Source organism: Diorhabda sublineata, chromosome 10 (genome assembly GCF_026230105.1).
Source record: "Diorhabda sublineata isolate icDioSubl1.1 chromosome 10, icDioSubl1.1, whole genome shotgun sequence".
Classification (NCBI taxonomy): Eukaryota; Metazoa; Arthropoda; class Insecta; order Coleoptera; family Chrysomelidae; genus Diorhabda; species Diorhabda sublineata.
In genome coordinates this window covers 8,618,951-9,195,666 of record NC_079483.1, presented here as the reverse complement: position 1 = coordinate 9,195,666, position 576,716 = coordinate 8,618,951, and the positions used below count along the sequence as shown (strand labels likewise).

At 31.7% G+C, this 576,716-nt stretch overlaps 34 protein-coding genes and 6 long non-coding RNA genes across 68 annotated transcripts in view; 19 read left to right on the top strand and 21 right to left on the bottom strand.

Moving 5' to 3' along the window:
* The window catches only part of LOC130449628 (uncharacterized), a 243,927-nt gene extending 209,314 nt beyond the window's left edge, over positions 1-34,613 (bottom strand). The window contains exon 1 of the mRNA XM_056787573.1: positions 34,395-34,613. The gene's annotated coding sequence lies outside the window, so the exon portion shown is untranslated. The remainder of the gene's footprint in view (positions 1-34,394) is intronic.
* An 18,272-nt stretch (positions 34,614-52,885) lies between these two features.
* LOC130449509 (pheromone-binding protein-related protein 6-like) lies at positions 52,886-66,801 on the top strand. The gene is made up of 7 exons (XM_056787388.1): positions 52,886-52,995; positions 56,963-57,041; positions 58,837-58,889; positions 58,951-58,986; positions 62,412-62,517; positions 62,575-62,639; positions 66,701-66,801. The coding sequence occupies exons 1-7, from the start codon at positions 52,945-52,947 to the stop codon at positions 66,716-66,718; spliced, it is 408 nt and encodes a 135-aa protein (XP_056643366.1). The 5' UTR covers positions 52,886-52,944; the 3' UTR covers positions 66,719-66,801.
* Positions 66,802-80,046: 13,245 nt separating this feature from the next.
* Positions 80,047-82,030, top strand: LOC130449842 (uncharacterized). The gene is made up of 3 exons (XM_056787881.1): positions 80,047-80,067; positions 81,294-81,944; positions 82,019-82,030. Exons 1-3 carry the CDS (start codon positions 80,047-80,049, stop codon positions 82,028-82,030), a joined length of 684 nt encoding a protein of 227 aa, XP_056643859.1.
* Positions 82,031-139,846: 57,816 nt separating this feature from the next.
* Positions 139,847-160,959, top strand: LOC130449272 (uncharacterized). Of its 2 annotated transcripts, none has more exons than XM_056786987.1 (6): positions 139,847-140,530; positions 148,637-148,898; positions 154,100-154,261; positions 156,325-156,587; positions 157,565-157,782; positions 160,386-160,959. In XM_056786987.1, exons 2-6 carry the CDS (start codon positions 148,655-148,657, stop codon positions 160,546-160,548), a joined length of 1,050 nt encoding a protein of 349 aa, XP_056642965.1. In that variant the 5' UTR covers positions 139,847-140,530; positions 148,637-148,654; the 3' UTR covers positions 160,549-160,959. The 2 variants fall into 2 exon arrangements, with proteins under 2 accessions (XP_056642965.1, XP_056642964.1); XM_056786986.1 differs by having other exon boundaries at positions 140,166-140,530; positions 160,371-160,959.
* Positions 160,540-163,218, bottom strand: LOC130449273 (mediator of RNA polymerase II transcription subunit 11). Its single transcript, XM_056786988.1, has 2 exons — positions 162,873-163,218; positions 160,540-162,814 (listed from the first exon to the last, which is right to left on the bottom strand). Exons 1-2 carry the CDS (start codon positions 162,946-162,948, stop codon positions 162,462-162,464), a joined length of 429 nt encoding a protein of 142 aa, XP_056642966.1. The 5' UTR covers positions 162,949-163,218; the 3' UTR covers positions 160,540-162,461.
* Positions 163,219-163,813: 595 nt separating this feature from the next.
* LOC130449841 (uncharacterized) lies at positions 163,814-171,870 on the top strand. Its single transcript, XM_056787880.1, has 9 exons — positions 163,814-163,957; positions 164,802-164,898; positions 165,664-165,781; positions 165,847-165,988; positions 166,049-166,267; positions 167,391-167,589; positions 168,314-168,535; positions 168,603-168,830; positions 170,245-171,870. Exons 2-9 carry the CDS (start codon positions 164,836-164,838, stop codon positions 171,868-171,870), a joined length of 2,817 nt encoding a protein of 938 aa, XP_056643858.1. The 5' UTR covers positions 163,814-163,957; positions 164,802-164,835.
* Positions 171,871-190,058: 18,188 nt separating this feature from the next.
* Positions 190,059-197,358, bottom strand: LOC130449734 (TBC1 domain family member 25). Its single transcript, XM_056787717.1, has 8 exons — positions 196,953-197,358; positions 196,271-196,476; positions 195,817-195,997; positions 195,569-195,762; positions 195,247-195,516; positions 194,376-194,613; positions 193,608-194,315; positions 190,059-191,996 (listed from the first exon to the last, which is right to left on the bottom strand). The coding sequence occupies exons 1-8, from the start codon at positions 197,001-197,003 to the stop codon at positions 191,226-191,228; spliced, it is 2,619 nt and encodes an 872-aa protein (XP_056643695.1). The 5' UTR covers positions 197,004-197,358; the 3' UTR covers positions 190,059-191,225.
* A 559-nt stretch (positions 197,359-197,917) lies between these two features.
* On the top strand, positions 197,918-220,722 carry LOC130449986 (golgin subfamily A member 2). The gene is made up of 6 exons (XM_056788144.1): positions 197,918-198,376; positions 200,653-202,003; positions 203,531-203,799; positions 218,680-218,937; positions 219,136-219,792; positions 219,850-220,722. The coding sequence occupies exons 1-6, from the start codon at positions 198,323-198,325 to the stop codon at positions 220,147-220,149; spliced, it is 2,889 nt and encodes a 962-aa protein (XP_056644122.1). The 5' UTR covers positions 197,918-198,322; the 3' UTR covers positions 220,150-220,722.
* Positions 204,199-207,113, top strand: LOC130449988 (uncharacterized). The gene has a single exon (XM_056788147.1). It carries the CDS (start codon positions 204,199-204,201, stop codon positions 205,144-205,146), a length of 948 nt encoding a protein of 315 aa, XP_056644125.1. The 3' UTR covers positions 205,147-207,113.
* LOC130449987 (uncharacterized) lies at positions 205,444-207,113 on the top strand. Its single transcript, XM_056788145.1, has one exon. The coding sequence runs from the start codon at positions 205,444-205,446 to the stop codon at positions 206,620-206,622; it is 1,179 nt and encodes a 392-aa protein (XP_056644123.1). The 3' UTR covers positions 206,623-207,113.
* A 389-nt stretch (positions 220,723-221,111) lies between the features above and the next one.
* Positions 221,112-224,946, top strand: LOC130449984 (uncharacterized). Its single transcript, XR_008910522.1, has 2 exons — positions 221,112-224,523; positions 224,636-224,946. It is a non-coding gene; the product is annotated as an uncharacterized LOC130449984 (long non-coding RNA).
* A 171-nt stretch (positions 224,947-225,117) lies between these two features.
* LOC130449977 (four and a half LIM domains protein 2) lies at positions 225,118-344,512 on the bottom strand. 11 transcript variants are annotated; one of them, XM_056788124.1, is made up of 10 exons: positions 344,058-344,512; positions 338,305-338,390; positions 289,372-289,531; positions 288,650-288,811; positions 288,378-288,542; positions 283,840-283,956; positions 251,086-251,286; positions 248,143-248,317; positions 227,322-227,491; positions 225,118-225,912 (listed from the first exon to the last, which is right to left on the bottom strand). In XM_056788124.1, exons 1-10 carry the CDS (start codon positions 344,100-344,102, stop codon positions 225,568-225,570), a joined length of 1,626 nt encoding a protein of 541 aa, XP_056644102.1. In that variant the 5' UTR covers positions 344,103-344,512; the 3' UTR covers positions 225,118-225,567. The 11 variants fall into 11 exon arrangements, with proteins under 11 accessions (XP_056644102.1, XP_056644101.1, XP_056644103.1 ...); XM_056788123.1 differs by lacking the exon at positions 344,058-344,512 and adding an exon at positions 338,894-339,070; XM_056788125.1 differs by lacking the exons at positions 338,305-338,390; positions 344,058-344,512 and adding an exon at positions 313,673-314,147.
* A 1,054-nt stretch (positions 344,513-345,566) lies between these two features.
* On the bottom strand, positions 345,567-348,130 carry LOC130449985 (uncharacterized). Its single transcript, XR_008910523.1, has 3 exons — positions 347,650-348,130; positions 347,202-347,551; positions 345,567-347,022 (listed from the first exon to the last, which is right to left on the bottom strand). It is a non-coding gene; the product is annotated as an uncharacterized LOC130449985 (long non-coding RNA).
* A 437-nt stretch (positions 348,131-348,567) lies between these two features.
* On the bottom strand, positions 348,568-354,663 carry LOC130449976 (serine/arginine repetitive matrix protein 1-like). 5 transcript variants are annotated; one of them, XM_056788117.1, is made up of 10 exons: positions 354,603-354,644; positions 354,399-354,450; positions 354,204-354,293; positions 354,026-354,148; positions 353,800-353,970; positions 352,716-353,194; positions 352,200-352,658; positions 351,780-351,974; positions 350,362-351,705; positions 348,568-350,130 (listed from the first exon to the last, which is right to left on the bottom strand). In XM_056788117.1, the coding sequence occupies exons 2-10, from the start codon at positions 354,408-354,410 to the stop codon at positions 350,115-350,117; spliced, it is 2,889 nt and encodes a 962-aa protein (XP_056644095.1). In that variant the 5' UTR covers positions 354,411-354,450; positions 354,603-354,644; the 3' UTR covers positions 348,568-350,114. The 5 variants fall into 5 exon arrangements, with proteins under 5 accessions (XP_056644095.1, XP_056644097.1, XP_056644096.1 ...); XM_056788119.1 differs by having other exon boundaries at positions 354,204-354,275; XM_056788118.1 differs by having other exon boundaries at positions 354,204-354,275; positions 354,399-354,663.
* A 38-nt stretch (positions 354,664-354,701) lies between these two features.
* Positions 354,702-358,774, top strand: LOC130449980 (syntaxin-17). 4 transcript variants are annotated; one of them, XR_008910519.1, is made up of 5 exons: positions 354,706-355,189; positions 355,320-355,515; positions 355,611-355,926; positions 356,872-358,507; positions 358,636-358,774. XR_008910519.1 is itself a non-coding variant. In XM_056788140.1 (4 exons), exons 1-4 carry the CDS (start codon positions 355,055-355,057, stop codon positions 357,007-357,009), a joined length of 762 nt encoding a protein of 253 aa, XP_056644118.1. In that variant the 5' UTR covers positions 354,702-355,054; the 3' UTR covers positions 357,010-358,774. The 4 variants fall into 4 exon arrangements, 3 of the variants coding, with proteins under 3 accessions (XP_056644118.1, XP_056644117.1, XP_056644120.1); XM_056788140.1 differs by having other exon boundaries at positions 354,702-355,189; positions 356,895-358,774; XM_056788139.1 differs by having other exon boundaries at positions 356,872-358,774.
* A 1,480-nt stretch (positions 358,775-360,254) lies between these two features.
* LOC130449982 (uncharacterized) lies at positions 360,255-362,381 on the bottom strand. The gene is made up of 4 exons (XR_008910520.1): positions 362,074-362,381; positions 361,909-362,005; positions 361,330-361,847; positions 360,255-361,162 (listed from the first exon to the last, which is right to left on the bottom strand). It is a non-coding gene; the product is annotated as an uncharacterized LOC130449982 (long non-coding RNA).
* A 180-nt stretch (positions 362,382-362,561) lies between these two features.
* Positions 362,562-363,417, top strand: LOC130449981 (28S ribosomal protein S2, mitochondrial). The gene is made up of 2 exons (XM_056788143.1): positions 362,562-362,705; positions 362,763-363,417. Exons 1-2 carry the CDS (start codon positions 362,615-362,617, stop codon positions 363,413-363,415), a joined length of 744 nt encoding a protein of 247 aa, XP_056644121.1. The 5' UTR covers positions 362,562-362,614; the 3' UTR covers positions 363,416-363,417.
* Positions 363,395-370,369, bottom strand: LOC130449979 (dehydrogenase/reductase SDR family member 7). The gene is made up of 7 exons (XM_056788138.1): positions 370,030-370,369; positions 366,620-366,769; positions 366,134-366,486; positions 365,457-365,576; positions 365,012-365,178; positions 364,791-364,854; positions 363,395-364,677 (listed from the first exon to the last, which is right to left on the bottom strand). Exons 1-7 carry the CDS (start codon positions 370,136-370,138, stop codon positions 364,663-364,665), a joined length of 978 nt encoding a protein of 325 aa, XP_056644116.1. The 5' UTR covers positions 370,139-370,369; the 3' UTR covers positions 363,395-364,662.
* On the top strand, positions 369,884-384,262 carry LOC130449978 (cyclic GMP-AMP synthase-like receptor). Of its 4 annotated transcripts, none has more exons than XM_056788134.1 (9): positions 369,884-369,995; positions 371,037-371,223; positions 376,239-376,495; positions 378,257-378,404; positions 381,148-381,306; positions 381,393-381,533; positions 381,642-381,767; positions 383,091-383,277; positions 383,766-384,262. In XM_056788134.1, the coding sequence occupies exons 2-9, from the start codon at positions 371,116-371,118 to the stop codon at positions 383,876-383,878; spliced, it is 1,239 nt and encodes a 412-aa protein (XP_056644112.1). In that variant the 5' UTR covers positions 369,884-369,995; positions 371,037-371,115; the 3' UTR covers positions 383,879-384,262. The 4 variants fall into 4 exon arrangements, with proteins under 4 accessions (XP_056644112.1, XP_056644113.1, XP_056644114.1 ...); XM_056788135.1 differs by lacking the exon at positions 369,884-369,995 and adding an exon at positions 370,216-370,329; XM_056788136.1 differs by lacking the exon at positions 369,884-369,995 and adding an exon at positions 370,218-370,275.
* On the bottom strand, positions 370,643-374,268 carry LOC130449983 (uncharacterized). The gene is made up of 2 exons (XR_008910521.1): positions 373,010-374,268; positions 370,643-372,347 (listed from the first exon to the last, which is right to left on the bottom strand). It is a non-coding gene; the product is annotated as an uncharacterized LOC130449983 (long non-coding RNA).
* A 2,653-nt stretch (positions 384,263-386,915) lies between the features above and the next one.
* On the bottom strand, positions 386,916-388,735 carry LOC130449759 (viral IAP-associated factor homolog). The gene is made up of 5 exons (XM_056787749.1): positions 388,529-388,735; positions 388,020-388,149; positions 387,733-387,961; positions 387,472-387,680; positions 386,916-387,407 (listed from the first exon to the last, which is right to left on the bottom strand). Exons 1-5 carry the CDS (start codon positions 388,532-388,534, stop codon positions 387,292-387,294), a joined length of 690 nt encoding a protein of 229 aa, XP_056643727.1. The 5' UTR covers positions 388,535-388,735; the 3' UTR covers positions 386,916-387,291.
* A 386-nt stretch (positions 388,736-389,121) lies between these two features.
* Positions 389,122-392,807, top strand: LOC130449704 (uncharacterized). Its single transcript, XR_008910485.1, has 5 exons — positions 389,122-389,267; positions 389,439-389,522; positions 389,697-389,727; positions 390,565-391,380; positions 392,451-392,807. It is a non-coding gene; the product is annotated as an uncharacterized LOC130449704 (long non-coding RNA).
* A 123-nt stretch (positions 392,808-392,930) lies between these two features.
* On the bottom strand, positions 392,931-396,080 carry LOC130449703 (cytokine-like nuclear factor N-PAC). Its single transcript, XM_056787669.1, has 4 exons — positions 395,245-396,080; positions 394,136-394,405; positions 393,860-394,085; positions 392,931-393,387 (listed from the first exon to the last, which is right to left on the bottom strand). The coding sequence occupies exons 1-4, from the start codon at positions 395,729-395,731 to the stop codon at positions 393,015-393,017; spliced, it is 1,356 nt and encodes a 451-aa protein (XP_056643647.1). The 5' UTR covers positions 395,732-396,080; the 3' UTR covers positions 392,931-393,014.
* A 593-nt stretch (positions 396,081-396,673) lies between these two features.
* Positions 396,674-404,451, top strand: LOC130449326 (GPI inositol-deacylase). Of its 2 annotated transcripts, none has more exons than XM_056787077.1 (15): positions 396,674-396,877; positions 396,975-397,122; positions 397,177-397,401; positions 397,452-397,699; positions 397,759-397,932; positions 398,711-398,970; positions 399,073-399,223; positions 399,395-399,660; positions 400,727-400,840; positions 401,305-401,517; positions 401,571-401,756; positions 401,814-401,976; positions 402,036-402,622; positions 403,889-403,990; positions 404,057-404,451. In XM_056787077.1, exons 1-15 carry the CDS (start codon positions 396,740-396,742, stop codon positions 404,274-404,276), a joined length of 3,195 nt encoding a protein of 1,064 aa, XP_056643055.1. In that variant the 5' UTR covers positions 396,674-396,739; the 3' UTR covers positions 404,277-404,451. The 2 variants fall into 2 exon arrangements, with proteins under 2 accessions (XP_056643055.1, XP_056643056.1); XM_056787078.1 differs by having other exon boundaries at positions 396,748-396,877; positions 396,965-397,122; positions 404,057-404,431.
* Positions 404,452-405,278: 827 nt separating this feature from the next.
* On the top strand, positions 405,279-414,294 carry LOC130449327 (amyloid protein-binding protein 2). Its single transcript, XM_056787079.1, has 7 exons — positions 405,279-406,475; positions 406,816-407,171; positions 407,698-407,866; positions 409,373-409,428; positions 410,545-410,880; positions 411,963-412,311; positions 412,366-414,294. The coding sequence occupies exons 1-7, from the start codon at positions 406,341-406,343 to the stop codon at positions 412,708-412,710; spliced, it is 1,746 nt and encodes a 581-aa protein (XP_056643057.1). The 5' UTR covers positions 405,279-406,340; the 3' UTR covers positions 412,711-414,294.
* Positions 414,295-417,188: 2,894 nt separating this feature from the next.
* On the bottom strand, positions 417,189-419,312 carry LOC130449328 (uncharacterized). Its single transcript, XR_008910432.1, has 2 exons — positions 419,032-419,312; positions 417,189-417,929 (listed from the first exon to the last, which is right to left on the bottom strand). It is a non-coding gene; the product is annotated as an uncharacterized LOC130449328 (long non-coding RNA).
* Positions 419,313-419,535: 223 nt separating this feature from the next.
* LOC130449274 (hydroxysteroid dehydrogenase-like protein 2) lies at positions 419,536-424,470 on the bottom strand. Of its 2 annotated transcripts, none has more exons than XM_056786989.1 (7): positions 424,113-424,470; positions 423,573-423,736; positions 422,230-422,443; positions 421,833-422,038; positions 421,323-421,591; positions 421,131-421,273; positions 419,536-419,979 (listed from the first exon to the last, which is right to left on the bottom strand). In XM_056786989.1, exons 1-7 carry the CDS (start codon positions 424,124-424,126, stop codon positions 419,757-419,759), a joined length of 1,233 nt encoding a protein of 410 aa, XP_056642967.1. In that variant the 5' UTR covers positions 424,127-424,470; the 3' UTR covers positions 419,536-419,756. The 2 variants fall into 2 exon arrangements, with proteins under 2 accessions (XP_056642967.1, XP_056642968.1); XM_056786990.1 differs by having other exon boundaries at positions 421,338-421,591; positions 424,113-424,421.
* Positions 424,471-425,417: 947 nt separating this feature from the next.
* LOC130449726 (DNA polymerase subunit gamma-2, mitochondrial) lies at positions 425,418-427,286 on the bottom strand. The gene is made up of 5 exons (XM_056787702.1): positions 426,810-427,286; positions 426,549-426,710; positions 425,888-426,071; positions 425,601-425,824; positions 425,418-425,544 (listed from the first exon to the last, which is right to left on the bottom strand). Exons 1-5 carry the CDS (start codon positions 427,284-427,286, stop codon positions 425,485-425,487), a joined length of 1,107 nt encoding a protein of 368 aa, XP_056643680.1. The 3' UTR covers positions 425,418-425,484.
* On the bottom strand, positions 427,237-428,024 carry LOC130449727 (glutamyl-tRNA(Gln) amidotransferase subunit C, mitochondrial). Its single transcript, XM_056787703.1, has 2 exons — positions 427,615-428,024; positions 427,237-427,426 (listed from the first exon to the last, which is right to left on the bottom strand). The coding sequence occupies exons 1-2, from the start codon at positions 427,926-427,928 to the stop codon at positions 427,237-427,239; spliced, it is 504 nt and encodes a 167-aa protein (XP_056643681.1). The 5' UTR covers positions 427,929-428,024.
* Positions 428,025-428,770: 746 nt separating this feature from the next.
* On the bottom strand, positions 428,771-463,369 carry LOC130449437 (sialin-like). 3 transcript variants are annotated; one of them, XM_056787249.1, is made up of 8 exons: positions 463,166-463,369; positions 436,888-437,072; positions 434,026-434,274; positions 433,706-433,805; positions 431,837-432,025; positions 430,331-430,630; positions 430,027-430,265; positions 428,771-429,481 (listed from the first exon to the last, which is right to left on the bottom strand). In XM_056787249.1, the coding sequence occupies exons 2-8, from the start codon at positions 437,035-437,037 to the stop codon at positions 429,272-429,274; spliced, it is 1,437 nt and encodes a 478-aa protein (XP_056643227.1). In that variant the 5' UTR covers positions 437,038-437,072; positions 463,166-463,369; the 3' UTR covers positions 428,771-429,271. The 3 variants fall into 3 exon arrangements, with proteins under 3 accessions (XP_056643227.1, XP_056643228.1, XP_056643226.1); XM_056787250.1 differs by lacking the exon at positions 463,166-463,369 and adding an exon at positions 462,071-462,154; XM_056787248.1 differs by lacking the exon at positions 463,166-463,369 and adding an exon at positions 457,814-457,989.
* On the top strand, positions 461,617-465,732 carry LOC130449440 (uncharacterized). 2 transcript variants are annotated; one of them, XM_056787255.1, is made up of 4 exons: positions 461,617-461,745; positions 464,602-464,669; positions 464,728-464,880; positions 465,414-465,726. In XM_056787255.1, exons 2-4 carry the CDS (start codon positions 464,609-464,611, stop codon positions 465,641-465,643), a joined length of 444 nt encoding a protein of 147 aa, XP_056643233.1. In that variant the 5' UTR covers positions 461,617-461,745; positions 464,602-464,608; the 3' UTR covers positions 465,644-465,726. The 2 variants fall into 2 exon arrangements, with proteins under 2 accessions (XP_056643233.1, XP_056643232.1); XM_056787254.1 differs by lacking the exon at positions 461,617-461,745 and adding an exon at positions 464,371-464,467 and having other exon boundaries at positions 465,414-465,732.
* Positions 465,718-473,651, bottom strand: LOC130449439 (uncharacterized). The gene is made up of 3 exons (XM_056787253.1): positions 473,442-473,651; positions 471,487-471,714; positions 465,718-468,358 (listed from the first exon to the last, which is right to left on the bottom strand). Exons 1-3 carry the CDS (start codon positions 473,617-473,619, stop codon positions 468,126-468,128), a joined length of 639 nt encoding a protein of 212 aa, XP_056643231.1. The 5' UTR covers positions 473,620-473,651; the 3' UTR covers positions 465,718-468,125.
* A 5,081-nt stretch (positions 473,652-478,732) lies between these two features.
* LOC130449435 (mucin-2-like) lies at positions 478,733-483,909 on the top strand. Of its 2 annotated transcripts, XM_056787245.1 has the most exons (3): positions 478,733-478,896; positions 480,902-481,774; positions 482,315-483,909. In XM_056787245.1, exons 1-3 carry the CDS (start codon positions 478,842-478,844, stop codon positions 483,739-483,741), a joined length of 2,355 nt encoding a protein of 784 aa, XP_056643223.1. In that variant the 5' UTR covers positions 478,733-478,841; the 3' UTR covers positions 483,742-483,909. The 2 variants fall into 2 exon arrangements, with proteins under 2 accessions (XP_056643223.1, XP_056643222.1); XM_056787244.1 differs by having other exon boundaries at positions 478,807-478,896; positions 480,902-483,909.
* A 385-nt stretch (positions 483,910-484,294) lies between these two features.
* On the bottom strand, positions 484,295-486,767 carry LOC130449436 (uncharacterized). Its single transcript, XM_056787246.1, has 2 exons — positions 486,566-486,767; positions 484,295-485,961 (listed from the first exon to the last, which is right to left on the bottom strand). Exons 1-2 carry the CDS (start codon positions 486,633-486,635, stop codon positions 484,304-484,306), a joined length of 1,728 nt encoding a protein of 575 aa, XP_056643224.1. The 5' UTR covers positions 486,636-486,767; the 3' UTR covers positions 484,295-484,303.
* Positions 486,768-489,192: 2,425 nt separating this feature from the next.
* LOC130449438 (protein spaetzle 3) lies at positions 489,193-512,435 on the top strand. Its single transcript, XM_056787251.1, has 6 exons — positions 489,193-489,363; positions 493,927-494,410; positions 505,376-505,500; positions 506,034-506,282; positions 509,638-509,763; positions 509,829-512,435. The coding sequence occupies exons 2-6, from the start codon at positions 493,973-493,975 to the stop codon at positions 509,983-509,985; spliced, it is 1,095 nt and encodes a 364-aa protein (XP_056643229.1). The 5' UTR covers positions 489,193-489,363; positions 493,927-493,972; the 3' UTR covers positions 509,986-512,435.
* Positions 512,436-513,632: 1,197 nt separating this feature from the next.
* Positions 513,633-521,007, bottom strand: LOC130449434 (uncharacterized). The gene is made up of 6 exons (XM_056787243.1): positions 520,782-521,007; positions 520,539-520,725; positions 520,263-520,487; positions 518,879-519,196; positions 518,716-518,820; positions 513,633-516,351 (listed from the first exon to the last, which is right to left on the bottom strand). Exons 1-6 carry the CDS (start codon positions 520,872-520,874, stop codon positions 515,765-515,767), a joined length of 1,515 nt encoding a protein of 504 aa, XP_056643221.1. The 5' UTR covers positions 520,875-521,007; the 3' UTR covers positions 513,633-515,764.
* A 241-nt stretch (positions 521,008-521,248) lies between these two features.
* LOC130449432 (cytadherence high molecular weight protein 2) lies at positions 521,249-548,858 on the top strand. 2 transcript variants are annotated; one of them, XM_056787240.1, is made up of 32 exons: positions 521,249-521,439; positions 521,504-521,677; positions 521,761-522,300; positions 522,352-522,576; positions 523,153-523,338; positions 523,396-523,583; positions 525,186-525,381; positions 525,518-525,676; positions 527,033-527,146; positions 527,499-527,615; positions 527,672-527,910; positions 527,960-528,270; positions 528,323-528,537; positions 529,274-529,466; positions 531,573-531,742; positions 531,800-531,967; positions 534,795-534,845; positions 536,470-536,683; positions 536,774-536,943; positions 539,569-539,682; positions 539,736-539,900; positions 539,956-541,202; positions 541,460-541,852; positions 541,959-542,190; positions 543,591-543,869; positions 544,571-544,819; positions 544,868-545,188; positions 545,241-545,537; positions 547,128-547,306; positions 547,372-547,621; positions 548,033-548,157; positions 548,432-548,858. In XM_056787240.1, exons 1-32 carry the CDS (start codon positions 521,407-521,409, stop codon positions 548,556-548,558), a joined length of 7,641 nt encoding a protein of 2,546 aa, XP_056643218.1. In that variant the 5' UTR covers positions 521,249-521,406; the 3' UTR covers positions 548,559-548,858. The 2 variants fall into 2 exon arrangements, with proteins under 2 accessions (XP_056643218.1, XP_056643219.1); XM_056787241.1 differs by lacking the exon at positions 534,795-534,845 and having other exon boundaries at positions 521,311-521,439.
* A 1,480-nt stretch (positions 548,859-550,338) lies between these two features.
* Positions 550,339-563,966, bottom strand: LOC130449433 (6-phosphofructo-2-kinase/fructose-2,6-bisphosphatase-like). Its single transcript, XM_056787242.1, has 6 exons — positions 563,357-563,966; positions 557,557-557,697; positions 554,016-554,314; positions 553,680-553,946; positions 552,659-552,877; positions 550,339-552,533 (listed from the first exon to the last, which is right to left on the bottom strand). Exons 1-6 carry the CDS (start codon positions 563,397-563,399, stop codon positions 552,072-552,074), a joined length of 1,431 nt encoding a protein of 476 aa, XP_056643220.1. The 5' UTR covers positions 563,400-563,966; the 3' UTR covers positions 550,339-552,071.
* A 326-nt stretch (positions 563,967-564,292) lies between these two features.
* Positions 564,293-568,757, top strand: LOC130449431 (zinc finger protein 808-like). Its single transcript, XM_056787239.1, has 3 exons — positions 564,293-564,862; positions 566,099-566,388; positions 566,492-568,757. The coding sequence occupies exons 1-3, from the start codon at positions 564,362-564,364 to the stop codon at positions 567,279-567,281; spliced, it is 1,581 nt and encodes a 526-aa protein (XP_056643217.1). The 5' UTR covers positions 564,293-564,361; the 3' UTR covers positions 567,282-568,757.
* Positions 568,661-572,837, bottom strand: LOC130449430 (SWI/SNF-related matrix-associated actin-dependent regulator of chromatin subfamily A-like protein 1). The gene is made up of 6 exons (XM_056787237.1): positions 572,611-572,837; positions 572,348-572,561; positions 571,197-571,331; positions 570,471-571,145; positions 570,133-570,415; positions 568,661-569,275 (listed from the first exon to the last, which is right to left on the bottom strand). The coding sequence occupies exons 1-6, from the start codon at positions 572,747-572,749 to the stop codon at positions 568,883-568,885; spliced, it is 1,839 nt and encodes a 612-aa protein (XP_056643215.1). The 5' UTR covers positions 572,750-572,837; the 3' UTR covers positions 568,661-568,882.
* Positions 572,838-576,716: the final 3,879 nt, after the last annotated feature.

The following is a 576,716-nucleotide window of genomic DNA, read 5'->3' as shown; positions in this document are numbered from 1 at the left end:
AGCTCAAGATAGAGAAAGTTTCGCCAAGCTGATCGCCAACATCAAAGTCGAGAAGAAAAGTTATGGACTTGGAAGGAAACAAGTCTTTTGGTTGAAGAGTATTGGATAATGGACTGGGATAAGAGAAGAAGCTGGACAGTTATTTAGACTAGCTCAAGATAGAGAAAGTTTCGCCAAGCTGATCGCCAACATCAAAGTCGAGAAGAAAAGTTATGGACTTGGAAGGAAACAAGTCTTTTGGTTGAAGAGTATTGGATAATGGACTGGGATAAGAGAAGAAGCTGGACAGTTATTTGGACTAGCTCAAGATAGAGAAAGTTTCGCCAAGCTGATCGCCAACATCAAAGTCGAGAAGAAAAGTTATGGACTTGGAAGGAAACAAGTCTTTTGGTTGAAGAGTATTGGATAATGGACTGGGATAAGAGAAGAAGCTGGACAGTTATTTGGACTAGCTCAAGATAGAGAAAGTTTCGCCAAGCTTATCGCCAACATCAAAGTCGAGAAGAAAAGTTATGGACTTGGAAGGAAACAAGTCTTTTGGTTGAAGAGTATTGGATAATGGACTGGGATAAGAGAAGAAGCTGGACAGTTATTTGGACTAGCTCAAGATAGAGAAAGTTTCGCCAAGCTGATCGCCAACATCAAAGTCGAGAAGAAAAGTTATGGACTTGGAAGGAAACAAGTCTTTTGGTTGAAGAGTATTGGATAATGAACTGGGATAAGAGAAGAAGCTGGACAGTTATTTGGACTAGCTCAAGATAGAGAAAGTTTCGCCAAGCTGATCGCCAACATCAAAGTCGAGAAGAAAAGTTATGGACTTGGAAGGAAACAAGTCTTTTGGTTGAAGAGGATTGGATAATGGACTGGGATAAGAGAAGAAGCTGGACAGTTATTTGGACTTGCTCAAGATAGAGAAAGTTTCGCCAAGCTGATCGCCAACATCAAAGTCGAGAAGAAAAGTTATGGACTTGGAAGGAAACAAGTCTTTTGGTTGAAGAGTATTGGATAATGAACTGGGATAAGAGAAGAAGCTGGACAGTTATTTGGACTAGCTCAAGATAGAGAAAGTTTCGCCAAGCTGATCGCCAACATCAAAGTCGAGAAGAAAAGTTATGGACTTGGAAGGAAACAAGTCTTTTGGTTGAAGAGTATTGGATAATGGACTGGGATAAGAGAAGAAGCTGGACAGTTATTTGGACTAGCTCAAGATAGAGAAAGTTTCGCCAAGCTGATCGCCAACATCAAAGTCGAGAAGAAAAGTTATGGACTTGGAAGGAAACAAGTCTTTTGGTTGAAGAGTATTGGATAATGAACTGGGATAAGAGAAGAAGCTGGACAGTTATTTGGACTAGCTCAAGATAGAGAAAGTTTCGCCAAGCTGATCGCCAACATCAAAGTCGAGAAGAAAAGTTATGGACTTGGAAGGAAACAAGTCTTTTGGTTGAAGAGTATTGGATAATGGACTGGGATAAGAGAAGAAGCTGGACAGTTATTTGGACTAGCTCAAGATAGAGAAAGTTTCGCCAAGCTGATCGCCAACATCAAAGTCGAGAAGAAAAGTTATGGACTTGGAAGGAAACAAGTCTTTTGGTTGAAGAGTATTGGATAATGAACTGGGATAAGAGAAGAAGCTGGACAGTTATTTGGACTAGCTCAAGATAGAGAAAGTTTCGCCATGCTGATCGCCAACGTCAAGAAGATACGGCACGCTAAGAACAAGTAGTGGATCCAGGTTTCAACTATAACCTTAAATTTGACTCATTTGGTTTAACCCGCCTCAATGAGGCTAGTAAAAGTGAACACCCAATGAGCAGATACCTTACGAATGCATAAGTCAGTATATATAAGCTGACAACGTCTTTTATTTTTTTTATAATCTCAATCCAAACATCGCTCAATATTATTTGGTGAGTTTTTTAGATTATATCTTTGATTGTCGCAGGTTTAGATCGTCCCAAACACTCGTAGCGACTCAAGTTGAGTCGACTATGTTTGATTTCAGCTGACAGTCTTAGATGATAATGCAGAGTCTTCGTATACAGTGATTAATTTGATCAGATTTATTGCCACAAACTTAGCGTCAATAATAGCTGAAATTATAGTGAGAATTTCTGTCTACTATGTCTGTAGACAAACCAGTATAGCCGCGGCCTTCGTTTGTATACGTTCTGTCTAGTCTTCTCTTTCGAATACGATGTCTATCGAGTATGTAGACAAACCAGTTTAGCTGTGGCCTTCGTTTGTTTTTTCTTGCTATAAATCAGACCAACGGATTGTTGTGAGCTGTGTTGGGAAACTGCATCTGAAACTTATAATTTATCGAAACAAGTGTGTGGCAATGAATGTTTGTCAAGTTGACGTGTTTTTGGGTGGTTTGAACTTTTTTAATATGGCCGAGAAGATGCTGGAGATGAGTCACGTTCAGTTCGCCGTTTCACGTTAAAAAATATCAAAAAAAATCGGTAATTTTGTTAGATCTGACCGTCGGCTAAGTATTCGTGCGATTGCTGAAACAAAGGAATTGACAAACAATGTGTACGACAAATTTTACAGAACACCCACCTCACTCGCCGGATCTTGCATCGTGCGACTTCTACCTCTTTCCTAAGGTCAAATCTGCACTAAAAGGATCAAAATTTGAGTTTGTTGAAGATCAACGAAGAAAACTTTCGCTATGAGCGATATACCAAAATTACAAGTACTTACCTCAATAATATGTATGATTTACTCTTAAATTGACAATTAGTGAGTGAGTCATGAAAGTGTATTTGTATTTTTTATGTGGATTACAGCTAAAAAAATTCATATTAGAAGTAGAAGATCAAGTTTCAAAGTTTTTCCGTACAATTTTTTAAAATTTTCTTCTCGTAAAAACCTTTCTCGACTCTCAAAGAATGTTTGCAAAACAGTTAAGCTAAATTGGTACAGCTGCTCTCGAATTTTCCACTTAGAAACACAATTAACGACCCCTTTCCATTTCTTGAATATACAGGGTGTTGATGTGAAAAATTCGTGAGTAGATGACGTGAAAATAATGCTGCGAGGACATTTATTATATTTTTTCCTTACGTAAGCAACATAATGTTTGATAATGTGCAGTTTAGCTATTTTCAGAAATATTTGATTGTGATTTGATACTTTTGTAAGTATTTTTAATAAAGAATTACAATTTATGATATTTTTTTTCAGAATGTCTCTTTATAGCGAGCGGTTTTCTTGTCTTGTGCAAAGATCTAAAAATTTACATATCTCTCTCTACAAAGAGTACATTTTTGTTAAAAAATCGATTGAAAAATTCATTTTTGATATCTTTAGATTGTACAGATTGTCCCTGTAAAAGTTACGAATAGTTAACCATTGAGCATGAGCTACCCCTGGCTCAGAACACCCCGTATGTTATAATTTTAGGTTTTTATATAAAGTTTTTTCCATATTTTGATCTCATCGATATCTTTTCTTGAATTATATCCATTTATTATTTCCCTTTTGCTATTTTATCTCCAATACAATCTTTTTCATTCATATATTCATCATATTTGTGAATTTTTCCAGCTCATCATCGTTTCCGTTACCACGACTCGGATACGAGATTATCAAACAAAATAAATGTTATCACGTCAGTTGTCAGAACGAAATAAAGGAATTTTTTTTGTAGGAATTTGTTCGAAACCACTAGAGTCGTCTTGTTTCCAAAATGCGGACATTCCTATTACCAGAATGCCCATCATTCGTCTTAACCCGTACACTTAGATGAAAACACACACAGCCACGTATTCAATCAAGAGTTTTATCAGAAAACTGAATTTAGTGTCTTATAAAAAGAGTAAATAATATTTTCATTGATTATAAAACTGAAAAAATTAATGATGTTATATACTACAGTAGACCAGAAGGTCCCGATTTTTTTCCTCATAAACCAATTTCAAAATACTCGTCACTAGTTTCTGTGCACTTCTCGTGGACTCCTGGGGGTGCGCATAGATCACTTTGATAATGACTGCAGTAGAGGACATCACGTCACAACCACCATCCACTACAACATCTTTAAGATGATCATTTAGAAGCTAATTTGATATGATCCACTGCAAAATTTGTCTTCAAGAGTGCAAAAACTTACTGGTGATAAATAATAGCATTGAAAATTATCATAGGATTAACTTGTTGTACCATTTGTTCCTTGTTGTCTTCAAAATTAATTACTATGGAGTGGCCAATCCGTAGCCCGAATCTCAAGCTCATTGAGATCGATATTTTTCCTTATCTTGATAAGCAATTGAGTGATTTTTCACTAAAATTACATCTTATCTAATTTTTGTTATAGCTCCAATGACTTAGATGGTTTTCGTCTTCAGTTTCCCAACAATAGAAACAGAAAGTCAAATCTTTTCCTCAACTATGATATAGATCTGATATTTCCGTTGAAAGCTTATTGACTTGGTGGTGTTTTAACATCTTTCCTAGATACGGATCTACTACTAATCGCGATTGCATGCCAAATTCAGTCAGATCTAACATGACGGCTATATCAATAGGAGCTGTCATATTAGGAAGCTGTGAGGGAGAGAGCAGCACGTGGACTGAATGATAAGAGACCGAAAAGAGGATTTTTTTCCAAGACAAAACATCAGCTCATGCTGCTTATTTATCACGATGTTTCCAGTCAACTATATTGGTTCTAGTGTTAAATCTTTCACCCCATTTGCCAGATATTGTTCAGTAGAATTTCTGACTCGTAAGGTGGAATCAAAATTCAAAAGAACAAGATTTTAATTTGAACTTTTCACTTAGACAAACCACCAGCTCATTCCACATGTTTTACCAGGACAATTTTGGCCAAATTCAAGTTCGTGCAAGTGGTGAAAGATAAAACGGACGCGTATCGAAGAAAAAGCGCCAGAAGTGTGTTTTAATCATGGATTTTCCACCAAGACAAAGCACCAGCTCATTCCGCAAGACATTTCTAGCCAAATTTAGCAGCTCAAATGCTTGATCATCCGCTATATTCGTCAGATCTAGGGCTATGCGATTTCTGTTTGTCTCTTATGGTGAAAACTAAATTGAAAAGAACAAAATTCAAGTTCGTGGAAGCTGTGAAAGATAAAACCGACGCGTATCGAAGAAAAAGCGCCAGAAGTGTGTTTTAATCATGGATTTTCCACCAAGACAAAGCACCAGCTCATTCCGCAAGACATTTCTAGCCAAATTTATCAGCTCAAATGCTTGATCATCCGCTATATTCGTCAGATCTAGGGCTATGCGATTTCTGTTTGTCTCTTATGGTGAAAACTAAATTGAAAAGAACAAAATTCAAGTTCGTGGAAGCTGTGAAAGATAAAACGGACGCGTATCGAAGGAAAAGCGCCAGAAGTGTATTTTAATCATGGATTTTCCACCAAGACAAAGCACCAGCTCATTCCGCAAGACATTTCTAGCCAAATTTATCAGCTCAAATGCTTGATCATCCGCTATATTCGTCAGATCTAGGGCTATGCGATTTCTGTTTGTCTCTTATGGTGAAAACTAAATTGAAAAGAACAAAATTCAAGTTCGTGGAAGCTGTGAAAGATAAAACGGACGCGTATCGAAGGAAAAGCGCCAGAAGTGTGTTTTAATCATGGATTTTCCACCAAGACAAAGCACCAGCTCATTCCGCAAGACATTTCTAGCCAAATTTAGCAGCTCAAATGCTTGATCATCCGCTATATTCGTCAGATCTAGGGCTATGCGATTTTTGTTTGTCTCTTATGGTGAAAACTAAATTGAAAAGAACAAAATTCAAGTTCGTGGAAGCTGTGAAAGATAAATCGGACGCGTATCGAAGGAAAAGCGCCAGAAGTGTGTTTTAATCATGGATTTTCCACCAAGACAAAGCACCAGCTCATTCCGCAAGACATTTCTAGCCAAATTTATCAACTCAAGTGCTTGATCATCCGCTATATTCGTCAGATCTAGCGCTATGAGATTTCTGTTTGTCTAATATTGTAAAAACTAAATTGAAAAGAACAAAATTCAAGTTTGTGCAAGCTGTGAAAGATAAAACGGACGCGTATCGAAGGAAAAGCGCCAGAAGTGTGTTTTAATCATGGATTTTCCACCAAGACAAAGCACCAGCTCATTCTGCAAGACATTTCTAGCCAAATTTATCAACTCAAGTGCTTGATCATCCGCTATATTCGTCAGATCTAGGGCTATGCGATTTCTGTTTGTCTCTTATGGTGAAGACTAAATTGAAAAGAACAAAATTCAAGTTCGTGGAAGCTGTGAAAGATAAAACGGACGCGTATCGAAGGAAAAGCGCCAGAAGTGTGTTTTAATCATGGATTTTCCACCAAGACAAAGCACCAGCTCATTCCGCAAGACATTTCTAGCCAAATTTAGCAGCTCAAATGCTTGATCATCCGCTATATTCGTCAGATCTAGGGCTATGCGATTTCTGTTTGTCTCTTATGGTGAAAACTAAATTTAAAAGAACAAAATTCAAGTTCGTGGAAGCTGTGAAAGATAAAACGGACGCGTATCGAAGGAAAAGCGCCAGAAGTGTGTTTTAATCATGGATTTTCCACCAAGACAAAGCACCAGCTCATTCCGCAAGACATTTCTAGCCAAATTTATCCACTCAAGTGCTTGATCATCCGCTATATTCGTCAGATCTAACGCTATGCGATTTCTGTTTGTCTCTTATGGTGAAAACTAAATTGAAAAGAACAAAATTCAAGTTCGTGCAAGCTGTGAAAGATAAAACGGGCGCATATTGAAGAAAAAGCGCCAGAAGTGTATTTTAATCATGGATTTTCCACCAAGACAAAGCACCAGCTCATTCCGCAAGACATTTCTAGCCAAATTTAGCAGCTCAAATGCTTGATCATCCGCTATATTCGTCAGATCTAGCGCTATGAGATTTCTGTTTGTCTAATATTGTAAAAACTAAATTGAAAAGAACAAAATTCAAGTTCGTGCAAGCTGTGAAAGATAAAACGGACGCGTATCGAAGGAAAAGCGCCAGAAGTGTGTTTTAATCATGGATTTTCCACCAAGACAAAGCACCAGCTCATTCTGCAAGACATTTCTAGCCAAATTTATCAGCTCAAGTGCTTGATCATCCGCTATATTCGTCAGATCTAGGGCTATGCGATTTTTGTCTGTTTCATGAGGTGAAATCTATATTGGAAAGAAGATTCAGGTTCGTGGAAGCTGTGAGAACGAAAGACTAAGCTAAAGCGCTGGCGGTTTTAAAAGAAAATCCGTAACTCAAACTACATGCAATGCATTAATTTCATTTACAATTTATTATATCCATCCTATTGTTAATAAAATAATAATTTTTAGTTTATTATAACAATAACATTTAAAATTGTTCGTATGAAGCAAATACTTTCTATATTTATTTAACAATACGTTTCATTAAATTATATTATTGGAAACAAGATTTGTTTATGCTCGCAGTTTTCAATACATTGTTATTATTTCTGGAATAATGTGGATTAAATCAAATTTATGGTTCGCAAAGAAAAAATTAGCTGTACATTAATGCGTGAAACATTTCTTTAACTTCCAAATATTATATCATATAAATCAATATATTTCTCTCTTGAGCTGCCTTTTTTTTATTTTTCCGCATCGAACAATTGAAATTTACTATGTGAATTAAAGAAATTTTCATATTGGCTCTTATCCCAATAATTTGTTTTTTATACAAGCATGTGAGAAAGTTTTTGAAAATATTGTGAGAGTATATGAAAAATTATGCCGTGATTTATTTTGTCGTAGAAAATCCGAAAAAGTATCGATAAAAAAATATCGTTTTCCAAAACGTCCAAAACCCTAATGATTTTACCTCAAATGACAAGTTTTTTTTTCAGAGAATTGATAATTTGTATAAATTCCCTATATCCAAAAACCCTTTCTCGTAACATTTCTTTAGAATCAGAAGAAAATAATCTCCATTTTCAAAGCAAATTGTTTAATGTTAATTTTACAAATTTTTATATTGGTACTTGTCGCATTAATTTGTTTTTCAAGATTCACCCTGTATAACTCACGTAAATTTACAATTGAAACGATAAAACATGAACAAATAGTTGTATACTTTTTTATTCATTCATCAATCTTGGAAAATAATCAATTTGTCATACAGTTCCGAAAATATTGGATTGTTTATACAAGCATGTCAGAAATGTTTGGGTATTTTTGCCAAAAAAAAATGAAAATATATAAAAACTTTTGTGGTAAAATGTATTTAGTTTTCATGTTTTCCCCCCAATAATTATTTTCATGAAGAAATTACATTTTTCCTAAATTCTCCGTATGAAAATTTTTTCATGTGAACAATAATTATTTCAATTTTATTTTGAAAATATTTTGTAAGAAAAGTTCTAATTTGATATTTTATAACTCGCCTTGTATAATCACATCGAAGGTTTTCTATTTTTTTAATAATAGTACCTACATTTTTCTTCCAATGTTCTTATAAAACAAAGTCTTGATTTCAAAATTTTGAATTTTATAAATTTTTATATTGTTATACGTCATAATTATTTATTTTTCAGCTTCCACCCTGTATAATTCATACATATATGTAATTAAAGTAATCCAACATAGACAAACAGTTAAGTACACTTTTTCTTCATTGATTAATGTCAAAAAATTGACGATATCTCATGTAGTCTCGGAAATATTGAATTTTTATACGAGTCCGTCAAAAAGTTTTCAAAAATGCATTTTTACATATAATTGAAAATATTATGAAATTATATGAAAATTTGTGTAGTAATATGTATTTTCTCATAGAGATTAAGAAAATTTAAGTTGAGTTTTCATAAAGTTTCCTCAATATGGACACTCGAGGGTAACTAAAAAATCGTTTTTTGTAAAGCTGCGTTATTTGTTCAAAATATTGTTATTGGATTCTTTTTTCAGCAGTTATTTTTCAATTTGTTGTCAAGACATGGGGCCTAAAGTCTGAAACGGTATTCTGGATATAACAAACGGTCATCAAATCCATAATTACATATGCAGAGCTTATTTGGTGGTCAAAAACTAAACACATAACAGTTCTGAAAAAATAATCAAAGCCTAATTAGTCTAGGTATTACAGCCGTGAATACGCTTCTAAACCTGCCTCCTCTTCAGCTCATAGCCAAGAATAAGGCTCTTAGCGATGCCTACAGGCTAAGTCATAATCAACGACCGCCAATCATGAGTCAACAAAAACTTTCTAAAGCTTAAAATGTATCTCTCTGGTACAGACGGTTCGAAACTAGCCCAAGGAGCTATTTCTGAATCAAAATGTGAGCTTTCGATACCTCTAGGAACATCACTTACCATTTTTTCGGAAAAGTTCTTAGTAATAAACAAATGTGATCAAGTGTGCACGCAAACATCAGATAGCCAAATGGCCTTGAAGGTTCTGCGTGCTATTGAAGGCACTTCAAGTGATAACTAGAAACGACATGGAACCGGTGATGTCTTCTGAAAGGTCACTGTTCCGTCAACTACCACTTTTTGGTGGAGAGTAGCTGTAAAACCAAAACGACCCCCCAAAATAATCTAAAATCCCCAACGTATTCTTAACAAACTAATAAAACTCAAAAACCAAAAGTTTGGTTTCTGAGTTTCTTGACGATGAAGCTTCATCGGTGTCCATTTTTCCCTTACAAATGTATTTCAAAAAATATTGTCTAGATGTTATTAAGCTTGAGGGAAGGTTTTTATAAAGCCAACCGCTTCTGTTATTTTTTCTTCACGTCCTATTGTTTTTATATCAGATTTAAAATATTTTTGAGTTCGGAAAACTGATTCATGGTGACTGGAAATTGAGATACTTTAGGCAAGATAACGAATTTACTCAAAAATTTTCATAACATAATTTCCATTCGATAAATTTTAAACCCGTCAAGAAATTTTTTATGTTGGGGCTACTATGTGAAAATAACATCTCAAGCTTATGTTTTTTTGTTTATTATAAGTAACGCTGTCTAATTTCTTTGAAGACGCATTTTTAGTAAGAAAAAAAACTATTAAAATTTATTGAAGTATGCTAGTAAATTTTATGTAAGAAAAAAGCTGATATCATTACTATTATCTTCAGACCTACAACACAATTTATTTTTTGGATAAGCCCACTTTGAACCCGAGGGGTAGTTTATCGGTAAAACTTTCCCTCGTGTCCAAAGAGCGGTCCTATGGACATCACATTTTGCGCTTTTTATCGAGTTGAAGAAAAATCTGATGGACCAAGTGTAGGGTAATGTTTTGAGGCCCCAAGACGGTTCTACCAAACTATGAAACACATTTAAATACGGTCCCTCGTGCCCTGTAGATGGTTTGATATAAAATACGCCGTGCAGTCCATAGGACCGCTTTGAGCCGTGGGGAAAATTCAGCTGCGGCGGGCCTATAAACCGCGCCGAGTTTAAACGTGTTAAGTATATTGAATATATCTTTTTCGTTACTTGGTCAAAGGCTTTTTCAAAATCTATGGAGCCTAAATGAACGACCTTATTATTAACTATAACTTTACAGGGGTTTCATGAATAATTTCGGTTTCTAATGTTCACTATATGTCCGAAGTATAGCCCATGGTATCCAATGGTTTCAAACCATTATTTAACAACCAGTTTTTTTGGACTTAGATACTAAAAATTGTCGTACTAGAAATTCAAAATCTTTTTTGGATTCAAATTTATAACGAAATAAGAAAAAAGAGATATTTTAGAGGAATACTAAATCAGGAGTATCGGGTGGCTACTGATGAGTAGAAAAGGTTATCATTTCAATTGATAGATCTGGTGTTATAATATCCAGGAGCTCAACGCTCATACTTCACACCAAATCATCACAAAAAAACTATAAATACATACTTTAGAATCTAAGAGAAAGCTTCCTCATCCTTTTTGTCGCTAGATGGCGTTAATTAGTGGCCATCTTGATGTTCAAAATGTCGTGCATCATTTTCTATACGTGAAATCAATCGCTGACGAGTGGATTGGACAATAGATCCATTCAGCGCCACAAATAAAAATCTTAGCAGGTTAGATCTGGATATCCAGGTGGCCAAATGAATAAACTAACACTTTGCTGTTGTTCGACAAATGTGAAGGTGTAATTCACTGGCAAGCAAACATTTTGTTATCATCTAGATTAGGTTACACCCCTCCGATTTCGTTAAATAAAATTTTAGTTTGTTATAAAGAAAGTTACGCTGAACAATAACATATAGGGCGCGGATTGTAATATTTAAATTAATCGATGAAACTTAACCTAACCTAAGTAACTTCTATACAAAATAAAATCCAATCACAAGCAGGGGCTGCTGTTATCGAAAACTCTTCCATGGTTTTTTCTTGATGAGGTGGTCGACAATAAATGAAATAGATATACAAACTGTATGTAGAATCATCGCTTATTTTATTTATTGTCGACCACCTCATCAAGAAAAAACTATGGAAGAGTTTTCGATAACAGCTTGTGATTGGATTTCATTTTGTATAGAAGTATGTAGGTTAGGTTAGGTTAGGTTAGGTTAGGTTAGGTTAGGTTAGGTGAGGTGAGGTTAGGTTTCAACGATTAATTTAAACATTACAATCACTGGAAAATCATTACAATTGATTTGATTCTTTAAACGGAAAAAAAGTACCTGAAGGGATGAGTTCCGCGCCCTATATATATACATATTCTTGAACAGCGTAATTTTCTTTATAACATATTAAAGTTTTAACGAAATCGGAGGGGTGTAACCTAATCTAACCAAACATTTTGAAATAATGAAAAAAATTCAACACAATTCACTTTATTAGCCTAATAGACGTTTGAAGAAAACTTTACATATTTCTTGAGATATCTTGGGATACAGATAAGATATCTACATGTCGTTTTCGCTATTTCAATGTAAATTTAGTTCAATGTCGAAAAACCAGCTCAAAAGTCTATGCTTCCAATTGCACTTCTGGGCAAAAGCTCTCTCAAACAAACCTGCTAAACAGAACTGGACTGAACTGAACTGAATTTTTTCATAAAGTTTTCCGCTTAGGTAAATTTTTTATCATGAAAATAATTTCCAGTGGTTTCTCTGGGCCACTGTTCTTATAATTTTTGTCCCCTTGAGATGTGAGGAAACCCTTTCTAGAACTATGGACGACAGTCATTCTTATTTTGTTTCTAAACCAAGGTCTAATTTTTATCTTAGATCTTAAAATTCATTTATAACATAACATAGAATATTCACCGTTTTAATTTTTTTTTTTTTTTTGGCGAGCATAGAGCCAAACATCTCCACGAATCTTTCTAGTGAACGTTTCAATCGATGTTGATAATGTGGAATCGTTTTGAAAAATGTCGATTTCGTTAAACTTTTCTTGGAGCATAATTTTGTATATTTAAAACCATTGATAAAATAGGAAAAATGATTTTTAATTGTGTGGAAGTTTCATCATTTTTTGATAGCCGCTAAATAAAAAAGAGCACGCCAATGATTCCTTCTTTTTAAAGATTATCATAGTGGGGTTTTATCCTGGTACATATCTCAAATAGAGTATGAAATATGCTACATTAAACAGTTGGATACTGAAATAGTTTCAAGTAGTTCCAGCAAAAGTCAGAAAACGCAAACGGAGAAACATAAAAGAATGATTCATGAGTTCGTTTGAAACCACGAGCAACATTTATCTTGTTTATATATAACTGTAACAGTAAAAGTATGAGAAAATAATGATTATTGGTAAACAAAATACCAATTTAACTTACAACTACTGCGTTTTTTAGCTCTTGATCTTAGCCATAAATATTCGACTAGACAACAACAAAATCTACATGCTAGGACCAGCCTGTTCAAAATAAAAAATCAGTTCTGCCAACCTTACTACAAGCTCGAATCAATATCTCTATACTTTTAAGCCGATATTACACGATGCGTACCGTCATTCGCGTTCTAACGTACGGCTGAAACTCAGAAGAAAGGCTGTGCTGCAATTAAGCCGGTACAACACGGTGTGTCCAATGCTTCTAACGTTGAATGCTGGTCTAATTGGACGCTTCGAAGTGATCATGTCATTCCACGAAGTTTTTGATTCCAAAGTTGGCCAGGGAAAGTTTTTTATCAGTGTTTTGTCAAAGGACTACGCAACGTTGAAACGAAGTCTTGTCCTTTTGCTTGTGTTTAATTTTCTTCTACGGATACATCATATTATGGTGCGAACTATTCTGTCCAAGAAGATCACGGAACAGCAAATTTATGTATCCTAGCACCGAACGGAGATGCTATTGCCGTAACTAGTACAATTAATTATATGTAAGACACTGATTTTGTTTTATATAGTTCGTGATTGATTTTTGGTTATCTCAGATTTGGTGGTATGGTTTTGTAAGTAATTGAATCATTCTAAATGATCAAATGGATGATTTTTTTTTCGACAAAATCATCAACGCGTATAATTTACCACCGTCACCAGCCAATTACATTGAACCAAGAAAACAGCCGTTGTCTTCGATGTCACCTAGTATAGAAGTTGATGCAAATGGTGATGTTGTTAAGGCAGTTGGGGGAGCTGGGGGATCCAAAATACTCACCAGTATAGCTCAGGTATAAATGTAATGAAACAAATCAGACATTTTTTAATTTATATCACTAATCCGGCAAACTTTGAAGGATCGAACTATACTCTAAAATTGTTAATTTTACAGAAACTTGGTTTATTTACCAAAATTTAACAGTAAATTTTGAAAAAACTGTCAAAGGAATTGAATGTATTGATGAGTCATAGTTTCCAAAACTTATTTGGTCTAAATTATCGAACAAAACTAGGAAAACCGTAGAACTACTATTTTTTGAAACACTCTAAACAATTTTCAAAATTGGTCACGAAATTCTTTAATTTTTTTCAAAATAATATGTCCAAACACACATGGAATTATTTTGAAAAAGATTGCGACGTATTTACATTATAAAATTTGTAAAATCATCGAACTACACCACAAACTTGAGGACTCTTGAAATTCGGTTTATTTTCAACAATTTTATAGTAAATTTTGAAAATATTATCAAAGGAATTGAATATATTGATGAGTCATAGTTTCCAAAAATAGAATATCGAAAACCATAGAACTACTATTTTTTGGAACAATCTAAACAATTATCAATATTCAGCCAACGTTGGGAGCTAAATGTTGGCTCACACGTTTGACGCGTCGTCTAGTTACAGCAGTACATCCAAGCTTCCATCTAATGTTCAGTCGTACGTTAGAACGCGAATGCTGGACGCATCGTGTCGTACCGGTTCTACACGATTGCGCCAACATTCACATTACAACGTACGGCTTAACATTAGATGAAGGCTGAAACTTTAACTTACATAAAGAAAACAAAACATGTAACGCAAATGGGCAAGAAATTTATGTAGTTGATTCCAGCTTCGTTCCAATGCTAGGTACTCCTTTGACGCGGGTCAGGAAAGCCGAGTTCCACGGTCAACGTCGGCAGCAAAATATTAACATGCACACTACGATCACACGATCATTGTAGCGTCGAACGTTGGGAACATTTGACGCATTGTGTGGTACCGGCTTTAGGTGTGGCGCATAGACAAACCCCGCGTAGATTTGCAGGTACTTGCTGCAAGTTCCGAACGGCAAACAAGGATTTTAAAATCATTTTTTGCAGCGCTTAGTTCACAGATAGTAGTGCGACGTCCAACATAGTTAATTTTTCAAAAAGAAGCTATTTGGTAGAAGCAAGTTGAACTTCATTCTAATAGAACGTGTGTGGGTGATATCAACTTAAAAGAAAGTTGAAGGTAGGATTTTCTGTTGCATAAATATATGTTTTGCTTTTTCAAATGGACCGAAATTTCTGAAAATAATTTCCTCGTCTTTCTCGGAGAAACTTTCGTTTTTTCCTGGCGCTATACGTTAATACGTTCCTGAGAAATGGTCGACGGTCATTTTTAGCAGCACACCCAGTACTTCTTCTACGGTTTTAGGGAAAATTGTAATTAGTAGGTCAAAAACATATTTACCATACTTGTTGTGGTTAATTTAAAAGTGTAGTACGGATCTGTACACGTCTGTAGTATGAGGAAACAGTATCTTGACGCAGCGATGACACGGTGAAGCGTAATCCCCAAGGAACGATCTCCAGATTGGATTGATCTACATTAATGCCGTTTAAAATTACTCCGCCTTATTACATTTTGTATTCCTCGACGACGACGAATTCCCTTTTTATCACACATTAACTTATTCTGTAACAACTCTTTATATTTTTTGCTACAATCGTTCCCAATTAGCAATACAAGCTGATTATGTGTAAAGCTGCTGATTTTACTACGCTAATTTCATAAAAACTCATCGTTAATTTTAGCTTCAGAAACATTAAAGTTATTACATCGTAGACTAATACATAGATGACGCTACTAGAATTAAATTGGATGATTCTGAACAGTGAAAAGAAGTGAAAATCTGCTGGCAAAGAATACTAATGGATGACTTCATGGTTGTCGAAAAAAGTGATAAACATTGTCTTGACTTTTGACTTATGTATAGATGGTTTGCAAAAAGTATGATTCTCCAGTGATTTCTATTCGATCATCTGACAGCACGTGCGTTTTACTCACTACACTACACTACACTATACACTAACTATCGCACTGTCAATGTTTTCCTGTGACAGACACGACGGTTCCTACTAGGTGGCGTTCTTTGACATTACTCTGGATCCTCACGTGGGAACATACACACACAGATTCATAAATTAGTAATAAAAACAACCATAAATTGTTGAATATGATAATTAAATAATAATTCGCGATAAAAAGCATCAAATTTTGGATACTTAGATAACTTTTACATTGATGGCTAATTAATATAATGAAAACAATGACAAAATAAGTAAATCAAAAATCAATGTTAATAGACACAAAGATTATGTAGAAGTGTATTTGAGTCTTTGAGTAATGATATAAGGATCAAAATGTAATTCAATTGAATCTTTGGTTTATTATCGAATCAATAATTGTTAGGACATATCTTTGAGACGTCTACGGCTTCAAAATCAGAAATTGTTGTGAATGGACTCCACAAATTTCAAACGATAGGTTGAGATTTGATCTGATTTCTTTTCTTCATTCCTGAAGACTCAAAATTTCAGTATATTTTTCAGCAAGGACATATTTTTTATTACAATGAATATTTTTCAGTCCGCTTGCGCATTTCAAGGGCTTACTCGCTTTAATGAGATGCTGATAACTGAAAATAGACTTCAATTTCAGCAATTTATTCGTTATTTGAGCTGAATTTCTTACCGGCGAGCATTTTTTTGAGCCCAGAGAATAGCCAGTAGTCACTGAAAGCCAGATTTGGGCTATACTGTGGACGAGAAAGCAATTGGTTCAGTTTAAGCATCTTTGCCATCGAATGGTCATTTTTTTCATCGACATATGAGGCTGTTTTTCCTTGAATTTTACATTAAAACAATCCAACAACTGAATGTAGTATTCGCTATTCTCTTTTGGAGATATTCGATCAATTATATTCCATGCGTATCTCAAAATAGTGAAGCCATAACCTTCCTGTTGTGTCTTTGGACGCTTCGGACGTGATTCACCGGTTGCAGTCCATTCAGATGATGATTGTTTTGATTACTGATTGAAGTGATGGATCCATGTTTCATCTATGTCATATATCGATGCAAAAAATCTAATTTATTACGTGTAATCATCAACACGTGGTTGCTTTTGATCGACTGTGATTAAAACTTCCTTATGGTGAAATGTTCATGCATAATTTCAAACACACTGCCTCCTGATATCTTTATGACCTCAGGTATCTCGCAAAACTACAATATACGATTAGATTTAACCAATTTGTGGACTTTTTTGATGTTTTGAACGACCAAAATAATCACAATCATTAATGTTTGTACGACCACGTTTAACTTCAGCAAACCAGTTCTTTTCGATGGTGCAGAGTCCGGACAACACTTTTGAAGCCAATGCTGAGGTTTTTTCATACATAATCTTTTGAAAGTTGGTAGTTCATAAACGTCAAATGGATTTGACAATGGCAACGACATCTGTGTGTCAGTCTTTTAGGTAAAAAAGTGAAGCTCGATCGACGATCCAAATCCAGAATACCTTCTCAACTGTAACCAGAAATCTACATAACCTTCAAAATATCTTGCATTTTTATAAGCAGTCACCAGATAACCTAACCTAACCTAACATAACCTAACCTAACCTAACCTAACCTAACCTAACCTAGCATAACATAACCTATAGATAATTCACGATATTTTATATAAAGCCTCCGAAATCTTGAATATTTCCTCGTTAATTTCACATGTTTTCACATGTAGTTTTGTATAATCAATACTGTAAATTCGTTAAGAGTATTACACCGGCACTCTATAAACGGATTATCTTTATTGATTTCCAATCTATGTTATCATCTTAACTTTAATGATAAGACAGTTTAATTCTACTGACAATACGCCGACTCTGCACTCTCTTTCTCTATTCAACTCTAATTTGTACATTCGAGAGACCGAGAAAGACAATGACTAGGATTTGAAGACTAAATCCGCAGGTAGAGCGGATCATTTGGTTCTCAATACTACCGTGAAAATAGGGTGAATATCTTGACATCAGACGAAAATTTTCGAAGGAAATGCCGAGAATCACTTCAACGACACGGCGAGGTAACTAGATATTTGACTTCTGAATTAACTTAACTTTTGATTTATTTGAGACATAAATTTTAATGAGATGTGTTGAGTAGACGTGAGGTTGAAGGGTCTTGTCTACTACGCCTGAGGTTCTAAGGTTTGTAACATGTTTGGATGTTTTATTTACTTAGTCGAAACTCAATAAGAATGTCAATAAACAATGTCAACCGATTTTAATTGGATTAGTAAATAGAGAAACGAGAAAAGTGTATGTATACTAAATCTATCCAATAAACAATCGATGCGTGATCAACGCATGATCATCAAGCGCCTTTGTATCTATTGGATAAAATAAACATGCCAATCAGATTTAACTACAATCGGACGGGGTGCAACGTTGATTTTTCGACAATAATATTCCTAATTTAAAGAGATTCATTTCCGAAAAATATATATACATATAAAAAAAAACCCACCAAGTTTGAGCTCTTAATATCAATTTTAAAGATTTACAACTTAAATATGAAGTTCTACCGCTTAAAATGCTTAATTTTTACAATAATGCAAATCAATCTGATGGACCTTGTGGGGGATTTCATGATCTTCGACATCGTTTTAGAATTTTTTGTGTAACTCACACTGGTTCATCGACGTTTCTCAACAGAAAAGCACGTGTCAAGCTATCCACGAGAGTTTCCAATCCTTCTTTCAATTAGAATTAGTTGTTAGAGATACCGGTCGTTTAAAACGCGGCGCGTCGTTAACAGAGCCCGTTTTCAAGATTTTCCGGTAAATCTTCGACACTATTGAACGATTCGGTAGCGGAAATTGTTGATTTTCAATAAATATATAAAACTCTTTTTTGAAGCGTGAACTTTTATGGATTAATCATTATAAAAACGAGTCTACTCGACAAGCACGTGTAATCATGACTAAAAAATAACAGTCTGAAGCACGAATATGTTTCCTTTCATATTTTTTCGGCAGCGTTTCCAGACTTATGTCGACCTCTGTATAGCAGACCCGGCCACGCGTTGCTGTGGCTGAGTGATTTAAAAATGATGTGTATTCTAAGAAAATATATCACATTACAGTGTAGCGCCATCTATGAGGTGTAAAAGCAAAATTTCACAGTTCTCTGTAAAGAAATTCGCTTAAGGCGCCATCTGTTTCAGAGTTAAGGAAACTACGATTAATAACAACAATCAACGTTGATGATCAATTTATTATTAATTATTGAGACCATTAATTAGATAATAACTATCCTATCATTTAATTTGGACCAAATTACATATATTTGCCAGCTTTCATGAATATCAGTTGACTCGTTTTTAAGTTCATTTGGAACATACACACGGACACACATTCCATCGATATACAAGTTAATTCATCGTGGTTATCTGTGGTCTTGTGTCAATTGTAGTCTTCTTCTCAATTTTAGTGCCTTGGTTACGATATATCGCCAACTATGTGGCCTCTTCTTCATTGTTTCAGCCACAAAAAAGACCTAAAGCAAGTGCTTTTGAGGATAGTGGATGAATTTGGTACCGAATATGATGAATACATTGTAGAAGAAATTGCTAAGGCATATCTTAGAATGTATACTACTTTTAAATTGCATAGTGTATGTAAAAAATAACGTAGAAATGAAAATATTCAATATAATCAAACTTGATGATGATTGCTCTAGTAGCAGTTCTTCAGATTATTATTAAATCATTTTATTCTTGTTTTTTTACTATTTATACGATGTTACTGAATGCATATAATCAAAAACTGTTTACCGCTGGAATGAAATGTCGCCATTCATTCAAGGATTCTGTAAATCAGTTGCATATGCGACTAAGGCTCTAGTCTTGACCGTCATCTTAACTTCTACGGCTTCAAAATCAAATTTAAATAGACCAAAAAATCCTAATTTCCCAAATAGAAGGGCCAATTTGTTATATAAATATAAAATTGAGTGAACCTTATAATTCCAAGAAAAGTATTTCTCTACTCGACCCCATTACCAAACATGAAGCCACGAGGTTCTCTCCAATAGCAATAGATCAGCGCGAAAGAGCGGATAGTCGAGAAGAAGGTTAAAAACGACTTCCCGCGCAATTGAGGACGATTTCCCGCGCATTTAACGTAATAACGACTTCGTGAATACGAATATTTTTACTATTAACTTCGAGTTAATAGATTACTACATATATAAAGTATTTTACATGTACCCGGCGTTTTACGAAGACGAAACCCTTCAGAAATCACTACACAAATGGATGAAAGACACAATTAGAAGCAGCTGCAGCTGTTTTTTGTAGTGACCGTAGCTATAATCTTTTAAGCAGATATCTATGAGCTTTTACTGGACATTCAATCAACTATATCTTCTTCCAAAATCGATAACCTCTTGAGTCATTCGTGGCGGTGGTTATGATGACCTCTAATGTGGTACAAAACCATATCGAGCTGTTTCCGAAGCTATCAACGTTTGGCATATGAACGAGTTCATGGACATTTTGGTATCCGCTGCCATGAGTGCGTTCCCCAATTTTCCATTGCGATGGTTTCATTAAAAGTCAAATGGATTTAAAATCTGTGGACAGCTTTCTTAATAGTGGGTAGAAATATTTAGAGCGCGAAATCAATTCACGTCTTAGATTGGAGGACAAAGGCTGAATTGCTAGGCTCCTGGTTCTACTAGAATCCAATCAAATTGTTTGTCATACAAAGAATATATTTGGTACTTCTAGATCAGATTTTTGGGTATTTCGTATTTCAAATGTCTATTTCAACAATTACAGCTCAGCTTCAACGTAAAATATTTCAATTATTGTGATTTTTGTAGTTTTATTTCGATTTTATTAACATTTATTGAATACGAATAAAGCGGAAAGTACCAAACTGAATTGATCAAAGTGTATAAAGGTTTTTTTTCTGACGCAAACGATCCAATTATTTTTTTAACGCTGACAAAACTTCTATTGTATATAAAGACACATTTTTAATTGCTACAGATGATAATTTCCATCGAAAGAAATTCCTGTTCCATCAATTTATTTTTCGAATTTTCTTTTAACGATTGGCGCTGCGTAAACATGTTTACTCGTGTTGACAAGATATTTGCGAACGGGAAACTAACTGAGATAAATTATAAATATGAAAAAATATTATTAGGTCGAAATGAAACTGGAATACGGGATGATCTAATTAAAGTTTAAGCCCCTAAATATTAAATAAGTCATATATAAGGTTTTCCTGGACTGGATCTACGACCCTTCGTTTAAATATGCGAAATCAGAACTTATTTCGACAAAAAAAAAAGACTTTTTTATTAACTTGATGAAATTTATGGTTTGGGATATATGTAGATTTTTAAATCGTTGTAAATGCCAAGAAAACCGTTCGCCATAAAGAGACATTCTGAAAAAAATTATCATAAATTGTAATTTTTTATTGAAAATACTTAAATATGAGTTCTGGTTTCGCAGCTTCAAACGAAGGGTCGTATGAGGAATTTTTTATGTCACAGCATTACTTGCAAGTCATCTACTAGATGCAACTTAACTATTTTTCCATTTCTACGATCCATCAGAGTTCTAATGGAGATATTTCTAATTAAGTGGCTGGAAACCATCGGTAAACAACGCACCAAAGCCTTCTTCAGAAGGCCATTCAAGATAATCAACTGGCTTCGCTTAAGATACTAAATGTTTGAGGTTCAAAAAGTTATAGGGAAACAATCAACGTATAGTTAAACTGCGTTTTTCTTTCAATGTATTCAAAAAGACATTCTGTGATACCACATCTGGGGAATTCGTCAATTTTTTCAAAAATTATAAACAGGTTGACTTTTAGTTTCAATTAACTTACCCAATATTTGACCAACACCATCTTTTGGTAGACTGAGTTTCAGAATAACCGCAAAGAAGCAAAAACAATAAACAAGAAACGTTTAACGAATCTCAAACATTGAGATCGCTTATTTGATAAAAATCGAATAGAGTCTTGGTATTTTTATAAAAATAGTGAACTTCCAACATTTTTAGAACAATTTCCACAGGTTTACTCCAATTAAGTTGGATCATAGGAAAGTATTTCGCTGTGATATTCCATGTAAAGCAGTTACTTTGAAAATATTGAAGCTTTATAGGCAATAAGATGAAAGTTCAAAGAAGATATTTTCATATAAAACGACCGTAAATTTGATGTCGAGATAAATAGTTCGGAAAAGAGATCAACCGACATTTTATTTAAGATCCCTTCTCAGACATGTCGCAATTACAAAGATTTTTTTATTAAAAACGCTAACGATAAAATGAGTGTTTTTACATTGGAATTTATTATAAGGGGTTTTCCAATGAGAGGTGTTATTTTGATATTCAAAGATATAGATAAATACCATTTTTGGAGATAAATGATCGGATGTTTATTTCAATATAAAGAGGAAGGTATGCCGTTAATAATGGAACACAACATCAGCCAAATGGCCGCCACGACTGCCCTTACAGGACCATATCCTATTCATGAAATTTTCCGTAACCTAATTGAAAATTGGCTGCCCTATGTCCTCGATAGCCTCACGAATTCCATCTTTGAGGTCTTGAATCGATGCTGGACTGTTGGCGTAGACCTTATCTTTCACGAGGCCCCAAAGGAAAAAGTAGCAAGGTGTTAAATCACAAGATCTCGGTGACCAGTTGTGATCACCTCTTAGAGAAATAACACGGTCCGGAAATTTTTCCCGTAAAAGATCGATGGATTCATTGCTTGTGTCGCACGTAGCGCCATCTTGTTGAAAGTAAACGTTGTCCAAATTAATACCATCCAATTTCGGCCATAAAAAATCATTAATCATCTCTCGATAGCGCAATCCATTCCGTAACTGTTGCTCCAGTCTCATTTTCGAAAAAGTAAGGTCCAATGACACCGCCAGACCATAAACCGCACCAAACAGTGACGCGTTGAGGATGGAGAGGATTTTCAACAATAACTCTTGGTTTTTCCGAGCCCCAGATTCGACAATTTTGTTTATTGACGTAACCACCAAGGTGGAAATGGGCCTCATCAGTTAAGATGATTTTTCGATGAAATTCCGGATCATTTTCATGCATTTCAAGGACCCAATCAGCAAAGACACGACGTTGTTGATGATCGGCCGGCTTGAGTTATTGTGTTAACTGAACTTTATAGGCGTTAAGACCCAAGTCTTATGCAAAATTCGGTGTAATGACGCTTGTGGAATGGCTAATTCCAAAGAACGACGAGGAATGGACACACCTGGGTTTTCTTCAACACTTTGGGCTACAGCAGCAATATTCTCAGTTGTTCTGGAGCGACGTGCACGGTTTTTATTCTTCACATCACTAACTTGTCCCAACAGCTCATATTTTTCCACCAATTTCTGTATTGCGGTCCGAGAAGGTGCTTCACGTCGACCCAAAAATGTTTTAGTTTTACGAACCGTCTCTTCCAAACTTTCACCATTTTTATAGTGAATTTTAATAATTTCAATGCATTGTTGAAGCGTGTATCGTTCCATTTTCACTAATGGCGTAGTTTCTACTTGTCAATTGTCAAAAAATGACAGCTTCAAAAGTGATATTTACCGAAATAGCGGGCTTTTCAAAATAACACCTCTTATTGGAAAACCCTTTACCACATCATTCTCTGAAAGCGTAATCTAAAATATTATAAAGTACCAGATGAATTATTTGAGAAAAAACTGACCTACAACTTCATATCTTACTTGGAACAACCTTTTCTTATCATCTGTACTACTGTTAAGGGCAAGGGATACAGAAAACTGATGAAATTCAGTGCTTTCTCAAGGAGATCGGAAAGTCGAGAGATATCATGTTAGGAGGAGGAAACTTAGACCAAATTCATCTTCTTCTGGTGTGCTAAGTAGACTTCTATATGATCTCGTACAAGTGGAGGGATTTACCTCGTAGAGAAGGAAAATAATCGAAAGAGAGGAGATGGAGGATGATGCAAATATGTGGACGTAACTTCAGTATGATCTTGCACAACAAGTGGAGGGATTTACCTCGTAGAGAAGGGAAATAATCGAAAGAGAGGAGATGGAGGATGATGCAAATATGTGGACGTAACTTCAGTATGATCTTGCACAACAAGTGGAGGAATTTACCTCGTAGAGAAGGGAAATAATCGAAAGAGAGGAGATGGAGGATGATGCAAATATGTGGACGTAACTTCAGTATGATCTTGCACAACAAGTGGAGGGATTTACCTCGTAGAGAAGGGAAATAATCGAAAGAGAGGAGATGGAGGATGATGCAAATATGTGGACGTAACTTCAGTATGATCTTGCACAACAAGTGGAGGAATTTACCTCGTAGAGAAGGGAAATAATCGAAAGAGAGGAGATGGAGGATGATGCAAATATGTGGACGTAACTTCAGTATGATCTTGCACAACAAGTGGAGGGATTTACCTCGTAGAGAAGGGAAATAATCGAAAGAGAGGAGATGGAGGATGATGCAAATATGTGGACGTAACTTCAGTATGATCTTGCACAACAAGTGGAGGAATTTACCTCGTAGAGAAGGGAAATAATCGAAAGAGAGGAGATGGAGGATGATGCAAATATGTGGACGTAACTTCAGTATGATCTTTCACAACAAGTGGAGGGATTTACCTCGTAGAGAAGGGAAATAATCGAAATAGAGGAGTTGGAGGATGATGCAAATATGTGGACGTAACTTCAGTATGATCTTGCACAACAAGTGGAGGGATTTACCTCGTAGAGAAGGAAAATAATCGAAAGAGAGGAGATGGAGGATGATGCAAATATGTGGACGTAACTTCAGTATGATCTTGCACAACAAGTGGAGGGATTTACCTCGTAGAGAAGGGAAATAATCGAAAGAGAGGAGATGGAGGATGATGCAAATATGTGGACGTAACTTCAGTATGATCTTGCACAACAAGTGGAGGGATTTACCTCGTAGAGAAGGGAAATAATCGAAAGAGAGGAGTTGGAGGATGATGCAAATATGTGGATGTAACTTCAGTATGATCTTGCACAACAAGTGGAGGGATTTACCTCGTAGAGAAGGGAAATGATCGAAAGAGAGGAGATGGAGGATGATGCAAATATGTGGACGTAACTTCAGTATGATCTTGCACAACAAGTGGAGGGATTTACCTCGTAGAGAAGGGAAATAATCGAAAGAGAGGAGTTGGAGGATGATGCAAATATGTGGATGTAACTTCAGTATGATCTTGCACAACAAGTGGAGGGATTTACCTCGTAGAGAAGGAAAATAATCGAAAGAGAGGAGATGGAGGATGATGCAAATATGTGGACGTAACTTCAGTATGATCTTGCACAACAAGTGGAGGGATTTACCTCGTAGAGAAGGGAAATAATCGAAAGAGAGGAGATGGAGGATGATGCAAATATGTGGACGTAACTTCAGTATGATCTTGCACAACAAGTGGAGGAATTTACCTCGTAGAGAAGGGAAATAATCGAAAGAGAGGAGATGGAGGATGATGCAAATATGTGGACGTAACTTCAGTATGATCTTGCACAACAAGTGGAGGGATTTACCTCGTAGAGAAGGGAAATAATCGAAAGAGAGGAGATGGAGGATGATGCAAATATGTGGACGTAACTTCAGTATGATCTTGCACAACAAGTGGAGGAATTTACCTCGTAGAGAAGGGAAATAATCGAAAGAGAGGAGATGGAGGATGATGCAAATATGTGGACGTAACTTCAGTATGATCTTGCACAACAAGTGGAGGGATTTACCTCGTAGAGAAGGGAAATAATCGAAAGAGAGGAGATGGAGGATGATGCAAATATGTGGACGTAACTTCAGTATGATCTTGCACAACAAGTGGAGGAATTTACCTCGTAGAGAAGGGAAATAATCGAAAGAGAGGAGATGGAGGATGATGCAAATATGTGGACGTAACTTCAGTATGATCTTGCACAACAAGTGGAGGGATTTACCTCGTAGAGAAGGGAAATAATCGAAAGAGAGGAGATGGAGGATGATGCAAATATGTGGACGTAACTTCAGTATGATCTTGCACAACAAGTGGAGGAATTTACCTCGTAGAGAAGGGAAATAATCGAAAGAGAGGAGATGGAGGATGATGCAAATATGTGGACGTAACTTCAGTATGATCTTGCACAACAAGTGGAGGGATTTACCTCGTAGAGAAGGGAAATAATCGAAAGAGAGGAGATGGAGGATGATGCAAATATGTGGACGTAACTTCAGTATGATCTTGCACAACAAGTGGAGGAATTTACCTCGTAGAGAAGGGAAATAATCGAAAGAGAGGAGATGGAGGATGATGCAAATATGTGGACGTAACTTCAGTATGATCTTTCACAACAAGTGGAGGGATTTACCTCGTAGAGAAGGGAAATAATCGAAATAGAGGAGTTGGAGGATGATGCAAATATGTGGACGTAACTTCAGTATGATCTTGCACAACAAGTGGAGGGATTTACCTCGTAGAGAAGGGAAATAATCGAAAGAGAGGAGTTGGAGGATGATGCAAATATGTGGACTTAACCTCAGTATGATCTTTCACAACAAGTGGAGGGATTTACCTCGTAGAGAAGGGAAATAATCGAAAGAGAGGAGTTGGAGGATGATGCAAATATGTGGACTTAACCTCAGTATGATCTTTCACAACAAGTGGAGGGATTTACCTCGTAGAGAAGGGAAATAATCGAAAGAGAGGAGATGGAGGATGATGCAAATATGTGGACGTAACTTCAGTATGATCTTGCACAACAAGTGGAGGGATTTACCTCGTAGAGAAGGGAAATAATCGAAAGAGAGGAGTTGGAGGATGATGCAAATATGTGGACTTAACCTCAGTATGATCTTTCACAACAAGTGGAGGGATTTACCTCGTAGAGAAGGGAAATAATCGAAAGAGAGGAGTTGGAGGATGATGCAAATATGTGGACTTAACCTCAGTATGATCTTTCACAACAAGTGGAGGGATTTACCTCGTAGAGAAGGGAAATAATCGAAAGAGAGGAGATGGAGGATGATGCAAATATGTGGACGTAACTTCAGTATGATCTTGCACAACAAGTGGAGGGATTTACCTCGTAGAGAAGGGAAATAATCGAAAGAGAGGAGTTGGAGGATGATGCAAATATGTGGACGTAACTTCAGTATGATCTTGCACAACAAGTGGAGGGATTTACCTCGTAGAGAAGGGAAATAATCGAAAGAGAGGAGATGGAGGATGATGCAAATATGTGGACGTAACTTCAGTATGATCTTGCACAACAAGTGGAGGAATTTACCTCGTAGAGAAGGGAAATAATCGAAAGAGAGGAGATGGAGGATGATGCAAATATGTGGACGTAACTTCAGTATGATCTTGCACAACAAGTGGAGGAATTTACCTCGTAGAGAAGGGAAATAATCGAAAGAGAGGAGTTGGAGGATGATGCAAATATGTGGACGTAACTTCAGTATGATCTTTCACAACAAGTGGAGGAATTTACCTCGTAGAGAACATAGGGGATGCTGTAAATATCTTTATGCTGCTCGTGCTCAAAGACAAGGAAGTCAACAAAGAATGAAGAGGACAAATGGAAAAGAAAAAGTAACGAAACGAAACACGATAGAAAAACCTGTTGAATCATGATTAGAACAAGTTGAGAAAACCCAGGAAATACTAAATTATGAGTAACAGACGGCTATAAATGAATAAATGATGTGGGGTTTCAGTTGATAGGTTTGGTGTTGCAACATCCAGGAGGACAACAATTTTCAGTTTGTGAATGAGAAATTTCTTTCTCTCGTCGTCAAAAAAGTCCTGGATCCACTTCTTCTTTATTCCCTTCGGCAAAGATCTATGAAGAACTGCCGGAAAATTTTCTAGTTTTCCTAGACGATACCACAGAATATAAACAAGACAATAAAAGTCCTTCTAAGCTCCTTTTCTTGTTATGCCTATATCAGTTGAATATCGGATGTTACTCTTGAGGTCACCATACCTTAACCGGTTGTCCCCAACGTCTTGTAGTAGAGAAAACTGCATAAATATACCGATTGTCCTTACTTGCATTAGTGATGCCAATTCTTTTATATTGTCTTAAGAATTTCTGTGTAATCTTTGTGCTAGGGGTACGATAAACTGTGTTATCGTCCAAGTCCTCCAGACCATAATGCACACCATACAGTGACCCGTTGCGGATGCGTTGCTTCCAGATGAATCGTTCTTGGATTTTCCAAGCACCAAATACATATTAACGAAACCATCGTTTAACTTTTCACCATTACTTCGGTCTTTTTGAACATATTCTAAGATAGTTGTGAAAAGTTTGAGAAGAATTTCGTTCCTGGTTCGGCATATTTTTCTATGAAACAAAGTAGACATCTGAATTTTTATAAAGTGGACGTTATTACTTGTTCTTTTGATTCCTAGAATTTCAAAGCAAGTTTTCAATCACTTCCTCAAATGAGACGTTACACCAGACAATGTTCATTGTTTTTTTTAATCATTGTCTGTTCGGGACACAACCTATTACTTTTTCTTGGTTTGAAAGAGTTGAAAGAACTTTTTAGTTTGTATTTCGAGCCATATGGCAAGAAGGAAATGACGATACGAATATTCGGAAAACAACTACTTTTAAATCACTTGTTTTATAGACTAATGTATTGATGACTGTATATTCCGAGATATAAGTACTACTAAGAAAATGTTTTTGTTTATGCGACGCGAAAACTTTTTATTCAATATAAGCATATACGAAGGCTGCTACTTAAGTTTGGAGATATGGCAACCCTGATGTCATTATGTCAAATCCGTCATTGTCATTTTGAAGTTTGGCATTTGGTGAACGTACTTGATGACTGTATATTTCGAGATATACTACTAAGAAAATGTTTTTGTTTATGCGATGCGAAAACTTTTTATTCAATATAAGCATATACGAAGGCTGTTACTTAAGTTTGGAGATATGGCAACCCTGATGTCTTTATGTCAAATCTGTCATTGTCATTTTGAAGTTTGACATTTGGTGAACGTACTCGCAACGTGTTGTCAATACGACTGTTATTCGAGTTATTTACAGATTTTATTTCACATTTTTTATTTAAAAAAATATAAAATTTTCACTATTATATAACAAGGTATTTTCTCATGATATTTATACAAAAATTTTGACGAAATAATTAGAAAAGCTTCTTTTAATATCTACCGAGTAAACTGGAGCATAATTTCAATCAATTCAATTACATCAATTTTTTAAAGTTTCCATTCAAAATTCCATAAATTTTCTCGAAGATTTTAAAGCCGCTGTTTTTTTTTGAAATAATTTTTATCAACTGAATCATCAACTTCACCTGAAATATCTTCTTTAAATTCTTCAACAATTTCACTGTATTCTATTAGAGACATGTTTTGTTTTTTCAAATTGTTTTCACTGTAATGTATTATGATAAAGTTGATTTTGAAATGTTCTGCTAGAAATATTGCTACTTCTAACCCACACTAGACAATACTTTTTCAAAACTACTAATGTCTACAATTAAATTAGTAAGCATAAACCTCGGTTTTTATCAAAGTTTGATTTGTGCAAGCTTCGACCAGAAAGGTTGGCATCCATCTGCAATAACTAACACCAGTGGCGACGAGTTGGTGCAAAAAATCAAATCTTGTGGCATGTAGATCATAGGCGTCCGTTCGTAGGATCCTCGATTATAGCTAAAAAGAATGATCTTCAGAAGTAACCATCAAATTTCTCGAAATATTGAAATGAAACGTAGAAACTTCCTCGATATCCCTTCGAATTTTAATTTTGGTTAACGCATTTTTTATAGTACGTAGCGTTACAAAATCTGGAAGAGTAGAAATATGTAGCTTCGTCACTAGAAGTTTCTTATTCATGCAGGATCTTACGTTAGAGGGCTCTTCTAGAAGTTTTATCCAAACCCCCAAAGTAGGTCGACGACTAATCCATAGCTTAACCCAGATACAACTTTCTCGTTGCTTGCGTTTCCGTATTTGTTTTATATTTTTTTTTTTGACTAAAAAGTTAACGTCTAGTTTACACTGTGAGAAGCATTTTTAAAATGAAAATTATTTGCGAATGCACACAAAGGGTAAACCTTCACTGGCGCGCCACTGAATCCATGCACCAGAAAATGCATATCTATGTATGTTCGGCTATTCTGTTGCAACCATGAGGTAAAAAAGTCACTTGAACTAAATTTGGATAAATAAGAAACTGCCCAGTTCGAATCAAACAAAAAATTGTTGTAATTCGTAGACAAAAGCTTGTAAAAACTAAAAAAGTCACATGAAAATAAACAAAGATACAAATAACATAAAACTTAACAATATTTAAAATATTATTATTAGAATGGACGTCGTTTACAGAGTAGAAGCCACTTTCCGGTAAATATGCCCTCAAATTATTGCGAAGTGCGGAAAAAGTTTATATCGATTTGATTTCAATCGGCAAATGATTGTGCACTTTTTGCTTTGTAAAATATTGAGCCCTTAACTAATTCCGAAAGTGGATATGGTAGGTAAAGGTCGTGCTTCGCGTTCCTAAGTGGATAGATCTTTCTGAAATTAGAAACGGACTCAAAGATAAATAAGAAAGGAAGAGAATTTTTGATATTTCAAAGAAGTCCTTGGAGTGAGATCTGCTGTTTATTCCTAGTAAATATCAAACAGATCTCTTTTGTATTTTGAAGAGTTCAGGTCATTTTTGTGGAAACTGGTCTCAGCGCAAAGCATGAGGAAATATGTAACCCCAATTTCAAGGAATTGTCCACAACAAGCACTAAGAATTTTAAAGAATCAACGATGTGAATGATGAAATTATTGAATAAAACAAGCAGCAATATGTTATGAAACTTTAGATTTAGGAACGTTGAGACAGAGAAAATTAGAATCGCACTTCGATTTGAGATTTAAGCTCGATGAAGAAGCATTATCACTAAGCTCAAAAAGAATACTTAGATAACTTATCTAGCAAATCAGAGTCCGACTATTCGTTAAGGAAAGTTATCTTAAAGAACCAATTCCCTCAATCCGAAATGAAGACGAAACGCGGGCCTGAAAAGACCAGTCAAAAGTAGATGAAATCGGAAAAAAATTAGTAAAAGGATCCCAGCTATTTTCATTACAATTAAGTCCAACAGAAAAAGTGAAAATAAAGCCAGTAGCAGAAACTTGGTACCAGTTACCATTACCTGAACTCTTCACGGAAGAATGCAATGATTAGAAGCAACCTTTATGCTAATGAAGCCCCAGGTTACGTCTAGAATACATCCCCCCAATCATAAATATAAGAAATTATTCTAAATTTAGCCACAAATAATTTTTTCTGTTTCCTCCGGTTAGTGAAAGTTCAGAGTGGATTATGGCCTATTTTGAAAAGAAACTCGGTAACTACGATTTGTGTAGAAAAAATAAAATGATTACGGAAAAAAATGTGTTTGGTCGAACAATCTTCGTACATTTCAGAGTTTAGGTATTGAACATTGTTATTGAATCACCCGGTATCAAGAAAACGTGAAATTAATGACTTTATTTGAAAATTTCTGGCTCTGAATTTTGAACAATGTACGTCAACAAGAGCGAAGGCCACATATAGTGGGGGATAGGAGGCATTCGGTCGACTGATCAAAGTGAAAGTTTAGTAAAAGAACCTCCGTCGGTGGGTCGAATAAGCCGCCGTGTTGTGTTCTCCATTACGACCTTTTTTTGTATAAAAAAAAATTTATCGCTTTCCTTTCCATTCATCTGTTCACTTTCTCTTTTGCGGTCGGACCTTTTAATAAAATTTAATTGCTTTGTTTAGGTTTCTTTGTCGAGAAAAATTTTGATTTGTAGTATTTTACCCTGAATTTAAATGAATCATTTCATGTTTTATTGTTTGGGGCAAAACAACTATTTATACCGAGAATAAATTGTTGTTTATAGTGCAATACATAGAGAACACAAGCGTTTTTGTAGTGGGATTGTGGCAATACTAAACACCAAAGTGTACTAACTACAATACATTTCCGAGCTTTCGAGTGATTTTTCAATTTTTATAATTCCATACAATTTGTTATAAACGATGAATTTATAAGTATTTAAAAACACGTTAATATATTAGAATTAGTACACTTTTGTGTTCAATTTTGCCCATGAACACACTAATAATCTACCTGACAAAGATTTCGTTCCAATTCAGATGTAGAATACAATATTTATACACAAAAAGACATCCTGCAGTGTTAAAATCTGTTACTATAAATTTTTTTATCAAATTATACATTATCAGCAGTAATTTGATGACAAATAATGAATACGAAGTACAGTACTGATGAATTTGATAGAAAATATTTGAAAGAAATTGAAGAAGTTTGAAGAGAGAATAGAAAAAAATATTATACGAGGGTGGTTCAAATATAAAACGGATTTTGTCATAAAAAGTTTATTATTAGGTTACACATGTATTTTTGACTAAAAATAATGCTTTCCTTGCTGTTCTATACGCTTCGTAACAAACGAGACTAACGTCCAGTGCAAACACTTTTACGTCACTAAATTTATTTTTCACGCGTTGATTCGAAAATTCCTGTTCATATTTGAACCATCCTCGTACAAATAAAACCTGGTTGAATGGGAAATTGAACAGGATTTTGATGAAAATAGCAAATTTCAAAGCGTTTTTGAAGATTTATCGACAAGCTTAAAAGCCATATCAGGAAAAAATTATTCTTATTATTACCAATATTGGTAGTGACTCAGGATTTATTAAAGAAGCAAAGTTAAATTAAATGACGTGAAAAATCTGCTTAGTAACAACATAACCTCACAATCTTATATGAAATATGTCGAATATGTCAAACAGAATGTAGAATTTTGATGATTAGATTTACCATCGAACTACTAGTTGTAGATCTGTGGAAGTTATTAGTGAAAAGATGACAGAGACGACTCAGATTTGAATAAAAGTAACTTTTAACTGCTCAACTGTTTTATTATATTTAAAATAATCTAAAATTACTATCAAATTTTATAACAGTGATATAAAAAAGCATTTCTGTGTAGCATTTAAGTGTCAAATGTTTTATATTACGATTTGCTCAAAAAATGTCAACTTCCATTATATTTATAGTGCCTATTTCGATCAATTATAGTGTTTAATAGCTTTTTAATCAAAATATAATATCAGCAGCACACAGTACATTGATTATAATTAAAAGTTTTGAATTGACAAACCAACAAGGTAGAGAAAACAATATAAATGACGTATTACCAAAGCTGTTACTTAAGTTTTGAGATATGACAACACTGATATGAATATGTCAAATCTGACATTGTTGACATTGACATTGTTAATAGTGAGCGTACTCAGAACTTGTCATACGAGTGCTATTTGAGTTGCGATGACTTTCGACGTGGATTAAACCAAAAAAAGTGCGCCGATCAACTCGCTTCGACTTTTGGTGATGAAGCACCATCTCGAGCGACCGTGTTGTCCGAATTCAATCATGGTCGGGCTTTTTTACAGGATGAATTTCGTGAAGGTAGTCCAAAATCAGCTGTTGTACCAGAAAACATCGATGCTGTGCTTAAATTGATATTGCAAAATCGTTAAATCGTTATGTGACATATTTCTTATCATATTTTGATAAAGACTAAAAGAAGTCTTTGAAAAATCATTTTTTATCATACCGATGATTTTTTAGTCTATTTTCCAAATATTGGGATATCTGTCCTATGTAAACAACATTATAATTATCACAAAAAAACCCACAAATGATATTCCTCTTTTTATTTTTTCGATTATGAGATTTAAATTGTTGAAAATGTCCTTTGAATAAATTCCAAAGAGAGTTTTTCTACATTTTGTTATATAGGATTTGTTTTATCGATAGAAAAACTTCAATACACCAAATATAAATGAATTATTATAGTTTGATTAAAAATATTTGAAGATTCAAATTTTAAAATGGCAACCATCACTTGGCATTATTCTTTTTGATTATTTTATTAATTATTATTTAAGGACATGAATTGAAGGTCAAATATCTAAAGGACCAAGTTGATTCCATTAATTTTATACAGTGTGATACAAAGAAGTTTTATTTCATCACTCTTTTCAATGTCATTTATTCATTTATGGATTATAAATGTAAATTTTGTTCAATATAGAATTCCATTACTTGACCACTTGATATTGATGCTCTCGTAGTACAAACCACAATTTTTTTTATATATTTCATTATCAAACTTCAATTTTATTCATAGAAGAATAAATATCTTGTACGTTATTTGATTATTAGATCCAACTCGAAGCTATAGTATTTGTTAGTGCATCCAAAAAGGTTACATACATTTATTTTAGAAGAAATCACTCTGTAAATTATAAAAAATTATGTAAAAAACATGTAGATATTGAGCTTTATCGACAATTAAAATGGGTGACTTTCCACCTGATCTTTGGTGGAATGTATAAGAGTACAGAAAATCATACTTGTTGCTTCCAAAACATTTTGTCTATACCTCAATGAAATCGATGTTTTTATGACAAATATATTAATCAAAAAATGGTTTTTGAGAATAAATAACCACAAAATTATCTTATAATAACATATAAATTTGTTTAAATTATTAAAATGTTTAGTTTCTTGCCGCTAGATTTTATACAAACATTATTATTAATATCTCTGAATAATGTATTTTGTTTTGTGAAAAATCCTGAATAGTATTTTATTCTACTCACCTAAAACCACAATTGTTCAATTTTTATTCGTGAGATAAGATTCGAAATCCTTCTACAATCTCAATTCATATAAACAATTACACAAAATACGTTATTTTTTTATTAAATAGTCCCACAAAATTCGCGCGCAATTTCAAAAATTCAACGACCGATTTATCTGCCAGGATCCAAACGGAAAAAATCTACTCCTGCAACATAACAACGCGTCTACTGAACTCCGCGAGTCCTGCAGGATCAGGACCATCGGAAGCTGAGAGTTTTCTTGCGATAAGCATGCGCAGGATTTCTTTCGGTCTATGAACCGCTTGACATTTGTGTTTCTCGGAGATGTTGGGCTGACCTCACGCTGTTCAGTTTCCCTGTTTTTTATTTCACGGAATGTGTCTCGGACGACCCAAGTGCAATTCGTAAATTCTACAATCGTTTTTTACAAAAAGTAACAATCTAATAATGCGTAATAAATTTCGTCAAATTAAATGAGGCTGGGAATGAATAAATTTGATTTACAATTCAAATCTTTTTGGAATTTACATTCTAATTTAATCCATTTTTAAGCGAAATAAAGTTGAGTAATGGACAGTTGCCTATCTTAATGAAGCTGTAGCTGTAGCACAACGCCGACTGACGCCTGAATGTGAACAATGGCGGAGTGTGCTGCACGGAGCGATCGGAGGTTGAAAAAAAAAACGATTCTCGTAATAAGAGATAGAAGATTTACTCGGAATACTATTATTATATTGATATCCCGAGATTTTTTGAAACAATGAATCAAAACTATGATAACACTGTATGTATGTAGATGATTCATTGAGTTTTATTTGGAATAACAAACCGTTTATACCAAAATAACATCTATGTGAAGAGAGATATAGTAGAAACGGTGGATGTATCAAGACTCAGAACCCCTATGATCAAACTATGATCGAAATACTCAATCGTATCTAGAATCAAATTCTGTGAATTAAGCTGCTTTCATATCTTTTCACGATGCTGTTATTTTTTATTTCTATTAATGGAAGGATTTAGAAAATAATCGTAGAATGAGTCACGTGATGGAAGACCTCCGCCGTTTCTAATATATGCATCAATATGTAGGTCAGCGACATCTATAAAGTCTGCAAAATACCAAAGGAAAATACACAGCGACAGTATCAAGTCTTGATTCTCCCAAGAACATCGATTTTCGAGAGTTTTAAGAGGGTGTATCAAGAGATATTCATCCGTAATGGTTCAGAACATGGACGCGTTTACGTGGCTGTAGCACAACGCCGACTGACGCGTGAATGTAAACAATGGCGGAGTGTGCTGCACGAAGCGATCGGAAGTTGAAAATAAAAACGATTCTCGTAATAAAAGATTGAAGATTTACTCGGAATACTATTATTATATTGATATCTCGAGATTTTTTGAAACAATGAATCAAAACTATGATAACACAGTACGTAGATGATTCATTCCTTCCAGTAGTATGAACTTTTATCTGGAGTACTAGGATGTGATTTTATTGATTCGTAATATCTGCTTTTCAATCTTATCCTTGGATAAGAAATATGTTTACCATATCATGGTGTACATATCTATTGGAAGTACTGGAAGATCCATCCTTGTAAGTTTGCAGTTCTTAGATCTTCCTGATTACAGACGCGTTGTTGTGTTTTTACGACAATTTACAGTGGAGTTAGATCTAGAAGAACGTTCTGTGGTGTCGATGAAGAGATTTACGCGGCTCTTGTGATATAGATCAAAACTGCACCTTACTCAGATTTCGCTTCGTAGATTGTTGCTTGAATTTTCTTTATGGGGCGTTTGCTCCATAGGTTATTTGAGCTCAATATCATGAAATTTGAATTATTCAAGTGATATTGACTTCGTTAAGCAATGCCTGTTAACATTGGACTGAAAAGCAGCAGCGCTGGGAGACTGATAGCCGAAAATCTCGAAGGGACTGTGTAACATTAATAAGACACAAAAAAAGAAGAAGAAAGGACGGATATGAGCAGTGAGGAATATCAATACTGTTGAGCAACAAAAATCGTGTTATTGGATAAATATTTGTTCACGTTTTGATCATTACCATCTTGTTTTGAAACATCCCGACCGATGATCGTTCTTAAACTAGTATTTGCAATATTTCTTGGGCTTCTTTAGCATATTTGATCACTTTTTTATAAAAATTTAATATAAATTTGTTGCTTATTATCCATATTTTGAAAGAAATACTACAAAAAAGTTTATATTCTCAAACCAATAAGTCAGAATTGGTTCCAAATTTGATTTGCTTCTAAAAAAATTTCATCTGTACTTTTTTTTATCTCTCCCCGTATATCTCTTTTATGAAAATGATAATTACTATGGAAAAATTCAATTAAAAATTTTCAGTAACGTTATTTTCAGAGTTTGCAGATTCTTTGCAGTTTTCCACTGCTTTTTTTTTAAATTATATTCAAGCATCTTCACTTTTAGCTCCCGCTGTAAACGACTTTGTGAAAATGACTTTATTGCGGCAATTCCATAGTAAAATATATTTTCGAGTTAAACCTGGCAAGTTTATTACCGCCTAATCAAATTTAAAGTTTCTTAGTGCCACTTCGAATACACGAAATTAAATAAACAACAATAAAACCTCAAATATATATATATTTTTTGTATTATTCAAGAATTTACAACAAAAACTTGATGCCACAAGAAAAATTTAAGTAATATGATTCCCTATTGGATTAAGACGAGTGAAAACGAGTTTGAATTGACGTTGCCACCAATCGATTTAGTAAAATCGTCTTGAGTCAAAAAACATGGACCTTGAAGAACGCATCAAGCTCTGTTTTAGCTACAGATACTTTTACATGGGCTACGATTAATTTTAATTTTGCCGCACATATTTTTTTTCAAATTCGAGTTACTTATTTTCGTCATAACTCGCTTAATTTTTATGCTAGACGATTTTATAAAAACTCATTCTAAAGGCCTTAAAAAGTACTTTCAAAATGTTATTTACAATTTTTTACGAAAAATTGATCGTTTTTCCGCTATTTGACCTCAAACCTCAAATTTACGAAAAAGAAAAAATTGGCTTTCAGTGACTCATAGATTGCTGAATATTATTAAAAAATATTCAATTTAAACTGACTAATTTCTTCGTTTATCTATAATCTTCAATTTTGATAAGAGTATTTTTTTCCAGAAAATGCGTAATTTTCGAGTTTTTCGTGAAAAAATGTTGAAAAACGTCTTTTTTTATTTTTCAATCGCGAATAACTCAGAAATTATCGAGTTGAATAAAAAACTTCATTCCACATTTTAAATTTCCACCCCCGAGTAAGGGTGGCATTCACCCCTGGGGTCCCCAGGTTTGTTATTTGCATCATTATTGACCTTCTGTCAAACTTTGAAACTAATCCATGAAGGTCTTTAAAATTGTGACGTGATTTGCTTAGTTCACTGTACTAAAAGTTCCAAAGAAACATATAGAACGTTAAAATCTATCTAAAAAGATGATATAACTGATCACTAGTGATCTACAATTGGAAATGTGTCATTTAAGAACGTCCTTTGACTTTTAAAACAAATGAGAATGAGTATAAAATGAACTTTGACTTCTACAAAGAGTTTTGGAATGTTTACGGAAAGATATTCTTTCTAATTCATCCTGCTTCGCGCTGAGATCAGTTTCCAAAGAAGTTATTCATCTTTAAATCCGTCTGCCTAACTCGTAAGAACGATTATTCAATTTCAGAAAAATCGTTACACTTAGGAACGCGAGGCAGGACCTTTACTTACCTACTCCACGTTCGAATATCTGATTTTGTTTTCTTTATTCATTATTATATTGCCATTATTTGGCTCTTGGATTTGATCTCCTCACACCTAATGTTTCTTTCTCTATTTGGCATCTCTGATTTTCTTTCTTGCTATCCATATATCGTTTATTATCTTCTCTCTTCCATCATCATCAGCATTTTGACTCATCCAACATATCTTCAAAATCAGCATCATTTTGTGAGAAGCTTGAATACTTTGTGGATGCAAATTTCAATGCCAAACTAAAATTTGGATACTGGCAAGAAAAAAGAGGTTCATGATAATGTGAAAACTTAAATTTTTTTCATTTTTTCACAACTCTAGTTTGGTATCAACACTTTGTTTTATAGCAAATGGGGTGAGATGTCTTAAAGACAAATCACGGGTACTGGAAGTGTATTGTTCAAGTTGATATTTTAAGACTTCGATTAATGTGTGTTCAATAGCTGTATTGACACTCATTATCTCCTCAATTCTTGTTTCTTTGTACAGGCGTTCAGTAACTCTCGTTAATTTGCTATTAACATCTTTTTTTCTGTAGATTTTTCCGTATTTTCGAAAACTTTTTCTATGTCTAGTAATTCGATATATACTGCTTTAGCTTGTTGGTCCTATATTAGCTCGCTGTCTAAAAAGCTTTAGCGCTGTTCTCAATAGCGATAATCCTCTATAATTATTATATTATTCACTGTTTCCTTTATCTTCTATCCATACTAAATTCCTTGTTATAAGGTTGTTTCATCTCCCATGTTCATTATCATCATCTCGACTTTGATTTTATCTTCTCCCGGTGTATTCGCATTCTTCAGCTGCAACCAATTCGCCTCTTCAAATATAAACTGTTTTTTTTTTCCTCTTCTTGAGTTTTTTCATCTTCTTTCTCTATTTAATTTGTCGTTTCGTTGTGTCTTTTAGTTCAAGCAGTCCTTCAAATTATTCTCTCAAGCATTTCTCTGTCTAATTCTTCATTGATATATTTTCTAGGTTTCTGTTGCTTCTAAAACCTTTCAATACTGTATTTTGATTTGTTTCACTGTCTAATTCTAACTACATTTTTCATTTTCTCTGTTTGGTGTGCATAACCTAACTTTTTTAATTTGTTTTTCATACTTCTTCGCTTTTTTTGTCTTAGGTATATTTGCCATTAACTTTTTAAGATTTTATTTTATGTTTCATGTCATCGGTCCAGTTTTTGGTTATTGTTTTGTCCCCCAAATCTACTCAATAAATTCTTGTCTAAACTAAATTTGACATTTTATTTCAATATTTCAAATAGTTTCAAGATGGCGAATCATAATTACATATTGTAAACGCCGTAAAAAATTCGTTGCATTGTGTAATTTTGAGGGAATTTATAATTTTAAACTGTATTAAAATTGTGAATTCAACTCCAACTTTTTACGATGCTGTACATGAAACTTCAATATAAATTGGTTACCTCTCTTTCCCTTTTTCCGCCTCCTTTTTAATACGTCGTCTACCAAGATTCTAAACGCTATCCTGATTAGCGGATTTCAGCAAATTCATCCACCTTCGTTCGTCTCCGCCATATTAAAATAATGATTTGTATGAAACGTCGGGCGTTTTGCCAACTGCACTCGCAGCCTAAAGAATAAAATTCGGCACATAACTTTCGTTTTATGACATAGTTTTCTTCAAGAATGTTCTCTATTAAATCACCTACCAGAATTCCAATGAATCGTTTTTAACAACGGGCATCCTCGTATAGAAAAATTAAAAATATATATTCATGCTTTTTGATAATACTTTTCGCCTCGACGTTAATTGTAACTAGTTCCGCGTTCTTAGGCAAACATTTTCTGAGTAAATGATGAAAATTTGAATAATACACTGTAGAATAAGATGGAGAACGGCTATAGTTCGACTAAAAATAAGCAGATGTCGCGCAATGCTATATGTTGAGTCCTTCCAGTTTTTTGGCAAACAGATATAGGTTAGATTAGGTTAGGTTGGGTGAGGTAAGGTTAGGTTAAGTTAGGTTAGGTAAGATTATGTTAGGTTAGATTATGTTAAGTTAATTATTAATTGAAATAGCATACAAGTCTTGGTATGTAAATTTACTTTACCAACATTAAGTACACCGTTTCTTCACTTGGGTTTCGGCACTCGTATTAAGACCTAGATAAGTTGTTAGTCTTCCAATTTGGCATTAATGGCAGCTTTCTATTAGATTTACCGTACGCATTATTATCGAATTATCTGTTACTGACAGTGACAGGAGCTCTGATTTACGCAGGCAATACTTGAGTAAGTATATGTTTGTCAATAAACAGAAATGTGTATTGAAATATTATTAAGAGACCTGTCACATCTGGCATACCGTGAAGATTGATGAATGATATTTTAAAATAAATATTCAGTTTTAAAAATAATTTGATTCAAAAGAATCTACGGAAATTCACGTGAGTTGGCAACGTAGCTCGACTAAAATAGAGAGAGAGAGAGAGGTATGGAAGTTTATTCCATTGGGCCCCAACGACTGGCAAAGAGAGAGATAGAACATCGGTATACCATTCTTTATTTCTCTCTACACTATTTTAATATCAACGAAATGACGTCGAATTTTCAAGTGGTAGAAATGGCAAAAATGGAGAATAACAAGTTTTGAATTTATTGGTAACTAGAGGGAGATAGAGCGTGGTAAGCGGATGCTCTTTCTATCTTTAAAATTTTTCTACGTCTTTTATACCGGTCTTGGAATCAAATCCACTTTTTATAGAGCAACGTGAGTCTCTGCTGTCCAGGTTATAAATGTTCGAAAGAGCCATGTAGTGGCGCTGCTATCTAGAGTGTAGAAATAAACAAAAATTATCAGACAAGCCTTTGCACATATTTGTAGAATTTGATATCGATACTAGTACCAAGACGTGATGCGTTCTTCAATGAGCAGTATTGAATCAAAATTTGATTCTAATTTCCAGGGAAACAACGAAATATTGCTAAGCTACAGGGTTCGTTTTAGAGATCCAATTTTCAGAATGAGAAGATTGGGAAAAAACTGAAAAAAACTATGAAGGATGTTCAGTATAACAAAAATATCTAAATCTAGATCTAATCTAAATAAAGTGTGGAGATTTATTAGTTTTGGCCCTAACATAGGAAATATTTTCTGCGGGTTTGCCTTGTCAATTGGTCCAACGCGAACGCAGTAACATCAACCGGTCAAGTTCAAAATTTCTAATTGTCAAATTTTAAATCATACAAAAATTACGTTTCTAGACTACACCATCTGAAAGTTGTTCGTTCTGTATTCATTTACATACAGAAAGTTGCGTTTTGAGTGTTCCGTGTAGTGAAATTGACAGTTCCGTATTGCAAAACACTTTCGGGACGCTCTAGAGTAGACAAATTCAATGTTGACAGTTGACAGTTTCACTTCGATGATTTTGCATAACATCAAATTTTTTATTTTTTTGAAATTATTTGTTTTATCCGTAGTTTTGTCTAAATTAATGAATAACAATGAATGATGATGAAAAATAAAACATCAGCTCGAATCCATCGCCATCTTATCTCACCGAAGAAAGCAATGCGGCCGTTCTTAATTCGTTGCCGGTACGAAGTTTCGAAAAACAGTACGAGCTCTTTATAAAGTGGTATCACCAGAAAGAGCCGAAAAACCCAACGGAAAATGTAGTGCTCGCTTATTTTTCAGAAAAATCTAAAATCTGGAAAAGTTCTACTTCATGGTCTCCATTCCCGATCAATAAAAGCACTCTCGCCATAAAACAAGATGTTCACATCAACACAATAGAGAATTTTATTTATTGAACTGTATAATGTACTTAATATTAATATTAATTAATATTTGCAATGTCAATATTAATTTATTAATTTACTTACGAAACAATTCGATGGGATTTATACCAAGTCAAATTTCAGAAAATTAAAAATTTAAGGTTATGCAAAATCATCGAAGTGAAACTGTCAACTGTCAACATTGAAGTGGCTAAAGTCACATGTAAGGAAGTTACTCCAGAGCGTCCCGAAAGTGTTTTGCAGTACGGAACTGTCACTTTCACAACATGGAACACTCAAAACGCAACTTTCGGTATATAAATGAGTACAGAACGAAAAACTTTCAGATGTCGTCGTTTAAAAATAACTATTAGATGTCAGTTGCGTTTTTTATACCATTTCCAACAAATGTAAGTCTAATAAATTGTCAGTTTTTCTGTTTGTTGTATCGACAAACTATTGACAAACTAAATTTATCTATGAAAACATTGAAGCAGCGTTGGGCGTTCTTCAGAAGATTGATTGACGACATTAAAGACACAATATAAATATAAAATAGCTAGCAAGAGAGTAGATACTGAAAAGATGATAAATAAGTTGAATTTTGATGCTTTTGTATACCAAATAAACTTCCCGAAATCATTTATGCACAAAGTAAGTTTGGAAGTATTTCAATAGAACACGTCGTATTGTCTCGTAATTTCCTTTAACGTTCATTAGATTCATTATGCATGGTTTACTTATTAGAATAAAGTTATTTGTTTGAATACCTTGCCAACAAGTAAATCCTTACTTTAAACTAAGTTTTAATTAACCGAGATTTGTGATTCTATAGATTAGTGTCGGAAGGGACTTAATGAAACTTTCAGACTTGTGCGTTATTCAAATTCAAGATCGTTATTATATTCAAGAAATCCAACAAATCGCAGTCAACAACCCAAGTGCATTTAATGTTGAAACTAGTTTAGTTGTCACACTATACAAATTACGCAGCGCGGCGTTCGAAATGATGATGAATCTGCAGTACTCAAATGAGTGACGTTGATACTATGCACGTTGATACATTGTAGTTATTATCCGATCAAATTCCACGTGATTAAGACTCGGATTATACCCCGAATAACAAAAAAAAGTTATTTATGTCGAGAGTTTCAATTTAGTAGAGTGCGAATTGGAAAATTTTTCGCTTCCAATTAATATCGGTCTCTCCGGACTAGTACAGTCTAAAGAAAGGTAAGAGGACAGGAACTATTAATTCTTACATCGCTCAATGGAATCGCATGTTCAATTTATTGTTGTATCAACCTCTAGAAAGTCGCTTCGAGGAGTTGTCGTTGAAAATAGTTATAGATACATTGATCATACCCTGACAGATACTTACTTGCCTCACACGTTTTCTATGGAGGTCATTCTATGGATTATGATTCTGCTAAAATTTTGACAACTGAAAGCAACTACGAAGAATGATCAGCGATGTTGGTCAGTGTTGTAATAAAAAAAATTGATTTAATTAACCTTAGTGTGATTTATATTTTATTCTTAATCTAAACAATAAAATTCACAACAATGTGAATCAACAAATCGAGTCTTTGACCATATTACCAGTCATAACATACATGACACTCAAACCAAGATTACTAAGAAGCTCCAGGCTGCACAAAGATCGTAAGAGAATAGAATGGATAAGGCAAGAGACTAAGGGAATAGGCACCATCCCCAGAATGAAATCCCTGGATGGTAATGAACAGGACACATCAAAAGACCCGGGATAAGACTTAACCTAAGATAAAACCATGGTCTAAAAAAGCTGGCAGGAACAGTTTGGGCCTGATTAATCAACGGTAGACATCAATGGGCTCGAATGCATTAAAGTGTACTAACTCTAATATATTCCGAGCTTTCGAATACTTATGCATTCATCCAAGCGGATATAAATTGGTATTTCTTGTTTATATTCTCCAATAGTACATATCGAAACTTATTTTAACAACTTCTGGATTTGCTTTTATGTTTACTAACGTTCCTACGTGGTATAATGGAATAGAACTTACGATATCGATAAAGTATTGAATAGCGCCCTTAGAAAAGATATTTTAAATCTCTCCCGAGGCACACACCCTTTTTGTTATATAATTCAATACATGATTTCCATATTTCTTGAGGTTTCAACCAAACACAAAGGTCATACGTATCGAATAAAATAAAGTAAAATGAAAAATTGCGTTTTCATATTGAAACGACGTACTTTAATATCGATAAATATATTTTTCTATTTCGTAAACATCGTTTATGTATGTATTCCATTGTATTGTTCAGTTTCAACTTTTTAACTGAAATATTGTATTCATATTGTTATATATAATGAAATATAATTTCAGTACAATCGATTACAACATCCTGCATCGAAATCTAAGACGTAGTCAAAACAGATTTCAAAAATGCAATTAGTTTTTTTCTACCACGTCTGGTTGACTTAAAAATCGAAAATCCCGATGTGTTTTGTTATATTATGTCAATTTGACAGTAGCTAAACATTAAAATGACATTAATGGGTTTGTGAAAAACCTGTATCATACCAACTTAATACTTGGAGATCAAGACGAATCATGGACTACCCATAAACGTGTTGTATCTGTATAATAGGATTGCGTCTTTGGAAGGCAGGAAAAATAAGCAAATGCCTTTTAGGATCTCTATGGTATGGCAAAATCATCTGAACAACTGGTCGTATGGTCAGAATTCCCTCGGGAATACGACCTGTGCTACATGAATCAAAAATAACGATTCCATCTCCACCAGACAGTTTTTGATCGTACCAGCTAAGTCCAATAATGAGGTCAATTCATCAGAGGATGAATGTACTCCAATAAGACGCAAAAATAAGCAAATGCCTTTTAGGATCTCTATGGTATGGCAAAATCATCTAAACAACTGGTCGTATGGTCAGAATTCTCTCGGGAATACGACCTGTGCTACATGAATCAAAAATAACGATTCCATCTCCACCAGACAGTTTTTGATCGTACCAGCTAAGTCCAATAATGAGGTCAATTCATCAGAGGATGAATGTACTCCAATAAGACGCAAAAATAAGCAAATGCCTTTTAGGATCTCTATGGTATGGCAAAATCATCTAAACAACTGGTCGTATGGTCAGCATTCCCTCGGAAATACGACCTGTGCTACATGAATCAAAAATAACGATTCCATCTCCACCAGACAGTTTTTGATCGTACCAGCTAAGTCCAATAATGAGGTCAATTCATCAGAGGATGAATGTACTCCAATAAGACGCAAAAATAAGCAAATGCCTTTTAGGATCTCTATGGTATGGCAAAATCATCTAAACAACTGGTCGTATGGTCAGAATTCCCTCGGGAATACGACCTGTGCTACATGAATCAAAAATAACGATTCCGTCTCCACCAGACAGTTTTTGATCGTACCAGCTAAGTCCAATAATGAGGTCAATTCATCAGAGGATGAATGTATTCCAATGAGACTCAAAAAAAAGCAAATGCCTTTTAGGATCTCTATGGTATGGCAAAATCATCTAAACAACTGGTCGTATGGTCAGAATTCCCTCGGGAATACGACCTGTGCTACATGAATCAAAAATAACGATTCCATCTCCACCAGACAGTTTTTGATCGTACCAGCTAAGTCCAATAATGAGGTCAATTCATCAGAGGATGAATGTATTCCAATGAGACGCAAAAATAAGCAAATGCCTTTTAGGATCTCTATGGTATGGCAAAATCATCTAAACAACTGGTCGTATGGTCAGCATTCCCTCGGAAATACGACCTGTGCTACATGAATCAAAAATAACGATTCCATCTCCATCAGACAGTTTTTGATCGTACCAGCTAAGTCCAATAATGAGGTCAATTCATCAGAGGATGAATGTATTCCAATAAGACGCAAAAATAAGCAAATGCCTTTTAGGATCTCTATGGTATGGCAAAATCATCTAAACAACTGGTCGTATGGTCAGAATTCCCTCGGGAATACGACCTGTGCTACATGAATCAAAAATAACGATTCCATCTCCACCAGACAGTTTTTGATCGTACCAGCTAAGTCCAATAATGAGGTCAATTCATCAGAGGATGAATGTACTCCAATAAGACGCAAAAATAAGCAAATGCCTTTTAGGATCTCTATGGTATGGCAAAATCATCTAAACAACTGGTCGTATGGTCAGAATTCCCTCGGGAATACGACCTGTGCTACATGAATCAAAAATAACGATTCCGTCTCCACCAGACAGTTTTTGATCGTACCAGCTAAGTCCAATAATGAGGTCAATTCATCAGAGGATGAATGTATTCCAATGAGACTCAAAAAAAAGCAAATGCCTTTTAGGATCTCTATGGTATGGCAAAATCATCTAAACAACTGGTCGTATGGTCAGAATTCCCTCGGGAATACGACCTGTGCTACATGAATCAAAAATAACGATTCCATCTCCACCAGACAGTTTTTGATCGTACCAGCTAAGTCCAATAATGAGGTCAATTCATCAGAGGATGAATGTATTCCAATGAGACGCAAAAATAAGCAAATGCCTTTTAGGATCTCTATGGTATGGCAAAATCATCTAAACAACTGGTCGTATGGTCAGCATTCCCTCGGAAATACGACCTGTGCTACATGAATCAAAAATAACGATTCCATCTCCATCAGACAGTTTTTGATCGTACCAGCTAAGTCCAATAATGAGGTCAATTCATCAGAGGATGAATGTATTCCAATAAGACGCAAAAATAAGCAAATGCCTTTTAGGATCTCTATGGTATGGCAAAATCATCTAAACAACTGGTCGTATGGTCAGAATTCCCTCGGGAATACGACCTGTGCTACATGAATCAAAAATAACGATTCCATCTCCACCAGACAGTTTTTGATCGTACCAGCTAAGTCCAATAATGAGGTCAATTCATCAGAGGATGAATGTACTCCAATAAGACGCAAAAATAAGCAAATGCCTTTTAGGATCTCTATGGTATGGCAAAATCATCTAAACAACTGGTCGTATGGTCAGAATTCCCTCGGGAATACGACCTGTGCTACATGAATCAAAAATAACGATTCCGTCTCCACCAGACAGTTTTTGATCGTACCAGCTAAGTCCAATAATGAGGTCAATTCATCAGAGGATGAATGTACTCCAATAAGACGCAAAAATAAGCAAATGCCTTTTAGGATCTCTATGGTATGGCAAAATCATCTAAACAACTGGTCGTATGGTCAGAATTCCCTCGGGAATACGACCTGTGCTACATGAATCAAAAATAACGATTCCATCTCCACCAGACAGTTTTTGATCGTACCAGCTAAGTCCAATAGTGAAATCAATTCATCAGAGGATGAATGTACTGTAATGGACCCAAGAGGAATTGAATGATTCAGCTAAAGATTCAATCAAAACATTCTCTTAGTACATTTTTTTTCATGGTATCGCTATAAAGAACGAGATTTACTACCTTTCTTTGAAAAAAAAACAAAATCAATGGTGTTATTTTGAGATACCACCGATCTAATGAGATATGGAATCACGAAACGTCTGAATGGAAACTTGGAATGGAAGTTTGAAAGTAGTTCTTCATTCCGTTCTCTTGAAGGAAATTATAACATTGGCACAGTAGACAAACACTGGTCGGTCTAAACGAGAAAATTTTGCATCTGGTATGAGAAACATTCCACATGAACCGTTGATTGATCCTAAAGAAGATTGGGTACCACAGCTGCACATAAAGCTCGGATTGATGGAGCAATTTTGACTTCTTCACCAAAAGATGATGACTATGATACATATCATAGTCGAGTAAAATTAAATTATGGATTATACAAAATTCAAACTAGAAGCATATATAGATTCAGCATAAAAACATTTCAGAAACAGTTATTTCCATGCAGGAAAATGGTGTAGATAAACGCTGCAGAACATAACAATGACAATGTTTGTACTGTAGACTCGACCAAAATTTCGAAAAACATTGTTATCGAGGACACTTTTTCTAATAACAACTTTAAAAGAAATATTGGCGTCAATGAATTCAAACTGACCTTTATTTTTTTGTATACTACGTTATTTATTTATTCTATTCCTATAGGTGAGGTTAATTTATACATTTACTCATTTAATACATTTAAACACTCACACTACACTTAACTAATTTATTTAAAATCGCAGGTTACTTTTCAGTATTACTGTTAATTATAAACTAACTCTCGCTGTTAAGCAAGTTCGGATATATATTAGAATTGACTTTTCTAGAGCTGAGGAAAGTAAACAAACAAAATTAGTTGTTCTAAAAAAATAATATTAGCAGCTCACCAGTGTTTATAAAAAACGTACATCAAAAACACCGACAAACATCAAACGATTCGGTGTATTCACCAAATTTTAGAGTTCCACTATAATCCGGACAGGACCGGCTTCACGGTACCATTAATCAATTAATTTATGTTTCTCTCTGCAAAAAAAATGATTTATTCTAATACCGAAATAAATATTATTCCTCTAGTAGCTCTTTTCCTAATTTTATGGCACCGTCTTCTCCCAAACTTCTCAATCTGCTTTCCAGGTGCTGCTTTGCACTTATCTTTTCTATAATTTATCCAGAATGGATAAAACTTGTAAATAATCATGTTGTGGTACAAGATTATGATGATACATGACGAGGAAGATTGTAGAGAATAGAACTGAAAGTTAATTTAAATAAAACACATATAAACTTTTTGGAATGGAGGCCGCCAACAAATTAAGATGATGAAATAACCACAAAAACAGAAAAAAACGCAGTGAAATGTAAATCGATAGAGATAAATTAATTGGAATTCTGCAAAATATTTAATTAAACTTGTACTGCTATTGATTTGATTTTATAAAAACTGAGTCCTATTTTTATCTGAATAATAAATATATCAAAATATGAACTCGTATTTTCGACGATTTCCTATCTATTATTGGCCTTTTTATTCGGTCTAGTTGACCGGCAGCAAGAAACGCAGAAAACAAGGAAGTGCGAATAATGTGTAAATGTCACTTGTTTGATTTAGTTGAAAGCAAAAAAAAGAGGTAAAAATAAATAAAAAGAAGTTTAGTATTCGAGAAAATGTGACGTGGAACAGAGTTTATTTTATACTGCAATACAAGTACAAAAAGGAATTTATGAAAAACAAAACGTTGGATGTATTTTTTTCCTAGAAAAGTACACTGCAAAAAACTAATTAATTATGCATGCACGTACAATTTGAATTCGAAGCGAGAACTACTGAAATTAATACAAATAAAAGTTTTTGACGCTTGTTTTAGTCAATTACTTTATTCATTTTATAGGCATGTCTTTAATGAACGGAAATCTTGATTCCTGAGGAGAGATATCCCACAAAACTTCCTGGTATTTTCTGTTTTAACGAATGTTTGCTAGATGATTTCATATTTCAGACACCTCTTTTACCATCGGAATCTTCATTATCCGCGACTACTCTATATTTTTACCTGACCTGTGGTTCACAGTTGGTTCAACAACAATGTTCAACTGCATAAATCAAAAAGCGACGCTCATTGACGTTGTCTCAAACCCGAACGAGAGTTGTTATACCACACTGATGAGACATAATAACGTCGAAACTAGTCAGTAGTGAGAAACCTCTACTAGCAATTACGAGTCTTTGGGAATATATAAATCGACAACAAGGTTGATCGATATCAACCTCTTCAGAGATGTATTTCAATATTCGTCGAGGCATTAGTCAGGAAAGTAGTTGTTTTCTCCTTCAAACAACGACAGAATATATTTTCGAAATCAGAGAGTTGTTATACCACACTGATGAGACATAATAACGTCGAAACTAATCTTAATATCGACAAAAATGTTGAATGATATCACGCTTTTCTAAATAAATGTAATTGGATTTTGTAATGATATGAACAGTACACTTTTCGTAATGTCTTTCTGTCCCTTGTTGTAATCCTGGTTGACATTCTTCTTGCTGGGGTTCTTCTACGTCGATTGACTGGTTGTCTGCTCAATTTCCTTGTCTGCTCAATTGCTCTGCCGGCTCTCGCGTGAGTATATGTATCACGGTGCGCTGGTTATTCTATCTCTTATTCTGGGGGAACGCCAAAAAAATCGTGCATTCAGACGCGTTGAAAGTTATCAACAAATTCAGTTGGTGTGATTAAACCTCAGAAATCAAATCCGTACCAATGGAATCCAATAAAAAGTGGCCCGATCAAGTTGATGCCCTGAAATAAATGTAGTGACTATCGATTAGTCTAAACTTGTAGTTTTTGCAGTGAAGACGTGTTAAAATGGAAAAATCGTGCGAAATTGTCAGTGAAGTTTGTTCTGTCATCGTTGTTTTACATAATGAAAGCAAATCCGAAAGTAAAGATAATTTCATTGTTACCAGCAAACGAAATAGAAGCTCAACACCACCAGAAATCCGAGTTACGCCTTAGAAAGTCTATGCTAATGCTACAAAAGAAACTGATTCAGTGGATCCTTGCCCACCAAGATTGAACTGAAGGAGATTTAAAAAAATAGGCGAACCGATAAATGTAAATTTGAGATATTTGGTTCAAAACGAAGAATTTGCGTTCGACGCAGTGCCCAAGAAAATATAATGCCAGACTGTGTGTTCCAAGAATCAAGCATTTTGATAGCTATGAAATTAACGTTTTGATTAATGGAATTATGAAAAAGAAACAGTACAAAATAATCTTAGAACCAAATGTCGTTCCTTCGAGTTTGCGATTAATTGGAGATTGATTTCCAGCAGGACAAGTCGAGTCACCTCGGAACTCGGATCTCAATCCCATTGAACTTTTGTGGGAAGAGCTTGATGGGAACGTGTTGTCCATCCTCGAAAGGAGACGTGGAATGTTGTATGCGAAAGTTGAAGCAATTTATCACTGAAATCTATCAACAAATTGACTGCACTCATACCAAGACTTGTAGGAAAAGTCACAGAATGTAGAGAGAAAGAGAAATGCATTATAGTCGAAAAATTGTTACAATTTGTGGACAAAAGCTTGTAAAAACTAAAAAACAAAACCAGTGCCCAGGAAAAGATGATTCCAGATTGTGTGTCCCAAGAATCAAGCAATTATGAAAAAGAAACAGTACAAAAAAATTTTAGAACCAAATGTCGTTCCTTCGAATTTGCGATTAATTGGAGATTGATTTCTAGCAGGACAATGATTCGAAGCATAGTTCTAGGTTATGCAGAGGATATTTGGAGGAGAGAAAGCAATAAGGGGTGTTTGTAAACATAGTTTAGTCACCTCAGAACTCGGATCTCAATCCCATTGAACTTTTGTTGGAAGAGCTTGATGGGAACGTGTTATCCATCCTCTAAAGGAGACGTGAAATGTTGTATGCGAGATTTGAAGCAATTTATCACTAAAATCTATCAAAAAATTGACTGTACACATACCAAGACTTGTAGGAAAAGTCACAGAATGTAGAGAGAAAGAGAAATGCATTATTATTGAAAAATTATACCAATTTTTAGACAAAAGCTTGTAAAAACTAAAAAACAAAACCAGTGCCCAGGAAAAGATGATTCCAGATTGTGTGTCCCAAGAATCAAGCATTTTGGTGGCTGAATTATGGTCTGAGGCTGCTTTTCTAGCTATGAAATTGATAGAATTACGAAAAAGAAACAGTACAAAAAAATCTTAGAACCAAATGTCGTTCCTTCGAATTTGCGATTAATTGGAGATTGATTTCTAGCAGGACAATGATTCGAAGAATAGTTCTAGGTTATGCAGAGGATATTTGGAGGAGAGAAAGCAATAAGGGGTGTTTGTAAACATAGTTTAGTCACCTCAGAACTCGGATCTCAATCCCATTGAACTTTTGTTGGAAGAGCTTGATGGGAACTTGTTATCCATCCTCTAAAGGAGACGTGAAATGTTGTATGCGAGATTTGAAGCAATTTATCACTAAAATCTATCAAAAAATTGAGTGTACACATACCAAGACTTGTAGGAAAAGTCACAGAATGTAGAGAGAAAGAGAAATGCATTATTATTGAAAAATTATACCAATTTTTAGACAAAAGCTTGTAAAAACTAAAAAACAAAACCAGTGCCCAGGAAAAGATGATTCCAGATTGTGTGTCCCAAGAATCAAGCATTTTGGTGGCTGAATTATGGTCTGAGGCTGCTTTTCTAGCTATGAAATTGATGGAATTACGAAAAAGAAACAGTACAAAAAAATCTTAGAACCAAATGTCGTTCCTTCGAGTTTGCGATTAATTGTAGATTGATTTCCGATCCGAAGCATAGTTCCAAGTTATGCAGAGGATATTTGGAGGAGAGAAAGCAACAAGGGGTGTTTATAAACATAGTTTAGTCACCTCGGAACTCGGATCTCAATCATTGAATTTTTGTGGGAAACGCTTGATAGGAACTTGTTGGAAAAAGTCATAGAATGTAAAATGATGAAAAATGAGTTTAGCTGATTTATATCCTTCTTTTATTTCATTCAGTCATAAAGTTTTGGCATGCAGTGTTGGTAAGAAAATGATAATTGATAGACGACAAAAAATTTCTGGTTCCAATATTTCAAATATGGTTTATTTTTCCAGAATGTTAGTTAATTCATGCAATATTTTTAATTAATAACATAAAAATAAACAGCGAACCTTGTAAGATTCTCTATGAATAAGATTTATGTAAATCAGCGTTAATTTGCCAGGCGTATCTAAGATAGACGACAATTTTTTTTATAATACAATATAATCATCCGCAATTCATGTTTCTGTGAGTCCAATTGTCAATCAAATAACCGTAGAACCATCTCATCAACATCCTCATTGATATTAATTATTGTTTTTCATTACTGCGACCAGCTCTGTTATTAAAATTTTATTATTGAAAATTACTGGAATGTGTTGCTTGAATCTACATAAAACAGTATAGTTGAGTTTTTTTTTGTTAGTAACTAGCCAGCGTTAAGTTTCATTCAACATGAAAAAGTTTACTTGTATCTTATTAATACTTTTTGCTTCATCTCACGCTGTAAGTTTTAATTTTTAGTATCACAAAAAAACGAAATGTTATATTTGCTATTAAAAGTTTTATAATATCAAAAAATACATTAATATTATTGACATCTTCATTCACATGTTGTTAATTTGTCAGCTTATCACCTTTTTTTGTACGGGTGATCAAAATCTTCTTCATCTTCATCTTCTTTATCAGTCGATATGTTTCTATTTCTGGTAATAGGCATCCTTCAAATTTTTCCAAATTACATGTTGTGTCTAGTATCGTTTTCATCCAGTATCGACCTTCTACTTTCTTAATATCATCTAATCAACGTTTCTGGGGTCTTATTACTTTTATTCTGGTCGCCATATTGTGATATCTATGGTCTATCTTTCTTTTACTATATGGTTTATGATTTTGATTTTTTTGTAGATAGATCCTATATCTGAGATATTCCTGATATATTTCTCCATTGTCTTTTGTTAATGTAATTGCTGCCACGGAAAATTTATTTCCTCTTTAGAATACTGGGAATAATTCTGTGATAAAGCTTACCAAATGTTGCCCAAATCCATTTCGACTGTCTAGTTTTCTTTGCTCATTTTTTTCGCTCCTAGTTAATCCCAAAAATATTTATTATCCCGTTAAGTTTTTCTAGCATTTGAAGCGCGTGTTGTTTAGGTAGGACCTGTCAATGTTCATGCCCTTTTATACCCATGACAATTCTATTATTGCAAAGGTAATAATTTTGGAAATATCGGGTTTCTTTAGCCGACTCTTCATTAATTTCGGATGACATTATACTAATATTTCGAAAATATATTATGACGTTCTTCAAAGGAGAAAACAACTACTTTCCTGGCTAATGCCTCGACGAATATTGAGTTATATCTGCTCTGAAGAGCGTGATGTAAACATCGACCTTCTTATCGATATCAACATCCCCATTAACTCGCAGTTGCAAGGAGGTAACCATTGATTAGTTTCGACGTTATTACGTCGCTACAGAGTGGTTTAACAACCCTCGCTTGGGCTTGAGATCCGAACTGAAGACAACGTCAAAGGCTATTTAATTCCCCAGCGAACACTAATTGGCGCAATCCTCAGTTCCAACTTCAAGCCACGGGTCAAGTAAAAATCTAGCGTAGTCGCCAATAATATAGATTCTGATGGTAAGTAAAATATATCAAAATAAACGATTCCTACTATTCACCTCTGAAATAATTTCGAAATTTAATATTTCGAAAATATATTGTGTCGTTCTTATTTTGTGGGAATGTGGAAAAATCAAACACCCAAGTGTACTAACTTTAATATATTCCGAGCTTTCGAATACTTATCTATTTATCGTCTGGGAAATAATTAGTTAAGATTCGGAGGTTTCAAATTTTTTTATTTCTTGTAAAAACATTGAATTCGTGGATTTAAAAATTCATTATTCAAATTGACGATTGATAGAATGAATATTTCAATCAATTAACTCTATCACTTTGAATATTAAATTTTTAAATCCATGAATTCAATGTTTCTACGAGAAATGATATAATTATTTGAAACCGTCGAATCTTAACTAATTATTTCCCAATGAATGCATAAGTATTCGAAAGCTCGGAATATATTGAAGTTAGTACACTCTGGTGTTTGATTTCGCCACATTCCCAATACGAAAACGCTTATATATAAATCGAGAACAGAGTACAAGAGAAATATTTTGTTAAGTGAAATTCTATGTACAGAAAGTAAGTTCCTACAAATACCTGGGAACCTGCTAACCGAAACTCAAACCTCAACAAAAGCCGCCATAAACAAAATCCAGTTAATGCAGTGAAAGTGAGCTAAATCGGTCCAGCCGTTCTCGAGTTTTAGCGAACAGCAATAGGCTAATAACTCGCTGAGTTTAATCCCTGTATTTCTGCCTTCTTGAGTATGGAGTTTATTGGACTTAAAGTCATTGTATTTGAATTTTTTCCAAGAAGTTCATTTGTCGTAAATATTCTTTTGTATAGGCTTGATTTTACGGTATGACTCCGCATAATTCGTTTATTATGTTAGGAAGCACCTCATATAATATGCAATGATTTCGTTTCAAAATTTCTAGAAAATTTATGACGAAAGCAAACTCGTAGAATCTCGAAACAGTTATGACCTAAAGCGGTTTATCGATTTCAATTTATTTCCGATTTTGTGTTGTACATACATAAAAAATTGAAGTAACTGCTCGCTTAGTTTGAAACTAACGGATTTTAATTGCTTGCTGATATCAAAATGTTTCCTCTTTGTTATATTTTATGAGCATTTAATTGTTTTTTGTTACCCGATTCAGTAACGAATAATGGAATCAACCGCCGAATCACTTCGGATTTCGTGAGAAATTTACTATTATCAGTTACCCCTAAATGGTCATTAACTACAAAATATTATTATTTTACGATTAGTAGTAGTTTTGTTTCAAAGTTTGTTAAAGAAAGAAGAGGAATTTTGAATCGCTAACTGCATGATTCTACTAATTATCTCTCCTATAATGTTTTTAACGCATTCTTTACAAAAAAAATTCGCTATTACTAGCGTTTTGTTTGTCCTTTCGTTGATATAAATCGACATCAATCAACATCAAATGACAATCGACATCAATAGGCTTCCAAAACTTTCTTTTATAATATTTTATCTCAAGCCCGAACGAAAGTTGTTATATCACTCTAATTAAACGTATAAACGTCGAAACTAGTCCGTAGTTATAAACCTCTACTTGCAATTACGATCCATTGGGAATATTAATATTGACAACAAAGTCGATTGACATCACGCTCTTCAGACGAGATTTAATTCAAAATTCGTCGAGGCATTAGCCAGGAAAGTAGTTGTTTTCTCCTTTGAAAACCGGCAGAATATATTTTCGAAATATCAAATTTCGGAGTTATTTCAGTTATTTCTACCCGATCAGTGTTTCGCAGTTTTCGTATTGGGAATTTGGCGAAATCAAACACCAAAGTGTACTAACTTCAATATATTCCGAGCTTTCGAATACTTATGCATTCATTAACTGGGAAATAATTAGTTAAGATTCGACGGTTTCAAATAATTATATCATTTCTCGTAGAAACATTGAATTCATGGATTTCAAAATTCAATAATTAAAGTGATAGAGTTAATTGATTGAAATATTCATTCTATCAATCGTCAATTTGAATAATGAGAAAGCTCGGAATATATTAAAGTTAGTAAACTTTGGTGTTTCGTTTTTCCACATTCCCGCAAAATAAGAAGGACACAATATATTTTCGAAATATTGAATTTCGAAATTATTTCAGAGGTGAATAGTAGGAATCGTTTATTTTGATATATTTTACATACCATCGGAATCTATAGTGTCGGCGACTACGCTAGATTTTTACTTGACCCGTGGTTCGTAGCTGGAAGTGAGGAGGGCGCCAGCTAGCATTCGCTGGGGAATGTTTAACTACATAAACTAAATACTCTTTGACGTTGTCTTCAGTTCAGATCTCAAGCACAAGCGAGGGTTGTTAAACCACTCTGTAGCGACGTAATAACGTCGAAACTAATCCATGGTTACAAACTTCTCCTTGCAACTGCGAGTCAATGGGGATGTTAATATCGACAAAAAGGTTAATTTAAATCACGCTCTTCAAACGAGATTTAATATAATATTCGTCGAAGCAATAGCCAGGAAAGTAGTTGTTTTCTCCTTTGAAGACCGGCAGAATATACATACACCTCATTCACCATCGAAATCTACAATTTTTTTTCTTTTTTTCTTGTTTCTCTTTTATCTTTGTTTATTTTCCTATTCCAACCATGTGTTTTTATTAGTATTTTAATTAGTTTTGCTCTTTTATTTGTTCAGCATACCATCTACAACAACAAGTTGACTGAAACAGTCTTTGCATGGATATCGAGTCACACATATTTGATTAAAATAATTTTAGAAGCTGTCGTATTTATTCATAGACATACATACATAATATACATACATTTACAGATAAAACTACCCCCCGAACTTCAAGAATATGTTGACGATCTACATAGAATTTGTATAGCGCAAACCGGAATCACTGACGGTAAGTAGAAATGGGATTTTGAGATATGGCAACACTGATTTGAATATGTCAAAACTGACATTGTTGACATTGACATTTTTAATAGTGAACATACTCAGAACTTGTCATACGAGTGCTATTTGAGTTGCGATGACTTTTGACGTGGATTAAACCAAAAACAGTGTGTCCTTCAACTCGCTTCGACTTTTGGTGATGAAGCACCATCTCGAGCGACCGTGTTGTCCTAATTCAATCATTTGAGCCTGATTTGAATATGTCAAAACTGACATTGTTGACATTGACATTTTTAATAGTGAACATACTCAGAACTTGTCATACGAGTGCTGTTTGAGTTGCGATGACTTTTGACGTGGATTAAACCAAAAACAGTGTGTCCTTCAACCCGCTTCGACTTTTGGTGATGAAGCACCATCTCGAGCAACCGTGTTGTCCTAATTCAATCATTTGAGCCTGATTTGAATATGTCAAAACTGACATTGTTGACATTGACATTTTTAATAGTGAACATACTTAGAATGAATTGTTTTACGAGGGCTTTTTGAGTTGTTTATAAATACTTAAAACATTGGTAAAAAAAAAGAATTAAATCGCTAGCATTTTCGTGTGATTAATTAAACCAACAGCAGTGTGCAACTCGCTTCGGTTTTTGGTGATAATGCACCATCCGGAACCACCATTTTCGCTGGTTTTCCGAATTCGATCGAAGTCGCGCTTCGCGACAGAATGAATTTCGTAAGGGTCGTCCAAAATCAGCTGTTTCGCCAGAAAACATCGATACTGCATTGGGTATTAGTTCCAGTTGCATACATTCAATATTGCATGAACATTGGGCACCCAAAATGATTAGTTCGCGTTGGATACCACATAATTTGACAATCGCTCAAAACAAAACTCGAGTTAATTGGTACAAAGAAGTGATTATGACGTTCCCAAATGTCAAAGATAGTTCAATTTGTTAAGAAAATGTGATAACGCCCACAATGATCGCGCTTGTAAGCGCTTTTACGCGCTGAACGTCAAAAACCTAACCTCACTTTTCTAGTACAGTTTATAGTTGCATATACCATGAAAAATGACTACTCCGAGTGAAAGGCTGAGAATTTGTACGTACTCATGACTGTTAATATAACAAATAGTCATCTGGATACAAGAAAACTAAAATTTGACAGAATATACGGAATCATTTTCCCATTTGAAACAAATTCAATGACAAGAGCTGGTGATTAACTTCGTATAAAATCGACAATCAGGTTTTCTTATTGAATGGTTTGTTAAGTGTCTAATCCACTAGATGGTGATGGAGAAATTGCCAAAGCAAGGTTATATCCGGGAATTTTTACGTAGGTTGTCGATAGCAGTCGTAGAGGGATTGAAAAGTTTCTTGAATTTGAAAAAAGCTGTCTAGTATTCATCCGCGGGGTGAAAATATTGCTTTTATTAATGATAATGTTTGATTCGGTAATGCGAGTCACGTATTCGGCGGTTGAGAATTAACCACTTGCAAGACAATAGCCTTTTGAGTTGATGATTTGTGAGTAGACGTTTTTTGCTCAGGGGGTTGATTATTTGAGGTAAACCGATCGAAATGATTTGTTGGGGTGTTTTTACTAGCCAAACTGATGGTTTGTTGTTCAACGATAAGTATGCAATCCAGTTCTATAGATATATAGATTGAGTTTGCAAGAGAAGTTGGTTAAGAAAGCAGTGAATTGTTGGTGATTGATAAAATTGAATGGAAAAGATATTTCCCTTTCGTTTTATTGCCATTAAGATCAAACTTTTTATTTTATTGCAGCTGACCATGCAGCTTACGATATAGTTAACAATCCACATGATTCCAAACTTATGGTAAGATATAGTTAACGATAAAAAAAATATCAAAATAATTGATTTAAATATTTTATTTCAGTGTTACATGAAATGTTTAATGATTGAAGCTAAATGGGTAAGAAATTTGTCTAATAATTGTCATATTTGAGCATAAATTTCGAAATCTGTATGATATTCAATGTATCAGATTCAAAATTAAAATTCCGAGTCCTTTCCACCGCCCTTGATCAATTTACAATAAAAATAGCTGAGATAACAGTTCAACTAAACATGTAGAGAAGGCTTGGGGTAGTTCTTATCTTTTCCTCCATCTATTTTTGATAATAATAGATCTTCTACATGTTTCTAACCATTTTTTCCGTGGACATCCTCTTTTCCTTTTCGATCCTTCTCCATTGTCCTACTATTTTCGTCCATTCTGGTCATCAAACGGAGTCTTTTTTCTCTCTAACTTCAAATCCTATCCCTGCGTTCGTTCTTCCGTTGGTAATTTAACTGTCTTGGTAAAATGTCTTTTGATCTTAATATTCCTCCTAGGGCTCCAAATGTCTAGTTTCCTCTCGCCAGTTTTTATCGATTTTCCTGGTTTCACCTCCTCCGTTTGTCAATGTTACTTCCAGGTATTTAAACTCCTGGACTTCAATTAATTTGTCCACATCTTTTCCGATTTCCAAAAGTAGAAGCGAATTGAGCAGATAGGCCATCAAATGATATACGGATGGTTTAAAAACAATAGACAAAATGCCGTAGAAGCTGACAGACTCGCTTCAGTATGAACAGACAAACCCTTCATAGGAACAATAGAGAAAGCATTGGAAAAAGAGGCAGATAGGGGTGAAACCAGTTACTGAAGCAATCTACAGAGTTTCAGACAGGCAAAGACTTCTGGGAAACTATGACCAGACAACATCTGACGAAGCTAGACTTAGCAGTGAATCTAGCAAGCACATTCTGCTGCACAGAAGATGTATGAAAGAGAAGATGTAGATCTCTAGCAGCTAAAGTCACCATGAACTTTCTAAAAAGAGTAGGATCAACGGATCAGCTGTAAATAATGAGTTCCTCAGTATCACAGCAAGGAAGGAAGCTGCTTTTTGTGAGGAACGCTCCCCTTAACAAGTGCTTCCCTTCTCTACGATCAAAATAAATAGTTTCTGCTACAAGAAATATAATTGAGGTGGTTACTCTAGAAAACATCAGAAAAGTCCATAGTCCATAGATTTGTTGCGTTCAGAGTACAACATGCAAAAATCGTGGAAAAATGGCCCCCCTGTTTCACCAAGACCATGCATCTATTCACAACTCGATTACAACGATGGTTAAATTGCACTAATTACACTTCGAATTGCTTTCTTATCCACAGTATAGTCCAGATCTGACCCTCAGTGACTACTGGCTATTCGCTGATCTAAAAAAATACTTGTTGGTGAGAAATTCAGCTCAAATGAAGAAGCAATTGCTGCAACTGAAGCCGGCATGATTGAAAACGATTTTTGGTTAAGAAAATAAGTTTTTCTTAGTAAGTTATACGATTTATTGCGTGTGTTATATATGTATTACTTAGTTATTTGTTCTTCAAATAATTTTTGCCTGTAAAACATTAGAACAACCACAGATTGAATAAAGTTAGATTTCTGCGGTGTCTGCAGTCGGCGGTGACTTTCAAACCAGCTTTTAAAATGTATTAAATAAATTCCACGTAACGAAAACGGAAATTGTACGAGTTTTGCGTCGTTGTTTTTATTAGAAACAACTTAGTTTGTATTTATTTCAACCAGGTAAATAAAGTTTCCATCAAAGTTTCCAAATTAACAGAGTTGATTCCAAATTCTCTTTAAAACTAATATTCGAAGATTTAAAATTAGAATCAATTAAAGGGAATGTAAATTGATTGAAATCAGTTCGTATCGATGTATATAAATTCAATTTAAAACAAACTTCCACTCAATTTTCTATGAAAAATACATTCTCTTATATGTCAGCTTTGCAACCATGCATACATCTTTTCTTCACCCCATCGCAACTTTCCAATTTCATACGCTTCCAAAACACACAAACGATTTTACCATCATATTTTTATTCTCAACCTTGTTACAGCAAACGTTTGAAAATCAACTGGTTCTTCATTTTAGTGTTAATGAACGATTGAATAATTATAAACTAACATCACTCCCAGTAGAAAACAATTTAGAATGGAATAACATAATCTCAATGCTAGGACGTGGTCAAGGAGCAGCGAACACCATCACGCTCCAATCTTTTAGAAGCCGTCTTCATATAATCAAACATATTTATCAAAATATCGATTTATATGGGACAAAAACCAGAATAATTTGTACACAATTTCAAAAACATTCGTCAGAAAAGCTTTAACGTATTGAACTGAAGGGCTACATTCTTTCCCTTTTCAGTGGAAGTGCTAAAGCATCTTGATTCTGAAGCCTCTTAAAACAACAAGATTTTGTATTATTAGTAGGAAAGGAATATAATTAGTAATAAGTCTTTACCTGACCAATTTCCATGTTTAGATCACTAATACGATTTATAAACATTCCTCAATTCTACTACAACATGACCATGGACATATTTTAACATTTTCTCCTCAATTCTATCCATTTTTTTTTGGAAATAGATACAGATACAGTCCTCTTTATCAACCTGACTTTAGTTCTAGAGTCTTTCCACTGCTCATTTGAAAGTAGAGCTCTTCTACAAAGTAATCTGATTGAGATTAATGCAACAAAAACCCAAGCCGCTGTTTTCACGAAGTGGCTAGCACCGTGGTTCAGGATTTGGTGCCTTGACTCAAAATATCACCATCACCGCTTGTTGGGTGATGACTTTGGGAGCAGCTTCACAAAAACTGGAAGACTTCTTGAAGACCAAGAAGCTATATACCTCGTAATAGCTTATAAACCTCAACAAGCCCCAGATTCGTCCATTTTTAGAATATTGCTTGAGCATTTAGATCTCGGCTCCGAAGTATATCATGAGGAAGCTCGACTTAATATAGAAGAGAGCGATTCGACTTGTTAGCGATCCAGAATTGTCAGAAACTTGGACTGCTTAGAGCATAGAAGAAAGCCGCTGATCTGACTCCCACAGAAATTCAATATCCACGGGCACTTCTATACGGCAGGCACTACTCGCTGAACCAGCTGTCGGAATCAGTGGTCCTTTCTGTAATATCTGTGGCAACAGATTAAACCTACTTCCTAGCTGGTATTTCCACTGGTAATCCCAGATCTAGACTTGTCCTGGTCGTCGACAATTTCCTTAACCCTGAGTCCTTTATGTCCAGGGATCTAAAGCAGTTTATTGAGCGCCTTCTAGTATTTCAACAATCAGATTTGATTCACACCCATTGTGTCCAGTACGAATAAGAAAAATAAGTCTTTTGGTTGACGTTTTATACTTTATAGTCATCTAGAGAATCAAAAGTATCATTAGATTTCGATCCAACTGAATATACCGTCGTCTCTTCATTTGAAATTAATAAAAAACAATCGATTAATAATCATTATTGTCTGATTTTTTGAGATGAAACCTGATGGTGAGATTCAGTATGACTTTATAATTGACACTATCCATCCAGATGTAAAAGATATCATAGTGACAGCTCTCAATAAATGCAGATCGATTCCAGGTATTTGTAATGAAATTATCATATCTAAAAAAGGACTACGTATGAATTAATTTTCAGAAGGAGACAATCTATGCCAGAAAGCTTCTAATTTGAATTTCTGTCTTTATGGAGCGGATCCAGTGGTAAGGATACATAATAAAATGTTCAATTCAATTCCAAGTCATTTTTCATATCCTTTTTTCGACGAACTATTCAGTTACACTCTAATCATTCATGGTTTTTTAATCGATAATTATCGAAATTTTTGGTTTTTATCAAAACATAAGTTGACATTGACAATATATATCAACTTATTTCAATGAATAAATTTTTTAGCTCAGATATTGCAAAGTTTTATAATGAGATTCTATTTTTTTTTCTATCGTATTTGATGACTATTTGATCTGTTTTCCGAATATTGAGATGTCTGTCCTATTTTTAATCAAACGAATGGTAAGTCGATATCCAGATTAAAGTTAATTGAAATATGAGTTGAATAATAATATTTGTGGAATTTACTATCGAAATCAATATTTTTGTCTATCCTGATCAGCAAGTGATTTCAAAAGAATCCTTCTGATCCAATCAGATCTGTGTTACGGTGACGCTTGGTAGTAGTTATGTTAATTTGATTATGAAAGATTTGTTTTAACCTAAAATCGATATACAACAACACGTCAGCTGTCAAGATACACTTAGTATCGATAGTAATCAATTGAAATTGATTTGAAAGAAGCCAGATTTACAAAAATAAATCGATTTTTAATTATCGAATGAATCTCCTATAGAAATTAATATTCTTGTCTGTCCTGATCAGCAATTGATTTCAAAATAATCCATCTGATCCAATCAGATCCGTGTTTGGGTGACGCTTGGTGGTAGTTGTGTTAATTTGATTATGAAAGATTTGTTTTAACCTAAAATCGATATACAACAACATGTCAGCTGTCAAGATACACTTAGCATCGATAATAAACAATTGAAATTGATTTGAAAGAAGCTAGATTTACAAAATAAATCGATTTTTAATTATCGAATGAATCTCCTATAGAAATTAATATTCTTGTCTGTCCTGATCAGCAATTGATTTCAAAATAATCCATCTGATCCAATCAGATCCGTGTTATGGTGACGCTTGGTAGTGGTTGTGTTAATTTGATTATGAAATATTTGTTTTAACCTAAAATCGATATACAACAACATGTCAGCTGTCAAGATACACTTAGTATCGATAATAAACAATTGAAATTGATTTGAAAGAAGCTAGATTTACAAAAATAAATCGATTTTTGGCTATCGAATTACTCTCCTATCGAAATTGATATTCTTGTTTGTCCTGATCAGCAAGTGATTTCGAAAGAATCCATCAGATCCGTGTTAGGGTGACGCTTGGTAGTAACTGTGTTAATTTGATTATGAAATATTTGTTTTAACCTAAAATCGATATACAACAACATGTCAGCTGTCAAGATACACTTAGTATCGATAATAAACAATTGAAATTGATTTGAAAGAAGCTAGATTTACAAAATAAATCGATTTTTAATTATCGAATGAATCTCCTATAGAAATTAATATTCTTGTCTGTCCTGATCAGCAATTGATTTCAAAATAATCCATCTGATCCAATCAGATCCGTGTTATGGTGACGCTTGGTAGTGGTTGTGTTAATTTGATTATGAAAGATTTGTTTCAACCTAAAATCGATATACAACAACATGTCAGCTGTCAAGATACACTTAGTATCGATAATAAACAATTGAAATTGATTTGAAAGAAGCTAGATTTACAAAAATAAATCGATTTTTGGCTATCGAATTACTCTCCTATCGAAATTAATATTCTTGTCTGTCCTGATCAGCAAGTGATTTCGAAAGAATCCATCAGATCCGTGTTAGGGTGACGCTTGGTAGTAACTGTGTTAATTTGATTATGAAAGATTTGTTTTAACCTAAAATCGATATACAACAACATGTCAGCTGTCAAGATACACTTAACAGCGATAATAAACAATTGAAATTGATTTGAAAGAAGCTAGATTTACAAAATAAATCGATTTTTAATTATCGAATGAATCTCCTATAGAAATTAATATTCTTGTCTGTCCTGATCAGCAAGTGATTTCGAAAGAATCCATCAGATCCGTGTTAGGGTGACGCTTGGTAGTAACTGTGTTAATTTGATTATGAAAGATTTGTTTTAACCTAAAATCGATATACAACAACATGTCAGCTGTCAAGATACACTTAGTATCGATAATAAACAATTGAAATTGATTTGAAAGAAGCTAGATTTACAAAATAAATCGATTTTTAATTATCGAATGAATCTCCTATAGAAATTAATATTCTTGTCTGTCCTGATCAGCAATTGATTTCAAAATAATCCATCTGATCCAATCAGATCCGTGTTATGGTGACGCTTGGTAGTGGTTGTGTTAATTTGATTATGAAAGATTTGTTTCAACCTAAAATCGATATACAACAACATGTCAGCTGTCAAGATACACTTAGTATCGATAATAAACAATTGAAATTGATTTGAAAGAAGCTAGATTTACAAAAATAAATCGATTTTTGGCTATCGAATTACTCTCCTATCGAAATTAATATTCTTGTTTGTCCTTATCAGCAAGTGATTTCGAAAGAATCCATCAGATCCGTGTTAGGGTGACGCTTGGTAGTAACTGTGTTAATTTGATTATGAAAGATTTGTTTTAACCTAAAATCGATATACAACAACATGTCAGCTGTCAAGATACACTTAGCATCGATAATAAACAATTGAAATTGATTTGAAAGAAGCTAGATTTACAAAATAAATCGATTTTTAATTATCGAATGAATCTCCTATAGAAATTAATATTCTTGTCTGTCCTGATCAGCAAGTGATTTCGAAAGAATCCATCAGATCCGTGTTAGGGTGACGCTTGGTAGTAACTGTGTTAATTTGATTATGAAAGATTTGTTTTAACCTAAAATCGATATACAACAACATGTCAGCTGTCAAGATACACTTAGTATCGATAATAAACAATTGAAATTGATTTGAAAGAAGCTAGATTTACAAAAATAAATCGATTTTTGGCTATCGAATTACTCTCCTATCGAAATTGATATTCTTGTTTGTCCTGATCAGCAAGTGATTTCGAAAGAATCCATCAGATCCGTGTTAGGGTGACGCTTGGTAGTAACTGTGCTAATTTGATTATGAAAGATTTGTTTTAACCTAAAATCGATATACAACAACATGTCAGCTGTCAAGATACACTTAGTATCGATAATAAACAATTGAAATTGATTTGAAAGAGGCTAGATTTACAAAAATAAATCGATTTTGGGTATCGAATGAATTTACTACACGAAATTGATATAACCAATGAAATCGAGTGAATTTTCAAGAAAATGATGCAAAACATAGAATTAATATTAAATATGGACAAAAAAAGAGAGAGCGATGTATGTGGTAGCTTGTTTAGAACTGCTGATCAAGAATAATATGATAAAACCTAATTTCTAATGCTAAAATAAATTTCGCCGAAAATACGATTGTAGGGTCACCCATTTACTGAGGATTAAGTTCAAGTTATGTATTCTTAACAGTTTAATTTAGTTGCAGCTTGCAAGATGCAGTATGCAGTTCATTGTTAACTCTATGAGATGGAAAATTTGAAAGGGTTGCAAACATTTATGTAAAAGTGTTAAGTAAGACAATGATGGAAACGTGTCTGGATTGATATTATGTCTATGACGGTATCGAAATTGTGAAACCTAGTTAAAATTAGATTTCAAAAAGATATTCCAAAGAAACGACTTAATCTAGTGAATAGAACTGTTGATCTTTGAAGACGTATCAAAACTTTAATTGGAAAGTTTACATAGTCGTATTTGTTTTATGTGAAACTCCAATCGTACATCGATCCGTTTCATTTTCATTTGTTTCGATCTGTGCAAAACTTTCTTGATAAAAAAATCATATTGTCTAGTTTTTTACACGAGCTACTAATTAAGGAAAGTATTTGATAAATGACAAAAAAATATCCACTCGATTATTACCATTACAAACCCCATTGTGTTGGTATTGATATATATGACATAAATCTTCATCATTCGATATAAGATATTATGTACATAAATTTCGATATCATTAATAATAATAGTAGTGATTTTGTATTTTGCTTTAATTATTTTCTTCTCTTTTATAGAACTGGTATTTGGTTTGATCTCGTATAACAGAAGTGGACAAAGAGTATTTGCATTTTAGAATTTTATATCATAAAATATATTGAAGATATTAGCAAGTTATTATCGGTTGTTTTATTCTAACTACCTTCATTATAGAGCTTTCCACTTCACTTTCGCGGTTTTGGAGTTTTACTGAGTTTAATAATATACGATGTGAAATATCCGTGCTGGAAAAACTGTTTGGATACGTCAATTTGTATTTCCAAATGCGCATTTTTTCCAAAAAAATGTGACAGTGGCCAATACCTACTGTCTCGTCTGAAATGCAACCTCTTGTATATTGGAGGTGTCTTAGTTACTTATTTGACATTTAGTGGATCCTACAGTCAGATTTCGAGGAATTTTGAATTTTTCGTGTGTGTATTTTGTACGTTGCAATTAAGGGATACATCTTTTCCTCATTTTATCCACAGGGAATTCAGAATAACCTAATACAAGCTTCATGCAACTCTTGATGGAAAAAAATCGATAATTATCATCGATTTTTTATAACTTGAAGTATCAACAATCGATATATATTTTATTCGATTATCAAATTCGTTATTTTTTCCAGGTTTTCATATTTTATGCTAATTATGTAGCTTTCTCTCTCTCTCTGTCAGAGACAGAGAGAGAGGGAAAGCAATGCTTTATTGTCAAAAAATTGTTAGACAAAAGTTTGTAAAAACGAAAAAAATTCGATATACTGAAGAAAGAAAGAAGTCCTTTGCAGAGTGCAAGGCACTTTCAACTAAATATGTCTTCAAATTATATCGGAATGCGGGAGAAGATTATATCGATTTGATTTCAATTGGCAAATGATTATGCACTTTTTTACAGTGTGAGATATTGAGCCCTTAACTAATTCTGAACGTGGAGTAGGTAGGGAAAGGACATGCTCCACGCTCATAAGTGGATAGCCGTGCAACTATCTTTCTGTAGATTGTAGAGCTGTGCTCACGAATTAGGCAAGGAAGAGGAAGAATTTTTGATCGTTCAGTAAACCCTGATGTTTGATCCGAGTAAATATCTAACAGCTCTCTTTTGTAGTTTGAAGAGTTCCGATCAGTTCTTTGGAAATTGATCTCAGCGCAAAACAGCAGGAGCTTTCTTTTGACTAATATTTCTATGATCTTAGATAACGTGGGAAGAAGTGATTAACTGATTAACCCTGTATAGTCAATTGTGAAATTTCATTTGGCAGGATATTAACTTCGAACAGGATATAAAATTAAAAGATATACAGTGAAAATTTTATCAAGATGAATAATATACAGGAGGTTTCAATTAAAATAATAAAATTGGTATCAGTAACTGTCATGTGATAACCCTGTATAATCAATTGTGAAATTTCATCTCGCAGGATATTAACTTCGAACAGGATATAAAATTAAAAGATATACAGTGAAAATTTTATCAAGATGAATAATATACAGGAGGTTTCAATTAAAATAATAAAATTGGTATCAGTAACTGTCATGTGATAACCCTGTATAATCAATTGTGAAATTTCATCTCGCAGGATATTAACTTCGAACAGGATATAAAATTAAAAGATATACAGTGAAAATTTTATCAAGATGAATAATATACAGGAGGTTTCAATTAAAATAATAAAATTGGTATCAGCAACTGTCAACTGATTAGCCCTGTATAGTCAATTGTGACATTTCATCTCGCAGGATATTAAGTTCGAACAGGATATAAAATTAAAAGATATACAGTGAAAATTTCATCAAGATGAATAATATACAGGAGGTTTCAATTAAAATAATAAAATTGGTATCAGTAACTGTCATGTGATAAACCCTGTATAATCAATTGTGAAATTTCATCTCGCAGGATATTAACTTCGAACAGGATATAAAATTAAAAGATATACAGTGAAAATTTCATCAAGATGAATAATATACAGGAGGTTTCAATTAAAATAATAAAATTGGTATCAGCAACTGTCATGGGATAAACCCTGTATAATCAATTGTGAAATTTCATCTCGCAGGATATTAAGTTCGAACAGGATATAAAATTAAAAGATATACAGTGAAAATTTTATCAAGATGAATAATATACAGGAGGTTTCAATTAAAATAATAAAATTGGTATCAGCAACTGTCATGGGATAAACCCTGTATAATCAATTGTGAAATTTCATCTCGCAGGATATTAAGATCGAACAGGATATAAAATTAAAAGATATACAGTGAAAATTTTATCAAGATGAATAATATACAGAAGGTTACAATTAAAATAATAAAATTGGTATCAGCAACTGTCATATGATTAACACTGTATAGTCAATTGTGACATTTCATCTCGCAGGATATTAAGTTCGAACAGGATATAAAATTAAAAGATATACAGTGAAAATTTTATCAAGATGAATAATATACAGGAGGTTTCAATTAAAATAATAAAATTGGTATCAGCAACTGTCATGGGATAAACCCTGTATAGTTAATTGTGAAATTTCATTTAGCAGGATATTAAGTTCGAGTAGAATATGAAATTAAAAGACATACAGTGAAAATTTTATCAAAATGAATAATATACAGGAGGTTTCAATTAAAATAATAAAATTGGTATCAGTAACTGTCATGTGATAACCCTGTATAATCAATTGTGAAATTTCATCTCGCAGGATATTAACTTCGAACAGGATATAAAATTAAAAGATATACAGTGAAAATTTTATCAAGATGAATAATATACAGGAGGTTTCAATTAAAATAATAAAATTGGTATCAGTAACTGTCATGTGATAACCCTGTATAATCAATTGTGAAATTTCATCTCGCAGGATATTAACTTCGAACAGGATATAAAATTAAAAGATATACAGTGAAAATTTTATCAAGATGAATAATATACAGGAGGTTTCAATTAAAATAATAAAATTGGTATCAGCAACTGTCAACTGATTAGCCCTGTATAGTCAATTGTGACATTTCATCTCGCAGGATATTAAGTTCGAACAGGATATAAAATTAAAAGATATACAGTGAAAATTTCATCAAGATGAATAATATACAGGAGGTTTCAATTAAAATAATAAAATTGGTATCAGCAACTGTCATGGGATAAACCCTGTATAATCAATTGTGAAATTTCATCTCGCAGGATATTAAGTTCGAACAGGATATAAAATTAAAAGATATACAGTGAAAATTTCATCAAGATGAATAATATACAGGAGGTTTCAATTAAAATAATAAAATTGGTATCAGTAACTGTCATGTGATAAACCCTGTATAATCAATTGTGAAATTTCATCTCGCAGGATATTAACTTCGAACAGGATATAAAATTAAAAGATATACAGTGAAAATTTCATCAAGATGAATAATATACAGGAGGTTTCAATTAAAATAATAAAATTGGTATCAGCAACTGTCATGGGATAAACCCTGTATAATCAATTGTGAAATTTCATCTCGCAGGATATTAAGTTCGAACAGGATATAAAATTAAAAGATATACAGTGAAAATTTTATCAAGATGAATAATATACAGGAGGTTTCAATTAAAATAATAAAATTGGTATCAGCAACTGTCATGGGATAAACCCTGTATAATCAATTGTGAAATTTCATCTCGCAGGATATTAAGATCGAACAGGATATAAAATTAAAAGATATACAGTGAAAATTTTATCAAGATGAATAATATACAGAAGGTTACAATTAAAATAATAAAATTGGTATCAGCAACTGTCATATGATTAACACTGTATAGTCAATTGTGACATTTCATCTCGCAGGATATTAAGTTCGAACAGGATATAAAATTAAAAGATATACAGTGAAAATTTTATCAAGATGAATAATATACAGGAGGTTTCAATTAAAATAATAAAATTGGTATCAGCAACTGTCATGGGATAAACCCTGTATAATCAATTGTGAAATTTCATCTCGCAGGATATTAAGATCGAACAGGATATAAAATTAAAAGATATACAGTGAAAATTTTATCAAGATGAATAATATACAGAAGGTTACAATTAAAATAATAAAATTGGTATCAGCAACTGTCATATGATTAACACTGTATAGTCAATTGTGACATTTCATCTCACAGGATATTAACTTCGAACAGGATATAAAATTAAAAGATATACAGTGAAAATTTTATCAAGATGAATAATATACAGGAGGTTTCAATTAAAATAATAAAATTGGTATCAGCAACTGTCAACTGATTAGCCCTGTATAGTCAATTGTGACATTTCATCTCGCAGGATATTAAGTTCGAACAGGATATAAAAATAAAAGATATACAGTGAAAATTTCATCAAGATGAATAATATACAGGAGGTTTCAATTAAAATAATAAAATTGGTATCAGTAACTGTCATGTGATAAACCCTGTATAATCAATTGTGAAATTTCATCTCGCAGGATATTAACTTCGAACAGGATATAAAATTAAAAGATATACAGTGAAAATTTCATCAAGATGAATAATATACAGGAGGTTTCAATTAAAATAATAAAATTGGTATCAGCAACTGTCATGGGATAAACCCTGTATAATCAATTGTGAAATTTCATCTCGCAGGATATTAAGATCGAACAGGATATAAAATTAAAAGATATACAGTGAAAATTTTATCAAGATGAATAATATACAGAAGGTTTCAATTAAAATAATAAAATTGGTATCAGTAACTGTCATGTGATAAACCCTGTATAATCAATTGCGAAATTTCATCTCGCAGGATATTAACTTCGAACAGGATATAAAATTAAAAGATATACAGTGAAAATTTCATCAAGATGAATAATATACAGGAGGTTTCAATTAAAATAATAAAATTGGTATCAGCAACTGTCATGGGATAAACCCTGTATAATCAATTGTGAAATTTCATCTCGCAGGATATTAAGATCGAACAGGATATAAAATTAAAAGATATACAGTGAAAATTTTATCAAGATGAATAATATACAGAAGGTTACAATTAAAATAATAAAATTGGTATCAGCAACTGTCATATGATTAACACTGTATAGTCAATTGTGACATTTCATCTCGCAGGATATTAAGTTCGAACAGGATATAAAATTAAAAGATATACAGTGAAAATTTTATCAAGATGAATAATATACAGGAGGTTTCAATTAAAATAATAAAATTGGTATCAGCAACTGTCATGGGATAAACCCTGTATAATCAATTGTGAAATTTCATCTCGCAGGATATTAACTTCGAACAGGATATAAAATTAAAAGATATACAGTGAAAATTTCATCAAGATGAATAATATACAGGAGGTTTCAATTAAAATAATAAAATTGGTATCAGCAACTGTCATGGGATAAACCCTGTATAATCAATTGTGAAATTTCATCTCGCAGGATATTAAGATCGAACAGGATATAAAATTAAAAGATATACAGTGAAAATTTTATCAAGATGAATAATATACAGAAGGTTACAATTAAAATAATAAAATTGGTATCAGCAACTGTCATATGATTAACACTGTATAGTCAATTGTGACATTTCATCTCGCAGGATATTAAGTTCGAACAGGATATAAAATTAAAAGATATACAGTGAAAATTTTATCAAGATGAATAATATACAGGAGGTTTCAATTAAAATAATAAAATTGGTATCAGCAACTGTCATGGGATAAACCCTGTATAGTTAATTGTGAAATTTCATTTAGCAGGATATTAAGTTCGAGTAGAATATGAAATTAAAAGACATACAGTGAAAATTTTATCAAAATGAATAATATACAGGAGGTTTCAATTAAAATAATAAAATTGGTATCAGCAACTGTCATGTGATAAACCCTGTATAGTTAATTGTGAAATTTCATTTGGCAGGATATTAAGTTCGAGCAGGTTATCTAATTAAAAGACATACAGTGAAAATTTTTTCAAGAATGGAACGGCTGAAGTCGAAATTTTGAAACGAATTAATCGTATCTTACATGAAGTACAAGAAAATTGTCTGCGCCATCTGGACTTCGGCGCGTTATTCTCAAATTTGTTACGCGACACAAACCGGAAGAATAACAGCCGTTTTGTGAGGATAAAGGGTGATTCTTTCACCCTCCATTAAATATAGTGAATATTATACCATACCAAGCACCGATTAAATAAAATAGAAAACGAAATATCGTGTTTTATATCTTTGTGTATATTTAACCCTTCATAGGTGGCGCGCCCTATCTAAGAGACTTCTTAAAATCATTGAAAAATACATTGTCATGAATTTTCTATACTTTATACATTATTCTTGTAGAAAAAGAGATTAGAAGCTAGGAAAAATAATAAATAAACAGATATTACCAAAGAATCACAGATATTTGTGAGTTGTTGGTAACATCTTCCACCATCACAACGATATTTATAGATATACACGAGGTGATCAGTAAAAACTAAAAATCTTGTTCTGACATTGATAATTTCTCATTTAAAATTATTTAAATTCGAAAACATTGCACGAATATGACCCTCATATAAACACAACCTTTTGTGTGTAATTTAACTCACCCCCTGTGTGAACCATTGGGATCTGTTTAGTCATTTAGTTAAAAGATTCAATAACGTTTCTTACTTTCACCCTTCATTAACGTATTTTATCAAAATACCAAATTTTTATGTCATATTACTGTAAATTTACCTACTTAAATTCAAGGTTTATTGTATTTGTTAAGATATATGGTACACGATCTCAATGGGGACCCACATCATATATGATTGATAATAGTAAGAAGTTGATACGTTATAGGAAGTGATCATTTTTTTTTTTGAGAATGAATGATGGAAAAAAAGAAGAAAGAAAAATAAAAATTGAGGAAAGAAGACTAAAAGAACTAATAACCTAGAAATAGAAGGAACACTAGAAGAAGAAGGGAACAGATGTTCTGAAGCATCTAAAGCAACAAACCAAAAAGACGAAATCGTGGGATTAGTTTGGAGAAATGATGAAGGAAAAAACAGACGGCAATTCAATGCTTCAATTTCGTTTAGTTTAAGGAAAAGATGAAAATCACTCAGTGCTGGGATGAGACTGTTCGGTGGGTGTTCCAAAATGTCCGATTGAAATAGCTGAAGGAGTCGCTGGATTACACGAGCGCTGTAGGGAGGAGGCATTATCTTGAACAACTCCAGCCTCTTCGTTTGGAGGTTGTTAAAAAAAACAACTATGTGTCGAACACTCGATAGAAACATCTTCACGAAGCTGTTTTTGTTCATTTGTCGAATTTTAAGTGGCGTCCTCAAACTTGAAACATAGATTCTGTACTTTTTGATACAAGCAACTACCGCCATCTCTAGGTCAGGCCAGGTATTTATAGGACCTTTTTTGTATATGTAATGGAAGAAAATTGAAAACTCAGAAAAACCTAGCGATTTTTTAGAGTTTTCATGTCATTAAACGATTCAATATCTGGTAATTTTACGTTTTTATATTTTGGAAAGAGATAGTTGTCACAGGACAATAGATCCATCGAACAGATGGGTTGTGGTAGCCTTAGAATCATTTTTGAAGCTAAAAACTTCCTCTCATCCAACGCGCAGTAGAAATTATACAAAACCTAATTCTTCGCGATGTCTGTGCGACTTTTTTTTGAAATATATTAAGCACTTAGTGAAAGAATACTTGATTCACGATTTATCCAGTAATTTGAAGAATTGGAGTGGTGAGTTGACAAATGGCATCTAAATAATGGAAACTATCAAATATCGATGTGGACTATTTTTGTGTTTCACTCTGTATACTAAATTTGAAACGAATACCTCAATTACTTACGTACTGATTCGAAGCTTTCAAAGATATTTAAGGACTCTAAACGTTCTTTGCAAAAAACCTAAAATCAAAACTGAAATGTCAGAGAATCTAAGAAGAAACGAAATGGAAGGACAATCATGGACGCTTCAAATCGAAAACTATGAAAAGAAAACTGATAGTACTTTAAACAGAGACGGCCAAAGGAATTATTTTATCAAAATGAACATTGCTCTTCATTAACGAATACGAATGACCATATTTGGGGGAATTCGATACAAAAAAATCACATCCATGAACGTATCTAATAATAAAACTGACAATTTTGACATTGACGTGAATAATAAAATCCTTTCTTCATTCCAAATGTCGAAAAAGGAATTCTGAATTAATCCCTCTTCATATTTTTGTTATTAATCAATTACCCAATCCTTCGTAGACCATGAGAATATTAAAAATGAGGACAGGGAGATGATCTATACATACGGGGTTTTCATAAAAAGTTTTTGACCTCAACTTGAAACACACTATTTATAATACTACGAGGACGGTTCCAAAAGTACCTGACCCAACAAAGAAACAAAAATTTTGGGAAAAAGTATATTTATAAGATAAGATAAGAAAGATCTCGACTTAGAAACAGAAGATTGGTGATTAGGAAAAGGAAGTGAGTTTTACCAAAATATTTGTTAGGAAAAACAGAGATAGCGAAACAATTAGATGATAATTAGTGAAAACGAAGATTTACCAGAAAGAGATTAAAAAGAGATTTAAAACAATCGGTTAAAATGCACGGGAAAATTCGTGTAGTCGAAAATTATAATAACCGGTCCTGTCAAACGTGGAGAAATCGTCCAATGAAGGACAAACTTGATGGAAAATCTCCGGGGTGGTAGTGAAGTTCAATTTTTCTACGACATGACATGATCGTGACATGTCGTGGCGTCGGTGGTTTTCATTTATTATTCTACCAACGCATTCACTAGACATGAAGTTAAGCGATGGAAACCGTCATATGTTTGCCTAGAATAATACGGATTTTTCATCTGTTATTAGTTTTTGTTACCAGATAGATGACTTAATAGAATTTCTTGGAATCTCCGTTTCAACTTTAACTCGATTTCATTCAATTCAGAAAAAATGTCATTCAGTTCCCTATAATCAATAATATATCCTTTATATATCCTGTAAATTGAAATTTTGTATAAATTTATAGTAAAACTGAAATAACTTGAATACTTACACACATTTTCAACTGAAAAGTTTGTATTTATTAAAATTCTGCATAAATTTATAGTAAAATTGAATTAATTTAAAGAATGAATCATATTTTCAACTGAAAAGTTTGTTTTTATTCAAATTTTGCATAAATTTATAGTAAAACTGAATTAATGTAAAGACTGAATCATATTTTCAACTGAAAAGTTTGCTTTTATTCAAATTTTGCATAAATTTATAGTAAAATTGAAGTAATTCAAAAACTGAAACATATTTTCAACTGAAAAGTTTGCTTTTATTCGAATTCTGCATAAATTTATAGTGAAATTGAATTAATTCAAAGACTAAAACATATTTTCAACTGAAAAGTTTGTATTTATTCCAATTCTGCATAAATTTATAGTAAAACTGAATTAATTAAAAAACTGAAACACATTTTCAACTGAAAAGTTTGCTTTTATTCGAATTCTGTATAAATTTATAGTAAAATTGAAGTAATTCAAAGACTGAAACATATTTTCAAGTGAAAAGTTTGCTTTTATTCAAATTTTGCATAAATTTATAGTAAAACTGAATTAATTCAAAGACTGAAACACATTTTCAACTGAAAAGTTTGTATTTATTCCAATTCTGCATAAATTTATAGTAAAACTGAATTAATTAAAAAACTGAAACACATTTTCAACTGAAAAGTTTGTTTTTATTCGAATTCTGCATAAGTTTATAGTAAAACTGGATTAGTTTGAAGACTGAAACACATTTTAAACTGAAAAGTTTGTTTTTATTCAAATTCTGCAGAAATTTATGGTAAAATTGAATTAATTTAAAGACTGAATCATATTTTCAACTGAAAAGTTTATTTTTATTCGAATTCTGCATAAATTTATAGTAAAACTGGATTAATTTGAAGAATGAAACATATTTTCAAATGAAAAGTTTGTATTTATTCCATTTCTGCATAAATTTATAGTAAAACTGGATTAATTTGAAGACTGAAACACATTTTCAACTGAAAAGTTTGCTTTTATTCGAATTCTCCATAAATATATAGTAAAATTGAAGTAATTCAAAGACTGAAACATATTTTCAACTGAAAAGTTTGCTTTATTCAAATTTTGCATAAATTTATAGTAAAACTGAATTAATTCAAAGACTGAAACACATTTTCAACTGAAAAGTTTGTATTTATTCCAATTCTGCATACATTTATAGTAAAACTGAATTAATTAAAAAACTGAAACACATTTTCAACTGAAAAGTTTGTTTTTATTCGAATTCTTCATAAGTTTATAGTAAAATTGAATTAATTTAAAGACGGAATCATATTTTCAACTGAAAAGTTTATTTTTATTCGAATTCTGCATAAATTTATAATAAAACTGGATTAATTTGAGGACTGAAACATATTTTCAACTGAAAAGTTTGCTTTATTCAAATTTTGCATAAATTTATAGTAAAACTGAATTAATTCAAAGACTGAAACACATTTTCAACTGAAAAGTTTGTATTTATTCCAATTCTGCATAAATTTATAGTAAAACTGAATTAATTAAAAAACTGAAACACATTTTCAACTGAAAAGTTTGTTTTTATTCGAATTCTGCATAAGTTTATAGTAAAATTGAATTAATTTAAAGACGGAATCATATTTTCAACTGAAAAGTTTATTTTTATTCGAATTCTGCATAAATTTATAGTAAAACTGGATTAATTTGAGGACTGAAACATATTTTCAACTGAAAAGTTTGCTTTTATTCAAATTCTGCATAAATTTATAGTAAAACTGAATTAATTAAAAAACTGAAACACATTTTCAACTGAAAAGTTTGCTTTTATTCGAATTCTGCACAAATTTATAGTAAAATTGAAACATTTTTATTCGTTTATTTTTATTTATCGTAAAACTGAACATAACTGAAGACTAAAACTTTGGTATACTTTATTATTTAGTTAATTCGAAGAACAATAATAATGATACGTTCAGGGAAGTGAAAAGGTTATGTACAACATTTATTACGTTGAGAAAAGAACGACCACCATTCCCGATTTCAACGTCAACAAAGAGTCCATTTTCGGGGTGGTGAGAGATTGTTGACATTACCAAAATTTCCATTTGCCTCTTGTACATTTGTAAAACTCTGAGAAAACTTCAGAAATAAGAGAATTATACTTAGCCTTAATGATTCTCGGTGATACAAACAAAGGATACATTCCAATTTTCACGAAATAAACAAGTCACCTCCATAAATATGAGACAAATAAGCAAAAAGGTTTTTTTTATAACAAAAAACGTTCTTTCGACATACTTTTGAATTCGTATCACATTGGAAATGGAATTTTACATAGGCGTCCTACACAAATTTCATATCAAACATTTTATGACATTGAATGAAACTTAAACACTTGTTAAATAATTTATAATCTAATAGCAGTTCGACCGGCTGTTTCATGCGCCCGATTTCATTATTTTTTTCAACTGCGTGATACTTATGCCTAGATATGTCATCAAGCGTTCAAAGTCACTCAACAAATATAATATAAGTGAATTAATTGAGTGGGAACGGATATTCAACTTCACTTTTAAAATTTTCTGAGATATTCCTTCAGTCATTGCTGCATATCTCAAGTTCTAATTGAGATAAGATGTTCGTTTTGGCCTAAGAACACTCATTAAATCAAGCTCTTTGATTTGAGATCTAATAAGAGTGAATCGGTTGAGTTTAAACGGACATTCAATTTCACTTTTAAAATTTTCTGAGATATTCCTCCATTAAATGCGGCATATCTCGAGTTCTAATTGAGATAAATTATTGATTTTAGTCTAAAAACACTCATTAAATCAAGCTTTTTGATTTGAGATCTAATAAGAGTGAATAGGTTGAGTTTGAACGGACATTCAACTTCTCTTTTAAAATTTTCTTGATATTCCTTCATTAAATGCTGCATATCTCGAGTTCTAATTGACATAAATTGTTGATTTTAGTCTAAGAACACTCATTAAATCAAGCTTTTTGATTTGAAATCTAATAAAAGTGAATCGGTTGAGTTTGAGTGGACATTCAACTTCACTTTTAAAATTTTCTTGATAATCCTTCATTAAATGCTGCATATCTCGAGTTCTAATTGACATAAATTGTTGATTTTAGTCTAAGAACACTCATTAAATCAAGCTTTTTGATTTTAAATCTAATAAGAGTGAATCGGTTGAGTTTGAACGGACATTCAACTTCACTTTTAAAATGTTCTGAGATATTCCTTCACTCAATGCTGCATATCTCGAGTTCTAATTGAGATAAATTGTTGATTTTAGTCTAAAAACACTCATTAAATCAAGCTGATAAGAGTGAATCGGTTCAGTTTGAACGGACATTCAATTTCAATTTTAAAATTTTCTTGAAATTCCTTCATTAAATGTTGCATATCTCGAGTTCTAAATAAGATAAGTTGTTCATTTTTATCTAAGAACACTCATTAAATCAAGCTTTTTGATTTGAAATCTAATAAGAGTGAATCGATTGAATTTGAACGGACATTCAACTTCACTTTTAAAATTTTCTTGATATTCCTTCATTAAATGCTGCATATCTTGAGTTCTAATTGACATAAATTGTTGATTTTAGTCTAAGAACACTCATTAAATCAAGCTTTTTGATTTTAAATCTAATAACAGTGAATCGGTTGAGTTTGAACGGACATTCAACTCCACTTTTAAAATTTTCTGAGGTATTCCTTTACTCAATGCTGCATATTTCGAGTTCTAATTGAGATAAATTATTGATTTTAGTCTAAGAACACTCATTAAATCTAGCACTTTCATTTGAGATCTGATAAGAGTGAATCGGTTGAGTTTGAGCCGACATTCAACTCCACTTTTAAAATTTTCTGAGATATTTGCTGCATATCCAAAGTTCTAATTGAATAAAGTTTCACGTGTTGGTATAAAAACACTCGGCAAATCAAGCTGTTCAATTAGAGAAGGGTCTTCACGTGAAAATAAAAAAAAATATCCAAAAAACCACGTTTTCATGACCTTTCATGCCTTCAATTGCAAATTTGAAATTTTACGTTATAGCTGCAGCCAAGGTTCAATTCAAGTTCTCTGAAACTAAAAACCACCAATTAACTAAAGCGATAATATTTGAGAATCGTCTCATTTCAAACAATAACCTTGTATATAAGTACACGAATAAAACTTAAGTTTGCTCAGAACTTTATCTGGATATTAAAACGTGAAAGATATAGCTGCTAATTTTCTTTTATCAAAGATTCAAGTGGTGTCTTCGAGATCTGGTGACGATAAAACAATATTGGTTTTCAACTCATTCCAAATAATTAGATTAGAAAAAGGGTCGTATCGAAGATGGGAGCTCAACGACCGAAGGTCAGCGTCACTCACACAATTTATGTTTGTTTTCGAACGATAATTTGCTTTTAGGCGACGTTATTGTTTTCAAGCACATGGTGCAAAGATACTAAAACGTTTTTAGATTTATTATATCAATAAATATTGTTTATAACTATAGTTGAATCACACATTCGTATATAGGGTGATTGACTAAGGTGATGATAAAGTGCCCTTTGAAAATTTGGGTGTGCAACAATCTGATATGGATTATTTGTTGAATAATAGTCAAAGTTTTGCCTGGCTTCATCTTTAAATAGTACCTACATAGTCGAATAAGTCTCTCCGTTGATTGAATTTAACACCTATAAAATGCGAGTCTTTTTTCAAAATTAACTTCAATTAATTCTCGTCGCAAATAAATGTGGCAAGAGTTAATTTCGTGTTTGTCGAGAATTCTTTGCATACCGTATAAACCCAGCTCATGTTTCCTGCTCCTAACACTTGTGTATGAGTTTTCAGTATCTGCCACAAAAGTTTTAAATCGTTCATGATAAACTGAATCCGTGCGATTCGACCACTCCATCAGTCTCTCCAAGATTGCTTTCGTAGGTTACCAGCTATCAAGAAAATGTTCATGGTATACTCTTGCTGATAGTAAGACAGCAATCATTTCATGAATAGTGGAGTTTACTTTTGCCCTAGTTCGAATTTTTCAGTTTACAATTATCCATTCGCAATGAAAAATCAATATATACACCAAGCGGAAACAATTAACACTAAAACTAAACCAAATGACGACTATCAAGTAAAAATAATGTAGTACTCTACTTTATAGGAGCCTCCTTATTCTAATAGAGACTCTAGCATAGAAATCTTGCAGGGTTTATGCCCTACATAGTAATAATAAAATATTATTATACGTATTTAGGGAAAAATCCGCCTCCTACATCGTACCTTTCCAATGCATTGGCGAGACACCTCGCGGTATATTTAGTAAACTCAACTGAAGAAACCTAAGATCTTTTGTATGAAGACGTGTATTTTTTCCTAAAACTAGAGATCTAGCAAAAAATCTGTTAAAATCTCAAAGCCATCAGTCTTAGCGTGAGTGATCTTTATTGATATTGAATCATCTTTTAGTTAAAGAAAACATATCTAAAGAATGGGAATCTTAAAACAATTAACATTAACCTATCAATATTTGGTGATTCCTCCTCTGGTCCTAATAACACATTCGTTCGCTTTTTCGTGCATTGAATAAGTTTCTTCACTTGATCTTGATCGATCCTATTCCATTCTTGAGTGAGCGCCGTCCAACAACAACTAGCGTTACAACTGATAGTTCAATAGATACAACAGATGAAGCAACAACTAGCGCTACAACTGATAGATCAACAGTAACAACAACTAGCACTACAACTAATAGTTCAACAGATATAACAAATGGGTCAACAACTAGCGCTACAGCTAATAGTTCAACAGATACAACAACTAGTGCTACAACTGATGGTGCAACAGATGAATCAACAACTAGCGCTACAACTAATAGTTCAACAGATACAACAACTAGTGCTGCAACTGATGGTGCAACAGATGAATCAACAACTAGCGCTACAACTAACAGTTCAACAGATACAACAAATGATTCAACAACTAGCGCTACAACTAATAGTTCAACAGTAACAACAAATGGGGTAACAACAAATGGGTCAACAACTAGCGCTACAACTGATAGTTCAACACATACAACAGATGATTCAACAACTAGCGCTACAACTAATAGTTCAACAGATACAACAACTAGTGCTACAACTGATGGTGCAACAGATGAATCAACAACTAGCGCTACAACTAACAGTTCAACAGATACAACAAATGATTCAACAACTAGCGCTACAACTAATAGTTCAACAGTAACAACAAATGGGTCAACAACTAGCGCTACAACTGATAGTTCAACACATACAACAGATGATTCAACAACTAGCGCTACAACTAATAGTTCAACAGATACAACAACTAGTGCTACAACTGATGGTGCAACAGATGAATCAACAACTAGCGCTACAACTAACAGTTCAACAGTTCAACAGTTTGTAACACTAAAATTAGCGTAACCTTCTGGTCTAGCTGGCCAAGGTTTTCCTGGTTTAATCCTCGGAGGACGAGTCGTTCCCAAACCAGCAAAAGAAGGCCTATCAGATTTTAGAGTTGGTATTATTGAATCCGGTTTATCACTTGAAGTTTGAACACTTTCAACAGCCTCTGTTGAACTCTCTTCGTATCTATCTTCAATCTTCCCATTTCCATCAGTTGTAACACTAAAATTAGCGTAACCTTCTGGTCTAGCTGGCCAAGGTTTTCCTGGTTTAATCCTCGGAGGACGAGTCGTTCCCAAACCAGCAAAAGAAGGCCTATCAGATTTTAGAGTTGGTATTATTGAATCCGGTTTATCACTTGAAGTTTGAACACTTTCAACAGCCTCTGTTGAACTCTCTTCGTATCTATCTTCAATCTTCCCATTTCCATCAGTTGTAACACTAAAATTAGCGTAACCTTCTGGTCTAGCTGGCCAAGGTTTTCCTGGTTTAATCCTCGGAGGACGAGTCGTTCCCAAACCAGCAAAAGAAGGCCTATCAGATTTTGGAGTTGGTATTATTGAATCCGATTTATCACTTGAAGTTTGAACACTTTCAACAGCCTCTGTTGAACTCTCTTCGTATCTATCTTCAATCTTCCCATTTCCATCAGTTGTAACACTAAAATTAGCGTAACCTTCTGGTCTAGCTGGCCAAGGTTTTCCTGGTTTAATCCTCGGAGGACGAGTCGTTCCCAAACCAGCAAAAGAAGGCCTATCAGATTTTGGAGTTGGTATTATTGAATCCGATTTATCACTTGAAGTTTGAACACTTTCAACAGCCTCTGTTGAACTCTCTTCGTATCTATCTTCAATCTTCCCATCTCCATCAGTTGTAACACTAAAATTAGCGTAACCTTCTGGTCTAGCTGGCCAAGGTTTTCCTGGTTTAATCCTCGGAGGACGAGTCGTTCCCAAACCAGCAAAAGAAGGCCTATCAGATTTTGGAGTTGGTATTATTGAATCCGATTTATCACTTGAAGTTTGAACACTTTCAACAGCCTCTGTTGAACTCTCTCCGTATCTATCTTCAATCTTCCTATTTCCCGTTTCAAAAAAAAACCAACTTTGTTTCCATTAAAATACCCGCGCTAACCATCCAGGAATTACCTCCAAAAGTTACGTTTTTTTATACAACACTACTCGAACTTTTATCCAGGTCTTCTGTAGACCCGTCGTTTTGTCTGAGGTCACTCAAATTAATCTGCCAAATCGTAGACGATCTGCTCGATGTGATGGGGTTAATTTGGGACCAGCAGCCGGCATTTTTATATTTCAAGGTTAGCTGCTTCAAATCTTCTTTTAACTGTACTTCCAGTTCTTGTTGGATTTGAGCATCAGTGAGGATCCGATTTCCTAGCGATGTAGTGACAATTAATTTACCATCTCTTTCGGATGTACAACTTTTCCTTCCGGAATCGCGTCTTCTATAAAAGTTACTAGTCTCTTAGGAACGATGGAAACATCAGGCTTCAGCTTTGTCGCAACAGGATGACCACTTGAGCAGGTTATTTTTGTTTGTTGTTAACGAAGATGTATCGATTGACGTCTAACTGATAATGGCCAAGAGCCAATTACACCTAATAAACATAGAAAGGGTAGTTACCGATCATAACGTATTGATGGAATGTGTTAGTCAATTTTTTTGCTCATGAGTGTATTTATTAACCCTTAAAATGTCAAGACATTAAACAATGACTTTTTTTCTTGTTTTCATGATTTTAAATCATTTAGACCTCAAGTAAGATGTTAAATTTTCTATTTTTGAACCATACCTTACCTAACTTAACCATATGTTCCAAATTACCATACAAAGATGACATAATCTCCCTGTCGGCTCAAAATAAATATAAATAAATAACAATTTAGTTATCAAAACGTATTAATTTTGTTTGAAAAAGTCATTTTAACTTTTAGCGTAAGCGGACAAAGTATCAAATATGATAGGTTAACAAAATGCATTTTCTAAAACAGAAAATCAGTTATGACGATTTTTCTTTTTTATAATTGCATTCATTATAGTATTATAAAGCTAAAATAATTTATCGTATTCCAAAAAACACTATATTGTTTGTACAATATTAAAAAACAAATTATATTTTTAGTATGAGACGCCATTTTTTCGTTTGACGTAAAACAGTGTTACCAACACATTCACAATGAAATTCCCTTGCCTTGACAGAAAGTATCAAAGGTTTACCGCCGATTTTTGAAAAAAATATTGAACAGAAGGTATATTATGTGGTACCACGAACAAATTTATTCCAGTTGACTGTTCCACTGCAAAGTAAACAAATATGAATGAAAAATATTGACTCGGGATTGTTTACGCGTCGGAATTGGATGAATTTAAATGAACGACTAAATGTTTTTTTTTTATTTTTTTAGACCTTAAGCACCCTTACATATTTAACAAACGAAAACAAGGAAAATTCGAACTATATGATAGAAGCGTTTCGCAACGACGACAGCCGCTTCCCATAAATCTTTATTTAAATCTCGCTAAAAGAAGTTGATATTTATTTCAGAGTTGTAATTCATTGATTTCCCATCTGAATTCATTATACCAAAGGAAAGGGATGAAAGGAAGATAGCGCAATGTATTCTCTAAGTCGACTTTTATGTATTTTTAGTCAAGCTAAACAGTTTAATTCAATTGAAGAAAATCGCCTTGAAAGAGAAAAATAAATATAAAATGAGAGAAATTTCTTGAATAATATACAGGATCTCCCACGACGAGCTAAAACTATCTGTATATGACATAATACTCATAGTAAAATCATGAGAATTTATACGTTTGGGTTTTTGGATACGATCTTTTTAATTAAAATATTTTCAAAGATGGGCGACTTCCGGTAGAACCGGAAGTCGAATGTAACTTTGTTATTCTAAATAAAACACCCCGTATATTAATACATTTTTGAAATCTACGTAAAATTTTAGTATACTTTTGTCTAAAAACTTTTTTCGAAAAATTCATACTTTTCGAGTTATTGATTTTTTTGTAGAAAATTTGACCGTTGCAGACCTTTATAAATTATTTTTTTACGATGATACCCTTAAAGATATGAAAATATTTTTCATTCGGTTACTTTTAGCAAAGTCAGACGTATTTGAATCTATGTTGAAAAATTTTTCATTGTACACAGGGTGTGTATAAAAAGTGTTCAAAGTTTAACTTTATAAATATCAAATTTCTACATTTTTTTAAATTGAACCACCCATTTTTTTCTATTTTAACACATTCATGGGTAAGAAATAAGGCAAGTTCATGTATACATTCCTATATCTAAACCTCTCCTTTATCCAGATAATAATGTTTTCTGTAAATTTTTTAATTTAAAACCTCAAATATCTCGGAAACGGCTAAAAACTGAAATTGGATTAGTGAATTATACAATTTGATTTGATTTTTTTCACAGACCTTGATAAGATAAAGAAAAATACTTTTATTTCTTAGTGTTTCTATCAACGGTCAAAATAAAATTTAGACCACACCTCTAAAAATGTATAAGAAAACATTTAATATCTAGATAACGGTGAGGCTTACGTTTGAACACTCTTTATACACACCCTGTATAAAATGAAAAATTTGTCTACATAAATTTAAATGCGTCTGATCTTGCTAAAAGCAACCGACTGGAAAACATTTTCATGTCTTTAAGGGTATCATCGTAAAAAAATAATTTATAAGGGTCAAATTTTTTACAAAAAAATTAATAACTCAAAAAGTATGAATTTTCCGAAAAAAGTTTTTAGACGAAAGTATACCAAAATTTCGCAGAAATTTCAAAATGTATAATATATAGGGTGTTATATTAAAAACAACAAAGTTACACTCGACTTCCGGTTATACCGGAAGTCGGCCATCTTTGAAAATATTTTAGTTGAAAAGATCGTATCCGAAAACCCAAACGTGGAAATTTTCATGATTTAACTATAAGTATTTTACCATATACAGATAGTTTTAACTCGTCATGGGACACCCTGTATATATAATGTTATTCAAAAGTCCTTTTCACTTATCTAGGGAATATAGTGAACTTTGGACACTAAGGATTCTAAAACTTCGGTTTTATATAGATTCTGATGAAATTTTAATCGCCTTATTGATATTTTTTCGTCTTGATAACATTTTGCGTGAAAAGTTTTACATCGAGTTGAATCATATCTCTCAGATAACACCAATCAGTGATTTATTCTATCACTTCTACAAAATATGAGAGTAAGTTATTAAACAGACATTAGAGTAGAACAGTTATGAGCAATTACTTATCAGAATCTCAACAGAATTCGAATCATTCCTTTGATATTATCGCAACGGTAATTAAGACTAAAAAGCTACAAGCCGGAAACGGAAATAGATAAGTTTCGTAAAAGAAAACGCAGAGAATGACTTGTCGTATGGATTTTATGAGTGTTAACGACGTTAAAGGCACCTGTTTTAACTACAGGGTGGTCGAATGTTTATTTCTGTTGCGTGTATTGCATCGTTCTAATGGAGAATTGTTTATACTTAAATTTTTTCCAAGTATAACAATTTGATTTTATCAAATTTCTTCTCTATCGATAGTAAAACAATCTTAATCGAAATCTGGAATAGATGATCCATTGTTAAACGCTGCGTAATTGAAATTTCACCTCTAATCTCCACTGATAGTTGCCAAATTTACACATAGTCCAGTGATTACAGTCCAATTAGAACCAAAACCCACGAAAATTAGTTATATCGCTGATTTTCTGGATTTAGGTAGTTCGAATTTTGCAAATATCTCCCTATCTATGCCGAATTTCGAAAAAAGTGAAGGAATCAAAAATGTAGTTCAAAAAATTTCCTACAAAAAAGGTTCCTTGTGATTTTTTCCTAATCTCAATATTACTACCTGAAACCGTACTCGAACAAGCCAAAATTCTTATTTGCTGATAAATTTTTTGAAAGAGAGGCTCTACAGAGTCAAATTCAGTTGGTTTATTATCAAGGTCACGGTTTAACTTTGTATAATCCAACTAAACTACTAACTGCTGACCAAATTTTAGAGTAAAGCCTTATTTCACGACTTGAGGCTCTGGGCTACACTCGTCAAGAAAGTCTCCTTCATTATCATATTTATCGAAGAAAATCGCGATCAAAACAATAAAAACAATTCAAAAAACGAGTGCCTCCATCTGTTCCTGAAGAAATTTTCAAATACAGCACCGTTTATGAAAAGATCTCAGTCATGTAACAAAAAATGTCGAATTTGTAACTTGATAATAAAATTTTAAATTCCGGCGTATATTTGAACCACCCTCGTATATATTTTTTGAAATTACATACGAACGCCATTGTATATTTTGAAGTTGAGATATATAGAGCAAATCATCAATTGTTAACACCCTGGTTCAAACTTCGGAGCTTCGATTAGTAAATTCCTGTATTTTCATAAAATTTTCAGTAATACAGAAAATATTGTGTGCAATTCGTGTGTAAAAGCCTTTTTTCGACTGATGTGATTGTCGTATGAGCTACGTTCGTCGACGAAAGGCTATTTTACACACTTGTTATATAAATAGCTGTTTCAATGACTTGGTTGTGAAGAAGATCCATCCATCCTTGAAGACATCAGCATTCATGTCCTCATGGTAGTCACAACGTCGTGAACATGTTTCTATCTAGTGTTTGGCAATCTTCCAGAGAAATAAAGTCGTTTCATAACCATTGATGAAACGTGGGTTCATCATTTCACACCTTAAACAAAAGAACAATCAAAACAATGGACTGAAAAGTGAGAACTGGCTCCAAAGAAGACAAAAACCGTTCCATCTTCAGACAAGGTTATTGCGTCGGTTTTTTGGGATGAGCGTGTTATAATTTTCATCAATGTTTATGGTAAAATTCTACAGAAATGAAGCCATAGTCTCCAGTAACTCGAACGAACTTTTTTAAGGCTTCAATGGACTCATAGCGTCTTTCCCGAAGCGGATTCTTAAGTTTAGAAAATAGGAATGATCCACATGTAACAAAATATGACGAATATCACTTCACATAGTCGCCCCACAATCTTTTACCCACTAAAACGAAATCGTGGTGAACCAAACCATATTCAAAGGTTTGAGACCCTCTACTTATTTTATCATCTCCTTTTTTGTTTAATCAGTATTCCAAAGTATACTTTCAGTGTCTGAAGAAGTTCACTTGGTTATTGAAACGAACGTCAGACAGTTAAATGAAACTATGGTCTTCTACCGATGGGAGATGGAACCTCCAATTGTTCTATATTACAAGATTTTTGTATAACTGTATTATTTCAATTATACAAAACTAAAATAAGTTTTTTTTAGACAATGCCATCTGAAAGTTGTTCGTTCTGTATTCATTTACATACCGAAAGTTGCGTTTTGAGTGTTCCGTGTAGTGAAATTGACAGTTATGTATTGCAAATCACTTTCGGGACGCTCTAGTGTAGACAATTTCAATGCTGACAGTTGACAGTTTCACTTCGATGATTTTGCATAGGTAACATTAAATTTTTAATTTTTTGTAATTTGTCTTGGTATAAATCCTATAGAATTGTTTCGTAAATAGATTAATAAATTGATATTGACTTTGCAAATATCATTAAGTATATTGTTCAATAAATAAAATGTTGTACCACTTGAAAATTCGACGTCCGTCTAGTGGAATCGACTGTTCCGTATTTCAAAACACTTTCGGGTCGCCCTGGAGTAGACAAATTCAATGTTGACAGTTGACAGTTTCACTTCGATGATTTTGCATAGGTAACATTAAATTTTTAATTTTTTGCAATTTGTCTTGGTATAAATCCTATAGAATTGTTTCGTGAATAGATTAATAAATTGATATTGACTTTGCAAATATCATTAAGTATGTTGTTCAATAAATAAAATGTTGTACCACTTGAAAATTCGACGTCCGTCTAGTGGAATCGACTGTTCCGTATTTCAAAACACTTTCGGGTCGCTCTGGAGTAGACAACTTCAATGTTGACAGTTGACAGTTTCACTTCGATGATTTTGCATAGGTAACATTAAATTTTTAATTTTTTGTAATTTGTCTTGGTATAAATCCTATAGAATTGTTTCGTAAATAGATTAATAAATTGATATTGACTTTGCAAATATCATTAAGTATATTGTTCAATAAATAAAATGTTGTACCACTTGAAAATTCGACGTCCGTCTAGTGGAATCGACTGTTCCGTATTTCAAAACACTTTCGGGTCGCCCTGGAGTAGACAAATTCAATGTTGACAGTTGACAGTTTCACTTCGATGATTTTGCATAGGTAACATTAAATTTTTAATTTTTTGTAATTTGTCTTGGTATAAATCCTATAGAATTGTTTCGTAAATAGATTAATAAATTGATATTGACTTTGCAAATATCATTAAGTATATTGTTCAATAAATAAAATGTTGTACCACTTGAAAATTGGACGTCCGTCTAGTGGAATCGACTGTTCCGTATTTCAAAACACTTTCGGGTCGCTCTGGAGTAGACAACTTCAATGTTGACAGTTGACAGTTTCACTTCGATGATTTTGCATAGGTAACATTAAATTTTTAATTTTTTGTAATTTGTCTTGGTATAAATCCTATAGAATTGTTTCGTAAATAGATTAATAAATTGATATTGACTTTGCAAATATCATTAAGTATGTTGTTCAATAAATAAAATGTTGTACCACTTGAAAATTCGACGTCCGTCTAGTGGAATCGACTGTTCCGTATTTCAAAACACTTTCGGGTCGCTCTGGAGTAGACAACTTCAATGTTGACAGTTGACAGTTTCACTTCGATGATTTTGCATAGGTAACATTAAATTTTTAATTTTTTGCAACTTGTCTTGGTATAAATCCTATAGAATTGTTTCGTAAATAGATTAATAAATTGATATTGACTTTGCAAATATCATTAAGTATGTTGTTCAATAAATAAAATGTTGTACCACTTGAAAATTCGACGTCCGTCTAGTGGAATCGACTGTTCCGTATTTCAAAACACTTTCGGGTCGCTCTGGAGTAGACAACTTCAATGTTGACAGTTGACAGTTTCACTTCGATGATTTTGCATAGGTAACATTAAATTTTTAATTTTTTGCAACTTGTCTTGGTATAAATCCTATAGAATTGTTTCGTAAATAGATTAATAAATTGATATTGACTTTGCAAATATCATTAAGTATGTTGTTCAATAAATAAAATGTTGTACCACTTGAAAATTCGACGTCCGTCTAGTGGAATCGACTGTTCCGTATTTCAAAACACTTTCGGGTCGCTCTGGAGTAGACAACTTCAATGTTGACAGTTGACAGTTTCACTTCGATGATTTTGCATAGGTAACATTAAATTTTTAATTTTTTGCAACTTGTCTTGGTATAAATCCTATAGAATTGTTTCGTAAATAGATTAATAAATTGATATTGACTTTGCAAATATCATTAAGTATGTTGTTCAATAAATAAAATGTTGTACCACTTGAATATTCGACGTCCGTCTAGTGGAATCGACTGTTCCGTATTTCAAAACACTTTCGGGACGCTCTAGTGTAGACGCTTCGATGATTTTGCATAACCTAAATTTTTATTTGCCTGAAATTATTTGTTTTATCCGAAGTTTATGCGTCGTCTAAAAAATATTGTGTACGTCGCGTCTGAAATACTACTTTGGTGGACTCGTCTCGCAATTTTCAGACTCGTCCAACAAAGCAGCGCTTTCAGTCCTTGGCATACAAATAACTTTAAAGATACTCTGTATTTCTAATGGTGAGTTTGGTGATATGCTTATAAAATATTATACCGTTAAATGGAACGTAGCTACCCCATTTTCTTGGGGGAAAGATCAACAAAAGTTGGCTCCTATAATTCATGAAAACAATCACAAAGACTAAACACGGACGAGCGTAAAGGAAGTGGTAAAAGGGAAAGCTAAGGGAGACGGAAAACTTTTTCATAGCTGATGAATGCGAAATCGTACACCAAAGTAAATATTGTACCTTCTGCTGGTAGTCAGCTATGAATATATGATATCGAAAAGGGGTTCAGAACTTCGGGAGGAAACTCGACGATATATATATATATATAATATTGAGATGGGCGTCGACTGAGAGAAAGTGAACGTGAGCTAGAAACTTCCCGTCAAAATCTTTTGATAAACGAGTAGCTTTGTAAAGATTAATTGATGTGTAAATAGGTTCTTGAGAAGTTTTTGGAGGACCGTTTATATGTGAAGCAGTGTTTTTGAGATTTAGTTAAAACAAAATTTCTGTATCAGTTACTAAAGTGCTTAAAATAAGACAAATATAAAGTAAATATAATTAATTATGCTGTGCTAGCACTATCTCGCTTCATACTATACATATTGACTAATTAGATTTTAATATTTTTTCGAGAAATTTTATTTTAAAATATATTACGAGGGTGGTTCATATGTAAACCGGAAATTTGTTAATAAACGCGCGAAAAATTCAGTCTCGTAAAAATGGCTGCCCTAGATGTCAGACTTGATCTGTTACGAAACGTAGAGAACAGCTAGGATCGCATAACCTCACTTTTTCGTATAATTTCAATCATGAGCGAGCAGGATGTACCAGTGTCTATAGCGCAAAGTTTTTGGTCAAATAGTTATTCGGGAAATACTCAAATGTATAAATGGTGTCTAATTTTGGGAAATCAACGCAGTACTTTACGAAAATAACTGAAGAATTGGGCATCAGTGTAAGTAGAATTAAGCAAATGATTCATCCCAGCTAGTTGACTGGCTAGACTAGAATTTTTAACGTAAATTCACAAACTAGGAAGTTTGCACGTACCTCCTGCAGCGGTATGAAGAAGAAACAGAAAATTGCAATGAATATTCACCACAGAAGAAACTTGAATACACCCCTATATGCCGGAGACTAAACGCATGTCTATTAAGAGAAGGAAAAAAGATGAAGGCGCATTAACTAAAGTAAAGATCACACTATCAGCAGATAAGTTGTTGTTCTATATAGTACAATCGTATAAACAGGTTGAAACTTGTCTACACATCAAAACGACGCGATTTTCTAATCAGTAGTGCGATATATCTGCAAGACAACGATAAACCGCGTACAGGTCGACTTAAGTATAAAAACTTTGAACTAATTGGGCTGGGAAACACTGAAACACCCTACTTATAGTCCAGATTCATCACCATGCGACTATTATTTATTTGGTTTACTTTAAAGGCACTACGATTCATAAACAACGCGGCGGTCTAATCCTTCGTTAGTGAATATTCACGTGACAAGCCGAAATATTTCTTCGAAAACTTCTAGAGAAAAAAAGAAGAAAATTATATAGAGTGAAACAAAAACTGATCGGAAAAATTGTAAAAAATGCCAGATCTATAACTTGATGACAAAATTCCGGTATATATTTGAACTACCCTCGTATATATTCCTATTTCACGTTCTCAATAGAGATAAAAATTGAAATTACATGCGAAAGCCACTCTGCATATTTTGAAATCGAGATATATAGAGCAAATCATCAATTGTTAGAAGCTTCAATTAGTAAATTTCTGTATTTTGATAAAATTTTCGGTAATACAGAAAATATTGTGTGCAACTCGTGTGTAAAAACCTTTTTTTCGACTCACATAATTGCCGCATGAGCTACGTTCATCGACGAAAGGCTACTTTACACACTTGTTGCATAAATAACTGTTTCAATGACTTGGTTGTGAAGAAGATCCATCCAACTTTGAAGACATCAGCATTCATGTCCTCGTGGTAGTTGGCACGAGTTGAATCAAAAGTTAAGAGTAAATCAGAAGAGGAATTATTCAATAAAGTTTGTTTTCGACCTGAAATAGTTTCATCTTCCCGAAATTTCATTTAAATAAAATATTTTTTTTTGGTTTTTCATTTGGTTCATAGGTAATTTCTTTTCCATACTCCAATATCAGTTCTTACTATTTAAATAGACTTTCTGGAATGGTTTTCTAAGTTAAAACCTAGTTCTCTCAAAAGTTTCGACCCATTTCAGTGTATTCAGAACTTTATAGACTTTCCAAAATTTTTTTTTTCTAATCCATGCACTTTTCTTCGAAGACTGTCGTTTGAGTGATTTTCTGAACATATTTTTTAATAACTTTGAGTAAATTGTTGATTTTCCAACACCGAGTTTACTACTAACTAATTGTTTTATGCCTCAAAAACATTTACATAAAATTTTCATGAGTACGAATCTGTTTTCGATGGAATAAAGACTTTGATATCTTTTACCGCATTACAGGCTTCACTGGCACGCGCCTATAAGCTACCTTTTCCATTTCCATGGTCACCTGCTCTTTATTTTTGCAACCAGGCAACAATCGATGTTAATGAATGATGTTGTTACAGGATACGCTAGGAATCGTCACCAAATTTATTTAAAAGTTGTTAAAAATAATTTAAACAATAGATAACGATGAAAATAATTTCAAAAAACGTCGTGAACATATTGAGAAGAAAATTGGTAATAAAAAGTAATCTACGTTGGGTTGAATCAAAAAATTATTATAATATATGAAAACAAATAATATATACAGGGGAGTTAATAAAGTTTATTGTTGTTAATCTAGCAACCACCAAAAACAAGATGTATCTACTCGATAAATTTAATAAAAAATCAAATATTGAATCTCATTTACCCCAAACAAAACTTTTTTTACCAATTTGAAAGGATAAAACCTTACCCTTTACTCAAAATATAATCAAAATGGAGTAACATACAAAATTTAATTGAATCCATACGCAAATTACTTTTTAATAAATTTAATCACCAAGTTCATTCACCTCAGGTATTAGGAGAATTAAAAATCATATAGTGATTTATCTATAGCATCACAGAAGGGAAAAAAGGATGAACAAACGAAAGCAAAGGGTTTTATATGAATATTTTCACGACACTAGCTCATACATACAAATTAACCTTCAATGTATCGTCGTATGTACAATTCCACAAAAATCAGATTCATTTTAGAACAATTTACTTCGTGGTTCTTCTTTTCAAACTCTGATGATTCCATTAACTTCAGTGGAATTGATTGTAAGCAAACTTCAAGATTAATGTGGGTTTAGTCATTACATAGCAAGACTGTCCAGGAGGAACAATAAACTCGATGATTTGACAGATCAAAAACGTTTTATTTTGACCCTTTTTTTCGAAATGCTTCGTGTGCAAACAACTTTTATTGGATTTGGTTCTAGAAAGGCCCATACACTCATCTACTGACATAGACCGAGAAGCCGGTCCTGTTTTAATATGTTAATCGAATAGTTTAGCGGGTGCGCCGAGTGCTGTTTTCTGTTTCCGTTTCTTTGTATTGTTTTTGTTACCTGTTTAAGTTGTGTTTTTCTTAGAAACAATTACTAAAGAATCCATTTTGTTTTTGTTTATTTTAGTTAATAATCGGAAGTTCCAAAATGTGATAATAATATCAAAATAAGGCTCTAGGAGGTGTAGGACGATACGAATTTCCGTTCTGTATACTACAATTTTCTTTAAAAAATAAGTGAAAATTCTCGACGGCGAACGAAATCAAGTCAATATTTATAAAAATGATGTGAATGAACATGACATCCAAAGGTCTCGAGGATAGAAAATTATTGTTATTATCTGTTCGGTTTTCCTTTGAAAAAACTTCAATATCCATCAAGGCGTGCTAGCAGCTACTACTGATTGCTTTTAGATGACCGAAAGGAATGATTTTCTATGCTTCGGTAAAGTCGTGTCATATTTCACGGATATCTCGGACGTAGAATACGAATGGATTGAACTGGGCAACAATTTATTTTTGTCTACTGACTGATTTATCTAAAATTTTTAATTTATTCGAATATAAAACTCTATCCCCGACCATGTTTATTTTAGACGCTGAAATAAGTATTTTAATTTACAAAAAATTGGTGATTCGTTGCGTGAAATAGGCAGATCTAGACCACAGAATCGAATCAGTTCTTATCTGTTTATCATATCTGTTGTTTAAGTGAAATAAATTTTAGGAATTTGTCATTTTGAGCTTTGGTTATTTTATCAGATATATACGAAATTATCCCATAATCACCAAATCCACATGAGCTCTGATTGTTTGCAGAAACTTTCAGGGAGAAATTGGGGTTGTAACCCAAAAATCCTAAAATGGATGTACATGGCAATTGTCAGACCAATTATCACATATAGGGCAGTAGTTTAGGGTACTAAAACTAGTCTGAAAACCAAAAGAAACAATTTACAAATTATCTCTTGCATATGTGCAGCCGGGTCTATGAAATTATACCCAACAGCTGCACTAGAAGGGATTCTAAATCTTTTCTGTGGTATCAGCTACAGAACACTGTGAAAAACACTGGAAAAGAAAATAGATAGAAGCAAAACCAATTATTGGAATAACCTACAAGAGCTTAGACAGGCAAAGACACCTGAAGATGCTAGACCTAGCAGATAATGCAACCTGCAGGCTTTGCTGCACTGGGGACGAAGCCTCTATCCACATTATCACGAAGTTTGAAGCCTACAGGGACTTAGACAGACAGAGACACCTAAAGACGGTAGACCTAGCAGATAATACAGTCTGCAGGCTTTGCTGCACAGGGGACGAAGCCTCTATCCACATTATCTCGAAGTTTGAAGCCTACAGAGACTTAGACAGACAGAGACACCTAAAGACGGTAGACCTAGCAGATAATGCAGCCTGCAGGCTTTGCTGCACTGGGGACGAAGCCACTATCCACATTATCTCGAAGTTTGAAGCCTACAGGGACTTAGACAGACAGAGACACCTAAAGACGGTAGACCTAGCAGATAATACAGCCTGCAGGCTTTGCTGTACTGGGGACGAAGCCTCTATCCACATTATCTCGAAGTTTGAAGCCTACAGGGACTTAGACAGACAGAGACACCTAAAGACGGTAGACCTAGCAGATAATACAGCCTGCAGGCTTTGCTGTACTGGGGACGAAGCCTCTATCCACATTATCTCGAAGTTTGAAGCCTACAGGGACTTAGACAGACAGAGACACCTAAAGACGGTAGACCTAGCAGATGATACAGCCTGCAGGCTTTGCTGTACTGGGGACGAAGCCTCTATCCACATTATCTCGAAGTTTGAAGCCTACAGGGACTTGGACAGGCAGAGACATCTAAAGACGGTATACCTAGCAGATAATGCAGTCTGCATGCTTTGCTGCACTGAGGACGAAGCCTCTATCCACATTATCTCGAAGTTTGAAACCTATAGGAGGCGGGCAAAGACACCTGAAGATATTATACTTAGCAGATAATGCGATGTGCAAATTTTGCTGCACAGAGGATGAAGCCCCAATTCACATTCACTCGAAGTTTGAACCAGTAAGAAACTCCAGAGCGCTACATCTGGAAGCGCTTGAAATAGAAGATGATGTCCTCTGATAATTGAAGACATCCCACATTCCAGACTTTTTAGAATGAGAGGGACACATTAGATCCTTTGAGTCGCAGTGTATACGAAACCCCATACATTCCATATCAATGAGTTACCATAGAAGGAGTGGATTTGATGAAAAATATTGAGAATCCCAAGATTGGTGGCGTGAAGATTTTTTCTAGATATAAATATGGAATTTCTAACGAGAATTTTTGTTGAAAATTCGAGATATTGACGATGATTAGGTGTGAATCAGCACCAGCTTGTGCCGATGGATCTATCATGTTTTTAGGAATATCTGAACTTTGCTACATTTTTTGAAATTAGACTGAATTAGACTGAAATAATGCCTATATATCGTTGCTGGATGGAAATTTTTGGTACTATCAAGATGTATTATGAATATTTAGAAACTAAAATATTTTAAATTTAATTCTTTTCTTTTTAGAGTTGTTTCCATATAAGTATATTAAAAGTATTGTTCAGAAAAGGATTTTTCCTTATTTACTGTTCACCTTTTTTATGAAGCCGCTTTTTAACCCTTATTTTTCACCATTTCTAGATCATCTGTAGCTTCAACTTTATTTTAATCTACAACTTGACCTACCTTATTCGATTAATGGAAAATATACAGTGTGTTTCGTAATTAATGATCCCTCTTTTGTTATTTTTTGAACTAAGGGATTAGATAGAGTAGATACTCGATGGATATTTCGGTCGCGCCTATGTTTGATACGACGTTAGATGTTCGGATGCTATACCACCCCTGTCATTGTTATGGACTACCGGAAAAAACGTGTCGAGAAAACTTATTTTCCAAAATAAGTTGTTTTTGGTGTAGATATATAGAGGATTGTTTGAAAAAATAAACTTATCGAGTTGCACTGAATCGCATACTAAATCATTTATTAATTTATTTATCTATTTGAAACGATATTTATACTTATAATAAACTGTTGAAGAAGAAATCTTATGAACAGAGGCCGCTAGTGCATGCAACGAAAGTCCTACGTCATCTTACCATAACCTACAATTATCCAGTTAGGGTCTCGATGGACTGAATTACTGCATCAACTCAACAGCTCAACATGTTTTACAGTGCTAAGTAAATTGTTTTATTCCGCAATTTTCTGAGCTTAGCAACTCATCAGGATGATTCAACTCAATATTAAACTATAATACGAGGATTGTCTGAAACATTTCCAGCTTTAACCTGATTATAACTTAAGAAATACGTAGTGCGATCCATCAGTTCTTTGCTGACACGAATTAATCATTTTTTCAATATAGTTTTCACGCAATCCTTTCTTCAAAACGTCTGACTAAGGATTCTATACCATTATACCAAAAAATAGTCAGACGGTGTCAGATCGTGGCTATATTGTGGGTGTTCAATCTCGGTGAAGTTATTCGCGAACAGTAGTTTTGGAAAGCGCGCAACTCTGTTGATTTTGCCATCCTCTTCACCATAATAAAATAGTCTGCTTTCAAATGTTTTTTTTTTTTTTTAAATAAAAGTTGTTTGTTAGTTAATTAGCTACGTTATTAATCTAACCTAAATTTTTTCCTCTTGTCATAGTTTATCTCGAGTCATTCCAGATTTTATAGAGTTATGAACGATGCATTTCTTTTAGAAGTTATCTTCTGCGACAATTGAGCTTATCTAGCCTCAATTGGATCAAATTGGTGCCTGAGTTACTCGAAATATTTGCTATAGAATTCAACACAACAACTTGATTATTACGGCGTCGAGGAAAAAAACTTGAGGTTGAATTCAGTCGTCTTAAGCTGCAGGATCGATTTCACAACCCTTCTTGTACACATTTGTACTCAATATTGTCCAAAATTCCCCGATAGGATGAGCTTGAGCTACATTTGAGGGATTATCTTCTGTCGGTAAAATTGCCGGCAAAAATATTCACAATACATCGAGTTTTTGGCAATGTTTCATAGAAATAAAACGACGTTTCATAACCATGGATGAAACGTGGATCTATGATTTCACATCCTCAATAATAAAACAATCAAAACAATGAACTGAAAAGGGAGAACTGGTTCCGAATAAAGCTGAGACCGTTCCATCTGCAGACAAGATCATGGCGTCGGTTTTTTGGAAAATGCGTGGGATAATTTTCATTAACTATTTTGAAAAAAGATAAACTATCAACTGCGAACTTATTTCAACGTTTGAGCGAAAAAATAAAGCAGAGACAGTTAATAAGAAAGTGTTTTATCAAAAAAATGTACCAGTTAACACATCCGTTATTGAAATGGCCAAAATTGATTAATCAAAGTTTGAATTGCTATCTCATACACCCTATTCGCCAGATTTAGCTCCTTCGTACTCAAAGATGCTCCAGCTCCAGGTGATGTCGGCAGTTAAAGTGCTATTTCGAGGAATTTGACGAATCTTTTTATAAAAAGTGTATGGAACTTCTGGGACGCACTAATTTCAGCGGTCAGATTCAATTTAAAATTTGCACACGTGTTGAAAACCAACGATCAAAATATATGATTATCCTGATTAGTTTCGACAGGATTAATGAATTTCGTTTTGTATCCTTTGAATGAGAAAACTGTGCAAACTACGAAAGTGCGCAGTATTCGAAATGCAACCATCAACACATCTCTATAACAAAGACGAGCTCAAAATAACTATAAAACAAAAAATTAAAGGTTAGTTATACTAAAAAGGAAAAAATGAATTATAGTTTATCTAAAATACAGCTTAAAAACCTTGAGAAACATGCTTTTAACTTTAATTTATCATTTTAAGCCCATGCTTAATATGTACAGATTTGTTGATGGCTGTTTCTCAGTTTTGTAAGTCTGAGACTGCGCGCTTACGTAGTCCTCCTACTACCTCTATCTTTTTTACTCTCAAGCGAAGTAATAAAGATAGAAATTTATTAATCCTGTCGAATCTAATCAAACCAAAACCTAACCTAATCAAGATAATTAAATATTTTGACTGGATTATTGCATTGTTTTCAACTTTTGAGTGTACAAAGTTTAATTTGAATATGATGGCTGGAAGTAGAGCAGAATCGAGGCCAAAACGTAAAACTAAAAACGATAGAAAAGAAGAAAATTAGTGTAACATAAATTTTTATATCCACCGAACTCTAAATATAACCTCATTGTAGAATTTTTCATCTTCGTAGAGTTATTCTTCTGAAAATGTAGATTTTTTGATATTCAAGGAATATATAATAGGTTTATATTGGAAAAAAAAATGAGAGAATCCGCGTAAGATATTTAAAAATATAGTGTAGCCATAAAACGCCTTCAAAATCAATTTAAAAATTCGAAATATCTTCCCGAACCTACCGTCTATGAAAATACAATTTCCTCTTAAACAAGGAAACTACATGTTATTAAAAAAGTTCGAGGGGAAAAGTTTTTAAAATGAAGCGGCCGTTGAGGACCGAATTGAAAGCTTCAATAAATACTTTTTGTAAATTGAAACGTCCCCTATTTCTAGATACTTCACCAACACAAAATTATCAGTAAGTAGGGTAACGCAAATCGTTTGTTTTTCGAATTTTTTTTTTTTTTTGGAAATAAGCGGCAACACATTTTCATTAATCACAGTTTTTGTTGAAGCATCAATTTTTGGAAACATCGGCAATAGTTCCTCGGTATATTGTGCTAAAAACTCTTATTACAGAAAGTTAATTCATCATTATTTATTGTTAACCCCTTTCCTAACTTATTTAGACAACAAATCAATCTTTGAATCACAATGAAAACAACAACAAGCGAAAAAAAATTTTGTTAATATAAAATATAAATAACTAACTGACCCTACAGACTTTGAACTGCCTCAATCGATAAATAAAAGTCCTTAACTTTTGTATAAAATAAACTTAAAATGTTCAAAAAGAATCCTTTTTTTATTAAAACAAATAAAAAAATACTGGGTATGAATGTTTTATTATTATTTGCGATTAATTTCACGGGTTGTTGCTTAATTACAAAACAGATTTTCTGAAATATTAGCTATTTATAAGGTTTCAATTTGGTATTGACAGACACACACATTTGGGATAAAGTCCGTTAATCAATTTAAAGGTTTTTGATAAACTAGATTTTTTGTTGTGTGACGGTTTTCCGACGAGCGAACACGCTACGTATAAATTTCCATGCGCGAAACAGGGAAACTCTAAGTTGCTTCCGCAAACTTCCAACAATTGGCCTTGCGATTTATTTATGGTCATCGCAAAGACCAGACGTTGCTCTCTTTGTCTGACAATATACTTCTAGTTGGTTGTCGAATGTCAAATATTTGAGTTGCGTTCAGAAATTCAATTTGTGATGAAACTTAAGATTTATCAATCTACTTATATCTAGTTGGTTGTCAAATGTCAAATATAGTTGCGTTCAGGAAATTAATTTATGACAGAACTCAAGATTTATCAATCTACATATAGTTGGTTGTCGAATGTCAAATATTTGAGTTGCGTTCAGAAATTCAATTTGTAATGAAACTTAAGATTTATCAATCTACTTATATCTAGTTGGTTGTCAAATGTCAAATATAGTTGCGTTCAGGAAATTAATTTATGACAGAACTCAAGATTTATCAATCTACATATAGTTGGTTGTCGAATGTCAAATATTTGAGTTGCGTTCAGAAATTCAATTTGTGATGAAACTTAAGATTTATCAATCTACTTATATCTAGTTGGTTGTCAAATGTCAAATATAGTTGCGTTCAGGAAATTAATTTATGACAGAACTCAAGATTTATCAATCTACATATAGTTGGTTGTCGAATGTCAAATATTTGAGTTGCGTTCAGAAATTCAATTTGTGATGAAACTTAAGATTTATCAATCTACTTATATCTAGTTGGTTGTCAAATGTCAAATATAGTTGCGTTCAGGAAATTAATTTATGACAGAACTCAAGATTTATCAATCTACATATAGTTGGTTGTCGAATGTCAAATATTTGAGTTGCGTTCAGAAATTCAATTTGTGATGAAACTTAAGATTTATCAATCTACTTATATCTAGTTGGTTGTCAAATGTCAAATATAGTTGCGTTCAGGAAATTAATTTATGACAGAACTTAAGATTTATCAATCTACTTATATCTAGTTGGTTGTCAAATGTCAAATATAGTTGCGTTCAGGAAATTAATTTTTGACAGAACTCAAGATTTATCAATCTACTTATAGTTGGTTGTCGAATGTCAAATATTTGAGTTGCGTTCAGAAATTCAATTTGTGATGAAACTTAAGATTTATCAATCTACTTATATCTAGTTGGTTGTCAAATGTCAAATATAGTTGCGTTCAGGAAATTAATTTATGACAGAACTCAAGATTTATCAATCTACATATAGTTTGTTGTCAAATGTCAAATATTTGGGTTGCGTTCAGAAATTCAATTTGTGATGAAACTTAAGATTTATCAATCTACTTATATCTAGTTGGTTGTCAAATGTCAAATATAGTTGCGTTCAGGAAATTAATTTATGACAGAACTCAAGATTTATCAATCTACTTATAGTTGGTTGTCAAATGTCAAATATTATGGATGCGTTCAGATATTCAATTTGTAATGAAACTTAAGATTTATCAATCTACTTATATCTAGTTGGTTGTCAAATGTCAAATATAGTTGCGTTCAGGAAATTAATTTATGACAGAACTTAAGATTTATCAATCTACTTATATCTAGTTGGTTGTCAAATGTCAAATATAGTTGCGTTCAGGAAATTAATTTTTGACAGAACTCAAGATTTATCAATCTACTTATAGTTGGTTGTCGAATGTCAAATATTTGAGTTGCGTTCAGAAATTCAATTTGTGATGAAACTTAAGATTTATCAATCTACTTATATCTAGTTGGTTGTCAAATGTCAAATATAGTTGCGTTCAGGAAATTAATTTATGACAGAACTCAAGATTTATCAATCTACATATAGTTTGTTGTCAAATGTCAAATATTTGGGTTGCGTTCAGAAATTCAATTTGTGATGAAACTTAAGATTTATCAATCTACTTATATCTAGTTGGTTGTCAAATGTCAAATATAGTTGCGTTCAGGAAATTAATTTATGACAGAACTCAAGATTTATCAATCTACTTATAGTTGGTTGTCAAATGTCAAATATTATGGATGCGTTCAGATATTCAATTTGTAATGAAACTTAAGATTTATCAATCTACTTATATCTAGTTGGTTGTCAAATGTCAAATATAGTTGCGTTCAGGAAATTAATTTATGACAGAACTTAAGATTTATCAATCTACTTATATCTAGTTGGTTGTCAAATGTCAAATATAGTTGCGTTCAGGAAATTAATTTATGACAGAACTCAAGATTTATCAATCTACTTATAGTTGGTTGTCAAATGTCAAATATTATGGATGCGTTCAGATATTCAATTTGTAATGAAACTTAAGATTTATCAATCTACTTATATCTAGTTGGTTGTCAAATGTCAAATATAGTTGCGTTCAGGAAATTAATTTATGACAGAACTTAAGATTTATCAATCTACTTATATCTAGTTGGTTGTCAAATGTCAAATATAGTTGCGTTCAGGAAATTAATTTATGACAGAACTTAAGATTTATCAATCTACTTATATCTAGTTGGTTGTCAAATGTCAAATATAGTTGCGTTCAGGAAATTAATTTATGACAGAACTTAAGATTTATCAATCTACTTATATCTAGTTGGTTGTCAAATGTCAAATATAGTTGCGTTCAGGAAATTAATTTATGACAGAACTCAAGATTTATCAATCTACATATAGTTGGTTGTCGAATGTCAAATATTTGAGTTGCGTTCAGAAATTCAATTTGTAATGAAACTTAAGATTTATCAATCTACTTATATCTAGTTGGTTGTCAAATGTCAAATATAGTTGCGTTCAGGAAATTAATTTATGACAGAACTCAAGATTTATCAATCTACATATAGTTGGTTGTCGAATGTCAAATATTTGAGTTGCGTTCAGAAATTCAATTTGTGATGAAACTTAAGATTTATCAATCTACTTATATCTAGTTGGTTGTCAAATGTCAAATATAGTTGCGTTCAGGAAATTAATTTATGACAGAACTCAAGATTTATCAATCTACATATAGTTGGTTGTCGAATGTCAAATATTTGAGTTGCGTTCAGAAATTCAATTTGTAATGAAACTTAAGATTTATCAATCTACTTATATCTAGTTGGTTGTCAAATGTCAAATATAGTTGCGTTCAGGAAATTAATTTATGACAGAACTCAAGATTTATCAATCTACATATAGTTGGTTGTCGAATGTCAAATATTTGAGTTGCGTTCAGAAATTCAATTTGTGATGAAACTTAAGATTTATCAATCTACTTATATCTAGTTGGTTGTCAAATGTCAAATATAGTTGCGTTCAGGAAATTAATTTATGACAGAACTCAAGATTTATCAATCTACTTATAGTTGGTTGTCGAATGTCAAATATTTGAGTTGCGTTCAGAAATTCAATTTGTGATGAAACTTAAGATTTATCAATCTACTTATATCTAGTTGGTTGTCAAATGTCAAATATAGTTGCGTTCAGGAAATTAATTTATGACAGAACTCAAGATTTATCAATCTACATATAGTTGGTTGTCGAATGTCAAATATTTGAGTTGCGTTCAGAAATTCAATTTGTAATGAAACTTAAGATTTATCAATCTACTTATATCTAGTTGGTTGTCAAATGTCAAATATAGTTGCGTTCAGGAAATTAATTTATGACAGAACTCAAGATTTATCAATCTACATATAGTTGGTTGTCGAATGTCAAATATTTGAGTTGCGTTCAGAAATTCAATTTGTAATGAAACTTAAGATTTATCAATCTACTTATATCTAGTTGGTTGTCCAATGTCAAATATAGTTGCGTTCAGGAAATTAATTTATGACAGAACTCAAGATTTATCAATCTACATATAGTTTGTTGTCAAATGTCAAATATTTGAGTTGCGTTCAGAAATTCAATTTGTGATGAAACTTAAGATTTATCAATCTACTTATATCTAGTTGGTTGTCAAATGTCAAATATAGTTGCGTTCAGGAAATTAATTTATGACAGAACTCAAGATTTATCAATCTACTTATAGTTGGTTGTCAAATGTCAAATATTATGGATGCGTTCAGATATTCAATTTGTGACTGAACTTAAGACTGATCAATCTATTTATAGTTGATTGTCAAATGTCAAATATTATAGTTGCATTCAGAAAATTGATTTGTTACAAAAGATCAAGAAAAAACAAGCTTTTTTTATTTAATTCCGAGTTTTTTCATATTTATTCACCTTTCAAACCTTCTCTGGACCTCCACAAATGAATCAAGACCAAAATTGGCCAAATCTGTCCAGCCGTTCATGAGTTTAAGTGACTAACGATTTTTATTCAAAATTCAAAATTCGATGAGGCTTAAAATCAAGAAAATTTTCTAACCTATACATATCAAAAAGTCTAAGAAATGAGAAATTTATATACATTTATATACATAATTAAACTTCAATTTCGTTCCGGGTGAAGCACTTCGCGAAATATTACCTTAGTGCTTGGTCAATAATGATAATAATCTTAAACATCTTGGTGTTTAAAATACTACAAGGGTGGTTCTTTAAGTTTTAAGAAGTGGCAACACTGATGGGAATATGTCAAAACTGACATCGCCTTCATAAGTTTGACATTTTTAATAGGGAACGTACTCAGAACGTGTTTTGATAACGACATCCTGTATATTATTATTAAGACACTTCGTTCTACAAAAATTGCGTTTTTTTGGAAGAATTCTGAGACATTTTTCATTTTCCCGTACCTAAATTGATTTTTTGTCAAGCTGGGATTAAATTAAAAAAACAAAAAATTGCAAGCGCGAATTTTTTATTTCGTTTAACCTACTCGAAACAATGTATTTGGAAAATGTTTTGATTCAACTGTACCTACCTAAATTCAGTATTACATTGCTTCGCTTATTTCACGCTATCTATTTTATTTATAGTTTTCCCAAACTGTTATAATGCTTTTTGAAAGTTTTTATCGATAATGGAGATGTGAATAGGAGCAGCCATATTTTGAATAGCATCCGTATATTTCTTTTCACTGTTTTCCGCAGAGAATTTTCTAGAATTCACAAAGATACTACGTGACAGGAATCGGAACCGGATATTTCTCGACCTGTTCTACGTCATGAAAAATGGACGTATTAAATGAAATTTATTCGGATTTATTACTGCATCTGACTCGGATTATCATAAGTTTTTAAGAAATCCGAAAAAAATCGTTGGAATTCTTGTCATTTTTGATATATTCGCACTCTATCTTCATGGGTGTTAGTGGTTTCACTCCACCAACACCTTTATGTTAATTTTTTTAAGCAAGGGGTGTTAAATTGGGGTGTATCTGTAAACAGGAAGGTTTATGGAATGGGTTATTTAGCTCACATTCGATTTTTAAAATGACTGGTCATTCGCGACCCAAATTTTTTTATATCCACAATGTAAGATCATTCTTTGTGGTGATTATATATAGGGTGTTTCAAAAAACGTGATTCTTTCTCTAGGATAGATAGAAAAGTGAAAAAACATTTGCGGTTTGCTCAGTAAATAAATTATTATGAATACGAATGGCGTTACGAAAATTTTTTACTCAGCAAACCCTAAATATTTTTTATTTTTCTATGTATATTAGAGACAGGATCACCTTTTTTGAAACACCCTGTATATAATGACCACAAAGAACGGCAGGAACTGAACGGCAAACAACGAAATTTTAGCCTACGCAAATTTCTGATACTTCTAAAGCTCATTTGGACCGTTTATTGGGATAGAAAAGACATTTTTCCCGATTGATTACTTACCATGATACCAAACAATCAATTTTTATTGAGTGACCAAACAAGCGCCCTTTGCAAGGTCATTTTTTTCACGATAATGACCGACTTCACATTGCGAACGTAATTAAAAAAGTAAAAGAGTCGTCGCACTCTCGGCGCATTTTTTATCGTTATCAATCGATAAATCTTAACAGAAACGTTAATTTGTGAAAGTAGCTTCACAGAAAAAGATGTAAAGAAACAATTATTTTGTATAAGAAAAAACACTTTTTGTGGAAAAAATCATATTTTGGTTAGTTTGTTAAACTTTTTCATAACAAAGCATGAAATAGGTTAGGTTAGGTTAACTTTTGGTTAGATTAGGTTAGGTTAGGTTAGATTCGATTAGGTTCGGTTAAGGAACGTGTTTGATCATCCTCTATACATATCTTTTCATACCTAGCAAACTTTAACGATGATGACGAGCTTAAAGAATATGGTTGAATATACAGGTGGCACCCCTTCCATGTTATGACAAGACAAAATGGATGAATCTATATAGAAAATTAGTTGTTATAGTTATAAATATTGTTTTTTGTATCTATACACGCTTTTTTATATAACTAAATGGAACTTACTTCGTGGATATACCTCGTATATCAAACGAATGATACTTTTTTTTCTATTTATGATCATATGTTATCATTATCTTTACTACATATTGGAAATTTTGTATACTTTATTTATTATTACTTGAAGGAATATAAAAAATATCGAAGCTATAATATACGAGGATTAACTTTTGAGATATGGCAACACTGATGAGGTTATATCAAATCTGACATTGTCAACATATAGTTTGACATTTTTAATGTGTGAACGTACCCAAAACGTGTTGACATACAAGTGTGTTGTTATTTTCATTGGGTTTTTGGTTCTTTATTGAGAAATGATTAATTAACAAAACTATTGCCGAACAATCGTCGGATTGTAGCTGAATACTAAAAAATTATTAAAATTCCAAAATGGAACACGTTCGCCTGTCACACTATCACTGTCACTTGAACATATCTAAGAGTGTTTATCGCCTGCCAACTTAACTAAATTAAATATTAATAAGAACATGGTTACCAACTTTGACACTATAAAACAAAATAGTGTGAGGTAAGGATAGGGTCAAGGTTGGGATAGGTCGAGTCAGCTGTAAATTTAATCAATTCTCAACAGTGCTATTTGAGTTGTTCACAAATACTTGAAATATTTATCTCGATCAAAAAATGGAATTAAACATTTTCGTACGATGATTTTCCACGTGGATTGAACCAAAAGCAATGTGCCAATCAACTCACTCCGACTTTTAGTGATGAAGCGCCATCTTCAACCACCATTATTTGCTAGTTTTCCGAACTCAATCGTGGTCGCACTTTTCTACAGGGTGAATTTAGTGAAGGTCGTCTAAAATCTTCTATTGTACCAGAAAACATCGATGCTGTACGTAAACTGATATCGCAAGATCCTCATGTGACATATCGTGAGAGTGATTCATACTTGGGCATCAACATTTGGCTGTCAAAAAAGCTCGTGTCGATTGGTGCGAAGAAATTCTGAAAGAATTTAATCGCGGTGCTTCTTTAAGATCGTAACGGGTCACGAATCATTGAACATAAGACTGCACAACAATCGATTGTATGAGACTTTCAAGACGATCCAATTCCACCAAAACTAAAAGCACTTCCAAGCGAACGGAATAGAAATTGGTTCAAACGCATGCAACGGAGAGTTTGAAAAACAATTATAAATATTTGTCTCTCTCAAAACTTAAGGGCTGCTACCCTCGTACAATGGCGAGTTTTGGGGGGAATTAGCAAGACAAAATTACAGAATTTTCTTGATATTAGGTCTCTTCTGTTTTAAAATTGTTTTTTTTTAATTTTTGAAAGATTAATAAGAAAAATAATGTTTCGAATTAACTTCAGTTTTTACCAAAATAATTAGATTCTCTAATATCAATTCAATCATGATGGTTTTTTTGGTAAATTTTTTTGGCCCCAATCCCTATTTAGGGCTCGTTATTTCTCACATAATAGCAATGATTTTTCGCATTCAGCAACTCGCATATTCTTAGATAACTTGGTAAGAAATTCTTGCATGGAAAAAAATGATGTTGAAAATGGGGTGCGACAATTTTTTGCATCTAAACCTAAAGAAAGTTTGGTAATTATACACTTTCACGGTCACCTGGTTTTTTGGCTCTAGAAAATCGAAAAATGGATGGATTTTAATGATCTTGGTCTCAAAATGTTCCATTTTACGGGGGATTTATAAAAAAAATTAGTAGAAATAGCTGGAACGAAAATTTCTCATAGTTTTACTGTTTTAAATCGTAAAAAAAAACGGTTTTGCAAAATAATCCTTTACAAAAAATTATCTCATTATCAGATAAAGTTCTTATATTTTTTTTGTATTCTACATAAATTAATAAACAATTTAAAAAAAATCCAAAAAGAATGATTTTTTCAGTTTTTATAGGTTAAAATGAAATCGATGAAAAACAACCAATTTTCGTGAATAGTTTCGTACTATATTCTTCAATGTTAATAGTTTTTGGACCATTAAAAATCGAAAAATAGATAAATTTTATAATTTTGGTTAGGTTAGGTTAGGTTAGGTTATGTTAGGTTAGGTTAGGTTAGGTTGTTTTGTATCATTGAATATTGTAAGTGCTTCAAATGTATTCAATTCACAATTGTTGCAACTCATTGTCAATATATTTCAATTTATTATTAACAAAATCCCACAACTCACAATTATTCAAAAAAATTAACTTTTTTGAAATTTTTTTTTCAAAATATTCATTTTTTCATGTAAATTGCGAAAAAAAATATACGAACTTGATTCCACGACATCAGAAACAGTTACGAAGGATTATATGTAGAAAGTCATTTTTTTGCATTTAAAGTCATGAAACTGTAAAAAATATTTATTTTTTTTAATTTTCGTATTTTTTTTAATAAATCCGCCGTAAAATGGAACATTTTGAGACCAAGATCATTAAAATCCATCCATTTTTCGATTTTCTAGAGCCAAAAAACCAGGTGACCGCGAAAGTGTATAATTACCAAAAGTTTTAGCAAGGTCTCAAACAGCTTGCTGCATGTTGGGTTAAAAACATTGGTAACCAAAATACAAAGTAACCTTCCATAAATTATCCTAGACATTTATTCAATTCTAGTATGATTGAATTGTTCACCAAGTGCAAAAAATTGAGAAAAAATTGATTCAAATTTTGTATTATCTCTTTATTTAGTATTTGATAAAACAATTTACCGCAATCTCATAGTATCTTTTCTCGAAATAACTCTCCATAATTTCTTATTAATAATTTTCGAAATTTATTTTTTTTAGGCTAGATTTTCTAATTTAAATGTTATTTAAACTTATAAATATTATTTAAACAGTTAAATAAAGAAAATACGTTTCAGTTTATTATGAAAATTACATTATTGTAGTAAAACCAAAAAAATCTACCTGGGATTCTAAAGTTCGAAATATCATTAGAGCATTTAGCTTGATTAAATTTTCATAGACCATAAATAATGTTGGTTTAGAAAACTATCCAGTCATGATGTAGCTGTAGTATCCTCAACATAAAAGGAAATAAAAACCAACCCGAAACATTTTAGTGTTTCCTTCTGGTTCTTCCTTAAATCACCGTGGGTAAGACTTTCTCGAAAATGTAAATAATGTAAGGAATCGTTGCATTATTAATAATATCTCGTTTGTAATGTTCCATCCCAAAGTGACTAGAAAATGGCAGTTTTTGTTCCCATTTTCTCTACACCTCATAATACGAGAAACAGTAATTACATTGTAAAAATATAGTTAACGAAGTGACCATCATCATATGTATAAAATTTTGAAAACATTTTTATCAGTGTTACAAACCTTGGAAAGTGAAAATAATACTAAATGATTCAATAAGTCGTGTGACATACGTCAAATCCATATGACGTTTGAGTACCAACTTCCAAAAAACTATGTGTCAAATTTCATGACGTTCCGATAAGTCAGAAAAATAGTGACAGCCATTTAAGTTTAAACTACTTTTGTTATTATCAAAATAATTGATTCAAAACAATTTAATGTGTTAATTTATAATTTATTATTGATGAGAAAAAAAATACTTTAAAAGCTCATCAATTATTTCAAATGTGTTTACTCTATCAAACAGAACAATTTGTTTTTGGTATGCTGAATTTAAACGTTGTCGTAGAGACATCGATGTTGGTGAACGTTCTGGTCGACCAAATAAAGTGGTTAATCCAGAAAACACCAAAAAAGTCCACAAATTGGTTATATCTAATCGTAAATTAAAATTGCGTGAGATAACTGAGGCCGTGAAGACATCAGAACACAGTGTGTTCACAATTATGCATGAATATTTGACCATGAGAAAGATTTTTTCAAACTGGATGCCGCGTTTACTCAAAAACATCATGTTGATGATTCAGAGCAGTATTTGGTCATATTTAAACATATCAAATCAGATTTTTTGCGTCGATATATGACAGTGGATAAAAAATGGATCCATCAGTTAACTCCAAAATCAAAACGACTATCATCTGAGTGGTTTGCTGCCGATGAACAACATCCGAAGCGTCAAAAGAAAGAAAAGTCAGCTGGGAAGGTTATGGCTTCATTAATTTGAGATACGCATGGTATATTATCCATCGACAATCTCCAAAAGGGAGAGACAATCAATAGCGAATACAACATAGAGTTTAAATACAAAAATCGACGACTAATAGCCTCATATGTCGAAGAAAAAACCATTGTTTAACCAAGACGATGAACCAGTTCACAAATAGATGTCAACGATAGTTGAATTGAACGAATTACACTTCGAATTGCTTCCTCATCCACCGTATAGTCCAGATCTGGCCTCCAGTGACTACTGGCTATTCGTTAATCTCAAAAATAATGGTAGCCGGTGAGAAATTCAGCTCAAATGAAGAAGCAATTGCTGAAATTGAAGCCTATTTTAAAGTAAAAGACAAATCCTTCTACAAGCACGTCATCGAGGAGTTAGAGAAGCGTTGGAATGATTGTATTGATGAATAAAATCGATTTTTGTCAAAAAAAATGTGTTTTTCTTAGTTAGCGTTAACTATAGATGAATAAATTTAAAAATACGGTGGTAAAAGTAGACGAAAAGATAATAAAAAAGATCAACACTAACAGATTCACAAAATGGTTCCAGAAAAACCCAAAATATACTAGATACATTAAGAAAATAACAAAAACAAAGCATTGACATCGAAAGGAAAGGTGTATTTTTCATTTATCGATGTGGAAAAGGCGTTCGATAGGGTGAATAACAAGAAAACATGAATGAAATCAATGTTAATGGTGTTATAAGAAAAGACAGAAGGTCAGACATATTCACAACAACGGAAGGATTAAGACAAGGAGGAGGATTAGTAAAAGAAAAAACAAAAGGCATGTATGTGGGGCATGGATATTTAGAAAACTTGATTAAATGAAACTAAGTACCAAAAGAAAATGAATAAAAAGAAAACGGCAATAAACAACGGAGGTTACAGAATGCACAAATATATAGAAGGCGAAGAAATAGAAAAAGTAAACGAGGTGCGATATCTAGAAGCAGATGGGAATCGAGAGACGAAGATAAATCGGAGAATTGAAAATGCCAACAAATCATACTATTATGGTCAATGGATTCATAATATGATCAATATTACTTGGTACGAACTGTGTAACTAGGTAACTAGCGCCCTCTTTTGAAGTCAGACACAAAAACAAATTCCCAAACCTATTCGTATAAAATTTGAATACAATGTTGCCAGTAGTTACGACAAAATCGTAAAAAATATAATAAATATTTTTTTCAGTTTTCTATGTATCCTAGAGACGTGATCACCTTTTTTGAAACACCCTGTTTATACAGGGGCTTTTAGTTATAACACCCTTTGCTCGGCGGTTGTATAGACTGTCATTTATGAGTATAAATGAAGAATTTTCAACATACCAACTCAATACAGTGACATGTAGCACCACGTCAACGCCTTACCTAGCAATCAGATGTATTCATCAATCAGCTATCGAAAATCAGCATCCAATACGATTTTATGTGGATGATTTAATGGTTCCGATGATATCAATGAATTGAAATGTTTTATCCACTTTATCGGCAGCAAATTTCATTCTAAGAAAGTGTGTTTCAAATTACCCTGACATTTTACGAAACATTGATCCTGAAGATATTCCTAACAAGCTTTTGAATTTAGTTTCAAAACCCAACGCTTTCCATTATATCCACTAATATATGATCCACTTGTTTTTTTTTTTTTAGTCCAGCAATTATAGTAGCGAAAATCATCATTCGAAAACTATGGTCAATCAAATTACCATGGGACTAGCCTATTTCGAAGTATTTATTAGTAATTTGGAAACAATTTTATAATCAAATAGCACACAATTAGAAATTCCTTGGATGGCCGCTGGATCGAATTACCAATTACTAAACATTCACTGCTTTTATGATGCTTCGATGCACAAACTTATGTATCGATATCTAGTTGGCCTAGACCAGTTCCATACATATTGCGTTACCATAGCAACTAACAATAAATTATTAGAAGTGTCAGTGTAAAGTTTCACGTCAAAAAAGTAAACTGGAGTTACGCAATAAATTAAAAGAAATAATTGTATTTAAAAGGGTTGAGAGGTAAGCAGATTTACGAAGATAGGCTTAATACCCTTGGTGATCAATGTCCTTCGTATGCGACTGTGAAAATTGGACTGCAAGCTTCAAAAGAGGTGAATTTTCCATTGAAGATGATGACCCATCGGGAAGGCCAGTTTTTGTGTCAGTCCTCCAAAATATCGATGCAGTTCATGACATGATTTTATCAGACCATCAAATTGGGCTAAAACGGATATCTGAAGCACTGAATATTTCATAAAAACGCGTTCATCATATAGTTCACGTCAATTTACTGCATAACGTTTGATTGTTGACCAAAAACATGCAAAGGTTCGATCTATGCTCGATTTGAAAACGATGTAGACTTCTTAAACCGAATTCTTACTTTGGATGAGATTTGGGTACATTTCTGCGGTCCAAAAACAAAGCAACAATCCATGAAATGGCGACACTCTGGTTCTCCAAGACCTAAGAAGTTTCGTGTCCAAAAATCTGCTGGAAAAGTTCTTGCTTAAGTTTTTTGGGATTTCCATGGAGAAATCATGATTTGATTTTTTGGATAAGGTTAGAACAATAACTGGAGATTACTATTCGACATTGCTACGGGAAAAAATTGAAGAGAAAAGACGCGGAAAGCTATCCAAAGGTGTTTTGTTTTTGCAGGACAACGCCCCTCTACACAAATCTCATGTTGCCATGCAAAAAATTCGTGATTTAGGGTTTGAGTTACTAAAACACCCCCCGTATTCACCAGATTTGGCTCCGTCCGACTATCATCTCTTTCCTCAACTTAAAAAAAGTTTAAAAGATCGTAAATTTTCTTCCAACGAGGAGGTAATAAAAAATGTCAAGATTCTCAAGGAAACAATTCCGTTTATCTATTATGTTCAAGAAAAACTAAAATTGAAGTATTTCGAATCAAATTTAGACCAATACTAAGATACGGCTGCGATTCATGGGTGTTAAATCAACAACTAAAAGGAAAATACAAGCTAAGGAAATGAAAAATTTGAAAAGAGTGGAAGGAGGATCAAGAAAGGATAAAATTAGAAAAAATAGAATTGGAGAAGTAACACCAGTCACCGAATTCATGAAAAGAAGTCAGTTGAGCTGGTGACGACATTTACAAATAATAGGAAATTAAATACAAGTAAAAAAACTAATGAGTAACAGAGAAAACCCAAAAGAAACATGAGACGACGCGATAAGAAAAAGTTTAAAGAAGAAAAAGCTGACATGGAACAAAGCATAAAATAAAAGAAAAAGAACGAAAATTTTATACAGTCCCCATAATTTAAAAGATTGTTTTTGCAACAGAAAATTATTTTCCGTGCACTTTATACATTGATTCATATTTCATTTCCAGAATGTCCATGTTTTTATCTTCATTTCTTGTTATCTCTCTGTTTTTGTTTCGTTTTAATAGATGTTTATGTTTAAGGGAATGCAAGAAGCTTTAATTTGTGGCTCGGCCACAAACTCAGACTTACAAACACTGTAGCGATGAGAAAGGAATTCGTTTAATGTCGTTGTAACCACAGATCAGCAACGGGATGAAAGTGAATCCACACCGACTATCATAGATTTAACGAAATTAAATCCTACGGTTAACACAAATTAAGTTTGTAAATCTAATTGATTAATTTGTAATTTCATTGAATTAGAAAAAATGGAGCGTGAATTGTTGTCATCGAGTATCAAAAGAATTAAATTGTATTACGTTTTACATTTTTACAGTTTTTAACTCAATTGTGGGTTTTTTCGTTTTTCTTCGGCGTTTGGGAAAAAATTTAAATTGAAATAAAGTAAGGGTTGCTAATTCCATCCCCGTATAATGTGAATATTGGAAAAAATACCAATAGTTAGTTTTTTGCGAGTGCTCGTGAATCACAGAATTACAAGTTTCTAGAATTACTGAAATTTTAGAGAAAAAAGAAATAAAAAATTAATTTTAGTAACTTTTAAGGATGATATCTCGAAAAGGGACGGGCTGAGGAAATCTTGTTATAGAGACCCGTTCAAATTTAGTCGCATGAATTTATAAATACCCTGTATAAGAATGAAAATTATTCTTCACGATTACAAATTGCTTTTGATTCGATAAAAACTAAAAAAAAAACAAAACAGAAAAAGTTGAATCAAATTTGAAAACCTGAATTTTTAAAAAATGCAGTTTTCCTTGTAACTACTACGAGGGCTGCTACTGAAGTTCCAAAATAGACAAATGAAAACAAACATTCTAAATTAAGATCAATTAACTTTTCCATGCATTTTAACCAATTGTCGAAGCATTTGTTTCCATTCCGAATGAGGTACCACATCAACTGCTTCTTCAGGTGCGGACAAACCTCTTAATTTATTTTTTATCTGCGGAAAAAAAGAAGAAATCATTGAGCGCCAAATAAGGATTATACGGCGGATGACCCATTAATTCGATCTATTTACTGTCCAAAGACGTTTTTTGTTTAAAATGATGTGTGAGAGCTGTCATAATCGTGATGGAAATTGATTCATGTTCTGCGACTGATTTCCTTGATTCCCGGTTTTTCCTATTTTCTTCCAGTTTATTATATTTTTTCAGTTTCTACTGTTTCTATTGGTTTCTACTAGTTTCTACTAGTATCTACTAGTTTCTACTAGTTTCTACTGGTATCTACTAATTTCCACTAGTTTATACTAGTTTCTACCAGTTTCTACTAATTTCTACTAGTTTCTACTAGTTATTCCTCATTTTTGTTGATATCCTCCCAATTTCTTTTAGTTTCCTATAATTTATTTAAGTTTCTATTGATTTTCTCACAATTTTTCATAGGATTTTTTAGAACTTTCATGATTTTCTCCACTTTCTGGTACACTGTCGTTGGTTTAATCTACGTCAAAAGTGATAGAAAAACATGTCGCGATTCAATGAATGTTTCAAGTATTGATTCTTTCCACTTTCTCCTATTTTCTTCCATTTCATTCCATTTTTTCCGTTTCTACTAGTTTCTATTGGTTTCTAATAGTTTTTACTAGTTTCCACTAGTTTCTACTAGTTTCCACTAGTTTTTACTAGTTTCTACTCGTTTCTACTAGTTTCCACTGGTTTCTACTAGTTTCCACTGGTTTCTACTAGTTTCCACTGGTTTCTACTAGTTTCTACTAGTTTCTACTAGTTTCTATTGGTTTCTAATAGATTTTGCTAGTTTCCACTAGTTTCTACTAGTTTCCACTAGTTTTTACTAGTTTCTACTCGTTTCTACTAGTTTCCACTGGTTTCTACTAGTTTCCACTGGTTTCTACTAGTTTCCACTGGTTTCTACTAGTTTCTACTAGTTATTCCTCATTTTTGTTGATATCCTCCCAATTTCTTTTAGTTTCTTATAATTTATTTTTTAGATTTTCTTATTCTTTCCAATTTTTCCTATTCCGTTATCAAAAAAATTTTCTAGTTTTTCTAGTTCCTCCAATCTTCTCATGATTCTCAATGATTTCCTTTATTTCCATCTATTCTCTCGCATCTTCTCATACTTTCGTTGAGATTATTCCGGTTTCTTATAATTTATCTCATTTTCTTACGTTTTCCTCTAATTTTCAATAGTTTTCAACATTTCATTACGTTGACATTACAAATGTCAAACTTCATGATGGCAATGTCAGATTTGACATATTCACATCTCAAAATTTATGTAGCAACCCTCGTATTATTTAAATTGCAATAGCAAACTATCAGTATCCGAATGTTCATTTTCAACTGAAATTAACCAAGCAACAGACTTTAAAGTGTACACTACGTCACTTCCGTCTCTTTTGCAGCTCGGAACATCTAATAAACTCGATGATATTCTTTTATGATTCACGATCAGAATAGAACGGACGTCAATTTCGTATATTATCGGAAATTGATTAATTCATACATACTATTTGCAATAAAAACAGATTTTTATACCTGAACGATAAAAAATAAACGTATCGTTTCGAAAACTGCTCTTGTCACAAAGGACAATCGTTAATTTTGTATTTATACGGATAGAGATCTATAATGGAAGTTTAAATCCGAAATAAAATGATATATCTACATCACGTTCCTCGATAAAACGGACAAAATTACCGTTATATCCTTGATTTGAACCAAATCGAATTGTTTCAACAACACAGAAATATTATGTTTCATTATTTATGGAAATTTTAATGGCTTTCAATTGTTCTTGCGTAAATGATTCAATTATTGTTATATTTATGCGATATCCGATTCATTATTATAAATATAATTTATTAGATAGATGAGCAATAAGATGACCCAATTAACTCGATCGGTCATCGGCGCATAAACTAAATTCATTCGAACGAGTCGAATGTTTATTTATCAGGGGTGTTTGTAGTCAGAAAATAGGTCAACTCGCATGTAAATTTCAGTACACAAATTTAGTTCTGCCACTTATCAATCGTGGCGCTAACGTAATAATAATGTGTCATTACTGTCAATGTCAATTGTCAAGATAAACAATCATTTGTTTCAATTTGCCGAACGCTTTCCTGAGGTGTGCTCCAAATGGAAAGAATTTTGTAAAATTCAATGTTCAACATCAAATTATCATTTTATGGAAAGCGATTTTACAAATTTCGATTTTACTTAAAACAACACGTGCCTCTACAAGTTAATTTTTTAATACAATCATTTTTTCTCTGGAAATATTTTATTAATTTTGAAATAATTATTTTTTTAATAAGCAGCATGCGCTGACGTCTCCTTTAAACGCCCTAAATGATTTTCTGTCAATAAACTGCCAGCAAAGTACATAGAAGCTAAATAAAGATATAAATGAAATAAAATGTCAATATACAGAATAAAATCACAATGAATAACAAAATTATAGGTTATAGTAAATTGATTAGATTTCAATTGGCAAATGATTGTGCATTTTTTTGCATTGTAAAATATTGAGCCCTCAACTAATTCTGAACGTAGTGTAGGTAGGTAAAGATCGTAATTCACACCGTTAGTAAACTCTTACGAAAGGTTCGTATTTGAGGTTAAACATTATATTTTTAATTGGAAAGACACATCATGAAATTACCATCTAATTTTAAATTATTAAAATTTTTTTTTCACAATATCTAAAAATTAACTTGGAACGTGTTGTTTTTAATAAAATAATTCCCACTGTTTTTTTATTTATCGTCTGGTATGGAAATTATGGTTGAGTACTATACAGGCTGTCCCACGACGAATTAAAACTAACTGTGTATAGCAAAATACTTATTGTAAAATCATGAAAATTCCTACGTTTGGGTTTTCGAATACGATCTTTTTAACTAAAATATTTTCAAAGATGGCCGACTTCAGGCTCTACCGGAAGTCGACTGTAACTTTGTTATTTGAATAGAACACCCTGTATATTAATACATTTTTGGAATCTACATAAAATTTTAGTATACTTTTGTCTAAAAATTTTTTTCGAAAAATGCGTACTTTTTGAGTAATTAATTTTCTTGTAAAAAATTAGAAATTATATAAATTATTTTTTTACGAAGATACCCTTAAAGATATGAAAATAGTTTCTGTTCGGTTGCTTTTAGCAAAGACAGACGTATTTTAATCTATGCTGAAAACTCTTCATTTTATACAGGGTGTGTATAAATATAAATAAAGAAATTTGATATTTATGTGGTTAAACTTTAAACACTTTTTATAGACACCCCGTATAGAATAAAGAATTTTTCAGCATAGATTCTAATACATATAATCTTCCTTAGAGCAACTGAGTAGAAAATATTTTCATATCTTTAAGGGTATCATCGTAAAAAAATAATTTATAAGGGTCTGCAACGGTCAAATTTTTTACAAAAAAATTAATAACTCAAAAAGTCCGCATTTTTCGAAGAAAAATTTCAGACAAAATTATACTCAAATTTAACGTAGATTTCAAAAATGTATTAATATACAGGGTGTTCTATTCAAAATAACAAAGTTATTTAATTAAAAAGATCGTATCCGAAAACTCAAACATAGAAATTTTCATCATTTTACTATAAGTATTTTAATTCATCGTAGGACACCCTGTGTAAGAAATATGTATAAAAGTATAACAATATAAGTAATTTTTATAAATAGTTGCAGATAAAGTATAGTTAGTAATGGCCGTTACTAGCTCGTCGAATAATAAACAATTTTTTCCAGAAAATGTTGTATTTTGATTAGTTGACAATTCTCTTACTATTAGATGTACCCCTTTGTGATCGTTTAGTTGATAAAGGATAATATGAGCAACTTGAGCGATGCATTATAATCCTCGTTTTCCCTTGACGCACGATCAGACATAGTCAGACCTATCTGACACGACAAATGGTGATAGGGCCATCAGGGCCTTTCTGTCTCGGTTATTATAATCAATACACACGCCCTTAATTATCTCCACAAGTGGCTAGATTCCATCGCGCAATTTTAGGTTACAGCAACCACAATAAGTGATTTAGGGAAATGATAAATGTTCCTTAATGATCCTTCACATAATAAGAAGTCCTAAGATTTAATGGTTTTTTTTTCACGATTTAAAGTTTCAATTCTAATAGTAGGATTTAAATTTAAAGACGTTTAACAATAAATTATGGAAATTCCACTCTTTTTTTCTATAAAAAAATTAAATAACAGATATTTAGAAATATATAATACATTATTTCAGTAATTAATTGCAATAAACCGGAATCCCATGGAAACGCAATCGCTCGCGCGATTTTTTAGTTTCCAGTTACTTCAATGTCAAATGTCACTAACCTAAACTTGTCACCAGTGCAATATGTCATATGTCACATGTCTCACCAACCATTTTGTCTATTATACGTAGTACGGTCCATGAATACTTAGCGTAACATAGAAAGAAAGGTCATTAAAAAACTGCTGCATCTTTAGAGTCAAAATTTTCATGAACCGACCGTTTAATTTCGTAGGCACCGTTAAATCTTATATACCTCAACTCGACCCGAACAAAAAATAGTCTGACGGGCTATAATTTTTTGACGTAGCTGTCTTAATAAGTCAGAGTGGTTTGCCGCATGATTGTATTTGATTTCTTCAAGTCATTCATCATAAATGATACACTCGCAGTCCCCCAATATTATAGCCATCACTTGTTTGGTTATTTTCGTTACGTTTTCTCCGATACCACTCCATAGAATTTCTTTTGGATGTCGGAGTAGCAAAAGATTAAAGTCTCATCAGCTGATTGGATTAAACTTTTCTGGTCTTCCCGATAAAGCTCTAAAAATCACTCAACATTCTGCACTCTGCACCCACCTCGCACTAAATTAGGATCCTTACAACACTTGTTTCGCGAATGCCTACAATTTCTTTTGTTGCCGTTCGAGCTCTACAATAATAAAAATGGATCGAAGCAAAGATTCTCACGAACGCACCTGAGGTCATAACCGCACTACGTATGTTCTATGATCCATCCGTCTATGTGATTGTCATTTGTCATAAACGTCAGCCATCTTGTGTGCTGTATCGTCTATGATCACTTCTGTCATCCATCATTCGTAACAATCCTGTTATGGCTTAATGTTGCTATATTTAAATTTAATTAGATAATTTATCTCATTTGAGATTCGTACTCTAGACTTTTCAGAATTTTCAGCAACCAAAACCTCTACGTTACCAATTGATTATATTAAAAAGCGACTTAAAAAGGAAACGGAAAAGACATGTCTTATTTGCCCTGTTGACATAGGAATCGTTTTCGTTTTTGTACAGGAAAACGTCAAAATAGTGACAGTTGACAGACGACGTACAAAATTTCAGGTGATGTATGACCAGTGGCAGTTAGTGACACGAAAAGATGGTTACAAAAATGTAATGAAATATAAAACGGGTCCATTTGATATGTCTGGATGGTGTCTAGTCCTCTGGGACTATAGGTTTTTTACCTTCTTCATCCCGTGTTGGGAACGTTATCGATTGGTGCTTCCATGTTGTCCATCATATTAACTATCACTGCTTTAGTAAGCAATATCTCAGTGGTCTAGTCTGGGAAGAAGTAATTTAATAAAAAGTGTCATTTTTTCATCTGTCAACAGAGATAAAATGTCGAAACTTTACCATAAGATGTGACAGTTGATGGATAAGATGGTACCACTCATAATGCATTTCCGTTTCACAACTGACTTTACTTATCTAGTACCTTTACTACGTATGACTTGAAGCGGTAGTGACATTTGACGTTAGTGACAGTTGATGGATAAGATGGTACCACTTATGACGCATTTCCGTCTCTCAACTGACTTTACTTATATAGTACCGGTGTATTTTTTGATGATAATAACTTAGATGAAGTATATTGTTTTTGATTTAACGTTTAACAAATTTTGTGAAGGACAAACTACTTTTATCTTTTCATTTATTATTAAAACCTATTAGAAAATTTGATACAAAGCAAAAAAAATATCAATTCCGTTACAGTTTTCAACGATTGAATGCTTTCAGCGAACTGGAAAGAAAATTAAGGACGTTAATTTCAATTTTTCATCTCTCATATTTTTTTTACGTTTTAATCATTTTCTTTTATTCAATTTCCGTGATCAAATAATGAAGTAGTCTTTAATTTCGTTATCCTTTGTATAAAGGGTGTCCTGACTATTTTTGTACTAGCACAATATTATATACCAGATTATTTCTGGTGAGCTGCTACTCAAGTTTTCAGATATAACAAATAAAAACAAATATTTATAATTGAATATGGCATTATGTTTTTCAAAATATTCTCCATTAAGTTCAATAGTACCAAACCAGGTCTGTACGGAGGATGACCCATCAATTCGATACTTTGACTATTCAAAAACGTTTTTGTTTGAACTGATTTGTTAGAACTCGTTTTTTCGTGGTGGAGGATGATTCGTTCTCTGCAATTGGTTTCCCTTATTTTTCCTACAACGTCTGGTAAGCAATACTATTCAGAATTGACAATTTTACATGGTTCTAATGGCACGGAATGGGTTTTTATCACCAAAAGTCAAAGGAGGTCATGTGATACGCATCAATAACTGAAGTATTGCTCACTAGAGCGATGATAGTTAATATGATAGCCAACATGGAAGCCCATAATCAATCCTTGTGGTCTAAACACCTTCCAGACATGTCAAATAGTCTAATTTTTAATCTTAATACATTTTTGCAGCCTCCTATTCTTAAAATAACGAGTTGTCGCTAGTCATACGTCACTAAGAGTTTTGTACGTCGTTTGTCAACTGTCACTTTACTATTTTGACGTTTTTCTCACGAACCTGTATAATAAATGAACACGATTCTTATATCAACAGAGTAATAACGACTTTGTAGAATTTTATATACTTAAGTTTTTATAACCATGTTTTTCCTTCTTAAAACCGCCACTCAATGTAATGAATCGATAGCGTAGATGTTTTGGTTTTGTAACTTAGAAAATTGTTCAATATAATACAAATTTCGTACCATCTACCAATAGAAATAAATGATAGATCGCAGATGCAATCATAGACAACATAGCACGTAAGATAACTGACGTATATGACAGATGACAATCATAAACAAAAGTAATCGTACAACTTGTGATACACAAGATGGTTGTTGACACCTGTGACATATGACAGATTGTAAAGTAGTGACAATTGTAAAGTGAGAATCTCTCTATTTATATTTATATGTAGTGACATCTTCAGATTGAGTTCTGGAACTTTTCAGACGAACCTCGTACTCTAATTGTTTCACTAATTATAGCTGAAACGAAATGTATATTCTCAACTGTTATAAAAATTAAGAAGCAAACAATTTCGAATCAAATGCCGTATCGTTTCGATCGATGTGATTCTCGTCATGTTACAGGAATGATGGATCACCGCATTATTCAAACAAACCACTGCAACCACCCAAACACATGTTTATTCCGAGAAATTGACTACTACACTTATTCTTTTCCCTTAGCTCATCCATTATCTTTTTTGAAATGTGGTTACGTGTGTAAATCATCCACACCTACCAAATGGATTGTGCATTAACATTTTATTATTATAAAAATAGATGGTGTTCGGTATAAATTGCCGTAAATATATTTTGTTTACGTGTAATATTCAACGTGTCGACCTTGAGGTTTGATAATAAGTATTGAAAACGTGATAAAGTACAGTTTTTACAGTTTAAAGGTGACACATTTTATGTTAGTTTCAAAAATTTAAGAATCAAACCGCGCTCTAGACATTGAATGATACTAAAAGTACCTCGACCAACAAAGAAAACATTGAAATTATGGAAAAAAATATATTTACGCTTCAAAATAATCTCCTTTTAGCTCCTTATAATTTTCCCATCGATTTCAACATCACCTCTTCATCGATGAAAAATCTTTGAGCTACGAAACAATTTTTTCAAGTCTGGGAACAGAAATGAATCCGAGGGGTCTAAATCTAGCGAATATGGTGTATGGGGTAGCAGTTCAAACTTTAATTAATTAATTTTGGCCATTGCAATAACGGTGCGTTGTCTTGATGAAACAACACTTTCTTCTTAGCCAAATGCGGCCGTTTTTGCTTTTGATTTTTACCCTCAAACGTTGCAATAAGTTCGCATAATGATATTTCTACCTTTTTCAAGATAGACAATCAAAATTATCCCAAAAAAACCGACGCTATGTCCTTGCCTGCAGATGGGAATGGACTTTGCCTTCTTTGGAGCTGGTTCTCCCTTTTCAGTCCATTGTTTTGACTGTTTTTTTGTTTCGGGTGTGGAGTGATGGACCCATGTGAAACAGTGCCAAAATCATTTAATATGCGATGTACCAAATGTTCAATCGACGATCATCCAGTGGATTATCTTCAACATTTTTGGAGTCGTCATCTTATCCTTCTAAAAAGTCTCTCTCTAGTTGCTAGAGATCTTGAGATCTTGATTGCTAGAGAAAGTTCCTTTCTAGATTGAACTGGAAACATTTTTGGATTGCGAAAATCTTTGCTTGAAAAATGCCTTTCACAGTATTTGGTTTTAGGCCCGCTCACTCCTATTCCAGCTCTTTCCGCTGCTTCACTTCCCTCCGTGTAAACATTTGATGGTATTTATGTTCATTTTTTGTATGGTGTTTGATCCCATTTACTACCACTGCTTAGTATTGAAGTAATTTTTTTCTCAAAGCTGTAATTTTTCGATATATTATCCTAAAACATGTCCCAGGTTCGGTTATTATTTAGGTACAGTTTTTCTCTGGTGATTTTGTCTCTGATGTCACGCTTTCCAGTACTATGTGAATTTTTAGCTTATTTTGATCGATGAATATACAGGTTGTCCCACGACGAGTTGAAGCTGTCTGTATATAGCAAAATACTTATAGGAAAATCATGAAAATGTCTACGTTTGAGTTTTCCGATACGATCTTTTTAACTATAAATTTTCATAGATAACTTTGTTATTTTGAATAGAACTCCTTATATATTAATACATTTTTGAAATCTACGTAAAATTTTAATATACATTTGTTTAAAAACTTTTTTCGAAAAATGCATACTTTTTGAGTTATTAATTTTTTTTTTAAAAATTTGACCGTTGCAGACCCTTATAAATTATTTTTTTACGAAAATACCCTCAAAGATATGAAAATGATTTTTAGTCGGTTACTTTTAGCAAGGTCATTTTATACGGGGTGTGTATAAAAAGTGTTCAAAGTTTAACTTCATAAATATCAAATATCTTCATTTTTTTAAATAGAATCACTCGGTTTTTTCTACAGGTGTGGTCTAAATTCTCTAAAAATTCACAGATAATTGATTTACCTTATTTTTTTACCTCTGAATGCATTGAAATAGAAAAAACCGGGTGCTTCTATTTAAAATAATAAAGAAATTTCATATTTATGAAGTTAAACTTTGAAAACTTTTTATACACACCCTGTATAGAATGGAAAATTTCTCCACAACGATTCAAATACGTCTAGTCTTGTTAAAAGTAACTGAATAGAAACTATTTTCATATCTTTGAGGGTATTTTCGTAAAAAAATAATTTATAACGGTCTGCAACGGTCAAATTTTTTACAAAAAAATTAATAACTCAAAAAATATGCATTTCTATGAAAAAGTTTTCAGACAAAAGTATACTAAAATTTTACGTAAATTTCAAAAATGTATTAATATACAGGGTGTTCTATTTAAAATAACAAAGTTACATTCTACTTCCAGTTCTACCGGAAGTCCGCCATCTTTGAAAATACTTTCATTAGAAAGATCGTATCCGAAAACCTAAACGTAGAAATTTTCATGATTCTACTATAAGTATTTTGTCATATACAGATAGTTTTAACTCATCGTGGGACATCCTGTATACATCAATAAAATAATTATAAAAATACCATAAAATATTTACTCCACAGCTCTTTTCTCACGAAACTAGTAAACAGCTGATAATATAGGTTAAATTTTTCTGCTTTAATACCCGATTTAAAAAGCTAAACAATATATTTAGTTTTGACTCTGCATCAATTTAAGATGTCGTTCCGGTCAAAATTGTACGACGTGACCTCATTTGACGTTCCGAGCCAGCGTCGAACGTCAACATGAAATTACACAGCTTCAGAGGTCAGTAAAAGATGAATCGCCTACTTACAGGTGCCAAAAAACGTAGCTCTTTATTCTCTATAACTTTTTCAAGTTTCCTTATTAGATTATGTAGAGCAAAACATACTGATGCTCATTGATTTCTATTAAGGGAAACCATAGTAAGAAGTTTCGTTCTAATCGATGGAACGATAAGATGGATATTCTAAGTTGGTAGCAATGGATAAACATTTTAACGATTTCTAATAAACATTTTAAAGTGTATTTAGAAAAGTCCCTGTTCGTTTTCCTTTCTATCTTTCTATATAGTTTCCTGTGTAACGTTCATCTTTGTTATTTTATCACATCCGAGACCCACAAATACGGAATCCGGACACCGGAAACTTGCACTCAGAAGTAAAGTAGTGTAGAGAGTTATTCAGCTTTGGTAATTGTCGCGGGTCTGCGTTATTCCTTGTTAATTTCGAGCACAAAACTCGTTAGACCTCTAACGAAAACAAGACGACGAATTAGAGTGTGAATTAGTTTAGAAATGTTAGAGTAGTTTGGTTAATATCTTTTTAAATAACAGCGTTACCAACGTTTTATTTCAAAAGTGGAAATAACTTATTTTCAATTATAAATTATTACAAGATATTCGGTTTAAAATTCCATATCAGAATCGAACCTATTAGATAGGCAACACAAAAATCCCGCCCCTTCAAAACTATCATGCATCTCATTTGTGCGTGATCCTTTACAGACCTATAGGATTAAATACTTCTTCATTTTCTACTCAAACTACAAAAAACTTTTTTTATCACTTGCATAACCCTCTGTTAAGCTCTTTCATTACTTTCAACACTTCTATCTACCGGGTGAGCAACAAAAAACAGCTGTTGGTTAGGTTAGATTAGGTTAGGTAAGGTTAAGTTAAGTTAGGTTAGGTTAGGTTGAGTTAAATTAGGTTAGGTTAGGTTGAAAGATAAATATGTAGGGCCAATTTCCAGTTTCAATATTCCTCAATATAATCAGAATTTCAGGTCGCCCACTAGATGTCGCATTTTTTATTTACAAGCTTTAGTTTATCTCTTCGAATAAGAGATTGTTTAACTTTTCAATACTTTTAATAGTAACTAACAGTATCTAACGCATTGATACTCACCTCCGACAATATGTCGTTGACCTTAGTACGTATACTTAACAACGAGATAACTATCTGTAGGTTTATGATGCCGAATAAGTTATTAAGTACCATTGACATTTCTTGATCGAATTTTATTGTTACAAGGTTTGTTATATTTTTAAATCGCGTTTCTTATAAAACGTTACTGTTAATCGACTCGAATTACACGTTTTTGATTTGTCGTGACCCACAAGTAAATAATTTTTTTACGACCTTTTGGTTCAATAATTTCTCTCCTATACAAGATGGCACTTATAGCATATGTTTAAATGTTCAATATTTTGATTACAGGATAGATTGTTGTAACTGGCTATTAAATATGATACGCGACGACCCTAAAATACTTTCACGAATTTTATTAAGTACCATTTTACATTACATAATCGAATCTTATTGTTACAAGGTTTGTTATATTTTTATATAGCGTTTCTTATTGAACGTTACTGTTAATCGACTCGAATTACACGTTTTTTATTTGTCATGACCCACAATTAAATAATTTTTTAACGACCTTTTGGTTCAATAATTTCTCTCCTATACAAGATGGCACTTATATCATATGTTTAAATGTTCAATATTTTGATTACAGGATAGATTGTTGTAACTGGCTATTAAATATGATACGCGACGACCCCAAAATACTTCCACGAATTTTATTAAGTACCATTTTACATTACATAATCGAATCTTATTGTTACAAGGTTTGTTATATTTTTATATAGCGTTTCTTACTGAACGTGACTGTTAATCGACTCGAATTACACGTTTTTTATTTGTCGTGACCCACAATTAAATAATTTTTTAATGACCTTTTGGTTCAATAATTTCTCTCCTATACAAGATGGCACTTATATCATATGTTTAAATGTTCAATATTTTGATTACAGGATAGATTGTTGTAACTGGCTATTAAATATGATACGCGACGACCCCAAAATACTTCCACGAATTTTATTAAGTACCATTTTACATTACATAATCGAATCTTATTGTTACAAGGTTTGTTATATTTTTATATAGCGTTTCTTACTGAACGTAACTGTTAATCGACTCGAATTACAGGTTTTTTATTTGTCGTGACCCACAATTAAATAATTTTTCTACGACCTTTTGGTTCAATAATTTCTCCCCTATATAAGATGACATTTATATGTCTGAATGCTCGAGATTTTGATATCAGGATGGATTATTACAATTTGCTATTAAATACGATACGCGAGGATCCTGAAATACGAATTTTATGAACATGGTAGATTAAAATGTACCATTACTACTGGTCCGAAGCGAGTCCCCGTTGAATGCAGGAAATGTAACATCAGGGTCGTTGATTTGAAAATATGTGATGTAGGATTCTAAGGGGGCATTAATCCATAGAAATTAGGTATTTCTGAAATACCCTGATAGGTTTATAAGACGTGGAAGTTTGGCCATCTATATCTCCGGACCTGATTCGCTTAGATTTTTATTTATAGGGCCGAATAAAGGATCTATTCGATGGCAAAAATTGGAACTACTGTCAGTGACTTATTTCTTATATGATATACGACATTTTGAACCCCTAGGATACATCTAACTACGTGGTTAGTTATATAAGTTGTTAGATTTATCATATGATCAATTTAATGTTCATGTTCGTAACATGATTTAATTTCCGTTTTTGTTGATTCTTCCTCTTTCAATAGGACCAAATCCTGTTAAATCCTGTACGTTTGGCCCTCTTCTTGGATCTTCCTGAGAAGCTGAACTCCAGCCCCCGTACCACCTCTTTGGTGGTCTGCCTACAGGTCTGCGTGTGTGCGTTTTAGCCCACTTTGCCCATCTCTCTTCTGGCATTCTTTCTACGTGATCCCTCCAGAATCTTTTTCGTGCCCTGACCAATCCTGTACGCCTTTAATCGGTCCCTGTGGGTGACTCCATCAAAGGAGTCACCCTCATTATTCTTTTTGTTGTTGATGTCTCGGCTCTGGTTGATGATCTCTGATCTCTCTGTATCCTGTATTGACTTTGTTGACTTCCTCGATAATTTGATCCATTATGATGTTGAATAGGGTTGGGCTAAAACTGTCTCTATGCCGAACACCAGTATTAATTTGAACTTCTTCAGAGAGTCCTACCAAAGTTTCAATTCTTGTTCTGGTGTAAAGTTCTTTGATAACTCGTTGGTACTTCCACTCCTAATCACGTCTCCCAGGCGTATTCTATCAAATGCTTTGGTGAAGTCAACAAAACAGTCAAACGTGGGTTTATTGAATTCTATCGACTTTTCCACCAACTGGAGAACTATGAATATTGTAATGTTGAAAAAGTATTTGTGAGAAATCCTTTACGAATTCAGTTCTACATGGAAAGATTGTCGAACCAATGTTGACTGGAAGCTGCCCATTATTATATAAACAGCTTCATTGGCAAATCAACTAACCTTTATCAAAATGCATTATAGTTTTGTAGTGAAAACTATGAAGATATGGTGTGCAAAGTGTTATAATTTGGAATCTATACCGTGGATTTAAATAATTATTAAGTTTAATATTTCTGTGAATTGTAATTTTGATAATAGCATAGCTTATTTCATCGTCTAACTTATAAATAATTGGGGTAAACGTCTTTTCGAACGTAAACGAATTTTCTCCATGATATAGTTGAAATACTTTCACTTTGATAGATCTCACGTTCGAAAAGTTAGCGTTTGAATACTTCAAAGAAATTAAAAACCTACCCCGACCCTCTCTATTTCATTTACCAGATTGCACGCTACTGATTACTATGATCGAACAACTGGAAAATTGGGTAGATCAGCATAAAATTGATAAAGCAAAAAATGTGCCAGGGAAAACAAGAGAAAGTTTTTTAACACGACTGAATAGTAAATTTATCGTTTTTGTTTAAAAAAATTTGTCAATTTCGAACAAAAAAAAAATAGAATCAAGTAATAAAAAAATCCTAGTTCTCAAAGCTGTTCTGGTTTGAAAAGAAAGCATGTGTTAAAAAGAAAAGAAAACAACGTCTACAAGATGTCAGAATAGAGAGTGATTTTGAACAAAAAAAGCTTGACAACAGATAAAAAAATTTGGACAGTTGTAACACGCTATTCCCCAAGAGAAAAATAAATTCAAAAAATTACTTTTTTTGTAAACTTACCGTCTACAAAGATCTATTTTCAATGAGATTCATATCAGGACTATTTGCCGGCCACGGTAAAGTCTCAATATGGTTTTGTCGAAGCCATTGAGAATAGAAAATAATCCGAGGAGGCTAAATCTGGCGAATCAGCTGCATGAGGTATCAATTCAAACTTTAATTCATAAATTTTGGCTATTACAATTACGGATGTGTGAGCTTGATGAAACAACTTTTCCTCTTCGCCAAATGCGGCCGTTTTTACTTGATTTCTTCGCTCAATAAGTTCGCATAATACTTGCAGTTGATTGTTTTTCCTTTTTTCAAGATATTCAATGGAAATTATCCCACGCGAATCTCAAAAAACTTACGCCATGATCTAGCCTGCAGATGGAACGGTTTTTGCCTTCTTTGGGGCCGTTTCTCGCTTTTCAGTCCATTGTTTTGATTGTTCTTTTGTTTTGGGTGTGAAACATTGCCAAGCACTCGATGAAAACATTTCCACGTCGCTGTTTTTGTTCCATTATGAGCAAACGCGGCACCCATATTGCATCACAGTTTTCTCATGTTCAAATTTTTAGTAAATTTGCGATGTACCGCTCATTTTGGAACGCCAATTATGTCTGTTAGCTCATTTAGTACCGTTTTGTGGATTTTCTTTAACATTTCTGGTGTCACCTTTTTGGTCAACCACTGCTTTGCTAGTCTTCGCAGGTCGTACGGTCTCGTCTAAACTTTGCTACCCAAATACTAAACATGTGTCTTCAAACTTGAAACATACGCTATATAGATTGTATATTTTCAAATAAAGTGGTAATTTTCAAGCAATACCGCCATCTCTAAGCCAGTCCAGGTACTTCTGGAACCATCCTCGTATTGTTAATCAAATTACAAATTTGGTGGTCTGTCACTGACAATCAAAGTGACGTTACATATGTTTTTCCACTGATCTCAAGCTTGCTTTCGAAATGAGTACTGAAAAAAATTATTTTGAAATAAAAATATTGGATCGAAATTAATGAAATCGACACTTTATGAACATACAGTATTAAACTGCCCCTGTATTATTATCAATTAACAAACACTGTCTCTTAAGTTCTTAATTTATTTAAACACTATATACTACACTTAACCAACTTATAATAACTCACTTATCACTAACACTTAACTAATGTATTTGATTTGATTATTTAATATAATTTTATATTAATATTTAATATAAACTGAACTAAACTATGCTCCACAAAGTCCTCATATATATATCCCGAAAGAATTCTCATAAATTCTAGAAAATAAAGAAATAAAACAAATGAATAAATAGACCTTTTTAGAAATTAACCAAAAGAAACAATAAAAATAAACTACCTGCTATAATGAAAATTTATGTAAGAAGCAAACATCGAACGAATTCCGCGGTTTATAAGAAGTATGTCAAAGGCACCGCGCGCTTTCTCCCAATTTTAGAAAACCACCACATCTAGACAGGACCGGCTTCAGGGCGGAGACACGTTCGTAACAGTATACTGAAAGTAAAGCTTTTGAAAAATAGTATTGAACATATAATGAAGAAAGAGTAGCGATGATTGTGTTAAACAAAATTCATTGGATAAATAAATCAACAAAACTCATTCCAACAATTATTATCTATATTGAAATAAATACTGAATAATGGTTGGATCTTTTTACAGTTTAATTTCAAAGTTGTCTGGATTTTTTTAGATGTAAGTCCTCCATCACTAAGAATGAGGTTATTTTTCTGGTCCTGTCTACTTTCTTCAATTCTTCTTCTTTTTTACTTCAATTTTCTTCTTTCTTGAATATTTTCTTTCAAACTTTTGAGTTGACCAAAATAGTAAAATGACTATACAAATTATTATTATTATTATTGAAAATTGTTGTATGGCTTTGTGCAGTTTTTCAAAATCTATTTCACTCAAATTTGACTTATATGTTTGAATTGAAAATTTTGGCAAAATTATTTATTTTTAATTTGTATTGTTGAATAGTTATTGAATTTTACAATTATTCTCCAGAATCCTGATGCTTAATGTGTATCTTATTTCTAAATATCAATTGGCAATCTGAAGGCTGAGTCCTTTTTCTTGTTCCTTCGTAGATTGTGGGTCTTCGCACTATGTGTTGAATAAAGGAGTCGAGTTATTTATCGCGAAAATCGTAAAATTACACCACCGCACGAATCCTACCGCGACTGCGCCAATTAAGGATTTTACTCTGGAAAAACTGTTTTTAAAAATTTTATTCACAAAAACACATTACAAATTCACATATATATTGAATCGATATAATTAATTTCAATGTTTGAATCGAACAAAACTCATTCAATAAAACAATTACTATTTATTTTAAAATAAACGCTTTTTACGTTTTAATTTTAACGTTGTCTGGATTTTTCTAGACGTGACATTCATGATTATCTTAAAAAATCGAAAAATACGTTTTTTATATCTTATATTTCTTTATAAGAAAGTATTTGTTTCAACTCTCAAGATTAATTACATCCCTCGAAGAATTCCACCGGAATTAAAGTTCTGTTTGTATTTTTGTAGTCGTTCCAAAGGTAAACTTTCCCTGCTTTCATTTGTTTTCGCAGTAAGTAGACGGTTGACACGTAAGAATAAAGAATCTCTAGACGAATGAAAATTTGATGGAACCGGAGGCAGAATCTTGTACTACTTTGTGTTTTTTTTGTCATTAAAAGGGTTGTGATTTCTTTCGATTATTTGAAAAGGACTATATCCTTGGGGATGTACTATATATTGAGTTTTCAATTTTGTTAAGCTGCATCCCTAAGAAACTCCGGCCTTGATCACAAACATTTCTGAAGTGTATCCAGTCCATCGATAGCTACCTGGATGGATTGATCTTTTAGCAAGCTACTAAGCCAGTCGATGATTGAGGACGACAAACCGTACGATCTTAACTTATTTAGAAGGTTGGCTGTCACAAGCCTTCGACATGTCCAGTGCGATGAATTCCCCATATTTCCAAATAGCTTCAGTCCATATTTGGCGACATAAGACAAGATATGTCAAGATTTGCTAGTTAACGACTTTCTTCATGACCTAGACAATGGCTGGGACTGAAAAAACCGGACAGTAGTTGTTGTGAACCGTCTTGCTTTCTTCTTCCTAGTATGGGTTGAACCCGAGCTAATTTCCAATTAGCAAGGAAGAAACTTCTTTTATACGATGGAGAAAAAAACGAAGCGGACTTGATATTTCAGCCGCGCATTTCTTCAATACGCTTGGTGGTATTCCTGCGAAGCCAGTGACTTTATTGATGTCCAAGTCTTGTTACATCTCTGTGTCTAATCATCAACGATGAACCAGCTCCAAGCAAGCTTAGTGGTAATTGAAGGTAACTGCTACCCAACAAGTCTGCCTCCTCTTTTGATTTTTTGACTAAATAAATATTTAATGAGAAAAAATCATAACAAGCCATTGGATCATAATCCCTAACGTCTCTAAAACATTGTAATTGGATTTTATTCAATATACCCATAAAATTTGAGTATTTTCCTGTGAGATAGGCAACCAAAACAACAAGTTCACAAACTGCTTTTATGTTCGCGATTCGTTAGAGATCAATTCTACCTTCGAACTTTAAGGGAATTCAATCAGTAAACTTCTAGGCCTTATTCAGAAGTGCAGAGTTGCATTTTTCCCGATTTTCGACAGTTTCGTGTTCTATAAAAGAAAAAGACTGCTAATAGTTAACGAAGTTGTGCTCAGGTAGCTTTTGGTAAACTAGATAAGATCTGAGATGACTGAATCTCTATTCGTCACCAGACTTCTTGATATTCAAAGCATCTTATTAATTAAAATCAGATTTACATATTACAGATTACAATTATCTTACTTAGAGATCCATATCATCAAATCGTGTCCATATCACCAAATCGTGCTTACTCCACTTCCAAATGAGACTATTTTCCTGCAGTTTTGTACCCTACTTCCGAAAGTACCTTCGGGACCTTTTGATGAAATTTCGCAGAGCTTATGGTTTGCTCGCAGAATCTGCAGTTGATATCCAATACCATTCCTATCTCTTTGAGTTAATGAATTGGTTATAGCTAAGATTTTTGGGAATGTTCTGCTAAGGCTATGATTCTCTCTCAGGACAATCTCCTAGATCTTCCCTAAGATTTCCTAAGCTCTTTGGCGTAGTTTGCTATGGTTGTTCTATAAATTCACCCTGGGCAGCTAGTTCAATATGCCACATTGACTAAGTAGTTGAAGGCTTCTTCAAGTTCCCCTTTAGTGCGTCTCTAATTGAAGGTTTCTTCTAGTCCCTCTTTAGTACCCCTTTAGTTGAAGGCTTCTTCTAATTCCTCCTTAGTGCGTCTTTAGTTGAAGGCTTCTTCTAGTTCCTCTTCATTGCGTCTCTAATTGAAGGCTTCTTCTAGTTCCTCTCCATTGCGTCTCTAATCGAAGGCTTCTTCTAGTTCCTCTTCATTGCGTTTCTAATTGAAGGCTTCTTCCAGTCCCTCTTCATTGCGTCTCTAATTTAAGGCTTCTTCTAGTTCCTCTTTAGTACCTCTTTAGTTGAAGGCTTCTTCTAGTTCCTCTTCATTGCGTCTCTAATCGAAGGCTTCTTCTAGTTCCTCTTTAGTACCTCTTTAGTTGAAGGCTTCTTCTAGTTCCTCTTCATTGCGTCTCTAATCGAAGGTTTCTTCTAGTTCCTTTTCATTGCGTCTCTAATTGAAGGCTTCTTCTAGTTCCTCTTTAGTACCTCTTTAGTTGAAGGCTTCTTCTAGTTCCTCTTCATTGCGTTTCTAATTGAAGGCTTCTTCCAGTCCCTCTTCATTGCGTCTCTAATTTAAGGCTTCTTCTAGTTCCTCTTTAGTACCTCTTTAGTTGAAGGCTTCTTCTAGTTCCTCTTCATTGCGTCTCTAATCGAAGGTTTCTTCTAGTTCCTTTTCATTGCGTCTCTAATTGAAGGCTTCTTCTAGTTCCTCTTTAGTACCTCTTTAGTTGAAGGCTTCTTCTAGTTCCTCTTCATTGCGTCTCTAATTGAAGGCTTCTTCCAGTCCCTCTTCATTGTGTCTCTAATTGAAGGCTTCTTCCAGTCCCTCTTCATTGCGTCTCTAATTTAAGGCTTCTTCTAGTTCCTCTTTAGTACCTCTTTAGTTGAAGGCTTCTTCTAGTTCCTCTTCATTGCGTCTCTAATCGAAGGTTTCTTCTAGTTCCTTTTCATTGCGTCTCTAATTGAAGGCTTCTTCTAGTTCCTCTTTAGTACCTCTTTAGTTGAAGGCTTCTTCTAGTTCCTCTTCATTGCGTCTCTAATTGAAGGCTTCTTCCAGTCCCTCTTCATTGTGTCTCTAATTGAAGGCTTCTTCTAGTTCCTCTTCATTGCGTCTCTAATTGAAGGCTTCTTCCAGTCCCTCTTCATTGCGTCTCTAATTTAAGGCTTCTTCTAGTTCCTCTTTAGTACCTCTTTAGTTGAAGGCTTCTTCTAGTTCCTCTTCATTGCGTCTCTAATTGAAGGCTTCTTCCAGTCCCTCTTCATTGCGTCTCTAATTTAAGGCTTCTTCTAGCTCCTCTTTAGTACCTCTTTAGTTGAAGGCTTCTTCTAGTTCCTCTTCATTGCGTCTCTAATCGAAGGCTTCTTCTAGTTCCTTTTCATTGCGTCTCTAATTGAAGGCTTCTTCCAGTCCCTCTTCATTGTGTCTCTAATTGAAGGCTTCTTCTAGTTCCTCTTTAGTACCTCTTTAGTTGAAGGCTTCTTCTAGTTCCTCTTCATTGCGTCTCTAATCGAAGGCTTCTTCTAGTTCCTCTTCATTGCGTCTCTAATCGAAGGCTTCTTCTAGTTCCTCTTTAGTACCTCTTTAGTTGAAGGCTTCTTCTAGTTCCTCTTCATTGTGTCTCTAATTGAAAGCTTCTTCTAGTTCCTCTTCAGTACCTCTTTAGTTGAAGGCTTCTTCTAGTTCCTCTTCATTGCGTCTCTAATCGAAGGCTTCTTCTAGTTCCTCTTCATTGCGTCTCTAATTGAAGGCTTCTTCCAGTCCCTCTTCATTGCGTCTCTAATTGAAGGCTTCTTCTAGTTCCTCTTTAGTACCTCTTTAGTTGAAGGCTTCTTCTAGTTCCTCTTCATTGCGTCTCTAATTGAAGGCTTCTTCTAGTTCCTCTCCATTGCGTCTCTAATTGAAGGCTTCTTCTAGTTCCTCTTTAGTACCTCTTTAGTTGAAGGCTTCTTCTAGTTCCTCTTCATTGCGTCTCTAATCGAAGGCTTCTTCTAGTTCCTCTTTAGTACCTCTTTAGTTGAAGGCTTCTTCTAGTTCCTCTTCATTGTGTCTCTAATTGAAAGCTTCTTCTAGTTCCTCTTCAGTACCTCTTTAGTTGAAGGCTTCTTCTAGTTCCTCTTCATTGCGTCTCTAATCGAAGGCTTCTTCTAGTTCCTCTTCATTGCGTCTCTAATTGAAGGCTTCTTCCAGTCCCTCTTCATTGCGTCTCTAATTGAAGGCTTCTTCTAGTTCCTCTTTAGTACCTCTTTAGTTGAAGGCTTCTTCTAGTTCCTCTTCATTGCGTCTCTAATTGAAGGCTTCTTCTAGTTCCTCTCCATTGCGTCTCTAATTGAAGGCTTCTTCTAGTTCCTCTTTAGTACCTCTTTAGTTGAAGGCTTCTTCTAGTTCCTCTTCATTGCGTCTCTAATTGAAGGCTTCTTCTAGTTCCTCTTCATTGCGTCTCTAATTGAAGGCTTCTTCCAGTCCCTCTTCATTGCGTCTCTAATCGAAGGCTTCTTCCAGTTCCTCTTTAGTGCGTCTCTAGTTGAAAGATCTCGATGTACGACTCCTAGTCGGTGAGTTTTGAAACTTCCCTTTCCTCTGGATGGGTTAGTATTGCCTCGAGGCCTACAGTTGTGTATTTTGTTCTTTATTTTGCAATGAGCTTGTTACAATATCTGTTATCTTTGTCCAAGCTTTCGTCTGCTCTTTTCTCTTCTTTTCATCGCAGATTTTATTTGAGGATTTTCAATTTTTTTCTAATGCGATCTGTTTCTGTATAACTTGATTCGAGACGGTCACTATAAATATACTGAACGTAGTGAAACTTCCAACTGATTCAGTGTATCTAAAATACAATCCCACGTCTCTGTTTTTTTCCATAAAACTGAAGGTGAACGACTTTCTCCCATTCCGTTAAATTAAATCGTACGTGAAATTAACACCTTACAGTCAAGATTGGTTTTCTTATCATTTTCTGCGAGAAAGACGATGAAAATGACGCCCGACGAGGTTGAGTGTCAAGATGCTTTCACTTTTCTTTAATTTTCCTGAATACACCGCCACTTTACTCCCACTGGGCTCGGAATACGTGGAAGAGACAATGACTTAAAAGGCTTCTAGTTTTCTTTCGTTTTCCTTCTTGTCGTTTTATTTGAAATAATGTGAAAATAAATTCGATTTTCGGTGTATTTTTATTAGTTTTATTCAGTTTTTTTAAACATTTTCAATTTTTAAACTAGAAACCGTCGGGAATTACCGTAAAAAATAAATTTCAAAATGATTTTTCACAAATGATGATAAGTTATTTTTATAAAAAATCAATTTTATTCAATATAAAGTAGGTTATAAATATAATAACTAAACTTGTGCAAATATCATCATCTTTTTGAGATGCCTTGTATAAAAAATATATTCATTACTCACGAAAAGGACTTTTCGTTTTGGTGAGACTCTTTGCTTGTAGAACGCATTGCAAGGTCTCTCTGAAGCTCCCAACAAGAAGTCTGCCATCATTGAAACGCTGCGTCTTTAATATATTTTATTCATCCATGACAGATGACAGGCGAAACGTCTTAATCGGATAATTAGATCCAGAGAAAATTACTAAAAACGCTTTTCTCATATACGTTTTCACAAATATCTTTCAAAATAATGAATCAATCGAAATATACTTTAGAAGTGATTGGTAGAGATTTGAAATCCCCACAAAATGACAGGTGAAACGTCTTAATCGGATAATTAGATCCAGAGAAAATTACTAAAAACGCTTTTCTCATATACGTTTTCACAAATATCTTTCAAAATAATGAATCAATCGAAATATACTTCAGAAGTGATTGGTAGAGATTTGAAATCCCCACAAAATGACAGGTGAAACGTCTTAATCGGATAATTAGATCCAGAGAAAATTACTAAAAACTGCTTCTCAAGATAAGAAATCAGAAGATACTCCTAGAAATAGAAGGTTTCTGCTTTGAAGACTTAATCCAAGCAAAGCAATAGCATTTTTAGGAAGCCTCTTAACAAATCATTTAACTCGCCCTCGGTAAACCATTTTGGGCTGCTGTCATTTCCAAACTCAAAACTTCATGTAAACAGCACCATCTTTGTTGAAACTTGGAATCTGTTCCAAGGTAACAAGGGTCTTAGGTACTGGGATTTCGGTCCCATAAGCTACACAGGGTGATTTAACTTAATTAAGGCTTTTATACATTTCAAAACAGTGATCACAATTATTTATAACTTCAAACTATCCCATATTGAGTAGTTTTTCAATTTTCAGAATATGTAAATACATAGAAATTAATAAAAAAACATTAAGGACAACAACAACTTTAGTTATTATATAAAAAACTTTGTTTTTATTTCATATTTATTTTAAATGTGTTTATTTCATTCAAATATCATCTGTTAATCGATAAAAACAGTACTAAATGATATGACCTTCTACTCTTATTGTATGTAATAAGAATAGTGCTTAAAATATGACCTTGTTGACCTTTTGGCAACAGTCTGCTCTTAACAATATCATTTCAACTAAATAGATTAAATTAATTAACAATATTGAATTATTCTTATTGCAACCAAACAAAAATAGTTACACAATGGACTAGTATCTTATATATGATAATAAAAGATATGAAAATACTAATATTATTACAGCAGTTTCTATATACAATATAACTACTCCCTTGAGACATGCTGTATATTCAGCAAAATCATGTATTTTCCCCAGAAAAATCTTTTAAGAACTTATTTACAAACTTTAAAACGGCAAATGAAAATCCCATCTCTATACCGATAACGAACAACGTAAAAATTATACTTAACCTAAAAATTTAAATTATTCAAGATTTTATAATAAATTTCTTTTTACTTGGAGCTTTTGATATGTTTATGTTTCTAAATCAAAATAAATATATATTGTGATAAAGACTTAAAGAAAAGTCGAAACGTCAATTATATCTATCTTTCAAAAACTATTTAAAAAAACTAATTTTGAAACAGAAAATACCTAAAATCAAGAAGATTTAGAAATATTTCATTATATTTAGCTACAGTATAGTATGTTACTATGCTACAGAACATTTTTGTTTAACATATTTTTCAGTTAATAAAAATGTAAATACAAAATGCGCGTTTTTCATATATTTTTACCCATATCTTCCAAAACGATGGAGCAATCGAAATATACTTTGGCAAGTGAAACGTTTTAATCGCATAATTAGATCCAGAGAAAATTACTAAAAACGCTTTTTTCCTATAGATTTTCACTAATATCTTTCAAATTAATTGATCAATCGAAATATACTTTTAAGTTGATTTATAGAGAATTAAAATACCTACAAATTGACAGGTAAATCGTCCTCACCGGATTATTATATCCTGAGAAAATTAGTAAAAACCAAAAAATACATAACAATCTACTAAAAATGTTATTTTTATATAATAAAAGCAATAGAGCGTTTATTTGACATTTTATTTAAACTTTTTTTTTGCCAAAACTCAATTTTTGAGCAAATAAACACAATTTTATACATTTATATTTTAACTTTTTCTTAAAGTGGTATACAAATCCACACCTCTATTGTTTATAAATGAGGTGACGTCAGCGAGGAAACACCAAGATCAGTTTCTTTAATACACAGGAAGCAGTAAAGGATTATAACTGAGCCTTGCAGTATTCCAAAGTAACTATAAAGTGTATCATAACTTAACTAACACCCCTGAAGCTGATGTTATCTACTATCAATACCTTTTTTTTACTCCAGTTACTAATATGATGTGTTATTTATTTTTTCAACTTTTTATTTTAGAATTATCGAGTAAGTTTAATATACACACTAAAAAAATTCTTTCCCGCACTAAGAATCATGTAATTTTTATCGCATTTTTATTATTCTTTTCCAAATAATAATATAATCAACTATTTCTTTAAAACGAATGATATGTAACTGTTATTAGTAACTCGCCCACCACTATTATTTCCCAATTTTATAATCTATACAAATATGATGAATCGCCCACTTTCCAAAATTAAAAAATTATAAAATGAATCAAGTTAAAAGATTAATCCAAATTTTAATTACTAACATTTTTATTTCTATTTTATTCCACGGCGCTGGTTTTACGACGAACGACTAAACTTCGCATCAAAGCCAGTAAACAGATATAAATTATGTTACATCTCTACGAATCATTCAGGTTAAATGAGGCCGGTGGGTGGTAGTTATTAAATTGTGAACGAATGGACCAAGTTAATTTTTTTTATTGTTTATATGAGTTTTTATATTGTGATAGTGTGTGATATAAAAATTAATTGTTACCTACTACTAGTAAGTATTATATAAATTTCAACTTAACACGTGTTGCTTTATAATGTAGGTTGAAAGACTATTATAGAATTAGATTCCTTATAAATACGTTTTTATAGTAGTTTTTGGATAATTAGCCCTTATCTTTTATTAAAATTCATATGAAGGAATCAAATTATAATTTGCATGAACCATTCGACCTATATTAATTATCACTATGTCAATTAATTTGTAGGTTAAGTTAGATCTGCAACAGTTTCAAACAAAGTTCAATAACCTTTATTATTCTCATTAAATCTGCGCTTAAATAATATTCAAAAATAATTTATTAATTCAAAATGAGTATGATAATATCGTAGCTTTATATTGCATCATTCTTTTGCAAACTACCTATATCAGTGTAATACGATTATAATTTATTTAAATTTGATGTAAAAATAATATTGAATGAATGAAAATGATATTTAAAATGTTTTATGAAGTAAAATTATATATAAATCTAAAATTAGCATAACCTAAACTTTTTCAAAATCAACAAATCGAAATAATTAATTGGAACAATTATTTCTCTGTTGCCTGCGATTGTTCCAGGTCCGGTCTTGGAAAATTTGTGATGCATTATGCAAACTGAACAATCAACATCGTTTATAGTAAATTGATATGAAAAGTCGACTTTTTACTGAACCTTTTTTAAAAATATATCAACTATTTTTAGTTATAAATAAATTAGCGAAAAATTTATTATCGCACAACGACGTTTTGCAACGATTTATTTCAGCAGCTAACATCCTACATAGAAAAAGAAAATTAGAACTTTAGAAATTTATGGAAAAATGCTTCTGACGTGTGATTATTAATCATACCAAACACAAACAACCGAGCTACGTTCATTATAACAAAACGAACTCGAAATTCAAATATAATCAAATATGACTGTATTATAACTATACAGGGTGTGTAAATATAAATCAATTGCCTTCTTAAGAAAATTCTCATCAATTTTAAATGAATTTATTGTATATATAATGCTGAAATACTAGTTTTTTTGTTTGAATCACCCTATAAATCTATTAACATTGTTGCCAATTGTACCATATGCTCCTTCTAGATTAAAAATATTACGAGGGTTGCTACTTAAGTTTTGAGATATGGCAACACTGATGTGAATATGTCAAATATGATATTGCCAACGTAAATTTCGACATTTTTAATGGTGAACTTACTCAGAACGTGTAGTCATACGAGTGCTATTCGAGTTGTTTACAGATACTCGAAACATTTATTTTGATCAAAAAATTGTCTTCAAACGTCAACATTTTCGTGGAATAATGACTTTTGACGTGGATTGAACCAACAGCACCATCTCAAGCAGTCGTGTTTCGCTGGTTTTCCGATTTCAATCGTTGTCGCACTTCGCTACATGATTAATTTCGATAAAACTCGTCCAAAATCGCTGTCGCCGATGGTCATGTAAAATACCGTGAAATTGAGGCATAATTGCGAGTTATTTTAACGCATATACCTTCAATATCGCATGAGCATTTGGCTGTCAAAAAGATTTGTCGCTTCGGATACCTCATAATTTGAGAATCGCTCAAAAGAAGCTCGAATCGATAAATGCTGATAAAATTCACTCGCGGTGCTTCCAAAAGCGTCTATAAGATCGTTATAGGCAACGAATCGTGGATATATACCATCAAGAAGGCATACCAAGTCGCACCACATCTGCGGTCGATCTAACACGTAACAACAAAAGAACTTCCTCCTTTTCACCAGGAGAATCGCATACCAACCATCGACAAAGACAACAGAGCAGTTATTACAAATACAAAGTACACACTGCACTAGACATTAACAGTTTAGAGACGGTCAGAAGCAACACCCAAACTTGCACACACACTACGGCTCACGACTTGGCATACCAAATGGGAAAACACCAACAAAGGTCGAGAAACATTCAATAAAATAAACGAGTTTGAAAGATTACAACTGCATCACTGAATTGGAAGACAACGCTTCCTTCTGAGAGACACCGATGGGAAATGTAAAGATTGCAATGAAACTGAAGATGAAGAGCCGAAAGACCGGGAAAAAAGAACCAAATATACCCTCCAACGAACATAGACTTGACCGACAGATACATTACTACCTGGTTAAACGAATGGGAAAAAGAAATGATTCTGTATGACAAAGCTGACATCCAAAATACACTTTTGGAGTGCGGTAGATGGGATGGGTTCGTTTGACAGTGACCTCTCTGGATGGTGGACATTATAACGGCCTTATGTCGAAAGGCGGGTGGTTTCTTTGTCCTCGGCGCACGCACACATAAGTGGGAGGGCTTGGAGGAGAGAACAAGAACAAATTGGATTTTGCTCGAAAGCAAATGGTCGCTAGCTTTTTCTGAATAACTGTATGTGTCACCAACGTTCTATTAGAGCAACGTGGAACGGTCGATTCCGAACTGTACATCAGCATTTGTTTACCAGAAATGTTTGAAATCAATCTCGGAAGACTAATCATTCTCTATCACGTCAATGCGAGCTTTCTTAAATCAGTTCAAACAAAAACGTTTTTTACCGATCATAACATCGAATTGATGGGTTATACGCCGTACAATCCTTGTTTGGTACCCAATGATTTCTTCTTATTCCCGCAGATTGAAAATAAATTACTGATCTTAATGGAATCAGTCAAATAAAGATGAGTCAAGTTGTCATACGGACTTGACAATTTTTTCTCAAAATAAAATTAAAACCAATTGAGATATTTCAACAACTTTATTATTGGGTCGAAGTACATTCAAAAAGTTTATGAATGGAACTCGACCTCGCTCATATGGCCACCGCGGGCACGTTTGCAGCGGTTGATTCGATGGACCCAATTTTCCATGACTCGGCCACACATTTCGGCGTTCAATGCTGGCTTTGAGATCTTGCAACGTCGTCGGCTTATTAGCATAGATCAACGGCTTGACGTAGCCACAAAGAAAAAAATCTAGGCCAATCCATTTCTTGAGATAACACGCCTAACAAACTTGTTCTTCAATAAATCGATTGTAACATGTGCTGTCCAAGTCCATATATTCTAATTCTTGTATAGTAAGATCCTTACGCAAAATTCGCCATAATCTTGGCGATGCCCGAATCTTGAGAACGCCGTGAAATTGAATCATTTGCTAAGGACGTTTCTGCCGGCAACATCACACAACTAATATGTAGACTCAAACTTGTTACTGCCTGTCAACTAGATCGAGAATTACGACCGAACATCGGAGTTAACGCGGCCACCGACTCCGAATTTCTGTACGAGGTTATGTCTACTGAATAAACTGTCAGTGACAGTTCGATGTTAAGTGGAAAGGTGCGTTCAAAAACTAAAATCAAAATTGTCAAGTCCCTATTGGAAAACAATTCCAGGAATCTCCTGTGGAACTTACCTTGTCGTAATCACAGAGTTTGGTGGAACGTCCTGCTTTGCATTCATCCTTTGATTTATCTATAACAATAAACAATGTTTTGTATTAGCAAAAAAATATGGTAACTAGGATTTTGGTACTTTATTTTTCCATGACGTAATTAAGAAGCATTTTAGATATTTCGGTAATTAGTTACGAAAAACCCTGTATTGTTATTTGATAAAATATGTGAATAAATATCAGGAGTTTCTTCAAAGTTTATTTTTAGAAACATTTCTGTTCATTTGGAAACATTATGCTAACAAAACCGACATTCAACAGAAGGAAAGAATATTTTGTGCTGGATTTTAAAATTCGTTGTGAAACGAACTAAGCTGCTTAAGCGTTTTGTTGGTTTATTCATGAGCTCCTATCCTTAGGTTACAAAAATTTGTGGTTTAATGCGAAAAAATTCGAAATCTTCCCAACAATAGTTCCAACAAAAAATCTTAAAATTAGCGAAAAGAAAAAAATTTGTTTGAAAAGAAACTTTAAAATTTACCAAAAGATCTTATCGTTTACTCGAGAGGTGTTTCAGTGAAGTGGAAAACTGTCTAAAGTTATTTTTCCTACCAAGTTTTTTATTTTGTTTATCGCGTCAACAACTCGTCGAAAATTACACACGACCTTTCGTTATTAAAACTACAAAGTACTTTCATAATTTTTATAAGACGCTTTATAAGTATAGTTTCAAAAACAAAAGGTTTCTTGCGATTCCCTTATGTGAAAAGCCGAATCCCCGAAGGTCGGAATTTGCTTTTTGGACAGGTAATCGCTAGTTAATTTAATCAGAAACGTAACTCTCTACAAGATACGAAAATTAAAGGGGTACAAAGTAACGAGGTCAATTTACTGAGCCTCAAGACTAACTATTTAATAGGTTATCAGAGACGTCGCTACGAGGGTTGTTATTTAAGTTTTAAAATAGATAAATAAAAACATAACCTAAAAAGTGTATATATATATATATATATATATATATATATATATATATATATATATATATATATATATATATACAGAAATTTTACTTTAGTGTATGAAATACGTGGAGAAATAATATGAAAAGACATTTGTTACGGGTTTGGTGGTTGAGACCCCTCAATTTGAATAGAAATATCTGCAGTATAATAAACGAAATAGATGCAAACATATTTTTCAAACATGATTAATAAATCGGGATTTAAATGATCACCTTTTGTACTTAATAAAACATGCAATAAGAAAACCTGATTCTAGATTAGATTAGAAAGTTAATTCTTGTCGTGGAATTTTCTTCAAATGGGAAAATCATTCCCTATATTCCGCCAAATTATACTTTTCTTGTATCCAGACGACTGTTTGTTATATTAACACTCATGACACGTACAAATTCTATCAGCTTTCCACTCGGACAAGTCATTTTTTATGGTAACTTCAACTACAAACTACAATAGAAAAGTGAGGTTAAATTTTTGACCACAATCAGCACGTAAAAAGTTGATTAACTTCGACATTTGACATTTGACATTTGTGAACGTCATGTTCGTGTTCATTCCGTGCATTAAGATCAATCCACTTTTCCATGCGTTTCAACCAATTGTCGAAGCATTTTTCCCATTCCGTTCGAGGTACCTCCAAAACATCAACGCTTCTTTAGGTGTGGACAAACGTCCACCGCGCAATTTATTTTTTATCTGCGAGAAAAAGAAGAAATAATAAGGTGCCAAACGAGAATTGTACGGCGGATGAATCATCAATTCGATGTTTTGACTGTTCAAAAACGTTTTTGTTTGAACTGATGTCAAGAAAGCTCGTAATGTCGTGGTGGAGAATGAGATTGGTTACGTGTGCGATCAATTTTTATTGGATTTGGTTCGTTTTTAACGTCTTTTGAAGTACCGCGAATCAATTTTTTCAACATTACTCTGCACCAATCGACTCGAGCTTTTTTGAGCGATTGTCAAATTATACGTTTCCAAATCTTTTTGACAACCAAACGTTCTTGCAATATTGAATGTATGCGAATGGAACTGATGTCAAAGTTTGTCTCAATCATACGGTATGTCCCTAGTAGTATGTATTCTAGTACACAGCAGCCGATTTAGGATGAACTTTCACGAAATTAATTATGTAGAAAAGTGCAACCACGATTGAATTCGGAAAACCAACCAAACCCTGTGGCTCGAGGTGGTGCTTCATCACCAAAAGTCGAAGCGAAACTGTTGATTTAATCTACATAGAAAGTCATAGAAAATGTTCGCAATTCAATTACATTTTTTGACCAAGATGTCTCAATCTCTTATTCATCAGTTTTGTTCGCTGAGAATCTCCGAATGCACTGTATTACATCTTGATCCGCCTTACTGCTCAGAAATTACTCGATTTTGCAATTTTTCTGTTTTATTTCTTCGACTAACATGCTAAGCTAGAACTAACTGGCACAAAAGCTTGCTGACCAATGATCTAGAACGTAAATTCTATTTTTTTCTTGAGATTCGTCCACTAAATTTTAGAATGATCAACTGAAGAGTTATCTATCAGCCCTAATATGACTGTACTATTTGAAAATTTCCATGTGATCCAAAAGTGATGATATCTTTTCGATTGAATTATCCAATCAGATCGGTGCTTTCAAAACTCACATATACAATAGAGATATTTCTAATCAAATTCGAATCTGATATATTATCACAAAATAAAATTGTCAACTCCATTGACAGTTTAGAATCAATGAAATCCGTCGTGTTTCCTGTACCTTTTAACGTTAAACTAATTTACGTAAGCTATTTTTCTATTTATTATTAATTTAAGAATTATTATTCCGTAAAAAAAAACTCGTATTCGTATTATAAAGATCGCATTTTGTTGCTGGTCATGAATATTATAAAAAAAAGTGATTTATAGAGCGAAATATTGGATATTTCGTATAGATCGTCGAAAAAATATAGTGTACAACACATCCAGGCACTGAATTTTTACATACTTCGCGTAATCATATAATAATAATAAATTATAAACGACAAAATTGAACGGAACGAAGGGATAAGACAAATAACAAAATAATAAGAAAACGAGGTACCAAAATTATAATGAAATCAATAGAAGAAGATTAGAAACAATAAAAAATTTGGTGCTATAGTCTTTTTTTGTGGATCAAACCGTAATAAAATGATTAACCTAACTTAATATTGACCTAACCTAACATAACGAAACCTTAACCTTACCTAACCTAATCAAAATTCATCCTAACCTAACCTAACCTAACCTTTTTTTTTGCCCAGAGGTAGGGTGGAAGCTTATGCCTTCCTCACAACGGACGGGTGCAAATGCTGTGAGTTTGTGTGGGACTCTCACCCACTAAACCACCCTCCTCAATCCTCGGGAGTGTCGTACGTCGGGAGGACAACAAATTGTCATTGCATCAGCGTACAACACTTAATCCTTTGGATTTTTGAGCTGTTTCTTAGCTTCACTCCTCACCACCAGTCCGTCAAGACGGCACAAGAAGAGAGAAAGTTACTGAGCCACTCCACCAACTTCAAGGTCTTACAGCTCCCAGGAGTGGTACCCAACCTAACCTAACTTAACCAAATCTTAATCTAATCTAACCTAACCTAACCAAATCTTAATCTAACCTAACCTAATCAAATATTAACCTAACCAAATCTTAACCTAACCTAACCTAACAAAATCCTAACCTAACCTAATCAAATCTTTACCTAATCCAACGAAATGTTAACCTAATTTGACCAAAGTTTTTTTTGTGTGGGGAGAAATCTTCATAAAGATCTAGAAGAGTAGTTCCTAGTTGCGGATGTATCCGTTGGTTTCGCGTCTCTTTCTGGATAAGCCTGAAGGGTTACTCCACCTTTCTGAAATCCCCTCCTGAGGCCTATCACCTAAGGCCCTACCACCTCTGACCGTTTTCAACTCATGGTTTATGATTTTTTTTTTGTATTCTGTATTTGCTTTTTTTTCTTATTGTTATTTATTTATTTGTGCGCTATTTTTGTATTTAAGGTTAGGTTAGGTTATGATTTGGTTAGGTTAGGTTAAGTTAAATTAAGTTATGTGAGGTAGAGATTTCTAAATATGTCTTACGGCGGGCCCAAATAAGTTCAATTGCATTAAATTTTCAATAATAAACTATTACATATTACCAAAATAAACCGTAAAGAAAATGTGTATGTTATTGATGAATTGTTGCGAAAACACGGTCATGAATTCTTATAAGTACCACCCTACAATTGCAAATTTCATGCAATTGAACTTATTTGGGGCCACTGCAAGACATGCCTCACATAACCTCATTTAACCTAACCTAACGTAACCAAATCTTAACCTAATTTAATGTAAACAAATGTCAACCTAACCTTACTTAACCAAATCCTAAGCTAACCTAACAGAATAAAAGATTTGGTTACTAACCTAAGTTTTAGGTTAGGTTAAGATTTGTTTAAGTTACCACGGGTCTGGAATGGCTAAGGAAATCCATGAAAGATAAAAAGAAAGAGGTTGATAAATGACATTAGTTACAGGCTGTCAAATGGGGATGAGGATAATCGTTTTCACGTTGTATTAATCAATGCAGTATTAAAAATTCTAATCACAAAATCGAGTATCACTTTTAAATACAAAAATATCGTGTTGCGAGCGATTGCGACAAATAAATTGACTTTTTTGTTCAGAACAACTAAACTGGAAGAATGGCCCCTCCGGGTATAGGAAATTCAATGGAAATCCGCTCAGATACGACGTCGACTGAGGGTAGAAAAAGCGATAGTAAAATTTCAGAATATCAAAAGGATATAGTCGTTTTAGATGGAGGCTTTGCTACTCAATTAAGTTGCCATGTTCAACAACCGATTGATGGAGACGTCTTGTGGAGTTCCAGGTTTCTAGCCACCGATCCTGAGGCCGTCATCGACACCCACTTGGATTTTTTAAGAGGTAAACCATTTTCAAATAGATTATTGGTACTTAAAAGTTATTCAAACCTCGTATTATGTTTGTAAATCAAGTTTTTCTTTTTACAAATTTGTACATGAAATATTTTTACTCACAATATTCCCAATAGGGGGTCAATAATAGAGGGTGTCTCACATGTAATGTCAGTTTCTAATGATCCTACAGTCTATTCTAATCATTCCGATTTTAGATCTGTTCTGATTGAAAATTTTATTTATTTATTATTCTTACCACCATACTAGATAAGGTTTGCAGACTTCAGCTCTAGCTGGTTGCCAATGTAAAGCTTTGAAAGCTTTGAAATGCTCTACAGTTTCCAACAGCTAGTTTTCTTTGAATTTTCTTAATCATGTTGCTGTACTTCTGGAATCCGAGTGCATTAGACCAACCACGGAGCTGCAAATAACATGATTTGAGCGAGTTTTAGAATTCGGACCATTGAGGTTTGACATTTAGCGTCTTAAAGTCGTCGATGATACCTCAACTTTTTTGCAGGTGTTATTTTCAAAGAAGTTCCTGGTCTATGCAGATTGTAATCTCTAGATTGAGGATTATGTCATGATAGAGGTTTCACAGGATTGAACCTAAGATGGATCCTTGTGGTACTTCACGTGTAATTTGCTCGTGATGTTGCCGTCCAATCAAGAGCTCTCTATTATAAACGTAGCTTTCACCAAACGTTCTAAATTGCTTCGGAACCCTTGTACAATCATCACCAAAGGAGATGAATCGAATGCATTTATTCCATTGAGGGTTCCTAAGAGACAGAGCTTCTTATTGTTATATACGAAGCTTTTAACAGTCTTTGCCTTATCTATTACCAGGTTTATGGCATCGAAAGTTGATTTTCCTTCGGTATAATCAAACTACATTTTGGAAAATACCCGCGTTCTTGATTTCAGCTATAAGATGTTCGATAAACTTGTCCAAGCACAGAGGTCTTTAAGATATTGTATTAGTTATTGATTTTTGGTGCTTCTCTACTAGTACTAGCCTCGCTTTCTTCTATATTTTTGCGAACTCACCCTTGATAAGCTGACGGATCATAAGCCTCAATGATTCATCAGCAAACTTTGCTTTTAACTCTTCTTAAGTAAAAAGGGGTATATCGTTTTCCGCAATACTTAATGGGTCCCGAATTATGTTGTAGGCTCTGGGAAACAGTTTATTTGCTTCTTCAATCATATATATATAAACGTTTTCGTAGTGCTGTTCAGGCCCAGACGATGATACGGAGTTTTCGCGAAATATATTAAAGTTAGTACACTTTGACGTTTAATTTTGCCACAATCCCACCACGAACACACTCATAATTTAGCTGGCAAAGACTTCGTTCCAAATTATATACAAATAAATAACAAAGTTTTGTAATATCTTTTAAAAAAAACGTAAGATTCATCAATTTCAAAATTCAATATTATTATTTATATATACTATAATTAAGAAGCTCGAAAATATATTAGAATTAGTACACTTTGGTGTATACATTTATATAAATTGGAACGAAATCTTAGCCAGCTGGATTAAGAGTATTTTCGTAGTGGTGTTGTGGTAAAATTTAATACCAAAGTGTACTAACTCCAATATATATCCGAGCTTTCGAATATTTATGTATTCATCCATTGTAATTGACCATAATTTCAGTATCAGACGGTGAATACATAATTTTTTTCGAAAGCTGGGAAATATATTAAAGTTAGTACCCTTTGGTGTATATATTTATATAAATTGGAACGAAATCTTAGCCAGCTGGATTAAGAGTATTTTCGTAGTGGGATTGTGGCAAAATTTAATACCAAAGTGTACTAACTCGAATATATATCCGAGCTTTCGAATATTTATGTATTCATCCATTGTAATTGATCATAATTTCAGTATCAGACGGTGAATAAATAAGTATAAGAAAGCTCGGAACGTGTTTTTTCATAAACAAAAATTTATACTCAATATTTTCGTGGCACAAATCGATTTGATTCAAATAAAACAAACTCCCCGTTGTTTCCGCCATCGTTAAATCCTTTTTACCACATCCGGTTTCGCGTTATTGCTCTCTAGGTATGCGATTGTCGAACAAACAATTCGAGTGGTCGTTTTAAAATCCAATTTGTAACAATTTAATCAACTCCTAACTGCCACACTGAAACAAAGTTGAAAAACGAAAACAAGTAACTTAATAAAATTTACGTTTCGTGTTTAGCTAAACTCAACACGTCGTTATATCGAGTAACTTGTAAAATCCCCCGAAAAACGTCCGACTATAGTGTTACACGTGAAAAACGATCCGCAACTGATCCAGGAATTTAATTTCAATTTTATATATGTCTTTTAACCCCAAGAATACGCGGAAATAACAGAAACTTCAGAGGTTATAAGTGGGTGAGATATTATCCTGTTCGGAAAGGAATGTCTACGTGTGGGACGGAATAAATATACACTGTAAACATGATTAAACTACTAGATTTAAAGTGGTGGCGTAGGGTTGTATTCCATTTGAAATTCTCTAACTAAATTTGTAAATTTTCTCTACAATATATACAAAGGTTGTATGAAAACTTCCCCTAAAGTCCACCGATGCTATAACCTTCCGAATAACAGGCGCTGGGGTTTAGATCTGATGAAAACGATGACCGATTTGTTACGAACTGCGTAACAACATGGAGTTGAAAAACCATAGATTTACCAGTCGAAATGGTAGGAGTCCGTCAAACTGTAGAGTTTCGAGAGAGACAGAACGAAGTTCTGCGATCTCTTTCTATAACCTACCATCACCCACGTTAGTCTGAGAGGACTGAAGCAGTTCTTGGAGACGTTCAAGTCGACGCATAATAAAATGCTTAGTTACCAAGTAAATTGGTATTTTCGGAACTGTCTAACTCTTCAAGACGATTTAAACTCAACAATATTCTAAATTAAGAGAATTCTCCCCCACGCCGACCGGTGTGTGCGGCTGTACGACCCACTGAAACCATTTTTCTTCAAGTTAAACCTCTTTGAGGACATCGACCAAACTGTTGCGTTTCTTCATCTGTGAGGTTGTTTCCACGTTCTCAGCTACGACGTTATCTTTTTTCGTGATCATACCCACTACAAAAAAAAATTGTCAATTCAATTGATGATTTTATAAATTTAGTTGAGAGTTACCTACAAATTCTGAGGGTAATTAACGAAAATAAAGACTTGCCGGATTTTAACAACATTTTTTAATCTATTGAAAGAAACGGGATTTAAATTCAATAAAGAAAAACGAGAAAGGAACAGTTCATTATTAGAAAAAGCAAAAATAATTAATAAAAAAGAAAAATTCACCACCTGCATGAAACATGGGTAAAAATGGACATATTAAGGATAATTTTCAATTGAATGTTTTTCGTATTTAGACCATTCACTTTATATCTATTCCAAAATTTATAATTCATATTATTAAACCGAAAATTATTTATTAAGCGCGGAGTACGGTCCTGTTACTTGCTCGGCTTTGGCGTTTGCAACCCTGATCACGTGCATTATGCGTGAATATGTTTTAGTTTACTATTTTTCTTCGTTAAATAAACTTTATATCAAATGTTTGGACTTGAATGGAAAAAAATAAAAATAGTTATTGAAAAAAAAGTCCAATTCCTTTTCACACAACTCTCGTACTACTTTCCTATAAACAGGAAAATCTGTTTATATGGTTTACCGATCTAATTTCATCTAAATAATGAAAATTCGCCCCGACGAATTCATTTTGTAACGAATTGCCTTGTATAGATTGTCGTCTCTCTTCGTAATGCACTTTTCCATAATTCAAATGTGGTGCAGCTCGGCTACGGTCCCGTTCATTCCATAACCACTTTTTTTTAACTACACTTGCGTGTCGGGCAACGTATCTATTTTACATATTTATATATTTTTTTTTGAAATCCCTAATTTTAAATTCGTCGGAACTATGTTTTTGATTCATTGCAGTATTTTAAACAATTGCTGCATCATTTCCACGCCGAACCAATTCCGCAACACACATTTGGCGAATTTTTATTTGCGGAATCGATTTCCTTCAGTTGATTAAAACGTCACTCATCCAAAGGAAAGTGTCTTACCACCGCGTTGGAGGTTCAACACGATTCGTACTTATAAATATTTCCACAACAAATCTTCCACAAAGTTTGATAAATAAATTTATCCACGATTCTTTCGTTTTCAAACCTTAGCATTCCCTGCGCGAATAACTTCAACCCCAAAACTTCCAGCTGAGATTTTGGGGAGAGACGGTCTCATTAAGGCACTCGGTGAAATATTCGCACAGTAACACCGTTTATATCAATACTGATATAATGCCCATTCCAAGCCGTCTAAGTGACCTTCAACTCCGCCATGTGAATCGTACAATCGAATCAAGCAACTCCGGTGTCAAGAAAACTCTTTCAACCCTTTGGTTCGCCAATAAATGGCCTAGAACCGCAAAGCCTAAGAAAAAACTTCTCTATCCACCCTTTCGGCTGCTAGCAACATCATACGAAGACCTCCCCAAAAACTACCATAACTTAGATAATTCCCTCACACCCCACTTCGTCGGTGTTGCAGATTTTCTGCGGTTTTCCTGTAACCTGGTGAACCGGCTCACCAGCCAAATGGCCAACCACTTCTCTATCACCCGCTTCCTATCAAATAATAAACGAAAAAAATACTAAACCTGGAGGGAACCGTTTTTGGCTGGAGTTTTCTTTTTCTTCGAACCACGTTGGGTCTTTCGTGTTTTCAACCTGAAGCAGCTCTGCAGAGGATCAACTACTATATCAGAACCTACTCCAATAAACCTTTTTCTTTATAAAACAGCATTTAGTCCGGACTTTGCACAGTCAGAATTACTATTTATTCTTAAACATGGTGAATGAATTTGTATCCAAATGAGATATTGAAAATCGCGACAATTTTTTCCGTCCAATTCAAAGAATGGGCTTACCAAAGTCGTTAAGAGACATAGGAAACCAAGATTATCTATGAAACACCCTCTATATGAATAAAAGTGTGCAATTCATCTTTTTCTTTCCATGTTTAGTAACTGAATAGTAAAATGAAGCTTCTAAAATTTAAAGTTACGCCTTCGTCGTCAATTTATTTTTTCATATTTGATCTGTTCAATTAATCCCATTGACGTCGTCCGCATTGTTATAAATAATTGGATTTTTCGTTTCACTTTATAGCCGGTGCCAATTTAATAATAACGAATACCTACCAAGCGGACGTTAACCTATTTGAGAAACATTTAAATATTACAAAAGAAGAGGGTTATAATCTTATTAAGCAATCTGTGCAATACGCAAAAACCGCAGTCGAGAGATACCTCGAGGAATATCCCAATGCTAGTGAGTATATTACATTATATCTACAGAATTATTTTAAACCTATTGTCATCAACCTTCAATTGAAAATTATCAACGGTAAAAAAAATAAAACTCAATTCAAATATCTATTAAGATGAAACAACAAAAGACGATATAGAAACTAGAGTTCGACCATTGGAAAAAAGTTACAGAAAATTCCGAACTCATTGTTTTGGTCAAAAAAAAAATGACAATAAACAAAGTCATCAAGTCTAACGTATGGAAGCGAGTGCTGTCAACTGACAGATAGACATGAGGAAAGAATAGATGCTGCGGAAATGGACTACTTGAGAAGATCGTGCAGGATATCCAGAACGAAGTATATACGATCTGAACAAGTCGAGTACACACGACTTCAAAGAGAAAACAAACCAAACAACTGCTCTGGTACGGACGTACGATGAAGATAAAGTAGAATAGGTGGCCGAAGAAACCACTGATGTATCAACCGCAGTGTAGAAGAAGATGAGGAAGACCCCCGAGGACCTGGAATGAAGAGATTAAACACAGCATGATAGACAGAGCTATCCATGATGAGGGAAACTGTGTATCAGTATAGAAGAAGACGAGGAAGGTCCTCGAGGACCTGGAAGGAAGGGATTTGAACATATCATGAAAATCAGAGCTATCCATCATCAGGGAAACTCTGTATCAGTCTAGAAGCAGACGAGGAAGATCTTTGAGGACCTGGAGGGAGGGATTTGAACATATCATGAAAGACACAGCTATCCATCATCAAGGAAACTCTGTATCAGTCTAGAAGAAGACGAGGAAGATCCTCAAAGACCTGGAAGGAAGGTATTTGAACAAAATATGAAAGACAGAGCTATCCATCATCAGGGAAACTCTGTATCAGTCTAGAAGAAGACGAGGAAAATCCTCAAGGACCTGGAAGGAAGGGATTTGAACATATCATGAAAGACACAGCTATCCATCATCAAGGAAACTCTGTATCAGTCTAGAAGCAGACGAGGAAAATCCTCAAGGACCTGGAAGAAAGGAATTGAATATACCATCAAATACAGAGCTATCTATGATCATGGAAACTCTGTATCAGTCTAGAAGAAGACGAGGAAGATCTTTGAGGACTTGAAACGAAGGAATTGAATATACCATCAAATACGGAGCTATTTATGATCAGGGAAACTCTGTATCAGTCTAGAAGAAGACGAGGAAGATCCTCGAGGACCTGGAAGGAAGGGATTTGAACATATCATGAAAATCAGAGCTATCCATCATCAGGGAAACTCTGTATCAGTCTAGAAGCAGACGAGGAAGATCTTTGAGGACCTGGAGGGAGGGATTTGAACATATCATGAAAGACACAGCTATCCATCATCAAGGAAACTCTGTATCAGTCTAGAAGAAGACGAGGAAGATCCTCAAAGACCTGGAAGGAAGGTATTTGAAGACGAGGAAAATCCTCAAGGACCTGGAAGGAAGGGATTTGAACATATCATGAAAGACACAGCTATCCATCATCAAGGAAACTCTGTATCAGTCTAGAAGCAGACGAGGAAAATCCTCAAGGACCTGGAAGAAAGGAATTGAATATACCATCAAATACAGAGCTATCTATGATCATGGAAACTCTGTATCAGTCTAGAAGAAGACGAGGAAGATCTTTGAGGACTTGAAACGAAGGAATTGAATATACCATCAAATACGGAGCTATCTATGATCAGGGAAACTCTGTATCAGTCTAGAAGAAGACGAGGAAGATCCTCGAGGATATGGAAGAAAGTGATTTGAACATATCATGAAAGACAGATCTATCCATCATCAGGGAAACTGTGTATCTGTGTTTCCATTGTGTGTTTTAATTGAGTATTAGGTTGTTGTGATGTATAAGGGTGCAATTCCCGTTCTTCTACATTTTAATAGAAAGCGTCATCCATTATATTCCCTCTTCACTAACTACTCCTAGTACTTTCATGGATATATTCGTCATATGGGCACTTGAAAACTTGCCGGTATATCCAGGGAAAATTTTTTGTCTTGTGGAGTTGTTTGGTTTATCGAAAATAATGGTTTTGTTGATTTAGGGGAGCCTCTAATAGTGGGATCTGTGGGTCCGTATGGAGCATCTCTTCACGACGGTTCCGAATATACGGGGTCGTACGCAAAAACAGTTTCAGCTGAACAAATGAAAGAATGGCATTTACCACGCATGAGGGCGTTGGTAGAAGGTGGAGTTGATTTATTTGCTATCGAGACAATCCCGAATTGCAAAGAAGCCGAAATGTTGGTGACGTTATTGAAAGAAGAATTTCCTAATATCAAAGCTTGGCTCGCGTTTAGTGTAGCGGTAAGTATTTCCCTTGTTATATTGATTTCAAATTAATTGAAAATTTTCAAAATATATCGTTCGACTTTTGTTTTATATCGACGTAACCATTTAAAAGGTGATTATTCCACTAAATGCGAAATAATTTGATTTACAGTGTACAACGAGTACTCATTTGAGACTTTGGAGTTATTAAATATCGGATTAAATCGATAAATAATTATATTTTTAATTAAAAAAAAATTCGGGGTTGTTGTTGAAATTTAATTAAAATTTTGCTCACCCTATAACAATGATACAACATAATTTATATCGTTAAAATCATCAACAACAACGATACAAATCTTAACAAACAAAAAAACCAAAAAAATAATTACATTCCGTATCATACGATGTGCAATAATTTTTGGAAATTTTTAAAAAAGAATTTAACGATAAATTCAAGTTGTTCCGTTCAGTACCGCGTGTTCAGATTCTTTGGAACCATCCACGCAACTTCCTTTGAGACGTGACTTAATATTGGGACACAGAAAAATCGCAATGGACAAAATCGGGATTATAAGATGGCTTATAGTTCAAAAACTATTTGGCGTTCATGAGGAATCGGCCGACGCCATTTTGTGGTACTAATGGGGGAACACGCATATCGTTAACCTTCCCACGACGCCATTTTGTGGTACTAATGGGGGAACACGCATATCGTTAACCTTCCCACGACGCCATTTTGTGGTACTAATGGTGAAACACGCGTATCGTTAACCTTCCCACGACGCCATTTTTTGTTACTAATGGTGGAACATGCGTATCGTTAACCTTCTCAGACGCCATTTTGTGGTACTAATGGGGGAACGCGGGTATCGTCAACCCTTCCAGGACGCCGTGTTCCTTAACATGGATCGCCTTCTACTGTTACAACTTGAAACTGCTGTCACACATTCCAACATACGTTTTCTGTGCTAACCTGTACCCATATCTAGTTATATTCTTGGTAATTTCAGCAAGATGGTAAATCTACGGCGTTCGGTGAAGATTTCAAAAAAGTAGCCCGCCATTGTTTCGATTTGAATCCCGAACAATTAGTTGCCGTAGGGATAAATTGCACCGCCCCACGACTGATCGAGCCTTTACTAACCGGAATAAATGACGATCGAAAAGATAACCCCAGACCGTTGATTGTCTATCCAAATAGCGGAGAAAATTATGTCGTTGAATTAGGGTATGTATAAAAGCGGTGAAGTCAACGATAGAAATTTAATTTAGTAAAACTGTTATTTCGGTAATTCATTTTTTAAATCTATGAGGGTCGTTTTTATAACCGTAACAAGTGACGTTTGTTCGACATCGACCTACTTTGACTTTAGAAATACTATAATATTGATAATGATTATATTAGTTAACATTTTATAATAAATGTTGCGTTTCCATGGATTTTAAAAATACTTTAACTTCAATTCTCAAATTCTAGTTTATATTTTCTTTAATTTTCAAATAATTACAATTTCTAGTTCGTTAGGTTAGGTTATTGATTTTAAAAATACTATAATTTTAATCTAATTTTAGTTGTAGTTAATATTTTTTCCATTTTTTATCTTTGACTTTAGAAATACTATAATTTCAATTCTCATATTGTAGTTAATCCATTTTACATTAGTTTTCCTCTTCATTGGCTCTAAAAATACAATAATTTCGAATATTCTCGAGGTCTAGTTAATATTTTTTTGATTTTTTTACATTTTTCAATGTTTTTTATCTTTGACTTTAGAAATACTATAATTTCAATTCTAGTATTATAGTTAATCCATTTGACATTAGTTTTCCCCTTCATTGGCTCTAAAAATACTATAATTTCGAATATTCTCGAGGTCTAGTTAATATTTTTTTGATTTTTTTTACATTTTTCAATGTTTTTTTATCTTTGACTTTAGAAATACTATAATTTCAATTCTCGTTTTGTAGTTAATCCATTTGACATTAGTTTTCCTCTTCATTGGCTCTAAAAATACAATAACTTCGAATATTCTCGAGGTCTAGTTAATATTTTTTTGATTTTTTTTTACATTTTTAATATTTTTTTTATCTTTGACTTTAGAAATAATATAATTTCAATTCTCGTATTATAGTTAATCCATTTGACATTAGTTTTCCCCTTCATTGGCTCTAAAAATACTATAATTTCGAATATTCTCGAAGTCTAGTTAATATTTTTTTTACATTTTTCAATGTTTTTTTATCTTTGTCTTTAGAAATACTATAATTTCAATCATTCTCGAGGTCTAGTTATATTTTTTTATTTTTTTTACATTTTCTAATGTTTTTTTATCTTTGACTTTAGAAATACTATAATTTCAATTCTCGTATTGTAGTTAATCCATTTGACATTAGTTTTCCTCTTCATTGGCTCTAAAAATACAATAACTTCGAATATTCTCGAGGTCTAGTTAATATTTTTTTGATTTTTTTTACATTTTTAATATTTTTTTTATCTTTGACTTTAGAAATAATATAATTTCAATTCTCGTATTATAGTTAATCCATTTGACATTAGTTTTCCCCTTCATTGGCTCTAAAAATACTATAATTTCGAATATTCTCGAAGTCTAGTTAATATTTTTTTTACATTTTTCAATGTTTTTTTATCTTTGTCTTTAGAAATACTATAATTTCAATCATTCTCGAGGTCTAGTTATATTTTTTTATTTTTTTTACATTTTCTAATGTTTTTTTATCTTTGACTTTAGAAATACTATAATTTCAATTCTCGTATTGTAGTTAATCCATTTGACATTAGTTTTCCTCTTCATTGGCTCTAAAAATACTATATTTTCGATCATTATCGAGGTCTAGTTAATATTTTTCTGATTTTTTTTACATTTTCTAATGTTTTTTTATCCGACTTTAGAAATACTATAATTACAATTCCCATATGGTAGTTAATCCATTTGACATTAGTTTTTCTCTTAATTGATTCTAAAAATACTATAATTTCGATCATTCTCGCCGATTAGTTAATATTTGTTTTGATTTTTTTCCATTTTCAATGTTTTTTTATCTTTGACTTTAGAAATACTACAATTTCAATTCTCGTATTATAGTTAATCCATTTGACATTAGTTTCCCCCTTCATTGGCTCTAAAAATACTATATTTTCGATCATTCTCGAGGTCTAGTTAATATTTTTTTGATTTTTTTTACATTTTCTAATGTTTTTTTTATCTTTGACTTTAGAAATACTATAATTTCAATTCTCGTATTGTAGTTAATCTATTTGACATTAGTTTTCCTCTTCATTGGCTCTAAAAATACTATAATTTCGATCATTCTCGACGATTAGTTAATATTTGTTTTGATTTTTTTCCATTTTTTATGTTTTTTTTATCTTTGACTTTAGAAATACTATAATTCCGATTAATCTCAAGTTCTAGGGAATATTTTTTTTACTTTTAATTGTTTTCATTGACTTTACAAATACTATAAATCCAATTCCCATAATCCAGTCAATCTTTTCAACCTTCGTTTTCCTTTTCGTTGACTTTAAAAATACTATCATTCCAATTTTCATATTCTAATTGATATTTCCATTAATTTTCAGTTATTCTTAATTCTAGTCAATATTCATTTACATCTATTTGTTCTCATTGATTTTAGAAATACTATAATTTCAATTAATCTCAAGTTGTAGGAAATTTTTTTTCACTTTTAATTGTTTTCATTGACTTTAGAAATACTATAATTTAATTTCCTATCAGCATACTCGAAACTAAAATGTGTGATATAAAATATTAATAATAATGATACTATTTGAAGAACTGATGCTTCCAGTTGGATCAACAGAGATAAATGCGAGCCAGTGGAAACATACATTCAAAAATGGTTGGATCTAGGGGTAACTTGGGTGGGAGGCTGTTGCCGGACGTACGCAACAGACGTATCAAGGATAAAACAAGAAGTACAACTGTGGAAAGAGAAACAATCCCTCAATTAAATATTTTTATTGTTCTATTACATACACGAATTATTAATTAAAAGTACGGTGGATAATTTAAATCCCTCTAATTAGGTTAATACAGATTAAATTAATATTTAATAATTATTTGATTTTATAAAACTAAATTATTCATGCAGAATCGTACAAATACATTCGAGTTATTTTTAATCAAATTCGGTTGTTGTTTACTTTTTGTATGAATGGGAACGTTGAAAATATTTAGGGAAATGTTATTTATTCAGTTAGGTATATATACAAGGAGATTTTGTATAAAATGTGTCATTTTTATAAACTTTTTGTTCTCGTTGTCTATGAAAGTATTTGTAATAACTAATTATATGAACAACATTATAAAAAAAATTCCCCAATGTGTACCAGGTACATATCATTAAATATGTTACTGAAAAATTTCTGTTTTTATTATTAAAACCCTTTTACCTAACTCAATTCGCCCTTGATCAATATTTTAGCAATTAACTTGATTATTAAAAGGCAATCAAAACAGTTTCTACATTTTAATAATAGATGGTGTAGTAGTAGTTCAAAGGAACATTTTATAACAAGGTTCAAAAAAGGCTACCGGTTAGGTACAAACTCCAATACCTTTAAAATCATTTTTCTCTCATGTATATTTCTAGTTAATAATAAGTTTTTTCCGGAGGAAAAACCAACAGATGTTGTAATAGTAGTTCAAATGAATGTTTCATAACGTGGTTGAAAAAAGCCTACCGGTTAAGTCCCAACTCTAATACAGCTTGATTCAATAAAAATACATTTTTCCTTCATGTATACTTTTTATTTCATGAAAACTAGTCCTTTTTCTGGAGGAAGAACCATAAAAGAACGAAAAACCAACAGGTATTGTAGTAGTAGTTCAAATAAACGTTTCATAACGTGGTTGAAAAAAGCCTACCGGTTAGGTCTCAACTCTAATACAGCTTGATTCAATAAAAATACATTTTTCCTTCATGTATATTTTTATTTCATGAAAACTAGTCCTTTTTCTGGAGGAAAAACCATAAAAGAACGAAAAACCAACAGGTGTTGTGGTAGTAGTTCAAATGAACGAACATTGGTTTAATTTATTGTGCACTGCTTAAAATAAACCTAAGTGTCAAATGTTTACAATTAGTCCATTTCCCAATATGTAGTATGTATGGCACAACTGATAAATGTTTACAATTACCCCAAAGGTGTGGGGTAAATGTAAACATACATTTTTTTTAATTTTGGTTTTTTACTATTTTTTTTTATTTTTTGTATTTTTGCTGAGTGTACCATAAAATGAAGATGTCAGTTATGATGCCATGGTTTCAGATCCAAAAAAATCTTATAACAAACTTTTACCATAAAGATAAAAAAGAAAAAAAAAAGTAACTTGTCAAAATCGCTTACGTTTACCCCACTCGAACTTAACTGAAATAAAGTTCACTTTTTCCCTTGCAAATCGTATATAATAGTCAAAAATGATAAAAAACTGAATTCAGATTAAAAAAAATGAGTCCTGTTAAAAATCAATATTTAACATTCAAAAAAACTGTAAGAAACTATTGTGAAGAGCTGCAATTTTGCTACAAGAGGAAAGAATGTCAGTACTTATCTTTAATCACCCGCAAGACAAAAAATACCCAATTTGACCAATATGCATCAATATTTTTAATAAAATTAAAATCTCCAAATGACAATCATGGAAATTATGAGCACCTAAACAAAGAAAGCTGCAATATCTCTCTAAAAGAAATTTGTGTAACAAATTTCCTGGAAAAATTAATATTCAACCACATCTCAATTCTTCTAGAGCAAAATATAATGTGAAAAAATCTTCATTAACTGATAACTAATATTAACAGTCAGGTACCACTGTGTATAAAACATTAACGTCAATATTCACTGTTAACACTGCACAATTATTAAGTTGAAGCTCCTGAAGGTACATTTTGCCCTGCAACTGTAGATGTAACATTTGTAGGACCAATTATGCTTCTTTGTGATGTTCTACCTTGTAAATGTTTAATTTTATATCTTTCTAATTCGTTTACTCTCGATCTGGCGTGTTCAAGTCTGTGCCACGCCATTTGTAAAACTTTTTGTGAAGCATATCCGGATCCTTCATGGGGTTGTCCTGTTGAAACTTGAGTTAAATAGTTTATTTGGTCTGTTAACTTATTTTCCACGGCACTTAGTGTTTTTAAGAACATTTGAGTGTGATTTTCCGCTTGTTTCAAACTTGATTTTTCTTTGCCTAGTTCGACGAAAACTTGCCCTGTAAATAGGTAAATGTGATATCAAATAATGAAAATTGATTATGGGATTTTCTTTACCTGCACTATGAAGACAAGTTATTATATCTTTTTCTATTGAATCTAGCACTTGAATTCTTTCCATTGGAGCAGTCATCTTACAAATAAATACTTTTTTTTCGGTGTATAAAAATGAAATGGAAACTCTTCTTTTTTATAAGTCAAATAGCAATTTTTTATACGAAAATGTGATAATAAAAATCGTATTTAAAACGGTAATCTTTGAACTAAACACGAAGTTCTAAATAATGTACGCTTTTCAAGTAAAAATCCAATGCAAAAAACAGAGAAAACAAAATCAGTTTGAAAGTGTTCCATTTTATGTCATATTTCTTATAGGAAAAGATGGCGTCGCTCTTTTAGGCATTCCATCCCGTCATTTTGTATTATCAGTTTTTCACAGGTTTTTCTCTACAATATCAGAGTAAATAATACAATAACACCAATATTTAATTATATAAATTAAAATATCAGTTTGTTTGTCGAAGGTTTTTTTATATTTGCCGAACGCTCTTACTATTTCTTTTCGTAAATTTGACGTTACTGTCAAATATTCTGTAGTTATTTATTAATTTATTACCAGTTCTCCGCAGGTTTTTTTCCCAATACCAGAGTAGATAATACAAAAAACTAATATTTAATTGTCTAAATTGAAATAATACCAAATGTAGTCAATTTTGTGAAAAGTTTTTTCTCCAATATGTCGAACGCTCCCACTATTCTTTTGTAAATTTGACATTGCTGTCAAATATTTTAATTAGAAATTAGTTAATTATTTTTTATTACCAGTTTTTGCAGCTTTTTCTTCAATAGCTGAGTACTTAAGACACAAAATTATTATTTAATCATATAAATTAAAATATTACCAAGAGTAGTTGAACTTTGTTGGAGGTTTTTATTGTATTTGCCGAACGCTCTTACTATTTATTTTCTTAAATTTGACTTTGCTGTCAAATATTTTAACTACTTAGAGATTATTTTTTAATAAGAAATAATAAATACTTAGATAATGAGATTTCGAAGTTTTATTTTATATGTTAACTCCTCAATCAATGAAGTGTTGATTTTTTAATTAATATCCAGTACTATTTATAGTTCTACAAACTGTAAGTATTAAAAATATTTCTAACATTTTTGATTTTACATTTAATAAATAACTAGATTTGCAGCTGTTCCTACATAGTTACAATAAAGTGTTGTTAACTATAAAGGAATAGCATTTCAGAATATATATTTAATTTTGTTTTTTTCTATTTTTGATGTGAAATAACTGTAGTACTATTTCTGAGACATTTTTATCATTTTTATAAATGTTCACAATAAAACAATTGTTTGTGTAATAATTCAACGAAAGTCTATAGAATAATATGAAAGAGGTGACCTCTTGGAGGTTTATTATGTTTATTTGTTACTTAAAAGGGCTAAATTAAATTAAAATCATTTAGACATGAATTAAATTTGTATAATTTTCCTTTTTTTCATCAATTTATTTAACAGCGTGGGGAAAGTGAAAATTAGCATCGTAAATAAATCTGAATTTTAAGAATTCAACATTACGTATCATATCTATAGATAGCTACAAAAAGTTGCCACCCGAAAAATCTGAACGCTCTGTACTCAATAATCTATTTTATAAATAATTAATTAGTGCTGCTGTCGTTTCCGTTCTGTGTGAAATTTTAACGATTTCTCGTCCCGTTTTTGAAATCAACATGTGCTGTGTTGAATCACGACAAACATAATGCGTTATATTTTTGGCCTGTGTCCAAATTTAGAGTTTTTAACGACAAGCTTGCCAAGAATGTGATGGGTACTCAAAAATTATTTTTCGTCCAAATCATGGTCATAATCTGGAAACGACATATTTCAATAACGTCGAATTTTTAATAATTATTTTATTTCTTCTCGGTCAATTGTCGGGGGAAGTGTTCTATTTTTGATTGTTTTCAGTTTGTATTGTTTTTAATGGAATCTAGAAATAATCATGGCCAATGAACCTTTGGTAGTACAGGCTGTTTATTCTTATAAAAGGAGTAATAATGACGAGGTAAGTTAAATTAATGACTATGTAAAATTTTCTGCTTATTAAATTGTTATTAATATCTAAAATTAAAAACACTATTTAGAATTTTAATAACCAATTGAAATTTATTTTTCAAATGAGTATTTTTCTTAATAAAAACTAATTTTTAATATAAACAGATAAATATTTATACGAGGTTAGTGATATTTATTTACATTACTTTTAAATTTCTACTATTTAATTAATAACGCTTCTCAAAATGGTTTACAAATTTGAAAATTTGTAGCTCAGTTGGATGATTGCCCAAAAGTCAAATTGTAAACTCGTTCATAGAATGTTATTCAGGCAATAAGATGATGAAAAGTTGGTATACCATGCAAAAATTTTTCAAAATTCTTAGTTTATATCAAAATATTCCTATACAATCTTTTCAGTGGGACTTAGATAGGATGTATGTGAAAAAGAGTTTGAAAATTCGTTGTTTTTTACTATAAATTAAATTTTCTTGTAAGCTATGCGCTTATATTATTTTGGTATAAGATTAATTGTTATTGGGATGAAAAATCATGAAAAAAAAAACATTTATATGAAATATAATGACAAAATTATTATTTTTACCCATTTCTATTAGAAGAATTCTGGTAATATCCTTCTTATTATCACAATTAACGAGCAGAATGGGCATCAGAAAAGAAAAATAAGTCATAAGGCCTCAAATATATAAATATTCTGACATTTTTTTGTGCATATTTCTTTGTAGTAGATACAAAAATTCATTTTCTCTTTCAGTTAAACTTTAAAAAAGGTGATATAATAACAGTAACTCAAAAAGATGACGGTTGGTGGGAAGGTACATTAAATGGAGAAACGGGATGGTTTCCCAGTAACTATGTAAAAGAATGCAAAGGTATTTACGTTTTTTCCCAGAACATTTCATTCTAAATTCACTTTTTGAACGTTTTTTTTTTGTAGATGCACCAAAACCAATAATTAACCAACTGAATGAATACAAAAGCGTTGTGTTGAAAGACTTGGTGGATTCAGAGAAAGCCCACGTTACCGAATTAGAAGGACTAGTTACGAATTTTCTACAACCTTTAGAAAAAAGTGCAATGTGAGCTTCTCTATAATGAATACGAGTGATAATTTCACGAAAACTTTGATTTTTTTCCAGTTTAACTACAGATGAATACAAACAATTGACCGGTAATATAACCGAGGTATTAGAAACGCATCAGCACTTGTTGAACCTCATCGAAATAGAATCGAATAAACCAGGATGCGATCAAAGAGTTGGAAAACTGTTTCTCAATTGGGCGCCCAGGATAAAAAGTGTACACCAAGCTTACTGTTCCTTACATCCCAAAGCCGTCTGCATTTTGGACAAATACAGGTAAATATAATGAATAAATCATTTTAATGATCATATCTAATGGATTTATTAATGATTTGTTTGATATTGTTTAAAATTTCATAGTATATAAACTGATTTTATTATTGATGTTATTAGTGGGGTTAAAAACTATTAGTACAGTTTTTATAGTGGTATTTGAATTACAAAAATCTTATTAGAGCAGGAAGCGATGAAAAATGTGAGGATTGCAAAGAAAAAGAGCACAAAGGAAAGAATGTAAACAACGAAAAAAACTATATGGTTGGAAGAAGTGATCTTATAGTTTTGTTCCAGCAACTATAAGAGCAGCTTTTGTGGTGGTATCTGTTGTACAAAAGTCTTATTAGACAATAAAAGTTGTACTATACCCTGCCAATCAAGGTTTTGACTACGGAAATTGAAAGTACTAGTACTTAACGAGGGGTAAAGTACACCTAGTACTTGGAATATGGAAAGCGCAAAAGATTTTCAATTTTCCGATAATAAAAATGATTCAATTTGAAAAACTTTTTGTCCTGTATTAGTGGAAGAAAGATTCCATTTGAATTAAGACATATAAGAGGAACATTGAGGTAAAAATAAAGTTAGAAGAATAAAAACAAAAGAATAAAATGGATAAGACATTTACTGATAGTAGAAAAACTCAGTAGTCTTGTAGTAGGATCTAGAAGGTAGAAGAAGAATTGGAAAACCTAGAAAAAAGTTATTAGAAGAAATAGAGGAAGATTTAAGTAGAATGGAAATTAAATGAAGAAAGAAAGGACCATGTAGGAAAGAATAGAATAGAACAAAAAGAAAATGGGGGCTCACTCACCAATAATACATTAAAATAAATAAAAGAAGATTCTAGTAGGATAGGGATTAAATAATGGAAAGAAAAGACTGCATGAAGAATAATCAGGGATAGAGTAGAATAAATAGATAATGAGGATTTAAAACTACACGAAAAGGATCTAATATATATATTTGAGTGGAAGAAATAGTCCTTGTAGGGTTGCAGAAGCATCTACTGGATCTTGTATGCAATGATTTGCTATTCCAATAAAATGGAGTGTATATGAGACCTTGAAGAAGTTATGCTTGTTAAATAAATATAATTATTTATAACTTCACTTATTTTAAGAGATGAACTTACGAAATACATGGAATCGAAAGGTGCCGCCAGTCCGGGCGTACTGGTTTTAACCACTATGTTAAGTAAACCGTTTAGAAGACTGGATAAGTATTCGGGAATGCTGCAGGAATTGGAAAGACACGTAGAAGAATGTCATCCGGACAGAGGTGATACCCAGAGATCAGTTAGCGTTTATAAAGAAATTGCAGTGAGTAAAACTTCACATTATACACTAACAAAAAATTTCATTTTTTCATAACATTGATTGAATATTTGAAGGGTTAGTACGTGTACCCATACCAAAAATATGTATTTTGATACCCCTGTTCGAAACTGTCTTAGGTATAGTTAATAAAAAGTAAAATTTAGAATTAATCATTGTTTCGAAAGTTTTTTTCAATATTTTTATGTCATTTTCGTAGAAAAATGACTCTTTTATATCTAGTATCATTTTTTCTGGTTATATTCACACGGAGCACCAACTTACTTGCTCTTTTATATCTTAATCACGGTTTTTTTACATTTTTCTGGTATATAACGCAATTCATTTAAGTTCTCGCTTTCTATTGGTTCATAAAAGACAATGAATACAAGATCTGGAGAATACGGTGGTTGAGGAAGCAATTCGAAGTACCATTAGATAATGGTATTGATTTAAATAATAAAATTGTTGTTACTTTTAAAAGGTGGTTAATTAAAACAATCAATAAATGAAATATTTGGATTCGTTTTAAAATGTAGAATGGGCAAATTAATTTCTAATAGTTTTGGAAGTGGCTATATAACAACAGTGACTACTGCACCACCTCTAACAATACTATTGATATGCTACCCTTTATTATTTTAAAACAATAGTTGTTGAAATTAATATGTGGTGCTTTTGTTAATATATAATACAAATTTAAATACAATTCATGTTGTTTTTTTATCAGGCGACTTGTTCAGCTACGAGGAGACAAAAAGAATTAGAACTCCAAGTACTAACAGGTCCTGTTCGTGGATGGGAAGGACCTAGTTTAACGACACTAGGGGATATTATATACATGGGTTTAGTATCCGTTGGACCTCAACGCAACGACAGATATTTCGTTCTATTCCCAACCACTTTATTAATTTTAAGTGTGAGCCATAGACTGAGCGCTTTTATTTACGAGGTAACAATTATTTTAATAGAAAATTCGATTAGGAAAAATAATTTTTTTATATATATATATATTTAAGGGGAAATTGTACCTATCCGGTTTAACGATAACGAAATTAGAAAATAACGCTTTCGAAATTAGCGCCCCCATGATCGATAAAAGAGTGGTGTATTGTCAAAATAAAGAAGACGCTGATCATTGGATTGAATTGTTGAAGAAACAAATGCCCAGGAGTTCTACGGCTTCTACGGTCAGTCAAAAAATGGGACCTTCACAAGCGCAGTTCGTTCCTCAACCTCCACCACATGTAAGTTTCTGTTTGGGGATTAATTTAATTACTAATCGAACGATTTTTCACCTCAAATTTGATTATAATTGATGGAAATTTAAATTAGGGGATGAAATTGCTATTATGCTTGTTATATATGAATACATAAATGTTTTCTACATGTAGGGTGGAGTATTTTTTCTAATTTTCTATTATAAATTGCTGGGGTCTTGATTTTTGTTTTCGTTAATCCTTCTTTCAATTTTTTTAAAGCATCCTCCAAATTCTCTTGACTTCTTGACTTGTTTCTCTTTCTTCATTCATCTTAGGTGGTCATATCTCTTCGGTTTTGTGGTTTTAGTACTTTCGGTCTCTTCCTTATAACTTCATTTCATATATTTGTTACTCTCAGGAATTTTTTCGAGTTTTCATCTTGTATTTAGCAATAAATTGCATACAAAAGATGTAATCTTAGAATACAAGGATTTTCAAGAATATGGATCGGTAAAAGTTTGATAGTACGTTAAAAGGTAATCATAATTTGACAAAATTGATAGTACTAATGTATTTTGAAGGTGCTATGACTTATAACACATCCGAAATCATATTTTCATACCCTAAAAAGATATACAATAAATTTTGTATTTATAAAATGAAAACATGAAATACTTTTTGAAATACCCTGTATTTCGAAATAATAATTTCCATCAACAATGCTCCATTATATTTTCCAACAAATATTAGATTTTAGTAGCAAAAAATTGCGTATAAAAAGTATAATCTTGAAGTACAGGGTTTTTCAAGACTATGGTGCATTAAAAGTTTGATAGTACGGCACCGGGTGGACAAAATTTTACCAAATTGATATTTTTCATGTATTTTGACGATACCATAACCTATATAAAATCGAATTGGTATTTTCATCCCTTGAAAAGTTATGCAATAAAATGTGTATTTCTAAAATAGGTTGATAACCTCTTATTGTACCATAGTCTTGGAATACCCTGTATTTTGAGGTGATAAATTTCGTCTAGAATCTCCACAGATGTTTCTACCTTTTTGAAAACAAAAAAAATGGAAATAAACGCTACAATCTTGAAATACAGGGTTATTCAAAACTATGGTGCATTAAAACTTTGGTAGTACGGCACCTGGTGGACAAAATTTAACCAAGCTAATACTTTTTATGTATTTTGAGGATATCTTAACCTTCAAAAACATTGAAATCCGTATATTCATTCCTTAAAAAGATAAACAATATTTTTTCTACGACCTTTATAAGGCCGTATCTCATAAATGAATAACATCAGAGAAAAAATCTATTTAGGTTTTATGAATATCTTTCAATTATCTATAATTCACGATACACATATACAGGATGTATAATTTATATCGCTCATATTCTTTAATCATGAGTCGTTAAGTTATTTAATGAATCCGTATTTCCCTACAGCTGAATCAGAGAGGTTACTGCAACCGTTCGTCCGTGATAAGTTATAAAACGCCCAACGATAATCGCCCAATTACGTTACCGCCCGATCACTACCCGTCCGCGGCGCCTTTCGCCGCCCTAACCAAATATTTCCAAAAATTGATCAAACAAAAAATAATAACGCGCAAATTATTAAAACACCTCCTCTATTCCGAACATCTCAACAAAATGAATTTGAATTTAGTGAAAATAAGACACCACAAAACCGAAATCAGTATTTACACCAAAGACATACATTGTAGAGACAGCGTAATACATTGCGAAAGCGATACCGACACCGACAGTTCGAATAACACCGACAAAACTAAAAACTACGATAGTTATTCGAGTAATTCGAGCAATCCCTTCGGTTACATCCGATATTACAATCCTCGAAACGAAGACGAATCGAAACCGCCCAGTATTTTGATTTCCACGGCCAGTATACGATTGCAAAAACAATCGTCGCAAGATTCGGACGGAAGCGTCGTAGTACGTAAACCGAAACCGTACATGGCGTGCGAAAATATACCGAATCTAAACGACAGTTTAGAATTGACGAATCTATCGGTACAACAGGAATCTTATTTACCGACGACCAGACAAAGTTGTCCGACCAAATTAGTCGGTAATAAATTTAATAAAACTAGTTTAACTACGATATATATACCGCCGTGGTCGAATAACGATACTAATAACAGTACCACTCATTCCAGTACGTTAGAACTACCTGTAAACACCCTTCCAATACCGGATAAAGTACTGGCCGAAATTTTGTACAATACCCCGAAAGATGACGAAGAAAATTTCCTATTAAAACCTCCGAGTATGTTCGACGTCAAAATTGTGCCGCAAAGTTTGAGTTTGAATTTAGATAACGTCGGTTTCCGTAAACACAGCATCGATTCCGATAAACCGAAAAGAAGAAGCAGCTTACAAATAACTCCTTCGACGCAATCGTCTTTCTGTCGTTGCTGTTCGGTATATTATCACAGTCCTAGATCGTCGGACTCCGGTATGGCGGGTAGTTGTACTTTAAATTCTCCCGATTCGGCGAATAATACCGCCGAATCGGTTCGAGTTCGTTGTAGTGTCGATATGACGAATCTGTTCGATAAATGCGAAGATAAACGCGACGCTTTATCGTTGAGCGAATCGATAGCTAGAGATTACGAAGCGGAATGTCAATGTACTTCGCCGTTCGGTTCGACGCCACGTACTTCCGGTCAGGATTGTATCAACGAAAACGTCATTACTAAATCGGGGGATGGTATGAGGAAATCGCAATCGAAATTGTATTTGATACCGCAAAAATCTCAATCTATGGATAGTTTATTGGATAAGGAAGAGGGGGATGATGGAAATTCTCCTTTGTTCAAATCTGGGTTGTACGCGCATTGGTGGTTGAAAGCTAAAATACCGGCGAGCGTTGTTAAAGGGATTCGCATCAGTACCCGACAGAATAATACAGGCAAGGGCATGATTTTAAGTGATTTTTGTTGTTGTTTGTTGAGATTTTGCGCTAACTTTCTAACCGAATCGCTTGGGTACGTTTGGCCCTTGCCTGTACATCATTTCATATTTACTAAACATAAGCTTCCGATTTAAAACGTTCATTTCATCATTTAACAGTCTTTTGTTGAGTAGCATAACGATAATTATGAAAATTAACAAAATAATTTACGCACCGATGTCGAATGTATCACAAAAAAAGCTTTTTGTTCCGAATGTCTTATACGTAAATCTTAATACTCGATTAATGTTGGCTCACCCTGTAAGTTTTACGCGAAATTCTGTTGCTGGAAATGTTTTTCCAACGAAATTATGAGTAAAAAGTGTCGCCATAAAGTTATTATTATGAAAAAGGAGAGAAGACGATTTTTACATTACCATAAACGTGAATTTTGTTAAACACTGTAAGTTTCGAGTGAAATTGTGTTTCTCTGATTGATTCTACAACGAAATTATGAGTACAAAGTGTCATCATCGAGTTATTACCATGAAAAAAAGGAAAGAAATTCACTTTTTTATTACTATAAACCTGAATTCTGTTAAACCCTGTAATTTTACAATGAAATTGTGCTGCTTAGACTGATTTTTCAATGAAATTTTGAATAAAAATTGTGACAATAACCTCATTACCCTAAATAAGAAAAGAAGACGATTTTCACATTACTATGAACCTGAATTTCGTTAAACCCTGTAAGTTTCGAGTGAAATTGTGTTTCTCTGAATGATTCTACAACGAAATTATGAGTACAAAGTGTCATCATCGAGTTATTACCATGAAAAAAAGGAAAGAAATTCACTTTTTTATTACTATAAACCTGAATTCTGTTAAACCCTGTAGTTTTACAATGAAATTGTGCTGCTTAGACTGATTTTTCAATGAAATTTTGAATAAAAATTGTGATAACCGCATTACCATAAATAAGAAAAGAAGACGATTTTTACATTACCATGAAACTGAATTTTGTTAAACCCTGTAAGTTTCGAGTGAAATTGTGTTTCTCTGATTGATTCTACAACGAAATTATGAGTAAAAAGTGTCATCATCGAGCTATTACCATGAAAAAAGGAAAGAAATTCACTTTTTTATGACTATAAACCTGAATTTTGTTAAACCCTGTAAGTTTCGAGTGAAATTGTGTTTCTCTGATTGATTCTACAACGAAATTATGAGTAAAAAGTGTCATCATCGAGTTATTACCATGAAAAAAGGAAAGAAATTCACTTTTTTATTACTATAAACCTGAATTCTGTTAAACCCTGTAAGTTTCGAGTGAAATTGTGTTTCTCTGATTGATTCTACAACGAAATTATGAGTAAAAAGTCTCATCATCGAGCTATTACCATGAAAAAAGGAAAGAAATTCACTTTTTTATGACTATAAACCTGAATTTTGTTAAACCCTGTAAGTTTCGAGTGAAATTGTGTTTCTCTGATTGATTCTACAACGAAATTATGAGTAAAAAGTGTCATCATCGAGTTATTACCATGAAAAAAGGAAAGAAATTCACTTTTTTATTACTATAAACCTGAATTCTGTTAAACCCTGTAAGTTTCGAGTGAAATTGTGTTTCTCTGATTGATTCTACACGAAATTATGAGTACAAAGTGTCATCATCGAGTTATTACCATGAAAAAAAGGAAAGAAATTCACTTTTTTATTACTATAAACCTGAATTCTGTTAAACCCTGTAATTTTACAATGAAATTGTGCTGCTTAGACTGATTTTTCAATGAAATTTTGAATAAAAATTGTGACAATAACCTCATTACCATAAATAAGAAAAGAAGACGATTTTTACATTACCATGAAACTGAATTTTGTTAAACCCTGTAAGTTTCGAGTGAAATTGTGTTTCTCTGAATGATTCTACAACGAAATTATGAGTAAAAAGTGTCATCATGGAGCTATTACCATGAAAAAAGGAAAGAAATTCACTTTTTTATGACTATAAACCTGAATTTTGTTAAACCCTATAAGTTTTAAAGGAAATTATACTGTTTGAAATGATTTTCCCACCTAATTGTGTGAGTTTCGAATGAAATTGTGTTGCTTGAATCATTTTAGTGCAAAATCATTAGTAGAAAACATCAACAACTAAATACCACAAATAAGGCGAAAAAATGATATTTGCATTACTATAAACCCGAATTTTGTGGAACCCTGTAAGTTTAAAGTGAAATTCTGTTGCTTAAACTTGTTTTATTATCGAAATCATGAGTAGAAATAATCAACAATATCCTAGTACCACAAATAAGGACAAAAAATGACTTTTACATTACTATAAACCTGAATTTTGTGGAACCCTGTAAGTTTAAAGTGAAATTTTGTTGTTTGAATTATTTTATTGGTCGAATAATGAGGAGGAATCACCAAAAAAACGTTAATATCATTAATAAGGGCATAAAATGACAGTAATTAACCTTCAATTGTAACAAAATATGTGCGATACTACAGAAACTTAACACGTGACAACGCGTTGTTGCCGCTTATCTACAAACAATTCATTGATTTTATTATTTATCGACAAATTAACTCAAATAAAAACGGTAACCACAAATTTGTTTAACTAATGTATTATTTTTTTGAAAATCCAATAATTTTCTAAAGACCAGTTTGACTGTACTATTCGTATATTTAATCACGACCCGTGCTGATCTTGACGTAACGCTCCTCCAAATCGAATTCGAACAACTAAAACCAAAATTTCCTCAAATTAATATCGATCTGTCTATTAAAACAGGGTGGGTAAACATTTCGAAACTTCCGTAATCATTTTTTTTTGTTATATGTTTGATATACAATCGTTTTTGACATAGATGACACCACTGATCTCGGGAAGCGGCACAAACATACCGAGTAATCATCAAAGACAAGGTAGCGTCCGCTCCACGACATCTCTTTCGGCATCTAACCACAATATAGTCGCTGCAAATGCACAAAATCGAGGTTGGTCGGCTGTTTGTTTACGTCCCACCCCTCCGTTACGTCCCTGTCTCGCTTTGGGAACGTCGCCGAATGGACCGTACGCTCGTTACAGCAGTCGAAGGCCGATGAGTTATAAAGAGGATGGTTTCATATTGGATGTTATCGAAGCATATTGTTCGGTTATGAAACCCAGAAGCACTGTTAATTCAGGTGAGAGCGCCATTATTAGAATTGTTGATGATAATTATCGTTTTAATTGTTTTTATTGATGTCAGTAAGATTGGTTGACATTAAAGACTGACTTACTTGTATCAAGTGCCCGAAAAATTATTCTAAACTTTTTATCGATGAACATTCAAACATGCTGCATCTTTTTATATGGAAGATAGAAAAAATATGCAACAATATACTTATTCCTTATTTTAGAACATCTTGTATATATTGATTTCCTTATATTTTTCAATAAACTACAGTATTGGGTATTTTGTTTAAATTCGGCAAACAATATCTCAAGTTTTATATCAAAAATGCTGCATCTTACTATGAGGAAGATCAAAAATATGCAGCAATGTACTCATTTTATATTTTCGACACGTTTTATGTACTAATTTTCCTATATTGGGCACTTTTATTAAATGCAGCAAACAATATCTCAAGTTTTATTTAAAAAAGCTGCATCTTTCTAATAGGAAGATAAAGAAAAAGCAGTAATGTAATTATTTGATATTTTGGGACACCTTGTATACATTGATTTTTTTTTATATTTTTCGAAAAACTATAGTATTGGGTATTTTTATCAAATTCGACAAACAATATCTCAAGTTTTACATAAAAAATGCTGCATCTTGCTATTAGGAAGATCAAAAATATGCAGCAATGTACTTATTTTATATTTTCGACACGTTTTATCTTCTAATTTTTCTATATTGTTCCAAAATCTATTATATTGGGCACTTTTATTAAATGCTGCAAACAATTTCTCAAGTTTCATATAAGAAAGCTGCATCTTTCTAAAAGGAAGATAAAGAATATGCAGCGATATACTTTGAACACTTGGTATATTTCAATTTTTTTATATTTAGGTAATACATTTAGGATAGGGTATTTTTATCAAATTCGGCAAACAATATCTCAAGTTTTATAGAAAAAATGCTGTATCTTTCTACAAGGAAGATCAAAAATATATAGCAATATACTCATTTTATATTTTTGTCACATTTTATAATCTAATTTTCTTCTATTGTTTCAAAACCCATAGTATATTGGTCTTTTATTAAATGCAGCAAACAATATCTCAAATTTTGTCTAAAAATAGCTGCATCTTTCTAAAAGGAAGATGATGAATATGCAGCGATATACTTTGAACACTTGGTATATTTCAATTTTTTTATATTTAGGTAATACATTTAGGATAGGGTATTTTTATCAAATTCGGCAAACAATATCTCAAGTTTTATATCAAAAATGCTGCATCTTACTATGAGGAAGATCAAAAATATGCAGCAATGTACTCATTTTATATTTTCGTCACGTTTTATGTACTAATTTTCCTATATTTATTCAAAATCTATAGTATTGGGCACTTTTATTAAATGCAGCAAACAATTTCTCAAGTTTTATATAAGAAAGCTGCATCTTTCTAAAAGGAAGATAAAGAATATGCAGCGATATACTTTGAACACTTGGTATATTTCAATTTTTTTATATTTAGGTAATACATTTAGGATAGGGTATTTTTATCAAATTCGGCAAACAATATCTCAAATTTTATAGCAAAAATGCTGTATCTTTCTACAAGGAAGATCAAAAATATATAGCAATATACTCATTTTATATTTTTGTCACATTTTATAATCTAATTTTCTTCTATTGTTTCAAAACCTATAGTATATTGGTCTTTTATTAAATGCAGCAAACAATATCTCAAATTTTGTCTAAAAATAGCTGCATCTTTCTAAAAGGAAGATGATGAATATGCAGCGATATACTTTGAACACTTGGTATATTTCAATTTTTTTATATTTAGGTAATACATTTAGGATAGGGTATTTTTATCAAATTCGGCAAACAATATCTCAAGTTTTATAGCAAAAATGCTGTATCTTTCTACAAGGAAGATCAAAAATATATAGCAATATACTCATTTTATATTTTTGTCACATTTTATAATCTAATTTTCTTCTATTGTTTCAAAACCTATAGTATATTGGTCTTTTATTAAATGCAGCAAACAATATCTCAAATTTTGTCTAAAAATAGCTGCATCTTTCTAAAAGGAAGATGATGAATATGCAGCAATATACTCGTTTTATATTTTTGACACATTTTATGTTCTAATTTTACTATATTTTTCCAAAATCTATAGTATATGGCATTTTTATTAAATGCAGCAAACTATATTTCAAGGTTTCTCTAAAAAAAGCTGCATCTTTCTAATAGAAATATAAAGAATACGCAGCAATGTACTTATTTTGTATTTTCGGCACGTTTTATCTTCTAATTTTTCTATATTGTTCCAAAATTTATAGTATTGGGCACTTTTATTAAATGCAGCAACAAAATCTCAAGTATATAGGAGAGCTGCATCTTTATAAAAGGAAGATAAAGAATATACAGCAATATACTTTGTACACTTGGTATATTTTAATTTTTTTATATTTAGGTAAAAAATTTAGGATAGGGTATTTTTATCAAATTCGGCAAACAATATCTCAAGTTTTATAGAAAAAATGCTGTATCTTTCTACAAGGAAGATCAAAAATATATAGCAATATACTCATTTTATATTTTTGTCACATTTTATAATCTAATTTTCTTCTATTGTTTCAAAACCTATAGTATATTGGTCTTTTATTAAATGCAGCAAACAATATCTCAAATTTTGTCTAAAAATAGCTGCATCTTTCTAAAAGGAAGATGATGAATATGCAGCAATATACTCGTTTTATATTTTTGACACATTTTATGTTCTAATTTTACTATATTTTTCCAAAATCTATAGTCTATGGCATTTTTATTAAATGCAGCAAACTATATTTCAAGGTTTCTCTAAAAAAAGCTGCATCTTTCTAATAGGAAGATAAAGAATACGCAGCATTATACTTATTCCTTATTTTAGAACACCTTGTATATATTGATTTTCTCATATTTTTTGAAAAACTTTAGTATTGGGTATTTTTATCAAATTCAGCAAACAATATTTCAAGGTTTATATAAAAAATGCTGCATCTTTCTATGAGGAAGATCAAACATTCTTCAATCAACGCATATTCCTTCAAGTTTTTGTCTAGATGAAATCAGCTAATCGATTGAAGGACTTGTTCTTGTTGTTTCGAGATTTTTGTCACTGGTACTTACGAGGTGATATCGAAAAATATGTTTGATGAAGTTTTTATGTCAAAAATATTATTATTAAGGCATATTTCTACAAGTTTTTAACTGTATAGACGCAATAGATGCAAATAAAACCGAAATAAAATTGAAAAATCATATATTTTTCTCTTCTTTTTGATTACAGGGGGTGTTCGAAAAGAAAAAATATATCAGTCAACTGTCAACCAATATAATAAAAATTGATTTAATGTCAACCATTCTCTTACAATTCGATATCGTAACTATATGCTTTTGTTTTCTTTCTTCTTTATGTGCTGATTTTCCTTTGATACGAGCAGTGGAACTCTTAACTGGCGGTAACGTACAAATGCATGACAAATTAGCACGATCGCAATCGCACAGATCTAGTTTAGATCTGAACCGTACCTCGTATAATTCGACTGTCATTAGTCAACCGTTGGTCCACGCGCACAACTACAGACCCCACCAGCGCGCCTCGACTTGGTGTTGCGGTTCGTTCGTCGCGCGCCAATTACGCAAAACGCAACATCTAGAATAGCGGATTTCGAAAAAAAAAAAAATTATTTCTACGATGGTCGTAATAAATATATAAAATATTTAACTCGATAATTTACGACTTGTCGTACAATAAATCTTGTTCCTCCACTGTTTTTTTTTCCAAACCGTTTTGTATTGAAAGTTTTTTTCATAAAATCTCCACTTATATCAAGGTACTCGTCATGTCGTGTTTAATTTTTTGAATTTCGTCTTAAAAAAAATTTTTCGTCATCGTTATTGTAAAGCTCATCGCCTAGATAGTCGCTGGGATCTATATCCGCAATGTTGGGAGTATAATCAAAGTTCCTCATTTACTTGTACACTGATTGATCTGTTTGAGTATCACAGAGGTCGCTTCGTTGATGGACTTACCTTTCCTTGTGCTTATAGTGAACCGTATGATGGACCAAATGAATAGGATGGATAGAATCTTACAGAAGGAACATCCCAGGTCTAATATTCATGACAACATCAGTCTGAGGAGCCTCTCGAGATGTTCAGAAACGATACTAATCTGATGGTCGGTATTCCAACAGGACACAGAACCGTCAATTACTACTTGAAGAAGATAGGAATGGCAGAGGACGACATCTGCAGATGAAGTTAATAAACAGTGTGAATAGAGATAGCAGATCATCTATTCTGCGAATGTCTCGATCGTTTTAGACAAAAGGATCAGATATCTCGAAGGAGTAGTGCTAATCACTTGGGAAGTGAGTCCTTTGGAAGTAGAACAATGAATCATGTTTCTAGGTATAGGTACAGAGCACTTGGAAAACCCTCTACAATCTAAATCGAGTTTACCAACGATATCCTCTTTCTGTCCCAAAACTGGAAAGCTAAAACACCTTCCGAAACCTTCCTTCGAGTCCACCAACAATATCTTCTTCTGTCCCAAAGACGGGAGGTCAAAATGACTACCAAAACAATGTACAATGTAAATCGTGTCCTCCGGCATCGCTCACTTTTTGTCCCAAAACTAGGCAGCCAAAACGACTCTCCATACAACTAAATCCAGCTTACCAGCAACGTCCATTTTGTGGTCCACAATTTGAAAGCTAAAATGACCCCAAAAACTGTCTATAATGTAAAACGTGTCCACCAGTAACACCCCATTTGTGTCCCAAAACGACTCTCCAATCTACTAAATCTAGTCCACCAGCAACGTCTTCTTATTCCAAAACTGGAAAGCTAAAACGCCTCCCCAAACTTTCCAAATCGAGTCCACCAACAATATATTCTTCTTTCACAAAGACGGGAGGTCAAATTGACTACCAAAACAGTGTACAATGTAAATCGTGTCCTCCGGCATCGCCCACTTTTTGTCCCAAAACTAGGCAGCCAAAACGACTCTCCATACAACTAAATCCAGCTTACCAGCAACGTCCATTTTGTGGTCCACAATTTGAAAGCTAAAATGACCCCAAAAACAGTCTATAATGTAAAACGTGTCCACCAGTAACACCCCATTTGTGTCCCAAAACGACTCTCCAATCTACTAAATCTAGTCCACCAGCAACGTCTTCTTATTCCAAAACTGGAAAGCTAAAACGCCTCCCCAAACTTTCCAAATCGAGTCCACCAACAATATATTCTTCTTTCACAAAGACGGGAGGTCAAATTGACTACCAAAACAGTGTACAATGTAAATCGTGTCCTCCAGCATCGCCTACTTTTTGTACCAAAACTAGGCAGCCAAAACGACTCTCCATACAACTAAATCCAGCTTACCAGCAACGTCCTTTTTGTGGTCCACAATTTGAAAGCTAAAATGACCCCAAAAACAGTCTATAATGTAAAACGTGTTCACCAGTAACACCCCATTTGTGTCCCAAAACGACTCTCCAATCTACTAAATCTAGTCCACCAGCAACGTCTTCTTATTCCAAAACTGGAAAGCTAAAACGCCTCCCCAAACTTTCCAAATCGAGTCCACCAACAATATATTCTTCTTTCACAAAGACGGGAGGTCAACTTGACTACCAAAACAGTGTACAATGTAAATCGTGTCCTCCGGCATCGCCCACTTTTTGTCCCAAAACTAGGCAGCCAAAACGACTCTCCATACAACTAAATCCAGCTTACCAGCAACGTCCATTTTGTGGTCCACAATTTGAAAGCTAAAATGACCCCAAAAACAGTCTATAATGTAAAACGTGTTCACCAGTAACACCCCATTTGTGTCCCAAAACGACTCTCCAATCTACTAAATCTAGTCCACCAGCAACGTCTTCTTATTCCAAAACTGGAAAGCTAAAACGCCTCCCCAAACTTTCCAAATCGAGTCCACCAACAATATATTCTTCTTTCACAAAGACGGGAGGTCAACTTGACTACCAAAACAGTGTACAATGTAAATCGTGTCCTCCGGCATCGCCCACTTTTTGTCCCAAAACTAGGCAGCCAAAACGACTCTCCATACAACTAAATCCAGCTTACCAGCAACGTCTTTTTGTGGTCCACAATTTGAAAGCTAAAATGACCCCAAAAACAGTCTATAATCTAAAACGTGTCCACCAGTAACACCCCATTTGTGTCCCAAAACAACTCTCCAATCTACTAAATCTAGTCCACCAGCAACGTCTTCTTATTCCAAAACTGGAAAGCTAAAACGCCTCCCCAAACTTTCCAAATCGAGTCCACCAACAATATATTCTTCTTTCACAAAGACGGGAGGTCAAATTGACTACCAAAACAGTGTACAATGTAAATCGTGTCCTCCAGCATCGCCTACTTTTTGTACCAAAACTAGGCAGCCAAAACGACTCTCCATACAACTAAATCCAGCTTACCAGCAACGTCCATTTTGTGGTCCACAATTTGAAAGCTAAAATGACCCAAAAAACAGTCTATAATGTAAAACGTGTTCACCAGTAATGTTCCATATGTGTCCCAAACCAACCAAGCCAAAACGACAGCAACATCTTTTTGTTCCCAAACTGGAAAGCTAGAATGCCTCCCCACACCTTCCAAATTGAGTGCACCGGCAACATCGCCTTTGTGTATCAAATCTAGGATAACAAAGCTTACGCTACCACTACACCAACATTAACAATTACGCTGTGTGACGTGCGTTTCGGTAACCAATTTATCATCTTCAGAAACTGAAGCTAAAAGTTATCAGTCTCTGAAGACGATAAGTTGGTTATCGAAACCGCGTGTTACACAGTATAATAGTGAGTGTTGGTGTATAAATATCGCTAACGATTCGACAAATTCCAATTTAGTTGGAAAGCCGAAACGACCAACAACGTTTCGTCAAAATTTTGTTCGATCGATTGTTTTTAGGCCTTTAGCGCAAAGAAAACGTGGTTCTTAATCGGCGTAACCGTCGATGCGAAACAGTATTAAAAAAAACTTGTCTCCTATAAGTTAATTAAACAAAATATGGCAACATTGCATCTTTCAACGTATCCGCTATTCTCGATCTAGTTACTATGCTTCAGTTACACTGCCAAACCTATTTGAAGTATCCGAATTTTTGTGAAATCTGTTGCTTTTCAGTGGCATGCAATAATTACAATGTGATCCGATACTTTTCATTTTTCTTTTTTGGGAAAGTATCTTTGGATCACACTGTATACGAATCCTGTGATAGTAAACATTGGTGCTATTATATCGACCAAAATATATTAGAATAAAGAATGTTTTTGATATTTAATAGGTGAGTTACTGAAGATGATGAATGAATAAGACGAAACTGTTTCTTCGTGTTTGCATAACACATCATTTTATCGGTCATTTTGGTACGAAAACGAAACGATTTTTTATAGACGTTGAATTAATTTCGTTTGGACAGAAACTAAAATATAATAATTTCATAAATTCGTATCATTATGTTTGCCAGGTCAACCAGTATATCATTTAATAAGATCTTTAATGATTATTATTTTTCGACCACTTCAAACGATAAAAAAAATTTAAATTTTTGTATACATATTGAGGGGAGATGACAATACAATAATTAAATAAATTCATACTATTGTCCTTGCTAGGATCTTCAAAAAACAATATTTGAAAGAATATTTAGATTCGATTTTTTTATCTACTTCAAGCTTTCAGTGAAGTTTAAGATTTTGCACACTTATTAAGGACAAATAATGATACAATAATTTAATAAATTCGTATCATTATCCTTGCCAGTCTCGCCAGGGTTACATTTAAAGAAATCTTTCAGTTTTATTTTTTATACCCACTTTAAACTATGAGAAAAATTTAAAATTTTTTTACATTTACTGAGGACAAATGGTGGTAAAATAATTTAATAAATTCGTATCATTATCCTTGCCAGTCTCGCCAGGATTACATTTAAAGAAATCTTTCAGTTTTATTTTTTATACCCACTTTAAACTATGAGAAAAATTTAAAATTTTTTTACATTTACTGAGGACAAATGGTGGTAAAATAATTTAATAAATTCGTATCATTATCCTTGCCAGTCTCGCCAGGATTACATTTAAAGAAATCTTTCAGTTTTATTTTTTATACCCACTTTAAACTATGAGAAAAATTTAAAATTTTTTTACATTTACTGAGGACAAATGGTGGTAAAATAATTTAATAAATTCGTATCATTATCCTTGCCAGTCTCGCCAGGATTACATTTAAAGAAATCTTTCAGTTTTATTTTTTATACCCACTTTAAACTATGAGAAAAATTTAAAATTTTTTTTACATTTACTGAGGACAAATGGTGGTAAAATAATTTAATAAATTCGTATCATTATCCTTGCCAGTCTCGCCAGGATTACATTTAAAGAAATCTTTCAGTTTTATTTTTTATACCCACTTTAAACTATGAGAAAAATTTAAAATTTTTTTACATTTACTGAGGACAAATGGTGGTAAAATAATTTAATAAATTCGTATCATTATCCTTGCCAGTCTCGCCAGGATTACATTTAAAGAAATCTTTCAGTTTTATTTTTTATACCCACTTTAAACTATGAGAAAAATTTAAAATTTTTTTACATTTACTGAGGACAAATGGTGGTAAAATAATTTAATAAATTCGTATCATTATCCTTGCCAGTCTCGCCAGGATTACATTTAAAGAAATCTTTCAGTTTTATTTTTTATACCCACTTTAAACTATGAGAAAAATTTAAAATTTTTTTTACATTTACTGAGGACAAATGGTGGTAAAATAATTTAATAAATTCGTATCATTATCCTTGCCAGTCTCGCCAGGGTTACATTTAAAGAAATCTTTCAGTTTTATTTTTTATACCCACTTTAAACTATGAGAAAAATTTAAAATTTTTTTACATTTACTGAGGACAAATGGTGGTAAAATAATTTAATAAATTCGTATCATTATCCTTGCCAGTCTCGCCAGGATTACATTTAAAGAAATCTTTCAGTTTTATTTTTTATACCCACTTTAAACTATGAGAAAAATTTAAAATTTTTTTACATTTACTGAGGACAAATGGTGGTAAAATAATTTAATAAATTCGTATCATTATCCTTGCCAGTCTCGCCAGGGTTACATTTAAAGAAATCTTTCAGTTTTATTTTTTATACCCACTTTAAACTATGAGAAAAATTTAAAATTTTTTTACATTTACTGAGGACAAATGGTGGTAAAATAATTTAATAAATTCGTATCATTATCCTTGCCAGTCTCGCCAGGATTACATTTAAAGAAATCTTTCAGTTTTATTTTTTATACCCACTTTAAACTATGAGAAAAATTTAAAATTTTTTTACATTTACTGAGGACAAATGGTGGTAAAATAATTTAATAAATTCGTATCATTATCCTTGCCAGTCTCGCCAGGATTACATTTAAAGAAATCTTTCAGTTTTATTTTTTATACCCACTTTAAACTATGAGAAAAATTTAAAATTTTTTTACATTTACTGAGGACAAATGGTGGTAAAATAATTTAATAAATTCGTATCATTATCCTTGCCAGTCTCGCCAGGATTACATTTAAAGAAATCTTTCAGTTTTATTTTTTATACCCACTTTAAACTATGAGAAAAATTTAAAATTTTTTTTACATTTACTGAGGACAAATGGTGGTAAAATAATTTAATAAATTCGTATCATTATCCTTGCCAGTCTCGCCAGGGTTACATTTAAAGAAATCTTTCAGTTTTATTTTTTATACCCACTTTAAACTATGAGAAAAATTTAAAATTTTTTTTACATTTACTGAGGACAAATGGTGGTAAAATAATTTAATAAATTCGTATCATTATCCTTGCCAGTCTCGCCAGGGTTACATTTAAAGAAATCTTTCAGTTTTATTTTTTATACCCACTTTAAACTATGAGAAAAATTTAAAATTTTTTTTACATTTACTGAGGACAAATGGTGGTAAAATAATTTAATAAATTCGTATCATTATCCTTGCCAGTCTCGCCAGGGTTACATTTAAAGAAATCTTTCAGTTTTATTTTTTATACCCACTTTAAACTATGAGAATAATTTAAATTTTTTTTTACATTTACTGAGGACAAATGGTGGTAAAATAATTTAATAAATTCGTATCATTATCCTTGCCAGTCTCGCCAGGATTACATTTAAAGAAATCTTTCAGTTTTATTTTTTATACCCACTTTAAACTATGAGAAAAATTTAAAATTTTTTTACATTTACTGAGGACAAATGGTGGTAAAATAATTTAATAAATTCGTATCATTATCCTTGCCAGTCTCGCCAGGATTACATTTAAAGAAATCTTTCAGTTTTATTTTTTATACCCACTTTAAACTATGAGAATAATTTAAATTTTTTTTTACATTTACTGAGGACAAATGGTGGTAAAATAATTTAATAAATTCGTATCATTATCCTTGCCAGTCTCGCCAGGATTACATTTAAAGAAATCTTTCAGTTTTATTTTTTATACCCACTTTAAACTATGAGAAAAATTTAAATTTTTTTTTACATTTACTGAGGACAAATGGTGGTAAAATAATTTAATAAATTCGTATCATTATCCTTGCCAGTCTCGCCAGGGTTACATTTAAAGAAATCTTTCAGTTTTATTTTTTATACCCACTTTAAACTATGAGAAAAATTTAAAATTTTTTTACATTTACTGAGGACAAATGGTGGTAAAATAATTTAATAAATTCGTATCATTATCCTTGCCAGTCTCGCCAGGATTACATTTAAAGAAATCTTTCAGTTTTATTTTTTATACCCACTTTAAACTATGAGAAAAATTTAAAATTTTTTTACATTTACTGAGGACAAATGGTGGTAAAATAATTTAATAAATTCGTATCATTATCCTTGCCAGTCTCGCCAGGATTACATTTAAAGAAATCTTTCAGTTTTATTTTTTATACCCACTTTAAACTATGAGAAAAATTTAAATTTTTTTTTACATTTACTGAGGACAAATGGTGGTAAAATAATTTAATAAATTCGTATCATTATCCTTGCCAGTCTCGCCAGGGTTACATTTAAAGAAATCTTTCAGTTTTATTTTTTATACCCACTTTAAACTATGAGAAAAATTTAAAATTTTTTTACATTTACTGAGGACAAATGGTGGTAAAATAATTTAATAAATTCGTATCATTATCCTTGCCAGTCTCGCCAGGGTTACATTTAAAGAAATCTTTCAGTTTTATTTTTTATACCCACTTTAAACTATGAGAAAAATTTAAAATTTTTTTACATTTACTGAGGACAAATGGTGGTAAAATAATTTAATAAATTCGTATCATTATCCTTGCCAGTCTCGCCAGGGTTACATTTAAAGAAATCTTTCAGTTTTATTTTTTATACCCACTTTAAACTATGAGAAAAATTTAAAATTTTTTTACATTTACTGAGGACAAATGGTGGTAAAATAATTTGATAAATTCGTATCATTATCCTTGCCAGTCTCGCCAGGATTACATTTAAAGAAATCTTTCAGTTTTATTTTTTATACCCACTTTAAACTATGAGAAAAATTTAAATTTTTTTTTACATTTACTGAGGACAAATGGTGGTAAAATAATTTAATAAATTCGTATCATTATCCTTGCCAGTCTCGCCAGGATTACATTTAAAGAAATCTTTCAGTTTTATTTTTTATACCCACTTTAAACTATGAGAAAAATTTAAATTTTTTTTTACATTTACTGAGGACAAATGGTGGTAAAATAATTTAATAAATTCGTATCATTATCCTTGCCAGTCTCGCCAAGATTACATTTAAAGAAATCTTTCAGTTTTATTTTTTATACCCACTTTAAACTATGAGAATAATTTAAATTTTTTTTTACATTTACTGAGGACAAATGATGGTAAAATAATTTAATAAATTCGTATCATTATCCTTGCCAGTGTCATCTGGATTATATTGAACGAAATCTTGTGATTAAATTTTTTTTACCAAATTTAAGTTATCAGAAAAATTCGGAATGTTGTAGATTTATTAATAACTATACAATTTTATATTTTTCATTACTGTAAACTATCAGAAAAAAATCAAAATTTTGTCCCAATGTCCTTAACAAGATCATCAGTTTTATTAACTATTAAAGTTTATTTAACAGTTTTTTTAAATGTGATTTTCAAATTTTTTAATGGAGTTTTTGATTCAAACACTGGTTATTATTTTTTTTTCATTTGGGTTAAAGTATAGAAAGCAAAATTCTTATTGAATTCAAATATAATGATTAAATATGAAGTAAAACAAAAAATATACAAAATAACGGAAAATAAAGGGTGAAGACGACATAAATAAACATGTTGTGTTATGTAATTGCAAACATTTACCCTTCGTTATTGAATTTAAAACATTTTATAGCAATAAAAACATTCTATTTCTATTTGTAACCAAAAAGTATTAGAAGAATTTGCACATTTACAAGAAAAATATGTAAAAAGTCTGAGAAGTAAAAAATTCGGTAGGTCGCACTGGCTTTTGACCGTTTTGAGTATTTTTTGTTTTTACTGCTAATAATATAAAATCTATTACCCCCTTTTTTATTTATATTTAAACATGTGCAAATTCTTATATATCCATAAATATTTATATATAATTTTTTTTGTGTGTTTGGTGTGTGTTTTTGTATATATTATTAATATTTTTATATGTTACCTAAAGATTGATATGTTTAATAAAATATTTTGAATTTGGTATTATTAATTACTTCGGACTCACCCTGTATGTTTGTAATTTATTTATACTACGATGACGACGAATCGGTAAAAGATAATTTGACAGTATTCCAGATTGTAGAATTATGACACGATAAAATTATCTGTTCAAATTTATCATAAAATCTAATTGATATTTCAGTATTTTTCTCTTTTTTGCAAATTTTGAGAAAAATTTTCGGAAAAAAGTGGTTGTTAAATAGTATTTTAAACCACTGGTTTCAATTGAAGCTGTAAACCAACTGATTACAATCAGTAGATGAGTCTCTTATTTAAATAAACATTTGGGTAAATAATTAGAGGGGGGACCACCGTAATTTATGGTCATAAAAATTAATATTTTTTGTTTAATTAATTTTTTAGAATTTGGTAAAAACAATTTCAACACTTTTTTCATAAATAAAGGAATTAAAAAACCTTAAATTCCCCTATTTATGTTTTTTACGAAATATGTAGTATTTTTTTTTCGAAAAGTATATTCAAATAATTGGAAAAATAAAACAGTTGAATATGGTAATTTAAACAATTGATCAGATATTAATAAAAATTAAAGCCATTTAATTTAGTTTAACAAAAAATAAATTAAATCATTTTGAAATTCGCTCAACGTTACAAACCTAACCTAAATTTTTAATAGTTTGTAAAAATTGTTTAAATTATGATATTCAATTGTTTTATTTTCTCAAATTGTTCGTTTTTGTATGGACTATCCGATAAAAAATAGGATAATTTAAACAATTCTTGCAAATTATTAAAAATTTTTTAGGTTAGGTTAAGTTAAGGTGGATTAGGTGACGTTGCGGGACTTTCACAATGATTTGTTTTTTGTTAATGTAAATTAAATGGCGTTACTCGGACTGCATCGGGTATTTACTATATAGTGACGTCACTTAATTTGTGTTCCGTGTGTTTCTGATCACGTGACAAAATGTTTCACAATGATTTTTTTTAAATGAAAGTAATAATATGACTTTTTTGACAACCGAATGAGTGTAGAAGTTTGGTTTTAACTTTTTCAAAATTTTAAATAATTTGTAAAAATTATTAAAAAAATGATTACCAATTTTTTTTCAAATTGATTGGTTTTCGAAGCCAAATTGTTGAAATTTCGGTTTTCAACCTTATTTTTATCTAAAACGTGCCAAAAAATATTTTGTATAACCTCAAATAGTAGACCCTCTTATTCAATGTTTCAATTAACTATAATATCGTCTAATTTTTTGTATTTAGTATTAATTATTTTTCCAGTTAACGTTAGCGACGCCTCTAAATCCGAGCTCGGTAAAGTAATTCCCGAAGCCATACAACAGCTCCAATCGAAAATTAGTATTTTAGAGTATAACGTGACGGCTCTAACATCCCAATTAGCCGACGAACAGAAAGCTAGAGCAGCCTTACAACACGTAGTGAAAAACTATTTAATGTCGAATTACAGCGATTTCGATAAAATTCAATGGCCAACTATTGAGAGTAATATTTGAAACGCAACTTTCATTTTGTGCAATTTTTTTTTCAATATTAATTATTATTATAAAATAGAAGTTTTTATTTTGATTATAAAATTAATAAAAAAAATATTTATCGATGAGAATTTTATTCAAATTCAATCACCTGATATCTACTCGTAACCACGAATTATATAGAGAAAAAAGATAATTGGCGCAGTCAGTAGGATAGCGAAAGAGACCTTTTACTGAAAACACAAAAAGGCACGTTACAAGACCGATAGCGTTTGAAGCTCAGTCACCGAATTGTCATAAAAATCATCCAGGAAGTTTTCATCGAGCCAGAAATTTTTAGATTCATTGTTTACACAAAAAAAATGATCAAATTTTAATATGAGAGACAAAAAGAAACATTCGAAGAGATTTGCTGTAGTGGGTTAAAGTTGACCGGAAGGCAAGAAAAATGGCGCAGTCAGTAGGATCGAGAAAGAGTCCTTTTAGTGAGAAAACAAAAAAATACATTTCAAAATCGACAGCATTTAAAGTTTAGCCATCAGATTGATATCTTCGTAAAAGGACGACGTTTGAGGTTTTCAACGAATCAGAAATTTTTAACTACAAAAAAAATTATCAAATTTTACTAAGAAAAACAACTAGAGACCTTGAAAAAGGCTTTTAACGTTAACCGCAAGGCAATCCAATCAAAAATTCATGACATATTCTTAGATGTGTGCTATGCTGGTAGAGTTAATGTTAAGACGTGCTGGGGATGTCATTTCTGTCAAAGGGGGACGTACTTGTCGTTGCCTCCTTTTTTATAAGTGTCAGATTCATCTGCTTGGTATCAAATTTAAATAATAGAAAGAATTTTGTTTTTGCCACATCGATATTTAAAAAAAATATATTTCTAATAAAGAATTATTTTATTGGGTGCACTTTTACTTCTTAAACTATTTTAATAAATTGATACAATTGAAATAAATCAAAAATATACCATAGTAACTGTATGTAAGAGCCCCTTTATATTTTAATTTGCCTAAAAAGTTCATAAAATTATCCCCCATGCTCGATCGACAGCATTTGAAGCTCAGTCACCAAATTATTCTGAAAATCTTCTTGGAAGTTTTCATCTACCCAGAAATTTTCGGATCCGGCTCATTGTCTACGAGAAAAAAAGGAAAATGATCAAATTTTAGAAGGACAAGAAGAGACCTTGGAGGAGATTTGTTGTAATACGTTGTTAAAGTGGCTATCTCAACTAGAGAGAAAATATTTTCGCAAGAAATTGGCGCAGACACTAGGATCTCGAAATAGTGCTTTTAGTTAGAAAAGAAAAAATTACATTTCAAGACCGTTATCATTTGAAGCTCAGCCATCAAATTGTTTTAAAAGATCTTCCTGGAAGGACGACGTTTGAAGTTTTCATTGATCCAAAAATTTTGGAGATAAAACATCAAAGAAAAGCAAGAGATATATAGCTACTGCTTTTGGTGTAGGAAAAACAATAATTTTAATAATAATTTGAGATTCCGTATAAGTCTACAAAAAGAAAAGAAAAATGATGAATTTTAAGTACAAAGTAAATCCAAGAAAGACAAGCATAGACTTTGCTGTATTACGTTTGTTGTAGTAGCTATCTCAACTGTACAGAAAAGATATTTGGGAGTTAACTGGAAGGCAAGAAAATGGCGCAGCCAGTAGGATAGGGAAAGAGTCTTTTTAGTGAAAATAAAAAAAAAGGACATTACAAGACCGATAGCATTTGAAACTGAGTCATCAATTATGGAATATTCGTTCTATTTTAAGTAGATTTTAATTTTCATATTTACAAAACGAGTTAAAAGCTAGCCACTTCGTTCCGCCTCGCCTTTCCCTACTTTTACTTTTAAGCCCTCGATTCATTTTAAATTGAAAATTACTTCCCTAATCAATTTTTAGATATTTAAAGTTTATTAAAAATCGTTAGTTAGGACGACTCAAATATAAAGGAGCTTCTTATACACACATAAATAAAAATAAATAAAATTAAAAATATCACAGTACTGTTCAACGAAAAAAAAATCACCATAACCTAACAATCTTCGAAGTCCAACCTCTGTTGAGCTATACTGTGTTGCTTCATGTACCTCGCGTACATCTGTCTAGCTTGATTCAAAACTCTAACGACGTTGTGCTTCCTCACCATTTTATCGAAATGCATCGCCATTTCGTTGTAGTCCATCGATTTACTTATGATATGATCACGGTGTTGCATCAATAATGTAATGCACAAAAACATCAAAAACGGATTACCGCCTCCGAATTCAGTCGGGGGCGGTAAAAGAGATGGTATTTTGATAGCTTCGGTAACTTCTTCGCAGGAATTCGTCATATTCGGCACTATACCGTTGGAAGTAGGTTCCGGAGCTGTTTCGAAATCGATTTCCGCTTGTTCGTCCGGTGTGTTTTGACTTTTTTGATGAAGCGGATTTTCCCATACAAAAACATTGTCGCTTCTTTTATTTTCCTTTGATTCGACTTGTTTGGTGATGTTTTTATCATTAATTGGAGATTCTGATAATCTATCGACGATTTTTTCACCGAACACAGTTCGATCCAAATGTTCCAATTCCAATTTTAATTCCCTTGTAACGGAAGTCGTTACGGGGTAGTAATCTTGCGAATCGTCGGGGCTGGTGTCGTCGCTGCTATTATTAGTCGATGAAAAATGTCGGGATGAACTGGAGTTTTCGGAATCGTCGATACTAGATTTGGTGAGGGTGATTTTTGGTTTATCCGATAAATCACTTTTTGCATCGCTGCTAAGTTTGAAGAATTCGTTTAGATTCTTCACCAAAAGTCCCTAAAAAGTTGATTATAATTAGTTGCAATGGTAATAATTTAAAAGTGAGGTTAAATATTGAAAAAAGAAGTTAAATTAGGTTATGTACATCAGATGACACTATTATCCTAATTGTCCATAAGAATTCGATAGTTTTCTCAAGTCTGATAGACATTATTGAAGTGTAAATCGATAGCAGGTAGTCAGAAAATGGAGTACGAAAAAGCAGAAGGAAATAGAAAGCAAAAAACTAGATGTAGCATAGGAAAAGAAATAATGAAACGCAAGAAGGAAAAAGAAAAACTAGAATGAAAATAGAAAAAGAAGAAGATAAATACAAAAAGAAAAAATATAAGGAAAACAGAAATTGAAAAAGGAGAACAAAAATAGAAAAAGAGAAAATAGAAGAAAAACAGAAAATGAGAAACGTGAAGGAAAATAGAAAAGGTAGAAAGAACATGAAAAATTAGGAGAATAGAAAATAGAAGGAAAATAGTAGAAAAAAGTAGAAGGAAAATAGAACGGGTAGAAGAACATAGAAAATGAAAAAATAGAGGGAAAATCCAAGCAGTTGAAGGAAAATAGAACAAGAAAAAGCAGAAAGAAAATAGAAAAATAAAAGGTAGAAACTTAAAAAGAAGAAACAGAAAACGAAAAAGAATAAGGCAAAAAGAAAAAGTAGAATGAAATAAAAAAAATAAAAAGCAGAAGTAAATAAAAAAAATTTGAAAGAGAACATAGAATAGGAAACGTATAAAAAAAATAAAGAAAGAAAAAATAGAGGTAACAGATAATTGGGGCAAATTAGGAAAAGTAGAAGGAAAATGGAAAAATAGGAAGTAGGAGAAAAATAGAAAAAGTAGAAACAAAATATAAAACGAAAAAGAAGAAGAAAAATATAAAAAGGAGAAAGAAAACAAAAAACGAAAAGCGGGAGAGAAAAAAAACGGAAAATAGAAAAGGTAGAAAAAATGAGAAATACAGAATAAGTAGGAGGAAAATAGAGAATGTGGAAAGAAAATCTTAATGGAAGGAGAGCATAAAAAGAATAAGTAAAATAGAAAAAGAAAAAGTAGGAAATAATGAAATAAAAAAGTGGAAGGAAAATAGAAGAGGTAGAAAACATACAGGAACTGAGGAAAAAAATACAAAATGAGAAAGTATAAAGAAAATAGAAATTAAAAAGTAGATGCAAAATAGAACAAGCAGATAGAAAATATAAAAAAGGAGAAATAGAAAAATGAGTAAAATAAGAAAAGTAAAAGGAAAATAGAAGAAGGAGAATAGAAAAAGAAGAAAGAACATAGGAATTGAAGAAATAGAAAGAAAATAGGAAAAGATGAAAAAAATAGAACGAGAAAAAGCAGATGGAAAATAGAACAAGAAAAATGGAAATTAAAATAAAGTAAAGCAAAATTGAAAATGAAAAAGCATAATAAATTACACTTTCACCTTATCTGATTATTGAGAATGGTTTTGAATTATAAATAGAATACAGAGTCTCTCATCTATAAAAACAAATATTATAGATATTGATGTGATGTAACAATCTATTTAGGCTCAAACTTTATAATATCAGACTCAATTAAAAAAATTAATAACACTATATATAATATTTTGCCCATTACTAACCTGTTGCGGTCTATTTTCTTCTTCTTCCTTAATGGAATGCGTCGAATCCAATCGATCCAAAGACGAAAACAATTTCTGTTTCAGATCCTTAAAATGACCCGTCCTTTTGGAATTCCTAATCAAATTCGTCATACTCGATGATAAACTTGCACTTTTTTTATTTAACGTTTGATGACAATTAATCCTATTATTCAAAATAACCGAATCAGACTTTTGTTCTATCGGTGATATAGATCTCGATCTAAGTTCGACGAATTTCAACGAACTATTCGATACTTCACTATTTTTGGGCGATTTGGGACTCGAATCGTCCGAATTTCGTAGAACCGCGTCGTCCAAACTTTGGTATTTCGTTTTGATACCGGAAACCGTTTTACTCTTATTGATAGATTCGTCGAAACTGTGATTTTGTCTTTTAACTTTTTGATTGGCATTACCACTGTTTAGAGACATCGAACTACTCTGTCTTCTCAAAGCTATTATCTTGGTATAAGCGTTCTCCCTTGGGGTTTTAACTAGAGGACTAACCGGCGGTGTGGTAGATACCGAAGGTTGGAATAACGTATCAAACAACTTCAGTTCTTTTTCTGGTGGATCGGCAGGAAGAGAGCTCCACAATACTTCGAGCATCCTCAAGGAATCTTCGAAAGCGAATTCCCGTTTCATTTCTAGTAGAAGCCAACGGTAACAAAATAAAAGATCATCAGCCTAAAACAATTAATAAAAAATATAAAATTGTGATTAATTATCAAGAAAACAATTATTTACCTGATGTATTTTTAGGTAGTTATAAAATTCGGGATCGTAATACAAAATTCCTTCTGCTAGGTGAGTGAATTTTTGTGTCATGGCGATTCCGTCTATCATAAAATTAGTACAAAGTCGTTGCATCAATGCACAGAAACAAATGTAGGCATGAGCTTCGTCGTTCATAGTCACTAATAATGGTGATGCTAAATCGCTCATGCCCTGACAGTAACTTACTTTCGGATGATTGAGGGCATAGCTAAATTGAAAAACAAAAGATAAAACGTTATTTCGAAGACCGAAAGGCAAAAATTATTTCTACGTACAACACAACCAACAAAATAACTATATTCAATGGTTTAAGTTAACAATTAAAAAGAAAATAAAAAGTGACAAATAACAGAATTGGAATACCTTCAGTACTAAAACATTCCACCAAGTAATTTTGCAGATAAACAAGATAAAAAACCATCTAATGAGTAAGATCCAGATCATTTAATGCTTTCAAATTAAAATAATAACAAGCATTATCAATGTTTCATGGTACATTTGAACTACTAACCTCCATTCGGACTTGGAAATGGATACTACCAGCTAGACAATCATCAAATTTATTTGAAGACATGAAAAATGAATTTTTGACAACAAAAATTACAAGGGAAATGGGTTAAACCAAACAGAAAAAGATCCAGATGACTTAACCCTTTCAAATTAGAATAATATCAAGCATTATCAATATTTCATGGTACATTTGAACTAATAACCACTATTGGGACTTGGAAATGGATACCACCAGCTAGACAATCATAAAATTAGATGGGAAAAGGACTGAACTAAACAGAGTAACATTCAGATCATCATACCTTGGCTTATAATATAAACAAATACTTACGTGGTAAGTATATTGAATAGGGCAGCAATATTTTGATTGTCATCACTGCCAGCATAAAATGGATGATGTCTGTCTGTTCTCAATACATCCTTTCTAACCATTCCAGTGGTATAAGCTAATTCTCCAGCCACTTGACCTTGAGCGATGGCAGTCTTCCACGTTTCTTTCAAGTCTATATATTCAGATGCCTTCTTCTTGATATAATCCATTCGCTCTTTACCCGTCATACCACTTGGATAGACATTAAGCAAATGCTTCCACACAACTTTCCTGTAAACGTTTAAATAAACAAGAGCAAATCTTGGAAATTGAGCTAATTAACCTTAAGCTGGGATCAATCCCTCCAAAATAAATAACAGATCTTAGTTCTTTAGCATAGACAATTTGTCCTACAGGATCCAGAAACCTTCTAAATTCTGCATCTGATAATGGTTGTCTTGGTGGTTGTAGTGCAGTGTTATTAACTTCTTCTCCAAGATTGAACGCCCTTTGGACCATATTAAGTGTTTTACCGACCTAGGTTTTTATGATTTTTAAATACCTTTAATTTTGGAGAAATATCGGACTTACTTGATTAAAGATCCCATGCAATCTCGGGGAAGGTTTAGCTTCTTGACTTGTTGTTGTTTTAATTTGCGTAATAAAATGGACATTTTGTTTTATTTCCCTATCATCATAACTTTTCCTACATAAATCAACTTTAAGTGATAAACATGGTTCTGTATTAGTAGCTACAGATGCATTATGAGCTCTAAAAAAATAATCAGCTCACAAATATTCATTTAAGGATTAATGATGATAAAAATAAGCAATTTTTTATTTTTACACATTCATTAGGAAACATCATCTTTTAGTAAATAATCTAATTACAGAAAACGAATAATATGATAAACTTTTAATTTGATTAAAGATAAAGTATTTAATGTCAAGTATTGATATTTTTACTTCCTTTAACCCTATCTTTTAAATATTCAAATACAATTTTTGGGAATTTAGGTACTAATAATAGAAATTAACTGCTTACTTGAGGAATGCTGCATCTAGATCCCATTCAGACAATATAGGCATATATGATTCATAGCCGTTTATATCATATATTTTAAAAAATACTGTAAAATCTGTTTTTAAATCAAAGGCTTTCGCTAAAATACTTCGTAATACTTCAATTGATGTGATTTGGGGATCTACACTGAATTTTCGCATTTCTACAGGTTGATTACCTTCAAATTTCTACAATGAGGTTAAAGAAAAACTATATAACATATTTGTATAAATACACAAAGATTAACAGACCTTGGAATAAGGTACATGCATATCCAAAACACTGTTTACTCAATTTATAATTAATTCATTAATTAGAAATTTAATATTTCCTTCGGTTAAGTAAATAACCTGCACATTAATTGAGTAAAATGTAAATTTTGACCTATATTGCTTGGATAACGATAAATTTTTAGTATCAGCAGGTGCAATTTTAATTTATTATGATATATGTGAATATTTAAGATTTAAAAACAATCATTAACAATTTATAAATATTCTTTTATGTTATTATTTGAATGAAATCAATTTTTTCGTGTGAATATAATCAAATTATTTTCCGATGTTTTTATCGAAATTTATCAATTATTTTTTTACTAGATAAATTATAAAACACAGATCAAATTGCAATGTTATTAAACGAAAAGATTAATAAATAAAATTACCTTAACTTTTACCCTTACTGCTTCACGGCTATATCCAAATACTCCTGACATATTGTAACTTTAATAAAAGAAACTTAAATTACTTGTTTTAGTCAACTTAATATGGAATTTTCATCTAATTTTATCATTATTTCTAATTTTAATGTAGAACGAAATGAGAAGCCTCTCATTTGACTAACACCAAACTACAATCAGAGACAACCAACATCTGACATTTACTATACACAAAATACTGCAACTGATTTAACTTAACGTCAATTATTGACATTTCTAAAATAATAAGAACTGTCAATATTTCAGGGAGGTAAACACTACAAATAAAACAATTTTCACGTATTTTGCACAATTTAAATTTACTGCATAATACAATTAAATTTGAGGAAAGTATCGAAGTCGTTCGAAAACTAAATCGTTAATAAAAACTATATTTAAATGTGATAAGAATATCCTTGAAATTATCAGTGTTATGATAAAGTTGAAATTTGCGTATGCTACATGTAACCTATATTTTTTTTTAATTGCATACTTAATATACACTACAAAAGTTCTCTCGATTTTATAAATATTCTAATAAAAAAACTGCGATAAACTCATTTAAGCTAGCTTGATTTAAAAAAGAAGCATACCACTCTGTACGGATAAAACATTTTTATTTGAAAGTTTGAGTTTACCGAGAATTAATTGATTTGTACACTTTGTATAATCATGTTATCATTCATTCACGTTTATACTTAATTTCCGTTATCGGTTATCACTAGTTGTTTATAAATTTATCCCTTATCGTTTTCCCAAATAATTACCGATAATCAATTTTTTATACCTAAGCCTTTGTTTTTCTCAAAGTAAAATTTATTTTCCTGTTTTCTCTATTCTTCAATTTAAAAATAACAGCAGAATGGCTATAACACCTGTACAGGTGCATGTACTGGAAGATATATTAAGGAAAATATATAAATTCACGGAACGACATTTAATTGCGTTCAAATAGTACACGGATCTACACTTGTGAATACTTCCAAATAATGTAAAAGTCTTAGTTTCTGGAACTTAATACTAAATCAAAACATCTTTATACAATGGATATATCTTCATAAAATAAAAAATCATAATTTTTGGATACAAGAACTGTAACTTATTTTCTATTGTAGTCTACTTGGCGTTTGTATTGCTGAACGCTCCAAACAATGCGCATGGGCGAGTAAGCTTTTTGCTGTAAAACGAATGATCAATTAGACGCAGTTTCCTTTCATTTACTTATCGTGATGTGGGTAGTGTCGCATATGCTCAGTGACAGCTCCAATGAGAGACGGCATTGGACGAGCGATTACATCGGTTCGTTAAGTATTTCTCTCTAGCCGCAGCATAACATCATGGCGGACGCGTCAAAAGCTCACAAGTTGAAATTGGCCAATTCAAGAAAAAGGGTAAGAATTTAATATTTATATTAGGATATAATCGATATTTATTTGATTGTCTAGATAATTTTTCATTAATGGGGCTATAAATTTAATCCCTTTTCTATTTTTCTAAGTATTGTGGCCACATCATCGGCGTTACATGGCGGCCATTTTAAATCATGTCTTTTCTAGAATTTTCACTTTAAATAGAGTATTTTTAGTATTTGGTATTATTATAAATGTGCAATATTTATAGATAAATTAATTATTTTATTGAAACTACATGTAGAATTGTTTTTGGTATGGTATTTAAGTTTTTTTTCCTATTAGCGTCGTTTCTTTAGGTAGGTTTCAAAATTTATATTGCTTACCTATCAATAGTTAATACTGCTAGGTTCTACAAATACCATTATTATAATAAAACATAAAGTATTCTATTTTTAATTTATATTTGGTGAACCAACGTACTTTTTTTGGAAATTTCCCTCGTTTTTTTTAACACCTTTAGTTTAAATTATCTCGTGAATAAAACATGTATGATTCAATTTGTATTTACTTTTCATCCTACTCATAGATAACTAAGATATTTGTTGATAATAATTATAAAAGTTTTCTATATTCCACGATGATGTAATGTCTGCCAGTTTTTTATTTATAATCGGGATTAGTGAACTACAAATTCGTATCACTTTTTATGGACAAATTTTATTCTCAATTTATTAAGTAGCAAATAATCAAATATTAATTCAAGATAACCAAAATTTTTGCTTTTTGAAGCTTCAAGTGTTTAAAAATTAATATATTTTACCGCATTTTGTCAAGAATTTAACTATAATCAACCAGTAAAAGAACTTATATGTAAATATTCACATTTATTGATTATATTTTTTATATTTTCATTAATATATTGTTGATTGATATTACATTGATTAATTTAAACATTTTACATTAGAAAATCTTTTGTGCTTTATTAACTAAGTTTGACACTATTAGTTGAATTTATCTAATTTTCCTTATCTACATATGCATTTTAACAATTATTTTGTCATTGATTGAACTAAGTTTTTAGTTGATTTTCAATTCAAATTTGTAATTTATTTCATTTAGTCATGCACAATGGTCATGCTATAGAATTTTTCACCATCTAAAAAGTGACTAACATTCAGTTAATATATGTGGTGCAAATATAACCAACACAAGCGCTGAAAGAGCAGCTCGTGCAATTAAGCATCCACCCCCTACCATTCTGACGTAAATTTCTTAAGTTCTATGAGATATTAAGTAGATATTTTTGTTAAGAGTTTATCTGTTTGCTAAAAAATCTTGTCTTCTCGGTCGCTGCCTGGAATAAACACTTTGCAACTTTCTTCGATAAAAAAGATCTAATCTGAGTGGTCCTTCGTCTTCTTCACAGCTGTCCTTGATGTATTACTCTGCACTTGCTTACGTGTCTAAGGTATCCTCTTGTGAGTTGTCTCTGAAAGCTTAAGATTTTTTTTTATGTGTTGTATTTTTTTTTAGATTTTATACTAACCTATCTTATCCTATTGATCCAGTTGTCCTCTGTTTTACTTTGCCTTTGGGGCGATCAGTGTTACTATGAGTGTCTGTATATCCTGCAGCATATTCAATAGCTCAGGCGTTTCTTGTCCTGCTGGAGATAGCGTTTTCTTAGCAGCTAGCTCGTAGCTACCTCCAGGTTGTGTAGTAGTGTCTTTTTTTATTCACCCATATTTATCTTTGTGTGGTATAGATATCTCAATTTTTTGTAGGATTGTTCTTCTATGGACTCTATTATATTTGTAGTAATTTTTGGATGTTATCAGTGTTTTTCTGTATACGGCTCATTAGTTGCTATAATTTCTTTGATTTTTGTCCATTTTCCTCAGTTTGATTTCAATGTCTTTTCTATCTATACTCGCTAATGAGCATCATTATTTTGTTTAGTGATTTTCCCTGTGTGGGTTCCAATTTAGTACTGGGCATCGATTTTCCTCTGCACTAGCTGCTTCTTTACCGCTTTCCACATGAGTGAGGAAAATGTTCGATATTATAATGGAGCGGCCCTGTGTAATGCCCTCCCAATATATACCCATAAATGTACGATTTTTGGGTCTTCTGTACAGGTTTCCAACGTAGAGACACTTTCTTAACATTGTAACATATTCTATTTTATCTATCTGATTTACTTTTCAAATCATGCCAGAAGATTTTTTATAAAAGTCAGGAGCTTGTCCAATTTGTTATTTTTTTCATTATTTACGTTTTTTGCATAAAAATTGTAATAGTAACTAATTTTTCAGTTTAAAGAATTACAAGAGCTCAAAAAGAAAAAAGATGCTAACAGCACTTCTGATTCACCTGTGGATCTGGTACAAGATCAAACACTTATTGATAGCTCAACAATATCAGCTCGCAGTTTCGCCGAAACAATACCCGCAACTGGCAATACGTGCATTCAGTTACCAAATTATTTTACTGACGTAAATAACTGTGATAATTCCGTGTTTTTTGATAATTTACAACAAGATGTCGGTGTTAGAGAAAGTGCGGACACTGAACGCACAAATCCTGATGAAAAACCACATGAATTGGAAATCGAAGCTAATTTTATTAATGATAATTATAAACTATTCAATCAGCTTAACCCGCACAGCTATGTAAAAGAAACTCAACAAATCATTAGACCTCACGCAGATTCTAATGTTGATTCAAACGACCAATTTATGCATTATGCAGATAATAAAAACGAGTTTTCCGCAGACAAACAAAATATCTGTGATTACTTCCAAGAACAGTCTCAGCAAGTAACTGATGCTGAGAACGAAGCCATTAAAAATGAAATTATAGAAAATTCTAGTATAGCTATCGAAGGAGTATTAAATTCTAACGTACATAGTTTATTAAATTTATCTGACCACATGGCTATGGAATCATACGACAATTCCAATTCAATTACCGATTTGGAAAAAAGGAACATAGAATTAGCGACGTCTTTAGAACAAGAAAAAGCTCTATTGGAGCAATACAAATTTAAAATAAATGAATTGAATTTAAAAGTTGAGGAACTAGAGAATGAACGTTCAAAAACATCTGATTTAACTGAATTTAAAAAGTTGAAAGAAGAGTTGCAATGTCATACTCAAACTATACGGTTGCTGGTTGCCGAAAAAGCAGAATTATCAAATAGTTTAGCACAATTGGAAATCAGTTTCAAAAAGAAGGATTGCGAATGCAGCGAACTCCAAGCGAGACTTAAAGCCTCTAGATCGAGAGCGTTTGAATTCGAACAAGAATTGAATAGCTTAAAATCCGAGAAACTACATAAAGAAAATAACGGACACGATCAAGATCAAATAATAAGAGATTTACAAAAAAAATTGACCGATTTACAATCAGAAAAAGACGAACTAGCACAAGATCTTCTCGAGGTCCAAGAAAAATTCAAGAAAGCCACAGAGGAGTTGATAAATTGCCAGAAATCAAATTCAGAACTATTTAGTAAATTATCTTTAGCTGATGTTAAAATTCAACAACTTTCCAATGCTGATAATCTAAATACGGGCGCTATGGTCGAGAACCTCACTCAAGAAAAAAATAATTTGGAAAAAGAAGTGGCCACTTTGAACAGTATGTTGACTAATGTTACAAAAGGTATGTACTGATTTATTTGATTTTACTTTGGTTAATTTTCTGTTGATGATTATTACAATTACAATCTAGTCCTTCAAACCGGATATAAACCAGCTACCTACAGAAGGATTGAAAGACTAGAAAGTGTAATTGTGAGTGTTGGTGGTGTGATATAGGAAATAGTGTGTTCAGTATGAATTCAATTTACTATATTATGTTTCTTGGTGAAATCTTTATTCAGTAATTTAGCATCCACATTATAATATTGTTTCGATGGTTTGCGAGGTCACAATTTATCTTCTTTTGGTGAAAGTTTAGGAGTTGTTGATTAATTCAATACTTTAAATTGTAAACTTTCGAAATTGATCATGCAGTTTGATTTTCGGGAACAAAAAGAAGTCATTGGGTGCTAAGTCAGCGCTGTATGGTGAATTATTGATCAATTATATTTTTTAGCCGCTTGAAACCCTGTATAGTCAGTCAACTTTAATAATCTGGCTGATTTGTGGAACAGCTCTGTGAGAATTTGGAATTTTCGTTATTATTGGCCAACAGTTGTATACATTGGGACCATTTATTTATATGTTTTTTTACAAACAACCTGTCAAATTTGGTTCCCCTGAAAAAATCTACACCACAGAAAAATATATGAATTTCATAAAAAAAAAAGTTATGATTTATGATGATATTAAAAAGTCATAAAAGGTTATCAAATCTACAAGAGAAATATTTTCCATATTCTTTTTTTATAAATCGTCAGTGAAAACAAGTGAAATCTGATGATTTTTTTTAGATTTCCTGGTGTCAAAAAAAAACAAGGGAACAGCGATAGTATAAAATTACCTATTTAAATTTAAAACATATTTTAATGATTCACTATTACTCCGAAATATATTCAAATAGGGGTAATTATATTCTACTAAATTAATAGATGATTGCCTAAATTCAAATTTGTGAATTGTTTTAAATAGTTTTTGACAAATATTTTGGTCCCATTTTGTATGAACCAAGTTATTTGTAGGCATTACATCTTGTCAAATTAATTTTCTTCTATAGAACTTTTTATGCCCTTTCGAAAACTGGAATATTTGGATTTCAGTTTTCATTCTCCTTTTATCAATTCTTTCCACTCTTTCCAGTTGTACTACTTCATTTTTCTGCTGTATTGTTTTTTGTCTTTCTTCTTCCTGTGGTACTTGTCAAGTTTACCCGAGTCTTTACTCTTCCTTTTCTTTTATTGGGCTGTGTGGTGTTCTTTTTATGTCTGTACCAGTTTAAACATTTTTTAACTATTTTGTTTCCTTACTTTACAATTACCTCATTATTCGTCCTATCAATCATTGTTTTCCCTATTTTCCTTAGTTTTTTATCTATGCTGCTACTATTCTATTAAGATTTTTTTAATTGCCCAAATTTCACTTCCATATGTGTTATCATGTTGTATACTTTTATATTTTTGTTCTCTTCTATTTTTTTTTTCGAAAGTTGTCTTATTTAGAGACGAATTAATTTTATGAATTAAATCTATTGTTAATTTTTGTGTTTTAGAACGAAATGAAACCACCACATACTATCAACACTACACAGAGGAACTCAATAATCAACTTTTAACCCTCCAAGAACAATATCAACGGTTACAACAAGAAAATGAAAATCTATCCGTACAAGAACAGAACAGAATTCGCCATATAAGTGATTTAGAACGACAACTGCAAGTTATACAAGACGAACGGATCACATTTCCTCCAAGTAATTTAACAGATTCAAATTTGAAAACTGAATTGGAGGCTACAAGGGAGTTGTGTGTACAACTTCAGGTATATTAACTGTACTTTACACAACATGTTAATGTTTTTGCTACCAATTTGTAATTACTTTTTTTTGAGCATATTTTTTTATCAAATTTCAACTTGTAAAGCTTTTGACATATTTTAGCATAGAAATTACTGAAATTCCATCAATTTTACCAACCGATTTATTTAAATTTCTCTATGCAGTTACTGACGCAGAGGAGTAAACCTCTGTTTTTAAAAAAAATCCCTATTGACAAGGTGTAAGTAATCGTGCCCATGTCATGAAAGGTACTTGGGTTAAAGTACTATAAACGATACCCTTGGGACCACTGGCGAAGGCCCATTGAAGAATAGCCTTGTCCTCGTAAGCGGGGCTCTGCGGGGATGGACTGCATATTTCCCTAGCTACTCGTGGGATTCAATATGAAACATAATCGATACAACAAACCAAACTACCCTTACTCTTACAGACCCTCACCATGGGCCTATGATGATTATTCTTATGGACGGGATCATAGATCTCAATCTTGGACGAACGGTTCGAGAGCTCCAAGTCCGCCGAGGTCTCAAAGATGGAGACCTCCACCGCCGAAACGTAAACAAAACGGCGGATCGCATTCCGATGCGAAAAAATCGAAAAAAGACGATAAACCTTCAGGTATACAAATGTTTGTAACAACTGCGGAATTTCCAACTACAAGTTTAACCGAAGAACAATTGGAACTATTACAAACCTCAATTCTAAACGAAATTACAAAAATTGCCGCCGAAGATTTCCATCCTCAGTTTCTAGATTGCTTCAAACGAAGAGGCAATCTTATCATCGTTTGCAACAACCAAGATAGTGTGAATTGGCTGAAGACAACAGTGCCTAGTTTAGCCCCTTGGGAGGGTGCTCAATGCAAGGCTTTAGAACCTAGCGAAGTACCAAATTTGATGGATATTCTTATAACTATACCTGGAGAATTGGATGCTGATACTTTACTACATCGGATCGAAAAACAAAACGAAGACATCCAAACGGCCAATTGGAATTTGACTAGCAAAAAACAGGACGAATCCAAGAAAAATACCACGTATACGTTTGCCGTTGAAGAGAACGTCGTCGAACAAATTAAAAAATTAAATTACAAACTTTTCATCAACTTTTCAAGAATTCATGTCAGATATTTGGGTTCTTTGAGATCGAAAGATAAAAGCAAAAGCGAAAACGACGAAGTAAAAACTGACGAAGCGGAAGAAAAAACCGAAGGAGCGGAAATAAAAACAGAAAACGCAGATGCCGCAACCGAAGAACTCAATATCGATCCGGAAGAAATAGTTGGATCATTAACTAATGAAGAACTCAAAGCTGTCACTGATGCAAATTGATGAAATTACTTTTTTAGATCCATTTTCAAAATTTTTTTCTATTTTTAAATAAACTTTTCCATTTTTTCAAATGATTTCAAAATATTGCTTTTTAAAGAGGAGTAAACCTCGTAAAACCATCCCCATTACTAAGGTGTGAGTAATCGTGCCGAAGGTATGTAAGATACTTGGGTTAACAGTATCAGAAACGATACCCTTGGGACATCAGGCGCAATCCCATTGAAATTTAGCCTTGCCTCCGTAAGCGGGGCTCTGCGGAGGTGTACTTCTATTCCCTAGCTACTCGTGGGACATAATATGAAACCTAATTATCGCAATCAATCAAACCAACCGTATTCGGGAGCTTCAGGAGCATACCGAAGAGCGGGAAACTCTCCAAGAGGAAAATTTTCAAGAAAAAGATCGGGACCAAGACCTCCGCCGTGGGCAGATAAACCTCGCGGTCGTTATTATAGATCGCCTAAAAAATCCAGTAGCTCTACTTCGTCTTCTAAACTTTCTGGAATACAACTTATGGTGGCTTTAAACGATTATCCGAAGCTTGTAATGACCGACGATCAGTTAACTCTATTGGAAGATCAAATATTGGAAGCAATCGATAGAATTGAAGATGCTAATTTCAGACCGCAATTTTTGGATTGCAAAAGAGAAACTGGTTCTTTATTAGTACGATGTAACAACGATTCCACTGTTTCTTGGTTAAAAGACACGGTACCGACTCTAAATTTATGGGAAGGAGTAGAATTAAAAATAATCGATTCGGTACCAACGACAAAAGACGTTTCCAAAGTAATAGTACCAGTGAATTACCCTTTGAACTTTTTCACAACGGAACAATTAGATAAATTACAAACTGATATTCTGAAAGAAATCGATAAGATCCCGATTGGAAGCTTCATGCCTCAATTCATAAGTTGTATCAAAGATCGAGGAGCGTTAAAATTCAATTGCAACAATTTACCGAGTTCCGAATGGTTAAAAACGACCATACCGACTTTGGAAAATTGGCAAGACGTGGAAATGTTGATCTTAGATCCTGAAGCGATACCGGTAAGGAGTACTTTACAATTATGGATTCCGGGACCCGTAGAAGAACCAGATCAAGTACTAGAAAGATTGGAACGGCAAAATAAAGGATTAAATACGCAAGATTGGCAAATATTGAGTAAAAGCGTAGAAGAAGGCGGTCAAAAATTGTTTGTTACAGTGGACGATTCAGTTTTAGACGCACTAAGAAAAATCGATTTCAATCCTTTCTTGAATTTCACCAGAGTTAAAATTAAACGTTTAGGTCGATATAAACCTCGTCAACAGAAGAACGACGATAAAAACGAAGGACCCGATACGGCGTACATCGATTCTAAAGAAGAAAACGAAGATCCGATGTCTGGGGATATCGGTGAATTTACAGCCATAGATGAGGTAACTGGAGATGCAGATACAGAAGAAACTACCGTTAAAAAGGAAGAAAATTAAATAGGACCGTAATTCAAAAAAATATCGAGGAGTAAACCTCTTTTTATTAAAAAATCCCCATTACTAAGGTGTAAGTAAATCGTGCCAATAGTATGAAAGGTGCTGGGGTTACAAGTACCGTAAACGATACCCTTGGGAAATCTGGCGTAATCCCATTGTATATTAGCCTTGCTCCTGTACGCGGGGCTCTGCAGGAGTCGACCATTTTCCCTAGCTACTCGTGGGACTACTTATGGATAGACATAGTTTTAATTCGAATATGCCCGCATATTCCGGAAGATATAATAATAATAATAATTCATCGTACTCACAATATTCGAGATCGTCGTCGCAATCGTACGACAGAAATTTTAATTCGCCTTTTCAGTCTCAACAGAGATATTCCGATTCGAATATATCATTTCAAAAACCCAACAACTTTTCATCTCAAAGATCCGTATGGAATACTAATATCACAAATTCGATACCGTCGTTATTTTCTCAACCTACCATCAATCCGAACGCATGGCAAAGTAACCAAAATCCTATATCGGGTAATAACCCGGCATGGATAAATAATAGAAATAACGATAATTCTCAATTCTGGATGAACAATAAACCGAATTCGTGGAACGGCAGAAGCAATTATCAAAATAATTCGAGAAACGATAGGAAACGCGCGAGGAATCCGCCAGGTAATAACGCCAATCGAAATCAAAGCGGAGAAATGAAACGTTTCAAAAAATCTTCGCAATCTACCGAAGATAATAAATCGAATTGGAGGAGAAAACGTAGGCGAACTAGACCTACCGGAAACGCTTCTCCGAGTACAAACAAAATTAAAACAGATAACGATACTTCGAATACAACAAAAACACAAATTGAAGGAACTTTGGTTACGATAACAAAAAAAGAATTTCCTTTAAAAAGATTTACTAATAAAGAAGCCGAAGAACTTTTCGCGGCGTTCAAATCCGAAGCTATAAAATTAGATCCGAACGGCGCGCTCATCAAAAACGTTCAAACGAAAAAAGGTTCACTTCACGTGGTATGTAAAAACGAAGACGGCGTCGAACATGTAAAAACTATAACGGAAACTTTAACGCCGTGGGAAGGTAATAATTTGAGAGTAACGCTTCCGGTTATTAAAGGTGAAGAAAAATTGATAAACGTAGTAACGAGTAATTTTCCATTCGATAAATTCACATCGGAACAAAGGGAGTTATTGGAAAAAGCGTTGGAAAAACAAATGAATAGCATACCGGAAGGCGAATTCTATCCGGAATTTTTGGATTACTATAAAAGAGGTGGAACCATGTTGATGGTTTGTAATAACGAACAAACGGTTAACTGGTTGCACGAAACCGTACCGAAATTGAAAGCTTTCGAAGGCGAACAACCTCGAACCATCGACGCTAACGATTTAACTTGTTATTTCAAAATTAAATTTTTCTTACCCGCCAGTTCGGATAATCTCGATACGACGTTCGAGCGGATAAATCGACAAAATCAAGGTTTGGATACGAAAAGTTGGACAATAATTCGTAAAACCGAATCGGAAAAAGGCGTACAATTGATCGCTTCAATTGATATGGATGCTTACGATCACTTGAAAAAAAATAGGATGAGATTGTTTTTGAATTTCGGAACGATAGACGTTAGATATATAGGATTATTAAAAGGACCTTCAAATCTTAAACAACCTGAAATTGAAACGATCGAAAAAGAAAACGACGATGAAGATAAAAATGATATAAAAGTAGAATCGGCTTAATTACATGCCGATCATAAATAAATTACATAAACTACACTTTATATAAATTATTTTTAATATTTTTTTAAATAACTTATTTAAAGGAGCCGTTAATGTGTTTATAGTGAGGAGTAAACCTCTTTTTTTTTTTAATTAATCAATTTAAAAAAAAATCACCAATACTAAGGTGTACGTTTCGTGCCAACGGTATGAATGGTACTGGGTTATAGTACTTTGAACGAAACTTTCGGAGAAGTTGGCGATTTTCCGAAATAATTATTTGCCTTTTTCTTGTAATCTGGGCTCTACAAGAAACGACGTTAACGTACCCAGATACTCGTGGGATTAAATATGGAGATACATGATTCGAAAACTGCGATACCGAATAGTGGAGATAAGAAAAGATTATCCGGAGCGCAAAAGAGGAAAGTTAAAAGATCTAATACCGGAAAAGATAACTTCTTTGTCGAGGATAATATCGAATATTTGGTTGTTCCTGAGGGATATCCGGAGAAGAAATTATTCGACGGACAATTCGAACAACTTAAATTTGAAATTACGAAACGTTATCCCGATGTTAGGAACGTTAATAAATACAAAGGTGGATTAAGGATAAATTGCAATTATTTATTCACTTATAATCAATTGAGTGATTTGATCATTGAAAAAAAAAATCTATTCAGTATAAAATTGAAGATAATAGATTTAAAAGACGTACCGGTATTTAAAAAAATTATGTTTTCGATACGGAACTTTCCGGAAGATCCGGATACGATTTTGAAAAAAATCGAAAATGAAAACGAATATTTGATCGTGAAAAATTGGCGGTTGATTCATAAGGAGATGAATGAAAATTCACGGAGACTTGTGTATTCCATAGACGAACAGAGTATAAAAAATTTAGAAGCTAATAATTTTCAATTTGTCGTTAATAATCAGAAAATAAAAATCGTTCTGTTGGATCGGAGAAAAGACGTTAAAATCCGTTGAGTGCTTATTTCCCGTATCAGATTGTAAACTTTTAATTTTTTTTATGTTTCGTGTTTTCTTTTTAAACTTCACTATGTAGGATGTATTTAATAGAGGTAAGTATTTGAAACTAGAACGTTTGGCGTTAGATTTAATATTATTGATCGACTTTTTTAGGATATAGTTTCTATAATTATCACAATTTTGCTGTGTAACTGAGATGCGTCGAAAATATTTGGAAAACTGATTCGTTCGACGGATGTAAATGGTGAGTACAAAATTTTTTATCAAACCCCAATATATTTTTTTTTATTACAATTTCTATTGGTTGTGTGTATTTGCCAGATTTGCGTCCGTTGGCATTGCGTTTTTAATACCATGGGAAAATTGACTTTATTTTTGATAAAAAAAGTCGTTGTTTCGAAAATTTTAATTTTCGAACTAAGCAGTTTGTGAAAAAAATTGTTTGGAAGACTTTTGTATTTCTTTTTGATAAGTGCTATTTGTACTGTTATATATTTATACACGGTGTCATGAAATGGCATGTTTTTACTCTATATTGTGTGTATTTATGTATATTATAACGAAAATTTATACAACATGTTATAAAATTAATATGTTTTTAAATAAAATTGTGTGAAATTTGACTGGAAACCTACTTGCACGTCCTGTGTGGAGGATAAAGTCACGAAGAGGATTTGAATGTGGAAAAAAAACGTGAACATTGACATCGAGATTTTTTTTCTCGACTAGAAAGTGGACAAAATTCAAATTTTTTTTCTTCAGCTGTTTTAATAATTAGTACAGAAAAAGACTCTTGTATACTCAGTACGTCTCGCGACGAGTTTTATCTTGACATTATTTTTTTTTATATTAGTTTTGTTATTTCGAATGAAAATCGATTAACTGGAAAGTATACAAGGAAAATTTTTACATTTGGAGGTTATGTTTTTGGTATTTATTACTGAATTCGAGTATCCCTAAGATGATGTGGATCCTAGTATTCAACTAGTTTATCAATGGATGTTTCACCTTTTCCTCTAGATTTGAATTTCGAAAGGTGTCCGTACAACAGTTTAAACTGTTAGTACAAACTTGCTTCGATTAATGCATATTTCTGATTGTAGTTCTCCTTTTAGTTTAAATGCTTCATAGAGAGATCTAAAAAGATGATTGTGCTTCCTCCTCTACCAATTTTGAGGTGTTATCTCGATACTAGCAGCTCTTGCATTCCCCTGGGTAACCCCATGGTTCTATAGAACCTGGCATTCAACAAGATTGTGGATGGATGTTTCCTTTTCAATTTCACGGAAACCGTACCTTTTCCAGTAAAGTTTCTGCTGGAGTACATTCAGGATAAGTTGTTCTATTGATACTATTAGTACAACTTCGTGCTGTTTAATGCGTATTTAAAGTTTAGAAGGATGGATTGTACCCCCTGCTCTACTATCCATGAAACTAGCAGTTCTTGAATGGAAACTGCACCTTTTCCACAAGATTAGAGTTTCTGGAAGTTCTGTGAAACATACTATTACAAACAAATTTTTGATCGTGCTTCCTCATCTACTCAGTTTTTGAAGACAATCTTTGAAACTAGCAGTTCTTCTATTCTTCTGTATAATCTTGCATTAAACAAGTTCATAGATAGATGTATCCTCTTCAGACCAAAATAGGAGTTTATGGAGTTGTTCTTTCTTTGGATTGTAATTTTTCAGTAGTAGATTCGTTTCTTTTCCCTATTAAGTTGCTCCTGTAGTCCAATATTGTATTGATATGGAGTCTTAAGAAAATCTATGGCCTCCAGAAGAATGTTTTAGTCTATTTCTTTGCTAAATTATTAGCTTAGGTCCTTTAGTCTTCGCAACAATATGTTATGGAAATTATTTCGGAAGATTTTAGCACTTTCATTATTGCCTTCCATGATGTTTATTTCCCGCTTTCTGTAATTTACATTCAGGTGGGTGCCTTTCCCTCTCCGCTTGGAATGTATTGAAAGTTTTATTCAATCTTGCAGAATTTTTTGTTCCAAGCTTATAAACTTTTAGTAGCAACCTTTGGAGGCAGGTAACATAACCTAAAAATTTGAAATATTCCTGGGTTAATCGATTCTCATTGGGTTATAATATAACTGTGTCATATTTGAATAAAAACTGGCTAAAATCCTTGGATATTTCTGACATTTTGTTATTAAAAACTCGTCGTTGATGTAAAAACACAACGAATTCGTTGACGTGTTGTAGTCTTTCAAGTAAAACTACGCTGGGACTAAAATTGAACGCCGAAGTTCCTTTAAATAAATAGGCTGTTGATCGTCGAAAGGATTTCATTTTGAATTTTGTTCACCGTATGTTTATTTAGTGTTGAATCCAGGACGAATATTTCGCCTATACAGGAAGAGGATTATTCGAAGACTTCGGCGATTGTTTTATCGCTTTTTTTTTCCTAAAAAAACGTCGACGATCTTGATCGTCCGATAGACATCTTTAAAAAAAAGAACTGCGATTAGTTCATGGACAGGTTGTGATTTTTTTGGGGGACATTTACCATAAGAGAATTGGTAACTGAAGATTTATATCGAGATAGATAGAGACACGAGAGATGAAGTGTCTTCCAAGATTTCTAATCGATTTTTGGCAAAAAGAACACGAGGTTAATATTCCATATAATGTAATAATAAAATGCGTCGCTTTTATAAAAACGGGAATGTATACTAAATGATTTTAATTCTGTAGCAGGTCTCTCTCATGGAAACTGCACGACTACCGCTATGAGAATATTGAACAGAAGACATTGAGATGCGCCTACAAATTTCAGAAGAGATGGAATTTGTAATTTAATTCGAATGAAGTTGTTGAAATTAGACCTATATGCAAATTAAGTATCGATATTGGTATAAACCAAACATATTTCTTCGGAATTCTGTGTAATTGAACTTGACATACTCATTTTTTCAAAATTAATATTTGATTTATATCTTTATGTAAACATAATTTGCATATTCAATTTTTTTAGTTGAAACGATTCCGTTTTGTTGCTTTTATTAAAAAAAAATATTCAAGTTATAATTCAGTTAATTGATACAATTTTTCCCGGAAAGAATATGGGAAAATCAGTATGAGAAAACAAAATGGACAAACATTGGAAAATTTTTGATGTACAAATATTTCCGTGTCTGGAAGAATCATCAACTTTTGACAAATGGACAGACGTCATTTGGAAAAATGTTACTTGTATGGAAAAACATCACGTTGGAAATAATGTTTGTGACAAATCGAATTTTTATATACGAACATTGTTGCAACCTCTACGACTACATCATTGAAGCAGCGAGTGGATAAACTTTAGTTAATATGGTTACAAAAATCATCAGAATCTCAATTTTTGATGTAGAACCAAGTCTTTAACAAACAATTATTTTCCCCTCATGGACAATCATTAACTTTTGGCGTTATTATTTTGGAGAAATATTTTGTTGTATGGAAAAAAGTGTTTTGACTTTGTGGTAAATCAAATTTTGATATATTTACAACGTTATATAACATCTTGGAAAGTGCGAATAGACAAATTTTGGAAATATTATGTTATACACTCCAAAAATCATGGGAAACCCAACGTTTTGATTTAAAACTCAACATCGCTAAATCCCTAAAAGGCAAATATTCTCCCTTATAGAACAATCATCAACTTTTGGTGTATGGACAGAAATCATTACCTTGGAGAAACGTCTCCTTGTGCGAAGACACAACACGAAAAAAATTGTTTTGACCTTTTGGCAAATCAAATTTTGATAAATTTACATCGTTACAACCTCCACTAATATTATGATGCTAGAAAAACATCTTGGGAAATGTGAATGGACAAATTTTGGAAAATATTTTGTTATCAATCAAAAAATCATTTGAATCCCAAATTTTTCATGTAAAAACCGACTTTACCAAACCTCCAAAAACCCCTAGAACAATCAAAAACCTTTGATTTAAGGAAGGGTATAATTAAATTGGAAATCTTCGTTGTATATATTTTGTTGTATGGTGAAACAGTCATAGGAACCCTAAAAACTGTTATGATCTACGAACCAATATCTTTAAACCCCCAAAACACCCCCGCGATGGTTATCAACTTTTCGCTTATGGGCAGAAATCATTAATTGGGAAAAATGTTGCGTTGTGCAGATTTATAGTCACTTTTCATACGCCAACATCTTTACACCATGAAAATATCTTTTTCTATCACTTAAATGAGAGAAAGATATTTCAGTTGATTACTGGAGATTTATGTAACTTGACACCTCTATATAGTGGAATAGTTTTCAAAAATATTGGAATGTCGGATTGAAGAAAATCTGAATATTTTTGAAAGTATGTCTTTTTCCCAATGACAGTTAACGAGGAAATGAGATCGAACAGTCCGTTTGGAAGATTTGAGAAAAATTAGGAATTCTACGGCATTAACAAAACTGAACATTATTCAAATATATCGATCGATACAAATGTAAATAAATGTATAAAGCAAATTTGTAAAAATTGTAAATTGAATGTTTATTTTTTACATTTTATAATTTTCTGTAATCACCAAACTCGTTTTCTTTTAGAAAATTGAAAAAATTCAAATTGTATCTCGATTTTGTGGAAAAAAAGACTCATTTTTCATTGAGACTTTCGCGTTTGGTTTGATTATAGAGATATCAATTACAAATTTTTTTAAAATACAATTTTGTTATATAGATATAATATACGAGGTGTGATTAAAAAATATAGTGAATGAATTTGTATTTAAAGCATATTTTTTAACTAGTACATTTCATACAATCACGATTTGAGACGAACAGTGACACATTTTCCGGCTCGTAAATCTACTACTACAGATTTTGGTTTCTGTGTTGATGTAGTAACCTAACCAAAAACGACAAACCAGATGAAAATGTAGAAAAAGTGAACTGACAACGTCGTTCAAACTGATTGTTTTGTTTGCGAACACACCTGAAGAAACTGCAAATATGGAAACTTGTTATTCCATAAGTCTGTTTTGATTCAGAATATTTTGAGTTTTATTCAGTTTTAATTTGCACAAAGAAAATTGACTGAAAAGATGCTTATTAAGGAAAAAATTGATAAAAATAAGTAGAGAAAATTTAAAATATGAATAGAGAACTGGCTTCAAGCGGTCACGAACACAAAAATAAATGGAGCAAAGCAATAGAGTGACACAAAGTCTTTGACCTGTAAGACTTGTTGAGATGTTTTCTAAATATAAAGTCTTATGCACAGATTCACATTTATGCCTCTTATGATATAAAGAATCTACTAGAAAATTAACGTTTTGACACCATTCCTGATAGTGAAAATTCCACGACTGATAAAACCTTCCAGTCAAGGATGCAACATTAGAATTGTTATTCAAGGGTAGAAATATGGAAGATTGATTCCAATTTTATTGAATAATTCAACGTATTTTTTAGTAACACCTCATACAGTATGGATACCAATGTCTGTATAAAAAAATTTGTGATTAGAGTAGTAAGTTGGAATTTGATACTCATACTGAACACACTGTTTACTCACAATTACACTGCATGACGCGAACCAAGTTATCGTCTTCAGAGACTGAAGGTAGACTAAAACGTAATAACTTGACTGACCAGTTTTATACTAAATTTTCCCACCAATAAACCTTCTTTCGCGAAAATTAATTCCAGCGGGAATCTTTACATTTATTCCTTGGCTATTAAACTATAGAGTGGATTGTAAGGAATTGACCTTTCTCTTTATTCAATCTACTCTTACATTTAACAATTGCAATGCTTTCAAATGCATCCAACAATTGATTATTGGATATATTTTAAATATGTGCTCTTTAAACCGGACAATAACGGATTTTTTAGTCTGTCCTATAAACTTTACGTCACCAGCATTACAGCTAATCCTAAGGATAAAATACCGAATTTAGAAAAGAGTGATATATGTTAAATTAAGCTGTTGTGATTGGGACGGAAAGTATAATGGACAGACAAAGAGATCCGTTATTGTCCAGTTTAAAGAGCATATAACTCATTTAAAATATAGACCCACCGAAAAATCAAGTATTACAGATCATGCTGCCTGTCATAATCATGATTTTTGAAAGCATTTTCATTATTCAATGTAAAAATAGCTTAAATAGGGACAAAGGCCTAATTCCTTTCAGCCAATTCTAGTTTAGTAGTTACGGAATTATCGTGAAGATTCCCGTCAAGCAGGTTTTCTCGCTGGAGAGAGGATTTATTAGTGGGAAAATTTAGTATAAAACAAGTGCGTCAAGTTATTACGTTTTAGTTTACCTTCAGTTTCAGAAGACGATAAGTTTGTTATTGAAATGCGTGTCATACAGCGTAATTGAGAGTGATGGTGTAAACAGTGTGTTCAGATTAGAGGATAAGTCATATAATAATAGGGACCGTCACAATTTGAGACTAATTTCCATTTCAAATTTCATAATTTTGAAATGTTTTTCGGTTTCCAAACTGTATATATGACATTAATTTGTATATGTAAGTGAACCAAATTTCTATATTCTACTTTTGAGTTTTCAAAGATTATTATCGCAACTTCTAATCGTCGCTTTTTGTAACATACTAAACATTAGGTCATTCAGGACATTCTGTAATTGCGTAATCATATAGATAACAGACGGAAAGAACGTTTAAAAATTGCGACAAATAATTTTGAGAATATACGAAAAATGATCCACTTTAATTTTGTGGTACAGTAGAGCGTCAAGTATCTGAATTAATCCTAGGTATGGGTGTTGAGAAAATATATTTTTTCGCTTTTCATTTAGAAATAGAAACTAATTACTATATACAGTAATCCCTCCAAGGTCACGCCCTTTTCTAAGAGCAGGGTTTTTTATACTAGTTACCTTCTTGTGTTTCGAAATAACAATATATAATAAAGTTTTTGTAATGAATTTAAAAACTATCGAACAAATTTTCATACCAACTTCATTAATAGTTGGAATACTTCATAAAGACGGTTTAAGTATGTTGAGGCTTTTCCTGTTGATTGAGGAAAAGAAACGCCACTCTTTAATATTTAAATAACACATAGATGTTCGAAGGCGAGTTTCGAACCTTCTCTCTCGTTTTTATGATCAATAGTCAACAAAGACAAAAATGCGACGTTGCCGTTGTTGAGAAAATAATTTCCAAAATACCGAAACTTCAACAAACTACAGTACATTTCATCAAGTGTTTGTGTAAGCCGGTCGAAATATGGTGTCGAGCTACATGGAAACTTCCTTAATTTCTTAACATTACATGGAGGGATATGTGAATCTATTCAGTACCCTTATCCATATTATTATTTACTTAATTCAAATGTTATAGCAAAAAATTAACCCGCGGCGAAATCAACTCGAAGGAAATAAGAGAACGTGTGGGAGCGAGGAATAGAACATAGTTTAGTCTCCCAGCCACCACTAAAATCACGTTTAATGGCTTGGAGAACGAAAAAGCGGATCTATCGCACATATCTATGCCCGGCAAGACCTGGGTGTCTGAACAGCCGTGGGAGAGAATGAAGGCCGTTTACAGCCTGGATAACCGAGCAAACGATGGCTGGATGATGTTGAAGAGGATCTTCGGGAACTAGGGGAGTGGATCGTGTTGACTGAAGGAATGTAATGGTCAAAGCTCTTTGAAAGCCACTACTACCAGTGGTAGTAGTAGTAGAAAATCAATTGATTCGCGTTCCTCGCTTAGTTGATTCGCCTTACTTACCCTCTGAACAAAATGTTTTCATTTCGTTAACGGATAGTTATCATTGTTCTATTTAATACTTTTCACCCTATGGTATATTAAACATGTACAGGGGTGCTAGTTTTGTATGAAGTGATATCCGTTCGGATAATTGACGCTACACTGTTTTTTTAAAATAGTTTTTAGTATTGTGCGGCTTCGACGTAGGTTAAGATTTATGGCATTAGAGGGTGAGAGTGTATTTTTATAACGTAAGTATTTTAATTGTAAAATCCGATCTAGAGAGTTAAATTCTCTAAATTTGCTTTAATATTGTTTGAACCATGTTAACTTTTGGAAAAAAATTTCGAAAATTTGGCACAATTTTAAAAGTTCGATCAAAGAGATTTGCACCAAAATATTATTTTAGTGGTTTTCAAACTTTGTTACCACTTGATGGCTCTTTTCCTGAGAACATCTCAAGTTATGGATTCTTTAACTGGTAAACTAACAAAAATCATGAAAACCATACAAAAAATTCCTTATATCCACAATTCATTATAATCAGCTTTAACATGAATTTGAGGGATGTTAGATCAAGAAGTACCCAGTTTAGGGATAGAGATCACCATAAATGTTTCCTAACAGCGAACAAAAATAAATGGAACCGTTCTGTCAACCTAGTGGACGTCTGAAGCAAAAACTTGATAATACACTAAGAAAGTCTTTGAATATACACTTCATATTCCATACACAGGAAAACGCGAAGGCGCAAGATATTCAAAGAATTGCTTTAGCGCCCGACATTTTCTCCAGATCTGGTCCCTTATCAAAAAATTATCTAAAGAAAATCTACGAAACCGAATCGAAGAGTGTCGAACTAGGATAACAAGAAAGCACAAAGAAACTGCTCCTCATATACAGAGAAACAAACCTCGTTTACCAAAATTTCGATGACACAAGACATTCGAATAATTGCTTTAGCATCCAACATTTTCTCCAGATTTGGTCCCGTGACAAAAAATTCTCAAAGAAAATCTATGAAACTGAGTATAAAAATGGCATAAAAGGTTGGGAACTACTGGGTTAGTTTCAAAGAAGGAAACATTTTGGTTTCTGGTTAAAAAATTTAGTCATGACTTTTTGATTTGATAGAACTTTTAAATTTCATATTTAGGTATTGGACAATATATTTTGGGGTGAATTGAACGAATAGAAGGGGGATTACAAAAAAACAGTTGTGTCTTCTAATTTTATTATATTTATTTATTCATAAAATTAAATTAGCTCAATTGTTTTGAGTTGTGTATACGTTATCCTTTAGAAAATATTGAAATATAAATAAAAATCAGCGACTATGAGCGTTTAATTTGATAAAATGAATGGTTTCGTTTAAAAACAATCGAGCGTGAAGTGAAAAATGTTTAATTTATGTCATTTTGTCATATTGAACTTTAATAGAATTATTTCTTTTATTTATCGAATAATTAAAAAAAAATCAATATTGTAAAATATTATTAAAAACAAATATTCGTAATTTTATTCTCCTGAAAATCACTTCTATAGTGTATTATCTTTGATAATAGTAGATTTCGTTATTTTTAATCTCAACAAAAGAATATATCGTTTTTTTATATTTCAGATGGAAAAAACTGAATTGGAAGAAAACTACACCAAAAATTTAAATGAAAAAGATATGCTTCTAAAAGAATTGGCTGCTAAAAACGATTCTTTGAATCAATTAGAAAGTATGGTCGAACAATTAAGGGGCAATCAACCGGATAGCGTTAAACTGTTGGCAACAATGGAAAGCGATAAAGTAGCTGCCGCCAGGGCCGTACAACAAAACAAAGAACTGAAAGAACAATTGGAAAGTTTAACTGAAGTATTCGCTAAAATGGTATGCGTGATTTTTAATTTAAAAAAGTAGATAATACATAATTTCATTAAAAACAAGTTTGATATTATATGAAAATAACTAGATGAAAGTGATTACTCGTCTTGATCAAACACATGGAATACGTGGGGGTCACCAATATCTAGTTTTAGTAAATTCAATTTTTTATGTGATATAATATCGTATTTTTTTAATTTTCAGGACAATGACAAAGTGGAATTAACAGAAAAACTTGGTACCGAGCAATCGAGCAACAAAGATTTGCTAGAAAAATTACAAAAAACCGAATTGCAGTTACAAAGATTAACGGATGCTATAGAAATCAAAGATCGCGAATTGTTCCATTTACGAGAAACCGCTTTGGAATTGAATAAGCAAACTTTACAGCACGAACAGCTAACGGATAGGCTAAGACATTATGAAGCTCAAGACAGTGCCTCTCATTATATTCAAAACGAGCTGCAAGAAGCTAAAAAGACAATAACGAGGCTTACAAACGAATTAAACGATAGGAAAAATCGAGATTGTGAAATACATGAAGAAATAACAAATAGTGATGAAGTTAGCACTTTAAGAAAGCAACTAGAAGAATTAAAAATAAGAAATCGGGAATTGGAAGATAAAAACGATATCGTTGACAATAACAACGATTGCGCGTTGAATAATGAACATATTAGAAAAGAAGAAGCTATGAAACGTTTAGAAGATAAGGTGAAAAGGACGATGCAAGATATCGCCGATTTGACTGAAGAAAAACAAAGATTGGAACATTTAGTTTTACAATTACAAGGTGAAACTGAAACTATAGGAGAATATGTTGCGTTATATCAACACCAAAGGATGATACTTAAACAAAAAGTAAGTTTTTCTTTGATTTGTTACTTTTTATTGTTTACTAATTTTATTCAATTTAAGGCTTTAGAAAAAGATCAACAGTTGAAGCAGCTCGCATCCGACAGAGAGCAAATAAAATCGAAGCTTGAAAAATTGAATAGACTAGTACAACAGTTGTTAGACGAACGAGGCGATTCGAATATTTTAAAAGAATACAAAAAACTGGAAGAAATCGTCGATAGGAAAGAAAGTGAAGAAAACGTTACAGCAGCTAAAGAAATTCTCACGTTATTGTCCGAAATAAAAAGCAGCAATTTAGTTGAACCTAAAGAAGCAACTCATCATTGTCCTTATTGTTCGGGACAGTTGATTACGGTGTAGACAATCATTTACGAAATTTGGGTATATATACTTTTTCAAAATTTTCCAAAACTTTTCGGCGTATCGAAGATATTTATTTAATAGATCTGTAGATATAATATTGATTGTAAAATTGCTCCAAAGTTGCTTAAATATCGAAAAAACGATATTCCAATTTTTGGTATTTGATTTACTTGTTTGATAATACTAATTTGATCGTAACCAAAGTCGAATAACGTTTTTCGAGCGCAACTTTGAAGTAATTATTTTCATTTTTAACATAATTTCATTACATTCACGTTCAAGTGAATAAATTCACCACTTTTCGTCATTCTTTCGTTAATATTGGCGTTTTTTTTTAATTTAATTATAGTATAAACTATCGTGGTATTAGTGTACCGGTAAAAATGTGATTTTTGTATATAAATAAAACTTTCTATATAGAAATGATTCTTTTTAACAACACAATGACCGATAGATAACAAATCGTTACATAGACACAATTAACGAAGCCGTGAAATAAAAAGTTTTAGAATAATCAGAGTTAAAATAATCGATTACTACTTCCTGTAAATAATAATCAGAGAATGTTTCTGTTATTTTTTAATAACTGAAATGCGAAAGAATTGTAATCGAAAATTGTCACCGGTTGGTAGGTATTTTGCATGTTTCCTTTTCCCGGAGAAAAAAAAATTCACATAACTATATGGTTATAAGGTCCCTACCTCACTAGGACGCCATGACTACCAATGGTCGTCAAATGAAAAAGCAAGAGACTGCCATCTGTCGGTCAGTTCTCTCGATCCTCGTATCGAGAATAGACGCGTGGTGCATAGAGGAAATCTCATTTATTATTTGCATCCTAAAAAGTTGAAAAAGTAACTTAATGGCCAATCCACACTCACGCGATTCACGACGTGAATAGCAGTACGAATCGCGGATAAGATTACAAACAGTCTACACTCGCGGGTTCGCTCCGGGCTCACAGTAGGGCGCTCTTGACGCGTATGCACGTCTTTTATTTTTCTCAAAGTTTATTTGTAGGAGGCATGGACAGTGAAAAGAATACAGCAGGTACTTTACAGCTTTCGCTAGTTATGGCCGATCCACACTCGCACAAACAAACCAAGTAAGCTGATATATCTCCCGATTGAGCAGACTTCTTAACTTTCCCCTTGCAGCTCCTATAACAATCTATGAGAATTAACTAACGAAGGAAAAGTTTTGCATTTCAAAGTTATGTTTATGTTAGCAATGTTGGAAATTTTAAACTCTACATTTTCAAAAATTATGTGCATGTAATATTAATATTTTAATCTTGTACCTTTTCCTTTTTTGTACTTTGAATGCTGAGGAACCGTTGGTGATATTCATACTGTTTACACCAACACTCACTATTGCATTGTCGCGCGTTTCGAGTTAACCTTCAGTATCTGAAGACGATAACTTTGTTATCGAAACGCACGTCAGACAGTGTCATCGTGAGTGGTGGTGTAGTGATAGATTGTTATGCATGTGGTATTCCGAACATCCGTTTGTGCAAATATTAGCTTAAGAGGCGGTCAGGAACTTCAATTTAAACTACCAAAAGCCGATGTCCTTTAAAAATATAATCAAACATCTAGGTCTGCACCTATTAACGTCACCAGATAAATTGTAAGGTTTGTTCAAGTGTTTGAACCTGTGCTGGACACTCACCGATAACTTTGCAATTTGTTCCTATGCACATCATCTTGTAGTAGAGGTTTGTAAGCAAGCCAGAATACTCGGAGATGTAATAAGTTTTACCAAGAATTGATTTTGGTGTCATTGATGGTATATGTCCTTGGATAATTAAACACCCTGGTCCGGGTATTTCTGGGACCACCTCATATTTGAACCTTGTACGATTGAATGTTATGCTCTTACCGATTACTTCTTCTGCAGTTTGTAATACTGATTGTTCTCGTAGGGAAGGGTGTGAACAAAATAAAATCACTTTTTTTAAAGAATTTATTAAAGAATAAAATATAACAGATGTATCCCTAAAAAGCGAAGCTTTCGATGCTTTATAACAACAAATGTTTATAACATTCCCAATAGGTTACAAGCACAAAAATTAAACTGTACACGGTAATTGTTAATATTTTTTTTATAAATTATTAATAATGTAAGATGAAGCCATAATATATATATATATATATATATATATATATATATAAATTGAATCGGAAGTTGGATTTTTACAACTACCGATTGAAAATTAATTGAATATTCTAATCTACTTAAATAGCACCAAAATTGCTCTTCCTTTATATATTGGTAAATGCCAATAAAGCAATATACATAAATATTTATCTACAACAAACGTTTCAAAATAAAATATATCGAAAAATTACTAACAATTTAAATAGAAAAAAATCCTTTGGATTTTTTCTCTCGAATTATAGCAAATTTCCTAACACTTAATAATAAAGGATATTAGAATAAGGCATTTTTATTTTCAAGTTATTTAGAATATGTGTCTACATCGAATCGATTTATTGCTCAACCAACGTACATAATACATTAATAATTTAAAGCCTAAAGCGATTTTTTAAAAAATTAATTCGTTAAAGTAAAAAAAAAAATAAATAAGCCTCTATAACTAAATAGATTTCTAATAAACTTAAAACAACACAAAATGGAAAATTAACTTTTTTTTTTTTTAATTTTTTGTTATGTGTGTGTGTATATGTGTGCGTTGAAATACTTCCGTATCTGCCCCGTTCGGAATCCTAGTTTAGCGTTTTCAAAATCGTAGAATCCATTTATCATACCAGATATATGAAATTTCCAGGTTCACTAGTTCTAGATCAGATTTTTTTAATTGAATGTATGAATTAAATAAGATATTCTTTTTTTTAGGGGAAGGGGAATTATTTTTAGAAGATACATACTTAGAAGAAGAGCAAGAGAAAGTCAAAAATTCACGTTTTTATTTGTTGAATATTAATTTACATGCCTATAGATTATATTTAGCAGAACAAGGAACGAATTCACTTTCTGGTTACTTTATCTTATCTCAGGTTATCTTAATTGGGGGAAAAGATATTTTCCTATAAAATTTTTATATTCAATAAGTCAAGTTGAAAATGCCGAACTAGAAGTCGACAAATTCAATTATCGAAAAAATAATTGTTGACATCAGGACTTGGATAAATGGATTCTGCGATTTCGAAAACGCCAAATGAACGTGCTTATATCGTGTTCTAAGCTAGATACAAAAAAGTATTTCCAAATAAAATATTTTTTGGAGGATTGTTTGACTAATAAATATATAACATCCTCCGATGTAAGTGAATAACTGTTCTTTCAAATTATATTTGACAAAACTGAACTAACAGATTAACTTTGTTTTGGCAGAACCACAATCAAAAATTATTCATTTTACTACCTACATCTACGGCTCTAAACACTTGATAAATACTTTTGATTTGATTTTTTTTGGGGTAAAAACCTCTATTTGTGAGAAACAACTGGAATCATGAATAAACTTTATATTGTAAGAACAAGAATCATTTGAAAGTTCTGTTTTAGACATCATATTATCTTCGTCATTTTTATGGTAGTTCCTATATATTTTGACGTAAAATAAGTCCTAATCATATCGTCCACTTCAATTTTAGTTGTTCTTCATCAACTTTGAAAGTTGTTCCTGTACTTTTTGCTAATTTCAGTATTCTAAGGTAAGTTTTTGACATTATTTAAGTTCTAATCATATCGTCCACTTCAATTTTAGTTGTTCTTCATCATTTTTAAGGTTGTTCCTGTACTTTTTGCTAATTTCAGTATTCTGAGGTAAGTTTATTACAGTTTTAGTTTGTTCTTTACCATTTTGGAGGATTTTCCAATACTTTTGCTATTTTTACATTCCAAAGTTATAATTTTGACATCAGATAAGTCCTAATCATATCGTCCACTTCAATTTTAGTTGTTCTTCATCATTTTAAAGGTTGTTCCTGTACTTTTTGCTAATTTCAATATTCTGAGGTAAGTTTATTACAGTTTTAGTTTGTTCTTTACCATTTTGGAGGATTTTCCAATACTTTTGCTATTTTTACATTCCAAAGTTATAATTTTGACATCAGATAAGTCCTAATCATATCGTCCACTTCAATTTTAGTTGTTCTTCATCATTTTAAAGGTTGTTCCTGTACTTTTTGCTAATTTCAATATTCTGAGGTAAGTTTATTACAGTTTTAGTTTGTTCTTTACCATTTTGGAGGATTTTCCAATACTTTTGCTATTTTTACATTCCAAAGTTATAATTTTGACATCAGATAAGTCCTAATCATATCGTCCACTTCAATTTTAGTTGTTCTTCATCATTTTGAAGGTTGTTTCTGTACTTTTTGCTAATTTCAGTATTCTAAGGTAAGTTTTTGACATCAGATAAGTCCTAATCATATCGTCCACTTCAATTTTAGTTGTTCTTCATCATTTTGAAGGTTTTTTCTGTACTTTTTGCTAATTTCAGTATTCTGAGGTAAGTTTATTACAGTTTTAGTTTGTTCTTTACCATTTTGGAGGATTTTACAATACTTTTGCTATTTTTACATTCCAAAGTTATAATTTTGACATCAGATAAGTCCTAATCATATCGTCCACTTCAATTTTAGTTGTTCTTCATCATTTTGAAGGTTGTTTCTGTACTTTTTGCTAATTTCAGTATTCTAAGGTAAGTTTTTGACATTATTTAAGTCCTAATCATATTTTATATTAGTTATAGTTTGTTCTTTACCATTTTGGAGGATTTTCCAATACTTTTGCTATTTTTACATTCCAAAGTTATATTTAGACATCACATAAGTCTTAATCATATCGTCCACTTCAATTTTTCCTATGGTTTTCGCTGTTCTCGCATTCCAAAGTTATAATTTTGATATCGCGTAAGTTCTAATCAAATTGTCCATTTCAACTTTAGATGTTATTCATCATTTTGGTGGTTATTCACTTATTTCTCCCTTCTTTTTGATATATTTAAACCTGTTTCGTAACTCAGTGATTCTGTCAAAACTTTTTCTAAATTTTTTCAATGTTTCTAAAATATTTACGGCTTTCGAACAGTCAACAACAAAACATTGATAAATTAAACCCTAAAGCAATTTATATAGAAAATTAATTCATAAAAGTAAAAAAAAATAAATAAGCCTCTATTAATTAATTGACTTCTAATGAACATAAATCAACACAAAACGAAAAAAAAATGTTTTTTTTTTTAATATTTTTATGTCATATGTGTACGTGTGCGTGTGAAATTTTGTATCATAATCCTGTCAAGTATGAGATTTTTTTTTTCAAAAATCAATCACTAGGTTAACATTTGTATTTCTGATATGTTCCCTCGAACCATATTTTCAAGCTCAAAATTGTACCGATAAGTTAACCCATGACGATTGTTTTTACCACCTCCTCGAATTACATCAATTTGGCTTTGGCGCAATCAGGACATATGATATCTTCCTGATCGGTGATAAATCCGCGACCGACCAAACTTGTCCTGCAGGAGGCGCAGAAGAAACAATCGTTGTGCCAATGACGGTCTTCGAATGATATGAACTTGGTGCCTCCGATACCGGTTATAGGTTTGCTGCAAGCGGTACAACGTTTCGCGAATAATTCGCCGAAACATTCCGCGCAGTAGGGTTTGTCGTCGCGAGATGTAAAACGTTCACCGGCTAAACTACGTTGACAATGCGTACAGGTGAAGCATTCTCTGTGCCATGGTTCGTTCTTATATGTCACCCCGCCGCTGGTTATAACCTAAAAATATATAAAATTACATCGTTTTCAACAAGTAATTGGCTTTTGTTCACGGTCTCTAAGCTACTGAATAGTGTCGTCGGCTTTTTCCATCTCAATAAAACGAACAGGTGGTCGAAGAAAACATTGATGTATCAACAGCAGAATAGAAGAAGACGAGGAAGACCTGGAAGGAAGGGATTGAACAAAATGTGAAAGACAACTACCCAAAGAGATTCCCATAATTAATTTCAGTCAATTTGGACGCTAAGTTTCTGTTCGACAATCTTTGTGAAGATTTTTTTGTTTTTGAAAGGCGATACGCCTACAGAAACGGAAAGGGAGTTAGATATTGTTTCGAGGAGACTCTGCGCCATCATTCACAACTACAAAATTTTGGGCAACTGAATTTAAACGTTCTTGTATCAGAGTTGGACCTCGAAGTTAATAAGTAGGTTTTTTCGCGCGTACCTACGTAGGCATGACGAGAAGGACCATTTTTATGGACTTAATCCAAGTCTCCAATCGTGCCGATGATACTCGATACTCTAATCAGGTGTCGCAAACAATGCCTGCAGACAACCTGAAGAAATTCCAAAAGCCCTGCAAGAGAAATATCAATGACAAATCCTCGTCTTTCCTCCGAGAACTTCAAGCTAACACCACAGAACCTACTACCTCCAAAGCATCGGTTTCTACGTCAAAACTCTTCCCGATGTCTGAGACAGCTGAGGGCTTAATATTAAGGTTTCCTCGACTTTCAACCCTCCTGTATCCAAGGCTTCCGACTCATAGGTCCAAGTAAAGCCTGTTAAAAGGCTAAGGACCCCATCGAACAACGAGTTAGTTCCAAAAGTCGTAAAACTGCACCAGGAGTAAGAGAGTTGGTACGTGAAATTGGGGAGACGATCGAATTTGCAGCTGGTCGTGAGTTGAGCGGAACAAAACCCGACTCAGGCTCCAAAAAACATCCACCTAGCCACCTCAAAATATGTTGTAAAACCTATGAAAGGGTTTATGAAGGTTTTACTCATAGATAAACTTTGTTTCATGCAACTTTCAGATGTTAAACTAAAAGAAGAATTTAAGATCATAAAAAAAGGTCTGCACAAAACGTTTCATAGAAAAAAGATGTAAAAGTAATAATAAACGACCATATTCAGCTCACAAAAATGTATAAAAACCTATCAGAGTGAAAAAACTTATTAATCCCTAATTTGAATCATTATTTTGAAAAATAAACATAAAAAACTTCTAGTTCCAATTATCTCCGAAATAAATCTAAATATGGTAAAACTGCGTATATAAATTCACAAAAACTTGTCGTATCTATTATTAGCAAAATAAGTTAAATTGTCGCCGATTGTTTTATGAAAAATATTTAGTTTAACATGAACTAACTACTGATTCAACTTATTTTTTAATAGTACCTTGTTGCACTTGATGCAGCGCGTAGCAAATTTCTCCTCATAGCACTTGGCGCAGTAGATTTCTTGTTCTCGAGGAATAAAGCTTTGGGTACCGATGGGTACTTTACATACACAGCAACAGAAGCACTTCTCGTGCCATTGTCTGGTCTTGTATTCCATCTTCTTGGTACCTGAAAAAAAATAATAAAATATGACTGTTGGAAATCCGGAAACAGTGACCAAAATCAACCGAATTGTGTGTGCAGATCGTCGAATCAGCATCCGGATGATTTTCGAAGCTGTAAACGCCGATAAATAAACTGTTAGAAAAAATTTTACACATGGCAAAAGTTTGTGCCAAAAAATCAGACTGCAGACCAAAAGCTCTTTCGTCAAGGGGTCTGCCCAAGATTTCCTTGAAATGTTAGAAAAAGATCTGTTTTGATTTGAGTCGATGGAAGCGGTAAAGCAAAAAGCGGCAGAGCTCCTAAAGGCCCTCACCAAAGAAGACTTCCAGCACTGCTTGGATCAATGGAAAAAACATATGGAAAAGTGTGTGTGGCGAGGGACGGAAATGTAGAATAATTTTTATGATAAAACCTTTTTTCGTAACCAGTATCGTTATTTAATACCTCGCATATCTCTACATAACTAAATTGACGCAAACTTAGTTTCATTTGGGCCATAATTGTTGAAAGGTTAGAGGAAAATTGTAATTTGCATTCTGTTTTTTGCGAGATGAAAACCAAATATCCACAAAATCTGCGTAATTTAAAGATATTGAAAGATAATTATAAACATGATCTTATTACAAACTATTTTTCATATACTGGTTATTTAACCTTGACCTTTTTGTATAAAAGAAAATATCCAATTTTGGTAATATCGTTGTTTCATATGTCACATGAAACAAATTGTTTTATTCACAATAAAAAAAAAAAATATTATAAAATCTGAGTCACGTATTAAAATCCGATATTATTTAGGAACTTGATCTCATAAACCGCGGACATTTCTAGAATAGGAATTTTATTACATTCTACGGAGATTGCTACTTAAGTTTTCAGATAAAACATATAAAAACGATTATTTATAATTGGATATGTCTTGTTCCTTTTTCAAAATATTCTCCATTAAGATCAATACACTTTTGCGTGCGTTTGAGCCAATTTCCATTCCGATTGAGGACTTGGACTGTTCAAAAACTGATGTGTTAGTGCTCGTATTGTCGTTGTGGAGAATGATTCGTCTTCTGCGAACGGTTTCCTTGTTTTTTTCGAATATTTCCGGCACACAAATGCTGGTGTACCATTCAAAATTGACTATTCTACGTTGGTCTAATGGAACGGTGGCGATATGTCCAATAACCATTTGGTTCGAATTGCTACTTTTGTTGGACTTGGCTCGTCTTGAAAGGCCCATATAATCGATTGTTGTTTACTTTCGAGCTCATATGCATATGAACGTTTTCACTCTTCTACCGTCTTGTGGTTCTATAAGTGGATGGAGTAACGTTAACCAGAGGTTCTGACGCTTCGTTCTTTTATGACATCATCGACAAAACTGAAGTTTAAGTCTTTATGTAGGATTAGGTTTGAATCAGCTATCATTCGAAGTATTTTGGACTCGCTTCTTCGTATGATGGCAACCCCAGAGCTCGATACCATACATCCAGCCTAACCTAACTCTTTCACTTGCAATTTTCTTTCTTTCCATGCGAGCCTTGTGTCTAGATGCATGCCTAAGTATTTCCTGGTATTTCAATATTGTTCATATAAACAGGAGGGCTTTTCTTAGAGTGACGGTCACTTGTGCTGATTTTTTATTTTCTTTCGTTTTCCTTGATTTTTTATTTGCTCAGTCATGTTTGGATGTCATTTAAATATATCTGCAGAATCCTGGAAGCATCATCTGGACTTTCGTTGCATGCTATTATAACTGTGTCGTCGGCGAAGGTGCCCATAGTAATTTAATTATTTGCTCGTAGATCTGCCGCGTAAATAGATATAATAATGAGCCCAAGACGCTCCCCTGTGGTACACCTGCTTTTATTGGATGGTGATCTGAAGTGCTTTCAACCATTTTTGTTATGAAATATGTAATTGGATGGCAAACGTCTTGTTGTATAATTGAATGTTCCTTCCCAAGTGTTTGGTTGTAGGTGAGTTTTGGGTTCCTTAAAATTTTTGACTGGTTGTAAAATCGGTTAAAGCTAGTGATGTAATCCGTCAAAGGTTTCGTTTTGCTTCTTAAATTTTTGCTTTCACTTGGTTACTTATTCTATTAAAGTGTATATTTACTATAAATAACAATACGAAAATTTTCCCGAATGGCGCTGTTGTAAACGTTACCCTGATGCTAATGTGGCGCCACCCTTATTTAGCACATTTTGACAGGTATTTTTCCATATAGACAGTTTGTTTTTCTCACCTCAATAGGTATTGAAATGACGGGCTGAGTGTCATTTTCCTCTTTGAACTCTCGTTTATTTGGTTAATAAAGAAAAAATTTTGTATTGAAGTCTTATAGAAAGTATATTATGAAGTGAAATTTTACAGAATTCAAATAAGCGATGCAACACGACGAAATAAATTGATGACAACAAATGTTTTATCAACATGAACGAAAGTCAATATTTAGTTAAATAAATCTTCGAATGATTTCTGAAAATCATGTTCTGGGTGTACCTGGTACAAACCTTCATGAATATTGTAATAATTTTTCAAATTTTAGTCTACAATTTTCAGACAAATTTATTTTTTTTAGTTATTTTTTTCAAGTTTAAGTGATCTCAATTTGAAAATTGTATTTATTGTTGCACAATACGTTACAACGTTGTCGAGTTTAATGGCATAGTGAATTCTTAAATAATTTATGATACTGACTACATAACTAAAATGTCATCATTTGATAAAAATATCTCACAATTAAAAATATGAAAATGACTGCAAATTATTTGATTTATTTGTTAAACTATCAATCTAAACGTCAAAATTAAATGTGGCTTTTCTAACTTCAAACTAGCTGAAAAATTATCGTTTCGAGGTAATTTTGGTCGACAATCGCTTTTTCCAGTTGTAGTTTGGCGAAAAATTAATTATTTTAAGCTTATTTTAGTCATAACTGAAATTTTTCTTTTCTATCTTCGAACTGTTTGGAAATTAACCGATTTTCGTAAATTTTGATAGATAAGAGCCATTATTCAGGTTCAGTTTGATGAAATTGGAATTTTTTAACTGAAATTTCAATTGTCTAACTTCAAACTAGCTGAACATTGACCGTTTTGAGTTAGTTTTAATCGACAATCGCCTTTTCTGAATTCAATTTGGTCAAAAATTACGTATTTTGAGCTTGTTTTGTCCAAATTTATTTTTTTTAACTGAAATTTCAGTTTTCCCACTTCAAATTAGGTTAAAATTGACTATTTTGAGGTAATTTTGGTCGACAATTGCTTTTTCTAGGTTCAGTTTGGTAAAACATTAGTTATTTTTAAGTTCACTTTAGTCACAACTATTTAAAAACGGACCAAATTTAGTAAATTTTAATCGAAAAGAGTGTTTTCCAGGTTCAATTTGGCAAAATTGAAATTTTCTTGGAATTGGAATTTCGCTTGTCTATCTACAAACTAGCTGGAAATAAAGTTAAATTATGCTCGACTATTACCCTTTCTAAATTAAGTTTCACTTAATATTAACTATTTTCGCTTTAAAATTAGTCTAATCGTTTTTTTTTTGACTGAATATAACTTATTTGTTTTCAAACTAGCTAAAAACTTACAGTTTTGAATTGGTTTTTTAATTTTTGTTCGCAATTGTCCTTTTTAGTTCCAGTTTGGTCATGTATTAACTATTTTCACGTTAAAGTTGGTCAAATCGTTTTTTTTTCAACTGACTATAACTTGTTTAACTTCAAACTAGCTGAAAATTCACAGTTTTGCGTTGGTTTTTCAATTTTTGTTCGCAATTGTCCTTTTTAGTTCCAGTTTGGTCATGTATTAACTATTTTCACGTTAAAGTTGGTCAAATCGTTTTTTTTTTCAACTGACTATAACTTGTTTAACTTCAAACTAGCTGAAAATTTACAGTTTTGAGTTGGTTTTTTAGCTTTTGTTGGAAATTGCTCTTTCTAGATCCAGTTTGGTCAAATACAAACTAATTTAGTGTAAAAATTGGTCAAATGGTTTTTATTCTAACTGAAAATCGTTTTCATAACTTAAAACTAACTGAAAATTCACCATTTTGAGTTAATTTTGCTCAACAATTGCCCTTTCCATGTTTGATTGAATAAAAAATTAATTATTTTTCAATTTAATGTGGTCAAATAAATTTTTCAACTGATTTTGCGTTTTTTTAACTCAAACTAGTTGAAAATTAATCATTTTGAGTTAATTTTGGTGGATATTTGACAGAAATTGGCTTTTCTATTTATTTTTCAGTTCAAAAATGGATTTTCCCGTAATCAAAATAACCAAAAATTGCCTTTTCCAAGTTTAAGTTAGTTTTTCTCCCTTTTTAGCTGGATTTGGTTAATTGGATTTTCTAACTGAATTTCGCTTTTCTAAGTATAAACCAGTTGAAAAACTCAGAAATATCTAAAGTTAAATAACTTTTCAAAACTTCTAGTGCAAAAATTGACAATTCTGAATTAATTTTTTTCAAAAATTAACTAAAGTTTAAATTGGTCATGAGATTGTTTATCGGAAATCTAAAAACTGCTATTTAGTCGTTGCTTGGCTTTTAAAATTTTGTCAATAATTCTAACAAAATATTTAATTTCGTTAAATATTCTCATCCTATAAACTTATAGTTTAATAAAGGCATTTAACGTCTCAAAAAAAAAACAAATTAGTAGTTATTCAAAACGATATAATTTGCGTTTTATAAATGTGGGTATATATGTGAAGAAATAGAAATGTCAATGGCAACATCAATATAAAACCACCTACCAAAACTGTCAGTTAACTGAGGAATTTGTTACAAAAATAGTCATGACCTAAATTTACCTATAAATACCTTTCGCGTGTTGAACGATATAAAAATTCTAAAAACCAGTAGGCACCAGCCCCTCAACAATTCAAATTTCATCATACAATGTGACCCAGAATATTGATTTAATATTTAAAAAGATAATACATCAAAAGTTAGTACGACTGTTCTTCATAATCATAAAATACCGTTTGCCCCACTCTAATACGATAATAATAAAATTGGAGATACTAACGAACGTATTCTCTACGATTATACCCTGTATAATAATCGATAAACAATAAAATCGATTATATCGATTAAATATACCTCCATTTTGTCAACAATAACGTCATGTCATCATGTTTATAGAGCAATTAACGAAACGAAAAAATAGATTTTCATGGTTTCCACTTCTATTTATACATCGATTCAATTTATAATTCAATTACATACAATTGAATCGATATATCGAAAGTTTTTCAACTCAAAACAGTCCGGAATATCATTGTTTCGATTTTTATCAACATAGTTGTTATTTCGAAACATAACCACAAAAATTCCTAACAGTGAGAGTGCAATTTTGTTTATTTTCGAGTGATGTTTTGAAGCGTTGATTTGTATTTTGTATTTGTAGTTTTGATTCTCTAATATGAATAATTATCTTAAGAATTTAGGGGTAGAGGGTAGATACAAACAAAAGATAGCACTCGTATGACAACTCGTTGTCTTTCACCATTAGAAATGTCAAATCAAACTTGACATATCAGTGTTGCCATTTCAAAACTCCTCGTACTTACCAGCAGGAGAAGACATAAAAGTTTAATCGTTTTTAAGTACTTTAAGGCTTCAAAACAATTATAAAGCAGTATTGAAAACATTCAAATTTATATTAAATACTAAATAAAATATATATTCAATGTTATTTTAAAAAATGCAGGTCCGTATTTAAAAAAATCTTGTCTATGATGAATATGACAATTCGAAACATCATAAGAATATCTAGACGACCTAATATTAAAGACAAAATCATTCATTCTTTTAATTTTGATTCCACCGTATACATTTTTCGACTTCCTAAAATAATTTGAAACATCCGATACACACGTTCGTATATTGACCTTTTGAAAAAATGTTAATGTGTTTACTTTCAGTTTTAAAACAGGATATTTATGTACTAAACATGTTTATGCTTCCTATTTTGTTTTTTATACGAATCAAATTAGTTTTCAATAGATATGCACTGAACTTTTAAAAAGCTGAAATTTTTTTTACAAATATATTCACATTCGAATTGCGGCTATTAAATAACGTGACTGGTATATTTTTCGAAACAGTGCACGAGCCAGTTCCTTCAGGATGCGCGACGCTTTTTTTCTCACAGTTTCAACAAACCCAAATCTTGGTCTTCTTAATGCAGATTTGATTCGTTACAGGTTATCACCTTGTCTAATAAGTTTGAGTCATTTTCAAACGCATTCAAGTTGTCAAAACAAATATTTTCGCGAGCGAAACAAACAGTTTCTTTTTTACATCAAAATAAAAAACAGCTCCTTTACAAACGAAGGCAGCGGCTACACTGATTTGTCTACAGATACGGTAGATATCGCGTTGGAAAGAATAGGCTTCAGGCTAAATCAGCCACACCTCGTATTATATAAAGTTTTTAGTTCTTCGAGCTTTTTATATTTTTTTTCTTGATAAATTGTCTTGATTTTAGGTCTTTTTCGATAAAAAATTTATACACATATTCCTATATAAAAGTTGTCTCGAAATTAACGTTTATGCACACAAAAATCATTTTATTCTAAGCCTGTTTTAGGCTAAATTCCTGGCACCTGAATAGATTTTCGCTTTGCTGCTTTTTCAATTTGTTTTGTAATTTTTGTTTTAATATGAAAAATAAATTTCTGCTTTGTTTCTTTTTCAATTTGTTTTGTAACTATTGGTCTAATATGAAAACTAGATTGTTAATTTTTCAATTTGTTCAGTAACTTTTATCTTAATTTGAAATATCAATTTTTGCTTTTTCAATTTGTTTTGTAACTTTTGTTCTAATATGAAAACTAAATTTTTGCTTTGTTGCTTTTAGAATTTGTTTTGTAACATTTGTTTTAATATGAAAAATCACTTTTTGCTTTTACAATATGTTTTGTAACTTTTGTTCTAATATGAAAACTAAATTTTTGCTTTGTTGCTTTTAGAATTTGTTTTGTAACATTTGTTTTAGAATGAAAAATCACTTTTTGCTTTTTCAAGTTGTTTTGTAACTTTTGTTCTAATATGAAAACTAAATTTTTGCTTTGTTGCTTTTACAATTTGTTTTGTAACATTTGTTTTAGAATGAAAAATCACTTTTTGCTTTTTCAAGTTGTTTTGTAACTTTTGTTCTAATATGAAAACTAGATTTTTGCTTTGTTGCTTTTACAATATGTTTTGTAACTTTTGTTCTAATATGAAAACTAGATTTTTGCTTTGTTGCTTTTACAATATGTTTTGTAACTTTTGTTCTAATATGAAAACTAAATTTTTGCTTTGTTGCTTTTACAATTTGTTTTGTAACATTTGTTTTAATATGAAAAATCACTTTTTGCTTTTACAATATGTTTTGTAACTTTTGTTCTAATATGAAAACTAGATTGTTAATTTTTCAATTTGTTCAGTAACTTTTATCTTAATTTGAAATATCAATTTTTGCTTTTTCAATTTGTTTTGTAACTTTTGTTCTAATATGAAAACTAAATTTTTGCTTTGTTGCTTTTACAATTTGTTTTGTAACATTTGTTTTAGAATGAAAAATCACTTTTTGCTTTTTCAAGTTGTTTTGTAACTTTTGTTCTAATATGAAAACTAAATTTTTGCTTTGTTGCTTTTACAATTTGTTTTGTAACTTTTGTTCTAATATGAAAACTAAATTTTTGCTTTGTTGCTTTTTCAATTTGTTTAGTAACTTTTGTTTTAATATAACTTTTTGCTTTGTTACTTTTACAATTTGTTTTGTAACATTTGTTTTAGAATGAAAAATCACTTTTTGCTTTTTCAAGTTGTTTTGTAACTTTTGTTCTAATATGAAAACTAAATTTTTGCTTTGTTGCTTTTTCAATTTGTTTAGTAACTTTTGTTCTAATATGAAAACTAAATTTTTGCTTTGTCGCTTTTTCAATTTGTTTAGTAACTTTTGTTTTAATATGAAAAATCACTTTTTGCTTTTTCAAGTTGTTTTGTAATTTTTGTCCTAATATGAAAACTAGATTTTTGCTTTGTTGCTTTTTCAATTTGTTTTGTAATTTTTGTTTAAATATGAAAAATAGTGACTTTCAAAAACCAATATATTCAAACAATTTTAAATTTTACTGTTTGAGTGTCACTACTGTTGGTTAAAGGAAATTTTATAGAAAAGGATACTCGAACAGTTTAGTTCAAGGCGTTCTCCCAATACTTAATGACAACTCAACAACTAATTTTTATCATTATCATAAAAATTCTCACTTATACGGTTGTCAAACTAAAACTAAGCGTTGAAAATCGCTGAAGTTTTAGTAAGAATTCTAATTTTTTATATAGCCTTAGCATACTGAAACTATCCAGAAAACCTTATCAGCATATTGAAAGTGTTGTAGCCTTCTAGATCACCTGATATAAATCCTTTAGATTCATTTTGACCGATTACCGAAAGAAAAAATTGTTTTTTAGATCTACAAGGTTCTTCCAAAGTTATTTTGTACATTCAAGTAACAAGCATATACTTTTGGTTATATTGATTGACGGTCCCAGCCATACCTACCTAATGGTAAACTTGTGGGATTTCCTTGTAAGCAAGCGACACCTAGGCAACATTTAAACCGAGTTTTTTCGCCTGGTATTTGCATAGATAAAATGGCCACGTCTTCATTTCTCTCTTTAGCTCTTCTTATTCGGTCCTCTCCTACCGTTTTAGTTTGCAGATTCATTCTTTTCAACTGATCACTCAATACGTCCGCCATTTTCGAATGTCACATTAATTTTTTTTCTTCAATTCGAACACTTCACTTAGTTTAGATTTGGTATAGATCGATCAATTCGTTTCACCAAACTGCGAGGACGTATCACGATAAAATTAAGTGTAAAAAAATTGGGTCATGAATCAAACCACATTTTCTGAGCCTCAATATAATAAAAAATAATTACCGAATGTTGATTATTTTAATTATTATTAGGGTTGGTTCTGGTATAGAGCTTTTCTCCTCTATCATTTCACAAAATTCAACCCTCCAACTTCATGGTATCCAATCTGATGTAGTGGGAAATGAAAGAGGAAAAGTAGGAGCGAAAAAATTCTTCTGTTTGATAAAACAAGACAATAAAGATCATACTAAAAAAGAGGTGGATAATCTACTGGGGTTAGGACAGACAAAGGTCCTCTTGGGAGCCTCTAAGCAAAGAAGATCAATCGAATGTACCAACTTTAGTATAGTAGAGGATGCAACGTGTAGATTCTGTTACACAGAATTGAAGACGAAGATTTTTGGTAGATAGTGGAAACTTGAACCTTGAAAGCACAAATGATCGAAAAACTTGAGGCATGGACGCATCCTGAAGATACCCCGGACTGACAGAATCGCCAACGACGAAGTACTAAAACGCATTGGTCGAAAAAGAAAGCTGTTGACAAAACATCTTACATACGCAACTACAAATACCTACTGGTACAGAAGAAGAAATCCTGGCTCCGTTAAATAAGTTAATGGACAGCGTTGGAGAATTGTTTTATGTTGCGAGGGACAGAGACGAATTTAAAAACGTGGTCGGGGACCTTCAATGAGAAGATAACATGAGAATAAGAAGGATCATCGCATATTTTGAACTTTCTGAAAGGAGTAATATTTATAGATCAGCCTTAAACACTGATCATTTCCAGTTGACACAAACTACATGTAGGAAAAGTTGATTCATGTTAAACGATATTGGAATCGGCTCCAAATGGATAGCAGTAATTAAAATTTGATTAAAACTTGACGATTAAATTTGTCAAATTATAGAAATTGACAATTAAATTTGACCGAAACTTGATGATTGGCGATAAAATTTGAATAAAACGTGGATATTAACAATTAAATTTGTTTAATACATAGGAATTTATAATAAAAATGAATAATACCTGGAAAAGACAGTTGAATTTGATCAAATTATAGAAATTGACAATTAAAATTCAACAAAACTTGGAAATTGACAATTATATTTGTTAAAATATAAAAATTGACAATTAAATTTGACCGTAACTTTATAATTGGCAATAGAATTTGAACAAAACGTGCATATTGACAATTAAATTTGTGTAATACATAGGAATTTGTAATTAAAATGAATAATACCTGGAAATGAAAATTGAATTTGAACAAATTATAGGAATTGACAATTAAAATTCAACAAAACTTGGAAATTGACGATTAAATTTGTCAATATATAGAAATAGACAATTAAATTTGACCGAAACATTATAATTGACAATAGAATTTGAACAAAACGTGCGTATTGACAATTAAATTTGTTTAATACGTAGGAATTCATAATAAAAATGAATAATACCTGGAAAAGACAGTTGAATTTGATCAAATTATAGAAATTGACAATTAAAATTCAACAAAACTTGGAAATTGACAATTATATTTGTTAAAATATAAAAATTGACAATTAAATTTGACCGTAACTTTATAATTGGCAATAGAATTTGAACAAAACGTGCATATTGACAATTAAATTTGTGTAATACATAGGAATTTGTAATTAAAATGAATAATACCTGGAAATGAAAATTGAATTTGAACAAATTATAGGAATTGACAATTAAAATTCAACAAAACTTGGAAATTGACGATTAAATTTGTCAATATATAGAAATAGACAATTAAATTTGACCGAAACATTATAATTGGCAATAGAATTTGATCAAAACGTGCGTATTGACAATTAAATTTGTTTAATACGTAGGAATTCATAATAAAAATGAATAATACCTGGAAAAGACAGTTGAATTTGATCAAATTATAGAAATTGACAATTAAAATTCAACAAAACTTGGAAATTGACAATTATATTTGTTAAAATATAAAAATTGACAATTAAATTTGACCGTAACTTTATAATTGGCAATAGAATTTGAACAAAACGTGCATATTGACAATTAAATTTGTGTAATACATAGGAATTTGTAATTAAAATGAATAATACCTGGAAATGAAAATTGAATTTGAACAAATTATAGGAATTGACAATTAAAATTCAACAAAACTTGGAAATTGACGATTAAATTTGTCAATATATAGAAATAGACAATTAAATTTGACCGAAACATTATAATTGGCAATAGAATTTGATCAAAACGTGCGTATTGACAATTAAATTTGTTTAATACGTAGGAATTCATAATAAAAATGAATAATACCTGGAAGTGACAATTGAATTTGATCAAATTATAGGAATTGGCAATTAAATTTCAACAAAACTTGGAAATTGACGATTAAATTTGTTAAATTATAGAAATTGACAATTAAATTTGACCAACACTTGATAATTAGCTATAAAATTTGAACAATGCGTAGATATTGACAATTAAATTTGTTTAATTCATACGAATTTGTAATAAAAATGACTAAATGAATTAAATTTGTCAAAATATAGAAATTGACAATTAAATTTTACCAAAATAAGACAATAAAGATCATACTAAAAAAGAGGTGGATAATCATGTTATACGATATTGAAATCGGCTCCAAATGGATAGATTACTGTCCTTTTAAGTGCCCATCAAGGTAACGAGTTATAGTCAAGTATTCTAACCATTGATTTATCATCCTTAGAACCAGAATACGTGATTTTATTCATGTCCTGTATTGTTTCTACACCCCGATTTATTCTTCAATTAATTAGTTTGCAAATAATCTGAAATATTGATGTGATTTTTTAACATCCGTATTAATATTTAACGCGATGATTATTATAATTGTTTTGTATATTTTGCAATGTTTTAAACGATCTTGTAGATTACAATCAAAATACAAAGTATCCAGAAAGAAAATTGTTGATATTAAAAACCAAAAACCGATTTAATCATCAATTTTTCAAATTGTTTTGGTTGTCTTTTGGTAATTTTTTCAATAAATATGTAAAAATGTGTTGATAAATCATTTTTGACAGAAAAACACTATAGAAACCAAAGATCGACGTGATATTAGGACTTTTCCCAAGGAAAATTCACCATTGAGAAGTGGTTGCTAAGTTTAAACGATGCGAAATGGGCATTGAAAACGCTGCATGCAGTAGACGCCCCAAAGGGACTGTCAAAAACATACCAGAAAATAATTTCGATTAACAACGACGTCAATCTCAAAATTTCCACTGGAGGCTTTGGGAAAAGAGGCTAGAAATCCAAGAACGCCGTTTATATGGAAGTGATCTCTCAGTTGATCGGCCGATCTGAAAGACACATTCAGGCACTCGTGGGCGAAAATTCGGACGAACTCACCCCTTTACCTTACTTCATAAGTACAAAGTTTACTTTCGTTCCATAATCAAATATAGAACAAACGTTCTACTGCACGTTGCCCGATTACCTAGTGGAAAAACTTTTGTCCATACTTAGGTACTACCAATTCAAGAGTTGATTCAGTATCAGTAATAACTTATGACATAACCAAATCGTCTAAACGACCTCCAAGCTTGCTATGCAATTCGTATAATCGAATTCCATTGCTAAAGATACTCTTCTCGCCCCTTGGATCCCCAATAACCGGCCCCATACCTCAAAGTTCAAGAGGAAACTCCCTTATACGTCCTTTCGTCTACTAGCAACTAGAACTCCCAGAGAATTACCTCAACTTCTTCCATAAGGTGAAACTTTGTCTTCAATCACACCTTTTCAATCGTTTCTCTATAACCCGGTGAACAAAATGGCCGACGATAGGGAATAAAGCAGCTGCAGCTGTATCTGCTTAAAAAATTAAAACTCCTCGATATCTGAGGACAATCTTTTTTATTTGTCTTCTAATATTTGTTCGATTTGGTTTTTTTTCGGTCTGAAGCAGTAAACATCATAAAAACCAACCACCAGACCTCCAGCATTGCAGAGGAGCAGTTCCTACATCAGGGTCAAATCCCTCTTCGACATAAAAATTTCCTTAATGCATCCAAATAATAAAAAACGACAAACTTCTCTTTCTCAGCATGGTATTTGATGAAAAAACAATTTAAATATACGTGAAAGAAGTGAAAATTATCAATTTGAAAAATGATACGATCGATTTAGGTCCTAATTACCAAAACACAACGTTCATTATATAGTAATTAAGAAAAGATGATATCCGTCACATAGGCACTACAATAACCTCATTATAATTTTGATTTGATCGTATACAAACAACGCGAGTTTTGTTCGAGATCCCGACACCGTACGTCTCGGAATGTTTAAATTGAACTAAAAGTTTTGAAGGCAGAAGTTTGTAAGATCGGCGGCAGTTAGTAGGTTGTACCTATATCGTATAGAAGAGGACCGGTATCTACCCACTTTATTATACGAGTGTCTCTGTCTCATCATCACTAATGTATGTACAGGTTATTTTTTTTTTTTCATATTACCGCAAGGTTAACACAGTTGATGATACATAATTTGATTTATTAATTATCATTTAGATATTTTTTCGTACGAGAAATATTTGTTTCGTAGATATATAGGGTCATGTAGTAAAACACATCAGTTTTAGTACGTATCTTTTGACGTAAGTCAAAAAAATAAAACGTCAAATTTTTTAAATAGTAAAATTCAATATATAACGTAAACCGAAACGGTTTGCAGAACATCGGTGGATGGTGATATAACTATAATTTGAACAAAATTTGGAAATTGACGATTAAATTTGTCAAAATATAGAAATTGACAATTAACTTTGAAGAAAACTTAATAATTGGTGATAAAATTCGAACAAAACGTGGATATTGACAATTAAATTTGTTTAATACATACGAATTTATAATTAAAATGAATAAAACCAGTAAATGATAATTGAAATTGATTAAAATCATAGAAATTGGCAATTAAATTTGCACAAAACATGGAAATTGACGATTAAATTTGTCAAAATATAGAAATAGACAATTAAATTTGATCAAAACTTGATAATTGGTGATAAAATTCGAACAAAACGTAGATATTGACAATTAAATTTGTTGAAAACATACGAATTTATAATTAAAATGAATAAAACCCGGAAATGACAATTGAAATTGATCAAATCATAGAAATTGACAATTAAATTTGCACAAAACTTGGGAATTGACGATTAAATTTGTCAAAATATAGAAATAGACAATTAAATTTGACCAAAACTTTATAATTGGTAATAAACTTTGATTAAAACGTGGATATTGATAATTAAATTTGTTTAATACATAGGAATTTATATTAAAAATGGATAAAACGTCGAAATGACAATTGAAATTGATCAAATTATAGAAATTGACAATTAAAATTGATCAACACTTGATAATTCGCGATAAAATTTGAACAAAACGTGAATATTAACAATTAAATTTGTTTAATACATAGGAATTTATAATAAAAATGGATAAAACGTCGAAATGACAATTGAAATTGATCAGATTATAGAAATTGACAATTAAAATTGATCAACACTTGATAATTCGCGATAAAATTTGAGCAAAACGCGGATATTAACAATTAAATTTCTTTAATACATAGGTATTTATAATAAAAATTTATAAAACGTCAAGGTGACAATTGAATTTGATCAAATTATTGCAATTGACAATTAAATTTGCACAAAAATTTGGAAATTGACGATTAAATTTGTCGAAATATAGGAATAGACAATTAAATTTGATCAAAACTTGATAATTGGCGATAAAATTTGAACAAAACGTGAGAATGTTGATAATTGAATTTGATCAAATTACAGGAATTGACAATTCAATTTGAACAAAACTTGGAAATTCACAATTAAATCTCCTTTGTCTATGAGAAAATTGAAAAAAATATGAACCAAAAGTAAGAATTTTTCAATCAAATATAAAATTTGACGATTTCATTTGACAATTCCAACTAAAAGTAGAAATTGACGATTAAAAATAAACAGAATGTGAAACCATTCGATTTGAGGAAAATGTAGGAATTGATTATTAGATCGTCAATTTTCTCTAAATTTCACTAAATCTAGAAATTGACGTTTGACTTTGAAAAAATTGACAATTAATATTCAAAAAAATGTAGAAATTGAGAATTTTTTTCACCAATTTCAGCTGAATGTAGGAATTGTCGATTTAAATTGAACAAAAAGTAGAAATTGATCATAAAATTTAGTTAGAAGAGGGTATTGGAAAGGAAAAAAACGATGTCTATCTATAGAATAAAATGAGATGCCATCAAAAACAAAACTTCTATTGGATTGCATATTATAGTGAAAAAAATTGTTTAGTGACATTGCAAAATTGCGTTGACTGAGTTGCCAGACATTTTTTTTACAAGCTTTTGATGACATCTAAACTTAGATGATACCAGCAGGCGTTTCAACCTTCGATATAATTAATCAAGTTAACAAAATATGATGTAATCTAAAGAATTTTCGTTATTTTTTCAATTTTGATAGAAAAAAATGAAATATTGAACGAATTATATCATGATTTGACCTCTAGCAGCTTTGCCATACGTTAGTACGAACAACTTGAACGGAGGCTTTCAAAGAATTTAATTCCATTTAAGGAAACCGGTCGTGGCATACTTTTTAATCATGGAATAAATTCCAATAAAACGCTATATTTATGCTATGTGGCATAACTAAGGGTACGTGAAATCAAATATTTTATATACGAGGAATGGGCAAGCGAAAAACCCCCAAAAAGGCGCTTAGAAACAAGAAAAGGTTACCAGATACCTACTAATGTTTAATAATGGTCGATCTACATGTTTTCGAGAAGTTTGTTTTTGAAAATTGGTAAATAAATTTCGAAATTGACAATTAAATTTGTCGAAATATAGAAATTGACAATTAAATTTGAACAAAACTTGATAATTGGCAACATAGTTTGAACAAAACGTGAATATTGACAATTAAATTTGTTTAATACATAGGAATTCATATTAAAAATTGTCAAAGTGACAATTGAAATTGATCAAATTATAGCAATTGACAATAAAATTTAAAAAAAATCGAAATTGACAATTAAATTTGTCGAAATATAGAAATTGACAATTAAATTTCACCAAAACTTGATAATTGGCAACAAACTTTAAACAAAACGTGAATATTGACAATTAAATTTGTTTAATACATAGGAATTTATAATAAAAATGGATAAAACGTCGAAGTGACAATTAAAATTGATCAAATTATAGAAATTGACAATTAAATTTGACCAAAACTTGATAATTGGCAACATAGTTTGAACAAAACGTGAATATTGACAATTAAATTTGTTTAATACATAGGAATTCATATTAAAAATTGTCAAAGTGACAATTGAAATTGATCAAATTATAGCAATTGACAATTAAATTAAAAAAAAATCGAAATTGACAATTAAATTTGTCGAAATATAGAAATTGACAATTAAATTTGACCAAAACTTGATAATTGGCAATAAATTTTGAACAAAACGTGGATATTGACAATTAAATTTGTTTAATACATAGGAATTTATAATAAATATGGATAAAACGTCGAAGTGACAATTAAAATTGATCAAATTATAGAAATTGACAATTAAATTTGACCAAAACTTGATAATTGGCAATAAATTTTGAACAAAACGTAGATGTTGACAATTAAATTTGTTTAATTCATAGGAATTTATATTAAAAATGGATAAAACGTAGAAGTGTCAATTGACATTGATCAAATTATAGGAATGATCAATAATGGGCGATCTACATGTTTTCGATAAGTTTTATTTTATTAAATTTGGGGGAATTTTCAATAAAAAATACATCGATTCATCATTTTTTGCGTTAAACTCGTGACAATTCAAAGAAAAATCAATATTTCTCTATGAAAATTTAATAGAGGATTAAAAGCTGTCCGAAATTTCCAAAACATTTTCCGTACGAGCAGGAAATTTTCCTCTACTTTGAGCAAACTCTAGGTGAGTGCATTCCACCTCCAAAAATGCATAATAGTGACCAGATTCGTACTAATACCTAATAATGGTCGATCTATATGTTTTCGAAGTCGCTGATTCCTTGAAGTAAAATTTGTAGGATACATAATAACTAATTTGGCAGTCAAAAGTGGTTAAAGATAAAATTAGAAGTATTTACATTTCTAAATGTTTCAAAATTAGTTTTTTGTTAATAATTCTTGAAAGATAGATAAAACTTTTCATATTTTCATGAGGACTTAAAGAAAAGTCGAAACGCCAATTTTTATCTATTTTCCAAAAATTGTTAAAAAAAAAACTAATTTTGAAACAGAAGAATCCTAAAATCAAGAAGATTTAGGAGCATAAACATTTCAAAAGATTTAAAATATTAAAGAAATTTATATCGAATAATCTTATATTAAAAATTGGTTTAATAACCTCAGTTTTTTTTTTAACCTAACTGTATATTTTTTCCGACTATTCCATTTTGGGTTACTCTACATTTGAAGATGTTGGACTTCTTATACAGATTATTAATACTCCTAAGTCTTGTAAATGAATAAGTTTTTTTTTTCTGTTAATTGTATTACACGTTTCAACACCTACATCAATATTTGAATCATAATTTTACCCACACTGTTTTTAACAAGGTAAACGTCTACCGAAAATAAGTGATGACATCATTATTAAATAAATATAATAATTATCGTTTAATATTTCAAAAGTCTGGTACGCAATAAAACATTCTATTATAAGCGAACTCGACGGTATATATTTGGTAGAGCTTTTTTGTTAGTTTTAGTGATATTTTTCCATAATCTTGCCGATTATTTTTTAGGCCCTTATTAGACGAGGCAGCAAGTTGCGCAACCCATCGCCAGTCTGGTTATTGAAGAGAGCAACCAGAAAATTGGAAACATCGAAAGAAGACAAAGAAGGAAGACCATTCATAGCTCAATTCCGGTTCAGTATAGACGAGAACATTCGGTGAATATGATAGTCGAGAAGAATGAAATGAATATTTGCTTCTTCTGTCATTGTGCATGAAAAAAACGAGACTGAAAAGAAGAATAATGCATTTACATTACCGGTTATAAAAAATACGATCGATTTTGGATGGATTGACAATTAAATTTCAATAAAACTTGGAAATTGACGATTAAATTTATCAAATTATAGAAATTGACAATTAAATTTCAATAAAAATTGGAAATTGACGATTAAATTTGTCAAATTATAGAAATTGACAATTAAATTTAACCGAAACTTGATAATTGGCAATAAACTTTGAACAAAACGTGAATATTGACAATTAAATTTGTTTAATACATATGAATTTATAATTAAAATGAATAAAACGTCGAGGTGATAATTGAATTTGATAAAATTATAGGAATTGACAATTAAATTTGAATAGAACTTGGAAATTGACGATTAAATTTGTCAAATTATAGAAATAGACAATTAAATTTGAACAAAACTTAATAATTGGCAATAAAATTTGAACAAAACGTGGTTATTGACAATTAAATTTGTTTAATACATATGAATTTATAATTAAAATGAATAAAACGTCGAGGTGATAATTGAATTTGATAAAATTATAGGAATTGACAATTAAATTTGAATAGAACTTGGAAATTGACGATTAAATTTGTCAAATTATAGAAATAGACAATTAAATTTGAACAAAACTTAATAATTGGCAATAAAATTTGAACAAAACGTGGATATTGACAATTAAATTTGTTTAATACATATGAATTTATAATTAAAATGAATAAAACGTCGAGGTGATAATTGAATTTGATAAAATTATAGGAATTGACAATTAAATTTGAATAGAACTTGGAAATTGACGATTAAATTTGTCAAATTATAGAAATAGACAATTAAATTTGAACAAAACTTAATAATTGGCAATAAAATTTGAACAAAACGTGGATATTGACAATTAAATTTGTTTAATACATATGAATTTATAATGAAAATGGATAAAACGTCGAGGTGACAATTGAATTTGATCAAATTATAGGAATTGACAATTAAATTTCAACAAAACTTGGAAATTGACGATTAAGTTTGTCAAAATATAGAAATAGACAATTAAATTTGACCGAAACTTGATAATTGGCAATAAACTTTGAACAAAACGTGGTTATTGACAATTAAATTTGTTGAATACATAGGAAATTATAATAAAAATAAATAATACCTGGAAATGGCAGTTGAATTTGATCAAATTATAGAAATTGACAATTAAAATTCAACAAAACTTGGAAATTGACGATTAAATTTGTTAAAATATAGAAATTGACAATTAAATTTGAGCAAAACTTGATAATTGGCAATAAAATTGTGTCAAAATATGATAGTCGCGAAGAAAGAAATGAATATTTACTTCTTCTGTCAATATTCTGAAAAAAACGAGACGAAAAAGAAAGATAACGCATTTACACTACCGGTTAAAAAAAATACGATCGATTTGATTAACTGTCGACCTCACCTCTTCGTTGTTGGAAAATCTCTTACAACCGAGTCATATTTTCAAGTACGGGAACAGAAAATAATCCGAGGGGGCTGAATCTGGTGAATAGGGTGCATGAGGTACCAATTCAAACGTTAATTAATTAATTTTGTCCCTTGCAATATCGGATGTGTGACCTGGTGCATTGTCTTGATGAAACAACAAGTTTTTGCTTGATTTCTTCGCTCAAACGTTGCAATAAGTTCGCATAATGATGGTTTTTCCGACACCGACACCACTACCTTGCCTTGCGTTAGAACGGTCTTCGTCTTCTTTGGAGCCGGTTCTCCCCTATCGGTTCATTGTTTTGATTGTTTTTTGGTTTCGTTTCATCTATTATTATGAAACGGCGTAAAAACTCGGCTCCATTTCTGTGAAACATTGCCAAAAACTCTACGGAAACAACTTCATCTTCCATCAACATCAACAACTTGAAACATACAACGGTATATTTCAAACAACTACCGCCATCTCTAGTTCAGGCCAGGTACTTCTGGGACCATCTTCGTATGAAGCCTTGCTCGAGTTTCACTTCTTTGGTTCTACTTTTTACAATATTACAATGGTTGTTTGTTAACAAACGAGAAAGAATTGTTAGAAACCAACACTTGATAGACTACTAGAAGATAATTCTAAATCCCATTTTAGGACGTTAAGAAGTACTATGGATCAATTGGTAAAATGTTGTAGTAAACACCTTTTAACAGGCTGCCCAGAATTGTTAGAAAAGTATTTTAAGGTTAGGTCAACACATTCAAACAACCAATCAAGTGTGCCGGCCAAAACATGGCTGCCAATTTCGGGACTGGTTGCGCTGTTTTGCTGCCTCGTCTATTATAGGCATTTAATCCACAAAACTATATATTTGCAATGACATCATTGAATAAAAAAACTAAAATTATTTCGGGATAATTCAATCTCATTATTGTTAATTTTATTAATATTTAATTAATGAACGTACTGTATAATACATTTATTTACTTCTGCGTTTTTTATTTTCTATTAGTGAGTGTATTAATTTTTTAATCACTTAAGTTTAACATCAAAAAAAAGTCACAGGATAATTATAAATAGCTATAGTGAGAAACCTGATAAGGATAATCGAATAAATTTATTAAATTATTGTGTTGTCATTATTATTTGTGAACTTTGCGAAGTTTTAAGTCGATCTACTTTTTCGAAATCGCTTTTAAAGATGATGTAACATGGATATATTGAAAAAACTTACCAGCTCTGAAAATTTCGTGGCACCCATCGCACCTCGATGCAAATTGTTGATCGTAACAGTTTCCGCAATAGATCCTGTCACCTTTAGATCCAAATTGCTTGTCGACCAAAGATTCCCCGCAAGTGGTGCAAAGGAAACAAGCCTCATGCCAATGTTTGTCTTTGTAAGATAAATCCTAAGGAAACAGAACAAAAAAAATACATTTCAAATAAACGTAACCAAAGATTGAGAATTGAATGGAAATCAAACATGATTCCAACGAAAAAATTAATTTAGAAACCAAAGAAAAAGCGGAAATTCTAACTACAGATGGCGCTGATGAAGTACCAACTTTCAAAAGATTATGTGTCAAATTTCATGACATTTCTTACTCAAGAAAACCTCAAAAAGTCCACAAATTGGTTATATCTCAACGTAGATTGAAATAGCGTGAGATAGCTGATGTCGCGATGATATCAGAAGGCAGTGGGTTCACAATTATGCATGAACATTTAACTATAAGAAAGCTTTTTAGTTAAGTTAGTGCCGAGTTTACTCACAATCGATCAAAAACAACGTGTTGATGATTCAAAGCAGTGTTTGAACGTATTTACATGTTATAAATCAGATTTTTTACGTCGATATGTGACAATAGATCCATCACTTCACTCCAGAATCACAACGATAATCATCTGAGTGGACTACAGCCGGTGAACCAGGTCCTAAGTGGCCAAAGACACAACAGTCAACTAGGAAGGTTATGGTTTCAATATTTTGGAATGGGCATGAATTATTATTCATCGACTATCTCCAAAAAGGAGAGAAAATCAATAGCGAATAATACATAAAGTTGTTGAATGCAAAAATCAAGAAAAAACGGCCTCATATGTCGAAGAAAAAACCAAGACAATACACCTATTCACAAGTCGATGGCAACGGTGGTTAAATTGAACTAATTGCTTCCCCATCCACCGTATAGTTGAGATCTAGCTCCCAGTGACTACTGGCTATTCGCTGATTTCAAAAAATTGTCGCCGGTAAAGAATTCAGCTCAATTGTTGAAACGATTTATTGAGTGATGTGACACGTTCGCGTTTCTTCAGAATAATCAGAAATTATACATGAGTAAATCAGGCGAATAGTTTGGTATTCAACACCGAACTAGTAACAATTTTTCTCGCAATAACATAATTTACTGATGCTGATCCAACAGAGTTGACTCAATAGGTGGAAATGCTGGCAGAATTCACTATTTAAGCATGGCGGTATTAAAAAATGCAGTGTTGCCAGCTCTATCTACTCTAGTTTCTTCGCTTCTCAAAATATATTATATAGAGTGCAACGTTCATCAAAGACAATCTAGAATTGTGATGGAATCGAAAACAATTGAATTTGTCAAATTATAGAAATTGAACATTAAATTTGACCAAAACTAGGTAATCGGCAATAAACTTTGACAAAACTTGGATATTGACAATTAAATTTGTTGAACACATAGGAATTTATATTAAAAATTGATAAAACGTCAAAGTGACAATTGAAATTCATCAAATTATAGGAATTGACAATTAAATTTGAACAAAACTTGGAAATTGACGATTAAATTTTTCAAAATATAGAAATTGACAATTAAATTTGACCAAAACCTGATAATTGGCAATAAAATTTGAACAAAACGTGTATATTGACAATTAAATTTGTTTAATACATAGGAATTTATAATGAAAATGGATAAAACGTCGAGGTGACAATTGAATTTGATCAAATTATAGGAATTGACAATTAAATTTAACAAAACTTGGAAATTGACGATTAAATTTTTCAAAATATAGAAATTGACAATTAAATTTGACCAAAACCTGATAATTGGCAATAAAATTTGAGCAAAACGTGTATATTGACAATTAAATTTGTTTAATACATAGGAATTTATATTAAAAATGGATAAAACGTAGAAGTGACAATTGAAATTGATCAAATTGTAGGAATTGACAATTAACTTTGAACAAAACTTGATAATTGGCAATAAACTTTGACAAAACTTGGGTATTGACAATTAAATTTGTTGAACACATAGGAATTTATATTAAAAATTGATAAACCGTCAAAGTGACAATTGAAATTCATCAAATTATAGGAATTGGCAATAAAATTTGAACAAAACGTGTATATTGACAATTAAATTTGTTTAATACATAGGAATTTATATTAAAAATGGATAAAACGTCGAAGTGACAATTGAAATTGATCAAATTGTAGGAATTGACAATTAACTTTGAACAAAACTTGATAATTGGCAATAAACTTTGACAAAACTTGGGTATTGACAATTAAATTTGTTGAACACATAGGAATTTATATTAAAAATTGATAAAACGTCAAAGTGACAATTGAAATTGATCAAATTGTAGGAATTGACAATTAAATTTGAATAAAACTTGGAAATTGACGATTAAATTTGTCAAATTATAGAAATAGACAATTAAATTTGAACAAAACTTAATAATTGGCAATAAAATTTGAACAAAACGTGGATATTGACAATTAAATTTGTTTAATACATATGAATTTATAATGAAAATGGATAAAACGTCGAGGTGACAATTGAATTTGATCAAATTATAGGAATTGACAATTAAATTTGAACAAAACTTGGAAATTGACGATTAAATTTTTCAAAATATAGAAATTGACAATTAAATTTGACCAAAACTTGATAATTGGCAATAAAATATGAACAAAACGTGGATATTGACAATTAAATTTGTTTAATACATAGGAATTTATATTAAAAATGGATAAAACGTCAAAGCAACAATTGAAATTGCTCAAATTATAGGAATTCGCGATTAAATTTGAACAAAACTTAGGAATTATAAGAATCGAAAACAATAAAAATGATCGATTTCCAAAAAAAAGCAAGGAGACAATTGAACTGGAGGTATATTAGATAGAATATCTTACCTTGGAGTCAATACCAATAATTCTACTGCATTTTTCGCAAGCATTGGCGAAGACGTTTTCATAACAGGAGACGCAGTAAGGATGGTCGTCGCGAAGAACATAACGTTGTCCTGTAAGGCTCTCGTCACATTGCCAACAACAGAAATGTTGACCATGCCAATCTTTGTTCATTGCCTTCGTGTACTCGCCACTGAAAATCAACTAAAATAAAATGTATTATTAATTTTTTCGAAAAAAAAAAAATTAACACGAATTTAATAGCATTTAGATATTTTTTTTAATTCGGAACGTGTACTAAAAACTGTTCATTAAATTCAAAAATGAAAAATTGACGCTCGAACGTTGTCTAGTTGATGTAAATTAGCCGTACTGAAGATGTTCATAGTTCATTCAAAACAGAGGATTCCCCCTATCCCTAATCTTATAATTAGCTGTTTCCGATAATGTATTTAATTCCAAAACGTTCTTTCTGAATAGTCCTCGTATCGTGGATAATATTTTTTATGACGAAAATTTTGAATTTGAATTGCATCGCCGATTTATGCATAAAACAAAATTACATACGATCGAATTTTGGCAAGCGATCTGTTTGTTAAATCTATAAATAATTTTGTACGTGATTTAAATGTTTCTCGCTCATTTTATAGCTCATGAAATAGATTGTGGTATAAACTACCAACTTTACTAATAAATTAACAAAAATTCTAAACGAAAATAATTTTTTCCGATCAATTTCAGAGAAAATTTTCATTTTACATTCGATAACCTCAAAATTCACATAATTTTCAAATTCGATCGTTAACGAAAGGGATCTAGTGTGTCAATAATTTATTTTGACACTTAATTAAGTCAGTAGCGGATGTAGACCACGCTTTCAAATGGACGAACATCCGCCATCTTAGTCGCACCGTTCAAATTGACATAATGCAATACAACGTGCAAGAAATTGCATGCAAATCTCTGTAAACAGTAAAAGTAAACAAATACCTAACCTCAAATTTTATCTAATATTTTGTACCTAGTTTAACAATGGAAATAACAAAATTTTATGAAAGTCAGTTAATCTGTTAAGCCAAAGTAACTAAATTTCAACTTGCGTGCAATAAAAATGTCAAGATCTTGCTTGAACTTCATCTGCGCATGCTTTTGATCAAGGAATATTACGTCTTGCATTGCACGGTGTATTGCATCATATCAAGCTCCTTTATTCATTCAGTTCTTGTTATAAAATAAAAAGTTTGTCGTAGTCTTGGTTTAGATACTTCGATAGATACAGGGTATTGAAGAAAACAGTACTGACACCTTCAAGGAGTTTTTTAACAATGCAGTTAACAAATTCTCGCCAAAACAATCGATCTAATGTTCATGAGAGTCAGCTGATAACTACTATCGTATCATAGTGTAAATCCCGTTTCTTCTTTTTTATTATGAATGAACTGATGGCAAGAATGCCCCAGAAAGAAGCGAAATGTAGAGGAAAACATACATCAGTGAAATTCTACAAGAAGAAATCAACTTTAAAGAGAATCCTTCTTGTTTTTCTGTCTTGTTGAACTACCAGAACAACATTTAATTACTAAAATTTTCATTGAAATTTCGACCTCATGTGGTGCCCTCCGAATGTAAATCGTGGATCCGCCCCTGATTTTTTTCGTCAGAATAATGTACGAGGCGTGGCTATTAAATAACGGGACTGGTGACATAAAATATTTTATTAATTTCTTATTTATTAGATATTTTGACATGTTAATGTTTCTAAATCGTCTTGATTTTAAATCTTTTCTAATTAAAATTACGTTTTTATAACAATCCTTATTATTGACACCGAAAATTTGCGGATTTACCTGTCCTCAAAAAAAAATTTAGTTCGAAGCACTGCAAGAAGTCTGTTTCTTCTAAGCCGCCTTAAACCGCCCAAAAACACGTGGACACGATAAACATTCATTATCATAAACTTGTTTCAATAAATTATAAGTATAATTTCATACCAAACCGTTTCTTTTTTACAGCAAAACAAAAAACAACCTCTATACAAACGAAGGCAACAGCTACACTGATTTATCTACAGATACAGTAGATATCGCGTTGGATACAGTAGACTTGAAGCTAAACAGCTGACAGTCGTTAATTTTTGGCGCGCGTGCGTACTTTTTTTATTAGCTACACCTGGTATAAATAATCTAATTGTAATTTAAGCAATATTAGTAGTGAATACACAAACAAAACGAAAATATTAGTAAAAATATGAATGTACCTTTTGTGAGTTGGGGGTATGTGATGGCATAATATTGACAGACGTCAAGTGTTGTCGAAATTGGTAGTGTTTGTAATTCAGCGATTTCAATGTTGAAAATCGTTTTAAACATGCTTTAAAAACTAATTATATACTTCAATTACTAAATAAAAGATTTTTTATAGTCGAAAGTTGTTAACGATTTCTAATTATTTGCGATTAAAGTTTTATTTGTCGATGATCAAATGTCATTTTTTGTAACTTAAAAAAGAAGAATTTTTAGGTTGAAGGTTATATAAGATAGATAGAATAAAAATGTCAGAAAAATGTCTACTTCATTCGAAAAGTTTAATTTATTAGAACAGTGAATACACTGCGAAAAAGTGTATGTCATATCTATAAAGATAATAAAAGGTCTTTTCGGAAACTATGGCCTGAAGTCAGGTAGATCTGATTGTTTCCGAATTTTTTATTTTATTGGTAGCGCCCCCAACTTTTTGATGATTTTCTCGAAGTTACATTTGGAAGTTAGTTGACAGCTGATTCGTGTATAATGTCATACAAATGTGTTAATTTTCCCGACCTTCAAGTGCTATGGTGCATATTTCAACCTGGATATTCGCAAACAGGACGAATATTGAGTGCTACACACCTGCTCTATCTCATGTTATAGAAATTTGACCGGTTGGTTTGATGGACGACTGTTATTTCTGCAAAGGTTTTTCGAGGAAATCAAGCAAACCCTCGGAAGAAGTTCCTGAGCCTTTTCCAGTTTATGGTGTTCAAGAACTTCTGAAAATGAAGAAATTGGAACAGAATCTGCAGCTTCTGCCATTCCTCAAGCACCTCCAACCAATTGGAGCTTAATGATTTCATAAGAGATTTGGATTTGCCCAAAGAAAAAGATGTTCAAGATGTTTTCAGAAGAGAACGATTTTGTGTACTCTAATGACATGGAGGAATTATGGGTTATGAAAATAAGTCGGAAGACTGAAGACTCTTCATTGATTCCTCAAAATCAAGTCCAAACGTTGTACTGCTACATAAAGGAAATAAATTTCCTTCACTACCAAATTGGCCTTTAGTTGACCCCGTTAAGATAATATGCACATCGAATTAGGGATAATCAAAAAATTTTGTAAAAGCCATGGACAAAGATGGAACTGGTCTAAAATTGTTGGACCCGACGTCAAAAAACTAAAGAAAGATTCAGGATTCATTATCACCTTAAATGATAAGAACGAGAAGTTTGTATGGCGTTTGTCAAAGTAACTATAAACTTTTCGCGTAACTACAGATCTCCTCAATATTCTGACCTCATTAAAAAAAATGCTCAATGTATATTATAAATTCGAATGTAACATATCATTGTTTTTGAGGCGTTTTAATTGATGAGCTTGTAGAGCGCTTTAATTACTGAGCCCGTATCGCTTGTAGAGCGCTTTAATTGGCGAACTTATAGAGCGCTTCAATTGACAAGAATGTAGAGCGTTTTAATTTACTAGCATGTAGAGCGCTTCAATTGACGAGCATGTAGAGCGCTTTAATTGACGAGAATGTAGAGCGTTTTAATTGACTAGCATGTAGAGCGCTTCAATTGACAAGAATGTAGAGCGTTTTAATTGACGAGAATGTAGAACGCAGAATACTGTTGGTAGTTTTGAGATACGGCAACACTGATGTGATAATGTCAAAGTTGACGTTTCCATCATTAAGTTTGACATTTTTAATGGTGAACGTACTCAAAACGTGTTGTCATTTGAGTACTATTCGAGTTGTATGATGATTTTTTATGACTTTCGACGTGGACTAAACCAACCAGTGTATTTATTAACTCGCTTCGACTTTTGATAATGAAGCGCCATCTCGGGTCACTTGATCCGCTAGTCGAACTTCGCTACAGGATGAATTTCATGGAGGTCATCCAAAATCAGCTGTCGTGCCAGAAAACATCGATGCTGTGCGAAAACTGATATCCCAAGATCGTCATGTGACATACCAAGGGATTGGGGCGTACTTGGGACATTAATTCTATTCGCATACATTCAATTTAGCATGTACATTTGGCAATCAAACGATTTGTTCGAGTTGGATCAAAAAATTCAATCACGCAGCTTCAAATAACATCTCTAAGATCATGATAGGCGACGAATTATGGATCTATGCATATGAAGCTGAAGCTAAACAACAATCGACTGTATTGGGCCTTCAAGACGAGCCAAATCTAGCAAAAGTTGCGCACGAAGCGCTTCGCAGCAAATGGTTTTCATTAGAGCAAAGTAGAACGGTTAATTCTGAATAGTACATCAGCATTTTTTTGCCAAAAGTGTTCGAGAAAATCAGGAAAACCAATCGCAGAATAAGAATTATTGGCCACCACGACAAGGCGAGCTCCCACACGTCGGTTCAAACAAAAACTGTTTTGATTGATGGGTCATCCGCCAATGGCACTCAATGATTTCTTCATATTCTTGTAGATGAAAAATAAATCGCGAGGTCAACTGAAGTAGTGGTTGATGCGTTCTAATCAAATGTTTTGGAGGTACCTCAATCGGAATGGAAAAAATTATTCAAACAAACACAAAAGTGTGAATATTTTGAAAAAGAATGAAGCCATATCAAATTATAAATTTTTATTTTATTTTTCTATCTCGAAGCTTTAGTAACAACCCTCGAACTTACATCCCCTATTACTATTTTTTAGTGAAATACTAGAAAAAAATTAATTTAAATATGATGTTATATAGGGTGTTACGAAAATTGAATGAATTCCGTGTTATGTGCGTACGTTTTGTGTTTAAATAAATTCCAAAATATCGTATTAAAAAAAAGGGGGTAAAACAAAAACTGGTAATAAAACTGAATTAGTTTTGACACATTTCAAACACTACCACTTTGTCACTCGTATTTCTTTCCGTGGAAAAAAGTAACAGGTGGGGTGTTTCTCTGCATTGTTTTTTTTTGAAATTCCCTCAACGTTTTATGCCAACACATACCCCTCGTTTCCATTCTTAAGTTCCTGAATGGTAATTTCGGTTTGTTCGTTGCTTCCTCTGCGTTGTTTCGTAGTCGTCTTTTTCACTTTTTTCGTCTTCTTTTCGGTAATCGTGAAATTAGAACTCACTTCTACGTCTCCCATTTTTCGATGTGATTTGCGATAAAAAAAATAAAGAATAAAAACGAAAAGCACACAAACGCGATGTGCGGGGTTGAAGTCGCGACTGAATTCTTACTTAAACTTGTAAAACGACTTTTAGAAGTCCCGGTTTTCATTTTGGTGTATTTTTAGAAAATCAAAACGTGTTGTGGTGTCGGGTGCAACCGGCAGACCACTCTTCAGTGAAATGTGCGCTTTTCTCAACCGACAACGAAAAGTGGGCAGATTACATCCAGTGGTAGCGTACAGAAACAATTTAAAAATGATTTACTTGATAAAAAAAAACAACAATTGATTCCACAATAGGAATAAGCACTTCACGAAACCCCCCAAAGAAGCCGCAACCCATCTAAAGGAGAATAGAACAGCAGATACAAGATTCCATTAAAACATACCAAAAGTTCATGATCAAGGTACATGGAGGTGTCTTTGGAACCCCCCAAAGAAGCCACAACCCATCTAAAGGAGAATAGAACAGCAGACCCAAGATCCCATTGAAACATACCAACGTTCATGATCAAGGTAGCTGGAGGTGTCTTTGGAACCCTCCGAAGAAGCCACAACACCCATCTAAAGGAGAATAGAACAGCAGATACAAGATTCCATTAAAACATACCAAAGTTCATGATCAAGGTACATGGAGGTGTCTTTGGAACCCCCCAAAGAAGCCACAACCCATCTAAAGGAGAACAGATAAGCAGACACAAGATCCCATTGAAACATACCAACGTTCATGATCAAGGTAGCTGGAGGTGTTTTCGGAACCCCCCAAAGAAAGCCACAACCCATCTAAAGAAGAACAGATAAGCAGACACAAGATCCCATTGAAACATACCAACGTTCGTGATCAAGGTAGCTGGAGGTGTCTTTGGAACCCTCCGAAGAAGCCACAACACCCATCTAAAGGAGAATAGAACAGCAGACACAAGATCCAATTAAAACATACCAACGTTCATGATCAAGGTAGCTGGAGGTGTTTTCGGAACCCCCCAAAGAAAGCCACAACCCATCTAAAGAAGAACAGATAAGCAGACACAAGATCCCATTGAAACATACCAACGTTCATGATCAAGGTAGCTGGAGGTGTCTTTGGAACCCTCCGAAGAAGCCACAACACCCATCTAAAGGAGAATAGAACAGCAGACACAAGATTCCATTAAAACATACCAACGTTCATGATCTAGGTACCTGGAGGTGTCTTTGGAACCCCCCAAAGAAGCCACAACCCATCTAAAGGAGAATAGAACAGCAGACACAAGATCCCATTGAAACATACCAACGTTCATGATCAAGGTAGCTGGAGGTGTCTTTGGAACCCACCGAAGAAGCCACAACACCCATCTAAAGGAGAATAGAACAGCAGATACAAGATTCCATTAAAACATACCAACGTTCATGATCAAAGTACCTGGAGGTGTCTTTGGAACCCCCCAAAGAAGCCACAACACCCATCTAAAGGAGAATAGAACAGCAGATACAAGATTCCATTAAAACATACCAAAGTTCATGATCAAGGTAGCTGGAGGTGTCTTTGGAACCCCCCAAAGAAGCCACAACCCATCTAAAGGAGAATAGAACAACAGACACAAGATGGGGATGAAAGAAAATGATTCTATCGTTTCAAACCAGGGAGTATTTGCGTTTCAACTTATTTAACAATTGCATCGGTAATATCTTGAGATTTATTTGCATATCCCATTGAAACATACCAACGTCCGTGATCCAGGTAGCTGGAGATGTCTTTGGAACCGTATTTTAGCCACAAAGTTGTTTCCTTTTGCAGCTATCGCCGCATCGTAATCTCCTTTCGTAGTAGACAAGTTTTTTTATATAAAACCACGAAAAATTTTGGGAAAATAAGCAGCTTGTAAGCACAGTTTAGGTTATCCCAAATATCCCAAATATTATATAGAAAATCGTAAGAAATTTCAAACCCTATAACAAGATTTATTACGCACCCCATGCTTTTATAATTTTCCGATCAGTAATTTTATTCTTAAGACAAGAATTATTTTTAGAAATTAAATTATTTCAAATTTATAGTTTCGTTCCTTTTTCACTTGGTTTTCTCTCATCTCTATTCCTTTAGCTAACTACCCAGCGTAATGTATGAAAACTTAGTGGATACTATTTTTAAAGGGATCATATAATAATTAAACGTAGTCGGTTGCTTATAAGACGTCAACATTGACATTTTAAGAGATTCTGTAAATTCGAAAAAACGCACGGTTTTCTGAAACACATATTTTATTTAAAGACGTAAAGACGACGGATCGTTCAAGCCTGAGACGTAGTTATGTGGATAAACTAATATTTCATTAAGTTTATATTTCCATTGTTTTTTTTTTCGTTTCAAACTTCATATCATTAACTTTTTTTTACATAAACTAAATTAGAACCTTATGTTTTTACTTTTTAGTTATTATCGCGTGTTTTTGAGTTTTTTACTAAGCTATAAAGGTCGGCACAAGTCCTGCAACGCTGAGAAAGATTAAAACGAAGCATGTTCGTGGTTACCACCGATACCAGCGCACACTCCAGGAAAGTTTTTTTTGTTACAAAAGAATTTCCTAAGGAAGACGTACCGCGAAATTCTTAAAAACGGGCTCTGTTACCGACGCGTCGCGATCTAGAGACGACGAAACGCCGGCTTTAGTCGAACAGCCGAACCAATCTGCAATGCGGTTATCGGGAGAACTTCAAATATTGAATTTTGTGATCGGATGAAGTAACTTTTAACCTGAGCGGTATACGACATAACTGCATGTACTGGAACGACCAGAATCCTCACGTCTTCACTGAAGAATAGGTAAACCAGACTGGAACGTGTGTGTGGGCAGGTATCTTTGCGGAAGGTCTGGATTATCCGTTCTTTTTTTAGGATCAAAGTTATCTGGAAACGCTCGAAGATTTACGTGGGGATTTAGACAACGATCCAACATTCGCGACATTTTGGAGAAAGGCTAGGACGTTTATGTGACCCGACCCTGTGATTTCTTCCTGTGGAGTCTTATCAAGGATCAGGCACCCTTCCCGACCTCCGAACTGCAATTGAAGAAGTTGAAACTCTTCACGAGCAGCTTGACATGCTTCCCAGGACCTGACTCTCCGTTGAAAAACGTTGCCGTGAATGCATCGGTCAAGATGGGCACCAATTTTCGAATCTCTTGGTCGGTATAATAAAATTAGAGGAGGATCAAAATATTAACGCTACGCTACTGACCTAATATATCAAATTTTGCCAGTTGTTGCTGTTACGAAACTTATTTTTACTAGTACCAGTATAAATGAAAAATAATGATCTGCTCAGTTTAACTGCATATTCTAATAAGTTGTCAGTTCAATTTATAAATAATTTTTATGCTTTTTTTATTTAACAAATTTAATTGTTAACAATAAATGACACATTTAGGAATGCGAATGAGAAATCTTTCCATTATTGAAATGTATAAAAATAAATTGAATTTTAGAAAAAAGTTATAAAGTTTAATATTTCCCCGCAGGGCCGGATTAAGATTTATAAGGCCCGGGGCTGAAATAATGACGGGGGCCCCTTAAGGAATTCGAAAGCCCGGAAAAATTCACAAAATAATATCAATACGTTAGATTTGTGGTATCAACACATCAAAAAATACAGAATGATTTCCAAATTATGGGGCCCTCTTAGACCTGGGGCCCGGGGCTATAGCCCCCCCAAGCCCCTAGCTTAATACGTCCCTGTTTCTCCGTTATTTATTGATAGTTATGATCCGGTCAAATTAGACCAAAAAAGTGTGAAGCTACATAAATTCCCATCAAGCTTAAAATCAATAAAATTGTTTAAAATATAATAAAAAATGAAATTTTCAAATTCCCAATCAAATGTGGAAAAAATGTTATTCAAGGTGAAAGGTCAAAAAAATGGGGTTTTCGCGATTTTCAGCAAAACGGTAAGTTTTATCAAAAAAATACCTTAGACCAAAATTGTAGATCATAAAATTATCTACAAAAAACGTATTAATACTTTTTTTCCTACGAGTAATCGTTTCTGAGATATAACGATTCGAAAAATTTTAATAGTCAAAAAATGCAAAAACTATTTTCTTCTTAAAACCAGGAAAAGCTCAACATCAAAAAGTTTATCTACTTCTGCAAAGGGTCAAAATCATATACTATTTTTACACGCAGTAACTGGATGTGACACGACATCTGCATTTTACAGGAAGGTTAAAATAACGATTTTCAAAATGTTTGAAAACAAGATTTAGTGCTCAAGTTTTTAAAAATAATAATTCAACTCGACAAGCAGTTATTACCAACGTTTAAAGTATTGCCCATCTGAAGCTATGACCTTTACCCATCTTCTGGGTACCCAATCTGGCAATTTGTGGATCACATCCCAAAAGAACTGCGCCGGCTTGGCAGCCAAGAATGAATCATGCAAATTCTTGATATCTTGCTCTGATGTAAACCGTTTTCCAGTGAGAGCGTTCTGAATCGACCGGAACAAATGGTAGTCAGAAGGGGCAAGGCCTGGGTTATAAGGCGGGTGAGGTAAAGCTTCCTATCCACTGTTTTCCAAACAGTTCGAAATAGCCACGTGGTGCCGAGCGTTGTCACGATGGAAAATTATTGCCTCGTATCTGGGCGTTTTTCTGCTCTCTTCAAAGGATTAATTGTGTTCGGTAGCGTTCTCTATTGATGGTTTCACCTGGATTTACCAGCTCATAATACAGCACACCCCTCTGATCCCACCAAATAGAGAACATTATTTTTGCGCCATGGATATGTGGCGTTCCAGCAGCATTTCGGACATGCAAAACCACCTTTCGACGTCTCTCGGCTTGAGTTCATGTGGAACCCAATTTTCTTGCTTTTGAATAAATCCAGATGCTTTTAAACGTTTTGAAATGGCTGCTTGAGTGACACCCAAAGATTCTGTGTTTAGCAACAATGTTCATCGAGTAATGCTTCCAGTTCATCATCTTCAAACCCAACTATTACGTTCTATTTGATCTTCTTGAGAAGTCCATTTCTGTGGCTTCGATTTTTTCATTAGCTGCTCTTTCTCCACGTTTCTGATCCATATACCAACACATGTCTAATCATTGCATTGTAGATCTTCATGTTTTCATAGTTTTTCTATTTCAGATATATCTTTATCGTTTTTCCATTTTTTGTCAAAAATAATTCCTAGATATTTATAATTCTCACATTGCGTGTCATATTACCTAATCATTTGCAAACTGGACGGTGTTTAACCAGGTGTCATCGTCGATATGGATTCCCAACACTATACTGGTTGACTATACTTTATTGCAGACTTTTTATAAGTTCTGGTTGTCTAATAAAGAAGTACTCCAATTGAAAGTTGTGATCCCCCAAACAAACACCTTTTATGATGAAGACGCCACGTTGCTTAGTATTTGTTTGGCAGCCATCGATAGTAAACAAAGTTTAGACGAGACTGTACGACCTGCGAACACCAGTACGTTAGTGGTTGACTAAATGAGGTGACGACTCCAGAAATGTTGAAGAAAATCCACAAAGGGGCACTGGATGATCGTCTACTGGAAGTGCGTGAGTTAGCAGACATAGTAGGCATTTCAAAAAGTGTGGTACATCGCATATTAACTGAAAATTTGGACATGAGAAAGCTGTAGATGCTGCATTAGCTCAGAATAGAACAAAAACAGAATCGTGAAGATGTTACCATCGAGTGCATGGCAATGTTTCACAGAATTAGGCCGTTTTATAACCATGGATGAAACGTGGGTTCATCACTTCACACTCTAGACAAAAGAACAATCAAATCAATGGACTGAAAAGGAGAAATCGGCTCCAAAGAAGGCAAAGACCTTTCCATCTGCAGGCAAGATCATAGCGTCGGTTTTATGGAATGCGCGCGGGATAATTTTTATTGAATATCTTAAAAAAGGGAAAACTATCATTGTGCGAACTTATTGCAACGTTCGAGCGAAGACATCAAGCAAAAACGTGTTGTTTCAAAAAGACAACGCACCAGCTCACACATCCGTAATTGCAATGGCCAAAATTAATTAATTAAAGTTTGAATTGGTACATCATGCACCCTTTCCGCCAGATTTAACCTCCTCTGATTATGTTCTGTTTCCAGATATGAAAAAATGACCCGGTGGCTGAAGATTTTCCAACAATGAAGAAGTTAATGGCTATTTTGAAGAGCTTGACGAAAAATTTTGTGCTGGCACTTAATTTTTCGATAAGTATTGTTTCACAATGTCACTATTACGAAATTATTGAAAAGACAAACAAACAAATATTGTGCATCGCTAAAAATAGTGATCAGGCACGGGACTTGACACAAATATTAGATAGAGGTCTTTGTATATGGGACAAATGCCAATACAAATCACCATAACTATGCACTCCTAACAAGTTTTTTCGGACTATTTCTTAAATATATTAACCATATAACTCTTATGTTTATCTACAGGAATCATATTTTATCATCAATTTTGTATATGTACAGGGTAATTCATTATAAATGACCCATATAAACGGTGCAGGTGTTTTTCAATATCGTAAAAACTTAAGTTTATTTTCCATAGTTTACACCTTGTATATTTTGAGTTAACTTAATTCTTACCCGATATAAAGTGTACAAAATTACGAGGTGTAAACAAAAATCCGATATTTAATTTTCAAAGCAGCTATTATTATTAAAACCAGCATGTTACATAACCTTATATGTTGATGAAAAGAGATTGTTAAAAAAGAAGAAGCAACAGTGCCAAATGAAAAAGAAGAACGGGGTAAAATAGATAAAAGAATAACAAAATGGAGGAAATAACTAAGACAGCCCATTAAAATATACCATGATCAGTAACATGGGTTTTAACAGAGGCAAAAAAAAATAAAATTGGTTATACAAGAGTTGATACTTTTTGTTGAGTTGAGGCTTTTTCAGGTGTAGAAAAAGGTTGATCTCGAAATTTATTTTTGACCAGCTAGAATAAGAAGAAATCATTGGGTGCTAAATGAGGACTGTACGGCGGATGAAGCATCAATTCGATGTTTTAACTGTTCAAAACTGTTTTTATTGTTTTTGTTTGAACTGATTGTCGTTGGGGAGAATGATTGGTTTCTCTGATTTTTTCTGAAATAAGAAGAAATCATTGGGTGCCAAATGGGGACCATACAGCGGATGAACCATCAATTCGATGTTTCGACTGTTCAAAAACGTTTTTGATTGAACTGATGTGTTACATTGTCGTATTCTGCGATTGGTTTCTGTGAATTTTTCGAACACTCCTGGCAAACAAATGTAGATTTGCCCGTTTTACGTCGCTCTAATGGAACCAACACAAGCCTTTTTTGAGTGATTGTCAAATTACGCGTTATCCAAAGCGAACAAAACTTTTTAACAACTAAATGTTCATGCAATATTGAATGTATGCGACTGGAACCAATACCCAATCTCACGATATATCATACGACGATATTGATTTCATGTTTTGACCAATTAAAAATGTCGAACTTTATGATGGCAACGTTAAATTTGAAATATTGGCATCAATGATGCCATATCTTAAACTTTAAGTAGCAAAAAGCAAAAAGGAAGGTGTTGAAACAGTCAGAAAAAGAAGAACTAAGAAAGAACTGATATATCTTTACAAATACCAATAATTAACAAGTTTCATAAAACCTTAAAAAGTGAGATGTTGGGGCATATTAAAAAAATACCGAAAAATAGATATGAAAATAGAATCAATGAAGAAAGGGAAGTAGGAAAAAGAAGAAGAGATTGAATGTAGTGTTGGAAGATATCAGAGTCGTAAAAAAATTTGGACTACTAAAGTCCAGAATTGCAACCTGTGGAGAAGACTGGAAAATCTTGAAGGCAAATATTTTTGATTAATTTAAGGAACTAACCATAAAATTGTGGCTATGGTATAGCCGTCAATCCCTTCCTCGTTTCTTCTTTTTCATACTATTCAGTTTATACGAGTGTTCAAAATTTGTGGTCGGCTTCAAAAGATTCAAATCAATAACAAACTGAAAAAACGAGGTATATCCACAAATTAAGTTCCATTTGGTTATAAAAAAAACCGTGTACAGATACAAGATAGATAAGTATTGTACAAAAACCTATAACTGGTTAACTAATTTTGTAACTAGCTCTAGAAATTCTTTGGGCACAAGTTTTGTACGTCTTCTTCTTAGATTGTGCGTTTTAAACCATGTTCATCATAATTTTTGAAATATTAACCACCGAGGAAATAATTAAGGTGTTAGAAGAGATGTAAATCGCCAGGAAATAAATCCGGGTTGTACGGAGGATAATCAATCACATTCTATGGAAGAAACAACACCTTTTCAATGTAATCCTCGGTGCTTGTTTTGTATTGTGGATATACCCCGTATATTAATTTCTACCATTGGGCAATCAAACCAAATAAAATGAAAAACAGGGTGGGTTGTAGCAAAGCAGTTTAGTGGATTTGAAATGATTGTAATGATAAGGAATATCAAAACAAATAATCTAAGGCATTATTAGAAAGGGTTGAAGACGTGTGTATCTTTGTTTCGAAACAAAGCAAACCCTGATGAAGAAGTGGAAGTACGCCCAGAATCTCCTCCCTCTCACACCCAAAGAAGTCCAGCGAAAAAATAAACAAACTCAACGTACGAAAGGTACAAACAACTTTCTTTCAAGGTTACTAATCTGCTGATAATCATATTCAACCGTATGTTAAGCTTGTCCTACTTCACATTCACATTCCCAAACCAAGTAACATCTTGACGATCCCCCAGCACTATCAAGTAACCAATTGTCTTCTAGTTAAGTCCTACCTATCCAATAGTCACTTTTATATCATATTAAACCGCCAACAGTCAAATTACTACTCACCAACTTTAGTGTTCCACAAGGTAGTGTTCTTGGGTCTCTGCTCTTCCTATTCTACACAACAATTGCGTCATTTGCTGACGACGTAGCGAGACTGGAGACCTTAAAGAAGCTTCTATGCAACATTACCTTGATATAACTCAAATAACATCTACCAATCGATTCAACATCTGCCCACTTGTAACAAGGTATGAATAGCAACAGTAAAAGACGTTAAATATTCTCAGACTACTTGGAAGAAGCAAAGTCAAACAGTTTGACTTAAGATGTAGTGAACCTTAGACGGAAATCAAAGTTGGGAGCAGGGAATACACCTAAAGGGATAAGCAAAATCAACATCGCTGAATATCATCCAAAGATTGTACGTTACTAGTCAGACACTTCATCATCATCTTCTTCCTCTTTCGGTAGGACCAGGTCTTGTTCAATCCAGTACGTTTGGCCCTCTTCTTGGATCTTCCAGAGAAGCTGAACTTCAGCTCTCGTAGCACCTATTTGGTGGTCTCTGCCTACAGGTCTGCGTGTGTGAGTTTTAGCCCACTTTGACCATCTGTCTTCTGGCATTCTTTCTACGTGATCCGTCCAGAATCTTTTTCGTGCCCTGACCCATCCTGTACGCCCAAATCACTCCTTATTCGGTCCCTGTGGGTGACTCCCTTGATGGTTCTCAGTATTTTCATCTGTGTGGTTTTTATTATTCTTTTTGTTGTTGATGTCTCGGATCTAAATTCTGAGGTATATGTGAGAATAGGTCTCGCACACGTTTTATAGATTCTGGACTTGCTCTGTGAGCTCATCGATTTGTTTCTCCACACTATATCTCTCAGTTAGCCGCTGACTTTTGATGCTTTCATCGCTTGTGTTCGTACCTCCTCTGTTTGGTTCCTTACTCCCAGGCAATTGAATCTTGATACCTGTTGATCATGATTTGAACAATCCTTTCATCAAGGACGAAATCCACGACGTCACATGATGAACACACCATTCAAAACAATTTACAACAATGGTCCCACCACAACAAGACTTTCTAAAAACTAGTTCCAAGACCTACTTCAAAATTAAGACAATATTAAGAGAGATGATGATGGGATCGTGGTAGATACGTAGATGATGATTCCCTTTCAAGCCCGAAACTTTTATACACATTTACTCAATATTCTGTTATTGTTGTAAATTGTAAATAAAGCAAAATGTCATGCAAAAAATGCCAAATTAGTAATAGATCCCAAGCGTGTAGTACTTGGGATCGTGGTAGATACGTAGTTGTTCAATAAATTATGTCATTCAATGATTTTATGGTTTGATAAACTCTCATTGAAAATCAAATCACTTGCTTTCTGTAATGGACTCCATTTCTGAAATGATAGAATGTGGAATATAGAAAAAAATCAAAGGAAGACAAGTCATTTTATTCAACGACAGACCTTAGACGTCGATCTCCTATTAAATGCTGTATGCGGCGTCCGACTTGAGCGTAAACGTTCCGATCGACGTCTGAACGCCAGGTACACCGTCAACGGTCATACGCGAACGACGACGTCTGTTATATAAAATGGATGTAAATTTTATAATTTTGGTGGCGTTTGTGCGTTTGAAGATACGCAGATTTTCTTTTTCAAATTTCAACATTTAATACTAACGCCAGATACGACGTTTAAGATGCAATTGTTCGAAATAACTAGAGACGTCAACGTGACGCGGCGTACGGCGTGACGCTGTACGCAGCCGACGGCGTTTATAGGAGATCGTAGCTTTATTAAACAGCTGGCTGAATAATTCGTTCGCTAAAGATAAAAATATAATTATTGTAGGTAATTTTGTCATATAAAATTGTTCTGAAACTTTCTGTCGATCTATAAAGTCGAGAATCAAACCATTTCTTGTGGTTTTTATGTAATATACGGTAAATATTAACCGCTGGGCTACTACCCACCTCAATAAAGGCAAAAAAACACACTCCACAATATTATTGAAGTAAATATATTGAAACAAATCAATTAACACGAAATTTAAAAGCGTAAAATAACAAGTTTCTAACAAAATCTCAGTCTCTTCACTCTACACATCAATGATTTACCCAAAACGGTTCTCCGGGTTTACTAGATGACGGTTCTTCTCCGCCGGATACTTTCTCTAATTCTTCAGCTGCGTGTTTTAAAACTGACGTAGTGTCCAATGTATTTTTCGTTTCTGTAGATCTTTTTTGATCTATAAAATATTCTATTTTGGAAATTACACTTATTCAACACGCAGAAAAATCACAAACAAAGCTATAAATGAGAGGTTATGATCACATAAAGATGGTACGGACACCACAAGAATGATTTATGAAGAAATGCAGACGGGAATGATTTCATCAGACGTACCTGCAATCTTCTTCTTAAAGGATTTCCTGTTAGTCCCATATTTATTAATAGTTTTAGCTTTACTAACGCCATCTAGATCGTTCAAAGATTTTTCGTCGTATTTTATACTATCTTTCACGTCATCAGATACCGATTTAGATATTGTACTAGGCGCTACTAGGATTTTATTCGTCCAATACTCGGTGGTATTGTGGTGGGTCTTTTCTAAAATCACGTCTACTTTTTCGCTACATTGCGGAGGGATATACTTCAAAGGTTCTTCTTCCCTTAGATTCGCTTCGAGTTCTTTACAAATACTATTTCTGGGTACATGAGGTTCTGTTTCTACGTTTAAAAACTCGTCACGATTTTCTGGTACTTCGAAATCTACGTCTTCGAACACTACCGTGTTCAGACTTTCTTCGGAGACTATGAATTGTCTGGGTATTGGCGAAGATGATGAAACTTCGTTCGGTTTTTCTTTTAGAACGTACCTGAGGTTTGTAGAAAGTAAATTGTTTTAGGAAGTTTTGTGTTAAGAAGGTATCATTACTAAATAAAGTTGAATTGACAGAATGACACGACGACGACATACTTAGATTTGAATTGTTGAGGTAAATACTAAAATAGGAATGCCGGATGTCCTAAGGTATGAGAAGATGTAGAACTTTATGAAGTTTTAAGTCTAAATTGCAGCGGATTCTAGTATATCTCGACGAATTATGAAAAACGAAAAGTACTAACTAGTATCAAATTCAATTCCATCAAGAATTTAACGATGATAATCTCGATAGCCTTAAGGTTTTGTATCATTATTAAAAATCTTTTTGACAACCAAATATTCATGCAGTACGATCTTGCAATATCATTTTACGCACATCATCGATGTTTTCTGGCACTACAACCAAATATTTAGGAAATTAATCATGTAGCGAAGTGCGACTACGATTGAATTCAGAAAAACCAGCGAAATACAACGGCTAGAGATGATGTTGTTGGTTTAATCCACGTCGAAAGTGATAGAAAATTATTTTTTAATCAAAAAGAATATTTCGAGTATCTGCAAACAACTCGAATAGCACTCGTATGACAACACGTTCCGTGTACGTTCACTATTAAAAACGTCAATGTCAACAATGTCAGATTTGACATATTCGTATCAGTGTTGCCATCGTCGTATCAAATACGACGGCTCGAGATGGCGCTGTTGGTTTAAAATACTTTAATACTTGAATAGCTTTTGGACCAGAATCAGAAACAGTTGAAAATAAGTTTAGTACATTATACATAAATTAAGTTTAGAATTTTCTGAAGAATCCCAACACCCTTTATATTATATCGACGTGTCTCAGCGTTTCACCCGAGTTCTCATTTTTTTATCAACGAATTTATTCCAATTGGATGTTCCTCAACATATACTATATATTTACATAGGACAGACATCTAAGTATCTAGAAAATGGAATAAAAAATCATCAATACGATAAAAAATTGCACTAACGAACCACGAAATATCAAGAATTCAATTATAAAGATTCAGAAATTCTTGGAACGGAATCTAATACACGAAAATTCTTACCGACAGTTCAAATAAATGGGAAATTTTTACATTTTACATTTTCAACTGATTTTCATAGACAAGAGACCTAAATCAAGAAAAATCGTCACGAAAAACATAAAAAGAAATAAATTTCATTATAATTTATATCCACTTTACTGATTTGCTAATACTTACGCACACGTCGACGTAACAGTAACCACTTTATACTTGCGTACATATAAATGTAAATTTTTGACTTTAACTATACGAGGGGGTACCCAAAAGAAACCGGAATAGCATTGCCATGAGTGGAGCTTTTGTAGTACTGATTTCTGCCGCTAGGACCTGCTTAACGCAACTCGTCGCCAGTTCAGTGCCGCGCGGGCCGTTGACCTGCCACGTTCTGTTCGTCACTAGTCACCGTTTTTACTCGGTAAAAACGCTGCTGGAACTGTTGTTGAAAACTCAAAGTGTATGAGTGATTTTCTCAATTTAAAAATGGCGACATGTCGATTGATCTGGCCGTCCATCGACTGCCCGAATCGATGAAAATGTTGAAAGAATTCGAGAGGTTCTAACAGACAATTTTATTGATCAACTATCTGAAATCTTGGAGCTCGGTTCGGCAAACAAGTGACTGGTTCTTCCACCATGAGAACGCATCTGCACACTCAGCCATCACTGTTAGCCAGTTTTTGGTTAAAAATAACATGATTCCGCTACCCCACGCACCTTACTCGCCTGACCTGGCTCCGTGCGACTTTTTCTTGTTTCCACGCATGAAAAGGGGCATGAAAGGACGACGATTTGAAAACATTGAAGACATCAAGAAAATAGCGATACAGGAACTTGCAGCCGTCTCTAAAGATGAGTATTTTGAAGGGGATAACGTTGTTTTGTAAATATATAGCATTTAAAAAATAATTCCGGTTATTTTTGTGTACCCCCTCGTATATATTTTTGTTAATTATTCATCAGATCAAAAAAATTCAATTTGAAAGATAATTTATAATGTTTCAATCAAATTAACTTTTGTTTCTTGTGGAATGTTAATCGACTCTTCTTCTATTCCACTAGCTGCAGAATCTGGTAGGAATATTCTATGAGATTTAGGTCAGGACTATATGCTGGCAATTCCATAACCCGAAAACCGATTTCTGCGATGTTATATTGCACGATTTGTCTTCAATTAAATCGACGTAAGCTACCACATGAATTGCTAAAATCTCGATCTATCTATAAGCCGTTAAGTTTCTTCTTCTGTGAACACGACCGACTTTAAAAATGAACACATGCTCCTATAGAAACTGCACCCTAGATCAAGCAGGAACCACCTCAATATGCATTCCGCTCTTCGAAGCAGTAATCTGCAAATCGCTCTTTAGGTCTTCGGTTGTTACCAAGAAGGTATATTCTGATCTCACACCAATTATTTCAATGTCCAATTGTCAATGAACTGGAGTAAATACGGGAGGTGTTTCAGGGGTCAGATTACTGTCTTCTGACTAATAATTAATCCTCGCACTTCGCGGAGCTGTTGTTGCACTTGAACGGCATCACGAAGGGATGTAAATCAGTTTTTACCTGTTACAGGTTACCTATGAAAGGATCCAGTCTCTTCGTAACACTGGTAAACTCTTCGAACCGCTGCGCGGCTCATGTCCAATTGTCTAGCAACAGGTAATTGGCCAAGACCATTTTCGATTAAAGCAATAAATTGGACGGCTTTTTGTGGTACAGAACTAACTCACTTGAACTGCTAATTTTTGATACAAACGCGATAATTTGTTATTTTCGTTATCAGCATCTAAACACGTTTCATTTGTTTACCGATTGCTACGCGTATAAACTCATATTAAAGCATTTTAAATTGTATTTGAAGCAGCATATTTATTTTTTTGATTTGATGAATCATTCCTCTAATTTATTTATGTAAAGAAATAGTATTTCGTTAGTTTTAATACGGTTTACTTTATTTATCTGTGGGTTATGATGTCTATGATAGATCTGTCATAAATGTCACAAATGTCACTGTCACAAGTGTCATTTTTTATCGATTAGAATAATATAGGTTAAGAAATATTGCTTATTTAAGAAAGAGTTGAAGAAATAAACATTAAAAGTCGTTTCTTTGTTTTTTAGAGCAACACATTATTTCTTCAATAAGCAATATTTCTTAACCTATATTATTCTAATCGATAAAAAATGACAGTTGTGACAGTGACATTTGTGACATTCATGACAGATTTATCATAGGCATCATAACCTATAGATAAATAAAGTAAACCGTATTAAAACTAACGAAATATCATTTCTTTACATATATTTATATAAAACACATAGACACAAACCGAGAATGTTTCAAAAAGTCATATAAATACCTAGGTTTATGTAAAGATTTGTCGTAATTCCGTTCTTGTTGTATCAAAAATTCCGGTATGGAGGTGTGGGATTTACTTTTTTTCAAACCGCCTTCAGGTTCTTCGGAAACTATAAATTTCCTATTAGACCCAACGTTTTTTTCGTCTTTTTCCGTAACTAAAAACCTTCTCGGACTAGGCGATCTGGAATTCTTCAAATCTTCGCTATATTCAATTTCTATATCTTCGTGATGATTTAAACTAATTATCGGCTGGGGGGTATTTTGATATCGTTGCAAATCTTCGGCGATGCGTTTTCTAATACCTCCGAGTTCTTGTACGTACCTATCGGATATTGTGGTGAGATCTCCTCGTCTCGGGGGTTCCCTTAAATGTCTCGTAATCTTCTGACAGAACGTTATTAGTTCGACGACACCCACACAAGTCACTAGCACCGATAGCATAACACCCATGATGGTAGGTACGTAATTTTTTTTTTGGTTACGTCATTTTTGGCAAAATAATTCTAATATGCAGTAAATATCGTGGATAAAATACGCGGGAATACTGCCAATAATTTTTAGTCCGCTAGTACTAAGTAGTTCGCGTGATATGAAAAAAAATGAAATTTGTTATTTTACGATAAACGGACAAGATGTCACTGAATCGAAATTTTTGTTTGGTTTTAATTATAAAGTTCGACTAATTAACGGCACATAGACGCCCTTGATATTTCGCGTTCTATTTGTATTGGCTACTAGATTTTTGTGACGACGCGACTCTTCAGATACGTCACATGATTGCAAATTATTTCTAATTTTAAAACAACATTTTCAATTCTTACATTACGAAGTCATAAATAAAACGAGCTGTGATTATTTGTCAATATATTTTCCCGTCATTTCCACACATTTTTCTCTTCTGAAGCTTCTATGCCACTATAGATGCAGATCAAAAATAGTCCGGTCAAATTAGATCAAAAAATAAGAGTGACGCTACATAAATTCCCATCGTGCTGAGAATTGACAAAATTGTTTAAAATACAATTGAAAATCAAATTTGATTGTTTCCCATCATTTCCGTGTATGGAAAAAATTTTATTCAAGATCAAAGGTCAAAAAAATGAGTTTTTCGCAATTTTCAGCAAAACGGTGAGTTTTATCATAAAAATACCTCAGACGAAAATTGTAGATGGTAAAATTATCTACAAGAAACGTATGAATACTTTTTTTCCTACGATTCACCGTTTCTGAGATATAACGATTCAAAAAGTTGTAAAAGTTATGTTTCAGATTTACTGTCATATTTAATGGCTAAAATGATTTCACGAGAAATACCAAAGCTGCAAAACAAAATTTGCATCAATTCATAATTTATAACTTATGACTGTTCCCACCAGTCAACAGAAATTTCTTATAAATACAAGTCTCACAACAACTTTTACAACTTTTTGAAACATTATATCTCAGAAACGGAGACTCGTAGAAAAAAAAGTATTGATACGATTTTTGTAGATAATTTTATGATCTACAATTTTCGTCTGAAGTATTTTCATAATAAAACTCACCGTTTTGCTGATAATTGCGAAAAACTCATTTTTTTGACCTTTGACCTTGAATAAAATTTTTTCCATACACGGAAATGATGGGAAACATTCAAATTTTATTTTCAATTGTATTTCAAACAATTTTACTGATTTTCAGATTGATGGGAATTTCTGTAACTTCGAATGTCTAAATTGACCGTACTAAAAACAGTCATCGTTCGATTCTGTTTTGTGTTCCAATAATTTGTGAATCGTTTTCGGGACTGCCTTTTCGATATTTGGTTGATAGCAAATACTGTTACAAGACCAGTCCATAGGCTGAGCCGAATCTAACTTTTTCAAATTGTTTTTCATTAAGGGTTCTGGCAGAATTATTGAAGATTTGTATTTGATGAAGTCGACGATGACGATGAAGATATTATTAACATTGTCAACGCACCGAGAAATCTAAAAGTTATTCGTTTTATAGCGAATCTTTTTTAAATTTGTTGTTTGAGCGTTTTTGTTATTTTCATCATTAATTTCCTTGCCCGCTCCCTCCCAATTTTTCCATTTTCCTCCCAAGTTACCGTATCACTTTTTTTTGAACAGTCACAAGTCACAAGTTTTTATTCTTTGTACATTTTTGTTTATAAAACTTTCTTGAACAATTCAACCTTCAATTTTATTTATTCTTGACTTAAACTAGAGTTAAAACCATAGTTTAAACTTCAGTTTAATCTCCAGTTCTACCTCAGGTTCTAAACTAGGCCCCAAGTGCTTATTGCATAATATATCTCCTTTTTGACAACATGTTTTTTTCAATTTTCATAAAGTTTCGAAGAAAATTATTTTTTAAAATTAATTTTTTGAAATTCGTTACGTCGACTGGTGTTTTCTATTGAGAAAAAAAAAATAAAGTGTAAGTATGCGAAATACTTTGAAATAACCGAAATTTTGCGCACGTCTCTCACGTTTTAGACATCAAATTATATATAATATCCTCCAACTACTCACGATAGATAGAGGCGAGATGTTTTCATATACCAGACACATTTCAAAAACATTTTATGTAGCCAAAAATGGCGCGCGTCATCTCAAATTGCATTTTACAGCAAATCAAAATGTCTTAAGAATTAAAAAACAATTCAAATATCGATCCGTGATTTTCAAATTTTTCTTCTATCTATCGAGCAATGATGTAACATCAAATCAAAACATTTGCTTCTACATATTTTTAGATAACCATATTTACTTTATGGTAAAAATTGGTAAATGGTTTAAAGCACGCACAATAACAGCTGTGGAATTTAAGTTTATGCCGTATAGTGAGACAACGCTGAACATAACCGATTCAGGTAACAGCGGCGTTTCGAAAGAACTTGAAACGGTGATGTATCTATAGTATTTAATATAGATCAGTGTTTCCCAACTTTTTTTTAGCCATATCCTACCGAAGCGCTTTTAAAATCCTCCCTCCGGATAACCGGAGTTGCCTCAGCTTACCTTCTTCATTAATTAAAGTTTTGTAATTCAATTGCGAACAACTGCGAGATTTTGAAGCTTCTGGGGGTTCACTCAGAGCCTGACGTCTACCAGAGGAAAGTTGACTTGACAACACAAAAAAAACCAGATGATACTTTAGTCTCGTCGAATTTGTAATATTTATTAACCGCAATTATTTGAGAAATTGTTCTTTTCTTTCAATTGTGTCACCGAAATCTAGCGTTGCATTTAAATTGCCCAGAGTAATATGGTTGAACTCGTGTCGAGTCCATTTTCGAATTGCGTCCTTTACAATCAAATTGCATTTCTGTAGAGCGTTGGCCCCACGTTGGGAAACACGGATCTATACATAAATCTAAGCTAAAGAAACTTATGGCGATCCCACGTCAATCTTCAAACAGAGGAGCTTTGGAAGAAATTTTCGTGGACTGTTAAGCCTCATCCCCCGTACGGCTAAAAAAACAATTTGGTAGCAAACGATCAAGTCACAAACTTCCTTCAACGGGAAACTTCTCCGAATTATATTCATTTCCATACGTTTGTTTCAATTTTCACAGTTTTCCCAAGTTTCACGTGAAATTCCACAACAATCCGTTGCTTTATTTTAACAGAAAAACAGCCTCTATACAAACGAAGACCACGGCTACACCGGTTTGTCTACAGACATGGTAGACATCGCATTAGAAAGAGTAGGCTTCAGTCTAAGCAGCTGTCAGTCATTTAGCGCATGCGTAATTTTTCTGTAGCAGCGCTTGTATCGTTAGAAACTCACGACGTGATTAAAGAAACCTTCGGCGATGCTGCCATGGCTAATTGGGGTATTTTTAAGTGGCTCAAGTTGTTTCCGAGAAGGATTAATTCCACGAGTGTTATTATGAAGCCTTCTTCGACTTAAATTCATTGCCACACACTTGTATAACCTATACAAACGAAGACAACGGCTACACTGGTTTGTTGACAGACATGGTAGACATATTAATAGAAAGAATAGACTTCAGGTTAAACAGCTGACAGTCATTTGGCGCATGCGTAATTTTTCTGTAGCAACTTTAGTCTCGTTACTTAATAGTCACGCGTCGTACAAAATGGAGACTAAGTTGAATCATAGTCAAAAGTATAAGGTTTTCAACGATGTATAAATTTGTAACAATAAACAATATTTTCTATTCAAAGGAAAATATTTCTTGATAAAAGAAGAAGATTGTTTCATGCAAGATGTCGCACTTTATCGGTTTGGTGCCATTTTCATTGCGTGCAAGCTGCAATTCTAGGGAGAAATCTAGTTACTTTTGGTTTTATAACCAACCTGTCCATGAAGCTCCTAAAGCAAGGCAACAACAGATTATTGTCTGTGAAATATTAAAGGAAATTTGAGGTTAGGAATTTATTTACTTTAATTTATGGCATTTTTGTTATTGTTGCAATATAACCTCGCGGAAAATTGAAAGCTTTTTTGCAAATTGATATCAAAACGTTCCGAATAATTGAAAATGTAAAATGAAAGATTTTATACGTTTCTCAAAACTCGAACGGAGATCCCAACATAAAAACACTTAATCTAAATCTATGTTAAATGTAACCGATCAATTGATATTTCAAATACTTCGATATTTTTAAATGGTGATTCATCCGAATATTTAAAATAACATGTTAGGGAAATTTTTTGTAATGCTTGATTGTAAACGAGATTCAAAATTACACTGTATGCAGCAACTTTTTCATTTCTCTCGTAATTAATTCAAGCAACCACATTTTTTCATATTAATAGACATTTTTTATGAATGAATTCGGTTTATTACATATTTCATGGCAAAATAAAAAAAAAGCATTAGCGTACTACAATTTTTTTCAAAACAATTCTAATAATTTGGATTTAATCTTAAAGATGATGAAAGAAAATTCTGAATCTTATCAACATCTTGTCGTTGGTTTTTCTAGAAGCCAAAACCGACCAGGAAACACTTGATCAAATTGATTCTAGTACACGAGTGCAGCTTCCATGAAGAAGATCTCCTGGCAACATGGCATTACAGTCCACGCAGAAAAAGTTTTGGAGGAAAAACTTGTATATTGTATCCAATCAAAATATTGAAGTCTGAAGCTCTTATAGAAACCTTGAGGTCTTGTTACATCATATTATGTTCAATTAGAAGTTTGTTATTATGAAAATGCGGGCAAAATCGGCAGCTCCTGGACGTTGAAGAGAACAGATCGCTTGTACTGTGAAGAGAATCAAAGAGCGTGATAAAGTGGAAGACGACGATCTCTCTGGACGCCCTTCGATCATCAAGTTCCACGAAAATGAGTGGAGCTCGGTAAAGCGAGCAAATAGCATCGTGACATGATTAAGGAGGTCTTCGGTGATGCTGTTATGGCTAGTTCGGGTATTTTTTGAAGGGTGCAAGAGGTTTTCGAGAAAGTAGGGGTAGAGTAGAGTAGAAGACCCACGAAAATGAGTGGAGCTCGGTAAAGCGAGCAAATAACATCGTGACCCGATTAAGGAAGCCTTCGGTGATGCTGTCATGGCTAGTTCGGGTATTTTTTGAAGGGTGCAAGCTGTTTTCGAGAAAGTAGGGGTAGAGTAGAGTAGAAGACCCACGAAAATGAGGGGAGCTCGGTAAAGCGAGCAAATAGCATCGTTACATGATTAAGGAAGCCTTCGGTGATGCTGTCATGTCTAGTTCGGGTATTTTTTGAAGGGTGCAAGAGGTTTCCGAGAAAGTAGGGGTAGAGTAGAGTAGAAGACCTACGAAAATGAGTGGAGCTCGGTAAAGCGAGCAAATAACATCGTGACCCGATTAAGGAAGCCTTCGGTGATGCTGTCATGGCTAGTTCGGGTATTTTTTGAAGGGTGCAAGCTGTTTTCGAGAAAGTAGGGGTAGAGTAGAGTAGAAGACCCACGAAAATGAGTGGAGCTCGGTAAAGCGAGCAAATAGCATCGTGACACGATTAAGGAAGCCTTCGGTGATGCTGTCATGGCTAGTTCGGGTATTTTTTGAAGGGCGCAAGAGGTTGTCGAGAAAGTAGGGGTAGAGTAGAGTAGAAGACCCACGAAAATGAGTGGAGCTCGGTAAAGCGAGCAAATAACATCGTGACCCGATTAAGGAAGCCTTCGGTGATGCTGTCATGGCTAGTTAGGGTATTTTTTGAAGGGTGCAAGAGGTTTCCGAGAAAGTAGGGGTAGAGTAGAGTAGAAGACCCACGAAAATGAGTGGAGCTCTGTAAAGCGAGCAAATAGCATCGTGACACGATTAAGGAAGCATTCGGTGATGCTGCCATGGCTAGTTCGGGTATTTTTTGAAGGGTGCAAGAGGTTTTCGAGAAAGTAGGGGTAGAGTAGAGTAGAAGACCCACGAAAATGAGTGGAGCTCGGTAAAGCGAGCAAATAACATCGTGACCCGATTAAGGAAGCCTTCGGTGATGCTGTCATGGCTAGTTCGGGTATTTTTTGAAGGGTGCAAGCTGTTTTCGAGAAAGTAGGGGTAGAGTAGAGTAGAAGACCCACGAAAATGAGGGGAGCTCGGTAAAGCGAGCAAATAGCATCGTTACATGATTAAGGAAGCCTTCGGTGATGCTGTCATGTCTAGTTCGGGTATTTTTTGAAGGGTGCAAGAGGTTTCCGAGAAAGTAGGGGTAGAGTAGAGTAGAAGACCCACGAAAATGAGTGGAGCTCGGTAAAGCGAGCAAATAACATCGTGACCCGATTAAGGAAGCCTTCGGTGATGCTGTCATGGCTAGTTCGGGTATTTTTTGAAGGGTGCAAGCTGTTTTCGAGAAAGTAGGGGTAGAGTAGAGTAGAAGACCCACGAAAATGAGGGGAGCTCGGTAAAGCGAGCAAATAGCATCGTTACATGATTAAGGAAGCCTTCGGTGATGCTGTCATGTCTAGTTCGGGTATTTTTTGAAGGGTGCAAGAGGTTTCCGAGAAAGTAGGGGTAGAGTAGAGTAGAAGACCTACGAAAATGAGTGGAGCTCGGTAAAGCGAGCAAATAGCATCGTGACATGATTAAGGAGGTCTTCGGTGATGCTGTTATGGCTAGTTCGGGTATTTTTTGAAGGGTGCAAGAGGTTTCCGAGAAAGTAGGGGTAGAGTAGAGTAGAAGACCCACGAAAATGAGTGGAGCTCGGTAAAGCGAGCAAATAGCATCGTGACATGATTAAGGAGGTCTTCGGTGATGCTGTTATGGCTAGTTCGGGTATTTTTTGAAGGGTGCAAGAGGTTTCCGAGAAAGTAGGGGTAGAGTAGAGTAGAAGACCCACGAAAATGAGGGGAGCTCGGTAAAGCGAGCAAATAGCATCGTTACATGATTAAGGAAGCCTTCGGTGATGCTGTCATGTCTAGTTCGGGTATTTTTTGAAGGGTGCAAGAGGTTTCCGAGAAAGTAGGGGTAGAGTAGAGTAGAAGACCTACGAAAATGAGTGGAGCTCGGTAAAGCGAGCAAATAACATCGTGACCCGATTAAGGAAGCCTTCGGTGATGCTGTCATGGCTAGTTCGGGTATTTTTTGAAGGGTGCAAGCTGTTTTCGAGAAAGTAGGGGTAGAGTAGAGTAGAAGACCCACGAAAATGAGTGGAGCTCGGTAAAGCGAGCAAATAGCATCGTGACACGATTAAGGAAGCCTTCGGTGATGCTGTCATGGCTAGTTCGGGTATTTTTTGAAGGGCGCAAGAGGTTTTCGAGAAAGTAGGGGTAGAGTAGAGTAGAAGACCCACGAAAATGAGTGGAGCTCGGTAAAGCGAGCAAATAACATCGTGACCCGATTAAGGAAGCCTTCGGTGATGCTGTCATGGCTAGTTAGGGTATTTTTTGAAGGGTGCAAGAGGTTTCCGAGAAAGTAGGGGTAGAGTAGAGTAGAAGACCCACGAAAATGAGTGGAGCTCTGTAAAGCGAGCAAATAGCATCGTGACACGATTAAGGAAGCATTCGGTGATGCTGCCATGGCTAGTTCGGGTATTTTTTGAAGGGTGCAAGAGGTTTTCGAGAAAGTAGGGGTAGAGTAGAGTAGAAGACCCACGAAAATGAGTGGAGCTCGGTAAAGCGAGCAAATAACATCGTGACCCGATTAAGGAAGCCTTCGGTGATGCTGTCATGGCTAGTTCGGGTATTTTTTGAAGGGTGCAAGCTGTTTTCGAGAAAGTAGGGGTAGAGTAGAGTAGAAGACCCACGAAAATGAGGGGAGCTCGGTAAAGCGAGCAAATAGCATCGTTACATGATTAAGGAAGCCTTCGGTGATGCTGTCATGTCTAGTTCGGGTATTTTTTGAAGGGTGCAAGAGGTTTCCGAGAAAGTAGGGGTAGAGTAGAGTAGAAGACCTACGAAAATGAGTGGAGCTCGGTAAAGCGAGCAAATAGCATCGTGACATGATTAAGGAGGTCTTCGGTGATGCTGTTATGGCTAGTTCGGGTATTTTTTGAAGGGTGCAAGAGGTTTCCGAGAAAGTAGGGGTAGAGTAGAGTAGAAGACCCACGAAAATGAGTGGAGCTCGGTAAAGCGAGCAAATAGCATCGTGACATGATTAAGGAGGTCTTCGGTGATGCTGTTATGGCTAGTTCGGGTATTTTTTGAAGGGTGCAAGAGGTTTCCGAGAAAGTAGGGGTAGAGTAGAGTAGAAGACCCACGAAAATGAGTGGAGCTCGGTAAAGCGAGCAAATAGCATCGTGACACGATTAAGGAAGCCTTCGGTGATGCTGCCATGGCTAGTTCGGGTATTTTTTGAAGGGTGCAAGCTGTTTTCGAGAAAGTAGGGGTAGAGTAGAGTAGACGACCCACGAAAATGAGTGGAGCTCGGTAAAGCGAGCAAATAGCATCGTGACACGATTAAGGAAGCCTTCGGTGATGCTGCCATGGCTAGTTCGGGTATTTTTTGAAGGGTGCAAGAGGTTTCCGAGAAAGTAGGGGTAGAGTAGAGTAGAAGACCCACGAAAATGAGTGGAGCTCGGTAAAGCGAGCAAATAGCATCGTGACATGATTAAGGAGGTCTTCGGTGATGCTGTCATGGCTAGTTCGGGTATTTTTTGAAGGGCGCAAGCTGTTTCCGAGAAAGTAGGCGTAGAGTAGAGTAGAAGACCCACGAAAATGAGTGGAGCTCGGTAAAGCGAGCAAATAGCATCGTGACACGATTAAGGAAGCCTTCGGTGATGCTGTCATGGCTAGTTCGGGTATTTTTTGAAGGGCGCAAGCTGTTTCCGAGAAAGTAGGCGTAGAGTAGAGTAGAAGACCCACGAAAATGAGTGGAGCTCGGTAAAGCGAGCAAATAGCATCGTGACACGATTAAGGAAGCCTTCGGTGATGCTGTCATGGCTAGTTCGGGTATTTTTTGAAGGGTGCAAGAGGTTTCTGAGAAAGTAGGGGTAGAGTAGAGTAGAAGACCCACGAAAATGAGTGGAGCTCGGTAAAGCGAGCAAATAGCATCGTGACACGATTAAGGAAGCCTTCGGTGATGCTGTCATGGCTAGTTCGGGTATTTTTTGAAGGGTGCAAGAGGTTTCTGAGAAAGTAGGGGTAGAGTAGAGTAGAAGACCCACGAAAATGTGTCGCTAATGATTAGTTGCACAAGTGTTGTTGGGGGAGCAGATGGAAGCGATTTGCCAGGATATTTTTGGCCCTTTTTATTTCCGAAAATAAACTCGACGCTCAAGGGAAAGCATCAGAGATCGGTAGAATCGGTTCAACGGGCCGTGAAATAGGAACTGAACAGCATTCCAGTCCAGCGTTCCTCGAGACGAGAGCTCGTAGATGCGGAAGAGTGGTACATCGAAAAATTCTAATCGTTTGTACTATTTTCACGAGTTCTATTAGTTTCAGCACAAATTTTGTATGTTAAAAAAATGAAATCGGCGTTACTGAATTGGTGTCGTGTGAAAATGCCTATTTTATAACGAAAACAATTCGGATTTTTCATAAAAGACCGATTACATCGTCGATAAAAATAACAGAACTTTATTTTATTATTGAGATCGCGTCCGATAAAAATAGAAAAAACATTTTAGTGGATCGTGTGACTGTTAACAAATAGGGAAAATTCGGTTTCGCTAATTTTTAATTATCAAACGTTCGTTGTATTCGAAAATTTAATCTAACCGACTAAAAAATGGTGATGTTTGTTCTAGATCAATTTTTCGAATTTTTTTTTCAAAAATATCAGTTTTATTTGTTAAATATCAATCGGAATAACATTTTGAGGATAAAAAATAATTAAAACATACCCCGATAATGACGTTTTTGAAAACATGTCAAAAATGTTGAGAGATATGGAGAAAAAATCAAAACAAAAATTGTAGTTTGTTTTGCAAAGCTTTGTTTTCGTCAAAAAAACAAAAATCGCTTTTTCCTTGACAACGAGGTCACAGGCACAGTATTTTGGGAAATTTTTCGAGACATTTTGATGTCGAACTTAACAAAAAATAACCGTGTTTGTTGAGAAATGATTTTTGGGGTAGTTTTTTACTCCCTTCGAAGGAAATTCAACATAATCTGAACTAAAATCAACTTACGATAAACGGTAATCAAATATTAACATTTTTTCAAGACAATAAAAATAAATAAAATAAAGTATTTTTCTGTTAATACAATTTTGGTAGTTCTACTCATCAGTTTACACTACTGGTCAAAAGTTTTTGTTCACCCCTCAATTCCCCATAATAATAATCGGCAGTTTGTGTTGAAATTTTCATATTTTTCGAGTTATCCGTAATTCAAAATATTTTTGAGTACATGAGCCCATTTTACGGTGAAAATTTGTGGTTAGCAAAAAATACCTGGGATACTTTTTTTAGAGAATTTTGTACTCTACATTTTCTATTCGAACAGTTTTTTCGAATTCCTTATAGTTTTCGAGTTATTTGCGATTCAAAATATTTTTGAGCGCTCAAACCCATTTTATAAAAGCAAATTTTGAGGTTAGGAAAAAATACTTCAAGACCAATCTGTAGACAATTTTGTGCTGTACATTTTTTGCTCCAACACTTTTTTTCGAATTCCTCGTAGTTATTGAATTATTCTCGATTCAAAATATTTCTGAGTATATAAACCCATTTTAATGTGAAACTTTTGAGGTTAGGAACAAATAGCAAGAATACTTTTTTGTAGAGAATTTTGTACCCTACATTTTTTATTTAAACAGTTTTTTTCAAATTCCTCATAGTTTTCGAGTTATCCGCAATTCAAAATTTTTTTGAGTACATGAACCCATTTTACGGTGAAAATTTTGAAGTTAGGAAAAAATACCTGAGATACTTTTTTGTAGAGAATTTTGTACCCTACATTTTTTGTTGAGGCAGTTTTTTTCTAATTCCGTGTAGTTTTCGAGTTATTGGCGATTCAAAATATTTTTGAGCGCTCAAACCAATTTTTTAATAAAAATTTTGAGGTTAAGAACAAATACCATGAACACTTTTTTGTAGAGAATTTTATACTCTACATTTTTTATTCGGGCTGTTTTTATCGAATTCCTCATAGTTTTCGAGTTATTCACGATTCAACATATTTTTGAGTGTATAAACCCATTTTAAGGTGAAAATTTTGAGGTTAGGAACAAATACCATGAATAATTTTTTGTAGAGAATTTTTTACTCTACATTTTTTATTTGGGCTGTTTTTATCGAATTCCTCATAGTTTTCGAGTTATTCACGATTCAACATATTTTTGATTGTATAAACGCATTTTAAGGTGAAAATTTTGAGGTTAGGAACAAATACCATAGATACTTTTTTGTAGAGAATTTTTTACTCTACATTTTTTATCCGAATAATTTTTATCGAATTCCTTATAATTTTCGAATTATTCGCGATTCAAAATATTTTTGATTTTCAAGTTCCAAAATTTCGAAAATCCGTTCCTGTAATTTTGTTAGAAGTTGCTAAACTTATTCAGTATCCCAAAACCTTCCAACATTCAAAAAACCAAACGATCCAATTTAATTTAAGGTTTTAGCTCAAAATCGCCTAATTTGCCTGTACTATGTATTTTAACATGAAATTTAATCAATAGTTTTAGTTCGATCCGGAAGAGTCGAAATATTTCGATGTCCTAAAAGGTTAGGAATTGTATGAATCTAAAAGCGCTGTTGTCAGATTGACTAACACAAAAAAATTAATATTTATTTTAATTAATTTGTGTTTATAGGTATATTATGATTATTATTTTATTCTTATATATTCAGTATTTTTTTTTTCAAATCCACCGACTATATCAACGTGAAAATGTTTATAAAAACTCACCTCATCACATCCAGCACACCTTGGCTTCATTTTTTCAGCATAATGTCTTTCGCAATAAATATTGTCCTCGTAAACACAATAAGCAAGGTCCACGAGGAGATCTTCACAACTGGTGCACTGAAAAGTTGATAAAAACGATATACAGTATGTCCCCATAAATTGGAAACATATGCATTACTTGTTTATTCAAAGGTATACCAGGGGTAACCAAATATACGAATTTCGATCAAGAATAAAATAAATATTCAATGACAACCAAGTTATTTAAAAAAAAAACACCTAAAAATATTCATAAAGTGAAAATATGCATAATGAACAAATTTTTTGTTCCGATCATCTTTTTCCTCGACATTCAATTGCCAACTAGTCAATTTTCTGTTATATTCTTTTATCTTTAATATAACATAGATTTTACATTTCCTCAATTTCCATATTACTTCCGAAATTCGGCAACGTTGATCTTATTCTATGACTTAACAGCATTAAAACTTCATATTATTTAACTGGATAATGTCTTAATAGGTGAGAGGCCATAAGATAAATTATTATAAGGATAATTGAGTAATCTAACGAATTGTCAAAATCAGCTGATGCAATTTTTTAATTTATTCGATCGATTTTAGATTTTATTATTTCCAGTTTTAATGAGAAATTGCTTCTTAAGGTGTTGCTACGAAAAGAAATACGAAATTTCCTCCCGGAAAAACTAAAAAGAACTAACACGGGTACGAGAAAATCAATTGTTTACCCCACGAACGTCATTTTGACGTAGATCAGCTGTTTTCCTTGATTGTCAAAATCCATTTAAATATGATCGTCGTGGGGTAAACAAATGCTCGTGTCTTAAGTTTCTGTGTGGTTTGTGAATTTATTTGATGGATTTAATACCTCAATATTTCCAGTTTTAATGCGAAATTGCTTCTTAAAGAACTGCTACGAAAAAAAGTATGAAATTTCCTCTCAGAAAGTGACTTTTCAGCTTTTTTTCAGTGGAAATGTCAAAAAACTCCCGTAATTTGAGCACAAAATCAATACAAGTGTCCTAAATTTTGTAAATTGCATGAAATAAACTACACAAATAATCGGTTTCAGTTGTATTAGTTTCATTGAAATTGATGTAAAATGTATATTTGGAATCCTGTTACCACCATGAAACAATAAAACAATAGAAAACAACTCTCGCTACCGGAAAAACTAAAAAAACTAACACGGGTACATACGAGAAAATCAATTGTTTACCCCACGAACGTCATTTTGACGTAGATCAGCTGTTTTCCTTGATTGTCAAAATCCATTTAAAAATGTCCGTTGTGGGGTAAACAAATTCTAGTTCTGTGTGGTTTGAGATTATTTATTAGATTTTAGACCTTATTATTCTTCTGGAAGAGTAGTTACTTCAAGAAGTATGAAATTTACTTTCAAAATGTGGCTTTTGTGCTTAGTACTTGTGGAAAAAGAGCAGTATTTTGACTAAAGCTCTTTTAATGGAAAGAGGTTAACTGTATTGAGAGCTTCAAGTTCAAGTACCTTTCATATGCCACTGGGTTATTACCATGCAACCTTAACAACTACTTTTTTTGTTTGATAAACATAACATTGGAAATTAATTTCCAAGAAAAAGTTAACTACCTCAAACTTGATGAATTCCTTGAAACTTTACTATCAAAAACGAAGCAAATATCACTAATGGACAAAAAAAACAGATTGTTTACCCCACGAACGCCATTTTGAGGTATATTAGTTGTTTTCTCGGACTGTCAAAATCCATTTGAAAATGGCCGTTGTGGGGTAAACAAATTCTAGTTCTGTGTGGTTTGAGATTATTTATTAGATTTTAGACCTTATTATTCTTCTGGAAGAGTAGTTACTTCAAGAAGTATGAAATTTACTTTCAAAATGTGGCTTTTGTGCTTAGTACTTGTGGAAAAATAGCAGTATTTTGACTAAAGCTCTTTTAATGGAAAGAGGTTAACTGTATTGAAAGCTTCAAGTTCAAGTACCTTTCATATGCCACTGGGTTATTACCATGCAACCTTAACAACTACTTTTTTTGTTTGATAAACATAACATTGGAAATTAATTTCCAAGAAAAAGTTAACTACCTCAAACTTGATGAATTCCTTGAAACTTTACTATCAAAAACGAAGCAAATATCACTAATGGACAAAAAAAACAGATTGTTTACCCCACGAACGCCATTTTGAGGTATATTAGTTGTTTTCTCGGACTGTCAAAATCCATTTGAAAATGGCCGTTGTGGGGTAAACAAATTCTAGTTCTGTGTGGTTTGAGATTATTTATTAGATTTTAGACCTTATTATTCTTCTGGAAGAGTAGTTACTTCAAGAAGTATGAAATTTACTTTCAAAATGTGGCTTTTGTGCTTAGTACTTGTGGAAAAAGAGCAGTATTTTGACTAAAGCTCTTTTAATGGAAAGAGGTTAACTGTATTGAGAGCTTCAAGTTCAAGTACCTTTCATATGCCACTGGGTTATTACCATGCAACCTTAACAACTACTTTTTTTGTTTGATAAACATAACATTGGAAATTAATTTCCAAGAAAAAGTTAACTACCTCAAACTTGATGAATTCCTTGAAACTTTACTATCAAAAACGAAGCAAATATCACTAATGGACAAAAAAAACAGATTGTTTACCCCACGAACGCCATTTTGAGGTATATTAGTTGTTTTCTCGGACTGTCAAAATCCATTTGAAAATGGCCGTTGTGGGGTAAACAAATTCTAGTTCTGTGTGGTTTGAGATTATTTATTAGATTTTAGACCTTATTATTCTTCTGGAAGAGTAGTTACTTCAAGAAGTATGAAATTTACTTTCAAAATGTGGCTTTTGTGCTTAGTACTTGTGGAAAAATAGCAGTATTTTGACTAAAGCTCTTTTAATGGAAAGAGGTTAACTGTATTGAGAGCTTCAAGTTCAAGTACCTTTCATATGCCACTGGGTTATTACCATGCAACCTTAACAACTACTTTTTTTGTTTGATAAACATAACATTGGAAATTAATTTCCAAGAAAAAGTTAACTACCTCAAACTTGATGAATTCCTTGAAACTTTACTATCAAAAACGAAGCAAATATCACTAATGGACAAAAAAAACAGATTGTTTACCCCACGAACGCCATTTTGAGGTATATTAGTTGTTTTCTCGGACTGTCAAAATCCATTTGAAAATGGCCGTTGTGGGGTAAACAAATTCTAGTTCTGTGTGGTTTGAGATTATTTATTAGATTTTAGACCTTATTATTCTTCTGGAAGAGTAGTTACTTCAAGAAGTATGAAATTTACTTTCAAAATGTGGCTTTTGTGCTTAGTACTTGTGGAAAAATAGCAGTATTTTGACTAAAGCTCTTTTAATGGAAAGAGGTTAACTGTATTGAAAGCTTCAAGTTCAAGTACCTTTCATATGCCACTGGGTTATTACCATGCAACCTTAACAACTACTTTTTTTGTTTGATAAACATAACATTGGAAATTAATTTCCAAGAAAAAGTTAACTACCTCAAACTTGATGAATTCCTTGAAACTTTACTATCAAAAACGAAGCAAATATCACTAATGGACAAAAAAAAACAGATTGTTTACCCCACGAACGCCATTTTGAGGTATATTAGTTGTTTTCTCGGACTGTCAAAATCCATTTGAAAATGGCCGTTGTGGGGTAAACAAATTCTAGTTCTGTGTGGTTTGAGATTATTTATTAGATTTTAGACCTTATTATTCTTCTGGAAGAGTAGTTACTTCAAGAAGTATGAAATTTACTCTCAAAATGTGGCTTTTGTGCTTAGTACTTGTGGAAAAAGAGCATGATTTTGACTAAAGCTCTTTTAATGGAAAGAGGTTAACTGTATTGAAAGCTTCAAGTTCAAGTACCTTTCAGATACCACTGGGTTATTACCATGCAACCTTAACAACTACTTTTTTTGTTTGATAAACATAACATTGGAAATTAATTTCCAAGAAAAAATTAACTACCTCAAACTTGATGAATTCCTTGAAACTTTACTATCAAAAACGAAGCAACTATCACTAATGGACAAAAAAAAACAGATTGTTTACCCCACGAACGCCATTTTGAGGTATATTAGTTGTTTTCTCGGACTGTCAAAATCCATTTGAAAATGGCCGTTGTGGGGTAAACAAATCCTCGTGTCGTGTGGTTCGAGATTTATTTATTGGATCTTAGATCTTATTATTCCTAATTTTATTCCGAAATAGCTTCTGGAAGAGTTGGAAGTGTGAAATTTATTCTCAAAAACGTGGCTTTCTTGATTCTTTTAACTATGCAGTTTTATGCTTGGCACTTGTAGAAAATGAGGATTTTGACCCCCCCATAGCGCAAAAGCACACATCGGCGTAGGGGTGTGTTCCACCCCAACTTTGCTTTTTGAGGTATTAGTCATAAACCACAATATATTTTTGTGTAATAATTCACGCAAAAAATACGTAAGAAACGAATTAATTTCTCATTATTTAATATTAAGGGGGACATTTGTTGAAATTAACAATAAAACTCACCTTAAAACAAGATGGATGCCACAATAATTTACCTAATCTAGGCGCGGCGATACTTATTTGTTGACTATGAATAGGCTTTTCACAATGGGCGCATATGCTACTGGGCGGAGTAGTCTTAGCTATACCCACATCAAGAGCTACTTGATTTCTACCAGAAACAAAATCCTGAAATGGAAAATTACATTTTTCAACTTATTAACCACGTGATAAAATTTGAATCGATTTGTATCTCGAAAACAGGATGTCTATTGAAAAAAAAAATCGATATTAACCTCATAACTCGCTTTATTTTCTGGTTCGACGAATTTGCAAGCAGATAAAGCCAAATCTTGTTTAGGTAGTTGCCTAACTATTCTTTGGGAACGGTTCGTTTCCCCTTTGGACCCAAGTTTTGGAACTTCTTCCGAAGGCAAAGTGGAATAATACTGGTCGACCTTGAAACAAAAAATTAATATTTCAAAATAACTGTTTTATTTTTAGAAAATTCGTTTCTATACGGTGATTATTTATTATTAGTTTTCATCATTTTATTATTGTAATAAATTTAAAGTTTAAAAAATTTTTTCTTCTCATTTTGTTTATTTTTTCGTCGTATTTGAGATAAAAATGAAATCCGAGTTTGAAAATCAAAATTTCCACATTTTTTTGCCAAATTTTCCTACACTTAAACATTTTTTTCGAATAGTATCGTATATATTTGGGAAAGTACATTCAAAAACGGACAATTTGGAAAAAAAATAATCGAATATTATAATTTTAACAACTTTTATCAATTACCAAACCATTTTGAAGTTAGAATAGGTTAGGATACCCTATTTTCATGCTACATGCAACAAAATTTCAACTTTTTCAATACCTAATCTAACATAACCTATGAAAATTGTTCAAATTATCATATTCAGTTGTTTGTTTTTGCAAATTGTTCGTTTTTATATGTACTTTCCAAAAAAAAAAAAATCACGAAAAGGAAACATTTACCTGATTTTGTACGTACCTGTCTAGCAGAGGTCAGACCTGGAGGCACAAAGGTATATCCTAAAGATCTAGCGTCTAATCCGTCATGGGTAGCTATAAATCCTAGCCTCGATCTGGCGCCATGTTCAGCAATTATTTCGTGCCCATCTCTCGGACATTTGCAATTTTTGCATGTTTTTCTGAAATAAAATAAATATGAATTCCATTTAAAATAACATTTTTTCTTTTACAAATTTTTCCAAAAATTAAAAATTCAAATCTTTTAAATCGTCGCTTAAAATTTATAATACGGTTCTGTATAAGTCGACACCGTGTCATTTGCTCGTATATGCAACCCAACATACACCGATGTTATCTGTGTTCCGTATATAGAAGTCGAGGAAATTAAATCCTTTTTATAGCATCATAAACAGGTATAGATTAAAAGCAAAGAACGAATAAAATAGTTTTTATGAGAAAGAAACATCGTGAAATTGATGTATATAATCAATTTCACTTTTTTATAGTCTGCTCTTATTATTATTAGCGATGGAAGACGATGTATTTATTAATTTTTTGATAATATGTATATCGTTTTATTCAAGTTTACTTAGTGGAAAATAAAAAAGAAGAAGAAGATTGTTGTTGCATTTTAGAAACGTTAATAATTGTTTTAATAAAAATAGTTTGTTAAGCTTCGTATATATTATATATATTTCTAGGTAAAATACGAAAGAAACTACAAAGCCAGTACTGAGACCTTGTTATTGAAAATCAATGGAATTTAAAGAAGGCCAAAGTTGACCATAACGGCGCGGTTGAATTCCCCCAACGAATTTCGCTGTCAATTAAATTTAATAAGACACAATTTATGAACTGTAAATTTTATATTCCTTAAAAAATAATTCTTTTTATTAAAAAAAAAACTTATATGTGCTACACACTAAAAACTTTAGTAAATCTATTTTCTAGTTTTGGTTATTTATATTGGATGTAGGGTTACCAACAGTTTTTACAAGGTTAGTACACGTTCCAAGAAAGATATTGTCTTACATTTTTTCATAAATTACTTCGAAATTTGTTAATTCTCTATATAAATACTGAGTCTATAGATTATCTATAATTTTCAATGACTTGTCTGTCTGTCAGTGAGTGACAGTCTTGAATATTTGACATTGACAGATGCGTTCTGAAACTTGGTGTGATTTGTTTGTGGTGGCTGCGCTGCACTGAGCAATTAGCGCCCTCTAACTAAATAAAAACAAATTTGTGTTTGCATTTTGATGCTGCAAACAGTATTTTGTGTACTTTATTTTTGTTCAACAGTAAAAAGTATAATACTGTTTAAAACAACTAGAATTTTTGGCTGTTTTCGCGAGGAGTAACGAGATCTCATTAAGCGATACAAAAATAATTATTTCCACTGATAGAATTACTGATTTTCACTATACAGAGGTCGGCATAAGTCACGTCAAATTTGCATTAGGATAATTTCGCAATAATTCTTCAATTGTAGTTCGGAGATAGGTAAGGGTGCGATTCTTGAGAAGGCCCTCAAAAATAAATCGAATATTTGAAGTTCTATTAAGAGAACTTCAAAAGTCAATCGTTTTTAACGGTGAAACGCGTGCACTGCACCAGACCTCGACGCGTCGACAACAGAGCCCGTTCATAAGAATTTCTGATACATTTTCCACACTGTTGAAAAAAAAAACTTTACTGGAGCGTGAGCTTGTATCGGTTAGCTTGTATCGGTTATTCATTTTGAAAACGCCTCTAATCGCATCTAATTCCAAACTTGACTATTTACTACTAGTCCAAAATTTTCGCCCACCCTATAATCCGTTCATCAAATTTCAAAATGGCGTTTTACTAACCCAAAAATAATAATATCCATTATTTGTTTACTTTATACGAGCACATGTCTAGAATTTTCTCAGTGAGGACGACAAGTTAAAACTTGCAAGTACTGACTGATTTGTTTATTAATCTTTAACAGTGGGGTGTTTATGATTGTAGTTTAGTCCCAGTTAGCTTCGCGAGAATCTGTGATTAATATTTTTTTGACCAAGACATTGTTTTGTGAAGTTAGAATACGTGTTGTTTTCGTTCTCGAAAATTCAGATTTGTACGTTTTAAAATGAGTAAAACCGAGTAAATATCCGTTGAAACTCGTGCTTTAATCGCGTGTTTATTTATTTATTCATTAGATCTCAAAGAATTGTGTTTTAATACGTTTTTTCAATAAATAATTACAATTTATGATAATTTTTTTCAGAATGTTTCTTCATGGCGAACGGTTTCCTAAAAATCTAAATATCTCGTATGCTATAAATTTTATCGAGTTTAACAAAGAAAAATCGATTGAAAATTCATTTTTGGTATTTTTAGATTGTACAGGTTGTCCCTGTAAAAAGTGCGGATTGTTAACTATTGGACATGAACTGGATAGTAGTGTAGAAATATTTATTTCTTCAAACACTCTGTAGTGTATGTTTAGTTTCAAAAATCCAAACTAGATGGAATTATATTTTCAATAAACGAATTTATTTCTAAAATTATTTCAACTGCCTTAAATTCGTCGATAGTTTCTTCTAACTTAAATTATTAAGAAACTTTTTTACGTCACATGTATATATACTGTTTTCAACATTGATTATAGAATAGGAAACTTGATACATGGATGGACACGAACCCATTTCATTGGAAACGTAAACTTAGGTCAAACATTGATTTACCATTAAAAAGTTCGTATAATGCCATATTCTTAGTGTTGCGGAAAAAAGGTTTCTAATTATGTCTGAGTTTACGTAAAATATCTTTTTTGACTCATTTTTTTATCAAAATATGATGAGTCGCTCCACGATAAATGTTGAAAGCCTATTCGATTAAATTAGTCTCTTCAAAACACCGTCCCGACATTTCCAACGATTCCATAGCCCTAAATCTCATTGCTGAACACTTTTTTATAGTAAACCATAAACAAACCAAAATTAATTGAGATATGGCGCTCGAACATCACATAAACATTAACAATGATTACTGAATACACTGTTTACACCACCACTACACCAACACTCACTCACTACACTATCTGACGCGCGTTTCGATAACCAAGTTATCGTCTTCAGAATCTAAAGGAGAACAGTTTACCTTTAGACCACGTATATTTATGTCCCATGTATTTTTTTACAGATTATCGCTAGTTTAAACGGTTTTCGTACCCCATTTTGGTAGAATTATTCAGAAAAAATAATAAAAAAGTATTGTCACGTCTTATCTAAGAAATATCTATTAAGATAACTGAAATACTATAAAAATGACTAAGAGTTCAGCGTCTTGCGTGTCTCAGCATCAAAGGATCCATGCGTACGGCCCCAATTGGGGCTCTTGAGGTGTTACTAGACCTTCCACCCTTGGATCTAGCGATACAATTCGAAGCCATAAGGTCAGCCTACAGGATGAGCATCCTCAAAGGATGCAGGCTGCAGGCTGGATCTAGTGGCCATGCAATAATCTGGGCGCAGGCCACAGATGGATGCCCAATCATTTCGACGGGCAACGGCCAAATGACGCCTTCGACCATTGATAATAAAGACTTGGAGACACGAGCAGTGGAATGGTGACTCCAAGACCGTTGTATTGAAAAATGGAGACACCTGGTACACAGACGGTTCCAGGAGGAATGGCTTGGTCGGTGCAGGTTTCTCTCGATCTTCTCAGACAGCAGAGCTGCCATACAAGCTGTAACGGCCGAAAAGATATGCCATAGGCTAGTGCTGGAGTGTAAGAGAATCCTTTAAAATCTGGTGAATGGTAGCTGCAAAATCCAACTCGTTTGGGTGCCCGGTCACTCGGGCAACAACGAAGCGTACATTTATTTTGGGGTACAAAAACAAGTGAACGCAAGAGCTTTTGATCGGGAATCAGATTTTAAAGCACCAGCTTCGCAAAGACTTTTGTCATGTACAAAATTTTTCTATCGGTATCTTTATCGGCGTTTACAGCCTGGGAAATCATCCGGATGCTGATTCGACGATTTGCACGAATAATTTAGTTGATTTTGGTCACTGTTTGCGGAGTTGAAACAGTCACAGAGCGACCTGGGCCATGGTCATCTTCAGCGCTCTCTCGGTCATCACTAAGGTGATTACACCACTCAAAAAAACGCGCACTAGATAGAGAATTGTCCCCATAGACCTCTTGCAACAATTTATTTCACTCGGTCGAGATTTTTTTTAAATTTAACGTTAAATTTGAAATTGATACGTTGTTCCTGAGAAAAAAGACTTTCATTTCAAACCGCTACTGTACAAACACTATAATAGTGACCGAAACGTGTTTTGGGACGTGCATAGACAAAATATCTAGATACCCAACGCGTCTAGGGCGCCATCTAGGCGCACAATCTCGTTATTTAATAACTAGACCTCGTAATGTCGATAACCAAAAAGATATGCGATTCAAAATACTTTCTAATTTCGTTAAGGTCATAATTACAATCCCTAGTGATTGTTTTTACTTTATAGAGAAACTAACGGAAAAGGAAGACTTCAACTATCACACCCAGGTAGCAAATATGGATATTTTCATTTAATAGAAAATGTGTTATTGGAAAGTTTCGCCGAGACTGTAATCATTTTTTTTTTTAATGAAATTATTAAGAATACTATGTCGATGACACACAACGTGATATATGATGAGGGAAAAAATAAGTCGATCGTGATTTTTATTGTAAATAACGATGTTTTGGGGTGTTATTCGTGTATTTTGTTGAATCGAACAAGTTCAAGTCGTTCTAACTAAGAGTTTTACAATCCATTTTAAAAATACGTCCACTTGGAAAATTATACAAAGCACCAACAACTTAATGTACGATTGCTGTTTATTTATCAACCTCCGATAGGTTATAAATAACAGACAAGTTCATAGAAAACAATTATTTCATTACATAATCACCGAAGAGATTTATTCTGGTTAGCAGCCTTGTATGTGGACCAATTCCCATGACCATGACCATAATTTTAGTCACAGACAGATAAGTATTCGAAAGCTCGAAAATATATTAAAATTAGTACACTTTGGTGTTTAGTTTCGCCACAATCCCACTACGAAAACGCTCATAATCCATATATAAACGCTAGCTAGTCTAAGAACGTTTTAGTAGCGAAATTGTGGTAAAATTAAACACCAAATTGAAAGATTTCTAATATACGAGATCCGTTTTTTCTTTAATTTTCAATAGGTTATAAATAAAAGACAAGTTTATATAAAACAACAACTTTATTACCAAAATATTGATACACTTTTCGATATAATCACCGAAGAGATTGAGACGTTTGTAATATCTGTGGACAAGCTTTTCAATACCTTCTTCAAAGAAAGTTACCGCCAATGAATTCAAGTAAAGTACAAAACAAACCTTGAAACTTGAACCACGTCATCTGAAACGATAGATTTGCGTCCTTGGCCCCCTTCAACATGCACATGCACAACTTTCGACACTATTCACGCACAACACCATCACTCATGATGTTTTCCCCATACAAACATGGCCTTCAACCTGTAGAAAACGAATTAAACTTCGCAATTCACGCATCAATAATAGCGGACATGTTTAGGTGGCTGTAGCACAACGCCGACTGACGCCTAAATGTCAACACTGGCGGAGTGTGAAATGCGAGAGCTTCGCAGTCGCCTACAGCACATGTCTGCCCGCAAGAAAGATATTTTGATTTTTTAAGACACGAATTGCTACTTTTTTCAGAAGAAATTGCAAAGATTTACGAACAGCAGCTCTGAAAACATGTAAACATCGATAGAATCCAGCTCCTCGACAACAACAGCCTAAGATAAGATATTAATCACGGAAAAGGGTTTTATTATAAAAATTATTCTACATTCGAACGCTCCCCTTCAATATACTCCCATCTCCTCACCATACACACATTTCCATACGTTTTTTCCATTGATCGAAGCAATGCTGGAAGTCTTCTTTGGTTAGGATCTTTAGGAGCTCCGCCGTTTTTTGCTTTACCACTTCCATCGACTCAAATCGGGTCTTTTTCATAGCAGATCTTTCTAACCTTCTAAGTAGACCCGTTGATACAAGATTTTTGGTCAGGAGTCAGATTTTTTGGCACCAACTTCGCACAGACTTTTATCATGTTTAATTCCTCGTGTAAAATTCTCTTTATCGGCATTTACAGCCTCAGAAATCATCCGGATGCTCATTCGACGATCTGCACGCACAATTCGGTTGATTTTGGACAGTGTTTCCAGAGTTGAAACAGTCACTGGGCGACCTGGGCGCTGGTCATCTTCAGCGCTCTCTCGGTAATCACTAAAGCGATTACACAGTACAGTAGGCCTTTTGCAACAATTTATATCACTCGGTCGGTGTTTTTTTCTAATTCCTAATTTCTAAGTTAGGCTGAGTTGTAGTGTTGCATTTGAAGCAAACATGCGACATAACAAGTCAATGGTGGGTTGCTTGTAGGAATTTCTCGAAATAACAGTTTATAGGAGTATAGGCTTCCATACTTGCCAAGATTACTTCCAAAATCTCGTTTACACACACTAAAAGGTCATTGGAAATGGAACAAACATCATTCTCCAGGAAATCCTTTAAATTCTTTCATTTGGCCAAAGTTTACGTGGTCTACATGAATCATTAGTTTGTAGTTTGATGTTCCAAGTGAGTTCCAAAGAACTTCTACTGTGTAAGACCCTCAATTTCCAGACATTTCTAGCAATCTAGTTCTGGCATGGATGAATTAACTCCAGGTAGGCTGGGTTGTAGCGTTCTCCAAGAATCAAGAGTTGAATTTGAAGCAACCATGCGACATAACAAGTCAATGGTGGGTTTATAGGAGTATAGGCTTCCATACTTGCCAAGATTACTTCCAAAATCTCGTTTACACACACTAAAAGGTCATTGGAATTGAAACAAACATCATTCTCCATGAAATCCTTCAAATTCTTTCATTTGGCCAAAGTTTACGTGGTCTACATGAATCATTAGTTTGTAGTTTGATGTTCCAAGTGAGTTCCAAAGAGCTTCTACGAGTAAGACCCTCAATTTCCAGACATTTCTAGCAATCTAGTTCTGGCATGGATGAATTGACTCCAGGTAGGCTGAGTTGTAGTGTTCTCCAAGAATCAAGAGTTGAATTTGAAGCAACCATGCGACATAACAAGTCAATGGTGAGTTTATAAGAGTATAGACTTCCATACTTGCCAAGATTACTTCCAAAATCTCGTTTACACACACTAAAAGGTCATTGGAATTGAAACAAACATCATTCTCCATGAAATCCTTCAAATTCTTTCATTTAGCCAAACTTTACGTAGTCTACATGAATCATTAGTTTGTAGTTTGATGTTCCAAGTGAGTTCCAAAGAGCTTCTACGAGTAAGATCATCAATTTTCAGACATTTCTAGTAATATATTTCTGGCATGGATGAATTAACTCCAGGTAGGCTGGGTTGTAGCGTTCTCCAAGAATCAAGAGTTGAATTTGAAGCAACCATGCGACATAACAAGTCAATGGTGGGTTTATAGGAGTATAGGCTTCCATACTTGCCAAGATTACTTCCAAAATCTCGTTTACACACACTAAAAGGTCATTGGAATTGAAACAAACATCATTCTCCAGGAAATCCTTTAAATTTTTTCATTTGGCCAAACTTTACGTGGTCTACATGAATCATTAGTTTGTAGTCTGACCCTTGTACGTTAAACATCCAAATTGATCGAACATACACCTCGAGTACGTTTATTTCATTTAAATAAATAATATTTGTACATTAGGAAACATTTTATTGACTATAAAATCCAATGTATAAATATCAATATCGTAATTTTTGTGCCAAACGTATATAAATAAAATATTGGGTATTGAAGTGTTTTGTTATGCAAGTTAAAGTCGTTCAATAGACATTCATCAATAGCAACAACACGCCAACAAAATCTAAAAATATTTTGATGTCTAAACGCCAATGCCTTGTAATTAAAAATAAAATAACTACAATGGTATTAAAACTTTATATTCAATTTTGTTTTGAAACAGATTAAATAAAATATTTTGAAACAATTTCTTTTAAAATATCTCAAAGATAAACAAAAGTTTTTACCCATCCCATAATCCTTTCGTTAAATATCAAAATAACAAATTTCTTGCTTTTTTGGACCAAAACATCTTTTTGGGAAGTTAGTTTAAGTTCTCGCAAATTCAAATTTGCAAAATTTGAAATGAGTAAAGCCAAGAAACTTTGTCTTGAAACCATCCACCAGGAAAAACCACCACCGCTGAAATAGCAGTTCGGATCCATGAATCCTTTGAATAAAGTCCTTTAAGACGTAGAAATAAAATTAAGAGATTGCAGTAGGCTAAAAACCATAAAAAATTGAGGCATTAAGGGTTTGAAGTCTGAGGTTTTGGGTCTAAGATAACAGTATTTGTGCGCAGGTCAAAGCAAGAAGTAATCCCGACTGTAAAACACGGAGGACACTTGGTGATGGTTTGGGAATGTTTTGGAGGAAGACCTGGTGGCGCCTGCCAGATTTGTGGAACAAAGTGGACAGAGAAGTCAGAAAGAAATGTCCATTTTCCACTTCGAATTTACTGAATGGAACCACACAAATGATAGGATGGATACAAACTATTGACAGGTAGTGTATCTATACTAAGGACGGTTTTCACCTTTAAACAGCTACAGAGATGCAACTTTAATATCTAAAAATTGAGAAAACGTAAGATTTATAAAGGAGATTAGACGTCGCTTATCAATAGATGGAGGAAAGTCCGTTTCATGGACGGTAGAGACAAAAAAAAGGAAAATCTCTAATGGGAGAAAAGTGTCCAGCTGTAAGGTATAAATAAACAGTTCGAAAACCTTCAAAAATGGCGCTGTTGTACTATAAGCTTTAAACAAAGTTTGAACTTGTTGTCTCGATCGATAATGGGGTAGTTCTTGCTTGATTTCTTCGTTCAAACGTTGCAATAAGTTCGCATTATACTAGCCGTTGATAGTGCTTGAATTTTCAAGATAGTAAATGAAAATTATCTCACTGGCAACCCAAAAAACCAATTCCATGACCTTGGCTGCAGATGGAACGATCTTTGACTCATTTGGAGCCTGTTCTACCTTTCCAGTCCATTGTTTTGATTGATGGACCTACGTTTAGTTATGGAATGTCTTCATTGCCAAACACTCGATGGAAACATCTTCACGACGCTGTTTTTGTTCCATTCTGAGCTAATGAGGCATCTACAGCTTTCTCAAGTCCAAATTTTCAGTTAATATGCGATGTAGCGCATTTTTTGGAATGTCTACTATGTCTGCTAGCTCGCGCATTTTCAGTTGACGATTCTTTATGGATTTTCTTCAACAATTCTGAAGTCGTCACCTCATTTAGTCAATTACTGCTTTGCAGGTCGTACGGTCTCGTCTAAACTTTGCTACACAATATTTTACTGTTGATAACGAAGGAATAGAATCTAGTTCAGCTTTTTTACATGTTTACAAATTCACCGAGAAAGTTCGCTATTGGTGGTTGTCAAACAAATATCAAACAGCTTAGCATCTTCAAATAGTATTTTCCAAGCAACTACTAGGTCAGACCAGGTAGTTCTGGTGCCATCCTCGAGGTATAACTCGAACGACCACTCAGTCAAGTTGTTTTGAAAAATGTTTCGAATTGAGCTTAGCGATGTTACAAAAATGTTTGCCTGTAGAAGGATTAACACCAATACAAATCAAAAAAAGGATGTTTATGGTGAATTGTGTCCATCAACTAATAAAAAGGATCCTCAGGTAACAACAGGCAATAGTTAGAGCCTTTTTTACGAACATTAAGTAATTTAATTTCTTAGTAAATATCGTGCTTGTTGCGTATTGGATTTTTTTCATATGTGTACGAGGTCTGACGATTTGAAAACTATTACGAGTGAACATTCAGTTAAGAAGGGTTAAATCTGATAGTAGAAGGCGTTTACCCCGTATAAAAAATTATAAACAAAGGTTTTTTAATCGTTTTCGAGAATAGACTGAATACCAATTAGGCTGTAGACATTATCGAGTTTTTATTGTATTACAATTGTAGAAAAAAAAATAAAAATAAATTCCATTCATTGTGACGAAGATAAATATTTAAAAAGTTTATTTTACTTGGAAATAATGAGGAAAAAACGTTTAAAATAGAACTTAACGGTGAACTTACCTAATTTATTATGTAAATTGTTTTTGAAATCGCAAAAATTACGCGTCACTATTCATCTGTTCGCGTTATTTTGACACAAAAGAATGCCATAATTTCATTTTTATACCAGTTACTGTCAGTATCTGTTAAGACAGATTCAATTTTATTATATTAAGCGTGAATTTTTAACATTTCCTCAAGTTTCATAGGATTTTCACAGTCTGGCAACGTTGACAAAGGTAATTTATCGCTATTAGTTGTAATGAAATTAACTTAAACATTCATTGTTGTCAGTTTTCTAGTTGAAATTACAGAAGGAGTAATTGAGACATAATAAATCAGGATTGGCGGGCTTAGATAAGCAGGATAACAAAGAATTTTAAGGCTATGCCAACGGGCAATAAAGGCAGATGGAAACCAAGGCTATAATGGAGAGAAGAGGTCACTGAAGATGCTACAAAAATTGATACAGCAAACTGGATGATCCTTGTAATAAATTGAAAATGATAGGCTAGTAGTCGAAACTGATTATAATGATTATAAAAGCATCGATGTGCGAGAGAAAAACCTTGCACTCAGCATCGATTTTGGCCGAATTTCTCGACATTTGTCACTGCACTGCAAACCAATTCTGATTGCGCTTCATCACAAAAAGTTGCCCGAATCGATTTTGTGCATTATTGTTAAATAAGGCCTTTTCTAAAATTAGAAAAAATCATCCAACGTAAGCAATCACGAGCGATTCACATTTTTAAAAAAACTTGCTTCTTTTAAACTTTTAATATCAACAACTTAGTCAATTTTAGCTATTTTAAACCAGACTTCAATATCTATATGTTGACTATTGCATCTCGATTTTGTAAATCTGGGACTACACCTTTAGTTTATCCTCTAGCCCTATCTTCCTTTTTGGCAATAAGGAAAGCTGAAATAGACACTTTCTAATACAGGACAGAATTCGTAGAAATGAAGATTTCTTCAAATACCTTAGATGGGCAGGACATGTCAACACGCATCGATAACAAAGAATTTGAAGGCTATACCAACGGGCAATAAAGGCAGATAGAAACCAAGGCTATAATGGAGAGAGGAGGTCACTGAAGATGCTACAAAAATTGATACAGCAAACTGGATAGTCCTTGTAAAGAACCGGAAAAGATAGATAGGCTAGTAGTCGAAGCTGATGATGATGATTATAAAAGCATCGATATTTACGTTTCGTGTGAAAGAAAATCCTTGCGCGCAGCATCGAATTTGGCCGAATTTGGCCGAATTTCTCGACATTTACGTAGTTCATTATTCTTATGAAAATTGTGCAAAGTTTGAAGTAAATTTGACCGTTCAAAGTAATGCAAAACATTTAAACTTCTCACTTTCTGATTTTATTTTGTAAACAGAACAGAATTCGTAGAAATGAAGATTCCTCGTACATGAAACTTTATTCGAACTGTCAAAACCGTCATGTTGTATTAAGTAAAATTTGATAGCGGCCTATTTTTTCATTTGAATAAACTTGAAGCGAATAAATTTAAACTGCCGTGTAATTCATTTAAAAGCAGAAAGGTATTCGAGATGCCGGGGTATGCGATGACGTTTTTTGGACGTTCGGTAATTAGCAAATTTAGAAACATGACTTATCAACTTAACGCATTTTCTTTTACAAAATAACATTCATCGTATTTATAAATAACTCTTCTTATAACGTTATTTATGATTTTCGTTTCTTTTATTTTTGTTTATTGCGTTTTGACGGAATCGCAACGTTTTTTTTTTTTTGGATTTTTCTACACCCATCATTTTCGATACACAATCAAATCATCATTCAACTGATCCGAGTCCACTGCTGGATCAAATCTATTCCTTCTGTTTAGATTCTGAGTGGTATCCCTTCAATTTATCTGCAGTCTCCCGCCATCTCCTCTGTGGACAGGTCACACACTCCAAACACTCACGTGTCTATAACGCAAAGTTCAAAAATGCGGCAGCAGCTAAATACTTTTATGGCTCGATGATTTTTGATCGATTTTTTTTCGCTTAATGCAGTGATACAACTGACACTGTTCATGAGAGAGTAATAAAATTATGCAGCAGTCGTAATCCATAGGGTTTTTTATACGGCTATGAAATCTGTATACACTGGGTTTTTGACGAGTTCAAACATTTTTCAATTGCATTGTACAGCTATGGATATAAAAGACCAAAAATTTTCATTAGATCAGGTACATTTGAGAAAATTCTAGGAAATATTTAGATTATTCTGTAATCATTTTAAAATTTTGGATTAGTGGGTGGGTTCTCGCAGTTTTTAGTATTTGAAAATTACTATAACTGAATGCGAATGCATTAATTCATATTTACATATTATTAGACTGTTTAAGTCAATATTTGAAATTAAATATTAGCCCAATATCATCGTTTATTCGCAACGTTGATGATAAACGACATTGGGACACCATAAACGTTGGGGTTTAGAAGATAAATTATCTAAATTGTCCCATAATATGAATTAGAAAATTATAGCTCATTTCCACCAAAATACTTGAGGACTGGTTTGAAAAGTGATTCATTTCCAGTCAATTCAACCGTCCGAATCGAGTTAGAGCTCTAAGCTCCGATACCATATCGATTTACCCGAAGAAAACAGACGGAAAACCTTTAATTTATACGAGGATAGTCCCAGAAGTACTTGACCTGACGTAGAGATTGAGCTCGTTGCTTGAAAAGTACCACTTTGTTTGGAAACCATCAATTGCGAACGTTTTCAGTGACCTGCGAAGACCAGCATGGTATTGGTCGATCAAATGATGTGAAATGTTGATGAAAATCCACCAAGTGGTACTGGATGATCGTCGACTGGAAGTGCGCGAGTTATAAAACATTTTACATCGCTAATTCATTGAAAATTTTGACATGAGAAAGCTGTGCGCAAGATGGGTGCCGCGTTTGCTCACAATGGAATAAAAACGTCGTTCCATAACGATGGATAGAACGGGGATCCATCACTTCACACCAGAAACAAAAAAACAATCAAAACAATTTACTGAGAAGAGAAAATCGGTTCCAAATGAGTCAAAGATCGTTCCATCTGCAGGCAAGGTCATGGCGTCGGCAAAAACTGCCGCATTTGGCTAAAAGTTTCTTCATCTCACACAAATGTTGATGCAATGGCCAAAATAATGAATTTAAGTTTGAATTGCCACTTCGTACACCCTATTTAGCCCCCTGGATCTCTGGATTCTGTTCCCAGACTTGAAAAAAAGACTCAGTGGCCAAATATTTTCCAACAATGAAGACGTGGGTAAAGACCCACCCCTAAGTATACCTATATCATTGTTTCTTGTTCAAGAAGACACCAAATGAAGTCTGTTAGTTCTTTCGGCGATTTCATGATATCATCAACCAGGTTTTTGTTAGAAATTACACTTAGGTGATTGCGGCACGAATCCAAACTACTCTCAAGTCAATTTTGAGCGAAACTAGACCACGTGGCGGCCCTTAGTTCTCGAACCTGGACAAGTTGATTGAGCTCAATAAGACGAATCAAGTTACCCCCCAATGGGTTCCGAGACACATTGGAGTGGAGGGAGATGAAGAAACATAGAAAATCATCGAAAATATCAAATCCACTGGTTCAAATTCTGATGAAAATGACAATTGAGATAGTAAAAAGGACGGTGGACAAAGAATACTAAAAACGGCCATCGGTCACAAAAGTAGGCCCCACAGTTCACGCTGCTCTCTTCTTACTCGAGGGAATTGATTATCATCCCTTGCTCGTAAAATTTCGCCACCCCTTTCATTACATATACGTTAGTAATAGTGAAAAGTGTATTAAGTAACTTTTAGTAAATAAAAAATGTTTTTTTTTAATCAGATTTATATCAAAATATAACAAACAGACCCGAAATTTTTGTTTACTCATATAATTTTCATAATATCAACAATCAATTCGATTCGATTTCGAAATTGATTTCGTTTGTTGGATTTGATAGCCCCGAAATCATAGAGACTATAATATTTAAATTTTTATTTGTGTATCTTGTATAAACCGAATGAATTTAATTGATGTTTGAAATGCATCTTGTTTATTGCAGATTATACATTTCCCAATCCAATAATAATTCTGTTTAGTCTTTCCATCTACTAAAAATGATCTCTGTTGATTGTTGATTCGTATTACGAGGTTTGCTACTTAAGTTTTTAGATATGGCAACACTGATGTCGCTATATCAAATCTGACATTGACATTTGACACCCAATGATTTCTTCTTATTATCGCAGATCATAGATAAAGTTTTTCTACACCTGAAGAAGCGTTCAAATTACACGTTTTGGTAACTTTTGAGATGATTCGAAGTTGAAACATTCGGAGTTAGATCAAATTGATGAATTGCGTACCTAAATCCCTCTATGAGATACAGATATTCAATTCAATGTAGTTTTCGGGAAATTCTTCGTAGAAGGTTTAGTTTGATGCAATAGTACGGTTATTTAGACGGTTCAAAACTTTTTGAATATGTGGTTAGGTTAGGTGCAGTAGGCGTGAGTGATTTTTCTACGTATGTAGCGAATTGACGAAACAGACTCGCCTATTCAAATCGGTCGAGAGTGTGGATGAATCTCACTCTCAAATAAACAGCTTGTTTGCAAATCTCTAAACATCCCCAAAGACATTTTGAGGTATAAGTCATTCGGGTATTAGTTTCCGAGAATTGATTCAGGAGATTTTGGGATCGGACGTCGAGAGAATTTTTGTCGGGTGAGGAAGCATTTGGTGTGGTATCCTTCCGCATACAAAGAGGGAGGGAAGAAAGTAATGCGCGATCCGGTCAGATGCAAGTTAAAAACCCATTTCATCAATCAAAATTAGATCGACGATGATCTGAACTAAAACGTTAACCATGGAATGTTGACCAGCTGGATCACCAAAACATTTAGGCTTCTGACAAAACTCTTTTTCCTACTGTGTTTAAATATAATACAGAGTGGGTCATAAACTAACACGAGAAAAGAAAACACTTTGTATTTCTACGCATTTAAGACGCGGGGGAAGTTCTCGATCTAAATACCTCATACTGTATATACGAATCGTTCCGGAGAGCATTAAATCAGTCAATGAGATTCTTTTTTTATTTTCAATTAGACGTACCCGTCAGAATCGGTGAACACATGAGGTAACATTGAAATAAATAAATAAACAATCCAGTGTTGATAAAAATCCAAAAACACTTCATAAGTTTTATTTCCGTTTCAATTAGCAGTTACTTCAAAACATTTCTTTTTTTATTAACAAGTGATGACAAAAAAGAAGACGCAATTGAAACAAATAAAATACGTGGCAATTGAATTACGATAATTTGGTTGTATATATACAGAAAGTGTTGTCCATTTATAGACCATAATTTTTGTCTCGGTATTATTTATATTCAGTTCCATTTCATGTCCCGTTGCTTTAATAAAGGATCTCATCAGCACAGCGCCAGATTTTGACCCCGAATTATTTTTCGTATAAATCCGAATTGTCTAAAGTACTGAATCAAAATGTTTTTTGCTCAGAATCTACTCAGTTAGTAGTAGAAATTAACAATAATTGCTCGGTATTTTCATTATTTAAATGAGCACAACAAAAATTACTTATTATACCCGCATTTTTATCATCTAGATATACGCATTATAATGAATCCTTTACATATATTTATATGTCATTTCCTGTGAACTAAATGTTAATCAAAACAATGGTCGCTGCTGATTAACCACTACTGAATATACACGGTGTGTTATAAATTAATACAAACATTTCAAAGCAAAATAATTATTGTTTATTCAGTATATATCAATTTTTTATATCAAATTCACTAAAAATTTCATAGTACTGAATCATAGATGGCGCTTCCTTATTATTTTCAGTTAGTCCTAACCTTCAAAAGTCATTTCTATAAATTTGACAGCTGTCATACTATTAGTGTATGAGTTATAATACTTAGATAGTAGTTAGTTAGGAAAAATGTATAAAACTAAACTTCGTGTGTTATTAAAACAAAAACAAAAACACTAAGGAGGTCAAGGCTTGACTTGGTTAACATTGTCCGACCTTTGCCCCAGAAAAACTAACCGTTGAGAAGAGGTTTTCCAAGTTTAAACGAGGCGAAACACCCAAAAGAGCTGTCACTGACGACAATAGCAAAAAGATATTTTGTATAACCTTAAAGGGAAGCGAATTGAGATAGCTGAGATCCTAAATATGTCAAAAGAACGTGTTGGGACATATTATGAAAGCGTATGGACCGAAAGGAACAACGAATTTCGAACTTCAACTCAATTGACAGCTAGCTGAATTACCAATTCGTAAAAGTCCGACCATCGGAATATTAGTCGTAACTATTATTTCTATTGAAATGGCAGAAATTTAGATTTGATTGATATGAATATTGTTGATGATGTTTAGTCACCGTTTCTATTATATATTGCCTATATATAGCCTACGAACTTTGCAGTCTATCTGTTAGTCAACGCCACTGTATCTGATAATAAAATTATTAAAAAATAATTAGTCTAATTCACAATTAGTCATTATCGTATTGTTCGTACATGACGTTAAGGAAAATTATCAAATTCTTTGTAAGAACTTAAACAAATAAAATAAGTTAAGTCTTTTATATTTTCAAATAAAGTCAGATTAGTACTGAAATTTTAATAAAAATATATCAACAATTTCAACGAAATTACAACAACCTTTGTTTTAATATAATTTTGCTTAAATTATACAGGGTGTTTAAAAAAACGTGACCTCGTCGCTAGAATAAGTATAAAACTGAAAAATAATTTTTGTAAAAAAATTTCGTAGCGCATTCGTCATCGAAATAAAGGGTGTTGAAAAAAATATACGTTTTTTACAATTTTACTGGCAATATTGTAATTTGGTTTTATATCTGAATCTAATAGAGGGCGTTAGTTACACGATCCATTAAGGTGATGTAAATCTGATTCAAAAAAGACAGTTCAATAAGATAAACAAAGGTTTGTTTTTTTAAAAAATTATATAAACAAATGACGGTTTCTTTTTAAGACAGTTCTCGAAGACAGTTGATTTTTAGAAAAAATACAATTTCCATAAAAATCTAAGTTTATTTCAAAAAAAGACAATGTTTGAAAAACAAATGGCGATTATTTTGAAAAAGAACAATCCCCTTAGACAAATGACTGTTTATTATGAAAAGGAAATTATTTCATAGACAAATGACGATTTATTTTGAGAAACAAAACAATTCCCATAGACAGTTCTCAAAGACAAATGACAGTTTTTTTTCGTTTCCATAGACAAATGAAGGCTTGTTTTCAAGAAAAAAAAAATAAATCCCATAGACAGTTCTCAAAGACGGTGGTTTTTTGATAAAAAAACAATTTCCATAAAAAAACTTAAGTTTATTTCAAAAAAAGACAGTGTTTGAAAAACAAATGACGATTTTTTTGAAAAAGAACAATTCCCTTAGACAAATGACTGTTTATTATGAAAAGGAAATTATTTCATAGACAAATGACGATTTATTTTGAGAAACAAAACAATTCCCATAGACAGTTCTCAAAGACAAATGACAGTTTTTTTTTAAAAAGAAATAATTTCCATAGACAAATGTTGGATTGTTTCAAAAAAAGACAGTCTATAAAAAGAACTAATGGTTTTTTTGGAAAATAAAAACAATTTCCATAAATAAATGACGGTTTCATTAAGGAAAACGAATTTCCATAGAGAAATTATGGTTTATTTTCAAAAATACATATTGTAAGGACAAATGACAGTTTTTTTTTTCAAAGAAACAATATTCCATAGATATATATGACGGGTTTTTCTACGACAATTCCCATAAGAAAATAATAGTTTATCTTAAAAAAGATATATTCTAAAGATTAACAACGATTTGTTTAAAAAAAACAATTTCCATAGACAAATGTTAGTTTGTTTCAAAAAAAGACGATCTATAAAAACAACTAAAGGTTTTTTGGAAAATAAAAATAATTTCCATAAATAAATGACGGTTTCATCAAGGAAAACGAATTTCCATAGAGAAATTATGGTTTATTTTCAAAAATACATATTGTAAGGACAAATGACAGTTTTTTTTTTCAAAGAAACAATATTCCATAGACATATGACGGGTCTTTCTACGACAATTCCCATAAGAAAATAATAGTTTATCTTAAAAAAGATATATTCTAAAGATTAACAACGATTTGTTTAAAAAAAACAATTTCCATAGACAAATGTTAGTTTGTTTCAAAAAAAGACGATCTATAAAAACAACTAAAGGTTTTTTGGAAAATAAAAATAATTTCCATAAATAAATGACGGTTTCATCAAGGAAAACGAATTTCCATAGAGAAATTATGGTTTATTTTCAAAAATACATATTGTAAGGACAAATGACAGTTTTTTTTTCAAAGAAACAATATTCCATAGATATATATGACGGGTTTTTCTACGACAATTCCCATAAGAAAATAATAGTTTATCTTAAAAAAGATATATTCTAAAGATTAACAACGATTTGTTTAAAAAAAACAATTTCCATAGACAAATGTTAGTTTGTTTCAAAAAAAGACGATCTATAAAAACAACTAAAGGTTTTTTGGAAAATAAAAATAATTTCCATAAATAAATGACGGTTTCATCAAGGAAAACGAATTTCCATAGAGAAATTATGGTTTATTTTCAAAAATACATATTGTAAGGACAAATGACAGTTTTTTTTTCAAAGAAACAATATTCCATAGATATATATGACGGGTTTTTCTACGACAATTCCCATAAGAAAATAATAGTTTATCTTAAAAAAGATATATTCTAAAGATTAACAACGATTTGTTTAAAAAAAACAATTTCCATAGACAAATGTTAGTTTGTTTCAAAAAAAGACGATCTATAAAAACAACTAAAGGTTTTTTGGAAAATAAAAATAATTTCCATAAATAAATGACGGTTTCATCAAGGAAAACGAATTTCCATAGAGAAATTATGGTTTATTTTCAAAAATACATATTGTAAGGACAAATGACAGTTTTTTTTTCAAAGAAACAATATTCCATAGACATATGACGGGTCTTTCTACGACAATTCCCATAAGAAAATAATAGTTTATCTTAAAAAAGATATATTCTAAAGATTAACAACGATTTGTTTAAAAAAACAAACAATTTCCATAGACAAATGTTAGTTTGTTTCAAAAAAAGACGATCTATAAAAACAACTAAAGGTTTTTTGGAAAATAAAAATAATTTCCATAAATAAATGACGGTTTCATCAAGGAAAACGAATTTCCATAGAGAAATTATGGTTTATTTTCAAAAATACATATTGTAAGGACAAATGACAGTTTTTTTTTCAAAGAAACAATATTCCATAGATATATATGACGGGTTTTTCTACGACAATTCCCATAAGAAAATAATAGTTTATCTTAAAAAAGATATATTCTAAAGATTAACAACGATTTGTTTAAAAAAAACAATTTCCATAGACAAATGTTAGTTTGTTTCAAAAAAAGACGATCTATAAAAACAACTAAAGGTTTTTTGGAAAATAAAAACAATTTCCATAAATAAATGACGGTTTCATTAAGGAAAACGAATTTCCATAGAGAAATTACAGTTTATTTTCAAAAATACATATTCTAAGGACAATGACAGTTTTTTTTTTCAAAGAAACAATATTCCATAGATATATATGACGGGTTTTTCTACGACAATTCCCATAAGAAAATAATAGTTTATCTTAAAAAAGATATATTCTAAAGATTAACAACGATTTGTTTAAAAAAAACAATTTCCATAGACAAATGTTAGTTTGTTTCAAAAAAAGACGATCTATAAAAACAACTAAAGGTTTTTTGGAAAATAAAAATAATTTCCATAAATAAATGACGGTTTCATCAAGGAAAACGAATTTCCATAGAGAAATTATGGTTTATTTTCAAAAATACATATTGTAAGGACAAATGACAGTTTTTTTTTCAAAGAAACAATATTCCATAGATATATATGACGGGTTTTTCTACGACAATTCCCATAAGAAAATAATAGTTTATCTTAAAAAAGATATATTCTAAAGATTAACAACGATTTGTTTAAAAAAAACAATTTCCATAGACAAATGTTAGTTTGTTTCAAAAAAAGACGATCTATAAAAACAACTAAAGGTTTTTTGGAAAATAAAAATAATTTCCATAAATAAATGACGATTTCATCAAGGAAAACGAATTTCCATAGAGAAATTACAGTTTATTTTCAAAAATACATATTCTAAGGACAATGACAGTTTTTTTTTTCAAAGAAACAATATTCCATAGATATATATGACGGGTTTTTCTACGACAATTCCCATAAGAAAATAATAGTTTATCTTAAAAAAGATATATTCTAAAGATTAACAACGATTTGTTTAAAAAAAACAATTTCCATAGACAAATGTTAGTTTGTTTCAAAAAAAGACGATCTATAAAAACAACTAAAGGTTTTTTGGAAAATAAAAACAATTTCCATAAATAAATGACGGTTTCATTAAGGAAAACGAATTTCCATAGAGAAATTATGGTTTATTTTCAAAAATACATATTGTAAGGACAAATGACAGTTTTTTTTTTCAAAGAAACAATATTCCATAGATATATATGACGGGTTTTTCTACGACAATTCCCATAAGAAAATAATAGTTTATCTTAAAAAAGATATATTCTAAAGATTAACAACGATTTGTTTAAAAAAAACAATTTCCATAGACAAATGTTAGTTTGTTTCAAAAAAAGACGATCTATAAAAACAACTAAAGGTTTTTTGGAAAATAAAAATAATTTCCATAAATAAATGACGGTTTCATCAAGGAAAACGAATTTCCATAGAGAAATTATGGTTTATTTTCAAAAATACATATTGTAAGGACAAATGACAGTTTTTTTTTTCAAAGAAACAATATTCCATAGACATATGACGGGTCTTTCTACGACAATTCCCATAAGAAAATAATAGTTTATCTTAAAAAAGATATATTCTAAAGATTAACAACGATTTGTTTAAAAAAAACAATTTCCATAGACAAATGTTAGTTTGTTTCAAAAAAAGACGATCTATAAAAACAACTAAAGGTTTTTTGGAAAATAAAAATAATTTCCATAAATAAATGACGGTTTCATCAAGGAAAACGAATTTCCATAGAGAAATTATGGTTTATTTTCAAAAATACATATTGTAAGGACAAATGACAGTTTTTTTTTCAAAGAAACAATATTCCATAGATATATATGACGGGTTTTTCTACGACAATTCCCATAAGAAAATAATAGTTTATCTTAAAAAAGATATATTCTAAAGATTAACAACGATTTGTTTAAAAAAAACAATTTCCATAGACAAATGTTAGTTTGTTTCAAAAAAAGACGATCTATAAAAACAACTAAAGGTTTTTTGGAAAATAAAAATAATTTCCATAAATAAATGACGATTTCATCAAGGAAAACGAATTTCCATAGAGAAATTACAGTTTATTTTCAAAAATACATATTCTAAGGACAATGACAGTTTTTTTTTTCAAAGAAACAATATTCCATAGATATATATGACGGGTTTTTCTACGACAATTCCCATAAGAAAATAATAGTTTATCTTAAAAAAGATATATTCTAAAGATTAACAACGATTTGTTTAAAAAAAACAATTTCCATAGACAAATGTTAGTTTGTTTCAAAAAAAGACGATCTATAAAAACAACTAAAGGTTTTTTGGAAAATAAAAACAATTTCCATAAATAAATGACGGTTTCATTAAGGAAAACGAATTTCCATAGAGAAATTATGGTTTATTTTCAAAAATACATATTGTAAGGACAAATGACAGTTTTTTTTTTCAAAGAAACAATATTCCATAGATATATATGACGGGTTTTTCTACGACAATTCCCATAAGAAAATAATAGTTTATCTTAAAAAAGATATATTCTAAAGATTAACAACGATTTGTTTAAAAAAAACAATTTCCATAGACAAATGTTAGTTTGTTTCAAAAAAAGACGATCTATAAAAACAACTAAAGGTTTTTTGGAAAATAAAAACAATTTCCATAAATAAATGACGGTTTCATTAAGGAAAACGAATTTCCATAGAGAAATTATGGTTTATTTTCAAAAATACATATTGTAAGGACAAATGACAGTTTTTTTTCAAAGAAACAATATTCCATAGATATATATGACGGGTTTTTCTACGACAATTCCCATAAGAAAATATTAGTTTATCTTAAAAAAGATATATTCTAAAGATTAACAACGATTTGTTTAAAAAAAACAATTTCCATAGACAAATGTTAGTTTGTTTCAAAAAAAGACGATCTATAAAAACAACTAAAGGTTTTTTGGAAAATAAAAACAATTTCCATAAATAAATGACGGTTTCATTAAGGAAAACGAATTTCCATAGAGAAATTATGGTTTATTTTCAAAAATACATATTGTAAGGACAAATGACAGTTTTTTTTTTCAAAGAAACAATATTCCATAGATATATATGACGGGTTTTTCTACGACAATTCCCATAAGAAAATAATAGTTTATCTTAAAAAAGATATATTCTAAAGATTAACAACGATTTGTTTAAAAAAAACAATTTCCATAGACAAATGTTAGTTTGTTTCAAAAAAAGACGATCTATAAAAACAACTAAAGGTTTTTTGGAAAATAAAAACAATTTCCATAAATAAATGACGGTTTCATTAAGGAAAACGAATTTCCATAGAGAAATTATGGTTTATTTTCAAAAATACATATTGTAAGGACAAATGACAGTTTTTTTTCAAAGAAACAATATTCCATAGATATATATGACGGGTTTTTCTACGACAATTCCCATAAGAAAATATTAGTTTATCTTAAAAAAGATATATTCTAAAGATTAACAACGATTTGTTTAAAAAAAACAATTTCCATAGACAAATGTTAGTTTGTTTCAAAAAAAGACGATCTATAAAAACAACTAAAGGTTTTTTGGAAAATAAAAACAATTTCCATAAATAAATGACGGTTTCATTAAGGAAAACGAATTTCCATAGAGAAATTATGGTTTATTTTCAAAAATACATATTGTAAGGACAAATGACAGTTTTTTTTTTAAAGAAACAATATTCCATAGATATATATGACGGGTTTTTCTACGACAATTCCCATAAGAAAATAATAGTTTATCTTAAAAAAGATATATTCTAAAGATTAACAACGATTTGTTTAAAAAAAACAATTTCCATAGACAAATGTTAGTTTGTTTCAAAAAAAGACGATCTATAAAAACAACTAAAGGTTTGTTGGAAAATAAAAATAATTTCCATAAATAAATGACGGTTTCATCAAGGAAAACGAATTTCCATAGAGAAATTACAGTTTATTTTCAAAAATACATATTCTAAGGACAAATGACAGTTTTTTTTTTCAAAGAAACAATATTCCATAGATATATATGACGGGTTTTTCTACGACAATTCCCATAAGAAAATAATAGTTTATCTTAAAAAAGATATATTCTAAAGATTAACAACGATTTGTTTAAAAAAAACAATTTCCATAGACAAATGTTAGTTTGTTTCAAAAAAAGACGATCTATAAAAACAACTAAAGGTTTGTTGGAAAATAAAAATAATTTCCATAAATAAATGACGGTTTCATCAAGGAAAACGAATTTCCATAGAGAAATTACAGTTTATTTTCAAAAATACATATTCTAAGGACAAATGACAGTTTTTTTTTCAAAGAAACAATATTCCATAGACATATGACGGTTTTTTCTACGAAAATTCACATAGACAAATGATAGCATATCAAAAATTATGAACCAATTGTCGAATCATTTTGTCATCATCTGGTGTGGAAAAACGTTGATCTCGCAATTTATATTTAATCTGAGGGAATATGAAGAAATAACATCACAACCATTGTAGCAACCCTCGTATAAAATTTCCATATTTATAGATTCGTAATTAAGTTTATGATAGAATTGGAATTTGAACATTTCGACTTAGAACACCCTGTATTTTTTATTATCTGTATAAACTATTTACAGCTATTTACGAATAACCCTGTATACTATTCTACAAGTATAATATAACTCACTCTCTTATTTTATTTATATCTTGAATATCCCATTGAAAAACTTTCGAATATAATTGCAGAATCCTTATGCAAGCAAGGGTGAGTCCGGTCCATGGTATTAATTCATCACTAATTTCATTAGAAAACATAATCACAACAAAAACAAGTCCGTAGTTTCGGAAACACAACAAAAATCACCGATCACTCACAGACAGACAAAAGTTATAAACGACAAGTCGCGTTTGGAATAGTTATTTTCATAATGAGAAGTAATCGTTCACTGAAACCGACTCAGACGACGGTTTATCAAATAGGAAATTAGATAACAATGTACTAACACTAATTTTCCGAAATTTGTTAATTGTATATCGAATTAAGTATCCGTGAGGCGATTTGTTTTTGTTTGTAAACAAACGACCGTTCAAATTTGGCGGCTCTCTGGTAATTTTTAACCGTTTGCTTGACGTGAACGCGTCGCGGAAAGCGAAGGAAATAGATCATAAGAAGCCATGGGATTGGCGAAAGAGGTGGGAAAGGTTTAGAAAAGACGGTGTGCGCGAAATTTTCATTTCAAAGGAAATTTTTTTCATTGCAATAACTGAATTGTGAAAATGCGATACTAATTCACGGTTTTTAGCTATTTAAACAATTGTTTAGATAATCGCATACAGTGTGAGTCGAATATATTGTTTTTATATAGAAAAAAAAATGGATGAGCGCTGTTCATTGCATTGCATACAGTGTGGGACAAATGCAATCAGAAAATTGTTCCAAAATCAATTGTTTTTAAAAAAACAACAGTTCCCATACACAAATTCAGGTTTCCATTTAAAAAGACAGTCATAAAGACAAATGACGATTTGATTTTCGAAAAAAAATTATACAAATGACGGTTTCTTTTTGAATACTCCAAGTTCTCAAAGACAATTGACGGTTTTTTTTGAGAAAAAAAACAATTTCCATAAAAAAACTGAAAGTTTATTTCAAAAAAAGACAGTGTTTGAAAAACAAATGACGATTTTTTTGAAAAAGAACAATTTCCATCGACAAATGACAGTTTGTTTTTTAAAAAACAATCCCCATAGACAAATCACTCTTAATTATGATAAGGAAATTATTTCATAGACAAAGGACGGTTTATTTTAAGAAAAAAAGAACAATTCCCATACGGTGTTTTTAAAGATAAATGAGTTTTTTTTTTTTAAAGAAACAATTTCCATCGACAGGTGGTCTTTTTCCAGAAAAAGACAGCATTTAAAAACAACTGACGATTATTCTAATCAAAAATCTATTTCCATAAACAAATGACAGTTTATTTTTTTATAATCAATTCCCATAGACAAATTACTGTTTATTATGAAAAGGAAACTATTTTCATAGACAAAGGACAGTTTATTTTGAGAAAGAAATAATTCCCATTGACAGTTCTCAAAGACAAATGACAGTTTTTTTAAAAAGAAACAATTTTCATAGAAAAATGACAGTTTGTTTCAGAAAAACAGTCTTTGAAAAACAAATGACGATTTTTTTGAAAAAAAAAAAATTTCCATAGACAAGTCAATTTGTTTTTTTTGAAAAACGATTTCCATAGACAAACTTCTGTTTATTATGAAAAGGAAACAATTTTCATAGAGAAATGACGGTTTATTTAAAAGAAAACAATTCCAATAGGCAGTCCTCAAAGACAAATGACATTTTTTTTAAGAAACAATTTCCATAGACAAATGACGGTTTTTTTGCCAGGAAAAAAAACAGCCTTCAATAACAACTGACGGTGATTTTAATGAAAAATTAATTTCCATAGACAAAATGACGGTTTCTATTTGAAGAAAAATGACGGTTTGTTTTTTGAAAAAAAAATTATATAAAAAAATGACGGTTTCCTTTTGAAAATTCCAAGTTCTCAATGACAAATAATGGTTTTTTTTTAAAAAAACAATTTCTGTAAACAACTGAAGGTTTGTTTCAGAAAAAGACAGTCTTTGAAAATGAAATGACGATTTTTTTGAAAAAGAATAATTTTCATATACAACTGACAGTTTGTTTTTAAAAAAACAATTCCCATAGACAAATAACTGTTTATTATGAAAAGGAAACAATTTCCATAGACAAATGACGGTGTTTCTTAGAAAAAGACAGCCTTCAATAACAACTGACGGTGATTTATATAAAGAATTAATTTCCATAGACAAATGACGGTTTGTTTTGACAAAAGAACAATTTCCATTAACAAAAGACAATTTTTCTACGAAAATTGTCATAGACAATGAGTTTCTCTTTAAAAAAACATATTCTGAAAAAGCTAACAGTTTGTTTTTGAAAAAAAAAACAAGTTCCATAAACAAATGTTTTTAAAAGTAGTTGATGGTTTTTTTGAAAAAAAAAAATCCATAGACAAATGACGGTTTGATTTACAAAAAGAACGATTTCCATAGATATAAGACGGTTTGTTTTTGAAAAAAGTGCAATTTCCATATACAAATGACGATTTCTTCATGAAAAACAAATTTTCATCGACAAATGATAGTTTATTTTGAAAAATATATATTCTAAATACTAATGACGGTTGGTTTTTTGAAAAAAACAACTTTCGCAAACAAATGAAGGTTTATTTCAGAAAAGACAGTTTTCGTAAAACAAATGACGATTTTTTTGAATAGGAACAATTTCCATTGACAAATGACAGTTTGTTCATGAGAAACGACTTTCATCGACAAATGAAGGTTTATTTTGAAAAAACAACAAATCCCATAGACAAATAACTGTCTATTTTGAAAAGAAAACTATTTGCATAGACAAATAACAGTTTATTTTGAGAAAAACATTATATTCATAGGCAAATAGCGGGTTATTTTCGTAAAAACAATTTGCGTAGGCAAATGACGATTTTTTTAAAAAAACTTTCACAAACAAATGAAGGTTTATTTCAGAAAAGACAGTTTTCGTAAAACAAATGACGATTTTTTTGAATAGGAACAATTTCCATTGACAAATGACAGTTTGTTCATGAGAAACGACTTTCATCGACAAATGAAGGTTTATTTTGAAAAAACAACAAATCCCATAGACAAATAACTGTCTATTTTGAAAAGAAAACTATTTGCATAGACAAATAACAGTTTATTTTGAGAAAAACATTATATTCATAGGCAAATAGCGGGTTATTTTCGTAAAAACAATTTGCGTAGGCAAATGACGATTTTTTTAAAAAAACTTTCACAAACAAATGAAGGTTTATTTCAGAAAAGACAGTTTTCGTAAAACAAATGACGATTTTTTTGAATAGGAACAATTTCCATTGACAAATGACAGTTTGTTCATGAGAAACGACTTTCATCGACAAATGAAGGTTTATTTTTAAAAAACAACAAATCCCATAGACAAATAACTGTCTATTTTGAAAAGAAAACTATTTGCATAGACAAATAACAGTTTATTTTGAGAAAAACATTATATTCATAGGCAAATAGCGGGTTATTTTCGTAAAAACAATTTGCGTAGGCAAATGACGATTTTTTTAAAAAAACTTTCACAAACAAATGAAGGTTTATTTCAGAAAAGACAGTTTTCGTAAAACAAATGACGATTTTTTTGAATAGGAACAATTTCCATTGACAAATGACAGTTTGTTCATGAGAAACGACTTTCATCGACAAATGAAGGTTTATTTTTAAAAAACAACAAATCCCATAGACAAATAACTGTCTATTTTGAAAAGAAAACTATTTGCATAGACAAATAACAGTTTATTTTGAGAAAAACATTATATTCATAGGCAAATAGCGGGTTATTTTCGTAAAAACAATTTGCGTAGGCAAATGACGATTTTTTTAAAAAAACTTTCACAAACAAATGAAGGTTTATTTCAGAAAAGACAGTTTTCGTAAAACAAATGACGATTTTTTTGAATAGGAACAATTTCCATTGACAAATGACAGTTTGTTCTTGAGAAACGACTTTCATCGACAAATGAAGGTTTATTTTTAAAAAACAACAAATCCCATAGACAAATAACTGTCTATTTTGAAAAGAAAACTATTTGCATAGACAAATAACAGTTTATTTTGAGAAAAACATTATATTCATAGGCAAATAGCGGGTTATTTTCGTAAAAACAATTTGCGTAGGCAAATGACGATTTTTTTAAAAAAACTTTCACAAACAAATGAAGGTTTATTTCAGAAAAGACAGTTTTCGTAAAACAAATGACGATTTTTTTGAATAGGAACAATTTCCATTGACAAATGACAGTTTGTTCATGAGAAACGACTTTCATCGACAAATGAAGGTTTATTTTTAAAAAACAACAAATCCCATAGACAAATAACTGTCTATTTTGAAAAGAAAACTATTTGCATAGACAAATAACAGTTTATTTTGAGAAAAACATTATATTCATAGGCAAATAGCGGGTTATTTTCGTAAAAACAATTTGCGTAGGCAAATGACGATTTTTTTAAAAAAACTTTCACAAACAAATGAAGGTTTATTTCAGAAAAGACAGTTTTCGTAAAACAAATGACGATTTTTTTGAATAGGAACAATTTCCATTGACAAATGACAGTTTGTTCATGAGAAACGACTTTCATCGACAAATGAAGGTTTATTTTTAAAAAACAACAAATCCCATAGACAAATAACTGTCTATTTTGAAAAGAAAACTATTTGCATAGACAAATAACAGTTTATTTTGAGAAAAACATTATATTCATAGGCAAATAGCGGGTTATTTTCGTAAAAACAATTTGCGTAGGCAAATGACGATTTTTTTAAAAAAACTTTCACAAACAAATGAAGGTTTATTTCAGAAAAGACAGTTTTCGTAAAACAAATGACGATTTTTTTGAATAGGAACAATTTCCATTGACAAATGACAGTTTGTTCTTGAGAAACGACTTTCATCGACAAATGAAGGTTTATTTTTAAAAAACAACAAATCCCATAGACAAATAACTGTCTATTTTGAAAAGAAAACTATTTGCATAGACAAATAACAGTTTATTTTGAGAAAAACATTATATTCATAGGCAAATAGCGGGTTATTTTCGTAAAAACAATTTGCGTAGGCAAATGACGATTTTTTTAAAAAAACTTTCACAAACAAATGAAGGTTTATTTCAGAAAAGACAGTTTTCGTAAAACAAATGACGATTTTTTTGAATAGGAACAATTTCCATTGACAAATGACAGTTTGTTCATGAGAAACGACTTTCATCGACAAATGAAGGTTTATTTTGAAAAAACAACAAATCCCATAGACAAATAACTGTCTATTTTGAAAAGAAAACTATTTGCATAGACAAATAACAGTTTATTTTGAGAAAAACATTATATTCATAGGCAAATAGCGGGTTATTTTCGTAAAAACAATTTGCGTAGGCAAATGACGATTTTTTTAAAAAAACTTTCACAAACAAATGAAGGTTTATTTCAGAAAAGACAGTTTTCGTAAAACAAATGACGATTTTTTTGAATAGGAACAATTTCCATTGACAAATGACAGTTTGTTCATGAGAAACGACTTTCATCGACAAATGAAGGTTTATTTTTAAAAAACAACAAATCCCATAGACAAATAACTGTCTATTTTGAAAAGAAAACTATTTGCATAGACAAATAACAGTTTATTTTGAGAAAAACATTATATTCATAGGCAAATAGCGGGTTATTTTCGTAAAAACAATTTGCGTAGGCAAATGACGATTTTTTTAAAAAAACTTTCACAAACAAATGAAGGTTTATTTCAGAAAAGACAGTTTTCGTAAAACAAATGACGATTTTTTTGAATAGGAACAATTTCCATTGACAAATGACAGTTTGTTCATGAGAAACGACTTTCATCGACAAATGAAGGTTTATTTTTAAAAAACAACAAATCCCATAGACAAATAACTGTCTATTTTGAAAAGAAAACTATTTGCATAGACAAATAACAGTTTATTTTGAGAAAAACATTATATTCATAGGCAAATAGCGGGTTATTTTCGTAAAAACAATTTGCGTAGGCAAATGACGATTTTTTTAAAAAAACTTTCACAAACAAATGAAGGTTTATTTCAGAAAAGACAGTTTTCGTAAAACAAATGACGATTTTTTTGAATAGGAACAATTTCCATTGACAAATGACAGTTTGTTCTTGAGAAACGACTTTCATCGACAAATGAAGGTTTATTTTTAAAAAACAACAAATCCCATAGACAAATAACTGTCTATTTTGAAAAGAAAACTATTTGCATAGACAAATAACAGTTTATTTTGAGAAAAACATTATATTCATAGGCAAATAGCGGGTTATTTTCGTAAAAACAATTTGCGTAGGCAAATGACGATTTTTTTAAAAAAACTTTCACAAACAAATGAAGGTTTATTTCAGAAAAGACAGTTTTCGTAAAACAAATGACGATTTTTTTGAATAGGAACAATTTCCATTGACAAATGACAGTTTGTTCATGAGAAACGACTTTCATCGACAAATGAAGGTTTATTTTTAAAAAACAACAAATCCCATAGACAAATAACTGTCTATTTTGAAAAGAAAACTATTTGCATAGACAAATAACAGTTTATTTTGAGAAAAACATTATATTCATAGGCAAATAGCGGGTTATTTTCGTAAAAACAATTTGCGTAGGCAAATGACGATTTTTTTAAAAAAACTTTCACAAACAAATGAAGGTTTATTTCAGAAAAGACAGTTTTCGTAAAACAAATGACGATTTTTTTGAATAGGAACAATTTCCATTGACAAATGACAGTTTGTTCATGAGAAACGACTTTCATCGACAAATGAAGGTTTATTTTTAAAAAACAACAAATCCCATAGACAAATAACTGTCTATTTTGAAAAGAAAACTATTTGCATAGACAAATAACAGTTTATTTTGAGAAAAACATTATATTCATAGGCAAATAGCGGGTTATTTTCGTAAAAACAATTTGCGTAGGCAAATGACGATTTTTTTAAAAAAACTTTCACAAACAAATGAAGGTTTATTTCAGAAAAGACAGTTTTCGTAAAACAAATGACGATTTTTTTCAATAGGAACAATTTCCATTGACAAATGACAGTTTGTTCTTGAGAAACGACTTTCATCGACAAATGAAGGTTTATTTTTAAAAAACAACAAATCCCATAGACAAATAACTGTCTATTTTGAAAAGAAAACTATTTGCATAGACAAATAACAGTTTATTTTGAGAAAAACATTATATTCATAGGCAAATAGCGGGTTATTTTCGTAAAAACAATTTGCGTAGGCAAATGACGATTTTTTTAAAAAAACTTTCACAAACAAATGAAGGTTTATTTCAGAAAAGACAGTTTTCGTAAAACAAATGACGATTTTTTTGAATAGGAACAATTTCCATTGACAAATGACAGTTTGTTCATGAGAAACGACTTTCATCGACAAATGAAGGTTTATTTTTAAAAAACAACAAATCCCATAGACAAATAACTGTCTATTTTGAAAAGAAAACTATTTGCATAGACAAATAACAGTTTATTTTGAGAAAAACATTATATTCATAGGCAAATAGCGGGTTATTTTCGTAAAAACAATTTGCGTAGGCAAATGACGATTTTTTTAAAAAAACTTTCACAAACAAATGAAGGTTTATTTCAGAAAAGACAGTTTTCGTAAAACAAATGACGATTTTTTTCAATAGGAACAATTTCCATTGACAAATGACAGTTTGTTCATGAGAAACGACTTTCATCGACAAATGAAGGTTTATTTTTAAAAAACAACAAATCCCATAGACAAATAACTGTCTATTTTGAAAAGAAAACTATTTGCATAGACAAATAACAGTTTATTTTGAGAAAAACATTATATTCATAGGCAAATAGCGGGTTATTTTCGTAAAAACAATTTGCGTAGGCAAATGACGATTTTTTTAAAAAAACTTTCACAAACAAATGAAGGTTTATTTCAGAAAAGACAGTTTTCGTAAAACAAATGACGATTTTTTTGAATAGGAACAATTTCCATTGACAAATGACGGTTTATTTTTGAAAAAAGAACAATTTCCATAGAGAAATGATGATTTCTTCGTGAAAAACGAATTTCCATCGACAAATGATAGTTTATTTTGAAAAAGATATATTCTAAATACTAATGACGGTTGGTTTTTAGATAAAACACAATCTCCGTGAGCAACTGACAGTTTGTCAATGAAAAAGAACAATTTCCATAGAGAAAATATGATTTCTTCCTGATAAACTAATTTCCTTCGACAAATGACAATTTATTTAAAAAAACAATTCTCGTAGACAAATGAAGGTTTATTTTGAAAAAACAACAAATCCCATAGACAAATAACTGTCTATTTTGAAAAGAAAACTATTTGCATAGACAAATAACAGTTTATTTTGAGAAAAACATTATATTCATAGGCAAATAGCGGGTTATTTTCGTAAAAACAATTTGCGTAGGCAAATGACGATTTTTTTAAAAAAACTTTCACAAACAAATGAAGGTTTATTTCAGAAAAGACAGTTTTCGTAAAACAAATGACGATTTTTTTCAATAGGAACAATTTCCATTGACAAATGACAGTTTGTTCATGAGAAACGACTTTCATCGACAAATGAAGGTTTATTTTTAAAAAACAACAAATCCCATAGACAAATAACTGTCTATTTTGAAAAGAAAACTATTTGCATAGACAAATAACAGTTTATTTTGAGAAAAACATTATATTCATAGGCAAATAGCGGGTTATTTTCGTAAAAACAATTTGCGTAGGCAAATGACGATTTTTTTAAAAAAACTTTCACAAACAAATGAAGGTTTATTTCAGAAAAGACAGTTTTCGTAAAACAAATGACGATTTTTTTGAATAGGAACAATTTCCATTGACAAATGACAGTTTGTTCATGAGAAACGACTTTCATCGACAAATGAAGGTTTATTTTTAAAAAACAACAAATCCCATAGACAAATAACTGTCTATTTTGAAAAGAAAACTATTTGCATAGACAAATAACAGTTTATTTTGAGAAAAACATTATATTCATAGGCAAATAGCGGGTTATTTTCGTAAAAACAATTTGCGTAGGCAAATGACGATTTTTTTAAAAAAACTTTCACAAACAAATGAAGGTTTATTTCAGAAAAGACAGTTTTCGTAAAACAAATGACGATTTTTTTCAATAGGAACAATTTCCATTGACAAATGACAGTTTGTTCTTGAGAAACGACTTTCATCGACAAATGAAGGTTTATTTTTAAAAAACAACAAATCCCATAGACAAATAACTGTCTATTTTGAAAAGAAAACTATTTGCATAGACAAATAACAGTTTATTTTGAGAAAAACATTATATTCATAGGCAAATAGCGGGTTATTTTCGTAAAAACAATTTGCGTAGGCAAATGACGATTTTTTTAAAAAAACTTTCACAAACAAATGAAGGTTTATTTCAGAAAAGACAGTTTTCGTAAAACAAATGACGATTTTTTTGAATAGGAACAATTTCCATTGACAAATGACAGTTTGTTCATGAGAAACGACTTTCATCGACAAATGAAGGTTTATTTTTAAAAAACAACAAATCCCATAGACAAATAACTGTCTATTTTGAAAAGAAAACTATTTGCATAGACAAATAACAGTTTATTTTGAGAAAAACATTATATTCATAGGCAAATAGCGGGTTATTTTCGTAAAAACAATTTGCGTAGGCAAATGACGATTTTTTTAAAAAAACTTTCACAAACAAATGAAGGTTTATTTCAGAAAAGACAGTTTTCGTAAAACAAATGACGATTTTTTTCAATAGGAACAATTTCCATTGACAAATGACAGTTTGTTCATGAGAAACGACTTTCATCGACAAATGAAGGTTTATTTTTAAAAAACAACAAATCCCATAGACAAATAACTGTCTATTTTGAAAAGAAAACTATTTGCATAGACAAATAACAGTTTATTTTGAGAAAAACATTATATTCATAGGCAAATAGCGGGTTATTTTCGTAAAAACAATTTGCGTAGGCAAATGACGATTTTTTTAAAAAAACTTTCACAAACAAATGAAGGTTTATTTCAGAAAAGACAGTTTTCGTAAAACAAATGACGATTTTTTTGAATAGGAACAATTTCCATTGACAAATGACGGTTTATTTTTGAAAAAAGAACAATTTCCATAGAGAAATGATGATTTCTTCGTGAAAAACGAATTTCCATCGACAAATGATAGTTTATTTTGAAAAAGATATATTCTAAATACTAATGACGGTTGGTTTTTAGATAAAACACAATCTCCGTGAGCAACTGACAGTTTGTCAATGAAAAAGAACAATTTCCATAGAGAAAATATGATTTCTTCCTGATAAACTAATTTCCTTCGACAAATGACAATTTATTTAAAAAAACAATTCTCGTAGACAAATGAAGGTTTATTTTGAAAAAACAACAAATCCCATAGACAAATAACTGTCTATTTTGAAAAGAAAACTATTTGCATAGACAAATAACAGTTTATTTTGAGAAAAACATTATATTCATAGGCAAATAGCGGGTTATTTTCGTAAAAACAATTTGCGTAGGCAAATGACGATTTTTTTAAAAAAACTTTCACAAACAAATGAAGGTTTATTTCAGAAAAGACAGTTTTCGTAAAACAAATGACGATTTTTTTCAATAGGAACAATTTCCATTGACAAATGACAGTTTGTTCATGAGAAACGACTTTCATCGACAAATGAAGGTTTATTTTTAAAAAACAACAAATCCCATAGACAAATAACTGTCTATTTTGAAAAGAAAACTATTTGCATAGACAAATAACAGTTTATTTTGAGAAAAACATTATATTCATAGGCAAATAGCGGGTTATTTTCGTAAAAACAATTTGCGTAGGCAAATGACGATTTTTTTAAAAAAACTTTCACAAACAAATGAAGGTTTATTTCAGAAAAGACAGTTTTCGTAAAACAAATGACGATTTTTTTGAATAGGAACAATTTCCATTGACAAATGACAGTTTGTTCATGAGAAACGACTTTCATCGACAAATGAAGGTTTATTTTTAAAAAACAACAAATCCCATAGACAAATAACTGTCTATTTTGAAAAGAAAACTATTTGCATAGACAAATAACAGTTTATTTTGAGAAAAACATTATATTCATAGGCAAATAGCGGGTTATTTTCGTAAAAACAATTTGCGTAGGCAAATGACGATTTTTTTAAAAAAACTTTCACAAACAAATGAAGGTTTATTTCAGAAAAGACAGTTTTCGTAAAACAAATGACGATTTTTTTCAATAGGAACAATTTCCATTGACAAATGACAGTTTGTTCTTGAGAAACGACTTTCATCGACAAATGAAGGTTTATTTTTAAAAAACAACAAATCCCATAGACAAATAACTGTCTATTTTGAAAAGAAAACTATTTGCATAGACAAATAACAGTTTATTTTGAGAAAAACATTATATTCATAGGCAAATAGCGGGTTATTTTCGTAAAAACAATTTGCGTAGGCAAATGACGATTTTTTTAAAAAAACTTTCACAAACAAATGAAGGTTTATTTCAGAAAAGACAGTTTTCGTAAAACAAATGACGATTTTTTTGAATAGGAACAATTTCCATTGACAAATGACAGTTTGTTCATGAGAAACGACTTTCATCGACAAATGAAGGTTTATTTTTAAAAAACAACAAATCCCATAGACAAATAACTGTCTATTTTGAAAAGAAAACTATTTGCATAGACAAATAACAGTTTATTTTGAGAAAAACATTATATTCATAGGCAAATAGCGGGTTATTTTCGTAAAAACAATTTGCGTAGGCAAATGACGATTTTTTTAAAAAAACTTTCACAAACAAATGAAGGTTTATTTCAGAAAAGACAGTTTTCGTAAAACAAATGACGATTTTTTTCAATAGGAACAATTTCCATTGACAAATGACAGTTTGTTCATGAGAAACGACTTTCATCGACAAATGAAGGTTTATTTTTAAAAAACAACAAATCCCATAGACAAATAACTGTCTATTTTGAAAAGAAAACTATTTGCATAGACAAATAACAGTTTATTTTGAGAAAAACATTATATTCATAGGCAAATAGCGGGTTATTTTCGTAAAAACAATTTGCGTAGGCAAATGACGATTTTTTTAAAAAAACTTTCACAAACAAATGAAGGTTTATTTCAGAAAAGACAGTTTTCGTAAAACAAATGACGATTTTTTTGAATAGGAACAATTTCCATTGACAAATGACGGTTTATTTTTGAAAAAAGAACAATTTCCATAGAGAAATGATGATTTCTTCGTGAAAAACGAATTTCCATCGACAAATGATAGTTTATTTTGAAAAAGATATATTCTAAATACTAATGACGGTTGGTTTTTAGATAAAACACAATCTCCGTGAGCAACTGACAGTTTGTCAATGAAAAAGAACAATTTCCATAGAGAAAATATGATTTCTTCCTGATAAACTAATTTCCTTCGACAAATGACAATTTATTTAAAAAAACAATTCTCGTAGACAAATGAAGGTTTATTTTGAAAAAACAACAAATCCCATAGACAAATAACTGTCTATTTTGAAAAGAAAACTATTTGCATAGACAAATAACAGTTTATTTTGAGAAAAACATTATATTCATAGGCAAATAGCGGGTTATTTTCGTAAAAACAATTTGCGTAGGCAAATGACGATTTTTTTAAAAAAACTTTCACAAACAAATGAAGGTTTATTTCAGAAAAGACAGTTTTCGTAAAACAAATGACGATTTTTTTCAATAGGAACAATTTCCATTGACAAATGACAGTTTGTTCATGAGAAACGACTTTCATCGACAAATGAAGGTTTATTTTTAAAAAACAACAAATCCCATAGACAAATAACTGTCTATTTTGAAAAGAAAACTATTTGCATAGACAAATAACAGTTTATTTTGAGAAAAACATTATATTCATAGGCAAATAGCGGGTTATTTTCGTAAAAACAATTTGCGTAGGCAAATGACGATTTTTTTAAAAAAACTTTCACAAACAAATGAAGGTTTATTTCAGAAAAGACAGTTTTCGTAAAACAAATGACGATTTTTTTGAATAGGAACAATTTCCATTGACAAATGACGGTTTATTTTTGAAAAAAGAACAATTTCCATAGAGAAATGATGATTTCTTCGTGAAAAACGAATTTCCATCGACAAATGATAGTTTATTTTGAAAAAGATATATTCTAAATACTAATGACGGTTGGTTTTTAGATAAAACACAATCTCCGTGAGCAACTGACAGTTTGTCAATGAAAAAGAACAATTTCCATAGAGAAAATATGATTTCTTCCTGATAAACTAATTTCCTTCGACAAATGACAATTTATTTAAAAAAACAATTCTCGTAGACAAATGAAGGTTTATTTTGAAAAAACAACAAATCCCATAGACAAATAACTGTCTATTTTGAAAAGAAAACTATTTGCATAGACAAATAACAGTTTATTTTGAGAAAAACATTATATTCATAGGCAAATAGCGGGTTATTTTCGTAAAAACAATTTGCGTAGGCAAATGACGATTTTTTTAAAAAAACTTTCACAAACAAATGAAGGTTTATTTCAGAAAAGACAGTTTTCGTAAAACAAATGACGATTTTTTTCAATAGGAACAATTTCCATTGACAAATGACAGTTTGTTCATGAGAAACGACTTTCATCGACAAATGAAGGTTTATTTTTAAAAAACAACAAATCCCATAGACAAATAACTGTCTATTTTGAAAAGAAAACTATTTGCATAGACAAATAACAGTTTATTTTGAGAAAAACATTATATTCATAGGCAAATAGCGGGTTATTTTCGTAAAAACAATTTGCGTAGGCAAATGACGATTTTTTTAAAAAAACTTTCACAAACAAATGAAGGTTTATTTCAGAAAAGACAGTTTTCGTAAAACAAATGACGATTTTTTTGAATAGGAACAATTTCCATTGACAAATGACGGTTTATTTTTGAAAAAAGAACAATTTCCATAGAGAAATGATGATTTCTTCGTGAAAAACGAATTTCCATCGACAAATGATAGTTTATTTTGAAAAAGATATATTCTAAATACTAATGACGGTTGGTTTTTAGATAAAACACAATCTCCGTGAGCAACTGACAGTTTGTCAATGAAAAAGAACAATTTCCATAGAGAAAATATGATTTCTTCCTGATAAACTAATTTCCTTCGACAAATGACAATTTATTTAAAAAAACAATTCTCGTAGACAAATGAAGGTTTATTTTTAAAAAACAACAAATCCCATAGACAAATAACTGTTTCTTTTAAAAAGAAGACTCTTTGCATAGACAAATAACAGTAATTTTGAGTAAAAAATTATGTTCATAGACAAATTGCATATTATTTTGGGAAAAACAATTTGCGTGGGCAAATGACGATTTATTTAAACAAAATGATTTCCATAGATAAATGACGTTCATAAAGAAAAAAGACGATATTTTTTGAGAAAAAAAATCCATAGACAGGTTTTCAAAGACAAATGATAGTTTGTTACAGACAAAGACGGTTTATAAAGACAAAAAAGACCATTTTCAATAAAAAATACCCTATAAAGATATATAATAATAACTTAAACGAGGTTTACCTGTTATTTTTCTTCTATTCACATTTCTTTATTTTCATAATTAAATTTTTGTAGAAGACATATATTAAAATTGTGTGAATAACACAATAATGCCAAAACTATTTATTTTTTCCATGTTTTTATCATTTTATTTTGGAATTTTTACTAACATTACAGTTAGATGCTTTATACAAATATTGGTGCAGAAACGACAACAAAAATCAATTAACCACATTTATTTATATATAAATAAATAACTCATTAAATAGGTTTAATGTATATAATAAATATTTTATCAGCAATAACTACGATATTAATAAACAAATTATTTATTACAAATCGATCGTGAACATTATGTTGCCGCACGCAAATTCTGATCCACCCTGTAATATCCAGTTTTTTTTTCGAAATACAAAGTTTCGAGGGTGTTTTTCAGATTAACGTGCCACCATGTCACTGTGTGTGGAACCCATGGACTCAAACAACAAATTAAGTAGCAAGAAATAATATTAAAATTAAATAACGCATCTGATTAGTGAAAAAAAAAATAAACTGTAGTAGTCATTGGCAAAAAAACTAAACACGAAATCTTAAATGTAATGGTACTAGCTTCGAAATGATATATAAAATCATTGCGAGAAGTTACGAGTAATCAGTAAACGTAATCGATGACTTACAGACCCAAAGATAGCAACTGAGATCCATGAATCCGGGGATCCACCTTTGAATACTTCTTCAGTGAAAAGAAACTTACCTTTTTGAAAGGGTGGCAACAAAAAAACCTTTTATAAGTCGTTAAAATAAAAATTTAGTATAAAATTTAGACGCGTGAAGAGTTTGAGGTTATTGGGCGCAGTTCAAAGAAATAACTGTTAGATCCATGTGATATCCCGACTGTAAAACATGGCAGCGACTTGGTGATGGTTTGGGGATGTTTTGTAGGAAGGGAAGACTTCGAAGAAAGGCTACAAAAACATATTAATGGATAATGTAGTACGTTCTGGCCAGCACCTGATCGACAGAGAATATTCGATTCGATTGAATGAACTGAAAGGGATGATTTGGACTTAACAGACGCCCGACCTCAACTCAATTGAGTTATCAAAAAAAATGGAACCGAAATAATAACAGTAAAATGGGGTTACATCGATGAATCAAAAATTTGCACGGGGCTCCAGGAGACAACGTTTATACCAGCCACTACGAACACCTTGATAGTGCCAGAACTTCAGTCTCTTATGAGAGTTAAGATCCAAGATCAAACTATTGATATGCTCAGAACTACAAAGAAACGCCATCCAAAGACTCCATGGAAAGATCATTGAACAAGTGTCATCTCTAAGATACCTGGACACCAGCAATGCTACCCAAAACTCAAAATCGGATCAAGAATTGGGCGAGCGCGGAAAACTCTGAACAACATGAGGACACGTCTGGTAAATCGCAGCCTCAGCCTGAAACAGCGACAGTTGGACCATGGATCGCTAGGATATATAAAGGGAAGATCGAAGGAAAATGGTCGGTCGGCCATAGACAAAATTGCTGGCTCGGACATACGTCTACAGAGCTGCAGTTTTTCGTGCGACAATTCGGATCGCCAAACTCCGTAGGGAGACGGCTTCTCGTAAGAGGAAGACGAACACCAGGTAACTTGCAGGTCATCGCCGTCATATTTTTGTTAAGTTACTTCGAACACCTCCAGGTAGTACATTAATATTTTCGAATTATATTTTTCACATTTTTTAACCATTCAAGAGGCATTTTACCTCTACATAAACGCAATTTTGTTCGCAGAGAGTTTTCTGGGGTTTTCCCGAATCGAATGCACTTTTTCGATCAACGTGATCCTTCATACTGTTCATAAATTCTTAGGTTTTACCTTTCTGATATAAAAGTTGAAAATATGAGTCACTCTATACAATTTTGGTATGCTACTATAGAAAATATTATTATTTTACCCACCTATAGATGAAAATTTGACTATAAATACTCCTGGAACATTAATTGTTTGGCAAATTTCCCTGACACCATTAAATTCCTCCAGGCATCAACGAATCGTTCATAAAATTTTTTTCTAATTCTAATTTACGAGTCATCGTCTATAAAAAGTTGAAATTTCATTCTAATCAATAGAAATGATTGAATCTAGTTGTTTAAATTGATAATAGACGACGAAAAAGATTAAAACATTAAAATAAATTTTTTGTAAATAGTCTGTAATTGGCACTTGGTCGTTTTATAAATTTAAATACCAGATTTTCTTTGTGCGGCTGCCAAAAACAATCAAAACATTGGAAGTTATATAAATTATATGAATTTTTTATCTAATAGTAATATTACATTCCGTCTATAAATCAAAAAATACTAATTACGAGGGCGACGCTAAATTTTTATAGATACGAGGACGATTCAAATATAATCGTGGCGAACGCTGTAGATGGCGCACCTGTATGTTTCGATTAATCGAAGCATCGATTCCTGCGATCATTAAATCGATATGCTGTACTGAATCGAAATTACGCCTTTGAAAATCGACATTAGTTTTGGTGAAAACCATAAAATTATTTCCTCGTTCTCGTAATATTATTGTGTTTTTAAAAATGGATATTTCAGGACTCGATTTTTCAAGAATCGATCCTTTAGGTTACGATTCGAATCGATTTGAAAATCGATCTTGTTTAGGAAGAATCCCGGCGTGGAAATTGTTGGGCGTTTACGAAATCGATTCGGTAGTGGGTGCATCAGAGTTTTGCTGTTTTTATATGAGCCAATGTTGGCCGCGAAATTGTCGACCGACACCCAGCATCTCACTAGACGACATTATTGGCAACATTTTGGAAAACGAACGTTTCGACTGAACTGAAAATGAATTACTGAACTCGTAGGAGACTTTCGGCTACAAGCAAAAAATATGGAGTGCAATATAAGCATTAAACTTTTTTCGATTCAAATGTTTTTCGTTTATACAGCATAAATAGTATCAACCCTTGAAAATCTTTAAAAACTACCCTTTTGATGAAAATAATATAGAAAAAAAAACGATTTAAAACATTGCAATATCATTTTTACTGTGAAAAATTCATGGCATTATAATAAAATTCAATTGGTTATTAATTTTCATTATTTAACCCTTAAAAACTACCCCTTTGTCTCTACTTGAAGTAATTTTCAATTGTCTATACCCTGTCAAGCCTTAAGAACCACCCCTTTGATAAAAAAATAAATGTTTATGTTTTGATTTTGAATTATTTCGGTATTCAAGTGTATTTTCCAAACACGAAGTGATTTTTCATTCTCTACACCCTGACACCCTTTAAGAACCACCCCTTTACCTCTTGGTACTCTCAAAAGTACCTACAGGCAACAGAAAAAATCCGTGCGCCAAAATTTGAAACTTTTTTATATCCTATAATTCCCAAAAAAATTTCAAATTCTTATTTTTTATAACTCCTTTAATTTCGAAGCTATCACATCCTACAAAAAACCATTTTAAAGGTAATTTTCAGGGCTACAAACCTATGTATGTTGTAAGGGCTTGAGACCCTACATATTTTATTAATAAAGGGTCAAAGAGCTGTGGATAAGCAATCCTCGCACTATAGTGACAGATTAATTTGGTTATAACTCCGGCAATTTTTATGCTACAAAAAAAATAAAAAAAGCAAAATAATCGTCATACAAAATGCTTTGATTTGACTGTTTATTTGTTTTTGTATCTCTTAAAGTTATGGATAAAAAATGAGCAAAAGAAAATTTTTTGAAAAATCAAAAAAAAATATTATTATATGTTAATTTTTTTTTCAAAAGTATGCATTTCTAATCAGCCAAACTTTCAGATGCCGTAAATAACATCCAAATAAAGTATTTGGCGCAAGGAGTAAGTTTAATTTTGATTTTCAATGCAATGGTATTATTTTTAGTGCAATTTTTTTTTTAGCTTCAACTATTTTACATCATATCTCACTGAAATTTTAGTCGAAACGACTTTTATCAGTGGTCATTTCAAAGGTCTTTTTAAGCTCTTTAAAAAGTATCCTACGACTTTTTATAGAAAAATGAACCCTTTTCCAGTTATTTGAGGTTAAATTCTCAATTACGTAAAACTAGCTTTTGTAGTATCCATAACTTGCTTTAGATAGAATATTAAGATCTTTTAATGTAGCTTATTTTCTTTGTTTTTTTGTAAGCTTCATTTTTGTTCATTACACTTTTTTCGATAAAAAGCATCATTACAAAGCTATACGTAAAAAACTATTGAAAAATGCGTTTTTTTGACGTATTTTTCAATTGAGAATAACTCAAAAACTATCGATCTGGCGAAAAAACTACATTTAACATTCTTTACTTTAAATTTGCTGATATTTCGATTTCTGGAGTTATTTTGGGTGAAAAATTTTCCACCCCCGAAAAGGGGTGGCATCCCCTCGGGGTGTTTCACACTTCGGCACCGTGTAGATCTCGCTTTTTGGATACACACCTATCTGTCAAAATTTCAAACAAATCGGAGCTGCACGAAAGAGTTCGTAAGAGAAATCAATACATAAGATTGAAGAAATTATTATGACGGATAAACAGCCGCACGCCACCTAACGGCACCGATCATGATTTGATGTAATTGATGAGCAAGTTTATTGTTTCTTTAACCAGTTACTAATCCAAAACTTAGTACGGTTATTTAATTATTAAAGAATAATCTAAACAGACACAGCAGTTAATACCCAATCGTCATAACGTTTCGGTATAGTTATATCCCCTTCAGTATCTACTAATAAAGGCACATACCGATTTATAATGGATTGAAATATCTCATGAATTTGAAATTAAAAATATTAATGAGGCTATAGAAGACATATCGACCATGGAAATAAATATAAATAATGTCAATAAAATGACAAAAACGCTATTATGTAGGGGTGTTAATAGCTCTATTTATAGAGCACGAAACACGGTATCCTTTGAATCTAAATCGACAGGGTTGGACGGGACGGCTTTTATCTAATTTCCTAAAAAGGTCGTGGAAATTTCCATGGATCGACACTCCCAATCTCAAACGAATTTGAACGGAAAAGGTATCGTGTTCCAAACTCGTTAGATCTCTGAGGAATTCATCGCTAAGTACTTTATTGGTCAGTTTAATCATCTATGTAAACAATGTTATTACAAATTTGATTTGTTTTTCTGGGTTTCTATCTAAGAAAATGAGTATCGTCGACATATTAATTGCTAGATTTATTAAAACGAAATTTATGAATGTATTTCAGAAATGGGGCAATTTTGAAATAAAGTCAACTCTTGAAACATTCAAATTTATTATACAGAACGTCTTACCAAGTCCCAGAGTGAAAGACTCTTGTTAAAAATAAAAAATTCCTGTACTGCTTGGTTCAAAACTAATTTTAGTTTTTAAAAATTAGATATTGAGAAATTTTCAAAAAAGCTATCGGAATCGATTATATTACAGCTTCGGGGGAAAATATATTGTAACAAAAATAATCCCGAGAAACGGGTGGAAATTATTTTTAGAATTCCACTACTAGCGGGCGGATTTCAAAATATAAAATTATAAAAAAGTTAAATTTCTTAAAATTTACCCAATCAAGTGGTACTTTATATACAATAATCGAAACCGCCAATAAATTCTGCGCATTTTTTATTTTAAAAGTTTTAGTCTATCTTTTCAAATAAGAGTTGGGGTTGAGTGGGAAACTTTTTATAAAAAAGTCCTGTAAGTCCGGTTCTGCTTATCCGATTTCCAATTGACATTATTTGGAAGAACTTTTGTCCAACAGTAAAAAAAATAAAAATTCCAAGTAATTTAATTAGCACCGCGATTGCTAGAGGGCGTTGTTTCATCTGTTTCATTAAAAATACCGAAAATCGCATATCTTTATTCTCTTTCGAGATATCTTGTGTAAACGGCGAGAATTTTTCTTCTAACGCCGTTATTTCATCGAGGTAAACCACCAATAGTGCACGGAAGACTCGACGGGGAGCGAGACAAAAAATGGGGCTCCACAATCGTAAGCGGGATTATTTGGTTTCTATAGTGAATAACTAAAATATTGGCTTAACTTTACTATCAATAAAGGCAGATCATATTTTAAGAAGTTCAGTGACTGTTACTTGCGATGAATTCTGCGTATTTTTCATTCACAAGTTTTATACTATCTCTTCAAATAAGAGGTGGGGTTGAGTGGGAAACTTTTTATAAAAAAAGTTCTGTAAGTCCGGTTCTGCTTATCCGATTTCCATAAACTTAACGTTATTTGGAAGAACTTTTGTCCAACAGTAAAAAAAATAAAAATTCCAAGTAATTTAATTAGCACTGCGATTGCTAGAGGGCGTTGTTTCCTCTATTTCCTATCCCATCCGCAAAGCTTGTTCACAACTTCTGATATATGTGCCTGCAATCTTGCATGAACTGCAAAGAGAAAAATGAATCGATCTTATGGTTACCAGTAACGTAATTTGTTTTTAAACTTTCGAAAATTAAAGTGTTGCTGCTGTTTTATCCCGAAGTAAGCTGGTTGTCGAAGGGCGCATGTTTATCAAGATTCTATTTACTTTTTGACTCAGTTTTAGAGTTTTCGGAAAGTAAATATGCTGATTTAGGAGAAAACCTGATCAATTTGACAGCAGACAAAAATTTAATGACCTCAACTTACAATTTTCAAGTGATCGGACAGCCTCAATTTTATAAAAACAATTCCAGCAACGCAGTTTTCAAATTTGTCGCAGGTGGAATGTCTCGATGAAGATATTCAGACAAACCTTAAACTCAAAATCAGATATAGGAGCTAAAAATTTTGTTTTCCGCTATCTCTTGAGCACAAGGTCCCAAAGGAAAAATTACAAAGCGAGATTAAGGCTGTGAGCCTTCTGTGGGAAGACGCTAACGTAGGACTAACGGTTCGTCCGAGTGACAGAAATTCGGAACGTTTTCAACCTATCCATCCGACTAGATTTCAAAGGACAGTTTTCCTCAAACGCGTTACGAGTTTCCGCTGGCTTTTTCTCGCGCAAAACCGCTGCTTCATTCTAATTTAGAAAAAACAGAAGTTCAGGGCGCACTGCATCCCGATCAAAACCTATCCTTACGCTCTAGCTTCGGAAAAACGTGACGCATTATTTCCCGTACATACCCTGTAATCTATTAGAACAGTTATATTGAAAAATATGAAGCAATTACTGAATTATCCTTTTATTTCTAGTCCGGTTATATAATAATTGGATTTACTTAATTTTCTATACGACTTTTGACCTTCAAAAGTCATTTATAACAAGTATATTGAATTAGAGATCCCTTTAAAAGTCACGTGACCTCTAGCCGGTTAATATCAATTTGTTGTACTTACAACAAGTAATGAACAACGTCTAGGTACTAAAATAACGTAGATGTTCAAGAAAAATCAACCGCAGAATAGAAGAAGACGAAGAAGACCCTCAAGGACATGAAGGAAGGAAGGAATTGAACGAAATATGAAAAGAAACTATCCAGGAAAACGAGTAGATTGATAGAAAAATGCGGGATGCGGCAAAGAAAGCTGTAAAATACTAAAAAGAAACAAATTTTGGCTCCTTCTGAGTAAAATTTAAAAAAAAAACTAGTACATGTGTCGAAGAAAATATTTCAGTTGATATTTAAAAAAAAAATACAATTAAAAATCGTACAAAAACGCAATATAGAAATGCGTCCTTTACGATGAGACAATATGTATACATAAAATTATTCATGTAAGAAAGTTCGTATAGTACGAAATGTTTCATACAATCATAATTTAATCTTAAGTTTACCTAAATCACGTGGTATTTAGATTATTCACCAACGCGACGTGAAAATTTACAGAATCCCAAAAATAATTGCAAGAATTCACGTAAATTACGAGTAACGGTACAATCTAAATTATTTTCTTTGACGTAATCTTCATTATCAATAAATCAAATAACGATAAAATACGTTGAGATCATGAAAAATTAAAGATTTCAATGTATTGTAAATTAATTAATATAAAAGTGTTTGTATGTAATTTTTAGCCAACCTGTATGTTTGTTTTATCAATTAGTATAACTATATTTCATATATTATTATCAAGATTCTACTCTACATCGATATTAGCTTATGAGAAATCATTCAATTTCCTCCCACCCTGTATACATCGTAAATCAATTCATATAAACTTGTTGGTATGTAATTTTCAGCCACCCTGTATGTTTGTTTTATCATTTGGTATAACTATATATCATATACTATTATCAAAATTCTACTCGAAGTCAATTTCAGCTTATACTAAAACATTGAAATTCCTCTCACCCTGTATATATTGTAAACTTCTTTGTATAAAATTTTCTACCACCCGGTATGTGTTATCATTTTGTATCACTATATTTTCTATGTTGTTATCAAAATTCAACTTTACTTCGATTTTAGTTTATACTGAAACATTGAAATTCCTCCCACCCTGTATACATCGTAAATCAATTCATATAAACTTGTTGGTATGTAATTTTCAGCCACCCTGTATGTTTGTATTATCATTTGGTATAACTATATATCATATACTATTATCAAAATTCTACTCGAAGTCAATTTCAGCTTATACTAAAACATTGAAATTCCTCTCACCCTGTATATATTGTAAACTTCTTTGTATAAAATTTTCTACCACCCGGTATGTGTTATCATTTTGTATCACTATATTTTCTATGTTGTTATCAAAATTCAACTTTACTTCGATTTTAGTTTATACTGAAACATTGAAATTCCTCCCACCCTGTATACATCGTAAATCAATTCATATAAACTTGTTGGTATGTAATTTTCAGCCACCCTGTATGTTTGTTTTATCATTTGGTATAACTATATATCATATACTATTATCAAAATTCTACTCGAAGTCAATTTCAGCTTATACTAAAACATTGAAATTCCTCTCACCCTGTATATATTGTAAACTTCTTTGTATAAAATTTTCTACCACCCGGTATGTGTTATCATTTTGTATCACTATATTTTCTATGTTGTTATCACAATTCTACTTTACATCGATTTTAGTTTATACTGAAACATGGAATTTCCTCCCACCCTGTATATTATATTATATTTCATATATTATTATCAAATTAACGTGGAAATACAAAATTAGTGATCAAAATCATATAAATACGTCAGTTTAATAAATCTGTAATTTTTAAATATAGTTTCCAATATACCTACACACTCCATATTATATCTATTTATTCCCTCAACTTAATTGGTTTATGAAACATTAATTTTATATAATTAGTGGAAGGATGCCAGAATTTATTGTTTTACGTCTTCAAGCACCAAACTGCTTAACAAAAATATTACATAAATCTAATTAAATAACCTCAATTTTATACACTTTACTATATTAATAGATGTTTTATTTCCCTCCAAAATTACTTACGTATAATAGTTTCCAAATAAATTATTATTGGGATCTCGATATATAATTTTGTTATCGCCTGTATATAAACCCAGTTGTTTCACTGATCAGCACAATTAAAAATTTCAATAAGATCTTCATAAAAATGAAAATTATATTTGTTTATTGCACAAACATTCAATTTTAGTGAAAAAATTTAATTCATAATAAAAATTTATTAATATCAACAATATGGATCCTCAGCTGCGTCGATAAACCGCCTTGTCACAAACGTATCAAACATTTTTGTTTCTATTAATGTATAAAGAAAAACCATATATTTGAATTTTAAATAAATCGATTTGGTATAAAAACATTTCCAATTCAGATAAAATTATAATTTATTACTTTAACTTATAAATGCAAAAAATTATGGAACTGTAATGATGGTTGCCTGATACGTAGGGTTCGTTGAGATGACCGATAGTCAGCCGTATAACGGCAGACGATAAAAAAGAAGAATAGAGATAATAGAAATCTCACACACTCACGTTCAGTTAGATAACCAATAATGCATTTATGTTGGATATGTTGCATACTTGCAGGGACACGTACTGATTTTAATATTTTTTACAATTTAGTACAATTTAAAATTTGACTTACCTCCATTTATGCGGTTCATAGCCTTCTATACATTTACTGCATTCCGTACAAGGTTGTCCAATATCAGCTTCTTTGATTTGAACACCCTGAATAAAATAAGAATGAAAATCCAAGGTTTCATACAGTGTGCTACAACTTTACTTAAAAGATTTTTATGGGAAGCTTTGAATGACGTTTATTTGGTCCTATTTTGATTTTTAATAATATAATACAAGTATATTATTCAATTTTTCCATAAAATATTGCGTTTTGTTAATATGCTTAATTATTTTAGGGTTATGTGTGTTGATTTGAAAAAAAAAATTTCATCCCCTGTAACTTCATTTTACGTAAAAAGGTGTGGAAACCAAAAATTATTATAATTTTTTTGGTGTATCAACTAGATTCACGTGAAAAACCTGTTTCGCCATCTAGTGACCATCTTGGGAATTTATTTTGGACATTTTAGCAGTGAATCTTTTTACCTACGAATAAGTCCTATAATTAACGATTTTACCAAAGCCTCTACGATTTATATGTTACTTATGCGGTTACAAATGATTTTTATTTTTAGGACACACTATATTATGAAAAATCATAGCGGACTCACCCCTCCACCGAATTCCCACAAACTTAAAATTTCATAATCACCAAACTGATCGTTTTTCGAAAATCCCCTTGATTTTAAATCGTCTTCGTTATATTTCGAGGAAAAATTTAAACGTGTAAGCGAAATACTGTAACCGGACATGGTTGATTTGAACTACGACTAAGAGAAGGCGAGAACAAAAAGCGAAACCTTTGCCGAAACCGAAATCTCGTCAAGAGAGTTTTATCTATTACTATCGTAATCAAAAATTGTGAACCTTGAAACAAGTGTTTTCAAATTGTTAAAATTATTAAATATAAAAGCGATTTTTACGAAAAATTACTTTATACAAATTAGTATTTGGTATAAAATTATATTTTAGTAGATTTAGGACGAATTTATACGAGGAATTGAAAAAAAAAGTGGATTAAGTGTTGAAACAAAAAAGATATTTTATTATATCATATAATAATCAATTTAATACGAAAAAAGTCGATATTGATTTATAGAAGTTTGTTTAGTGTCGAAAAGTGTCTAGAATCCCAAAAAAAAATTTTTTTTGTACCTTGAAAACTCAAAAAATACAAAGGAGACAATAAAGAAATAAGAAGCGGACTTAAAGTTTAACACATTAATATTTAGATAAAAGTTAAATGCGCGAAAAGGGTGCCACATACAAATCAATTGCTTCGTATGAGGTTTTTAGGTGTGCACTTTTGAATGAGAGTGTAGATTATTCCTTGACGAGTTCTTACACCTACGTTTTGTTTCGGTTTCATTAAGGTAACAATTTTTATGGTCGCTTTGTTCAATGTTAAAATGTTTTCCAAAAGAAACGTAATCATCATTTTCATCAACATTCGATTAATTCCAAAAATAAAAAAGTCACGATATGATATTCGATTTTACATTTTTTTGTCCTTGTTGAAGTTTAGTAAAAAGACTATGTCGCATTTCATAATATAGGGTGTTCTATTTATAATGAAATAAAACTAATTTTCTATAATATATAATATCATCAAGAATGGTTTACTTATTTATTTCAATAAAAATTTCAAAAGAAACATAACAGACAACGACTTATTGATTTATTGATGCGATAAGATAAACGAAAGGTATTTGTTTGTTGCAGTATCTCTTGTATGTTTTTGATAAGATATTATTGAAATAATTTCAACAAAAAACATTTTATATTACTTTTATTTAAGTGTATTTTATTCATTGAGCCGACCCTGCGCTACCACATGGTACCACCATTAAAATCGATACTCCACATGATCTTTATTGACCAATAAGATCTATAGACGACGTTGCCATAACAACGTAGTAAAATCCGCGCGAAAACCACGAAACGATCGATGACCTAAGAGATATAAATTCTGTTCCACGTAAGTCAACATATTTGTATTGTTTTTGAATTGTTAAGACATACATCAAACATAATAAAAATTAATGTACTGTCGTTGAAAACACATCAATTTTTAAATTTAACCCAATACTATATAAACCCGGCTGTTTTTTGTAATTTGGATCGAATCAAATCAGCATTCAGACCTCAAGAATTATGTGAATCAATTTTCAAAAATAATTTTTCATTTTTGAAATTGAACAACGATGTAAATTCTCTAAATGTGGGTTAAAAACTTAAGTTTACACAAAAATCTGTTATCCACCTTATCCCATATGAATATAGAAACGTAATATACAACAAAACTACCCTGTACTTTGGGATGTGGTGAGTGGTAACATGAAATTTATTATTTTAAATATAAGAAACTTCGGAAATAGAGGATATCAAAATAATTCATCTTACTTGAATGTTATTTTTTCCTTATTACTTAATTATAAGTATCTTTGTAATTTTACATTCCCTCAATTTCCATATTACTCTAAAAATCTGGCAACGTTGTTCTGATATAACAATATTCTTATCATTTTGTTAAGAGATATTACATTATAATGATTGATACAATAATGACACATTTTAACTCATATCAACAAAGTTCTTATTATTTTTTTTGTAATAAGATGAAAACACGATTTATAGGGGTTTATATAATCACATTTCGATAAACTGACGTCATGAATTACATTTATTTCCAGTTCAAATATGGTTATGGGCGACTAATAGATTTGACAATACGTTTCGTTTTCGGCACCACGCGGTGATTCATATTTCGAAGAATATAATTATTACGGGCTCCATTCAGGGACGTTACTAAAAATTCAATAATTTTGAAGCAAATTTTGGTGAAAAAATGCTATCAACTATGAATTTTTCAATTTTTAATCAAGTAGTACCACGAAAACTTATTTAAAAGTTTCATATAATTTTATTCGTATATTAAATTATCATAAATCTAGTAGTTTGTATTCTATCTCTATTGATACGCCACTGGTCACACTAATGCTTTTCTCACTAATATTTACAATTTTGGTGGAGGTGCGAATAGAAGATCACATCCTTATGTTAAAATATATGCGTGATAATGGTATATTAGTAGTTTAGACTGTTTAATTTTTTTGATCAGATGCTTTAGATTAAAAACGATGTCAGTAAGATGAATCAAGGTCGCAATTCGTTTGATTCTCGATATCCAACAACATTGATGTCTTATAACCGACAAGATATGCACAAAATATAAAATCTGTAATGTTTTTTAACTACAGAGCGACGTATATTAATTGCGACAGTTATTCCAAGGCACCGGTAACTTTATCTTACATCTTAAAGCAACTAAATATGTTACAGAAAACGTGACCTTGGTGATTTGGAAGACTGTATATCGTTGTTATTTAGAGACACGCCCTCGTACATGTTACTGTTTTAATTAAACGATTATATTAAAAAAAACGCTTCTAAAAATGACAACAAAAATGTTTTTCATTTCGAAATTGAATAGCTTGCGTTTGTACGGAATTCCTTTGCGGTTTATGGACTTCCAACACCATAAACAGTTTTAAGTAGTTATTGGCGAATGACATCATTTATACTATTTTAGAGATGCGCGCCTTGTTATTCATTATAAGAATTGATAAGTACTTAAATAATAATTAATTTTGGAAAATATTCGACGAAATTTGTCAATGAAAAATCAGAGTTAGTAATGATTGTAAAAAAAAACAAAAGCATACAGTGTGGAATTGAAAACACGAAATCAAATTATTTAATTTATAGACTCCATTTTGAGAAACTTGTAATACAATGTTGCCATGTTTATTTGAGTTGCAGTAACATATTGATTGTAGTTATAATATAAAGAATTATTAATTATTTTTTATTAAGTTACTAATTAGCTACGGAGGATAAAAAAATGACAAATTTTAGTCTTCTTTTATAGTTTTGTTTGTACAGTTTGTCATAATATCGACAAATAATATGTTTCAATTTCAAAATCCTCGAAGTTTTTCAAAAATATTTGAATGTTAATCAAAACTCTTCTCCTATTTTTTACTCATAATTCCTAAGTCGCCAGGAAGAAAATTGAAATGTAAATAAAGGAAATGAGTCTCTAATGTCATATTCACTCCTATCTGTTGAAATTTGTTTAATAAGTCCGTCAAATTATCAAAGTTTTCACTTATTAATTTCCAGAAAACTCTTTTTCATTGACAGATAAACAGATAAGAGACTTTCAAGTTAAGGAATTTTACACATAAAGTTTATGGTTAAATAAAAAAGTCAAAATTTACGACTTTTGGATCTTATCGAATTTAATTTAGGTTACAGTAAATTTCATTATTTACGAATCCGTTAACGGCATATTAGGTATGCTAAATTTACTTCTATAATGATATACTAGTGAGATTTCCTAGTTTCAACGACTCTGTACGTTATTTAAGCTGTAAACTATAATATTTCGATGAAAACAAGTGTTTTTGATTACCATATGGATAACCGTGCCTCCCAAATAATACAGAAAAAAGTTTATTTCTGTATGAGTCATTAAATTAGGTTTTACTAGAATTAACATAAAAAATTTCAAAAAGGCTAAACAGATTACGCTAAAAATTGAAAGTAAACTTCATTTCTGTTTTTTACGTGTCATTTTAATCAATTTTCCCAACAGGGCGTATAATTAATTGATATTTTTATTTTACTTTAATTGATGTTGACATATACCACCTAAACGTCTTTAAACGTGACTGGTATAATAATTATAGTGAAGTTGAATTATACATGTATTCAAAGTCACGTATTTACAAAACATTATCATTAATATTTTTTCATATATTTATTATTTTATTTTTAATCAATTATTTTAAATAAATTTGTCAATTACCTCTTGAATTTATCGAAAGATAGATGCAAACTTTTTTAATAAATACTTTATCTTATTCATTTTTTTATTTAATACCAGTTTTTTCAATACTTCTATAGATTTCTTATCAATGGAGATTAAAATACTAACCTTATTAGTTTTTTAGATACCTACAAGTTATTAATCCCGAAAAAAAATAGAAATAGATTATAAAGTATTAATTTGCAATGGCGTGGTACTGGGGGTACGTAAATATTTAACTTATCGTGTTTTATGAGTAATTATCAAACAATGACGCCGCCGTCACTGGAATAAAATATACCCCAATCAACAAATTATTTTTAATAAATATAAATACAGCGTTTTATAACAAATTTAGTTCATAAACGCTGACAAATATTTTTTTTATATTAAATTGTTGCATAAACAGGTAGTAGGTATTTTTAGACAATGACATCATTCTTTTGAATAATCATACACAAGCTAAAAGTGCAAATGAAATGTAATTACTTCATTCGCATATAGTATTAACTTTATATCAATAAATCTACTGGGAGAAGCTTTAAATTTTTATTTGTATTTATAAATATATATATTCAACAAGTTGGTAAAAAAACTGCACTGAAATTAGACATAAACTAGGACTGTATAACAAAATTCTATAAGAAAATATCACTCGTTAAGTTTTAGAATTATAATACTGATGTTTAAGTTTTCAAAAAAAAAAACTTATTTATTAGTATTGAAAGTTGAATATGACGTATTTCTTTGCTTTATATTACTTGTGTATGACCTCAAGATTACTCATATACGAAGAATTTAACACAATATGTGTATCAATTAATACTAATGGGTTGTAAAGCTATTTATATGAATAAAAAGTGTGAAAATAAAATCGATATTATAATTGAAGTATTACTTACATCGACAGAAAAACACTCGTGCGGTGTCCTCGTTGTTACAATCATTATTCAATAATTAACAAAAACAAGTGAACGGCACATAGAAAACACAGCTTTAAAACAAAACAACGACAAACAATTTAATCACATGTTAGGAATACGCGAAGTTTTCAGTCAACATTTTTAAATAATCATATTTAGAGGTTAGAACTGAACGGAAAAGAACCTACCATAAAACATTATTCTAAAGTACTGATTGTTTTATGTGAACAGTGAAAGATGATCAATATTTCCCAGTTATTCCTTTTTAGGTAGGAAATTGTACGTGTTCATGCCCCTTACCTTAGGCAACCATCGTCACGTAAGAATTCAATGTCAACAAGCAGATCAGGACTTGAATTTCAATACAATTTAATTTATAGGATGAAATTTCACTTTTAAAATCTATCGCAATTTATTAATTATTTATTATAAACGGAATACCTATGTAATTGATAAAGGGATTATCAAATATCGTTCAAGGTCGAGGGTTAACCACGTGACAAATATAGTAGGTGTAATAGATAATTGTCAAATGTTCCTTTATTGAGAAGGATTTTAAAAAGTGGTAAAAAATTATAGAGTAATTTTTGGGAATTTAATCAATAAACTGCTCAAAAACACATTTAATACAAAAAATATGACTAATATAAACTAAAATCTCACGAAAATCATATTTTTAAAATAAATTATACGGCAAATATTTTACATTGTTGCCGTGTTGTAGTTTTTTTCCTATTGCTGGTATAAAATTATTGATTATGATGTTCATCTAATAATTAGTAGATAACTCTAAAATATGATAATCTAATTGATTGAATACTTTTTCTAATTATTCTCAAAAAAGTAATAAATTATTTATATAATGTAAATAAAACAATAAATTTTACAACACTGAAGACAATGCCACAAGACTACCAACGTAATACATATGATTAATTGCCCTAGATAGACGAGCAATGATTACACTATGGAGTGTACACTCCATAGATTACACTTACATTTTATTCACGGGCTACAATTGAGACTAAATTGTAAATATTAAAAAGTAACCCAATTTTTTTAATTTACTGTTATTGAACTTGTCTAAATGTTAGAATAGTGCTAATTATAAATGTTTAAGACATTAACAAATTGTTTAATATAATTTGCAATGGCTGTGGGCTTACTAACGTGAGACACATTCTTCTGCACATTTACATGTCAAATTGAATAATTTGAGATCTCCTAAGACGACTTTTTTTAGTAGGTGATAACTAGAGGAATATATTCCATCATCCTCGCATGCATTTTCTTGCTACGAGGGTCGGTCGGAGACATCGGTCAACTTTTGTAATGAATTTATACGAGGGCTACTTATAAGATCCTAAATTGTGCGTTATGCTTTCCGGTATAGGTATATTAGAACAAATAAATGTATATGTTGAGATTTCAAGAGGTAGTTGGTTTAAATCAATTTAAAACCCTCGCTTCCAAAACAAAGTCAGTTCATTTGAAAGAAAAATTTTAATATAAATATCGATATACATACATATATATAGGAATAGGTATAAACAAAATGCTTCTATACCTCCATCAAAGTAAAAATTAACAATATTTCTGCAGTGTTCTTTTGGTTACCTTTCTTCTTAGTTGAATGGAACGACTTCTGTTTTGTGATATTTGTATTAGCTGGTTGTTTCATATTTTCCTCCTTTACCAAAAATTTATTTTTATTTTCATCGTCTTCAGAGCATAAAGTCAGGCATGTTTTAGTATGCTGTAACCAGAGATCAAGTTGTTCATCGCTAAAATTTTGACAATCAAGCATTTGCAGCATTTCAAAAATATTACTTCTTATTTTTTCCTTAATGCTTTCTTTCTTAACAAACAACTGTGATTTCAAATCCTGAACTTTTTTAGTATTTTCATTATATATGATCTGGCTGGTGACCAGTGGTATATTATTATTATTTTGCTGCTCACTGTTTATAGCTACGTAGTGGATATGCTTGCATATAGTTGTTCTTATGCAAAAATCAATGCAGCTACACTTGAATGTGTGTTGTTTTTCAAGTTCGTTCCCTTTTTCAATTTTATTATTCTGTCCACAGATTTGTCCCGTAAGTAAGACACTAACTGATGAATTGATTTATCCAATATTTTTATCTTTTTTCCAGTTAAGTAATGATATTTAATGGTTTTATGGAAGCTCTCCAAGTGCATGTTAGTGTTCAAACCGCATCCACTTCTGTAGCAATAAGCCCACTGCTCAGATATTGGTATACAATATTTTTCCAAATAATCACCAAATTTTTTTGTTTCTTGATCCTCATTGAGAGTCTGAGTGAATTTGATAACTTTTCTTTGAAATACTTCAATGTCTGATATAGTCTGTATGTGTTTAAGTGTTTTATATATCCAAGATTTTTTCTCAGAATTATTTATTTTTGCGAGGTTTGTCTGCCATGATCTATCAACATGCCAGGAGCATAATAGTCTATGTTTTGGTGGTCCCATTATTTGGTATCAAGCCATATAGTATGTAAGAGTGATATCAGATATGAAAACTGTATTTTTAATCAGACCAACAACGTCTTTCACTTTAGAGAAAAAAAACTGATAAACAGAAGTATCTTTACGATTTGTGAACATAAAAGCAACTGAATAACTCTGTCTAAACTCATCTAATGTCAACAAAGTCTTAAGTTCAAAGTCATAGGCATTTAGCCCATGTGTTCCATCTATTGTGATAACTTGACTCCCAAACTTTGTCATATTGTCATACAAAAGTCACTTGGTTCAAAGTTCACAATTGACTGTCCGTGCTATTTGTAAAAAAGCACTGGATTATCCTCAGCTTCAGCAGATTGTTTGACCCAAATATTAACACTGGTCGCATCATCTTTGTGGTATAATCCATCTTTCAAATGCATATTATATGTCCGCTGAATATTTCTTATATATCCTAAAATAAATTAAAAATAAAATCCTGAAAATGAACATATTATAATTAAGACTAACATTTGTCTTGAATTGCTTTGTTGAAGCCCCTGAAGTGATAAATTTTGATTTTTTTTAGTTGATACAAGAGATAATTATTTTGTTTTCACAGAAGTACTTGATATTGGAGTTTTAGGTACTTACCCTTTAGATGGAACCCCTAAAATTAGTTTGGAAGCAATCATCTCCTTATCACTTTTTGTAATTTGTAAATGTTGTATTTCATCTGATCCATGTAAATAATGTGATTTATTATATGTAATATCACAATGGTCTGACTCTAGGTTTCTTTTGACGACAAATGATTTATTTAACTTACAAGATCCCCGTGACTTTCCGTTTCCGATTTTGAAATGATACTAAATTTTATTTCTTGTAGAAGCGTTTGCATTCAAAATAAACATGTTCATAATTGCTCTGAACTTTTTTCCCAGAATTTCGGATATACTGGACATTGTTGACTTTTTGTTCTTCACAAAGCCATTGGTTGAATTCTCAAAAAAAAAATAAGTAAATCCCTCCGTTAACACTGAATTTATTCAGGAAACAAGTGTCTTCCTAAATCTAATAAAAATTATTATTTTATACTCACCATCAAAACTTGGAAACGGTAAATGTACTATATTATTTTTTAAATTGTGTTTGTGCTCCAGATGACTTCTCAAGTCTCCATTAAATTTAAAAAAGAGACTGCATTCCACACACGTATATTTTGTTTCACTTCCATATTCAATCCATTTGGATGATTTATCATGAATGTTTCTTAAATGTTTAAGTTAAACTGGTTTCAAAAAAATTTTTCACATTCAAAACACAATACCGGCATCTTAAAATTAGGACAAAAAAGATTCAGATTCCGAGTAGTTTGAGAAAAGTGAAAAGTATTCGAAAAATTAAAACCGAATTTAAAGTTAGGTTATGTTATATTATAATTTATTCGCATGTGCAGATGATGGAATATATTCCTCTAGTTATCGGCTCCTCTATTTTGTATCTTTAATAATTAAATTTGTATTTAGTTTGGTATTTACCTTGATGTTTACTAAGAAATATTAGTCAAAGAAATGACAAAACATAATTCACTAAAACGTTTTTTATATATAATAAACTATAAGTAAGAAGCTAAAATACAAAGTGAACTTTAGAAAATCGATTAAATCAACAAAATTTTTAAAATTCACCACTTTTATCAATGACAGGAATGCAGATTTTTTAATTAATATACATATTAATTCTTATCAGTGAAAATGCGAGTATTTTAAGTACATAATACATCATTTTTATGATCGAACGTATACGAAATACTATTTTCTTTCCACCCTATATAAATTTATATTAGTTATATGAAAATATTTTTCTTAGTGTAGTAATTTGAGCTTGTTATCTCAGTGTATTCTGTTGCACTTTTCGTCAATTAATGCTTCTCGATGATTTTGCTCAAATATTCCTAGAGTCAAATTTATAATTTGGGAAAATTAAAAAATTTAGGGAACGAAAATAAAACAAAAGATACTTTTTGAAATGATTTTATTTTTCCAACATCTTATTATCGATGTTAATGCGACTTATTTAAGACGCACATAAAATTAGGTTAGAAACTTACCATTGTTGAAATTTGAAGTATGGTTAGGCAGACCACACACGTTTACTTTGAAAATATCGATAAAAATATCATTCCTGGGAAAAACTTAAATCCACCCAAAAAAGGAATAATTTAATGTTAATATTGATTTTTGTATTAAAAAAAAGTTCAATCCATAATGATGTAGTACAGATAGAGCGGTAACAAACGTCAAGTTAGAAAAACTTGAAAAATTGTGTTGTCGTATAGTTAGGGTGATAGCACACGTTCAGTGTATGGTCACTTTGAGAAAAATAATGTTTGAAAAAAACGAGATTGAATTCACGGTTTTCTGGTACAGTTAGTCTATCCACATACGTTCAGTCAGAGAGGCGTAAGAGATGTATAAAAAAAAATGATTTCTGGGATGTCGTTCAGTTAGGGTAACCACACACGTTCAGTTGAAAAAAACCACGGTTTTGTGGTACAGTTAGGACCACACGTTGATTCATTTATAGGAAAAACGAAGTTGAATCCGTGGTTTTCTGGCTTACTTAAGGCTGGCCACACACGTTCAGTTAGAAAAACTGTAAAAATTTTATATAAACATTAATTTGTGGGGGAAAAAAGTTGAAACTTCGGCGATGTGGTACAGTTAAGGTAACCCACACACGTTTAGTTATATAAGGAGATATTTAATATTAACATTGAAGCCTTGACTTTGTAGTACAGTTGGGTTGATCACACACGATCGTTTAGTAGTCCAGTCAAAAAACAGAAATTTTTGTACAAACATCGATTTTTCTGGAAAAAACGTTGTAGCCTCGGTGTAGTGGTTCATCTAAGTCGGTCATACACGTTCAGTAAAAAAAATTATGGAAAAGTGATTTCAAAGAGAGAAAAACAGTTGAAACTACTGTAATATGGTGCAGTGCGACACACGTTCAATTATAACAATTAGGAAAATTTTATAAAAAAAAATAATTTCTGGGAAAAAAAGTTAAATCCACAGTGATGTGGTACAGTTAGAGCGGTCACACACGATCAGTTGAAAAAATTATATAAAAAATTGATTTCTGGAAAAAAAGGTCACTTAGAGAAACGACAAATGATAAAGAAGAAATATGAAGGAAAAACGATGAAAAAGAAAATCTGCTACCTCAAACAAAGATTAAATAAAAAAATTCGAGTCACTTGGTCTGTGTGTGGCCGGCTTTAGAAAGGAATTTTTTTTTGCTTGTCTGCAAGATTTCGACCATTCCTGTTGGGTGTTAAATATATTTAAAATAAACACAATTTAGGGGAATCCCTGTTGATTAAATAAATAAATAACCAGTAGAGTAAAAATGTATAATACATACGTTACCGTTGATTATTATCGATTCCTGATTCGGAGCTGGAACCGTTTTTTTTCGTTGAAAATAAACGGGGGGAATATTTGGATCGGCTGGACAATACGTTCTGGATATGTGGCAGGTGCTCAGACGATATAGTCCTCAGCCAACAACCTGCCTATTGGTACATACATACACACATTAATAACCAAAACAAAAGTAGTAGAAGAAGAAAAAGACTTTTCACGATACACAAACCGTTTATTTATATATTATTATTATTATATCATTCAATTAATTCAATTGACACAACGTACAGTTGATTAAATTAAATGTTTTTACCAATTATAAATATACATTATGTTTTTTTTTCATTTTTCTGTTAATCTATATTTTTAATGAAACTTACTCAGACTTATCGCTAGAATTTTGCCTCTTCATCGATTTCAATGCTTTTTCCCTCAACTTTTTCTCATCTTCGTTCACGACTTCGGATTCGCTGTTGTCCGAATCGTCGCTGTCCTGTTTCTTCTTCTTGTGTTTTTTGTGTTTCTTAGAATGCTTCTTCTTCTTCTTGTGCTTCTTGTCCCTCTTCTTTTTCTTAATTTCTATTTCGTCTTCGGAATCGCTTCCCGATTTCGATACCTTTTTTTTGTGTTTCTTCTTTTTGGTCGAATCGTCGTCGCTGTCCGATGAACTGTTGTCCTTTTCTTTCTTGTGTCTCTTTGATCTTTCCTTATCGGAATCGTCGGAGCTGTCTTGTCGTTTCTTTTTTTTCGGTACGTCGCTATCGCTGGAATCCTTCTTTGATGATTTCTTCGGTTTTTCCGAGCTCGCCGATCGACGTTTCTTCTTCAATTTCTTATCTTCTTCGGAATCGGAACTCTGGTGGCGTTTCTTTGAAGATTTTTCTTCGCTGCTGTCGCGTCTCTTCTTATCCTTCTTCTTTTTTATTTCCATTTCCCTAGAAGAGCGTTCGTCTTCGCTTTCGCTGCTACTAGACGCCCTTCTCTTGGAACGTTTCTTCACTTTTACTTTTCTCTTGTCCTTTCTGATTTCTTCTTCGCTATCGGATTCGCTGGACGATTCCGTTTCACTCTTGGGCGGTTTCTTGACGATTTTCTTCGGCTTCAATTCGATTTTTTCTTTGTGAGATTTCTTCTTGTCTTCTTTACCGCTGATAGCTTTACCTGTTTTCGGTGGAAATTCGTGTGCTTTGATGAAAGGCGATGGGGTTCTTGATAAACTTCTGGAATACCTCGGCGGTCCGTGCGGCGGTATAGGATAATTCTCTTCGGGACTGACGCTTCTAGATTTCTTCCTCTCCTTTTCTCGATCCTTTTCTTTCATTCTCGCGGCTTCTGCTGCGGCGGCTGCGGCAGCTTCTGCTTTTCTCCTCTTCTCACCTTCTTCTCGTTCTTTTTTCTCGTGACGGTGTATCTCTTCTTCTATTCTTCTTCTAGCTTCTTCTACTTTTCTCGGTGGCGGTTCTGGGGCTCTTTCGTCCTTTCTTTGAGGTCTTTGATTGCGACTATCCATTCTTCTGTCGTCTCTCTTTTGTGGACTAGGACTCGGTCTTTCTGGTCTTGATCTGTCTCGTTCTCGAGGTGGGGATCTTCTTCTAACGCTAGTTCGATCACGAGATCGTTTCCTAGATCGAGATCTTCGATCACGGTCCCTGGACAATCTTCTGTCTCTCGATGGAGAAGGTCTTCGATAGGTATTCCTATTTCGACTTCTACTACGTCTGAACCTACAAATTATTTTTTTATATAAATAAATTATTATATTTAAATGTAATTCTTTTAAGGATGGTGATTTACCGACCTGTTTCTGCTGAGACTTCTAGATCGCCTTCTAGGACTATTTCTCCTTGGTCTACTTGTAGCTCTACGACGACTTCTACTTCTACGGCTGTAACTTCGTCTAGGTCCCGGTGCCCTTCGGGGACTTATACGTCTCGAAGGACTGCGTCTTCTTCTATCTCTACTGGCACTTCTTCTACCTCGGGAAGGACTTCGTCTGGAAGTAAAAATCTATCTGTAATTTGAAGGATTTATAAAATAAACTATAATATTGATTATAATAAGGAAAACTCAAACAAGAAAAATAAAATTTCTTCGTTAAACAACCTGAAATGTTAGATATAATGACAAACATGAAATTAAACAGCTCTCGGTTTCAATCATGCATTAAGATAACCATTTTTAATAAAAAAAATATATATATATATACAAAAAAGCCCACCTTCTGGATAAACTCCTTCGTCTACTAACAGACCGCCTCCTAGACGTACTCCTCTTCTTAATTCTTGGACTGTCCTTCCTCCTGGGAGATTTAGATCTGGATCTTTTCCTTTTAGCGTCAACTTCGCTATCGGAACTATCCTTATTCGATCTATAATGTCTCTTCTTCTGTACGCTGTCTTCCTTCTTCCTAATTTCGAAATTTTCTTTAGATCCTGAACTCGATCTCGATCTTCTTTTTTCTTTAGGACCTTTCGACGCCGATCTTGATCTTCTACCTTTGAAAGAACGACTCGACGATCTGGATTTAGATCTCGATTTCGATCGTGGCGGTCGACTGCGTGATTTCGAACGGGTTCTACTCCTGGTTCTCGATCTCGAACGGGATACTTTCTTGTTTTCGGCTAGGGACATCAACTTGGCTTGTAGTTTGGATACCGGAAGAGTGGTAGTCGAGCTGCTGTTTAAATCAATAGAAATATGAAATTTTAATATTTATTATAATGTTAATACATACCTAGATTGTTTGTCTAAAGGTTCGGAATCGTCTCTACCGTTCATTACAGCATCTGGACTGGCGTTTCCGTTTTTCCTCGATGTATCTTCCTTATTCAACGAAGGAGATCTGCTTCTAGTTAAACCATCTCTACTTCTAGATTTTTGTATCCTCTCTCTTGATCTACTAGTCGATTTCTTTCTCGGTATTTGATCGCCGCTTCTGCTTCTCGATTTCCTATCTCGACTTCTCGATTTTCTTTCCCTACTTCTCGATTTCTTGTCCAAACTGCGAGATTTTCGGTCTCGACTACGCGACTTGCGATCCCTACTTTTGGATTTCTTATCCTTGTTGCGACCCGAACGGTCTCTGTCTCTGGAACTTTTGCGATTTCTCGATCGGGATCTCGTACGTCTGGATCTCGATCTGTCACGATATTTTCGATCCTTATCTGCCTTTTCCCTATCTCGTTCTTTTTCTTGATCTTTTTCCTCCTTTAACTGAAAATTTATTTGTTAAAAAAATGGTAATCAACTTGATAACAAAAAACAAATCCCTAAAAACCCTTGCAGATCAACTACAAGACAAGAATCAAACACAAAAGGCAGAGATTAAAAAAAGTTATTCAGAAGTGACTAATGACATTTTAATAAATCTAAATTTGCAATAAAAGCTACTGTTTTAATTATCACTTTTCACACAAGCTCAAAATGCTTGGTACATTCGAGCCAATAGATTGTGTCTTGACTATCTAGAACCGTGATTCTCAAAGCGGTTCAAAGTGTTATGTTGACTTCTATCAATATAAGCAGATAATATTTTAAGAAGCTCAAAGACTGTAACTTTTGGTAGTAATGTAGCTGCAATCCACCTGATCCAGAAAAATTTTGAAATTGGTCTATAAAACAAAATAGAATGGGAACCAATGTCGTAGAAGTTCCATAATTTCATTTTTTATGCCATTATTAAGTCATTCTTGTGCTGTTTTTATATTTTGAAATAAAGACTCTAAGAAAAAGAAACTCACTTCTTACACCTGTAAGGGCAGATAAACATAAGAACTAAGTAAAGTAAATTAGGACAACAGATAAATAAATGTAAATACCTTCAATTTTGCTAATTCTTCTCTTTTCAAATTGATAAGAGATTCCGGTATTCCAGAGGCGTTTTCTTGCGCAGATAAAAGAAGCGCCCATAATTCTGCCATGAATTCCATTGCGTGTTTACTTTGCAAAAACCCTGTTAGATTGATCTGCATTTTTTTCGGATCTGGAAACTAAAAAATACATAAGTAAGATAAAAATTATTTGGCAAAGATAAAAACGTCTTACCTTTTCGTCGAGTTGATTATAAACGAAATTAATAACCACATCATCATCCACATTAAGCATTTCTGTCAACTTATCCGAAATCCAAGGTTTAATAACCTCCAGATTAATTTTGGTCATATCCACCTGCAAACAACGAATTTCAAAATATTCTTTCGATTATATTATCTTAATAACTTACCTGTTGATTCAAACAAGGATTGAATTTCATTTGTCTGAGAAGTTTTTTCTCCTTATCGCTGAACCGGTTATCCTGATCGGTATTGGTACCCTTAATATAAAAATATCCATTCATTTAAAGAATAAAATAATTTTCACTAAATATTTTTCTAATAAAAAGTATAATAAGTTGAATATATTTATAGTTTTCACTTACCGTATACATCATGTCGCAGCACGTTAAAATCTATTGAATAAAATCCTAGAACCTACAATTTTTAACGCATTTGTATATAAAGCAAAATTATTAATTAGGTTCTTTCATCCTTTCGGACTACTTCTTAAAATGACTTTTTTTCGGTATGCACTAAACCATACACTAAACAAATGATCAAATTATCTCAAAAATACAACTTCCTACCTCGGATGTAATGTCTCCATTGACGCTACTTTATAAAATGGCGGAGATCACACATCGAATTGACTCAGTAATTGAATTTAAGTGGTACCAACATAAATATTTTTTTAAGAACTAATGATATAGCTTTATGGCTTTATATAAGTATAAAGGAAGTAAATATGAAAAAACGCAATTAAAAACTCAACGAAACTCTGGTTAATAATTTTATTATAATTATTTTCATATTAAAGTATGGTAATTACAATTTACTATTAATTTTTTATATTAAACTTTAATGAAGTTTGCACTGTAGTGCTATAGAGAGCTTATTTTATACATTGGTGTTATATAAAAACCTTCTATTATCTTGTCAAAACATAAAGTTTAGTTCTATAGATTAAAGCGTAAAATTCTTTGTTTATTAAATATATTGAATAAAAATTTATTTACATAATGAATATATAAACTGAACAATGGCAGATGCTCTAAATTTTGTTATTAATAAACAACCGTATAAAATAATTGAGGTACCTTTAGCAAAATTTACAGAAGATGTTATACCTCATCATCAAAATGTGTACCAACAATATAAATCATCTATAAAAAAGGTGAGATAAAATCGTAAATATTAACAATAATTTTGATTAGTATTTATCTATAATATTAATATTTTCAAGTTTCTCATATATTGGTGGATTTGTTTTTGTTTATCGTTTGTTATAAGACAAATACTTTCAGTTATTGGCTTTAAATAATTACGAACAGCTAGAAAAAGAAATAAAAGAGAAAAAAAGAAATGTGAAACAATTAAGAAACTTAATGTATGAGTTAGATACATTAAGGACCCAAGTGGAAGATGAAGATCTAGATAAATTTGATATGGAAACATTATCATTGAGAAAAATAATTTTAAATTTGATTACTGGTTATACAGGTATGTAGACAAGTTTATAAAAGGTTTATATATATATATATATATATATATATATATATATATATATATATATATATACATATATTTATTGATAGAATTAGAAAAAACCGTTAATCAAGTCATCGAAAGACAAAACGTAGAATTAGAAAAAGAAAACTTAGAACCCTTCGAAGGAACTTCCCAAATTCAAATGCAACAAACAATAGAAGAAATTAAATTGAAACAAAGGGAAGAACAACTGAATAAAGTTGAAAATATTCATAAAGACGTTCAAGATTTAAATGATATCTACAAAAATTTGAATGAAATGGTAGTAAATCAGGCGGATGTAGTGAATCAAATATCAAACGATGTAGATAATACACAACAGAATGTTATCGAAGGAACAAGGACTTTGGCAAAAGCTCATAAGTAAGTTAACTTGTATTAACATCACGGTGGGCATGTACTCCAAAGTTATAACACACACACTTGCTTAATAATCACAATTCAACATATTGAACAGTCAAGTTTATATTAATTATATTTTATTTTAATTTCTTTTATTACATTTTTTTATAATATTTAGGATCAATTGTAGTTTTAGAATATTGTCTATTTTCCCCTTATTGAACTTTTTGATTTCGGTTCACCGTATAATTTTTTTATGCTTTTTTGTTATAATTTTTCTTGATTTTAGTTCTCTTTTCTATGAATTATATATTAGATATATGAATAATGATAATTAACTATCTTTATTGGCCTGATAAAGAACTTCATAGAGTCTCAATTATAAATTGATTAAATAATTACAAAAACCCAAAAAAGATAAAATATTTATCCCAAAGCATGGTTAACAATTATATTATGTATTTTTTCACGTAAAAACAAGTTTTCCCCTCAAATAAACAGGTGTCAAATGTTTCAACACTTTCTTATAATACATGAAATGAAAGTTTCATAATTTCTTCATGTAAAAATAAATCTACAGCTCACAGCTACAGCACATATTGCACACGATTATTTGATGTCTTTTTTATTGAATACACACAAAAAGCACTTATTGATCTCTTTGGCTTTTTGCAAACTTGTAGTAGACAGATTTGAGGAATTCTCGATATATCAGTTTCCTTCTGAACCGTTTTTCTTGTACTTGAGACTGTTGTTAATAGTTTCTTCATATTTGTTAACCACATTAATTATTATAATAATTTTGGTATAGACATCTCCGTAAGACTTTATAGTTTGGAATTACAGAAGAAAATATCTAACTACAAATTCATATATAAACTTTTTTTGAACAACATTCTTCATCGCTTTTTCACTAGTTTGACTCCGGGGTACATTCCACCCTAACTGAGGGTTTTTGATTTCTAGATTAAAAGCTGTAGCGTATCCAGTTACAGGGGCTTTTTTAGGTGGCATGATTGGTGGCCCCATTGGTCTCGTAGCGGGTCTAAAGGTAGGAGGAGCGGCGGCGGTAGCTTGCGCAATAGCTGGCTACACTGGTGGTAGATGGTTCAAAAAGAAACATTTGGATCAAGAATGTCAAGGAATTGAACAAGGGTCGAGTCAGGATGAGGATGCGGGGAAAAAAGATATGTGACAGTGTCTTTTGTGTTAATAGACTTTTATTTATTACTGAGATTGGGTTTTATTTTTATATAACAACAATTTTTCATCAATAATAATTATTGTATCGTTTCTCTGATCTTAATTAATCATGACTTGTAATGGATAGTTTGTTCTGAGACCTTTTTATCACATTGGTGCACCTCTTAAACAAATGTACATAATAAGAAATTATTTAAGAATGTGTTTATTTTGAAAAACTTTCCACTTTATAGCCAAGTTGCATTGAAATGTTGATTTACACAATAAAATATTTCAAAAAAGTATCTAATGTTTTATTTTCATTTATCACAATTTTTTAATTTCACAAATTATGAATTCAACAGGTACAATTTATCCAGACTAAAAATGCAACATATTACACTGAGAAAACAAGCTCAAATTACTACACTAAGAAAAATATTTTCCCAAATGTTTTATTTTTTTTAATTTCCCTAATTATGAGTTTGACACGAGAAATGTTTAAATAAAACCTTCGAGAAGTATTAATTGACGAAAAGTGCATAAGAAAACACTGAGAGGACAATCTCAAACCGCTACATTGAGAATAATATTTTCGTATTACGATTATCAGGCCATATATTTCAGAATAAAACTATTATTTTGTATACGTTCAAATATAAGAATATTCTATGCAGATAAAATAAATTCTCGTTTTACCACTGATAAAGCACACTCGTATCGGTTATTTATGAAAGGGGATGTTACAAAGAGGTTTGATAAGGGAATTAATTAATGTGAACGTTAATCCCAAAAACTACATTTTTGTAAACAAGGTTTATATCAACAATAGTATGAAAGTGAATTTTAAGAAATTCAATAACAAATATTACCTGAAAAAATGATTAAAAGTGATAATCAATTTGATCCAGGTAAGTTCGACAATTTTTATAATTTCTTGTTAATAATTAAGTACATATATATCATTACTTTACTGGAGTCAGCATTCCTTAATCACCTGTTCATTTTGTTGATCCCAAACGGTTGTCAAATTTATTGCACAACCGATTGAGTCAGAATTTGTTGTTCTTGGTTTTGACGATATCAAGTTAACAAATAATTAATTGATACATATGATATAATTATTTTTCCAAGTTTCCGCTATTATTTTAATGAATGTAGAGTCAACTTACATAGATTTATACCTTTAGGAAAAAAATTACAAAATGGTTTCAACAAACAATAGACAGCCTAAGTCTTGACGTCACAGAGACGGGCGAAGCTTGTAAAGACTCCAAACAATTTTGTGAATAATGGTAAATGCCCATGAGCAATTTTCATTTAGTGTTTTCGAGGTTTATGTGATAAAATAAGACTTTTCAGTTGAATATATTGTTGATGGAACGTACTATTTAAGAGCTTTTTCTTAGTTTTTCCCCAAGTGAGTTAATTTAACATATTAATTTTGCTTTAAAACTTGTTGAGGTTATGTCTATTTTATTTTTGTTGTTAATCTCTGTCATCTACTAATAGTCATGAGTTTTCGAGTTTAAATAAGTTAATTTTTAGGTTTTTAAAATCTAGGACTGCTTCAGAATGTGTTTGTGCTTTGTTCCAGACTGTAAACATTACAGTTCAAAGCATCCATGTAAATTTTTTCGATTCCCAAAAAAAGGACCGAGAGGAATAGATGGATTTCTCTCATAAGGTAAAAGAATGATAACATTCACTTTTCAAAGATTTATGTTTTAAATTTATTTATTTACAGAAGAAAAGTGTGCGATGGTCACTTTTTAAATAAAGTAAAAAAGAATGGGCCAACTGTATTTGATTTCAGTATTCAGAAGAAGTTTAATATAAAATCATCAGAAAAAAGGTATGCATTTTGTTGCAGAAAGTCCATTAGTCTAATAAACCTCTATTTTTTAGGAAGCGAACTGTAAAAAATCTTGTGTCCGAGCCACTACCAGGACCTTCAATTGAGCCACTACCAGGACCTTCAACCAAACTACTGCCAGGGTCTTCAAAGCGAGATCATGAAGTGACTCAAATTAAACTTGATGCTTCACTCCTGAGTCTGTCATCTGCATTTCAAGATGCCGAGAATTACTTTTTGTGACAGCAGGTGGTTGAATTAACTGAGAAGCTGGAAAAGTTATCAACAAGGTTCAGCTATGAAATTGTGAAGAACAAAGATGCTCATGTACTAATGTATACTGATATTCCAACCAATGAGCTATTCATGGTTCTTTTTGAACCAATGGACAGCATTAAATTAAAATATTCTGGATGGAATATTCAGATCATTCCTAAAATTAATCAACTTAATCTTTCACACGAAGATTTGAGTATTAGATTTAGTTGTAGTACAGCTACAGTAACCAATATTATAATGACGTGGATTTATGCTCTACATGAAGTCCTTTTAAATAATTTGATAAAAAATTATACCATCAAGACAACGGAATCAGGCCTGCCTCCCTATTGCTTTTACGAATTTTAAAAATTGTAGGATAATTTTGGATTGCACCGAAATTTATTTAGCAGTTCCAGCAAGCACGTAAAATCAAAGATAGACATACAGTTCATACAAACACTGAGACACAGAGAATGTTGGTAGTTGTTGCACCAAATGGTGTAATCACTTTTGTTAGCAAGGCTTATCCAGGGTCTACATCTGATAAAAAAATTGTTAAGGAGAGTAAGATTCTAGATCAGATGGTGGCTGGAGATTTGATATTAGCAGATAAAGGTTTCTTAATTAAGGACCTTCTCCATGCAGGAGTATCATTAAATATACCTCAATTTTAAACAAAACTACAGTTTACAGAATCCCAAGTATATGAAATTCAGCAAATTGCAAAGGCTCGAATTCATGTAGAACTGGCCATCACGAGAATAAAGTGTTATAAATATTTTGTAACAAGTTCCATCATATTATATATCACAAATTTCAATCATCTTTCAACTGTGTGCAGCCCTCACAAACTTGTAATATCCCCCAATTAAAGAAGTTGAGAAGTATTATTGATAGGATCTATACTGTAGGTTATGCTGTTTAATGTGAACTGAATTGATTAACCGTATAGAGTTGAGCCAAAGTACGACATATTATAATTTTGAGTTTTAAATATTTTTTATTATAGCAATATATTTCCTTATTCATTTTTTTGTAAAAAGTTTAGGAGTTTTTATTTTAAAAATGTATATTTAGATTTTACTTAATTTATAAATGACTCGATATAATACAATTATTGTTAAAAGTAATAATACTGTTTTTCTAATCTAATAAAAGCCTGTAAATCCAACCACAATTTTCATAAAGTGAACAAATACAATTTGATTTCTTATCAGTAGACTACAGTCTTTACAATCATCAAATAAATTATTAAGCCACAAGCAGTGTTTTAGTTCATTTTACAAGTTTTGTGTACAGAAAAAAAATCACTCAACTATAGTGTATTCAATACAGCAATTTAAAATAGCTAAACTTTGTTTCAAAAATCTTTATTGACAAAATGGCATTGTGCATTTATATTAAAAAAACATAATTTTCTGATATCCTCAGCAAACAAAAATTTGTATAGAGTGGCTTTTCAGTCTAAAATAAATAGTAAAGATTTTTCCAACTGTATACTATATCAGCTAACACTGTAGAATAACCTAAAATCACATTGAAAAACATGTCAAAAATTTTTATTTAATTGTCTAACAACTTTCCTTCAAGGTATAAATACATAAGTAACATTTTTTGTTTTTTAAAATATGTAAAGCTCCTTGAATTTGGTGATAATAATTGTGACTTGTATTTAAGATCAAGTTACCCTCATCGTCATAAAAAACTATATATTTATTAAAATTCCTCAATTTTTCGGACAACTGATCATTTCTGAAAGAATATTCATTTCACTTCTACAATGGCTTCTTCTTCATCAATTATTCCATCAGGTCTAGCACCAAGAAGTCCTGAATTTGTAAGCTATACTCCAGTTGGTCGAACATTTAAATTATAAATCTGCTTCAAATGATCTAGAGCATCTTTTTCATGAGTTTTACATCCACTAGATTGCTTTGATACCATCCAAATTGTATTCACCTGGAAAAATAATGAATTGATTATAATAAAAAATGTACGTCAAATTAAACTAAAGTAAGGAAATGCTACATAAAATTTTTGAAAAATCAATCTTAGAGGCTCAATAAGCAAATTATTGATAACAACTATGACTAAACTATGTAATAAATTTATGATTCATTACTCACCTAAGAGCGTGTTGAACAAACTCATTGGGAATCTGTTTCTCCTAAAGTTGCTAATAGTTAATCTAAATTTTCTTGCAAGGTACCATTTTTCATTTGTCACCTGGCCAATGGTGGTGATAAAGATTTCTTTTATTAGCTGATCAGCAACACAGTTAGTTTATCTGTGGCCTCCAAAAAGTCCTTAGAAGAAATTATTTCTTCAATTACCAGAAATCCATTTTCCACCAAATTTATTGATTCCTTGTTTAATAGTCAGGTAAAACCAACAGTATTTCCAAAGCTGTGTAGCCGTTCTGTTGATTGATGATTCTGGTACCCCACCTCAAGAGATATAGAGCTTTGGTGGATAAAGCTCTTCTGCAGATTTCACTGGCCCAACCTTCGGTTTAGGTAGTGCCTTCCATGCACACGCTTTATCTGTTACAGATATATTGTAATGCCCAAAAAGTGCCAACGCCGCAATGTGATGGCATTTTATACCCCTGGGACAAGTACAGGTGGCTTCTTTAATGCCAACACTACAATAAAATTATTACGGGATTAATTCAATATTACATTAACAAAGGCATATATACCTACCTATAGATACCTTGTAGCTTTTGCTTTTCATACTAGCAAATACTTCCCCTCTGATTACCTGAAAATCAGAGTCAAAGTCCAAACAAACAAAAAGGTACTGCAAAAATAAAATAGACATAAACTCAACAAGTTTTAAAGCAGAATTAATATGTTAAATTAACTCACCTAGGGAAAAACTGATAAAAACCTCTTAAATAGTACGTTCCTTCAACAAAATATTCAACTGAAAAGACTTATTTTATCACATAAACCACGAAAAGTCGGTATAAGCTCCGCCCGTCTCTGTGACGTCAGACTTAGGCTGTTTATTCTAGGTTAGAGTTTTTAAATAAATATAAGGATTCTTATAAATTCATGAAACTTTCCGTATTATATCAATGTACTGCTGTTTGATTTATCATATATATAAATGAGGTTGATAATATAACTTGAAATGTACGTCTATACATGCAATTAATTTTCTTCTTTTTCATGATGTTATATTACGCCTAATCTCGTTGTGAAGAACTACAAGAACATAGTCAATCAACAAGATTATAATTAAGTCAGTTTTAATTGTTATAGATTAAAAGTATCCTCATCCCACTTTTTTTTAAATGGTTTCAAGCTTATGTTAAAAATAATGGTTTCCTGGATGATAGCTAGTGTAGCAATGATTAATTAAAATAGAAGAATATTTTAACCTATCTACGTGAAATATTTAATAATGTTGAAACGAATTACAAAAACGGCTTATACTAATGTTAGAAAATTATGTATTACGACAACAACTCAACAACAAATTCAGGAAGAAATCGGTAAACTATAATATAACGATAAAAATAATGTATACTCCAAACAATATCATGTTTTAGTGAAACAAGAACCAATGAGTGTTCAAGTACTGAAACACCCAGATTACTTCAATGTACACAACTTATTTACTGTAAAAGATTTATTCGACGCCCGAGTACATTTTGGACACAAAGAAGGATCTTTAGACGAGAGAATGATTCCTTACATATACGGCAGTAGATTGGGTCATATAATTTTCGATTTAGATCAAACCGCGGAATATTTGAGAAAAGCTCTAAATATATCAGCGCATGTAGCCTACAGGGATGGAATTATATTGTTCTTCCAACGTGGTGCTCAACACGTACATTTAGTCGAAAAAACCGCCATTGAATGTGGAGAATTCGCTCACACGAGGTTTTGGAGAGGCGGCATATTTACGAATTCCACCAAACAGTTCGGTTCGATTACTAGATTACCGGATCTGTGTATATTTTTCAACACTCTTAATAACGTATTAATTCAACATACGGCCATTAGGGATTCGGCAAAAATGTTGATCGCAACTATTGGTATCGTCGATTCAAATTGTAATCCCAATCTTGTAACTTACCCCGTACCAGGAAACGATGATTCCACTGCTTCTATCGAGCTTTATTGTAAGTTATTCAAGAACGCCATTCTGAGAGGTAAACAGAAAAGAAAAGAACACTTAGAACAAAATATTTATTAAGTTGTATCTATATTTACATATAGTTTTAATATTATCAGCGGTAATAAGTTTTTTTTATATTATGCCTTATTAGTATCAAAATTAAATCTATAGTTTTAATATCAACAAAAATTTAATTCCACCTTAGGTGGTAATTAAAAGTATTGAAGGGAAATTTATATGTTAATTGTTAGGTGAAAGCTTGGTATGACTGGTTTCAATCAAACAAAACACCTCAACACTCACAATTTATGCTGTTTAGTTCTTCTAGTCTTCAATAAGATTCTTATTCATGTCCGGCTTGAAGAAACAACCAGTGAAATTGTGAGTGTTCATGATTTGTGGTTGAAGAAATTAGGGAAAACTGCCAAAATAAGATAAAGAGTACGATATCAAGTTTCTGGAAGGGATAAGGAGAGAAAAAAGGAAAGGAAATATGTAAGTCTTGTTTTTTCACTAGGTAAAGCGAGAATACATAACCAAAGAGGGGATTGAGAAAATTTGATGATTTAGGGACAATTCTAGGATAAACAGCCAAAGAAAGGAAGAAAAAGATATGAAGCTATTGGAAGATATAAATGATGAAAAGATATTTGAAAAAATATCATAATTTAATTATTTTGGAGCAATTCTAGGACAAACAGTCAAAAAGAAAAAGAAGGAAGGTGTATGAAGCTATAGGAAGAAACAAATGAAGATAAAATAAAACGGATTAAGGAAAAAGCAGTTTGAAAAAATATTTAATAGATTAAGAAGTAGGGGATGTCAAGATATTGGAAGAAATATAGGAGAAAAGGAAACAAAATATGTGAAATTAAAAAGAAGCATCAAGACATTTAACAAAATATTGTTAATTAACTAGATAGAGAGAGGATAAATAACCAAAGAGGGCTCTTAAAAATTATCAAGCTAATGATTTAAGTAAATGAAGAAAAAATAAAATGAGTGTAATTGGGTAATAATAGTTTGAAAAAAAAAGATAATTTTATAACAAACAGCCAAATAGAGAAAGAATATATAAAGTTATCGGAAGAAATAGAGTTACTGAAAAATGAACAAATGAGTAACTAGAACAAAACATTGACGAGTTAAAATGCCAATTATTTTAGTGATACCAGCTGTGGAAATAATGAAGTGTTATTAATTTGGAAAATCTACTGATACAATGATAAAAAACAATGTTAATACAAAACTAAAAATGTGAAAAGTAACTGATCCCAAAGTGTAAAGATGTGACCGAATATCCTCTAATCCTATAACCTCCACCTTCAGTCTTTATGTGTCTGAAAAAACGAATATCATGTCATGAATTTAACTCAATATGGCATGTTGAAATATATACAGAGTAAATAATAAAAAAACATAGAATATAATGAGTATTTTAAATTACTTATACCTCATATTCTTCTCTACCATCTCGAAGTTTGAAAACTCGTTCTGGACCTAAGATCTTAAATAACCTGGAAAAGTAAAAGAACCCCCTTCAAATAATGAAATTTTCAAATGAAAGTGAATATTTGTCATCTATAAACGTGTAAGAAGTGCAAAGTTGAAGAAAAACAGACAATTTCATTAAAAAACTTAACAAAATTGGTATACAAGAAAAAACTTATTTACCAGTATGAAAAATTTGGGTAGTAAACCATTACGTATGTTAGTAAAATTAAAGGTCTAACTGACATCCAGGATTCCCTTGTTTGATTAGCCAAGGCTACAGCATTTAAGTAACCACATCTTTCTGCAGTCATACGACGATCGGTCGGTCGTACAGAAGAATTCAACGTCTGGAACAAAATAGAAAATTTATTGTATATAAACAATTAATTAGCTAGAAAAATAACTAGATTTTACATTTAAACAAGATTTTTTTAAAAATAGATTTCGTGATATATTGGTTGATACAGAGATTTGTCGTGAGAATATCGACCATAACATCATTTTCTACAATAAAAGTTCGATAATAACATTTCAAACAGATTTCATATAACAAATAGGTGAAAACATAGTATCTTTAATGTATAATGATTCAGACATTTTGTAAATTATCATAAAAGATACATACCTTGCCCTCCTTATTTGTGAAACAATCTTTTAAAAAGTTTGTAAATGTTGGTCCTGGACATAAGAGTGTAATATGTAAATTTTTATTCAATTTTTCATATCTTAATGAATCGAAGTAACCCTACAACAGATAATAGTTACACTCAATTTCCTTAAATAAATTTCCAATGACGAAAACAAAGTGAATAATTTAGGTTAGAATAAGATAAAAATTTGTTTTTTGAATATTCAATAATTAAAAATTTTAATATAAACCTATACAAATAAATACAAGTTTATTGTAATAGAACTACTGTCAAATGTCAATACATATTTTGGAACATTAGAACTACTAACATCATAGAGTTAAAAGAATGTTATACAATTTTCCACAAATAGAGTACTTTAAAGTGAATACTCGAACGTCACCACATAACAAAATGATTTTTTTCCAATTATCGAAACTGAAGAATAGAAATTGGATACAGAAAAAAACTTCTTTTCAAAGTTTATTCATTGGAATAAAAAACGATAAATCTGAAGAAACTATACTCAAGGATTTACGATGTTGCCAAGTGTAATTCTATTTCGGAATTACATTAATTTTTTTAAAATTCACATAAAAATCCAATTATAAATTTCTGTAATCAACTTTTGAAAACCTCACATTTCATAAATTCAATCCTCAAATGGACTTACATGAATGGCATGTTTAGAACCAGTGTACGTTCCTGAAAGTGGTGCTCCAATTACCCCCGCTAAACTTGAAACGACCGCCACGTGACCTTTACCGACTCTATTAAAATATTTTATGGCTATTCGAGATAAATTTATAACGGCAAAAACGTTCAAGTCAAACAATTGTTTATCTACGGCAAGTTCTATGGTTTCCCATGCTGCTCTCTGTGATCTACCAGCATTATTTAACAAAATATCGACGGTTCCAAAATGGTTGACTGCTTGTAGAAAGTAATTTTCGTGAGACGAAAAGTCGGTTACGTCCATAGATAAAACATAAACATCGTCGTTTTTTAGTTGACCTTTCGACAATTCTGAAACATTCAACTAACTTCAGATCGAATATTATAGCTGTGATTCGAACTCAAACTGTCAAACTGAAATAGCTATTACGCATGCGTAGTACCTACAAAAATATTAACAGGTAACTATAAATCGAACATTTACCTAAACATTTTTGTTTAACTCTCTCCAATTCGTTGATTCTTCTTGCGGTTAAAACTAATTTAACACCGAATCGAGCAAGGGCATATGCCGTGTATTCTCCAATTCCGCTAGAAGCTCCTGTTATAAAAACTACTTTGCCCTTCAGGTGACCTATAATAATTATACACAATACACACCAACGTCTTTATACCTAATTTTTAAAATATTAAACGCTTCTTGTATATACGACTTATCTCAACTCGTTTATTCAAGTATTGTGTTCCGAAATACACACCAGGGGTAATTATAATAAATTGACGCCATATTGTAGTAATGAACGGTGTGACGTATAACCATAGACAGTTTTTAACTTGGCGGAGTAACTGTAGGTTTGTTCGTTTAATTTCGAATCTATTCCGAATAATTTGATAACCAATTTAGGATTACTGTAATGCGCATGCTTGATTACTGTTGTAAAAAATTACTGAACGTAACCCAGCAATTAAGTTGGCAAGGATGATTTATTATGTCAAAAAAAAAATGGTTACTTTCAGATTCAAGTCATTTTGTGTAGTTTTACTTCTAATATAATAAAAGTATAGAAGAACCTGTATAAATTTCTTTTATTTATATTATAGAAGAAACGAATATTACAACAGGTTATGGGCCCAGGCCAGATTTAATAAGCTTCAGTGAATTTCAAAGTAAAGTATAAAAGCTAACCTAAAAAATAAGGCGTGCCGGCTTGGCTTGTAAAGCAAATTAAAAGCAGAAATGGAATCTGAAAGTGTAAAGTTTACTTTCGCCAGATTAGACAACAACAATTATCAAAATTGGAAATTTAGAATTAAAATGTTGCTTACACGAGAAGGAAATTGGTCTGTTGTAGAAGAGGCAATACCAAATGAACCATCTATTGAATGGAAACGTAAAGATAAAAAAGCACAAGCTACAATTTTATTAAGTATCGAAGACAATCAGATAGCACACATTTATAAATGCAAGAATGCGAAAGAAATGTGGAATGAACTGCAAAAGGTACATGAAAGAAATAATTTAAGTAACAAGTTGTATTTATTGAGGAAGCTGTATCAGTCTAGACTTGAAAATAAACCAATGCATGAATACATTAAAGAAATACTAGAATTAGTTGAAAGACTATGAGGAGTTGGTGAGACTATTAAGGATTTCCGTGTAGCTGCATTATTGTTAGGTGGATTGCCAGAAAGTTATTCCACATTAGTAACAGCATTAGATGCTAGGCCAGATGATGAATTGACTCTTGAATATGTAAAGGGAAAACTAATGGATGAGTATAAAAGAAAAGAAGATACCAGTTCAACAGAGACGGCATTAAACACAAATAAAAAGTTTTCGAAGGAGATGAAAGAAAAAATAGAATGTTATTATTGTCATAGAAAAGGTCACTACAAAAAAGATGGTTTTTTCATGAAGAAAGACAGAAATAAGGGAAAGCAACATGCCAAAGTAACTGTTGACGGTGATGAGTTGTCTGACTCAGTTTTTTGTTTCAATGTTTCCGGTAACAGTAAAAATAATCTAGAATGGTATATTGATTCAGGGGCTACAAGTCACATGTCAAATAATCCAGAATTATTTATTAAATTGGACTATTCAAAGTTAAATAAAATTATAGTTGCAAATGGACAGGAAATGCAAGTCAAAGGTAAAGGTGATATTTTAGTAAAAACAGAAATTTCAGGTAAATGTATAAGTTTAAAATTTAAAGATGTTTTATTTGTACCTGAGCTAAGCAATAATCTGTTATCAGTGTCTAAAATTACAAAAGCTGGTTATAACATAAAGTTTGATGATGGTAATTGTTATATAGAAATTAATAATTCTATTATAGCCACAGGAAAATACTGTAATGGTTTATATAAATTAAACATGTTTTCAGAAAAAGTAATGCTCCAATCTCTTGGGAATCCAAGAAACAATCTTGTGTTGCACTTTCTAGTACTGAGTCCGAGTATATCGCCATTACTGAAGCATGTAAAGAAGCCATATTTGTTAGTGGTTTTTTAAATGAGTTTTGTGAGACTAAGCCCGTAATTCTTTTCAATGACAGCCAAAGTGCACAAAAATTGTTAAAAAACCCTGTTTACCATAACAGAACTAAACATATAGACACTAAGTACCATTTTGTAAGGGAAGTAATTGAAAAAAAATTTGGTTGAAATTAAATACATGCCTACTGAAAAAATGGTAGCAGATCTGTTAACAAAAGGGCTGCATAATCCCAAGCATATTTTTTGTACTAAAAATATTGGTCTAAATTAATTGCTGGTTTAAGGGGTAGTGTTGTAAAAAATTACTGACGTAACCCAGCAATTAAGTTGGCAAGAATGATTATTATGTCAAAAAAAAATGGTTACTTATCAGATTCAAGTCATTTTGTGGAGTTTTACTTCTAATATAATAAAAGTATAGAAGAACCTGTATAAATTTCTTTTATTTATATTATAGAAGAAACGAATATTACAACAATTACGAAGCCATTCGGGATGTTTATTTACAGTAAACTTAATCAGTGTGACCTGCCAACAACAATTTTAGAAGTGTGCATGCAATTGGTCCATAAACTGATTCAGTATCAGATATAAGAACAAAGCTTATAAAAAAAACGAGGCAATTTATGACATCATTGCCATAGACAGAATATTAATTTTAATTTCGGAATCCAAACTAAAAATTTGGTGTATAATTTCATAGCTAACTCTGACTATTTTGAAACTTTTTAAATAACATTATTGATTTGGTTTTTCGACTTTTCCTTCAAAATTCCAAATTACAAGTAAAAAACAGTTTTATAATTAAATTATTTATAGTATGGTAATAAGAATTATGGAATCTAATGACAGATGAAAAGCTTCTGTGAAATTTTAAGATTACACCACTCCTAATTAACCTCCCAGAATGGTTAGATCTCATTCTTCTATTAGGAGTCTCATGCAGCGTACCATATAAGGTATTTTTAAGTTGAAGGGTTGTAAAGAAATTTTTGACATTATTTTGAGAACTTATAACTTGTGGGACACTTTACATATAAGGTAATCGAGAAAGAAGTAACGATAAGGTCATTGCCATTTTCTCTAATTTGAGGTTAGGATTCTGGTTAATAAAGTTGTTTTAAAGTACTACTTATTACTTCCTAATTTAGAATAATTTATATTCATATTTATAAAATGCTCATTTGCTTTTAAAACATAACAAAAATGTTGCACAATGAATCTGTGACGGTTATATTTATCTTATCATTGTTTTCAAATATTATTTATGCACATGATTAACTGAATATGCATAATACATTCATTCATATCCTAGTTTGAATAAATATTCAATAATAGTGACTTATAATCAAGAAACAATGAACGTGAGTTCGATTAGATACGCTTATTTTAACTTACTAGGAGATTTTCCAAATTTTTCCAACAAAAATAATTCCACGTCACAATCACTTATACACAAAATTATGAGATACAAAATTGCAATTACAATCACTATGGTACACAACATTTTTTATAATGATAAATTATTATATTTTTCTAAACTTATACAAGCACACTAATTAGTTTCATTAACCTTATCAGCTTGTGACAGTTAGGTTAAGTAAAATGTGTATAAGGATCTTTTAGTTTGGTTACACCTAACAAGTAAATATTTAAGTTAGAAACCTGTACTATGCTGCGATATTAGGTGTTTTGAAGGTTAAATTGATACCAAATTTTATTTTATGGAGATTTCTTTCCACTAATGATATTGACCATGAACGTATCAAATTGTTCTATTAAGGGGCTTTAAAATTTTTAATCACAAAGAACTAGAGACAAAATACGTAATTATCAGAATGTGGGATTTAATTTTATTAAGAAAATTAAATCACTAACTTTCCTTTGATGCAGTATCCAAGCTTATTTGGAGTTACGAAGTGAAAGTGGGGTTAGAACTTATCATTTTTTTTATTTATAACTTTGTTTACAACATTTTAAGTAATAACTTTGCAATTTAAAAAAAAACACATTTTCATAGAGAGCAACATTTTTAATAACAATCAAATATCTGTAATGAAAATTAACAAAAAATTCTAAACAAAACTCTTAGTTGTATTGTTTATTTAGGCACAACCCTCAGTTTTAAACATCTTTATTATTTTTATTAATTATCTTATGAAATATAAAGCAAAGACCTTTTATAAGTCTCCACAAAGTCTTAGGTACCTAACACATACAAAAATTGTTGATTTGGATATATTTTAGAAATGATTATGTTGCAGTTTTGCAAGTGTTCCTATTTGAATACAATGTGGGTTATAAACAACGTGTTATCTCGACAGAATTATCAGGAAAACATATGAATTATCTAATGCATTTTAATTATTTCAGGTAGGTGTTAAAATTATTATTATCTTTTTTAGATTATTTTTTAATTATAAAAGTACCTGATACTTTGTTTTTTGAAAGTGTAGTGGTTACTTTTGCGCGTGATTTTTCAATATGTCGAAATCAGAAAATAATTTGGAGAACGTATTACAAAAAATAAATGGGAAGTTCATTTCTCTGCCGGATAATGATATTAAGAGAAATAATCAAATTATACAACAGGTAATATTTTTAATAAATTATAAACGCATTTAATTTGATCATTTTCTCGATATTTTAAGACGTGCTTTTGTATATATAATTTTTTTATTGATTTCGTTATATAGTTTATTTTTATGGATGAGAGAGTACTTAAATAATGAAGTATTCATAATCCACAGACGTGTTTAGTAGACAGTTGGAATTTTTCTAATCGTTAGTTAAATAACTCAATTCACAACTTTGTTAAAACTATATAGAACACACTATGCGTGTATATACTCTCTTAAATGCTAATCCTATTGTATACGAAAGCTATAATTAATTTTTATGGTCGTTAGAGCCACATCAATACAATACATATGTTAATGGAACTTCCAGTGTCTAAGGACACTTGGAATCGCTTAACTACGGTTCCCGTCAGGGGACGGTTAATTTACAATAAATCTTAACGAATACAATAGATAGTAATTAGAAGTCAAATAAGTATGAATCCTCACAGTGACATTAATATAAGACAAAAATTAGGTAATCCGAGACGATATTTTAATGGAACAAAAAAAAGAGACACATTGTATAACTTAATATATAGTCCCCATCAGGAATGGTGAGATAATTCGTTGGTGATATTAATAATTAACATACTGTTTACTAGGGTGTTTTTTTTTCAGTCCCATCGTAAAATTTGGTTCATAACTTTGTAAAAAAACAAATTATTAAGCAAAAAACATTAATAAACCTATAAAATATCGAATTAATGAAAACCTAGTATGAGTGTACAAACTGCCTTAAATACTAAATCGTATCATATACAATAATAACTATAAAGAATTATAAAATTAGTAAATAATGAGATTTATGGTCTTTTAAAGTCACATTAATATAAGATAAAAATTAATTATGGTATGTTAATGGGGTTTGAGTGCATAGTCATGAATTAGGGACACTTTGAATCACCTAACTATGTGATTAACAGATCCTAATGGTTCCTATCAGGAGTGGTGAGATAATTCGTTGGTGATACTCATACTCAACATACGGTTTACTAGGGTGATTTTTTTTCAACTGATTTTCCTTTTTCTGTCCCATCGTGAACTTTTGTTCCAAGTACTCAAAAAAATCTCTAGTTAAGTAACTCAATTCACAACCTTGAAAAAAAAACAATTTATTAAGCAAAAAATATTAATAAACTTATAAAATATCGAATTAATGAAAATTTTATCGTATACAATAACTATAAATAATTATAAAATCAGTAAATAAGGAAATTTATGGTCGTTTAAAGTCACTTAACTATATGATTCACATGGTTCCCATCAGAAGTGGTGAGATAGTTCCCTGTTAAATCACCCTCGACCGAGGGATGTAAATGAAAGAAACTCTGGTTTTTTATTTTTTAAATTTTATAGGTTATGGGCATTTCATGAACGGTTTTTTTTCAGAATTGAATGCTCTACAAAAGTGTACAGGTCTATAAACTTGATTTTTCAATGAAATTCGCGTATGGTATAAATTCTATTGATTATTTTGTCTCAGAAACATTATAGTCGAAATATTATCAAAAATTCATTATTTACATTTAATTTGCTGTTAATTATATAGAATAATCATCAAAAAGTGCAAAAGCGTATCATTTATTTTAGAAGACAGTTAAAATATTTTTTGAATTCGACTATTTTCTTATTAAATAATATACGTATGAATATAGTCAATATATTTTTACCTAATTAACCTGCTTATAACTTCCTGCCAAGAACTTTGTCTAATGTCTAATGGAAATTCTTTTCTAAAGGAAAACGTATCTACTTACCTTCCAAATCTTTTTTCAAATGTTTTCTATTAGAAACTTTGGTTTTCGTGGAGCTTTACGTACTATTCCAAACTCGCTGCTAATAAATATTTGTTTGTAGGTGATTTAAAACAGTTAAATATTAACGTTTCCCTAATAACTGTTGGAAGACTGTCAAGTCTGTACACGATATTTCTAAATTTTCCGTAATCACACAAGAATTCACAATAAACTGTAGACTGCACCTTGTAAGTTGTAACAATTTGGACGCCCTATCCTAAGATTATATACTCGATCTATAGTCCTATCTAAATGAAAATCGTATTTCAGGTGATATTTTTTCTTCTTCTTTTTTATATTGTTCTATACAGGTTAGAAAAGATCAATAAAAACCAAATACCAGTATTTTCATATTTAGAATGACGGTACTAAGTTTTGCATACAAATTATGTTTTATTACTTTCTCGTATATAAAAAAATAGACTATAATAGCATGCGATGTTGCATTTTCTCACTCTTACAGTTTGATATTCTTCATAAACGTCATTTTAATAATAAAAAACATAGTTAAAGATGCAATTGCCTACATTCTTTTATAATTACGGCAACGTATCAAATTATTGACCACAAATATTACATGTAGATTAAAATTGTTTTGTTGTTGTTGTTATTGATTTAAGTATTGTATTGACCGACAACTTCTTAAACATAGACGTTTCAAAATTATTGATTTAACTCTATTTTTTTAACAAGGGATGACCGACAGCTGTAATAATTTTTTTTGTGTTTAGTACACTTTTCTTTATTACACCTCACAACCCCAAGTCGATAGAGGGTAGGGGATGATTTCTGAATAATTATTCAAAATTTTCTAAAATTGGTTTTAAGAAAATGGTTACATATTTTCAGTTTAAACTAAATAACGACGCCACTGGTAAACATTAAATCCATATCGTTGAATTATAATAAAATTATGTATGCATTGTCCAAAAACAATTTATGTTGACTAAAATGTGTTAATTCAATTATTACAAAAAAAAAGGTCAAAAGATACTTGTAAATCGAATATTTTTTCATGTAATCGTTTAATGTTCCGTTACTAGTTTGCAAACAATGAAAATTAAAATTCATTCAGTATGTATATAAACCGAATCCAAAAAATAAAATGGGGGTTATATATTATTTCTTCTTTTCAATTTTTTAAATGAATTTTTTATACTAACACAGCGACTAGTGCGAACTAAGTTGTGATGTCTTCGCCTCTACTATACAGGGTGTCCCACGACGAGTTAAAACTATCTGTATATGGCAAAATACTTATAGTAAAATCATGAAAATTTTTACGTTTGGGTTTTCGGATACAATCTAAGATATTTTCAAAGATGGCCGACTTCCGGTTCTACCGGAAGTCGAGTGTAACTTTGTTGTTTTAAATAAAACACCCCGTATATTAATACATTTTTGAAATCTACGTAAAATTTTAGTATACTTTTGTTCGAAAACTTTTTTCGAAAAATGCATACTTATTGAGTTGATAATTTTTTTGTAAAAATATATAATTTATTGTTATTATTATTAAGCATTTAATATCTAAATAACGATAAGGTTTAGACATAGGAAAGTATGGATGAATTTGTCTTATTTTTCACCGTTGAAAGCATTAAAATAGAAAAAACCGGGTGGTTCTATTTAAAAAAATGAAGAAATTTGATATTTATAAAGTTAAACTTTGAACAATTTTTATGCACACCCTGTATAAAATGTGAAAATTTTTCAGTATAAATTCAATTACGTCTTGCCTTGCTAAAAGTAAACGAACAGAAACCATTTTCATATTTCTAAGGGTGTCTTCGTAAAATAATAATTTATGAGGGTCTGCAACGGTCAAATTTTTTACAAAAAAATTAATAACTCAAAAAGTATGCGTTTTTCGAAAAAATTTTTTTGGCAAAAGTATACTAAAATTTTACGTAGATTTCAAAAATGTATTAATATATAGGGTGTTCTACTTAAAATAACAAAGTTACACTCGACTTCCGGTAGAACCGAAAGTCGGCCATCTTTGAAAATATTTTAGTTGAAAAGATCGTATCCGAAAACTTAAACGTAGAAATTTTCATGATTCTACTATAAGTATTTTACTATATACAGATAGTTTTAACTCGTCGTGGGACAGACGACGAAACCTCTATCCACGTTTTCTCGAAATGATTCAGTTAACTAATCCAAAATAACCCTTTTCACAGCGGCGCATCATCATCAATTACTTATTTATTATTATGAACTCTAACCTCATTAGGTTATCGTTACTATAAATTGTCTGTGTTTAGTATTTCCGTCAGTTTTATACATTCAACCCCATTAAGATGTCGTCTTCAATTATTTAATAATTATTAATGTGACTATAATGAACCATAAATATATTTATCTAATTTTATAATTATCATTGTATAAGATAAGAATTAATATATAAAGAAGCCTGTAAAACTAATACTGGGATCATTCAATTTGTTATTCGTCTAGTACGCCAGTCGAATTAGTAACTTTAAATTAGTGAATCCTCAGTTTGATAAATAAATTCTTTTTAAAGAGCAAGTTGGTGCATCGAGTTATTTAATTATATCCCAAAATCTTCATATATATGTCTTGACTAGTGTGGCAACAGCTAATAAACAGATGCTTACATCTAGATTAGACTATGAACTCGTGACCTTTCCGATCGCCAATAAAGATCCCACAATTTTAATGTACCATAACCTAATTTTTGTGAAGTGAATGGAATAATTAATTAAAAACAAAAAAAAAATAGTCAAAAATAACTGTTAATCCCGATTTTATTTAAATTCCAAATGGGAACTTTCTCTTGATGTTGTAAAGTAGACCGAGTAACAGATTAATTTTAAAGTAAGGTTAGGTTATATTAATTGACCGATAAATCAATAGAAAGATATTTTTCTTTAAAAAAGTATTAATTTAATTTAACTGGTACATCGATAATTGGATTCTGCGACTACTAAAACGCTAGATTAACGTTTCATTGTTCTTTTAATCCGGGCAGATACGAAAAAATCACCCAAATACAAAATTACGAAGTAAAAAATACAATCGAGACATAACGTAACCTCAAATTGCGAAATTTAATAATACCTACCGTTAAATTGAATAATATCCTGCGTTGCCAAGCTCAATCTAAAAAAGTGAATGGAAATAAATTGTTTTAAATAACGAAGATATTTTCAATTATTCACAGTTGTTGGATTTGATAGTAACGGAAATGGAACAAAAAAACACTTTATTCAAATCGCTGCATAACAGAACGTTTTATGGGGGTAGTTATTATGATGGACTGAGAGTTGGCCAGCCCGACGAATTCGATCTCGATTTATTACTATTGTTACCAAAAAAAGTTGATATAATTCAAAAGATTGCCAACGTTCCTGGATATGTAACGTTACAATTAGATTTGACTAATTTGCTTAAACAGGCCGAATTAAAAGAAAGATACAAGTAAGTAAAATATACACGTAGAATCGACCCACCCTGTACGCGTTCGTTAGGTTATTAAAGTACCTTGAAAAATCTGGACACGAACGGTCGTTCACGCGATTAGTTGACCTCGAGCTAAGAAATTAATGGCGGCTCCAATAAAAGAAGCGCGCCAAACAGTGATCTGTTCAAATGATAGAACAAAATAACATTTAGGGATATAAATAATTAAATTACAAATAGAGACGAGTCAAATGACATGTCTAAAGTAAAATACAACGCAAACGAGCAAGTTTGGTCTGTTTTGTTTAGCAATATGACTCGTGTCCAGTCTTTTGATACAAGAACTTTAGTTATTATTTACTACATACAGTTTCCTTTTATGTCAGATTTGTGGTTGAAAGTAAAGATGGCGTTACCGATAACGTCATTTGTCTAAGTCTTATATGGTATGTAAAACCAAATTACCATATATACAAACCTTAAACTTGTTTTTAGTTGAGAAAAAAACTTATAATTGTGATTATTGGGTTTAAAAGTGAATAATATCTCTCATTTATTTAAAAAATTAAATCCATAATTAATTTTAAAGATCCTCACATCTGACAAGGACTTTTTTCTAAAGTTTTGATCATCTTATTAGAATTTATAATAATGAGTGTGATTTTTACGCATATCTATTATACTCGACAAAATCTAAAAGTACCTAAGTCTTCAAGTTTACAAAAATGAACTATCGGACTTCCTTAACGTAAGGGTAAGATTATTAATTATTAGTAAAAAAGATTAGGCGTTTTTTTGTTTCTCAAATTTTATGAAATAACAAAAAATGTAAAGAAATCAATTTCTAGACGCCATTCACCTTAATTTATGGAGCACCTGCAAATATGGCCGCTAGAGATGAACTCATTTGAGAATTAAAGGGAAAAAGCATATTTATATATTTTATTTTTAGTAATTAATACTTAAAACGACAATTGGATACTTTTTATCAATAATCTCAAATAAGATTATTTAAAATTGTTGTTTATGTACATAAGATATATATTTGGGCCGAGATAATCTCCAAATATGTCGACAAAACACTTATAATCTAATAATAATGATATAAACACTCGAGATGTATCATATACCAGGTCTGGCTATTAAATAAAGAGACTGGTTACGAAAAATGGATTTATTATAAAAATTATTCTATATTCGAATGCTCCCCTTCGATATACCCCTTCCACTCGCCATACACACCTTTCCATACGTTTTTTCCATTGATCGAAGCAATGCTGGAAATCTTATGTGGTGAGGGTCTTTAGAAGCCTTGCGGTTTTTTGATTTACCTGTTCCATCGACTAAAATTTGTGTTCCTTTCAAAGCATATTTTATCTTCGACAAAAAAAATCGCACGGTGCCAAATCTGGTGAGTACGGCGGGTGTTCTAATACTGGAGTGCACCAAAGGAATCCTCGTCTGTCTATCCATTCTTCAAAATGAACAGGAAACTAAAAAAACGAACCTAACCCTAGCACAATCGATCGTTGTCCATTTTCCCACGTAAATCTCCGAGCATTTCCAGATTCCATTTGGCCCGTCACGTGACCCTCAAAAAGTAGGGACTCACGAAACCTCGTATTACATAGTTTTTAATGTATATATATACATAAATATTTTATTGCAGTGTACGTATAGAAAACTTTTCTCAGTGTATTTCTGTTGTCCCATCATCGATGTTTGTTCTTGTCTTCAGTTTATATTTTGGGTTGATTTTTTATTTGTGTTTCCTTTTAGAGGTATAGAGAAACTATTGGACGACAAAAATTATCTTGACAATGATAAAGTACGTCGGTGGATGGAAGGAGTTGTCGTTTCAGCTCTTAATAAATTCCAATGCAAAAATGGATCATATAGTTTTAATATAGACATGGGAACTCTATACGTAAGTTGGAACTTTCGATAATGGTTGCCAAATTTCCTGTATCTTACGTTTAAAAAATTTACTGATAATCTTTGATATTTGTACTGATCATTACAGCCACAGAACAAAATCTAAATAACCAAAGTTCAAATGAAACGTGGCAACTATTTCGGTTAACAAAAAAATGTCCCCCCTCAGTTCCTCCCGAGAAGTGTATGGGATCCATAGAAGTTCCAAAAAGAAACATTGGAAAGTAAAATTTTCAAAATTTTCTTTTTCGAATGTTCAGAAACATCATAGAGAACGTATTTTTTTTCATTCCCAATATTTATATATTAATGTTCTTATCCCCCTTTAGGGGGGGGGCATAGATGACGCCAAAAGTCAGAATTTTCAGAGCACGGTACTTGAGGAGGTGCAACTTTCTTATCTTACACGATAGCTGAAAAACGGCTTCAAAGATAGAAAAATATCCGTAATTCCATGAATAAAATTTGGGGGAAAATTCGAAAGCGAGTTGTCATTACGCGTGCGAATATCGTTAAAATTAAACTTGGAGCCGTAATTTTTCGAGAATCTTCCAGATTGGGCTCAAAATATTGTTACGAACCCCATCCCACTATACAGCCCCCAGCTGTGGCCCCGAATTGGTTTTACGTATATGCGCATAGTGTATTTAGCTATCGAAGAGAAAAAAAATTGATATCAAAATTTGTGGCCATCTGTTGCAGATTTTCTGGATCTAGCGTATTGAAAAAGTTTCTTTTCGATCTGTTGGGGAAGGGCAAGCTTTGCGTAGGGGACATTATTTAATTCAAACAAATAATTCATGATGTCCATCATAACATATTACTATAATTGGCCATAAATTTTGTAAGGGGGTTCCGCCCTCCACCCCTCAAGATTTGAAGTTTCATATGAATGTCCAAAAAATTAAGAAATTCCAGGGAACTTGAGCTTAATATGAGAAAATTTTAAAAAAGCGGTAAAACTTTACAAACCACCAAAGAAAACTGAGACATTGGGATATTGAAAATAATGGAAAATTGACAAACTATGAAAATTTGGAAATTCCCCTAAAACTTGAAAGAGATAGAAAATCCGCGAAAAATTGAAAAATTCGGAAATTCTGTTAAAACTTGAAAAAGGCCAAAACATCCGCGAAAAATTGAAAAACACAGAAAATCCGTTAAAACTTGAAAGAGATCAAAAAATCCGCGAAAAATAAAAAAAATTTTGAAAATACGGAAATTTCGTTAAAACTTGAAAGAGATCAAAAAATCCGCGAAAAATACAGGAGATTGAAAAACACGGAAAATCCGTTAAAACTTGAAAGAGATCAAAAAATCCGCGAAAAATAAAAAAAATTTTGAAAATACGGAAATTTCGTTAAAACTGGAAAGAGATCAAAAAATCCGCGAAAAATAAAAAAAAATTTGAGAATACGGAAATTTCGTTAAAACTGGAAAGAGATCAAAAAATCCGCGAAAAATTCTGAAAATACGGAAATTTCGTTAAAATTTGAAAGAGAAAAAAATCCGCGAAAAATCCAAAAAATTGAAAAACTTTGAAAATACGGAAATTTCGTTAAAACTTGAAAGAGATCAAAAAATCCGCGTAAATTCCAAAAAATTAAAAAATTATGAAAATACGAAAATTCCACAAAAAATATGAGAAATCACCGAAAATTGTGAAGAATCTGTAAAATTCGAATTATAAAGTAATAATCTTTTGAAAAATAATCGAAAAAATAAGAAATATTTTCCAAGACTTAACATATTTCGTTCCCCCCAAACTTTTTAACCCCAAATTTCACCCCTTTATATATTTATTTGTTACCTCTTGAAAAGTTTTGCCCAAATGTTGGAGAAAGGAGGAATAAATTATTATTGGAATAAAAAAAAATAATCTCATAAAAGCCATATCAGAACAAATACGGAAATTTCGTTAAAACTGCAAAGAGATCAAAATATCCGGGAACAATGAAAAAAAATTGAAAAATACGGAAATTCCGTAAAAACTTGAAAAAGATAAAAAATCCGCGTAAAATTGAAAAATACGGAAATTTCGTTAAAACTTGAAACAGGTCAAAAATCCCGCGAAAAATCCAAAAAATTGAAAAACACGGAAAATCCGTTAAAACTTGAAAGAGATAAAAAAATCCGCGAAAAATACAAAAAATTTTGAAAATACGGAAATTTCGTTTAAACTGCAAAGAGATCAAAATATCCGGGAACAATGAAAAAAAAATTGAAAAATACGGAAATTCCGTTAAAACTTGAACAAGATAAAAAAACCGGCGAAAAATTCTGAAAATACGGAAATTCCGTTAAAACTTGAAAGAGGTCAAAAATCCCGCGAAAAATCCAAAAAATTGAAAAACACGGAAAATCCGTTAAAACTTGAAAGAGATCGAAAAATCCGCGAAAAATACAAAAAAATTTGAAATTACGGAAATTTCGTTAAAACTGCGAAGAGATCAAAATATCCGGGAACAATGAAAAAAAAATTGAAAAATACGGAAATTCCGTTAAAACTTGAACAAGATCAAAAAAACCGGCGAAAAATTCTGAAAATAGGGAAAATCCGTTAAAACTTGAAAAAGATCAGAAAACCGGCGAAAAATCCAATAAATTGATTAATGTTTTGTAGAGTTTATAACAATAGTGATGATATACTTTTACTAAATCATCTTTTATCGTAATTAATGTTCATACTGCCTCCTATAAAACAAACTATTTTCATTTCTAATATTTTTACACAGGGAAATGTTCATAAAAGTGGTCCCGCATTTACTTTGAAAATAGAAGGAATTATTGATAACAAAAAAATAAATTTGGACATTGATTTGGTTCCATGTTTTGAATTAACCAAAGAATATTGGCCTCAAAGCCCTCCTTTCAGAAAGAATTCAACCTCTAAGGTAAATTCACCAGTGTTTCTTCTTTAAGTTTCCAATGCTCTATTCTTTCTTAATATCATTGAGCCTTTAAAAATTTTTTGTTTTAGACAAATTTCTTTATCGTACCGAAGCCTATAAAAGGCACCGGTCAGGTTAATAACAGAAATTGGAGACTCTCTTTTCAGGAACAGGAAAGGGAATTGATGAAATCGAAAGCGTATTTAAAACCAAGTATAAAATTATTGAAGGTAAATTCAGTCATTAATTTGGAGGGAGGGGAAAATTCCCATCAATAACATCAGGATTCTGTTTTCGCTTTCAAAATTTATTTTTGGTTTTTATTTATTGTTTTTTAGAAATTAAGGGACACTCAGAAGTTGAATGCTATTGCTAGTTATTATATAAAAACTGTTGCTCTTTCGGAAATTGAAAAGAGAGAAACGGAATTTTGGAATACCTCACTTAGTACGGTATTCATGACGGTAAGGTACCAAGAAAAAAATCAAATTTTTTTACTTCAGAAAATTGTGCGAAAATGTGAAATTTGGAGAAAAACTTTGAGAATTCCTTGCAAATTGAAAAATAGTGGAAAAATGCCGAAACATTTCGATTTACTTGGAAAAAAGTTTCAAAATTAAAAAACAAATTGAGTCTAAACATTTTGGAACAATCTTGAAAAAATTGAAATATCTGAAAAGATTTGAGTAGTTTTATATTAGTTTTGGAAATTTCGAAAAATAAAAATGAAATTGTAAAATATTAAAAATATTCAAAAAAACCTGTAAAATACTTGGGTAATTGAAAACGGTAATTGAATAATCGGTATAATTGAAAAATCTCAACATTTTCAAGAAACTCCATTAAATTTGAGAAAAATTCGAAACAGACGAAAAAACTATTAAAAATTTTATGGAAAATTTGAACAAATTGTCAAATTCGTAAATAACTGGAAAATAAAATTGAGAGAATCGGAGGAATTCAAAAAATAATTGAAATGTGTTGAAAAACTGGAAATAATTGAGAAATTCAAGGGAACTTGAGCTTAATTTGAGAAAATTTTAGAAATGCGGAAAAACTACAAATTTTGAAGGAAAACTGAGATTGAAAATAATGGAAAATTGAAAAAATATGAACTTCAAAAAAATCCGGGAAATATCCAAAAAATTTAAAAATACGGAAATTTCGTTAAAACCTGAAAGAGATCAAAAAATCCGCGAAAAATACAAAAAATTGAAAAACACGGAAATCCGTTAAAACTTGAAAGAGATAAAAAAATCCGCGAAAAATACAAAAAATTGAAAAACACGGAAAATCCGTTAAAACAAAAGAGATCAAAAAATCCACGAAAAATACAAAAAATGGAAAATCCGTTAAAACTTGAAAGAAATCAAAAAAACCCGCGAAAAATACAGAAAATTGAAAAACACGGAAAATCCGTTAAAACAAAAGAGATCAATAAATCCACGAAAAATACAAAAAATGGAAAATCCGTTAAAACTTGAAAGAAATCAAAAAATACAGAAAATTGAAAAACACGGAAATTCCGTTAAAACTTGAAAGAGATCAAAAAATCCGCGAAAAATACAAAAAAATTTGAAATTACGGAAATACGAAAATTCCACAAAAAATATGGGAAATCACCGAAAATTGTAAAAAATCTGTAAAATTCGAATAACAAAGTAGGTTGCAAAAAAAAAGGAAAAATAATCGAAAAAATAAGAAATATTTTCCAAGACTGTTAACATATTTCGTTCCCCCAAACTTTTGAACCCCAAATTTCATCCCTTTATATATTTATTTGCTAGCTCTTGAAAAGTTTTGCCCAAATGTTGGAGAAAGGAGAAATAAATTATTATTGGAATAAAAAAAATAATCTCATAAAAGCCATATCAGAACAAACAAGATCGAATTGGAGTAGAAGATTACGAAAAATAATAAAAGATGTTGAAGGGCATTTAGTAGATACTCCAACAACAATAGCAGAATATATATGTGAGTAATACAATTTTTTGTAATTTTACAACTGAAATTTGATATCACCATTTCAGCTTCCTTCCTTTTGTTTCATCACTGTGTATATATTTTCTGTGGATTTTAGAACCTTTTAACCACTCTAGTTTTCATTTTTGATCTTTCTAGAATATCCCTGAAGTTGCGAGATTTTTTCTTTCTTTTCGTCAAAGATTGTCCTTATTTAGAGAAGATAAACCTTAAAAGGATTTTTACTGACAAAAGCTTCGTTTTTCCACTCCAAAGTTATAACTATTCTACTAAATATCTATGAAAACGGTAATTTTAGAGAAAAAAAGTTTCAAACCAAAAATGAAGTTTTACAATTTACAAAATTTATATACAATTTTTACCTATCTTATAAAAATCATTTCAAGGATTATTTCGCTAATCAAGGGCAAGCATAAAGCATAATACTTTTAATTAATGATATAGTATTTTTACATTTTTGGGTGTATTCGCATTTTTAGTGACTCCTGAGGAATACAAAAGGTTTTTGCAAGTTGAGGACGATTTTATAAAAAGTGATTTGCCAACCTCTCAACCATTGGAGGGTAATAATAGCCAATGCATGATTTTATAAATTATTTACTTATAACTTAAAACAAATAAAGTATTTTTTCTCCAACCATCAAAAAATGTTGACATTTTTATACTATTTTCAGGTGCAAAAGCCATCAATTCCCTTACCGTAGAAAAATTTGCTCGTTGCTTAGCAACACTTTTAATCCTAGGATTAAAAACGTTACTTTTAATCCTAGGACTGAAAGTACTACTAAACTACTACAAAAATTATATGATTAGTACGTCTACTTGACAATCGATAATTACCAACAATACCAGATATCCATGAATATATCCGGCTTGCTATCGCTGTTATAATTAATAGGTGTTCAAATTTATTACCAAATTATTAACAATTTTTGTATAAAACTAACTTTATTTTAATTTTGACTCGCAATTTTGTATTCACTCAGCTGCGCTGCGCTCCGCCTCACAACTGCAAATATTGCTCGTAAAAAAATATGCACTTTTAATCACTATAATATAATATACTATTTATAGTTATTCATTTTTTTCTTGATTACCAATTATCCATACTTGAATAAACTGGAAGAAAAAAAGGCAAAAACCTTACAATAAAATATGGATGTTAAAAGTCGTAAAATAAAAAAGATTTCGCGAGTTTTATGGAATATGGAATTTTATTAAATTCAGCCATTTTGCTGTCAACATCAATTTATCAATCATCTTCTTTCTTAAAATTTATACATCTAACCTTTTAGTTATGCAACTAGTTTCTGCAATTTCAGTACGTTCCACTTGACACTAACAACGATTATATTGCTCCTTATAAAAATACATTTCTAATGCAATTCGAGGGCGAAGTGGAAACAGCACACACGAGAAAGAATGTTGGCATTTCTAATGTAATTCAAGGCTAAAAACCATGCCACCACGGAGCTCAGAGGTTGCAAGCTTTGCATTTCGTACCTGACTGATGCGCATTAGGTCGAATTGTCATATGTCGACTTTACAAACAGAGACCCTTTATCTGATTTATGGTAAAGTGATTTGTGATTGGATACACATTGGAGAAGAAATTCATCGTTCAATTTTGTATCCATATTAATTTAAAAAACGCCTAATTAATTTAATATCAAAAAAGCTGATGTAAAGATGCATGTTCAAGCACAGCAAAGTCGTTGACAAAGCTCATTTTACGTTGAAGTGCGTTCCACTTTCACAAAACTATTACGATAAAACAAGTCGCGAAATTGTTATTGCATTGTAAGTACTTAGTTTTAAGAAGATATTAAACAAGTCGCTATAACATATAACTATAGCTTACACTGTCCTTGATCTCTCTATCTAGCGTCGCTACCAATATTTGGAACGTACCCATTAATTGAAAACAATCTGTCAATCATAAAAATCATTTGTACCTTTTTAGTTTTTAGAATTTACGCAACTAACCTTTTAGATAAAAAAGTTGGATTCTATAGAAAAATTCAAATTCAAATGTGATGAAGAATAATAATGAACACTTGTGATAAAAGTGATTTTTTTTTTATTTTAAACTTAAGAATACAAGTGTTTTTAAGAATATATGGTTTATTATCGGTATATTTGTTTTTATCATAAACCGGTTCATTCTCCAATAGTGATTGAATTATAATATAAATTTATTACAATATTTCGATAGTTTATGTCGGAAAAACCACAGATAGAAGCTGTAACTTCCTGTAAAAAGTAATATAGGTGCAATTTCATATTTATGCTCATCGCTGACATTGAGTATAAAATGAGGTCTCTGATGTGATTTTCATACTCTAAACTAAACAAACCTAGACACATTTTATAATTTTACAGACAAAATAAATTTAAATTATAAGCGAACTGGAATAGATGAAGTAATAATACAACTATGGAGTGTAGAGAAGGAGGAACGTCTCTGGGTTAAAAAATGTGAGCTGATTTTTGATGGGTAAATAGGTGGCGCTGATTATAGAGGGTATTCGTTTGAATTTTACGCGCTGATTTGAAAATAACTGTATAGTAATGCTTTAAATAATGCACCGTGATAATGTAATTAGTAGTGTTAAAATAATGAAACGATTAACAAAACAGAATCTCGTTAAATTAACTTTATTATTTAGCTATTTATTTAGTTTAGATAATACATATATTCTAATATGAAAAAAAAGTAGAATCATGTAACAATAATGAAATAGTATAAAAAAAAACATTTTGGTTCATAGAAATAAAATATTGAACTCTATCCGCAACAAATATAATAATTATAGTTTTGTTAAAATATCATTGGTAATTAGCTTATGCAAGCAGGTACAGAAATATGTCAAGTTCTTAATAAAAAATAAAAATCTAATAAGATATTAAGGATTGCACAGCTTTTCACATGAATATAATCAAACGTCAGTCACAACTTTGATAATTTCTTATACAGTAAGTGTTTAATTTCAGATCTCAATCCCATAGTACAATCAGCGCCACGTATTATCTCTACAGAATTCAGACCATATTTTAAACGTACCGTCCATAAGAGATGTTCCTCCTTCTCTACACTCCATAAATACAACACACATGACAGCACTTAAAAATGTCATTACCAGAACCGCCAACCATTCAAAATGAAAAAACCGCAGTGAGATTCTTCAACAGTCATGTGATACAATTTTGACAGGAACATCACTTAAGTGGATGCAGCGTCAAAATTAAACATGGGTTAGATTTTTATATGGGGTATTATAGGTATATATTTTATCAGTAATGATGTAATATATATTAATCGACCAAAATAATTTAACATTTAAGCTAAGAATTTAATTATTGACAGCGATGATATATTGTAGTGTTTTTTTTAACGATTTGAACCTTGACATTATTATATTTGACCATGTGATCTTATTGGAGGGTCTAAGCGTCAACATGAAAATGCACCTTAAATAGTAAAAGTACACTAAGAAAACAGGTAAAAGTAATTTATTTTATTATGATTTAGAAATTTTTACGTAGTTTTGGAACATAGGAGAATATTAAATCTTATTTAATGTAAAGATTTTAATATGCTGGGATTGTATAGAAATGAAAAACAACAATTGACAACAGAACTTTATTTTATAATAAAAGTATGTATGTAAGTATTTCAAATACATATTAAATATATATAAAAAACAGTATATTGGAGTCATATCTTTTATTATTGATTTGAATTACCCCCACCAAACATTTAAAATGACAATTTATCAACCTTTTTATGATCAAAATACCGCTAAGAAAATATTTTTCTTGGTGTACACTCAAATAAGATATATTTGAATAAATTATTTAAAGATTTGTAATATTGATGATTTTAGATAAAATCATATAAATACAGTATTGACTGAAAAATCGATAAAAAATCTCGAATAATTTTGGGAAAACCTGTTACTACACGGAAAAATTAAGATTTTCAAAAAATTTATTCCTAATCAATTACCAATCATTCGTTTCCGCGAGATCAGAAAACAATTTATCTTTCACCTTCGGCCTCGGATCTTCTTTTATATTAGTTTCAATAGCTCCCGTTTTACCAATAATATATTCAAATTCTGAAAAAAAAAACAGTTATCCTGACCATCCTGTAATACATCAACCCAGCTTCAAAAAACTCACCATCTTGTGTGAGATTGGGTCCTCTAAATTCCAGCGGCCCTGCCAACTGCTTCTTCATATCTCCTTCGAAGTATACAAACACTGTTGGTAGATTTTTATCAGGATAATTAGGTATACAAGTCGTTGAAATCGATTTTAAAAATTTAACCGTAGGATATTTGGCTGCTAAACATTTCATATACTCATTAATCAATGCACATAATGGTATACTACAATAAAAACTATTTTTTGCAGTGTACACATACATCCAATAATATTTACCCTTGCTTATATAAATGCAGAACTACCCATATTCCTTCACCGGCTTTATTAACTTCATTTATATAATCTTGAGCAGAAATTTCACCAACAAAACCAAATTTTTGTCTCTCTGCTAATGCTTTTAGTTCTGCTATTCTTTTATTTCTATATTCCAATAGCACTGCTTCATCTTCTGAATCCTCTAATTCATCTAGCTCATCCAAATCTAATTCGGACAATTTTTTCCCATCTAAAACAATTTTTTTTCTAGAAAAACATACATAAAGTCACATTTTCTTCAGAGTCACCTGAGGTTTTTTTTTCAATTGTTTCCTCTAACATAGACACAATTTGGTCTTCAGTGACTTCTTTTTCTTTTTGTGGAATGATACCTTTCGATCGTAGAATATCATTCCACTCAGTGTCTTCATTAGGGTTCTAAAAAATTGATCTAAACATACATATGTTGATCAAATGAGTGCCTGATGTATTTATTTGTACCTATTCTCAAAATTTGTATAAAAAATTCGGCACCGACTAAAATTTTTCTTTAAAAGTATCGATTTGTACACTCTTAAATTTTCAAACATAACCAAATTTATTTTTTGAACATTTATATCGAAATTATGATAATAATAGGGTCGCCAAACATGTTAACGATCTACATATTATCTAAAGTAAAAGAAAATATGTATTTAAAGAATTATAAATATATTCCGAAAATCTACAATCAAAAACTTCGTACCTATACTAATTTTATTCGCTCTAATGGTTTTTATTTAATATAATTAATGCATATAAATATTTTTTCACTAACCTGCATATTTTGGCTATTAAATAAAATATATATTTCTAAACAATACTTTTTAAACACTCATTTATTAAACCTTCTCGAGTTATTTTTGTCTCTAGTTTCAATTTATATACGTAAGTTTCCAAAAAAGGTTACTTACTGTCTAAGTCTTCTACTTAAGACACTTCCCAGTGTGACTCGTGTGACTATGACACTATTCATAGATAGAGTAATTATGTAGTTCATTTTTTTATTTAATGTTTATTAATTTCAATAATTTTCTATTAAAAAGATGAAAATTTAAAAACTAGACAGTAAAAAGATGAAAATATTATCATATTTTTAATTATATTATTAATACGTTCTAACCAAACCGTTAATGGCGTAGGACTTTTTGTTTTAATTTTGATTATATTATTGGAGTTTTATTCAATATTTTCAGCATTAAAATTAGAGATATTTTCATTTTATTTATTTTTCCAATCATTAACAATAATTTGAAAGTATTTTACCTAATTCATTGAAATAGGAATTTTTTATTTTATAAGATTCAAAAAATTTTCCTTTATTTCTTGTGGCAAGCCTGTTTTTATTTGAACGTTTCCGTTTTCCTATCTGATCTCATTTGCTTTATTTGAATGGTGGATGCTGCACGTGGTGGAAGCTTATTAGCTATTACTACCACTGTTCAAAAATGGAGTTATACAGAATTAAAATTTTTAAATTGAAACTGTATTTCCCACCAAATGCTAATGACTAACGAGTAAGTAAACTATTTTTTTTATTTAAATTATTAATTTATTCATATGATGAGATTTGACGACGGTCTTCTGATACATATTTGAAGTTAAACACGTCTTTCTGATTAAATCATTTATACATATTGATAAAATTACATTTTACAACTAGTTTCTAGCATAATTCTTTATTTTAGTTCATTTAGAATATCAAATGGTTAAAAAAATGCCACGTGGTTAGGTAAAGCTCGAACATCGAAATACTGTGGATTGTTTCTTAGGTAAATATAATTTAATACTTTATTATATAAATAATTTTTTTAAATATGATTATATCATATACAAAACGATTTAATAAATGAAGACATATTTGTATAAGGCAGACTATGAGATTGATAAAGATAAAACTTTCTTACTTGTTTTAAATAAAGGTATTTCAATCTTTAAATTTTCAGGTGGTTATTTCAATATGGAAAAAATTATTAGGTAAGTAATAAGATTTTCACGTTTTTTTTTTCCAAGTTCATATTATTAGGCGATGGTTTTTAGATATGAAAACGAAGTTAATAATTTTAAGCATTTTCAATTTAACATTATCAAAAGACAAAATTTGTTGGAAGTTAATAAGTTTTAGGTAATTTATCAATGATAACAGTAATTATGTCTTACTGTTCTCCTAGTTGCTGGGTCTTCAGGTGTTGCTTGCTTTTTTTTGGTTGCATGTTACTTAATATCCTCTTTAATTCATTGTAAACTCTTCCTCTTGTAAAGTGAAACATTATCGATTCTTGGTGCTACTTCAGGTAATTTGGTTTTTCTGTAACCCATCTAACTTTCAACTAGGTTTTGTTGCTTATTTGAGTATCAGATTCTTAATTGCTTCTATTTTCTCAGTTTTGGTCATTACTTGTGATTAAAATGATATTTTTGTTATATATATATATATATATTTGGTGATTTAGTAGGTGGATTTTGTTCATAATATTCCAAGTTCTTTATATATGTTTATTTTTAAATTGTCTTGATTTTGATATTTTTATAAACTGAAACTCTTCGAAAGGTCAAATTTTTTCTTTCTTTCAAAAATTATTAAAATACCTAATTTTAAATCAGAAGAGAGCTAAAATCAGGATGATTTAGAAATTATGAACATGTAATTTCTTTTTATTTTTGACTATGATGATAAAACCGAAAATTGACATTCACAGAGCATTGGGTTCTGAATAACATTGATTAGAACAGTATTCTGAGTAATTTGTTTGGAAAACATTTTTTTATTCGAGATATCTCCAACAATTTTATAGTTTTTTTTTCAATTTCTAGGAAAATCTATGAAAAAAACATCAATGAAGCATTTAATAATCACCTACAACTTTAATTGATTAAAAAATAGCACTAAAGATTTCCTTTATTAAACATACGAGGTGTGATGAAAAAATACTTTTATAACTGTAACTACATATGTTCATCAGTTCTAACTACTACGCTTCGTGTTTCATTGCTTAGTTTTGATTTGTCAAAAAGTCAAAGAAGCAAACAAAATGTTAAAATCCAACTTTAAAGCTTATTTAAAAGTGGAAGTCAGTTTGTTAAAGATTTGGGATATTAGAGACGTTCTTTTATCTTGATAGATATCAGATAACAATGTGCATACAGGGACCAAATAGTTTGTTCAAACAAGAAGTTGACTATTTAAGAGCTTCCTGAAGAACTTGTAGTCTTATATGACTATAAAAACCTCATGTTTCAATTCGAATGCCATTGAAATTTAATTTTAAACTATATCCGGAATCAATGGTCTATAGCATTGACTTTTGACAATAGAGTTGTCTCAAAAAAGAAATAGAAACCTGCCCTTGAAAATTGATTTTCTTCAATTGTGAGTACTTTTTGTATAAATTTAACAAAGGCATAATTGGAAAATTGTATAAATGGGCAAATGACAGTGTTCTGTTTCCTCAACTTTAGTTTCTCGAGTTTTTGCACCTTTTTTTACCATACCTTGTAAATTTTTTTAATTATGGAAGTTTGAGGATATTTGCTGCTGGAATCTTTTGGGCATTTGAGACATGAGATTTTGGATTCTTATTCAGAAGAAGAGCGAGAAAAGGCAATTACCATGAAAATTTCTAATAAATTGTAAGTATTATTTTTAATTTGATGTTTTGTTGGTATTAGTTTGATATAGATTGGGAAAAGGAAGAGATTATAACAAATATGGAAGGAAAAATAGTTTATAGGGGATGTATGATCAGGAAATGAAATTTTTGGCGCTTTATTTAATTTTGTGACGAACTGAGTGAATAAAGGTTAAAGGCAAATAAACCGTGAGGGATTGGACCAAAGTTGATTGGGTTTTTTCTGATTCCTGCTTTTTTGTATACTGAAAGAGTATGGAAAGTGGAAAATATGCATTCCCATTACATTTTCATAGAAAAATGAGTTTGTTCCTTTTGCATGATAATTTAAAAAAAAAATTAGATTCCATGTTTAAATTTTATTTTTGTTACAATTATCTTCCTTTTCCAATGGGTTATGTTTACATGTAGATAATGGGATGTATGCACTGCGACCCAAAGGATCTATTGTGGAGGGAACCCAGTGTTTACAGCTGATCTTTTCCAGCGGATTTCATCTTATTTATAATGTGTCAATTTAATTTCTATGATTTTTCTTCGCGAGGTTTCAGGGTTGGGTAACCTCATTAATGGTTGCAAAATTTAATCATTGCCTCGCTAAATAATATCAAACAAATTTGTTTTCTCGAAATAATTCACGTTTCGAGGTTATAATTTGTTTGTACACTAATTTTATTTTCAATAAATTCCAAGATGGACAAAATACCAGTTTTTTTTTTTAATTTAAAACAAGGAGAGTATTATCATCCTTTCCCATTAAGATAATCACATTTCTAGCATCTAGCTCCTAAATCTCTAGACTCCTAGCAACTTTTGACTTAAATTTTCGGTAGCAGGAGGGAGATTTTTATCAGACGATGACATTAGCGCCTATTTTGAGAAGAAAGTGATCATTTGAAAGGTTAAAGTATCATAGATTATATAAAAAAATAAGGTTAGGTTGTGATACTTTTAAGACATTCCTCGTAAGTTTTATAACATTGATTTCAAGCAATAATGAGAATTAGGAGAGGATTTTCAATAGGAGTGGTTTCTATTTTTTATATTTTAATTTTGATATTTTTATTTCAGGTGAGATGATATATCAGCAAAAAATCAACAATCAGTGATGATTTTGCAGTGCTAGATAGCGAATTTTGAATAAAATAAATATTCTTAATAACTAAGTCTTTAAATTTATAAATCCTTCATTTTCAGTCCATAATTTGGGATTTTTTTGAGGTTATAACATGAAAATAGGCCTCTCAAACATGTTAATGTTAATAATTTCTTGATGTTATTACATGAAATTAGGCTAATAAAACATGTAAATGTCCAAGTTATTTATTTTTGGGTTTTTTGAGATTATAACAAAATTGGACTAATAAAACATGTAAATGTCCTGAGTTTCCATTTTTTAAATTTAATTAAACATCAAAAATATATTATCAGGTGATTTTGTTTAAGAAGCTGCAAGTTTTGTAACTCAAAAATAGCCGTCTACTTCTTCATGTTCATTTACTTTATTTTTAGTGATCAAATAGTGTAGTGGGAATAATTGAAAAACTTGGGTAATATAAAAAAAACCAAACTTTTATTCTTATCAATAGTTTAAATGTCAAAATAAAATTAATTCTGTCGAAACTAGAAAAGTGTTTAATGTTTATTCCTCATAAAAACGACGGCAGCGTCTCTATCCGAATATTCCAATCTTTTGCAATGTTTGAACATTTCGTTGGCGATACTCGAAAGGAACATCGACTGGGTCGCATTGTTCGATAACTCTAATCCTAATTTTAAATCTCGTTGGAAATTTTTCAAAGACTGATCGACGTTGGTGTAATCGTTAACAATTATTTTATCAGCTTTGCTACTTAAATAAGGACTGTACAAAGGGCAGGTGGTGAAGACATCCAAAAAACCTCTAATGCTCAAACCGCAGCGATCGACTAAAGCCAAGGCTTCTGATAGAGCCGCCAAACTAACTCCTTTGATCAACTGAAGTATCAAATTCAGTTTTGATGCGTACCTAAAGTGGAAGAATCATTGATAGTTATAGAAAAGAAAATTAAATATAAGTAACAGAATGAAAAATAAAGTAAAATAAAAGTTTTAAGGGAGAAAATCCAACAAAAATAACAGAAAAAAACGAAGGAAATCAAATAAAAGTAACAGAAAATAAATTGAAACACTATCATGGGCCAATAAAAGTTACATAAAGGAGAGTTTAAAATAGGAAAATCGAACAAACTGGCAATGTAACAGGAAGAAAATGAAATAAAAGTAACAGAAAGAAGAGATAGAAGGACTAAAATCAAACAAAAAAAGCAACAGGAAGAATTACATGGAAGAAAATGAAATAAATGTGACTAAAAGAGAACAGACAAAATGAGAAAATGGAACAAACAATAAAAGTAACAGAAAAAAGAAGAGATAAAAGAAAATCAAACAATGACAATAACAATAAGAGAAGAGATGAAAGAAAATCAAAAGTTACTTACCCAACTTCTCCTAAAAACATTGCAGTTTTCCCGATTGATTTAAAACAAGATTGACATTCGAGAAAAATCTCTTTATCACCGGCTGCAAGGATCAAAAGATTTCCTTCTAGAGCTTCGGTCTTACTTCCTTGTATTTGGGCTTCTAGATATTTGCCCCCTTTCTTTTCAATTACGGCGTTCAAGTCTTTGGAAGCCTCCGGACCAACTGTTGTCATTAGAATTATACCTGTGACAGGAATAAATTATAAAATGGAATTATGTAGAAAATCAACTTACGTTTGTTGAGTAGAACGGAATCGGAATGATCGTTTATACCAAAACTATTATGCAAAATGTTTCTTACAACTTCTTGATTGGATAAACAAACAAATACTATATCAGATTTTTCTAATAAAGATCGAGGACTAAAGTAACTTCTTACGGTTTTCTTGTACTGCTTTCCCAATTCGTTTATTATAATATCGCATTTACTTGACGTTCTGTTCCATATATTTACCATATGACCTGATCTAACTAGATTTTTTATTATTTCTCGACCGATAATTCCTGTCGAAAATATACCTCGTTTACTTTAAAGAAAAAAAAACAATTTAACAGTATATGTAATATAACATCACTCAATAAGTCATGTGACTAACTCACAGATGGCACTGCCATTGTCAAATCCATATGACGTTTATGAAGTATCCGCTTTCAAAAAACTGTAAAATTTCATAACGTTGGTCAGAAAAAAGTGCCAGTCATTTAATTGTTATTTTAATAACAATTCCGTGTGTTAATTTATGATTGTTTCTTGATGAAAAGAAATACTGTACAATCTGGATTTAAAAGTGTTATCAGGGCTCTGCTCCATCGAAAAGAATCTTTTGTTATTAGTTTTCTGAATTTAAACGTCGTCGTACAGACACATACAATGGTGAACGCTCCTGTCATCCAATTGAGGTAGTTACTCCAGAAAACATCAAAAAAGTCCAAAAATTGGTGACATGACAACGATTTTAAGCATCTCTCTAAGCTGTGCAAAAAGTATTTGAAAGAATTGGAGAAGAAGAATGTACTGAAAATAATGATTTAGCCGTCACAGTCGCCTGACTTCAATCCAATTGAGTTGTTGCGGGCCAAAGTGTCATTCTTCCACTTCACATCTTTAGAATATTAGAATATTCAAAAAAAAGAATGGAACCAAACAGATGACAATTATGAGACGACATTGTTATAGATAATGGCATGGCAAAATTTTGCATATATATATATATATATATATATATATATATATATATATATATATATATGCATGTATATATGTTCTTTAAGATATAAATATCAAAATCGATCATATTCTAGCTTTGAAATTCATCATATATAAGTAAGAATTGAATATTTACCAGCTCCCAAAACACCAAATACTAATTGTGAAGTCATCAAGTTATGTGTATTCACCTCTACATTACGTAATAAAATATTATGCTTCATGTGAGAATTTGCTGTCTTGATTTTTTTCTGTTTAATATTACCATTTTTAGTCTTTTTATTAAACAGTTTTGAGTTACACTGTTTTTGAACAACTATTTTATACTTTGGATTGTTCTTTTTCAGTCTGTAGTGATTTTCAGCTTCTTCTACTGCTTCCTCAAATAAAATATTTCTTTGAGGTTGTGTGAATTTATGTCTGTTTTCTTCGAATAGACTTATCCTTTTCTTTGGTATCCAAGCATAATTATTTGTACCGAAAAAATATACCCAAAAATATTTTTTAGTAGGATCGTTTGATGGTTTTGGAATATTTGGTATACTTTTCACAACAACACACGGCCACGGTGGAAACCCAATCATTTTGGCCCATACCATATCGCCTACTTTAATATTATCCATTTTATGTGGAAATATTTATAATTAAACAGTATATGAAAAGGAATATTTTAAAACTGGTGCATTTCCAAACATAAACATTTTCAATTACAAATACAAGATTGTGAGGTTATGAACGACAATTTAAAAACTGTGCAAGTGTGGGGTGACATAAAAAGCACTGCTATTAATAAATCACATAAGATAGTAGAAATACTATCTTTCCTAAAGCGAGTAAATATCTTATCAAAAAATATCCAGTGAATATCTTTATCCTAACATATTCACTGCCTATTACGTGTTATTATATCTTTCTCTATTTTGTGATACTAGCTTTCATCGAACATCGTTAGTGAATTCCGTATTTTCTTAATATTATTTTGGTCATAGTCACTGTCAGCAGTTGAATAATTTTAATTAAATTTAATCATATCTAAATTTACATGTTTATTCAGAGATCTGATAAGCTTAACCAATTTTAATTGTTTCGAAAAAGAATTTAAATGTGGTGGAAATATGAAATGTATTGAATGTTGTCTACGTTGTTTTGCTATCACAGATCTACATATTAAACAAGATATTTTAAATACCAATCGAAAGCTATCGATATTATTTAAGTACCGATAATTTTTACGATACTCGATATAATTAGCATAGCGATAATAAATAATATTTGTTTTTCATATTTATAAATACAACACATTAAAAATGTCTAATAACATTTATTAAGTAAAAATAAAGATATTTGTATTTAATTTCTATCTTCGATGTACAACCAGTCGGATTTTTTATTAATATTTCTCTCCGTTTTTTCTTTTAAATTTTCAAGAAACAAACTGATCATTATATTTGTTATAAGAAAAATTTCAAGAAACCAGGTTTTCACGCTTAATGATATAGATATATTATTGATTATTATCGATACTATCGATTTATTTGATTTGATATTAAAGTCGCGTGGGTGATATGATTTCTAAAGTTGTGACAGATATTATAGAAATCAGCTGAAGTTTAAAATGTCAAATATTTAAAATGAAAAATATCAACCCGTTTATAATATTTTCTTTATTATTAGCTTTCGCTTATATTTTAGGTCTATTAAAATTTTTAACCGAATATGAAGAAGATAAGTGTGAAATGACTTATATGTTCGAATATCCTCAATATGTCGTAAGTTTGAATAAGTTTTTATTTGCGGAAAACACACGTAATAAGTGTTTATTTTAAGAAAATATTTATTTTTAGTTAACACATTAGTTTGTTTTAGAAAATTTCAAATAAAGCCGATAGTGAATTTAAAAAATATGGTTTGTATGCCTATAGCGAGGGTCGGCTTACCGAAAAAGCACGTAATATGTACTTTGATGGTATTCCCGTGCTTTTTATACCGGGAAATGCAGGATCTCATAAACAAGGTAAAATTTCTGGATTCAAATTTTAATTAATAATAAATTTACTGTTTATTATAGTTAGGTCCTTATCTTCTATTGCTTTAAGAAAATGGTTAAATTCAAAAACTTCTTTCCATTTTGATTATTTCACTGTGGATTTGAATGAAGAATATAGTGGTTTGTATGGTCCTTTACTTTTTGATCAATTACAATATATAAAAGCTTCGTTACTTCGAATTTTGGAATTATATGGAAACCAACAACATCCACCTGAAACAGTTGTTGTAATTGGACATTCTATGGGTTAGTTTACACTAATTCACACTATAAATATTTATTTTGAGAATTTTCAGGTGGAATTATTGCTATGAGGTTAATATCCGAATTACAACATTCAGGATTGATACCAATTCTTATAACTTTAGCTTCCCCTTTAAATAGACCTCTACTGAATTTGGATTTTCATATGAATCAATTTTATGACGACGCATTTGAGAATTTGGAAAATACGACTGTAATTAGTGTCTCTGGAGGATATCGAGATCTAATAGTCAATCCATTTATGACTCAAAAGAAAAATGATGGAATTTTGCAAGTAACTGTAAGTTGATTAAAAACTTATGTATTTAAGGGTTGTTTTAATGTTTCGTGGTATTTAAGGCGACAAATATTCCGATATCTTGGACTGGAAGTAACCACGTTCAAATTTTATGGTGCAAACAGGTAGTTTTGGCTCTAAATAGGGCTCTATTTGATAGTGTTGATAGAGAAACTCATCAAATATCGAAGAATGTTACTTTTAGAAATATGGTCTTCAAACATCATCTTGTTCAGGTAAGTTTTTTTCTAATTTTGATCTATTAGTAGAAATTATACAAAGAAGATGATTTAATTTGTGTGAAGGGGTTTAAAATTTATTAATGCTACCACATTTGAATTTACTAGTGGTAAAATGTTCATTTTGAAGGGGGCGAATTGGTACTAACTTGGTCTACCAGAAACTGAACTTTTACTTAATAGTGGAATCCACAGTCTTGGCTCTGTACCATCTGATGAGGAATTTAGAGAGCGCATTAAGCTCAGGAAAAGTCGGAATGGTATTGAAGGGGCATTCGACAACTCTGTCTCATAAGATGGATAAGGGCAATGCTATCACAACTAGGAGCACCCTCCAAAATACACTCTGGGCATACAGAGGGTCTTCAGTTTTACATTAGGTCTTTCACCTGAGATCCTCTACTGGATTTATACATCAATGGTCGAACCTCTTCTCATATAAGGGGCCATCATGTGGCCCTAGGGCCCTACTTGGTCTTCCAACTTTAGTTCTAAAGGTACAATTCGAAGATCTGCAGGCTGGATCAACAAGCATGCAGGCCACTGGTGAATGTCTAATCATTATGATGGGCATGGGTCGTTGATGATGTTTACAGACTCAAGATTTGCTGGCTAACGACTTTTTCCATGACCTCCATGGCTGGAACTGAAGCAATCGAACGGTAGTTGTTGGGAACCGTCTTTTTCTCATTTTTTTGGTATGGATTGAATCCAAGCACGTTTCCTCGCAAGAAGGTAGGTGATCTTTTCGATTTATTGGATGGATTGTTTTCAGCATAGCGGTACCAAAATTAGAAACCGAGAAAACTATTCAAAGTTGGTTCAGATGAATACGAAAGGACGTTGGATGGAAAGCATAAGAAGAGGATACAGTCTAGAACATTCTAACGGTGTCGGTGAACCGTATTCCTACATGATAGCGTTATCTGATGTCACTGGTTACGAAATATTGAACATTTTGGCCGTTAATTCGGAAGTTACCGATTGGGTGTTTGTTTGCAACGCATATTTTTTCAAAGAATCCAGTCGTATATGGTAAGTAGCAGGTTTAATAATTAATAGTCAATCTAATTTCTTATTTAAACTTTTATTTTACCGTTAAAATGTAGTAGGACGTTCTGTATATTTATATTTTAGCAAAGAAGGGTTTCATTTGAGTCATTTATCCGAAATAGCCCCGTCAACTAAATTAAAAAGAAGATTTTTTCGTATAAATATGTCGAAATTGAAGAAATACCGTAAAGATTTAACTCATATTGTTTTTAAAGCTCTACCTACCGATGAACCGGTAAGTGTAGTATGAAGTAGCTGCGGTGTGTCTCATTCTTACTATATACAAGCGTTTTGGGTGATAATTACACTGAAAAAACTGTTTCCTACCACTAAATTCGAGCCGGATGTAAACCCGGCTCGAAGGACCAGATTACATATTGTATTAATATTTAATTTTTGTTTTTAGGTATACTATCATGTGGATATTCACGGTTCGGATCAAAGATCCATCACCGTTAATCTACCCAATTGGTTTTCGTTAACCAATCGAGTTATATTAGAAAGGACTGCGGAGAAAGCGATTTATTACGAATTGTCTTTACCGCATCTTAGTAAAATTATGCAGTTTTATAAATTAACCGTGGAACCGTTGGAATGTTCTAAAAGTGAACATCACGCATCTGTCACTTTGACAGTTCCGTGGAGTAACGAAAATTACAATGGTTTCATTACGTGAGTATCGATTTTCGTTTAAATTTTATTGTTTTATTCAATTTTTTATTGTTTTTGATTTTTATTATTTGTGAATAAATATTTTTGGACACCCTATAATTTAAAAAATGAACTAGATATTTAATTTTCATTATGATAATTTTCTTAATAGGGAAAAGTATAAAACATTTTTTTCGATTTTTAATATTTTATCGAATTTTTAATTAATAGAAATATAAATTGATTTTTTAAATTCATTATTTTACATATAGACCCCGTATAAATTCGAAAATAATAATTTTATAAAGAAATATCACCAATTTTGAAATTAATAGGAATAGTTTTCAAAATTACCGCCAAAACTCATTGGCAATTTTCGTAGCGGTTATCTACGTCAACAAATCTTATATTATGTCAAAGTAATTGTTATCGATACTTACGTAATCGATTTAAATCGATACTATATCTGGAAACATCGATAGTTATAGGTAAATATCTTCCCGGTTTAGGTAAATTTTTATCAACAAAGTTGTTATTTATTTTTTTAAATTCGATATTTTATATATAGACCTCGTATAAACTCGAAAATAATTTTATAAAAAATTTTTACAACGAAATTATAAGAGATTCTAAAATTACCGCTAAAACTTATTGACAGTTCTCTTTGCGGTTATCTACGTCAACAAATATTGGGTTATGTCAAAGTAATGGTTATCGATACTTACGTAATCGATTAAAATCGATACTAACATCGATAGTTATAGATGGAAATACTAATTTGGCGTTTTCATGATCGCAAAATCCATTTATCGAGATCTCAGATGTCGGAAATGAATACTTACGGTTTTACCAAAAATTATGTTGGTAGACTTCCGGTTCGTAACTGAATTTATGTATTAAACGAATCAGCAGTACGTTTTATAAAACCTAAACCGAAGTAAACCTAACCTAAAAATAAAACACTATAATATTCGTTCATATAGTCTGACATGTTTTGGTTATTATTTATTTATTATATCAAATTGAATTTTCTATCAGAAGATACCGTAGATAAATAAAATGTTATTTTTATGTTAATTATTTTTAGAAATACCATGAAAAAACCGGTTAACATCAGACTTCATAGCTCGAAACCTAATGTAGAAAATCAAACAGCAGTAATAAAATTAATTTTGGATCCATCTTGTACTTATAAAATAAGGTAAATAACAAAATATTTCTTTACGTGTGTGTAGACTTTTAAGTTTACTAACTGTCAAATTACGATCTGTCACGTCAAAATCATGTGACGTTATGACTGTCAAACATGGCGCGCAATTCAAATATCGCGCCTTTTGTTAAAACCTACTTTTTTAAAACCTGTACTTTATTCTGTAATCATTATATTTACCTCACCTAGTCAGTCAGAGATCGGCACAATTCCGTCGGCGAAACGTAAATAGTTTAGATTTTCATCATTTACTGTCTAGTTCGGACTTTTTAAAACATATATAATGGTAGCACCATTTTGATAATAATTTTTGACAATCAGGACGCTTTGTGCTTTGTTTTCGACCACTAACTGTCAGATTACGATCTGTCACGTCAAAATCATGTGACGTTATGACTGTCAAACATGGCGCGTAATTCAAATCTCAAATATATTTATTTATTTATAAATTTTAGTATACAGTCTTCTCCGTTAGGTGTATTAGGACAACTAGCTAGGACACATTCACCTTTATTGATATCCCAAATAGCCGCCGTATCACTGATAACCCTTAGATATCAATTAATAAATTTAGAGAAAGGACATTGTTCGATATTATTCGTAGCCATTCAAGAGGGCGCCAAACCTTATTACGCCATGTTCGGATTCGTCATATCACTCATATTAAGGTAAATACAGTTACGATTAGCGATTTTCAATTGATAAAAGATCCGTTTTCAAGTTCCAGATATCTACCAGATTTTATACTTAAACCGGACTATCAAACATTAGAAAACGACGGCTTAGATTTCATATTGATGCCTTTGGTATTATTCGTTTGCGGTATCGGACTCTTTTGGATATTGGTTGCAGTATTCAGCGTTTCTCTTATCGCTATGGAATCAACAGTGCACAAAATATTTCTAAAGTAAACTATCAAATATGATTTTATGTTAGGTTACGTTGGAAATATTTCATTTTGTAGGTTACTTGCTCGAACAGTTAGTTTCAATGTGGTTTGGTCGAACTACTTGATGAGTTATTTACACAAAATACCAGTAATTGTAGCTCTCAGTTTAATATCTTTATCGTTAACCACTTGCGGGGGATTGGCACTCTGTTTAGGAACCGTATTTTACTTCTTAAGGGTCAGTATTAATTATTTCTCAAGAATTTTTGTTCCGGCAACTTCTTTTTTTATTTTTAGTTAACACAAATGTCTCAAAATTTCGTAGAAGAAGTAGTTTGGTACATAACCAAAAAATTTATCAAGAAATGCAAACGGTACTTCAGTAAGAGTCCATCTTCAAAAGAAATTATGTCAGTTACTACTGATGAATCTAAACAAATGGAAAATACACAAAAGGAAATGGAAAAACCACAAAAGGATCAAGATTTAACTCCAAATAAGGATCTAGTAGATGAACAAACGGAAACTAACACAACCCTTGGTATTCAAGTTGGCTCTGAATCGGAAAAATATGAAGATGAAAATCTTGAGCATGAAACTGGGGATGGATCAATCAATTCAAATAAAACTGAGGATGGTAGTGGAGAAAAAAATATTGATCCACTGTTACAATCAACCGATACCAAAATTGTAGAAACTACTAATGATATATCGGCTGAAGGTGATGATGAGAAGATTGGAGCAGATCCGACACCTTTAAAGGAAAATTCCGAACTTTCCACCGCTTACCACGCGATTTATTTCCATTCGAGTTTGTTCTTTTTGTGGTGTATAGTGACTGCCATTAATCTACCAGCTGTTTTGACATGGGCACATAATTTCAAGTAAATACCAATAATAATAGTTTATTACTAACGGGTGTTCCAAAATTGAAGCAATGCATCAGATAAATGGCCTTCGAGGCTTTGCACACATGCACATTCACTTTCTGCATAAATGTGACCCCATAAATGATTCCAAATGACACGATCTATGGGGGCCAATTCTGATCACCAAAACCGTAATTGAACCAGTTCATAATGAAATAAGGATGGTCTTTAGCCCAAAATGCACACCAAACGGTGACACAATGTGGATGCATTGGTTTTTCGACAATCCAAAAGCGGTAATTTTAACGCTTAACTAACCTATCAAGGTGGAAACGTGCTCGTCGCTTAGAGCGATTTCGCACGAAACAATCTGCATCCATTTGTCGATGCTCAATAATCCATTCAACAAACTCTTACTTTATATGGCCATTAGATCATTCAGTTGTTGTATCTTTAGATCCAAAGTTGGAGGATCCAGTAGAACCCTAGTATTGGCCCCATCAAAATGTATTGGACATTCCACCGCGGTTTTCCCCCGATTTTTGAATGACCAGTTCAGCTTATAAGCTGTCCTAATGGCTTCAAAGATGGAAGATCCAGTAGGGCCCTAGTTGAGCCCTTGGGCATAGACATTTTGATACTGAGTCACGGGATTCGTTGGCTACCACAATATGGCGCCATACGTGAGATGGGTTTTAACCATTGAAGTATAAATTCAGTGGAGAATCTTAGGGGAAAGATCCCGTGAATAATCGAAGGCCCTTCTGTATACCCAAAGGTCGCAATGAAAATGTTTACAACTTTGACATTATATTGTTTTTCTTATTTATAAGATTTCTTTTCGTGGGGTGATTTGATAGACACTGCCTCATACGTTAATAATTTATTGAAAACCTTACACTACACTTAACTAATTTATTTAAATTCTTCTTATTTCGTTTCACTACGACTATTTATTATAAACTAAACTCAACAACGTTACATAAACTCCTTATATATTTCCCAAAAGAATTCTCAAAACTTCTGGAAAATAGAAAAACAAACCAAATAAGTATCAAAAGAAACAATATAAATAAACCGCATACTATAACAAAAACTTATATCACATCAAAGGCGCTTCTGCCAAATTTTAGAATTCGAATATATCTAGGCAGAACCAGCTCCATTGCGGAGACGGATTCGTAATAATATATTAAAAATAATAATATAATAATATATTAAAAAGTCGACTTATGACGTTAATAAGAAGATTTTAATTGTTTATTAAAATTTTTAATTTAGGTATAGTTCAGTACTGGAAACTGATGATTCCTTTATACCGGGGCTGGCTCTTAGTATCTCTGCGCTGATGTTATGGCAGTGTGACTTGCCCAGGACTAACAGGTATAGGTTATATTAATTTTACAAATTTCATGTGTACATTTTATTTGAATAAATATTATTTTACAGAAAATATACGGAGCAGCTAGAAAAATTCTTATTAATCATGATGTTATGTACATTGGTATTTTCTACAATATCAATATACAGATTGAATTACATACTTACTCTAACCATAATTGTCGTAACTTTACATCAATTACTTGCCCCCGAAACTGAAGTATTACAAATCGAAGACGATTCTGAAGAAAGAACGCGTTTTTCAGAAATCAAAACCAAAATTGAATAATACTATCAAATAGTAAAAACCAAAATTGAATAATACTATCGTAAATAGTATTAAAATGTTAGCATTTTAACCATAGATTTCTTTTTTTGATTATTAATTTTGTTCAAACCTCGTGTTAGGTAAAAATGAATTGTTACATAAATAAATAGTATTTTATGTACATACGATTTTTTTTCAACAACCTACAAGGAACCTACAGTCAGGGACTGTACTAGTGGGACGCTAATTTTAATTTGCAAATGTTGTATCACATAAAAATTATGTTATTGCTAAACTCAAACACTATATTATATTTTAAAGTCGTAACAAATCTAATATTTTGTGTTCGGTTTACAATCCTATCTAGAAACCTAACTTATTGTGTAGACAACCATTAATTAATTGTTGCAACCTCATTACAGCTCCACATATTCCTATACTTGCTGGTTTCATAAAATCAGTCCTAAGAAGGACTTAAATTGACCCTCTATCAACTATAACTGGTACAAATGCTCGTTATCTAGATGAGAATAATAGAGCTGTAATTGCCTGCTCAAAACATTCTGAAAACTGTTTGGTTCTTCTCAAATTCCTTATTACATTCTTCATGCGATATAGCCACAATAAACCATCCCTAAAATAGCCCCGCAGAGGAATATTTATCTATATCAGGGCCATTTCTAAAATAAACCTTCAACGACATAAAAATGTCCCTATCTCCCCAATAAAATAACCACAACTTTCTTTAACTTTGGTTCAATTAATGTAAATTTTTTGATTGTATGGTGAAATTAAATGTGATTTAATACATAATAAAACATGGGGAGTGAATGGCGAAGTGATTAAATTAATAAAACAGAAAAAAACTGAAAGAGAAGGCGTTTTCAAATAGCATAATATAAGTTCATAGACAAATACAAATTATCCTGTATTCGATCAACAAATGCAGTTACGTTGAGTTTTCTGTAAAGTTAATTTTTAAATTAAATTAACAAATCAGGAAAGAATATTGCACGAAAATTATTAAGCAATCCAAGAAAGCAGCTGATTTATGTCAAAATGCCGGCTGTGGGGTAGACAATCGATTTTCTCGTAACCTTGTTTTTTTTTCTATTATTATCTTAAGAGGACTTCATAGAAAATTTTTAGATATCGTTAATTGGCATTAATACAGCTAAAACTAAATATTTTTGTAATTTAAGTCAGTCTGCAAATAAGCATTCAAACGACTCTTAGAATTTAAAACACTTAGTTTTTTTAGAGATTAATTTCACTGTTGCATTTAAGTTTATCAAACATGAGTGAGTACTTTTCAAGGTTGCAAAGTGATAATCAAGTGACATCTGAAAGGTATAAAGACAAAATTAAAGCTCATGAAAAGAGCTTGACTTAAAAAGTTGCTAATTGCACACTAATCACAACACTGTAAAAAATCTAAAAAAACCACGTTTCCGGATGGAAATTTAGCACTTCTGTAAGTACCAATTCTTTAAAGTCCTTTTGCAATAAAACTGGGAATAATAAGGTCCAAATAATTTCCCAAATCAAGCAGAAAATTACTGCAAAAGCGTCTGCTTACCCAGGGCGGCCATTTTTAAAGTTGAATTTGACCTCCTTGTTGACAGTTTCTGTCTTGTCATTCCTATTAGGAACATAGAACTGCTTCTGCGAAACTGTGATCCTGATCAGATAGATTTTATCAGCTGATCGCCGATCCTAAACCAGAATTTGATTTTTATTCGAGTTTTCAAACAGCGCGTTCGTAATTTCAACTTAAGAATTACAAGATCTACAAAAATCTTTAATAACGACAGTGAACATGATCAAGATCACTTTTCAAACGTTCAGAACATGGTTAAGCAATAAAAAGGCAAAAATTTCATAATGGGTTAAAACACCTCCAACCATTAAATTGAAAACAACAGGATACTGAAAATACACCCATTATAACTCAATATAGTGAAACGACATATGAAAAGTCACATGTCAAAATATAGTGTCAGCTGCTTTATATCAATTTCTAAACTTGCGAAGTGTTGTGTAAACTGCAATTATATTTTGGAAGATTTATTTTAAAAATTTAAAATGTTGAAATCTCCATCTAAACTATACGAAATATGTTTGGAAGTCGCCGTTGAAGACTCTATATCGGCATGTAAATTTTGTAAAAAGGAATTCAGATCTCTACCAAATAATGTACTTTTCGACTTCTATTATAAGGTAAATATTCAGCTTTCATTATATTATTTCAATCAAATATTTATGTAACGTTATATCAATGGAGAATGGGTGGTGTCAATATGTATTTTCATCATTTCAATATGCATTTTTAAACAAATTTTAAAGGTTTTTCTATAGATTAGTTCTGTTTTCTAAATTAAAAAGTTATTGTGACCCACAGCTTTATTTTACTAGCTATGATAGTTTTTTAGCATAAAATTATATAATCATTTGTTTAGTTTCAACAGTTGAATTTTTTTCCTGTATTTTATATGAATTTATATTTATTTTCAATAGGATTTACTTAAGAAGAATTTTATCGTACTGTGTTCATTTTCAGATGTTTCTGGGAAAACGTCTGTGCCTTTTAGCTGTAGAACTTAGTGAATTAGAAGTTTTCAATCGAGTTGTATCAGTTAAACACCAACGGACAAAGTTTCTAAAAAGTTTTCAATCTCTAATCGATCATGGTACAAATATTCCTCAACAGCTCGTCAAAACATTTATACAGTGTAGTCAACAAAGTAATTTTAGTGAAATGAATCTTATTGAAGTTGGTTTGAAGATGGGAGCGTTTTTCAACGAAGGCGGTCTCTTCACTCATGCTAGAGATGTATTATCAGTTACTGAAGACATATGTAAAAAAAGGGATAGAGATATTACTACACTGAGGATGTTATTAGATTGTTATTACAAGTAAGTATAAGTTTTTTAAAATAAAAAATTTCATTATAAATTGTGTCATGGGTGTTTCAAGTCTTTATTATAGTTTTGTTAATTACTTAAATTTCTCATTGACTAGAGATTTATTTCAGATTACTTTCCATTCTAGTAAAATGAGAAAATTAATATTTTAATAACTAAAAACAGTACTAAAAATGGGGTTAGAACTATTTCAATCATCCTCAACAAAGGGGAAATCATTTTCATTTAAAATCTTGTGTTTTATGCTTTCCCAATCAGTTTTTTAGAATATTTTCTTTTCTATTTTTATGAATATGAATTATTATTTCCATATATGTGTAGAAACCATTTTTTTTCTTTGGTTGACTGTTGAACCAGAAGGCTTTTGGAAAATTAATAAGGTTACTTGATTTCTTAAAAACGTGTAATTTTAGTCAATTTAACAACAAGTCAGAAACCTTGTAATGGTTTTCTGTTAAAAAATATAATTTTATAAATATCCTATTGTCAGTCTAATGAAAATGTTAATTTTTTCTAGACGCATCTATTCTGAAACGATATACTGTGATTTTGAAAAAGCGAGCACTACTTTTGAAGCTGCTCAGAAAGTTACTAAAGAATTGGAAGAAAAAGATGCTCTACCGAATTTAGCTGGTCTCTATTCAAATTTCTCTTTTTTATATTTTATTCGTAGCGAATATAACGAGGTAAGAGACTTGAACAATTGTTATTTGTTACTTTATTTAGTAATTTCATATTCTAAACCTATTTATGTTCTTGAAACTGCGTTTTTATTTATACCGAATGTTTCTAAGGTGAAACTTTTTGTTCCAAAAGGTACCAAATTCACTGTTATTTCCTTCAACAAGTACTGAATTTTATAAATACTTTGAAAAATAGCAGCAAACCATGGAGGTGTTTGTGTAATCATTTTTTTAATTAATGTGGACAAATTTGTCTATAAAAGAAATGAAATTTGCAAGGTAAAGCAAAGAAAAACAAAAAGGCATCACTGGGGAGATTCTCTAATCACTTATTAGGATAAATCTGTCAAGAAAATTTGAAATTTGTCAGTTACAGGAAAAAAAACTAAAAGGGATCATTGAAGGAACTTTCTTAGTCACTTAGTTAACGGATGAAGACAATTTTGTTGAGAAAAAAAAATGATATATGTAAGTTGAAGGATAAAAACAAAAGGACATCACCGGAGGAGCTTTTCTAACCACTTTGTTGATTAAAGAGCACAAACCGGTTGAGAAAAAAAATAAAAATTGCCAAAATGCTTTGAAAAATTGAACCAAATCCTAGAGGAGTTTTTGAAATCACTTTTTTAATTGGTTAGGGCAAATCTATTGGGAAAAAAATGATATTTGCAAAATAAAACAGAAGGGGATCCCTAAAGGAGCTCCTCTAATAGGATAAATATGTTGGGAAAAAAATTATATATGCCACTAAACACTTGATGAGGATGACCCTGTCAAGAAAAAATGAAATTTGCGAGTTACAGGAAAGAAAATCCAAAGGGGATCATTGGAGAAACTTTCTTAATCGTTTAATTAATTGATGAGAACAAATTTGTCGAGAAAAATGATATTTGCAAAGAAAAACAAAATGGAATCAATGGAGGAGCTTCCCTAATCACTTAGTTATTCCATAAGAACAAATCTGTCAGGAAAAACTGAAATTTTCCTGTTACAGGAAAGAAATCCAAAAGAGGATCACTACATTGGACCGATAGTTGATGAAACATATTTTCTCCAAATGTGTATGATGTTTAACAGTTAAGCACTCTGCTGGAAAAGCTGTTTAGAAAATTTGCCTATTGAAAAAACTAACTCCCTATAACCAATTTTAGCTACCATCATTTATTATATGACTAGGAACCAGATAAAAATGAACATAAATGTAAATAAAAAATGTAATAGAAAATAACGACCCTAAACATGATTATTTTTCGGTTCTGGAACACTTTGAACTGGATATATCTGTGTAAGATGATATGAAGCAACCTTAGGTCTAAATCATGGTTCCGTAATAGCACAAAGTTTCTCAGTATATTTTGGAAGCGCACATAATGTTTTAGTATACAAATAAAAATGTTATAACTTATTGAATTCAATATACAGGGTGTATAACAAAATAAATTTTAATTACATTTAATGTATTTTTTGAGTTTGTATATTACAATGTGAGTGGTTGTTTTTTATTTCCAGGCGTTCAGTTGGACGATAAAAGCATTAAAATTATTAAACGACAAATTACCGAAAAGGTATGTACAAAATATTTGATTTTAGTTGTCTAAAAAACCGTTTCAATGAATTATTTATCTTTTTATTCTAATTACAAACCCAAATTGGGATAGCAAAAATTGGCAACTACAACAATGTAATTCCATATCCGTGATGGTATATAGCCACCCAAGGTGTAAAATTGATTTAGAGGATTAATCAAATTTAACATCACCTCGAATTTCCTATTATAAAACTATAGCAAATTAACGCATTATATACAGTGCGACCCATTTAAATTACTTGGTAGTAGCTATTTTATTAATGACCATTAACCCTAGATTATGGGGGATTCAAAATTTACTGCAAAATGGACGCTATTTTGAACATTTCTATGAAATTTAGTGTTAGAAACCCCATTCTGATAGATGTGTTTAGTTTATTATATGTAACTGATGGATAATCCTTGATAGTCCTTTGATAGGGTGGTGAATAGGTTCTTGGGAATCACACGAAACTAGTTCAAGGGCTAGAAACGAACTTTGTGCTCAAATTACTCCTGTAAGTTATTAAATAATGAAATACTTCCGTAGAACTCGCTAATTTGACGTTTTCGAGATCTTAGAATCCATTTATCGAGGTCTAATATGTGAAAATTTTTTCAAAAACTGAATTGGTTTACTTTTGACGCGTTTTTTTTGCTCTGGATTTATGACTTAAACGAAATTATTATAAAAAACGTCGCATTTAAAAAAAAATACATTTTCCCCCCAATTAAGTCAACCTAACCAAAAAATGGATATTTGTTGTTGAATAAATGTAAACTGTGAACAACGATTATTTGTATTTCCCCTCTTCAGCCAAGTCCTAATTCCCTAAAAATAGACCCCCCCAAAAAAATAATTTTGTTTAGATCATAAATCTACTTCAAAAATCCGACCCGGAAGTACACCGATCAAATTAATGGAAAAGTGCTAATTTCAGACGTCGATAAATGGATTCTACGACTTCGAAAACGCCAAACTAACGTGTTGCTACGCCGAAAGTATAGAACAAAAAAATTCGTAAATAGAAATCCAAGAAACTAAACGATGGATCATTAGAAATAACATGGTTTGAAAAAAATTGCTGCTTTGATATTTTTTGTTTGATTTCAGAATAATAATCGACGTTTTGCGACAAGCATCTAAAGCTTGTGTGGTAAAAAGAAAATTTGCATCTGCAGGTCTCCTAATATCGCAAGCTGTCAATATGGCTTCGGAATTGTACAAATTAGACGGTCACCCGCATTTTTCTGACACCCTTTTAGATTATGGATTCTATTTATTGAATTTCGATTCGATTCCGGAAAGCGTACGAGTGTACGAAAAGGCCCTGACAATCCGGAAAGAAGTTTTCCAAAAAAATAACATTAAAGTGGCATTGGGACACGAGGATTTAGCCTACGCGCTTTATGTCAATGAATATAGTTCCGGAAGGTTTTATGAAGCGAGGTAACTTACCAGCCTTAACTATTCTGGAAATCTTTGTTTCATTCATCAATTTCAGTAAACGCATTTAGGCTCCAAAAAAAAACATTGCTGAGACTTCTAAACCTTCTTACTCACCTGATATGACTACTCCTGCCTTTTATCCTTTTAAAAATTAAAAACTCATATATAATGACGTCATTTAAATGGTTAGAACTAACCAGCTGAAGACTATCCAAGATTTAAAGTTCCAGCACTGTTGAAAAAAACTAAAAAATCGCCTCTAACGTTGCACGGCTTCGCAAGGGAATTGTTTTGAGATAGAGTAAATCTACTCGAATAAAAATAATTTAATAAATTAATCCATTCACTTAAATTTCCACACCATTTATCAATCATTTGTCATCTGTCATTTTCGCCATCTTGAATATCTTCTGTCCAGGGCCGGATTAAGCTAGGGGCTTGTGGGGGGCTATAGCCCCGGGCCCCAGGTCCAAGATGGCCCCATCATTTGGAAATCATTCTGTATTTTTTGATGTATTGATACCACAAATCTAACGTATTGATATTATTTTGTGAAGTTTTCCGGGTTTTCGAATTCCTTAAGGACGCCCCGGGCCTTATAAATCTTAATCCGGCCCTGCTTCTGTCATTTGTTTTGTTATCTGTCATTTCCGCTATTTTTGATATAATCTATCGTGTGTGCTGAAATGTCCAACTCATCATCTGTCATTTTCGCCATCTTGAATGCCAACTATCGTTTCTACCATGTGTGTGTCCAACCCAACATTTAGCCAACTTGGATATAATCTGTTGGGATGTCTATGATCCACCAATCATTTTAGCCATCTTGGATATCATTTGTCGAACGTGCTGCGATGTTTATTATCTACCAATCATTTGTCATCTGTCATTTTCCTCATCTTGGATGTCATCTGTCGTCTATGATCTACCAATCATTTGTCATCTGTCGTTTCCGCCGTATTGGATGTCGTTTCTCGCGTCGCCTGTGTTGTTTATGATCATGTATGAGACTCTTAACTTACATGCCTTTTACTATTTTTTTTCCAAAGTTTGTTAATATAAATCATAGAATATTATTTTAGGGAACACGTAGAACGATCGATACGTATAATGGAGAGAATTTTACCATCGGATCATCTACTTTTGGCGTCGGTGAAACGAGTCAAAGCACTCATATTGGAAGAAATAGCTTTAGATGAAAGAAGTAATATATCATTACAGAATCAATATTTCACGGAGGCCCACAGTTTACATAAATCAGCATTGACTTTATCGTTCAAAGCTTTCGGGGAGAAAAACGTACAAACGGCTAAACATTACGGTAACTTGGGAAGGTTGTTCCAGAGCATGAAATTTTACGATCAAGCCGAAAAAATGCACCTGAAAGCTATAGCCATTAAAGAGGAGTTGCTAGGCGATAATGATCACGAGGTAAAATCAATTCGATATAAATATTTATTATATTTAATGAGCATATTTGTACAGGTTGGACTCAGCGTTGGACACTTGGCGTCACTCTACAATTACCACATGAAACGTTACAAAGAAGCCGAACAATTATATCTGCGTTCAATTGAAATAAATCTGAATTTATTCGGAGAAGCTTACAGCGGATTAGAATACGATTATCGGGGATTGGTAAATATTTACACGAAAATATTCGATTCCTACAAAATGATACATTATATATATAAAGTGAGGGATTGGAAGACTTTAAGGGATTCCATACAACCCGTTGAACACGATCCCGAAGTAATACCTTTGAAAGAAATAATAGAAAAACTCTTTAGTACCTCAGGCAGCTTCAGTTTATTCAAAAAAACCATTTAAACTGTCGTTTTATCAATTTATTAATAAATTTCGAGGGAAATTATCGATTACGTTATTAAATCATGACACAAACGAGTTACGAACATAACCTAACATATATCGAATGACGTAGTCTCGTTCTATGACACGCGCACTTCAATTACTACTAGTATACGGTAATCACATTAATTAAATACTACGGATGTCTTAGTGTAAGACGGAGAAACGTAATTACGAGAAAGATGTAAAAGGTGACCGATTTAAAAAGACGGCATAAGCAAAACGCACGCGCACGATGATCGATTGGAATTTAATTTCACGACAGGATAGTGAGACAACGCTGAAAATAACCGATTTAAGTATCAGAGGTCACGGTAGCGTTTCGAGACCAAAACAACCATATATCTATGGTATTTATTTAATCTGGGGTTATGTTTCAAAAATGGTACATCAAGAAACCATCATTTCTCACTAACTAATTCGAATTTCTAGCTAATAAGAGTGATTCCAAAAGCTTCTCTTTGGTGATATTCAAATTGAACTATTTACACTACCACTACGCCAACGCGTTTCGATAACCAATTTGTAGTCTTCAGAGATTAAAGTCTATTAACTTAACCTACCTATTAATACCAAATTTTCCTCACCAGTGAATTTTTTTCCGAGAAAACAATGCCAATAAGAAAAAAATTTCGTTGGCGGGAAATTTCACATTAATTTCTTAACTAATAAACTATATGGAATAGGTTCTTAAATAGAGTCACCATTTAAACTATTCTTACATTTAACCATCTCAATGCTGGTTGTTTACACTATTTAACAATTTTATATTCACTTAACCTAATCATTTGTAACCAGACACTGCCGTCTAAGACGCCATCTTCACACCATTGGCATCACAACCTGCCTAACGACATTAAAAGGTTCAAGCCAAAGCGCCTGATAGGCTTCTTAAAAGACATCAGACTTTGGTAACGTCAAGTAGGGCATGAAGGGTCTACCTGAAGGCCTATGTACTGAACGGCTTTACGGCCGCCCACAACTATGAACTAAAACTATATGTTAACCTTGATTATGATTCTCATCAGCGACACAATTCTGAATGATTCCTCTACAATGAATTCTCTAACTGTAGCCACTGTGGCATTAACTTTAGTGGATCTAACTTCAACATTAACCTCAACCCAACTTAACCTCTGGCCAAGTATCTTGTTTATTATTACAAAATACAGCTTTCTTAAAGCAATTTTTAATGGTATCACTTCTTACTGTATACCAAGCTCTTCTTCCGAATTTCATTGCTAGAAGTATGTTGATATCGAGGTTAAGTTTCCCTCTTAACACTTAAAAAGTATGGTTAACAATTTCTCTATAGTGGAACCTTCTTCTTCCTCGGGTACATTGAAGGATAACACTTACGTCTTATACAGACTCTAAAGATTAACGGAAATAAATACTTACCCCAATCAGGAATACAGAGTGGGAAAAGACATCTTCTAGATCACAGGTTTAGAATTACTCTAAATACAATTTCTACGTACCTACTTCTATATACCACTGTATACAACTATTTTATAAGACTAATAACTATCTATCTATATATATATATATATATATATATATATATATATATATATATATATATATATATATATTTCATGGGCTCTGTTGATTATTTGAGACTAATAGTAAATAATTAAATAATTAACCCTTTGTTTACATAAATTCCTAAACTAACTTTTAAATGTTTAACAATAATATGAACGTAATTTTGGTTTCTATCAACCTTGACTTCGTGTTAGTTCAACTTTTTATTACTTTCAGGGTTAATAACCACCACACACTTATTCTAGACCTCACTCTTTATTCACAAATTTCTTCAGTATCGATTTTGGTATATTGATAACCGTGTTTAGGACCATCTCCTCTGTTGATCTTTTGGTAGTTGGCTTCTCATTGAATCCTTTTTTTGCCAGACTAACTTCCTCCATGACTACATCTGTTATCTGGTCGCATTTTTTGTCCCAGAGGGTTATCCAGCTATTAATCTAAGGGTTTTCATCCCTGTTTATCTCGTTTCAGCTGTATAGGTTAATATGGCAAAATCCATTGATTGTATTTACCTTAATATCTTCATCTAGAGGTGGCAGTTTACTAATGGTATTAGCAGCGAGTACATAACTTCCAACATTTCTAGTTTTGGTGTTTTCAGCAGTACCATTGTCGATAAAAAGATTTTTTTATTTTATCATCATTTGCTTGTTGACTTTTTTCAACCATTTGTTTGGCAAAACTGCAAGGAGATTTTGAGTTTGTTGACCTCAGTGGAACTTTTTGCTTTCAAATCCGAATGTCTTATACGGAAACTAATTCTTCAGCAGTAGATATTTTCTGCTTCAGGACATATTCTTCTTGAAGATATAGTAAATTTCTTATCCACTGATTCACTTTCTTCATGTACTGTTTTGAACCCTACTGATACTTTCTGCCTTATATCCTTCCAAAAGTCTGTAATTCTTTCGTCCACTGGTTACACTCTCCCCTATCCACTGATTCACTTTCTTTGGCCACTTTATTCACAATATAAATATTTTCTGCTGAGAGACTTGGTAAATATCTTGTCCACTGGTTATTTACTCCCAGATGCCCTGATTCACCTTCTCCAGTTACTTTTTTGAATAATCTAGACATTTTTTGCCTCATATCCTTCCAAAAGACGCAGTAATCTTCTGCCCACCGGTTACATACTATCAGATTCACTGATACACTTTCTCTATGTACTTTTTTGAATAATATAGATAATTTCTGCCTCTTATTCTTTCAAAATATTTGATAAACCACTTTTCCACTGGATATATATTCCCAAATCTTATGATTCATTTTTTGGAACAAATAGGTAGTTTCTGGATAGTATCCTTCAAATAATTAATAAATCTTCTCTCCACTAATTATTTACTTCCATTTTCACTTTGTACAGCTAGTTTTTTGAAAGATGTCTTTAAGTTTCTTTCAAATTTTCATCATTTGATACGAAAATGAGATCCCAAAACTTTTCAACTAGTAATGGCTGGTTATAGAAGCAATCCGTTGAGTCCATCAATGCTAACATTCTCAACAAGGGCTTTATTTATGTCAGCAGACTCTTCTTGATGTTTCCAAGTCTTTCGGGAGTACTAAGACTTTACCTTTGAATAGAAGATCGATTCTAGTAATCCAAATTCACTATGTATTGATCTAATCACTTTACATCACGTTTATTTTTTGTTTTTATAATATTTCTGTAGAATCTTCTGTGACAATCTACAGTCGAATAATATTTCTTCCAACTAAAAGAAAACAACATTGTAGATTTTATGTCCTTTAGAGAGCTATTGGCAAGAGAGGCACTTATAAATGTTTCATTTTCATCACTTAGTTTTCTCGTTTATCCATTTCTCTCATTTAATAGTGAGGTTATGTCGACGATATAAAGATGATATTAATTCTATTTAAATACTCGAAAATTGTTCCATTCATTCTAAATTGTCTCTATTATTGAAATATGCGTTTCATAATACAATTTTCATATATTATTTCCAAATTTATGAACAATTATTAATCATTTACAACTAAAATGGGAATTATACTCGTATTGCAATAAATCTCACCCAATTGAAAGTTTTAAGTATTTGTGCATATTTGTAATTAATTATTGTGAATATTCGAAATTAATTTGTCATTAGAAAATCATTTTTTAGTACTAATTTACTAGAGTGCGAATAGTAATCAAATAACTTTACAGCAACGTTTTAAAATTGTCAATTGTCATCTGTCAATTCACGTTCATAGATAATTGATTGTTGGAATAGAGGTTTCATACATAATAAAACTCGAATAATGAGAAATATGTTTCAAATTTAAATAAATAATAAAAAAATTCCCAATTTTCCTCGGAATTTATTTTAAAAATTTACAATATTTTGGATGTATATGTCTAGTCCCTTATTTTATATAAATTCTTTTTAAAAAGATTTGATATGCGAAATTTATATAAAAAAAATTATTGAAATGTTTATTATGTTTAAAATTTAGTTTTTTTTATTACTAAACGAACGTAAATAATATTTTTCAACAAGATTTAAACTGAAATTAGTAGAGGTTAAATGAAGTGTCCAATTTGAATAATTTTAACAGAAAAAAATTAGGAAAATAGTATATAAAAGAAAATTGCATTTTAAACGTTGGCAACAATGTCATAAGTATTCATTGTTGTCAAATTTATTGATGTGTTAGATTTTGTTATAAAATTTATAATTATTGAAATGTTGTTTATAATTTTGTATATTATTATCATATTTGAAACAATTACTCTTATAACCTTTTGGTTGGATTGAATGCGACTCTAATCTCAATTTGAATATTCTAAGATAACCGGAAAAAAATTAAGACGTGGCAACGATGTAAAACATCTGTCATGTTTTCGTGTTTCTTGTCGTGTTCTGAATTTAATACAGGGTGTATAATATAAAAGATTGTATTTATTTGCTTTTTGAAAAATTAAATACATTATACTTCAAATTGGATATTTTCTTATCGTAATTTAGTCTGTGCTAAATTATTATGTTTATAAAAATTTAATATTCATTATAATCCCAAATTATTGCGATAAAAATAATCCCACGGATTCTCCTTGACTGGAAGATGATGCTAAAAAAAACTTTTAACAATGTCCTTGTAGTCAGTTTTAATTGAGAGACATATTCTAACCTAGTGACTAACTTTTAGTATTCTATTGCCCCAATTTCTCTCATCTAATCTCAACTATGACTTTTTATAGTATTATTCATTGAATCTTTTGCATATATAAGATGGTATAAAAAATATCTGCTTCTGGTTAACATAAAAGTAGCCTAGGTTCAAAACTAACTAAATCTATTTCGTCCAATTGTACAGAAAACTAAAAAAAACTATTAGAGGTTTTGCGAACCCTAATTGGGCTCAAATTATCACCCAAACTATAGTAAAGACAGCAGGACAGTCAATGGAATACATTCAAATATCCAAAAAGCCCCATTCTTCTGCTATTTCAAATAATATGATGGAGTTATCTCATTTTTGAACAAATATGTAGGGTTAACTTTTCCCTATTCCATTCTTCAGTGTGCAGTACTTTTCTTGAAATATTAACTTTATTTTTTTATTCTTATTTTCCAATATTTTCATGATTTTTTACTTAATATCCAAAACCTACCAAGCTATTTCTACAATTGGATATAGAAAGAACATGTTTCAATAGGGATTTAAATAAATTTTATTCGGGATTTGACCCGACATAACAAAGCAGTGTGTAAATAGTTATAAATCCAAAAAAAATTCATTTGACTGGTTTTAAAACTAGGCTATTTGTATATGGGGCCAAGCGCCAGAGATTTATTTTTGGAATATGTTCAGGAGTGTCACTTGAATGTAAATTCAAGTGACCGTCATGAGAGGGCGTCCACGTCAGGCGCCATCCTCAAAAACATCTTTTTTATTTCAAACTTTTTTTTATATAACGCAAAAGTTTTTAATTATAGCGCTCCAAACTTTTTACAATATGGTTTTTGCTATAGTTCTTGATAAATTAAATCTGTAGGAAATAGAAAATTTCATGCTCTACAGCATTTTTAATTTATCATGAACCGTTAACTATATATTTAATAAAAACAATATTGTAAAAAGTTATAATTAGAAACCTAGTACAAAAAAAAGTATCAAAAAAAAGGTGGAAAAAATTAACATCTACAAAAATGATTTCCACTATTTTTGTCGAACGATGCACGGTTCACAAGATATTTGATAAAACATGTTTTTCAAGATGGCGGCTGTCCCATGACGCCCATTTGGATTTACATTTACAACTTTGCATTATGAACTTACTTTTTTCGCTCTGGCGCCCGGCCTATATTAAAAGTGTTAAAATTACGTTTACTATTTTTTTCCCCTCAAAATGTCTTTGGGAACACGATGTTTATGGATTTTAGATTAAATATTTTATATTTTTGTAGAACATATATTTTTGTTGTTGTAATAAATATTGAATACTATCGAAAATTTGTTTTATTTCCTATTTTTAAAACAAGTATGAAAAAAAATATTTGGAAGTAAATCTCGCTATTAATAATCGAGTTTCATAGGTTCAAAATTGAAGAAAAAAACAGTACTTAATATATCTAAGATTAATTGAAAATTTACTTAACAAAGAGATTTAAATAACGAAATTGAGTTGATTATAAATCTTTTATTGATTGTGAGACAAAAATAACGATAAAAAAACCAGATTTAGAATTGGAAAATTAATCAATTAAAATTACTTTTACTTACATCAGTTAAATGGTATATTGGTCCACTGTTATTAAATTCTTGTTCTTGTTTAAAAATCAACACATTAGTTGTTTGAAACAACTTTCGACATTTTTTAGAGGTTTTGTTTTAAAAAATTGTTTATATAACCTAAATCAATTACTTTCCCAATAATGAAGATGAAACTTGTCACTTTTATAATAGATGAAATAAGATAATAACTATACTTCGGTTACTGAACTATTACGCAATACTTTTTAAAAAGTTTTATAACTGCACTTTTATACAAGATAACAATCTTGTTGACCCATAAACGCCATATTGGAAAATATTTGACAGATCGTTGGATTGGGAATATTTTTAACAGGTTAATCAATAGCAATAATAAAATTTCACTACATCAATACGCGTTCCTTTTGTATATTATTGTTGTTGTAGTTCTATGATCTAAAACTAACTGATGACGTGTAACGTTATATCTGGTAAAAAATCTTGTAGAGGGAAATTTAAATGAAACGCAATGAAAAAAATATATTTTTGTAATAAAATACAAATCGAATACAGAATTTACTTGTACAACATTTATAAAATTGCGGATTTTATCAACATTAAACGTTTAGAATATATCATTAAACATATTTTTATATAAATAATAATAGTCATATTTAATTATATACCAATACCAAGTTTATTCACCGACAAAATAATTTTTAATTCGTATAAAGGAAACTTAAATGAATGCAACTTCAAAGTTTGGCTTTTAAACTGGTCATCAATCCCTCCAATTTGATAGCCTTCGATAAATCTCCTTTGATCTTCATTTTACCGGTCATGTAAGCCGTTGTCGGTTTTGTTTTACCGGTAAACATGTTGAAGAATTGTTTGCTGTCCATTGTAAAAGTTGCATCAGGTTTATGAGAATATTCACCAAACCCGCACGAGCCTTCGCCGTTTTTCAAATCTAAGTACCTATTTAGAGAAATGTTGTCTTTTTACTGATAATAAATAAGCTCCATCAAATTGGCATTCACTCTAACGTCATCATTCGATATAACCTCAAACTTTATCTTCTAATTTTAAAAAAACGGAGGAGGCTCCGCAATCCCCTCTTCAGAGTAGATTCTTCCCCTCTCCCCTCTCACCACCCCGGACTAAAATCACTATAAATCGACGATCTATAGTATAAAGTTTGACCAAAAGAAGTCATTTTACGATGTTGTTTTCATGATTTTGTACGTTTTAGTTTTCAAATGACAGCTGTCAGAATTGTACATGAAACGAAATAGGGGAAAGTGTGACGTCACCGAATAAATTGGTAGCACTACTTTGTTTCATAATGAAATGGTTTACGCGTATTTTCTCATATAGAATGTGACGTTAAAAAGCAAGGTGGTAACACTAGTGGTTGACAAAATTTTGATAAATGACAGCTGTCAAAATAACCTTTCTGAATAAATCCCAACAGAGCATAACGTCACGAAGCAAGTTGGTAATACTTAATTATTTCGTTTTTTAAAATTTTTTGTTAAAAAATGACAACTTTCGGAAGGATCAACAAAGTGTGACGTCATAAAACAGATTAGTGACATTTCCCGATGTCTTTATTTTGAAATATGACAGTTGCCAGTTGGATAGAACCTCGAAAGAATATAACGTTATAAAACAAGTTGGTAACACTAGTGGTTGCCAAAATTTTTATAAATGACAGCTGTCAAAATAACCCTTATGAATAAATCTCAACAGTGTATTACGTCACGAAGCAAGTTGGTAACACTACATTATTTCATAACAAAGTAAATCATTTCTAGAAGAGTTTTTGTTGGAAAATGACAACTACCGGCAGAATCAACGAAGTGTGAGGTCATAAAACAAATTGGTAACATTACTCGATGACTTTATTTTGAAAAATGACAGCTATCGGAAGAGCCCCCATGGATAAAACCTCGACAGTGTGTGACGTTATGAAGCAAGTTGGTAACACTAGTGAATGTCAAAATTGTGACAAATGACAGCTTTCAGAAGAACTCTTAGCATAGAACAAGTTAGTTTAACAATTAAGTAATTTACATGTATTTTTTCGTATTGTCAGTGTAAATATATACATAAATGCATAAACTCACCACAAACCAGCTTCTTCTCCAGTAACATTGAAGACATATACAGCTTGTATTTTTTGGACGGTTTGCGGCGATATCGAACTTTCAATCTTTTTAAACAAGGAGGCGATTTCTCCTTGGGGAGCGGCAGCAGCACCGGAACTTGCCTGTAAGTTCCATATAAACATAGGAAATCAAGAAATTTAATTCCTATACCTTGTCACCCGAGACCTTTTCTTTAGGATCCAGGAAGAAATCGTCCATTAAATTTGCCACATTATCAGGATTGCAAGCGTATTGTATCAATTCTTGATCCGTCATACCGGCTTGCTTCAAAACATCCTCATCGATACAGAAATTTCCAGTAAAAGTCTTCGGATCCTTTATTAATATATTATAAGCTGCGTCTGCCATTATATCAGGTTTTCTTGATACGTTTGCTGACTCTTTACCTCCCAGCATTTGCATTGCAGCAGTATCGATTGCTGGAAATACAAAAATCCCCTTATATACGAATGTATGAATAATATTTTGATAAAATCATATAAAAACATTTTTTAATGCATCTAAATGTTCTTGTTTGATAAATTTTGACGTCAAAATTTATATTTCTTTTGAAAATTATAAAAAAAACTAATTTTAAAACAGAAGAGACATAAAATCAAGAACACTTAGATGCATTAATATATCAAAAGGTATAAGAAATTGAAAAAACATTTTTTTTACCTGTTCTGGGCCACAAGGCGTTTACGGCGATATTAAAAGGTTTGAATTCTTCGTGCATCCCTAATACACACATCGACATACCATATTTGGCCATCGTGTATGCCACATGGTTCTTAAACCAAATTGGTTTCATATTGAGAGGAGGCGAAATATTCAAAACATGAGCATGACTACTTTTTTTCAAATAAGGAAGACATTCTTTGGTTCTGTAAAACGATTTAATTTTAAAAGGGATTTGAAAAAGCCACCATATTCACCAGATATATACCTTTGTGAAGAAATAGAACAATTTATAATGCTAGAATTAAAGCTAACTTTTGATAGTTACAAAAATAGATCATATTATAATTTGCAAATAAATGTATCGTTTTAAATTAAATAATTTGTTCAATCTTACACTAAAAATGTTCCTCTGGTATTTATATTATGCATTAGATCGTATCTTTTCATCTCAGTCTCGGCAGTTCCGGTTAAAGATATAGCGGAAGCATTATTTATAAGTATATCTATTCCTCCAAATTTTTCTACAGCTTCTTGCACCGCTTTTTTAACGGTGTTTTCGTCCCTTACGTCTACTATACATGCTAAACCTTTCCCACCAGCTTTTTCAACTAAAACGATTATTCACTTTGTAATGTTTATGTAAAAACCATCACAATAAAAACAAAATCCTATATAATAATGGATTGTTATTGTTTAGAAATTGTTATAATAAGCTAATTTCATGCTGTAATGCCGAAAAGTGGCCAGCAAACAGTGACCTATCAATGTCGCTGCTGATGAGAATTTATAGCCATTCAATGGAAATAATTCAAAAAACCATACACAAATTAACTCGATCAGTTTTCGAACAACATTGAGTCGATAAATCATCATCCAGAATGGGTTAGTAATGGATGATGATGATTCGGAATCGATTCTAGATTGACTTGACACAAAACTCTATGGGTGTAGAATTTGAAATGTGGCATTCCAAGAATCACCTAGTCACATGTCAAATGTTGAGAAGTGTATCAAATAAACGCGCCTGTCAGCTGTTCGAATGTTTGAAATTTGGATATGTATGTGGAAACTGTACAAGCAGCTACCTTTTTTTTAATAATTATTTACAGTTTTTGATGATAAATATAAAATCAGTTTCAAAAAAAAAACAAAAACAGGTCGAAACGTCAATTTTTACCTGTATTAAGAAACTAGAGACCTGAAAACAAGACAATTTATCACGAAAAACAAAAAAATCTGAGAAGTAAAAATTATTTACAGTACTATAGAAAAAAATGGAAACGAAAAGTATATACAGAAGTAGATGAAAGAATTCTGTTAAAATGAAGTGCAGTGTGGAGTTACGACTCATAAGAGGCGTTATTATTTCAAAAAGTTTTAATTGTTTAGAATTTGATATTAAAGAAAGCAAAATCAAAAAGAAAAAATATCTGCAAAATTAAAAATTCTCAAAATAAAGTACAACAGGTTCAATAAACAGATAAGTTGTCTTTAAAAACAAAATAAAACAGATAAAATCCTTGTTATGTTACTGTTGACCCAATTTAATCAGTTCTTATCTTTATTCATGTATAACTTTATCTAAATAAACACTAATCACTTATTTTCTCTACCATAAATAAATAACTTCCATTAAGCACGTTGCTATCAATAACAATTTATATCAATGAAACATAAACAGCAATTTGGGTGAAATAAAAAAATTTAAGCTAAAAAAAATGAATATTAGAAACTTACTTTCTTCACAAGCTGTATATATGGTTCCGGGTAATTTTGGATGGGGTTCTGCAGTTTTAGCAGCGACGACTATGTTAGCACCATCTTTAGCTAATTTAAGAGCTATCGCTTTCCCTATACCTCTACTTCCTCCAGTGACTAATACTGTGCGACCAGCAAGTTTTCTAACATATTAAAACAATACAGAATTTCAAAATCTTGATATTTTCAGTAATCATTCTATTTATCTTTCGACAATTCAGTTGAATATACTAACTAGTTTCATTATATATAACACAAATTACATTTGCAAAAAATTAAGTAGGTTACACAAAAGTTGTAAAATCAACATTTGATTTGAATGTGTATATAATGGTAAACATTATATTTTATAATTAATTATGGATATTGGTCCGTTATACATATTTAGGACTTTGAACGACATTTAAATAATATAAAATAATCATCTGATAATTAGATTTTTTAATTTAGTATTTGAACACTTAGTAGTATCAACAAATCGTTAATGAAATATTTAAAACAAAATATCCATCGACTTACCCTGTATTAATCATTTTTTTATTATAAAAAATAACAAATAAAACTAAATAACAATTCCAAACTAAAACAACTTCATGTAAATGAAAATTTTCAAGTTACAAATAAAATTTCAACTTATACAGTGTTGCCGATCAAAACGTACAGTGATATAAAAAATGATCACGGGTGTTTAAATATGAAAGAATGAAATAGTAATATGGATACATATTGCGGATCGGATATATCAAATAGATAATAATAAATCCATAAAATCGAATAAGAAGCCCCTTTAAAGGAAACATTATTAATGTATTGATTTCATTTGAATGTGCTGTGCTGAAATTTCGATAGCATGGCATTGTTGCGTTCGTCATTTGACAGAACGAGCAAATGTCAAAGTTCAAAGTCGAAAGTATATTATTATAATTAAATAAAAAAACGTAACAAATACGTATTCATTGGATTAAACAATATTTAAAATTTTTGTCCAAGTTTCACAATCAATTCAACTAATACTGCAATTTATCAATAACTATTATATTTGAAGATAAAAAGTAGGGTGCGTTCGTTTATATGTGTACTCGATAATCCTGTAAGTTATCCTTAAATATATTGATAGGCGAGAAAGCGAGGTGCGTTCGTTTAGATGTGCTTTCCATAAACATGATAATACTATGCTGTTAATAAAATTCGTACTACAAAAAAGATTGAGATACGAAGAAAGTTATGGTATAGATATCTCTGACAAGTGATTCTTTTAAATTATTGTATGTATATTTCTCTATACACATTGCATTGATGGGTAAAAAAGTAAGGTGCGTTCGTTTATATCTGCACTCAATGAGTTTTATAGTTTGTATATGAAAATTGCATTGATAGATATAAAGTACGGTGCGTTTATTTGCGAATATTAAATTGATAGATAGATAGATAAGTAAGGTACGTTCGTATATACATATATTAAATTGTTTCTCTGGTTTATTGGTATAGTCTAGTAAAGTGTGCTCGTTTATTTTTGTACTCATCAGGATACGATCATGGAACAAATTTATCTGTCAACATAGAATAATCAAATACAGGACATATTTTTAAAAACTCTACAAACGTTCAAGCTAAGTAATTTTATTTTAATACTCGATGGCTATTTCGAGTATTAATAATTATTTTGATAATAAATTAATATATTGTTTTAAAAATCTAGTTCAAATTTAAAATAAGTGATATTAAAATCAAATGAGAGTGCAGTGTCTAAAATTTTATTTATATTTAGTGAATCTGCATTTGGGAAAACAGGTAAGTGATTTTAGGCTAATAAATAATTAAATATTTCATGTTTTACATATTTATTGATTCAAATAATATTTCTAGCCCTACAATCTGTAAGTCATATATTTTAATAATTTTTAAATAACAACTCGACGTGATTAACTATTTCTGTAACATGGACTTGTTCCTGAAAAAGAATCATCCAAAAATAAAAAGATCAGTTCATTTAATAAACAAACTAACCTTTAAAGTAGTATCTCGAGAACGAAAATGAGCAATTCCATCTTTTAAAGTTCTTTCATTCAATAATATAGTGTACGGTATACCTAACAAATCATATTGTTTATACTGAGCTTCCAAAGTATTTTTTGAAGAACTCGGAAGATATAGAGTGGAAAAGTGATTTGTTCTCAATTGTTTACACAGATACAAAGCTAAATCCTCCAATTCTTTTATTGCAGTTTGATCTACAGCAAAAATAAACGCCAATCACATTTTTTCTGTTAATATCTATTCATTTATGCACTTACTAGTACCAGATATTGCGAAACTGATTTTGTACGGGGCTAGTTTCCTATGAAATAGAAATAATGATCTACTTTTGTCTTGATAACTTTGTTCTTGATAAGCGTCACACAATGTATTTAAAAATAAAATTGGTAGATTAACTTGACTGGTGATTGTATGAGCAGTGATAAATTTTCTTTCCTTAAACTGAAGAGAACGTTGTAAATGTAGCAAATACAATTTAAAAAAATGAATAATCAGGTGGAAAAATATTTATTTAATGATTTTAAAATTAAATTTGTGGCGTTTTGATAACTTTTTAATTAAATGTTAGATAATTTTATATATAATTCAAATTACCACTTGAAAATTATTTTGCCACAACATTATGTCAGTTTCAAAGCTAGTAAAAGTTAATTTTTATTTTGGCAACATGATTCACTTTTATTTTCAAATAACAAAAAATATTTAGCTTTTATATTGAATTTTCAGATAATTTTATAAATAATACTCCTTTGATTTAGGACCCTTATACAAACTATTAAGGCTAATTAAACGGTCAACTATTTTGGTACAAATTATTTTAGCTCAAAAGTTTAAGCTTATTTTTGCTATTAAATGAAGCCCCAGATCTTGAAACACCTTATTTAACTTTTTTTATGCATCTCAATGAATTTGACTTACTTGTAATTGCTGATTAGTAAAATTTGAATCGCATCTATTGAGAGTAAGCGTTTCTAAATGTTGCGAACCCCATGGATAGTTTGCTAAAATATCTACAGTCTGTATAGTATTTTCATCATTTTTTATATCTGTTAATGAGTATTTCCCTGGAGCAGCTGAAAACTTATATCAAATCACTAGAAATGGTAATTTACTTTCAATTGTTGAAAATATATATAAATTCGACGATCAGAGGAAGAAGTTGAGGTATAAATTACTCACCTTTCTAAACCATATTCTCCTTTGCTTCTGCCAGTGGTGAAATAACCTTGTGGAGTCAGTGGGATTGACGAAAATGATGAATTTTAGGAAAACATCATCTTCGTGCCTTAGAATATCTTCTAAATTAAATATTTCACCAGCAGAAGCCTTTTTGTAGTAACTGACTATTTCTTCTGAATTGTAAGATTTAATTTGTTTTTGAGAAGATGTTATACCGAAAGGTAATTTTTCAGAACATAATCGTTTAGTAAAATCAAAAGTATCATTAATATCTCCCCGATTCATGCAAACTGTTATTTCTTTGTTAATTACAGAATTATAAAACCATTCCAGATTTATATTTTGACACAGGAATAATCCTACAGGTCCTATTTTATATTGATCGATGTTATATTTAGGAAGTAGAGATTTTATTAAAAAGCCACTACTAGCTGCTAGATCCAGAATCGTTTTTAAAGTCTTTTGGTGACCCATCATGTAATAAATCTTTTCTGGATTCTAGAGGTATATTACCAGGAGGTGCTACAAAGTATTCATCTTCAACTAGTGAAGCATTTTTTAGAATATCATCCCTATAGTTTCCTTCAGTAACAATATCCTCTCTCAGTCTCAAAGGACTAAAACATACGTTTTTGTTGCTGAATTATATCAACTTTAGGTCTTTTCTAATCGAAAATTAGTTTTAAAAACTACTTTTGATCAGAAGAAACCTAATATCAAGATGATATAACAATAAAAACATATAAAAAGGTCTAATAAATTAATATCATTACATTGATATTGAACAAAGTTAATTTATACTTACAAGTCTTCCAAAGGAGTGATCAAAGGTTCTACGTTAGTAGTATTAACTTGTAATATTTGATCCGCGAACTTTAACTTTGCTTCAAGAGTTTCAATTGCTTTTTTACTTTCACAAGCTACTAGGGAGAGTCGTTCTAGTAAAGCTACAGTTGCTGCATCAATTGTAGTTTTGGGGGGTAACTTAGTCAAGTCAATTTTCGATTTAGTTTTTTCAATAGGTATTAACCTTTTCTCTGTTTCAATTAATTTTGTTTGTTTTGTTACCGTACAAAAATATCTAAATTTTAGTAATACGGAACATAACGATTTGTTCATTATATATTTTATACAAAAAATTGGTGAAGTAGAATATCAATCACACATATGAAAAAATTTCATCAGTTAAATATTACTTGAACATGAAAAATTGAGGTTATATTATTGACACTTTGACAGAGAGTTAAAATAGATCATAGAACTATAATTGTAGAATTGAGAGCAGATAAGTTTTATATTAATTTATATAGATTGAGCGTTGAATAAAATTCTAATAACAATTGTCATTAATAAGTGAAATAATTATCAATAATTTAAATAGTTTTGAATAATTCATTTATAAGGTTTTTTCCAACTGTTTTGTGTTTAGATTATAGTATAAATGTCAGTTTTGTGTCATAATCACAGACCTACTATTCTATAGATTTTATACGTGGCTCAATCAAAATAAAATTAATGGTTTATTTTTCATTCCGAGTGCTACACTGAAGTGATTTTATAAAACGACGCAGTGAGTGTAATTACACTTTGTTACATAGGTTACACTCTACCATATACAATGTTCGTGTATTCTTCACTACAGTTTTTACAAATCCGTCAAATTTTTACAGTGTAGACGTACAAATCCGTAACGGGCATGCACAGAATATTTTATTATTATTGTAGTTATTTAAGCATTGTCGTTGTTTCCGTAAACTTTCAAAATTCGGTGTAAGGAGATCTTACTCAGAGTGTTTAAAAAGTGATACGACCGAAATAAAGTGGATTGCCGAACGATATCGAACAGTATAGATCTACATAAACGAACGCAGTACTTGAATTTGAATGTTAACGTCAAATTTTGACAGTATAGACCAGAGGCGTTAAGTTTTATATTCGGGAAATAAAAAAAAAACATAGTATTTACTTAAAATTTACTTTTAATAATCAACATAAATAAAATATTTACAAATTCTTTCAATAATTAACAAAATTAATATGATATATAATACAATGAAGTTGAAATTGTTTTCTGAGGGTGAATTTACAGCTGGAAAGCTTTTTTTATTTAGAAACTACCGAGCAGAGCACAATTACACCGTCTGAAGCGCGTTTCGATAACCAAGTTGCCGTCTTCAGAGACCGAAGGTAAATTAAGTCTCTGAAAGATGATAATTTGGTTATTGAAACGCGTGTTGGTGTAGTGGTAGTGTAACCAGTGTGTTCAGTATAAGTTGATAGTTAAATCGAAACTACCCTAATATACAAAAGTTTTTTCACTTACGACATTTCGTCGGCATTTTCCATTCAGTTCAACTTTAAAAAGAAACCATAGAATTATCACAGGCTTTAAAATATCAGAAAGAAAATACTCGTTAATTAATTTTTTCCTCCGAAACTTGTACAAACATTTTTATCTAACGTTAAACGACGGAATTTTCTACTTCTTTTTTAGCGAATTTTCCCTGATCGTTTACGCTACCGTAATTCGTATCGAGTTTTTGTTCTTTCAGTTGAGACGGATCGTTCCAACGTTGTTCTTCTGCACTACCGAACAGACAATAAATGATGTTGGTTACATTGAATATGGCGAACGTTATCCAGAACACCGTACGCCATTGTTTCAACGTATGCTAGAAACAGATAAAAAATATGTTTAAATAGCGTTTAATTACTATACAAAAACATAAGTTTGTTCGCGAGTACAATTCCGAACTGATCGCGAGCGCTTTCAAAATTGCGGAGCGTTCAGTTAGGCATAACGATTCTGTTCTAGTAGGTGTCAACGAAAAAAAAAAAAAAGTTTATATTGATGGCGCGTTCGTTCAAGTATAGTTCTAATTCTAATTTGCGAAAAATTCGAACTGATCGCGAGCGCTTTTAAAATTGAGGTGCGTTCAGTTAGACATAACGATTCTGTTCTAGTAGGTGTAAACGAACAAAAGTTTTTATTGATGGCGCGTTTGTTTAAGTATCGATCTAATTGTAATTAGTGAACAATTCGAACTAATCGAGTGCGCACTTGTAAAACTACGGTGCGTTTTGTTTGTCATAACGAAAGTATTCGTTATGACAAACAAAACGCACCTTCTAATTGTAACCCGCGGACAAAATCAGCCATTTTGTGTTATTGAAGAAACTTTGCTGGAAAAATATACGGTGTTAAACGAAAACTTACGTCTTCTGTAAGCGCGCCGGCTAAATAGGGCGCTATAATTCCAGTAATTGCTCCTATACCGTTCACTATAGCCATCAATGTACCGGCATAATTAGGCGCCAAATCTAATGCGTTCACTTTCATTCCGCAGTAAAACGGACCCATAAAACCCATAGCTATGGTGAACATAGCTACGGTTAAATATCGATCGCATCCCGAATAAGAAGCTATCATAATAAAAATCGCCGGTCCCAAAGAAGCTACAAATAATTGTTTTTTTAATATTCGTTATACATATATGTTTATAAGTTGAATGAGATTTTACCTATTGTGGTAAATAATTTCCTAGCGAAAGTTATACCGAGACAACCCGAAGAAACTAACCAATCGCAGAGCCATCCGGATCCCATGGATACCAACCACATGACGGCGTATGGTAGCGACGTCCATATTCCGTTCTCTTTGACGTTAAATTTCAAAACGTCGCTCATGTATGTCGGTAGATCCGTTACCATGGTGAAAAAACCCCAATCGTGACCGATCTGGGCTGCGACTAGAGCCCACAGCGGCGCCGATGTCAATATCTCCCTCCACGGGATTTGTCTTTTTTCCTCGGATACATTTTCTAAAATGTTACATTTATACAATTATAATTTATAAATTAAGATAAAGATGGCTAAATATTCGTGGGGGTGAATGCCTTCTCATAATATATAATAAAAAGCTGGCTAAATACTCTACTAAATACTAATAACAAAAGCCTTTCAAGTATGTGTCTCTGTTTTATAACCTGGCTGAAAGCCCATGACGACAGAGGCCTCTTAATAATATGTCTCTGTTTAACAAATTACTCCATTATGAATTACAACCTGGCTGAAAGCCCATGATGATGAAGGCCTTCTACTAATGCGTCTATTTTGAATAAAAACAACGCTACGCTTTTATATTCATGATAAAAAGGTGGCTATATACTCGTAATGGAAGAGGCTTCTCATTAATGCGTCTCTGTTTGATAGAATTAACGAAATTGTTATATTTACTGGCTGAATACTCATAACAACGAAGACATCTTACTAATATGTCTATTTGAAATAAATATAAGGCTAGTCTTTCATATTATGATAGAAACCTAGCTGAATACCCATGACAAAGAAGACTAATACTAATACGTGTCTTCTGATAAAAAATAAAACCTGCCTGAATACTTATAACGATGGAGGCCTCCTACTAACGCATCTCCTATGTATGAAAAAAAAATCTACTTTTTCAAATCAAAGTTTTTCTTATCTATAATTAAAACCTGGCTGAATACTAGCGATAATAAAGGCATGTTTGTAAAGCATCATGTTTGTACAAACAACTGGTTATATACCATTAATGAAAGGCATAATTAAAATAACCCTACTTTTTAATGTCAATATTCAAAACCTGACTTAATAATCATAACAAGAAAGGCATCTTGATAATACCTCAATTTCAAATACAATTGGGCCACTTTCTTATATCAATTGATATAACCTGGCTGTATACTCACGAGAATGGAGACATACGTTGAAATAAAACGAATATTTGACTTATAGTTTGTTTTGACGTATAGTGAGGTTAGTTGGCCCGCTGAACTAGAATGTATATTTACATAAAAAAATGGGAATATTTTGAATTTTATGCATATTTAAACATGTAATGACGTGAATTTAGTGAAAATTCGATATGACTCATTCTAGTTGTTTTTTTTAAAATAAAATAAGTGAAAATCTAGTGTAAATTGTACAGTGAATAAACAACAACAAAATGTAGACCATGTAAGTAGAAATTTCCGATATTTACTTACCTAACGCCTTCTTAAGATACGCTTTTTCCTTGTCGCTGATAAAAGGATGATCTTCGGGTTCCGAATAGCAGATTAATTGCCAAATTATAAACCATAAAACACCCGCGGCTCCGAATACATAAAAAACTGATGCCCAATTTTTCGTTGCGTTTATTAGAGCCCCACTTATACTGTTACTCACAATCGTACCTGAAATTGATTCAATGTACAGTCTAAGATGTGAAAATATCACAGAAAATGATGTAACTAATTTTATACATCGATAGATGTAGGTCCTAGGATTAATTTTTCGACTAAATTTGATTCATCAAGATAGTTTTTCTTCAGTAAATTAGCTTCTTTATCAGCAATAACTTCCTCAATTGTTATTTCATTGCCTGGAACACTTTTTTAGGTCTAAAATCAATCAGTAATCGCTGGGATCTGGGCGGTATGATAAATACAGAAACGATTAGAATCATAAAAAGTTTCAATAAGTCCCTGAGATAATGTACCAATAGTTTTATCAACTCAATTTGATTCACCAACGTAGTTTCCTTTGAAAAATATAATTCTATGTCAGGGATTACTCCCTCAGTTGTTATTCCTTTCCTTGAAATACTTTTTCAGGTCTAAAAGCAATCAGCAGTCGCTCGGAGCTAAATATGGACGATATGGTGGATACAGAAGTGATAAGAGTTGAAGAAAACCATCTCCTGGTCCCTAAGCTGGTATATCAAAAGTTTTTTCAACTACATTTGACTCATCAACATAGTTTCCTTCAGAAAATATGGTTCTGTTTCAGGGATTATTCCCTCATTTGTTATTTCTCTTCTTGGAACTCTTTTTTTCAGGTTTAAAAGCCAACAGTAGTCGCTGGGAGCTAGATCTGGACGATATGGTGGGTACAGAACCATTTTTAATTCATGGGAACTATTTATAAGTCACAGAGGGAGTGTTATATTTCTTCTTCAAACATCTTTTGGTTCTAAGAGCAACCAGTAGTCGCTGGGAGTTAAATCTGTACGATATGGGGAGTACAGAAGCATTTAGAGTTCATGAAAACCATCGATAAGTCTCAAAGATAGTGTATTAAAAGTTTTTTTTTATCTAACTTTGAGTCATTCACATAGATTCTTTCGGGAAACGTGATTCTATAACAGAGATTACTCCCTCATTTGTTAGTCCTCTTCTTGGAGCACTTTTTAGGTCTAAAACCAACCAGTAGTCGCTAGGAGCTGGATATGGACAATATGGTGGGTACAGAAACAATTTGAGTTCGGTTTAATTGAATTTTAACAATTTTTTATACGATGGAAGACAATTTTTTTCTCCTACACGTTTCTTTGTCATTTTCTTCTTCATCAGTCGAATAATGTACAGTAAAAGTAATATTTTTTTTAAGAAAATATGCCACTCATTTGGGAAACATTTTTTTCAAACCCAAATTCTGAGTTAAAAGGGTGTAAACAGTGACATATGACATTTCCTTGATGTGTACTAACTTTCTTAATTCCATTTTACAGTTTTTCATCGAAATTTTTGGGATTTTTTTTGTTTTTCCCGGTGTAACTATCTTTTTTAGATGCCCTTATCGTTTAGAATCTTTAAATTCCTCATACCAGTCAATGATTGTTCATTTTTCAAGATAAAGAGTATCTAATACTTTTCAAACCAAACCATAGCTTAAAAGTATTTTTTCTAATGCTCAATCAACGCTCGTAGATTGAAACTATACTATCGGAGGAAATGAGTCCAAAATTAGACAGGTGTCATTTTAAAAGATGATACTTGGAGGGAAAAATATAAAAATTTTATTCATAGTGACCTTTATCTAAACTAATTTGAAGATTAAAACTGCAAAAATTGTAAATTACATAAAATATTTACCAATTTGACTCCCGGCATAAACCAAAGTACCAATTTTCGCCCTTTCATGAAGCGGTACCCATTTAGCTAGTAATGCATTTAGGGCCGGATAAGTAGTTCCCTTCAAAAGATTAATAAACACTAGCAAATCAATCATGATGATGAAAATCTATATTACTGAGCAAAGTCCGGTCCTTCGAGCCTTTACTGATTCATATCCGGCTCGAAGGACCAAACGTTGTAATTTCTAATGCGTGCCACTCAAAATGAACCAATTGGTTGCTTCAACAGTACATAGTAAAAAGAACAAAGTCTGAAATATCTCAATTGCACATAATTACCTCTCCTAATCCCATAATGACTCTTAAAGCCACCAAAACTTTCCAGTTTCCATTTGTCGATATGATGACCCATGGAGTTATGAGGGTGAACACCGCCGTCGAAAGTATTCCTAAACCCAAAGAATACTTTCCACCGAATTTTTCAGCTAGCACGCCACCGGGTATGTGTGTTAGTACATATCCCCAAAAGAACGAACTCAGAATGAGTCCTTTGGTAGTTTCGTCCCAATCGTAGAGGATCGCTGTGTTCTGTAATAAACTGAAAATGAGATGCTAAACAGAACTTCTGTCACGCTTCAGATATTTTATTTACTGAAAGGTGTTTCAAAAGAAAGTTCGCCTTTGCGAGGTTAGCCAAGCACCCGACTGATTAGAAAATGAGTCGAGAAGTTCGAAGACACCGGATCAACACTGGATAAACCAAAATCCGAGCGACAAAGATCTTCGAAAACGTAAATTTGGTTTGTTCGTGACGAGCTCGAATTGTCGTGCCTCCTTATAATTATTTCGCGTTTTACACAAAGATTTGGAGCTGCACCTTTACAAAATTGAGTTAGTGTAAGAATCGAAGCCTCGGGATGTTGGTCGAAGGCTTGAATTTCGTAAACCAGATGATTGAACGCTTTCCAACGTATACCAACATCTTGTTTTCGGATGAAGCTTATTTTCATTTCAATGGACACGCCAACAAGCGAAACAGCCGCTACTGGATTGCAACCAAACCAAAATACAAACACCAGAAACCACCAGATTTTTTAAAAGTGGGCTGCGATGTCAGCGCGAGGAATTGTAGCTGCAGAAGATGAGTTACGGTGAATTCGGAGCGTTATGTGTGGTTTTTGGAAAACTACTTCGTGTCTGAACTGTAAAACTTATAACCAAAGACCATGGTTCCAACAGGACTTCCCACACGCACAGTAGATTAGAATAGGATACTTTTTTATGGCAAATTGATCTCCAAAGAAGGTGACATAAATTGGCTTCCGATTTAATCCTATACACTTATTCCTTTTGGGTTATGTCCAATCTAAAGTTTACTTTCCTGGCACAATTAAAAGAAAATATCCATCGCGGAATGGCAGCTATCATGGAGAATACATGCCGAGGCAATTTCGGTTCGTAATGGTTTAAATTTGGATGATGTTATTTTTATGTTTTTATAATTTGAATTTTCTTTTTAAACACCTTGTATATACATTAGGAGAACTTGAAATATATGCTTGAATGATTGGCGAAATAAATTAATCAAAGTCGTTAAGAAGTTGAGTTTTATCTTCAAATTTGCCATCAAGAATTAGATATAAGTCAAAAGAGAAAATTCTACCAAAGAATTTGATACAAAAATTTTACTCATTAAGTCTAATCTAAGGCTGATTCACAAACTTGACTTGCCGTTTGCGGGTGACGTTTGTCGTTTGACGTCTATCGATTGACGTGCGTACGAAAATAACGAAAAATGTTTTTTATTGGAAGTCTAAAATTTAACGTCATACGTCAAAATCACGTTATAAACGCAAACAGATGTCGATGTCAAACGACAACTTTGAATGATCTTCAAATGTTCTAAAATGTCGCATTTCTAGGTTATGTTCGTCACTGAGTCTTCTAATTGTTTTGTTCTTATTTCTTTCGATAGAAACATATAAAAAAAGTCTTATTTTTTCAATAGTACAAATGGAATTTATCAATCAACTACTTCATTTAAGTTTTCGTAATTTTCCTCTAGTCAATCTAAAGTCAATAACCTCCTATTAGAATGGAAATTATTCCTTCTTATTTGTTGAATTACTTTTTGATAACGTCTGACATTGATCCTCGTTTTTGTTGTAAACACAATTGTACTTATAGTAAAAAAAATCTTTTCCATAAATAAAACTGTTAAAAATATGAAAACTTACCTTAGTTATTAAAAAAAGTCATTTTGCTCCTATAGACGCTTAAAATTTTGTGTAAATACAAAAAGTAGAACAAAACAAACTACAAAATACGAAACATTTCCCTATATATTCAACAGTTCTAGTTTATTCTTATTAAAATTAACCAATTTTTGTCATTTTGATCATAAAAACAGAAGAATAAAATGTTGAAACACTTCTTAAAGAATATTTTATAACTTTTGAATGAACTCGAAGTTGACATATGACATTGACATTATAATAAACTCAATTATGAATAGAGATAATATTTCTATGGTTAGGAATAATAGATAGTAGTCATTTAAATGACACAGAACATCTAATTTCAAGTATAGTTCATATGTTGAACCTCTATGGTTTCCGTTTATTAATGACTTTCAAAAGACGTTTGACAATTGACAATGTTTGAAATATTTTATATTTATATACAGTGTGCACGTAAAATATTGATTAAATTAAAAATGTTAATGAGGGATTTAGAAATATTTTGCGTGCAATTATTAGACAGTTCAGTGGGTATGCCGTGGCCGTTATTAATTAAAAACAATATTGCGAGAATTTTAGTACAAAACAATTACGTTAGATAAAATGTATAATTTTGATATAAGTTAATTATAAACAAAAATTTCCGCAACTGCTAATTAAATCAATAATTATATTGAATTGGGTCATCTGTTATTGTCAATCAAAAAGAAACTTAGAAAACCTTGCAAAACGATAACACAATATAAGTATAATTAAAAACTGAAAGAAAAAAATGCAGTTTAAAACGTGTAATTATCAAATTAACATAAATTTCTTTCTAACCTTCGGCGTAGTTGATTTCTCTTAAAAAGTATGAAATTTATTGAAAAAAAAATTATGTTTTTGTATTATTTGAATTAAAAATGGTTAAAATCATATTTTGAATAGTATTTTTTTATAATTATATTTAATATAAACTTACCGTTACGGAATTATGTGTTTTATTTGCGTTTTCTGATGGACAAGAATCTTCATCGTAGTAACTTGACGTTCCCGGTACTACCATTTCCGTTATGGCTATATTTAATGATACTCTTAATGAATAGGCATTCACTACAGCCAAAAATCCCATAATTCCCAAAATATACCTTTGCGGTATGAGGAAAACTGAAAAAAATTATATAACCTCACATTTTTTTCTTTAATTTTACATTACCCAAAATTAAGTCAGGAGTTTTTGTTTATCGGTGAGGTATAAAGACTTTTTAGTAAAAATATTAGTCGAAATATAGTTTTTTTAAGGATATTTATAAAAGTAATTAATTTCTGAACTAGATTCTACTCTAGGTGAGACTGATCTTTCGTTATCTACAGTAAAATATTAGGTAGCAAAGTTTAGACGAGACCGTACGATCTGCGATGACCAGCATCGCGGTGGTCGACCAAATGAGGTGGACGACTCAAGTTGAGGAAAATCCACAAAAATGACACTGAATGATTGTGCGCGAGCTAGCAGACATACTATAACATTTCAAAAAGTGCGATACATCGTAAATTAACCGAAAATTTGAACATGAGAAAGCTGTGTTTGCTCACAATGGAACAAAAACATAACTATGGATGGAACGTGGGTTCATCACCTCACATTCGAAACAAAAGAACAATCAAAACGATGGATTGAAAAGGCAGAACCGGCTCTAAAGAAAGCAAAGGCCGTTTCATCCGCAAGCAAGGTCATAGCTTGGTTTTTTCTTTAACTATCTTGGAAAAAGAAAAACTATCAGCGGCGAGTATTACGTGAACTTATTGCAATGTGGCAATGGATCCATCAGTTGACTCGGAGTCAAAACGATCATCATCTGAGTGGACTGCCGCCGGTGAACCAGGTTCTAAACGCCCAAAGGCACAACAACCAGCTGGGAAGGTCATGGCTTCAGTATTATGAGAAAAAAACACTGTTTCCACCAAGACAATGCACCGATTCACAACACGATGGAAACTATGGTTAAATCCAACGATTTTTTGCTTTATAATCCACCGTATAGTACATATCTGGCACCCAGTGACTACTGGCTATTCGCTGATCTCAAAATAAAGCTCGCCGATAAGAAAATCACCTCAAATTAAGAAGCAATTGCTGAAACTAAAGCCTTTTTCGAAGCAAAAGACAACAACACAAAAGACATTGATGAATAAAATCGATTTTTGGCGAAAAATGTTTTTTTTTCGCAGTTATTGAATGATGTGTTATTTGAATACTTGTATCATTAATTTTTTGTATTAAATGATTGTTTTTCAAAGTACAACTCGATACACAAATTTTTTTTCACATTGCAGTACTTTTCCAAAATTAAATCATTAGCTTTTGGTTATTTGAGGGTTAATGAACATTTTTTTGGCGAAAATAATAATCAAAATAAAGAATAGACTTCTTGGTACGTCGTTAGTACTACTATTGCATATTTTGGTACAGTTTTTTTGTAGATTGGTTCATTAGAACTACCGTCATTTTATGACATTAAAATTGTTGTTCAAAAATGAAAATAATTTTTGATATAATGATTTCCAGATATACATTATTATTTAAAAACTTTTGATCTCGTAATTTTTATAATAATTCAACTTTTTTCAACGTTTAAGTTAGTTACTTTTCAAAATTAATACAAAATAGAAAACTTACGAATTTGAGTCACCAATCTATACATATCACAAGAACCTGTTATCATCAAACCCACAAAACTACTGATATAACAAATGTTTTTTGTAATTATTCACCCTAGTCAATGAACTTTACGTAATAAAGATAGCAAAGTTCAATATCACTTATTGTAAATAAACAATATGACATAATTGGATATAAATAAATTTTCGAACCTTCCTCGTATATCTAAACCTACCGTAAATCTTGTCAATCAGTTATATGTTGATCGAGAATCATAATTATCTGATTGAAATGATACAAATATGATTATTATTTGTTTAGATTAATTCGATTGGAATAATAAATATTTAGAGGTTAGTTTTTCATTGCCACGTATGATTTAATTAATATAATTTAAAAAATAGTGTATGATAATCGAATGTTAATTGAGTTCGTGAAAATTTTTTCTAAAATACACACTTAACCTCAAAATGACCTTTAACGTTTAATCATTCGTATAAAAAAGAAGAAAAATGCGGAATTCATTATAGATGAATCGATACTGTATCGATTCATCTATAACGAATCGAAAAAGTTAATACTTCAACTTGCTCCAGTGAACTGTGAAAGTGGATTTTAATAAAAAATAAATGGTTCAGTTATTGAAATTCGTGGTACAGAATTTGCAATGTTAATTTGATATCAGCGCTGTGGGCATTTCACTTTTAGGTTACGTAAAGTTTTGGTTAATTTTTTAAAAGTTTATTGGTAATACGAATTTTTGCAATGATGAGAATATGAAACTGCGCAACTAAAAAATTCATACATACGACATATTCGTAATTTTTTTTAAAAACAAAAAAAAAAACAATTTCAATATATCAAAATAAAAGGAGACAAAACTCATTTATGAATTTATTGGTGAAATCAATAAGGGGCAACAGAAATTTTTAAATTTACATATTTTTATATAGCCAATACTCTTTGGGGGAATTTTTAGGTTATTTTATGTTTTTGTTATATTTTCATTTTATATTTTTCAAATTTAATAACCAATAAAGTTTTTTTTTTGGAAATAGAAAGAATTTTTGGTAATTTTATACTTTCGCGGTCCCCTCGTTTTTTGGTTCTAGAAAATCGAAAAATCGTCCGATTTTTTTGTAAAATCTTCGTTTTTACGTCATATTTATGAAAAATAATGTGGAAATAAATAAAATGAAAACTTATATTGGTTAGTTGATGTGATGGAAATTCTAATTATACAGGGTTTTCCGGGATTTGATGCGAAAAATTATAAATTTTTAATGAATGATTACGTATGTTCATCTAGTGTTTGGCGGAATAAATAAGGGCAGGGGTGGCTCATGCCTAATGGTTAACAATCCGTAACTTTTAGAAAAGTGAATTTTTTAATAGATTTTTTTTATAAAAAGATAATTTTTGTTTAACTCGATAAAATTTATAGTTGTATGTAGAGTTTCAGATCTTTGTACAAGGTCCTTCACGACGACCTCAATCGATATGTATACGGTAAGTTTTCTGAAACTTCCGGTAATACCGGAAGGGGACCCAAACTTCGTTATTTTAAACGGAATGTTATGGTTTTTATTAAATATTTGAAATCAGCACGAAATTTCAATGTAACTTCATTTGAGGCATTGTATGCCTAAAGTCCACCATTTTTTAATTATTTCACATTTTCGAAATTTTTGGATACATGCAGCCCCCCACTAAAAAAATTATATTTCCAAGTTTAAGCGAGTCTGGTCTAATATTTTTGGGATTTGGACAAATAACACCAACAGCTTTTAAAATCAGTGAAAACCTTGACCAAAATTTTATACAGGGTGTATCGAAAATAAGGCCGAATTTCATTATCTAAAAACTTCGAAAACTTAACTTAATTTTCTGTAGTGACCAAAAAAAGCTTAAACGTCTCCTATTTTTATTGTTTGTTTGTTTGTTGATATGTTAGCTTTTGTTTTTTTTTCTTTTCGTCGTTCCAGACAACCGAAAATTAAAAACCATGAAAATTTCGGTTTTTTCAAGTTTCTACAAAAACCGTTAATTTGAGATATATGAATTTATTAACGAAGGCCCCTTAATTTAAAGCGTAGAATCCAAAGGTAAAGAGAAAAATTGGTGTTGCCATTCGAAAAAATTAAGTTTTCGAAGTTTTTAGATAATGAAATTCGGCCTTATTTTCGATACACCCTGTATAAAATTTTGGTCAAGGTTTTCACCGATTTTAAAAGCCGTTGGTGTTATTTGTCCAAATCCCAAAAATATTAGACCAGACTCGCTTAAACTTGGAAATATATATATTTTTTAGCATGTATCCAAAAATTTCGAAAATGTGAAATAATTAAAAAATGGTGGACTTTAGGCATACTATGCCTCATATAAAGTTATATTGAAATTTCGTGTAGATTTCAAAAATTCAATAAAAACCATAACATTTCGTTTAAAATAACGAAGTTTGGGTCCACTTCCGGTATAACCGGAAGTTTCAGAACACTGAACTTATTTTAGCTGAAACGAACATTTCGGAAAACCCATGTAATCAAATTTTCAGAACGCTAGTCGCAGTAGTTTCCCATATACATATCGATTTAGCTCGTCGTGAAGGACCCTGTACATAACAAGGAAACCGTTCGCTAAAAAAGGGGACAATCTGCAGAAAATTATCATAAATTGTTATTATTTAGGAAAAACGTGATGTTCAATTAACTAATGTCAGTTTGCTGTCAATATTTTCAAAAACCTGTCATCAATAATTATCACATCGTATCCAAAGTTTCCATACGGTAGAATTTACCTTTAATTAATATGCCGATATGCATTTGATGTATGATTTGGCTTCTGGTAACTCGCCAGAAGTCGGAACGTCGTATACTGAACGCTTTCCTGGCAGAATTACACCCCACTGTGGAAGTTCTCTTAGGGTTGATCGCAGCTTAAGGAAAACAAGATTTTCTTCAAAAATTAAGTAAAATAATTCAACAACAAACCTTCCGAACACCAGCTTTAGAGCAAAATGCATTAGAAAACTATTCAGAGTCTTTCTCCACTTCCTAAATGATGTAAAAAATCATCTTCATAACATTTTTCCTTTGAGACGCCGATCAGGCGTTCTGGCTCGAACCCTTTGATGTAGTTAGACAAATTATGAAGTTTGACGAGGTGTTTAAACCGCAGGGCACTTCTCCATGCATCAGCGGCACTCCGTATCACCCGTGGTGTGAAGATGATGTCTTAAATGGTAGTGTTTGGTTAGAAGTCCAGTCTGATTTCGTGTCTATTCAGCTGGAGCAGTTGTTTGGTACAAGCAACGACATTATAGATAGAATAAACTTCCAATAAGACAGAACCTTGCAATACTCTTCCAAGTAGTACAAAGAAATATCTTTCGTCGAGTCCGGAAGTGTGTAGAAGTGCCCACTCCGAATATTTATTATAGTTTTCAATAAATAATTACGATTTATGATATTTTTTTCAGAATGTCTCTTTATGGCGAACGGAAAAGTTAAAAAATTGATTAAAAAATTCATTTTTGGTATCTTTAGAATGTACGGGTTGTCGTAATCTACTCACTCCCGAATTTTTTGTATCGGAAAACCTTGTATAATGAAAGTAAATTGTTTAATTAATTTTATGATATGAAGTATACGATTAAATGAGTTAAGTCCCAGAATATATGCATATAATTTGCGTCAAAACAGGTGGAAATTATATATTCGGTTGACTCAGATACTACTATGTAATTAGGAATAATTTTTGTACCTCTAAATCGACGTGAAAGTATATCAGAAGGGAAAAAAATTACCTTGTATTGAATTATTTAATAATTCATGATGAAAACTGAATTAACAAGTACTGATAATAACAATTAGCATACATACGAGAGTTGCTACTTTAGTTTTGAAATATGGCAACACCGATATGAATACGTCAAATCTGACATTGACATTTCTTATAGTGAACGTATTCAGAACGTGTAGTGCCATTTGAATTGTTTACAAGATATTTGAAACATTCATTTCGATCAAAGTTTTTGTGAAGCTACTTTAGCTGATTAGGCCACGTGACTATATACCAGGACATGTCATTTTCAATCTCAACACCCAACAAGGGAATTTGCGATGATATTTTATGTCCAGGCGGGACCAAATCCTGACAAAACAGCAGCCTGGGTTTTCGTTGCATTAAACTTGATAAAATTACTACCACCCCATTGATTATGGATTTATTAGACGCATTTGACACGGCTAATAACGTTCAACTTTAAAGATGAAGACATCGGGAAATTAACTTTCTGAATATACCTCGTAAATATATTTGAGACATTAAAAATATAGGTAATCACTAAAAATATTCTTCTTTTTTGTTGTTAAAGAATAAAAATTCCAAATCCTCTCGTTTAAGTACCGCCATAAAATTTTTATTTAAATAGATATGTTTCAAGTTGTCATCATTGTTAATTAGTTAATAATAAATTGTTTAAATAATATTCTTCGAGTATAAATGTCAATATATTCTTTTTTATTTTTTTCAAGATAAATAAATAATAAAACTTCCCTATTGTTAATTGTTAAATCATATTTACTCACTCGCAAATAAAAACGCCTTTTACGACTATAGTAGCAACGAAATAAAAAAAAAAATTAAAACTTACAAATATGGGATTAATCAGAAGGTCAGTGTTGTTAAAAACAAAAAAAAATATTGAATTCCTAAGTTATGTAATATATTTTGCATAACAAGTAATTAGGATTTATTTTAAATAACCTTAAATTGAAATAAAATAATTATATCTCATTTTTTTTACCACTGTATACCAAATTATTGCAAAGAGAATCAACGACACCTAAAACGAGACTAACCTAACCTAAAATAATTAACCTAACCTAACCTAACCTCTATCGATTTGGCTATTGTATATGCAATATTGCATGATCGTCACGTGATTCGATACACGTCTATAACATCGTGACAAGTGACGTGTCATGGATCTAAGGATATGTATCCGAAAATAAACAACAATCGACCGTATGGGTTTTACAAGGCGGGCCGAATCCAACAAAACGAATCCCTTGAAAGCAAATGGTCGCCCGGGCACTGGACACCATTAGGGCAATGCAGAACGGTCAAATCTGAATGGTACACCAGCATTTGTTAGCCAAAAGTGTTCGAAATTATCTCCACCACGTCAATAACTCAATCGGAATTGAATTTGTTCAAACCATACAAAATTTAAACAGCAACCACCCCTCGTAGAAGCTTTTGTCAGACAATTTGAAAAGTGTGTGGGTAATATATATTGAAAAATAATCACAATTTTTTCATTTATGACCTATCTTTCTTTGTTAGGTTAATATTATTAAAGTTAATAATATTTGGATTGACTTAATTTTCCGACGAAAAATTTGGGTATTATCGATTCAATTCTCGGGTATTGAAAAGGTCTATAATGTTAACTCGGTATCATAAGAATGCAATTTAATGTTGAAATGAAAGGCTATCAGTTAATTTGTTGAAAAAACTAGAACGTAAACAACAAAAAACTGCTTGGGAATATTTTGTAGGAAAATTTTCATGATCTGATAATGTTGTTGACGCAGAGTTATCATAATACGTGGGCTGAAACAGAATGGGTTTCGGTTTCGGTGATAACTTCTTCATCGTCTAGAACTTTCCATTCAACGAGCATCTTCTTGAAGTCAGAAGACAAGAAAAAGTCACTGGAGGCTAGATATGGAGAATTCGGTGGCTGCGGAAGCAATTCGAAGCTTAATTCATCCAATTTCGTTTTTATTAAACAGCACCTTCTTATTTTTCAACAAATAGGACCGTTTTACCGCGTTTTCGTCCTTCAAACCTTGGAATAATCGCTGGTTTCGGTGATAACTTCTTCATCGTCTAGAACTTTCCATTCAACGAGCATCTTCTTGAAGTCAGAAGACAAGAAAAAGTCACTGGAGGCTAGATATGGAGAATTCGGTGGCTGCGGAAGCAATTCGAAGCTTAATTCATCCAATTTCGTTTTTATTAAACAGCACCTTCTTATTTTTCAACAAATAGGACCGTTTTACCGCGTTTTCGTCCTTCAAACCTTGGAATAATCGCTGGTTTCGGTGATAACTTCTTCATCGTCTAGAACTTTCCATTCAACGAGCATCTTCTTGAAGTCAGAAGACAAGAAAAAGTCACTGGAGGCTAGATATGGAGAATTCGGTGGCTGCGGAAGCAATTCGAAGCTTAATTCATCCAATTTCGTTTTTATTAAACAGCACCTTCTTATTTTTCAACAAATAGGACCGTTTTACCGCGTTTTCGTCCTTCAAACCTTGGAATAATCGCTGGTTTCGGTGATAACTTCTTCATCGTCTAGAACTTTCCATTCAACGAGCATCTTCTTGAAGTCAGAAGACAAGAAAAAGTCACTGGAGGCTAGATATGGAGAATTCGGTGGCTGCGGAAGCAATTCGAAGCTTAATTCATCCAATTTCGTTTTTATTAAACAGCACCTTCTTATTTTTCAACAAATAGGACCGTTTTACCGCGTTTTCGTCCTTCAAACCTTGGAATAATCGCTGGTTTCGGTGATAACTTCTTCATCGTCTAGAACTTTCCATTCAACGAGCATCTTCTTGAAGTCAGAAGACAAGAAAAAGTCACTGGGGGGTTAGATATGGAGAATTCGGTGGCTGCGGAAGCAATTCGAAGCTTAATTCATCCAATTTCGTTTTGATTAAACAGCACCTTCTTATTTTTCAACAAATAGGACCGTTTTACGGCGTTTTCGTCCTTCAAACCTTGGAATAATCGCTGGTTTCGGTGATAACTTCTTCATCGTCTAGAACTTTCCATTCAACGAGCATCTTCTTGAAGTCAGAAGACAAGAAAAAGTCACTGGAGGCTAGATATGGAGAAATCGGTGGCTGCGGAAGCAATTCGAAGCTTAATTCATCCAATTTCGTTTTTATTAAACAGCACCTTCTTATTTTTCAACAAATAGGACCGTTTTACCGCGTTTTCGTCCTTCAAACCTTGGAATAATCGCTGGTTTCGGTGATAACTTCTTCATCGTCTAGAACTTTCCATTCAACGAGCATCTTCTTGAAGTCAGAAGACAAGAAAAAGTCACTGGGGGGTTAGATATGGAGAATTCGGTGGCTGCGGAAGCAATTCGAAGCTTAATTCATCCAATTTCGTTTTGATTAAACAGCACCTTCTTATTTTTCAACAAATAGGACCGTTTTACGGCGTTTTCGTCCTTCAAACCTTGGAATAATCGCTGGTTTCGGTGATAACTTCTTCATCGTCTAGAACTTTCCATTCAACGAGCATCTTCTTGAAGTCAGAAGACAAGAAAAAGTCACTGGAGGCTAGATATGGAGAAATCGGTGGCTGCGGAAGCAATTCGAAGCTTAATTCATCCAATTTCGTTTTGATTAAACAGCACCTTCTTATTTTTCAACAAATAGGACCGTTTTACGGCGTTTTCGTCCTTCAAACCTTAGAATAATCGCTGGTTTCGGTGATAACTTCTTCATCGTCTAGAACTTTCCATTCAACGAGCATCTTCTTGAAGTCAGAAGACAAGAAAAAGTCACTGGAGGCTAGATATGGAGAATTCGGTGGCTGCGGAAGCAATTCGAAGCTTAATTCATCCAATTTCGTTTTGATTAAACAGCACCTTCTTATTTTTCAACAAATAGGACCGTTTTACGGCGTTTTCGTCCTTCAAACCTTGGAATAATCGCTGGTTTCGGTGATAACTTCTTCATCGTCTAGAACTTTCCATTCAACGAGCATCTTCTTGAAGTCAGAAGACAAGAAAAAGTCACTGGAGGCTAGATATGGAGAAATCGGTGGCTGCGGAAGCAATTCGAAGCTTAATTCATCCAATTTCGTTTTGATTAAACAGCACCTTCTTATTTTTCAACAAATAGGACCGTTTTACGGCGTTTTCGTCCTTCAAACCTTAGAATAATCGCTGGTTTCGGTGATAACTTCTTCATCGTCTAGAACTTTCCATTCAACGAGCATCTTCTTGAAGTCAGAAGACAAGAAAAAGTCACTGGAGGCTAGATATGGAGAAATCGGTGGCTGCGGAAGCAATTCGAAGCTTAATTCATCCAATTTCGTTTTGATTAAACAGCACCTTCTTATTTTTCAACAAATAGGACCGTTTTACGGCGTTTTCGTCCTTCAAACCTTAGAATAATCGCTGGTTTCGGTGATAACTTCTTCATCGTCTAGAAATTTTCTTCCAACGACCATCTTCTTCAAGTCCGAAGACACGAAAAAGTCACTGGGGGGTTAGATATGGAGAATTCGGTGGCTGCGGAAGCAATTCGAAGCTTAATTCATCCAATTTCGGTTTGATTAATCAGCACTTCCATATTTTTCAAATGGGACCGTTTCACGTTCCAATAATGCTACGTAATAGTAGCTGTTTATGGTTTTTCTCTTTTTAAGATAGTCGGTGAATATTATACCATGTCTTTCCAAAATACTCATGCCATAATTTTGCCTGTTGACTTTTATATTTATCCACGTTTTGGAGTCCGACAAAAATTTGGATTTATTACATTTGAACAGCTTCAAATACTACCTAGAATCATCAATTTGTTGATGTTTTTGGTCTTCTGTAAACTCGCGCGAAACCCACTTTGTTCAAAGCTTTCCTATGCCCAAATATTAATTCTCTATATGTCTTTTGATATCTCCAGGATCTCAATTAGCTTCACTTATCGGTTATCCGGAATTTTTTTGATGTTTTCATCGGTGGTAGCTTTCACGGTGTGCATTATCCTCGGTACTCAAAGTACATTGGTTTAAACTCGGCGAATTTCCTGGGGGAAAGTTAGAATTATGTTTCAATAGTATTTTTTTGCCAAAAAGCAAACTAACAAACTGCACGTGTCTTTTGGATTTAATACTAGTAGCGCCATCTCTGCGTCAGCCTACGAATTTATCAGCCCACTTAATATACGCTAAATGGAATGAAGCACGCCAAATTTTAATTAAAAACTGACGTTTTTCAACGTAAAATCCCATCCCTTCGTTCAGCCCTCTTCGAAAAATCTAATTTTTAAGTATTTGACTCGTGATTTATCTTCTATTGAAAATGTTTTCAAGTTAATAGCGGCAATTGACATAGAATGAATTAAAATCATATTATAACCACAATCTACTCAGATTTTTAATTTATGGTCATTAAAAATACCAAACAAATGTTTAAAACTCATCAGCAAATTGTTTTGTTAACTATAAGTTGTCAGTATTATAATTTTAGTTCGAAATTTGTTAAAGTGAAGATAATGGGGTGGGTAAAAACCCCAAAGAAGAATCATAGATAGAGCAGTTTCATTATTATGTGAATCGAAGGTTTCAAAGAGCTTACTGAGTCCATTGAATACGATGGATCATAAATCAAATATTGAGGCTTTGTATTTTTGTTTATTCACCAAAAAATTTAAAGCAGAACTGACAATTGATTTTGGGAAATTTATAGTATATTTGGAGCAACTATTTCCGCGTAAATCTTGCTCGACGCCGATATCCGGCGAATTTACTTTCCAGGCACACACGGAAACTGTTCTAACTCTTGGAAAACTACTTCGTTTTTGAAAAATCAAAATGCATAATGATGGTGAAGATCTCTATTTTCCACTCGGGTTTTGGTTCCGGCACTTCTTTTCGAATTTTACGTAGTTTTCGAGTTATTCGATATTCAAAATATTTTTGAGCGTTCAAACCTTGTTTATAATGGAAATTTTGAGGTTAGGAAAAAATTTATACCTTTTTTGTACAAAATATTGTGCTCTACATTTTTTTTCAAACAGTTTTTTTCGAATTCTTTATAGTTTTCGAGTTATTCGCAATTCAAAATGTTTTTGAGTACATGAACTCATTTTACGATGAAAATTTTGAGGTTAGGAAAAAATGCTTGAAGACCAATCTATAGATAATTTTGAGCTACACATTTTTTGCTCCTATACTTTTTTTCGAATTCCTCGTAGTTCTCGAATTATTCGCCATTCAAAATATTTTTGAGTGTATAAACCTAGTTTAAGGCGAAAATTTTGAGGTTAGGAACAAATACCTGGGATACTTTTTTGTGGAGAATTTTGTACTCTACATTTTTTGTTGTGACAGTTTTCATCGAATTCCTCATAGTTTTCGAGTTATTCGCGACTAAAAATATTTTTGAGCGTTCAAACCTATTTTATAATGGAAATTTTGAGGTTAGGAAAAAATTGACACCTTTTTTGTACAGAATATTGTGCTTAAAATTTTTTGTCCCGGTAGTTTGTGTCAAAATCTTCATAGTTCTCGAAATATACGCAAGTCAAAATGTTTTTGAGTATATGAACTCATTTTACGATGAAAGTTTTGAGGTTAGGAAAAAATGCTTGAAGACCAATCTATAAAGAAATTCGAGCTGCACATTTTTTGCTCCAACACTTTTTTTCGAATTCCTCGTAGTTTTCGAGTTAATCGCGATTCAAAATATTTTTGAGCGTTCAAACCTTGTTTATAATGGAAATTTTGAGGTTAGGAAAAAATTTATACCTTTTTTGTACAAAATATTGTGCTCTACATTTTTTTTCAAACAGTTTTTTTCGAATTCTTTATAGTTTTCGAGTTATTCGCAATTCAAAATGTTTTTGAGTACATGAACTCATTTTACGATGAAAATTTTGAGGTTAGGAAAAAATGCTTGAAGACCAATCTATAGATAATTTTGAGCTACACATTTTTTGCTCCTATACTTTTTTTCGAATTCCTCGTAGTTCTCGAATTATTCGCCATTCAAAATATTTTTGAGTGTATAAACCTAGTTTAAGGCGAAAATTTTGAGGTTAGGAACAAATACCTGGGATACTTTTTTGTGGAGAATTTTGTACTCTACATTTTTTGTTGTGACAGTTTTCATCGAATTCCTCATAGTTTTCGAGTTATTCGCGACTAAAAATATTTTTGAGCGTTCAAACCTATTTTATAATGGAAATTTTGAGGTTAGGAAAAAATTTATACCTTTTTTGTACAAAATATTGTGCTCTACATTTTTTTTTCAAACAGTTTTTTTCGAATTCTTTATAGTTTTCGTGTTATTCGTGATTCAAAATTTTTTTGAGTACATGAACCCTTTTACGATGAAAGTTTTGAGGTTAGGAAAAAATGCTTGAAGACCAATCTATAGAGAATTTTGAGCTACACATTTTATGCTCCAGCACTTTTTTTCGAATTCCTCGTAGTTCTCGATTTATTCGCCATTAAAAATATTTTTGAGTTTAAGGCGAAATCTTTGAGGTTAGGAACAAATACCTGGAATACTTTTTTGTAGACAATTTTGTACTCTACATTTTTTGTTCAAACACTTTTTTTTCGAATTCCTCATAGTTTTCTAGTTATTCGCGTTTAAAGATTTTTTTTCATTTCAAGCCCCAAAATTTCGAAAATCCGCGCCCGTAATATTGTTAAGAGTTGCTAGACTTCTTCAGTATCCCAAAACCTCCCAGAATCTAGATAATAAAAAACCGACCAATTTAATTTAAGGTCCAATTTGCCTGGACTAAGATTACGAAGCCGAACGTACCTCAACGAAAACGTCATCGCAGAGTTTAAAAATGATTTTACAGCCACTTGTTTAACCTCGCGTGTTCGTACTACTAACATGGTATGTTTTCAAAATCTTCACATTATTGTTATGAGTAGTTGTTAGACCATAAAAGTAGAAAAATTTCGTCCTTAGAATATATCGACTCGGCCGAGTAAATTACCGTGAAAAATAATTAAAACCATGAATATTTATTTTCTTACTTATAATTCTATTATCTTATTGATAAAAAAATTTGTAAAAAATAACCAAGTAGTTCAAATTGAACCAATAACAAAATTTTAAGAAAAATCGCAATCTGATTTGATCCCATATTCGGTTAACTACGGGAGATGTCTAAAAAGTTCTCTACCTATTTGCGCATGCGTTGAGAGGTTTGCACTCAAATTTATACGTTCAGATTCTTTTTGGCAACAGTATAAGTGAATTGTTGTGAAGATTTCTCTAAAAATTGGAAAAATTGTAACGTAACAACAATTCTTTGTATGTCTTTCAAGATGAACCATAAATGGTCGCCGGAATGGCGCACCAGCATTTTATTAATCTCTTAATGGTAAAAATAACTTTTTCCAACTATTTTATGAACTTGAGGGTTGTGGGATTGTGGCAACAAAACACTAAAGTGTGTATATATATTGATTGCGATGTATGAATCCAGAATAAAATATTTAACGGCGCCGGTCTTGTTATTCAATTGGCATACCTCGTAATTACGTTCTACCATCACTAATTTAATATTAAAACAAATAAAAATAATTCTAATTTTAAATTGAAACGCAATAATTCATAAATAAAATTTTATTACCAATAAATAACATCAAGAAAACGTTTGTTAACAAATTTAAGCGGAATATTTTATTTATTACTATTTTTTTTTTCATTTGTATTGAATAATTTCTATTTCATGTTATTTGCTTATCAATCACATTTTTCGTATAGTAATTAAAAAATATTTTACTCAAAACTTTCGGTATCGTTAATTTATTCAAAATTATAGCCTCGAAGTAACAACGGTTAATTCTAAAATGCATACAAGAGCAGTTTCCATGGCGAAACAACCTTATACACTCCAGGATACTCTCCATAACAAAAACATTTGTTCAGCCGAAGCTACCACATTTTTATTGTGAAATAAATGAGAAACAGTCACAAGCAACCATATCAGGAGAATATAGAGCCTTCGCCAACTAGTTTATGAACTTTGATTGTTGGATTGTGGCAATAAAACACCATAATGTAATCTGTTAATGATAAATGGAGGTGGTGGTGTGTACATTCCTTGTCGGTGGATGCCACCACCAACTGTGCATAACTTTCTTAAGACGATCTAATTTTGGGGACCAAACTCCGTATGAAATGTATTGTTTTGTTGTTTTATTTGACTTGACGCGTTACCTATGGCGTCTCCCATTGACTGTTGCTTTGAGTTGCTTAGATAAAACATGTGGATTTTATTTTTAATTGTCGGTCATAACCAGAGAACAAACCATGGCAGCAACCCATTCAATATCGATAAAATGCCCTAACAGACCTACAAGATAACCTACTAATCATAGGCAGTTGGTCAATTGTCACTTGACGGTCGGTGGGTACAATTTTTCGTGGATTTTCGTCAGTTCGGGCAGTTGATGTCGAGATTTTTTGTTAATCGACTTGTCTCCATTTTTAAAGCAAGCGAATCCATCGTACGCTCGAGTTTTTACCAAGGCTTCATTTTTGTAAGAAGTTTTTAACATGAAAACAGTTTCAGCGATATTAAGCTAAAGTTTCACAGAGGAGATCCGATTTTTTGCTTACTAGGACAGTTTAAGTTTTATTTTTCGTTGTCAAACAAAAAGAAGAGTTCGTGTCATCGTTAAGTGGTAGTAAAAATATGAAACAACATCAAGAAGACGGCCCAAGAGACCGACACTTCAGAATCGGCCCTGGAATCAATTCAAAAAAAAAAAAAAAACAAACAAAAATATTATGTATGAAACAACCTTAACTAGAATTTTCCATACAGTAGTAATCCTTCGGTATATATAATCTAGTAAACCGTCAATTAAATCACGCGTAATACGTCTTTGGAATTACGTTAAACAAATATTTCGACATATTCCAACTACGTTATAAAATGGAAAGAAAAAGCAGAGCGCTGTTTGCATTCGTCTTATAATTTTTTTTAATTTGGTCGTAACTACTTAAATCTGGTTCGAACATAGCAATGGCGTGACTATATCTTGAACGACACGTGATTTAACCCATCGAAAGGTGACAGTGATGAATATCTGACAAATAAATATTGAAGAACCTTTCGTATCACCTCGTATTATAAAGAAAAAATGTTTAATTATTTGTAATAGATAAACCCAAAAAATGTTAAAACGATTTCAAAAATCCTTCAACAATTAATTATCAATGAGTTTCATCGAAAAATGTTTTATGTTCATAGATAAAATCGTTTATCCACGACTATCATATAATCTATGAAAGTAATGACAGTTCTTGCTCATGTCAGTTAAATAATACTTTTGGAATATTCTATTATCAAAACAAAATTAAATATTTTCCCTATACGCCCATGGATTACGAATGATTCATCATTTTAATACTCTTTCAATCATAAAAATAGACTGCAGCGACTGGCAATACAAAAATGAACTGAAACTGAAAAAACCACGTCAAAATCGGTCCAAAATTAAAGTGATATTGATCAAAATTGCCTTGCCTCGTAAGATCTCTATCAAGATTGCCTTATAAGTTTACCTTATATGGTTCTGATTGAAATTGCTTCGCCCCGTAAGATCTCTAACAAGATTGCCTCGTAAGTTCACCTTATATGGTTCTGATTGAAATTGCCTCGCCTCGTAAGATCTCTATCAAGATTGCCTCATAAGTTCACCTTATATGGTAAGATCTCTATCAAGATTGCCTTATAAGTTTACTTTATATGATTCTGATCAAAATTGCCTCATAAGTTCATCTTATATGATAAGATCTCTATCAAGATTGCCTTATAAGTTTACTTTATATGATCCTGTTCAAAATTGCCTCATAAGTTCACCTTATATGATAAGATCTCTATCAAGATTGCCTTATAAGTTTACTTTATATGATTCTGATCAAAATTGCCTCGATTCGTGAGATTTCTATCAAGATTGCCTCATAAGTTCACCTTATATGGTAAGATCTCTATCAAGATTGCCTTATAAGTTTACTTTATATGATTCTGATCAAAATTGCCTCATAAGTTCACCTTATATGATAAGATCTCTATCAAGATTGCCTTATAAGTTTACTTTATATGATCCTGTTCAAAATTGCCTCATAAGTTTACTTTATATGATTCTGATCAAAATTGCCTCGATTCGTGAGATTTCTATCAAGATTGCCTCATAAGTTCACCTTATATGGTAAGATTTCTATCAAGATTGCCGCATAAGTTCACCTTATATGGTAAGATCTCTATCAAGATTGCCTTATAAGTCTACTTTATATGATCCTGATCAAAATTGCCTCGATTCGTAAGATTTCTATCAAGATTGCCTCATAAGTTCACCTTATATGGTAAGATCTCTATCAAGATTGCCGCATAAGTTTACTTTATATGATTCTGATCAAAATTGCCTCGATTCGTGAGATTTCTATCAAGATTGCCTCATAAGTTCACCTTATATGGTAAGATCTCTATCAAGATTGCCGCATAAGTTCACCTTATATGGTAAGATCTCTATCAAGATTGCCTTATAAGTCTACTTTATATGATCCTGATCAAAATTGCCTCGATTCGTAAGATTTCTATCAAGATTGCCTCATAAGTTCACCTTATATGGTAAGATTTCTATCAAGATTGCCTCATAAGTTCACCTTCATTGGTAGGATCTCTATCAAGATTGCCTCATAAGTTCAACTTATATGGTAAGATTTCTATCAAGATTGCCTCATAAGTTCACCTTCATTGGTAGGATCTCTATCAAGATTGCCTTATAAGTTTACTTTATATGATCCTGATCAAAATTGCCTCGATTCGTAAGATTTCTATCAAGATTGCCTCATAAGTTCACCTTATATGGTAAGATCTCTATCAAGATTGCCTCATAAGTTCAACTTATATGGTAAGATTTCTATCAAGATTGCCTCATAAGTTCAACTTATATGGTAAGATTTCTATCAATATTGCCGCATAAGTTCACCTTATATGGTAAGATCTCTATCAAGATTGCCTTATAAGTCTACTTTATATGATCCTGATCAAAATTGCCTCGATTCGTAAGATTTCTATCAAGATTGCCTCATAAGTTCACCTTCATTGGTAGGATCTCTATCAAGATTGCCTCATAAGTTCAACTTATATGGTAAGATTTCTATCAAGATTGCCTCATAAGTTCACCTTCATTGGTAGGATCTCTATCAAGATTGCCTTATAAGTTTACTTTATATGATCCTGATCAAAATTGCCTCGATTCGTAAGATTTCTATCAAGATTGCCTCATAAGTTCACCTTATATGGTAAGATCTCTATCAAGATTGCCTCATAAGTTCAACTTATATGGTAAGATTTCTATCAAGATTGCCTCATAAGTTCAACTTATATGGTAAGATTTCTATCAATATTGCCGCATAAGTTCACCTTATATGGTAAGATCTCTATCAAGATTGCCTTATAAGTCTACTTTATATGATCCTGATCAAAATTGCCTCGATTCGTAAGATTTCTATCAAGATTGCCTCATAAGTTCACCTTATATGGTAAGATTTCTATCAAGATTGCCTCATAAGTTCAACTTATATGGTAAGATTTCTATCAAGATTGCCCCATAAGTTCACCTTCATTGGTAGGATATCTATCAAGATTGCCTCATAAGTTCAACTTATATGGTAAGATTTCTATCAAGATTGCCCCATAAGTTCAACTTATATGGTAAGATTTCTATCAATATTGCCGCATAAGTTCACCTTATATGGTAAGATCTCTATCAAGATTGCCTTATAAGTTTACTTTATATGATCCTCAAAATTGCCTCGATTCGTAAGATTTCTATCAAGATTGCCTCATAAGTTCACCTTATATGGTAAGATTTCTATCAAGATTGCCTCATAAGTTCAACTTATATGGTAAGATTTCTATCAAGATTGCCCCATAAGTTCACCTTCATTGGTAGGATATCTATCAAGATTGCCTTATAAGTTTACTTTATATGATCCTGATCAAAATTGCCTCGATTCGTAAGATTTCTATCAAGATTGCCTCATAAGTTCACCTTATATGGTAAGATCTCTATCAAGATTGCCTCATAAGTTCAACTTATATGGTAAGATTTCTATCAAGATTGCCTCATAAGTTCAACTTATATGGTAAGATTTCTATCAAGATTGCCGCATAAGTTCACCTTATATGGTAAGATCTCTATCAAGATTGCCTTATAAGTCTACTTTATATGATCCTGATCAAAATTGCCTCGATTCGTAAGATTTCTATCAAGATTGCCTCATAAGTTCACCTTCATTGGTAGGATCTCTATCAAGATTGCCTTATAAGTTTACTTTATATGATCCTGATCAAAATTGCCTCGATTCGTAAGATTTCTATCAAGATTGCCTCATAAGTGTTCACCTTATATGGTAAGATCTCTATCAAGATTGCCTCATAAGTTCAACTTATATGGTAAGATTTCTATCAAGATTGCCTCATAAGTTCACCTTATATGGTAAGATTTCTATCAAGATTGCCTCATAAGTTCAACTTATATGGTAAGATTTCTATCAAGATTGCCTCATAAGTTCAACTTATATGGTAAGATTTCTATCAAGATTGCCTCATAAGTTCACCTTATATGGTAAGATCTCTATCAAGATTGCCTCATAAGTTCAACTTATATGGTAAGATTTCTATCAAGATTGCCTCATAAGTTCACCTTATATGGTAAGATTTCTATCAAGATTGCCTCATAAGTTCAACTTATATGGTAAGATTTCTATCAAGATTGCCTCATAAGTTCACCTTCATTGGTAGGATCTCTATCAAGATTGCCTTATAAGTGTACTTTATATGATCCTGATCAAAATTGCCTCGATTCGTAAGATTTCTATCAAGATTGCCTCTTAAGTTCACCTTATATGGTAAGATCTCTATCAAGATTGCCTTATAAGTTTACTTTATATGATTCTGATCAAAATTGCCTCGATTCGTAAGATTTCTATCAAGATTGCCTCATAAGTTCACCTTATATGGTAAGATTTCTATCAAGATTGCCTCATAAGTTCACCTTATATGGTAAGATCTCTATCAAGATTGCCTCATAAGTTCAACTTATATGGTAAGATTTCTATCAAGATTGCCTCATAAGTTCACCTTCATTGGTAGGATCTCTATCAAGATTGCCTTATAAGTGTACTTTATATGATCCTGATCAAAATTGCCTCGATTCGTAAGATTTCTATCAAGATTGCCTCATAAGTTCACCTTATATGGTAAGATCTCTATCAAGATTGCCTCATAAGTTCAACTTATATGGTAAGATTTCTATCAAGATTGCCTCATAAGTTCACCTTCATTGGTAGGATCTCTATCAAGATTGCCTTATAAGTGTACTTTATATGATCCTGATCAAAATTGCCTCGATTCGTAAGATTTCTATCAAGATTGCCTCATAAGTTCACCTTATATGGTAAGATCTCTATCAAGATTGCCTAATAAGTTTACTTTATATGATTCTGATCAAAATTGCCTCGATTCGTAAGATTTCTATCAAGATTGCCTCATAAGTTCACCTTATATGGTAAGATTTCTATCAAGATTGCCTCATAAGTTCACCTTATATGGTAAGATCTCTATCAAGATTGCCTTAAAAGTTTACTTTATACGATCCTGATCAAATTTGCCTCGTAAAATCTATATATAGGATAACTTATGTGGTTCTGATCAGGATTGCCTTGGACTGTTCTAATCGACAATGCCCTCTTCTGGGTTTGTATGAGAGTAAAAAGTCCGAAGAAAATGTGAACCTAGGTCATTCTGAGAGGGTCTTTATATGGACATGATCAGGGAAATGAGGTTAACTTTGTTTTAACCTGTTTCAACATGGTGTTACGAGGAAATCAGAAAAAAAATTCTACTCGACGAAGTACTATTTGATCGTTTGATTGTAGAAACACGAAACGAGTCATTTCTTTGCCACCGTATTCATCAGATTTGGTTCTTTGTGACATTTTCACTTTTATAACTTCGGGAAACGCGCCAGAAACTATTAATAGTAAATCTTTCAAGGTACTCAAGTCCATCTCAGTTTGAGGCTCACAAATTTATGACAAGTTGGATTAATCGTTAATATGTTTACGCTGACTCTAAACGAGGCCCGTATTTTGAATGCAGATATTAAAAAATCTCGTTTTTCTTGTCAAATTCAATCGCCAAATAATTTATTTTTCCCTCGAGAGTTGTAGATAAAATATAGTATTCTATACGCGAGTAAAGAACAATTTATCCGATTACAATTTAAATGGTTTTTATCTGAACATCTGGGTTTAACAGAGAAACTCCATCACCTGATGTAGAATTCTACTTAAATTTCTTCGAACGAATTTTCCTTAAAAGGAAAAGTGAAAACGTGATAAAACTCGATAGTTTATAAAAAAAAAGCGAAGGAAACTTACGTTTCGATAGAGTCAGCCGCCATCCTAGGAGCATATTTTTCACAAAATACGATTGAAAATTTTACGGAAAAAGTTCGTTTGCTTTGCGGAGGGTTTTCGTTTCAGAATCGTACGAACTAGAGACGGACAACCACGACCGATGGCGGTTTTACAACACTAAATGCGCTTGTCTCACTGTTCCCTTTTATATTTACAGTCTACTCGATTCTTCAATGAATTACAATGAGATTTAGTACGGGTGATACACCTGAATGTTTATTGTTTCACAAAAAATCAACGTGATTCCACAATAGATCATTTTTATAAATAAATGTTAAATACTTTGTTGGATTTTTAAAAAATACGTGATTTGCATATGAAACGTATATCGTTTGTTAGCTTTCAAAACATACAAAGTAATAAAACATTCAATATACAGGTTGTTTAGAAATATCGATTATTCTGAAATCTGTATCAAACTTTAACCAAGTCCTGTATATTGTGGGCGCGGCGAATACCCGACGCCTCGGAATTTCCCAAAGCCTTTTTAAACGCCCAACGTTTGGGCATTCCTAAAATCATACCATAAAGCACAAATTCGGGGATATACGGGGCGTACCAAAAAAAGTTTTTTATCTAAGTCAAAAGGACCGCATACGATGCCATATACAAGGTTCGTGTCACGCGACGTTATCGACGTTAAAAAGGTATATACAGAGCGAAAAAAAAATTCGTAAGCTCGCAAATATAATGTACAAGGTACTCGCAAAATTTATTATAAACTCATTGGGGTTTTCACGTTCTGAATTTTGGTGTCAATTTGAAGTTTGTGACATAGATTTGGCATAATATACAGAGTTTATCAGAGTGTGACCTGAAAACGAAACAATAACGCCTTGTATACACTCCTTTTGGTATCGATACTATCGTTCCCGCCCTGTATATTTCCCGTCTGATATCTGACGTCAACGTCTCAACGGTCACGTGACTCTAATCTTACATATCGCTTCGTATATGGTCCTTTTCACATCTTGATTACTTAGATAAAAACTTTTTTTAGATACGCCCCGTATATGCCCGCTTGCCGCCAACCTGTGACGTCGAGGCGATGAGGATTGGTGAGGTTAGGTCACAGTGACCTTTGAACGGCGCTACCAACAATATATTATGATCTGTAACTACCCTTTTAATGTTTACTGCTAATTACGTGGCTTCATAATATTAAAAATTTTGGGCAGGGGTAAGAACCACTGTAGAATTAATTTATACCATTAGAAACAGGATAAAATAGTCGAAAGTGATCGCAAACATCCTTTAATGGATAGCAGAAGTAGAATCCGATTAACTTTTAACAAACTGCACTTGTTTTTTATAGATACATTCCTGGAATTTAATCACCACACCACGTACATTATTTGCAGGTTTTGATAATTTAAAAAAACTTATTATTGAAACGATCTAGATTCACCTAACCTAAATTTCGTAATCGACTAGCATTTATTAAACAATAAATTCTTGTAGATGTTTTTTTTTGGTTCAATGTTAAATAATTTTGTGGAATTTCTGCTAAATCAAAATTAGAAAATTGTAACTTAGGAACAAATGAAATAAATACCGAATATGGTCGTTGTTTATGTATTTAATGAATGGTAGGTACCCACTTTCTATAGATGTAACAACAAGGCCAATGTAATGACATTTAAAGGTACTTGCTCGTTTTAAATAACAGGTACTTCTACAAGGTGTGTCTTAAGGTCTGTGTCATTTAACGATACATTTCAAATTTGTGCTATTAGTCCAGTGAACAAAGGTTTTCACTTCAGAAGACGCATGGATTTGCGTTAAATTTCGAAATTAAATTCTATTTGTACTTATAAATCTACCCTATATAAATATGTACGTGCTGTAACATGCAATTCGGCTTATTACGATCTTTATTCACGTATTATGGAACAGTAGACACTTCTGATTTATTTATTCTAACATTCGAGTTTGTGGAGAAATTAATTAGTAATCGATTTTCCATTCTAATCGAGAAATTTAATAAAAACTCGGAATGTAAGCTAAATCGTCCTCTACCTATCTATACCAAACCTATTAAAGTAAATTTTTGATGATTTTATTTTTTGTATTCGCCGATAAGTTTTACTTTGCGCTTTTTTTATTGCGCTTACAAAAATTCCAGTAATTTTTATGGATTTTCTTTTGTTTTAAGCAAATTTTGTATGATAGTTTTGACATTGTAACGTTTTTTGTATTTATTTATACTCTTTCTATTCGTGGAGTTAATTAATAAACACCATCTCTCACGTTCTTATTTTTTTACACACTTCACAATACACTTAACTTATAATAATTTACTGATAAATAATTTCTGCGATTACTTTTACTAATTCGTTCTTTTTGCAACGAATTTTCATTTAAAACTAAACTAACTACGCTTACACAACTCCTTATATATCCTAAATAGTATTCTAAAAATTTCTAGAACAAAAAAATACAAAAAAATAAATAGACTTTCCTAGAAATTGTTTAAAAGAAATACTGTAAATAAACCGCGCCGCTAATTATGAAGGGCGCTGCGCGAATTCGCCGAATTTGGTTGCATCCAATTTAATATTAATTTAATTTATTTAAATTCTTTAACTGAGGCCGAATACCACTTCCTGAAGAAGAGTCTCCTGACTTAAGATTATAGTGCAAATTGTTGTAAGGGGTGAAAATTACCCTTTATTCTCAAATTTCATTAAAATAAAAGTTAGAGCATTTAGAAAGTTGAAAAAACATTTGTAGGATCAAAATAAAGATCCTATTATGTTTTAAGATACTATTTATATTATTCAACCCTTAAAAACCAACCCCTCTTATGATAAGATTTAAAAAAATGATTTTACTTAATTTCTATTATTAGTATTGTATGCAAACACAAATTTTTCACCCTCAAAAATCATCCCTTATTGGAAAAAAGTTGAAAGAAAACGTTTATGATCTTATTTATAGAATTAAAAATATTAAAAAATATTACTTATGTTAAATTGATATTTTTTGTACTACTTGATTTGTAAATGATTATTTAGCGTATTTCCATCTCTTAAAAACTACCCCTCAACTGAAAAGAATATTTCAATATAATTTCTTCAAGAATTTTAATTTAAAAAAATTAACAATTTATTTTTTTATTTATAATTTATTAATCTAAATAGCCGTATATTTGCGAATTATACAGCAACCTACAGCTTTTCAAATATACCTCTCACCCCCACAAATTATTTACTCTGATTCGGTCATGTCAAATATAAGGCCCGCGGTCCGTTTTCGGCCCCCGGGCCGTATCAATAAGGTCCGCGATCGCAATGTGTCACAGAAAAGAATAATAATGGTTTTTAGAAAACTTTGGTATGATTTTTAACAACCATATATTACTTACTTATATAATTTAATAAATAAAATGTTATAAAAATTTAGTTGATTTTTTTTTATTTTCAATCTGGCCCACCTGCAATATTGAGTTTGACACCACTGCTCTAATTAGTCGATAAAAACTATCTTTACCAATCCCTCAATGGTTCAAAATATACAAGACATCTACCAAACTTTCTTTAATAGTGATCTATAGTAATTTTTTTATATACGAGAGAGTAATAAAACTTACTAACTACACTAAATATAATACTTAGTGTGTCGCGCCGAGAAGCCTTGAGACCTTGAAAAAGTACAGATGATGTAATGATTTCTTAGTTGCTATCGGTTTATATAGACGGATTCTCTGAAGATAGCGATATATATATATATATATATATAATTTTAGATCAATTATTGCATACCTAGCATATGCTGCATTTAAAATCAACTTGTGTTTTAAGTGCATTTTTATTCTATTAGTGTATAACCATGAAAACGGTTAATTCACGATTCGGTGTTACTGGCAACTAACTGATTTGCATATATAGGAAGTAAGTACACTTTCGGATTACGAATTTTTTTTTCTAAATAAAAATAAAACCTATTTACATTCTTTTCGAGTACTTTTTTTCATATTTAAAACGACCTTGACTGTTTGTTAACCTTGATAGACTAACGTCTACAAAATCCTACAAAGATATTTACTACCAGCAATACACATTCAAGTTTTGTTTATCAATGTTGCTTTATAATACAGTTTATATGTGAAACTCGATAAAAACATAACGTTTTAGGGCTTTTTTACCATTTACTAAAATCCATAATAACGTACTGGGATTGCGTTGCAATAACAAAACAATTTATTTATAAACTTACCATTTTTTTAACACAATCACTAAACAGCACAACGTCTGTTTATACAAATGATTCCGACAATAACAATAGAATACCGGTTAATTAATGGCGGGATATTTGACATATGACAGATTCTCGATTACGTGGCGCTATCAACGGAATGTACAGTAAGTAAATGACTGAGAATGAAATACATAGAGGGAGCAAGCACACGCTTATGTTCAAACGTTTTTGTTAGTTCTCGCTGGAACCGTGTAGACGTCACTACTAGTATTATAGCTCAATTTCCTTTCCGCAAATGAAAACATAACGGAAATCCAAATCATACTTTATACAGGGTGATTAGGAACTTAACATACTTCGTCAGGGAGGAGATCATATGGCTACTAATATTATTTTTTAGTTTTTTCAAACTATATTCGTTTTCCACTTTTTAGTTCGATTTATTATCAAAAATAAATTTTTTCTCCAAGTTTTAATGTTGTAATTCTCTCGAACAACATAATAAAATTCGTAAGTAATAAGAATTTCCAATAGAGAGCAGACAATTGATACCATTTTGACGTAGATCAGCTGTTATCTTAGATTGCCGTTCAAGGCGTTCTATACAGAGCCAAGCTATTTAAATTAGAGTTAGAGAGATTAAATTAAAGTTTATTACTAATAAAAATTTTAATATAATTCAAAAACATAACTTTTCTGTTATTATACCCATATTGTTATTTTTTTCTTCAATCTATACACAAGTAGACAAAATTTTCCTTGGTATTGCATATCATTGAAATAAATAAATAACTATAATATGTCTTTATCAAGAAAATAGAAAATTATATTTACTACACTATATTATGGGAAACAAAAAACCCATTGTATGAGATCTTTTTTTAAAATCTTGTTTTCTTGGTGTCCCTATTACATTAATTCCTATTGTAGTTTTATAGTGTTACATTTTTTAACTAATTTCACCTCTTTTGACAAACACTGTAAGTAAAATTGAATTAATTGAGCAGAAATATTATCATCATTATTGTTATGAGATCGTATATACTGGAACAAAATAATTATTATGCTTTTATGCTTATATATTAGGTCGTGGTTAAAAAAACAAAGATATACCTCAATAACTTCTTTTGTAATAGCATCTTTTCTCAATCGAGTCAGGTAGGTTCGGTCAAAATATTCTTCACCGAAATGGTTACCATAGTACACTTTAATTCACGTCGATAACTTTTACTAACTGATAGTTTCTTCTTATAAATCACAAGAAAACATTATTGTTCTATTATTAACATTAGAAAACGACAATGATAATATAAAATTAAAAAAAAACACACAATTCACATAATTATAAACAACACAAATGTCAAGTTAATAAAGATGGCGATATCTGTACCACTTTTATGACAGGCGTAGCCAAGGTTGGTAGAGAATAGGTTGCCCTATAACGTAGTCATTAGGGGAGGCCGTTACGTCATTTATTGAAAACGATCCGAAGAATAGGGGCTCTTTTAGTTGACTGTGTTTTTAAATTTATTAATTAGCATAGGATAGCAATAGAGTTAATGCCTTATATGCCAAATTAGTTACTTCGGTAAAATATTGATACTATAATAATTGAATATAAATTAATATTTGAAAAACTAAATAGGTATTTGGAAATAATATAGAAAATTTCTAATAAAAAACACGTATGAACTTTTAATAAACTATAGGATTACAGTATAAAATATAATATAAACAAAAATATCTTTTTATAATTAAATTTGTAATGCTTTTCTTTATAATTGTAAATATATCTGGTTTTATATTTACCTTCAAAAACGGCCAAATAAAACGACATATCTATGTTCTCGTTTGTCAGCTTTAAACAGATGACGTCACGCGTAGTTCGCATTAGTTAATGGACAGCCTATTCTCTACCAACCTTGATGCGTAGCGTCTCCTTGGTTTTTATTAATGTTATGCAACACATTTTACACTTAACGAAGTAAAAGAATATTTATGTTATAATAATTATTTCTTCGTCGGGGAATGTATTTACATACAAAAATAATTTAAAACGTATACTCTATAAAAATACTTTCGAGAGAACAGTAGAATATAATCAAAAATTCTTTTTATTTTTAACCTCACAAGTCGAAAAATATTTTTTTAGCACATAATTACGATATTTGATGTGACAGGCCACAAATTTGGTTTTTCTGTTATATTTTATGGCAAAAAATCTGATAATTAAATCATATTATTTACAAGAGATAAAAATGGGTCAAAGTTTGTGATATTGACCTATGGTATTATCGTAATGATAACTCTCAACTCTCTTAAAGAGTTTTAGTAGTAGAATCGTTGTTATGATGAGTTCGTAAATATTTTCATTAGTTTTATACTCAAGATATTCGATTTAAGTATTAAATAAAAGTGAGTATTATTGAATACTGAATTTATTTAACGCAAACAAGATTATAATCGATTTTTTCGACGAGCTTGTACCTAAAAAACTTTCTATTTTAGACTTATTCCTTTCATAATTACCACCTTTTAATTATTTTTAGAAAAAACATGGAAAAATCTTTAGTATATACATCTACAATATTAATAGTATTATGTTTCGTAACGCTTGGTGAGAATTACATATGAATCGAAAACAGAACATTTTTCTTAGTGTATTATATTTCCAGGTACTTCGATACATTGTTTCCAGTGTAATTCCGCCGAAAATCCAGAATGTTCGGATCTTACTGTAAATAATACTGAAAGTATATTTTATCGACCGTGTAAGAAAAACGAAACTGCCGATGAAAGTTTTTTTTGTAGAAAATATGCTACGACTGGTACGTTTTTACATATCATATCGTGAGCCTATCGACTTTTCTCTATTTCTCTTTATCAATAAATATCGACTAATCGTGAAAAGCCCAGGTAAATATCGGTCAAGTTGAAATCCTTCTACACATAAACAAACCATCCAATATTTTTATCTCAGTAGGGATCTTCAATCGGTGGCTCCATAGTACGTAATCAATGTAGTCAATAGAGCGCGCTAATATCACATACAGGAATCTTTTTTATGTGTTCGTTAAAAGAATAATGATACATCTAATAATTGATAGAGTGCGCTAGTAAAATAAGCAGGAATCTTTTTTTATCGTTTGATAGAATTAAAATTATAGAAATCTTGTTTTGGTGTTCGGTAAAAAAACTGTGATACCGACATTAGTTGACAGAGAGCGCTGGTTTTACATGTAGGAATCTTTTATTTGTCGTTTGATACTAGCGTGAAATTGTAGGAATCTTTTTTGTATATTGAAATGTGACATGATTAACAGTTAATCGAGTGACAAAAAATTAATTTAAATTGTTTCAGTTCTTGGGGTAAAGGACCAAAAAGATTCCGTTAGGATTTTCAGGAGTTGCGGTTGGATCAATACGAAAAATATAACTAAAGATACTTGCAGTAAAGACGAAAGTGATTTTATTGAAAAAATTACTTGTACTTGTTTTTCGGACGGCTGTAATTCAAGTACACGAATATATCCATCGGAATTTCTATTTTTTATTGGATTATTTTTATATATTTTATGTCAATTTGAATAAAAATTATTATAAGAATTATTTACTGTAGATGTTTTAGTAGATTAAAAATATGTTATAAATAAAGGACGCAAAAATTTGATTTTTGTTTTAATAATTGGTCTTTTTTTTATCGCTTATAATAAATATTTATAAACAATAACATTCACTAAAATACGACATAATTGGACACTTTTTTTATAATTTCAATACTAATCTAATTTCACAGTATAAATATGGTACATTTAAGGCCTTCCTATTTATTTTCTAAGGCATAATACAACTCGAAGATTTTCGACAGCGAATTTCTATTTTTTTTTTAATTTAACTTCTGTTATTTTTTCAAACAAATATACGAAAAATCGTATACAGTGTGTCCATTAAATAAATTTCTCTGTTTAAACTGGTATTAAGCCTCTGGTAGGTTCTGGTGGATCCAAGATTACGAAATTTTCATTTTGTAATTACTACCATGAAGCATTTTATATTTTTAATTATTCGAATCACTTGCACGTCCAATTTTCTATGAATATTTGGATGTAACTGATAGTTGTTAGATTTAAAGCTCGATGGAATTTGCGGCCTACAATTTAAGAAAACCCCATAAGAACAACGGGGTCGAATCGCCCGATTTCGATGGGTAGTTCAACTCAAATCGCTCGTGCTGAATATTCAAGCCGTAAAGTTGAAAAAAATTGGTAATAATCACCAGAAACTTCACAATTAATAAATTCTGTGACTTCAACTTTGAACATTTCAATAATTTTTCATGTTTGTACAAAACGTTGAACGATCTAATCATAGAAATAATGAGAAAGAATATTGTAGGCCAAACAAAGCTTTGGTCGGAACTTAGTCTCAGTCACCATAAAAGACGACGACTTATAACCAAAAAAAAATAATAATAATAAAAAGATAATAATTTTGAGATCAGATAGTGGACGTAATGAAGAAATAGATGATGAACTTGAACAAGAATCACGTTTTCCCTAAATTATTCTTGTTTTTCATATAATTTGAACGACAAATAAAAAAAAAACTAGAAATTCCCTTCAAAATTTTAAAGCAACACGTAATTAATGATTTGTAGCTAAGATTTTCTCTTTACAACAATATTATAAACATTAGTATTCTGTATTCGTAGCGTACGTGAAGTAATTGGGGAATAAATTTGGTATACACAACATAATTAAGTTAATTAGCTGATACAATACAAAAAAACATCGAAAAGTTACTAGGTCCACGCTAATGAACCAAATGGACTTATGAAGCGACTAATTCTGATGTTGTATCGAAATAACTGGATTCATAAGTTCATTTGGTTCATTAGCGCGGACCTAGTAATTTTTAGAAAAAAGTTTTTGCAATTTAGACCAGGAAAGAAGCCTTTGGAAATGATAAAGAGCGAGAAAAAAAATAATTGGGGGATGAAATCTATTAGGAAATGAATAAAAATGAAACGAAAATTTATTTATGGAGAATCTGAGGTCGGAAGTGGGTTTTTAAGGGTAAAAAATGGTTTGTCTCGATTTCTAATTACTTATGTTTATCAATGTAACATGGAATTTCACGTTTTTCGAGTAATTTCAGTATGAAATTTTAATAAATAACTAAACATTGCACAGATGGTTGAAAAAAATTTCGGATGCGAGTTTTTTTGCCTTTTCTGAGAAAACTCACAATGGTGATGATATTTCTTCACACCATCAGGGATTTTAATGAAGAAAAAACCGAATTTTTAAGAAAAGCTGATATTTTGACGGGCGGATTTTCGATTAAAAATTAGGGTGCTTTTCGATATTAAGTCAAAATTAAATTAAAAAATTAACATTTTAAATAAATTATAGTGTATTTTGGATATAAGGAGGTGAGTTTTCAACAAATCTAGTAAAAAGAAATGTTTCTTATAAAAGATAAAAATAAAAAGCCAAAAACTTGGTTATGTCAATTTTTCATTAAAATTTTGAGGTTATATGAAAAAAGTGTGAATACAAAAGTTGTAGACCTTTTTAATACCCACAACTTTGCCCCGTGACTTTTCTCCATAGGATTAGTAGTTTTGCCAGAAATCGAGATAAACTGTTTTTGATTTTTAAAAACTCACCCTCCTCCCCTTCCCTACAGAAAGTGGTGAAGACCTACACGGTACAAGAAAAGAGAACGTTTCCGGCAGTTATAAACCACCCCCAGGTAGTATTTTACCTCGATCGAATATTACATCGTTTTATATAACCGATAAAAACCTGATTATACAAGGTGATGTTAAATATTTTTTCGAGGAAACGAAATATTTTCATTTATCTAAAAAAAATATTCCACTTTAGTTATTTCAATTCCACGGGCACTGCGCCGATTCGTTTTCGAAAATCAATAATTAAATTAACCTTTTTACCTGCGCTATTTTTACGTCTGGCAACATTGCGCTTATAAACTATAACAACTTAATACTATCCCTTTTTTTCATGATTAAAGAGAAAATCGAACCACATTACATATTTTTCATCCATTATATGTGAAAATCGATTATTTTGTATGTTAGCGTTGTAATAAACACACTATACAATACTGAAATTAAATTCGTTCCGTATCTAGTTGAAGAATTACAACCTTCCGATGAACATTTAGAACAGTAAACTGTTTTAACAAAGCCACTGTTGTGTTCTTGAATCTTGTTGCATATGTCCAAATTTCCTTGCTCAGCCAATTGGCAACCGCGCAAGAAGTAATCTTTATTACCGACTAAAACAAATGAGTATATTAGTAAAACGATATCTGTATTACCGACTAAAATAAATAAAATCAGCGAGATCAGTAACAACCAGGAAGGAATCTTTACTAACGACTAGAACAAATAAGAATTTCAGTGAAGTTAAAGAAATCTCGTAGGAAGTAATCTGTATTACCGACTAAAGCAAATGTAAAACGGTATCTGTTTTACCGACTAAAATAAATAAGATTAGTGAAATCATTGAAAACCAGGAAGGAATCTTTACTAACGACTAAAACAAATGAGAATTTCAGCGAAGTTAAAGAAATATCGTAGGAAGTAATCTGTATTACCGATTAAAGCAAATGTAAAACAGTATCTGTATTACCGACTAAAATAAATAAGATTAGTGAAATCATTGAAAACCAGGAAGGAATCTTTACTAACGACTAAAACAAATGAGAATTTCAGCGAAGTTAAAGAAATATCGTAGGAAGTAATCTGTATTACCGATTAAAGCAAATGTAAAACAGTATCTGTATTACCGACTAAAATAAATAGATCAGTGGTTTCATTAAAAACCAGAAAGGAATCTTTTACTAACGGCTAGAACAAATGAGAATTAGCTAATGTGAAACGGTATCTGTATTACCGACTAAAATAAATAGATCAGTGATGTCATTAAAAACCAGGAAGGAATCTATCTTTTACTAACGGCTAGAACAAATGAGAATTAGCTAATGTGAAACGGTATCTGTATTACCGACTAAAATAAATAGATCAGTGATGTCATTAAAAACCAGGAAGGAATCTTTACTAACGGCTAGAACAAATGAGAATTTCAGTGAAGTTGAAGAAACCTGTAGAAAGTAATCTGTATTGCCGACTAAAACTAATGAGTGTATTAGTAAATCGATATCTGTATTACCGACTAAAATAAATAAGATCAGTAACAACCCGGAAGGAATCTTTACTAACGACTAGAACAAATGAGAATTTCAGTGAAGTTGAAGAAACCTGTAAAACGTAATCTGTATTGCCCACTAAAACTAATGAGTGTATTAGTAAATCGATATCTGTATTGTATTACCGACTAAAATAAATAGATCAGTGATGTCATTAAAAACCAGGAAGGAATCTTTACTAACGGCTAGAACAAATGAGAATTTCAGTGAAGTTGAAGAAACCTGTAGAAAGTAATCTGTATTGCCGACTAAAACTAATGAGTGTATTAGTAAATCGATATCTGTATTACCGACTAAAATAAATAAGATCAGTAACAACCCGGAAGGAATCTTTACTAACGACTAGAACAAATGAGAATTTCAGTGAAGTTGAAGAAACCTGTAAAACGTAATCTGTATTGCCCACTAAAACTAATGAGTGTATTAGTAAATCGATATCTGTATTGTATTACCGACTAAAATAAATAAAATCAGCGAGATCAGTAACAACCCGGAAGGAATCTTTACTAACGACTAGAACAAATAAGAATTTCAGTGAAGTTAAAGAAATCTCGTAGGAAGTAATCTGTATTACCGACTAAAGCAAATGTAAAACGGTATCTGTATTACCGGCTAATATAAATAGATCAGTGATATCATTAAAAACCAGAAAGGAATCTTTACTAACGGTTAGAACAATTCAGAAGACAAAAGCAAATGTAAAACGGTATCTGTATTACCGACTAAAATAAATAAGATTAGTGAAATCATTGAAAACCAGGAAGGAATCTTTACTAACGACTAAAACAAATGAGAATTTCAGCGAAGTTAAAGAAATATCGTAGGAAGTAATCTGTATTACCGATTAAAGCAAATGTAAAACGGTATCTGTTTTACCGACTAAAATAAATAGATTAGTGAAATCATTAAAAACCAGGAAATAATCTTTACTAACGACTAGAACAAATGAGAATTTCAGTGAAGTTGAGGAAACCTGTAGAAAGTAATCTGTATTGCCGACTAAAACTAATGAGTGTATTAGTAAATCGATATCTGTATTACCGACTAAAATAAATAAGATCAGCGAGATCATTAACAACCCGGAAGAAATCTTTACTAACGACTAGAACAATTCAGAATTTCAGTGAAGTTAAAGAAATATCGTAGGAAGTAATCTGTATTACCGATTAAAGCAAATGTAAAACGGTATCTGTATTACCGGCCAAAATAAATAAGATTAGTGAGTTTAATGAAAACCTGCAGGAAGGAATCTTCACTACCGACTAAAACAAATAAGAATATTAGTAAAGCGATATCTGTTTTATCTACTAAAATAAATAAGATTATCGATTGAAACAAATAAGATTAAGCCAGTGATTCATTACACGGATACTCGCTCTGTAGCCGCCAGGTTGGCGTTGTGATCGAGGGATGGAAAAATAAAATAATCAACTTCAAATGAATTATAATAAATGCCTTAATTGGAGCACGGGTGACACTGTATAACCGTATTGACCGATGCTTTGTGTCAAACTTTTCATCCCTACCCTACCCCCGTCCCTCCTTAGATAACAGCGCCCGCCATGGCCATTCCACAAACTATTGTAGAAATATCCAAATTTAGGTAACCGAAAGGTTATACACCCGGCAGTCAACGTGTTAATTAATTGAAGATGAGTTAAATACGGCAATGCAGCAAAAACAGTTAATTAGATAAATTTGTTTAAAAGGACATTGCCAGTTGATATATTTCGTATTTCCTATCCATACATTTACCTTCATTTGCATTATAAAATGTCCTCAAACATTCTTTTATAGCTGTCGTAAAATGTCACAAGATTAGTGAATAGATACAGAAAGGAATGTAGGGCAAATCGAAACCGGCGACATTTGGACTTCGAAATAATCATTCCAGAAACTTTGTTGAATTTAGTTTTATGTAGATAAAACCGCGTTCGATTTTTCTTTGTTTTAACCTTTGTTTTCAAGAAAATATTTGAAATATCCGTAGAATTTTCTCGGTACGCACATTCTTCAAGACATTTCTAAATACAGATCTTAAACTTTGAAAAGTCAGGTCACAAATTATACCAGAACTCATACTTTGATGCAAAACGCCACTAAAAAATGAGCAGGATCTTGAACGACTCCAAGGATCACGCAGATATGATCGGTCTGCGGGGATAGGAGAAAAATTTGAGGAGATAAATACTAACCTTTGGTCATCATCTTCAAACAGGCCATTCCTATTCTACCAGGTTCGCTTTCTATACTATCCACTTCGAAGAGTTTGTGGTACGATTGATCGATGTGTCTGGCGTAATCTCTGGTTTGCTTTAACGCCGTCATGTCGCATTTGACGAGTGATATCTGATCCAATTTCGGTTTAGCGCAATCCTCGTAATTATATTCCGCCAAACAACTATAACATTTCACGGAATGAACTGAAAACAGACCAATTCCATCAATGAGACGCGGCTAAAAAACGTCTAAGGGTGCTCAAGTTATAGTACATCTGTTAACGAAAGAACTTTAGCTGTCGATGATAGTTTCAAAAATAAAAATTTATCAGTTCTAGTTTCATCTACGTAGGTAGGAAATAGAGGAAAAAAAACGTGTATTTACTAAGAGAAACTGGACTTAACAATTGAGCTTTGTAAAACATTTCAAAAATCCCGGTAACCACAACGCGTTGGTGCCGATGCTTGCGCTCTGAAGCAGTTCCTGGAAACGACAGTTATTCATTCAAAAATTCACCAAAATCTAAAGACAAGCCTAAAAGAAAATCTACAGGATACGATACGGATAAACTTGAACCAACTAAGCAACTAACCTGATTGTTTGGCTTCAGATCACAACTCAATACCTTAGAACAAGTACGCTGCACGTTCACTGTTCTGCTAGACATAGCGCAGACCTCTGACAAGGTCTAGCATAACGGTTTACTATAAAAGATCAGAGAAAACCTCCCACGTAACTATTTTCTTTCTCTAGTAAGTCAGTACAATTCTTAGACCAAACGCTGCATCCTATAACCTCAGGTGTACCGCAGGGAAGCCTACTGGAACCATCTGGCTCCAACAATTAAAGTGTACTATGTGTAATAGTTCATGACACTTCGATAAGCCAGAAAAAAACGACAGCCATTTAAGTGAAGCTAATTTTGTGATTTTCAAAACGATTTCGAATGTTAATTTATCATTTCTTCTTGATGGAATTAAAAAAAATACTGTACTAGCTCAGCAATGGTTTCAAAAGTGTTACCCGGACTCTGTACCATCGAAAAGATGATGGTGAAGGCTCTGGTCGTCCAATTAAGGTGGTTACTCCAGAAAAAATCAAAAAACTCCTTAAATTGATTATATCTAATCGTAAATTAAAAATGCTTGATGCAGTTAAAGGCATGACGCTATCAAAAGGCGATAGGTTCATAATTATGTATGAAAATTTGACTATGAGAAAGCTTTTTTCAAAGTAGGTGCACAGTTTAGTCAAAGTTGATCAAAACCAACAACGTATTGAAGATTCAGAGCCGCGTTTAGCCACAAATCAGATTTTTTGCATCGATATGTGACAATGGATCAATCAGTTCACTCGGGAATAAAAACCAATATCACCTGAGTGGACTGCAGTTGGTGAACCGGGTCCGAAGGCACAACAGTCAACTGGGAAGGTTATGGCTTCAGTATTTTGGGATGCGTTGATTATTATTGATCGATTATCTCCAAAATGGAATAGCGAATACTACATAGAGTTGTTGGATCGTTTTAAATCAAAAATCAAAGTGAAACGGCCTCATGTGTCGAAGAAAAAACCAAGACAATGCACCTATTCACATCTCGATGGGAACGATGGTTAAATCGAAGGAATTACAATTCGAATTGCTTCCTAATCCACCGTATAGTCCAGATCTGGTCTCTAGTGACTACTGTTCAAAAAATAAAGAAGTAATTGCTGAATCTGAAGCCCAGTTTGAGGTAAAAGACAAATCCTTCTAAAAGGACGTTATCGAGAAGTTAGAGAAGCGTTGGAAGGATTTTATTACTCTTGAAGAAAAAAATGTGATTTTTTTTAGTGACACGACTTATTGAATGGCGTTTAATGCCCTACTTTTATGTTATATTGGAATATATAATTAAACGAATGCCATTTACGCATACAGTTATTTTACCTGAATTGATCCTGACTGCGAAGAAAAGGACCACGCATCCGTGAACTAAAGGCCACATTTTACAACCCACTACGAAAAAAGATTTTAAAAAAATTTCACGGGAATTTTGACGGCGTGTGTGTAATCCGAAAAGTTTGTAAACAAAATGCGCGAAATAAGTTCGGACGCGTCTGGACATTAAAAAGGACGCCAAGGATATCTGGCGCCGAAGCTTGGGCGAATAGAAGCCCCGGAATGTTGAAAGGATTCCGCTACGCATTCGTGGTCGATGACACCGTAGGGAGACAATCATTGGCGGGGAATTGTAAACGATTCAATTTAAAAAAAAAAAATTATTTACAAATCACTTTTTTTATACGATTGGTTTTAAAATTGATTCATATAATACCCAATAAAAATCGTCCCCAAATGTCAGCATTCCTCAATTAAGTTGTGAATCAAATTTGCGCATGCGCAGTTTTTGTTTGAGGATCGTCTAAGTGAACGATGCGAAGATTTTTTCTGAAATGTTTTTGCTCCAGTAGAAATCGAATGGAATCGATCAATTAATCGATCAATAAGACAAACCAATCAGTACATTTTACTGAAAACAGATCCCATGGGCTGTTTTTACATGGTTGCAATGGATAAATACCAAAAAATACCGTTTGCAGTAACAAAATTTGTATGATAAACATTTATTAATATGAAAGTATCAGTTGGATGGAAATCCTTGATTTTAAAGGATTGCATTGTGAACATAAGAAGAAGAGATGGTACAGAGTTACGTCTGAGATGTTGAGTAGACATTTCTATACCAAATGTTGCCAAGAGGCTCGCGGCGAGCATTTCGAACATCTACTTCATTATAATTAAAGTTTTATTCAGTTCCATATACTTTCCCAGCGATGTTTAATGATAATGAGTTCGATACTCTTTTTATAATAAATCTAGGAACAGAAAATAATCCGAGAGAGCTAAATCTGGCGTATAGGGTGGATAAAATAGCAATTCAAACTTCAATAAATTAATTTTGGCATTTGCAATTACGGATTTCTAAGTTTGTTAAACAACATTTTATTTTTAACCGTTTTTGCTTGTTTTCTTCGCTGAAACGTCGAAATAAGTTCTCATAATAATCATCGTTTTATAATTTTTACTTTTTCAAGATAGTCCAATTCAAATTTTGAGTTAATTTGCGATATACCGCATTCTATTTCGTTTGACTGTTCCCCAACGTATCCCCACAAATAAATAATGTTTCCCAATTGATTATAGTGAGTTATAGTTATTATAACTCATGTTGTTTGTTTAAATATACTTTCAAGTATATAAAAACAATCGAATAATCAATATATGAATTAATTTGAGTGGATAAAATTATTTATTTTGCCGATTTGATTAAGTTTCATGGTATGCGCGTCGCGTCGTCTATCGAGTGGATTTTATATCTCGTATCAACGTCGTCATAGATGGACGCCAAAACGACGCCACGGCGTCTCTTAAGACGGCGTTTAACCTCAATACAAAATAATAAAACTAGATGTAGATACGTTTACCGGGGTTATGGAAAAAATTCGTTATATATACAAATCAAACAAGTAAAAGATTACAATTTGTCCAAATCCGCATTAGAATTTAATCAGTGAATCATTTAAAAGTATAGATAAACAACATTACACAAAAAATAAGTAACGTAAATACATAATTCTAAATATTTTTCTATAATCATGAGGTAGATAGCTTGAGTAGGGTTTTCAGGGCATATTGAAGGTCAAATTATTATTTTTTGGACAATAAATCATGCGGTAATCGTGGTTTCAAGATTAATCATCAACAAGTCTATTAGCAGATTCGGTAAAAGTACTAGAATCCTGCACACAAAGAGGATAAACAATCTTTTTGACTACATTTTACAAAATTACAAAGTAAAGTGAAACAATAAGACAAAAAATATTTCAGGATCCTCAAATAAGTCATAGAGAATGTCCTCAAGGAATACCAAGTCTCTGGAGGGCAACCTCGTATCAATCCCGGACGAAATGGCTTAATTAAAGTTTAAAATAGAGGCTGTACTGATTACCAGTTGGAAAAAAGTGGAGACGATGGGGCAGTCATTCCAATAATTGGGAATGGAGCTTGATGACCGAATGAATTTCAACAAAAAGCAGGCAAATTTCGTGCAAAATCTTATATCGAACTTAGGAGGTCCAAAATAGAGAAAAACAATCTCTGTTGTTGGTAATCGCATCGTGGATTTCCAATTTCCAAAGATTATAATGTAGACGAAAAGACAGGCAAGAACTAATAATACCTGAAAACTTCTTCGTTTGAAGCTGAGAATGAATGTTCAAACGTTAGCTCCAAGCTTCCAAAATAATCCAAAATCAAGCCTAATGCACTATTATTGGTGTTAAAGACTGACAATAACTAAAATTGCGTTTGCTTCCGGATATTTAATAACCAGAAGTTGAAATATGTAAAAAATAAGTAGAAAATACGTGAAAAATAAGTAGGAGAAAACAGGAAGTCATCCTCAGGGCCGATGAATTGAGGAAATATTAAAAATCAAGTAGAAAACTTAAATAGATCCGCATTATAGATCTACCAGCTTCAAATAGATCGAAATTCTAGAATTTTCTAAGAAATTTTCAAAGCTATGATGTTAAAAAGTTATTCCCCAGTATAATTTCACTATAGTGTGGCGACAAAAACAAAAAATTACCGGCGTTACATTAAATGTTACGTAAAGACAATCCTCGAAATATTAATCATCCCCTCGTATATCTAAACGATAACTGAGGTTCGTCTATTTCGTTCTCAGACAACGAAAAACGAAGGTAGTTTTATTTCATAATTCAACGTTTACGATTTCTCAGAAACGACGTAAACAAATAACCGAAAAAGTTTACAAAAAAAAAAAAAAATAACGTCCAGTTTTATATTGTCAACATTTATTTCGACATAAAACATTTTATTTAGGTCAACCACTTCATCGTTTATAATAGACACGATAATATAGAGGGCGTCTCATAAATAATCACGGTCACATACTAAATCACTGGAAGGGTACTACAAGGTTCAATGCTAGGGCCTCTCTTATGTACTGAAACTGATTTTGTCGAAGGACGCGTGTCTTGTAGCGTTAGCTGGACCACTTCAAGCAGCAAACAGAGTCCGTAGGTGTAAAAGCTTCTGAAGAAACATCTTAACTCCACCTAATCTGAACCTTGGAGGTCCAAACATAGAAACAAAACTTTACATTACCATTTGGGCCGACGTGTTGTAGAGTTACCAGCGCATTTTTCACAGTGCTGGGGGTCGCGGTATGTGCTATTTCAGGAATGCTCCCCATCGGAGTGTTATCTTAAGAAAGAAGATCATTCTATTGGCAGAGAAGATCAATTAGACCGAGCTTGATAGAACATCGATTGTTGGCAAAACACCTCGATCAAAGGAAAATGGATTCAACAGCTTGTCCCGCGGTTAATCTGGATTAATCGGAGCCTTGGTTAATTACTATCTGACCCAAATGATTTCCAAACATGGATGTTTTAGGGAATACCTTGAAGATACTTTTCACATGCCCAAAAATATGTTGGAAGCTATGTTGTCATCAGAAACTGTACGTACATTCGCAGCTGTCATTTCGACAGGTCCTCTTCGTCGTTTGGTTAGGCTAGGTCGTAAGGAAGATACTGGGAGGTTTCATCTTATGTTTCAAGGTCAAATTTTTATATATTTTTAAATTATTCTTCAACGATCATGAGAGAAACTATTTATCCAAATACTGAAGATCAGATCCGTTGATACCTCTTCGATTACTATGGATAAAAAAGAAAGGAGCTCATTGGACTAAATAGTCGCCTCTATCCATCCTATTGGAACTTTTATACAGTCAGAAATGATGTTTCATTTGATCTTTGTCCCAATTAAACATCGTCTCTTCCTGAAGGTACAAATTTGCTTTTAAACGGTCCGCCTCGTGAATGAGATGAAATTTACAAAAGGGGAGATGTTATAGAAAATATTTTTTGTCCTTCGCGTTTCTACTGAGCATTAAATACTTATATAATATAGGACAAACAAATTATCTTTTGAAATAATTTGCTTATCTTAGAAATTGAATGCACCTATTTGTTTGTTCGTTATATCAATGATGAATATTGCGAAAACATATTAGTTCGGTTTATTTTTATGAAGTACAGTCCCGAGAATCATTCCAACAAATATATTATCAAATTGATGCCGTTTTTCAATCAATAGAACCATTTGAAAATCGATGAAGCATCACCGAGCCTAAGGTGATGCTTCTATTATTTTATTGATATCTGGCTTAGTAATTTTATCGGTATTTTATTAAAATAGGGTGGAATTTCGAAATTATTTTTTTGGGTACAAACTGCATACAGTCCAGGTCTAGTAGAAGAAACATTCAAAGATATTTCGAAAACTAGACGAAGCTAGCAACAAAGGAGGGAGAAGATTTCTTTGCACCAATCGACTCGACCTTTTTTGAGCAAATCTCGACAGTCAAATTGAATGTATCCGATTGGAACTAATGCCCAAATATGACTGACGATCTTACAATGTCAGTTCATGTACAGCATCGATTTTTTTCTGGCACAAAAGCCGATTTTTGAGTCTGAGTTTTTCCATATTATTTTGATTGCGAAATAATCGTTGATGTTAGTTCTATTAAATGTTTTCTAGCTTTCCTTTTGCTGAGGAGAATATGAGGAGTAGCAGCTCCAGGGTTTTGGCAGAGGTCGACCAAATGAGGTGACGACTCAAGAAATGTTGAAGAAAATCCACAAAACGGCACTAATTGGTCGTCGACTGAAAGTACGCGATCTAGCAGACGTAGTAAGAAATCAGTGTTTGCTGATGGTGATTCCATCGAGTGTTTCACAGAAATAAAGTCCAGTTTTAGCGCTGTTTCATAATCATGGATGAACAGTGGGTCCATCAGCAATCAAAACAATGGACTGAAATGATAGAACTGGCCCTAAAGAAGACAATGCTGTAGGTTTTTTTGGGGTAATTTCCATCATCAGTTATTACATTGGTCGAAATTGATGAATTAAAGTTTAAATTACTACATCAAACACCTTATTCGCCAGATTTATCCCTCTCGGATTATTTTGTGTTCCCGGACTTAATAAAATAGTATCGAACTTATTGATAATCGTTGGGAAAAGTATATGGAGCTAAAATGAGATTACGTTGAAAAATTGCGATAGGTACTTCACCAAGGTAGTAATTTATGATTGTGACTCATTGATTAACACCGTAAATATAATATTAACCGTAATAGTAAAATGATAATATTGATAAGATGATAAACCCTATAAAATACCCTACATAAACCTCGTTCGCTGATTAAAAATAAATGCAATTGTTGAAATTAAAGAAAAAACTATGAACCGGTTGATATTAGTTTCGATTTGTGTTTGTGTGTTGTGTACGTATGGAAGTAAGTAAAAAAAAATAATTTTTAGACGTCAAATCGATCTATAGAATTGTAAATACAAACTATATCCTTCAAATAAGGGGTGTTTTTATTAAAGCAAATATTTACGAAACTTGAGAGAGACTTGAACGTTTTTTCACCAAAAAAATTTTTCGGGAATGATTGCCTCGAAATTTTTCAACGAAATCTCAGATATTCCACCATTTCCACGATTTCCAACTAAATATCTCTAAAAGGGTTGAGAATTATATTGTAAAACCCCTTGCTATATACGAGGTGTGGCTATAAAATAACGAAACTAACGCTGCTACAGAAAAATGTCGCTGAAGATTAACGATTGTCAGCTGTTTAACCTGAAGCCTACTCTTTCGAATGCGATGTCTACCATGTCTGTAGACAAATCAGTGTAGCCGTGGTCTTCGTTTGTATAGAGACTATTTGTTTAAAATGACCGAGAAGCTGTTGAAAACGATTCACGTTCGGGTTTCCTTTCACGTTTGATCTGAATTAGTATTTGTGTGATTTCGCACTGTCCGTTAAGAGATTTCGATTACAACATCCCAGCGATAGACCACCCAACTTATTCCCCGGATCTGGCACCGTGCGACTTCTACCTCATTCCTAATATCAAATCCGCATTAAAACAAAACACAGTTCGACTCCGTTGGAGCCGTGAAAGAAAAAGCAGCGCTCGTTCTGAAGGAATTGACAGAAAAAGACTTCCTGCACTGTTTCCAACAATAGAAGATTCACATGGAGCGATGTAGGGATAAATATTGAAGGTTATGATAAATAAATATATAAAATATCGAAATAATATGTTTTATATCATCAGTCTCGTTATTTAATAGCTATAGTCGTTTTCATCAACAATTTAGCATTAACATTGCGTTAAATTTTAACAGTGTATCGTCACCATTTTGTTTTTCTATTTGCTAGTTTTTAAACAGCCTGTTTATCAACAACAAAAGAGGCATGAAATTCCGGCTAGCGTAGGTGTGATTTGATGTTATTTTCTAATTGATTTCCATGAAAATTTCTTCTACAAAACAATTCGAGATTACGTCAACAATCGTTTTGCAAAACTTGGTCTTGTTTTTGGGCTTACAAGCCTTTTGCTGGTCTTGGTCTTAGTCTACCAAGCTTTTTGCCGGTCTTAGTCATGCAAGCCCTTAGCTGGTATTGGTCTTAGTCTTGCAAGCCTTTAGCTGGTGTCGGTCTTAGTCTTGCGAGCTTTTAGCTAGTTTTGGTGTTGCAGACCCACAGCTGTTCTTGGTGTTGTAGGCCCACAGCTGGTCTTGGTTTTAGTCTTGCAAACCTTTAGCTGGTATCGGTCTTATTCCTGCAAACTTTTAGTTGGTATCGGTCTAAGTCTTGCAAGCCTTTAGCTGGTTTTGGTCTTAGTCCTGCGAGCTTCGGCCAAAGATCTAAAAGAAAATCAATTTTGAACTTTTTATCTATTTCATTCACTTTTCTTTTAGTAATTTTATCACTAGGACAATCTCTTTTGTATTCTTTGAACGTCTTTATATTTTTCTAAGCTCTAATGAAAACTACATCGACAAACGTTCAGATTTTAGTATCAAAATTCTGTAGAACATCCAATGATTCACCTCGTATATGATTTTCTGTAATAAAATTGATGATTTCATATATTTTTTTTCTAAAGAAATCCAATAAAATTTACGAATATGATACATAAAAAATATGACTGCGTCTATTTTAATCTATATTTCCAAAAGATTCATATAAATATATTTAAATAAATAAATATATTGTTGTTAGTGTCACGAATTAAAGAACAAAGCGTTGTTATTGTTTAGATTTACGTTCCCTTTTGGTAGGTAAATGGAATGAGGAAGGAAAATATGATTGTTTTTCCCATATTCGATTGACCTTCAGTAAAAACTGAGGATACCATTGCTTTAGACAGAAGAATTAATTTTAGTAGAGCAAAAAAAAAAGATTTGTTTATTGTCTTGCCTTTTAATCGATATTTTAATTTCAGATCCTGTGACGATAACCTTGGAAAACTCAAATACAACATCTGAATCAGCTACCACAATAGATGATTCAACAACTAGCGCTACAACTAACAGTTCAACAGATACAACAAATGATTCAATAACTAGCGCTACAACTGATAGTTCAACAGATGAATCAACAACTAGCGCTACAACTAACAGTTCAACAGATACAACAAATGATTCAATAACTAGCGCTACAACTGATAGTTCAACAGATGAATCAACAACTAGCGCTACAACTAACAGTTCAACAGATACAACAGATGAATCAATAACTAGCGCTACAACTGATAGTTCAACAGATGATTCAACAACTAGCGCTACAACTTATAGTGCAACAGATACAACAAATGATTCAATAACTAGCGCTACAACTGATAGTTCAACAGATGAATCAACAACTAGCGCTACAACTAACAGTTCAACAGATACAACAAATGATTCAATAACTAGCGCTACAACTGATAGTTCAACAGATGAATCAACAACTAGCGCTACAACTAACAGTTCAACAGATACAACAGATGAATCAATAACTAGCGCTACAACTGATAGTTCAACAGATGATTCAACAACTAGCGCTACAACTTATAGTGCAACAGATACAACAAATGATTCAATAACTAGCGCTACAACTGATAGTTCAACAGATGAATCAACAACTAGCGCTACAACTAACAGTTCAACAGATACAACAAATGATTCAATAACTAGCGCTACAACTGATAGTTCAACAGATGAATCAACAACTAGCGCTACAACTAACAGTTCAACAGATACAACAGATGAATCAATAACTAGCGCTACAACTGATAGTTCAACAGATGAATCAACAACTAGCGCTACAACTAACAGTTCAACAGATACAACAGATGAATCAATAACTAGCGCTACAACTGATAGTTCAACAGATGATTCAACAACTAGCGCTACAACTAACAGTTCAACAGATACAACAAATGATTCAATAACTAGCACTACAACTAACAGTTCAACAGATACAACAAATGATTCAATAACTAGCGCTACAACTGATAGTTCAACAGATGAATCAACAACTAGCGCTACAACTAACAGTTCAACAGATACAACAAATGATTCAATAACTAGCGCTACAACTGATAGTTCAACAGATACAACAAATGATTCAATAACTAGCGCTACAACTGATAGTTCAACAGATGAATCAACAACTAGCGCTACAACTAACAGTTCAACAGATACAACAAATGATTCAATAACTAGCGCTACAACTGATAGTTCAACAGATGAATCAACAACTAGCGCTACAACTAACAGTTCAACAGATACAACAAATGATTCAATAACTAGCGCTACAACTGATAGTTCAACAGATGAATCAACAACTAGCGCTACAACTAACAGTTCAACAGATACAACAAATGATTCAATAACTAGCGCTACAACTGATAGTTCAACAGATGAATCAACAACTAGCGCTACAACTAACAGTTCAACAGATACAACAGATGAATCAATAACTAGCGCTACAACTGATAGTTCAACAGATGATTCAACAACTAGCGCTACAACTAACAGTTCAACAGATACAACAAATGATTCAATAACTAGCACTACAACTAACAGTTCAACAGATACAACAAATGATTCAATAACTAGCGCTACAACTGATAGTTCAACAGATACAACAAATGATTCAATAACTAGCGCTACAACTGATAGTTCAACAGATGAATCAACAACTAGCGCTACAACTAACAGTTCAACAGATACAACAAATGATTCAATAACTAGCGCTACAACTGATAGTTCAACAGATGAATCAACAACTAGCGCTACAACTAACAGTTCAACAGATACAACAAATGATTCAATAACTAGCGCTACAACTGATAGTTCAACAGATGAATCAACAACTAGCGCTACAACTAACAGTTCAACAGATACAACAGATGAATCAATAACTAGCGCTACAACTGATAGTTCAACAGATGAATCAACAACTAGCGCTACAACTAACAGTTCAACAGATACAACAAATGATTCAATAACTAGCGCTACAACTGATAGTTCAACAGATGAATCAACAACTAGCGCTACAACTAACAGTTCAACAGATACAACAAATGATTCAATAACTAGCGCTACAACTGATAGTTCAACAGATGAATCAACAACTAGCGCTACAACTAATAGTTCAACAGAAACAACAACTAGCGCTACAACTAATAGTTCAACAGAAACAACAAATAATTCAACAACTAGCGCTACAACTGATAGTTCAACAGATGAATCAACAACTAGCGCTACAACTGATAGTTCAACAGATAAATCAACAACTAATAGTTCAACAGATACAACAGATGAATCAACAACTAGCGCTACAACTTATAGTGCAACAAATACAACAACTAGCGCTACAACTAACAGTTCAACAGATACAACAAATGGGTCAACAACTAGCGCTACAACTGATAGTGCAACAGATACAACTAGCGCTACAACTGATAGTGCAACAGATACAATAAATGGGTCAACAACTAGCGCTACAACTAATAGTTCAACAGATGAATCAACAACTACCGCTACAACTAACAGTTCAACAGATACAACAGATGAATCAATAACTAGCGCTACAACTAATACTTCAACAAACACAACAGATGATTCCTTACCTACAACTACCATTCGGACAACCACCACGACAAACAAGTTACCTACAACTACCATTCCGACCACTCCGACCAACGTATCCTCAGCATTCAGTATTAAGGAAGCTTATTTTGCAAAATATTTTGTTTTGTTGCTATCAATATTGTTAAGTGTTATTTCATTTTAAAGTAATTATTTACGTAAGGCAAAATTTCGTATTTATTCTCACAATTTTTGAAAATTTTGTTTCTAATATATAATTTTTATTTTAAGTGCGTTTGCTTTCGTAAAAAATATTTTTATCATAATGATAAAAATGCTTACTTAATGTCGAATAATAAAAAGAAAAGAGAATGACGAGTGTCATTTTGATTTATATTAATTTTTTGTCAAGTGCCCATCGAAAAATATCTAGAACTCGACGAAGAAGAAACTAACCGTTAAATTTGATATATTTATAGTGTGAGTCAAAGAAGATAAAGTTTTAAAATATCTACAAACTCATCACATAAAGTCAATAACAATTTTTATTATACAATCGGTGGTATAATTGTTATAAAGTGGGTAAATATCCTTTGATTGATGTCAGATATGATCTGAAGGTTTATTTTATAATTAACTATCTACCTATAGGAAAATATTTACTGGAAGTCTCGTTGAATTGAACTAACATATTTTATAAAATAAACGATAGATTATTTTATAAACTTTTGGAATGGTATTTATTGAATACAATGATAGAGTTTAGATTATTTATTATCATTTTTAAATTCCTTATGAATCACTGCATTGAAATTTGAATTTCGTAGAATCTTTGTGGTAGTTTCATCAGTTTTATCTTCAAAATATTCTTTTTTAATAGATTCTACAGCCCCTGAATAACTTTCTTCGTATCTATCTTCAACCTTCACATTTCCATTAGTTGTTACACTAAAATTGGCATAATCTTCTGGTCTAGCTGGCCAAGGTTTTCCTGGTTTAATCCTCGGAGGACGAGTCGTTCCCAAACCAGCAAAAGAAGGCCTATCAGATTTTGGTGTTGGTATTATTGAATTCGGATTATCACTTGAAGTTTGCGCAGTTTCTACAGACTCTGTTAAACTTTCTTCGTATATATCTTCAACCTTCACATTTCCATTAGTTGCAACACTAAAATTGGCGTAATCTTCTGGTCTAGCTGGCCAAGGTTTTCCTGGTTTAATCCTCGGAGGACGAGTCGTTCCCAAACCAGCAAAAGAAGGCCTATCAGATTTTGGTGTTGGTATTATTGAATTCGGATCATCACTTGAAGTTTGCGCAGTTTCTACAGCCTCTGTTGAACTTTCTTCGTATCTATCTTCAACCTTCACATTTCCATTAGTTGTAACACTAAAATTGGCGTAATCTTCTGGTCTAGCTGGCCAAGGTTTTCCTGGTTTTATCCTTGGAGGACGAGTCGTTCCCAAACCAGCAAAAGAAGGCCTATCAGATTTTGGTGTTGGTATTATTGAATTCGGATCATCACTTGAAGTTTGCGCAGTTTCTACAGCCTCTGTTGAACTTTCTTCGTATCTATCTTCAACCTTCACATTTCCATTAGTTGTAACACTAAAATTGGCGTAATCTTCTGGTCTAGCTGGCCAAGGTTTTCCTGGTTTTATCCTTGGAGGACGAGTCGTTCCCAAACCAGCAAAAGAAGGCCTATCAGATTTTGGTGTTGGTATTATTGAATCCAGATTATCACTTGAAGTTTGCGCAGTTTCTACAGACTCTGTTGAACTTTCTTCGTATCTATCTTCAACCTTCACATTTCCATTAGTTGTTACACTAAAATTGGCATAATCTTCTGGTCTAGCTGGCCAAGGTTTTCCTGGTTTTATCCTTGGAGGACGAGTCGTTCCCAAACCAGCAAAAGAAGGCCTATCAGATTTTGGTGTTGGTATTATTGAATTCGGATCATCACTTGAAGTTTGCGCAGTTTCTACAGACTCTGTTGAACTTTCTTCGTATCTATCTTCAACCTTCACATTTCCATTAGTTGCAACACTAAAATTGGCGTAATCTTCTGGTCTAGCTGGCCAAGGTTTTCCTGGTTTAATCCTCGGAGGACGAGTCGTTCCCAAACCAGCGTACCATGGACGATAAGATTTATATAAATTACCATGAGGTATATCATTGCCCAACTTCAAATTCAAAAAAGAATTTGCGATGAATTCATCGATTGGCTCATTATTCTCAGATATTAGAACTATGTGAATCCTGTCCGGTTTGTTCGACGTATTGGTACTCACAATAAATGTTTTATTCAATCGAATGTTACCAGATGGAGCTACAGTACCATTGAGGTTAGTTGCATTATCGACATCTGGTATATTAGTGTCATTTTGGTCTATATCAAGCGCCATCTGCTGATTATCTTCAGATTTCTCTGTAAATCAACCAAATTTTTAAGTTAGAAATTTTTGTTTTTGGAATATAAGTTTGGAAAAGTAGAAAATAAAAAACTGTACCCATATTTTGTTTTTTTAGATTTTTAAATGATTCTCACTCAAATTTTCCTACATCTTCATCTGTTATTAAAATAATTTACATCTAAAATTTATTTTTTAAATAAAGTGCACGTTTTAAAAAAATTTATATGAATTTTTTTTATATAAAACTTGAAATATTGAAAATCTACTTTATTTTCGATAAAAATTTCATTTTTTATGCACGTCCTTAATGAAATTCGATCTATCAAACACATGGTTGTAAGCCACGCTTTCAAAAGTTCGTTGACCTTAACATTCACTATAAACATTCCTCACGATAATGCTCCTCAATCGGTAAAATCAAAAAGTAAATTTCAAATTATTGTTTTAACAACATTTTCAACGAAAAAGTCTACAATTATAGTCTAATATTAAATATTACAAACTCTATTACCACGATATGGAAAACGGAAATTTTTTAGATACCCTGTATAAATATATATCAACAATTTCACTGTTTTATTATTATAATTAGATTTACAAAAGTATTTGCTTACTTACCTGTAATACTCATGGTAAATTCGCCATAAACTAACAATAATAATAACAACAAATGAACTAAATTACCCATTGAATGATAACAATTGCATTTGAAGCGAATCTCAAGTTCGAACCGTTTGTTGAAGTCAAAGAACCATTGCAAATTAAAAAAAAAAAAGCTAAAAAGAAGAAGCCAAAGAACAGGTTATGACTCAGAATATTCAGTCCAAATATACCGTAATTTGCGCTAAATATAGATTTGTTTTGTTTTCTTTTTAGGTTTTAAATAATAATACAGATTGTCCCAATACAATATAAACAACAATTGATCGTAAATCATCAATTTACAAATTATTGTTCGTTTCGACATTCTGTATGTTTACTAATAATAAAAAATTGTTTAATATTGTTGATTCAGTAATATTTTTTCAATGTAATAATCAACTTTTTAATCTATTAAACTACGATGTGTCTAATTAAAACGTTAAATTTTTTTTTTGCTAGTTAAGTATATTGAATACGTAGTTATATATTGTAATACTGGTTGCATAACGCGAATATTTCTAGAATTTGTCTGATTAAATGGAATATCTTTGAATCAAAAATCTGTTTTTTCCTACCTCTAGATATAAAATTTGTGAGAAATATTTTTGATAACAACTATATTATGATTCCGTTTGTACAATTTTTGATTATTTTTATCATTGAATATTGTGAGATTGGTTGCATAACTATCAGATTTCTTCTATATAGGAATGAAATATTTATAAAATGAAGGTTTGCATGTAGGATTTATTTTTTCATAAATTTCCTTTAATTTTTATCAAATATTGATTCTATAAAAGTATACTATAATTCCGTCTGTATAATCATGATATGTAAGTGGAATGTAAGACTGGTTGCATAGCTAGAAATTGGAAGTTTTTCTATAGTAGATTGAAATATCTTCGATTTGAAAATATTTTTTTGTGTAAGTTATATTTTTTTTACTAAATTAATAATTTCTACGTAATATATCCGATTATATTGAAGTATATCATGAAATTACGTATTACTTGATGTGACGTTTGATATTGTAAAGTTGGTTGCATAGCTACAAGTGTGCTAATATTTCCCTCATAGAATGAAATTATATATTTCATTTAAAAATATATTGCAATTAATTTTGATTTTATTATATTTTTTTTCTGCATTTGAAACTTTTAAGATAATTATACAATTATTCCTATTTAGTAAACTTCTCCTTTCAATTCGTAAAACTGGTTGCATAACTAGAAATTATATGACATAAGGATGTTCAAATTTTAATCATGTCAAATTTCTCTAAAATGTCTTTTTGAAACGTACTGTATATAACAATGATGCTATTATAAAATAAACATTCTTTTCATATCAAAGAAGTAACACGAATTCTTAATATTTATTGAAAAAAAAATCAAATATCTTTTTTTACATAATATTTATTAAAGAAAATAAAAAATTCGTGTACGTCTATGTAGTTTACACAACAATGATCTACATTTTGATGATAAAGAATAGAATAAAGGAATTGTAACAATTACCTTTCTGATTGACCTTGTTCGGGTATTACCCAACTCGTATAATAAATAACGAATAAGTATTAATAAATATTCAAAGTGGTGGCCATATATTTTCTCGGTATCTACCCGGATCAAAAATGAATCACAATATCGACTGATAACGCAAAATCAATATTTCCAGTACCACATTTAATTTTAAAGTACTATCCAATTTAAATATACGGAAAATTTTAATCAAACACATTTCAACATTAATATATTATTGGAAAGTGAGTAGTTAAGACAAAAATATTTTTTTACATTTAATTTAATATCAAGGTTGATATTGGTCTATGTATAGGGCTTTTTCGGAAACTATGATCGGGACAAACCGATCACCGATCTCATTGTTCGGTTACGTTCGGGAATTGAACGAAATGTACCATATACAGTGGGTACATGCAATTAACTTGTAAATACAGTAGAAATATAAGTATACAAATATGAAAAAATTAATAAACGCAATAAAATTGTAAGATTTTTGTAGGTTAAGTTTATTTTGGAACTCCTACCAAAAAAAAAAACTGTAATTGATAAAAATCTCGTTCTGAATTAGAATCTACAATCAGTTAATACGTGATATATCTGATCAACGATCATAATATCCAAAATAGACTGTTGTAAGGATTTTTAGGTTAGATTCATAAAATAAAATTTTAACTATGTTTGAGGTTATGTGGGAGAAGCATTAAATAACACAAAAAATCTAAAATGAAAACTAAAACTGAATTTAAAAAATTGTCTTTCTTAGTAAATTTACCCTACACCCCTCGTATGTTAGATTACTTCAAATTCGTACTGCAAATTAATTTTTCTAAATTGGAACACCCCGTATTATACGAGAATGATTGTTGATACATTTATCATTTTTTTAGTTCGATTCCATTGCCACCTTCTCGCGTTACTTTCCGGCTGAATTAATTCAATTATAAAACACATTTCCTTATGTATTGACAGAATCGTTAATCAAATAAGACTACCCCCGAACCATAAACCCCCCAAACACTTAAATAAAACCGAGTGGGGCCTCCCACTGCATCATTCTGTTAACAATTCCATTGACATAACAGTCTAATTCTTACATTGGTATTGGATGTAGTTTCGCGCGCGTTCACTTGCATATGTGACAACAAAAACAATCGTTGTGTTTTTTTCTTTGAATTATAAATGAAGATAAAAGGAAGATCTGAGAAGGAAAATAAATCTATGAAACTGATTTATTTCAAGACATATTTCCAGGTAAAAATAAAACAGTATATTAGTTATTATAATTTAAGAGAAAAGTTTACAACATGTTTGGTTAGTAGGTAGATGTTTTTCTTCCAATAATTATTTAATAATGTAAATACTGTGATTCATCAAAAGAAATTTACTTAATTATTTATTTATGTTAAGTTTTTCACAAACTGATATCGTTATATTACTTTTGTAATAAATATTTAAACCAATAAATTACATACCTATTAGAAGGGTAGATTATCTATGGATCGCATTGAATTGATTACGGTTAAAAAAAGAAGAAGAACATTTAGGAGAATAATAAACACGTAATGATTCATTGAAAGCGTAGTACTAAATTAATTTTTGATTCATATTGTATAATCCACCTATGTAAACATTAAAAATCGGCTAGATCATTTTTAAATAGATACAAACATCAAATTAACCTTTCAAAATCAAAGTGACGTAACTAAAACCCATTAGACAAATATGTATGAGGCTACTTTCTTTTCACCTCAACACATCTCACCTTTAGCAGCAAGACCCCTGTTAAGAATTCTAAATAAAATGCGACTTCGTCATATAGAACGAGAAAACTAAAAAATTATAATTTATAATAGATTTTTTTAATTTTCAAAATTTATTTTATTTATATAGTTTTCATTTAATGAGGGTTCACATAACCTCAAAGTTGTAACATTTTCATATGACTCACAGTAATGGAGAATTATGGATAATAAACAAAAAAGAACAATCTCGTTGAGGAAAGGAAAAGTATATTAATATCGAGGTCGAACATTACTTGCAGATATTCAAAAAATTATACACTGATCCAAATAAAAAATAATTTAGCATACATTTCTGAATAATGTTATTATTTTGAATGGAAACATGTTTTGCATACACCAAATTAATTGAATTCAGTACACATAATAGATAAAAAAATTGACACAACAAACAATGTTTCATATGTATATATTTATATATAGTGTGTTCCGAAAGTATAACTAGTATTTTAAATATATCTAATGCTATATATTTAAATCATATAGGGTGATCCGATTCCTTGAAATCGAAAGAACATTATCGTGTTCCGAGAAACAACTCGAAATTATATAAACAATGGGTAAAAAAAGTAATTTAATAATTTTATCATACAGGGTGACTCGAAAAGGTGTACTATGCGTTATTTAAATTTAAATTATAAAGGGTGATCCGTTTCTTTTCATGTTCCTAGAAACAACTTTAAATTATATATGCAGTGGGTTAAAAAAGTAACATAATAACTCGGTTTTTGACTGTATATTATAATCATACAGAATGGCACGAAAAGGTGTACTATGCGTAATTTGAATTTAAATTATATAGGGTGATCCGTTTCTTTGAAATCGAAAGAACATTTTCGTGTTCCTAGAAACAAATCTAATTTAGATATACAGTGGGTTAAAAAAGTAACTTAATAACTCGGTTTTTGAATGTATATTGAATTTTTATCATACAGGGTGGCACGAAAAGGTGTACTATGCGTAATTTGAATTTAAATTATATAGGGTGATCTGTTTCTTTGAAATCGAAAGAACATTTTCGTGTTCCTAGAAACAAATCTAATTTAGATATACAGTGGGTTAAAAAAGTAACTTAATAACTCGGTTTTTGACTGTATATTGTATTTTTATCATACAGGGTGGCACGAAAAGGTGTACTATGCGTAATTTGAATTTAAATTATATAGGGTGATCTGTTTCTTTGAAGTCGAAAGAACATTTTCGTTTTCCTAGAAACAAATATAATTTAGATATACAAAGGGTTAAAAAAGTAACTTAATAACTCGGTTTTTGACTGTATATTGTATTTTTATCATACAGGGTGGCACGAAAAGGTGTACTATGCGTAATTTGAATTTAAATTATATAGGGTGATCCGTTTCTTTGAAGTCGAAAGAACATTTTCGTTTTCCTAGAAACAAATATAATTTAGATATACAAAGGGTTAAAAAAGTAACTTAATAACTCGGTTTTTGACTGTATATTGTATTTTTATCATACAGGGTGGCACGAAAAGGTGTACTATGCGTAATTTGAATTTAAATTATATAGGGTGATCCGTTTCTTTGAAGTCGAAAGAACATTTTCGTTTTCCTAGAAACAAATATAATTTAGATATACAAAGGGTTAAAAAAGTAACTTAATAACTCGGTTTTTGACTGTATATTGTATTTTTATCATACAGGGTGGCACGAAAATGTGTACTATGCGTAATTTGAATTTAAATTATATAGGGTGATCTGTTTCTTTGAAATCGAAAGAACATTTTCGTGTTCCTAGAAACAAATATAATTTAGATATACAAAGGGTTAAAAAAGTAACTTAATAACTCGGTTTTTGACTGTATATTGTATTTTTATCATACAGGGTGGCACGAAAATGTGTACTATGCGTAATTTGAATTTAAATTATATAGGGAGATCCGTTTCTTTGAAATCGAAAGAACATTTTCGTGTTCTTAGAAACAAATCTAATTTATATAATACAGTGGGTTAAAAAAGTAACTTAATAACTCGGTTTTTGACTGTATATTGTATTTTTATCATACAGGGTGGCACGAAAATGTGTACTATGCGTAATTTGAATTTAAATTATATAGGGAGATCCGTTTCTTTGAAATCGAAAGAACATTTTCGTGTTCTTAGAAACAAATCTAATTTATATAATACAGTGGGTTAAAAAAGTAACTTAATAACTCGGTTTTTGAATGTATATTGAATTTTTATCATACAGGGTGGCACGAAAATGTGTACTATGCGTAATTTGAATTTAAATTATATAGGGAGATCCGTTTCTTTGAAATCGAAAGAACATTTTCGTGTTCTTAGAAACAAATCTAATTTATATAATACAGTGGGTTAAAAAAGTAACTTAATAACTCGGTTTTTGACTGTATATTGTATTTTTATCATACAGGGTGGCACGAAAACGTGTACTATGCGTAATTTGAATTTAAATTGTATAGGGAGATCCATTTCTTTGAAATCGAAAGAACATTTTCGTGTTCTTAGAAACAAATCTAATTTATATAATACAGTGGGTTAAAAAAGTAACTTAATAACTCGGTTTTTGACTGTATATTGTATTTTTATCATACAGGGTGGCACGAAAAGGTGTACTATGCGTAATTTGAATTTAAATTATATAGGGAGATCCATTTCTTTGAAATCGAAAGAACATTTTCGTGTTCTTAGAAACAAATCTAATTTATATAATACAGTGGGTTAAAAAAGTAACTTAATAATTCGGTTTTTGACTGTATATTGCATTTTTATCATACAGGGTGGCAGGAAAACGTGTACTATGCGTAATTTGAATTTAAATTATATAGGGTGATCCTTTCCTTTGAAGTCGAAAGAACATTTTCGTGTTCTTAGAAACAAATCTAATTTAGATATACAGTGGGTTAAAAAAGTAACTTAATAACTCTGTTATTGACTATATATTGTATTTTTATCATACAGGGTGATAATTTTTTCATTCATAAATCGAAATGTCGATATTTTTTTTATTTTAATAATTTTGTTAAATAGATTATTAAATAGAAGCATAGTTATTAATGACATAATTATCGAAAGTTCAATGTAAGACAAATGAAAGTGAACGTTTATGGTACGCATATTTATGGTAATGAGAGTATTGAGTTACTTCGAGATGAATCTCATGAACGATTTTTATCTATTTCAAAACTTATACGATTTCCGCTCTAATTACGTCACTTTATGCGTGTTTTTTCCCAATCGAATTCATTAAAAACGTGATCAAATTATATATACGAGGTCTCGTCAATAATTTAATATAATTTTTACGATCTAATTTCACAAGAACATGTCGGCAGAATCGATCCGAAAATGGCGTAGATTTCTTCTGTTCGAGACAGAGGAACTGCCGCGCATGCTCGGAACTGCAATCGCAGCGCTGCGATTATACAAATAGAAACGGAACTTACATTGTGCATATACCTCGTATTTCTCAATAATCCCGACTATTTTCTTCGATAATTATAACTTGACGCGATAGTTTAGTCAATCTGAATAAATTAAATTGTTAATGAAGCTCTTTTAGTGGGCTGATTTCAACTTTCTCTAGCCACATATCATTTACATAAATCGATGAATCAGATGAAAATTATGATAATATAATGTAAAGTTAACAATAAGAAATTTAAAACAGAAAAATAATTCGATGTAATTTATGTTAGTTGAATAATTAATGCGGATGGAACAAAAAATCAATATTGTAAAGTATTTCGGCTGGAATATTCGACATTATTTATTTTCCAAAAAAAAAATGTTGACTACAAAAAGTCTCTTGATCAGTTGTAAGTAAAAAACACGATGAAACCTGCCTACAGATCAAAACGACGTCAGACCACATAAAACACCTGGAACATCCTCCTTATAGACCCGATTCGTCACCATGTGACTAGTATTGATTTGGTCGAATGAAAAAAGCATTTGGCGGACTGCGATTCGAAAGCAATGCGTACAAACTAACATTATATAAGTTGTTCTAAAGATATTTTTTTTTGTTCCAGATCTCCTAATGAAAAATGAAGTTATCTTAGTTCCCGAATCGATAAAATGTCTCTGGTGAATTACTCGACGCCGTTCCAAGTTACCCCCAATCCCCCCGCGACAAACTATTATCAATCTTTCCAACAGTATCAACAACCCCCGCAAGGTTACTCGTATCCCCAACCGCAGAAACCCTTTTTGGAGGAAGAGTTTCCTACAAATCCTTTTCGTCAGTCGACGCGTCCTAAAGGCGCGTCAAATCAAATCCCCCAGGTACCCAATAATCCACTACCCAATCGACCGCCTACGTATACAAAAGTGGGGGATTTTAATACGAAAACCAGCATACATCCTATTATTGATTACGATTATGTGGAAGAAGAACCCATACATGTACCAGTTACGCCTATTCAGGGACCGATTTTTATTAAAAATGGAAGGGTTCCCGTGGTGCCGTTGTATTCACATCCGGTTTTACACAATGGTACTTTCGTCCAAATTCCTGTAAGTATTTATTTTTGAATTATGTCAAAATTTACCATTTCTCCTTTTTTCTCAAACTTAAGTACGTTTCAATATTCATCACGCACTCACATTTCGATTTTTTACAAAAAAAATTGATATAAATAAACAATTACTTGAAAATCTCTTTATACTTCGATGATATTAATTTTCTGAACGCACCTCGTATCAACAATCATCTATTTTAGTGTCTATGCTTTTATTACCAGTAATCTATCTCTCTCACTTTCCATGTCGAGCTTATACAATATAAGTAGGTCGAAGTAAGCTTCCATAAAAACGTTAAACCTTATCGGATATATTAGACGGTAAATAATGAGTTTTACTTTGAAAAATCTAATGATAATTCAAGAACATGTACATCAGTATAATGAATAAATGTATAATCAGACTCTTAAAAATTACCTTTAATTTCTTAACACACCTCGTATAAACAACCTTCTGATTTCATTCATAATTATCCGCACTATATCTTTCTCTTCGTATCGCGCCAATATAATATTAGTACTTGAAACAAATTTCCAAAAAACGTAATAATAAACTAATTCACTTTTTGCAAAAGTAAATACTTATAGATAGTTTTGTGCACAACACAACCGTACTTTCACAAGAATTCATGTTGCAAAATTCACATCAATTTATTAGAAATATTGTTTATCAACTATGTCGCCATGTTGTGTATATACGTCAAGATGTGCGTTCCTACAATACGTACGAAATGGGAATTATATCTGTGACGCACTACGAACGTAGCCGTGTAAATATGCCATAAACCAAACGTTTCATATAGATCTATGATTTTTTGTATTTTTAATAATACACACGATTCTTTTATTAAATGTTAATTGCTGTTATTCAATTTTAGCGCCGATTACACAGTAATTTGAAATCAATCCAATTACGTCTCTGTTGCAACAGACTTTTCTCACAGTATGACTGTTGTAGATAAATATTGAACACGTATTAATTATATTTAATGCCGATAGTGACCTCGGTCTATTTAGTTCCAGTTTCAATTTTCTATCTCTTAGATTAAAACACCATTTTTTTCCTTAGTTCGATATTATTATTCTAATTATAGTCAACTGGACATTGGTTACGCCTTTAACGTGTTATACAGAGTGAAATGGATTGATTGATGAAATTTTCGTGGATATTTCTGAAATATCACATTTAAACAACATTGTCCGAGTTTGAAATTAATTTATTTACATATTTTGCATTATATTTATGTAATAATAATTTTGTTTAAAAAAACAATAAACCTCACGTGACCTACATGAATAATGTGCCGACACCTTCTGATACAAATCATTTGAATAATTCACTTTTTTTTTTGGAAACATAGCCGTTACTAAATTATTACAACTATAAAAGAATTAAGAAAAATAATTTTTCGAAATATTATTTGGAATTACGTGGGTTTTGCTATTTGAGTTTGATAGTTTGAGCTAATGACGTAATGAGCTCGTGCAAACTCTGGACAGGACCGCATTCAGGATAAATTATAATTAAAAAAGTTTATTTGCGTTAGATTTCTCGTTAGTTTTTTTGTAACTGTATGGATCTGATTTTAGACACGTGTGATCTTCGGTGACAATTTGATATTTTTACCGGGGTTACTAATAAAATTCTCTACTTTTTTTCGTAAGAATGGGTAGTTGCTTCAAGTAGGAATAGATACACTTTATTATAGTATAGATTTTAGGAGTTCGTGATTTTTTTGTCAACCTCAAATAAATCAAAAAGCTATTTTGTAATACTTTATATTTGTGAATAAAATTAATAACGAGCTTATTTTTTTGGTTATAATAATTTTCTTAGCTCATTATTTTGAATTATCGCCAGAAGCATGAAAAAAATACATTATAAAACAATAACCTTCATTTATGGTACTTTGAAAGTTCGAAATGTTGATTTACGACAATGTTTTAATATTTATTTAAGCAATTAACAGTTAAAATAACTGTGTGTGAAAGACTAAGAGAAGGTAAATAAACATTATTATCCGTATTTAATACATCATCATACATAGTACACAGTTTTTTTAGTTTTTATACAAAAGAAATTTATTTAAAAAAAAATGATTTTCGCCCAACTGTTTTCTTAACTTTGTCTGGCGTGGTCTTCTCCAATTACGACTAATAATTGTCGTAACAGAATATGGAAACGCTTCGAATTCCTTCAAAATAAAAAATTGATGAAATTACAGTTGGAAATCAATTATTGTTCATAAATCGTTGTAACTGTTTTAATTCAAAGTTCCCAACTCTACATCAAAGCGTATTCTGTCTTACTTTACTCCAGCGTTGCCGTTTTGTTACATTCGTAATAAATCTGTTACATTTAAGTAAATTTTTAATGTATCTAGTTTCTGTTGTGATCTAAAAGTATTATCAGTAAAACAATTGGTTAGGTTAGGTTATATGCATCAGTTTTTGATTTATTAACTTCGTGAATCGGGGTCGGAAATTTATAAAACAATAATCAACTTTTATGAACGAAGTGTTTTATTATTTTAGGCTATTACGCCTACATGAGATATTTTGCGTTTCTACGTCAATGTCTAAGAAAAATAACTAAACTAGAGTGCTCAATATATAAGAAAATGTTTCGTTTTTCGATGTGTTTGACGTCACAATTTTTATATATTTTTATTATTGTATTGATATAAATAAATAAAAAAAACCTGTAATAGTTTATTTACAATCCAAATTTATTTTAAAAATTGGAAAATAAATCTTGAATGAGCATTCCTTGGTTGATTTTCCTTACGTCAATTGTAGTTACTGAAAAAATATACCAATTGGCAACGCCGCTTACTCCCCTTTCACTTTTTTATAATGCATAACATTCCGTAAAATATTTTCAGTTGATGCTTTCCTAGCCATCTGTTGTACGAAAAATACATATCGACAAAAAACTTCTTTCTAAGAGTAGTTTTTTTTAAATAGTTGTTTATTTACAGAAATTATAAATTAAATGGAGATGACACAAATAGATAGATGGAATATTGCGAAATTATGACTAATGATATTTCATAAAATCCTGATTATCTCTAACACGTTTATTTTAATGTCTAGGCAAAATTTTTATGTAATGGATGTTCAAAATATGGATTAATTTCGAAACTTCAATTTTATTTTGAAAAATAAACATTCAAAAGCTTATATTGATAAATCTTTCATAGAAACTATTGATAATATACATCTTTCTGTGCCCACCTCTATACTTAAAGTTAAATGTAGATCGCACGTAAAAAGAAGAAGAGTAGTTGTGATAGTTTTATACCATAGAATTAAATATTAATGTAGAGATACCATTGTGTCGTTATTATTAACTCTTCTTTTCGATATGTGAAGATATTGGGGAAATTGTATAATAAATAATATATAATAAGAACGGCAATTATATAATTTTTGCATCGGAAAGTTAACGTAAAAAATTTATTTTACGATCACGTTCTATTAAAGTAAAATAAAAACATAACATTATATATGTCGCTATCTTCTCTATGTATTCGTGAAAGTTTATCTTTAGATTTGCATAAATAAGTCAAGCACTGGTAGAATTAAACGTGTCTGCCATCTTAATAACTATTACAGCGTTGTCGATTAAATAATACGAGGTATTATGAAATAATATTATTGTTTACTCTTAAAAACTTAAAAAAAATTAATAGATATTCATTATATTATTTAGAATAAATACTTTTTTTTAATAGTGATAATAATTGCACTTGATAAGTGTTATATACAGGGTGAGTCATGAGGTACTTTAATACTTCTATCATATGTAGAGGGTAGTCAAAAGTATCAAATTATTTTCGTTTACAGGGTGTTTTTTGAAATTGATCTTAAATTTTAACAACAGTAACTAATAATAACGAGCAAGAAAATAAAAATAATTCAAAGTAGTTCCTCTAAATGGAACCTGCCAACCTCTACATATTTTTGTTGCCAAATTGTTAAAGTTATTAGACATTATTTAGTACCCGCATGATATACGCCCTGACGATCAAAGTTCCCCGCGACTCACCCTGTATATTATTGTACGCACCTCGTAGTAGTACGATTCGATTGAATTTGTAAAAATAGGATAAACCCGTACAATTTTTACGCAAGAAAGATCAGCAAAAGTGACCTTGCAGGATAGCGCATCATTTTTTTGTTTTCTATAATTTCTGTTTCCATAACAACATTTATCGATTTACAATAGTATGTGATACTCATTCATAAGAGAAGCGTTCGTTTTATGTAATCTTTAATCTATATGCGTTTGTTGTTTTATCCCGTGTTCGATGACTTTATAAACAGTTTCAATAGGATATAATATTATGTATAGTGAATATAATAATCGAAATGTGTGTTCGAGAAACAAAGTACCGTGTTCACAACAATTTCTACTATCACTGGTTCGTATGCAAATTCACATTTTAAATGGTTTACATTTCCGGTTTAGGAAAGGATCATTTTTATAACCAAGTCCCTTTGAGAGTCCGGTACTGTATCGGAATCTATATATTTTTTACGTTATCTATTTTATAATTCTCTTCATTTCTGAACATTTATACAGTCGTTGTTTAAACAAATTTTGTAATCAATTAGTTATAAGTAATTAATTTTTTCAACTTCTATTCGTTCGTTCAGTTTTCCGTCCGTTTTATTTGAATAAACTTTCCCAATTATGACTTGAGAAATAGACATTCTTTTATATTTATGTAAAAAGGGGGATTTAAAGAAAAATATGTAAAATATTAGTTCATTTATTACGTATTGGTGTACTTTAAAGAGAAAAATATCCAATTTTCTTTTATTTGTGTTTATAACGTGGTTGAGAAATCAACGACATTATGGCTGGTTCACAAAATCAGACTTGGGTTGCATCTACAACTATCGCGTGCAATTTCCCGCAGGTTCTTTCGTCATCAGTAAATAAAACTAATAATTTATTATAAAAACTTTATTAAAATTAAACTGGAAGGAAATAGAGGGAAGAAATAGACTACCGATCAATAGTCGAATTGCAAAATTTAAATATGTAACAATTACAGACTGTAGTTTTATTATCACTACATTTTTGAGTATAACGGGATTCGATGCAAAAAATTCTAGAGTTAGTAGATGACGTAAAAATAATGCTGTGACATAAAAAAAATTCTCATGGCATGTACAACGGTCTAAAAATCTACAAATTCATTAGATTGTACAGGTTGTCCCTGTAAAAGTTACGGATTGTTAACCATTGGGCATGAGCCGACCCTGGCTTTCAAATAGTAGTTTAGAATTATTTATTCCGTCAAGCACACTATAAGGACATAAGTAATCATTCATTGAACATTAATAATATTAGAATGTATTATTTAGGTTAGGTATTTATTTACTCAAGGGAAGTAGACACAAAATTTTGATAATTACTTTGAAGAAAACATGTTATTAGGTATCAACAACATACAACATTATTTCTAAACATAATAGTGCGTACAAAAAGGGTTGATTTAAAAATGTTATATAACCTTATTCAGTTTTGTTTGAATCCATCAGCCATCTTGCAATACGTAAATAGATATATTATATTAATGAATTCTTATAGTAAAACAAATATTTATTCTCAAAACTTCCACTATATAATCCGAAATAACAAATAGACAGAATTGCAACGATTTCTCTATCCAGTTTCCAGCTCGGTCTGCGCATTCTCGAGCATGCGCAGTATAGATAAAGTACAATGCACAATGGATTGATCAAATTTATTACGCACTTCGTTGCCAACTTCATGTCTATTGAAGCTTTCAGACCCATCTACGGCTATAAACTTAAATTACAAATTCAACACTTGACCTTGTGTCGTATGCGTAAAATGTATCTACCGGTTATAAATAAAAATGTGATTTTTTGAGATAGCACTTAAAAAAATTATACTAAAAACGTGTTTCTACGTTGTTTTTTTTTATTTTAGAATACTGATCTCGTTCACATTTATTAATAATAATAAAAAAACTCTTAATCAATGGAAACGTTCTAAAAGATGAAACACTATCAATTACCCAACTATTAGGTATTTTTAGCGTTTGTCTAATAACCAATTAATCAAAAAAAAAATTAACGTTATGTGTTCAGCTATATTTATATTCGATATCATCTATTAAATATAATTTATTGTGTTAAAATCATAATAATAAATATGAACTGGGTCTATTTGAATCGATAAATCTTGAAGGCTTTCGTCATTGTGGAATGATGATGGAATTACGTCCTTTTTAGCTTTTTATTTCTTTTAGTTTACATTAAAAATTTAATTATTTACACATGTGTACTATTTTGAGGTTAATCAACGAAAAGGCGTGCATTTTTTCAAGGTTAGGTTAAAAAAGAAGAAGCATAAATATTTTTAGGGCTATGAATGAAAAGAAACACGTAATGAGATGAAATTTAGGAGCGTGAGAGGTTGATTGAGTACACAATAATTCGTCAAGATAAAGGTTATTCACCTTGTATCATAATCAGTATAATATTATTTGTTTTCTATTAAAAATTTGATTATTTTTAACGAACAACAAAAGCAGCTTATTGATATTAATACATCTGTCAGATTTATGTGAAACCTTGACAGTTGACATTAGGAAAATGGCGGAAACTAATGATATAATCGTTATCGTTTTTAATAGTTGAAAATTTCAATTCACCCTTGTATATTAATATAATAACTGACATTATCAAACAGAAGCATGCAAACAATTAAAAATGTACCAACAAGAAATGTAGCAAATGAAAGTTTATCGCCTTGACACGCCCGCCTCCACCTTAACAACAGACACGAGTATTCGAATCAATTGATTTATAGGCCAAACAACAGGGAGTATCGATATATACGCGGAATTTAACCAGGAAATTTTTCTTCATTGAAAAACGTCAAAAATAAATTATTTCATTATTTTCGTATATATTTATTACTTTAATTTAACATCAAATTTTCATATGTCTATATTTAAATCAGAAGAGATCTAAAATCAAGAACATTTAGAACCATAAAACATTAATTTGAATCGATCAATGTGACCTTGACCTTCCTATAACTTTATATAATCCCCGCGCATGCTCATTTAACTCTATCCCATAAACTCTCATTTTTTTGTGTTTAAAGCCACGGGGATTCCACAATGAAGATTTCGTAGAAACTATTTCAAATAATTTTTTGTATCAGACCTCTAAATCCGACCCTGCTTAACTTACTGTTATTAAATTTGAATATGAAACGAAATAAATTTGTGTGAATGGAGGGTGAATGTGTAAGTTTCTATACTTTCAAAAATGTTTAACTACACAAAAACCTTCGTAAACGAAAAATAAAATCGACATTGTCAATTTGAATAAATTTAGTAACTAGTTCTTAAGAATGTAACCGCATATTGTGATTGTTATCAAACGGAATAATTAAGAATATTAATTAGAATCCTTGAAAGAAAAATGTATCGTTAAGATTACAATCTGTACCTATCGGCGTTCATTTTTCAAAAAAACGATGGCATAACATAACCTATACCGATCGTAGAAAACAGTTCCTGATTTTGTAACACAAACCGATCGAGACAAATTAATTTCTAATTAGTTTGTCACGGAAATAATAAAATGTAAATTGATTATGATAATACGTTATTGGGAAAAAACTATACGCAATTTCAATATAAAATATTCAACTTACTTGACATAATTCAATTGTTTGTTATTCTTGATTGAGTACTTAACATTTAAATGGAGTAAAACTTTTCTAAACGCACTATAGATCCGTAAATATCGTGATGCTATCAAATAAATATTTATTCCACTAATTTTTTTTTGTATCATTAACATAAACGTATATCAATACCCGTCCTCGGTATACCTAGTTTGATGATAAAAAAGAAGAATTAGACAAGAGTGGGAAGTGATCTTGATCACAATGATGCAAATAAGAATGAGTAACAATTCGCGTAATTCAGTAACCGAATTTATGTATACCTTTTATATCACCTTGTGTATTGAGAAATATTTATCAGAATTTAAAATCAAAAGAAACTTCTTAGAAATATAACAGTTAAATAAAAAACTACGTACTATCATTACGTAAAATTATCACGTGTTTAATAACTGTCAGTAGAAAAGGATGGAATATACAAAAGCTTATTTGTTAAACTTCATATTTTCGTAAATATCAATTATATTAAAAATAAAACTAATTTTTATGAATAATTACAACGTGCATTTCAATATTATTTAATGATAATGAAAATTAATTTCGCCCTTACGTTAATATTCGCCGTGTTGTTCTGGCGCTATAACACAAATCACGTCACGCGAGGTTACTTACCGTCATGAAGTTATGTAACGTTCGTGGTATTGTTTTCAATTTTTTATCGTTAAAACTGAATTAGGCCAGTTTAATATATTCATTAAAGTGACAAGAAGAAATATTATGAAGTTTTATATAAATTTTTACTTTAATACTTTGTATACCCTAAATGAATACTTATTTTGTCTCGTCGCCGTTTCAAGTGTGACGTTGCCACTCCACTGACAGTTATCAGAATTAACATTCGAACTACGAAAAAAAAAACGCACCCGTACGTTCGTTTAATTTCAAAAATATATTCTGTATTGACAGGTGACGTTTATATTTTTTAATCAATAAAATAAACGTCAAGATATCGTATACACAATTTGCGAATCGTTGTAAAAGCACGTAATCTCACGTCACATAAATATCTACGAGCAGTGTATGTGTGCAATTGGCTGTAATACTAATATCTGTGAGGAATTAATTTCTATTGATATATTTCATTCATGTCGCGTGTGTAAAACATAAGAAACCTGATATGTTTTTAATCACTTATTCGTTTTAGTGAATATGGAAACCTGTTTTTTTAACTGTTTATTTATTTATAATTCGTTATTAGCATAATTGAATACGCGATTGTGTGAATTAATGAAAACTTTTAAAAATGTTATGCATTATCGAATAATTTATTAACGATATAAACCGTAAAAAAAGACGTTTTTCAATTTCTTGTGTTGACAAGAATGGATCTTAATCACACCAGTTGATTATAATCAGTGATATACCTCTTTTATAATACCAATCATAGTGAAAACTCGTGTATTTCTGTGGTCGAATTTTGGAAGTGTTTAAAAAAAGAAGATTGTTTTTATATTTATTAGGTTGGAAGATTTTAATATCAAATAACTGATTTTGACAGTACGTCATTTTTCCTATAGGATGTAACGGGTCAGCTGACCGACGCCAACTGAGTTTGATGAAGGAAGATTCTGATAATAATAATTTAAATCTTTATTAAAATTATTCCGAATTTGAATTTTAGTTTTTTATTATAGGTTCTTGATTGATTGATTTATATGGTTTTTGTAACATTCTAAATCCTTTAAATTAATTCTAAATAAATAAAACTTCAGCAAATGATATTTTTTAATAAACCGGCGTTACGCTTATGTTGAAAAGGATACACGCACATATGGAAAAAAACAGAAATAGGAAGTACACCACGTTATTGTTTAGTTATTGTAATACCAAATCAAATTTTTTCAATATCAACACATGTGATAACTACTATTTGAAATACGTTCTGCTTGAAATGAAAACAGCGACGTAGGTAACAATCAAAATACGGGTGTGAAGACAAAAAATCCATACGTGTTTAGACATCTTAGTCAATAAAGTTGGCGTTGACTGAGAACGTTATTAATTGTTTATAGTAATTTGTCAAATGTCACGATGTCAGTTGTCAAATGTCACAATGTCAGTTGTCAAATGTCACGATGTCAGTTGTCAAATGTCACGATGTCAGTTGTCAAATTTCACAATGTCAGTTGTCAAATGTCACAATGTCAGTTGTCATATTTCACAATGTCAGTTGTCAATTGTCACAAGTATAAACATTACAAGTTTAGTTTGATCCCTTTGTAATGATGGGAATAGCCAGACAAACTTACGTCATCTGTCAGCGTGTTGAGACAGGTATTTCGATTGACAAAAGTGTGGATCGTGGACTAGGTTCTAGATCTCGATGATTGAAAGTCATCGTCATTTGTAAAAGTTTGACCATTCAAAGAATCCTGTAATCTACGAAATAAATGGTAATCAGATGGTGTCAGATCAGGGTTTTATGGGGGATGTAACATTATTTGGCAACCAAGCTCCAATAGTTACCCACGAGTTGCCAAAGATATTGCATTATCATGGTGGGACACCAATTTTGGCCGTTTTTCTTCGATTGCTTCATCCAGTTTCATTAATTGTTGACAGTAAACATCAGAATTGATCGTTTGGTTCTTTGGAACGACCTCAAAAAACACGACACCTTTGGAATCTCACCAAACTGATGGCATGTAGTTTCTTTGTTGTTTTTCAGCTTTCGATGTGGTTTGTGCTGGTTCATCCTGTTTGTTCCAAGATCATTTTCCGACTAAGTTACTGTATAAGACCCATTCTTCATCTCCAGTGATGATTCTATTCAAGAAAGGGTTGTTTAAGGTGCTTAAGTGTTGATAAATTTGTTTGTGATAAATGAATTTCTTCCAATTCGTGAGATACCCAAATATGCGCCCAGTTTGTGAAACTTGGGCAGAAAATTCAAAATATGTAAGCAACACTCTAAACAACACTCAAATATTTATTTATTTTATATTGACGACCATAAATATCCATTTCTATCATTAATTTTGTACATGTTAAGATTTAGTATTTAAGACAGCTTCTACGTGAATACTGCGTTTTTAATAGTTTGACATTCGTCAAGTTCGGTAGTCAGATTATTGAATTGAATAATTTAATGCAACATTTAGTAACAAATATTGGAAAATAGAGCCAAGTATTGATTTTAAATTCTCAGTTTTCAATTGTTATATATTATCACTTTTGAATGTATGTGGATCAATTATTGTATTTTGATTTCAGATTTTATGGACAGCTTTATCAGTAGTTTTAGGTCTAGAATTAAGGGGTGAATACATCCGAGGAGTTCCTTGTATTAAACGTAATCAACAATTGTACTGTCCTACAGCAGGAAATTCATATCCTCTGTAAGTACCCACATCAATTTATATTATGTAAAAATAATTCACGAATCTTTTTAAATTGAAATAACTCAATTTCGATTTTAATAATTACACAAAAAAGTCAATAAGTCAATTTTATCAGTAATAAACAAAATAAACAAAATCAATGCCATGCTACTTCTTCTTTTTCTTAGTTTCATGAGATTTCATCTACACATTAACATAAAAATTAGTTCAAATGAACTATAATGCACGTAAACATAACCTTTTGTAGTGATTATTGACAGCTCTTCTTATTTAAAAACATTGTCTCTTTTCAAACATGTATCAAGTCACATCTTTAAATTTAATCACTTTTTTTGATGATTCTATTTACTTGATAGAGATTTTAATAATTCAAATATGTACGAGGATGGTCACAGAAGTACCTGGCCCAAAAAAAAAACACAGTTTATTGATAGTTTTTACTTTTTTAAGATATAAATTAAGGCAAATTATAATTATTTTTTCATTACAACATCATATTAGGGATAATTTTGTGAGAATCCTTATTCCAGAGATCGTATAGAATTATTTATAGACGAAAATAAAGCTTTAATGAAGCGCATGTATGGTGAATTCGACATGCCGGATTACGAGGGCAAATCCAATCCGGGTTACAAAAAAAAACGATCGACCAAATCTGGCGAATCAGATTTTCATTTAGATCCAGGACCCGATCCCGTCAAAGAAGACGAAAACCTCTCAAGCAAAAGTCGAACACCAAGACAAAACTTTAGAAATAATCAAAGTTCGGAAAGTGGAAGGTAAATATAATAAATATACAGGGTAGTTCGAAAGATTGCTTTGAACGATACGGTGTTTAATTCAAAGTTGTTTTTAATATTAAATCTTTGACTGAAAGTGAATTTTTTTGTTATAAGGCATTGTAAATGTCAATGGGCTGATGTACATCCTCAAAACACAATTCCAATGAATCTTTTAAGTCAATATGCGACTTGGGGTTATTGAAGATTACTTATTAAAACCATTTTTCCTTCTAGCGTAGTTAACTATCCAGATTTATCTTTTTTTTTAATTAAATAGACTTCTAGTTATTTTGGACTATGCAATTTTCGTAAAAACAAGCTGTAGGTAGTTCGTGGTATTCCAAATTTACCAGTAATCGAAGGGGAGACTCTCAAAAACCTCGGATCTGAACACATTACGTGCGTCTCTGTCATTTATACGTAGATCTTCAAAATATATTGTCTTCGTATCGTCTCATGTGCAAATCAGTCTAAATTTTCTTTTGTTCTTTGGATTATTCTTTCCGTTTTCCACTATCCAATGCCATGGTATTGATTTATCCTTAGTCTGCTAGAATCTTCTCTATATGGAGGTACCATGAGGCTCATACTTTACTTCTGAACTTTTTTTTGTGTCTTCCTAACTTGTTTCTCATTTCACATGCATTTCATTTTTCTTTTTCCATTTTTTTTCATACCTTGACATTTAGGTACGAATTTTGTTAATTTTTCTAACTCTCAGGTAAATTAACACCTTTTATTTTTGACGATCTCTCAAAATAAACCCAGAGGTTGCTCAAGATTATTCCGCAACATCTCATGTTTTTGATAACTAAATGTTTAAAGAGGATTGAAGGAAAGAAACAATGAGTTTTGAGCATGTTTTCTATTTTTTTTGAGGTATAATTTGTTCCTGAATGCACTAAACAGGTATTAATTATCCTAAAACCGCCCCTGTACAAGATTAATCTACAACAACTAATGTTTTTGATAACTAAATGTCTGAGTATGATTCAGGGAAAAAAACAATGAGTTAATAATTATCCTAAAACCGGCCCTGTTCAAAATTAATCAGCAACATCTAATGTTTTTGATAACTAAATGTCTGAGGATGATTCAGGGTAAGAAACAATGAGTTTTGAGCATGTTTTCTATTTTTTTGAGGAATAATTTGTTCCTGAATGCACTAAGCAGGTAATAATTATCCTAAAACCGCCCCTGTACAAGATTATTCTGCAACATCTAATGTTTTTGATAACCAAATGTCTGAGGATGATTCAGGGGAAGAAACAATGAGTTTTGAGCATGTTTTCTATTTTTTTTGTGGAATAAATTGTTTCTAAATGCAATAAGCAGGTAATAGTTGTCCTAAAACCGCCCCTGTACAAGATTATTCCGCAACATCTAATGTTTTTGATAACTAATTGTCTGAGGATGATTCAGGGGATGAAACAATGAGTTTTGAGCATGTTTTCTATTTTTTTTGTGGAATAAATTGTTTCTAAATGCAATAAGCAGGTAATAGTTGTCCTAAAACTGCCCCTGTACAAGATTATTCCGCAACATCTAATGTTTTTGATAACTAAATGTCTGAGGATGATTCAGGGTAAGAAACAATGAGTTTTGAGCATGTTTTCTATTTTTTTTGTGGAATAAATTGTTTCTAAATGCAATAAGCAGGTAATAGTTGTCCTAAAACCGCCCCTGTACAAGATTATTCTGCAACATCTAATGTTTTTGATAACCAAATGTCTGAGGATGATTCAGGGGAAGAAACAATGAGTTTTGAGCATGTTTTCTATTTTTTTTGTGGAATAAATTGTTTCTAAATGCAATAAGCAGGTAATAGTTGTCCTAAAACCGCCCCTGTACAAGATTATTCCGCAACATCTAATGTTTTTGATAACTAAATGTCTGAGGATGATTCAGGGTAAGAAACAATGAGTTTTGAGCATGTTTTCTATTTTTTTTGTGGAATAAATTGTTTCTAAATGCAATAAGCAGGTAATAGTTGTCCTAAAACCGCCCCTGTACAAGATTATTCTGCAACATCTAATGTTTTTGATAACCAAATGTCTGAGGATGATTCAGGGTAAGAAACAATGAGTTTTGAGCATGTTTTCTATTTTTTTTGTGGAATAAATTGTTTCTAAATGCAATAAGCAGGTAATAGTTGTCCTAAAACCGCCCCTGTACAAGATTATTCCGCAACATCTAATGTTTTTGATAACTAAATGTCTGAGGATGATTCAGGGTAAGAAACAATGAGTTTTGAGCATGTTTTCTATTTTTTTTGTGGAATAAATTGTTTCTAAATGCAATAAGCAGGTAATAGTTGTCCTAAAACCGCCCCTGTACAAGATTATTCTGCAACATCTAATGTTTTTGATAACCAAATGTCTGAGGATGATTCAGGGGAAGAAACAATGAGTTTTGAGCATGTTTTCTATTTTTTTTGTGGAATAAATTGTTTCTAAATGCAATAAGCAGGTAATAGTTGTCCTAAAACCGCCCCTGTACAAGATTATTCCGCAACATCTAATGTTTTTGATAACTAAATGTCTGAGGATGATTCAGGGTAAGAAACAATGAGTTTTGAGCATGTTTTCTATTTTTTTTGTGGAATAAATTGTTTCTAAATGCAATAAGCAGGTAATAGTTGTCCTAAAACCGCCCCTGTACAAGATTATTCTGCAACATCTAATGTTTTTGATAACCAAATGTCTGAGGATGAACCAGGGGAAGAAACAATGAGTTTTGAGCATGTTTTCTATTTTTTTTGTGGAATAAATTGTTTCTAAATGCAATAAGCAGGTAATAGTTGTCCTAAAACCGCCCCTGTACAAGATTATTCTGCAACATCTAATGTTTTTGATAACCAAATGTCTGAGGATGAACCAGGGGAAGAAACAATGAGTTTTGAGCATGTTTTCTATTTTTTTTGTGGAATAAATTGTTTCTAAATGCAATAAGCAGGTAATAGTTGTCCTAAAACCGCCCCTGTACAAGATTATTCTGCAACATCTAATGTTTTTGATAACCAAATGTCTGAGGATGATTCAGGGGAAGAAACAATGAGTTTTGAGCATGTTTTCTATTTTTTTTGTGGAATAAATTGTTTCTAAATGCAATAAGCAGGTAATAGTTGTCCTAAAACCGCCCCTGTACAGTGTTATTCTACAACATCTAATGTTTTTGATAACTAAATGTCTGAGGATGATTCAGGGTAAGAAACAATGAGTTTTGAGCATGTTTCCTATTTTTTTGAGGAATAATTTGTTCCTGAATGCACTAAGCAGGTAATAATTATCCTAAAACCGCCCCTGTACAAATTATTCTGCAAGATCTAAAGTGATTTTTCTTTTGATAATAGGATAGATTCCTGTGAGAGTAAAATCGAAATAGTGACGCCGTATTGGGCGTCAAATTCCGCCGGTAAAATCCGCGCTATTGTGAATACTCAACATTTCGAACAAGCCATTCATCAAGAAGTTTGCGCGTGAGTAATCTCGTACCCACGCATTAAAAATACATCCTGTGTTAAATTTTTTTTTGTTTTGTCAGGAGAAGCACTACGAAAAGATGTTCGAACGACTGTGGCTGTGAACAGAAATACAAATGGCACAGATTACTAGCTTACGATCCGGATAATGATTGTAAAGGGATTTTTATGGATTGGTTTTTGTTTCCGTCCTGTTGCGTTTGTAGATGTACCCCGTAAACTCCAAAATATTGAAAAAATTCCATTAGAAAAATGATTATTTTGCAATTGATCTACAAATCTTTATTTTTTGGGGTTTAATTACTAAATAACAGATTAAAATCCACGAATTACTTGTATATATGAACATTATGGGTCTTTTTCCATTGAACTTTCTTTATTTCTTAAACAATGAAAAATTAACTAATCGGTGTAAAAAATTCTGATCAACACTGCTTGTTCCAACTGTTTTGCTTGAATTTAGTACTCAAATAGTTTTCGATAAACTATTATGAGTTTATTTTTCAGTTTATTATAATAAATCATTGACTACTTTAAATTGTTTTTTAATATATATTTTTGAATAAACTTTTACATGGATCTCAGTATTTTCATTTCAAGTAATACAAAAGTTAACAAAAAACACTAAAAATATGAAAAAAAGCTTATTAAACAACTGTTTTACTCAATTTTCGTAATCTTATTCTCTTCAAATTATCTAAAGTTTTAACTTCCTTTTATATAGGAATGACTGTGTTCCACCTACATTTTCCTATTCTTCAACTTCTTTATAATTTTTAACTTTACATCATAATAATATCGAAACAGAAGTTCATACTCATCGATATATAAGATGTTTGAAAATATATAAACTTACCTTAAATTTGTTATAAAAAAGAACCAGAAAGTTTTTAAAAAAACACTAAACATACAATAAAAACTTAAAAGTTTTTGTAAATACAAAAATCACGGGTGAAAAATAAAAGAAAAACCACCAAAATCGAACTGAAATTGTGAACAAAACGTTAGGAAGAAGCAGCGCTGTTCAAAACATAACCTCAGAAAGCAAAACATTTTTCTATGTAAGTACCCGATGGTTAGTTGGTGTAGTTCTCCCTAATACACTTTATTATGTCAGTATTTAAAGAGCGTACTTCAAGGCAACTTACATTAATTAAATAATTTAAATAAATATGCTGTTGAATGATAAAAAGATGTTTTGAATTGATAAAACTACATTTTTACTAACTGAAATATAGGCAGCACACATTACTCTAAAAAACGTTAAAGTCAAATTTTGACATCTTGAAACATTTTTTTAATTAAAACAATCAAATATCCTGTGAAAGAAGGCATTAAATGTAGTGTTTTGAAATTAATATGAAAAATTAAGAATGCTTCATCAGCGTTAATAAATATGAATTTCGCATTTATAGTTTATGTTCGTGGCATTTCTTAGTGTACTAATCGAATTTTATTTTTGAAAGTTTTTGATGAAAAAATAAATTTTCAACGACCCTTTTTCATTTCTTGTGATAAATTTTGATTATGAAATATGAGGATGAACGATTTTATTGTTTTTAACAACACAAAATTGTTATCTTGAATTTAAATGAACGTACGAATCTAAAAGTCTATAAACTGTGCAAAAATAGTAAAAAACATATCAATTGACTATTTTCTTAGACTTTTCATAATTTTATACTATATATACTATACTATAAAGTTACCTAAAGTTTCTAACTTCTTTTTAGTTTGAAATAATTGCTTTTCGAATGTTTTTTGCTTATTTTCAACTTTCTGTTTGTTTTTTTTTCTGAAAATTATCCTTATTTTTATTGTAAACACGTATATAATGAAAAGCCAGCATTAGTACGGTTCTGTTACAAACTTAATTATCAAAAAAATATAGAAAAATAAATAAAGCAGAAACTGAAATTATAAAAACTATCAAATAAAAAACTTACAATCTAAAATTTTTAAGTAAAAATTTAATATAAAATATACATATAAATATGGCGTATAACTTTTATAATGTTTTAGACGGACGGTTCATTAGACGGTGTTAATTTATTAATTTTTACTATACTGGTTGTCTCATTGTACGAGGTTTATACTAGTTGTCGCAAATATAAAACCACCTAAAGTTGCCTTTTGCTTCCATTTTTTTTAACTAGACATAATAAAGATGTTCATTTCCTTGTTATGTGTCCTCGTTGTTTAAAAAAAATATACTGATTTAGGTTAGTTGTGACTTTTTATATTACGAATTTGTAAGTCTGTGTGACTGATGAGTTTTAGTAATAACATTAAAGTATACACTTCGCACTTTTTTTATTTTTTTAAACTCACTACTACGCACTTGTAAGATTATTTTGAAATATTTTAAGACATTTTTGGTAATATTTTCATAGAAATCATCTCGGCTATTCTAATTGATATTGTTTGAACAAAAAATTGTAGATTAAGAATTTAGAGTATTATAGCATAAGAAAAAGCCATATTCTTGTACCAATAAGTAAGCTACCGATAAAAAATAACTCATAGTTACCAAATTTGTGAAAAAACTTGTCTATTTTTATCAATATGTCATATGTCTATCTAAAATAGTTATATATTTTTATCTAGAGATATTTTATAAAGTTGCTGCCATTGTTTAATTATATTTACTTGTAATAAATTATTTTTAATATTAATATAGTTTTTTTTAATACTTGACAGCTATACAACACGAATCGTTTGACAGTATGTCATATTTGACAGACAGTAATGCCAACTTAACTGGTTCTCATTCACTATCCCCTAACATTGAGTTTTTCTTCAGGTACAGGAATTTGGTTGGGGGATTGAGGTTACTTACATTAATTAATTTGAATTTGATTAATAACTTAAGAAGAAATGAAGAAAATTGAACGAGGATTGAAACCGTGCAACAATATAAAATAGCTTAAATTATCTCAAATTTAATTTTTCGAACGCATTTTCAAGGATTAAAATGTAGGCAACTCACATTACAAAAAAAGACATAAAATTTTTAAATTTCAATATTTTTAAAGAGCCACAGAGAAAATATGAATGAAATTGTATTATTAGAAAAGAGAGAAAGAGTATTTATCTTCATTTACTTGCCAATAAAATAAAAACTTGTTATTTTTTTTCTTTGCCGTTCACATCATTCGAATCTACGACATTTCGATCCAATCAGAATAGAGTAGAGAGAAATAGAGTGGTATACCAATATGCTTTTTCCCGACCTCGTTCCCTCTATCTTTACTATTTTCTCTATGAAAAGAACGCGTCTAAGAGATTGAAATGTAGGCAACTAACATTACTACTTGGCCGTGCTATGCTTTCAAACAATTTTGACACGTAACCACAGACAACCGATATTTAGATGGTTCATGACAATGTCAAATTCAAGTTTTATCAACAGAAAACAACTTTTTTGCTCAAAAAACTTTTAAGTTGTAAAAAAAAACAGTTTCATTTCTGATTGAAAAATATAAATTTGTAACAGTCCGATGTTCCTACAATGGTACGATTATTCTTATATGAAGCTGTCTATTTTTAATGGCAACTCTAGCTTTATTCGTGTAAAGTTGAACTTATAACATAGAGTTAAGTGTAGGCAACTAGCATTACTAGAAATTCTTCCCCACCTTGTTCTCTCTACTTTAATGTTAACTCTATGATCTTTCAACGATTTCTTCTTTTACTAATTGTAGTTCTTTGTGAACTTGGATGTTTTCTTCTTTTTTGAGATAATGGACTTTTATCTCATTGGTTTTCTTATATATAACTGATATCTCAATAAACGGTTCCCTTCCTATCTTCATGTTGTTGATACAGTGTTGCGAAATTTATGAAAGGTTGAAAAAAAACTTCAGTAACAAAAAAAAACGGTAAACATTTATTACTACAAAGTTATTCAAGCACATATATAACAAACATTTTTTTTTATATGTCAGTCTTAAAAAGAAGCATTTGTTGTTCCCTCATTCAAAAAACCTTAAATTATATATAAAAAATTATTTAAAAAATACATTCATGAACAATCCCAAGGCAGAAAGTTTGAATTAAAGAGATTCTAGAAAAAAATTGAGCTCCTCCTCTACAGGGCGGTTAAATAAAGAAAAATTGTGAAGCATAAAGTCGTCAAATACAAGTATAAATCGATACGTTTGGCAACAGTTTTTGTGTTTTGTTCGTACGCCGTTAGAGGTCTAATTCAAATTGCGTTTAACAGGTTCAGTTTGGTGATGACTAAGGTAGGTGTGCAAGTGTTGGTTTATAGCAAGATTTTTTGATAAAATTGTGATTTTCTTCTCGGGTAAGCCCTAAAAATATTAATTTGATATGGAAATTCACCATTTTGTTAATATTTCAACTTGTGTCAAAGTATTTTTCAGTTGATTTGTACTATTAAACTTGTTATTATATATTCATAATTATATTTTTTTGTACAGGTATGTACTTCGACATTTTACCCACATGACTTCGTTAATTTACTTGTATTTTTAATATGATAACGAATTGATTGAGTTTTTGTATTTGTCAGTTTAATTTTGGAAAAATTATGTATTTATTAAAAAAACTGTAATCTGTTAGAATATATGTAACTTGATGATTTTTTTTTATTTTCCACAAAGAACAAAGTTGATAAAGTTAAAATTTGGACAATTTTTCAACTTTATCGATATATATATTTGGTATAAAGTTAGTTTGGACAATTATAAAGACCAAATACAGCCCAAATTGATTGTTAATTACAGATATGTTATCAAAATAAGAGTTTCCATTAAAAAAATGCCTATTTGTATACTTTAACTACTCAAAGGGCATAATATAAAGTTATAAATTGTAAAAATTGCCATTTTTAGAAATCACAGAGTCATTTTTGATAAATGAAAGGGTTTTTTTTCAAAATATCTTGAACTCATCTACCCGAAAGTGGATTTTCGATGCACAAAATCATTATCAAATCTTACAGGATGATCCTTTTATACAAATAATACATTTAATTCAATATAGAAAATGATAAACACCAAGTATAGCTCAAATTGATTGTTAGCTCCAAATATTTCATTAAAAATAAAATTTTTTAATAAAAAAATGCCTTTTTGTATACTTTAACAACTCAAAGGGCGCAATATAAGGTTATAAATTGTAAAAATTGCCATTTTTAGACATCACATAGTCATTTTGTACAATTTTTGATAAATGGAAGGGTTTTTTTGAAAATATTTTGAACCCAACTACCTCGAAAGAGGATTTTAGATGCTCAAAGCTGCCGAAATCGTTTTCAAATCTTACAGGAAGATCCTTTTATATAAATAATACATGTAATTCAATAAATAAAATGATAAAGACCAAGTAGAGCTCAAATTGATTGTTAGCTCTAAATATTTCATTAAAAATAAAATTTTTTAATAAAAAAAATGTCTTTTTGTATACTTTAACAATTCAAAGGGCACTCGAAGGGTTTTTTTCAAAATATCTTGAACGCAACTACCTGAAGTGGATTTTAGATGCACAAAAGCAACGAAATCATTATCAAATCTTACAGGATGATTCTTTTATCCAACTAATACATATAATTCAATACAGAAATCGATGAAGATGAAATATAACCCAAATTGATTGATAATTGTCAGATATGTCATGAAATATAAGTATTTTAGATTGAAAAGAATCTTTTTGTATATTTTAATAATTCACTAGACATAATACCAAGTTTAGAGGCCGTTTCCAATCACGACACGCCCATTTTGAACAATTTCCAATAAATGGAATGGTTTTTATAGCATTTAAAAGCACCAAAGACCAAATAGATCCTAAATTGACCGATACATCATCAAAATAAAATATTTTTCTTTAAAAACACCCCAACGTGAACCTAATTCGGAAGACCTACTCATAATCAATTCAATTGATGGGGATGCAATAGGAATCGATAAAAAACTTTAGTTCAAAATAAAAATCTATAGAAACCGATGATAAAATCCCATAGGAAAAGGGATTAAATCAACCCATCGATTTCCGTTGGTTCCTCGCATTCGTCGGTCACGACGATTTCGGGAACGTTTCTCAAAAAACGCGCCTCTCTAGCCGCCTCCTCAATCTTCTTCGCCAGTTCGACGTATACAGGATGTTTAGTATAATCCGAATGGATTTCGACTGTATTAAAAATATTGATAAACCCGAATAAATCTTGTAGTAGATCGAAATGAATCGCCGGCGATAAAATCGACGGTACGTCTTTCTTCGAATAAGATAAACGGACCACTATCAATTTTTTATCGCTGGTTTTCTTCTTAGTTTCTTCTTTGAGGAAGTTGAACGTCATGTAATCCAATCCTGGGGCGTCGTCGTCGACAAAAGGGGGGTTTACGTAGACGATGTGAGTGGCCAAGATCAGATTGTCGCTGCAGAATTTTTCGACGCTTTTTTCTTGTACTTTGGATAAGTTAATTCGTTCTACTATCACTTCCGGTTCGGAAAATTGTTCTATGGCGGTTATTATACCGGAAACGACGTCGTTGTGTTTTTCGAATGACGGTTTGAAAAGGACCACAACTTTTTTTATTGGCTCGACGATAAGTCCACCTGAAAAATGGGAAATATAGGAAAAATTGGACTTTTCGTTGTTATATATACTGTTTCCCAATGTTACAAAGTGATTGAATAGTAGTTACTGACATTGACAGCTGAATATTTTTGTTATACGTTGTTTCCGAACGCTACAAAATGATTAAATCATAGTTACTGACATTGACAACTGAAATGTCCTGTTGACATTTGTATAAAAGTTAGGTTAGGTTTCTTCCTGTCACATATAAGTTTTCCAGCTAACAAAAAAGAATAAGTTCATATCTGGTTTAATTGAGAAGAAATGCGAACGATAAAAAAGAAGAAATAGAAAGTTTCGAAACAAAAACAAAGTAAAAATACTTGTGGTAGTGACTTAACGACGCCATATTCTTTGTTATATTCTGTTTCTCAACGTTACAAAATGATTGAATCATAATAATTGACGTTGACAGCTGATGTATCCTGTTGACATTCGTATAAAAGTTGGGTTACGTTTCTACCTGTCACATATAGGTTCTCCAGGTAACGAAAAATGTCAGAAAGAGGAATATGAAGAATAGTAAGTATATAATAAAATAGTAGTACTAGAAAAAAAATGTATTGTCCAAATTCATTTTTAATACCATAGAATTGTCGAATTGTATCGATAGATATTGTAATTTCTGTTTATATTTATAACTCCATAAAAGTTAGGTTAGACGAGATGGAGAAAGAAGAAAAAATGGAAATGGAAGTGAAAAAAACGGTAGTAGTAAGTTCACAGTGAAATTTTATGATTAAGTCATAATTAAAGGCATCTCCGTATAAAAGTTAGGTTAGGTTTTTGTCACACGTTGCAGTCTACTTAACGAAAAATGTTCATGTCTGGCTTGTTTAAGAAACAATGAGAACGAGAAAGAAGAATAAACAGAAAAACATAAGCAAAGTGAAAAAACTTCTAGTTTCAACTTAAAAAAGAAGAATTTCAGAATATAAACCGAATATATAGTGCAATTACCACCATTGATTTCAATAAATTTCAATATCTTGCTGTCATTTCTAACACTGTTTAGGTTAAGTTATCAATTTCTTTGTCACAAATGGCTGTCAACTTAAAAAAGAAGAATTTCAGAACATAAACAGAGTATATAGAGGAATTAGCACCATAGAATTATTAGATTTCAATAAATTTCAATTTCTTGCTGTCATTTGTTACTTTTTTAAGGTTAAGTTATCAATTTCTTTGTCACAAATGGCTGTCAACTTAAAAAAGAAGAATTTCAGAACATAAACAGAGTATATAGAGGAATTAGCACCATAGAATTATTAGATTTCAATAAATTTCAATTTCTTGCTGTCATTTGTTACTTTTTTAAGGTTAAGTTATCAATTTCTTTGTCACAAATGGCTGTCAACTTAAAAAAGAAGAATTTCAGAACATAAACAGAGTATATAGAGGAATTAGCACCATAGAATTATTAGATTTCAATAAATTTCAATTTCTTGCTGTCATTTGTTACTTTTTTAAAGTTAAGTTATCGATTTCTTACAACTTCTCTTCTGTATACAAATGGCTGTCAACTTAAAAAAAAGGATTTTAGAACATGCCATTAACACTAAAGAATTAGTATATTTGAATACATCTTAATTTTCTGTTGACATTCGTGACATCGTTAAAGTTAAGTTGTCGAATTCTTCTGCCATATATATCTGTCAGAATCGTAAAAAAAGAAGAATTTACGAAAGAGTAACTTCATATCTGTTCCAAAAAGAGAAAAGTACAATTATCACTGTAGAATTATTATATTTTAACTAAATTTTACATTCCTTGACATTTGAGTTAATTTATAAATTTCTTTTTACCACATAGAGCAATCGTATTGAAAAAGAAGATTTTCATTAATAATTATATATCAGGTTTAATCGACAAAAAGAAGATAACCATAGATATGATTATTTCCTATTGACGTTTGTAACTGTGTCAAGATTATCGATTTTCATGAAAATGTTGAATTAAAAATATTTAAAAAAAGAAGAATTTAAGAACTAGTAATATTAATATTATTTAAAAAAAGAAGAAAATATTGTAGAACATTAACAGAGTTTATGTTACAATTAATACAATATAATTATTATATTTCAAAACATGACATTTTCTTGTTGACGTTTGTAACTGTGTTAAGTTTAAGTTATCGATTTCTTCTGTCACATATCAGAAAGGAACTTATTAAAAAAGAAGAATTACAAAAGGATTTTATAACAACAGGTTTATTTGAGAAATAGAAGAAAAATAGTAAGTTTTAGTGAATCATAAGTTTGAGGTTATTATCAGTTTTTTGTACTTCTTTTTCAAGTAATTTTCAGTATTATTCATAATAATGTTATTTAAAAAGAACTCACTATGGTTCCTGTATTTATGATTCCATAGATAAAAGGAGAAAAGCACAAAGGGAATCAAAAAGCTGGCACCGACGATTCCGATAACTAAAGGTCTACCTTTGCGGGCTGTAAAACAAATAGATTTGATGAAAATACGGAAAATACGAAAAAAAAAGGTACTAACCGATATGAACTTTTGGAGTTAAAGTTCTAAAACAAAAATCTTCGGGGCAATGTTTGCCTATAACGGAAACAGCGAAATAATAGTACCCCTCTTCGCTGTAAGTTGTGTACTCAAAATCTATGAAACTTTTTTGGTGAGCTGCAATTAATCTAACGTCCAACATGATTATTTGTTTTTCTTTTTCTCGGAAAACTTCTACTTTATAATGAGTGATCTCGTATATTGGATCCAAGGGTTGTATTTTTAATATTATTCTATTGGAATTCGTGAAATCTATATAGGAGAAGATCTTTCGTTTTGGTAATGGTACAGAATTTTCTAAAATAAAATAACACACTCAGAAATCACAAAAGAAATTTAATTCATTACTAACGAGCTCAGAAATTACATCAAATTCACTACTAAGACACTCAGGAAGCAAAAATCGAATCAAAATCACTGCAAGACTCTCAGAAATCCAATATTGAATCATTCTATAATGATATTCTCAGAAATCAAATCAAAATCGCCACTACGAACCTCAGAAATAACAATTGAAAACAAATTCACTACTAATACGCTCAGAAATCAAATATCAAATTAAATTCACTACTAATACATTCAGAAATCAAAAATCAAATCAAAATCACCATTACCAACCTGGTAAATTGAAAAACTACTCAGACGCTCAGAAATGAAATATAAAATCAAATTGATACTAACAAGCTCAGAAATAAAAAAATTAAACCAAGTCATGACTAACAACCAAGGGAAACAAAAAAGCAACAATCATATTCTTATGAGCTCAGATTTCAAAAATTGAAATAAATTCATTACTAAATTCAGAAATCCAAAATCGAATCAAATTCTAATCTAACAAGCTCAGAAATCAAATATGTAATCATTCCCTACTAAAATGCTCAGAAATCAAATCAAAATCACCACTGCCAACCTCAGAAATAAAAAATAGGATCAAATTCAGTACCAAAATGGGTCAGAAATCAAATTCCATGTTAAGACTCTCATAAATCAAATTGGAACTTGCAAGCTCAGAAATCAATTTAACTACTAACAAGCTCAGAAATCAAATTCATTGCTAATAAGTTCAGAACTCAAAAATCAAATGTTGACATGCTCAGAAAGTAAAAATCAAATGAAATTTATTACTAGCAACCTTCAGAAATAAAAAATCAACTTCACTGCTAACCGACTCAGAAATCTAATCAAATTCATTAATAACAAGCTCAGAAATCAATAATTGATTCAACAACTTCAGAAATCAAATTCACTACTAACAAACTCAGAAATCAATTTAGTACTAAAACACTCAGATATCAAAACTTGATTTTTCTGTCAACATGCTCAGAAAGTAGAAATTGAAAGTTTTATTAAATTAACTACTTACTAAAATATAAAGTATCTGGGATGTTAAATAAAATCTTTTTGTGAGCCAGCTGACCATCAGTTTCTGAATTAATTTCTATTAGAATTGAATCCAATATTTTGTCTCCAGCTTTTTCTTTCCAATAACAATTATATCTTAAAGTTTCTAATGAGCTGCTAAATTTTTCAACAATATAAATATTACAAGATTTTTGTTTGTTGTATTCAGAAAACTTCACTAAAGTTTCTAAAATTAATGTAATTTAAAAATTACCTTTAATATTATAACTGAACTTACTAGTCCATCGGAGAGTAGGGAAAACGTTCATCGATAAAATATTCTGAGACGTCTCTGGCATTAGATGCAAAAACACATCCCCAAAATTAAGTTTTACGTTATCGCCACCTGAAAAGTCGTATAATCGACAATCCTCTGTATTGTTATTAACGTGTATTTTACAATTATCTGTTACATTATCCGTAGACTAAAATAAATAAAAAAATATAGTAATTAAATTTAATTAGGTTACAAAATGTATACCTTTCCGCATTTCAGATTTTCATTTTCGTTACACAGTTCAAAACTATATAATTCTAGAGGACATAAAATGAAAAAAATCGCCAACAACAACATTATATTCTAATTAATTGACTGGCATGCATTTTTTGAAATATGTTTGTTTTCCTTATATGACTAAGTTTACAATACACGGTTTCTGTTTACACTTTGCAACGCATAAACGTCAAAACAAAAGAGCCGATATGTCGGAATTGTAAAATGGAGGGACGTATATATAAAACTAATGCAGCCAACATAAAAAACAATAAAGTATCTAACTTTAATATAATTTGGAATTATTTTTCTCAATAAATTGAAATATAGATATATAATAATATAGATATATAACTATTTAATTGAATTTTTAATCAATTTATTTAAATTTGTTTATTGAAACAAACTACTTCTAACAACGCAGTGTCACCAACATAAATAGAAACCATAATTCTGTTACCGTCATGCGCATAAATAAATCAACAATATTTTGATTTTAATTTATACTGTTTGTATTAAGTTATCGTATGATTTAAAATGTGTTAATAGTATTGCAAAAAATTTTATATATAAATTAACCGTATAATTACATCGTGATTTTTATTTAGTAATAATGGAGGATACAAGTAACGAAACGCCGCTTGAAGTAAGTATAAATTTAGATCAACAAAGATATATTAACGTACTATAAATATATATTTTTTCTTTAGATACCTCCCCCGAAGAATACTAAATCAGAAACTGATTCTGTTTCATTGTCTTTAAGTCTTCCTATGGGTGAAGACCGAAATTCTAAATCTGAAGAAATTTCCGAACATATTTTATCTCCAAATAGTGATAGTCTCGAAAACGATCGTTCGTTTCAAGAAATAGTAGTTCCAAACGTAAGTAAACGATTTATTAAATAAGTAATTTTTTTAAATAAATTATGCTCGTATTATTACGTTTTATTTATTTTTATTATCAGCCCTATCAAGATATTTACGTGAATGAAATTTTTAAAGAAGACATATCAAAAGACAAACAATCTAGTGTCTTAGATACAAGTCTTCAAAGTGAAACGAGTGTCATAAGTTTGCATTTTTTGGAAAAAATCGAGGATGAGTATGTGAGAAATGTTTTAGAAGACATTCTCCAAACTAAATCCGAATTAGACGCTACTGCGAGCTCTAAAGACGAAAGTTTTAACATGTTTCAAAACTTGGACTTGAACGACAAAAGTCTTACCAATAGACTCAGTCTTAATAATTCAAGTTTTGATGATAAAAGTTTTAATAATGTTAGACATAGTTTAGACGAAAAAAATCTTGATGTAACAAATTTTGGACTCGATCTGGTATCTAATGACGTTGAATTGAATAAAGAACTTAAAGATATGGAAGAAATCATTATGATAAAAGATAATACTTTAGAAATAGACTCAATGAAAGAGACAAGTAATACTAATACCATGAGTACTTTATCTACAACGGAATATAAGCAGTTACAAGAAGAATGGCAAGGAAAGGTAAAATTTTCATTGTTTCCGATAGAAAATTGTGTAATTTCCAATTTTCAGCTGCTAGAATTCAATAGCGAAGTAGCGTATAAAAACGATTTGATAGAACAGTTGACTAAATCGTTGAGTCAATCTTTGAAAGAAAGAACGGCTCTGTTAATACAAATTGACGATTCCAAGAATGAAATAACGGATTTACATGAGAAATTGGCAAAGGCATGTCTTGTTATTGAAAATTTAGAAAAATCGGCGGTAAAAGAAAAGGGGAAGCTCGAAATTAGTGAGGTAAGTTAAAAAGTTTTAATATACATAGGATAACGTTTAAAACTTGAAAATTATTCAAAAATAAAGTGAATTTTCATAATTTCAAGGTAGGTGGAAATGTTGAAAGCTCGATTTTCTTTAAAAAATTATTTTTCCTCAACTCAAAATGTAAAATAGTGAAAAATTTGAAAAAGAACAAAAGGCTAATGAATTTGTAACTAACTGAACAAGAAGATACAAACTCATCAATTGGAAAGGAATTTTTGAATGTGCATATGTTTCTTGTAATAATGTAACAAGTTTAAAGCCTCCTATTTTTTGTAATAATTTAACAAGTTTAAAGCCTTCTATTCCTAATACTGTGGGGCCTACCAATGTCTTGATTTTTTTAACTTACATTAAACCTTTAAAAATTTCCCTCCAATTATTCTGAAGTAAATGAATTTTTGAATAGATAAAGTAGGGAGAATCGAATGGACAAAAGTAGAAATCCACCATGGGAAATGGGGAAGAATCATGAAAAATATTGAAACTTGGGGTTAAAAAAGCATATCATGTAATTTAAATGGTCTCAAATTGTTTTTTTTTGTATTTCAGATTGAAGGTACGTTACCTGATAGTGTCAACAAATATTTTGAACAGGAGTATCTAGTGCTACAAGCAAACCTCGATAGTATACAACAAAAGAACTTGGAACATTTGAATTTCAAATTTAACGAAATTTTGGAAGAAACCGTTTCAAAAACAATGAAAATTCATGAACAAGAAATAAAACAGTTTAAAGTGAGATTTTCATTTCGCTTAATAGTGACTATTAAATTATTCTGTTTGTATTTTCAGGACGAAGTAGCAAAGGAAAAGGAAGAATTAGAATGTGAGATATCTCGATTAAGATTACTGTTGGCAGAATTTCAGAATGGTACTTCACAAATGATGGACTTGAAAAATGAACTTGAATTAAAACATTCTCAAGAAATGGAGGAATTGAGGACATATTTCGAGAGAAAATGTGCTGATATGGAGAAAAAGTTAGTATTAAAATGAATCTAATCATGCTAGTGCTTCAGATAGTGATAGTGAACGTGAAATTAAGAAAGTGCTAGTGATTTTACATCTCCTTAAAACGATCTGGAATGTTCGAAAAGTAATAGTTCAATAGAACTACAAATAAATCTCGAGTTACCTAGCAAAAATGAGTTATACCAGGCTCATATCAGTAGTAGAATTGAATTTAAGACGAAATACTATGCCATATGTAAAAAAAAATTAGAAATCGAAATAGATTTCGTTTAGACACAGCGTAGGTGCTCAAAGATGGATTGATGAAAAAACCTGTCAACTCTTCAATATTTCCACGACGGATATGGATAAAAATGGTTACAAAACTGCATGTCTGATACTAAAACCCAAGGAAGTCATCAATTATAATTTTAGAATGGCTGCAGTCTACATAAATGATAAATGCTTGGTTTTATTTTCACTAATACGGGGTTAATCCAAGTGATACAAAAATATTTTTATATTTGCCCAACATGGCTCTGTATATATGCAAAGGTTGCACACATATCATGGAAAGTTACCACCATGTTAGAGGGGAAGAGTTGTATCTGGAGGGGCATATTATTTATAATGTCAGGGCTGTACAACTAGCACGTTTCCTTAGACAAATCGTGTCAAACCAGGATTTTTTAAAATGTGTTCATCTCTGAATCATCAAATGATAAACGGAAATGTGATAAACGCTTGGTGGCTTCCTATACTTCCAAAACTGTGTCGAAAGGAAGATAAACAAATATCCAAATAATAAAAAAAAAAAATAGTTCCATGTTGAACTGTTTTAATTATATGCGAAGTTTAGTGTCATGGATTAAAAGTGGAAAGCTTAAAAATTAAAATTCAGGTTGTTTATATGGGTAAATAGGGGTTGTTGCCCAATTTTTCAACTATAATTCTAATTATTTTCATTAGTTATTAATTTTGATTAATTAATGGTTTATTTTTTCACCTTAAATATTTAATATAGAGACGCAGTTAATAAATAAAGCAGCAAAAAACAAATTTCAGTTATATTTATGTTGCCATGGGATCTTCTCAGAAAGAATTCTATCTAATTCTATAGGATAGCTGTTAGTTATTTATTTTAATTAATTGATGGCTAATTCTTGAATAGTTAGTGAAAATACATATTTAATAAAAAATAACAATAATTTTATCTATAGATATATAGATAGTTATTAGTTACTACTTTTAACTAACTAATGGATTGGGCTTCGACTTAAATAGTTAGTAAAAAAGGCGTAGTTAGTAAACAAAGTAATTTTTCGGACTTTCTCAGCAAGAATTCTAATGATTTCAACTAAATATGTATTAGTTAGTATTTTAATTAACTAATGACCTATTTTTCACCTTAAATAGTTAGAAAAAAGTTAATTAGTTAATTAGCAAAGCATTAAAAACCATATTTTCATGATGCCATGGGGTTTATTGGTACCTTTACAGCAACAATTCTAATTATTTCAATAGAATGGTTCTCCCTATATATTTTTCCACCCCAAATAATTAATTAGAAGACTTATTTAGTAAATCAAATTGTTGTTATGATAACTAACACTTCGGATTATTTCGAACAGTTACTCAGAAGAAATATTCAGCCAACAAAGTAAGAAAATGTCAAGTTCAAGTTGTTCCGATGATGAATTAAATTCAGATCTACCTTTATCTCATGCTCCTGGTCCCGAAGGTGACGTGCATCACGATTTCCAATCAAATATCAGTAAAAAGGACGTCATCAATTTACAAAACGAATTGAGCAGCATCATCAATAAGGTGAGTGGTAAAATAAATACCGAAGGGTATATCCAGCCCTTCGGTATTCATTTTAGGGCTGGATATAAATGGTTGTATCTTGTTTTCGATTTATTCATGAATAATCTAATGTCATTTTATGTGTTTTTTCTTGTAGATTAATAAATGCGATTTGGATGCCATGACTGATGACGATTTTGCAAACTTGCGGGCTGAAATCGGAAGGTCGAATTTGCCTTGTTTGCTCAAATGTTACAGATTCCGAAGGGAAAGTGATACAAATGCAGATAATGTAAATAAATTGGATGATATTGATGTGAGTGGAATATATTTTTTAAATAACCATTGGTACATATTGTTTAAAAACTTTTACGGTCATTAAAGGAACCCGGAGGAACATTAGACTCTTATTCAATTAGATTTTTTTTTTAATTTGCCTTAATTTCCAAGCTTGCCTCAATTTTGTAACGTTCTGTCGAAAATTTTTGATCCCAGTGTTTTTATTTACAAATTTTGTACATTAATTGCCTTTTTATCTACCTTATGATCACGTGATTTAGTTTAAAGTGACTATTTGTTTGCCCGGAATTAAAAAGATTATATTTCATTAGGATTTTTTATGGAAAATTTGCAAATTTACTCAAATTTCTATGTCTGTCTCATTTTTGACCGTTCTATGATCACTTGTTTTGGTTTAAAGTCACTTTTTGATTGTCTGGAATTGAAAAAATCACTGTTTGATAAGGTTTTTCAATTTTTTCAGTCAAGATTTGATCCCAGCGTTTCGATTTACAAATTTTGGACACCAATTGCTGTTTTATCTACCATAAACTCATTTGATTTGGTTTAAAAAACTTTTTGTTTGCTTAGAATTCAAATAAGACCTTTTTCAATAAGATTTTTCTAAATATTTGGAAAATCATGTTAAAAATATTCAAAAATTACATAACATGACTCTATTTGATAACATTTTTCAATTTATTTAAAAAATAATCAAAGAAAATTTGAAAATTTTCTTTAATTTCTATGCCTACCTCATTTTTGGAGCCTTCTGTTAAAAAAATTTGATCCCAGCATTTTTATTTATAAATTTTTGACTTTAGTTGCTGTTTTATCCACCTTATAATTACTAGAATTGATTTAATGTGTCCAGGAACCCAAAAAATGACTCTGTTCAATAAGATTCTTCTACTCATCCAAAAAATAATCTCAAAAGCATAAAAATTCTCCTATATTTCCATATCTATTCCATTTTTGGATTTTTTTATGTCGAAAGTATTCAATCTCTACATAATTATTTATGAACTTCCTATCAATTACTGTTTAATGAATGATATAATTACCAGATTAGGTTCCTAGAGACCTAGATTCAAAAGTACCTAAAACCATTTTCATCCCTCATTTACAAATTTCGAACTTCAAATGAAGATACAGATAGCAGCACTAGTCTATAGATATGTCTCTAAACATACACAAAACTGTGCTCAATTATTTTGTACTTTCATCATCGGTAGGTCATTTGTAACTATCAATCAGTTTTATGGTGTATAGAAATTTGCTTGCCTCACACTGTATATTATATTCAAACTACGATATTTTTTATTCCTGATATTATTGAGAAAATTTATTTTCAACTCTATTTATCATGAGATTAAATAAAAAATTTCTGTAGGCACAATGTGAAGGGAAGATAACAGAAAATTACGATGAAGGTGTAGAAAACTTGAGGCAACTAGAATATACTGAAAAGAACAATATCAGTGTCAGTTCAGCTGTACAGGAAGTGGTAATTTTTCTTTAAAATATGAGTTTAGTTAAGAGATATTTCATTATTAAAAATTAGTTCAAATGTCCCATTCGAAGTATATACAAAACGATTAGTTTAAAATTGGTAATTGTCATAATAAAAATGTTTTCTTCTCTTTAAAGTATGAATTCAGTTAAGAGATATTGAATTATCAAAAAGTAGTTCAAATGTCCCATTCAAAGTATATATAAAAACGATTAGTTTAAAATTGGTAATTGTTATAATAAAAACTTTTTTTTCGTTGAAGTATGAATTATTAAGAAGTAGGTCAAATGTCCCATGTTCATAACACAGTTTGATTATCTAAAATGTTACGTTTTGTGATTAACAGGGCAGTTCTGGAGAATTTGAAATAAAAGATGTGATCCAGAGCTACGAAAGGAGGCTACAGGAACAAGTCACGTTAGCCAAGATAGATATAATATCAGCTCTAGAAACCCAAATTCAGGTACTAGTTTTCCATGTACGTTTCTATTTCTTCTTTTATTTGATTATTTCTTGTAGCGTCTTGCTGCGAGCGAAATCGATGATGAAGAATGGCCAACGGAATTGCTCAAATTACGAAATAGATTCAAGGAAAAGTACGAAATTGAAATAGAAGATTTGAAACGTCGACATCACTTAGAAATCGAAAAATTGCGACAGGAAAATTTGAAAGTTATTCTGGAAAGTACTAGAAGACGTAGTTCTAAAGAAGGAGAAAGTATAGATAAAGGTGTATTTGAACTACTTTCGAAAGAGAGGTAAACGATATAATTTATCATATTCATTGTACTAATAATTTTTTTTAAGGGATAATTTGAAACGTCAAGTATCCTCATTGAGGAATCTCCTTGGAGAATTATTAAAATATTTCACTCAATGTGAAGATGAGCTGAACAACACTTTGGTAGATGAGCTGTTGAAACAGGGTTTCGATAAAAATTTATCTCAAATCGAAGATGAGCTCAATTTTACCCAATCGAGTCCGACTAGCTCTTCCAAAACTAGTGATAGCACTTTGAACGTTACCAGGGTTCATCTGACTCCTAATTTCACCGATTTGATAAATATAATCGAAAACAGTTCGACTGAAGAAGGTGATTCCAAAGATATTTCCATTGGTAAGTGTCTTGCAACAATATTGAATTTTTTTTTCTATTAATTTCGTTGCAGGGTTGAAAAACGAATTGAGTGTTTGCTTGGAGAAGTTGAAACACGAAGCTAATGCTATACTGGCTTTAACCAGCCATATATCCAAACAACCGGTGAACGAAAACATTGAAGATAGAGGTGTTGATTTGGATGAGCAAATTGCAGCTCTAACCAGAAAATTGATATCCGAAACACAGTTGAAAGAGGAATTTAAATCGGAGCTGGAAGAGAATCAGGTATATTTGATCTTTTCTTTGTTCAGGTGTAAAATTACCGCAACTTTGTAGCCTTTACTCGTAGAAATCTTTCCAGATAGCTACAAAATTTAGTCCTACATTGTAGCCCTTACCATCTACCACTTTGTAGTCATTACCATCTACCACTTTGTAGCCATTATTTGTAGAAATATCTCCATTCAGGTATGGAATTTTTTCCTACATTGTAGCCTTTACTATTTGCGATATTTTGTAGCTTTCACTCTTAGAAGTCCTGTCAGAAACGCATAAAATAAAGTCCTACATTGTAGCCTTTTCTATTTACCATATTGTAGCCATTATCTATAGAAATTTCTCCACCCAGGCATGGAATTTATTGTATATACATGGTAGCTTTTACTCAGACAAAATTCTTTATTGGAGTTTTGCTAAATTATGTAGCTTTTACTCGTAGAAGTCTTCTCTGATATGCATAGAATTTAGTCCTGTTGGATTATTTTGTAGCCATTACTTATAGAAGTCTCTCCACTTAGTCCTGCGTTGTAACCTTTACTCAGACCACTCTTTTTATCAAAGTATGAAATTCAACCCTACATTAAGCGCCATCTTTGTAGCTTTTACTCATATATACTGACATATTCTTATATAAAGAAGTTAACCTTATTTTTACTGCCATTTTGTAACCTTTACTTTAACAGGTCTCATGTTAAATTTTGATAGCCAATTGGTTACATATGTTCAAATTAATAATTTTTAGAAATATGTTGAAACTTTGGAGAAGGAACGTGAAAGATTAGAAGCGGAAATAGAAACTGTCGTTGCTAAAGAAAATATGCTCGAAGTGGATTTGATTAACGCTAAAAATAAAATTGCACAATTGTTAGAAAACGGCCGTAAGGAAATTGTGTCTGAGGGATATGGAGAAGCCGGTTTTCCAATGCGCAGTTTAGGTGAGGAACATCTTATATTTCTCTGAAATAGAGTTGAACTTGAGAAAATGGCATATTGGTGGAAATTCCAAAATTTTTAACTATACTATGGTAGTAGTTCAAATGTACCAAACTAATACTATGTGTTTAAAAATTTATTTATTTTTATTTTAAAATAACAATTTATCGATCAATTAAAAGCCGGTCCTGTCTATTTAGAATGTCCAGTTTTTTTATCTCCAAACAAAATATTTATTTTCGTATTGAATTTCACATTATTATTTATTCATTAAATTGTTTATTTATCGTTATTAAACAACGCTAATTACTCATTATCCTTTTAAATGTTTTAATTTCAAAATCTTGGTTAGTTTTCGAAGTTTGTTGTGAAACATGAAAGGTGGGTTTTTCTTGAAAAGTTGAAAAAAAATACCTAAAATTGAAAAAATAATGGATACATGTGACTAATACGATGTGTTTGAATGTAAAATATCATAAAATACACTTTTTAAGGACTTAAATCACTCAGGATAATGTACCAAACTCTGGATAACATAGAAAAACTCATAATGATCTGTGAAAACGACATTGGAATTGACAAAAGGGAAAAAGTATAGAAATATCCACTGAACTCGTGGTGACAAGGTCTTGGACACTTCGTTTAGTGTTAGAGGGGTTACAAAAGTTGAAAAGAAAATGGGAAAAAGAAGCTGTAAAGTTTGGATTAACTCTATATTCGTTATTTGAACTAATATAGTAAAAATATGGTAATTGGATAGGTACAATGAGAAATGGGACATTTAAAAAATGGTAGAAAGTGAAACGATACAACTTCGAAAGTATCTAAGGAACATGAAGCATAAAATCCCTATTAGAATAGTGAAGGATAAGAAATATGGTGATGATGAATCAATAAACGTCTCAAGAAAAGCAAATTGAACGATACTAAGCAACCAGTGCTCCTAAAACATGGGTATTAGGTCAAATGGGGAAATTAGGGATAGAAATGTTTGAGAAAATAGACAATATAGTCATTACAAGGATCGAAGACAAGAATATAAAACTACTGGTGTCTTATAGAAAGTAGGAGAGGTTTGCATAAAGAAAAAACCAAAAATGGTGCCTCGTAAAAAATAGAAGACGTTTGCAGAAAAAAAATATATCAAAAACGGTGCCTTATAGAAAGTAAAAGACGTTTGCAAAAAGAAAACATATCAAAAACGGTGCCTTGTAGAAAGTAGGAGACGTTTGCAAAAAGAAAATGTACCAAAAACGGTACCTTATAGAAAGTAGGAGACGTTTTCAGGAAGAAAACATCAAAAATAATGCCTTATAGAATATGGGAGACGTTTGTAGAAAGAAAATACCAAAAATGGTACCTTATTAAAAACAGGAAACGTTTGCAGGAAAAAAATACCAAAAATGGTGCCTTATAGAAAGTAGGACTCGTTTGCAGAAAGAAAATACCAAAAAAGATCCTTATAAAAATACGAGACGTTTGCAGAAAGAAAATATAGCAAAAGTAGTGTCTAGTAGAAACTAGGAAACGTGTGCAGAAAGAAAATATACCAAAAACAGTACCTTGTAGAAAGTAAGAGACGTTTGCACAAAGAAAATACCAATAATAGTACCTTATAGAAAAATCGAGACGTTTGCAGAAAAAAAATACTAAAACGGAGGCTTATAGAGAGTAGGAGACGTTTGCAGAAAGAAAATATACCAAAATTGGCGCTATATATAAAGTAGGAAACGTTTGTAGAAAGAAAATACCAAAAATGGTGCTTTGTAGAAAGTTTGAAATTGTCAATGGAAGCGAAGCGAAGGCAAGAAATAGAAAGAAGTAGAAAAGGGATTAAAACTAGTAAAATAAAGTAGTAGGTCTTTTGAACGAAGATCAACTTTTCTATAATTCCATAAAAATTATTATTTGTAAAGTCACTACAGTATGTATTCTAAAAATTTACAAAATATATTATACAGGGTTCATTATAAAAGTATCAGCATCTATATATACAGTAAAAACTTGAATAATTAATAACCCTGGTATGTACTATAAAAATTTAGTTAATACTTGATACGGGGTTTGTTCTAAAACAACATTCACGTATTATAGATGATTCATTTTAGGTGATACTGTGAGTATGTTGGCGGAATTGCAAGAGAAAGCCAGGAACGTGTTAGCTCAGACGCGAACAGGTGCTGATCCCAATCTGTTACATCTGATCGAGGAATTGTGTCAAGTTGTGGAGAAGATCAAAGAGGAATCGAAAAGGGATAGATGCGATCTCATCCAGCAGGTGAAAATTTTTTACTTTCCGAATAATGAATGTCTTCTATATCAATTTTATTTTCAGATAAACGCCGCCGATAAAAAATATAGGACGACTCAGAAATTTTTAGAAGAACAAGCCGCGGAAAGGGAGCTAGAAAGGGACGAGGCCCAGAAGAAAATCGACGCTCTCTATAATCAACTCAGAGAAAGGGATAAGGAGAAAATTAATTCGGTGATGGTAGCTTCCGAGGTAAATACAGGAAGCATGGTTTTCGAATAATGCTTATCATCAGTTTTAATTTTTTTTTTCTTGAAATTGTGAGGAAAATTTTGAATACAATTTGATTTAAAATTAGATTGGAAAGCTGTGAAAAATTGGGAGACAATCTGTGTTTTATTAATTTATGTTAATAACCGATGAAAAAGAAGAAGATTGGGGTTATAGAGTTTACCAGCTAGTAGTAAGTCCTGCCAATCTGTTTTGAATACAGCGTGGGATAAAATGACTACCAAAAGACTTGGAAAACGATTTTCTTTCAATTGAAAGTCGATTTTCATTGAAATATTAGTTAGAAAGATGAAGATTGAAGTTGTGGAGGCGATAGAAATGAAGAAGATGTGTTTTTAGAACTTTACCAGCTACTAGTAAGTCCTGAAAATCTGTTTTGATTACAGTGTGAGATAAAATTACTACCAAAAGACTTGGAAAACGATTTTCTTTCAATCGAAAGTCGATTTTCATTGAAATACTAGTTAGAAAGAAGAAGATTGAGTTTGTGGAGGCGATAGAAACGAAGAAGATGTGTTTTTAGAACTTTACCAGCTACTAGTAAGTCCTGAAAATCTGTTTTGAATACAGTGTGTGATAAAATTACTACCAAAAGACTTGGAAAACGATTTTATTTCAATCGAAAGTCGATTTTCATTGAAATACTAGTTAGAAAGAAGAAGATTGAGTTTGTGGAGGTGATAGAAACGAAGAAGATGTGTTTTTAGAACTTTACCAGCTACTAGTAAGTCCTGAAAATCTGTTTTGAATACAGTGTGAGATAAAATTACTACCAAAAGACTTGGAAAACGATTTTCTTTCAATCGAAAGTCGATTTTCATTGAAATACTAGTTAGAAAGAAGAATATTGAGTTTGTGGAGGCGATAGAAACGAAGAAGATGTGTTTTTAGAACTTTACCAGCTACTAGTAAGTCCTGAAAATCTGTTTTGAATACAGTGTGAGATAAAATTACTACCAAAAGACTTGGAAAACGATTTTCTTTCAATCGAAAGTCGATTTTCATTGAAATACTAGTTAGAAAGAAGAAGATTGAGTTTGTGGAGGCGATAGAAATGAAGAAGATGTGTTTTTAGTACTTTACCAGCTACTAGTAAGTCCTGAAAATCTGTTTTGAATACAGCGTGGGATAAAATGACTACCAAAAGACTTGGAAAACGATTTTCATTCAATTGAAAGTCGATTTTCATTGAAATACTAGTTAGAAAGAAGAAGATTGAGGTTGTGGAGACGATAGAAACGAAGAAGATGTGTTTTTAGAACTTTACCAGCTACTAGTAAGTCCTGAAAATCTGTTTTGAATACAGTGTGAGATAAAATTACTACCAAAAGACTTGGGAAACGATTTTCTTTCAATTGAAAGTCGATTTTCATTGAAATACTAGTTAGAAAGAAGAAGATTGAGGTTGTGGAGGCGATAGAAACGAAGAAGATGTGTTTTTAGAACTTTACCAGCTACTAGTAAGTCCTGAAAATCTGTTTTGATTACAGTGTGAGATAAAATGACTACCAAAAGACTTGGAAAACGATTTTCTTTCAATCGAAAGTCGATTTTCATTGAAATACTAGTTAGAAAGAAGAAGATTGAGGTTGTGGAGGCGATAGAAACGAAGAAGATGTGTTTTTAGAACTTTACCAGCTACTAGTAAGTCCTGAAAATCTGTTTTGAATACAGTGTGAGATAAAATTACTACCAAAAGACTTGGAAAACGATTTTCATTCAATTGAAAGTCGATTTTCATTGAAATACTAGTTAGAAAGAAGAAGATTGAGGTTGTGGAGGCGATAGAAACGAAGAAGATGTGTTTTTAGAACTTTACCAGCTACTAGTAAGTCCTGAAAATCTGTTTTGATTACAGTGTGAGATAAAATTACTACCAAAAGACTTGGAAAACGATTTTCTTTCAATCGAAAGTCGATTTTCATTGAAATACTAGTTAGAAAGAAGAAGATTGAGTTTGTGGAGGTGATAGAAACGAAGAAGATGTGTTTTTAGAACTTTACCAGCTACTAGTAAGTCCTGAAAATCTGTTTTGAATACAGTGTGGGGTAAAATTACTATGGAAAGCTATGAAGAACTGGAAAACAATCTGTCTTCGATAGGGAGTTGATTTTCATAAAAAAATTGGTTAAAAAGAAGAAGATTGGGATTGTAGAGATAATAGAAACAAAGATTATTTCCTTTTAGGACTGTAGCAGGTACTTGTTAGTCCTGAAAATCAGTTTTAAACACAATTTGAGAGAAAATTAATACAAAAAGCTGTATAAAAAAAAATGGAAAATCAACTATGTTCGATTCTAGAAGGATTATTTTATAAAAACAGGTTAGAATAAAGAAGATTAAGGATTAAGGGCTGAAAGAAAAGATGATTATGTTCTCCTAAAACTTCACCAGTGATTTTGTTAAATTTTGAAATCAATACAGCCCTGATTAGACATCCAATGACTATAGTTATTCTATCAAATTGGAATAAGTGGATAATCAACGATTTATTATTAGTTGGAGTGGAAAAAGTGCGTTATTAGACCGTAATTAAAATTCCAACCCTCCCATTAGTGCTTAGCTCTCGCTGCATGCTATCGGGATTTAATTTTTTCCATTTCTTTTTTGGTATTCCCGAAATTAGTGCCATTGCGCATTTTTTGTAGATCAAATTTGTTTATAAAACATTATTCCATGTAAATTATACACAATCTCATATTTTATGTAATTTTTTTAAGCTTTCCACTCACTTGCACCGTAAAGAATTTTTTTCACCGCACGGTATTTTTTTTTGGATGCTTTGCAGGTTAATGGCGCTTACTGTAGATGTAGAGACAATAGTCGTGCCTTTGTACAGGTAATTCTACTAATTTTTTTTACATAGCTTCCCTCATCACTAATAGTCACCCATAATACTGTAGAAATAGAAAAAATCAACAATAATAAGCTTGAAAATATGAAATATCCTCAAAATTTTGTAAATTTGAAAGCTCGATTCAATTTATTAATAATATGTTTTACGTGGGGTGTGATAAAAGTAAAGAGACTGTCAACATTGTGTCTACGGTTTGTGTTTGAACTGGCGATTTAAAAAAAATTGAAACAGCTTGAAAACGTTGGAAGCTTCAGCTTTTTGTGAGATTAGACCTAATTTTGATAATAAGAATTTGCATCTTTCCTCAAATATTGAGCTAAATACTGAACATTTTTACTAAAATCGCGTTCAAAATAATAAAAACGATATAAGAAACGTGTATTTTCATCTTTTTGAGAAGAAATTGGAACATCTAAAAGATCAGTTGGAAACCTTCACAGTGCCACTCTGTTAAATTTTTGAAATAAATAAATGCTTTGATATAGGAAAAATTACTTTTATCACACACCTCGTATGTCTTCCACTAAACAATGCCATAATCAGACAGTTTTTATTGTCACGTTGCTAGTATTAAATATTCGTGGTACATTTGAACTACCAGAGGCGAATATATCTCTTGTTGTTACTATTTAAAAAAAACTGGTTGTTTTTGTGGGAGGTATACTTGAACTACCAGAGGCGAGTTTATCTATTTGAATAGAAAAAATAGTTGTGTTTATGGGAGGTACATTTGGAATACCAGAGGCGAATATATCTCTTGTTGTTACTATTTAAAAAAAACTGGTTGTGTTTGTGGGAAGTACATTTGAACTACCAGAGGCGAGTTTATCTCTTGTTGTCACTATTTGAATAGGAAAACTAGTTGTGTTTATGGGAGGTACATTTGAACTACCAGAGGCGAGTTTATCCAGACTTTTCTGAAAGTTATCCTTGTTAATTGTATAATAATTTTTTTTTCTTTCCTCAAATTGTTTTAATGTAATATTAATTTCGATATATTAATAAGGAACATTTAGAGCTGTTTTTTTGCGACCCAAACGCCTCTACTAACACGTCCAGTCTACGTTTATAAATAGAATTTCAAATTTTAAGAGGGAAGCGAGTATTTATATTTATCTAGAAGTTATTTATACATTTTCCATGTTAGAGTGTTTTCTGGCAGTTGTCTATGATGGATTAGCATTTTATGTGTGAATTTTAACGATTTTCACAAAAATTTCAAACAAAAAGTAACTAAATCTAGTTTTTTTTAGTCTAATTTAGAATTATTAATATGTGTAATCATAATGTGATTGTGTATAGTGTGACTATAGTATAATTTTTTTAAAAGCTATCAGAAATTAATTCTATTAGTTAAAAGTGACATAAAGGGGTTTCTAATAAATCATTTTGATCAAAAACCCCAATTATTATTCCCCCCTCCCCCAACATCTCCATCCCTAGGGGGAAATATGATTTGTAATAGATGGTATGGCCCATTTTTTTGTACACCACGGTATTTCTCATTTTTTGACACATAACATCAAAAACTTTCGTTATTCAAACTTCAAAGTAAATTTAGTAACAAAATTTAAAATAATTGATGATTTTTTTGTATTATTTCCAGATTGAACTACTAGAACAACAATTACAAGAAAAGTCCTCCGAACTAGAGGCCTCTTCGATGAGAATCAAAGATGTAGAAACGGAACGTAACGAAGCCGTAGAAAAAATAAAAGTTCTACGCGACATTATCCGGGATTTGGAATTGCAAACCGAATCGAAATCCGCGGAAATCGAAGATTATTTGCGGGCCATTAACAAACTTCAAAATATCATCGGCAAGTATTTTTGAATTTATAATTTCATTTTGATAAATCAATTTACGAAGGCAGTTGATGTCAATGAAGGTTATTTGAAATTTGTTGTAGCTCAACAAGAAGCCTTGGAAGGTAGCGAACAAAGAGGAGATTTAAAAGATGCTTCGGGTATCGAGGAATTATACAGGCACATAGAGAAATTGGAAAATGAGTTACAAATATTGAGATTGCAGACTGAACTCGGTGGTAACGAGGGTACAGCTAAACAGATTCGTACCCAGGTGAATATATAAGATTTTTTTCTTCAACTTCCAATTTTTACTTATCTAAATTGTAAGCTTGAGTCTTCTTTTCTATACTTAACTCCTTTTTGTTCCTTTTCGAAGGATTCCGATGTTGCAGAAATGAAATTTTTTTTCTTCCAGTTACTTTTGTAATTTTTCAATTTTCACTCTTCCTTTGTTTGCAGTATCTTTGGTTTCGAAGGAAGTTTTCAAATCTTTTATTACTTATTTGTAAATTTTCTAATTCGGTGTCTTTGAAATGGGGAATTTCTTCTTTGTATGGCTGAATTAGGTCCAATTACAGAAAATAATTCGACATTCAAGAAAGTTTCATCAGAACTACCACATGGCTTAGGACAACCCCCGCATCAATCCCGTTATTTATTTTAAATTTCCTAGATTGTTGAATAAAGAGGTAGAGGCACATAGAGGAATGGAGAAAGAAGAAGACAGATGGAGAGAGACTTAAGGGAATATAATAGAGGACTGGAGTAGAATAGGGAGACATGTAGCATAACATAGAAGAACAAAGAAGGAAGGAAAAGGATGTAAAAGGAATGGAGAGAGGTGTTTAAGGATCTAGAAGGACAATGAGAAGTGTAGAATGTTGATAAGAGATGTTAAGGGAATGGAGAAAGGTGTAGAGGCGTTTAAAAGAATGGAGAGATATATAAAAAGACAATGAGGAATGGAGAAGGATGGAAAAAGATGTAAAAAATATGGGGAGGGGTGTTGAAGGATCTAGAAGGACAATGAGAAGGGTAGAATGATGAAAAGAGATGTTAAGGGAATGGAGAAAGGTGTAGAGGCGTTGAAAAGAATGGAGGGATATATAGAAAGACAATGAGGAATAGAGAAAGGTGGAAAAAGATGTAAAAGGAATGGGGAGATGTATAGAGGCATATGGAGGGACAATAAGGAATGTAGAAGGATGAAAAGAGATGTTAAGGGAATGGAGAAAGGTGTAGAGGCGTTGAAAAGAATGGAGGGATATATAGAAAGACAATGAGGAATGGAGAAGGATGGAAAAAGATGTAAAAAATATGAGAAGAGGTGTTGAAGGATCTAGAAGGACAATGAGAAGGGTAGAATGATGAAAAGAGATGTTAAGGGAATGGAGAAAGGTGTAGAGGCGTTTAAAAGAATGGAGAGATATATAGAAAGACAATGAGGAATAGAGAAAGGTGGAAAAAGATGTAAAAGGAATGGGGAGATGTATAGAGGCATATGGAGGGACAATAAGGAATGTAGAAGGATGAAAAGAGATGTTAAGGGAATGGAGAAAGGTGTAGAGGCGTTGAAAAGAATGGAGGGATATAAAGAAAGACAATGAGGAATGGAGAAGGATGGAAAAAGATGTAAAAAATATGGGGAGAGGTGTTGAAGGATCTAGAAGGACAATGAGAAGGGTAGAATGATGAAAAGAGATGTTAAGGGAATGGAGAAAGGTGTAGAGGCGTTTAAAAGAATGGAGAGATATATAGAAAGACAATGAGGAATAGAGAAAGGTGGAAAAAGATGTAAAAGGAATGGGGAGATGTATAGAGGCATATCGAGGGACAATAAGGAATGTAGATGGATGAAAAGAGATGTTAAGGGAATGGAGAAAGGTGTAGAGGCGTTGAAAAGAATGGAGGGATATATAGAAAGACAATGAGGAATAGAGAAAGGTGGAAAAAGATGTAAAAGGAATGGGGAGATGTATAGAGGCATATGGAGGGACAATAAGGAATGTAGAAGGATGAAAAGAGATGTTAAGGGAATGGAGAAAGGTGTAGAGGCGTTGAAAAGAATGGAGGGATATAAAGAAAGACAATGAGGAATGGAGAAGGATGGAAAAAGATGTAAAAAATATGGGGAGAGGTGTTGAAGGATCTAGAAGGACAATGAGAAGGGTAGAATGATGAAAAGAGATGTTAAGGGAATGGAGAAAGGTGTAGAGGCGTTTAAAAGAATGGAGAGATATATAGAAAGACAATGAGGAATAAAGGTGGAAAAAGATGTAAAAGGAATGGGGAGATGTATAGAGGCATATCGAGGGACAATAAGGAATGTAGATGGATGAAAAGAGATGTTAAGGGAATGGAGAAAGGTGTAGAGGCGTTGAAAAGAATGGAGGGATATATAGAAAGACAATGAGGAATGGAGAAAGGTGGAAAAAGATGTAAAAGAATGGGGTGATGTATAGAGGCATATGGAGGGACAATAAGGAATGTAGAAGGATGAAAAGAGATGTTAAGGGAATGGAGAAAGGTGTAGAGGCGTTTAGAAGAATGGAGACATATATAGAAAGACAATGAGTGATGGAGAAGGATGGAAAAAGATGTAAAAGGAATGGAGAAATGTATAGAGACATTTAAATGAGTAGAGAGATGTATAGATGCATATTAAAGGACATGAAGGAGTAAAGGTGGACGGAAAGAGATATAAAGGGAATAAAAAGTAAAGTGGTGTAGGTGAACGTAGAGGGATGAAGAAATGTGTATAAGTATATAGAAAAACGGTTAGGGGTAGTGAGGGATGAAAATAGAGGTATAGAGAGATGGGGAGATGATATTACTGTTTGATAAAGGATTAGTTATTATTATATATTAGTTTTGTGAGTATTTGACTTATTTTTAGCTTTACGAAATTGAAATTCAAGTTGATAAAAAAACCAAAGAATTAGAGACGCTCCATTCTACGGCGAGTACCAATTGCAGTTCACCTTCGGAAGATTTGTCTGCTAGAGAAATAGTAAGTGATAAAATTAAGAGAAATAATTCATTTTTCATCGTTTCCTTTTTTAGGTGTTACCGAAAAGCCCAAAGAAAATGGAAGATTGTGAAGTACCCCTACAACAACTTGCTAGATTAAGGGAAAAATTGATTAGGCATTCTAGAGCCGAAGATGCGGCCATGAAACGAATTAGAGACTTAGAAATGCAAGTTTTTGGATTAAAACAAGAATTAGAGGTGGGAATATATTGTTTTAAGCATATTACAATCGAGTAAACGTTATTTTTTGTAGGAAACTGCAAGCGAAAGGGAATATTTGAAAAAACAAATTCAGGAGCAATTAGTTCTCATATCAGATTTCCAGATTAGATTGGATGAACAAAGAATCAGAGCTGATAATATCGAAAAACAGACCAACACTTCTTTGGAATTGAAAATCTACGATATGCAAAACGAAATAACTTCTTTAAGGGAAAAATTGCAACAAAAAGAAAAATATATCAACAACCAGGTTGTATTATTGAAGGAAACCCAAGATAGAGTGAGGAATTTGGAAAATGAAGTCAGTTGTACCAAAGACGATGATTTGATAGTGGAAATGCAAAAAGAAATCGATAAACTTCGTTCTGATAATGCTCAAATGAAAAAGAAAATCCAAAACGACTCCCAGATGGTGCCTAATTTAGTGGAAAACATAATTTCAGATAAAAATAACGACATGGAGAGATTAAGACTGAAATTAGATGATACGGAAAAATTATTAGAAGCATACACTTCGTTGAATTTGGATAAAAAAGATTTAAAAACTTTAGCCGAAATCAAAAACAACGGAACTAATTTGGAAGAACTTATCAGTATAATTGATTTGAGTCATGGCGATCAAGTGAGAAAAATGGAAAGTAAAAACAACAGCGAGTCCTTGATGACGACTAATTTATTTTTAAAACGAAGAAAATCTGATGAAACTTTAATGGATGCTGAAATATCATCTATAATTGGACCTAATACAGCAACTTCAGTACAAGCAAGAAATTCTACCGAAATATCTCATAGGAGAGTCCATTTTGAAGACACCGAAATAGAAAATTTAAAAAAAGAAATAAAAGATTTGAAAACTTCTCTGGAAACCAAAGATACTGCAATCAAAGAATACGAAGACAAATTGAAACTACTCAACAATTTAGAAACTAAAATAGAAAAATTACAAACGTCACTCGAGGAAACCGAAAAAACTCTAGCGGCAGCATCAGAAACCTTCGAAAAGGAACAAAAAGAACTCAAAGATAGAGAAAAAGACTTGGGCATACAATTAGCTCAAAAAAAATTAGAACTCGAAGAAAAAGAAAAGGAATTAAACGTATTAGAACAAGATTCTAAAAGAAAAGATGAAATGTGTAAAAATTTAACCAGAGAAAAAAATATTTTGGAAAAAGAATTGACAAAGTTGAAACACGAAAATTTCCTTAACGTTGACGAAGCTATTAAAATAAAAAACAGTGAAATAAACGATTTGAAGCAACAATTAAGTAGCAAATACAAGTAAGTTTTTCATTGAATCACCCTGTATATCAGTTAACATTCCTTGGAGTTTTATGAACCTCTAAATTCAAATTCTTCTCTATTTTTTACGAAATTCGAGACAATCTAATGCTAGGGTTAGTTTTTATCAATTTTCCTCCCCTATTTTGTTTCTGTAAATTATTTTCCTCCCCTAGTTTAATTTTTGTACATTACTTGTTATAAATGTTCAAAATAATGTTAGTAATTTTCAAAAAAACTTGTTTTTGTTCTCACAGGTGTGAAACTGAAAAATTAATGAAAGAATTGTGTGAAAAGAGTGAAGAAACTGAACGTTTACTGAACGAAATAGATCAAATAACGATGGATTTGGGGGAATCCCAATCTACTAACAACATTTTGAAAAATAATCTGGAAGATTATTCGAACGAAATAAGGAAATTGAATAAGGAATTGGAAAATAAGAATTTACAAATTGAATCGTTGACTACGGAATTGAATACGGCGAAAGAAAAATTGAATAAGAGGAAAAAAATAATTAGGGATTTGGAAGATACGGTATCTTCTCAAAAGTCGTCGTTGCAATCGCTTTATGAAGATCAAGAGCAACAAAAATCTTCTCTGATGGATAAGGAAAGCACCATTGATGTTTTAAAGGAAGATGCGGAAAGGTGAATGCAAGTTTCATACTTTAGTAGATAATCTGTATTGTTGTTCCACCCTGTAGTTGAAAATATATTCTATAATGCCTTTCGATTAAGTATATTTTGCTTTTAGGTACCAAAGAGATATAGCTATATTAGAATCTGATATAGAGGTGTTGAAAAATGGGGATTGCTCTAAATTGAAACAAGATTTACAACAAAAAGAAGACAAAATCAATGAATTGATCAAAGAAAAAACGCATCTGTTGGAATTGCTTAACGAAAAGGAGAAAATTATCAACCAGATGGCCGAAGATAGTCATCAGTTACACCTCAATCTGGTTACGATAAAAAGTAAAATTAAGGTACATTTTTTTTATTTTCTTGGATTCATTCAAAAATTTCAATTATATAATGGTAGTAGTTCAAATGTACCACAACAAAATAACACTAATTTTCTTTTCTACAGTGGTTAATTCATATTTAGTGTCAGTTTATGTAAATTTTAGTGAGGTAAACATTTTTTTCAATTATGTTTGGTTTTCTGTAGTTTTAAATTTATATTTAGTGATAGCTTATGTATACTTTATAAAAAAAACTTTGTAAATTTTATTTTCAATTATTTATCAAGTATAATTAAACTTGACAACGTAGCATAGCCTTAAAGTAATTTGATGGTTAGTATAACACCAATTGGTGGCTTAGTAAAACTATTAACTTTATAAAGGTAGTAGTTCTAATGTACCAGGCTGAAAAACATTCAACTAATTCTCCAGAGTGTGGAGTTTGATTTAGACTTTATTAATAAAAAATTAACTTTCAATTGTAAATGGACAATACTTGAATTTGGCAACACAGCATACCGTTAAATTTATCTCTCTGTAATTGGTATAACTTTCAATTTGAGTGGTGGCAGTTTTTCCTGAAAATAACACCAAAAGTTTTAAAAAATTCTATTATATAATTATAGTAGTTCAAATAAAAAAATGAAATTCTCCATAGTTACTAATTTTGAATTATTAATGACAGTAGTTCTAATGTATCAAAAATAAAATATCACCACACAAAATTTATCAAGAAAATTTGTCTTGGACTATTAATTTTCATGTTTTCTGAAATAGATATGAATTCGATACCTGCATATTGTTAAATTTATCTTTATCAGTAGTTGGTATAACTTTCAATTTGAGTGGGGGCAGTTTTTAGTGAAAAAAAAAACGCCAAAAATTATAAATATAATAATAATAAAAATATAAAAAATATTAGTGCAGTAGTAGGGTTCACTATAAAGTATGGCCAACTAAAAATATTAGTTCCAATGCACTAAAATAAGGAATGGCAGTAGATTTAATGTACTAAAACATGAAATGACACTTCGATATGCAAGGTTATGTTGTTTATTCTCTATAAAATGTTAAATTTATATTTTTCACTAATAAAAATTTGGAAAAACAAAATTTTTGAAAATTATGAGACATACTGTGTGCTAACCTTATGGTAACTGAAACTTAAATGGGCCCCAAACAAGAATTTTATAATGGAATTTTGGAGGTTATCTTAAAATCTATTTATAGATTATGAAATAATCAGGTATTATTGAGAGTAATTAATTAACCTTTAACTGAGTACGTTGTAAATAGATTCATTTACATTGAAATCTATTTTTTTTAAATAAAAATTTGTATAAGTATCTGAATGATAAAAATTATATTCTTTATCTATTTCACTCACTTTTTGAGTTAAAATACATCGATTTTATCGCTAGGAACCCGGAAATATCGTAGATATGGGTAACAAACTACGAGAAGAACAACGAAAAACCGCTGAATTGGTACAAGAAATCCACAATTTGAAAATACAACTCTTGCAATGCAAAAACAACGACATGACTTCTTCAGTAGACGAAATCGCCGATCAACTCAAACGAGAATTAGACAATTCGATAAAAATTGATTCTAACATTATGACAGCCGTTAGTGATCAAAGCCTCAACTCCATTTCGGAAATTCACGACGTTGAAGCCTGCAGAAAATCTCTATCTAAGGTACATTATATTTCCACTCCCACTTTTTCTATGAGATTTTTTTTTATATAAAAATGTATATTAAAGTTAGTTTTGATTCTCTATGTGATAACATCCTTTTTAAATATCACCAACATTGACAAATCACTAAATTTGAACTATTACGAATTTAAATTTGAAGCAATTTATTAGATCCTTGTAGTACCCCTAACGTAAACTAGTTTCTATGAGCTTTAGATCAAATTATTGAGAAAAGGGGTTATTTCTATACAATTTTCCTTAAATTCATTCATATAATCTGTTATTCGAACTCCTCTTAGAAAGTTTAGAATGTGGAATGGCTTTAGCAGCTAGAGATCTTCGTCTTCTATTTCATACCATCTTCGGGTGTCCATTGAGGCGAGAGGGCCCCAATAGGACTCCTATTAGTATTCGTAGGTTAGGCTGATACATTCAGTAGAGTCTACCTGTCTCAGCCCTTGTAGGTTGCCAATGCTTTTTATATTGTTCCGTAGCTAATTCCACAAAAGGGTGCAGGTCCTATGAAGAATTTGTCTGCTTCTACTTTAGCTGTGTGTCCCCACTGCAGGTTAACTTTATTTTTCTTGCCTAGCTGTTTCATCTGTGATTCATCCTGAGGCATGTCTCATTTTTGAAGAACGGTTTTACCTTGGTGTAAAATTAAAATTGTAAAATTAAACTAATTTAAAAAATTATTTCAGGAAAAGACAAATAAAAAGCAACTTCTTCAGCACGTTCATAAACTCCAAGCCAAAATTACAGAACTACAGAACGAATTAGAAAAAGAAAGAGCCGCTTTATTACAGACAAGAACAGAGGACGCTCTGTGTATACAAAAGCTGAGAATTCAATTGGACGTGGTGCTGGATAACGTGGAAACTTTGAAAAAAATTGTTGCAGAAAAGGAGAACGAAAACTCTGAATTGGAAAAGGAAATAGATTCTTTAAAGGTAATTAGATCCATAATTTAATTTTCAATTTGTAATATTCTGTTTTAGAGAAAGAACATTAGCTCAGCTTCGAAATCTGAATCTACCGAATATAAAAAACTTCCAACTGTTGAAACTGTAGCACTTAATAAACTCCGAATGGAATACGAAACTCTCCAAGGGGAGAAAAATAAACTAACCAACGATTTAGCTACAATGAAACAAACGGTTATCGAATTAGAGAATACTTGCAGTGGCACCAAAGATTTATTAACATTAGAAGTACAAAGAAAGAAAAATTTGGAAGATAAAGTTCAATTTTTACAAAAGAGGGAAAAGGAATTTAAGGAAAGTTTGATGAAGAAGAGTCTCGAAATGGAAAGAGTAGTGGTAATATCTAATTATAAATTTTTGTTTATCAGATAAAAATCTCATTTTTCAGGATGAATTATCTCAAGAAAAAGCGGATTTGATAAAACAAAAATTGGAGCTACTGCAGAGATTGAAATCACAAAATCCATTCGATTATCGCCCTCCACCTCTTTCGGGCACAATACCTGATGAACTATTGCACAAAATCAAGGAACTCAACGCCGCTCTACTTGATAATAGAAAACTGATGGATTTAATAACAAGAATTTCTAATGAAAAGAAACAAATAGAGAACGAATTGGAAATATTGAAATGTACAAGCAAAAATAATAACTCACAGCTTCCTACCAATGATTTAATAGCAAGGGTAAGTCCTTATAGGATCTTAAAATTATAGCTCGACATGAAAATGAATGTTGGATCTGGATATCGGATTGCTTATAGAAAAAATAAGGATGACAATGTGCTAGGAAGGAAATTTTTTGGTCATATTATGAGACATCCATAAACCTACTGACTAATTTAGAAACAAAGGGGGAAACATAACATATCTTCAAGATAAAGAAGATTAGGTGTGGCAGAAACTGGCGAGTAGAAATTCGGTGGGAAAGCTACCAAGAATCCTCTAAAAGCACATATCTAACCACCTTGAAGTCAGCACAGATACTATAGTTCATTAACTGGAAAATGAGCTGTCAAAAAAAGGCATTATCAATATCTCTAATCAATTAAAATAGTTCTAACGTACCAAAACACGCAACTACAGTAAAAATAATCTACCATAATACACAAATACAATAGTTCTAATGTACCAAAATATGCTACAGCAGTAGTTTCTTCTCCTGTTTGATGTAATACGTTACCACAGTAGTCCTAATGTACCAAAAAGATGCAATTACTGTAGCTCTAATGTATCAAAATGTGCAGTAATACTAATCTATTATAATGTGTCATTCGTTTCATTTGAAAGGTGACATGATAAACCTTAAGATAACTTTTCTCTAAGAGGCCTTCATATATCCACTCGAAGAAAATAGTTCTAATGTACCCAAAATACGCACCCCACACCATTATTTTTTCCTTTTATTTGATATAAAACTTAATCACAGTAGTTCTAATATACCAAACTACGCTAAAGCATTAGTTTCTCCTATTCGACATAATATGTAATCATAGTACGTACCAAACTATGTAAAAGCATTAGTTTTCTCTCTTGTTTGACATAATACTTAATTACGGTAGTTCTAATATAGCAAACTATGCTAGATTATTAGTTTTTTTCCTGTTCGACATAGTATGTAATCGCAGTAGTTTTAATGTACCAAACTTTGTTGAAACATTTTTCTCCTGTTCGAAATAATACAGAATCACAGTAGTTCTAATATACCAAACTATGTTAAAGCATCAGTTTTTCTTTTTTTTTCGACATAATACGTAATTACAGTAGTTCTAATATACCAAAACTTACTACAGTAGTAGTTTTATCACCTGTTTGATTTAATACGTAATCAGAGTAGTCCTAATGAACCAAAATATGCTACAGCATTAGTTTTTTCTACTGTTTTACGTAACCACTCATTACAGTAGTTCTAACGTACCAAACTATGTTGAAACATCAGTTTTTTTCTCCTGTGTCAACTTCCTCAAGTGTCATTTGCATATTTGAAAGGAATATTTGCTATACCTTATGGTTCAGTGCAAGTAGATGAAGGATTGTTAAAAATTTACTTAATACTAGCCTAACTGTGAACATTTTGCGTTTACATCATTCTAGAAGAGGTAATCAAACATAATTTGATATATAGAAGCCTCTCTATCGAATCTCCGTTTTTTTTTTTGTGTGTCAAACCGAATATAGTTATTTTTGCAGTATTCTCGTCCCAGTTATAATTGGTAATGACAACAAGTTAATCGTTAAAAACTAAATTAAACTGATATTTTTGATTTTTGTTTCCAGGCAGATTATCTGTTTGCCAAAACTTTAAAATTGGAAAGTACAAAAAAAGCGTTGATCTTCCAAAAAAGGTATCTAATGCAATGCATACTTACCCATAACAATCCCATAGAAACTCTACCTGATCCGGCGACTCAACGAAACAAGTTCAGGTTGAATTCTAACCGGACACACCGTTTTAGGTAAGATACATCCAATTAAAAACGATTGAAATTTTTCAAACACATCAGATTGATTATATTTTTAGGGCAGCAGTATTCGTAGTTGTGTCAGTAATTCGTATGAAGTATTTAGTTCGAAGATGGCATAGCGGCGTTAGGATAGCAGAAAAAATTAATGCTCGTCATTACAAACCGCGTAAAAGAACCGAGATTAACACTCAACCGGCTCAATTTCAAGTGGGACAACCTGTTTCGAATCAATTCTTCTTCAACGTTCCTACCAATACGAATACAACGAGAAATTTGAATCCATTTGTTATTCAAGAAGAGGCTAAGGTAACCACAGTAGGACCAATACACTATAATATAGAATCACTGTAGTTCTAATGTACCGCAATGGCTGTATCTCTAATGTATTGATATGTAGTAGTTCTAATGTACCATAATATATACTATGACACCACATACATATTAACGTGTCTGCTTATCAATTTCTACAGTATCAAACTTTTGTTCTATCATTTATGATATTTTAAAACAAAATAGTTCTAATGTACCCAAATATACAACTACGGGATTGATGCACTATATATAGAGTCACAGTACTACTAATGTACCAAAAAATGCATTGGTAGCTCTAATAAATGAAATATGCAGTGTTTCTAATGTATGCAACTAGCACTAATATATTGAAATATGTAGTAGTTCTAATATACCAAAATGTGTCATTTTTCTTATGGATTGTAGGATGAATCGAATAGATTGGAAGAAGTTAGAGAATTGAATAGAAATGAAGAATTATTGGAGAGATCTGTACCGTGGTCTGGAACGACACCACCGTCCAAGGAAAAGCGAAGTAAAATTTTTATAGGGTGAGCCAATTATAATTTTGTTCTCTTTATTTAAAATTGACATTGGAGAGAAAAAAAATCCCGTTTAAGAATGTTTATTTGAGCATTTTGGGGATAATCCTGAAGGATTAGTAGGAATAGTTTGTGATGATTTGGAATATTTTGAAAAAAATATAGGAGACTGTAGAAGTGAGAGAATTGACAGTCGGATGACATAAGATTACGCAGCGAGAGTGTCTTGGGAGTATTATCGATCTAATGATAAATTTGTGACGTGGATTTTTTTTGGTTTCAGCTCAAATAGTTTGAATAAACAAGACATGGATCCACTGAAAGCTCCTCAACTTCTGGCACAGTTCGTTGAGCGTTTTGATCAAATACAGGAAAAATTAGATGTAGTACTGGATACGAATTCCTCCTAATTTTTGGAATTGAATTTTGTACATACGCATAAATTTTCTAAAATTGATTTCACATTAAGGCCTTAAAATTGATCAAGCATCTTAGTCATTTTATACAAGTATTATTTTATAGAATAGTTGTCGATTTAGTTCTTTTTTATAAAAAAAAGAGTATCGTTGTTAGTTTTTTTTAATAAATGTTTGGTGTGCCTTTAGAGTAAAAAAACTGCCCCGTAAAATGTAAAAAGTTAATTTTTTTTCGTGTTACGTTTTATAATATCTTTTGTATATTTTTTAAAATAAACTTGGAGCACTCGTTGACGAAAATACATTATTTTCAAAATTTTTTCTCCGGTGATGACATAACCACTTCTTTCTTCCATTTATAGCATTCCCTCATCCTCTATTTCTACTCGTTTTCATCACAACTTCCTTTTCTGATTGTACATCTATTCTTTTTACTCTATATATATTCATCTCCCACTCAGTCTTCCTCTTCAAATTTTTCTTTATATCGACCAATGCCTCAATTCCTCTTTTGGTGTCATTATATCTCACCATTATATTCATAGTTCTCCCAAATGTCTCAATATATCCCCTAATTCTCCCCTGCATCTTTTCCTTACATTATGGTATCATTTTATGCTCTTTCTACTCGTCTTACATGTCCCTTTGTTTATATTCCTTTTCCTACACCTTTATATCTACTCCATTGTCCCAATTTCCCTTCTGACACTTTTTTATCTCATCAAATGTCTCAATTCTTCTTCAGGAATCATAATTTTATCCTTCAATGTCTCAATTTCTCTTCCTTATTATTTGAATATCTCTTTAAGTGACTCTAAATCCCCTCGTACCATTATTGTATCATTCTATTCGTCTTTACCAATTTCTCTTTTTGATTTTCTCTTTCTCACATTTTCTCTGTATCTCTTTCACATTTATATTTTCCCCATTGTATCTATTCTTCTTCTGATAATTTTATACCTTCTCCAATATTATAATTTTAATTTAATATCACCTCCTATGTCCTGATTTCTCTTTCAACACCTCTATATATCTATTCCTTTTATTTCTAATATTTATAGCCCTTTAAGTGTCTCAGTATGTCCTTTCCACGCATATTTATTGCCTTCCATTTCTTATATTCTTGTTACTACAACTTGACAGCTTCTTCTTTATCCCCATTCCTCTTCTGACATCTTTATCTTTCGTTTTATCTTCCTTATTATTTGAATGTCTCTTCAATAATCTCTAAATCCTTCCTGCAACATTTCCTTACATTTTTTAATTATTTTATTCTGTTTTTACTCGTCTATATAACTTTCTTTTATTGCTTTTATCTATTTGCAATTTCTACTCGTCTTTATCACTTACATTTAACGCTTTTGTCTCTTCTTACATATTTATATCTCCTCCAATGGCGATATTTCTCTTCAAATACCTTTATATCTCCTCCATTGTCTCTATTACTCTTCCTTCAAGTGTCTCGGTATATCTTCTCAATTCTATGTCTATAAAATTTTCTTTGGTACATATTTTCCATTGCTTATATTTCTCTTTCTACATCTTTATCAAGTCTTCCTTTCTCTTTTGACATCATTATATCCCATCCAATGCCCCAATTCCCCTTCCGACACGTTTATATCTCATCCATTGTCCCTATTCTTCTTCTGACACATTTATATCGACCAATTGTGTCTATTCCTCTTCTCATCTCCTATGGCTATTTACATTGATCCTGATTACATTTTAGGAATTTTTTAATTCCAGGTGTGGATTTAAGTGAATTAACATGGGATTTGATTTTCAAACATATATTGCAGTCATAGTATCATATACAATGTAAAGTTTGCTAACCACTATTCAGAAAATAATTAAAAAAAATACTAATGTAGTATTACATATTTTCGAAAAATTCTTAGTACAAACTTTCCGTTTCAAACTCACTTTGTGACGATTATTAGTAATTTTTTTATTGGTTTAACCACAGTTTTCTTTTATAATAGAATATATAAAAATTCAAAAATCAACAAGAATTTAAACGGATTCTCTTTTCGTATCACATCATCAGTCTTCTCCATTCAATTTTACGTAAACTCCCTACTCTTTTATCATCATATTATGATCTCTATATTGTATTTCAACTTTTTTTATCGTATCTCAACAGTAAGCTTCTTCTCACTGTTCCTACAAGCTTTTTATTCTCTTCTTCTCAATCACAATCTTCTCGTTTTCCAGAACCTATTTTATTATTTTTTCTTTGAAATAGTAATTTTTGAAAGTAATAAACACACTGTTTAAATAAAAACTGCAGTTAATCCAATAATTATACAGGGAACAGTCACAATATAAAAATATATTATCGAATGGTTAATACGACAAATAAATTTCTATCATTAAGAAATTTTCTTTCATCAAATTGTCGATTATTCAATTATATGAAACTAAATTGGCTGAAGAAGCCAAATACAAGGTACAGTAAGCTCCATTCTAACACCTAAAGAAGATTTTGAAAATTACGACATATTATCTTCATTCTCGATAATGTAACTGTTAGAACAAGAGAATTTTAATAAAATCACTACAAATATTTGCGAGGAAGCAATTTTAAACTGATGAGTACAATCAATGTCACCCAAATGCAAACGTCAACGATTAAATTTGAATCTGTCAATTGTCAAATCATTTTCATGGGCGATTCATTATTCTAACCTCAAACTTATAACTTTCAGGAGTGACTTAAAACAAATTTTCGATCCTATAATCCCTACTTTCAGTCGGATTCGATCTGCCAACTTTTCTTGTAGCCTTCATTTTGAAGTTATTTTCAGGGGTAACATCAAACTTAACCCTAAGTAACTTTCAGGGGTGACTCAATATTTCAGTGTCAATTCTATAACTAACTCAGTTTTTTAATTCTGATTTTCAATTGGTTTCAATCTGCTAACTTACAATTATCATTTCAAATTGTATTTCAGGGGTACCTATTACAAACCTATAACCTTTTCAGGAGTGATTCAATTTTTTATGTATCTTTTCTATAACTCTGAAAGCTGTTGCACCGATTTTCATCAATTTGAATCGGTCAAAGTCAACTATTTTTCAGGGGTAATTGAATATGTCAGCTTCAAAATTATAACCTTTTGCAACTAGGTTTCAAGAGGTAACTAAATATTTTTCAGGGGTAACTCAATCCCCTAACTTCAAATCTCTAAGCAAGTTTTTCAATTAAATTTCAAGGGTAAAAACATTGAGATAAACATGACAGAGTTTGGTATAGGGCCTTAAAGGGTCTTTTTTTAGATCTTAATCTACTTTTTCTTTCTTCTAGGTTCGGTATACAGGGTAAATTCGATTAATTGATATTTTTTTTCAAATCCAATTGGGATTTTTCTTCTTTTATGATTGTAATTTCAAGTTTATCAGTAGATCTGTGGATTGAGAAAAAAAGTTCACATTTGGGTAACACGGATCTATGACATTTCGAATAAATATTCAACGCTAGATGAAAGAACACTTTCCCAACATAAGCTATGTACACGACATCAAATTATTCAAATTCGACAACGAATCATAATGTTTCGGTAGAGTTAGCAGAGCCTCTGCCGCCGTCCTATTCTCGGAACAATTCAAAGGTTTAGCTCTGTTGGTATCGACGCAATCTATTGCCATTTTGACAGTTTCCATGCTGTAACTGTGTCCTTTTAGAGTCAATTTGATGATGGTATGTAAAGGAACGTGGATGTAGGGTATTTCGTCGGGCGGCGTTTCCAAAAAGTATCCCAATACGCAACGCAAAACCGCCTGGTGGGATATGGTGAGGACGTTGGTTTCGCATTCGAGTTGAGTCAGGACCGGTATCAAACGGCACATCACATCGATGTAGGATTCACCTTGCGGGTAACGGTACTTCAATTTTTCCCTATCCCTCAATGCCAATTCCTTAGGGAAGCGCTCCTGTAGTTCTTCGTACGTGAGACTTTCGCATTCGCCCTAAAACAAAAATCAGCGATCAAAAAAAAAAAAAAAAATTCCATTAGCCTCGGGATTGATTACTGCCTCCTGAAACTCACAGTATTAATTAATGTTACTGCTTATTAGTAAGAATTTTTACTCACCGACCAGATTTCGTCTAATTCTGGTAGATGTTGTTGTGGAGCTTGGATACCGGCAACCGTTTCTTTTGTTCTTTGTAACGTGGACGTCCAAACTTGGAGACCTGGTAGATTTAACGCGTGTATATGTTTGGCGAGAGCTTTCCCGTACATTCTTCCTCTTGGAGAAAGTCTCGCGTTACCTCCAATCTTCCCGATAACGTTGTATTCGCTCTCGCCGTGCTACAAAGAGATTTAATTAACTTAAATTCATGGTAACAATAAAGAAGGTACTGAATTTTATCATATTAATGAAGCACTTTATTCAAATTGTCCAAAATGTCATAGCAAGTACTGAATTTCATCCTATTAATGAAGCACTCGGTTCAGAAAGTTCTAAATTTCATCCTATCAATGGACCGTTTAGTTCAGAAGATCCAAAATTACATAGAAGTTTCTAAATTTCATCATATTAATGAAACATTTGCTTCAAATTATTGAAAATGACAAAGAATGTATTAAATTTCATCCCATTAATGAAACACTTTGCTCAGAAGTTTCAAAATAACATAGAAGGTTCTAAATTTCATATTATCAATGGACCATTTGGTTCAGAAGGTCCAAAATTACATAGAAGTTTCTAAATTTCATCATATTAATGAAACATTTTGTTCAAATTGTTGAAAATTACCAAGAATATATTAAATTTCAACCTATCAATGAAACACTTGGGTCAAATTGTCTATTGAGACGTAAAAGGTTCTCAATTTCATTCTATTAATGAAGCACTTTGTTCAAAATGTCTAAAAAGACAAAGAAGGACTGAATTTCATCCTATTAATGAAGAATTTGGTTCAAGACATCCAAAATCACATAGAACTTAGTGAATATAACCATATTAATAGATCACTATGTACAGAATGTCCAAAAATATTTAGTTTCATCATATTAATGAAACACTTGATGGTTAATGTCCACCGTCGTTCTCATTATATTGTATATAAGAATAATTTGTTAGGTGATGTTATAGTGTCGAATTACTTACTCTGCTGAAATAGAGGGTTTGTTGTTTTTGTTTCGGGGTTGAAATATAAGCTAATATTTTGCTTTCTTTTTGTCCGTTGACTCCATGAGCTATAATACCGCCGTCTCCATCGTCTAATATCTTTACCATGGGACAAGGTAGTTCCCACAAACTACCAAGTGTCGGCGATTCGTATTGGGCTTGATAGTGTGCCATTTTGTGTGTCAAATCTTTCAACGCTTCCTCCGTAGCCATATCGCGATAATCGGAGCTATACCGCAATATTTCCTAATAACAAAAAAAAACAAACGATTTTCAATATACTGGGTGGGTCAATATGACGAACAAAATTTTTACCTTGAAATTTCTTTCTAATAATACTGGATCTTCGCACACGCACTCGATGAACATAACCCTAAATCCTAATTGCTTGTAAATAAGATCGTAAATTTCTTGTCTTTGACCTCTCGATACATTCGGTCCGTCTAAAATGGCAACGTTGTTGTTGGAATCTTGTAACCAAGCGGCGGCGTCTTCTAGAGCTTCACGGAAGCTCTTTTGACGTATACGCCAAGCCGGTAAATTATCGGCTCTAAACATTTCGTGCGATCCGTATTCTTTGACGTGTTTTCGACGGTAGGCGCTTATATCGTACACTGCAAAAAATAATTCATTCAAAAATTCAATGAAACAATTCAGATTGTCCAAAATGACAAAGATGATACTAAATTTCATCCTATTAATGAAACATTTGCATCAAATTGTCCAAAATTATAAAGAAGATACTAAATTTCACCCTATTAGTGAAACACTTGATGCAAATTGTCCAAAATGACAAAGAAGATACTAAATTTTATCATATTAGTGAAACACTTGATGCAAATTGTCCAAAATGACAAAGAAGATACTAAATTTCATCCTATTAATGAAACGCTTGATTCAAATTGTCCAAAATGACAAAGAAGATACTAAATTTTATCCTATTAGTGAAACACTTGATGCAAATTGTCCAAAATGACAAAGAAGATACTAAATTTCATCCTATTAATGAAACGCTTGATTCAAATTGTCCAAAATGACAAAGAAGATACTAAATTTTATCCTATTAGTGAAACACTTGATGCAAATTGTCCAAAATGACAAAGAAGATACTAAATTTCATCCTATTAGTGAAACACTTGATGCAAATTGTCCAAAATGACAAAGAAGATACTAAATTTTATCCTATCAATGAAACACTTACAACAAATTGTCCAAAATGTTATAGCAGGTACTGAATTTCATCCTATCAACGAAACACTTGGTTCAAATTATCCAAAATGTCATAGTAGGTACTGAATTTGATCATATTAATTAAGCACTTGGTTCAGGTTGTTCAAAATGACATGGAAAGTACTGAATTTCATCCTATCAACGAAACACTTGGTTCAAATTATCCAAAATGTCATAGTAGGTACTGAATTTGATCATATTAATTAAGCACTTGGTTCAGGTTGTTCAAAATGACATGGAAAGTACTAAATTTCACCATATTAATGAAACACTTGGTTCAAATTATCCAAAATTTCCTAGTAGGTACTGGATTTGATCATATTAATAAAGCACTTGGTTCTGGTTGTTCAAAATGACAAGGAAAGTACTAAATTTCACCATATTAATGAAACACTTGGTTCAAATTATCCAAAATTTCCTAGTAGGTACTGAATTTGATCATATTAATGAAGCACTTGGTTCAGGTTGTTCAAAATGACATAGAAAGTACTAAATTTCACCATATTAATGAAACACTTGGTTCAAATTATCCAAAATTTCCTAGTAGGTACTGAATTTGATCATATTAATGAAGCACTTGGTTCAGGTTGTTCAAAATGACATAGAAAGTACTAAATTTCACCATATTAATGAAACACTTGGTTCAAATTATCCAAAATTTCCTAGTAGGTACTGAATTTGATCATATTAATGAAGCACTTGGTTCTGGTTGTTCAAAATGACAAGGAAAGTACTAAATTTCACCATATTAATGAAACACTTGGTTCAAATTATCCAAAATTTCCTAGTAGGTACTGAATTTGATCATATTAATGAAGCACTTGGTTCAGGTTGTTCAAAATGACATAGAAAGTACTAAATTTCACCATATTAATGAAACACTTGGTTCAAATTATCCAAAATTTCCTAGTAGGTACTGAATTTGATCATATTAATGAAGCACTTGGTTCTGGTTGTTCAAAATGACAAGGAAAGTACTAAATTTCACCATATTAATGAAACACTTGGTTCAAATTATCCAAAATTTCCTAGTAGGTACTGAATTTGATCATATTAATGAAGCACTTGGTTCAGGTTGTTCAAAATGACATAGAAAGTACTAAATTTCACCATATTAATGAAACACTTGGTTCAAATTATCCAAAATTTCCTAGTAGGTACTGAATTTGATCATATTAATGCAGCACTTGGTTCAGGTTGTTCAAAATGACATAGAAAGTACTAAATTTCACCATATTAATGAAACACTTGGTTCAAATTATCCAAAATTTCCTAGTAGGTACTGAATTTGATCATATTAATGAAGCACTTGGTTCAGGTTGTTCAAAATGACATAGAAAGTACTAAATTTCAGCATATTAATGAAGTATTTGATTCAGATTTTCCGAAATGACAAAGAAGGTACTGAATTTCATCCCATCAATGAAGCACTAGGTGCAGATTTTTAGTAATATGTATATGAAATTGTATACCAAGGCTCCAATAAAACATTTATTCAAGAAAATTGACAATCTTAGTTTCTATTTGATATTCAACAAATTTCTTGTTATTTTTTAACAAGAGAACACAAACTTTACTACATTAGTGCTCACTAAGTTTGCGCCCGCATATGAATTGTCCTAAGCTTATCAAATACAAAATGAACTTCACACAGATTGTCCAATATAACATAGGAGGTACTAAATTTCATCCTATTAATGAAGCACTTGCATCAAATTGTCCAAAATGACATAGTAGGTACCGAATCTCATCATATTAATGAAGCCCTTAGTTCAGATTGTCCAAAACTAAAAAGAAGTTTCTAAATTTGATACTATTAATAAAACAATTGGTTCAAATTGTCCAATATAACATAGGAGGTACTAAATTTCATCGTATTAATGAAACACTTGGTTCAGATTGCCCAAAATGACATAGTAGGTAATGAATTTCATTACATTAATGAAGCGCTTAGTTCAGATTGTCCAAAACTAGGAAGAAGTTTCTAAATTTGATACTATTAATAAAACACTTGGTTCAAATAGTCAAAAATAACAAAAAAGGTACTAAATTTCATCATATTAATGAAACACTTGCATCAAATTGTCCAAAATGACATAGTAGGTACCGAATTTCCTTATATTAATGAAGCGCTTAGTTCAGATTGTCCAAAACTAAAAAGAAATTTCTAAATTTGATACTATTAATAAAACAATTGGTTCAAATTGTCCAATATAACATAGGAGGTACTAAATTTCATCGTATTAATGAAACACTTGGTTCAGATTGCCCAAAATGACATAGTAGGTAATGAATTTCATTACATTAATGAAGCGCTTAGTTCAGATTGTCCAAAACTAGGAAGAAGTTTCTAAATTTGATACTATTAATAAAACACTTGGTTCAAATAGTCAAAACTAACAAAAAAGGTACTAAATTTCATCATATTAATGAAACACTTGCATCAAATTGTTCAAAATGACATAGTAGGTACTGAATTTGTTCTTTTTAATGAACCACTTGGTTCATGATACTACCAAGTGACACCGGAAACATCTACAGGGAGAAAAATACCTAAATGGAGTGGACGAAAGTTATTTTTTCAAAATATTGTACAATACCAACTTATATATTAATTATTACAAACCTCTAGTTTTGTCTCCGGTATAATTCAAATATCTGGATAATCTTTTCGCCAATACGCTCTTTCCCCTACCCGGTAGTCCTACCATGGCCACTAGAAGCGGCCCGAATTGTCGCAAGACTTTCGTTTTCGGCGCCTGGGCACCTGTACAACAATAACGATTCTTAATATTATTCATCATCGGCACTATTTATAATCAACTACATGAGAATCTAGACTCGATTGTGATAAAATAATAACATAACCTGTTAATATAATTTCGTATTTGAAATATCTGTTATCGCATTTCTTTTATCGGAATTGTGTAAATATTTTGATAATTTTGTTTTCAAAAAGAATAATATTTGACTAGTTTTGAACGTTTCGTATACAGAGTGTTCGGTAATCATTTCGGTGTGCTACTACAATCCTTAATTTTTTGCAGATAACCAATCAAGTAGATCAAACGTACCTAACAAGAGTCCAAAAAATTATTAAAACTACTTTTAATTCAGTGTTGATGTTGTTTTTTTTTTTTTTCGTGTACCAGTTCCCCTTAAGAAACGCTGCAACGAATCATAAATATAAATCTGCCGACGCCATTTTGAAATCGTTCGTGTGTATATAAATACGTTTCGTTGATTTTTTCTCTCATATATTTTTTTTTTAAATAAAACCACACGTGTTTACAGTCATTTTACACTTATTAATGACATTAATTTATTTCAATAGTAACAATTATAATAATTAACGCTATGTTAATTGGAAATAAATACGGCACTCTGTGAACAGTAGAAATCCCAATGGCGGTTTGGAGATGACGAAATACTAATTTTGTACACTCAGTTTCTAGTCGGTATAAATTTAGAATCGAATTTTTATTTAAACAACGATGACGTAAATAGTTCTAAAATTAATTATTTAAAGATGGAATAGTCGAAATTATGCAAGTAGTACATGGTAACAATTTCGAAACGATACCGACAAACAGAGAACTTTGCACTAGACGTATATATATGTTTAGATTCACCAACACATATTTTTTTCTTGCGTAGTGATAAAGTTTAAATATGTTTTTGATAACGAAATTTATCATTGTTTGAACTCGTGTCAAATCGAGATATTTTCCTAAGGTTGCAAAGCAAGTTAATCTTTATACGAGGAAAATTGAATCCTTAATTAGTTAAATAAATATATACAGTGTGTGTCCATTAAATAATCATGTTATTGCCAAAATAGTTTCTCTTATATTCCATGCAATATTCTTCAACTCCCCTCGACCCACCCTCCTTTATGAATATCTGTAATTTTAATCTATTTCCTCCCTTCGGCCCGATTATCTAAATTCCAGAATCCCTTTCCCCCTCCTATCTTCGAAAAGATGACATTCCTTTATCTCCCCTTTCTCTAAATTTCCTTTTCACATCCCATTTTCCTCTTCTTTCTTTATATCTGATTTCCAGTATCTCTTTCCTCCCCTATCTCTGAGGAACTTCAAAGTGATTACATTCCTCCCCCCCCTTTCTTCGAATATCTGAATCCCCCCCCCTTATCTCTAAAAAACAGAATATTTCTTTACCTCCCCTCCTCACCCTGAATATATCTCCTTTTCCCTCCTCTCTAAATGTCAAAAACTGTTTTCTCCCTTATCTTTAAAAAGGGGACATTTTTTGCCACCCCTACTCTTATCTCTCTCTATTTTCGATGTCCCTTCTTTTTGACATTCAAAATCTCTCCCCTCCTATCTCTAGAAAACAAAACATTTCTTTACCCCCCATCCTCTTTCTGAATTTCCCTTTTTCATTCTCTTTTCCCCTTCTCTCCTTTTATATCTTCGAGCTTTAGAACCTCTCCCCTCCTATCTCCTATTCCCCCCTACTGTCTTTAACTTTCATTTTTACCCCCTCCCTCTCTGAAAATTTGAACCTTTTTCTTCCTTTTTTGTGTCAATTTCCAGAAATTACGTTTTGCATTTATCTGTCATAATTCGCAAACAGCCCCCGTATAACAAAATTTGTTACACTCGTAGCAAAAAAATTCCGAGTCACAATCGAACGTATTTACTTGGTAAGAAGATGGCAAACAAGATAATTAAGTATAATTCAAATGAACATTGAAAATAAGATATAAATAATTACATACGTTGTTATCAAATTGTATTTATCTATCTGTATAAATCTGTAATTTTTTGGCACGTTTTGAAGTATTTGTTTATATATTAAATTGAAAACACTTTTCGCAAACACATAACATTGAAATGTGGACAAAAATAACTGTCCTAATTATTTACAATAGTATTAAAAAAAGTCGTAAGAACGTTTTTAATACCCCCCGTAACATATAGTTCATTCCTTTTCAATCTTTAAAAACTTTTTACCCCTCTTTTAAAATGTGAAGCTAACAATTTACTATTACTACTGACGAAAACGAATATTTGATTCTTGTCTATGGAGTTCAAGGTTAGTAATTCTATTCGTCTTCATAAAAAGTATCAGCTGTTTTTATAGAAATTTTTCATTAGGTAAAACGCGAAAACGTTTAAAATTACTCTTAAAATATCAAAAAGAATTTACTTGGTTTTTGAACAAAAAAGTAGACTGTAATAAATTATACAAATTACTTGCATAGATACAGGCCATTATTAGATTTAAAAACACTTCAAAACTGAACAAACAGAATTAGTCGGAATAAACCTTAAATCGTTGTTATGCTCGTAGCTTATCGAGAATCCATAGATAAATTTTAGAACGAAAACAGAACTCTTATATTTCAAGATATAACGGAATGATAATTAATTTCCTATTATATTTAATATAATATAAACAAATCAATAATAAAAGTATTTTTTTAAGGAAATTAGAGTTGTTTTACAAAATGACCAAACTATTTAGGTCGATGCTAAAATTAAGAATCTGTTGACACGGAACGTAATAACAATAAACACTCCACGTCAATCAGTTTTTCATGTTCCAAGTAACCTATAGGTCATCTATTTAGATCAGTGATTACCAAAGTGATCCAGGTGTACTCTCAGGGGTCCAAGGGAAGCTCTACAACGCTAGTGTACTTGAATTTCCATAGTAGATAGAATTTTCATAGTAGATCTAATTTTTTTTAGGAATATTTTGCTTAAATGTATCAATTAAAACTAGTAATAAGTATTTTAAACGTGATTTACGAGGAAACAAAGTTTGAGAACCTCTGTTTTAGATTATTGTTCGTAATATATTCAATTTAATACGAAACATTCGACGTTATACTGATCCCAAAAATAAATGTGACTTTGTATTTTGAACGTATGCCAAAAAAACGAACTTTGTACTCTCGATTTATATTTACGAGTTGGATTTTCTGGGAAACTGAAAATAATTTGTTTCGAGAACTGTCTGGATATATTTATAATACGCAGAATATTTACGATATAATTTGGAAAAAAAAAGCTGATTTTGTTATAATATTCTTGAAAAGTAAATATCAACTCTATAAACACACATATGAAAAAGAAGAAGAATAATGGAATAGTATTAATAATAAATGTCATAACTGTAAATTGAAAACTAGTAAATTCAAATCACCAAATTTTATATATCTAATATATATTGCAGCTCCTGTACTGGACTCTGTGTCCTCTATTGTCTCGTTTCAAGATATTAATGGCGCCCGCGCTTGCGCGCAGCGTCGGTCTCTCCAGTCACGTGGTCTTGCGAATGTAAACACCACACATGAATTAGTAATATAACAGCAATATATTGATCAAATAAGTAAAAATTGTCATTTGACTCGTTTCTTTTTGTAATTTCACTATTCATGTCTATAAATGTTATTTTCTTTGGAAAATGTTCATATTATGAATACATGTCCCTTTGTTCGATCATTTGAACAGACACTGTTTCACGCACTTCTCTTAATGGAGCCGCCATTAATTTCTTAGCTCAAGGCCAACCAATCGCGTGAACGACTTCTCGTGTCCAGACAGAAACTACGCCCTCTAGCATTCACGTTACTAATTAAAATGCTTGGAATTTATGTATCTTTCAAACCACATCAAGTTTATAAAAATGGGCTAAGCAGAACCGGACTTGAAGACATTTTTTTATAATAAGGTTTCCACTATCCTCCATCTCTTATTTGAAGAGATAGACTAACCCTTGTGGAATAAAAAATTCGCAGAATTTGTTTATACTTAATTGGGTAAATTTTATAATTTTTTCCCCCCAAGTTGTAATATGATACGATTCTGAGAAATGGCCAACGGCGGTTCTTATTTGCCCACCCGGTATAGTAACCGTCATCCATTAAGGCTGTATATATGTAAAAAAACTTACAGCAAATAATAATAATTTAATATGTGGTGTTTCCACCATAGATAAATCAGACGCCATTATTCGATACCAAACATTGCTTGGAACTTCAAATAATGCAGGACCGTCTGAAGCCTATTTTAAGTAGAAGAAGCAAATACCAGGTTAACTTTACAAACGTCACTGTTTGGAATTTTCTAGGTTAGCCACGTGTCAACTTATTCTCGCAGCAATATTTCTAATTAAATTTTTGTTTTTTTGTACTTCAGTTTTATGTATTTGAAACTTTTAATTTTTTAAATCTACTCAAATGTTTTTTATAATTTATTTCAACACTTTTTGGTTGATAAAAATGCACGAAAAAGTGGAATACTGACCTAACATTGTTTAATTATTTATAAAAATTGTTTAAATTATGATATTCAATTGTTTTTTATTTTCTCGTTTTTGTTACAAATACATTCTTCGAATAAAACTTTATATATGGTTTTTGGATTTTTTATTGACCAAAAAATATTGGTTTCCAAAGCTACGTCTTATTTTTTTCTTAAATACGTTGAAAAAATGAAAAAAATTGATTTTTAAATTTTTTATAACTAAAATAATGTAAATAATGTCTGTATAATTTTTTCTTTCAACATAAACTCCATTAATAAAATAATAAACGATAATTTGTCAACAATGGTATTATATTGAAAGTAAAAAATAATTTTCTGAAAATTTGTTCTGTCAACACACAAAAGGCGTCAGCATTATAAAATTAAATTATTTTTAAAAACTTTATAGTCGATATTTTTATAAGGCCATGACATCAACACTTTTTGATTATTTTTTTTTGTAAAACTGAAAGAAATCTTAACATAAACAAGTTAAGTTACTATATGAACACACTGTATATTTAATCGTTTTTTTGGGTTACTTATCTTCTTAATATAATTCTTCAGCAATTACTTTCTTATTTTAGTATAGTTTAATCACATGAACTTGTTTTTTTTTAATGAAAGGATATTAAAAAATAAAACAATTAAGATATGTAGTGACGTCACGAACATAACCTAGATTCCGAAATTTTTCGATTGAGCAGTCCTGGTTAGTTAGTTGTTAGTTCTCATTAATTAGAACTGAAACCTTAAAATTTCTGCTGACTTGTGAATTATAATTTAAATAAAATATTTATAGAGTAAAAATAAACAATAATTGTTTGTTGATGGTTAATTTAATGACTATAATTTATACTGACATTGTTTATGATTTAGAGCCATTAATTTTATTGTTCCTAATACTTAAATGTAAAAATTTACACAAAAGTAACTAAACATTCAAATAATTAAAAATAGGAATCATTTTTGAACATATCGGAAAATTACGAATACATTTTAAGATGATTTAGGTCAGGAGAAATCTTTTGAACTTTGGATCTTCCATAAAAATTTTTTTTATGATTAGACACTTATATATAAAACATCTCAACTATTCTCAAGTAAAATTAATTATATTTAATCATGACATCAAATAAAACTCACCTTTGCATTCTTCTTTCTCATTGTATTGTGTCCTTGAAGACATTGTTGTTGTAATTTCCTTTTTAAATATTATACGACAAAAAATGTATATTATTTTACGGAATACGAAGGGAAACCTCGAAATTTCTGTGTAATTATACGTTTGAAATAATTTAATGAATAAAAAAGCTAAATTATGGCGTTTTCAAAGTCCTCTGAGAAATGATCTGAAGATGTATGAATAATAAACTTTTTTAAGATCAGTCTCATTCCAATTCGATATCTAATTTCAGTCGCCAGATTTACAATATCTATAAACGTTTAATATAAATGTTTACGAAGAGGTAATGCGATTACATTACCCAAAAGAGTAAACGCGAAGTTTAACAAATGCTTCCACTCGAACAGCTGATCGTTTCACTACAATTTTTAATAAAAATATTCACATCCAATGAAAAGTTTATATCACTATAGTAATGTTACTATTAATGTTTAACGTTAGCACGACTCGATAGCAGTGAAGATTACGCGTACCGCGGACCCTAACTTTTAAAATAGAATTAATTCGTCTCTAATCATCTACACTGAACCATGTCAACATTTATAGATATTCTTTATATAAGCTTTGTTCGAGGGTCTGATTCCGAATCATTATGCACAGTACAGTTCTAGAATTGATTAGCTTCGTACATACAACAATAATTCGATGGTTTAGGCAAAGACCATAGACTTTTATGTTAAAAAAATGCAATGGTATGATTATTTAAAAATTCTTCATTTTTTATTATATTTATTATGAATTTTTTTGTCCACTGTTTTATTCCCTAATAACAAATCATCTAAAAGATGATTTATTCACTATATAGATTCTTGAAATTCATCAATTGATTATTGAAAATATATAGATCTATGATTCAAATGTCACATCAAATACTCTTCTAGAGCGCGACTCTTTCTAATAAGCTATCAGTTATAATAGAAGACTGACAATTATTTGTTTTTATGTTAAATGTGTGATAAAGATTAATGAATAAAAACAATACGATGGAACCAAATATTTTCCCTATAGAAGAAATTCAAATCAAAGAAGAACCAATTGATTGTTATCCTAATACAGATTGGAACGAAAATTCTTGCGATAAAGTTTTAAAAGTAGAAATTATAGAATCAGAGACTACCGAAAATCAATTATGTAAAGAATGCGAAGCTGTTTTCATTAACGAGCGTGAACTAACAATCCACAAAATGATCCATTCTACAGATCACACTTGTTTTATTTGTAAAAAATTTGTTAAAAACAAATTCCAATTCGTGGGACACGTAAGGAAGCATATGTGCGCGAAACCTTTTAAATGCATTGAATGCGAAAGGACGTTTCCAAGTTTAAGAGAAACCAAATTACATCTGAGGGTTCATAGTGATGATAGACCTTATATGTGTACTGAATGTGGTAAAGCTTTCAAGCAAATATCTACGTTGAAAGATCACGAAGTTGTGCATACAGGGGAGAAAAAATTCAAGTGTAAGGTTAGGGTTCCAATATTTCCAAAATGTTTCACTTTTAAATATAATTCTGTTTCTTATTTTTATTATATCGACTTTAGGGGTTGTTTGACCTACTTTTACCGATTTTAACTCTTCTTATTATATTTTTATTACAAAGTTTTATCAACAATCAGAATATTTAGTTACATTCTTTGAGTGAGTTAAAAGTCTTTTTGTGTTTTTGGGAGTTAACAATTCCTCTAGTAAAGGATTTGGGTGAGTTTATTAGTTTTATGATCCTCTTTTGGATAACTTTTTGTATTATGGGCACTCCCAGGTCCACGTACTTGGTGTAATTTGATAGATAGCACGAAGTATTCTTGATTGGGATCCCCAATGATATTTATGTTAGATTTTGAAGTGCAATCCCACAGCCCAATTCCATATAACTTGAAGACAGACTTGGAGATAAGGGCTTTGTTTTCTGGGACTTTAGATTTTTTCCCTTTCTCTTACTATTATGTTGTTTCTTCTTTTCAATGTTTCCTGTCAAGTTGGATTCCTAAGTATTTAGCACTATCTTCTTGTGGTATTTCTGTATTATCTATGGGGCATGTACCCTTAAGTAGGTGAATGTAGCTTGTGCTGATTTGCTCTCATTTACTTTAACCCTTCATTCTTGTAGCAAATTTTGTAATTAGAAGGGGTTGAACATTCTTTGTTACTGTTTCTGGTTCTTGATTAGCCAAGAAGATGACTGTGTCATCAGCAGAACTTAGGGCCAAAACTTTGTACTTTTGCTTGTTAACTTTCTTCTGGAAAAGTAGGTAGTAGTTTGGGGAAGAGTTCTTTTAATCTTGTATAATACTCCTTGGTTCACCTTGTGAAAATCTTGTTCGATATCAAGGAAAACAGCAGAAAAGTATATAGTTTTTGTTCTCCAGGGTTTCATTTACTGCCAGAGTCAGTGGAATTGTTGCAATGTCAAATATTTGGGTCGTAATCCAAATTGATGGCTGGGGCTCTATTCCTATGGAAGTGAGTCTTTGGTTATTCCATTTGGAGTAATTTTGACATTGTTGGAGGCAGGTTTATTGGATGGTAAGATGACATATTGATTGGGTTTTTTCTGGTTTACCAATCGATATAATTTGTGCAATTTAAATTGATTTTGACCAGTACCTGAGTCTTAGGATTGTGTTGTAAATGTATGCAACCCCTTTTTTGCTATTTCTTGTTATTTTGGCAATTTTTTTATATAGGGATTTTGTATTTTAGATTTGTGAGGGTGCTTTTGCAACCGCCACAAGTTTAAGACGTCACATTAGAGTAATGCATGAAACTCTTCGGTCTTTTCTATGTCATTTTTGTAAAGAAAGTTTTACTAGTCAACAAGCATTGAAACAGCACTTGGTTATACATAAAGATATCGATTCATTTATTTCCGATGAATTTACAAATAGAAATCGACATGTAGATCAAAAATCTTCTGGAATTTGTGAATACTGCGGTAATAAAACTTTTTATTTTGGCTTGAAGGATCATATTGAGAAGGTTCATCAACCCAGGTAGGTTTTAATATGGTATTTTTCATTGGTGGGAATTTTTTTGTCTCCAAGGGTCTAATTGAATTAAATTTTAATGGAAATTGTAGTATTTATCAATTTTTAGGTCTTGTGATATTTGCAACTTAGTTTTTTACGATGAAAAATCGATGGAAAACCACAGGAAAAATCATTTAGAAGAATCCGTTAGAGAAGATTATTCGTGTCAAGTTTGTGGTAAAACTTTTGAATTTCCCAGGTATTTGAAGGCTCACATGAAACGCCATCAAACAGATTATAAAAAATTCAAATGCGATTTGTGTTTGAAATTGTTTTCATCGAAACGAGACCTAAGGAATCATTTGAACGTTCATGCTGATGTTAAAAATTATTTTTGTAAAATTTGTAATAAGGCTTTTCGTACACAACAAAGCGTAAGCAAACATCTGCCTATACATTCGGAGAAAAGACCTTTTAAATGTACACTGTGCGATAAAAGATTTAAAAAACAATCTATATTGAGAAAACACAGTTTTACACATTCCAAAGTTCGCGCATTCGGTTGCGATTTATGCGACAAACACTACAAAACTAGGGAATCTTTGAGGGTACATAAATTAACAGTGCATCAAAGGAAAAATAGAAAATGTAAAATATGTAAAAATTTATTTCGGTTTGATTCAGTTTACAAAAACCACGGATGTTTTGCTAGATATAAATTCGATATAACGAAACGACATTGCAATTTCTGTAGGAGGTTTTGCAAAACTGCTATTACATACGTTCATCATTTAAGAAAACATTCCAAAGATAAACTCTTCGAATGTGAAATTTGTAAAGAAAAGTTCAAATACCAGTACCAAATAAAAATACACGAAAACGTCCATAGTAAATTAATAAGTAAATTTGGTACATAAATTGAAATAAATGTTGTTTTCTAATAATAAAAACGTCATAAATCATAATTCACTTTACAGAATAATTTATTTATAATAAATATTTATTTATACCGGTAGTTTAAATGACCCACTACCTTAAAATGTGTTTTGTAGTGCCATCCATGTGAATTTCAACATATATTCAAATTAATTAGTGAAAAATGAAGATATTTGAATTTTTAACATCTCAATTAGTAAATTTAGACCACTTAGACTTTAAATAATACACTCCCCAACTTAGTAATGTCATGTTATACTACAAAATGTAAGTTGTAGTAATTCTTACATCTCCCTCAACTAAAACCCTAAAGATTTTTGAATATTCCATATTCAAAATTACTAAATTTAGGTCGTATAGGTATTAAATGATGTACTATACAACTCGGTGGATGTTATGTGGTATTTCAAATGATCCATTACCTTAAAATGTGTTTTGTAGTGCCACCCATGTGAATTTCAACATACATTCAAATTAATTAGTGATAAATGAAGATATTTGAATTTTTAACATCTAAATTAGTAAATTTAGACCATTTAGACATTAATTAATACACTCTGCAACTTAGTAGATATCATGTTATACTGCAAAATCTATGTTGTACTAATTTCCAATAATAACCTGAAGATTTTTGATTTTAAATTATTATTTTATTAAATTTGAGCCATTTAGATCTAAATTGATACACTCTACAACTCGGTACACAATAATACCTGAAGATATTTGAACTTTTATTATTTTGATTACTAAATTTGGGCCATTTAGACATTAATCAAGCTATTCTACAACCTGGTAGACATCATATTGTAGTTCAAGTGATTTAAAGCCATAAAAAATATATGGAACAAATTCTTACTTGCCCTCCAACCAAAATCTGAAGATATTTGAATTATTGATATTTAAATTAATGCATTTAAAGCATTTAGACATTAATACACTCGGTAGATTTCATACGATAGTTCAAATGACCCACAGTATTAAAACATATGTTGTACCAATTTTTATTTGCTTTCAAACTAATACCTGAAGATGTTTAGGCCATTTAGAAATTGATTAATAGAATCTACAAGATTCAATAGATATGTGGTTGTTCAAATGACCCACAGTACTAAAACGTATGTTGTACCAATTTTTACTTGCTCTGAAACTAGTACCTGAAGATGTTTAGGCCATTTAGACATTAATTAATAGGATCTTCACGATTCGATAGACATGTGGTAGTTCAAATGACCCACAGCCTTGAAATGTATGTTGTGCGAATTCTTACATAATAATATTTGAAGATATTTGTACTTTTATCATCTCACTTATTAAATTTTACCCATTTCTATGTTATACAGGGCCCGTTAGTGAAAAAGGATTTTTAGTAAAAACTTTTGTAGCTCTATTTAATCAAGTTTTTTGAACAAATATATGCAACCAAAGTGTATATAAATTAATAAAAAAGTTATTTGTGATTTTGATTTTTCATTTCTATTCCTGTAATTGTATATATCATCCGAAGAAGTATTTTTTTTCTTATAGTGTTATTTAAAATCACAAAATCAATATTCGTTCAATGAAAATATATAAAGTACTGTACCTAAAAATCAACATCACAGAAAATGTCATCTAATCCATCATTCAACATATCCTCGGCTTCCCTTGTACTCCTACTGAGCATATCATCGAAACCGTCATCAAAAATATCATCTAACCGATCGATTTTCCTCTTTTTTTCAGGGGTAAAATAATTCCTAATATCACTATCACTTGAACCCACAGCACTATTCAAACTATCACTAACTTTTTGTTTTGAAACCGTTACTTCTTTAAACGAATCCGGACACAATCCTACAGCATTCAAAGTTCTTTGTTTCTCCTGTAGAAGAGGCCAAATTGAATCATCGGCTGTTCCTCGAGCTAGAAGATATCGAACTATCACTTCCTGTCCTTGGCCTATACGGTGAGCACGGGATTCAGCCTGACTTATGATCTATAAAAAAATATTTTCAAAAATATACACCCAACAAAATAAAAAAAAAAATGTGTAAAGAAATTAAGAAAACTTGAAATTATTGATTTTTTTTTAATCCAAATATTGGAATTATAAAAAAATGAGAAAATTGTTGAAAAAGTTGAAAAAGTAATTAAATTAAATGTAATAATATATGAGAACAATGGAGATAGAATAGATATAAAAGAGAAGATACAAGTAGCAAATAGAGCAAAAAAATAATAAAAACAAAATTTAAAATATACAAACCAACTAATAGACCCATCATAATGAAGAAAGGGGACAAAATGATACTGGGAATAGAGAAAAAAATTTTTTATTAAGAAGAGAAAATATAAGTAGTGGAGGAAGAAAATATGGTAAAGAAAATGAAAAAAGGAAGACTAAGATAACTGGGACATATATGAAGAGTTAGATCAGAAATAGGGATTCAAATGATGATAAAATGATAGAGGTAGACCAAAGTCGAGACGGTTGGTTGAGGTAGAGATAGATTTGGAAAAAATAGGGGTGGAAAATTGTAAAAACAAGCCTATGGATAGACAGAAATATATAGGGGTAAGAAAACTAGAGCTTATTATACAGGAAGCTCGAAATAGTGAATAAATTCCACTTAAGGAACAAAATATTTAAAAACAAACAAGACTTTTGGCAAAAATGTATGGACACAAATGGATAGAGTTGGTAAACAAGCTAAAGGGGTAATAAAATGGAGACCGAGTCTACACAAAGCTCAAAAAAGTGACCAAGGTTCACATAAGAAACTTTTGGCCAAAATGGATAGAGATAGGAGATTTCTGGATACGATGAGTTCTAAAAAAAAACTTGATACTTACACTAGGATTCCAATGGAGCTCCGCAAAAATCACAAATTTAGCAGCGGTCAATGTGATACCAGCATTGGCGGCTGTAATAGATAATATCGCGCATATGTAATTGTTATCTAATTGAAATTTTGAAATGTAGTATTTTCGTTGATCATTTGTGGTATTTCCGTCTATTCTGATGTATTTAACATATTTCTTTTTGGCTACGTCTTCTATTGCGTTCAACATAACTTGATGGTGAGCGAAAATCAAGAATTTCTCTTTTCGTTCCAACATATTCAAAATATAAGAACTGAAACAACAAATATTACATCAAATCAAAAAGAATTGTAGTTAAATAAACTTACCATACAGCCGGTATTTTGATTTTAGCTGTTTCTGAAAAGAAAGTTAATAGTAAAGCGTGTTTTCCAGCCCCCTTTTGATTGATATATTTCTCTTCTAAATCCATAAGACATTTCCTATGTTCTTCGGGAAGTTTCGATATTTTTGTATCCAAATCGACGATTTCTTGTTTTTTATTTGGTATTGCTGATAAAACTTGATCTTTAGTCCTACGTATCATGAATTTTTTAGCTAAAATAACTTCTAGTTCTTGAAGATTCGAGTTACCTGAATGATCCCAACCAAATTTAGTCGTTTTTCCATCGCAATATCTTTTACTATAAATAAAAAAATTCCCAAAGAAAGATTTGTCTATTAAATTTAATTGTGTATACAGTTCGCTTGGTCTGGATAGGGCTGGAGTTCCACTAAGTAAAATAATCCGTTTTGCTGTACAAGCCAGCTTAAAAGCGGATTGGTAACATTTAGATTTGTAGCCTTTGAGGATATGGGATTCGTCGATTATTATTACACCAAATTTTCTTTCTAATAATTTTGACAAACATCGAGACATCATATCGTGGGATACTATCAAGATTTTTGCGTCCCCTATGTAATCTTTACCGGATACGATGTACTGGACTTGTAAAATTGATACAGATGGTAAATAATTTGCAATTGTTTCTTCCCATTGCGTCCTAATAAATAGAAATATTAAAATGGTATCACTTTGCGCTGATTTAACTTACTTCATAGTAGATGTAGTGACTATCAAAAGTGGCCAGTCTTCACTATAGTAGTTACTAATAGCTAATGCTTGAAAGGTTTTACCTAGACCCATATCATCTGCTATTAAACATCTACCGTTCTTATCAATCCCAAATCTTGAAAATAGGAAACCATAAGGTTTTTAAAAATTATCTATTTTTTTGATTCTAAGTCTATTCTGATTGAAGAAACTTTCACAAAGTTGATTGAAAGAATATCAGTCTAAATATGATAAAAATGGGTATAAAAGTCAATTTTTAGCTGATTTAAAATTTATTTTTTATTCAAAAAAGACCTAAATAGCTATAAAAACGTATAAAAGCGTGTAAGAAATAAAAATCTGAGTTAATTTATCATTTTTTTCTCCTTGAATAATCTTTATTTCAAGATTCTCTAAATAAGGTTTAAAAAAATATGGGTCTTCCACAAAATATGACCAAAATGGGTCCAATAGTCAATTTTTAATAGTTTCAAAAACTGATTTTCTATCCGAAGGGACCTAAATAGCTATAAAAACGTATAAAAGGGTCAAAGAAATAAAAAACTGAAGTAATTCATCTTTTTTTTCTTCTCAAATCATCTTGATTTTAAATTTATTTAAATAGAAGAGTAGAACAGATTGAAAAAAAATATCGGTCTTTATCAAAATGGGTCCAAAAGTCAATTTTTAACTGTTTTGAAAACTAATTTTTCATCAGAACAGACCTAAATAGTTATAAAAAAAGTATAAAAGGGGCATAGGAATAAAAACCTGAGGCAATTCATCATTTTTTTCTTCTCAAATGAACTTTATTTCAAGTTTATCTAAATAAAAAAGTAGTTTCTTAAAGCAGATTAAAAAAATATCGGTCTTTATCAAAATATGACGAAAATGGGTCTAACAGTCAATTTTGAACTGTTTTAAAAACTAATTTTTCATCAGAAGAGACTTAAATAGCTATAAAAAAGTATAAATGGTCTAGGAATTAAAAAACTGAGGTAATTTATCTTTTTTTGTTTAAATCGTCCTTATTTTACTCAAGTTTCTTACGATACAAAATTAGTTTAAAAAACATGTAAAAATTGGCATTGACAAAAACATATTAACAGATCTAAGAAAAATTGAAGAAATTGAAATTTATTCTTTCATTACCTCAATCCTTCAATCTGGAACGGCATTAGCGTGGCATTTAATGTAGGATCCAGCCTTTTAAAATCAATTTCGATTTCGTGTTCTTTCATTTTAACACAATTAAGAGCAAATTTTGGTATACCTTCTACTATTAATTTGTCTTTTAAATTTTGTAGTTTGAATAACAATAAATCATAATCGCTTATTAAAAAGTTCCACAAACGCGTTTTAGGTTCTAAAATATATTAAATTAAATTTGGAACGTAATACATGTTAATAATTACCATAAAATTTCGAGGGAATCGTTTTAAATATATCGATAATTTCTTGATCAAAGCCACTAACGTCGACCTTAAAACGATCTTTCGAAATGAGAGATAAAGTAGCTGTTAAAGTTTGTTTATAAAAATTAAAATTCGCCATTATTTAGTAAACATTTCGAAAATTAACGAATTTTGAATTTATAAATTTGACTTTTTCTCTGCAATAAAAAAATTAACTCTTCTTCTTTTTTAATAACATTTTAGCCGTTATCTAGATAAAACATCAAGATAATTGTTGTTGTAATTATGGTGGGATATTGAGAATTTATAAATTTTTTCTTTTTACAGCACCCTGTAAATATTTGATTTTTTTGTTACATTACGACTTCATTATATTCATAGGTATTCAACGCAACAATTCGTGGTTATTAATGGTTTAAGATATTATCTTGCGCATCTAAGGACAGTTGCTGATTGACCTCTGAGTTCCGAGCACTGAGAATAGTTATATACCGATCGGTAGATAAGCTTCTCTTCAATGATTTTGAATGCCGTTTCTTATTTGAACAAAGCGATTCAATAGCCATTCCTCGATCATTATCTACTATGTATTCACCTGTAACGAATTACCGTTTTTGATCGAACTCCAAATCAACTCTTTAACCTTGACGGATTCCACAGATCTATATTAATTTTTTTATCAGTTCGATACAGTGTAAAGATTATCCAAGTAGAAAAAAAGATTTTTTCAATCCGACGCGTTAATAAGAGAATACTAACGCTATTACTTTGATAAATAAATTATTATTATTATTGTATTATAAAAAGTTTGGTAGTAAATTATAAATTGACGTAACCTTCTAAAGTGATATTTCGTATCAGACATAATAAGTCTAGACTGGTAAATATATATAATTTCTATATGGAAAAGTTGTTCCACAGTGCGGAATTGGTGAAATAAGAGGGAAGAAGTACGATATAAGAAATTAATAGGAAGACTTGACAGATATAGCTCTACCGTAACGAATTTCATCGAACTACAATTACTTTGTCTATGGTTCGTATAGTGGGTCATTAACCAAAAAGTGAATTATAAAAACTAATACATTTTTATTGAAATTTATTTTTATATGTTTGTTAATTAGATTATCGTATTTATCTCGGCGTATCTTTTTGATGAAATTTACACTTTAACACACAATAAACAAATAAATTCGAATTTTCCCCATTAAAATCGTTCTGTGATGCATAAACAAATTTATTTGTTGATACCAGTACTTACATATAAAGTGTCCGCATTAACTTTGTCATACCGAGATAGCATTAGATATCGATTATTTAAATACAGATAATCGTTTGTATTAAAATTACCATTTCTTGTTTATCGTTTTAAAACGTACACTTTCAGATTTTTTGTTAGTCGAGGCGATTGTTATGCTTTTATCATTATTATAACCTAATATAAAAAATTACTGTCTTAGCAACCGAACTAATAATTTATTAAGACCAATGTTGCCAAATTTATTTTAAAAAACAATGGGTATTGGATTTTTAAATGTTTTATTTTTGCTAAGAACTAAACTGTTGTTTTGTAGAGCAATTTGTACAGGGTGATAACCTAACCTAACTTAATTACGAGAAATATCTTTTAAAAAGGTATTCAGCCAACTGCATGATTACCGTCATAGAAAATGATCGTACGAAAATGTCCACGATTTAATTTCATTTTTGAACCAAGATGAATGTTTCAAGTATATGTAAACAACTCAAATAGCACTCGTATAACAACCCTCGTATCTACTTTATCCTAAAAACGTTCTTGTTTTGAAAATTAGCTCCGAATATTTATTATGAACGTTTAAAATTGAAAAAATTAGTTTTGGTCGAGAAGCGACCTGACTAACGATGTTTATATATATTCGCTTGGTTACAGAAGTAATTTTATACTATTTTCTATAGGAAACGTCAACAGATAACAGTCGATATTTACGATGCCGTTAAATTAAATGGTTCTGGAAAAATATGGTGGTAACTTTCGAGATTTTTCTTGTACCACCATCCTTTTTCTCTAAATCTTTATTTTAGTTGTGTCATCGCTGATAAAATAACTGCTACAGGTAATCGCGGGTTTGTACAAAAGTGGAATTAAAGCGGTAATATCCGGTTGGATCATTGCTCGTAAAATTCGATTATGTAATGGCCGAAAGTGTTTTGAATTATTTGAACCAAATTCAGTTGTAACCAAACGAATTTTATTAGTAATAAAATCGATAAACGTTATTTTATCTATTTCTCGTGTTAATTTTAGATGTATACTTAAGATATCGTCGACTATTTCGCAAATCACCCAATAAATTAGTATAAACGGCAAAATGGCGGTCTTTTCCCGTGTTAACACCTACATTTCCTACACAAATTGTTTTCTTTTTAAGAAAAATCACTATTTATTACGCAACGTGCTTTATTAGATGTTATATACGCCGTTTTACATGATTACTCTTTGTACTACACAAATTTTCTTTATACAGGGTCATCTCGTTCGATAATATATTTTCAAATATATACGTAGCAAGGAAGTCATTTACGCATTAATAGAATAATTTGACAGCACCTGTTATTTATATAGTTTCATGTATGGAATGTAGAGGTAAATGTATCCAAAAGATGGCGCTTTAGAAGCTAGTGGAAATAGTTTTAAAACAAATATTCCAATTGCTACATTAGTCTTCGAACTATAATTTGCCGTTTATAGAATGATATTTTTTCAAATTTTCATCCATAAATATTCCTCCTTACCTCTACCCTCCATAGTTCCATAGAATTCTTCTTTTTTATCAGAAAGGTTTCTAAATCGAATTAAAACTTCGAGTTTGGTTTCCTAAGAAATAAAATTACGATTATAATTATAATTTTTATTATTTTCCGTGTTTTTACGAAGTCATTATGTTTATTATAAACCGTCATATGTTTTTTCACATGTAACTGTCGATGGTACATATTACTACCGTTGAATAATTAAAAAAAAAGAAGAACGTTGCTTATACGTTGATTAGGTTAGACAATAATGCAATTTCAAACATTATTTTCTTTCAATATGTCAGTTAAAGATAAATAAATTAAATTTCATCGTATATAAACCGGAATTTTGATAAAAAATAATTTGATTGAATTATAGATCTGAGTTCGGGAACTTTCGTAAAAATCTCGCGTTTTTTACATAACCATTCGCGCACGAAATCTCTTACCTCCGTATTGTTTTCAAATCGCAGTCTACCAAGTACTTTCTTCAATGGAACCAAAAATAATAGTCACATGGCGTCAAATCGGGACTATAAGGAGGCCGTTCCAGTGTTTTCTAGCTCAATTCGTTCAATTGTTGTTCAATGAGAAAATCCACCGTAACTACTTTTCTCATGTCCCAAAACACACGTTTTACTCTCAAATCGGTATACAACACCCTCCACGCTAACAGTGTGTAATCTTCTTTAACTAGCGCCTGACCTAACCTAACCCAACCCTAACCTTAACCAACCTAACCTAACCTGACCTAACCTAACCTAACCTGACCTAACCTAAACTAAACGCGCGTAACCTTCTGCTAAGAATTCAGGAGTTTTTGTGCCCAGTTAGCTACCAATTTTGTGCCTTTTCGATAAATTTTTGTGGATTTTTCATTACATTTGACACCAATGCTGGATCTAGTACTTGGTCAAACGTCTGAATATTGATTTCACTGAAACGTTTCTGTAATTGAATTCAATCCAAGAGGTTATGGACCGAGATTTAAGTCTACTGTTTGTTTTTTGAACTGTGACTGTGTGATAGTTGATCATGAGCACGTCAGGATCATTTGATTGTCGTTCAATGAGAAAATCCACCGCAATTACTTTTCTCATGTCACAAAACACGTTTTACTCTCAAATCGGTATACAACACCCTCCACGCTAACAGTGTAATCTTCTTTAACTAACACCTAACCTAACCTAACCCAACCTTAACTAACCTAACCTAACCTAACCTAACCTAACCTAACCTAACCTAACCTAAACTATCCTAACCTAACCTACCCAAACTTGAATATTGATTTCACGGAAACGTTTCTGTAATTGAATTCAATCCAAGAGGTT

Coding starts and splice junctions, on each gene's coding strand:
- LOC130449509 (XM_056787388.1), top strand. CDS start 52,945: ATGAAAAAGTTTACTTGTATCTTATTAATACTTTTTGCTTCATCTCAC. Junction 52,996..56,962: donor TTTTTGCTTCATCTCACGCT/GTAAGTTTTAAT, acceptor ATACATTTACAG/ATAAAACTACCCCCCGAACT. Junction 62,518..62,574: donor TAAATGCAGATCGATTCCAG/GTATTTGTAATG, acceptor ATTAATTTTCAG/AAGGAGACAATCTATGCCAG.
- LOC130449842 (XM_056787881.1), top strand. CDS start 80,047: ATGGGAGCTCAACGACCGAAG. Junction 80,068..81,293: donor TGGGAGCTCAACGACCGAAG/GTCAGCGTCACT, acceptor GCATTGAATAAG/TTTCTTCACTTGATCTTGAT.
- LOC130449272 (XM_056786986.1), top strand. CDS start 148,655: ATGGCCCCTCCGGGTATAGGAAATTCAATGGAAATCCGCTCAGATACG. Junction 154,262..156,324: donor CGAGGAATATCCCAATGCTA/GTGAGTATATTA, acceptor TTGTTGATTTAG/GGGAGCCTCTAATAGTGGGA. Junction 156,588..157,564: donor GGCTCGCGTTTAGTGTAGCG/GTAAGTATTTCC, acceptor TGGTAATTTCAG/CAAGATGGTAAATCTACGGC.
- LOC130449273 (XM_056786988.1), bottom strand. CDS start 162,948: ATGACTGCTCCAATGGAAAGAATTCAAGTGCTAGATTCAATAGAAAAA. Junction 162,815..162,872: donor AACTTGTCTTCATAGTGCAG/GTAAAGAAAATC, acceptor ACCTATTTACAG/GGCAAGTTTTCGTCGAACTA.
- LOC130449841 (XM_056787880.1), top strand. CDS start 164,836: ATGGCCAATGAACCTTTGGTAGTACAGGCTGTTTATTCTTATAAAAGG. Junction 165,782..165,846: donor CTATGTAAAAGAATGCAAAG/GTATTTACGTTT, acceptor TTTTTTTTGTAG/ATGCACCAAAACCAATAATT. Junction 166,268..167,390: donor TGCATTTTGGACAAATACAG/GTAAATATAATG, acceptor ACTTATTTTAAG/AGATGAACTTACGAAATACA.
- LOC130449734 (XM_056787717.1), bottom strand. CDS start 197,003: ATGTCAGGAGTATTTGGATATAGCCGTGAAGCAGTAAGGGTAAAAGTT. Junction 195,517..195,568: donor GGGATTGATCCCAGCTTAAG/GTTAATTAGCTC, acceptor AAACGTTTACAG/GAAAGTTGTGTGGAAGCATT. Junction 194,316..194,375: donor ACTACCTAAAAATACATCAG/GTAAATAATTGT, acceptor TAATTGTTTTAG/GCTGATGATCTTTTATTTTG.
- LOC130449986 (XM_056788144.1), top strand. CDS start 198,323: ATGGCGGACGCGTCAAAAGCTCACAAGTTGAAATTGGCCAATTCAAGA. Junction 202,004..203,530: donor GTTGACTAATGTTACAAAAG/GTATGTACTGAT, acceptor TTTGTGTTTTAG/AACGAAATGAAACCACCACA. Junction 219,793..219,849: donor GGATGATACTTAAACAAAAA/GTAAGTTTTTCT, acceptor ATTCAATTTAAG/GCTTTAGAAAAAGATCAACA.
- LOC130449988 (XM_056788147.1), top strand. CDS start 204,199: ATGAAACATAATCGATACAACAAACCAAACTACCCTTACTCTTACAGA.
- LOC130449987 (XM_056788145.1), top strand. CDS start 205,444: ATGAAACCTAATTATCGCAATCAATCAAACCAACCGTATTCGGGAGCT.
- LOC130449977 (XM_056788122.1), bottom strand. CDS start 272,061: ATGGGTGTTATGCTATCGGTGCTAGTGACTTGTGTGGGTGTCGTCGAA. Junction 267,553..267,710: donor CTTTAAGAAGAAGATTGCAG/GTACGTCTGATG, acceptor AATATTTTATAG/ATCAAAAAAGATCTACAGAA. Junction 251,287..267,421: donor AACCCGGAGAACCGTTTTGG/GTAAATCATTGA, acceptor ATTTTATTTTAG/TTGATTTTCAGTGGCGAGTA.
- LOC130449976 (XM_056788116.1), bottom strand. Junction 353,195..353,799: donor AAGAATTAGCAAAATTGAAG/GTATTTACATTT, acceptor ATAAATTTTCAG/TTAAAGGAGGAAAAAGATCA. Junction 351,975..352,199: donor CGAAGGAGTTTATCCAGAAG/GTGGGCTTTTTT, acceptor TTTTACTTCCAG/ACGAAGTCCTTCCCGAGGTA.
- LOC130449980 (XM_056788139.1), top strand. CDS start 355,055: ATGGCAGATGCTCTAAATTTTGTTATTAATAAACAACCGTATAAAATA. Junction 355,190..355,319: donor ATAAATCATCTATAAAAAAG/GTGAGATAAAAT, acceptor AAATACTTTCAG/TTATTGGCTTTAAATAATTA. Junction 355,927..356,871: donor ACTTTGGCAAAAGCTCATAA/GTAAGTTAACTT, acceptor TTTGATTTCTAG/ATTAAAAGCTGTAGCGTATC.
- LOC130449981 (XM_056788143.1), top strand. CDS start 362,615: ATGTTGAAACGAATTACAAAAACGGCTTATACTAATGTTAGAAAATTA. Junction 362,706..362,762: donor ACAAATTCAGGAAGAAATCG/GTAAACTATAAT, acceptor ATCATGTTTTAG/TGAAACAAGAACCAATGAGT.
- LOC130449979 (XM_056788138.1), bottom strand. CDS start 370,138: ATGTTGTGTACCATAGTGATTGTAATTGCAATTTTGTATCTCATAATT. Junction 366,770..370,029: donor AAAATTTGGAAAATCTCCTA/GTAAGTTAAAAT, acceptor TAATTATTATAG/GTCACCTGAAGGGCAAAGTA. Junction 366,487..366,619: donor AGTTAAACAAAAATGTTTAG/GTAAATGTTCGA, acceptor TGAATGTTTCAG/AATTGTCGAAAGGTCAACTA.
- LOC130449978 (XM_056788134.1), top strand. CDS start 371,116: ATGTCGAAATCAGAAAATAATTTGGAGAACGTATTACAAAAAATAAAT. Junction 381,307..381,392: donor GAAAGAATTCAACCTCTAAG/GTAAATTCACCA, acceptor TTTTTGTTTTAG/ACAAATTTCTTTATCGTACC. Junction 383,278..383,765: donor AACAATAGCAGAATATATAT/GTGAGTAATACA, acceptor TCGCATTTTTAG/TGACTCCTGAGGAATACAAA.
- LOC130449759 (XM_056787749.1), bottom strand. Junction 387,681..387,732: donor CTGCATTTATATAAGCAAGG/GTAAATATTATT, acceptor TTTTTATTGTAG/TATACCATTATGTGCATTGA. Junction 387,408..387,471: donor ACCCAATCTCACACAAGATG/GTGAGTTTTTTG, acceptor TTTTTTTTTCAG/AATTTGAATATATTATTGGT.
- LOC130449703 (XM_056787669.1), bottom strand. CDS start 395,731: ATGGATAATATTAAAGTAGGCGATATGGTATGGGCCAAAATGATTGGG. Junction 394,086..394,135: donor TTCCGTTCTACTCAACAAAC/GTAAGTTGATTT, acceptor TTCCTGTCACAG/GTATAATTCTAATGACAACA. Junction 393,388..393,859: donor ATGTTTTTAGGAGAAGTTGG/GTAAGTAACTTT, acceptor CTTCCACTTTAG/GTACGCATCAAAACTGAATT.
- LOC130449326 (XM_056787077.1), top strand. CDS start 396,740: ATGAAAAATATCAACCCGTTTATAATATTTTCTTTATTATTAGCTTTC. Junction 400,841..401,304: donor TCTTGTACTTATAAAATAAG/GTAAATAACAAA, acceptor TATAAATTTTAG/TATACAGTCTTCTCCGTTAG. Junction 401,757..401,813: donor GTGCACAAAATATTTCTAAA/GTAAACTATCAA, acceptor TTCATTTTGTAG/GTTACTTGCTCGAACAGTTA.
- LOC130449327 (XM_056787079.1), top strand. CDS start 406,341: ATGTTGAAATCTCCATCTAAACTATACGAAATATGTTTGGAAGTCGCC. Junction 407,867..409,372: donor TTCGTAGCGAATATAACGAG/GTAAGAGACTTG, acceptor TTTTATTTCCAG/GCGTTCAGTTGGACGATAAA. Junction 409,429..410,544: donor AACGACAAATTACCGAAAAG/GTATGTACAAAA, acceptor GTTTGATTTCAG/AATAATAATCGACGTTTTGC.
- LOC130449274 (XM_056786989.1), bottom strand. Junction 421,274..421,322: donor AAAAGGTCTCGGGTGACAAG/GTATAGGAATTA, acceptor TGGAACTTACAG/GCAAGTTCCGGTGCTGCTGC. Junction 419,980..421,130: donor GGAGAAGAAGCTGGTTTGTG/GTGAGTTTATGC, acceptor TTCTCTAAATAG/GTACTTAGATTTGAAAAACG.
- LOC130449726 (XM_056787702.1), bottom strand. CDS start 427,286: ATGATGGGTCACCAAAAGACTTTAAAAACGATTCTGGATCTAGCAGCT. Junction 426,711..426,809: donor GGAGAATATGGTTTAGAAAG/GTGAGTAATTTA, acceptor ATTTGATATAAG/TTTTCAGCTGCTCCAGGGAA. Junction 425,825..425,887: donor TTTCGCAATATCTGGTACTA/GTAAGTGCATAA, acceptor TTTTTGCTGTAG/ATCAAACTGCAATAAAAGAA.
- LOC130449727 (XM_056787703.1), bottom strand. CDS start 427,928: ATGAACAAATCGTTATGTTCCGTATTACTAAAATTTAGATATTTTTGT. Junction 427,427..427,614: donor ATCACTCCTTTGGAAGACTT/GTAAGTATAAAT, acceptor CGTATGTTTTAG/TCCTTTGAGACTGAGAGAGG.
- LOC130449437 (XM_056787248.1), bottom strand. CDS start 457,847: ATGCTCCTAGGATGGCGGCTGACTCTATCGAAAC. Junction 430,631..431,836: donor GTATCTTAAGAAGGCGTTAG/GTAAGTAAATAT, acceptor GTAACATTTTAG/AAAATGTATCCGAGGAAAAA. Junction 429,482..430,026: donor CCGGCGCGCTTACAGAAGAC/GTAAGTTTTCGT, acceptor ATCTGTTTCTAG/CATACGTTGAAACAATGGCG.
- LOC130449440 (XM_056787254.1), top strand. CDS start 464,609: ATGGAAAAATCTTTAGTATATACATCTACAATATTAATAGTATTATGT. Junction 464,670..464,727: donor ATTATGTTTCGTAACGCTTG/GTGAGAATTACA, acceptor TTATATTTCCAG/GTACTTCGATACATTGTTTC. Junction 464,881..465,413: donor TAGAAAATATGCTACGACTG/GTACGTTTTTAC, acceptor AAATTGTTTCAG/TTCTTGGGGTAAAGGACCAA.
- LOC130449439 (XM_056787253.1), bottom strand. CDS start 473,619: ATGTCCAGACGCGTCCGAACTTATTTCGCGCATTTTGTTTACAAACTT. Junction 471,715..473,441: donor CGCAGTCAGGATCAATTCAG/GTAAAATAACTG, acceptor GTCTGTTTTCAG/TTCATTCCGTGAAATGTTAT. Junction 468,359..471,486: donor TTTGAAGATGATGACCAAAG/GTTAGTATTTAT, acceptor CATTTGTTTTAG/TCGGTAATAAAGATTACTTC.
- LOC130449435 (XM_056787244.1), top strand. CDS start 478,842: ATGAACCGGTTGATATTAGTTTCGATTTGTGTTTGTGTGTTGTGTACG. Junction 478,897..480,901: donor TGTGTTGTGTACGTATGGAA/GTAAGTAAAAAA, acceptor TTTTAATTTCAG/ATCCTGTGACGATAACCTTG.
- LOC130449436 (XM_056787246.1), bottom strand. CDS start 486,635: ATGGGTAATTTAGTTCATTTGTTGTTATTATTATTGTTAGTTTATGGC. Junction 485,962..486,565: donor ATTTACCATGAGTATTACAG/GTAAGTAAGCAA, acceptor GTTGATTTACAG/AGAAATCTGAAGATAATCAG.
- LOC130449438 (XM_056787251.1), top strand. CDS start 493,973: ATGTCTCTGGTGAATTACTCGACGCCGTTCCAAGTTACCCCCAATCCC. Junction 494,411..505,375: donor GTACTTTCGTCCAAATTCCT/GTAAGTATTTAT, acceptor TTTTGATTTCAG/ATTTTATGGACAGCTTTATC. Junction 509,764..509,828: donor ATTCATCAAGAAGTTTGCGC/GTGAGTAATCTC, acceptor TTGTTTTGTCAG/GAGAAGCACTACGAAAAGAT.
- LOC130449434 (XM_056787243.1), bottom strand. CDS start 520,874: ATGTTGTTGTTGGCGATTTTTTTCATTTTATGTCCTCTAGAATTATAT. Junction 520,726..520,781: donor AAAATCTGAAATGCGGAAAG/GTATACATTTTG, acceptor TATTTATTTTAG/TCTACGGATAATGTAACAGA. Junction 520,488..520,538: donor CCCTACTCTCCGATGGACTA/GTAAGTTCAGTT, acceptor CATTAATTTTAG/AAACTTTAGTGAAGTTTTCT.
- LOC130449432 (XM_056787240.1), top strand. CDS start 521,407: ATGGAGGATACAAGTAACGAAACGCCGCTTGAA. Junction 523,584..525,185: donor TGTGCTGATATGGAGAAAAA/GTTAGTATTAAA, acceptor TATTTCGAACAG/TTACTCAGAAGAAATATTCA. Junction 544,820..544,867: donor AGGAAATAGATTCTTTAAAG/GTAATTAGATCC, acceptor ATTCTGTTTTAG/AGAAAGAACATTAGCTCAGC.
- LOC130449433 (XM_056787242.1), bottom strand. CDS start 563,399: ATGTCTTCAAGGACACAATACAATGAGAAAGAAGAATGCAAAG. Junction 552,878..553,679: donor AAACCCTCTATTTCAGCAGA/GTAAGTAATTCG, acceptor ATCTCTTTGTAG/CACGGCGAGAGCGAATACAA. Junction 552,534..552,658: donor AATTAGACGAAATCTGGTCG/GTGAGTAAAAAT, acceptor TTTTTGTTTTAG/GGCGAATGCGAAAGTCTCAC.
- LOC130449431 (XM_056787239.1), top strand. CDS start 564,362: ATGAATAAAAACAATACGATGGAACCAAATATTTTCCCTATAGAAGAA. Junction 564,863..566,098: donor AGAAAAAATTCAAGTGTAAG/GTTAGGGTTCCA, acceptor TTTGTATTTTAG/ATTTGTGAGGGTGCTTTTGC. Junction 566,389..566,491: donor GAGAAGGTTCATCAACCCAG/GTAGGTTTTAAT, acceptor ATCAATTTTTAG/GTCTTGTGATATTTGCAACT.
- LOC130449430 (XM_056787237.1), bottom strand. CDS start 572,749: ATGGCGAATTTTAATTTTTATAAACAAACTTTAACAGCTACTTTATCT. Junction 572,562..572,610: donor GATTCCCTCGAAATTTTATG/GTAATTATTAAC, acceptor AATATATTTTAG/AACCTAAAACGCGTTTGTGG. Junction 570,416..570,470: donor ATCAAAATACCGGCTGTATG/GTAAGTTTATTT, acceptor TTGTTGTTTCAG/TTCTTATATTTTGAATATGT.